The 442456-nt window shown below is 45.5% G+C and overlaps 1 protein-coding gene and 2 long non-coding RNA genes across 4 annotated transcripts; 2 read left to right on the plus strand and 1 right to left on the minus strand.

The window, feature by feature from the left end:
- The first annotated feature begins 12858 nt into the window (after window positions 1-12858).
- Window positions 12859-263402, plus strand: LOC138516024 (uncharacterized). The gene is made up of 3 exons (XR_011282207.1): window positions 12859-13059; window positions 250415-250646; window positions 259351-263402. It is a non-coding gene; the product is annotated as an uncharacterized lncRNA (long non-coding RNA).
- On the minus strand, window positions 263371-308869 carry TAL2 (TAL bHLH transcription factor 2). Its single transcript, XM_069630829.1, has 2 exons — window positions 308791-308869; window positions 263371-272817 (listed from the first exon to the last, which is right to left on the minus strand). The coding sequence occupies exon 2, from the start codon at window positions 272805-272807 to the stop codon at window positions 272445-272447; it is 363 nt and encodes a 120-aa protein (XP_069486930.1). The 5' UTR covers window positions 272808-272817; window positions 308791-308869; the 3' UTR covers window positions 263371-272444.
- Window positions 308870-311645: 2776 nt separating this feature from the next.
- Window positions 311646-434845, plus strand: LOC138515509 (uncharacterized). 2 transcript variants are annotated; one of them, XR_011282037.1, is made up of 4 exons: window positions 311646-311930; window positions 322889-322987; window positions 323307-323398; window positions 433634-434845. It is a non-coding gene; the product is annotated as an uncharacterized lncRNA (long non-coding RNA). The 2 variants fall into 2 exon arrangements; XR_011282036.1 differs by having other exon boundaries at window positions 323310-323398.
- The last annotated feature ends 7611 nt before the right edge of the window (window positions 434846-442456 follow it).

The following is a 442456-nucleotide window of genomic DNA, read 5'->3' on the forward strand; positions in this document are numbered from 1 at the left end:
ATAGCCTTCAGAGCATCGCTGACCAAGCTCAAGTTCCTACTGGCACATTGGATATAGTTGGTTCCCTCTGGTCTATGTTCTTTTCTTTCTTTTTCTTTCTTTGGTCGGAAATTGCTATCCATTTTCGTGGTAGTATTAGCGATAGTATTTCTTGCATGTTTATGTATCAACTGCCTTCCTGCAACGTGTTTGTCAATAACTGTGTGTCTCAAACCGTCAGCCACTTCTGGTGCAACTGCAAATGCTTTCATGATGCTGGAAAATGCCATTAGGACATTATGGCCATAGATATTACTGACTCTACTGTTTTGCCACTCACTTATGTGCATAGTTGATGGTTCCTTAGTTCCAAAAAGTGGTGAAAGAATTGATATTCAAAGAGCAGTTTGGGAATCTAGCTTGAGCATATGTGTGATTACTTAAACGAACAAGCAGTTCTTTCAGCGTGTCGTGGGGAAAATAGGAATACACTCGGTGGGCTCATTCTGTTGGTCTACCTTGCCGACGCACATTCCAAACTGTGAAGCGACAAACCAGGTGTCTGACTGACAACTGTGTGCTAAGAATATGTCTTGTGCATATTATGTTCACTGTACTCCTTTTTATGGTAACTATGTGTCATCTAATCCTTCTGGTCAATAGGTATAAATATGAAGACTTTGTCACGAGAAGACAGAGGTACGGACAAAGCCTTTGCTATCGTTTTGATCTTTTGCTTAAGTGCCTACTGAATAAATAAACCTTTGACTGCCATACTAGTGCTGTGCCGGTATGTCATTTTTGCTGTTTGTGTCCACGAACGGGCATTATGAATGGATAATTTCCCACACAGTCCTTTCACAACCTGTAGTTTCAGCTCAAGCAGCGGATCCTGTGAAATATATGCTTCTTCCCTGGAGTACTGTGCACTGATAATTAGCTTTATTTTGATGTCAGCCGTAATTTTAGGGCTATCTGACAGGGCCATCAACAATACAGCCAACACTCCAACCCTACTCGATGCTCCCCATTAAAATTACAATTGTTAGATGAAAGTACATATACAAGGGGGAGAAGCTGGTAGCTGAGGTATGCAGTGGCATATGAGACTGCAAAGGTGACAGCATTTCAGGAACCGGATCAAGCGGTAATATTAGTACTTGGACATTAGTAATATTAGTCTGAGAAAGAAACGGGTGCAAAGACAGGATGTGGGCAGGACAAACAGGGAATTTGGAGATAGTCTGGGAAGCAAAGTGGCCCATACTGATATCTAGCAAGAGTAGCATATGGCAGGATTCGAAATTGCTGTAACCTGGGTGCTACTTAGCTCCTGCTTTTAGCTTAGGAGAGCCTGGTTAGCTAGAAGCAAACCGCTAACAGGAGCTGCTTTTGGCTCCCCATGTGAACTTGTGCACTACAAACATACATGTACATTGAATATTGAGTATTTTAGTTTGTTAATAAAGAAGTATTAGTACACATTTAAACATAATGGACTGTACATAATGGGCAAAAAGTTAATGTTGGCCTCTCCTGTGTAAGTAAGATGTGTGGAGTGCTGTGTGCTCTCTCCTGGTTTCCCAGTAGTAGATCCTGCCTAGTGGGTGATGTCTGACACCAGAGAGCTTGCTTTAGCTCCGGCTCATTGATTCTTAATTTCAAACCCTGACCTGGCATTGCCCATCTGGGGGTAAATGCAATGAAAGCCCATCTGCAGGAGGGGTGGAAGCGCCTGTGACAAAATGACTCTTGGCCCCACAGGAGTACAAGGAGGAGTAGTGGCTAAACATACTACTCAGCCCTCAAACTTCTAAAAAACAAGAGTGATCCCAATCATTAAGGTGAAACAGGAGCAGGTAACAAATATACCTTCTTCACCTTTTGTAGTAACATGGGCAGGCTGTACTCCCGAAGAGAGGTGTGAATGTGATCCATTAGCAACCCGAACAGTAAAGTACAATAGTCCAAAATAAAGGAATGACCAATCAAGTTTCTATTAAACTATATATGCTTTAAATATTTTAATTATATATGCAACAATAACTAAATAGAAAAGTACTATGCAAACCCACACCTGTTGATAGAACACGGAATATGCAGGAGACAGAAAGCCGCAGCACTCTTGAGTAATAAAATGGGTGAAAGGTAATCCATGACTACAATGTTTGTAAATGGATATGTCTTGTACGAGAAAAGGGATCGAAATTGACCTAACCAGTTTCTAGGGCCCAATGTTGGCCCGGGGGAGTGGGCAGTTAGGAGTGAATACTAGCATCTCGATTTTCTTGGCAGCTCGACAGTGTCGAACCAGGCTTCTTAACACTGTGCGAGTAGTTTGAGCAAGGCCTGGAATGTGGTAGTTGTGGTGTTCCAAATGGGGACCAGACATTGAGTCTGGGTCGAGCTTGAAGTTCTCAGCGGTTCAAAATGGTATTCGAAGAATGCAAATCGTGAGGGCCAGTAGGGTCGGTTTCATGGCAAAGATGCTGGCAACTCGATACGCAGTTCGAGATGAGGTGGTTCGATGCAGTGTTCAACGGTCGCAGTATGATGAGGCCAAAAAGGTTGGTGCGACAGTCAAGCTTGGTCACTGACAAAGATGCCTATGGATCGAACGTGGCAGTTGCAGTGATAACCCTCTTATCCTGAGCCGGAGTGGGCAACGGTCTCAGGTGGCACGATGCAGTGGCAAACTGGTTAGATGGGCAGCACAGAAGTTCAAAGATGTTTGAAGAGTGAGAGAGGCAGCTCTGCAGCCCTGAAAAATTCAAATGTGTTTGAACTGTGTTGATGGATGCCTCTATAGTGCTCGATGTGGGAGAACACAAAGGACAAGCTGCCTGGCAGCTTCTAGTTGCTTTGAGTCCCAATCCATTGGCTAAGGGACAACATGAGCCCTTGTTTCATTTCCTTCAGCACAGGGGATCTTCCCCCTCCACTTAGGCCCTGAGTACCGGTGTGGTTGGCAGAGAGGTAGGTCTTGCTACAGCAGAAGGTCACTCACAACATGCTCAGGTGATGGTTAGGGAGCAGAGCTTGCCTTTGCCTCGGAACCCCAGCCTTCACCTCTCAACTAAAGTACTCTAGAAAGGACTGCTCTCCCAGCCGGTTTCTAATTAAATTCTTCTTGAAGTCCAAAGATGAATCAAAGAAGGGGTGGGAGACCCGCACCTTTATAGGCAAAAGTCTAGAGGTGATTCGACAAAAGCAAACCTCCTTTAAGGGGTCCAATCCTCTCCTTGTGACAGGTGGTCTTTGTCTTCGTGCATCATACCGAAAGTGCTTTGCGCTGAAGTAAGAGAAGGAGACAGGAAGGAAGGAGAGGTACACAGAGAGACAAGATGGTGGAAGCTTTCACAACACTACTGAGCTCCATTTGGCTAAACTAACTCTGCTCCCTACTGAGACCCATATCATTAAATGCCCTTTGGTATGCGACACCCTGATATGAAGCTAATCCTTCTGGGATTCCTGTTTTCTAGGGCAGTTTGTGCTGCAGGGCTCTCTTGCTGGAGGGAGGTGCTACCCAACCTCTCAAAGGATCTAAGGAGAGGCACAGTCTTTAAATTGCTTGCCCTGCTGTCTGACCATAATACACACACGCCTTCCACAGCAAGCATGGGCTCACAGTATTGCCACATGTATGATCTAAATCATATGTGGCTTTTTTCTGATTATGTAAAACCTCCACCACCCTACCCCATGGGTTCTGACTTATATTTTCAGTTTTCCATGTCACCAGATAAAGAGTTTATCATAACCAGATGGAATTTATAACAGAGGTGTACACTTAAACGCATCTTTTGCACTGTAGTGACTTGGCTGTCTTAGCTGTCAAACAGGGTACCTGTAACCTCTGAACCTGCTCTTTGCCACTGGAGAAAGATTGGGGTTGGAAGCCCATGGCTGAAATGTTCGAGGGAGAAAAGACTTAAAGTAATTTTTCCGAAAATAACTTTCGGTCTTCTCTTTCCTGAACATTTCAGCCTTTGCCCTTGCCCCCACACCCTACTTACCTTGTGGTGGCACACTTTGCTGTGTGCCGCCGACTCGCTTTGTCCCTGTGACGCCTGTTCCCTTTCACTTCCGTGATGGTGAACCGGCACTGCAGGGTCTTCTCCTTTTTTTTTTTTTTACTTTTTACCAGACCGGCTGCACCCCTGCAGCCCCCACTCACAGTATAGTGAACAAAGGAGCCCCCCCCCCCGCAGCCCCTGCAGCCCTTGCCACCGAATGGGACGTTTCCCTGGAGAACAGGAGCTACGGCTCAGGGGACTGGTGCAACATGGCACAGGCGTAGGATGTGCTTTTGGCATGGAGCTTATTGAAGGGGGTCTGATAGCAGACCACACTTTCTGGGATGGAATTACCCACATCATTTTATTAATTATTTTTTTTAAAAAAGCAAAGCTTCTATACAAATGGCAATTACTCACAGCACCAGGCAGAGGGACAGTTGTTTGAGTATAAGTGAGATGCTGTGACCTCTGCCACCAGCACAACGCAGGAAAACCAGTCAAGGTACCCACTGCAGCACTTTCCCTTCGCAGGAAGCCCTTTCAGGCCCTCCATATTGACAATATACACATGTCCAGAGCAGCCAGTTACACTGGCGCATTGGTGGTGGTGAATGTGTGAAAGAGTACCGCTGTGCTAGAGATGACGCCATTATTGTATCTAAATTAAATAAATGTTGAGGGGATTCATTTCCAGATGGGGAACCTCACTGTACAATTGCTGCCAGTTCGGGTACCTACACAGCTGTCCTGCGTGGATGTATTACTGCTTGCCCTATTGTACGCATGAGCCACGCTAACCACACCAGAGGGCTATCCCTGCATGAAATTGTGACCCAGTTATCTGCCCCATGCCAAGCCCCTACCTCTGTCCCTGAGGAATGACTTGATGATTTGGGTTTTTCTGGATTTAATACTTTGTTGATGTCTTTTTGTTTGCAGGTCCATGACTGGACTTGTCTTCAGCCTCATCAGCAATGCAGGAGTTGGTCTAGTCCCAGTGCCCCAACCGCTGTACACCTAGATCATCTCATTGCCTCTAATAAAAGTATACGTGACCCACCCACAGATTGAAATGTTCAATTTAGTTCAAATGAGATCTTGAAATGCTGAGTCTGAATTTAGAATAATTAGACAACGTTTTTTGGTGTTTGACAGGATTAATAATGCTATTGACATTCATTCTTCAAATTCATAACCGAGTAGGTATGAAAATAAACAAAAGCATTAGTAAGACATGTAGCTGATGAGATCATACAATGAGAGGTGGTCAGGAGTAATACAACAACTATGCATTAACCACGCCTCAAAATGTGCATTCACCACTACCTAGTGATAATTGAATCTTGGGGAGTAAAAATGCTGTACAGTGTGCAGGTTAAGAACTAAGGGTGCAAGAAACTTTTCATGCCTGGCCAGTAGCTTGAAACATGAATTTGTGCCGCACACAAAACTAACATTGACGATTAATAAAGAAAGCAAAAGCAAAGGATAAGCACACTGGGGGAGGATAAAACACAAAACCCAATAAGAAAGGAGATGTGGTTATAGAGTGCAGGACTAATGCAACAGAACATCATAAAAATATAAGGACCTTGTGGGAACCAGAGAGAGAAGACCACTAGACCATCCTGGGTCCTTAAAGTGATTGAAGCAGGAGAGTATAGAAATGATAGGGTGAAGCAAACTGGCACATCCTAGAATGTGATCAGTACAGTTAGGCGTACGATTAAGAGAATCCTTGGACTGTATAAAGTGCTACTACAAGTCCTCAGGATCTAGAAATTCTTTTTAAAGACCATTTTAGTATTGTAACCATCATTCTACCTTTAACCAGGTAGCCATATCTGAACCCCTTTTTTTAGGGCCTATCAGAGGTCCAGAAATCGTTTCTTTCTGGGTTGGGTTTCATTAGAAGAGTCTGTCAAGAGGTGCATTTTTTTGTGAGGTGTGAACATCAAAGGTGATTGCTTCCTGAGCGCCTTCATGATCTAGCTAGATTGCTGATGACAGAGAAAGCATGCAACCATGGGTCTGGGTGAGGAATCTTTAGAAGGATTGCAAGGTTTTATTCTGTGAGAATGTTGTTTTTCTAATGGCAGATAGAAGGTAAGGTCTATACAAGTTTGGGAATTCACTTTTCTAGGAAATGATTGGCATTATTTCCTTCCGATTTCTCCAGAATTCCATTAAAGCATTAGTTATTTCTCTGGTTTCTTTTCTCTGGAACATTACTGGCAACTTAAAATTGTAATGGCCTTTGTTGAATATTTTCAAGGTCTACAACACAGTCTTCAACTGATGATGTGCAATCCTCTGCCTCACTCAAACTTTCTGCAAAATATTTAATCCTTGATTGTGCGACTAACCCCCTGCATGGATTAGCAGGGATTCATCGCAGAAATGGATGAGTCAATATTAGTGAGTACAAACAGAACGTTTTCCAATGTAAGTGGGAGCTGTGTTGTATCCTTCAGATTACCAGTGGTGCCACACATTGATTCAATGATTTGGGCAACCATCTTAGAAGAATTAATACTTCAAATATGCAGTGGACATAAAAAAAGGATACTCTGCAGCATTATGACATCCAGCGTGAAGAGCATGTGCATATACCTCCCAGCAAATATGTCTCCCTTGATGATGTAGGCAAGCAAAGGGAGCTAACTCTACTCCCAGAGCCAGAAGCCGAACAGGTACTGCAGCTGCACCACAATCAGAGCTCGAACAAAGGGGATGAACCAGGTAAGAGCCAATCGGACTATAAGCAAAGGATATGTTATGACAGAGCATGACAACATGGTGGTGTTGGCATGAAACAAGAAGTGAAATTGCTAATGACAGAGAAAGCATGCAATCATTGTTCTGGCTGAGCGATTTCAAGGAGTGCAAGATCTTATTCTGTGAGGATGTTGGATTTCCACTGGCGGATAGAAGATAATGCCTAAAAGTTTGGGAATTGGCTTTTCTAGGTGAAATTGCCACCTAGCCAGCACCCACCATTTTGCATAGTAACCATTGCAAGGCTGTAGGTTCTAAATGAAGGAGAAAAACAGTTCAGAGCACAGCACACCTCATATCATTAATGTCCTTGGCCAGGCCAATATTCAGACCCACAAGTAATAAAATAAAAAATAATTCCAAAACATGAGATCCAAATGAAGAAAAGGATTGCCACGGGGACAGAGCGAACTAGATGTCAATATTGTGGACTGCTGACCATGCCTACTAGTGGCTCTTCTGCAAAGGTAAGAAGGGAGAAGTTACATACTGTGAATGTGTGTTGAACGCCTGTATGTTAACATTAGAATTTGTATGGATGTGCATTGTTGTCAGGTCAGTCGATATTCGACCTGGCTAGAAGAAGACGTGCTTCGTGTGTTTGTTGTTCCATGTACTTAACTGCGTATTCTAATGCTTATGCTTATTGCCTGCAGGAACACATTAAATGAGTTGTCAACCTACCTTAGAGTCAGCTTTCTTGCAGGAAACATCCTTATTTGTGATGGTAACATTCAGGAGAAACGTTTTCAGACGGCATCAGGGTCAGCATATTGTGGACAACCACCATTGCATCGTTGTGACTGTCCAGGTGCCCAGAAGACAGACCCTGCAACTGGAGGAATGTCAATCCTCCTTGTGAACCTGTATCTACACCTTGGATGTCTGTGCTTCAGCAAAGAGTAGAAGGGTGGGTCAGTGGTATATCACACCAGGCAACATTGAGGGTCACTGCAAGAGGGCCTGCACACTGGTGATAGTAAAAGTTCATGCCAGAACAAAAAGGAGCAGGGCCCGGGCATCCTTACAAGAAGTCAGGACCGGTGCTGTGCACTCTGTGTAGTTGCCACAAGTCAAGAAGAAGTGAGGGGTGTTGCAATGCAGTCACTAGATGAAAAGTTTGTGTTAGGGATTGGACTGTATCTCCTGGTAGCAAGGTGGGCTGCCGAACTGAAGGGCAAACAAGGTGGGTGGGGGATGTCTTAAAATTGCCTATTATCTTGTGTACCAGACGCCGCATTTAGTGTCCCTAGTGATGTGCAGCCCCTTCTGCACCTCCTGGTTCAATTGAGCTGAAGCATGATGCCAGAATTCTTTGAATGGTACTGCAAGCACCCCATTGCCTATGTGCAGCTCGTGGGCCTTCAGAAACAATAAGGATTTCCACACTATGCCCTATGGGAGCGCAATCAATGCATGTGCAGCAGGGCATATGGCTAGTAGGGCCTCATGCACTCCACAATGCAGGAGTACCCCAAGCTCCATAAAAGCAGTAGAAGTAGATGGTAAACTCAGTGTGTGGAGGGCGCCCGTGAGGGAAAGTAACAAAGACAAGTGTTTACAAACTTACTTAAGAGTCACAAGGCGTGTATGCTTCGCAGGGACTCGGAAATTATGGTTTATTCCATGTGGAATGAAGATATGAGATATTTCTGGGCCTTGTAAAAAGCTCCAGGTGTCCAGGCTCAGCCGATCCAGGAGAAGGTATGGATCGAACATTTGACCAAGTTGTATGGAGGTCTAGAGCCCAATATTGCTATGGTGAAGAGTAGTTCTGATGAGAGCTGGAGCTTTAATCTCAATTACGAGGCAACTTGTGACCTTATAAAAAAGTATAAAGCACCTTGTGCGCCTGGGCCGGACAGGCTGCCGAACAGCACTTTTAAAACGTACCCTGAACTATGGGCGGCAATGCTCTTGGGTCTTTTTCCCTCAATCCTTGCCCGCATCATGGAGGCAAGCTCTAACTATTGTGATTTTTAAAAAGGGAGACAGAATGGACCCAATGAACTACAGGCTCATTTCTTTACTGGATTCGTCAAGTACACTTTTCTCTGCTTTGGTATTAAAGGGGCTGCAACTATGGGTAATTAAGGCTTCTGCTTGTGACTGTTTTCAAGCAGGCTTTAAAAAACAATTGGGGACATCACAGAATTGTTTTGTTTTACAGCTGTTAGCTGCGCAGGTAAACCAGATTGGCAAACTACTTTATTTAGCATTTTTGGATCTGTCACAAGCATTCGATTGTGTCAATAGATCTAAACTTTGGAAGAAGCTGGCCTTAAAGGGCCGTCTGCCTCATTTATTGAACATCTACGTGGCCCTCCACTCGGACACAATGATTAAAATTCATTTGGATCAACAGGGTTGTTTTACTCTATGGATCCGGACGCAGCGAGGGCTTTGCCAGGGCTGCGTCCTGGATCCCTTTTTATTTAATTTTATATTCATGATCTGGCTTTGGCTTTTGTAAATATATGCACTAACGCCCCCAAGACTGGGCTCTCTTCACCTTCAATACATGGCTTATGCAGCTGGCGTGCTCATTTGTGATCAAACTCTAGTGTGTCTACAGCATGCTTTAGTGGATATTAACTTGTTCCTTTTGTCATTGGACCGTATGATAAATACAGAAAAAACAAACATTTTAATGAGACCAGTCAAGTCCAGAGGCACTAAATCTCCAAAGTTTGGTTTCGATTTAAATAAAAAAAACATATTGAGACTGTTAAGTCTTTCAAATATTTAGGTGTAACTTTTCAGTCATCCCTGACCAAAATCGGTAGTTACTAACAATTTCTGTTCAAATGCTAGGCGGTTGGGCATTTAACAATTTTTTATCGAAGATTTGGACAGTTCTCCATTGCCCCAGTGATGCAGTTTTATAGCCCAAAAATACTCCCAAAATTAACGTATGGCGTAGACACCTGTGTGACAGAGGTGAACTGAGATTAAGTTGAAGCATTTATTTGGCGTTTAGTTTTGAGTTTGCCCAACTGTGTCCCTATTAGCATTATCCGCCACAAATTGGGGTTGCTATCTTTATGCGCCTGTAGAAATTGGAAGTTGATGCCACTTTTCACTAAGCTGTTGGAACCAACGCCTGTATCAATATATGCGAAGCTGTGTTACCAAATGAAGAGTGGTTCTTGTAAGGTCTTGGGGGAATGGTCCTTAAATTGTAGAGACATTTTGAGGACAGTAGATTCCCAGGAAAGGGACTTGCTAGTTTCCCCAGGAAAAGTGAAGTGCAAAATTTGCAAGCATGACTGGATCAGTAATGGAGCTCGGATGTTACATTATCAGTTCTTTTACCATTTTAATTTAGATATTAAACCTTTTAATATACTGCTGCTGTATTTATGGAAGCATCCTTCTAGGTAATTTAGAATTGCCTTGCTAAGATTTAGGATGAACATATATTTGTAACCGGGTGAGATCTAATGAACACCAGGGTGGAAAGAACATGCCGTTACTGCAAAACTGATATTGAGACACTCTGCCATTTGACAATATTTTGTACTGCACTACAGCCATAGAGAAATTAATTGTTTATGAAATTTGTGACACATGAAGCAATTTGATCTACTAACTATTTTGGGTTTAGGATTTTAAATTCGAATGAGATTTCATTGTGTATTGCAGTTTTAAACTTTTTAGCAAAAATGCTTTTTTGAAAATGTGGGTTTTAATGGTTTTACTTTGTAATTGTTTGATACCATGTGTAATGTGTTAAAATTGTAATCTATTGAATAATTTGTGGACGGTTTTCTTTTTAGCCACGTGGGCAGTAAACAAAAAAGCAGTAGAAGCACCATGTTTGGAAGTGTGACATTTGACTTCCCACTCACTGCATGGACGATGATAAAAAGAACATAATGGAAAACTCTACACCAGTCCGCCAAAAACGGATTCAAATGACTGGTGTAATTCCAATGGTTCAATCTCAGAGTCATTCTCGATCATACTCCCTTGTCCCTATCTAGTTCTTTGCCCTCTTTCTCCACCTCTTCCTAGAGTCCAAGCACTAAGGAAAAGTTCTGTACTCATTACATACACATTCAGAAGTGAACTTCACTGGAAATTCCCATAGTTTGAAGTGAATATGAAAAGTTAATTCAATTGGCTTTTCCAAGCCAAGAAAGTTCGCAAGACAAATGAGCACTTGCATTTCAGAAATAAAATGAACAACACCCAAAAAAATAACCTGAAAGAGATTTGCAAGAACGTGGATACAAAAGTTGAAAATGTGCAGTGCTTTTACACCCAAACGGGATTGACATTTTCTTGTAGAACCAACTCCCGATGTGAGATTTCACAATCTCTCCTCATGTTTCCTAGTGATCTAGTGGGTAAGTTATTTACCTCAGTCACTTGCACCTTTGTTTTGAATCCAGCCTCAGCAATTCTTTTTGACGGCAGCTGAATTATTTGTAATAAAGTGTGTAGACCTGAAAAGCACCTGAGTGGGCAGCACTGTCCATTCATGTATAAACTATACTTGTGCCCTGCCCTCCCGACCTGCATCGTTTTAAATTTTCAACCCAATCTTAACATGTAGACGCAGAGTATTGAACTATCGGCATCTAGAGCAAGAAAGAGGTATTTGGCACTGTATACCACTAATAATGATAGTACACCTGTACTTAATGGCCTGTAGAAAAGGAAGGCGTGCTTTGTATTCAGGCCATAACAGACAGGAATTACCGCACCCGCACCGGTGGAGCAGCGGGGAGGTGGCAGCCACGAACCCACCCAAGCCTTGTGAAGGGGCCGATGCGGAGTGAAAAGAAGAAAGTGGCGCGGACTGGCGCCTCCTCACCACACAAAGTTAGACTCCCAGGTGGGAGGTGGCTGAAAAGAAAGCAATGTACCGCGGCCCGAGCCGGTGTCAGCAGGCAGCGCACCATCCTGCACCAGCAAGAGCGAGGAAGGGAGTGCGGTGCTGACAGAGAGGCAGCAGCACCACGGTCTCAGCATGAAGGCTGTCCGGAGCAAGTCAGACACAAGCACTCTTTCTCGATGCAGCAATAACACGGTCACGCTCTCTCAAGGCACATATTTCAACGCACAACTTAACCTACCAGGCACAACGCGAGGAACACCATTACTATACTAGGGACTAAAGCAGCAATCATCTGGAGGGGAGAGTGGGGGAAAGCTCTGAAAAGGGCCAGGGAGACAGAAATTACTCCCCTGCAGCTGTAGCCAACCAGGGGAACATTGGACCAGCATCCCAAGTGCCTGAGGGGAGAAGGGAGACTGGTTGTACAAGCTGCACACCGCAGCTGGAACGCTACTTGTGGACACCACGAGGGGGAGCTGGATTGGCGTGGTTGAAAGCCCCCTGCTGCCCACAACCATCCTCTGCGGGAACTGCACAATAACAGACCGGGGGGAACACTGAGGGCACGCCTGGGACCACTGGGGAGCAGTACAACTACAGAGATTGCTGGACAGGTGTATAAAGAAACCAGAAAGAGTATTGATTTACTGGGGGAAGAGCTGTGCCACAACCCACCAGCACATAGGAGTGCTGCAATAAGACGTGACGAGTGGCGAGCCCCAGAAGGTCTCTGGCAAGACAGAGGGGGGAGTGGGGCCAAGGAGCCACAACACAGGCGAACCCAGGCCAGAAAATACCCTTGCTTCCTCATTGAACCTGATTGGTCCAGCAGTCTACACAACCAATCACGCGCCACTGACAGGTGCGAGCCGACATGCCGAGTAAGGCATCCGAAGAAGGCTGCTGACTGAGCTGAAATCAGTCGTCACCCCGCAGCCAGGGAGCAGCAGCTCCACGTTCATCTGGGAGCTGCTGGAGCAGCTAATCTGCACTAACCACGGTGCAGCCTATTGCGCTAAGCATCCGCTGCTTCACTGCCCTGATCACTCGTTTTTCTGATCATCGTGCTATTTCCACAGAGGAGCCCCATCTAATAGTGTGGCTTTCATGGGCTATATCACCCACTCTGCTTGTTAATATCACCCTGCCTGACACTGTTGCAACCATTGCATTCCACGAGGCTTGACTGCCTTAAAGATGGCCGCCAGCTGAGATGCACCCAGGCCAGAGAATACCCTTGCTTCCTCATTGATCCTGATTGGTCCAGCAGTCTACACAACCAATCATCCGCCACCGACAGGCGTGAGCTGACATGCCGAGTAAGGCATCCAAAGAAGGTTGCTGACTGAGTTGACCGAGCGCAGCCGATGCTGCGACGGCAGTCAGGCTAGCCCTCCTTTCCTCGAGCTAGGATTCTGTCTACCTTGTCACCCGGTGAGTCCTAGGCTAATCCCACATCCTCCCATACCTCTGACTACTTGGTGGAGGACCTGCGTGCCACAGACCCATCTTGGTGCAGTAACTCTCACTGCTGTAACCTCCACAAGACATTCTACGTGCAGTGTCATATATGTACTGCTCACTCTACCTTACCGTCCGCTAATCATCTAACTTCCCGGCACGACCGCTCGCCGTGTTGCAAATTTAGATAACAAAACGAACTTCCTCTTAAATCATGCCTAGATAATACATGTTGGCGTGCTCACGTAAAAGTTTCAGCTAAAATATACTGTGCAATAGCCTTTCATTGAAAACCCATCTGATTGTTCCGCTTCACTGCCCTCACTAATTGATATGCTCTGATTGATAGGTTTTGATTTAGCCCACTGCTGTTGCTAATTGACATGATCTTTTTGATATTCCCTGTTTGATAGGTTCTGATTTAGCCCACTGCTGTTGCTAATTGACATGATCTGATTGATATGCCCTGTTTGATAGGTTCTGATTTAGCCCACTGCTGTTGCTAATTGACATGATCTGATTGCTATGCCCTGTTTGATAGGTTCTGATTTAGCCCACTGCTGTTGCTAATTGACATGATCTGATTGATATGCCCTGTTTGATAGGTACTGATTTAGCCCACTGCTATTGCGAATTGACTTGATCTGATAGATATGCCCTGTCTGAAAGGTTCTGATTCAGCCTACTGATATTGCTAATTGAGTACTCAGTAATTAGCGCCTACCTTGCTGCTCAGCTACTCCCCTCAAGTGCTACCTTGACACAGCCCGATCCCTACGCTGCATCGGCCTTATCTAGCCTGCTGTAGATACAGTACTGTTCACAGTACATTCCATGCCTAGCATGTATACTATGCCCCTCTACCATAACATGTTAGGCACACTGATCATCTTTAACACCATACTACTCTATGCCTTGCTGGATCCCGTCAACCAAGACAACCCACTCAGCCTAAACAACAACACAATGACTAACATCCACAAGCCCAACATTCCCATTGCACTGCACCACCTCTTCCCTCACTCTCACTCCCAATTCTCACGCCAGACTTTTCAGACTCAGATACCGCACCCTACCCATGCACACCAACACTAGCCCTATTCATGTAACACTCAGGAACCGTAGACTAGGAACTCGCACCACTGTCAAACTCTACCCTCACCAATTAAATGTGCACAACACTAGTCGCTGTACCTTGCCATCCCCCAACTTTAAAACCAAACTTCACCAGAGCAAATCTCAGAAGTCCACACCTAAAGCCACAAAACAATCACGACAAAATAATTTGTCGATGCCACACATTATAAATGTGCCCTGCTTAATGCCCGTTCTCTTACCGCACATGCCATTGAAGTCTACGACCTCATCTTAAGCCAGGACCTAGACATACTGGCCATTACTGAAACTTGGCTACACAAGGCTTCTGGTCCAGCTTTAGCACTAGCCTTTTGCCCTGGTTATTCTATCCTTAGACAGGATAGACTCACTAAAATAGGAGGGGGGGTTGCCTTGATTTTCAAAGAGGCACTTGCTTTCAGGCCTATACCCCACAGCTGGGAGGGTAATGCAGACATACTATCAGCTAAGCTATCCCTATCTACTAAAAACACCATAAACATGCACGTCATCTATAAACCACCAGGCCCTCTGGTGGATTTCCAACGACACATCATAGACTTACTTAGTGAAAATATAAACAAATCAACTAAAACCCTGCTCGTAGGCGACACCAACCTAGGATTTAGTGACCCCCTTGATAAAACCGCCACCTCACTATCCAAAGACCTTACAGATCTAGGTTTCACCCAGAAAATCACGACCCCCACCCATGTCAAAGGCCGCACCCTGGACTGGGTGGTTGACCACAACTGTGACTCCACCATTACATCTAACTCTGGTCACCCTTGGACAGACCATACTTGTATACAATTTACTATCCGCACAGCTCCCAACTCTAAAATCACCACTCCTGCTACTCTAGCTAGAAGTGCCAAAAAACTCACAGCAGACAACCTCCGGCCCTACCTCGACATCCCCTGCCTTGCACCTTCTTTCTCGCAGAACCCCAATGTCCTAGTAGATATTTTCAAGGACACAATAACTCATGCTGTCAACACTGTTGCCCCACTAGAAGAAAAAAAGGAAAAAAAGTCTTTACACTCAAATTCCTGGTTCACGGACGAGCTCCAACATCTACCTAACGACAAACGCCAGGTGCTAAAAAACTGGCAGACAAACCCCTGTGACACAGCTAAGGAAAGCTTTGAAAATAGTGCCAAAAAATCCAAAGAAGCCATCTTTATAGCCAAATCTGAAGCCTACAATAACAGAATATCTCATGCCAACTCCCAATCCAAAGAACTCTTCACTATCTTTAACAAACTCACAGACCTTCCGATCCGCACGGACGATATTATTAAAGATGAAGCATGGTGTAACAGCATACAAACCACCATGCTAAGTAAAATTGACATGCTTCAAAACAAAATTCGAAAACATTACCAAACGCTTCTCATTCAGAACAAAGATCAGCCAGCTCTGTCCCTGCCCAAAAGCAAACCTATCAACTTCCCCAAATTCGCATTTAAAGACATCTCTGAAACAGAAGTCATTGACATTCTTAAACATCTCAAACAATCGCAATGTATGGGCAATGTATGCCCCCCGAACATTATCAAGGATTGTGCCGAGCCACTGGCTCCTCTCCTTACCGCTTTCATTTACTCTTCTTTTAAATCAGGCATTGTCCCCAAAAGCCTTAAGGAGGCATGGGTACGCCCCCTTCTAAAAAAGCCTACCCTGGACCCATCCCAACCCAACAACTACCAGCCCACAACAGCTGTCCCATTTCTGCTCAAATTACTAGACAAATCCGCTCACGTCCAGATCCAACTCTATCTAGAAGCCAATTCCATCATAGGTAAAAGGCAGTCAGGTTTCCGCAAAGGGCACGTAACAGAAACTGCACTGTTAGATCTAAAAAAACAAATAACACAAATTCTAGACAATGGCAAGCCCGCCCTCCTCCTCCTTCTCGACCTTTCCGCTGCGTTCGATCTCGTGGATCACAAAACACTCACCACACACCCCACTCACGATGCTCACTTTTCTGAACATGCAGCTACCTGGATCACCTCATTCCTAGAAGGAAGAGCGATGAAAGTCTTTTCCCTCACAGCTAATGCTACTCTCACCATTATTCACTGTGGCGTTCCTCAGGGATCCTGTACTGCCCCTGCGCTCTATAATCTTTTCACTAAGCCTCTTTTTGATAAATTGGATGCACTTGGGATCGCATACACAAACTATGCTGATGAGACACAAGTGTACCTTCCTCTAACCGGTTCATACTCCCAAGATGCTTCCACCCTCCAACAAATCTACGCCACCATACAAGCTTGGATGGCCACCAATGGCCTCTGCCTTAACAGGGATAAGACTGAGATCCTTATCTTTGGCCAAAAATCTACTCTAGCCAACCTAGACTGTCTCTACACCAAATTCAATATCGATAACTGCATCATTCAAGTGCTATCATCGGTTAAGACGTTAGGGGTCCATCTCAATGTCACTCTGTCCATGAAAAAGCAAGTCAGTGCTATTGCTTCTGCCTCCGCCCTAAGCACTAAACTCATTAACGCCATCAGACCCTTCTTAACAAAGGACAACTGTCTCTCTATATACCTAGAGCCACCATAGGGGCAAAGCTTGATTACTGTAATGCACTACTTGTCGGCTCTTCCACAAACTCACTCAAAATAACGCATTTAGAGCAGCCCTTAGCATACCAAAAAGAGATCACATCTCTCAAGCAAGAAAATCTACCCACTGGCTCCGAGTCAAAGACCGAATCACATTTAAAATTCTTAAAACTACACACAACTGCATCAACCTTACGGCACCCTCCTACCTCTCAGACACGCTATCTAGACCCACATCAACTAGACCTACTAGAACATGCTACTCTAACCAACTCACTATCCTACGCATCCACAGAACCAAAGCAGGAGGAATAGGCTTCCCATATCTAGCCCCTAAGCTATGTAATGCGCTCCTCATTGCACTCAGGGCAGAAACATCCCTCTTCGCATTTCGTAAAAAGCTGAAAATTGCTCTCTTTAATTAAACTTGTTCTGATCCGATGGATCTTACCCTTTACCTAATGCGATATAAACTGTCTGTTCCTCAATGAGTATTTTTGTGCCTGCTCTTGCCAAATATGTAACTAAACTGTTCTTCTGCTATCAATGTAACAAAGTTGTGACCTCTTTGTACTGCCACCTTGTAACGAAGTTGTCACCCCCACTGTAACAAGCGCCACGATGCTCCCGAGCTGATGTGTGCTATACAAATCCGAATAGATAAATAAATAAAGAGACAGTATGGAGGATCAGACCGGAGCGGGCTCGCAGGCTCTGGTGGAGCAGGGAGCACAGACTGGCAGGATCTGGGAGTCCACCATCCAGAAGACCGAGAAATGACGAAAGACAAAGACAAACCCAACTGAGCAGGACACCAGAAGAAGATGGATGTCTACACAATGGGAGGAGCCACTGGACAATCGTACCCGGGGAGTGAAGAAAGTAATAAAGAAGGTACAAAGACAGCAACACAAGAAATCCTACTGGCAGAGAATAGACTTGGTGGACGTGGACATGGGACTTCTGAGACAGGACTTAAAGAACATTTCCACCAGAGTCTAAGAAGCATAAGGCCTGATATCAGAAGTGGAGGACACCGTGGCACAGCTACAGCTGTACACCCACCGGCTGCTCAAAAGAACAGAGGTGCTTGAGAGCAGGATGGAGGAAGCGGAGGGACACTCGCGCCAGAACAATGTGCGAGTGAGTGGATTGCCGGAAAAAAGCTGAGGGACCCTCCATGGAATTGTTCTTCGAGCAGCTACTCCAAGAATGGATGGGCACCCAAGGACTGTCAAAATTCTTCTCGGTGGAGAGAGCCCACAGGGTGCCCAGAAGAGAACCACGACCCGGAAGTCTGCCAAGACAAGTGATCGCCAGACTACTAAACTATAGAGACAGGGACGCAGTCCTCCAAATGGCAAGGAGAAAGGGGCCTCCAACACACAACTGAATAGCAATAGCAATTTATCCAGACTTCACCAGAGTGGTTCAGAAGGCCAGACATACATTTGAAGCTACCAAAAGGAATCTCAGGGAAAAAGGGATAAGATACGCAATGATGTATCCGGCTACACTGCGAGTCTGCAGATCTATAGGAGTTTGCTTTTTCAACAAGCCCTCGGAAGCATTGGAAAGGGCAGAAATGCAGCCGGAACAGGCAGGCAGGCCGTAACAGGAGACTCCAGCCAAGAGCAGACATGGTCTGACGGGGCAATTGAGCCAAGGAGATTCTGAAGAGAAATAGCACAGGGGGAGGCGCAGGTAGCGGTAGGATGAAAGACAGGTATGGGGCATCTCATAAAAGTCCGGAACTGAACATGAACTTAAACCCGAATAGAGTGGTAGCGGTACGGCGATGGGAGTAAGGGCAGAGTGACCATTTTGCAGGGCCCCCACACAAAACCCGTCTCCCGGCTCAGTGGTTTAGATGTTACGGGATGACAGATGCTTGTAATTTGGGATAAGTATGGGTTGGGACTGGGGAAGGGGCAGTAAGGGGGAGAGTTGGGACTGGGAGTTATGGTTGCAAATGCTCAATGTGGGTGGGAACCATCTACCTGTGGTCATAAGGAATCAACAATGGGGCACAGGCATCAAGGGAATGGACAGTCAAAGAACAGAAGGGAATGGGAGGTAAGACAGTAAAGTGCCTAACATGGAATGTAAACAGCATGTTGGATAAAATCAAGAGAGGGTTGGTCATGCGATATATTAAAGAGAACAAAGCGGAGATAATCTTATTACAAGAGACCCACCGCTTGGGCTTGGTCTACCGTGTCCTGGGGAGGCGGCAATACAAAGTGGTGGAACGTGGGGGCTACCACCGGGGATCACAAGGGGTTGCAATATTAATACACAAATATCTGCCCCTTCAGGTCACAAAGGTTACAAGGGATCATAGGGGGAGGTATCTGGGGGTCGCTGGGGAACTGTGGGGGGAATCAGTCCTGTTAGTTAGCATCTATTCACCACAAACCCTCCAGGTGGAACTCTTAATGGACACCCAAACCTTGCTAGCAACTCAGAGAGCCGAGGTTAACATTGGCCGAAATTGAGACGGGTCCCGCCACCGGAGGGTGGGGGTAATACAAGACTGGTGTCCTTCCTCATGGCATTTGGACTCGGAGATGTATGGAGGGACCTCCACCCAGAGAAAACACACTTTTCATACTATTCAGGGGCCCACAACTCAATCACGGCTCAATGATATACTAATGCCCTGCACAATGTCCGGGAGAGTGAGGAAGGCGAGGTACTTGCCCAGGGGGCTGTCGGACCATGCCCCACTACAAATGGTATTGGAAGGGAAAGCTGGGGCGGGAACGGGACAATTGAGGCTCAATGCATATCACTTGGGGAATGAGGAGGAGAGAAAAGCATTGGTGGACAGTGCCAAGGAATACTTTGAACAAAACGTGGGATTGGTAGACAGTCAGAACAATGATATGGGAGGCATATAAAACAGTTCTTAGAGGGACCGCTCAAACTATGTTAGGGTTCCTTCACAGGAAAAGGCGAGCTAATATGAGGAGGAAGTAGAAGAAGCTGAGAAACTTCACACACAGGCCCCAAAAGATGACAACAGGAGAGTACTTTGATTCGGTCGGATGGGAATTTCTGTAGGCAGTGATGCAAAGAATGCTTTTGGGCCCGGAATATATGAGGTAGTTGCACCTATTATACGGGAATCCACTGGCCAGGGTCAGAGTGAATGGCCATACGTCGAAAACGTTCCCACTGTAGAGAGAGACCCGACAGGGATGCCCACTACGCCCCCCTGTTATTTTTTACTTCCAATAGAACCACTAGTGCAAGTCTTTCACACAGACCCAAATATTCATGGTTTCACGTGGCCGGGAGGGTGGGAAGATAGACTATCCCTATATTCTTTAAAGCTAATTTTGTATGCATGGGCTGTGAGACCAACCAACTGAAATTAAAATATACTCCAAATGACTGTCTCAACATCAGTCTCTGACTTTGACCATTCAGTCACCTCCCAAGTAACTAACCTCAGATTGACTAATACATCCACCTTGTTAGTGGGAGACATGAACAGATGGAGAGAGAATTTGGGAGACAAAGAGGCACTATCACTGGAAAATACCATGAAGAACATGGGATTTCCAGTATTTAATAATGAACCCACAACCCCCCAAGGGAACCAGCTAGACTGGGTTTTTACCAACAATCTGAAATCCCAAAATGTAATCCCAGTGGCATGCGTTTGGTCAGACCACTATCTGGTTACTTTTGAGATACAGCTCAATAATTCTATCAAACAAACCGAGAATCCCCAAATCAAGGTTTGGAGTAGAAATTTCAACATTTTAGGCCCAGATTTACTGAAACAATGCTTACAGAAGATCTCAAAGTCTTTTCATGAAAAAAAAGACTGGGAGAGCATGCTGCAGAAGTATAATAAACATATGCAGGCCTCGGTGGATGAATATTCCCCATTGAAAGTAAAATTGTAGAGAACAAATACTAACCACTGTAAGTGGTATAATAGAGATATAAATAAACTTAAACAGGAAAAACAAGTCAAAGAAAGAAAATGGTGTCAGAATCCAACCCTGGAAAATAAAGGTAACTGAAAACGCTCAGATTACAGTTATAGGAAAGGAGTCAAAGAAGCTAAGAAAAACTACTATAACAGAGAAATAGTGGCAGCCTCAAATACTTCCAGCTAAATTTTCGAGGTACTTAAAGGGATTGAAAAACCTAAGATGCTCTCACCTCCTCATATACCCACCAAGGAAGACTGTGATAAGGTTCAAGAAGCTTTTGCTGCCAAGATCCAGAAAGCCAGAAATAATATCATCACGGCTAGAGCAGGTGGAGATACATTAGCTCTCCCAGGAGACAACCCAAAATCAGAAGAAAGGGAGAATTTTAGTTTCTCATCTATCTCAGAGGAAGAATTATGTCTGGTAATGTCTAAAATAAAACCAACCTCATGTGCAAAGAATATTCTGCCCACAAAAATCATTTTGGACCATAAAGAACTTTTCTTTCCAGTCCTGACTAGGATGGTCAACCCATCTTTTAGTGAGGGTGTTGTGCCAAAGGAGATTAAGGATGTGACAATAACACTGTTAGTAAAAAAAGCGGGCCTGGATCCTAAAAAGCCAAGTAACTTACGACCCATCACCAACAAAACATGTGGAAGCTCTAAAGATACTGCACGAAGAACAATCAGGTTTTTGGGCCTCCCATAGCACGGAATCTGCCATGCTGGATCTCCAGACCCACATGCTGGATTTGGTAGATTAAGGTAAAACCGGGATTCTCATGCTACTGGACCTCAGCGCAGCTTTCAACCTGGTGGATCATCAGCTTCTACAAGTAGCGCTAGACAAAATAGCAGGATGCTCCCCAAAGGCTCTGGCATGGCTGGCCTCATTTTTGAAGGACCGGAGAGCAAGAGTACACTGGGTTGATAAATTCTCTGAGGCTGCCCCTATTATTTTTGGAGTCCCTCAGCGAGCAAGTTTATCCCCCTTATTGTTTAATCTCTATTTGAGAAGCCTCTGTGATCTCTTAGAAAACATCAGCATATTTTTCACGAATTACGCCGATGATACACAGCTAATTTTCGAACTCAAAGGCGACCATACCATTGATAGCGCAAAAATAGCAGAGGTTTATAACATCATAGACATCTGGATGCAACATCATTGGATGTGTCTTAATAACACAAAGACCGAACTGGTGATTTTTTTGGATCACGACAGGCCAGATCCAAGCTTGGGGCGGAATATAAAGCCTTTACCATCAAAGAGGCTAATATCCCGGTAATGCCTCAAGTTAAAACACTCGGGATGATGGTTGAAGCATCAGTGAGCTCAGAAGTAAAGGTCAACTACCTGCACAAAAACAATGCCTACTACCTGCGCCTACTGAGAGCTATAAGACCATACATCAATGAAGAGAATACAGCCACCATCGCGAGAGCAATCATACTGTCATGCCTAGACTCTGGCAACGCCCTCTTACTTGGAGCCACCTAAAGGGAATTGGAAAGGTGCCAAATAATGGAAAACGATGCAATTTGTATAGTTAAGAGAATCAAAAACAGAACATATATCAACAGGCAGCAGAGCTCTACACTGGCTTAGAGTGGAAGATGGAGTCAAATTTAAAGCTATGACGATAGTTCAAAGATGCCTATTTGGAGAGGCCCTGAGTTACTTTAAAAAATAATTCTCTTTCTACACACCTCGGTGATGCCTAAAATCAGCTGATACAGGCTTACTGAATACACTCTGTGTAAATCGTGCACTAGGACGAGGTAGATATTTTCCGGTAAAGCCAGCACAACATTGGAACAAACTGCCAACCGCCCTTCGGCAAGAGGAGAATTATCCAAGGTTCAGGAAATCTATGAAAACTTTCTTGTTTCAATAAAACTCGTCATTAAAGGCAACCTTTCCTTTATCAGGTCGGGTCTAACTGTTAATTAAGATCAAAATGTGAATTTGTTTATCGGCTCGCAGCGCCCTGATGCCTGCAGACTTTCGGCGCGTTAGAAGTATACACATAACATAACATAACATGCAGATTATGTCCTGGTGTATCTGGGGGAGCCTGAGAGATCAGGTCCGAGGGTTATCCAGTTACTACAGGAATATCAAGATTTACTGGGGGAAGTCTGTGATAATGCTGGTCAAAGGTGGAAGAGAGCCAGTACCAGCGGGGTGTCCACTTCGAGTAGAAATGGAAGGGTTCAAATACTTGGGGATCGAGGTGCAGAGACATGCAGGGTCCTACATTGCAAAGAAATTGGACCTGATCATAACTAGACTAAGAGACGACGCAAAACATTGGGCTACCTTGCCGGTGACTCTGTTGGGGCGAGTCAATCTACTTAAAATGTTGGCGCTCCCTCGATTACTATACGTACTACAGAATGCCCTGGTGCGCATTACCAATAACCAATTCAAGCAAATCAATGCACTTATGAGGGAGGTGATATGGAGGGGGGGACCTTCGCAGATCGCCTTGACAGTCTTGACTAGGTTGGTATGGGACGAAGGAACTGGGTCTCCCTAACGTAAAAATGTATTACTGGGCGGCACAGCTAGTGGTGGCCAACAAATGGGTATATGGCGGGAGGGATCTCACACAAACAAGACTGGAGCTAGAGATCAAAAGAAACACAGACCCACTTCAGGTGTTCTACAGGGTCGCAGGATGGAGGTCGCTGCCCCGGCAGGGCGGGAACCAGTCCTGATAAGGGAAGAAGCCAACCGTGGAATTGGATGGGGAGGGAAATTCACAAGAGCACAGCCACTATGAAACAACGCACAGCTGGGGGAGATTCAGAATCTGGGAAACCAGACTAGGTGGGCAAGGGTGGAGATAACACAGGTGGGAGAGGTGTCCCTTCCCAGGCACTCTGCACGGCACTGGCTTCTCATTTCATCTCTAAAACTCAGGACATCCTGTCCTTTCTTTCCTCCTCTCCCCATCCTCCCTCTACTCCCTGCTCTTCCTCTGGCCCTTCTACGGCCACTTCTCCTCCCTCCTTCTCTGCATTTCCCCTGTTTTCCCCAGATGATGTTTCTAGACAAGTCCGATCTATGAAAGTCTAGTCAAAACAGGCCCATCCCTGTTCCTCCAAAACTATCAAGGACCACATTGACTCCCTGGCTCCTGCTCTGGCCAACTTCTGCCACCACTCCTTCGCCTCTGGAGTCTTCCCTTCCCCCGTAGCACTCCCTTGTGCACCTTCTTCTTAAGAAACCCTCTGCCGACCTGTTCTGCCCGGCTAACTATCACCCAATCTCCATCACTCCCTTCCTGGGCAAACTATTGGAAAATGTGTCCATCTCCCAGCTAAATCTTCACACTGAATCTGTTGGTTGTCTCCATGATCATCAGTCTGGCTTCAGAGCAGCCAGAAGCATGGAAACTGCTCTCCTGAACATCCGTGAAGACCTACTCTCCAACTTTGATTCCAACACCCCTTGCATCCTCATTTTACTTGATCTCTCTTCTACTTTTGACACGTGTCCATAACTTTCACAGGGGGCAAGATGGTGGTACTGCGTCTCCCTCAGAACCAAAGTAGACAAGGAACCCCTGAGGACCTAAAAAGAAATATAGCAAGGTCACTATGTTAGATCTTTAACTAAACATAAACACCATGACCTTTACTAATTTGTCAAACTTAATCTAGCACCAAAGAAACAACCTTGTGACACCTCCACTAATAACAGAATATATACGACACCATTACCAGAGTCATATCAAAATATTGTGACTAATTTCTCTATCAAGTAGGTGTAGTGCTACCCCTAGCCAGTGGACTCACCCTTAGAAATTTAGGGGCTTCTCATCCAAAATGATGGGAACCCAAGTCCCTCTTAAAGGTACACTTCTACATACCTGGTGCACACTGCGTTCAGCACATGACTTGGAACCTACAAGAGGGTACGATTCATCAAGGGGACTGTGCCAAAATGACTTGTACAGATAAATGAAAGCAATAGTCCTCCAGAATATAGGTTGGAAAAGAAACATACCTATAATGTTAGAACAACCAAGTTAACGAGGGGGTTGGTGGTTCACAATGAACCCTATCTTTTTTTAGATGATGAAACATACAAAACTAACTTTAGTTACATATCCTCCAAATGTAGCCAGGATCTGATGGTACTCACAATGTCAACAGCACAACGAATTGGGGCAACAATACAGAGAGACTTGGATGTAGAGGAACTTAAGTTACGAAACAATGCAGCGATTAACAAAGCAGAGGATACATTAAGAGAAATAACCAGCCAATTTGAAGCTTTTAAAGCAACCACACTCGAGAAAGACAAAAAACATAATAGGGACATACAGGAGTACCAAGTTGAAAAAATCTACCCGTATCTAGTGGTGAACTTTCTGGAAATACGATACGAAATACAGAGAGGACCCCGTATACTTTGAATAGTCAGGGAGGTCCCAGGAGATGTGTTACCTTCTCTGACATGAGTACTGATTCACCCAGGGAAGACCCATATGATTATGGTTATGAGCAATATCAGCGGTCAAGAAGTAAGAGGTCTTTTTTAGGCAGAGGTTTCCCTCAAGACCAAACATGGGATTCCTTCAACCCAGAATTCCCCCCGTGGGGGGCAAGAGACAGCAGAGGCCTCGCAGGAGGACTTACAACAGATAGACAGGGGGGAACTGACAACACATGAGAATGAGCAAAGTATGATAATACCCAGATTCAATCGGGCATAGCTGTAACGCTCACCTGGCTCCCACGGAGGCGCTGGTCTGGTCTGGGTTGCTGTGGCCTCTTCAAGCGTGATGCGCAGAATTCAGACCACCGATTGAACAGGACCCCCAAATCTTGCTTGTCTGGCCCGTAGGAATATCCTTCTGCAGATGAGAAAGGGGATTAACTGTCTGCTGAATAGTGTGCTTGCTCCCCCCTTTCCCTCTTCGTTCTTCTCTGACTTCCTCCAAAACCCCCGGTTTAAGCTCACCTTATGGTTTGGAAGGATGAACTCTCCATCCTGCTTCTGGTGCAGGGGCGCGCGTTCGTCCAGTTACTTCACTGGTTTTCAGAATGGCGCTGGCCAATCCACTTGACTTTTCTGAGCGATACGCCGTAAGTATGAAGATGCAAAAGTTCAAGTGTGAGCCTCCTTTTATGTTGTTTTTCCTAACCTGTGATCTGTCCTTTATTTCAGGTGCAGAACAAAGGCGATGCGTTGAGGGGTTAAATTGCCGGTGGTAAAATAAGGTGAGTTAGTGCTGGGGGCGACCCCTCTAAATGTCTTTATAATTCCCCAGTAATGTCTTTTGTCCTTTCCCCATAGGGGCCGGGGTGCGGTACCTGCCAAAGATGCGGCGCCGACCCGAGATGTGGAATGGTTCACCAAGAAAAGCCGGTAAGTAAAATGGCTGAAAATTCGGCTTTCCTCTTGTGTTCCCTTGCTCACCTTTTGTCTCTTCTTCTCTCCCCTAGGTGCAGAGATGTGGCGACCGGTGCTGAGAGCCGCGATGGAGCCGGGCGGCGTCTCGGGAACAGGTGAGTGAAGCACGGCGCTGCAGCGAGCAACGCAGTGCTTTTAAATGGAAGTCTTCCTTCAGGAATGTTGGCGTGAAGATTCCGGATGCAGGTAAGAAGGTTGAATAAGTTCTTGGTTTTCACCTTTCTCTTCTCTTCTTTCCTTACAGGTGTTCCAGGTTCGAGCCTGGCTGGAGTCCAGGTGCAGGAGCAGACACGGTGAGCGTTCAGCTGCTGGGATGCAGAACAACGCGAAGCACTTGTGGCTGTCCGGGCGTGGCTTAAATAGCCTTGGAAGAAAGTTCCAGGTGAGTATTCTTCCACAGCCCCACCCAAGTAACAAAATAGTTCCTTCAGAAAAATATTCCCTCCTAAGCCTCATTTGGCTTGGTTCTTCATGCAGCATGGTCTGCATCAGGTGAGTGTGCAGCATGGTCTGCTTCAGGTAAGTGCACCAAACACTTCCCCTTATGAGCCTGGCGCCTATGGCGCCAGGACTGATGTCCAACATGAGCCTGGTGCCAACGGCGCCAGGACAGAGTCCAAAGAGCCCCTATAAAGGGCCACTGGACTTTTACCCGGGGGCGTGATGCCTGCTCCCGGGGGTGCTGGGCCTGGCCTGGTGCTCCGGGGGTAGGCATCATGACAATAGCTCTAACTCCAGCCCAATTACAAGTTCTATCTAAGGGGTTGTCATTTGTCCCCACTGGTTTATGTCAGAAATAGAACTAAAAATGTTTTTTTTAGAAAAAGACTCAAATGCTTCTTCCAAGACCAGGAACCACGGGATAAAGTAGATGACACTGGTCTATGTGTTCCATCTTCCTTTACTCCAATGGACAGTGAAATTCCTAAAGAGCTAATTTTCTTTGAGAATTGTGTCTGTGGTGACTTAAAACGGCTCAGAACCCAAAAACATCATATTAGACAATGTATATGATGCCGAAGGGAGGCTCTCGAAACACTCACGCCAGATCAAAGACTGACCATAAAACCAGCAGATAACAGAGGTGGAGTAGTGGTATTTAATAATGCCCAGTATAACAACATGGTCCTAGAACTATTGGAGGATGAAGAAAGTTATCAGACCCTAAAATGTGATTTCTCACCCAAGATAAAACAAGAAATACTAGAAACTATCCAATTTGGGGTAGATAAATGGAATACAAAAGATTAATTTGAATTATAGGACCACTCTGAACAATGAAAACCCATGTTCTATGCTCTCCCCAAAATTCATAAGGATGCATCCAAACCTCTGGGCAGACCCATAGTGTCTGGTTGTGGCTCCATCCTGGAGCATCTATGTAAGTTTGTGGACATGTTCTTACAACCAATTATCAAGGAAACCCTGATTTACATTAAGGACATGAAGGCAACAATTAAAATCTTTGAGGGCCAGGAGTTTGAATTCCAGTTTCCTGGTCACCATGGACATGAAATCGCTCAATACCGCAAAAAAAAGAGTACCAGGCGACTTGATGAGCATAGCATTAAGAAAAACCTTTTTCCAGTATGCCAATCAGTTCTACCTACAGATATGAGGGAGAGACAAAAGTGCAGTATTTGCGCCAAGCCTAAAAATACATTTATGGCATCATTTGAACAAGAATATTTACTCTCTGACAACAACCCATTTAAATCCCAAATCACCAACTGGTTCCGTTGTAAAGAGGACATTGTCTTCATTTGGACAGGGACTAAGGAATGCCTTTTCAACTTGTTCCACTGGTTGAATGTATGCCATTGAACCATCAAGTTCACAATAGAGTTTGACCATCATCAAATACATTTTCTGGACATGATCATAAAGACGGGAGGAGGCCACTTGAGTTGCTTGTTGTACAAAACAACGACAGATAGGACACCAACTCAACTTCTCCAGCTTCCATCCGAGGACCCTCAAGGAGAATCTGCCCTTTGGTCAGTTTTTGCATCTCATATGTAACTGTATCTCATTAGATGACTACTATGAATACGCAAACATCCTGAGTAGGAATCTAAAACAAAGAGGATACCCTAAGAAACTGATATCACATTTTAAGAAAAGGGCTAGGTTTACACTGAGAAAAGCCCTGTTGAAACCGAAGGTCCAGAGAGATACAGAAAATAGACTAACCTGTGTAACTACATATAACACAAATTCCTATGACGTTAAAAAGATGATAAGGAAATACTGGACTATGGTCTATGCCGAATATTTTGCTACCCCTTTTTGCCTTCAAGAGAATTTGAAGGACAACTTGGTCCACTGAAGGCCTAAACAGGATAAGGCTACCAGCTTGAATTGGGAATTACTCCCCATAAGGGGCACTTCCTCTGTGGTAACTGCAAGGTATGTAGGTTAACCAAGAAGCTTCAATCCTTTAAAATCAAGGAATGTGGCATATTGATTACAGTGTCCATGTGGACCTCGGTATGTAGGCCAGACAACCAGAGCGGTCCATACCCGGATCAATGAACACAGCTCAAGGATCCGATGCAGTAACACCTCTGCCCCATTAGTCTCTCACTTCATTGAGTACCAGCACTGGGCAGATGATCTGCTCTGGTGGGTGCTGGACATTGTCAAACAAGTGAAGAATCCGCAAAGACTACTCCTGAAAAAGGAGGCACAATGGATACATCGCCTTACCATTCTAGAAGCAGGCCTCAATGAAGAAATGCCAAACTATTTAAATTTGTTACATTGAGTTGCACATAGGGCAACCTTCTGGCCCTCTTTTCATAGTAGGCAGCCTTTTCAACTAGTTTGTACATCGAGGAAGGACTAGTTATCTCTCCCTCACTCTATGTACCTTGTAATATAAGCCATCCGATGTTAGGCTCAGGCTGCCCCTCTCACATATAGGGCCTGTCTCAGGTTCTGGTCCCTAATAGTATATAGGGACGTGTAGAGGGCTCCACTATAGCCACACTATTTGGTAATTGCATCTTAAACAGTCTTTGCTTAGCCTTTGTGCCTCTATTACCCTACTTTTATATGCATTATTTGACTTAGGCAGTGGCTCCTTATCAGCATTTTAGGATCTGCACAGGCCCTTATTGTTTCCACTAACCAAGAGGTGATATCTGCCTACCCAGCCAGGCACTTCAGGTTCCCATTTAGGATGCACTCTTCTAAAAAGCACCGGACATAGATATAGGGCCTACAATACACGGATAGGTTGGCTTATGCACTTTTGCGTCTATAACAGTGTACTCTATGACGCCAGCAAATATGAATTCGGGAATCATGCCTGACCTTTAATATTAGGCTACATCTAATATGGTGCTCAGATTAGTTTAAGTGTCGGGGGACCTCGCACTCACTTTCCCCACCCAGACGTACTTTTGCAAGACTAGATGTCCCCCGATTTGTCCGCATCGCAAACGGTTACCATAGGCAACCGACACATAGTGGGGAATCAGTTCACACAGCAGGTTAGTGTGATTTCACATATAGGGGACATCGCCCCGTTATAACCTCAGCATGTATTGACATTACTAAGTAGTCATGTTTTTTTTTCTATGCCTCTTCTTACTAAACCACGAAATCAGAGGAAGAAGGCCCCTGTGTGCAGATGTGTGCAGTATCCCTGTCAACCAACACAAAGCCAACTGGCACCCCCGTATAGCACTCCATTAAAATGTGAGTTTTCTTTTACACTGTCGCCTTATTTTACCACTTACAAGCTGCTTTGTACATTTAATATAAAACTATAGCCCCGGCACCTCTGACTATTTTCAATAGAATCGCTGGGAAGCAGTTCATACGGTGCTGCTTTTCGAGAAGTAACAAGAGGCACCTAGATGCTTGTGGGGTGAACTGGGTATGTAGAAATGCACATTAGAAGAGAGACTTTGGTTCACATCATTTTGGAGGAACATCCCCTAAACTATCTAAGGGTGTGTCCACTGGCTAGAGGTGGCAACTCACCGATTTGTTAGTTCAATTAATCACAATATGTTGATAGACTCTGGTAATGGTGTCCTATATATACTTTTATTGGTGGAGGTGTCATAAGGGTGTTTCTTTGTTGCTAGATTAAGTTTTACAAATTAGTAAAGGTCATGGTGTTTACATTTAGTTAAAGATCTAACATAGATATCTTACTATATTTTTGTATTGGTCCTCAGGGGTTCCTTTCTACTTTGGTCCTGAGGAAGGCAGAATACCACCATCTTGCCACCGAAACATAAGCCCCCCTGTGAAACAGTTATGGACACAGCTGCACTGCTGCACAGTTATAATTACTAGTACTGCGCTCTACATTGACCCCTGAACCCATGATTCGACTCATGTGGCCTTTTTAGTAGTTGAGTCAAATGTTTAGTCAGATAGCAATGATTTTAGTGAAATTTCACAGACTGTAAGCTTTGAAAAAACGGTTTGTTCCCCCTTCCGCTGCCTGACTGACATATCTCCATTTTGTGAACCAATTATGTGTTTTTCATACATGTCCACTTTTTGTTTAATATATTCATTGTGTTACTCTCAAAATATGTATGTGTTTGTCTATTTGTCTGAAGACATGATATATGTCTGAGGCCTCACCAGCAAAAATGTTCAACGTTGGATCCCCTCTGTCGGGCTCAAATCCTTTTCATAAACAAAAAAAAGGTTCAACATTGGATCCCCCCTGCTGGGCTTCGACCCCTTTTATACAAGGTTCAATTAATCTCCCTCAGCTGGGCCCCGACCAATTTGCATTTACTATCAAAGCCTTTCAAATGTGCACAGGATTTAGCTGGACCCGTTGCATGACCACCTCGATCTCAATATTTCTCTCACACTTATCCTCGGATGGATACCTAACAGAGACTTTTGAATGAGCACCCATCTGGTGCCGGACCACTCTGTGTGTGGTATCTTTTCCTTGGTTAACCCAAAGTTAAGTTACAAAGTTCAACTTATTTCTTTTGGCTTTCAATTGTATTTGTGTTGATTTTTCAAAATGCTGCACACACTGCTCTCTTTATACAATATTGGTGCTTGCAACCTTGGTTCAAGACACAAACTGGTTTGGTATCAGTCCCTCTGACTCACCGTTTGACTTTCTTTTCGGACGCCACTTTGTTGGGCAAGGTTTTTGGTCAGGTGTGGTTCACCTCCTTTCAAGCGCTCAAGGTTCACAATGAAGACTTCCCTCAGTCGGTTCGAGCCTCCCTTCACGCTTCACAGCTGACTAAGAAGGCTTCCCTCAGCTGGGCTCGAGCCTCTTTTCAAAATTCACAATTCACAAAAAAGGGTCTTGGGACTTCTAGTCCAAGAATGCACTGGGCTAATTTCGCTCCCACTTCACAGCTCCCCAAAATGGCATTTTCTGGCATTGGGAGCTGCAGGAGCTGAAAGGGGATGTTGATCAGAGGTCAGGGTCTCTCCACCTGCCCCTCAGAGACCTGGGTTTGCCAGTCTGACCCAAGGGAGGGGTTTTGCTGTGGGTACTGCCAGGCAACCCCAGCTGCCCCTGGTCTTGCCTTCTGGAGGTACAGCTCCCTCCTCCCCACTGCAGTCTCCTCTCAAATAACAGGGCCAGTGTTTGGTCGGTTTTCATTTCCTCCAGGTGCTCCAGGGTCTCTGCAGCTCGCTAGTTCCTTCTCCTGCTTCCTGGCACCTTCCAGCATCCCCAACTCACTCGAAGTGTGCTTTCCTGCTGCGCCTTTTATGCTGCCTGGGAGAGTCAAGTGCAGTCAGGTGCAAGTAATTAAGGAGGGAGGCCTGACTTAGCCTGGCCTCATTAATGGGACAGTCTGCTGTAGAAAGGGGAGAGTCTGCTTTCTGTGTCTGTGGTACCCTGTTGGTAATATTCATCCTCCCAATCTCTCTCCTCCTCATCTCAGTCTCAGTGTAGAGGTGGGAAAGGCAAAGGGATACCACGCATTCGATTCCATGAATCGACAAAGGGGGATTTGCATGCAGTTGCACACGCAAGTAACCGTTTTTCCATGCCGATAATTACATGAATCGACCCCATTGTCGTTAGTTGTATGTTACAAACCCAATGAAAGGAAATTGGCAAAGGTGGAAACAACACAATGATTTGTTGCTTGCTTTACTTTACTTTACTTTATTACATTTTTATAGCGCTGCCACTGACCTGGAGGCTTAAGGGCGCTAACGGTCAAACAGTACAAACACATAAGAAGAGGGGACAACCAGCTGGGAGAGAGAACACCACTGTTTAAGAGAACTAGGACTTGAACAGAGCAACTAATTAAAAAAGAAGGTCTTAAATCGTTTCCTGAACAAGTTGATTGAGGATTCCTCCCTCAGCGTCAGCGGCAGACTATTCCAAGCCACCGGTGCTGCTTCATAGAAAATTCCTTTCCTAACTTGAGCAAGTTTACATGCAGGAATATTCAGTTGTGTGGTGTTGTTGGGCCTCAGGTTATGGCTATTTGACTTGATGACCAGTTTTTCCTTCAGATACACCGGCGCTGTGCTTCTCAGACACTTACACGAGATTAGCATCAGCCGAAAACAGATTCTCTCCTTGACCGGTAGCCAATGTAGGCACCTTCTCGCCTCCGATATGTGGTACCTTTTATTCAGGTCCATAATCACTCTAACTGCTTTATTTTGCACTACCTGAAGTCTACTGACTTCCGTTTTAGGCATTCCAACAAAGAGGGTGCTACAGTAGTCGATTCTTGCACCAATCAAGGTTCTTGCCAAAGTTTCCCGACTATCTTTTGAAATAAAAGGACATGCGTGAGTTAACAATTTAATGTAGTAAGAGGCCGACAACACCAAGCTACTCACTTGGGCCTTCATGTTTAAATTGCAATCTAAGTAAACCATAAGGGTCTTAAGCTTGTTCTTGATTTTTATTGTACAGCCTTCAATCTGGAACTGAGTATATTCTGACATCACCTTAATGAGTTTAGGCCACCGTCCCAATGAGCATCAACTCGGTTTTTCCTGTATTGAGAGCAAGGCCGTTGAGACACATACATCTTTGGATTAGACCATAAATCCTATTAATGTTCAGCTCAACTTCTTCAAAAATGTCTGTCAAAGGAGTGACACATTGCGTGTTGTCAGCATAGTTGTTAAATTCAATGTTATTCTCTTCTAGGAAGGCCAGGAAAGGGGATGTAAATATGTCATAAAACATAGGCGACATACATGCCCCCTGTGGCATGCCTTGAGACAATTTATTGGGTTCAGCATCTGCCAGAGTGCTACTCACTTTTCATTGGCGCTCACTAAGAAATGATTTGACCCATTGGGCTGCTGGTGTAGCAAAATCAGCCGCCTTCTCCAACCTGGCGACCAACAATGTATGGTTGACCATGTCTAATGTGGCGGACAGGTCAAGAAGCATAAGCATTGACATTTTCCCTGGTCCACATGATGAAGTAGCCTGGACTTAAGATCGAGCAACGCCGTCTCAGTTCCATGACTTTCTCTAAAGCCAGATTGCCATCGATTCAAGATGTTATATGTATTAAGATGACTGAGGACTTGCGTGTACGCCACGCGATCTAGTATTTTTAGGAGAAATGGAGAGTTTGAGATGGGCCGATAATTCAAAGTGTCTCTCGGACATAGGCCAGGTTTCCTCAGTAATCGTGTAACCCATTAGTTTTATATGCTTCTGAGGACATAACAGTGCCTGAATGAGGTATTCACAAACCTACATAGTGTTGGAAGAAGCATAGGTGTTTTAACAGCAAGTGCTGGATAAACGTCCCCCTTGCAATTTGTAGGCTTATGTTTTTTTAATGATTAAGGCTATCTCGGATTCACTTATTGATTTAAAAGTGAATTGTTCCTCAGCTTTCCAGGTTCTACATTTGTCATCTCTAATATCAAGGTGAATCATAGAAGTTGCTTCATTTGATATAGCAATCTCCTCCTTGATAGTCTTTCATTTGGTGTCCATGGTATTTTGTATTAGGTTACACCATTTGGTGTCTCTAATGATTATTTTGGAATCATCTTGCTTAGGGGTTTCTAGCTCTTTTAGAACTTTAAAAAAGTTCTCTCGGTTGGGATTGAGCCTTGGAGATCCGGTTATCCAAATATGATTTTTTTGCTGATACAACCGTTCTCTGTCAGGTTCAGCAAGTGTTCTTTTCCACCTATATAGTGCTTTCATTTTATCACTTGTCAGCTTTTGTATATCTTGAGAGAACCATAAATTTGTTTCTCTTAGAGTAACTTTCTTACTGCGTAATAGAGTGAGCACATTAACAGCTGCCTGTAATGTGTGTTGATAGATATTAGTAATGTCTTCTACTGGATTGAGTTAATTCACATTTTGTTGCAAAGGGGTGAGCCATGGGTCCAGTGCTTCTAATGTAAGATTTTCTACATTTCTACATTGAATTGTCGAAGTGACCAATTTCTTCCTTCTAGCCTTTTTTGCAGACCCCACTACAAAGTGGACGAAGAAATGGTCGGACCAAGGACAGGGGCATATGTCTTGGCTGGTTAGAGTAACGTTATGGCCTGCTAACCAGTCAAGCGTATGACCGTTTATGTGTGTACTGGTGGTCATGTATTGTGTGAAGCCCAGATCAGTCAAGGCTTTGTTCAGGGACTTAGCTTGTAAGTCGCTTTCATCTAGTAACCAATAATTAAAATCTCCCATAAGGATTGTTTTTGAGTTAGGTTTTAAAGAAGCCAAAAGTAGATCACATGGCTGATATGGAAAATCTAGCATAGGAGAGGGAGGTCGGTAAACAAGAATCATGTTTGTAGTATTCTCTGCATCTGTTCTAATTTTGCTGTGGAGAATATCACAATTCTTGATTTTTATGGAGGCGACTTTACAAAGATCTAAAGTATCTTTGTATATCACTGCTACCCCCTCTCCTTTCCCCTCATGTCTGTCTTGGCATTTGATATTATATCCCTTGGGTATACCTAGCACAAGCGCAGGCCCTGCTGCTGCTTACTTCCATGTCTCTGTGAGAGCACAGAGATCAAAATTCAACAAGGAGATATATACAGATACCTCTATGGCATGTTTTATCACATATCGTGTGTTTAGCAATAGACATTTCAGTCCAGAGTAGGTCTTAACGTTCAATTTGTTAGTCTTGTCGCAGGGGGCAGTCATATGCAAGTTTGTGTTACCTACGTCAACATTCAGGTTTGCATGTATCATTGTCTCAGAGTATATTGGTTTGGGTGATTTTAGTATTCCTGCATCGCTTTGCAATGCTGCCGTATTAGTAGTTTGGACGTTATTATTATGTATAGTACTAGAACGTAAGCCTTCCTGCGCTATATAATCGGTAAGGCGTGTAGTTCTTAACACAGAATTCGCTTTTTCTTAGGCTATTATGGCCAAGACTGATGCACAACTCATCTTGTCTTACCTAATGTGTAAATAAAGAGACGCAGCCTCGCAGCTACGGACCGGCACAGACCGGCTTGGCTGTTCACGCACCGGCGCCTGGTCAGAAAATTTGTAGTCCCAAGGACTACAAACCTGATGGGAAGTGTAGTTTTGCTACTACTAGGCAGTGAGGAGCACTGGAATCAAATGAACACAAACCACGTTATATCAGTGAACAGTATCACAGCGAACTATGCCTCCCAAGAATTTCTAAAAGCACAAAATAAATGGCCTCGCTAAAATCAGAATAGGTTTCTTTAAAATGCTAAAATAGAATTAAACTGAAAAGGCACAGTTCTAAAATTATATCTGCTTCACTCTACACACTGCAAGCAGTTAAAGCACGTTCTCCTTTCACACACACCTGAAAATAATGCTAAAAAACCCAGAACCAGAGACAGTGTTTGTTACCTCATGGAGTACTATGGAGACCAGATTTGCACAAGGAAGCGGGCGTGTGGTCAGGACTGGGGAGATGGACTGCCAGCAGCAACAAAAAACCTAGCTCTGTGGATGTGGAAGGAAGGTTCAAAGATTGCGGCCTGCAAAGGAAACTGAGGCAGCCGAGGGGTTTCTAGTCCTTTGGTGGCTCAACCACTGAAAAGGACCATGTACATCCAAACCCCAGCAGAAAGGAATATGACAATTACTTTGTCAGCGGGTGGAATAGTTTGTGGCAGAGGGTGGGAGCTGGTGTCACGACCTTATCCCTACCGTATGGTAACGGGTCCCTAAGAACCCTACTTGACCCCCCTCGGATCCCTTGGAGCCAGTCCTGGCGCTGTTGGCATCAGAGGCACACGCTAGGACGGAGCTTCCATGGGAAAAGGACAAGCATGGCCGCCCCCATGAGGACTAATGGGGAACTGCAACTAGCGGTCTAGCATCCAGGGCACGGCCTGCTGGCTATTTAAACCACGCCCGATTAGAGGCATGTGCTTCGCGTTATTCTGCTCTTGCAGCGTGACGTTCACCGGGTCCTGCTCAGCATCCTGGCCTGCACAGGCAAGAAAAGACAAGAACCATCATCATCCTTACCTGCCCAGTGGCATCCTCCATCAACCAAAGTCGTCCAGCATCCAGGGTCTTCCTCCGGCATCATCTCTGGAGAGTAGAGCGTGAACAAGACACGAGTAAGCTACTTAACAGTCCGCTTGAAAGGCCATTGACTTCTGTACATCGTCCGTCGGCTTCGGTTCCGGTGGGCCCATTCCTCCGAGAATTTCTTCATGACCTGCAAGACAAACAATAGCACTGGTTAGCCAATTACAAGGACGCTCGCAGCGCCACTTAGTGCATCCATCTTACCTCCTCGAACACAGCTCCAGCATCCATCCTTTGCCTTCAAAATCTGCAAGAAAAAGGGAGAAGGTTATTTTGGTACCTTAACCAATACAGACATTGCTCTTATTGACATTGCTCTCATCTTAAAGATTTACCTGAAAAGTGGAGTCGCAGCCGGTTTGGACTCCAGCCCACGCCAGTGAAGAAACTCGGCGGAACGGTGCCATTGACAAAGCGTCCCTGCCCAGCACGCCAGGATGGAGAGCGCATCCTTATAGAAAGCAAGGTGAGAGATGTCCCCAGGGGAACCGTAAGGGGAACCCGGGAGGTGGGGCGCAAGGGAAGGAATGGCAGTTAAGCTTCACATCCTGTCTTCCAGAGCTGATCCTTGACAGCACGAACTTCAGTGAAGGTTTGGATTCCAGGAGAGCGTTCTGACCAGTCGAGGGGCATCCCCGATACAAGGTGAGCGTTACAGCTGGAGGTCTATAGGAGAGTGTTTGTGCTGTAGGCCGAGAGAGAGAGAGAGAGAGAGAGAGAGAGAAGGCAGCATGGAGAAGCAGAGAGGGGGTAGTGGATAGCAAGAGAGGTGGAGAGAACTTGCTGGGAAAAGCAGAGGTAGTGAGGAGGTGGAGAGATGTAAAAGTAGCTGAGAGGAGGTGACGCTCATCAAGAGAGGCAGAGAAGTGGTGGAGGAAAACAAGAGGAGCTATAGGAAGGTAGAGAAGGAGAGGAGAAAGTAGGGTGATGGTAAAGAATAAGATCCAAGGAGAGAAGGAGGGTGTTACGTCTTTGGTGTATCCAGAAGTACCATTTACTGTGCTGTTAATCCCTTGTCAAAGACAAGATAATGTTTTGCAATCCTGTCAGTTGCCTACCTCCCTCGACTTTCAAATGGAGGAGGGAAAGAGAACAACTAAGCAGGTGTTTAATAACAGAGGACAGGAGGAAGGAATGAGGAGCAACCTGAAGCATGGCCTGGTGTTGGGTAACCAGAAAAGGATCACAAGAGGAGAGGCAGTGGTGGGTCATAGTGATAGTGTGGATAAGACAAGATCAGAGAAGACCAAAGACAAGATCAGAGAAGATCAGGGGCCTGTAGAAGAGCAGAGTGTGTCGGAGCATCGAGGAGGAGCACAAGAAAGGAATGAAAGGAGAAGACAAGACCCAGGAACGATGAGGCGGTTAAAAAGACACCTGAGCTGAGTGGCAACCTGCAGGCAAGGTGGTGGAGGAGACTATGGCACAATGCAACCAGCGATATCAGGGGTAAGGCTTGTAATCCCCAGGGCTCAATCTCTTTCATTTACAAGATCAGTAGGAGTCTGACACTTGTCCCGCGTGCAGAGGCCACAGACCAGCGAGGCTGGTGGCGCCACCTACAGAACAAGAGAAGAACAATATCCTGACAAATTCACTGAAAGCCAAGTAACTAACTACAAGAGCCAAGAGAAGTACTGGCGGAATTAAAACACCAAAATATTGTGAGTGACGTCTTTTTGAGTCTAAAGATGATTAGGAAGGACTGGTGGACTGCAGTCCTCTAGACATTTTGAGAGATTTGTGTAATTTTGTTTTCCCACCATATTCCTTTAAATCTATATAATCCCTCAGTGATTCCATTGTTAAAAGATATCCCTTGAACTTGGAATCCTTGGTTTCGAGTTACCTGTTGATTCTTCTGGCCTGCGGTGCACCAAATGGTTCTGAGTATCCCCTTGGACCCCCTCTGCTTAGTGGTATCCCTGGTAAATATGTGCAATATTCTCCACCCTGCCATCACCTGCACACAGGTGTCACAATATGCGTTGTCTGTACAGTCCCCAATTTCACGTTATGCTGCTGCTCACCCATTCTAAAGCACCCGGCATTTAAACGCCCCGATATTCCCCGTGTATGCCCTGTAAAACGCACCATCCATACCTCAACAAAAATCCAAAAACGACGTGCCTACATTTATGTATCTTTTATACGGATCTAAGCCTCTAAACAGGAGACTGGGATTAGAGTCTGTGTTGCTCTGTGTTGTCTTGCTGCCAAATGAACTATCCTCTGGGGACGATATATCGGTTCCAAAATGCGTTTAGCAATCATTCACTATTTAGAATATTTATGGCTGGCATGATGCAGGATTGAGAGTGCATTATGTATTTGTCTAATCTGTTTAGTGATACAATTGTTTCTAATGAAAGCCATGCAGTATGTGCGGCTCACATAAATTGTCACGTGAAATACACTATCTTTCTTCCACTAGGTGGCGATAGAGCCTTTTCTATGAAGACCACTATCGGCTTTTTAAGTCTCCTGCAGTGGGAGAGACAGCAATCTTAAATTGCTAAGTGAAAATTACATTTGATTCGCCGCCAGGCCCCCGACACACCCCTCCTCATTGCATGAAGGTGACACACACACATTCCTGCTGAGGACAATCGTGTGTTACCTTGTCAGCATGTGCGTTGCTTCCTTTGCCTAACTGCAGGTGCGAGGTGAGTAACACAGAGTGGTAAACTACAATTGATGTAAAATAAACGTATGAAAATAAACTCAAATGTGTACTAAGAACAGCAATGAATTGCTCATTTAACCCCTATTGAAAGCCATATATGAGGCATTGATGCAGTACATATTTACCTGCAAACCCTTTCATTGTCGCAGCACTTAAAGGTCGAAGACATTTGCCATGAAGCGCTACGTTAAAGAAGATGTTTTATCATGCTAATATTTTCTTAGACACCCCCCTATGTGAAAGTTTCCAGGTCCTTTTAGAACATGCAATGAACTCAAGATTGTGTTCGCTTTTAAAAAGAATATTGTGGCATCCCTACTTTATTTCCCTCTCCCCCAAGAAAATAACTCATGACTCATCTGCCCCTCGTTTTTACCATGTCCTTCGGTGCCAGTAATGGCTGGACAAGTGACTCACTCATATGTACAGAAGGGCATGCCAGCCATCCCCAGATATAATTAAAATATCAGATTGGTATATGGTGCGACATGCCCGACTTTTCTCACTTCTAAGCGCTGTAATAACAGGTGTTATTATTGACCGTGTTTTTGGCAGAAAGAGTGCAGGTTTCCTGCATGTCATAGCCAAGCCTTAACACGTGAGCTCTCTGCCCAGCATTTAGAAGAATTATCCTATGCTAGTAAACCCTACCAATCAATATATATAGCTTCTACCAAGGGCGGACTGGGAAGGAGGGCAAGGATGCGATTGCCCCCCCACCACCCCTCCCCCCCCCTCATGCTGGCTGGGCTGTTGCTCATAGGGCCAGAGCTGCACAATTCACACAAAAAAGACGAAATCATTCCGAATCCAGGTTGTGTGAAAGGAGCCGAGTGCTACAAGAGCGGCTCCGCTTCTTTGTATGGGGTGAGGTACTCGTCTTCATTTCAGAAATGCAGGAGATGTGCCTGCTGCTTGGGGGCCGCTCACACATATCCTTCCTCAGTGAATGTGTGAGAGTGAGAAGAGCCTAAGCTGCATGTGCATGTTCATTTAAATGACAGGTTCTGTGGAATAGTACATGTTTGCACCACCCCACCACATACACCATTGGTCTGTTAAAATCCCCAGCAACTTATCACAACTCCTACTTGCCAAGGAGTAAGAGGCCATGTCTTACTACAGTGCGTCAGTGGCATCATTCTGTAAGAACTCTTCCCCTTTGTCCCAGTGAATCTTATGACCACTAGAGAGCTCCCAGATTTGCACCCCTGAATGTTACTATATGGTGGCTATGGAAACAGATGTTGGATTGTTTGTGGTACTTACTTTTGGGCACAGTTAAAAAAACATGCACAGAAAGAGATAACATTCAGGTATTAATCATTTGTAGACTACAAACTAAGGGATTCGGAGTTGGGTGGATTGTTGTGTGAAATATCGCTTGAGGAAGTTACCACCTCCACTGTGGTATTTCTAAAAACCCACCCAGTTCAGAGTTCACCACCAGGGCAGAAATTTCCAGAGGAATTTCAGAAATACAAAGTTTGCTGGTGATACCATAAAAAGGTGTTTTCTTAGCAAACATTCCTGTCATTTCCACCTTTCATGTGAAGGTGGGAATGGATTCTGTACAGTAGTGGCTCAGACCACTACTGCTCATTTTTAGTATGCGCAAAAGGGTCAATTCTGACTCCTTTTTGCATTATATGGGTCGGTTGTTGGGAGGATTAGCATCCGAGATACCAACGTTTTCACCTTATTAACATGGCCTTTGGTAAAAACGAATTTCACTGTATTGGATCTAAGCACCTGTGCTTTCCATTTGTACAGCAATAAACAGTTTGTAAAATATTGCGGACAATTTGGATTTTTACCTCCCCTCTTTAGGAGGAGGTAATAATTGCTGGGTTTTCTGCAGAGCATCTACCTAAAATACTGATGCTGGTATTCTTATGGAAAACTTCTGTTGGTGTTTGATGAATCCCTGAATTGGGTGGATGGTAAAATTGGCAGTATTTGCCAGAAACTGACAATTTTACTGTTACCACCCAATTCTGAGTGACCCCCTAAGTCTGTGATGGTTTTTATTTTCTTGTCCAGAACAGCCTCATGTGACCAACAAAGGAGATATATGTAAGTCAACAACAGATTCAGATATATAGATACAATGTCACATGAACACATATACATCCTTCCACCTATACTTTACACAGTCACAAATACACACAGACAGGGACAAACACAGGCACATGCATGCACACACCACTCCACCTTCCTTGAAAACACACATACATATAATCGGTTGCTCTTGCTCCCTCGTCATCACTAGCTTAGAGGTGGGTTCACCTCACCATTCCATCTGCTTCCGTGATTTGAAATATGCAGCCAACCTTTCCAAGAAAGTACAACTCAGGAGCACAGTGGGAGCCAAGTCCCTTTGGAAACTTTCACTCTGTATTGCCCAAATTCAGACCCATATGCTGAATGGCAAATCGAAGTGGTCTGCTGTCTGCATGTACACCATGACAAAGGAATGGGTTGAGTGACAAGCAATTAGTGACTGAGCAATGTGAGCAAGAGAGAAAGGTGATAGCAAGATAAGGGAAGGGGATTGAGTTAAGGATTAAATAATGGCGGTAAGGTGAACAGAGGTCTGAAAGTTAATTGTGAGGAAGGAGGTACAGGGGTATCACGCATCTTGTGCAAGGGGAGGACACCAGAGAGTATTGCGTAAGGTAAATAGGTATGTCAGGAGGTCAATTGACGGTTGCTTAGATCTGTGCCTGACCGCTATGCCACTGTAGCCGATTGTGGGCCTGGCTCACCCCCTTTCTTTTTTTCTGACAAAATTATGGATACTTAGTTAATGAACATATGTTTCAATTGAGAGTTCTTATATTTGTTAAGGTTGCTTTATTATGTGAAATGATGTTTTGAAAGTAGACACAATTGTACGTACTAAGCTTATAATTATAGGGACTTTTCATTGCCAAACACACATTGTGAAGTGTAGTTAAAACAGCCAAAGGCTGGTAGCAGCAAACAGTGATATTTTTTTCTCAAAGTTAATTTAATGAACTGAGTGTATAGTTTACTTTCAACTAATTTACGAAGAGCACACTTTCCTAAGCTTGCTCTCCAGATAGGATTTCAGCTTTGGCCAAAATTAGGCTTGTGGCCATTCTTCTCAGTTCCAGTCAGTTAAGGCACACCCAGAGAAAGTGTGTGTTTAAGTAGTTCAATCTATCCTGAAGCACTTGAACAGACCCTGTTTCCATGTCTATTTTTCACTTCAAATAAAAGAACATTTCGCATTTTGCAATAATCCACTTCCTTAAAGAAGATTAGGGCATATCTGTACAATACAATTTGGGGTACATATGAAGAGGCCTCCATTTAGAGATCTTAGTCCAGTCTTCCAATGTGTCCGTCAAGAGGTTTTCAGGGTGAAATGCTGGTTTAATCTCGACTATTGGGGATCGCTAATTCATACAGATCGACACCTGGCATATCAAGTAATACAATAGGTAGTCAGCATGTGTGTGTCAGACGAATGTATATGTATTCACACATTTCACAATTGCTTTTAGGCTTGATTTATGTTTTATTTAAACAGGTTCCATCGAGTTGTAATAATCCAAAACAGGAAGAATTTATGTGTGGGGAAAATTAGAGGGCAAAATTGCTTCTAAACCTAACGCACAGGCAGCAGTGCACAGTAGGGCATCAAGGATGGATCTTCAAAATACATTTGGTATATTATGCATATACTTCATATTTAACTGATTTTAAAATATTTCAAACAACATGTCACAGAACAACATCAACGTCTATTACATTTAACATTTTGCATCTTACCCCCAACTCCCTCCCCCTCACCCTCCTCTCTCTCCCACCTCCACCCCTCACGTTGCCTAAAACGCTCAAGTGGTATCAACCAAGAATGGGAAAGAAGTAAGCCATACACAGTATAAAACCCCACAGGTCACTGTCCAACTTAATTCGCCTCCCCTACTTCTGTGACTTTCGCCCCGAATAAAGAAAGCAACCAGGTCTCCCATGCCGCAATTTCCGTTGTGGTCTCGCCTTGACTGCCCCATACCGCCTTCCGCCATGCTACTTTTTCCGCCATAGCCCTCCACTTCAGGTCCCTGCACCAGTCCTCCACCGCTGGGCCCTGAGGGAATTTCCACGCCATGGCTATTCTACGTTTGGCTAGGATACATGCATATACTTCATATTTATTTATTTATGTATTTATTGTTGAGGTTTATACTGTGCTTACTTGTGGGGGTGCCACTTCAAAGCACTTGAATCACCTGCTAATGGGCCTATACATTACTTTGCCATTCATCAAGGCAGTGAACCAGCCAGAAAATAATTTGCGGCGTTGAGCCACAATCTGCCACTTAAACCTAAAAGCGAATACTATCACACCTCTCACTCTAGACTGCATTAGTTAACAAACTCTCTCTCCGAAGACATGAGTATCTAGCTTTTCTGGCCCTGAGTAAATAAGTTGGAGTTAGTCATAGTCATTTGCATGTTAGACTTTACCTGGGAGAAGTGACATCTGCAGCCTGTCAGCAACAATAGCCCTCCAGGGCTAGTACATCCCTCTGTGCCTCCTTGCCTTCTGTAGTCCGTTTTCCCCAGTCACCATGCCATCTCCTTCACCTGCAGGGGATTGGTCAGGAAGTTATCTTGACAACCTCCCTCCCTTCTCGTAGGCCCATTTACACGGCATCCTCCACATAGGGCATGCATGAAATTGGTGACTCCTGTTTAGCCCTCTTTGGGACTCTAAGGGCCATAGCCCCTGATCATGCCCTCCCAAGTAAGCATCACGACCGACACTGCGCTCTAGTTCGCCACCATTATCCACATTTGCAAACAATCAATACGCTTCCGCACTATCACGCCTCAAACTCTCACAAACCTATCACCACCCACACACAAGCACCTATCCAGAAGCCCCCAAACATGACCACACACTCAAGCTCATCAGTGCACTTTCTGCTGTCCCTCCATATTGTAGACCAGCTGTCCAAACATCAGCTTGATTCATTCTTCTTTGGTTTTATGATTATTCCCAAAACTGAATATGTAATACTCATCTCTAATGCATGTATGATGCATTATAGATGGAATTACTGGATTAATTGTATTAATAGTTTAATACTACGTGCATACTTATATGGATCGGGATTGACGCATGCCACAAAATTATGACTGGTGGTTTTACGCTGCAAGGATCTAAATTGAGGGTCTGCCATGTTTGACTCTCCAGACCTTTTGAACTATAACTCCCATCAGCCCGCTCTAGCGAAGTCAATAGAGAGGGATCACAAGAATTGTAGTCCAAAACAACTAGAGAGCTGCAGGTTGCAGACTGCTGTTCTAAATGCTATGATTGGAGGAGTTTCCTGTATTGGTTGAGTTTCCTGGCCGTTAGCACTCCCCACTGAAATGCTTGGATCTTAGCTCTGCTTCTGCACGGAAATTAAAACCGATTATGGGTTCTTATTGTATTTAAATGCCCCTTTGACCCATTGCCACAACTGATGGAGGAATAGAAGCAAATACTGCGCTTCTGCCTAAACCCGGCTGGTGACTAAATTCATACAACGCTATAAAACAAACTCCTTGCTCATAGTTATTGTCCATGTCTCCATTTCCTAGTGATGACCAGCAGCGACTGCCATGCTGGGGTTAATTAAACCGAATAGACGTTTGGTGAACATTGTCATCATCTGAACTGGTAGAGTCCTTGCATAAATAGGTACCGTAAGCCATGAGTTGTCAGCTCAGTACAATTGTTTTTCGCTTCTGCTGCAGAGAATGCACTATACCATTTTGATGTCCACACAATTAAAATGATTTAGCACGTGCGCTGTAGTCCATCATTGCAATTTCAAATTCAATTATTTGCGCAGCACTGCTGACTCTGAGTCAAGTGCGGAACAATCGACTATTCAGTCCATTCCATCATAATAACAATATAAGATAGTGTACAAGCATAAAACAGCCTCTCTGATAAAAATTAGCTGAATCTCATTTCTTTTTTTTAATGCATATCTTTAAAAACAACATCATATTTGCAATTTCATTAAAGAGTATTTTATGGGGAGACTGCCCGTTTTGCATGACGTTCATTTTTAAATGACACTACCATTAATTAAGTCTTAAGTATTAAGGGTGGGGTAATAAAGCAGGAACATCACTCACCCCCGAGATATTGCCTGCGGCTAATCCGAGGGCTACAAGTTGAGGAAGGGTCATTATTCCAAGTAGTGATAACTCCTGCTAAGGTCTATAAAGCTATTTGCAAATACACTGTTGCAACTAGAATGGAAAGTGTTTTTATGGTTGGAAAACAAATTATCACACACAAGTAACTTGTAATGTTAATTTAATGAACAATGAACTAGTAACAATCATGTTCTCACTTGTATGGGGAATTTAACTCAACATGCTCCTGGCTGCCTTTGCACAGCTGAAGAAAATTGTCTCTGTGCTGTTTGTCAGTCTGCAGCTCAATTCAGTATCTTCCGAATGAGGTCTATCCCTGAGCTTATAGACTGCATTCCAAAAATTCTGAGTAGCTAAGAGGAGGTCTATAATAGAATCCGTATACGCTCACGGACCTATCCCGAGGGCAGTACTGGGGGTATGGGCCCCAAATACAGAGTTAAAGGCTGGAGCACAGCAAGGCATTTAAAGAGGTATACGGCCCAAAACTCCTTGTCCCACCCAAGGACATGGTCTATACAGCTATTCATGCATCCCTTCGCCTGTAAATTAACAGAGAAAACAAAATTTGTAAGAAATATCATATTTGAGTAAAAAAATGTATTTAAGGTCTAATTAATGGTTCTCAGGCTTTTGGCCAGCAGGTGGAGAAATGGCGCGTATGTGCCTTATTTCGTAAATGTCTCATCTCAACCCCCGTGAACAGTATGCTGAGAATAGTATCGGCCTATTTGTTCACATCATCTCATAAATTTGTTTCAACATGGTTGAGTGAGGTTTATAACATTCTTGCAAATGCTAATGTATCCATCGAAACACTGATTAACAACCCTGACAAAGCCAAAGAACTGATTTATTGTTGTGATTGGATTGCCACTATAACCAAATGTTTGGAGTACAGACAGAATTGCCTTTTGAGATTTTGGCCAAAGAGTGCTAAGATTATGGAGTTATCTTTTAAAATCTCCATCACCAGAGATACGGCTAGCCATCCTTAGAGGGCATTTTGATCTGTGGCCTACCAGACAGATACAGACAAGACGCAAAATTATACCTAGTAGTATGAAATGTTGCCACTTTTGCCTGCATCAAAATGGCGAAGAATCGCTTGAACACCTGATTTCATGTTGCCCAGTTCTAACTAGTCTAAGAATGACACACTTTTGGGCGGCATTCCAAAACCATTGGGCTTTTGGATGGTGATCGTTGTTGGTCTTTTTTGTTATGTTTAACTGATATTTCAATACATGTATCAATTGTCAATTTTTTAAAGGCTCTGAATTTAGACAGTCTTTGAATTAGGGTATTGTCAAATGATTTAATGATTTCATGTGAAATTGCATTGCCCTATCATAAATAGGCAAATCATTATTTTAGTCCAACCTATTTGGGATAGGTATTATATCTCATAGTTTTATTGTTATCCTGTAATCAGTGTTAATTGTGGTGAAATGTATCTCTTTTATCAAATTTTGTTATACTGTTGCATTCATTTCTTTTTCTTGTATGAATTGTATTTTTTATCTTTATCAAATACATATTGCTGTCTTGACATTGTAACCACTCCAATATGTTATGTGTATCTAAAGTATCCCATTGTGCATGCACGTGCTAAGGGAGTAGGAAAGGGTGGGGCTTTTTAAACAATAGAGTAGCAGTCTGGGGCGGTTAGCGGGGAGAGGCCAGCTGTGTCCACTAGGTGTGGCCCGGTGAATATTAGGGCCGCTGGGGGCAGGCCATCTCCACAATGATAAGGGGGAGTGGTGGGGTTGAGGGAGGGGATTTCTAGTGCCTTGGCTGCATCTGTCAGGTGTGGCCCGGGCAAGGAGGAGGACGAGTACGAGAGCAGTGTGAGCGGCAGAGGTGCTCTCAGTGCCCTTCTCCAATGCAGCAAGGTGTGATAAAGCCATATGGTGCGACGGCAGAACATTATGCCATCGTGCATGCCTATACATAAAAGGGGCGGTCCCGCGACACATTTGTGCATGCCAGGAGCCCGAGATGAGAAGTTCTGTGCCCATGTGCTTTCTTTCAGGTACAGGGGCAAGGCCTGCACACGATAGTCCCGGGGCAATGATAAACATCACATTGGCAACGAAGATGCAGCTGGGTGTGGGAAGGTGATCCGATGCTAGCTATAGCTTTGCGCCCCGAACTGGACATTTCAGGCAATCCCTCAAAGCTGGGGCTGAAATGGCTTAAATCAGTAACACGTCATGGATGGATGGGATGCAGAATAACTCTTACACCAAATAAGACTGACTCAGGAAGTTGGTAAAAAGTCTCCTCCGACTGTTTTCATATCAATTGTCTAAAACAGGGAGTTACAACAGACATCAACAGATTTTCGATTAAGTTCTCTCAAAGCATTTCATAAAAAAATGCATTTATATAGCAAATATTTGTCATACGTGACGTCATACTACGTGGCAAAGAAGAACATCTTACGGGGGGGTTAAAGGAAACATCTAAGTATACTTTCTACATAGGGACGGGTTGTGATTGGGTCCCTACAGTCAGGTGGACAATTTATGCCCACCCCTAGTGCAAGTCATCTTCAACAGTTATTAGATACACAATATATTATTGGCTCTTAAACTATAAGGCCCTTTGTTATATGGCCTTCTACAATTGCTTGGCACGCTCGTGCCCTTTTCTGGAACATTCGGCTCACTAGCACTACGTAAGCTGGTACCCCAGGTGCCAGTGGGTGGACTGTGACCACGTCTCCCCACCCAATTAGCCCAACGTCTCTCATCGCTCATGCCTTCTGCCATTCACATTTTCTTTGAATTTAGCCTTGCAAAGTATCCTTGCTCCTGGGAATATAAGGGAGTATAGGCACACTCTTATCACAGTTCTGGTCTGCCCGCCCAACTCCTATTTCCATCCACTGGCGTAACTGGGATGCTCATGGATGCTCCATGTCATGGGAGGGGCCCCTCAGACTAAAAAAATATTATTTTTTTACAAAAAAATGTAAAAACAGAAACAAATAAAGTTTCTTTTTGAAGACATTCAACCTTCATAAAGAATTGTTTACAAAAATAAGGTCTTTATGAAGGCAGAGTGACAAAAAAAATGTCTATTTCTTTATGAAGTCTGAGGGCTCCCCCACCTCGTGATGTGGAAGCCTAAAGGATAGTGGCCTCCAAGGCATGGGCCGGGAGCGGAAAGAAATAGGGCCTCATTAAGAAGCCGCTGACAGCGTAACACCTTTTCCGACACCTAGCTGAAAGAACAAAGAAATATCGAGGCTGAGTATCACAAAGGAAATACACCAATCACGGCCTAAAAAGATTCACAGATCTTTTCTTACTGTACAGTTTACAAAGCAAAACAGATAGCTATCTGGCTCCCAACACCTTGCAGTGTGTACCAGCCGACAAAGAGAGGTGAGAGAGTCCTGAACATCTAAACACTAGCGTATTTATACATTTTATACAATATTGTCCAGCCTCTCTTCATGTTAATAATGCGTGGTCTAGAGTTCGTGCCTAGTTCATATACAGATTTTACAATATAATGCGAAGGATTACATAAGTTTGTATTTCCCTGAAGACAGAGTAGTGATGTCTGTTCTCGGATCCCGCAGTAAGCCTTATTCCAGGTTTCTACACAATGTAGTTCAGCCAAAGCATACGCTCGAGGTTTGCTCTTCATTGTCCCAATGTTTATACAAGGATGAGCCTCGTGACCGCCGACAACACTTGAATGACAGTTCATATGAAGCACAAGGTCTCTTTGCTCAGTCTAAACAGTCGGCTCTCAGACAACCTAAACATTACCAGAACTCAAAGGTCAGAAGGCTTGGCTGCAAGTCGAAAACATAGTCCACCATTTTAGAACGTAGATCACACGAGTGGAAATCAAAATGGCGGATGAATCTTAAAATGGCAGCAAAGCTAACCCAAAAGTCGGAACTTTGCAACGTGGTTTTCCGTGTAGCGCGAATAGGCTTAGGCCAATATAAATACTAAGGAGGCACTATATAATTACCGTTTAACATAGCTTTCCGGTGCTACCAGCACATTACAAATCCCAGCGGACCAGGAAACTAGGTGCCGGAAAATGTTTGTCCCCATGGGTTCACGGAAGCACTGGCACCGTCACTAGCGGTGCTGGTGCTTCCGTGATGAGTCTGCCTACTGGGGCCGCTCTGCTGCCAGGGTCAGACCTGTCGGGCACAGCGGCCGCAGCAGGCAGACTGAGTGTGGTAGTTCGGAAACAAGGGTGCCGGTAAGCTTACCGACACCCTTGGTTCCGGAACGCCTCACTCGTAATGAGGCCCGTAGTTTCTGTTTGAAGTCACTCTGCCCGTTTGGTCCTTTAGTGGAAATAATTTTTTTATGAAGTCAGTGACTTCAAAAAGAAGCCATTTCTTTTTGAAGCAAGGGGACTCCCCTCCACTCCATGACATGGGGGCCTCCCAGTCCTCTGCAGATGACGGGAACAAGCATTCCTGGCTACTGCAGGGAGCTGAAGGTCTTGTTCCCTGGACCAACGTATTAAAGGCAAGAACATGTATTTTCTTTAAATGTGTGCTTGCATGTAAGTGTGTGTATATAATGTAATGTGCATTAATCAGTGAGTGCATGATGCAGCCTGGATATGCCTGTGTGAGTGTATGGTGATAGTGTGCATACTCAAATGTATGGGTGGCTGGGTGTGCATGTGTGAGTGTATGGTGAAAAGCTTCACACTTAAATGTACAGGTGGCTGCCTGGGTGTGCCTGTATGGTGAAAGGGTACACACTCAAATCTATGGGTGGCTGGGTGTGCGTGTGTGTGTATGTGCATGGTGAATGGTGTGTGTGCTTGTGTTCAGGGGCTCAGCAAAACCTACATTTCGGGAGACGGCTAACCCTTCAAATGTCTGGAGAGGCGCTAGCTTCACGAGTGGTGTGGGAGGGGCAAACCTATTTGTGTGGGGGCATCTATCTTCTTTACACATTCTAATGAGACTATTCTAGTGCAGCTTTAATGTTACAAGCAGTTAACTCTCTCCTTTAAGTCTGAAAGCATGCACTTATGGACAGCTGTGAGAATGAACAGTCTCCTCTCCCCTCTCTGCCCTTCCAATCACCCACCTGGCATGCAAGTACTAAGCCCACATCACGATTTCAACTGCCGAAAAAGGAACAGTGAAATGCTTTAGGTTAGTATTTGCTGGGCCTTAATGACGAAACACAGGTGCCGCTGAACATCTGTGTCCTGTTCTGTCCGGCAACGGCTTTGTAGGTCAGCCATGTCCAGTCAACATAGCCCACAATTTCAGGGCTTGGAGGAGAGGACTGAAGCCCAGTCAGATCAATGGTGTTGTACCACTATTTGTGTTTAATGCCATGATTACCTATTGGTAATCTTCATTACTCGTATCCCCATTCTTCCTTATCCCAGTACTTTACCTCATACACAACTACTGGGATGAGGTAGCGGGACATGGAGGTAATGCCTGGCTTAGTTACCTGTAATCTTCATTACTTCTAGCCCCACTCTTCCTCATCCTTGTACTTACCTATGAGGAAAGGTGCCTCATATGTCAGCACTGGGACAAGGAAGAGGGACGTGGAGGTAGTTCTGGGCTGATGTGCTGATTTTGGGGGTTGGAGCAGGGGGTTGGAGGGAGAGGGGTTGTGTGGGGGGCAGGGATTGTGGGATAAATCACAATGGCAATCTATCTCCAGGCTAAGCAGGCATTATATGTGGTATTAGTGGCTAGAGAGGCATTTTGGTGCAGCCACTCTAGTAATTCCTTAGTTTGGCTTGACTTTCTTTAAGTGGGCATCTCTGATAAAGAGGTTCTGCTAAGCGTAATTACCTGGCTCGACTGGCTTTTGGTTACTGCCAGTCTAGCTGTTTCTTACTGTGGCATTGTATATTTTTCTGGGCATCTGTGATAAAACAACCATAAGAGTCATTGCTTCGACTGCCATTTTGTGCAACCAGTCTAAGCATGTCTAAATGTGGCGTGGCATGCTTTACTGTAATATGTTATTATGCGTCTAGACTGGTCTACATTGTACAGCCAGTTGGACATGTTTTCATTGTGGCATGGCATTTTTAATAGCAGAGTATTCAATTAATGGAAGCATTAATGCTCCTGTGCATTGTTGGTGCCTTGCATGTTTTGGATTTTTGGACTGGTGTTACCCTACAAAACAATTGCAAACGCTCTGGCTTTTTAGCCAGGTTTTCTCAGAAAGTGTGCTGTATAATGCATTAAAACAATTAAAACATAAATATATATATATATATATATATATATATATATATATACTGCTCCTAGTACAGTGTCCGGCATACCCTTGAAGCAGCACGCTCGTGCGTATTGAGCAAGCGTGGTAATGTAGGCCGGCCCAGAGTGTGGCGCGACCCATGATTTGTTGCCGAACTGGGGTGCCCCTCAGCATGGCTCGCAGGGGGGCCCCCAAATGTTGTGTTACGCCACTGTTTCCATCCTTGGCTCACGTGACTGCAGATTGTATTTCGGCCTGTTTTGCAGCATTTAATTGTCTTAATTAATAAACTTGCCACTCATGGTGTTCTTTCCTTGCACCTTGACATGAGACAATTCAGCGTCTCACGGTTTCTGTTCATAACAGATAGATAACCAGTTCTTGGCTACTTCATCGTTTGACACCAGGCCAGACATAGCGACACAGCTTTCTGATCCTTCCTTCTCTGTGGGTCTGAGCTTACTAAATATGTGCACTGATGTCCAAAATTCAATATAATGGCAGCACCGCCTGCAGTCTGTTCACTACGTATAGCTAGCCTTTAAGATCACTTAGTCTACTTGCGTTGCTGCATCTATACAGTTATTAAACGGCTTGCATTTTCTGCAGTGCTCTTCACACGTGCAATCTCCACTCCACACATGAAAGTTTACTCGATCCTTTATTTTGTCATCAGATTCCATAAAGACTATACATCCTTTCCTTCAGCCACTCTTCTCAGTGTGTCACGCTCACTTCTTGTGATGTCACCACTTCTCTTTCTCTCATCTTCATATTCCTTTGGGGATCTCCTCCAAGAGATTGTCATCTCTACAGGGAACGTATAGGGTTTTATTAATGGATACCTTTTGTCGAAGGCTCTCTGCGGAATAGGCACCATCACTGGTGTTGTGCATGTCGCGATCTATGGCTTCCGACATATAGGAACAATGGGGTGGGACTTCCTGCAGAGGCATTCAGCTGCTCCTCTACAGGCTGCTCTGGATCGAGAAGTTGTACATGTATTTTAGGGCGTCTGGCGAAACGGATGACAAATCCAAAATTGCAACCCTTATATACAATGCTGGGTCAGAAGTCCACAGGATTTTCTAGTCTGTCACTCCCACCGACAACTCCTACCGAGATGCCAAGGACAGCCTCAAAGAGCACTTCCTGACACTAGCCAATCAAGACTATGTAAGGTTCATAATGTGCAGCGAGAAACAGAAGGAGGAGGAATCCCTGGACCAGTTTTACGGCTGGCTTCTTCACCTGGCAAGTACATGTGCATAGGAGAATGAGGACGGTAAGGTGAGAAACCAGTTGGTACAGGGGTGCGCTTCGGGAAAGCTGCGCCAACAGAGGAGGCAGCCCATGTGCATGGTGGCCGTAGATGGAGCAATGACACCTGTACTTGTGGACACTGGGACATCAGTGTGCGTGTTAGCAACCCGTCACTATGAAGCACTACCAGGGCCCCCAGCACTCATGAAAGCACAAGCTAAAATATTCACATTTGGGGGTACTCAGCCGATACCTCTCAGAGGCATGTTCTTGAAACAAAGTTGCCAATGAGGGAAAAGAGATTCTTGCCAAATTCTTCGTCACAGACATCAGCACGCATTCTTTATTGAGTTGCATACTTACTCCCTGTATCTTCCCAAGGTTGAAGTTAGCCCCTGTGTGTGGTCCGACCACTTTATGGTGGACGTAAAAGTTCAGCTCCCAGCACCACCTAGAAGAATGGACCTCCTGCCCCGAATTGAAAAGAAATCCAGAAATGTTAACAATGTCACACCAGTCAAATTGTCTGCAGTATTAGCGGCTAGTCTTAAGCCTATCGATAATTTTACCAATTCTTCAGACCTGGCAGTCCATCTTACATCTAGCATTGATTCCCTCATAGAAACCCTTGCACCCATGAACTCTAAAATGATTAAAAGCGAAACGTATAAAAACGCATTGTTAAAATGACAACATCATCTTGCTTCGATGAAAAAAAGGCAACTCGAAAAACCTGGCGTAAGAACCCCAGTCCTCAATCACTGGGCGCATATAAAGATGCAGTAAAAGACTTTAAAGCAACTATTGTAGAGGCCAAATCAGCCTACCTTAATAGTAGAATTGCTATTGCTCGCTCAAGTTGCAGTGAACTGTTCAAAATCCTGAATGAATTTGAGGATAAACCAAACGCCAATCACAATTTTCTAAAATATTCTGTCTGGTGTCAGACACTTCATAATTATTTCTCCTCCCAAGTTCAGGGCCACCTACAGACGATCAAAGATCTACAGGGGAGTATGTGTGGGCTTACAGCTATCTATCCACCCCACTCAGACATCGCCTGTCCTCAAACCAATCACGACACCTTTAGCTTTACCTCATGCTCTGAGGATGAAATCCATAATATTATCCAGGTGATGAAACCATCATCCTGTTTGGGAGACATTACCCAGCCAACATCTTGAAGGGCACCCTCGAGTCACTGGTTTCCTGGATAACAAGACGTATCCATCTCTCCTTCAGTGGAGGTATAGTCCCAATGTCTCTGAAAGAGGCCTGGATCACGCATTTGCTCAAGAAAAGTAACTTGGATCCAGCAGTAGCCAAAAATTACCGACCTATCCCAAATGTACCATTTTTTCTTACAATCATGGACAAGGTAGCCCACTTACAGGTCCATTGCTTAATTGAAGATCATGCGATATGCCTGTCAGGCTTCAGAGCTAAGCATGAGACAGGAACCGCTATGCTGGATCACATATCCACCTTGGCCAACATAGTCAACATAGTCGATCAAGGACACCCTGCCCTATGTTGTTAGATCTATCTGCAGCCTTTGATTTGGTGTCAAGCTTAAGGGCTCAGGCTCACTTCTCAGACTCGGCAGCTCAATGGATTGCCTCTTTTCCCGGGCCGCACACCTCCAGAGCTGCAGTTGGCTGTGCAAGTTCCACTCCTACTGCCCAAACCTTTGGTGTTCCACAGGGCTCATGTATTGCTCCCACGCTCTTTAATGTTCACATCAGGCCACCCCTTAGCCTCCTGGACCACATGGGTGTCCATTATACCAACTGTGCCCATGACACCCAAGTTATCCTCGAGCTCACTTGAGACTACGTACTGGACTCTACCACTATTAACACAGTGCATGACAGTATACAGTCCTGGATGACTGAAAACTCCATGGCTGTTAACAAAGGTAAAACAGAGCTTATGATTGTGGCCTCTGCACAAAGGCTAAAAAAACTCAGCTCGGTGTACAGTAGTTTCAGTATTGCTGGCAATTCCATCAGTGTAGTCAAAAGTAAAAAGACCCTAGGTGTGTTGCATGACTCAGAACTTAATATGAAATCACACGTCTTGCACACCAGGTCCTCTTGCGCATTCACAACAAAAAGCATACACCACATTCAGCCTTTCATCTCAGCCAGTAACTGTTCCGTTCTAGCCACTGCTTTAGTGAACTCAAAGCTAGATTACTGTAACAGTTTGCTGGCTGGCACTACGCAATCCAAGTATCTCAAAAGGGTGCAATGCGCGCTATATTCTGCCTGGCAAGACGAAACCATGTATCTGATGCCAGAAGGGAACTATATTGGCTTCCCATTAGACACAGGATCACTCACAAGATCCTGAGATCCTGACACTTTGTTATAAGTGCTGTACACATACGAGCCCACAATACCTGATGAACCGGACAAAAGTAAACATACCATGCCACCTCCTGCGTTCCCAGGATAACCTTAAATTGGTTCAACCTAGGTACAAGATCGTCAGGTTTGGCGGTGCAATATTATAAGTACAGGCCCCTTTGGCCTGGAATGCATTACCAGCCTCCATTAGAGCTGCTGTTTCGATTGGTCTTTTAAAAAAATTGGTGAAGCGCCACCTCTTCGTCCTCAACCCAAGCTAAAAAGCCTTGCACTTGCATTGTCTTCCCTCAGCATCGAAAACCGTCTCAAAGAATTGTAGTTGTCTTGTGTTGTCGTCCATCCGTCTTCCTGTTTTATGTGCGCCCTGAGGCCCATGGGCAGGTGGTGCGTTATGTTAAAAAAAAAAATAATAATAATAAAGAATCAAAAAAGATTTTTGCATAAATAAAGAGATACACGAAAGGAAACAATAAACATTTTCAAACAAGTTACATTTGAAGAAACCAAAAGACAGGATATTTCAACAACAAAAGAACAAAGCGGTAGAGAAGGAATGGATCAGCAGCGGGCAAGAACAGACAAAGAAAAATAATCAGTTGTAATGGGCTGATACACATACCTATAGAGACTCCAAAAGTGGGGCCACTGGAACCAGGATTATAGACACAATATTCACAAATGCGGGCTTGTCCATACTGAATAAAGTGGGGTTTTTTTGCACCAACTTTCTCAACAGACAAGATTTAAAAATAAAATGACACAGAATATTTAGCAACACCACGATGCTACTTTAAAATCAGTAGACAATAACTAAGGCCTGCGGAAGGTCAGCAGGATAAGACAGACTCTGATTTTGCATCTTGGTGATATTTATTAACTGAAATGGTGACGACTCCTGACTTTCCCCATGCGATCAGGCATTCCCTACCTAACAAAACTAAATAGGGTGCTTACCAGACGTGCAAGCATCCTCTAACCCTACCAATATTTATAACAACGAATAGAGTGGCATTGGATAATTATTGAATAGGGAAGTGGCATTGAGCATCCTAAAATCTATGCAAAATCTCTCTGATTGATCGGGTTTAGTCACTAATACAATGGAGGATGACCAAGGGCTCTCCGAGGGCTCATTGATATCTGCTTCTAAACTGTTTTCTACCTTGTTTTCAATTATTTGTGCCCTAGATTCAGGGATCCTATAAGGCTTAAGATTTTAGATTTACAATTTTCCCTGGGGGGGGGTCTAATGTGATGAAAGAAATGTTTAGCTCTCCACAGTTGGTCTCTGAATACATCCTGAAACTGGGTTTACAAATTCTCAATGTCAGCCTGCTGTGATGGCAATAGGTCTGAGTGGATTTTCTTGGCCCACATCAGTGAGGAGAGTAGCGATCATGACGGTGTTATCTTCACTAGTGTCTACCCACTTTTTAAGGAGGTTGATATGATATATTTGGATTTTTTTTTTGTCTGGCTGTGAAACCAGGTAATCAAAGGGCCCTTTCTTTTCCAGAATCCTATATGGCCCGAGCCATCTTGACACCTATTTATTTTCTGGTGTGGGCAATAGTACAAATACCAATTGTCATAAAGAAAATCTACGGTGAACTGCTTTTTTTTATCATGATTACTTTTCTGGTATTCTTGAATCTGTCCTGCATGTTTTCGGATGATTTCTCGAACTGCTGTCATATTTAAGTCCAGATTCTGCGCAGTTTGAGAAATCGGGAGTATGGCCTCCTCTGTCTCCTCCCATGTCTCGTTAAGTATATCCAACACATCCCTGGGCTCCCCCCATAAAGCAATTCAAAAGGGGAACTTCCCAAGGATGCCTGAGGTGTTTTACTTACAGAAAACAGGGCCCGTGGGATCATGGTATCCCAGTTCCTTCCATCTACCTCTACCAGTTTTCGTAAGATCCTCTTCATAGTCTAATTGAAGCGCTCTACCAGACCATTGGTCTGAGGGTGATAAACCAAGGTCTGGAGAGTTTTTATCTGAAGGATTTCTTTTACCTCACACATGAGGCGAGACATAAAGGTGGTGCCCTGGTCAGTTAATATTTCTTTCAGAACCCCACTCGGGCGAGGAATGCTATGGGATGTCTTAGTACTTGTAGAGTGGTATTATTTCTCAACGGGAAAGCCTTAGGATAGCAGGTGGCATAATCGACAATGACCAGAATGAATTGATTGCCCAGTTGTTATGTTTCCAAGGGTCCGACTATATCCATTGCTATTCTGGTAAAGGGAACGTCAATAACAGGGAGTGGTTGTGAAGGAGCAGGAGGGATCTGCATGGCTGTGGTTTCTTGACAAAGAGCACAAGTCAATACAACATTTTTGATATCTACATATACCCCTGGCCAATAAAATCTTGGTATCACTTGACTTTGAGTCTTTCTGACTCCTTGATGTCCAATAGTCAAGTGAGAATGGGCCAACTCTAATGCCACTCTCCTATGACTTCTAGATATCACTAATTGGGCTTAATGTCTCTTCAATATAATAGCACATTCTCCACAAAGAAAAAAGGACCACCCTTATTTCGTCCTTCCTCTTTCAAAATAGCTTTAGCAAAGACTTTCTGCCATAATGGGATAGTTCCTTTGTGCAAACGTCAAATCTGGTCAAAAGTCTGATTCTTTATTTTCTGGGGAAGTTAGGATGTTCTTATGTTCATCTGCCTCCCCAAATCACTTAGAGTCTCTATCAGTGTTCTCCTGACTGGGTACTTCTTGGGATATGACAAACAAAGCCTTCTCTAATATCCCTTGGGCGATCTTTTCCCCCTCCTACACAGCATAGGAATGGTTTCTGTGATTATGTAAGAATACTTTTACATCACCCCAATAGTCGGGGTCAATGACTTCTGCCATCACCTCTAAACCATATCTCCAGGCCAATTCGGACTTTGATGCCAATCTTACGTATGTTTCTTTGGAAGGGTTTAGTACTAAGCCAATGGGGATTAGACATCTTCCTTCCCGCTGGCATAATTACTTCAGAAGTACTCTGTAGCTCAAAGCCAATAGACTCTGCTGTGGCTAGTGTAGGTACATGGGCCTTAATACTAACCTTAGTATACTGTAAGGTTTACCAGCCTTTATCAGCTGGTCACAATCCCACTCTGACACCATATGTGGAGGGTCAGAAGAAGAACCAAAACTCTGATTTTCCATGTTGCTGATATTTATTAAGCGTCACCCACAATATGTAAAACAACTATCTTCCAAAAATGGGTTACTGACTTCAAGTAAGCAGCCTACTTGGTTGTGTAGCCTCATCCGATGCTTCCTCTTCTTTGTACATATGTCACGCAGGTGTTTTGCAGCGATCCCCTTGCAAGTTAACATATTATGAAACTCAAATAATAATTTGCCATCTAAGGATTTTGAGTAGACAAATTTTATGCTCAGCATCGCCTACTTTAATACTGCCAACAATACCCTATAGGTGGAGAGCAACATTGCAATATCATTTTCTTGGCCTGCAAGGGAATATGTGTATTGACTTTGCCTAGCATTACTCCTCTATATTATAGGGCGATGGATATGTAATGGGGAACCCCCAGCCTCACAGGGGAATCTGGAACTCACGTCAGGATCACCCAATTTGTAAGCTAGGCCCAAAAACCGATCAATAAAAAATAATCAAAAGGGTCAATAAAGAGTGCACGTTTTGCAAGAAAAAACAAGTGTATTACATGCAAATACGGGCCAGAGAGTCAGTCAGCTCTGTATAACTGAAAACTGAAGAACTCACCCGATGTAACGCTCACCTGATATCCACGGGGACGTCACTCAGCCTGTTCTGACCTCTTACAGCCTCAAACCCTTCCCTGGAGTCTACTCAACTGGAGACTGGGCCTTGTTTTCTTAGAAAGTGTGCTCTCCGTCCTGCTTTCAGCGCAGGGGCGCGTTGATTGATGCGGGCTCGTTGCTGCCTAGTTACTTCACTGGCAAGAGTCTAACAGGTAAGTATAATGAGTCTTTTGAACAGTTCTCTAACTTCGTTCCTTTCCTTCCTTAGATGATGGCCGGCGTCCGGGGACGGCGACGTCCTGCTGAGATGAGTAGCACTGAAGGTGAGTGAGAGCGCAATGCGACCCTTTCGTATTTGTATTGAACTGAGTTATTTTTCTGTGTCTTTTAGGTGCTGCGACGTTTTCAGCGTGGATGCCGGTTATGAAGAAGAAATGCAGTGAGTAAGTGCGATATGCGGCACCTCTAGATGTTTCCACGCTAACCTGGAGTGCCTTTTCCCTCTTGCAGATGGATGAGAAGTTCCGGAGACAGAGTTTCCCCCAGAGCGGCTGGGATTTAGGTAATCGTTTGAAGCTCGTACAGTCTTTAAAAATAAGCGTAGATTTGCTGAATGCTTACTGATGACTTTTTTCTGTTCTTTTCCCTTTTCCTTAGGAAGCTGCGTACCGGGATGGGAATGGCCCCGCCGAAGATGCCCGCAGAACAGAAGGAGCGATGAATGATGGGCAGAAGCGCGCAAGGTAAGGCTGTTCCTAACAGTGTTCTTGTTCTTGCAGGAGCTGAGCGCAGAAGAAAGATGCAGGCCTACTGGAGACCGATCCGAACACAGTGAGTGTCACGCTGCAGGTGCAGAAAACACAAAGCATGTTTCTCAGCCTGGGGGTGGCTTAAATAGTCTCGGTATCCCAGGTGTCTCTGGGCTGAACCACACCCAAAAGACTAGACTGCACATTCAGTTCTGGGAACAGAAATATGTGGGGGCATCCATCTTGTCCCCATCAATGCACTACAAGTCCAATCCCCAATGTTATCCTATGGGAGTGGGTGAGTCTTGTGCCACAAGTGCCAAGTCGGACTCCAAGTGGGTCTTTGGAGGGATGGAGAGGCCCTTGAGGGCCATGTAGGTGATCGTGGCCTGGCTCCAGCCTGACATCCTGGAGGGCTGGGGACATGAGGGGCAGGAATCATGACAGCACCCCCCCCCCCAAGGCCCCTCTTAAGGTGGCTCTTCTGTCTGGTCCTGGTTTGTTTGGATGGTTTTGATGAAATCGTCTAAACAAGAGAGGTGCATGGATGTACTCACAAGGCTCCCATGTCCTGTCTTGTGGACCATACCCCTTCCAGTCTACTAAGTAGTATAATTTGGATCTGACATACTTTGAATCCAGGATGTCCTTGACTTCGAATTCTGGCTCCCCGGCAACTACTGCTGGCTGCAGTGGCGTTGCTACCTGGGTCCCAAGTTGCACAGGTTTAAGGAGAGACACGTGGAACACAGGATGAATCTGCATGTTTGACGGCAAAGCTAGTCTGACCGCCACATCATTTATCACGGAGGCGACGATGAATGGACCCAGGTATCTTGGATGGAAAGTTCAGGTTCCTTTAACGGACACGTGTTTAGACAACAGCCAGACTTTGTCTCCCACTTGGTAGTTGGGGGCCTTTACTCGGTGTTGATCAGCAAACTTCTTTTGGCGATTCTTAGCTTGAAGTAGGTGTTCAGCTGCCCTTGTAAAGGTTTGAGAAATGGTTGTGTGCAAGGTTTTGACTGCTGGCATTTCCAAGGTTGTAGGAACGTCCAACTCAGAAGTATGTGGGTGCCTGCCATACATGGTATAAAAGGGTGTCTGCCCAGTGCTGGTGTGTAGGGAATTATTATAAGCATATTCAGCTATCCATAATAGGTCGAACTAGCTTCCTTCAGCTTGGTGTAACATGCAACGCAGATACTGCTCGAGAATCTGATTTGTCCTCTCAGTTTGACCATCCGTTTGGGGATGGTGAATGGTGGATAGCCGGATGTCGATCTGGGCCATAGAGCAGCATTTTCTCCAGAAGTTAGGATACAAATTGAGTACCTCGGCCTGAGACTAAAACTGAAGGAAACCCATGGAGCCGTACGATGCCTTCAAGAAATACCTTTGCCAGAGTGGAAGCATTTGGGAGCCCCTTAAGAGGAATGAAATGTGCCATTTTTGAAAATAGGTCCATGACCACAAGAATAGTGTTAAACCCTTGACTGGGTGGTAAGTCAGTAATAAAATCGAGGGACAACGTGTGCCAGGGTGCTGGTGGGATTTCCAATGGTTGTAATAGCCCAGCCGGTTTCTGCTTAGATGACTTGTTTTGTGCACACACTCCACAAGATAGGATAAATTGGATAATGTCTTTATGCCACGTGGGCCACCAATAATTTCGCTTTACCTTGGCTAGGGTTTTAGCGATTCCGGGGTGGCCCTCGATCAAGGAATCATGATAACCAGACATGACTTGTTCTCGTAGTTCTTGGTTTGGTAAGAGTAAACGATTCCTGAAGTAGGGCAACTGATCTTTTATCATGTAATGTTCTCCTTGTGCACTCCACGCTTGTAATTGCTCTGGACTCATCAGGTTTTGGATTTCTTCATGTAATCGTTTCTGAGTTATGGTTGCTGTGATTCCTAGGAGCTTGTCACTCGGGATGATTGCTATTGGGTCAGGGGTCTGATACCCTTGCTCTTCCACCCCATACGGGAAAGGGCATCCGCCTTCCCGTTTTTCACCCCTGGTCGAAATGTAATCACATAGTCATATTCAGCAAAAAAAAGAGGCCAACGTAGTTGTCGTGAGGATTGGGCCTTTGCCGTTTCTAGGTACTGGAGGTTCCGGTGGTCAGTTATTACGGTGATTGTGTGTCTGGCGCCCAAGAGTTAGTGCTGCCATGCCTTAAAGGCTGATTTAATGGCCAGGGGTTCTTTGTCTGTCATAGCGTAATTGAGTTCAGGGGGTGTGAATTTACGCGACCAGAAGGCAACAGGGTGTAACTGGCCTGTTTCGGGGTCCTTTTGTGAGAGGACGGCTCCCATAGCCATGCTTGAGGCGTCCGTTTCCAGCAGGTATTGGAGATCAGGGCGAGGGTGGCGTAAGATTGGGGCAAATGTGAATCTTGCTTTGAGTTCCTGGAAAGCTTCCTCGGCTTCTGTTGTCCACTGGAACTTTTTGTTGCTTTTCCTTAGCAATGACGTGATGGGATGCACGATTTGCGAAAATCCTGGGATGAACCGGCGGTAGAAGTTTGCAAAACCCAGCATACTTTGAACCCCCCTGAATGAATTTGGGGATGGCCAGTTCAAGATAGCATCTACCTTGTGTACATCCATTCGGATTTCATTCGGGCTGAGAATAAAGCCCAGGAATTCCACCTCAGAGACGTGGAATGAGCACTTTTCGAGCTTGGCGTAGAGCTGGTGTTGACAGAGTTTCCCCAATACGGATCGGACGTGTTTAACGTATTCCTGCTTTGATGCGGAATATATTAGAATATCGTCGATGTACACTAGAGCACAGACATCAATCAATTCCCGTAGGACATCGTTCATGAAGTATTGAAATGCTGCAGGCGCGTTGCAAAGGCCAAAGGGCATTACTTGATATTCGTACAAGCCGTATTTGGTGCGAAAAGCGGTTTTCCATTCGTCCCCCTGTTTTACGCGAACAAGGTGATATGCCCCCCAGAGGTCTAGTTTTGTGTAGATTTGGGCATCTTTGACTTGATCAAGCAATTCAGGGATCAGTGGAAGGGGGTAGCATTTTTTTACGGTAATCTGGTTCAGTGCGCGATAGTCGATGCACGTTCTCAAGTCCCCCTCCTTTTTTTTCGGTACGAAGAATAGAGGACTGGCTGCTGGAGACTTCGAGGGACTGTTGAACCCGTTGGCCAGGTATTGGTCAAGCTAGGCCTTCAGGTGCACATTTTCTGGTTCAGTGAGTGCGTAAATTCACCCACAAGGGATTTGTGCGCCAGGTATCAGGTCGATTTGACAATCGTATGGTCTATGTGGTGGCAGGGAATTAGCCTGTTCTTTCTGAAAGACATCTTGAAAGTCCTGGTATTCACTTGGTAGGGTGCCGATTGCCACAGTCGCAAGCGAGGAGGTTCTGGTGTCTATTGGTTGTTTCTCTTGGCGATAACAGGTGGGTGCAAGTCTCGGGAAAGGGCAATTCTTTTGCTCGCCAATCGATTTGAGGATTGTGAGCTACCAACCATGGCATTCCCAAAATCAACCGGAACTGTGGTGCCTTAATGAGGTCGAAAACGATAGATTCTTGGTGTCCATCCTGGCACAGAAGGGTTGAAGCTGCAGTGCATCGGGATACTGGACCAGAAGCTATTTCCATGCCGTCGACAATGGTAACAGTGTCGGTGGTTGATTTAGGGCGTAACGGAAGCCCCATCGTTGCCGCAAGATCCTGGTCGATGTAATTCCCAACGGCTCCACTGTCAATGTACGCTCTTACTGCGTGCATCCGAGATGTTTGTTGGTGATTGATCAAGACCACAGATAGTGCAAAATGGGAGGTCTCTAGTTCACTTTCTTCGCTCAACAAGTGGACCCCTACATTTGCCGGGCTGGGGAGATTTCCGATTCCTTGATGGTATTTTCCTTGTCCGTGGCCCCCACCATCCTCCTCGGTGGCTTCACAGGGCACTCTTTAAGGAAATGACCTGACCTTCCACAGTACAGACATAACTGCTGCTGTCTCCTTTTATCGCTTTCCGCTTTAGTCAAGGGTGCTCTGACCCCCCCGATTTGCATTGGTTCTCCTGAACCTTCCGTTGTGCAGGCAATATTGTCCTTTGAACGCACATACATAGGGCGAGGGTCCGGTCTGGTTCGAACTGCTCTTCGGTCCTGCAACCTATGAGCCAGTTGAACAACAAGGTCAATGAATTCTGAGCAGTCTTTCGGGGGGTTCACTACTTGTGCGAGAACATCCTTGAGCTCCCTCTGCAACCCCATATGAAATAACGTGGTTCTCTTCTCCACTGGCCATTCTGCTTCAACTACGAGTCTATTGAACGTGGCTATGTATGTTAATAGGTCTTGATTCCCTTGGCGTAGGGACAGAAATTCGTTGTCTAATGCCTGCCCATGAGTACGACGGGCGAACAGCTTTTCCATCTCCTGCTGAAAGCCCCTGAAGTCATGCAGCAAAGGATTGTCTTGGGCCACAAAGGGAACAGACCAGTCCGCGGCGCTACCACTCAGGTAGGATAGCACAAAAGCGACCTGCGATTGGTCTTTCGGAAAGGCCCCTGGTCTACAAAGGAAGTGCAGGCGGCACTGGTTCATGAATGTTGCAAACCTCTTGGGATCCCCCGTAAATCGTTTGGGCGGGGCCAAAGGAACTGCCCCAGGAAGGGTTATCTGAACGGGATTGGCTGATGGTGCTGGTATCAAGGGCACGCTTCCCGGCAATGGTGCATGCCCTTCTTGTGACTGGGGAAGTTGCCGCCTTATATCATCAGTGTGTTCTTTGGCTACTATCTGCTCTCTCTTCAGTGTTTTGGTCTCCTGCCTGGCTGCATGTACTTCGGAACGTAGCTGCCCCAACATGTAGGCTAACTGGTCGGTTTCTGACGTTTCCATGACGCCCAGGTGGATTTTGATGTGAGGCTTTGTGTTCTGTAACGCTCACCTGATATCCACGGGGACGTCACTTAGCCTGTTCTGACCTCTTACAACCTCAAACCCTTCCCTGGAGTCTACTCGACTGGAGACTGGGCCTGAAACACAGGATTGGTAGAGTTTAACTCCTTATTGTCCCTGTGTGCTTGAACCCCTTCTTCCCCAGGGTCCAACCCTTCCCTTTGATCCACAGCTCACCTTGTTTTCTTGGAAAGCGTGCTCTCCGTCCTGCTTTCAGCGCAGGGGCGCGTTGATTGATGCAGGCTTGTTGCTGCCTAGTTACTTCACTGGCAAGAGTCTGACAGGTAAGTATAATGAGTCTTTTGAACAGTTCTCTAACTTTGTTCCTTTCCTTCCTTAGATGATGGCTGGCATCCAGGGATGGCGATGTGCTGCGGAGATGAGTAGCGCTGAAGGTGAGTAAGAGCGCGATGCACCTTGCGACCCTTTCGTATTTGTATTGAACTGAGTTCTTTTTCTGTGTCTTTTAGGTGTCGCGACGTTTTCTGCGTGGATGCCGGTTATGAAGAAGAAATGCAGTGAGTAAGCGCGGTATGCGGCGCCTCTAGATGTTTCCACGCTAACCTGGACTGTATTTTCCCTCTTGCAGATGGATGAAAAATTCCAGAGACAGAGTTCCCCCAGAGCGGCTGGGATTCAGGTAAGCGTTTGGGGCTTGTACAGTCTTTAAAAATAAGAATGCTTACTAATGCCGTTTTTCTGTTCTTTTCCCTTTTCCTTAGGAAGCAGCGTGCCGGGATGGGAATGACACCGCCGAAGATGCCCGCAGAACAGAAGAAGCGACGAATGATGGGCGGAAGCGCTGCAAGGTAAGGCTGTTCCTAACAGTGTTCTTGTTCTTGCAGGAGCTGAGCGCAGAAGAAAGATGCAGGCCTACTGGAGACCGATCCGAACATGGTGAGTGTCACACTGCAGGTGCAGAAAACACAAAGCATGTTTCTCAGCCTGGGCGTGGCTTAAATAGTCTCTGGCTATCCCAGGTGTCTCTGGGCTGAACCACACCCAAAAGACTAGACTGCACATGCAGTTCTGGGAACCGAAATATGTGGGGGCATCCATCTTGTCCCCATCAATGCACTACAAGTCCAATCCCCAATGTTATCCTATGGGAGTGGGTGAGTCTGGTGCCACAAGCGCCAAGTCTGACTCCAAGTGGGTCTTTGGACGGATGGAGAGGCCCTTGAGGGCCATGTAGGTGATTGTGGCCTGGTTCCATCCTGACATCTTGGAGGGCTGGGGACATGAGGGGCAGGAATCATGACAATAGGCCTCAACTCAGATTACCTACCAATCAAATTCAAAATCTCCCACAATACTACCATTGCATTCCATCTAGTGTATCGCCCCCCCAGCACCCTCAAATGACTTCCAGGAAGCCCTCATCCACTCGATCTCAGACAATCTGAAAAAAACATCCAAAGTAGTATTGCTGGGTGACATGAACCTAGGGCTCAATGACGCCAAGGACCACAACGCCCAATCCCTACAAAAGGCGCTAGCTACACTAGGATTTGACCAAGCTATCACCAAGCTGTTATGCTCACCTGGTTCCCACAGGGGCGTCGATCGGACCCGGACAGCTGCGGTCTCCACCAACGTGATGCGTAGTGAAGAGATGACAGTCTGGAATGGCCCGCCTAATCTTGTCTGCTGGACTCGTAGAAGTATTGTACTGCAAGTGGAGAAAGGGATTTAGCCACCCATGGACTTTAGTGATGGCCCCCCCAACTGTTCTCGTTCTCCCCACTAATCACCTCCGATATCCCCTCTTGGTAACCTCACCTTATGTTTTTAAATGATGAGCCCTCCATCTTGCATGACATGCAGGGGCGCGTAGATACCAGTTACTTCACTGGTTTGAAGGTACTGGAGGAGTTCCAGAGGTATATTGACTCCAGTGTCTATAAAGTTCAAAGAGTTCAATATGTCCGATGTTCACTCTTGTTCCATTCCCTCGTTAGGTTGCAGCTGAGTCCAAAAGAATATTGCCTGGAGGCAGCTGATGGCGTTCAGGTAAGAGTCTGTATTACCAAACACTGTCCGGTAAAAGTTGCATGAGTTTAACTTGCTGTTTTCTCTCCCTTTATAGGTGCGGCATAGAAAGATGCAGCGAATTAAAGGATAATACTTCTGGTGGTAAAGCAGGTAAGCCTATGGTGGCAAAGAGATTGTCTTTGTCAGTTTTCTCGGCTCACCTTGTTATCCCCCAGGTGCTGGGTTTCGAGGAAGAAAATGATGGAGGCAGCGCCGAGTTGAAAGATGCGGTGGATTGGTGAGTATAACGCGGCGCTGCTGCTGGCGGAGTGACGCGTGCTGAAATAATGTCCTTTCCAGGGTTGAAGATGTGCTGGGTCCGGAATCTGGTAAGGAATCAAATAATGTCAGTGATCTAACCTCTTCTCCTTTCTTTTCCTTTTGTCTAGGAGCTCCGGATTCGAGGCGGGCGTTGCAAAAGACTGGATGCTGACTTGCAGACACGGTGAGCGTTACACTGCTGGATGCAGAATAACACGAAGCATGAGCTGCTGTTCGGGCGTGGTTTAAATAGCCTGCAAAGTAGTCCCAGGTAAGAAGTTCCCCAGAACACACCTGAGTAAAAAATAGTCCCTGTAATAAAATAGTCTCATCCAGGCCTCACGTTGGCTTGGACTCATTTGCAGCATGGTCTGCATAAGGTAAGTAAAGTCTATGAGCCTGTCGCCTATGGCACCAAGACTGATTTCTATGATGAGCCTGGTGCCTAAGGCGCCAGGACTGAATCCAAACAGCCCCCAGCTGGGGCTGTTGGGGTTTTAATGAGTATCTGGATGCCTGCTCCCGGGGCTGATGGACTCGATCCGGATGCCCGGGGGTAGGCATCATGACAAAAACCTACACACATCAAAGGACGCACCTTAGATTGGGTGACACAACATAACTGCCCTATTCACCACGCCATATCTCCCATTCCCTGGTCAGACCATTTCTGCATCAACTTTCACATCGACACCTCACCAGGACCTGCTGGACCCTCCATCCTTCTTCCTGCATGGCTCTCAAGGAGCTCCAAAAAACTAACCAAAGACACTCTCCTCCCGCATTTGCTCATCCCAGCATTGCAACCCCCATTCCCCAATGATCCCACCCTCCTAGCTAACACATGTAGCCAAGTGATAACCACAGCTCTAGATGCCCTCGCACCCCTCACTGCAAAAAAAAGCAAAACAAAATAAGCATTCCAATGCTTGGTTCTCACAAGAACTCGCTGATCTCCGCTCTAAAAAGAGAGCGCTACTGGCCACATGGAAAAAGTACCCCACGGAGTCCAACAAAATGGCCTTCAAGTCCACATCCAAAGACTATAAAATAGCCACCACACAGGCTAAGGCAGACTCCTACAACACCAGGATTAGCAACGCTAACTCAGGTACTAAGGAAATCTTTTCCATATTCAGGGAACTGGAGTCACCCTCCGATCCACCATCCACCCTTACCAAGGATGAGACCTGGTGCAACCTAATTCAAGCAGCCATGCTACACAAACTAGATACCTTACACTCTAAAATCTTAGCCCACCGAAAAGCCCTATCGGCTCTTCTAGATCGCACAGCGGCACCTCCAGCCTCACCTCCAGACGCTCCCAGTCAAATACCGAAATTTGAATTCTCTAACATGACTGAATCTGAGGTCATTGCACTCATAAAATCCATTAAGCCATCCAACTGCAAGGTAGATACTTGCCCTTCCCACATTATCAGAGACTGCGCACCTGCCTTGGCTCCCATCATTGCGGCCTTCATCAACTCATCATTCCAATGGTCTCATGTACCGACGTCCCTAAAAGAAGCTTGGGTCAGACCTCTCCAAAAAAAAACATCTCTCGACCCAGCTATTCCAGGGAACTACCGACCCATCACAACGGTCCCCTTTCTGTTAAAGATTCTGGACAAAGAGCCTATCTGCAGGTTCAAAAATGTATTGAAGACAACCACCTCCTCGGGCTTTGCCAGTCTGGCTTCCGCCCTCGACATGGCACCGAGACGGCACTAATTGACCTAAAAATTCAAATAGATGACCTAAGAGACGCAGGCAAACCGGCTCTCCGCCTGCTTCTAGACCTCTCGGCGGCCTTCGATTTGGTTGAGCATAAAACGCTATGCCACCATCTCACCGCCTCAGCCCACTTCTCAACCAAAGCATGTGAATGGATCTCCTCATTCCTTCAGGAGAGGGTAATGAAGGTCTTCTCAGACTCCGCTAACGCTACACCCAGCCCTATCAAATGTGGAGTCCCACAGGATACTTGACTCTCTGGGCATCTCATATACAAATTATGCAGATGATACACAGGTTCTCATCCCCCTGTCGGGTGATTACACTACGAACCTGAACACACTTAACAGTATCTATGCCACCATTCGATCATGGATGGCTGAGAATTGGCTCTGCCTAAATAGTGATAAGACCGAACTCCTGCTGGTCGGCTCCCCATCTACATTGGGCAAACTTGATAAAAAGTACCAATCATTCACTGTGGATAATATTCTCATCACAGCCTCTCAAACTATTAAAATATTGGGTGTGTACCTCGAACCCAGCCTCACCATGGACAGACAGGTCAATGCCATCACCTCCTCCTCCGCATACCACTCCAAACTCATCAACGCCATCAGGCCCTTCCTATCACGGCAAAATTGCATCTCAATAGCCAGAGCCATCATCGGTTCCAGACTGGACTATTGCAATGCCCTGTTCATTGGAACCTCCCAAAAAAACCTCGCCAAACTGTAGATTGCCCAAAATAATGCCTTAAGGGCTACAGGCACCTCGCACAAGGAACACATCTTGGGGGTCAGGAGGCAGGTACATTGGCTCCCCATCAAGGAAAGGGTGGTCTTCAAAACCTTAGCCCTTACATATAAATGTCTTCATGATCAGAACCCTCCCTATCTGACACAAAGGATCTTCCAAACAAACAGTTGCCAGACCTTCGAGGGCAGCCTATGCTAACCGCATCACGGTCCCGCACACGCGCAGAGTGCGTGCAGGAGGCACCAGCTTCCCCACTATGGCGGCAACCTTATGGAACAACCTGCCAGCTCAGACACCTCGCACAAGGAACACATCTTGGGGGTCAGGAGGCAGGTACATTGGCTCCCCATCAAGGAAAGGGTGGTCTTCAAAACCTTAGCCCTTACATATAAATGTCTTCATGATCAGAACCCTCCCTATCTGACACAAAGGATCTTCCAAACAAACAGTTGCCAGACCTTCGAGGGCAGCCTATGCTAACCGCATCATGGTCCCGCACACGCGCAGAGTGCGTGCAGGAGGCACCAGCTTCCCCACTATGGCGGCAACCTTATGGAACAACCTGCCAGCTCAGATTAGATCAATCGACTCACACAGAGCCTTCCGCAAGGCCTTAAAACCCCAGCTCTTCATCTAAAGAGCACCTCCCATTAGATCTGCACTACTACTGTGTCACCATGTATACGATACTTATCTGTTTTGCAATCCGCTACCTAGACAAGAGTATGAGTAATCAACTGTAACGCTCAATGTGTAACATCTGTAACCAAACAAATGTATCTAAGTGAATGTAACTAAGCATACCTTCTTGGGCCGCTTTTTGTAACCCGCAAGCAAGCCTCCTTAAAATGTCCTTATAGCGCCTAGTTGCCTGTGGGCTGTAGTGCGCTCTACAAATACAAAATAAAATAAAAATAAATAAATACTGCATCAACCGAAGCAAAGTCCAGAACGCTGACCCCCAGGGACCACAGCGACCATTTGTACCTCAAAGCAGTGCCACTGAGACATTTATACGTGGCAGAATCCGAGGCCCAGTTGGAGGGCTGAACATGCCTGAAGCCCAGATGGGGATAATGATCCAAATACCCCAGAAAGGGGTGAAAGAAGCAACTAATCACATTGGGCTCAGCAGCTGGTCCCAATCACACTGGGCTAACAATCTGAATACCCGAGAAGCGGGTAAGAGAAGCAAAGAAGGCTGAACAGGCTCGCAGTTCACATTGGGATAGTGAGATGAGTACCCCAGGAGGGGAGAGGTGAGGGAAGCATCGAAGCAGCAGGGCTGAGGAAGCCCATAACCCACACAGGGTTGAAAATACAGAAACTCCAGGAGGCGGGGAGCAAACCAGTGAAGGGTTGAACAGGCCCATGGCCCACCCGGGGGCTGAAAAACAGACAACTCCTCAAAGGGGAGTTACAAAGGGACAAAACAATAAGGACCGAAAAGGCATATAGCCTAACAGAGGAAATTATTGGTCAAAACCCAGGAGGGGCAAAGAACGAACCTTGGTTTTTGTCAGACAAACAAATCTATACCAATAAGGAGACTACATTTCAGGAGAAGGGATACATTAGAAATTATGCTACTTAACTACTTGACTAGAACATTGTTTTAACCCAAAGTTGAAGCTGAGAGACATTGGGCCTCATTACGATACTGGCAGTAGCCGTGTCGTTAAAACCGCGGCTGCCGGCGGTATCATTTTTGTGCCACCGCCCGCGAATGGGCAATTACCGGGTCATTATGACGTTGCCGGACCCGGTAATTGCCCATTCGTGGGCGCCAGAAAAAAGTTCTCCCCATTCCCATGGGAAGCGGAACCATTCAGAATGGTGCCGGTGCATTCGACATGCTCTGCTCGTGGGTGCCGGTACGCCGCCAGGTCAGATCTGGTGGGTGGGAAGGCACCCGCGAGCAGAACTCGTAGTTTGCCGCTCCGGTAACAACGGTACAATTAGCTTACCGGTACCGTTGTTACCGGACCGGCAAACTTATAATGAGGCCCATTATTTTGTTTGGAACTGTTCTATGAAGACAAAAGCTGGAAGAAACCGTAAGAACTCTTTTGGGTGAGGATCAGGAAACCAACCATCACTAAGTTAACCAAGGAGGAGTAACCCTGTCCTAAGCTGAAGCTTCAACTCTCTTCTTTCCTTTAGTCCTTCTTTTTGTTTTTCTTTCTTTCTTTCTTTCTTTCCTTTCCTTTCCTTCTTTCTTTCTTTTCTTTCTTTCCTTCTTTCTTTCCCTCCCCTTCTTCCATTCTTTCCCTTCTTCCTTTCCTCCTTTCCTTCCTTCTTTGCAGGATAGTTAGTAGGTTAACATTGGTTCTGACAGAGGACTGGATTTATTTGTGTGACATCCTGACAAGCAGCTATTTTTGTTGTTTTTTAGCATAGGGAATCCACCATTGAAGTAGGGCTTAGAAGAGGTGTTTTTTAAATTTCTTTAACAATACTCTTGTTCAAAAATGTCCTATTGTCCGATTCATATGTCTGATTTACCACACAACTTACTTTTATACTTATATTTAATCGTGGGCACACGCGTTGGTGCTGTGATTACGTCACTAATGTGGAAACATGATGGCAGTGACATGGAACGTAAGGGGATGACGTCACTCTATATAAATATGCACAGCCACGTTGGCCAAACGTTACAGATAACCACTGGTCACTGACAACAGAAGAAGGAACCTACAGATTCCAAACAGTACATAACCTTTGCAAGGTTTGGAGTTTATGACTCACTTTCATATTATTTGACAGATTTCAGCTAGCTATTAACTTGGGAGAAAATCAACATTTATAGTGTGTTCACCAACAATATTTCAGTAACCATTAATTCAATTTTTCAAGCCGTGATCCTATGATCATTGGTTCGGTGAAGTTATTATTGCCTTATTATCATAATCCCCCTCCCCACTCAAAGAACGCACCCTTTGAGTTACTTATGTGCTAATGCAATTACCAATAATTAAAGCTTATATTTACAATAGGTCTCTAGAGAATCTAGTGGTTCATAATTTTATTTGGAATTTTTGTTACCATGCATGCCTACAAAATGACTAACAAGGAACACAAAAAGCAAAGCTCATGGATGAATGGAATAGGCCATATTACTTACACATAATTTCAAACAAAGTACTACAAGTGCTTCTTTTGCTTAATGCTTGTGTAATAATTACATTCACTACTTTACTATGAAATTATTGATATTAGGAATGAGGAGAATTTCAGATTCTATGTCCATGGCCAGAGAGGAGTTTTTAAGTTCCAAACACTGTTGTGTATATGTGTACTTAGTACATACGTTAAAGATGCAATCACATTCTGACTAGATAGCCATATTGATATTAATGATCATTTCTTTTTCTTCTTTCCTGTGTTTACTTCCTTGTTTTTTTTCTTCCTTTTTCTTTTTTCAAGCAATGTCATTTTTACTAGGCACTGTTTCTGCACAGCACCTCTAAGTTAAGCATGCGAATGATTACAACACAACTCATTCATAATCTGTTTGTGGAAGAGAAACATGTGTTGACCAATCTGGAATCTTGATCACTAATAGTTAATTTGAATATTGTAAACATATTTCATTCAGTCGCTTCAGGGAGATGTATTTCCAAAGACCTTAGAACATATTTCTTATTTGGAGTTCAAAGTATGCAATGACAACGTGGTTGTGAAACAATGATGATGTATCATCACAAACTTTACCTCATTTCAAAAGGAAATGATTTTCCCAAATATTTTGCACAAATAAAAAAAACATTTTCTGTATTAATTAGCACACTTACTACGAAAATTGCACATTCTTGTTTTGCTCATATGGAAAGGCCTTCTTTTGCATGAGCTGGGCACTTCTCACAGAAATACTAAACATGTTTGTTGAAGTACAACTATGCTGTCGCTCTCCCAGCGCCACCAGCATGAGGTTTTTATCAGTCCAGTGCCATGCCAGTCCCTCAAGTGGGCTGTTGGGGAAGAGGCTATGATGTGAGACCATACTGCACATTACAAAACCACCAGACTACTTCTATGCAAGCACAGAATTCATATGTACACATCAATATTTACAGACAACATTTATGTAAATAAGGTCCATTTTAAGATTCCTATTCCTCCTATGTAATGAAGATTACCCCTGCATACTGCACATGGAGTCTTGATTCTATTAAAGATAAGGAGGCAAGCATTATGCTTCAGTTTCTTTAATACCACTCTTCAGCAGTTTCAACAAAATAACAGAAAAAACACTGAAAATGCTTCCAACTACACATTTTCCTTTTTCTTTCTTCTAAAGCTACATTTCCCTCTGTCACTGTAGTCCTTGACAATGCTTTCCCAGTTCATGTGTCACTTCCTGTCTCCTAACTCCTCCTCTTCGTTGGATGCTCTGAACTGATCCATCGCTGTAACTTTAACTAAACGAAAGTTCCAACAAACTTCTGGCTTCCAACTGCCTTAACTCTGCTGAATGCCTGCTGTGCTTTATTACGTGCTCTGCTTTGCGTCAAGACTTCCTCCCTGTCGTTCAGTTGGCCTTCTGATCATCTCCTGTGGGGCATACAAGGCAATCTCGTTAGGGTGGAGTCAATGTACTGTCTGTCACATCATAATTAACATTCTCATTTTGTGATTCATACAGTACATGCGCTGGGCGGGAAATTAATGCTCGCCTCCTTGTCTTTAATAGAATCAAGACTCCCTGTGCAGTATGCAGGGGTAATCTTCATTCTATGCCAAGACAGGAGGCAAGCATTATGCTTGTTCAAAGCTTCCCATTACTGTTGTTGCCATCCCCTGAATCGGCTTAAAGTAAAATGTCTTAAACGCGCTATCACTAGCCCAGTTTGCTGCTTGCATAATATCTCGCAGCGTCACCCCTGCTATGAACGCTTTTGAGGCCATTGCCCCTCTCATTGAATGTGCTCCAAATTTCTTCAAGTCAATGGGCCTCATTCCGAGTACGGCGCTAACCAATGGCGCTATTAACGCCTTGGTTGACGCCGTACCCGGACCGGCAGCGCCTTGGTGGATGGCGGAATTACCGCCCCATTCCAAGGTTGGCGGGGCGGTAATTCCCCATTCACCAAGGCTCACCGTTATTGGCTTGGAGGCCCCTTTGCGCCCTCGACTTTAACACCTGCTCAAAGCAGGCGTTAAGGGCGAGGGCGCAAAGGGAACTCGGAGTATGGCGGTAAGGGATTACCGCCACCGGTCTCGTTACCGGTGGCCGCTATCCCTTACCGCCATACTCGGAATGAGGCCCAATACCTGCTAATTGCATAAACTCTCGCATCCATCTGGCGATGGTGGCTGTCGCTACTGCTTGGTAAGGCTTCCTAGGCACTATTAAGAGCTGGGTGATGCCGCTGACCTTGCTTCCGCTGTCCTATCCTCTTAGTCTCTGATACAAGCTGCTACGCACCATTTTCCGAACCCTGGTAAGTAGGGGTAAAATATCGACGTGGAGTTGGTCTTTGTCCTCTTGGCTAATGTAAAAGCCACTCCATTTGGCCTGAAGGCAGTGCTTAATTTGTTCCGGTATTTGCCAGTTGGCAACACCAGCACTCTTTTTTCGGGACTGGCACTCATTTTGCAGTTAGCTGCAGGATCCTTCCTCTGTTTTTTTTGGGAGTTGGCAGACAGAGACAACACAGTATATATAAATTTAAAAACGCTGCTGCCTGCCTGCTGCAGCGCACCGCCCGGTAAACATGCGCGCTGCGCCTGCTTTTTTTTCTTCTTGTGATTCTGGGCTCTGGTGTGTGTCACACTGTCATTCACTGTGACTACCTGCCAGCACATGTAAATCTCACTAGGACAAACGTTTTACGGTCCTCTCCTATTTTTTTTTTTTTGCTTAATTGGTGAGTAATATCTCCCAGCCAACTCTGAATCCTGTCAAATGTACTTTTCACGAGTGAACCTTGCCACTGAGGACTGATCAGGGATCCCTGATAGAGGGGCGCTGAGGGTCATTGAAACGAATCTGTCAGCAGCTGAAAGACACTGGCTCTGGCTCCCAACTGCATGAGTAAATGAAGCAGGCATCAATTAACCTTAAAAAATCAAAACCGTCAGTCAGTGCCCAGTTTCAGCCTGGCAGTAAGCATTGTGCAAAGTGTGCCCATAGGTGAATAATGAACTAGGTGAGAAAAAACAGCACTTGGCATGCATTCATTTTTGTAAGATGTAGTTCTGAAAAAAGGTGCTTCTAAACTTTGAAAGGTACTCTATGAGCGAAGGCGAAAGCAACAAAGCAAGCGTGAAGGGTAGAAGGCTGCAGCAGCAGGCTGCAAGGTTTGCACGGGGTGCGTCGTAACACACATTCCCGACTCCATGTCCCGGCACCAGCGGCACCACAAGTTTGGTCAGGATGTCTCCCAGATGCGCACTAGTTATGTGCAAATTCAGGGCAGAGGCGAAGCCCAATACCACTTAATTCCAGGCATTGACCTGCTTATAGGTGCTCAGTGCTCCTTATAAATTAATACAGGCAGGGGCTGGGAGCACCTGGTGCTCAAGAACACGCAGGGCCTCATTACGAGTTTGGAGGCAGCCATGGTGCTTTTAGCACCATGGCTGCCTCCAAACCGGGTTCCATTACGGGGTTACTTCAATGAGGAGTAACCGGGTAATTCCAACATTGGAGGACCCGGTAATTCCTCCTTGAAGGAACCATTCCCCATTCCCATTTGAGCCCCCATAGGGATCAAATGGGAATGGGGAGGGAGGTAATAACGGGCACATTACGAATGGCCCGTTATTACCTCCCTCTTCCCCTCGCGGGACCGGGAAAAGACGTCTGGTTTTACCAGACGTCTGATCCGGGTCCCGCAAAGGGAACCCCGTAAACGGCGCTCCGGAAATGAAGGGTGCTGGTCCCGTACCAGCACCCTTCATTACGGGAGTGCCACCCTTGTAATGAGGCCCACAGTGTGCCGAAGTGAAGTGGCTGCCTGGCCGGGATTCGAATTCAAGCAGTATGGACAAATCAGTAGACCGTCTGTTGCTTGTATCTGGCACTGTGAGAGCTGAAAAGAAACACTTCAATTTATTGCTGCATTTCATTTTCAACCCAACTTTGCGAGAAATGAGAAGCAAGCTCAGGCTCGAGTCTCTCTCGGCTCAAGGTGAGTAAATATGTGAAATTAATAAGTATGATCTGATCCCAGCTGACAGGCAACTCGATCTCACTGGCTGTGTTTGTGTGGCCCAACCTGTAAAAATTGCCAGGCCCAGTCAGTCCCTAATATTGGCATATTACATTATGTGGCATATAGCGTATGATGCGCATCACAATTTGTTTCATGGTGGAGTCGGTGCACTCGATGTTGGTAACAAAGAAATGAAGATGAAGTGTAAACTGTTTCTTATATTAGTCCGGACTCCTGCGCTGTTATCAAATGAAACTTCTTGTGCTCGCCATAAGAGAATGCTAATTGTCAGCTTCATGGGCTTCTCTTTTGTCTGAAGTTGATCTGTGTTCATTGGGGATGTTCACAATTATATTGGGCAAGCGGGCATGTGTGCATTTTTGGCACACTGGAGCACACTCCACACCCTTTTGGGCCACAGTCGTTTGTTTGATATTTAACATAGACACAATTGCCAGAGATAGTGCCACCCACACACATACTCACAGGTTTTACCCACTTTTGTGATTCCGCTGAGAACAAGTGACTGGGAGAGGAAAAGTGAACATCTATTTGGGATTGACCTTGTGCTGGTCTAAGAAGATGTAATCTTTATACCTTAGGTGAAATGAGCCCGCTGCTAGGTTACAAAAGGGTATCTTAATTTGTATTCTTATTAGTTACAATCTGGCTGTGGTTGAGAGGTACAGCAATCGCCCCCCCCCCCAACCCCCTCTGCCCCCGATCACCCTCACAGCTCACTCTCTCATCCCCAACTGACATGACTGGGTGGGATAAAGCTTCTGGAGAGACATGCCAGTATGCCTAGCAGGGGAGGAGACCCAATCTACAACCCTCATGAAGTCCAATGAGGCTGAAACATATCTGGGGTTGCTTGTGGTCTCATGCAGAAGGGCTGATGTACCCTTTTTGGCTTTGAATCAAGCCCAATTTCCATATGGTCTGTATCCTTTCTATAATGGCTTGGCATAAGAAATAATGATGGTCTGAAGGGTTGCCCAGAGCTATGCCAGAGGTTCAGACTGATTCTAAACCATCCAACCATCCACTCTGTTGTTTTGCATTAGTCACCCTGAGTGGGACGGGTATGCCCATATGTTGTTCCCAAGACTGCTGGGCCTAGACACCCAACCTACTGCAGCTCGCAAATGATTTCCAATAAGGCTGAAACATATCTGGGGTTGTTTATGATCTTGTGCAGAAAGACAGTCACCAAGTATTTCGATCTGGACTGTCCCTTTTGAGGTGGCAGCAAACCTGATTCACTTATAGTGTTTCCCCTTTCTGTAATGGCTTGGCAGGTTGAAGGGCGGTGGTCTGCAGGATTGCCCAGAGCAATGCCAGAGAGATTAACTCTAAACCTTCCAGCCATCACCTGTTTTGTTTGGCAGGGAAGCAGAGACACAGGGTGAACACAAATGGTGCAAGTGGTTTGCAGGGCAGAGGATCACTCAACAATGCTCACTCAGATCCATGATACCACACACACCAAAGGACAACAAAGCATTATACTTCCTCAACCCATGTGGGCACCTTCCTCATCCATCCCATTACTAGTCCGTGCCAGCAGTTGCTGCAGCGCCAAACATGTGATGGGCTTTAGGTGGGACGATCTAGCACTGAGCCGGACAGCCGGCACCGCTGCGCTGCCAGGGCCGGCATTAGTGAACCAAGATTTTTTGGGCCCTGGCATTTATTTTTTTTACAAATTAAGCACTGCTTGAAGGTCTTCCTGTTCATCTCTAGGGCCTTGTCATCTGCAATTCACCTGCATGACACTAGGCATACATGCATGGCTAGTTTGCCTGATAGTTTGTTTTAGGGATAGGTATTTGTACGCTGGTGAGCTCGCTAGGAGGTGCAACACAATTGTCACGTCCCACAGTTGTAAATATTTCGGTTCTGGGGGTGCTCTGAAACAGGCTCCTTTTATTAGCCTCAGTACCGCTGGGTTTTCACCTATCGGAACCCTTTCTACTGGTAGATGTCCCGCTGATATTGCTGACCTACAGATGCCAGTGGTTCTGAAGGCCCTGCCATCATGTAATAGGGATTCTAGGAAATTCAGGACTGCTACTACAGGGGCAGAAATGGGATGAAAATGTCTCCCTCTGCACCAGGCTGACCACTTACTCCAAACTGCGTCGTAGCTCCTCCGTGTGGATGGAGTCCAAGACTCTGCAATGAGCTTTGCTGCCTGTTTGGAAATGCCTGGAAATGCCCAGCATCTCCTGATATCCTGCACGCTATCAGCGGGAGAGTCCCTTTCACTCTCAGAGGATGAAATGACCCTGCTGTGTCTGTGAGCTTGTGTTCTCCGGCTGGGTCGGAAAACCACACTTGAGACTTCCATTTTGGGGCTACGAGTATCAGCTCTGGTCGCTCCCATTCATTTTTGCTAGGACTCTGCTCAGCATCATGAAGGGGGGGTGGTGTAGGACAGCTCCCCTCTCCAGTTCTGCAGAAAAGTATCAGCCCCTAGGGCGGTCGGGTCTAGCCTTCAGCTGAAGTATCTTTCTTTCTGTGCGTTCAGCCATGATGCAAACAGATCTATGTGCTCTGGCCTCCATAACTGTTCAAGCCGTTGGAATATTTCTGTGTTCAGTTTCCAGTCGCTGGAGTCTGTCAGGTATCGGGAGTTCCAGTCCGCTACTACATTGAGTGAACCTAGCAGGTACTCTGCTGTGACTGACATCCCTGTCTGTAGGCAAAAATGCCAGAAGTCCATCGCCAGTTCCGAGAGGAGCTTGGATCTCATTCCTCCTAGGTGATTGATGTATTTCACTGCTGCTGTTGCCCATCTTCAGCAGAATGCAAAAATTAAAGTTTTCTTTCGTAAATGCTTTGATCACAAACGATTCAGCTAAAGCTCGAAGCAATTTTTGTGAAGCTGGAGCTCTTCTGCGCTCCATTTCCCCCCTGCCTCTAGCGAGCCGTTTCGTGCTCCCCAGCCCACTCTGCTGGCGTCTGACTCTATGACTAGATCGGGACGGTCTCCGAAGATGGCTCACCCATTCCAAGCATCCATATTCTTGAACCACCACTCTAGTTCTGTGATGGACTTGCGATCTAGCGGGATGGATTGGTGATATCTCAACCCCGGTTGCAGGTGTCTTATTTTCAGTCTCAGCAGGGCTCAATATTGTAAGGGCCCTGGAAAAATGGCTTGTATAGATGATGCTAGTAGCCTTACTATACTCGCTAGTACTCACAGCGATATCACTTGCTTGCTCAGGCATGTTCTGATCTCTTTCTTGATGTCTCGGATCTTCTTGACTGGCGACTCTAGTGTCGCTGACTTGGCATGGAGCACGAAGCCTAGCAAGACTTATCTTCTTGTTGCAGTGGTGTCTGACTTCTCCTGGTTCACTAGGAACCCCAGCAAAGCGAAAAGCTCCTTTACCCAAACTATTTGGTACCTCAGAGGTTCTTTGTGGTCTGCCAGTAGAAGCAAGGCATCCAGCTATATGAAATTGCAGATCCCTTTCTCCCTGATCGCTGCTGTTACTGGTCTCATGAGCTTGGTGAACGCCGATGGCGTTGATGCTAGCGTGAATGGCATTGTTTTGAACTGCCAGAACCGCCCGTCCCAGTCGAGTGCCAGGAATGTCCGGAATTCTTCTTGGACTGGTACAGATAAGCTTCTTTTAAGTCTATTCTGGTTAGCCAGTCTCCTTCTCTTAAGGTGATGTATACCTTCCATTTTGATGTGCTGGTATCGCACATTTAGGTTCAACTCCTTTAGGTTTATGACTGGTCTCACCTTCTTTTTCCTGTGTACCAAGAACATGTTGCTTATAAACCAAGGTACTGCTAAGCGTCGCTCGATGGCCTTTTTCAACTCGAGCTGGCTTAGCTCTTAGTTCAGGTTTTCCCTTTCTACTTGCACCATGTGTATTGCTTGTGGGGTGCACTCTTGCACTGGCTCTTGCACAAAGTCTAACTGCAACCCTCTGGCTATCTGCAGCACATATGCAACGCTAGAAAGCCCAGGCCAATTCTGCCAAACTCTTGTGTCCTCCCCCCTATGGGTGGGTGTGCGTAGGCTCTCACCTGTAGCAGGGCCTTGGCCTCTTCCTGGACCTCGACCTCTGGGAAATCGACCTCTGGCGGGGAAGAAAGAGTCTTGTTTCCTGTTCTCCCAGTACTGGGCTCTGCTATTCTGAGGCCTCCTTGCACCCCGAAATCGACCAGCCGCACGATCTCTATAACAGCCGGTCCAGGCAAAAACTCTGCCTAGGAAAATCTTTCTTATTGAGGTTTGGGCTTTTTCAAGGAAGGTGTAGGTCCCCACGAACCTACCCATTTCTTTACAGAAGGTTTCTCTGAATAGGAAGGCTTGAGCTGCTTCTCCGACCTCATATGTGGCTACGTTTCCTAGCTTTGCATCTATTTTCAGTAGGAGGCCACTTCTCCTCTGATTACACAGATCGCATTCCCTAGTAGGCAAACTGCTCTTAGGGCCCAGTTAGCTAGCGCGTTTGGGTCCACCTCTTCTCCGGTGTCCCATGCGCGCTCTGCTAGATCCATGATTTTAGCTAGTGGCCAGTGAGCTCTAGCACCTTCTCCTGGCAGCTTCTCCAGGACCTGTCCAACCCCTTACGAAGGTCCTTAGCTTTCTTTGTGACAAAGACTATCATTTTAGGGTCCAACTCGGGCGCTTCTGCCACCTTGCCCGGAAGGTCTGGATGAGGGCACTCGGCTCGCATGCGTTGCCTCGTGTCTTTGACTAGCGCCTTTCTGAGTCTATTGGTCATGTATTTCGACACTGAGTGATGGCTGCCAGTCTGATGACCTGGGGTTCCTGATGTGAATCCCAAGTACACCATTTGCTGACACGTACACAGAAAGGTATCCCCTAAAATCAACCTTACAGACCCAATCCAGTGCATACTCTTCCAGGAATAGGGGAGACAACGGAAATTGCAGATGGAAATACTCCAATGGACTGTCTCGATTAAGCACCAAGAAGGCATTTTGATGACATCATTATTGACACCACGACATAGCAGCCTTAGTCATGAAGCACACATTTGCACACACGGATAAGATGCTTACACAGTTCTATAGCTAGAGGATGTGAAGTGGGAGAATGGGAGAAAAAGCTCCCCCCAATCTCCTCGCGACCATGGCCTAGAGGATCGCGGCCCAGACATCCACCACAAGATGAGTTTGTCTATCTACCAGATGACAAAATACCCTGGTTCAAGAACATAAGGATATGCCCACCAGCCTGTCCTACTCAAGCCGACACCTGCGTCATGGATGAACTTGACTAAGACCTTAACAACGAGCACCCACATCGTTAGAGATGCCATAACGACCTAGCCAACTGCCAAGAACACACGTGCCACCATGCACACTGGTCACTCACGCACCAGCCTACATGAAGAATATATTCAGTGCTATGACGTAGGTGACGGATACACCCACTGACGCGCATCTTTATTATTTTTCACATAGGCCCTTTTAGTAATGCAGAAACGCAAGACGCATAAAGCCCTCGCGTATACGCTTGCTGACGCTTCTCCCACCCCTCGCATCGTGATGAGAATATAAAGAAGACGTAATATTGCTATGAGGCCATGTCAAACCGCAACACAGGTGCCGTGCATTACACATCCCCACCCATGAACCAGGCCCAAGTAGGCCGCAAGCAAGAACCGCCATGAACACTGTATGAGCGAGAGTACAAGTGCTGATCACGCAGAACGAGCCCAGCGAGAGCTCATAGCCAAGGGCGCGATGTTGCAACTCGTATGCTACCAGCCGGCGCCAAGGTCACACCTGTAAGCAAAGCCAAGCACACAGAAGCAAAATACAACTTTAAATGTGCAGAATTCCGCCCCAGCTATTGTCTCTCCACACGTGACCAAGCCGACCTAACAAGGTGCCAGACCCGCGAGGAAGAAGTCGCCTGGGTCCCACATCTGGCACACAGGTTGCAACAGTGAAATGACAGGATGGACACCTACGGCGATGGGAATGGCCTGCTCTCAGGCCTATGAGCAAACCCGCACATTGTCTGCACAAACACATAGTTACACATTGTAACTAGTGACAGGTACACCGCGAGCTGGGAACGACGCTGGTCCCAGACTGGGGGGCTCGCGGGAGGACCAATCAGAACATGAGGGCACTCATCATTGACGCCACTCATCACTGACGCCACTAACATTAGCCAATCATTAGGGGTCTTCATGTAACAATTTTCAAGTATCTAATAGAAGGGACAACCCTGACTCATCCTTAACCACTAATATTGCTCTCTATATGTATACTATACTAACCCTACCACTCGAGGAACCAATCCGGAGTGGCAATAGGTTTTTTCGCTAACTTTCCAAGGTGACGCAAGTAGCGCGTCATACTGCAGTAAAAAGGGCCTGCGAGCCCTACGAATTTTGAGAGTCTGGACGGACGCGTACGATCCTCGACCCATCCCTGCCGTTGTTTTAATAAACAGCAGAACCGCCTTGCTTCTTGTGTGTGTCTCATACTCATTTTTGGGAAGTACAGGAGGAGTTGTGGCCTCCCAGCCCGGAGGTCCGCGGACGGCTCAGCCGACCGCGGGATAACCACCACGACAAGTTGGAGGCACTGCTGAGATCTGTTTACGATCTACCTTTTCATTTTTATTTTTCCAAGGCCTCTCGTTGCGAGGAGGCCCGGCGGCGCGGCCCCCTCTGCCGCTGCCCCCTTTTTGAGGACTACAGGACCATCGCGGAACTGCGAGAAGACCGGACAGCGCAATCCGGATATTGGCCCTCGGGAGCCGGTTGAGAAGTATCCCACCCGCGGTTGGCGAGTGTCCAGACGTGGTCCAGACGGGAGAGGTGGCAAGCAACTTGGAGGGGTGCATGCAGTCGAGCGGCCCCGCATCAAGAGAACTTGGTGAGTATGTCACACCCAACAAGCAATGTGAGATTGTGAGGGAGGGGGGAGGAGTTGTAATAAGGGCGGTGGGAGGTGTTACTAAGGTGTGCGGTGAAGATTTGATCAATTAGTGTTGACGGTGAAGTGAGTGGTAGCGGGACAGGCGCGAGAAACGTCCGCTACAACGTCACGGAAAAAGGGTGGGTGGAACAAGAAAGCACCACATGCGGTTGCTCGTAGACACTGATTGGCCGAGGTCGTGGCCACCTGTAAAGGGGTGTGTGTGTGTGTGTGGCTTTCCTACGAATTGGCGGGTTTTGATCAATGAGTAGATGAGGATGCCTATTGATCGAGCAGTGAAGCTCGATAAATAGATGACGTTTTCCTGTAGGTGGTAGCTAAATTGTTGCCAAGTACGTAAGATAATTGGCTGGTTAAGCCCTCCAAGCGAGGGGCGTGTCACACGCGAAGCGACGCAGCGTGCGCAGTCTGATTATACGAGTGTATTGTTGGTTACCTTGTTCCAGGCATAACAAGAGGACAGCTGTGGGGATAACGGGGACAAACAGTTAAAACTTATTGCGCGCTCTCTTGAAGTGTAAAAGATCTTACCGGTAGTTGTTGGAAGAGGTCAGTGACATCACCCGTAGGGCTTTCATAGGACACCTTGACCACACAGCATTGTTGAAGGGTGGTGGGGAAGTGAATAGAGGGCAGGGAGGTGCGCACGGAGATCGCCGGCCACCCCAAATACGGGACAGGTGCAGAGGGGTATGTGACCGCGCACGGAGAACGCCGGCCACGCTGAGTGAGGTGGAAGGAGGAGGGGAGGAGACAAAGTGGGACGGCTGTATAAGCACGTCACACAGGACACGCAGCCGCAGGGGGCTTCGTGCGCCGTGGCCGCAGGGGGCCGTAACGGTATTAAGGAAGAAAACAAACACAGGAAAAGACAGTATATTTGCAATTGTTATATTTGGCTGTTTTCTTTTAGCGGACGGTCGCAAGTCCCCAAACTACGGGGCCAGGTAACGACAAATATACTGAAGGGAGCTAAAAACACAGTGTAACCATGTCATACGGGGTAGAATTGGGAGGGTGGGGGAATACCCTGACTACCCCACTCCAGCATATTTGTAAAACACTATTGCCCCATAGGGAAAAACTGATCAAATACAGCATAGAATGGACACAAGGGACAGACAACAAAATGACGACACCCTGGCCGCCTAACGGCAGTTTCGACCCGTACGTCCGACACTCACTACTGACACACATACATAACACGTACAAAGGGAAGAAGTTGGCGCATCACGTGGAGGTGTTGAACTTATGGAGGATGTTCCAGGGGTCCCGACCAGGACCAACCGGGATGTTCACTGTGGAGGAAACAAAGGAGGGGAAGAAGATTAAGGAGGAAGAGGGAAATGGGGAACAGGATGTTGGTAGCGCACAGTGCACGGGAAGAGACAGAAAGGGGGACGAAAAGCTTGGCAGCGTAAGTGAAGTAGAAGTAAAGAAGGAAGGGACCGACGACATGCCCCTAGCGAAAGTAGTGAAGAAGGAAGAAGGGGGCTTATATCCTGTGACGGAACTACGAGAAGCAGCAAGGCAACAACTAACGGCAGCTGAGGGATATTCGAACCCCGCGTACAGCCCACCACCATATACAGCCACAGGTAGCTACACAGGGGGGGAGGAGGTGACAAGCACGGTAGGCCCAACTTGTACAAAGGTGCATGCAAGGGAAGCGAAGAACAGTGAAGAACCCATCCTAAATATAGGACATGACGAGTGGGTAGCAGCACAGGTGCTGTTAAAATTGCGAGAGACACTAACGGGAGAAGAAAAGGAGGTGGTACGGAGAATGAACAAGGACGACGAGGGTGGCACTGAAATAAGAAGGGAGGAAGGTAAAACGAGAGAAGGGGAGCTGTCACGAGAAGAGGAGGAGATGTTGGAGGAACGATTGGCAGAATTAAAGAATGAGCAAAATGCACTGATCAAACAGCGAGAAAGAGGCACGAGGGAGAAGGAGGGAAAGGAAGGAAAGTAGGGATGAGTTAGAGAAAATGATGGAACGAACTGAAGAACGGAAGAGGGAAGCTGAGAGAATGAAGGCAATAGCAGAAAGGGTATCCCGAGCAGCACAGTGTGACAGGAAAAGAGAGGAAGAAGAGAAAGAAAGGGAAATGGAACTATGGAAGAAGAAAATACTCTCCGAGAGCACTAGGAAATACGAAGAAGGTAAAGTAATAGAAAGCATATTAGAAAGGGAGAGAGAGAAATGGGAAAGGAGGAGAGAGGAAGAAAGGATATTAGACAAGGTGAGTAATGAGGTGATGGAGGAATTGAAAAAGAAAAGAGAGGAAATAGGTGCTGAAATAGTGGAGAAGAGGGAAGAGGAAAGACAAGACAGGAAAGGGGGGAGTGGGGTAAGAACCTATGTACGTCGGGATGCAGAAGTAGCCACGACATCAGCGCAAAGGGGAGCAATTGGTAAAGGAGAACAGGAAGGAACGGATTTAATAGACTTAAAAACGGTGACGATTAGGGGGAAGGACAGATTGGGGGTTGTCGCTCCTGGATGAATTCTGCAGCGAAGAAGAAGAGGGAATGGGGGAGAAGGAAGAGGGGGTGGTAGGGAAATCTTAGACAAATTGTACATCACACGCACCAACCGGGAATCACCATGGGCATGCAGAAAGAAGGAAGAAGTGGAGGGAAGTGAGGAGAAAGAACGAGAAGTGGCGGGAGGGCAAACACGTGCAGTCACACCCGCATCATTCCGCCCAACATGCCCACCCACACCCGCTCCTGAACACACCCCATACGGCGGCAGTCTTAGAGATCTCCCGGGACGTAGGCAGGAAGAACGGACACACACACCTGCATTAAATAAAGAAAGTAATAAGAGAAGGGGGAGAAATGAAGGGGAAGCTACAACAAGCAGCGGTAATATGGACATGACAGATGATCTAGTTGACACAGAAGAAGAGGAGGGGTATACGGACTCCACACCGCGACAACTGGGGGGACAGATGGGGCACAATCTAATGCCGCTATTGGAGAGGGGGGGTTAGACCACAATACGTCCCTTGGAAGCATGCCGATAAGGAAAATATAAAGTGCAGGCTCCCATCACTAAGTGGAGGAGCGGGAAAATGGATATACGAGATGGAAAAACACACTGCAGGACAGAAACTAGCAGTAAGAGACGTCAAGGGCCTATTAATATCAATATTAGGGGATGCGGCAGATGACACCTGGAAGAGGGCAGGATTCCCTGGGGTTACAATAGCGAACACATCACATGATGGGGCGCCATTTGCGAATTGCAGGCATGCATTATGGCAAGCTCTGAGGATACAATACCCAGACACCTCAGATATAGGAGCAATTACGTCACGCAAGATGCGTGAGAACGAAGATCCTGTTGATTATATCCAGGAGATTCAGGAGAAGTGGCGCATGGAAACTAGAGAGCAATGGGACAAGACACCGGCAATCTTTTACCACATACTAATACAAGGGCTTCCGGAGACAGTACAAAAACAATTGAAGAAGATAGTGGGGATGGAAGCCAAGGCCTGGCCGGAAATACAATTAACAATAGTACACTGTTAAGACGGATTTCGGAACTCTGTCCTGGAGGCGCAGAGGTTCAGAAGGCCAGCCTAGTTTCTTGGAACAGGGTAACCTCTGGACAAGCCAGACCAATCAGGGTAGCGATCGCAGAGGTCAAGACTAGGTCTCAAGAGGGGTGAGGGTGACTGAAAGTCCACAATGAGCACACAAAGCAAGGACACTTACAAATTACTCCAAACAGGTGTTATATTAAAAATATATACACATTTATTACAAGGCCTTTGTAACATTGACTGTAGCGAGAAATCACAATAAAACTCCAGTAAACCAATACATCACACTCAATACAATATATATACAAATACAAACGAGTCTAACGAGTTAGACGCACGAAATGTGTAGACCACCTAGATGGGGAGGAAAACAGGCAGTGCGAATAATAATTAGACCCAGTCCGCCTTCAGAGGCACCTAACTAAAAGGAAGTCCAAGCCCTACGAAGAGTGGAGCCTTGTGCTCAAAAGTACCTGCACACGCTGGTGCCAACGGGCAAAAAGGGGAGTCTCTTCGAGGGAATCAGGCAGTTTAGTTCGGTGAACAAATGAAGATGAACAGAGCCTCTCGACTCAAGCGCAGCCTCCACTGTGGGCAGAAGCAGAGCGCGAGTACGGAAAGGCGTGCTGTTTGACACAGCGGGGAAAAGCTATGGGCTCCTGCAGGAGGGCGACCAGTTCCTAGCTATGCTACTCACTGGTCCCCGATGCAAGCAGACCCAGGCTTCTCCGCGTCCGTTTCAGTGCTGGCAGGTTCAGATAGGAGCAGGGGACTCTTGGCGTCGTGTAGATTCCGCGGCAGCAGAAGTTGAGTTAAAGATGTCCCAAACGAAGTGAACCCGCACAGATTGTTACCTCAGCAGGGCAACGATACGGCCGTGTGTATTTCAGCCCAGTGCACACTCTCACTTCAGACCTGGGAACGCCAAGTGTACGAAGCGGGTGAGAGTGTCACAGACTCGGAATACAACACAACCTGACGGCGGTAACAGAGCAAGACTCCTCTGTAGGCTGGTCAGTCCACTGGATGGCCCAGGGACGCTTCCGAAGGCTTACTTGCAGGAGATGGTGAAGATGCCGAGAATAGTTGTTCCCTCTATTCCAAGGGTCGAAGTACCAGTACAGGCCTTCTCGTTCGATCCGAGGTAGAAAGAGTTTCACAGAGCGACAGCAGTGCAGAGGAGCAGTCCTTCAGCGGGTTACCAGCGATTCTTCGGTTCAGCCTCGTAGTTGCAGGATACTTTGCTCCTGTATTCCTTTGTTCGTGAGAACTCAGGAGATCGACATGGTAGTGGCGTTTCCAGCCCCCTCTTATCCACGGTTCCCTTCGCGCCAAAACGGAGGGTACCCAATGGGAGATCCGCTCATAAAACACTCACACCATCTGTGGACCTCATCACGGACCACGGGGGTCCCAGGCATTTACACCACCCTAGACCCTCTGGCGCCCAGGATGTGTATTGGGACCAGACATCCCAGCCCCTGTCCTGGAGGCACACACAGGCCTGTAGAAGCCCGCGAAAGCATCTGTGTTTCGCGGGAAAGTACATGCCCAAATAAGGAAGGCCCCGGGTCGGCTCGACCTGGGGGAGGTGAAGGGGGCAAGACGGTCAGCGGACAGGACAAAGAGCCTCGTGGTCTGGCCATTTTGGGAGCCAGGCCACCATTTTGGGCTAAGCGCGAGAAACGCGCTTAAAACGCCAAAAGGAGCTCAAAAACACAAGAAACGATCGCTGCCACCAATCCCGTCCGTGATTCACTTGCACCGTTCATTTACAATCCAAAGAGAGTATCTAGGGCCTGTAGACGACTAGAGACCCAAGAGAGCAGTAACTTAGCTTACAGTGCCCTCTTGTGCCATGTTGCGCGAAAGCTGCAACATGATAAAGAAACTACGGAAAACAGCGTTTCCCGGTACTGACTGTCTTAAGGGCATGTCAGTTTCCCCGTAAGAATGGAGCGAAAGCCCAGAGGAGTGCGGCAGAAGGCTGCACTTCTCGGGCAAAGTCTAGATCATGGTGAAAACAACAGCAAAAAGTTTAAGGGTTGCCACATGGAAGGAAAATTACCCACAATTAAGAAATCTTTCCTAACACTCGCCCCTCCCAGACTATGGACAGGGGGAACTAATCCACCCCTGGATGAGTCTCGTGTTCAGGTCGGTTAAACATTCTGGACAACCCATCAGCATTGCTATGTTGGACACCTGGCCTATGCTCAATAGGGAAGTTGAAGCCTTGTAGACTTATGGACCACCTAAGCAACTTTGGATTCTCTCCCTTCATGTTCATTAGCCACTTTAAGGGCTTATGGTCAGTTTGCACAGTGAAGTGGGTCCCATAGAGGTAGGGCCTCAGCTTCCGTAGGGCCCACACAACAGAGAAACATTCTTTCTCCCTGTGGACCATCTGAGCTCTCTGTCCTTAAGCTGGCGACTAATAAAACCAATAGGGTGTTCCTTACCCTTCTCATCTACTTGCGATAGTACAGCTCCTATCCCGGTGTCATAGGCGTCCGTCTGCACAATAAAAGGTCTTTGATAATCAGGGGCCCTGAGGACAGGGGCCTGGCACAAGGAGTCTTTTAAGCCATTTAAGGCCTTCTCACACTCGTCGGTCCAAGTTACCTTCTTGGGTTTCTTCGGAGTGGTGAGGGCAGTCAGAGGGGCAGCTATGGTGCCATAGTCTGCCACGAAGTTGTAGTAATACCCCGTGAGTCCTAAGAAGGCTCTCACTTGGGTCTGGGTAGTGGGGGTAGGCCAGTCTTGTACTGCTTGTACTTTACTGGGAAGAGGCTGTATCCTCCCTCCATCTACTTCATGTCCAAGGTAAACCACTGAGCCTTGTCCAATCTGGCATTTACTAGCCTTTATGGTCAAGTGTGCTTTCTGAAGAGCCTGGAGCACAATCCCGAGGTGTTTCACATGGTCTTCCCAGGTGGCACTGAAAACTGCTATATCGTCCAGATATGCAAGACAGAATTCGTCCAACCCATTCAACACATGATTCACAAGCCTCTGGAAAGTGGCAGGTGCATTTTTCAACCCGAACGGCATTACCCTGAATTGGTAAAGGCCGTCTGGAGTAGAAAACGCTGTCTTCTCCTTGGCATGTTCTGCTAAGGCTATTTGCCAATAGCCAGCAGTGAGGTCAAACGTGCTGAGGTACTTGGAGGCACCCAAAGTATCCACCAGCTCATCTGTTCGAGGCAAGGGGTATGCATCTGTCTTGGTGACAGCATTCAGAGCCCTGTAATCCACGCAGAACCTCAATTCAGAAGTGCCTGCCTTTGGAACCAAAACCACAGGGCTGGACCACGGACTACTAGAGGGTTCAATCACCCCAAGGTCTAACATCTTGTTGACCTCGGTCTTAATGTAAGACCGTACTTTGTCTGACATCCTGTATCCCCTACTTTTGGTAGGTACACTGTCTCCTGTGTCTATGTTATGTTTGCACCAAGGTGTCAAACCAGGCGACTGTGAAAACAGGGGGGAAAACTGCCTAAGCAAACTTTTCACCTCAGCATGCTGATTAGAAGTCAGGTGAGGGGCCACTCGGACACCCTCAAAGGAGCTATCTGAAGGACCGCTTTGGAACAGGTCGGGGAGAGGTTCAGACTCCTCTTCCTCAACATCTGAAGCCAGTAGCAGTGCTGCGATTTCAACTCTTGGGACGAAAGCCTTCAGCCTATTTACGTGAAACACTTTTGGAGCCTGTTCAGGCCTTCCAAGGTCCACTAAATAGTCAACCTCACCCAGGGGCTCCACCACTGTGTAAGGGCCTGACCATTTGTCCTGTAAAGCTTGAGGCCTTATGGGATTCATGATCAGGACTTGCTGACCAGGTGTAAAATTGATGAGGGAAGCTTTCTGGTCGTACCAATGTTTCACCAGCGCTTGTCCTGCCTTCAATTTATCACTAGCCAAGCCCATCAGAAGTACCATCCGTTTTCTGAGCCCCAGCACATAATCTACTACGTTGGTAGTAACAGGGGGAGTGGGCATCTCCCATCCCTCTTTGACTATGGCTAAGGGTCCCCGTACAGGATGACCGAACAGAAGTTCGAAGGGGCTGAAGCCAACACCCTCCTGTGGTACCTCTCGGTAGGCAAACAGTAAGCATGGTAAAAGAAGATCCCATTTTCTTCTCTGAGGTTCTTCCAGAGCCCCAATCATGCTCTTTAACGTTCTGTTGAAACGTTCCACCAGACCATTGGTCTGGGGGTGGTATGCAGAAGAGAACTTGTAGGTGACTCCACATTCTTTCTACATAGCCTGCATATACTTCGACATAACGTTGATGCCACGATCCGACACAACTTCTTTAGGGAAGCCAACCCTAGTAAATATGCCAAGTAACGCTTTTGCAACTGACTTGGCAGTTACAGTTTTCAATGGGATGGCCTCAGGATATCTGGTTGCATGGTCGACCAGCACCAGGATAAACCTATTGCCTGAGGATGTTTGCGGGTCAAGGGGACCAACGATGTCGATCCCTACCCTTTCGAATGGTACTCCCACAACTGGGAGTGGTACCAATGGAGCTTGGATTGTTGAGCCAACCTTACCAGATAACTGGCAGGAGGCACAACTCCTGCAGTGACTTTCTACTTGCACCCCCATCTTGGGCCAGTAGAAGTGCATGGATAACCTTTGCTTGGTCCTCTTAATACCAAGGTGACCAGCAAGGGGTACTTCATGTGCCAACTGCAGGAGGAAGGGTCTTACAGCAAGGGGAACCACCAACCTCCTATGGTCTCCTTCTGTAGACGCTGTGGGCTCACTATACAGGAGTCCACCTTCCCAATAAATCTGATGCGTCCCAGGAGGTTCACCCTCAAGCTGGGAGCAGGCCTGTCTCCTTAGGCCTTCCAGAGATGGGCACTCACGTTGGCCTTTACTGAATTCTTCCCTGTCAGGACCACCTTCTACTAACAAGTCTTTTAGTTCCGATGGTTGTTGGGGTCAAATACTTCAGGCATCGCCACCTCCTTGTCAGGCCTGGGCGAATGACCAACTTCCTCCACCGCAGTGGTAGGCTAGCTCGGGGGAATGTTCTCTTTCCCTCGTCTTGACTTGTTTACTCCTCTCACCTTGGGTTTCCCCTTCGGCTGGGGTGGCGTATTGGTCTTGGCCAATGCTGCCCGTGTTTGAGACCGTGTGCAGGGTCTGTCGGCAGTGTCTCCTACGAGCCCTAAAGCTCTGAGATCATTGCCTAACAAGGCCTTTCCTGGGACGTTTCTCTGAATGCTCACTGGAATCCTGACTGCTGTACCATTTAAAGTAAGATTTACAGGTATTACTGGGAACATGCGAGGTGGGCCGTCAGCCAACTTAGTGCGCATCAGAAAAGCTCTGGCAACTTCCTCTGAGTCTACCAAGGTAGAATCCACTACAGTTCGACTGCACCCACTATCCCTAAGAGCTGGAGTATCCACTCCATTGATCAGCACACTGTCTTTAAAGTAGTGCTTGGTATTATCTGGAATCCTAGCATAAGCCAGGGAAACTAAAACTACCTCAGCTTCTATCCCGCTGGGGAAGGAGTCTGAGGAGAAGGATGCTTCTGTAATCCCTTCTTCCTCGTAGGAGGAGAAGGCCAGATTAGCGGAGTGGACCCCCAAAGGTTTAACCTTACACCGGGGATCCCCCTTCACGTGGTCAGTTGCTCCACAAGCAAAGCAAGATCCATTGGGTCTGTTTACATAGGGAGGCTTATTGTAACCAGAGTTCTGTTTCGGAGGCTGACCTCCACTACCCTGTGAGTTATCTTGTGTCTTACCTTTATTTTTATTTTTGTGTCCCTTTTGAGAAGAAGATTTATCAGATTCTCCACCCTCCTTATCTTTGGACTTTTTCCCTTCCTCCTGCTTACCAGGATGAGTTTTGTACTTATGGGGCACTCGATGTGACACCCATAAGTCTGCTGCAATGGCCAGCTTCTTAGGATCTATCTCCTTCGAATCGGCCAAATGCTGCTTAAGCTCCGGGGAAGAAGATGCAAAAATGTGTTCCAGCATGACAAGATTTATCATGCCTTCAAAGGTAGAAACCTTATAACCTTCGACCCAGCCAGTCAAGTTTTTTAAGGATTCGGTTACATAAGATACCCAAGTACCACCTTCTTTTTTCTTGTACTCTTGGAATCGTTTTAAATATTGGGCAGGAGTCTTTCCAAACTTTAAAATGAGAGTTTGCTTTAACATTGCGAAATCAGCTCGTTCAGCCTTTGACATTTCCATAATGGCACTACAGCCAGAATGGGGCAGTCTGCTGAGTAACCAGGCAATCTTATCAGCATTGTCAACTTGGTGAACTTCACATGCATGCTCAAACGTATTCAGCCAGTCCATAATGTCATTCCGTTCCTCATACACACTGAACAGATCTTTCAGAAACCGTGGATGAGAGGAGGCCCCAGACCCATGTCCAGGACCCTTGGATCCACTTGCAACCTGAAGCTTGGCCAGTTCCAACTGGTGATCCCTGTCTTTCTGTTTTTCGGCCTGTTCGATTCTTAGTTTGGTTATGTTGAACTCAAGCTCCTTCTGCCTAAACCGCAGCTCTTGCTTCTTGAATTCAAGCATGGCCTCCCCATCAACACTGGCAGAGGAAACATTAGACATCTCATCCTTCCTTTCCTCGTGGTCGCTGTGGATCAGTGCAGCGGCAGAACCGTCTGTTCTACCAGTGAGAGCAGCCCCACCTCCTTCCGCACTGTCCTCAGAAGTTATAGCATCTAGCTGCGCTTCTTGCCACACCACGATTCTTTGGATCATATACAATTTGGTGCCTTGAGAGGAGACACCTCTCTCCGCACACATCTTTTTCAATGTTTCGGATTTAGAAGCATTTAAAGTTAACAAGGTATTTGTTTCCATACTGTTAGATAGGACTATGGTCCACAGTGATGCTGGAACCTTAGCCATATCTTCCTCGTAGAATGGAACTGGGGTAGATGCAGGTTTTTTAAAGTTATACTACGACAATTCACTACGTGTCCTGGTAGGAATAACTTGAAATGCCTTCGCTCGTGCGCAACACTGGATACCTTCAGTCATATCCCACCGCTGTACACCAATTTGTTAAGACAGATTTCGGAACTCTGTCCTGGAGGCGCAGAGGTTCAGAAGGCCAGCCTAGTTTCTTGGAACAGGGTAACCTCTGGACAAGCCAGACCAATCAGGGTAGCGATCGCGGCGGTCAAGACTAGGTCTCAAGAGGGGTGAGGGTGACTGAAAGCCCGCAATGAGCACACAAAGCAAGGACACTTACAAATTACTCCAAACAGGTGTTATATTAAAAATATATACACATTTATTACAAGGCCTTTGTAACATTGACCGTAGCGAGAAATCACAATAAAACTCCAGTAAACCAATACATCACACTCAATACAATATATATACAAATACAAACGAGTCTAACGAGTTAGACGCACGAAATGTGTAGACCACCTAGATGGGGAGGAAAACAGGCAGTGCGAATAATAATTAGACCCAGTCCGCCTTCAGAGGCACCTAACTAAAAGGAAGTCCAAGCCCTACGAAGAGTGGAGCCTTGTGCTCAAAAGTACCTGCACACGCTGGTGCCAACGGGCAAAAAGAGGAGTCTCTTCGAGGGAATCGGGCAGTTTAGTTCGGTGAACAAATGAAGATGAACAGAGCTCTGCGACTCAAGCGCAGCCTCCACTGTGGGCAGAGGCAGAGCGCGAGTACGGAAAGGCGTGCTGTTTGACACAGCGGGGAAAAGCTATGGGCTTCTGCAGGAGGGCGACCAGTTCTTAGCTATGCTACTCACCGGTCCCCGATGCAAGCAGACCCACGCTTCTCCGCGTCCGTTTCAGTGCTGGCAGGTTCAGATAGGAACAGGGGACTCTCAGCGTCGTGTAGATTCCGCGGCAGCAGAAGTTGAGTTAAAGATGTCCCAAACGAAGTGAACCCGCACAGATTGTTACCTCAGCAGGGCAACGATGCAGCCGTGTGTATTTCAGCCCAGTGCACACTCTCACTTCAGACCTGGGAACCCCAAGTGTACGAAGCGGGTGAGAGTGTCGCGGACTCGGAATACAACACAACCTGACAGCGGTAACAGAGCAAGACTCCTCTGTAGGCTGGTCAGTCCACTGGATGGCCCAGGGACGCTTCCGAAGGCTTACTTGCAGGAGATGGTGAAGATGCCGAGAATAGTTGTTCCCACTATTCCAAGGGTCCAAGTACCAGTACAGGCCTTCTCGTTCGATCCGAGGTAGAAAGAGTTTCACAGAGCGATAGCAGTGCAGAGGTGCAGTCCTTCAGCGGGTCACCAGCGATTCCTCGGTTCAGCCTCGTAGTTGCAGGATACTTGGCTCCTGTATTCCTTTGTTTGTGAGAACTCAGGAGATCGACATGGTAGTGGTGTTTCCAGCCCCCTCTTATCCACGGTTCCCTTCGCGCCAAAACGGAGGGGACCCAATGGGAGATCCGCTCATAAAACACTCACACCATCTGTGGACCTCATCACGGACCACGGGGGTCCCAGGCATTCACACCACCCTAGACTCTCTGGCGCCCAGTGTATTGGGACCAGACATCCCAGCCCCCATCCTGGAGGCACACACAGGCCTGTAGAAGCCCGCGAAAGCATCTGTGTTTCGCGGGAAAGTACATGCCCAAATAAGGAAGGCCCCGGGTCGGCTCGACCTGGGGGAGGTGAAGGGGGCAAGACGGTCAGCGGACAGGACAAAGAGCCTCGTGGTCTGGCCATTTTGGGAGCCAGGCCACCATTTTGGGCTAAGCGCGAGAAACGCGCTTAAAACGCCAAAAGAAGCTCAAAAACACAAGAAACGATCGCTGCCACCAATCCCGTCCCTGATTCACTTGCACCGTTCATTTACAATCCAAAGAGAGTATCTAGGGCCTGTAGACGACTAGAGACCCAAGAGAGCAGTAACTTAGCTTACAGTGCCCTCTTGTGCCATGTTGCGCGAAAGCTGCAACATGATAAAGAAACTACGGAAAACAGCGCTTCCCGGTACTGACTGTCTTAAGGGCATGTCAGTTTCCCCGTAAGAATGGAGCGAAAGCCCAGAGGAGTGCGGCAGAAGGCTGCACTTCTCTGGCAAAGTCTAGATCATGGTGAAAACAACAGCAAAAAGTTTAGGGGTTGCCACATGGAAGGAAAATTACCCACAATTAAGAAATATTTCCTAACATACACCATTGTAGGATGTGGCAAGAAAAGATGAAACAAAAGGAAGAAGATAGAAAAGCGTAAGAGGCTAAATTAGTGCAGAAAAACAGACTAAGTACACCATGGAAGGAGCACTAATAACTACACCAACAACAATGACACCAAACCCCACGCAAGTAGTGGCTGCACAGGATCCCTCACAACTACAAATAGCACCACTACCACAATCACCACGACTTATAACACAACAGATGCCACCACCCCCACCATACACGGCTAACGTAGGAGGAGGGTATATGGTACCAGGAAATGGATATTATAACAACATCAGGGGAAGGGGAGGAATGATGAGGGGAAGGGGATATGGCCAACCTGCACACCAGCAAGGGGGAGGATTTCGGAGTTTCTACCCCAATGGGCAACCAGGGTACCAAGATAATGCAGGAAGTTTCTAATGGCAGACCAGGGAACCACCTGTATGTTGGATTTGTGGGATGTTAGGACACATGTCGCGTACGTGTAGAATGAGACCCTCCCCACCAGCATGGGGGGAACAAGGACAACAACGGCCTATGAGGGAGCAGCAGGGTTACCAACAACCACAGGGAATACAACAGAGCAGCACATACTCACTACCGCAACAACAGGTGGCAATAACACAACAACACCAAGTACAGCCAGTGCAACAGCTCACTCAAATACAGGACCATAAGTTAACCCCCACCGATACACAGCTACAACAAACACAATTGGGAAGGGTGACTATCCTGGAACACAACCCTTACACAGGAAGCGGTCAGTCATTATACCCACAATAGGACAGCTCACAGATGTCCTTGGTGTGTCCCATCCTGTCGATAACACCTAATAGTGCGGAGGAGCCACGCATTGAGGTAACGATAGGTGACAAAAAATTATCATTCCTTGTTAACACTGGGGCAACCAGGTCTTGCATAAGGGAGGGTAGATTTAAAATGTCAGGTGAGGCCATGAACACCCAAGGATTTTCTGGGGCTAGGGGGTTGGTTCCCTTTACTGATAACATCTCCTTATCTATAGGAGATTATGACATGTCTGTCCCACTCCTGTACTCAAGGGAGTCGCCAGTGAACATACTTGGAAGGGACATAATGAGCAGGTTAAATATGACAATCTCCTTCACGGAGAATGGCATCATTTGTTCCACTCCAGGAATAAACATGCTTACTGCACGACAAATACTGCAAGCGTACTGTGGCCAGACAGTAGCTCGAGCTGAGCCGGTGGATGGCGAACTGTTCCAGTACGGAACAGACATGGCATTTGCATGGATGCCAGGAATAGAAGGAAAGATCTGGAGGAGGCCAGCAGCATATTTGTTCAGGCCTGAGACTTCAGCCAGTGAACCAGAAGGGAAGGTGATTTCGGTGAGCATCGAGAGTATTATAGCAACTGTTGATTATATCGCAGTACATGCCCAAGACAGGGAAGGGAGAACATGGAGGGCAGTGATAGCCCTGGCTGAGGGATGCAGGTTCACGCAGGTGTCCGATGAAGAGCTCTTTTCAGAAGACAGGGAAGAAGGAGAGATGGTATTTATGATGAGTGTAGATATCTGGCTAAGAGTGACGTATAAGCAAGTGGCACAGAAAATGGCCATGGCACTCGAGGCACCTGCATCTACCCCAGTTCCATTCTACGAGGAAGATATGGCTAAGGTTGCAGCATCACTGTGGACCACCAGTCCCTATGACGTGGGCTGCATAAAGAGTATCGGAGGAGTAAGAATAAAGCTGAAAAAGGGTGCAATACTACCTAGAGTGAAGCAATACCCACTATCAAAAGAAGCAGATGAGGGCATATACGAAACCATAACGGCCCTGATAAATAATGGCATATTGGTACCTTCAGAATCACCATGTACCACAGCCGTGTACCCAGTGCGCAAAGCTAAAGGAGGGTCTTGGCGTTTTATCCAGGACCTCAGACCCTTGAATAACATTGCAGAGGCAGAATACCCCCTAGCAGCAAACCCAGCCACAATATTATGTGGAATTCCGACAGAGGCCTCACGGTTCACCGTGATTGACCTAAAAAATGCCTTTTTCTCAATACCTCTGCACCCAGATTCACAAGAATTGACAAGCTTCACAGCCAGGAACACAAAATGGAAACACACCAGGTTACCACAAGGGTACTGCGAGTCACCCTCAATTTTCAACAGAGTAATACAGATGTATTTGGGAAACATTGAATTAGAAAGTACGGTGCTGAAATATGTTGACGATATAATAATTTGCAGCACAACCGAGAAAAGGTGCAGGGAGGACTCAATGAAAATGCTGACAGTGTTGGCTGAAAAGGGGTACAAGGTAGACAAGGAAACGTTACAGTACTCTCAGGAGCAGGTACTATACATTGGTCAACTAATATCCCAGCACGGAAGAAAGATTGCACCACAAAGAGCACAAGCTATATCCAACATGCCACAACCACAAACAGTGAGGGAACTGCAGCAGTTCCTGAGCTTATGCAACTACTGTAGAGCATGGGTTTTTGACTACAGCTCATACATAGGACCCCTGCTTGAGGCATTGAGAGAAGCACACAAAGGGGACAAAACATTGGGATGGACAAGAGAAATGAAGGAGGCGTTTGATGAGTTGAAACACGCCATATCCACAGCTCCGGTACTAGCCACCCCAGATTATGAACGACAGTTCTTCATCTTTTCACATTGCGACTCAGCAGTAATGAAAGCAGTATTGACTCAGAAAACCAGCATGGGACACAAGCCAATAGCGTTCTACAGCGGTCACTTGGACCCTGTCATGCTAGGACATTTCCCTTGCGAACAGAGTCTCGCCGCAGCTGCATTTGCGGTGGAGAAATCATCATCGATTATAATGGGGTGCCCCACCACACTATTTGTGGAGCATGCGCTATTTGCAATATTGAATAAGCCTAAGTCCACACTAACCACACAGAGGGCGTCAGGTTATGAGATCATCTTGTCTAGACCCGAATTGTCAATTGTTAGATGCAGTACAGTTAACCCAGCCAGATTTATAGCGGAAGTTATTGAGGAAGGTGATTATGCTCACAATTGTACACAAACTATCGAAACGTACTCATGCACTAGAAAAGTTGAGGAGGATGCACTTAAAGGTGGAGAGATTTTGTACATTGATGGTTCATCAACAATAGACCAAAGTGATGGGATAAGGAGAACTGGGGCAGCAGTTGTAAAAATGACAGAAGATTTGATGTATGTCCCGGTGAAATGCGTGCAGTTACCACAGCATTATTCGGCTCAAGCAGCGGAATTGGTTGCACTGATCTTGACGTTGAAGGAAAGCGTTGACAAAAAAGTTACCATATATTCTGATAGCGCATATGTCACGTCAACCGTCCACTCGGGGCTGATAACATGGCAGAGACGAGGGTTTAGGAGAGCTGATGGCACCCCAGTGCAACATGCTCTTTTATTAGCAGAATTAATTGAAGTAATTAATGATCCCCAAGAGATAGCTTTGGTTAAATGCCCGGCACACACTAATGGAGACGACCATATCTCGAAAGGGAATGAAACAGCAGATGCACATGCCAAGCATGCGGCATACTTTGGTGAAATATGGAACCCCCCAGAATCAGAGAGAGAGAGAGGGAGGGGAATGGCAAAACAGATGATGATGAAAGAAGGGTACACTCATCTCCCCGCAACACAGATAATGGAATTACAGGCAGCCGCACCAATGACAGAAAAGGAACTATGGGTAAAAAGAGGATGTATGATGTCACCAACTGACGCACTGTGGCGTCATAATAACACCGGAAAAGTGGTCATCCCATTGGCCCTGTTGAACACCGCCCTGGCCCAGCTCCATCATCCAGCACATACAGGAAAGGAAGTAATTGCAGCACGAATTAGGGAAGATTGGTTCTGCCCCGAGTTAAATTCTCATGTCACCAATTTCATAGGCAATTGCCTCACATGCCAACAGTTTATGGCCGGTCACACGCTGCAAGTGATAAAAGGTACTATACCCAGGCCAGAGGGACCCTTCCTACACATTCATATTGACTACGTTGATATGATCAATGTATGTCAAGGACATAGGTATATGATTGTAGTGGTATGTCCATTCTCCAGGTGGATCGAGGCCGGACCCTGCTCACACGCGGATGCGTTCAGAGCAGCCACATTTTTAGTGAGAGAGGTCTTCCCCAGGTGGGGTGTGTGCAAAGTGCTGCGGTCAGATAACGGCCCACACTTTGCTAATGAAATGTTTCAGCACATCACATCCTTGCTGGGTATTAAACATAAATTTGCATGTGCATACCACCCGCAGACCAACGGTGTATGTGAACGCCTGAATGGCCTATTGAAAGAAGAAATCACAAAAATTCAGCAGACAACCAAGAAGAGCTGGTTGTACTGCCTTCCGCTGGCTCTATTTGAGCTAAGGAATAGGCCAGGGTCTGATCACCACCTCACTCCCCTTGAGGTGGTGACAGGACGTCAAATGCGCCTTCCTCTAACGCCTACATCAAGAGCATTCACGGACCATGAAAACACTGCAACTGTTCTTGGTGACGAAATGTATCAATATGTGTCTTCTTTGATTACTAATGTAGCGTTTGTATCTCAACAGCTCGAGCGCATGCGGGGCGGGTCGAAGAGTTCTCAACAAGAAGACACCAACAACGAACTGGGAAAGAAAGGACTATGCACAATTGCTAAAGGTGACCATGTGCTACTCTGCAACTTTAATAGAAAGTGGAACGGCCCACGCTTTACCGGCCCTCATGTGGTAGAAGAGGTAGCTACCAGAGCGGTGAAATTGCAGGATAAGCGCGCCTGGAATCACCTACACGACGTAAACATCTACAAACTCCAGACCCGCCCAAGCGTTAATGACAGGGCCATTGGAAGAACACTGTCATCAATAGCATCGGCTACAGAGAAGGAGATATCGACCACAACTGACGACAATAGTGTGAATAAACTTGATCACCCCCAAGATTCCCCAGAAGCAACTACTGCCATAGACGTTGGACGCTTGCCCACAGCCCATTCCATGGTCACGAGATCAAAAAGTAAACAAACTTCTGCCCAATCGAGCCCCAGCCCCCTCCCCTCTAAGGTCACCCCCGATTGAAGGACGTTGTATAACAAACTTGGGTATTGCACACACATATAAAACACTTGTATGTTTTCTCTTTTTTCTCTCGCACAAGCAGGTACCGTATATAATTGTATTGTTTGGAAAATAAGTAACTAACAGTGTGCTCTGCGCAGGAGTAGATGCTGCCCACGGATGATAACAACCCTGAAGCCCTATCACACCAATTTGTATATCATATAAGAAGACCAAAGTACCTAAAAAGAAGAAGGGTATGCGTATATTACACTGCATTTGTTTTGGCCATAGAACAATCATTTCCCCATCTACACAAGCACTTACCGGCTCTAAGAGATAGATCACTAAGATTAGTGTGGGAACAGCTCTTCGCCTGGGCACTGAACGATTATTTGGTAGGGAGAGCTTAATAACAACAATTAACAATAATAACAAGCATATTGAGGATTTTCAGGCGGGCACCTTTAACGTCGCAAGAATAAGCTGCCGGACTGCAGCAAGGTAAGAGCAAAATGCCGGTGAGAGTAGCTCTTGTAATAAAAATGATAGGAGTATTGGTCATCACTGGTCTGCTGGCTGCCTCTGTATGGCAGAAAAGTTATGCTATCAATATTATGGCTGCACCCAAAACTAACATGCCCCCTCCCACGGCTGCAACAGGTATGACGTCAGGTGGTACTAGCAACCCTAAGGATAAGGGAAGTAGAGTTAAACGCAGCACATATACTGATAACAAAGGTATTGATAATTACATAACAGATTCAGCACACGTCTCAAACAACATGTGGTACCAGCACATGACCCAAATTGGTAAGCAGACAACAGAAGATAGCTGTTATGTGTGCTTATTGATCCCATACGCCATGAGCGCTTCATGCACATTTGTCGCCACAGAAATACAGGAAAAAACGGCACGATGTATAGTATATCTGGCACTATTTCAGACGAGAGGACGATTTCAAGGAACGGTGGTGAGAATACAGTGGCAAACAAGAGACACATACCCATACGAAAACAATTTCCTCAAGTCATATTTGAGTTACCATAAGAGCAGCTTACACGCTGAAGCATTCAGATACATGACGAATGGCCCTGACAAGGGAGAAACGAAGAAAATAACACTACAATACCTGCCATGTGATTGGTACGCCACTGAAGTTCCTGGTATACAAGGATGTTGGGAAAGGCCACTGATAACAATAACAGGGAAGGTATACATGAACAATGAATAGGAAATAGGAGTGGTTGGTAGCAACATGATAACAAGAGAAAATATTACCACCATACAGGAACACAACGACAGATGCTGGATGACATGGGGCAAATACGTACCCATGCTGACATGGATGGAGAAGGATGAAGACCCAATAAGCATACTACCGCTGACCGCACCAAGTTATGCTATCAACACAGAGGAGATGTGGAGGTGGGATATAACACCAACTGCGGAAATGTGTTAGAACTACCAGAGGGGGTGCTGGAACGGCAGTAATAATGGATCACTATTGGGCCTGCGGAGATAAGGCATAGCACACCTTGCCTCCGTTGTGGAATGGTATATGCACAATGGTACACATAAATGTACCATCACTAGTGGTGCCCCAAAAACATGTGAACATGGCCAATTTTCCCAAAATGGATGAAGGAAACAAGAGGAAGAGGAGATCCGTACAATCACAAGAAGGAGAGAACAACAACAACAATAACGTCCTAACAAGAATAAAGAGAACCCCTGACAGGAAACTACCTGTGGGGAAGGTCGGAAACAGCACTCACTTCCATTCCACCAGAACATAGATTATTGAGCAGGGCCGCAATGTTCTTCTCGTCAATAATACACCCAGGACTACAAGCATATGCGAATGCTAAATGGCTCCAGATTACCCGATGGGAACTAATGATGACGATTAATTCAACAGTAAACTGATTCAATGCCATAAAAGAGGAGCTGCGAGCGGTAAGAATGGTAGCACTGCAGAACAGATATGTACTGGATCTTCTCACAGCAATGGAAGGAGGAGTTTGTGCAAAAATAGGACAATCATGCTGCACATTTATTCCTGCTAACGATGCAGATAATGGAACACTTACTGAAGCAGTATCACAATTGGCCCAGATGCACTCCAAAATGATGGAAGAAAGTAAAGGAGTAAAGAAGGATAATAGCTGGTTTTCATTATTATGGTCATGGATGCCATCATGGCTGTCAGACGGGCTGAAGATAATAGTTAGATGCATAATACTGGCTGCAGCAGTATTGATTGTAATAAGGTTCTGGAAGGCCAGGAAGGCACACACTACAGACAAAATGATCGAAATGGTTAGCATGCACCCCTTGATGCCAGCTGATGATGACCAGCACACCAACGTGATAATAAAGGAAAGAGAGAAACTGCGCAAACAGATCATCACCAATCACTTAGACCCACCATCTGTAAAGCTTGAGAACCCAAGAAACCCGAGGAGCTATGTTGGAAGATGGGTATACTGCAAACCGGGAGGGAGCTGTGTTTACATGTTCTGGTCATTTGAAGACCATGTCAACCACTATGGACACCTGGGGGGAATAACTAAAATATGGAGGGTAAGAGGAGATAAAGAGAAGGATATGTTTGTGGTCGACAAGTCGACCAGAGGGGGGACTGAAGTGGGAGAATGGGAGAAAAAGCTCCCCCCAATCTCCTCGCGACCATGGCCTAGAGGATCGCGGCCCAGACATCCACCACGAGATGAGTTTGTCTATCTACCAGATGACAAAATACATAGATTATTGAGCAGGGCCGCAATGTTCTTCTCGTCAATAATACACCCAGGACTACAAGCATATGCGAATGCTGTTCAAGAACATAAGGATATGCCCACTAGCCTGTCCTACTCAAGCCGACACCTGCGGCATGGATGAACTCGACTAAGACCTTAACAATGAGCACCCACATCGTTAGAGATGCCATAACGACCTAGCCAACTGCCAAGAACACACGTGCCACCCTGCACACTGGTCACTCACGCACCAGCCTACACGAAGAATATATTCAGTGCTATGACGTAGGTGACGGATACACCCACTGACGCGCATCTTTATTATTTTTCACATAGCCCCTTTTAGTAATGCAGAAACGCAAGACGCATAATGCCCTCGCGTATACGCTTGCTGACGCTTCTCCCACCCCTCGCATCGTGATGAGAATATAAAGAAGACGTAATATTGCTATGAGGCCATGTCAAACCGCAACACAGGTGCCGTGCATTACACATCCCCACCCATGAACCAGGCCCAAGTAGGCCGCAAGCAAGAACTGCCATGAACACTGTATGAGCGAGAGTACAAGTGCTGATCACGCAGAACGAGCCCAGTGAGAGCTCATAGCCAAGGGCGCGATGTTGCAACTTGTATGCTACCAGCCGGCACTAAGGTCACACCTGTAAGCAAAGCCAAGCACACAGAAGCAAAATACAACTTTAAATGTGCAGAATTCCGCCCCAGCTATGGTCTCTCCACACGTGACCAAGCTGACCTGACAAGGTGCAAGACCCGCGAGGAAGAAGTCGCCTGGGTCCCACGTCTGGGACACAGGTTGCAACAGTGAAATGACAGGATGGACACCTACGGTGATGGTAATGGCCTGCTCTCAGGCCTATGAGCAAACCCGCACATTGTTTGCACAAACACATAGTTACACATTGTTGCTAGTGACAGGTACACCGCGAGCTGGGAACGACGATGGTCCCAGACTGGGGGGCTCGCGGGAGGACCAATCAGAACATGAGGGCACTCATCACTGACGCCACTAACATTAGCCAATCATTAGGGGTCCTCGTGTAACAATTTTCAAGTATCTAATAGAAGGGACAACCCAAGTATACCACTGACTCATCCTTAACCACTAATATTGCTCTCTATATGTATACTATACTAACCCTACCACTCGAGGAACCAATCCGGAGTGGCAATAGGTTTTTTCGCTAACTTTCCCAGGTGACGCAAGTAGCGCGTCATACTGCAGTAAAAAGGGCCTGCGAGCCCTTCGAATTTTGAGAGTCTGGACGGACGCGTACGACCCTAGACCCATCCCTGCCATTGTTTTAATAAACAGCAGAATCGCCTTGCTTCTTGTGTGTGTCTCATACTCATTTTGGGAAGCACGGGAGGAGTTGGGGCCTCCCAGCCCGGAGGTCCGCGGACGGCTCAGCCGACCCCGGGATAACCACTCCGACAGACGGATACATACACATACGGGCAAAGCTTTTATTATTTTTCTCATTAGCCAAACTCAAGGCAAGAAAAGATCCAGAGCAAGCTTGCAGATGCTTATGGCAAATAATGCTATGGAACTACAGGAGTATATATGGAGCCTGGTAAGACCATGTGTGACTAACTTATAGGTTACTTAGTATAACTCGAGCAGATAGAAATCATATTATAAGTCTAAGGAAAATTACAGAAGGCGTCAAGCCACAGAGCATAAGAGAAGCAGAGCTGATTCAGACTCACAGCCAAGGTTAGAGATAACTGGTCACATTCCAAACTCCAAAGACGACAAGGGAACAGCTGCAGAAAAAGGGAATAAATCCTCAGAAATTCAGCCTAAAGAGCTCGATTTTGTGGTCTACAAGCACATGAGGCAGCCGAGCCAGACAATGGGCATTCACCCATGGTGGGAAAGGAGAGACGAACCCAGCAACCCAGATGCAGAAAGAAACAAGTGTTGCAATGTCTCATAGGCAAAGGTGGTAGACTACCAGATACAATACAGACACATAGACGGTTCACATCACCTTGAAGAGGTGCACAGAGAGATGAGAACCGAATCGAGTCCCAGGCCTGGGGAGATCAGCTGTAGCCAATCACGAGATCGGAAATCAGGGGTGGATGGCAAAGGGCAAGAGCCAATGGTAAGCCTGCTACTCTGCAACAATGTAATAGATAGTTCCTTGGGTACGGGACAGGCCAGCCACCTGACATGCAAGGACCAGTAGAATGACCTCTATAGGGAATGTCCATAAGGGATACCACTCTCAGCACCCAATCATTTGTGGTGATAGGTTTTTTTGGGGAAGGGCCCAGGGATGACGTAATTTGTCCACAAAACCGGGATGCACACCATGGAATACTGAGAAGTACTGGAGAATCTTGATTGTCTTGTATGATCCCTGTTGTTTTTTTTTTATAATAAACCGCAGTTCTAACTTGCCGTTGGCTGTGTGCTCTGTTTATTCTGGGAAAGGGTGTTGGGCCCTTGAGAGTCAGGCAGACCTCTGGTATACCTGGGAAATCAACCTAACAATAACATGTGTGTCTCGACAGGGTGGCGTTTTAACGTGACTGGGCTATTTATTGCTTCTTTGCAAACTTCTGGGTGAAAATGTAATTGCATTTAGTGAAATAGGTGACAAAAGCAAGATGAATAGGTGATTTAGAGAGCATAGCCAAAATGCAATGTGCCAATCAGGTGCACTCCATGTTTCATAAAGCTGCTGACTGACAGCTCATAAATATGTGTGCCATAGGTCCGTCTGGAAGCTGAAGCTCTTTCTAGCAGATCTACAATTCAAGCACTCTGTTCTTCATGTCATAGGTGGATGACAACATTGTCAATTTAGGTAGCCACAGCATGCAATAGGTGTATGAGAGTGTGACAGAATGGTCATCTGGTAGGCACAGAATAGCCCATGCTTTTTTTAATGTATATAAAATAATGTGGGTAATTCTGTTTTAAAAGGGAGGTCTGCTAATCAGTGCCCCCTTCATAAATACTCTATGCCCAAATTATAGTGCAAACATGTGCCATTGCTAAGATAGTGTACAGACAACTTCAACCCCAACCCTGCAGTGGCACAGGTGAGGTTCAAAGTTCACATGTGCATCCTTGAAATCTACTGGAACACAAAGTTCATTGCAGGCAAACGTGACTTTTTAATCTGCTGCACCTGTGTTTCCAAAATGTAATAATTGTATGTTTTATTTGATCTGGTGACACAAACATCTTTAAGTATAAACCATGCCTGGTTGTTGCATGGTGACTACTAAGAGCACACAATTTTACTGCAACAGCAATTGGATATCACATTAGTGTCACCTCTTCGAGCTGGGCCATCTATGACAGGACTGGCATATATTGGTGTTTGGTCTGTCTCCACAGCTGCCATATGGAACAATGGCCAGGGTCCTGACTCTGTGATCCCCTCGGAGGTAGGCCATCACAACCTCCCAGGGCAGAGGAGGTCTCCAGGGAACAAGGGATTCAAAGGTAGCACAGACATACAGCCACTCTCACACCAGGATGCTGACCACTGGAGTCCATTTGAAGTCAGCAGCCATGGGAAGGGGATGGAGGTAGAGTAGTAAGGAGGTAGACGTTGGCTGAGAAAGGTGTTCCAACATCTTGGTTTCTGTTGGGGCGTTTTACCTCTTACTGTCCCTGCAAGGAAGGCAGAAAGCAAGGGGCTCTTGTTACAACAGCATAGATGTGACATGTTGCCTTTATAAGGAGAGGAAAATGTCTCCTTCTCTGCTCATCTCTGTACACTCCAAAGAACAAGAAGAATTCACTGGACCACATTTGGGCATAGAGGCTAACCCAATGTTCTCTGCCAGAAAGGTGAAGACAGAAGACAATTAAGGTACAGGATAGCTCTGTCCCCTAACCACACCAGGGAGCAGTAAATGTTAACTGCTGTGGATGAAGGCTGCTCTGCTGGCTTCACTGGAACCAGGCTTATGTTCACTGGAGGTGAAAGACTCCCTGTAGATGCCAGCCAACTTCCTGGAGTTGAAGCACAGAACAAAAGGACCCACCTCGTCCTGATGACCCTGGAATGGGTCTCCCAACAACTCATAAATTCACAAAATGCAAAATTCTTGTGTCACCTCGAGACATCTTTGAGCCAGATCAATTCCGGTCAATGCCTTCAAGCCACTACATGCCTTCCTTCTAGAGCCCTTCACTCAGCTATCTCCAACTCTCTAAGGGTCAGACGCTTCTCCAGGCAGAGAGTGGGGGTTATATCTCTCTCCTCTGCAGGTGCCTCCCTCTGGAATGGTCTCCCTGCCCCTCTCAAACCTGAGCCGGACCACTTGATGTTCCGGAAGCAGCTCAAAATGTTTCTTTTCTCCTCTGCTTTACCTCTCTCCCTCCCCTGCTGACCTTTCTGACCTACCTGTCTGCTGCACCGTCTGGTTGCTTAGCTACCCTCAGAGTCTCACTGGGTACCAGGCTCTTTCTTGATAAGTCTCCCCTGCACTGCCTCTGGGCTTACCATGAATTTAGGGGCTGTAACTGTAACCTCTTTAGTCCCTTGCCTCCTAGCACTTAACCCGAGCTGCGCTGCCCTGGTTGCACTTAGAGCAATTCTGCCCTGTTTTCCCTTCCCTCCCCTTTGCAATTCCAACCCTTTCCCTTGTACTTTTCATTCTTGCACTTCCACAATCTGAATGACTCAAGGCCTAGTAAAATCGTTTGTCTTGTCCTTCCTCTGTCTTTCCTCCCTTGTCTTGTCGCACCTAGAAACACTTGTGAACAGGCGCGTTACAAATGACTTATCATATCATATCAGGACCTGTAGTGCTGTGTTTGGCACTCTAAGTAATCTTCAAACCTCTTGCTTCACTTCGAGCCATCGAGACACCAGTGAAGCAGACTGCCTTAAATAGACCCAATCACTGGCTCTCGACATTGCAGGAGTAACTGACTCAAGCACCAATTCAACTGCTGAAAGCCATCAACTTGCCCATCTCGACACACTGGCTCGAGCCATTAGTACCATAGACTTTCTGCAGACTCGGCTGCTGCCCGTAACCATTGAAAGGCATTGTCTTGCTGTCCTGAACACCAACTCGAACCATTGGGAGCCCGTATCTTCAAAACGACTCAATGCCAAACACCAGTGGGATTGCATCGACTCAAACATCCAGTCGTTGGCTGGACAGCAGCAAGAATGCTTAGAAGCACAGCTCAATGCTGTTGAGTGACAAAGACACTAATTAAGGTACTCTGAGGCGGCTCAGTCCCTCATCCACCTTTTGGGAACATATTGACTTTTAAGCCATGCTTCTCTACCTAAATCTTCAAAGACTTTGCCCATTGACATTGTTGCCCAATCCGATGGCTTGAACACCCCCTCTTATCAACACACAATGGGGGTCATTACGACCTGGGCGCAAAGGGATACCAGGCACCGGTAATGACACCGGTGCCGGTAATCCCTTTGTGCCCTATTCCGAGGTCCCTTTGCGGGTCCCTCCCTTAATGCCTGGTTTTACCAGCCATTATGGACGGGACCCGCAAAGGGATATCGGGGTCAATAACGGTACCACAATTTGCGGTACCGCTATTGACGACTTGCCCTTCCCATTGAGCCCTGTGGGGGCTCAAATGGGGAATGGCTTTTCAAATGGGGACTTACCGGTCCGGCATAGGTCGGATTAGACCGGTAAATCCCCATACCACCAAGTCGGTGGCAGGACCGGTATTGGTGCTAGTCATGGCACTAATAGCGCCATGACTAGCAGCAACCTCAGAATGAGGGCCATTGTCCTTTCATGAAAGTCTGCATTCTCTGTGTTTCTTTTAAATGGGTGGGTTTTCCTAGTGCTTTCTAATCTGTTGATTACATTTTATTGTTTGATTTTCTTATTTTAAACAGTCTTTTTAAAGAACCTTAATTGTACTTTGTTTGCAATTGGAACCATAGTACTTAAGTTGTACAGGTTGCTACTGTTATCAGCTCACACCCCTCCTGAATAGTACGCGCGGCCATTGGCCCACATTATCAAAACAGGCATTGGCGGAATACCTGTCAGTCTGTACTTGTTTCAATTTTTCATAATTAGGCTTACTGCTGGTTTAGTGACAGTGTGGGATTTAGTAGGTGGTTTAGTCACTTCTCATCGCTGTATTCCAGCAGAACAGTAGCTATTTTGTCAGCCAAGAGCATTAAATCTCTTTATTATCTATCCTAAAAAAAATAATTTGAGAAAGGATATGGGGTGGCACGGAATTCCTCAAAAGGACACGTTGAAAGAATGAGGTAAGACTGGGCGTAGTCGGACTAGACAAAAGGGTTCTGACCACGGGTAAAAGTGGAGGGCACATTGAGCATGCACCAAGCCAGGAGGTTAGAATCAGATTGTAGGATGGTACAGGATTGGTGCTTTGGTCAGACCTGCAGTTTTTCCGGCTCTTTATTCACTTTGCATGCAGAATGGCACTGCACGTTTCTCAGCCACTTTGTAGAGCATCTGTAAGCTCCTTACACTTGAATGCATGGCAAAAATCACTTCATGCGATAAGGGGATTAGTTTCACAACAAGTCGCTCACTCTCACTTTACATGGAATGCAGAGGTAAAAGCATGTGCTGTCTTTCCTTATCTGTGTTACTTCTTAATAAAGTACCTTAACCGGGTTTTGAAATATCAATCTAACAGAAACAAACAGAATGCCTGTTTTTTAGTATTAAATATGCCAGCTTGTTTGCAAATAAAAAATAAAGTTGCATGACCAAGTCCTGGGGAAGCACACATGAGCTTACACACCTAATGGTTTAGTTGTCTGCTGTTGAATCAGAAGACCTAGCTTCTGGTCCGGACCACACTGTGTGATCCCGAGAATTCTCGACCCCTTCAAGGCAATGAATATCCACTATTCATCCAAGTTGCATTACCACTGAAGTGTAAGGGCACCTCAAAGCCAGGAATATGGGCACGCATGTGTGTCCCATTTAAGCATGCTTAGTATAACATATGAAAATACTTTTCCACTGATCCTTTTGGGACACACACAATGTAAGTTCCAGTCCTGGAACTGGCCATGCCCCAGATGCTATCAGATAAATCTTTGGAGCCCATGGTTGCCACAGCTCTTCCTATACGAGCTGGGCTCATTGAATGGTAAAATCCATTTAAGTTTGCAAGATGTCATCGATTAATGTGCATGAGTAAATGTGTGCATACAATTATCGTAAGTGCAGATTATACCGCCCCAACTCTTAATGAGGCCCTGTATGTTTTATTCCACTGGAAAATCACTCATTTGTATTACAAAACACAAATATCTCTTGTCATAACTGATGTGGCTGTCAAGAAACTCAGACAGAATGTATTTGCCGATGGATTAATGGCAATTAAAAGCAATGTGTCAAAAAACATGCTCAAAGGAGTTCAAGTGCCACTTTAATAAAGTAATTCAAGGGTCAGGAGAACATGCTTCTAACAATTTGTTTAAGGATGATAATTGCATCAGAATAACTGCACCTTAGAATATGATGATCAAAGATTCCTGTGCGTAGTGATAACACCAGCATTAGAGCTAAGAGACATATACACCATGCATTTTTACTCCCTAAAAAAAGGAAAATGAGAAAACGAGAAACAATGAACATATCATTGCTTCCTCCCACAAAGGTCCACTGATATTTTTTCGAATTAGTGACTAGTAGAGCAGTGGCATAGGAAGGAACTATAATAATATTAATGCCCGATCTCAAGAGGAATTTTAAGGGGAAAGAACACCTTTTAATAATCAGAAAGTACCCCTATTGGCAAAGCTAATTACTTTTTTACTCCCTAAAAAATAATTTTCCAGCAACAGCCTCCCTGCCTCTCTCCGTCTTGAGCCGGACCTCCTTAACTTCTGGAAACTCCTCAAGACCTTTCTCTTCTCTTCTTCTTTCTCTCTCCCTGTCCCCTGCTAATCTCCTTTCTCTTCTCTCCTGCTTCCCTCCCCTTTCTCTTCCCCAACCTGCTCAGTTCGCTGACTGGTCGCCTCGTGCGCCTCCAGGGCCTCACAGCTCCCAGGCTCCCCGCCAGTCCTGCACTTGCCTCCGGGCCCCTGCGCTCTGCTTTGTACTACTGCACTCAGAATACATTCAATGGGAGTGGCAACCACTCGGAACTTAATGCAGGCTCCTGTGGACTGGGCGCACTTGTCCCCCTCCCTCTCCCTCATACTTCCTGTCTGCGCACTTGCACAACCTCTGGCCTAGAATGCTAGTATGCTAGTTATTGTTGTTAGATCATTTGGAATCTTCAAGGCCTAAGTATGTCTACTTTATCCTCTTGTTCCCTTCCCGCCTTGAAGCACTTCACTTGTGTACAAGTGCTTTACAAATAAACAATTACAATTGCAATTTGACTCCAAGTAGGGAGCAGAATCTGACTAGAGCTCAGGGCACATAATAAAGTGTATAGTTTTGCCCACCCGTCCGCACCACAGCCTAGATAAAGTTAAACATGCCCGACAGAGGTTTATTATGGAGCGCTGTTGAAGAAAACCACACATATATGCCTTTTAAGTTAATTGCATCAATTCATCAGAGATACAACTGATTGAGTACCTTCTTCTGTAACAATAGATCCACGACACATGGTATTATTGAAAAGCCCTCAGAAGTTGAGCATAGAAAAAAAAGAAGGTGCTGTTGTCTAGATGGGTACTAGAATTTCCTATCCTTTAGCAAACACGCTACACATTTCCTTCAGTGTACTGTCGAAACGTCTGATTTAGGGCCTCATTAGGACCCAGGCGGTAAGGGGTTTACGCCGGCGTAAACCATGGCGCCCCTTACCGCCTGAGTACGAGTTCCCTTAGCGCCATGGTGATTTTAACGCCTGCTTTTAGCAGGCGTTAAAATCCATGGCGCTAAGGGACCTTGTTGTTAATTACGCCACCGTAATTTACGGTGGCGTAATTAACGGCTTCCCCACTCCCATTATGCCCTATGGGGCCAGAAATGGGAATGGGGAAGGGTAAATGGGGATTGGGGACTTACCGCCCCGCCAACCTCGGAATGGGGCGGTAAGTCCGCCAACCCCCATGGCGGAGTTGGCAGCTTAGCGCCATGGACCATGGTGCTAATAGCGCCATGGTCCTCCGCCAAGGTCCTAATGAGGGCCTTAGTGTTTGAAATTTGCTGCTTCGTTCATCACCTGCAAGGAGTGATGCTTCCACCCATACCCTTCCCCAGCCCCTCTGCTTGCCTCCAATACTAGTTGATAGAGCACTGTAACAAGTGAGGGATTGTAGCAGTAAACACTCAATGGGAAATTTTCAGACCTACAATACTTTGCAAGCAAGGCATATTTAAATGCCTCAACATATCATGTGCATTTTTAGAATGTCATGACTCTGCATGTGCACAATTCTTTTGCAGTGCATACAAGATTGTTTGCAACATACACCACCCTTCTATCATTGTGTACGATTACATAAGTGCTTAGTGAAAATGTGTTTTGTATAGAAGCGAGTTACCAAATAATGTGTGACGGTCTATGTCCAAAGGAACTCTAAACACTTGGACACGATGCAGACTGTGTGAAAAGCATTCCCCTGTCTGAATATCCGGTGCCCTGATACTATGAACGAGTAATACTAGGCATAGTCTATACCCATTATCCCTTGTAGGCTAAGTAAATGATAATGCAATGTTGCTCCCCACTTATAGGGTAATGTTAGCAATGCTTAAGCAGGAGACCCTGAGCATCACATTTGTCCTTTCAAAATCTTTAGAGGGCAAATTAATATTTGAGTTTTACAATGCGTTAACTTACAAGAGGGCTGCTTCAAAGCACTTGCGTGACAGATGTACAAAGAAGAGGAAGTATGGGATTTGGTTACACATCCAAGTAGCCTATAGTGTGGGTGACTCCTTCAGTAAGGCACAATGAGTAACAGAAATTCTGGCGCATGATCTTTATTCATGTTACAACAAACATAAAACAAGTGGATATAGCTACACATCTGTTAACCTTTTGCAGAGCCAAGAGAGGAAGAGTCAAGGTTGTCCGGTAGTATCTTAATGTGCTCTGGGGCAGAAGTTGGAGTCATAAGGTAAAAGTGTGGTAGAGTCAGGTTTAGGAGTCATGGGTTTGGAGGGAACATTTTTGGTTAATGTGTGCTGGCATATCTTGGTTAGATTCTTCTGTTCATGAAGCCAGTTTCTGATATTAGTTTATACCCTCTGGTGTTGTATTTTGCTGTTAGTGATTGTAGGTGTTTACGTCACCCTTGCATAGTAGTGTCATGCAAATGAGCAGAATATCAAGGCTACTTGCTTATTTTAAGAGAAAGAACATTTCAGGTAATTGCTGTGGCTTGTGCCTTAGTAAATCTTTTTGAATAGGTGAGAATTGTCTGTGTGCGCTGCTAAAAATCTTCTGAGCGACACCCAGAAAGAAGCTAGGCAAGCACACATGCACACAGCTTAGAGGGAACATTGGTTGCCAGTGCAACCACTTTAAGAAGGGGGTGATATGGTTGAATTTTCCTAAATTCCTGATGAGGCCTGCTGCAGTGTGGGTATCACTGTGATGCCCAATGGGCATCTGAGATTCTTATGAGTAAGATGATGCCACCGTCCAGGTGGGAGGTGAGCCTACTTGAACAACTGCACTGAAACCTATGGGAGGGATAAAAGGGTTGACCTTGTGTAAAAGCACATACTGCTATTGTGATGCGTGGAGTTTCTTGGCAATTTGTGTTTTGAATGAGAGGTCATGGTGAACGGTAAAACCAAGAGATTTTGCTCTGGGTGAGTGTTGAGATGTGAATCCATCGAGCTACATGGCAGTCAGCCAATTCTGAACTTGGTCTTGCTTAGTGGAGTTTCCTAGGAGTATGAATTTGGTTGTTGTCGGATTGAGTTTATGATAGGTGCTTGACATCTAGGTATGGCTAAGTGGCAGAGAGTGCTTGAGTTGATGGAAGTCTTTGATACAATTGTTCTTTCTGTAAAACTGCGTGTCATCTCTGTATATTTGTATCTTGATATTGGTTTTGGTGAGTAGTTGCCCCAGAGGATCCATCTAAAGACTGAAGATGACAGGGGATAGGATGGTGCCTTGTGGTACTCCACAGGGAATTGTGCAGTGCCGGGAATTGTTGGGGCTCATCTGGATGAGTTGGTATTTGTTGGAGAGGTAGCAGAAGAACCACTGAAGGACAGTTTCATTGAAACTCATACGCATTCGCCTATTCGAAGCATTGACAATGCCAGACTTAATGATAATGATGTGTTATTTATATAGCACCTTAATCCAAAGAACTTTACAGAGCACATATTTACATACAATATCATCCAACTGAAGTTGGTACTCATTTATCGACCTCGGAAGGATGAAAGGCTGAGTTGGCCTTCCCGGGATTCGGACCTGCGACCTGCAGGTCACGCTCAGATCGCAGCAGAGAGCGCTCAACCTGCTGAGCTATGCGATATGCCCCCAGGTGGCGGGCCCATCCTGTAGGTAATGGCCCGCCGCCCAAGTTAAGGGCCATTACTCATGTCATTAACATTGAAGAGGGACTGCCTGTCTGACAGCAGTGTGCAGTGTCTGGTGCAAAGAGAATGGTATGTTTTCCCTTTTTTTGGTTTTAAAAAAATAAAAATAAGACACCATTAGCACCCGTGTAGGGATCTACACGGGTGCTAAGGTGAAGGGGGAGTCGGAAAGGGAAACGTCCAACACCAATGAGATTGCTCGGAATGCAGGCTTCCCTTAGTGAATACAGCCCGCGTTCTGAGAAAGGCGCCTCCCAGAGTGCTAATGTCGATTATTCCTAGTTCCGTGACAGACAGTTCCTATTAATAGCACAAAGGCATGTATTATGCACCTAACTTTCTTTATTGGCTCCAAATAGCAGTAAGAATTATAGCAGAAGGAAACGATGTATCCCTAACCCTTCTCCCTGTCATTTAATACATCTGACCAGCCACCTAACATGTGACCCTATAATAGGCCTGTGCCCCCAAAGCCCATCCTCTTTTCTTATGCAAGATCATCACAACTCTTTCATGGCGCTGTGTGGAAGGAAGAGGGGAGTGTCTAGGCAAACACACAAAGCCACCTGGAGACTCCGACATTGACCTCAGTAGAACAGTTTCCCCGCGTAGAGTCCAGCTACCAGGAAACACAACCGAACAACCATTAGGGAGGGAAGTGGTGGAGGGATAATACCTCAAAGCCATTACTAAAATCCCAACTTTCTGACATAAAACAGGAATAATTGACAGTCCATGGCATAACAGAGAAGCTTCCTATTATGCACATTCAAAGCCCATCCAGAACAGAACGAGGCTCATTCACAACAGGCTTAGAATAGAACTGATGTGAAGTACCATTGTTCGACCAGTTGGCTGACCCAAGAATATAATCAAGTCTAGTTCTAGATCAAAAGGATTTGAACAATGATACACCAGACTGAATGTGATCCAAATAGGGAAATATCTACCCCAGCTTGATCCATAACCCAACGCACCCACAAGGCCAAAAGGGAAGGCTTTCAAACCAAATTAACAACTGATCTGAGAACCCTCATACGTCGGCTGTCCTGGATTCATGAGCACTGAAACACGGGCCACAAAGCATTGGGGAAAGTCTTGAAAGCAAAGGAATGAAATAACTGAGGAACCTGGATTGGTCCTGAGGTGGACATGAAACAAGACTCCCAGACTGTTCCAAAGCTCTAACATCTGAATTCCTTTGAAAGGAAACTTGACACAGTTCTAAACATGGATAGAACCAGTTAAACCTTCTGTTTATTTATCTGCACAAATTATATTTTTAAGGTCTATATATCAAGGATTACTTCCTGAAAGAAGAGTAAACACAGTTCTAGATAAATAATGAGTTTTTCTACTTGCAATTATAGAAAGATGATAATATGCAATACTTAAAATAATTCTAGTGATAAAATAGTTCCATAGCTTCAATTAAGTCAAAGATCACTAGAGACAAATCACTTCTCAGAAATGTAAGACAAGTAGATTCCATAAAATAAGCCGACACGTGGCCAATGTTTCGTGCTAAAGGCCCTTTATCAAGGTTTAGTTTCTATGAAGCACAAACTGAATATACCAATGAAACACAATATATATTAAAAAACAAAGAGAGAGAAACAAAGGAGAAAAGAAAAAAGAAAATACAACAGATTATTCATTATCTTTCAACCTTTGCGTTTTCAATTATGTACAAATGTTCATATTTGTTTATGTTTTTATTAATCTGCCCCACACAATTTAATCCTGATGATTCATATTGGCTAATGTTCAATTATAAAATGTGAATTCACAAGTATGTAGGTGCTTGATGTCCCATGTTTCCGTTCATGATTCAAAATTTAATAATTTGAATATGAGTCAGTAGGGGGTAGCATAGAAATTGAAATCACCTTCTAATATAGTGAAAATTGCATATCTTTAAAAGAGGCTTGTAAGCAGAGACATAGAGTTGGGCCTGAGCAGGCAAGGCCCACCCAAAATCTATAAATGCCCACTCAGCAGCACTGTGTGGGCATTTACAGATGTTTATGTCACTGTGGTGGGCCCAACTACATTAGCTTTAGGCCCTACTTGTTAGACAATCCTGGCTACGCCTCTGCTTGTAAACCCGTGATTTCAATCCAAAGCGGGATCATGAATTATTATTGCTTACCAAATAGTTTCTGCAATTGCTCCCCATTTGGCAGAGAAAGAACAATTGCCAGTATTAATAGTATGGTAAGGCAGTTCCGAGGTCAAACCTACCAACAAATGCAACACCTGCAACAATCGCGCATGGAGGGATCCAAACACCTTCAAATGCATCAGTGAGCCCATACTCCTTATGCCGTGTTGTAAGCCCTTGTCTTACTGGGGGCCCAGGATTGTCTTATAAGTGCAAAGCCAGCTCTGAAATGCTTTTGGGATTCAGAATTCACTGAAACCAGCCGTGCCATCAACTGAAGTGACTCCTCTAGAACCCTTGAATGTGGTTGGATCTGATGGTCCAAGAGGGGCTCTCAGACGGTTGGGAGGAGAACCGGGGCTCCATGACCATTTGCAGAGCCAATGGGTATCATGGCAGAGCCCTCTAAAAGGAGGTTATAAAACCAATGTTGCACCCTGCAACTGGGCTTGAGGAAGGATCCATGTTATCAGTGTGAATGGGGGGAATAGGTAGTGCCTCCCCAAACCTCAGAGTGGGAAAAAAGACATCTATTTCCTGGGAAAAACAGATTTGTCCTCCAGCTGAAAACCCTCGGGAGATAGGTATTGATGCAGGATGTAAAGAGATCCAGATGAAAAAGGCTCCTCAATTCCTGAAGATGGAGGAACAAAGAGCAATTGAGGCACCAGTCACTCCCACACAACCACTGGTGGGCGCACTAGTTGGCTGTCAAATTGCTGGAACCAGGAAGGTACTCTGCCTGAAACTTGACGCAAAAGCATATCAAAAATACACTGTCAGGTCTGACAGGGATAGAGAGGGAGTCACTCTACATTTGTGACATAGCACACCACTGCACTGATGCCCATAAGAAGTCGCACTAAGCACCTTATCACAAAATTAACCGCCAGCATCTCCAAGCAATGTATGTGCCATGATGACTCCTGAGGAGACGATAGAACACCAGCCAAGGTCATGCCACACCTAACGTATCAACCCCTCTGACTTGCATCGGATTCCAATGAAGATTGGCTAAAGTAGCAAAAATTGCCTTTCCGTTCGAAGCCTCCAAAGCAAGCCTTCTCTTGCTTCTGTGGAAAACAGAACCCAGCTTAAGTATCCTAGACCATGATGTAGCACCTGAATGTGTAGCCTTTGAAGAGCCCTCTAATGAAGGGGGCCCTGAATGGTTGCCTGGAAGGGAGACGAGAGCAGGCCTAATAATCTAGCCAGATGTCTGACGAAGAAAACCAACCAACGCAAGGCCTGCCTTGTTGCTTCCTGAAGACCAACCCTTTCTTGTGCAGCAGACGGAGGATTTCGAATCTGCAGTCTATCACGAAGCACAGGAACTGCATTGTCTGTGATGTAGATAGCTCTGATTTCTAAAAGTTTATGAGGATCCCCTGGGAGGGAAGCAAGAACATTGTCAACCAGTCAAGACCACAAGTTACCTGAATGGATTCGTTCATAATGAGGTTGTAATCCAAATAAATGATCAACCAGGACCCTCTGACCCAGATTAACTCCACCACAGGTCTAAGTAATATGCTGACGGACCAAGGGGCTGATGAAAGACCATAGGGCAGCACAGAAAACTGGTAACATTTCCCTTGCTACAGAAACTGCAGCAAGTAACTTTTAAGCGTAAAAATTGGTACAGTGAGCTCCTGGTCCTTTAGATCCATACTCAAGAGCCAGTCTCCTGGCCTCAATACGTCTTGCAACTTAGAAATCGTTGCCATTGAGAAGTGATGATAAACTAGAAACTCAACTCCCTGAGAGTGACGATGAGACAAAACCAATCTGCTTCTTCTCTACTAGAAATATATTGCTGACGAAGCCCTCTGGATGTCGTGCAGCCCTCTCCACTGCATTCTTCACCTGGAGCTCCCGTACTTCCTACAAGAGCAACTGGTAATTATCTCTGGAATAAATGCCACCTGCCTAGGGTGTGCCTGATGAGGAGAGGCTGAGGACTCCAAACTGAAGCCCTGTGTGCATAAAAGGTAGCAGGCACCCCTCACCAGAAAGAACATGGCATGCTAACCTGTTCTGTGGTTTTTTCCCACTTTGAGGGTCTGCAACCATCGCTTTTAGCTCACTGTACTTTTCACAAAGGAGGAATATCCATTGGCATATCAGTCTTTGTCCCGCCCACAAGGGCAGTCCAGCAACGAAATGCCAGGCAAACCTCCTTTGAACAAGAGTACCAACAGCAACCCCAGACACGTGTTTCAGCCTTGTTGGGCCTCATCAGTGAGGTGGAGCTGTGACCAACCCCAAGTTCCTTACAAAAATGCAAAAAAGGTAGCAGGCGCCCCTCTCCAAAAAGAACAACGCATTATAACCTGTTCTGTTGTTTTTTTCCCACTCTGATGCCATGTGTGGTTTGGAGAAACAAGATACCAATTTTCAGTAAATAACCTTATGTGACCCCCCTCTGCTGGCCCTCCAGGGTGTAGATAACCTACCCTGGTTCAAGGATGCCCTGCCTTGGGCACCTTTAAATTCACATGACCTGCCACCTTGCAATCTTTGGGGAAAGAAGAACTGTCTGGATCTCTGCAGGGTGGGCCCTTGCTATGGCTAGCCCTGGTGGAGACATGTGGGGAGGATCTTCAAAGAAGTCTCAACCTTCTCTAGGGAGGTGAAGGTAGTGATGCATTTCCTGACCTCTTTGACAAACTCATCTCCAAATAATAAAGGCCTTGTGTCTGCAGCTCATTTGACCTGGCCTCTGCCAAGCCCCTGAATCTGCAACTGACCTTGAGTAAGATCCTCTTCCTCCGCTCTTGCATAAATGACACAGTGGTATCCCCCCAAAAAGATAGAACCCATTTGGCTTAACTACCAATCTCCTCAAGATCTAGAGTAACCCGCTTGCCTTGACTTCTCCTGCTAAATCTAATATTTTCTTCAAAGGACCCAAGGTCTTGAGGAGCCTATCCTGGCAAGATTGCCAATCTCTGCCTATCTCCTTAGACACATCCATCCCGTATTTTGTGAAGAATGTGACTATTTTGGTAGGGTGTAGAGATAGCTAAACAAGAAGGGAAGAGCTGGGGCACTCCGATTTCATCTGGCATCTGGCTGCCAAAGTCATTTTACTACAAATAAATGTTCTGACATGACCCACTCCCCTCAAGCCCCCGCAGTCTGTGAGGGGCACCAGTCTCTAGAATTTGGCTGAACATTCAAATCAAGGAAAAACAGAAAAACATAATATTTCCCAAAGCCGCCTGTAACCCTAAAGAACCCACCTCCGGCCCATTTGGATCCAAACCTAACCCTGGTCCCCCTGATGACTGATCGAGGGTCAAATTAAACCTGTCTCTCTTAGCCTGTTTATGGCCCATCTGCAGGCCAGAAGGTTTTGTCAATACCTTTAGTATCCCCACCATAGACGGCTCAAGTGCAGCCCAGCCCTGGGAACCCGGGCAGTGGAAAATCACTACAGGAGGTGGCCTGTTTCAGGTGTTTCCTTTTCACAGGGGCTTTACCACTGGAAGAACTAGACCCCACATCACCATTCCTAGCCCTTGCAGCCTGACTATCTGGGTGAGTATTACTGGTATCATGTAAGGCCACAGCATGAGAAACCATATTGGATAACGCCTGGGAAATTGTGGTGTTCAAAAAGGAAACAAATTGTCCTTGCCAAACTTAATTTTTCAAGCCAAGTTCCTCCTTCACCTGGGAGATGAACTGGAAAAGTGCATTATAATCTCCAGCTCCCACTGCCATAGCAACTGGCACTTGAGCACTTAGGGCCAGTAGAAGAGGAACACCTAAACCAAACAATGCCACATGCAATATCTCCCTGCTGCTGGATACATCAGAACCACTGGGCCCCTCAAAGAAACAACTTGAGAGCAAGGGAATGAGTGAGTGCGCACATGCCATATGCTAGGGCTCTTCTCTTAGCAACACGCTGCACAACACCTCTGCTTCTTGTGTCTCCTGACGGGATCCTAACAAAGTGGCTCACTCACAGTGAAACCAATAAATAAAAACGAGACTTATGGGGCCAGAAAATGGTACACATAGTGGGAAGGCCATGCAGAGATACCAAAAACAAGAAACCAATGTACATACAGCAACAAAAGTTTAAGAGATAAAATAATACTCGTTTGTTTGCAGCAATAAAATAAGAAGACAGACTTAAGAGGGCACATGCCGCTGGAAAGAGGGAGGTCTCCATACGATAGAACAACTGCATAGAGACTATCGCCCCCTTACCTTCGAAGAGTGTAAGCAGGCATATATGGTGGAGGAACGGGACAGGTTTGAATACTTGCAAATACACCACTGGATCTCCCGATCACACATAACGCCTCAAGGGAAGCGAGAGACAGCAACATTTGAGTATCTGCTTATTGGAGAATCCCCTAGGGCCAAATTACCATCCCTCTACAAAATGCTTAATAAGACCAGATTCAAACCCCCACGTGCATATATGATCAACTGGGAAAAGGATGACTTTACATGGTACAATATCTGGAGGAGGGCGAACAGATCATCCCAGGCGGTCCACCTCAGGGAAAACTCCTTTAAATTAATATTCTGATGGTATCTTGCCCCCGAGCGTAAGATCCACCTGCTGGCGGTGCAACGCCCTGGTAGGATCTTTCTTCCACATGTGGTGGGAGTGCCCTCAAATACAACTGTTTTGGCGAACCATAGTAGCCAAGATAAGAGAAATGTGCCGATTCGATCTTTGACTGGATCCTCTGGACTCCTGGGAAATGAGGATGCACAGGGACACTATACATTGATGGCTAGAAGCTCCAGACTGGCCACCTTCTTTTTAATCGCAGCACGACTTACAATCTCACAACACTGGAAACCGGAGAACATGCCAGGCATGGATGAATGGTGGGCGACAGTCTGGTATGTGGCTGCGATGTCTAAGATTGAGGCGGTAATGAAAGGGACAATGACGAGGCATTTGTCAGATTGGGCCCCACTCATCACATCTGTCCAGGCTGCGGATAACCCCAACATACACCACAAACCACATGAGATGGCATCCTTCTCATTGCTATAGAGTGCAAAACCTACTACCCAGAACTGCTCCAGAACTATGTTTATAATAAGTTGTATACCCACACGAGAACTCTGTTGTTTCTATTTGTATTTATATTGTTTTATTTGCATAGTACTCTTATTTAATTTATTTCTATTCCTACTAAAGGATGGTGGGTTCGGATTGACATCAGATTTAAACGTAAGAAGATGGACTGGTTAAGGATATCATGTTTAAAGGGTTTAAACATGTTTAAAAGATCAGGTGAGATACGGCAATGTGTGATTAACAGCCAATGTAAACGGCACATTTATAGATGACGAATGCTGAGCTTTCTGTAATACCAGAACTGTGATTATACCAATGCTTTGTTAACGAAATGCTGTTGCACCCGAACCAATCAATAAAAACGTTATTGACAACAACAAGAGGGCGCACATGCCTATTATAGGGCCATATCCTAGGGGACTAGTCAGAGAGCATCACGTGACAGGGAGGTAGGTTATGGGATATCTAGTTCTTGTCAATAAAAAGTCAATACAGAAAGTGAGATGCACAATAGGAACACTCTATTCCATGCCATAGAATCCCAAGCATATGTTACAAGGAATGATCAGACAACATGGCTCCCAGGGCCAAGCACGAGACTATTTCCTACCCACCCGTGCCTTTATCCCACACAGCAAACCCTTCACAGCAGTCCATCCTGAACATCATTAAACAATTGCAATATTGCAAAGGTGTATTAACGTAAGCAGACAACAACATAGACAACAATATCAGAAACAGGAATTCATTTTCCTTTTCTCATGTTTACGTAAATGGTCTAAATGAAGGGTACTCACCTTGATTTTGCTACTAAAAAAGCATCTATTGTTTCTGCGCAACCTATTTTACTTTTCGGATAAATGTTTTTCACTGCTTACTGCATCTTTGTTTTACTCCCATCTTCTTGCTCCCTTCAACATGCTTTTCGCTTCTCCCCATATCCTGCCTTATCACTGCTTCCATCCCATCCACATATATGTGAATATCTTCTTCACACATCTGCCAACGGCGTTGTCTACTGCTTTTTCGCGGTTTCCGCCTCCTCTTTTCATTCGGTTTTATTCTACTCGTTTTCCTTCCTTCTATCTTTCCCTCTTTCATATGTTTCATCCACATCCTTGCTTTTCTTTTTCCTCACCTTCTCTTACTCCTTCTCTACCTCTCTGTGCCTCTTCTCGCATTCTTTCCTTTCTGTTTTTCTTTTTCATTACCCTCTTTCTTTGCCATTCTCTTTTCTTAATAGTCTTTCTTACATTATGTTTTTCCATTCATCATTTCTTCTTTCTCCCTTGATCTAGGCCCTCCTTTTCACTTGCTTACACTCGTTGTATTTCGTCTGCCTGTTTGTTGCTAACCTCCTCCTTTCTTACTTCCCTTTTTTCTATAGATAAATTACTCCTCTCTATATGTCCTTATTCCACATTATTTTATTCTCCTACTTTCTCATAAGTCATTCATTTAACTCTCTGCCTGTCTGGCTCCTGTGAACCCTCAGCGCCACCCAATGCTGGGTAGGGCAGTGTTTCTCTCTGTCTTTTTTTGGAGGGGCATAGAACCACTGTCGTAGTTCAAAGTGGGAGGCGTTCAGTGTCTATGTGTAGTACTTCATGGGGTGTGGGGGAATACCAGGCCTTTGTCCTCAGCAAAGCTGGATATTGGCTAAAGAGTCTGCTGAACCTAGAGACCAACGCTGCACCTCACTGATGATACCCAATGAGGCAGAAACATGTCTGGGGTTATTTCTGGTCTATTGCATAAGCGATCTGACCCAGCAGTTTGGACTGAACTGGCTGTTTCTGTGGTGTGGCCAAGCCTGATTTCTATGTTATGTTATGTTGATTTATACCGCACACAGCTACCAACAGGGGCAGTCTCCAGGTGCTTGCATTGCTCTGAAAGAGAGGGAGGGTGGGGAGGTTAATAAGGGTAGTGTGAGAGGTTAGGCCCAGAACCAGGAGGAACTGGCATCTGTGAGTGTTGTTTGGCAAGGCAGAGTTGCGGGAAGCCTTGCGTATTCTAACCCTATGGCCCTCATTACAAGTCAGGCGTTAAGGGTTAACGGCGCCTGCTTTTTGCAGGCGTTAAAGTCCAAGGCGCTAAGCGACCTTGGTGCTAATTACGGCACCGTTATTTACGGTACCGTAATTAGCGCCTTCCCCATCCCCATTATGCCCTATGGGGCAAAAATGGGAATGGGGAAGGGCAAATGGTGAATGGGGAATTACCGCCCCACTCACCTTGGAATGCGGCGGTAATTCCGCCATCCACCATGACGGAATCCGGCATGGACCATGGTGCTAATAGCACCATGGTCCACCGCCAGACTTGTAATGAAGGCCTATGTGTAAGATTCAGTGCCTCAGGTGTGTAGTAGTGTTTTGTGTTGGTGTTAGTGTGTTGTGTGGGATTGTGATAGGTTTCGTTGTGTGCACTGGTTAGATAGTGTCCATAAGGGATCCAGAGTCACGGATAAGATTATCTGGTGTCTTGGTGTGTAGTTGCGTTGTTGAGGGTTTTATGGACTATGCGGGTGGTTCACTCTAGATGTGCTTCAGCATCTGGAGATGCTCAGTGTGAACATGGAATTGATTATTGGTTTGTTTATGTGTAGTTTGGCTATCCTAAGGAGTGGTATGGCGTCAGTTATGTCGGAGGATCAGGAAGGGGAGAATGGGTTAGTAAGTATGTGGTCTTTCCCTGTCTGAAGTAGTGCAGTGGGCTGAGAAACAATGGCGTGGATGGTTACCCAGAGCCATTGCCAGTGTTTAAGAATCATTCATAATCTTCCAGTCATTAACCTTCAGTTTTGCTATGGTAACCCCAAGTCGGATGGGTACGTCCAGATGACGATCCTAAACTGTCTTTCCTAGACATCCAAGCTACACCTCACGATGATGCCTAATGAGACCAAAAGATGTCTGAGGTTGCCTGCGGTCTTGTACATAAAGCACGTGACCAGGTTGCTTAGGCTTGACTACCCTTTTTGGTGTCAGGCCAAGCCTGATTTGCCTAGGGTCTTTCTCCTTCTGTAATGCCTTGGCATTTCAGGCTGTATAATTATGGTATGGAAGGTAGGGCACTGCAACTGCCAGTGGTTTAGGTTAATTCATAAACTTCCAAACAGCAGGCCTTCACTATTGCTATAAGGATTCTGTTCTCTTCTGTGCCTGCTGTCAGTCTACTGTCAGCCATCCTGGGTCGTGTGTGCCTCAAACCCCCTTCTCGAGCACTCTTCCCAGCAACTCCCAGTCAAAGGCATGTTGATTACATGGATGATACCGCGATTAGCCTTTTGAGTGCCCGCCCATACCCCCTAGGTGCCCCAGAGTCTTCTGGACTAGGGGAGAGGGCATAAACATCCCGCCACCACCCAAAGATCTCACATACATTAATATGTATAATGGGATTGCCTGGGGCCTGCTTATTGTACCATGTATGTGCACCAAGAGTCTGGCCAAACCCTAAGGAAAGTACCTTAAGAACATAGCACAAGGTCAAGGTCTACCTATACAGCACCTTTTGAGTATGTGTATCATGTTTTAAATGCAGTATGACCAGATCAAGTCCTCTGCTTAAAATGGTTATAGTGATATTTTCGAATGATATTTTTTCGAATGTTATTATCTCGAAAACATTTAGTCGAAAAAAAAATTTGAATGTTTATTTATTTATTTTTAATGGGGGGTTCCCACAACCCCGTTTTTGTTAAATTTTTTTTTTACTTACAAAACCCAAAAAAACGTATTAAATAAAAAAATAATACATTTGAAAAAAGAAATTTCGACAAAATGTTTTTGAGATAATTGCATTTCGAAAAAATGCATTCGAAAAAAGGACCAGATCCCGCTTAAAATACTCATTGTCACTGAATTAAAACAACTGTCCCAGATATGTGATGCCATCATTGATGTCATCAATGATGCCATTTGCGATGTCATTTTTGATGACCTAGGAGTTAGTCTTCGCAGTGCATGGTGGCAGCGAGTTATGGTTGCCAATCTTACCATAACTGGCAAATATCTTTGGTTGTTCGATTTTTCCTTGCAACCACAACGTCCCTTTAACAAGGTTTTTTCAATTAATTTCATAGGTTTTAATTAGTGCAACTTAAACATAATGTCACGTGATTCAAGTTTTTCAGTGAATTTCATAGGTTTTATTAGTGCAATTTAACCATAATGTCCCATTAACAACGTTTGTTCACTGAATTTCAATGGTTTTTATAAGTGAAAATGTTTCATGATGTTACAGCACTATATATGTTATTAATAATTCCTCTTTTAACATATATGAAAGGACTATCAACCTCCTGTTTTTTGAAGTTCATACTGATGTGTGTCATTTTCAGCAGCCCATGCTGGCGATGCAAGTCATGGTTGCATTGCCTAGGGCATGAGGCTTGACCATGACCCCTACCCCACCAAACCACCCCCGTTATCCACGGCAGCTAGCCTGCATCCTGGTCCATTATCCACTATACCGCCATAATGTGACCAATGGCCAGTGCTCATGTTTTGCAGCCATGGGCAGGTTCCACAATCCATGGGGCAGGCCCCAATAAGCAAATCAGAGTAGACAGTTGTCCTTGTCGAGGGCCAAGCAACTGCCCAGGCACCAAAGGTATATCACTATTTTTGTACATACATTTTGATGCTTTTGAAAAAATAAAGCACAGGACAGATTTGCAAAAGCATGCGTTTAGGTCCTTGCTGATACTCCTGGCACAGGTTTGGTGTAAACCAGTCCAGTACTTTGGGCTGTAGCTGCAAGCAGATTTTTTTTTTCTTCATAAAAGCCTATCCCGATTTCGAAAATATTAACACATAGCTGGTCCCTGGTGGCCATGCCCACTTTAACCCCATTGCCGGTCCCTACTGGCCATGGCCAGTGCCCAGATTAACTGGGGCATCTCAGTCACCAAAGTTATATCACTGTTTTTGTACCTACATTTTGACACGTTTCAAAAATAAAGCTCAGGGTAGATTTACAAAAGCATGTTTCGGGTCCTTGCCAATGCTCCTCGCATAGGTTTGCTGAAAATTCATCCATCAGTTCGGGCTGCAGCCGCAAGCAGAATTATATTTACCATTCAAACTCAACCGATTTCAAAAAATGTGGGACCCCCTTACAATTTAGCCCCCACTTGACAAAATCCCTTCAAACTTTTCACAAACATTCAAAGTTGGGCCTATAATCTTTTTGTAAACTTTTGTGCAGATTCGTAAAACAGCAGCAAATGTATGTGATCTAAAAATGTTGGGACCCCCCCTCTAATTTTGCTCGTTCGTGGCAAAATCCCACCAAACTTTGCTAATTCAAAGTTGGATCTATAAATTTTTATAAACTTGTATGCAGATTCGTCAAATGGCACCAAATGTATAAGCTGTCCAAACATTTTGGGATCCCCCTCCAACTTTGCTCACTCTTGACGGAACAGCAGCAAACTTTGCAAGTGCATTCACAGTTGAGTCTACATTTTCATTGCGCAATTTCGTACAGTTTTGCTGAATGGCGCAAAAGTTATAAGCCATCCAAACACTGCTCTGCACTGAGCCTGTAATGCAAAAACATGCATAGATGTCCTCGAACATTTGTCAAGTTTGTGAAAATCACAGCAATGTCCCAGAACATCTGAGATGTTCATGGACATCACAGAAGAAAATAACACCTGATTACGGCATTTCCCGACACATCACATTCCCTCCTCAGTACCACTCACCTCCACAGAGATAGTTTCATTTGTTTGACACGTGTAATATTGTGTTTTTGAGTATGTGTTTACAGCGGTGTCCTTGGGCTACCGGCGCAGTTCGCGAATCCAACTTTGTGGCCATTTCAAATGTTTTGATGCACCTCAAGTATTTAATTAACCAATCAAGGGGCACATACGATGTCTGCAAATGTTAAGCAGTTCCTGGTTGGTTCAAAGGCATCAGCAGACACTGAATCAGGAAGTAAGTCAATGGGCCGAACAGAGATATCACTTATTTTTTGTGCCAACATTTTGGGCATTTTTCAAAAAAATCTACTGGACAGATTAACACCAAATTTAAAAAAGCACACTTTTGGGAGCAGGCCGCCGCTCCTCACACAAATTTGGTGCAAATCTGTTCAGAGGTTTGGGCTGCAGTGGCGAGCAAAACGTGTTTCCATTTATATCTATCCAGATTTCAAAGGTTTTGGCATCTCCCTATATCTTTGCCACCCCTTGATGAAATCACACAAAACTTCACAAAATATTTCAGAGCTATAAGCTGCCCAGAAACTGTTCTTTGTATGGGTTGAGCAACGTAACCATAACTACAGGGTCGCTACTACAGACCATGTAATATATAATATATACATTTATATCATACTGTATAATAAAAGACCTGATGTTTGTTTTTCTGAAGCCACCATGCACCCACTTCACCTGTTACCACCACTAGGTGGAGTGTTGCCTTACACATACAACAATAAGACTTCAAGTTGCGCAGTAGAGACTGCTCGCTTTGCCTGTTATCACCGCTAGAGGGAGCTGATGCCTTACGCACACAATAATAAGACTTCAAATTCATCTTCCAATTGAACAAAATGTGTATTTCAACAATGATGACATACAATTAGCTGCAGAAAAGGCCCAAGACAGGGATACCACTTTAACAGCATACTTCAAGTTGCATACACTAAGTAAATAAATACATTTAAAAAAACATATAAACAGAAATTCATTTGATTAAGTACTATTTCACGAACAAAAGACATTTGTTTTTTTTCCCACACAGAGGTCTTTCTCTAAAAACAAGCATTTTCGGCATATCACTAAGCCACAATAACTCAGAAGAGAATTTGAACACATGTAGATGCAGAAAACGTTAAACACAACAGAAATGACGCTCAAAGTATACATCGGACAAACATGACTGAGCATCAAAGGGCAAGTCAGTGTCTCCCTCTTTTGAGGGAGTTAAGTTCAGATATGTCTCAGAATCACCCTTTTGCTGAAGCATGTAAGATGCTGTATGAAGTAGAGCAACAATTCATCCATGAATCCGCCTTAAATGGAGTTCAACCATCAAAGGTTTCTATTGTATTTCTTCAGGACCAGACATCTGATTCCTGAAGATATGATTATTATAATATTAATTGTTCTTTTATAACACGATTAATACCACAAGTGATTTCTAAGCGCAGGATCATGATTTGAACCTGTGCTGCGCTGCGTTGTCTTGCTTCCAAGACAAACGTGTTGCTCCACAGCTATTCTTCCTCCCATATAACACCCAAAGAGTTAATGAGGTGGCTGTTATCTTACAAAATTCAGATGGTAAATCTCCCATTGAACGTGACCTTCTTATGCATTGCCGCAGTAGAGATCAAACAAAAAAGATAGAAATAATGAGTGTCTTGGACCCTAATCTCAAAACATTGGTGTGTCCCAAGTTTATTCACATATGGGGACCAAAGTTGGGGTCGCAACATCGCTCTTAACTACAGCCCAACATGAATCAGTAATGTACAAAGATGACCACCCATCAACCCAAGGATAAGAGTTAGTCAAATGAAATACTACTGTTATAGCATATCTTTTGGGATCAATTCAATCCCTTCCTTAGTGCTGGCAAGTTCATGCAGCAGTACTTTGTTGATGCTAATGTCAAAACTGAGGCTAACAGACTCCAGTATATCAGTCAAAATCAAGCAAACCTTCTGAAAATGTCTTCCTTTACGCACGTTGGCCCATGTACACAGGCATTTACACTTGTATTTATATATTTATATATAGTAGGATAGTTTATTTGAGCCAAGTCACACATTCCACATTGTCACCTAGTAACAATTGGGGGAAGTTCACCTCCAGTTCTGAGCCACATCAGCAAAGCATAGTGGGTATGCAATTAGCCCAAATGCTATTTTTCCAGCATAGGGTCTGGCATGGATTGACATGCTCATGAATATTCCCCATTGTTCGGCTGGGAATCCTTGGAAACAGAAAAAACAGTTTCACTTTCCCTTAAAAACTGTATTTCTCCTCTAAACCAATCACTGTCCTCTGGGACATACTGCCCCATCCAATGACAGTCCTCTCCCTAAGCCCCTCCTCTGGCAGCCATCTTCAGATTTTTACAGCACGCTTCAGTGTTGGCAGTCCTCGAGTTTGCTCTCTGGGCTATTTGTATGTTTTTTCGTGTTTTTGACAGAGAAATAGTTCTATTTTTGTTTCAAAGAGGCCTGTGTGCTCTTTTCTTCATCTGCCGACAGCGGGGATCCATTGTTGGTGAAGTTTCTGCACCCCTCAAGGGCGAAGGTCGTTGAAGATTCTACAAGGCCCTTGGGCTTACTTCGCGACCTCCGACCATGATGGAGGAGAAGAAGGAGGGAAGGTCCCTCTTCAAACCCTGCACCAAATGCGGGCTACGGAATGTGTTTGTGAAGGACAAGCAACTACAATGCCTATACTGCCTGCACCCGGACCACCAGGATGTAGAGTGTTAGATATGCCTTGGTTTCCCCAAGAAGATTAGGAAGGACAGGTGTAGTAGACTGGTGGCATGGCTTGACGCCAAGGCCAATGCCCCGTGCTCCGAGCAGGGTCATGCCTCAGCCAGGACTGGCCGGTCCAAGGAGCGATCTTCTAAGTCCTTTGCGTGCGCCTCATCCGTGGGGGCCCAAGATAAGACCAAGAACTGCAAGTTCGAGTCAACTGGGTTCGCAGCCGAAGCTGGTCCCAAAGTGGATAGGGCATGATCGACATCACCTTCCGCCTCCATTGCCTGCCGCAATCAAGCTCCTCTTCGAATAGGAAGTCATCGACCCCGGCAAACCTATGTAAGAAATCCGAGCAGCCGTGGACAGAGGAGAAGAAGCCCGAACAGCCCAATCAGCCTCAACTGGCACAGACTAAGACCTCGTCGGCGACCCCGTTGACGGCTGCTACTGCCAAGACAGCTAAGGGCATTGACCCTGTGAGGGTAGCCCCCACAGCTCCGAAGGTGTTCCTACACCCAAGGAGCGACACAGCTGCAGTGACTTTGGCAAAGTCTGCAGGCACGCCAGAAGGGGGAAAAAGTGCTCAGGCCCAGTATAAGTCCCTCAGGGGGGAAAAAGGGGAGGGCAAGGAGGCCCTGAAACAGCCCTCCCAGGCCGTCGCCCAAACCATGGAGGTCTCGCCCACAGACGACGAAGACCAGCAGTCCTTACATATGGTCCAGGAGGACATTGAAGAGGAGAACAGTGGCTATGATGGCGCAGGGCCTAGTTTTCCTGTTCTGCTCTCTCAGCCGAGGGACATTTCTTTGGATATTCTGTCGACTCTGTACACCTTGGAGTCAGAGATCCAGATGAGGATGCCTCCAGCTCCAGTGCCAGTCCCTGATCAGCCTCCACCGAAGAAGAGGAAGCATCATCCGATGCTCCCATTTCAACCTCTTGCACCACATTGGGTCCCTTCTCCACCGGCAGACCCAGAGACGGGTACGGGGATGGATATGGCCACTTTGACGGATGATGATGAGGACATTGGGTGCTGGACTCTGCACCCAAGTGCCTAAGGTTGCAGCCATTGGTGGATTCGGTGGTATCGGCGGCCGTGAGGAAATAGTCAGCCAACCTGTCCTCGTCGTCTTTGTTCCCTTCAGACAGCAAGGGGAAAAGGATGGACGCCATGGGAAAGAAGTTGTTTTACACCGCGGCGTCACTATCAAGGCGGCCAAAGCACTGGCAATCATGAGCAGGTACGATAGGGAGTTGTGGTACAAGCTAGGACCTATTCGAGAGTTCCTCCTGGACGATAAGAAGATGGAGGCAATAGCTCTCTTCCAGGAAGGGGAAGTGGCATCTGATCACGCCATCACAGTGGTATTGGACGTCGCCGACAAAGGATTCCGGCAAATGGGTAACAGTGTCTGCTTTCATCACCAAGGTTGGATGAAAGCCACACATTTACTGCAGGAAGCCCAAGCGAAGGTGCTGGACATGCCCTTTTATGGAGAGATCCTATTTGGGAAGGTGGTCGACGAGTCTTTCCAGACGATCAAAACGGATTCGAAGATGGCCCGTTCCCTGGGCTCTCTCCAGCAGCACCACTCTTCTTTTCGCTCCAGGGGAAAGTCGAGCACGTCCTCAAAAGGTTTCTCCACATCATAGTGTCAACCTTCCAGATCCACAACTCAGGAAGCCTACAGAGGGCATTTCCAAGCCTACGGTAGCGGAGGACAGCGTTGCTGTCACCCGCAGGGCAGGACACCAGCACTGAAACAAGCCTGAACTGACCCGGATGTCGGGAATCCCACCTGCGCATCCCGGTGGGCGGCCGGCTGACAAAGTTCATCAGCGAGTCGAGAAGGATCACCACCGACAGATGGGTGCTGGACACTCTTGCCCAAGGACGCACCCTGGAGTTTCAACGCAGGTGTCCGCGGATCCCTCCAGTTACCCGTCAGGAGTAGTACATCTCTCAGCTCCTGGAAGAGGTACGGGCCATGCTGTGAAAAGGGGTGATAGAGCTTGTTCCACAACGGCTCCGGGACTCTGGAGTCTATTGCAGATATTTCTGGTCAGAAAAAAGACAGGGGGCTGGAGACCCATCCTAGACCTATGATGTCTGAACGTATACCTAAAGTCCCAAAAATTCAGGATGGTTGTGTTGCAACACGTGCTCAGCCAACTCAAAAGAGGAGACTTCTTGACCTCATTGGACTTGGAGGACACCTACTTCCACATCCCCGTTCACAAGAAACATCATAAATGTATATGTTTTGCGGTGCAGGGACAGCACTACCAGTTAAAGGCTTTACCTTTCGGCTTGAAGTCGCCCCCCTGGGTGTTCACCAAATACCTGGCACCATTGGCGGCCCATCTACCTCTACAGGGCATACACGTATACCCGTACCTGGATGAGTGGCTGATTGGCACCCGCTCGCAGGAGCTGGCCGATGGACACATGGAGGCGACCGTCCGGCTACTAACGGATCTGGGATTCTCTGTCAACTATCCAAAGTCCTGCTTGGTGCCATCACAGAACGCACTGTTCCTAGGCGCCAGACTCAATACAGTGTCTTGCCTGACATCGCCCTCGGAGGAGAGCATAGCATCCATTCAGCGAAAGGTGCAAAAGCTGTCATCGGCGAAGATGACCACGTGCGGGCCATCAAGTCTTTACTGGGCATGATGTCTTCCTGCATCTACCTCATCCAGCTCTGCAGGTTGCAAATATGACCCCTTCGGAATTCCTGGAAGCTCGCTGGATACAGATGTCCGGAAGTTTCACGGACAACATTTCTCTCAATGACAAGTTCCGTCAGGCGATAGTATGGTGGGGCGTCCGCTCCAATATCACCCAAGGCACAGAATTTCAAAGCCTGCCATACCGGGAGATGGTCACCACGGATGCCTCCCTAGAGGGATGGGGAGCGCACACCAGATGTCTACACGCCAGTGGCATATGGCTGCCGGAGGAGAAGGATCTTCATATCAACATCCTGCAGCTACATGCTGTGTTCTGGGCCCTGAAGTCGTTCCTACCGTCTCTGAAAGGCAAGGTGGTGAGGATCTTTACGGACAACACCATCACCATGTTCTATATCAGGAAGCAAGGGGGCACTCGATCAACGGCACTCTCCAAAGAAGCACAGGACTTGTGGCACTGGGCCGTCGGACAGGGAAAGTTTCTCGTCCCTCTCCACCTGGCGGGAGTCAGGAACACCACTGCAGACTCCCTCAGCAGGGAACTTTGCTCCTGCCACAAGTGGGAGCTTCGTCAGGACCAGGTGGGCCACCTATTTGCCAAATGGGGCAGGCCCCAGATAGACTTGCTTGCGACGGCGGCGAACTCCAAGTGCCAGAAGTTTACCAGCAGGTTGCACCAGCCGAGGAGCCTGGGGCCCATACGCCTTCCCGTGGGAAGGGCTGGCCCTTCCATTCTCTCTCCTGCTACGAGTCATCAACACACTCAGACAGTGCACATGCAAGATGATACTCATCGCCCTGGCGTGGCCAAGGCAGATATGGTATCCAAACCTTCTAAGCCTGTCAGCGTTGCCTCCGGTCAAGCTGCCAGTGGTTCTGGATCTTCTCGCTAGAGGAGGCGCAATCCTTCATCACAACCCAGGATCACTGACCCTGAGGGCTTTGCTCCTGCAGCCCTAGAGTTTGGAGGATATGCATTGCCTGCGGACTGCAGGGAGGTCCTCGCCAAGGCCAGGGCAGTGTTGACTTTGAAGTGCTACAGTCACAAGTGGAAGCGCTTCGGTATGTGGTGCCAGTCTCAGAGGATTACCCCTCTGAGGGTCACGTACGCACCCTTCTTTCACGCCGAAGGATCTGTCAGTATTCCACCTCAATGAACCTTTGATACTACCTGTTTTCTTCCCGAAACCTTTGTCGCCGGTGGAAAGGACCTTGCACTCGCTGGACGTTGCTCGTACCCTGAAGTTCTACGTGACACGCACAAAGAGTTTTCGGAAGACTTCACAGCTATTTGTGAACTTTGGTCCTGTGAACCATGGGAAGGCCTTGTCCAAGGCTTCCATTTCAAGGTGGCTCTCCGGCTGCATTACGCACTGTCATTGGTTGATGAACCGGACCCTGCCCAGCCATCCGATAGCTCACTCTACCAGAGCGATCTATGTGACGACAGCGTTCCTGTCTTGGGTGCCCCTGCTAGATATCTGCAGGGCTGCTACGTGGAGGTCCACAGGCACCTTCACGAGGTTCTACTGCATCAACAGGGATTCCAGGGAGGAGTCCCGAGTCGGCCAAGCAGTGCTACCCAACCTGTTTGCATGAGGTGCGTCTGTTCCAGAGGTAAAAGTTCATTGTTTCTGTTCAGCTTTGCCACCTCCCGTGGTTGTGTAATGTTGTGCTGCTATGTATGCGCTATTCATGAGCATGTGAATCCATGCCAGACCCCATGCTGGAGAATGTTTAAGTTACTTACCTGGAACTATGTTCTCCAGCATGCGTCTGGCATGGAGTCACATGCAAACCCTCCCTCCGACGCCTTTGCGGCTCTTCTTGGGCATACTGCCACTTTACTTGCTTACCAAATCTGAAGATGTCTGCCAGTGGAGGGGCTAAGGTAGAGGGCTGTCATTGGATGGGGCAGTATGACCCAGAGGACAGGGATTGGTTTAGAGGAGAAATACAGTTTTTAAGTGAAAGTGAATATTCATGAGCATGTGAATCCCTGCAAGGTCTATGCTGGAGAACAATAGTTACAGGTCAGTAACTTAAACCATATGTTGATTTCTCTGGCACCGCGTAGAGGTATGCCGCGCACCACAGTCCATTCATTCCTTTTCAACCAACTCACAATCACATTACAAAGTGCAGAGAAATGCATGGAAATTTTACCTTATCACACAGAAGGCAGCAGAATATATAATGATCTTTAGGGAATTCAAAGGGTTAAAGAAAAGTTAATTGCAATGAAATGTGAACTATATTCATAGCACTATCTTCACAGCTCAACTGCTCCGGGGTTTGTCTGTCATCCCTATCGCCTCCTCATTTTAGTCACTCATCTTTTTTCAGCCCTCAGTTCCACTTGTGAAATCTTATCTTGGCAGGATGCACTCGGAAAGTTGTTGCCAATATACTGCCTTGATTACTGAAACCGAGCTCCTTGCGGCCAATTGCCTATATGTTTATTCTAATCCACGCAGGTCCAAGATGGCGACGCTGCATCCATTTGAGATCACATGAGCTCTCTGGCTGCTTGGCTATAACTACCTCGTTCACATCAACGAAAATGAATTCCTGTTTCTAATTATTTAATGATGTTTAGAAAGGACGGCCGTCCACGGTACGCAGTGTACATTCAATGTTTGGCACAAGGACAGACAGGGTACATTATCTTGGCCGCAAGATGGTAACCCATAATACCTCCAGCATGGCATCTTCAGTTTGTCATGAAATCATTAAAACCCAATAAATGATTTATTTTCCTGGCACTGCGGCCTGCGGTGGGTGGAGTTCACGTTGTGCTTTTCTGTAGGTGAAGTATACACTCGGTCGATTGTATCGTTTCCTTCTCCTGCTGTTCAGTGTGCTGACAGCATTAGTTGATGTATATTATGTACAATATAAACAGAAATAGACAAATACAACTTGCATACATTTCTCTAATCTGCTATAGTAAACAGCATGTTTGTATAAGTAGTATCATGATGACAACGGTTTAAAAAAACAATGCTAATGAAAGCATTTCATCCAAAAGCATTTGCCATCTTGTGCCTTAGTTTTCTTATCGCTAAACGGTGATTTAACTGACATTTCCGTAATCTACAGGCTAGCTCGCCACTCTCGGCTCACTCCCCTCCACCCCCCTCTTGTATTATTTCTCTTGATATACTAAACAATACCTGCAACGTCCCTCGTCTTGGTCAGTGCCCGCCCCCACCGCCGACCCCCAAACCAGCCCCCCCCCCCCATTCCCCGGCCTGCGACTTCGTCTTCTCCCTGCTGTCACCCATCCCTTCCCTCGCCAAGTCCACGTTTCCCCCACCCCCCGCTCTTCTTGTGACGCATTTTAATCCCTGCTTCCTCGCCTCCCGTGAAATGTGTTCCCGCTAGATAAAAAAAAATCATTATGGAATTTTCAGGCACCCTCAGAAGATGGGGCTTTCGGGACTGTGATGGATGAGGACTCACCCACACGCTGACATCACGGTTGTCGGTGGTTTGTTCATGGATTTCTGCACTTCTGTTTCGGAAACCCTGCAAAAGGCTTTTGGGGTGTACGCGCCTATGTTTAAGTTATTCTTGTTTATATGGTAGGGAATGCAGGAGCCCATAGCGTATGTGGTATCGCAATCAATGCCTTATCCCTGCCACGTTAAATGACCTTCGGCGCCTTCATTTTTTATAGAGACTATTTCATAAAAGAGAGTATGCGTGCATTTCAAGAGGTCACACAGGATGGCTTTTAAAATGGCTGACATTGGTGTACTCCAGAAATAAGTCAAATAACCCTGGGAAGGGAAACACAATTGCTTCAGATTTAAAAACAGTATTGTAAAATGTTCGAAGCAATTATTTTTCGAGTTTGAAATTTAAAGGAGACACAGGGAAAGCAGCGGACTTGGGGTGCATGTGGACTCAGTGGAAGCTTGACTAACTGAAAAGTTACTCCTGTTGTCATAAACATTAACGAAAGTAATCAATCCTGCGAGGAAGCTTCTGCGGGCAAAGCACACACAGGAGAAAAGGCCAGGTCTGGCACTCTACGTATCTTAGATAGCCAGCTCTCTGTGCATGGTCTAGGTGGTTTTATTTTTGGCAGTTGGCTCTACTTGATGAAAGCTCTAAGCATTCTCCCTTCACTGAGATGTATGTGTTGTTAAAACTGTATCCATTGCAACAGTTAAGGCCGTTTGGATGGTTTAAAGTCCAGGAAGCCAAATCATGTCAGAAAACTGGAGCCCCCGTTGTCAAATACTTGTAGATTATATTGGAACTCATTTTCTTGGAGCTCTCTCGTAATTTGACAGTGAGGAGCCTCTCTGTGTAGACATACGTATAGGCGGCTTCCGGCCACCTAATGTTACTCATTTTTACGGCGGAGTGCAATTGTGCAGGGCAAAAGGCGCAACACAGGCATGTACACCGCTTTTTGCCCTGCATAAGTGCACTCCGCCGTGCAAATTAGTAAATGTTGCCTAGCATATGCGCAGGCTAGGCAGCGTTTACAATGGATCCCAATGGAGTCTGCCTGATTTATGCTCGGCATAAAGCAAGCAGGTACCATAAAGATCCCCAGCATTTGCGCCGCTATGAAAATGCATGCTTGCGCAATAGCTAGGGCATATGTATGGCGGAGAGTAAGGGAGGATGGAAACCCAAGTTGCATTGCGCCCCACCTTTTCACCTTACAAATGGATGAAAATATCTTTTACGCATTTTGCTTACGTTACGCAGCATCAAACATGAGCGCCTTTGTATTAAAAACATAGCTTACGTTTGTGGTGCTGCTCTTAATAACCTAGCAGAGGCACACAGACTCCTGACCCAAAGCATCCATTCGAAGCAGCCAGGCACCCCATTCGAACCTGGTAGAGATACCCACGCCACAATAGCCACCTGTGTACCTGCTGGAGGCACCAGCAGCCCCCCTAAACGCCCTCCAGAGGCATACCCCCGCACCCTCTGTAAAGCATCCTGAAGTGCAAAAGTTTCTTCATCCCTGTACCATCTGGCAGTGGCACCCACAGCACCTCACCCCATCCACACCCACAGGTACAAGCAACGCTGCAGCAAGTGTCTGGTTTCTAATTACCCAAGCAGCTGACATAATCCATAACCACTCGGCACCATATTTGCCCTCCCTAGTAAACAAAATGGTGCAACAATGAATTTTCATAAAAAAGGCCCCTTCTGTTGCACCAGTCGTTAGCTGCTTCACTATGCGTTCATTAGAGTTCGTTTAAGGTGGTGACCTGCATGTGAAAACCGAGTAGAACCTCAACAGGCATCTAAATGCAATTTCAAATAACGCCGAGCCATCATACAGGCTTGCTCACGTGGGCATTGCCATTAACTACTGTAGGTTAAACTTCTGAGTCAATAATGGGAATGCATTGCTTCCTCCTTCCCTCCGACTCATCAATACTCGAGATCCCAGCAAGGGGTGGGAGGAAGATTTCACAGCCTGGGGAGCAAGGTCACCCGGAAGGCATGTTCACCGAACACATCCTTCCCTCTCTGACATTTCCCCAGCTTGCATTCACTCCCGGGTGACAGTGGAGCTAGGCATGGGAGAATGCTCACTAAGAGAACACTTGGTGTGACTTTCCTAAGATTTTTTTAAAACCCTCTTTATTAAGCATGCAGAATTCATGGTGTGGAATACATACAGAAGTTATGTTAGAAACAGGCAGTCCCATCTGTTGGTACATGCAGGCATGGATTCGGAGAAGTGTGCCAGTACATTAGTGGCACATAGATAGCACCCAGGGTCCACCAGCGAGATCAAAGGAGAAATGAAATGTTCTTGCAAAATATCATGCATTTATGGTAATTGCTTAGGGTCCTCATGGAATCAGATCCCCAAAATAGCGTAAAATCCCTTACCTTTTAATTAATTCATGTTTTATAAGATGCTTCAAACCGTAGACCAGTCTCGAAGTGGGGGACTTTTGCCATTTGAAAGGAACATACATCCTCCAAAGGGCTCTAGGAGTCTGTGTGGGTTTGCCATGGCTCTCACCATGTCCTCCACAGCATTACCCCATAGTAGGTCTGGCAATCACCCCTTTGCCAAAATGGCTGACTAGGACATCCCGTTTTTGCCAATCCTCTCCCTAGTGAAGGCCATGGCCAATGCCTCAATTCACACTGTACCTTTGGGAGTGAGTCTTTGCATCCCCATTGTACATAAGACCATTGAACAAATCCAATATTTCATCAACTATGAGCGAGATTGCAGAGCAAATCTGGCCTTAGAATCGTGTAGTGTTCAGCACGCCCAGAAACGTCACCACAGCACCCCCTTTTGGGCTTACTGCACAAAAATACCCAGACTCGCTTTAAAGTGGAAAAGGTTGCTTTAATGTGACAGGCAACAGCTCACAAAGAAACGCTACCTTGGCTCCCTGGCCTTACAGACTAAATAACCGTTTTAACAATTGCCAAACAATTAAATAAATAAACAATTTCCATTCCCTCACAATTAAATAATGAAAGCATTTCAAATTCCTCCCTTCCTATCCCTTGCTCCCTTCCGTCTCCTTAAAATCCTCTCAACCTTCATTCCCGCTTTCTTCCCGAGGCCATGCCCCTCCTTCTTCAAAACCTGTTCCCCCTCTTTGTACCCCCGGGGTAGCCCGTTCGTGCAAACAGCCACCACCCCCTTCCTTTACCGCACTAGTACCCCATTGTGCTTCCCCCACCCCGCCTCCAAAGGGCCATGTCGCTGGCAACCACCCCATACACTCCCCTCTACACCATTCTCCTCCTTCCTTAACCTGCCACTGTCGCCTGCTCCCGAACCTTCCCTGCCCCCTATCTACTCCCTGAGGCGCTCGCAGTGCCCAAAAATACCCCGGGGGGAAACAGCCTGGTCACTTTGCCAAAAACCAGGGTGTGAGGGAGTGTGAGGAGCGATTCCTTCTTAATGTTCAGTTGTGTCCAGTGAGAGTACAATGGATGCAGTGCAATGCTCAGCGGCCTGTAGAAAGAGAGAGGTTTAGTGCACATTTCTGTATGAATGACCGGTCTGTTTTAAGAGTAGTGCATCTTGTAGGTGTATCTACACTCGTATGCGTGAGACTTGGACCTCAAAGTATGAAACATTTCACTTCTGCGAGTGTGTGCGTGCCATGGACAGCAGCAGAAAGGTACCATGAGAAGTGAGGCCTCTTTGGTTTAGACTCCTTTGCAAGATTTGCTTTATTCAAATTGTCTTGATTTGCTTGACCTTGAATCCCATAATTCTATCCATCATCTGTATGTTTTCTTTTTTTTTTTACTGTACAAACATTATTTAATATTAAATGATGACAAATTCACATATTAATGTATGCAACCTTAACCAGGAAACCAAGACATACAACCTACTTATGTCTTCAGTTTTACAAATAAATAAATGAAGACATGACAACAGTGTGACATTATTTCGAGTATTAATCTTTTTAAAGAATAGTCATACCTATATTTCACATACCAAGTAGACAATAAAAACGTTTGTGTGTAAACATATTAACACTTAGCAAAATCTACACTAATATCCTAACATGTAATTTCCATACTTCTTATAAAATCTGTGTGCGTCCTTTGTTTGGCCACCTACACACCTGAGAAGTAGATAATGACATTTTTTTTAAACATGTTTTTATTGAGTTTCTATTGGCACAATGTCATACCATACAAGGATCAAGCATCAAACTTCATTCAAAGAAAACAAAGAAATCTCTCACCCCCCCCAACCTGCATAACTCAGTCTGTATATGTTTTATATCGGAAGATCTTTTCCTCGTTCATGTGAATAAGTCCAATAGTCTTATATTGTGTGGGCACCATTGTTATTTATATTCCTTTTGAAGGAATTCCAGTACACCTCCCCAGTCCTCTCGGAATTTCCCATGATCCCCTTGGATGTTATAAGTTATTAGTTCTAGAGCCAGATGTGACCAGACCCTTCGCGTCCAATCAACAACCAATGGTGGGGATTCGTGTTTCCAGTTTCTAGCAATTTCCAACCATGCTCCTATTAGGAGGCCCATAACATTTCTTTTCTGTGGGGTAGTTAGCGTTTTGTCTTTTGGATCCCAAAAGCCCCCTAGCCAAATTTCCTCTCCCAGGTGTTCTGTTCCCGGGAACATTGCCATCATTTGATTTTTTATCTCTCCCCAGTATGGTCTTATCCTCGGGCAGTCCCACCAGATATGTTTCCAGTCTCCCTGCCCGCCACACTTTCTCCAACAGTTATTCGGGGAGGTAGCATACATCTTATTCAGTTTCTCCGGTGTATAGTGCCATTGCACCATCATCTTCACCCACATTTCTCTTGTTTGAATGGCTCTTGTCAGTTTTGGCATCAAGCCCCACAAAGATTCCCACCTCTCTTTGGAGAGTGCGTAGCCCAGGGTTTTTTCCCATTTCTTCATATATAGCCATGTGGTAGGTTCTTTCAGTGCATTTATACATTTGTAAGTGGTCAACCATGGTGGTATAAGCGTTGAACCTGCTCTCCTCCCTCTCAACATTCGAAACAGGGATATTTGAGTGATCCCGTTGGGAGGAAGCCTGTGGGCCGCTATGGCCTCTTTGGTTGTTTTGAGCGGGTCCATTCCGGAAGCGGTTGCTAGCTGGATAGCACCTTTTATAAACCTGTTGGCTCTCTCTACCAGCCCATTGGCTTGGGGATGATACAAAGCTGCTTTCTTCTGGTGTATGGGGTGCTTTCTCAGGAATTGTTCCATGTCCCTTGAAATTAGTTGTACTCCATTGTCCGTTACTACTTCGTTGGGGAGTCCTTCCCTTTGAAAAATTTCGGTGAGGACTTCGATTACTGTCGCGGTGGTGATGTTTGGAACAAACTCAGCCTCAACCCACTTTGATAAGTAGTCCACTAGCACTATGCCATAGCGATGTTCGGGCGCCATCGCCTCCAAGGGTCCTATAAAGTCTATACCTACTTTTGACCACACCGCTTCTGGTACTTCTGTGGGAATCAGAGGCGCCTGTCTGACCTTTAAGCGCTTGTCACTGTTGAGGCATTCATGACATCTCTCTATCATGGTGCGAATCTCTTGATCCATGGACGGCCACCAGTGGGCTTCTCTCACTCTGCGACGGGTCATAGTGTTCCCTAGGTGGCCCGCATGGGCTCTGCAGAGAATGGTCTTCCTCATACCTACGGGTGGGATTATCTGGTCCGTTTTCAATATTATTCCATCGGTTTCTGATATCTCATCTGCCACCTTCCAATAGGGCCTCATGCCTTCTGGCATCGCTTTTTCATTCGGCCACCCTTCCCTGATCCACTCTCGTATTCTCGCCATGGTTGGGTCCTTTCTGTCTTCTTCCAACCAGTGCTTCTCACTGAGTTCCAAGTAGTCTGGTGCTTTGAGATCTGTGATGGATGCCACGATGCATTCCTCTTGTAGAAACGTGGTGGCCTTGTCTTTACCCTCTGGCAATCTTGACATGCAGTCTGCCTGCGAATTCTTCCATACTGAGATGTGCTGTACCTCAAACGTGTACTCCTGCAGTTTGGCTGCTATGCGTGCCAATCTGGGTGTTGACACTTTAGTGCCTCCTGGGCTGAGCATGTGGATGAGGGGTTTATAGTCGGTTACCAACCTAAATTTTGTGCCCCACACATATGTTCTGAAATGTTCTACCGCCCATGCACACGCTAACATTTCCTTTTCTATGGTGGAGTAGTTCTGTTCGGCCGAGGATAAAGCTTTCGAGGCAAAGGCTACCACATGTTCCGTGTCACCTTTCTTCTGCGTTAGGACAGCTCCTAATCCGTACGCACTGGCGTCTGTGGTGATGACTGTACCACATTCGGGGTTAAATGGTTGAAGACACGGCGCTTCCATTATGTGGCGTTTTATGCTTTCTACCGCTTTCTTTTGGGGTTCTTGCCACGAGTACTCCGACCCTTTTTTGAGGAGTTCGCAGAGGGGTGCTGTGGTTTCCGAGAACTTGGGGATAAATTTTGCATAGTACTCCGCCAGTCCAAGGAATGACCTTACTTCATCTTTGCTGGTTTTTATGGCTTGCATTAAATTTTGTTTGGGACTTATCCCTTTCTCGGATATTTTGTACCCTAAGTACTCAACTTCTTTCGCTTTGAATATGCATTTCTCGTAGCGTAACCTCACCCCCGCTTCTTGCAGCTTAGTTAGGACTGTTCTCAATGTGGCATCGTGTGTCTGTTCATCCCTTGCATAGACAAGGATGTCATCCTGAAAATAGGCCACGTTTTTGACTTTCCGTAGTAGGACATCCATCATTCGTTGAAACGCCGATGCAGCAGAAGATAAGCCGAATGGCATCTTGGTGAACTGATAGGTGCCAAACGGAGTGATGAATGCTGTGAGGGGTTTGGATTCCTTATGCAATTGTATTTGATGGTACGCGTTTCTCATATCCAGTTTTGAGAATATTTTGGCTTCTTTCATCATAAGAATCAGTTCATTTATGCTCGGTAGCGGGTAACTGTCCGTAATGACCTCCAAGTTTAAACTGCGAAGGTCAATGCAAACCCTTAGCTCTTGTGAGTTGGGTTTCTTTATGAGCACAACTGGGCTCAGCCACTCCGAAGCTTCAATTTCTTCAATGACGCCATCCATCCTCATTTTGTCCAATTGACTCCTTAGTGTGTCTCTCGCGGTTGCTGGTACTGGTCTCACGCGATGTTTGACTGGGACCGCATTCCTTTTAAGCATTATTTTGTGGATGAAGCCTTTGATGTGTCCCTGCTCCTCCGAGAAGAGTTTAGGATAATCACATTTGACTATTGGCACACTCCTCCCGCAGACAGAGAGTACCTGATCTTCTGTGCTGGGATCCAGTTTGATTTTCAATTTATCTTGGTCATCCCATTCTTATACTGCTGGGCCTTCTTGGCTGAAATATACTCTGGTGGTGGTTTCTCTTCCTTTAAACTCCACCTTCCCATTGATATAGCCCAGTAGGTCAACTGACGCCCCTCCAAAAACCGTGGGTTTGTGCTGTGTGGTGAGCACTCAAACCTTTTCTGTCCCCAACATTTCTTTGTATGTGCGTAGGGGTATTATGGTGAGGTCAGAACCTGAGTCCGCCATGACTTTTGTTTCCACCCCGTCGATTTTGATTATGCAATGGGGTTTTTCTCTTCTGGCCCGTGTACTGTTCACCATGATGACTGTGGGTCTCCCTTCATCTTCCAAGGACGAATCTCTCTCCGTGTTGCGATCCATGTTGACGTTTGTGACTTTCTTGTTTCTCTCCCGACACACAATCGAGAAATGGCAGATAGATCACTCTTTATCTCTGGCTGGGCACTCCCTGTCAAACGCCAAATGTTTTGTGCTTGTACACCTGTGGCATTTCAGTGGTTCTTTCTTGCTCCATTTTTCTTCTTTCGTGTTCGATACCTGTCTCTCTTTCTTCGGGCGAAACGCCACTGCTTGTATTTCAGTGGGACTATGGCTTCCTGTGAGTTCTTTTCGTCTCCCAGCTGTTTCTTCAACTGCTCTGGCAATCTCAATCGCTTTCTCTAGCAGCAGTTCCTTCTCCATAATGAATTTATCTTGCACTTTCCTGCTGTTGGTGTGAACTACCAGCATGTCGCAGATGAGGCTCTCGACATTGTTACCAAAGCTGCACAGCGCTGCCAATTCCCGCAGCTTGGTAACGTAGTCATCAACGGGTTCCGAGGCTTCGTGTTTGCGGCTATAGAAACGTATTCTGTGCAGAACCGTGTTCTCTTTACTGGCAAACCTTTTTACAATTCTTCTTACAGCTTCCTTGAAGACGTCATCGTTGTCACCAACCACCGGGCTCGGGGTGAGACTTTCAAACACCCTCTGTCCTTCTACCCCTAGGGCGTTAAGTAACATTGCCCTGCGCCGTGCCACCAAGAATTCTGCACCGCCCGCAGCCTCTACGTACGTCGTAAATAAGGGTTGCCATTGCGGCCACGGGATGGCAGGTCTACCTGGAGTTTGTAGGAAGGGCGGTGGTGGTGTCGCGCCTTGCATGGTTCACGTGGGTTGTAGCGGTGATCCTCGTCGCCAATTTATGTTGTATAATAGTTGTAAGGATGACAGGAGGTGTCTTAGTTATAGTGATGTCCTTTATTCAGCATATGACATCAGTTGTCACATACAGATGTATATGTGGGAAATCCAACTGGGCAACGTGCCTCTTAACTAATGTGTTGCAGCTGGGATGCTGTCTTGTCTCTTGTTAGGCTGAGGGCCTAATTCTCGGAGGAGCTGGGAGGACACGTCCTCACGCGTCCTCTGCTGCTCCCGTAATGCGTGCCGAGCGCGCGGGGGCGGCCCTAGTGGCCGCGGCCGAGATCTCGCGAGAGTTGCGGCTCTCGCGATATCTCTACACAGGGTTTACTGGTTATTTGCCCGAATCATTTGTCAGGGGGGCAAGAGGTTTGCAATTGCTCATATTATTTGATTAAAAATGCATGTCGTGGAGCCGGTAGTCTTCCACCCCTGATAAAAGCCATGTAGTTATTTAGATCATCTCTACTTATCCAACGGATATTACAGACTCCATATCACAACGCCTATCAAGGATTTGTTAAGATATCCATCTAATAAAATGCGGTCTGTGGCAGAACAATTTCAAGGAGAATTAATCCAATGTTGTCACCTTATTGTCAGGTTTTCATTCATAACACAAATGTTACTTAAGGTTGCTGGAGTGAAAGAAACACATTTTGGTAAAGCAGGTGAGGGACAGCAAGAAGGAGAACCTCCTGGGCTCCATGAAACGCATCTTGCGTTTTTTGTACTCCCCAACCCCATTTCGCGCCACTGAACCCAGAACCCTTCCCCATTCCACTTCCCGGAAACCCAGCTTCCCGCCTCCCTGGCCCGCCCCAAGACCCTGATTGGAGACTTTGCGCCTGTTTGCTTGGTGCCCTAGCGTTGCTCACCTCCCTGATCGCCATTGTGATCCAGGCGAAGCAGGTGAGGGACAGCAAGTAGGAGACCCTCCTGGGCTCCCTCCCCAGCCCCATTTCGCGCCACTGAACCCAGAGCCCTTCCCCACTCCACTTCCTGGAAACCCATCCTTCCACCTCCCGGCCCGCCCTGCGGCCCTGATTGACGACTTTTCTTCTGTTTGCTTGGTGCCCTAGCGTGGCACACCTCCCTGATCACCATCGACATTAACCAGGCGAAGCAGGTGAGGGACAGCAAGAAGGAGACACTCCTGGGCTCCATGAATCGCATCTTGCGGTTTTTGTACTCCTCAGCCCCATTTCGCGCCACTGAACCCGGAGCCCTTCCCCACTCCACTTCCTGGAAACCCAGCCTCCCGCCTCCCAGCCTGTCCCATGGCCCTGATTGGCGACTTTGCACCTCTTTTCTTGGTGCCCTAGCGTGGCACACCTCCCTGATCGCCATTGAGATCCAGGTGAAGCAGGTGAGGGACAGAAAGAAGGAGACCCTCCTGGGCTCCATGAAACACATCTTGCTTTCTTTGTACTGCCCAGCCCCATTTCGCACCACTGAACCCAGAGCCCTTCCCCACTCCACTTCCTGGAAACCCAGCCGCCTGCCTCCAGCCCCGCCCCACGGCCCTGATTGACGACTTTGCGCCTGTTTGATTGGTGCCCTAGCATGGCACACCTCCCTGATCGCCATCGAGATCCAGGCGAAGCAGGAGAGGGACAGCAAGAAGGAGACCCTCCTGGGCTCCATGAAACGCATTTTGCGTTCTTTGTACTCCTCAGCCCCATTTCGCTCCACTGAACAAGGAGCCCTTCCCCACTCCACTTCCTGGAAACCCAGCCTCCCGCCTCCAGCCCCGCCCCACGGCCCTGATTGACGACTTTGCGCCTGTTTGCTTGGTGCCCTAGCGTGGCACACCTCCCTGATCGCCATCGAGATCCAGGCGAAGCAGGAGAGGGACAGCAAGATGGAGAACCTCCTGGGCTCCATGAAACGTATCTTGCATTCTTTGTACTCCTCAGCCCCATTTCGCTCCACTGAACAAGGAGCCCTTCCCCACTCCACTTCCTGGAAACCCAGCATCCTGCCTCCCGGCCTGCCCCACAGTCCTGATTGGCGAATAACCTGGTATTGACTGGCACCCACAGGGCAGCCCTCTGCCCGTGCAGCCCCTGCATCGAAGGGTCCCAGGCAAAGGGCGGCTCCAACAGAGGCGGCTCCAGAAAGTGTCTGCAGGGGAAGCCAGTGAAGCCAGCCATCAACAGACACCAACAAATAAAAAAAGGAAGTGTGGCATGGGTGGGGAGTAAAGCAATTACTCTACTCCAGAAAGCCCTGCCACTCTATCTTACCCATCCAAAACATAGACTGCCAGGCAAACACCACTTACACTACTGACACCTAGATAGATTTCTGACCATCAGCCTGACTCTATTCATGACAGGATTGTAAAAGTCGCCTTGTGTCGCATATAAACATATTTGTGAATGCTAGCATGTGCCACACTTAGAAGGAATTGTGAACTTTAGCCTGCGTCGGATCTAGATAGGATTGTGAATGTTAGCATGTGCCACACTTAACAAGAATTATCAACATTAGCCTGCGTCACATCTAGACAGGATTGTGAATGTTAGCATGTGCCACACTTAACAATAATTATCAACATTAGCCTGCGTCACATCTAGATAGGATTGTGAATGTTAGCATGTGTCTACCTAGAAAGAATGATGAACATTAGCCTGCGTCGAATCCAGCTAGGACTGTGAATGTTAGCATGTGCCACACTAAATAAGAATTAACAAGAATTATCAACATTAGCCTGCGTCACATCTAGATAGGATTGTGAATGTTATCATGCGTCACACCTAGAAAGAATTATGAACATTAGCCTGCGTCAAATCCATCTAGGACTGTGAATGTTAGCATGTGCCACACTTAAAAGGAATTGTAAACTTTAGCCTGCGTTGCATCTAGATAAGACTGTGATGTTAGTAAGTGCCACACATAGATAGAATTGTGAATGTTAGCATGTGCCACACTTAGATGGAATTGCGAATGTTAGAATGCACCACACTTAGAAGGAATTGTGAACTTTAGCCTGCGTTGCATCTAGATAGGACTGTGATGTTAGTAAGTGCCACACATAGATAGAATTGTGAATGTTAGCATGTGCCACACTTAACATGAACTATCAACATTAGCCTGCATTGCATCTAGATAGGATTGTGAATGTTAGCATGTGTCACACCTAGAAAGAATTATAAACATTAGCCTGCGTCAAATCCACTTAAGACTGTGATTGTTAACATGTGCCACACTTAGATGTAATCGTGGACATTAGCCAGCGTCTCATTTAGGCAGGATTGTGTATGTCAGCATGGGCCACACTTAGAAAGAATTATGACCATTGGCCGGCGTCACGTCTGGATAGAATTGTGAATGTTAGCATGTGCCACACTTGGATGGAGTCGTGAACATTGGCCTGCGCCGCATCTGGATAGGATTGTGAATGTTAGCATGTTCCACACTCAGATGAATTGTAAATGAATGCTAGCATGTGCCACACTTAGACAGAACTATGAATGTTAGCCTGTGCCACGCTCAGATGGAATTGTGAATGCTAGCATGTGCCACACTTAGGGAGAACTATGAAGGTTAGCAAGTGCCACACGTAGATGGAATTGTGAATATTAGTCTGCGGCACACTCTGATGGAATTGTGAATGCTAACATTTGCCACACTTAGACAGATCTATGAAGGTTTGCAAGTGCCACACTTACATGGAATTGGGAATTCATGTGCCACACTCAGAGAGAATTTGTGAACATTGGCCCGTGTCGCATCTGGATAGGATTGTGATTGTTAGCATGTGCCACACTTAGATAGGATTGTGAATGTTAGCATGCTAAATGTTAAATGTTATAAAACTCACAAACCAAAAAGCTAAAACCTTCTGCATACTTAACTCACTCAAAAACGCACACAACCATCTCTCGCACCACAAGCTGCATGCACTTCACCACACCGCAACAACACATAAGCCGCACGAACAGCACACGAGGACTGACATCGATCCGGTGTTCGCACCAAAGCTCAGCGCACGGTGTATACCGAGATGAAGCTGCCAACAAAACACCAGTCCTCTCACTATCCTACTCCCTCTTCACCTTACTAACCCATCCCGTCTTCTCATTTACAGATCCGCCAGAGCGCCTAGGGACCAACTCCGTTGGTGACGGTGCGCAGTACAAATACCTTTAACATTTAACATTGTTTTTCCAATTTGCCAAAACCTTTGCCGATGTTTGCAAAAAATACAGCTCATGAGACAGCGTGCCCAACTCTGACCTACAAGATCATGAGCTTAACTCCACCCAGCTTTCATTCTCCATATTGCTACAGGCATTCTTATTGCTTTGTGGAAAGTTACAAATAGTGGTTGATTAAGGATTGACATTGCAGAGCTTTCATGACTCTTGCCCGACAGCGAGAGAGAAGGCACTTATGCGCAAAGTCTAATGTCACACAAGAGAGGATCTAGTTACAATAATTGATGCCAGGTGAGGCAGACATGCCGTTTAGTGGCCTGGCTTACTACCGTGCAACTGCCTTTGCATGCTGCTCGTGTCTCAGGGACCACAACTATCAAATGGGCTCTGACTACTTCTGAGTGGCAGGGGAACCCTGGTTAAGTATCTGCCTCATTCTGGCCTTTATGCCATAGCAAGTATGTTACCCCTACATCTCTTCCTTATCATGCTTCTGGACAGATCGGGTCTTGCTTCAGACAAGAACTAATGAAAAGAGTAAAAAGGGAAATCATCTGGTTTGTGAATTGATGTTAAAACTGTGGACCATCTGAATACTCAGGACTAAGAAAGTGAAGAGCGTTAGTTTGGGGCAGCTGTACATTTAAGGTGGAAGATGGAGCACTGTGCTTTTTTCTTCTTTCCTTATTTTTCTTTTATGCCTACAGCTACTGCTTTAAGTGCTGGGCCCACTGCAGAACCAAGGATCGCTGGGTTATTGTTGTGTGAACTGGTATAGGCCATTGATTACTTGTAATGTTTAAAGAGAAGCCCAGACACCCCGTGTTCGGTGCAGAAGGTGTTTAATGTTGTTGTGGTGTGTTGGTCACTAGGAAACAATGCGATTTTTAAAAAGCTTCAAGACATTAAACCCTGAACTAAAGAATGGTTTAATGAATGATAATAATAGTGTATTTCATGTATTGTAATATTTTAACATTGTAAGTGGTTGTAGTGTATTTCAATTATATTTCATGATGTGTTTTCTTTCTTTTGATATTGTGGTGTGAAAGGCTTACAGCTAAAGCCTGCCTAATAATGACAAAAAACAATTCAAAGCTTCGTGAATGTTAATGAATGGCTTTAGAAGTCATGTAGGAATGGTTGTTCTGCAATGCTCATGAGAACAAATAAACATGTACCTGAACTTGATTTGAGATATGTTATGGGAAAACCCAGTTTCTTTTACTGGCACATGGGCTGCTTAGGTGAAACTGGTAATCATCTGCGTTCTGGAACTGGCAGTGCATTTAATGGGCTGTTTCCCACTACCTAGCACAAACGTAGATATTGTAAAAATAAGCAGGGGGAGTTGTGTACTATAGTTTTCAGGTGGGAAGAGAAGTGGGGGTGTTTTAAGCTCAACAATAAGGCCCCGATTAATGGAAAAGTGCTCATTCATCTAGCAAAGGCTGCGTACTGAGAATGACACTGCAAGCACAATAAATTCTGCGCACTTTGCATATTCATGGAATTGTCTGCGCAAAGTAACTGTATATGCAAGTCGCAGCTGGAATGCCCCAGACATGCCCCTACGCAAAGCAAAAATAGCCAGAACAGCTACCTTTGCGTGCTCCCACAGGCGCGAATACACACATCCTTCAAACAGTGCGTTGGGACCCATGTAAGTTCGCCTGAATCTCGGGGACCCTGCGCGGGGTCCAACCCGTAACTGTTACCGGCACCATGAAAATATGCGTACGATTTATCGTAAGTTGGGTAAAATGGGCATGGCCAAGAGCTCATGGTGTGAGGCTGTGCTTTTGCTGAGCTCCGGTGCGAATCCTGCACAGATCCTGATAACGGAGCTGCAAAACTTTGCGAATTTGTACCTTTCTTGTCGAGAGTGGCAAGAGAACTACTGCTGCTGGTGGTGCTGCCGGAGTTGGGCGATCAGGTCCCAGGGAGAGAGTGAAAGACGAGAAGAAGCTGCGGCCTCTGTCAAACGAAGAAAATGGCGGCTGAACCGCACACTTGCTGTGTGTAGTTTCATCGCAGCGGAGAGTGTTAGGGCTCTCCTGGTGGGTTCTGGCGGGTTCTTGACGATCTGCGCACTGAAGCAGAGGGCGCAGCTGAACCGAAGTGGAGTGGAGCCAGGGTCGGCGTCTAGCGAGGTGCCTGCCTAGAGGGACGCCCGGCTTGCCTGGGCGGCCTGCGCGGGGTGCGTCTGGAGGTGCTGCGAGGCACCGTGGACCGGAGCAGCCCCTGCTGGGAATCGGAGTCTGCAGTGGCAGAGCTGAGGAGCAGAGAATGGTCGCTTTGTCTGGCTGAGGGGAGCGGACCCCAGGAAGGGTTTGGCTCGTGCGCGGACATGTGCTTTGAGAGCTTGAGTCGGGCGGACTGAGACTCGGCTTGCTGGGTGCCGGGAGTGTGGTGGACTGACTGCGACCTGGCCCCCCCCGGTGGGAGGCTGTACGATCAACTCGGCGGACAGAGTCTTCCTGTTGCTACGTGACATGGGCTCGGGTTTCTTGCCCAGTGCCCGCTGACGCGCCGCACGGCCCTGGTGCTCCCGATGTGGAAAGACCTTGGCCTGACTGGTGGCGTGCCCCCTGGGTGAGGCCTGGATTGAAGGATCAGCCCCCCTGGCATTGTGAACCGGCTGCACTCTGGGCTGAAGAGACGGGGTGCGCTGAGAACCTTCCCCCCCGCCTTGAGGAGAGTGGGGTCCCCCCCGGCGACTAGCAAGAAGGGAAGGCACTGGAGACTGGGGATGACCCCTTCCCCCATAAGATTGAGGCGTACAGAGGGGTGCATACAAGACAGGCTACTAAGTTGGTATAGTGCAGGGAGGCAATGTGGAGTGAGACGGCAGTGTGTTGAGAGGCGGCGTGGGTTTATCGCTTTGCTTACGTGGTACCTGGCCGCCACGACCATCAGGTGGTGCCAGACTCCCGCCGGAAGACGCTGGAGTTGTGACTGGACCAGAGTCAAGAGTGGCTGACCCCATCCCCTGCCGCAGTAAGAGAAGTTGACATACACCTGAGGCACCTGTCCCCACATTTGAGACGGGAGCAGAAGGTGCATCGCTCCCCAACCACATTGAACGGATAGATGCCTAATAACAAGCATAAACAGAAAGGTTCCATCATGGATGCCTTCGCTGGAGGCTCACAGAAACAGGGTTCAGCTGTGCCGCAAAAGGGTGTGAAACAAGCGCAACCCGATCAGCCCTCGGGACAACGCAAAGACAAGGTACTGGCAGCCATAGCGGCTTTGAGAACTTGGCTGGAACACAAGGTTGATGAAGCAAAAGTGGACGTCCAACTGCTGCGGCAGGACGTGCGCTCCATGGCAGAGAGGGTTAAGACTGCAGAAGAGCAGCTGAAGCAAACGGCTGATGTAGCCTCGGACCTGACTGTTAGGGTGCAGTTCCTTAAAACCCAGAATCGCCTCCTAGCACAGAGAGCCGAGGAGGCAGAAGGTAGCTCTCGCCGGAACAATGTACAGGTTCTGGGCGTCCCTGAGAGTGAGGAAGGCAGGGATCCCACGATGCATATTGAAACTCTGTTCCAGCAGGAAATTGGAGTAAACAAGCTGACGCAAGGATTTTCTGTAGAAAGGGCACATAGATCCCTCCAGAAGAGACCCTCGCCGGGGTCACACCCACATGCGATCATTGCCAAAATCCTCAATTTTCGAGATCGTGAGGTTTTACTACAGTTCTCCAGGGACGGAGTGATCATTGAGCGTGGAGGTTCGAGGATCTCCATTTACCCAAATCACACCCCTCAGGTGCAGCAGCAGCGAAATCGATTCATCTCAGTTAAAGCCAGGCTCCGCAGTAAGGGCATCCGTTATATGCTTATATATCCTGCGAGACTCAAGGTGATCCACGGGGGCAAAGCAAGATTCTTAGAGAGTCCTGAAGCAGTGACTATGTGGCTGGAGCACAATAACTTGGACACCAATGATGCGACACCGCAGGGCGAGGAATCTGCAAAGTAGCTGGACAAGGCACTGGACGAGGAGGATCCCCTGCACCAGCCACGGGACTCTGACATGGCCGGAGGATGCAAAGGCCCATCTTTCTTAGACTTATAGAAACCATCGGATTGTGGCTCCGTACTTACAGTGGCTATTAGACCGGGGCTGGAGATCCAGCTCACCCGAGTACAGCAGGACCGCCCCATCCGAAATGAAAGGGCGACAGGTAGCCCCTGTCGTGACCTTTGGTGGGTGCTGGTGCGTTACTGACAGCACTCACAGGCCTGAGCAGTTTATATTTGCTGGACAATGTTGGTGCCCCATGTTACCGGGGCTGTTTGTTTGGTTTATCATGTTCTTTTACTCAACCATGATACAGTATACGGGGTATGATGTCGTGCACCACTACAGGGGCAGAAATGTGTGGAGGGATGTGGGGCCTGAGGGTTGCTTTCCACGATTAGAACTGTCTCAATGTATGGGGGCGGGCGGTAAGTTAAGACCTTTTATTTTCTTTCTTGTTCATAACATGACACAGGTTAATATTATGACATGGAATGTCAGAGGTTTGGGCTCATATATGAGAAGAAATAGGGTTAAGTCATACTTACAGCGGAGGAAGGTCACAGTTGCATTATTGCAGGAGACACATTTAACAGCCAAGGACCAGGGAGGGGCGGTGTATGGGGCCACCTTTTCTAAATTCGCTCGGGGGGTCCTTACATGGGTTAGCGGGACATTGCCGATTCATTGCCTTAGCTCCGACAGTGACGCGGATTGCAGGTATGTAATCCTAAGAGGGTATATTGATGGGATTCAGGTGGTAATTGTCAACTCTTACTTCCCAAATCATGCCATAGCGTCCTATGTCCAAGGTGTGGCAACTAAACTGGCAGCATATAGGGATGCCTTTTTTGTATGGGGGGCGATTTCAATTGTGTATGTGATGACATCAAAGACAGGTCTAAACCACCTAAGTTGGGGGGCAACCCGGCGGGGGCGGCGCTTAAGGTGGCCCTGGAGGAGCTGTCCGTTGTGGACATATGGCGGGAGATGCACCCAGACCGGCGGAAGTTTTCATATTACTCCCCGCTGCATGATCTCCACACCCGCCTAGACTATCTCTTTGTGGGCATGGAACAGTTGCCCTTTTTTACAAGGGCGGAGTACATGGGGCGTGTGGTTTCAAATCACTTGCCATTGGTAGTGGCATGGAACCCAGGCACGCCTCAATCCCCGGTCCCCATGTGGCGCCTGCCCACTGGTGCCCTGCGGGACGAGGAGTTTCACGAGCAGCTTCGCAGGGTTCTGTCCCTGTACTTAGAAGTGAATGTTGTGAGTGTGAGTAGGTGGGCGATGGTCTGGGAGCCATTGAAGGTGGTCGTTAAGGGGGAGGTAATTGCCAGAGCAGGGGGTGTCCGTAGACAACTTAAAAAGGAACTTGAAATACTTGAAGACAAGATACAGAGATTAGAAGTCAGGCTACCGGAGGACCAGCCAGTTGAACGACCACTCCGAGAGACACGGCAGGAGTGCCAAGCCGCCTGGGAGCGACTGTCAAAATTTGACTACGCAACCAAAACTGAGCGCACACATGCAGAGGGTGACCGATCGGGGTGGCTTCTGGCATGGCTCTGTAGAAAGGAAAATCCTAAAGCCCAGATCACGCTACTCAAAGATGAATGTGGCGTGCCCTGGCGAGCACAATCCACCATTAATGACATATTCACCTCCTACTATGCCAATCTTTATAGTCATTCAGCACGTATTCCAGCGGCAGCGTTAAAGGACGTTTTTGCTGAAATTGCGCTCTCCACTCTGAATGGTGAACAGCACGACTTTATTGATCAGCCGTTTACAGTACAGGATCTGGAGCTGGCAATAAGGGCAACTGCAGCGGGTAAAACCCCGGGCGGTGATGGTCTTCCGGCATAGTTTTATAAGACTTTCAGAGAGGAGTTGGCACCAACGCTCCTGAAGGTGTTTGAAGAAGACTTTGAGGTGGGGATTCTCCCTGATACCATGCGGGAAACATGGGTGGTCCCAATGCTTAAACCTGGGAAGGAAGCGAGTTTATGTGACTCGTATAGACCCCTAGCCATGTTGAATGCTGAGGTTAAGCTGCTAACGATGATGCTGGCGTCCCGGCTCAGGAAACACATCGGGGTATTAATACATCCAGATCAGACAGGTTATGTTCCGGTTCGCTGCACTACCCTAAATTTGCATAGGTTGCAGCACATAATTGAACAGACCAATGGTAGCCCGGGACAGTATGCAGTAGCCTCGTTAGATGCGGTAAAGGCTTTTGATTCAGTTTATTGGGAGTGGATGGAGGCAGCATTGAAGGCTTTTCGATTTGGGGGACACTTTTGTAGGTGGGTGAAAATCCTCTATACAGCTCCTGTTGCTAGAGTTAGGACGTCAAGACATATATCCGCGTTATGGGACATACAGAGGGGGATGCGACAGGGGTGCCCCCTCTCACCGATGTTGTATATTTTAGCGCTTGAGCCCATCGCAGTATATCTCAGGCAGGAGTATCTGGAGGCTGGGATAAGCATTGGCGGTACAACTCATCTACTGTCATTGTATGCAGATGATGTGCTGCTTTACCTCTGTCAACCTCAACATAATTTGCCCCTCATATTAAGAGTGCTTTATCACTTTGCCAGTCTGTCTGGGATAATATTTAACAGACGCAAGTCGTGCCTCTTTCCGCTTGCGGAACTAAATTATGTACGAATAACAGCTACACTGGACTGGGGGCTGGAATGGAAGCAAGATTGTTTCAGGTATCTAGGAATACAAGTAGCACACACAACAGAAAGGATGCATATGTTGAACACATTACGGAAGGTGGAGGGCGTGAAGCGTTCTATGGCATTTTGGTCGCGTCTCCCTCTCACGCTAATGAATAGAGTAGCAATCGTAAAAATGATTATACTACCGAGGCTGTTATACGGCTTCACCAACGTCACATATTACATTGAACCCCCCTTTTTTCGAGAGCTTGACATAGTAATAAGATACTTTCATTGGGGCTCCACTAGGCATAAATTACCCATTAACATACTGTCGTTGCCATTCGAGCACGGCGGGGTACAACTGCCCAGGTTAGAATTTTATTATTTAGCGGCACACCTTTGTTTTCTAGCTAAATGGTTGATGGCTGACCATAATGCGGAGCACACCTTGCTTGGGCCTTTGAAATACCATGTGCGGTTGAAGGAAGGGCTCTGGTGCCTGTTGGCCGCGCCATATCCGCAACCTCTGTTGTTAATTGTAGGTAGGAAAATATGGCAGAGGACGTGGAGGATCCTTGGGACCCCTCATCCCTACTCACCTCATAGCCCCATATTGATAGGCGGGAAAGCAGGGACAGAAGAAATCCAAACAATGTGGCATTGGGAGGAAGTGGGCATTGCTATGTGGGGGGACCTGTACGAGAATGGTGCCTACAGATAGTTCTCTGATCTCATGCAAAGAGAGGGGCTGTCTAAAGGGCAATTTTTGAGACATATGCAAATCACTAAATATGCAAAACAGACCTGGCAAGACTGGCCGACCGAGCCGCAACCGAATGCCTTTTTAATGCTCATGTTTGAATTGGAATGTGGGTGGAGGCCTGTGTCCCGGTTGTACAAAGCTCTTGTGGAAGGCACGCTTATAGACCATGCAGGACTTAAAGCCAAGTGAGAGGCTGATCTGGGCATAGCTTTCACAGACAAGCAATGGCAATGGGTATTTGGCCATGGTGGGAAGGTTTCACGTAACGTGAGGTTTAGGCTCCTACAGATCAATGTGTTACACCAAACTTATTTAACTCTGGCTAGAGTTGCCAAATTTAGCAAGGGAGGAACATCTACTTGCCCTAGGTGTGGCGAAGTGGAGGCACACATGATGCACATTTTCTGAGAGTGTGAGTCTGTACATAGGTTTTGGAGGGCGATAAAGCACACCAGTGTGAAGGCGGGCATCACAAGGTACCATTGGTCTCCACAGGAATGCATACTAGGCATGTAGCCCAGGGTTGGCAAATACAAGCATATCGTCAGGTTTATGGGCTTGTATCTTGGGCAAGAGATGCATAGCCATGACGTGGAGGTCAAAAGAAGGCCCAAAATATATGGTCTGGTTAAGGGAGATGCGACGGTGGAGTTTGGCGGAGACAATGGCCTGGGGTAACGCCATAGATGTTCATGGTGGTGAAGTGGGTCCCCTCTTTGAGGCATGGAAGTCCTTGGTGCACACCGCATTATATCCCTCAGATGATAAACCCATGTGAACTTTGGACATTAGGTGCACGGTGCACTTACCGGTTTATCCACTTTACAGTATGGACTTGCAATATAAAATCCACATGTCAACCGGAATATGCGCTAATACTAGTAAGGGGGGATGGGAAGAGGGAAGAAAGAGCGAAACTGACTGTCATGGTATTGTTTGATTGGGCTTGGTTGTCTTTTTTTTTCTTTTTTTTCTCTTCCCTTTGTTTAACAAATCTGCATGGCTAAATGACGTGTACAATGAGCTTCTGTTTCTTTTAACATTATTGTTTGGCCTTGTTGGCCTGTTTATTCGAAAATGTTAATAAAATACATTAAAAATAAATATTGTAAGTTGGGTAAAACTCAGAAAACCTGCGTGTGAACCCCTATAAACTGTTCCTGCACCCCGCTACACTGTGTACGCGCACCCCTAACTTAGATCGGAACCACAGCTGCATCCATGCACCTGTAAATACAGCACCCAATCTTACCTCTACACAGTGAATCCTATGCGCAAGTGTCTGTATGCCTGCCTTCAGGTGGCGGATAGTATGTGGGCTTTGCGTGGCCATTTCCCCCGCTGAGAGGTTGAGCCCTTTGATCCATGAATACATATCATTCTCCGAAATGTTGGGCATGAGATGGACTGCCTGCGGGCCGTCCCTCGTAACACCTACTCTTGCCTTGTTCTTCCTAATTTTTTGAGTTCCGTCCCCTACCCTGCCCTTCAGCAAGCCACGACCAGGCTGCTTGTGGTATATCGCACAGGGCACTTGGCCTCTCGCAGTGATGTGCCGAGCCTACACGAAGTCCACAGAGAGTGTGAAAAAGTGCAGCACTGTCGATTCCATGAATCGACAAACAGGATTTCGCATGCAGTTTGGCACAAAAAGTCATGATTTTCCACACAGATAATTCCATGGATCAGGCCCTAAGGATGTACATTTTTAAATGTGTGTAACTATAGCTTTTTGGTTTATTTGACAATCAGTTTGTTAATTTGTGTAAAGTATACTTTTGTGGATCACCCCTTGGAAGACTTAAGCATGGTAAATGTCATGGTAACAGGAGAAATTCTAAGTAGTGCAACTTTGGAAGGCAGGACTAGCAATTGGAACTGCAAGAGGCCTAGTCGTTGATGCTCTTTGGCTATACTTTGGTCTGGAGTTTTGCACTCTGCTGGACTGTGTGCTGGTCTATGATGGCAATGCAACTGGAAGGTTTGTTATGTCAGTTTGTAGTGCTAATTTATTGGTAGGTTGTTTTGTTTGCCTTCTGTAGTGGAGCCATTTATGTGCCATGTGGCTTTTATACCTGGATTGGCTGTTGTGAAGTATTTCTCTCCAGACTCCAGGCCCCCAACATCTGACAGTCATCGGTATAGCTGCTATCCCTCCCCTTGTCAGGTAGACAGTGCACCTCAGTCCATCTGCTTTCCCACTGATGTACATGACCTCTGTGTTTTTTTGTTGTTGCACAAACACTCTGGGTTTTCTAGAATTTCTATAGATCTGAATACGCTTGGCTTTGTGATGGGACATGAGACGGATCCTATGTAGGCAGCTCATCCATGTTCATACATGACTAGTCCGCCCTCTCATCAAGACGTTCTGAGAAGCTCATGTGTTCTGTTTTATGATCATGATTATAATGAAGTTTAGAAAGAAGATAAAAGTCTGGCTTTGGGATCAAGCATTTTAGGGTTCTACGGGAGATGCCTGTGTGTTTTTAGAAATTAGGTTGATCCATTCTAGAGATTTTTATAAATGGATTTATATCTTCTATCTTTGGTTTTAGAGAGTAGGTACTCTGCAAAATAATGTTAAGATAGTTCAAAATGTTATATATTGATGTACTTTGTAAACGTTTTTTTTGTAAAGTGCTCGGATGCTCACGTTAGCCATGGTTGCGCTATGGATTTTATTTAAAATAAATGATCTTCTCAAAGAGTGGTGTAAAAGGTGTAAATGAGCAAATCCTTGCAAGGTGTGTGCAACACACAGCAGAAATGTTGTGGTGGTAGTTTTTATTATCTCAGTTTGCTGCTGAAAAATATTGAAATCTTCTTTTGTACATATGAGTGAATACACACTGAAAAATTATGCTGGCTACAATTGAGTGATAGGGGCAAACACATGCAGACCCACCCAAATAAAACTAGAAAAACACCAATAGCATAAAGTTGGATCTGTTAAATATATCGATTAACTCTTGTAGACACTTGAGGAGATTACGGCTCACTGCGCTTTTCACTTTGTCTATAGTTTCCTTTGTATGGATAATCACAACTTTAGGACTGTCGATTGTTGGGATGGCTAAGGGTATCCTCAAACTCCTAGTTCAAAATAGCATGTAGGTCAGTCATGCGCCTGTCCTTCAATGAATATAAAGACCACTGATTGTTTCTTGTCAGGTGTTTTATTAACTAATTGCCCATACGTGTTGCAACCTCTTATGGTCCTCATCAAGAAAGGGCTCGATATTCACAACATGAAATAGAGTTGTACATTTTTCACCTATAAGGTATATAAAAGATATGTAACTTGCCAGGCAAATAACATGGGTGAAGTCCAGCACTCCCAGAAGTGACTGTGAACCATTTACAACTCTATTTAATGTTGTGAATATCGAGCCCTGTCTTGATGAGGACCATAAGAGGTCGAAACATGTGGCGACAATGGGCAATTAGTTAATAAAACACCTGACAAGTTACAATCAGTGGTCTTTATATTCATTCAAGGGCAAATGCACCATTTGACTTCTAAAGAAGTGACTCTCCCCACTCGCCCAACCATCATATGATAGGCGACTTGGTTCATAACATCAAAATGCCTCTTTTCAACTGCAATATTGGTATGTAGGTCTTCATGAATTCAAATGCACTTAAATATCACATATTTATTGATGTATTTATTTGGCATTTGTAGAGTGCTCCGAACCCAAGGGCATCTGTGCACTGAGTACATACAGGTCGTGGTCACAAAACATACCTGTAATAAAAAAGCGAAGCAAGCTGGATTCTGGTTACAGGTGAGTGCATCCCAGCCCTATGATGTTATCACTTACATACATGGAGGATAGTTTACAGTAGGGCATGGTGGTAGTCAGGCTTTACTGGTCTTGCGTGAATAACCAAGGTTTAAGCAGAAGGTCCAAAGGGAGGACTCTGCTCTTAGTGCTGGCGGTAGTGTGTTCCAGTGTTTGGCTGTCACCACTGGGAAGCTGTGGCCACCAGTCTTTTTTTTCTTGAAACTGGGAACAAGGTGGTGGTGTGCTTGGGCAGTTCGAGTGTGTCTGTTGGATTCTGATTTGTTGAATTCGCTAGCTAGATATAGCGGGCGGTTTTGGCAAGAGATTTATGAGTTAATGAAAGAGTTTTCAACACAATGCGGTTGTGAACAGGCAACCAGTGGGCATTCCGCCTGGCAGTCGAGATATGCTCTTGATTTCGGATGTTCAGGGCTGCTCTAAAGGCGTTGTTTTGTATTAGCTGGAGTTTATTGATGTTGCAAGTGGTTGATCCTGCAAAGAGGGCATTGCAGTAATCGATTCTCGTCAGGATCAGTGGTCTGGCTAGCGTTATGCAACTCCCAGTAATAATTATAATAATTGGTTAATAATAATAATAATAATAGTAGTCAGGAAGGGTCTGCAGGCATTAATACGTTTCATAGTGTAAGCTCCAGTGGATTCAATGGCGTTTACTTGTCTTGTTAGGGAGAGCGCGGAGATTAGGTAAATGTCCAGGGTTTTTACCTCTTTGGAGACTAGGATGGTGTTTCCGTCGATGACAAGGGATTTGTATTAATCTTTTAGTTTGTTTAGTCATGTTTAAGAGCCCACAAGGAGTATCTCTGTTTCTTTTCATTTAGGCACAGTCCGTGTTGAGCCATCCCAGTTTGGATGATTTGGTATATTTTATTCAGTGCAGTGGTGCTGGTGTTGTAGTTGCTCGAGGTGGGAATGAGGACCTGGGTGTCGTCTGTGTAGTTAGGGTAGGAGATACCCTGCTCGTCCTGTAAGTCAAAAAGTGGCTTGGTGAATATTTTGTACAATGTTGGTGGGACACAGGATTCTTGTGGGATTCCGCAGGTGACTAGGGCTGATGGGGCGCTGCATTGTTGGAGAAGACCCTCATTGCTCAGTTGGATAGGAAGGATTCTATCCAGGCTGTGGCTTTCGCAGAAAAATGGGCAGTTGAGGGGTGTGTTGGCAGAGGATTTTATGGTCCACTAAATCAAAGCCCGCAAATAGGTGAAGTAGGAGGAGGATGGCTAGGCTACCTTTGTCTATGATATCGTCATTTGTTTCTTTAGGTCTAGGAGCGCTGACTCATTTCCGTGACTGGGTCAGAAACCAGATTGGCGCAGTCCTAGGAGATTGTTAGATTCAGTTAGTGGGTATATTTGGGTCTAGTGTTGGTTTCTTTAGTACAGGAAAAACCCAAGCATCTTTTAGATTGGAGGGGATGATGCTGGTTGTAAGGGAGGCATGGTATCACAAGTAGACACTGACACAAGAGTTGCAAGTTTCAAAACCTTTGTTAAATGCAAGGGATTTGGAAAAACTCCTGTCTGGCCCTATAGCTAAGATGGGAGTAATTTCGACCATCTAATAATAAAGAAACAGTCCTAGCCACTCTTAGTCAAACAATAAAGGCCTATACAAACACAAACCTAATGCCTGCTCTCACTATGATACACTCTAATGTGATATAGGGATATGTATCTACAAAAGGAAAAAACAGTGATGAAACAAAATGTCAGAATGGTAATATAAATCAGTATTAATTCTCATCCACATGTTGTACAGCATGGATTTAGGTGGAACACTTGATGGATGAACACACTTTGGCTTGTGAGCACAGTTAGGCGGCTGGCTCTGCTCTCTAGAGCCTTCTTGGCCCTTCAAGTCTGAGTCACAAGTTCACAGGTCTAACCTCTCGGGTTCCTCTCCCCCAAGTCCAGGTCATCCTTCAAGCTTCTATGCAGTTTCAGCGAAACAGTTTCTAAGTATATTATTTGATAACAGTTCACTAGTATTTGATCACAGTTCCCTATAGGTTCCCCTCAATCGGGCTCAAACCTTTTCTCCTTGGTGGGGTTCCCTTCCCCAGGTTTTTTCACATTGCACACTATAGGTTCCCCTCAGTCAGGCTCAAACCTGCTTTCGTATTTTGTTTTCGCTATTGAAGACATTTGAAACTGGGAGGATTTTCTCTCTCACCTCCACATGACCCCTCTGGCCCTCCTTTCTTTCTTTACTTCCACTTTACATATTTTCCTTCAGTTCCAATGTATTTTGGAAAATGTACTTGTTATGTATGACTTGCTTTTCAAGCGCGTCTCCCTCAGTCGGCTCGGACCCTCCTTTTACTTTCAAACACGGGTTTTCCTCGGTCGGGCTCAGACCCTCCTTTTAGTTTGACACACAGGTCTCCCTTGGTTGGGCTTGGACCCTTCTCTTGCTTTTTACATGGGTCTCCTTCAGTTGGGCTCGGACCGTCCTTTCGTTCTTGTGACAAATTCAACAAAACAAAGTTCAACTGTTTGTGAGCTTTTCAGTTAACGCTCATCACTCACTACCTGATGCCTCTACAGCTTAAAGGAATTTCACAGAGACTTTTGATTGGGTAATCTCACTTCACCGGACCACTCTGCTACTTTGTATTTTGTATTCACAGTTCTTAACCATGGATTAACTTTCTCTTGCAGCTTATCGGCACTCGCGTAACCTTCATCCCTCGGAAATTGTCGCGAGCCTTTCAATTAAACACAGACCAGGCTTTCTTTGCTTCCTTCAACTCACTGGTCGTGTTAAAATGCTTTCCGTCTTTCGTGCCTTTGATGTAGGAGTCAAGGTTGTTGCCACTGCCGCTTCTGTGCCTCCCCAACTCTGTCGTTCACCCAGGAGGGTGGCTGGTAACCTTGCAGCACTCGGAAGACACTTTCTCCCTACCAGCTGGGCTGTTGTGCGCAAATCTCATGACCTTTCGGAAATAATGGTCTCTCACCGGGGGAGTCTTGGGCTTCCTACTGTTCAGACTAACCCCTCGGTTTGTCGCTCTCCTTCGTCTGGCTCGCTAAAGCCCTGAAGGGACTGCTCTTTCTTGTGCAGCGACTTGCTCAAAGTGTGTCTCAGTGTTCCACCTTTTAAGCATGTGGGGATAGTTAATAGGTATTAGGTGTGCATGATTAAAGTCAAGTGCCTGACCCGGCCGGATCTCGTTAGAGGGACATATCCAAAGTATTGCTTGGGTGCTAATCCTTTCAGCCTTAGATCTCCTCTTCCTCAGCTCAGTTTTTGTGTAGAAAAGGAGGGGAATCTAGGAAGTTGGAATATTCCATAAAATAGGATTAGATGGGGGTATTGGAAAGGGGGGGTACCATGTCTCGCCATCGGGTGTCCTTGCCCCACTCCCCGAGAACCCCTCACCCAGGTGATCATCCCACACTTGTCCACCACTAGGTTCTGGATCCAAAGGTGATGGTTGAGCCCTTGCCACCTGAGCAAGGGATCCCCTCGGTCTGGGCAGTGAAACACCTTCTGTTTTTTCACATAACCTTCCCCTATGCGATGTGGAGGATCCTTTTCTGTTCTGAGGTGTCCCTTTCTTAGGGTTGTGAAGAGAACAGGTAGGGGGGAAATCCAGGGACCATTGCATACTATTAAGTGTACTTCCCTTTCCGGATGTAAGCTGGGGTTCCATGGTAGTACCCCTTAAATAACTCATGAAGTTTGATTGAGTTGGTTGCTCCTCTTGGTTTTTCCCTACTAGATTTGTTGATGGGATCTCGGTGTGTTATATTGATTTGGGAGTTCATTTCTGACCAATTCCATATGAGATGTGTAGGGAAAAAAAATCAGAATGCCATTGGGTATCAGGTGAAAATCGATATTGTGGAGATGGAATGTCTGAAGAAAGGTGGAATAATTTTGGAAATCTCTACCTATGATAACTTCTTCTGGGACTCATGGGATAATGATGGTTGAAATAAGCGTTTGCTCTCCTTTAATGTTAATTGACAGGGCTATTCTTGGGTAGATTTTCATAAACATTAAGAGTGTATCCATTGCCATGACCTGTCGCCAGGTATGTCTCCAGAATCATTATGATTGTATCCACTGACTTTGGAAACATGAATTATTTATCACTTTATCTACTGACATGTAGCATGAAATCTAATGCCCCTTTTTATAAGGCCGACTTGCACCTATGTTCTCTCCACGGAACTACTGAGAATGCATTATGTTCTGGGGGGCGCAGGTACCACTCAATTTTGTATCAAGGTTTTAACATTGTATCCGTTTCCTGTTCCAATATGAATGACTGACCATTGTGTCAAAGTTGTATCTACACAGTGGCTTAGCATCAAATGTAGTAGGGAAGGCAATACAGGATGCATATATACATGAGGCTGACCTGGGTTTTCAACTTGCATGTTGTATAAGCATTGAGAGCATATTCCTTCCGTCACTGCATCCATGTTCTTTGACATTGGGTGTATGATGTGATCTATATGTTTCTCAATTAATTACTTAGCGGTTTCACCATTAGCTTGAGCGTTGTAGCATTAAAACACGACATTCTGACATTTTGCGGGCATCCCGTAAGGTAGCCTCGGTTGCCATGACCGTAGTAACAATCCTTTATTTTCATATGACAATTGTCGTCACAGCATACTAAAGCTTCCACTTTATTTTTGAGGCTACCAAATGCTTAGAATTATATCTTTTAATAGATCAGTGGCACGCAGTGTGCCACTGCCACGCAGACATTACAAAATGGTCTCTGCCATAAATACTCAACCACACGCTGCTCTCTAGACCACTGACGAGAGGCTGATTTGATGACTCCCGTGGGTTGTTTTCTTCTGTCAACTACGGAAGGTAAGTATGGCAGACGGCAGTGCTACTTGCAGCACGCACCGATACTGAGTCCGTGAACATCAGACTCCGTGCCCTGTGACTTCACGTTCACACTGGCGACCGTCCCACTAACTGAATAGACCCCGTTGTCATGGCGCTACTGACGCAGCTGAGCCTCCACGGCACTTGTCCTGTCGTTTGGAGTGCACGTTTTCTAATCATGCCCCTTCATATGAATTCTGGCATTACCACACCATTGGTAAATATCTACACGTAACATAGGCCCCTTTTTACATACAAGAGCCAACACGTCTGTTTTGGTTGCCCTTGTTATGGGATTTTGGTATTTTTCCTGCGGCACATCACCTATGGTATAGTTTTCACAGCATGCCATAGGGGGCTTGTATTACCATCATTATTATTTTGATTTGGAAATGACACCGGACATTAATCTATTGCCCCTGTCCCACTCCACAGTCCTGCTCGGATTGTTGTCTGCGGCCAACTGCCCTGTGAACCAACACACTGGGCCTAATCTCCTCCGAGTCATCCGGCTTACAGGCTTGCAGCGGGTAAGGATTTTCTTCCCTCTTGACAATAATTTACAACACTGCACCCTAGGTAGAGGGCACTAAACTTATCTATTATTCCTCTTTACAGTTGTGGTGGGACTGCGCCTTGCAGTCCACTTTCTGGTGAATCACCATTTTGGGCCTAATCTCGCCGATTTATCCGGTCCAAAGGCCAGCAGCGGGTAATGAACTCCCTCTAGCTTTCTCCAATAATTGATATCGAGTACAGAGTAACATAATATATCATGTACCATTTTTTGATCATCATTCACAGATTGGATTTGTTCAGGAATTATTTCCTGCCTTTTTTCTGATGATGTGGACCTTCAGAATTTTTTTCCCTGTGCAAAACATTACGATAAGATCCGTAATCACTTGGTCTCCCTCGGGGGACACTCAATTATTGTATTCACTGCTTTACAAATTGTTACATATAATCTGAACCCAACACACTCCTGACACCCCATTCTGTCTCTGACAGATAACGTAGGACTCCCTTGTGTACAATTTTTCCTGTCCTGATGAAGGCCGATCCAACAACTTCTACTTAAGGATAGCTTCTAGGCCGAAACACAGTTGTGTTGACCCTCTTTTTGTCTGCGTTAAATATTCACTGTTACATAATTTAATATTTGCACATTGTGTACTGCAATTACACCAACACAGCTCATGGTACCCCCTCCAAGGGAACATAGAGACTGTACTTGCCACCAATTTTGACCCAAAAGTGATGTTGAGGTCTTGTATCTATGTACTGTTGCCATGTATGTTATATGTATCTTATTGAGTATCCAATGTTTCACTTAAGTGTATTTTCACTTGTTTCTTATGTATAAAATCAAAATCAAAGTAACAGTCATCATCACCAATTTTGTGCTTAGTGACTGTCAGGATTTAGTGTTTCTCTTTTCGGGTTCCACAACCTTGCTCATTTGTGTCTTAGAAACGAAAAAGAAATCAGACTGCCATTGGGTGTGAGGTGAACATATATATCGTGGAGGTGGAATGTCTGAAGAAAGTTTGAATAATTGGGGAAATCTCTACCTATGATAACTTCTTCTGGGATGATGGTGGTTGAAATAAGCATTTGCTCTCCTCTAATATTAATAGACAGGGCTATTCCTGGGTAGATTTCATTATCTCCATGTACGCAGGTAACCCTAACTAGGGATGAGTTTTTAAGATCTTCCTGAGTAACTAAATCTCCTGCTTAGCACGGTCTGTTTACTGCCAGAGTCTATTAAAGCATTTACGCTCCTCCCATTCGGAAAAGCCTTCTCATAACTAAATTCCAAGCAATGTGGGGACCTCAGGCTTCAAAATACATGTAGCAGCAAGCATAGAGGGGACATCAGGCTCTAAAACACATATAGCAGCGATCGTAGAGTGGGCAGCAGGCTCCCCGATGCATGAGTTATCAGGCAAAGAGGGGACAGCTAATAAAGGAGTACATGTGGAAGCAGTGTTTATTGGGCTGACATCCTGTGTGGTGCTTGAGAGCATATTCGCATTGATAGATGCCTGTGTGCTTGATGCACTTTTTGCATTAAGTGTGTCATGTTTTACGGAGTGAGAAGTCTTTGTAGCGAAGAAACCAAGTACCCCCACCTCAATCAACTTGTCCATATTGCCTATATGTTGGGAACCAGAGTTTGAGACTCGTGCAGTGCCAGTGAAAATACTGATACCGAGGAGAATCCTGGATGCAAGGTTGCCATTGAGAAAGCCATACCTGCATATGAGACAGTGGGCCTCATTCCGAGGCTGGAGCTATCCATGGAGTAAAGAGCACCATGGTAAGCAACCATGGAGCTATTTACTCCATGGATATCCGGCATGGTGAATGGAGTAATTACCGGTCCATTCCAAGGTTGGAGGGACCGGTAAGTCCCCATTCACCATACCGGTTCCCCATCCCCATTCCTGCCCCCATAGGGCTCAATGGGAATGGGGAAGGAGTAAATTACGGCACCGTAAATTACGGTGCCGTAATTTACTCCAAGGTCCCTTTGCGGGTTGGATTTTTAACGCCTGCTAAAAGCAGGCGTTAAATGCCAACCCGCAAAAGGGAACTCGGAATATGGTGGTAAGTGTTAACGGTCACCGTTGCCATTAACGGTGACCGTTAACCCTTACCTCCAGCCTCGGAATGAGGCCCAGTATGATGGCCATTTGAATGAAATTCCTGAAGAAGGAGTACCAATGAATGAAAAAGCAGATTGGTGACATCACACAAAGTAATACTGACGCACTGAGAAGAGATGCAGAGACAAGAGAATATAGATATTCTGTAAGGCATCAAGAAAGTATCAAAGATAATTGACATCTCGGGCTTGAGATGAAGAAACATATGCTACAGAAATGATGAAGATGTCAAGTCATTTTACAGGACTACAGATGCAAAGAAACACAAGCAGACAAAGGCCCTCATTACGACCCTGGCGGAAAGGGTTTTACGCCAGCGTAATGCATGGCGTACCTTTCCGCCAGACTACGAGTTCCCGTAGCGCCATGACGATTTTTTCGCCTGGTTTTTCCGGGCGGAAAAATCCATGGCGCTACGGGACTTGTTGTTAATTACGCCACCGTAATTTACGGTGGCGTAATTAACGCCTTCCCCACTCCCATTATACCCTATGGGGCAAAAATGGGAATGGGGAAGGGTAAATGGGGATTGGGGACTTACCGCCCCGCCAAGGTCGGAATGGGGCGGTAAGTCCGCCAACCCCCATGGTGGAGTTGGCAGCTCTGCGCCATGGACCATGGTGCAAATTGCACCATGGTCCTCCGCCAGGGTCGTAATGAGGGCCAAAGTATTCTTGAGGCTAGCTAAGTAGTGAATAGATTGCGGCATGGGCCAACGTATACACATATAGGAATCAACTAGAAAATTGATGTTTTCATGACGTATTATAGCAGAGCTGGGCCAGAGAAGGAAGGCCTTTTCCAGTATGTCGTAGTTGAAAGACAACAAAATTACAGAAGTAAATCTCAGAAAGGCGAGGCTGGATCAGCCCCAGAAGCCAAGGTCTTATCAGACTGGGATGAGCCGACATTAGTTACAAATCGTGTGAAAGGATGAAACTCCTGTTCATAAGGCATGGACGAAAACAAGGAAGACGTCAGAGTTTCATTAAATAGCAGTATTTTTAATGCACCAGAGCTCAAATTTGTGGTCTTCAGTCACGTGAATGGAAGGAACTGGACAAAAATGACAAACCACACCTATGCAGAGAGGCAGAGTGTGCCTCTACTCCCCTGTATTCTCCAGAGCTAAGAACATTTCCAAGGAAGAGTTCAAAGACTTAATTGACGTGCAGACAACTTGAGATGATGATAGATGATATGCTAATTGTTGGGAAGCTATGGTTATGACCACCTCACCAGCTCTTGGAAGTCCGCCTGCGTTCTGCTAACATGGGTGGAAAAGTACTGATGAATATGAGAGTGCCAACCAATGGTAGGGGGCCGCATGATTGAGCCCTACAGTTTGAGTAACCAATGGGGCGTTGTGTATTTAGTAACGTTCATAGTGACTTGTTTGAAGGATGGGCTTAGTAGTCCCACCTGATGTTAAGGAGCCTATCACTTTCAAGACTAGTATGGAACATATACCTAGATGGTCCCTCGACGCTTATCACATTTGCCACTAGGTTTTTGTAGTTTGCCACTTAGAATGATGTTAGTAAGTAGGTTAAACGTCATCAATGAAGAGTTTTTACTATAAGTATGATGTTTTTAGTAAATGCATTGAGAGAGCGACCATGCTATGAGATGTCCGTTTTACTCCCTGTTTTAGACAATTGATAATAAAACAGTCAACTTTGCCAACTTCCTGAGTCGTTTAGATTATTGATGTTTGAGTAACTTCTGCATCCCCATTCATCTCAAGGTATTGCTATCTCGTTTTACAGGGCTGGGTCGGCTGTCTCGGTTAATCTTGGTAAGCGTATAGACGGTGGGTTTCTGGATGCATCGGCGCCTCCACCGGTTTATGTGTTTCTGTTGTTCTGAGGAGCCGGTGAGGCTCAGGGCGTGTGAGCCATCTATGGCGGCGGTTCTGGACTTTCGGCACAAGTGGCTATGCATCTGTGGGTTAGCCGTGGCTGTGAGAGGGGGTTTGGCCGTGAATCACGATATTAGGTGCATATTCCTTCGTATAAGGGTGCATGGGATAGAAGCCCAGTGGTCGTGGTGAGCTATATTAGTTGCTGTTACGGACCGAATGCTGAGATGCGGCAGGGCATCCAGTAGGAAGAGGGATTGCAAAAAATCTCTATGGGTGGGTAGAGGACGAGACATTTGCAAGTTAAACGAATGCAGTAGGTTGCTTGCATGACGTGACACGTACCGTTTGAAATTGGCTGGTGGGTGAAACACAAAGCATGGCCAGGTCGGCGAGGGTTTCAGCAAGGTGCTAACACTTTCCGGATTCCTCTGTTCTGGATTCGATGCGGGTGGTGTGGGTGGTTGGGGTTTGGGCCCACCAGGGGACAGGGTTAGACAGGTGATTTGACCGGCTTCCCCGCTCAGCACGGTCAGACAGGCTTGAATAGGCATAGGCCTTACTTCCTGACCTTCCTTCTGGGCCGGCTTGGATGGCCTTTACGGTGAAAGCATTGTTCAGGTTTTAGAACTAACAATTACATTTTTGGATCCCGCTTGAAGATTTGAAAAGAGGCAATGCCGTCATTTTGAAACTTCATTTACTGCTTTTTTGTGCAAACAAAACAAAACTGCTACGCCTACCGTGCACTGCAAACTTGGCTTCTCTGCAGGGACTTAGATACACAAACACAAACAATAGCTCTCTGCCTGAAAAAGTGTGCACTGCGCTGAATTTGCTCTTAATGTACGTTAGTGCAGAAAAGTATTTGCTCATTGTGAAAACAGACAGGTCTTTGTCTGCCTAGATAACGTTCCACAGTGCAAACCTCGGGTAATGCAGAGATGCACACACCGAACAGTTCTTCTGAACACTCTAAATTGTCAAGAGCTGCGTGGTTTCTCAGAGTGCGCTTTGTCTGACAAGACAGAAGGATTCTTTTCTTAACTAACTTGAACTCTTTTGTCTGTCACCAACACCAGCATTCAATGCCAATCCCAGACACCCAAACACATCTCCCGGCCCCCTCACCCCTTATCAACCCCCATGCCCCACCCTCACCCGCACCTTCCTCTCCTCTTTACCCCTCCCGCCGAGAGATCCTGTTACAGTGTTTAGGTTCATGAAGTACACATTAACATAAGCAGATTAGCTGCAGTGTTGTCGTACTTTCAAAAGAGAGTGGGGGAACCCCCCCACCCCAAAAGAAAGTGCCTCACAAAGGAAGAGCGAAGGGGCGGCTTGGGGGCAGGACTGCAGCCAGTCATTTCCTGAAAGCCTGCACCTGCATTTCTGCAAAGTCCTCTTCTCAGGCCTCTTAGGAGGCATTTAAATATCGAAAGGAGGTGGGGGTTGGGGAGGAAGAGACACAAAAAGAAATAAGGCCAAAAAAAATCCCCAGCTCTGCATCACATTAATTGATTTATCTGGACAGAGAATGGGCAGTTTGCTGACAGTGTGAAAACATCTTTTGATTCCTACTCAGCATGGAGAGGAGATCAGGCCCTTAATCTGTTCCATTCAGATAAGAGGGCTGGAGGCTCTGCAGCAGACTGATAAGACACCGATTTTTTTTATAGGCACAAAATCCATTGAGGATTTTTTTTTGTGATTGTGTTTTTTTTTCTCTTGTAGCGAAGAAGGTCAGGGGAAGTCTGCTATCATGCATTTGCAGTTGCATAATGAGGGCTGCCTGCATTGAATTTGCAAGCACACATTGCTAAATGTCTTCACTTGCTGGAGCTGTTCTGTCCCCTGATTGTGTCTGTCGCTGGATACGGAATCCGGGCTGCCCCAGCGAGCAGAACACTTGGTTTCGGTGGCAAACAACCTACGGGCTTCCCTTGTTTGTTTTCAGTTGTCCTCCAGTTATTTTAGATGTGGCATGGCAGGTTTGACACACGCCGCCCCACAACCCACAAACAAATCTGGCTGTAGTGTTAAATATGGCATCACTAATCATGGAGCCCAATTCAGAAATTCCAAGAATGCATTTTGGTGGTGGTTTTCAATTGCTAATTTAAAATGGGATATTTCGACAATATCTGAGGACAGGGCGATTTTGATTCACCTTCTCATGGAGTGATATCACCAAACTTATGGTACAAAATGCAAGACTACATTTATGTTTATGTTATGTTTATTAGGTTTACATAGCGCTTTAATCCAAAGCGCTTTACAGTATAACAACAAGGTACAATAAAGAAAGAAGCATAGATACAATCATGAAGCAAACCAGTGAGACAGTATGTAGAACAATTTACTTAGGTGGAGGTGGAGAGGGAGAAGGGAAAGAGAGAGGAGGTAGGAAGGAAGGTTACAAATAACTGATTTGAGATCAATGGGTGCGAGGATAAGGGGAAGGGAGGGAAAGGAGATTGGAAGGGAACAGGGGAGATGGAGAGGGGCGAAGATAGGGAAGGAAAGTCGGGGGGGGGTGGAGAAGCAGGGCTTTCAAGGAGGTGCGGAAGGATGAGTAGATGGGGATGGAGTGGATAGAAAGAGGTAAGGAGTTCCAATGTAGGGGATTTAAATCAATGTATTTAAATTAAAATTTAAATAGCAAAAACTTGTAAGTTTACAATATTGAAATGCAAGACAATATGAATGCAGATACATTTAGCGGGCTGTCAGAACACACCTGGTGTACTTAGTGAAATGTACACCTCCCTGATGAAATAAGGAAATGAAGAAAATGCATGCACAAATATATTAAATGTGTAGGCGAACTTGGAATAATGAATAGAATTCATTATTTTGTTGGAAGTGCTGTAGAGTTTTCTACCGAGAGAGTAAGGAACTTGAAATGTGAGGACTTTGTGGGAGAGTTGTCTCTTTTCAACGACAACGTCTTTCCACGGTATGTTTTGGGGACGGACCGTTTTTTTTTACTGGGATGGATCCAAAATAGGACCTCAGGTGGCTCGTGGCAGACAGAGCACGCGGAAGCTGTGAATGAGGGGCAGGACAGTGTGACAGAAAGGGACCTGTGACGAGACTTCTTGGAGCTACTATTGAGGAGCAAGAGCTGCACGATAATATTTGGAGGGCTGGGCCAAAGAAGTGTCTGAGTGTAACAGATTAAGAATCACAGCTAGCTATGTTTTCGTACCTATCATGAGAGGAAGTTAAATCTATTTTAAAAGGTGTGTTAAATATAGTTAATCAGCATTATAAAAAATCAATGAAGGTTCCAATCCCTCAGTTCTTGCAAGGGAAACCCATGGCATTTTATATATTCAGTTATTTTATTAAGTCATTCTAATGACAGGACATCAATGTAATAATATATTGCAAAAATCAAACAATTTAGACTACCTGCAGAATTCCCTTGGGATGTCTGCGCATTGGCAACTACATATGTGCACAACCACCCTCACCGTGAGAACATGTTAAAACTTAGCAAGGAGAAAGGAAACATTAATTTCAGGCAGACTTTGGGTCTCAAACAGCCCCTGGACTGATGCCTCAGCTTTGTGATCCTCCCATCCAATTCAGTATATATTTTTCAATGTTGCAAACTTAAAGGAGCAAAAAGCCAAGCGTGCATTATGTATTTAGCTATTCAAGCATACAACCCTTTCTTATCACAGACATATTTGTCAAATGTAGGGATCTGTTGTCATCTTTGTGTTCCCAAAATGCACTTTTATTGTATGCAAAGGAACCTGGAATTCTCACTGTTGTTCTTTGTCCGTTTCCCCCTTTTTTCAGAGGGGTACTTCAAAAGCGTACAATGTGAGTATACCAGACTGTCTATCTTGGAATGATGACCTTCTATCAGAAAATAATTTCTATCGGCATTCTAGGTTTTGATAAAGTGGTATGCCAGGTAAGACAAGTGCAACATTCTTTTTATGACTAAAACATGTATTGGAAGTGATCATTAGAAATTAACATTTCAAAATGAGACATTTTAAAATGTCAGCAAAATCAGATGTTTTTTCATCTTTTTAATAGCTGCTTTTGCAACCTTCACCCTCACAAGAAACCTGTCTTTTTAGTCTCTGGTCGCACAACTGTGAGCAATGGCTGGGGTGGCTCTAACAAGCACATGCCTCACAACATGATTCTCACACACATAAAAAAGACAGAGAGAGACCGATAGAGAGAGAGAGAGACAGAGAGAGATAGAGAGCTAAAGAGCGAGCTAGATCGGCATATGATAAGCCGGATACAGCTAGCTGTACAGATTATGTTTCCCTTCAGTGCATTACAAAACAAATAATTTACATTCACATGTATGATAATGATGTTGTGATTGTAACCATAATTTATAGCAACATCTACTGGGGAAGGCCAGTATGGTCCCTCATCATCTATAAACTAATCTTTAATGTGAGGAAACCCTGGTTCAATAGTAATATTTGTACACTCCAGGAACTGGGGCCTGGCAAACCTGGCCCACTTAAAACCCTGGCAACAGCAGCAATCTGCCCCATGAAGGTCAGGAAGAGTTTTACGACAATAAATGTAAACATCTCCTACATGCATGTCACAACCAGAATGACGAAGCTGATCTCAATTAACTCACATCCTGTTAATCAAATGTAGGTGGATTAGCTACATAGATCTAAGGCAGCAGTGTCAAACATAAGGCCTGCAATCTGGATCAGGATCCCAAAGCCTCTTCCTCTGACCCTTCACACATAGTGCAGATTGCAGAGGAACATGTGCTCTGACAGAGAAGATCAAAGACAAGTCTCCTCAGCTGCAGAGTCTTCAGGTTCATTAACATGAGAGAAAGGGACTTTGACCAGTAGTTGATTACCCAGAGAGCAACTGGAATGCAAAGCACCACTGTACTTAAAGAAAAGCAAGCTTAAAGAAAGGGAAACTAAAGCAAGGGATAAGTGAACATGTAACCAACAAAATAAACATATAGAAATACAGAGTCACCTCACAATTAATCCATTGTCTTCTTTAATGAGAAATACGAAGGGTATGTTTTTCCATCCACTCAGAAATACTTTGGCCTACATAAACAAATTATGAAATTATTTGAAGCTCAAAAAGATACACAAAAGGCCCCATAAAACAATGCTTGTGCCTTGGGCATTCTATTACTAAGATGCCATACCTGAAACCTGTTAATTAACAAAGATAAATCTACAAATATTATAATACTACCAGTTCACGTTCCTTCTTGAGCCAGGATAGCCAACAAGAAGATAGCGAGTCACTTGTAACTCACCTGAGGCTTGCCATAGCTCCTTGCATCAGACACCATAATGAGAACTGTGTTTTTATTTTTGTGTCTGAAGTCGCAAGGCCTCTTCCCCTGCCTCCGCCCCTCTACTTTTACACAAAGCAGTCAAAAACTGTGTGCACCGTCAGAGGAGGGGCTGCATCTGGGCTTGAAGGGCTCAGGGCAGTGTCCCAACAAGGGGTTAATAATCAATACCAAAGTGAATGGGAAATGTGTGTTGTGGCCATTGTCACCAAGAGGTGCAAATGGTGGCTGATTAGAAAGGGAAAGGGTCCATAAATCTACATGCCATGTGAAAGTGATCGCTACAGTCTCACTGGGTTCCTTGAGATTTATTTCGGTTCACGTTACTTTGCATGCTGTTTATTGTAGGCTTCCAAACAGAATGGGGAAAATAAAGCTAGAGCTGTAATTATTTTTGTTCTGTTGTGCGTCTGTGTGTGTAGAAAAAAGACAATCCATTTCAGTCCCAGCTTGCAAGAAAAAACGTACATCGAGCGGTTCATTTTGCTGTTTATGGTCAAATTGTGAATTCATTTTTTTTTTATTTGAAGATACTGAGTTCTATGCTTTAAGGCTGTAGTACCCCAATTGTATAAACAATTTGCCATGATATGGAGGAGGCCACCTCTATGCGTGTCCCAATACAGGAATACAAGCGCTAACAGCAATTTTACATTTAAGTAAATGTGGAAAACTACTAGCTCCACTTAATTCTGGTGCTTGTCCACTTACATGTATAAAAACTAAACAGCAATGTAAAATGACACGTGCCATCAATGCCAGGATTTAAAAAACATGATTTGGGAGTTTTGTTTCAGCCAATGTTTTACGAAACAATAGTACAAATGAAGTAATTGGGGAAGAAAAGTGAGTAGTGGTATTTATATATTTTGATATGCATAGGATTAATGTAGCTTAAACCTAGTTAATAATTAACCATTCACTGTACAAAACAGGGTGGAGGGTACAGGGTGGAGAACATCGAGGAGACCCATGCTATGGGAGAACAATCAATAGGGCTGATCCCCTTTGGCTATGTACACCAACCCGGTAGACCTACAGAGATCCTGGGGTTCTTGTGTGGAACCTGTGTGCATATGTTCACATTGTGGCAGCACATTTTCAGCCTTTCAACACTGAATTGAAATTATGCAATTCATGAGCTCTGATTTTGCTAAAAATTTGACAAAACACCCTACAATTTACAATTCTCTAACACATGGAAAATGATAATGGTTGCCTTGTCACCAACAGTATGGGGGGTGTGCCAGCACTGCCACTTTAAAACACATGCTGATGCCATTGCAAACAATATGTCATAATTGTCAACCATTTGTGTGATGCTGGAGCACTCATTATGTCTGAGAGTGATGTACATGCAGGTCAGGCATGGCTAATTTCTCATGCACTAAATGACCTGCAGGATTTCTGTGATACTGCCTCCTTTGTAAAGGGCAGAGGGGTGGCAGGCCACCACCCAATATGAAGAAGTTGCCTCTTACTGCAACCATACACTCTTTTGGTGAAAATGTTAATATAACGATTCATATATTGTCTGATTGGATTGTTATATGATTCATGCACGTTTCGATCATCGTTATAAAATGTTATTATTTTAGCCCTATGATTTAGACTTTTATTTGCAATTTTTTCAATCTTTTATTATTTTGACATAAAGACCTTTAAGGGTAGTCAACAAAGTAGGCTTTGACTTACTTTTCCTTTACTGAATTAGACATGTGAGCAATTAGCATGAATTGGGGATGTGCTATACTGGCAGTACATTTTAATTTTTTCATAAAACAGACATTGCATATGCTGAATGTTTTTAAAACTGTATAACAGATTGATTGAAGTAATCCTCAGATAGTTTTTTGAACATGCAACTTCAAAAGAAACAAACTACCTTTGTTGAAATCCTGAATGCAGATGCAGACACACATCCAACAAAAAGCACAAGATGTCCCATGTCCATCTACCATGGGAAACCAATGTTCTTTTCTTTCAGCGTAAAATGAAAATGTGCATCTTTAATCTGTGGTGCCCAAGCTATTGGGCATATAATTATGAAAATAATGTTCCCAAAGAAAGTTGTCTGTGATCCTAAAAAGTAAAATAAGTAAACTAAACTTTGCCATGAAAATGCTGTTACAGAGGCATCCTTCAAAGTTGCTAAATATTTGATAATAAAACAACAAATGTACTTTTACAGATGGTGCAATTGTGAAGGTTGTAGTGACACCCATTGCTGAGTCTGTTGCAAGAGATTTTAAAAACTGTCCTGAATGTATGTCTGTCATGTTAGGTGTGCAGTTAGGTGCAAACATTATGACAGGGAGGGTATCTGCCCTATCAGCAAATGTGATTGTCTAGCTCTGCGAATCTGCATGTTATTGTAACTAGCCCCAGATGCCTGTGGACTTGGTGCGCTTTTACAAATGCCAAATAAATAGATAAATAAACTTCCTGAAATCAAAACGTTGATCCTGCCTTACAGCCTCCAAGTGCTGTTACTGTTTCAAGCCACACACCAGATTACTGAGCACTAGTGGATAAGCATGCAGTGTCAGCCTTCTCATTGAATGCCTCGATTGGTTTCCTACATTCTGATATGCTTAGCAATTAGGAAAGCAATGTCTAAACAGAGTCTGTTCAGAGCACAAACGCACTCGTCCCAGGGGTTTTCTTCATCTCCGGGTCACTTGGGCTTTTTGCCACTGGTGGAGGTGCCAGGCAGCCTATTTCCCTTGGGAGCTGGGCACCTGATGCCTCACACCATGCGGACGCCTTAGGACCCACATATCTTTCTTCACTGTTTTGTTACAGTTTTTTGTCAGATTTTTGCTATTTGTTTTTTCTTCTTTTTCTGTACTTTTAATCCTGCATATCCACTCCCCCACAACGCTACAACTTGCTCTATCTTTCTCAATGGGTTTTTATCAAGGCGGTTTTCCATTCACTTTACATTTTTACATTTTTATCTTTTTACCTTCACATGAGGCCTCATATTTCGGACTCTTAATATATCTTTGGGTTATTTCATCCCGGTACACAGGCGGCCTATACCATTCCAATATGGTGTACCTTCCGCTATAGGACTTGCTGGCTCTAGGCTCCAGAAGCAAACATCAGTTCCTCTTGCACATTTTATGTTTATACAGCGGGCAACCCGGCGAGTCTCCCCACGGCGATACTCACAGTGTTTTGCTTCGCTAGCACAGCGCTAAGCAGAGTTGCAAATTTACCTTTGGGATTGACGTTTGCTTTCTCCTTCCCATTGAAATTATTTCATATTTTACTGGTCGCTTCTTCTCTTTCTGTATTTACACTTCATAGCTTTTTGCCAGCAGTCTTGAGTTGGATTCCCCTTTGGATGATCGTGCAGGGAATCTTATGTTTGTGGTGCCTAACTATGAACACTATTATATCATTAACCTTTTTGTGTACGCATAACACATAACTGTGTACTGCCTTTTATGTATAAGGTTCCTGTGAGCTTATAATTAATATCACCCCTAGGTTGAATACCTTGAGGGGAAGTGATTTTTATACCAAGAATTTTTTTTTTCAGATTTAACATTTATGCCTTATCTATATTGTTCACATTAAACACATGTGTATTTTGCTATTTAATAGGACAAGTGAGTTTGTGCTCTGAGCAGTCTCTGCTCAGATATTTCTTTTCATTATGCTTCTTGGGCTTTGGAAGCAAGTCCATATTTACAAACGGCACCCCTTTTAATATTTGTATATGGCTTTAAGATATACATACATTTGAGTGCAGCCCCTTTCTTTGTTTTTATAACAATTTTTAGGAGACAGCTACTAATAAAATATATTGAAATAAAGATGTTTTCATAGTTATTAATATCATGGTAAATTCATGTTATTCCTTTTTATATAAAGAGAAAATAAATTGCCCCAAAAAAATCTTGGTACAAATTCTAATACTCTTGGACATCACCCCAATAGCTTTCGCCAGTAGTTGCTACCTGTTGGCCATTGATTACAAGTAGCTCCTGCTAATGTAAAGGTTGGAGACGGCTGTTCTAGAGTATACCTCAATATCAGTGTGCAGCGTTATTTTTTCACCCATGCTTCAAAAAAGTATGTAATGTTACCTTGCATGAAAAACTGAAATCATAAGCATACACCACACAATTAAATCAAAGCTGCGGCTGCGGTAGAGATCCTTCAAACCCATCGATACTTTAAACTAGTGTAATTTCTACCAATATGTAATTTAGCAATTGACATTTTTTCCCAGTGTCCTACTGGTAACTGTATCAGGTGCTGCTTCAATGATGTTGTGTGTGTGTGTGTGTGTGCGCGCACGCTTGCGTTTGCTTTGCATCCATTGTTTCTATTTTCTGATGAGCATTACACCACACCACTTTAAAAAGTCTGCCGTCCTCCACTCTTTTATCCTGTTCCTTCTCAGAGGCCTGCTGATGGTGTGGCTCATGATAGGTCAATTGTTATCCAAACTGGCCCATTGCCAGATTGAGTTTGGCCCCCCCTACTCTTCCACTTAACAGACCATACTAGTGATGCAGTGATTTTTATGAATGATTTCCTGATTCACAGTCCTTTCCTTATCAGATCGTACTTAGTATAGCAGTTACTATGGGTAGGCAAGAAAACCAGAGTTGATTTTTGTCAAACCTAATTTTGTAAAAAAAAAATATTTTTACATTTATAAAGCACACAAGACGGCCCTCAGGCATCGTGGCACTGTTACAATAGGGCTTACTTAGTGACAAGATAACAAGCATGCCAGAACTGTAGGTGTTGTTAGTTACATGATAGCACCCATGAGAGACAGTAGGTGTTCTAAGGAACAGTGAGCAATAATACAAGAAAGTACAAAGTTGTATTGACATTTCATGGTCTGAAGCTATAATACTCAAGGTTCTAAAGTTCCAGGGGAACGAGCTAAAACTCACGCTTACTTCGAATGGAAATATGGGAGGGTTGGTGTAGCAGGGTGAGCTGGTTGAAGAGCTTTGTTTTGAGTGATTTGCGGAAGGCAGCGTGGGAGGTCTCATTCCTTAGTGTTGTGGGCAGGGCTTTCCAACTTTTTGGTGCTGGAAATAGGAAGCTGGAGCCTCCGGCTTTAGCTCTTTTGAAGGTAGGAACGTTAAGCTGATTAGCGTGTTGTGAACGCTTAGTTCTGAAGGAGGAGGCTCAGACTAGTTTTTCTGATAGGTCTGGAGGAGCTGTGAGTGATAGCATTTGTGGGTTATAGGTAAGGTCTTGAAGAGTATACACTCTTTGACTGGGAGCCAGTGGGCATCCCCTCTTGGTTGGGAGATGTGCTCCCTTTAAGGAATGCTTAGAGTTGCTCTGAGGGCATTATTTTTAATGATTTGTAGCCTGTTGATGTTTTTGGCTGAGGGGCCTCCAAGCAGGATGTTACAATAGTCTAGTTTGGCCCCAATGGTAGCTCTGGCTATAGAGAGGCAGTTTCTCGAGGCTAAGTAGGGTTTGAAGGAATTTATGATTTTGGTAGTGAGTGCAGCAGAAAGATGCAATGGTGCTGACTTGGCGCGTCATAGAAAGAGGAGGGTCGATGTAAACCACCATGGTTTTGACTGCTGGTGAGACAGTGATAAGGGTGTTCTCTATGTTGAAGGACGTGTATTGATAGTCAAGTTTGTTTAGAATTTACTTGGGGCCTACCAGGAGGACTTCTGTTTTTTTCCCGTTGAGGCATAGTCCGTTAGCCGCCATCCAGGCTTGGATGGTGGCATAGGTTTTAGACAGTGTTTCAGCGTCTTTTTCATGAGAGCCAGTGAGAGGGAGGAGGACGTGTGTGCCATCGGCATAGTCTATGTACGCTATGCCGAGATTGCCCATGTTATTGAAAAGAGGTAGGGTGAAAATATTGTACAATGTGGCCGAGTTGTAGGAGCCCTGTGGGAGTCCGCAGTGGATGGTGGTTGGGGCAGCGCAAGTCTGATCTGAGAACACTTTCATGACTCTCCCTTTAAGCAAGGATCTGATCCAGGATGTGGCTTTGGGGTGAATTGGGCTACCTTCCTGAGTTGTCTGCAGAGGGTCTTGTGGTCGACAAGATCAAACGCTGGAGACAAATCAAGGAGCAGGAGCAGTGCAGGCTTGCCTTTGTCCATTATTTCCCCAAATTGGATCTTCAGATCCACTAAGGACGTCTCCGTCCCATGGCCTCGGTGGAAACCTGATTGCCTCTTTCCAAGAATACTATTCACTTCAAGGAAATGTTGGATTTGTAAATAAGCAGCTTTGTCTAAAATTGTTAACAGGAAAGGTACAGTGGTGATGGGTCTGTAGTTGTTAGGAGATTCAGGGTGCAGGGATTTTTTTTCAAAAGTGGGTGAACCCAGGCCTCTTTCAGGCAGGATGGAATGATGCCAGAAGCGAAAGAGGCATTAATGAAGGCTGTCCGAAATGGAGTTAGTGTGTCTGCGCAATCTTTGATAAGCGTGGCCGGGCAGACATCACCCTTGCAGTTCGATGGTTATATTTGTTTAAGGATGGCTAGTACTTCGGTCTCTGTTACTTCTCTGAATGAGAAGAAGATCTTTTCATTGGTGTCAGAGTTTTTTATTGGTGAAGTGGGCAAGTTGTCTTTGGGCTTTTTTTCTGTAGGAGGTCTATTTTATTGAGCATGGCTGATTGGATATTCGAGCACCAAGTTTCATCTTTCACAAGTTCTTGAGTGCTAGTGGTTGGGGTGGCACGTTCCTTGAATATGGCAAATAGTTCTTTTCACTCAGAATTGGCATTCGCAATTCTGGCGTTATAGGCTTTCGATTTGGCTGTGGTGATGGCTTTTTGTATTGGGAGGCAAGTATTTTGAAGGCCTATAACGTGGAATTTTGTGAGTCGGATTGCCACTTGGTGAATGCAGTGCGCTTAAGGGAGCGTAATTCTTGGAGATCAGCTGTGAACCAAGAGTTGGCATGTTTCTTCCCTTTTGCTTTCTTTCTCTCTAGCGGTGCAATGGCGAAAGGAGGATTGAGGGCCGGAACCTCTAGAAATTGAAGGATTCTGTCTCTGGTGAGGTTACGAGAGCATCTAGCTAATGCTGGTGGGCTAATGCTGGTGGGAAGGGGGTGTTAGGTTTGATGGTATTGGTGATGGAAGGGATGGAGAAGTGGATAAGGTGGTGGTCCGTCCAGGGGGATGGGTTGTTGGAGCTGAATTCTCCTGAGCAATTCTGGTCCGCTACCCAATCTAGAATACGTCCTTTGAAGTGGGTAGGGTTCTTAATTCGTTGCAGGAAACCCAGGTCAAGGAGTGCTTTGGCAAGGGATTTGGCTTGTTTATCCTTGGGATCATTGAAGCCTAGGTTGAAATCCCCCAGTAGGATGGATTTGGTAGTGGTTTTTAAGTTCTCACCTAGTAAATGGAGTATTTTTCCATGAAAGTCAAGTACTGGGCCTGGAGACCGGTAGATGACATGGATAGTAATTGTGCAGTTCGGGGAGAGGGATAGTGTTTCAGATAGGGCGTCTGCATTCCCACCTAACAGTGAGTTTATTTGTCTAACTGCAACAGATTCTTTTACTATGAGGGCAACTCCCCCTCCTTTAGTAAGCAATCTGTCCTGCCGCAGTAGTGTGTAGCATGGTGGGAGGGCTATGGAGATAGCTGGTCCTGCTGCTTTGTGTAGGCAGGTTTCGGTAATGGCAAAAGCATCCAGATCCAGGTTGGTAAGTAGGTCATGTATCTCTGTGGCATGGGCTGGGAGTGAGCATGCATTTATAAGGGCACATTGGAGTGAGATGCGAGGATGGTTTGCTTTGTTCATGCGTACACTGGGCGATGGAATCAGTGGGGGTCATTATGAGTTGGGCGGTAAGGGATTACCGGCACCGGTAAGGAGACCGGTGCCGGTAATCCTCTACCGCCCAATTCTGAGGTCCCTTAGTGGGAACCGTAAAGGATGTGTGGTCGTACCACACGTCCTTTACGGGTCCCGCTAAGGGACCAGGGCGCTAATAACGGGCTTGCTATTCGTGAGCCTGTTATTAGCGCCCTCCCCATTCCCATTGAGCCCTATGGGGTTTAAATGGGAATGGGGGATGGTTTGTTCAATGGGGACTTACCGGTCCCTCCATGGTTGTAGTGGACCGGTAAGTCCCCATTGAACAAGACCGTTGCCGGACAGCCATGGCACAAATAGCTTATTTGATAAAGACAATTTAACAACACAGTCGGTAGGTTAAAGAGGCAAAGCTGTAAAGTGTCTTTGCAGAGAAAGTAGAAACCACAAGGCGGGTGCACAATGAGGGTACGGCAGTGATTTAGAACATAGATTAGGTTGAAGACAAAGCAATTGCATGGTTTATAAGCGTGTGGCCAGGATCATATTCCAAAGTGGGTCAATCAGCGTTAACAACTAAAATAACCATGGCGCGTATTTTAACGCCAGTGAGACCGGGTTTAAATTGCACAGGGACAGATGGCGATACCACGTATATAGGTGGCATGCCCAACAGTAATTTTTAATCTTGTAGTTGCTTTGCTTTGGGGACAAGGTAGGAGTAGCGTTTTGTGGTGATCAAGTTCCATTATAGACCATAGATATTTGGTGCTGTCCACTTTAGGTGGCTGACGAAACTCAGAAGCGGTATAACCTGCTGAGTTGTTGAGACAAGGGGCCTCATTACAAGTTTGCTGGTCCGGTAATTATGGTACCGGTAAGCTTGCCGGTATCAAACGTTTACCGGACTGGCAAACTACGAGTTCTGCTCGTGGGTGCCTTCCCGCCCGCCAGCTCTGACCTGGTGGGCGTACCGGGAACCCGCAAGCAGAGCATGTTGGATGCACCGGCACCATTCAAGAAAGGTGCCGGTGCATCCGACCTCCCCATTCCCATTGAGACCTACGGGCCTCAATGGGAATGGGGAGCATTTTATTCCGGTGCCCGCGAATCGGCAAATACCGGGTCCGGCAAGGCCGTAATGACCCGGTAATTGCCCATTTGCGGGTGCCGGAACAAATGTGCAAGTTTGGTGGCAGCCTGCCAGTTTTACCGGCAAGGCTATTGCCAAACTTGTAATGAGGCCCAATGGGTCTAAGCTGTTGACTAATACATGAACATGGATAGCAAAGGAGTGATCAGGATTGTATTGGTGGCGATTGGGTGAAATCAAAAGATGGGACACCGGAGAGTACTCACAGTTGGTGATATGTGGTGGGAAGATCAGGTGGATAGCCAGAATGGTCAGCAACGTTCTGAGGTAGAGTGACTGGGGAACGGTACCAACGGCCCAGACAGGCAGAGACAGGCCCTTATGATGCAGCCCTTGAGGTGTGAGGCCGGCTTATGCCTGTCGATACTGCTGATTGGGTGAAATTGATGAGGTTGGCCAATCAGCGGCCTAGGCGAAACGAAGCAGGAAGGCCTCTCAATGCGGCGATGTTGGGGAGGTGGCCATTGTGAAGAATGCAAGAGGAACAGGAATGTGGTAAGGGTCATCAGAGACTCCTAGGCAGCAAGGGGGGAGCTGTAACAAAGGGGTGTGGCCTAACTGACGGGCCTGAAGAGTGCTGGGCATGACCTAAAGGGGGGCATGTGGCTTAGGCACTAAACAATATATCATGAGAACCTGCAAACGTGTATATTGGGTCTCCTGGGATGGTTGTAGGTAGTCTTGTTTATATCCAGTCTGCATCTTGTAAATAAATCTATCTTTAGTACCGTTTATAAATAAATTGCTTTCTCTAAAGGAATCACCCTTGCTCAAAATAAAACCAATTAATTCAGTGAGTAAAATGCTCTAATTCTGTTAATGCATCTCTTTTGAGAAAGGGGAGGGATGAAAGCCACCAATATGGGCCCTTCTCTCCTTTGCATAAATCAAAGAGCTTTCTGGCAACATGCAAATGAACATATATTTTTTGAATTCACAGATATATGTGTGTGAAAGTGATTCAAGCATGCAATCCTTCTGACCACACACATAATGCACATTGGACTTGGTGCTGATTTCATTTGCCACAACACCCACCCTAACAATAAATAGCTTGCAACCCATGAGCCATGTATGCTCATCTGGTTAGCTTCAGCATGTGTACGTGAGGCTTGGGTTGAGGTGTGAGTAGAGAACTAATTCCATTTTCCCTTAATGCTTTCCTTTCACTGCTTGTAAACGACGGAAACTCTCCCATTCGCAATGGCCCTAAATGTGCTCCTTTACACCTCTTAAATGTGCTCCTTTACACCTCTTGTAAATCGCTCGTCTGTTGCTGTGAATGATTCGTTCCCACGTTCAAATGTGTAACAACCCTAAATGCAGTTTCTTTCACTGCCTGTAAATCGCGCCTTCATTGCTGTACATTATTTGGTCCCACTTTCAAACGTGCTATTGCCCTAAATGTATTGATTTCACTGCTTGTAATCAGTCTGCTGTAAATTGCTCATTGATTAGAGACGTGTAAGGAGGTGTGGAGGAGGAATACCTTCTGGTGGTTGTCAATGGAAAGAACGAGGGATCCCCAGCTTGGAGGGTTTTTTTTGGAGACTGCCGGAGGTCTGCCCCTGCTAATCCTGACCCACTCAAAGCCCCGGGGGCTAGTCTTTTGCACTGTCAGTGTATGCAGAAACGCACGGTTGTCCTCAGCAGCTGGATGGCTGGGAAGATCCATGTTCGAGAACACGGGTGGGAGGCGGTGAAGGAGCAGAAAGGGTAGTGCTCGTTAACAGGGATGTAAAATGCAGAGTTGAATTCAGTAAAGGTTAGATCAATGGAGTGAACAAGTGAAGGAGAGAAGGCTTTCAGCGAGATGTTGACTTTGTCTGGAGTCAGGCTTGAATTTACAATGAGTGATAGATAATGGAAGGGTGTTGGAGAATGGTGGAGGAATAGAGATTGTGATGTTAATGACAGAGTAGTCACCAGGGAGAGGTGAGTAGAGCAGACCAGGGTGGAATATCAGAATATAAGATCAAGAGAGTTGGGAGTGGGTGGCAATGTTATGCATTCTGATTGGAGTTGTCAGAGAGAGTGGAATCAAGTTGGACGTTTGGGGCCTTACATCAAAGAAACAGCAGGATGACCTGCTGGGCGATGAGACTGTTTTACTTGCCGGGTAGGGCTCACTTATGATTAACGAACAAACTTTCCAAATTTTTCAAGCTGTAGTAGATTCTTTTTATTTTTTATTTTATTTTTTCATTTTTGTATATTCATTTTCAGATTGCCATGATTGATTGCTTTTATGACGACATTCTTGTAAATAACGGCCACAACATGCACATGTTTCGATTCACTTGGATCAACATCAAATGGCTCCTGATTTACGTGTCACCCGAACGCCTCCTGTGATGTGCTTACATTTTTTCTCAAATTCCAAGGTTTGGGGCCGTAGACATAATGAAGAGGTTGGGGTCAACCATTATGTAAGAATGGGCATCACCCCGAAGCGTTTCAGTAAGAGGCCAAGATCGGAGAAGAAGAGGTTGAGGGCACCTGGTGTGCATTAGATGAGGAGGCTAGTAAGGAGGGCAGAAGCAAACTGTCTGAACAAGATATGCTGAAAGGCAGACAGAGTGAAATCAGAGAGGGAAAGACTTGCTGATAGTATGTTCTTTCTAATCATGAGAACAACACCATTGTATTTTTTGGAGGCACAAGTGGAGTGAGATAAATATGCAAAGTCAAGCGGAAGTGATGTCGAGGTGGCACTGTCATGGGGGAAATCAAGGTTTCTGTAATAGCCATTGCCAAGAATTTGGGGCAATGGGAATTGAAATGATTAATGATATTGGGCTCTATCAGAGCTTTGGCGGTATCCCGGCGCTGGATCACGAGTAGCGGTGCAGCAGTAAGTTCCCATGCCAGATTGGGTCCATGGAGTTCGGGAGCATTAATACTGCCGGCAGTAATAGCGCTGGTGGTAATAGCACTAAAAATGTCTGAAAACGGGCAGAGAGCTGGATTTGTACCTCCAGCAAAAAGCTGGAGGTAAAACTCCAAACATTCCTCCCAACTCGAGATTGGGTGGACCCTTAAATGTGGCGTAATAGCATTACTGCCGCATTTAAGGGCTACCGCCCAAATCGTGATGAGGCCCACCATTTTTTCAGAGGGATTTGACATTCCAGAGACCCAGAATGAGGGCAGTAGGTTGGGCAGAAGTGGATGTAGTTGCTGGAGTAAACAAAGGGAGGCAGCTAAGGTAGCTAAGGTTAGAGTGGGTGGAATGTGGGAGGGAAGAGCCACCAGAGTTGCTTTTGGGCGGAGTGTGTGAATGAGTATGGGTAGACATGGGGAGGGGAGCAGAGGGTGCTGCAGCCTTGGGAGGAAGAGGGCGAGAGAGAGGGAAGGAACAGTAAGAGGAAAAAACAGGATTTGCAGATGCATGGCAGGCAGGGGGAGATCAGAGGGTTTTAGGCGACCAAGCACTGCAGGCTAAATACACACGGTTATAGGCACCCAAAAATGCAATTTAAATTTAAATAACAAAGTCATGGGCAACCATAAATGCAACCTAAAAGAAACACATGGTCCGAGGCGCCAACAAATTCAAATTTAAAAACAGGGTCCTACACCACCAAACACTGCAAGGTGTTTGGTCCTAGGCAACCAAAGAAAGGCAACCACAGGTGACCAAAAATGTTATTTAAAAAATAGGGTCCTAGGTGATGAAAAATGCAATTAAAAAAGAATCACCTTCCTAGACGGTCGAAAATGCAACTTTAAAAAGGGTCTTTTTAGGCGACCGAACACTGCAAGTTAAATACACAGGGTCCTAGATAACCACAAATGCAATTTAAAAAAACATAGTTTACCAGGTGACCAAATGAATGCAATTTAAAAGGTGCAGGTGATACATGCATTTGTGGTAGTTCATAAAAGTGATCACTCAGGTGTAGTATGCTTGACTCGCGTGGTAGTTCTGCGCTGATGTGAAAGTGGGTGGAGAGGGGTATAGTCCAGAATTAGTCCTCCGAAGACCTACCAGGGTCACACATAACTTGCTGTTGTCTTTGTAGACAATGAGGCATGCTCCTCTGGACCATTACTAGTTCTACTTCAAATCCAGCATCTCACACAGAGCATATCCACTTCCCCCTGGTAACTCCCCATAAGGAACCACCCAACTCTTACCCAGACAGAGACATAGGGCCTCATTACGAGTCCGGCGGTACAGTCCACTGATATTTCCGGACCGCCCGACCTGTAATGAGGCCCATAGAGTGAGACATAGACAGACAGTTAGAGAGACAGAGAGAGAGAGAGGGAGAGACAGAAATAGAGAGAGAGTGTGAGGAGGGAGAGAGAGAGAGAAAGAGACTGAGAGATAGAGTGAGAGAGAGATAGAGAGAGAGACAGACAGAGTTAGATGATGTTACACTACTAGTTATCATTTTGGGCATTTTCCGGATAGGCAGCAATTGCAGAAAAGTTAACTCTGACCAAAGAGTACTGACACATCAATTTATCTGGATGCAAAGGATGTGTCAGAATTGTTTCGACATACAAGGCTTTATGGCATTTGGAGGTATTAAACACAAAATATATTGGCCTCATTTCAGCAGTATGGTAAAATAAAAGAGCTGACACTTTTTGGGTGGACATAGAATTACCTCTGTATTTGGCACACCGCCGAATTCAGCGTTTGGAGGTAAAGTGGAGGATTTACCTCAGCTGGGGCTAAATTATCAACTTTACCTCCAAACCTCTGTGGAATTGTTGCAGCAGAATGACCACTCACAGTAATCGAGCAGATTTACTACTGAATTACCACCAAACTCGTATTGAAGCCTAATGTATTGGAATCCTGGGATGTTCTCGTTGATCAGTCAATAATCATCCAAGATTTATGAGATGCTCTGGCACAAAACAGAAATGTTTATAGATTAAAATGGTAGGTTGCAACCACCGACACTGGAAGGTTACGTGGTTCTGCTAAATCCAGCGGTCAAAGGTCAAAAAGGCAGACCCATGTCAGGCCACTTATAGTCATCAAAAACGATCTGGATTGGCAAGTCCTGGAGGAGTCAAACCCAAATTTATTCATCCAGATGGTAGTGTCACAGCTGGACAAAAAAGCCAGTAAAATACTAATATTGATCAACATATACTGGAATCCAGCAAATTTATCAAACGAAAACCTACCAGATAAAATAGCAGAATTAATTGATGAACAAAGAGAAAAATGGACTGATCCAATATTCATATTGGCAGGAGATCTAAATTGTTCATGCCTGAACAAGGACAATCAACCCGAATACGATGCAACAACTGCCTCAGCAAAGGAAAAAAGAGGAACAATGTGGAATCATATGGTACAATCAAGGGACTGTGTCGTTCTGAATGGAAAGGTGAAGGGGGACCAACCAGCAAAACCTACTTGGAAGGGAACACAATCAGTAGAGATCCTGGATTACATTTGGATTTCAAGCAACTTGTCAGATAACATCCAGACCTTGAAAGTAATCCCAACAGTAGAAAGTGACCACAATCTGTTAAAACTGACGTGCAAAAACATAAGCAATAACAAGATTGGAACCTACAACCAGAAGGTGGTCATAGACCAAAGAGGTACTAAATTAAGGATCAGACCAGAGAAAACAAGAGAACTAAACCATAACTTAAAACAAATGATCTTGACGCTTGAAAACGAACAAAGCCAAAAAAGGATTGACTACACCCCGCTTTTCAGAGCATTTGTTACAGAAAGGAAGCTTGGAAGTAACCATCAAACAACGACTCACCAACATCAGTATGACAGTCGCATATGAGAAAGGAAAAAAGCATTAAGGAGAGATATTAGACGACTAAAAAAGACCAAACACGACAACTGGAGTAAAGAGATACATAAGTTAAAACAAAAGTACAGAAACTGGTTACACTTACACAAGAAGACATTGCTAAACCAGGACGCAGAAAGAATGTTGGGGAAAATAAGATCTAAAAACACAGCTGAAATTTGGGCAATTATCAACGAAGCGGAGAAGCCTCAAGCAACAAGTCAAATGAACCCAATAAGTGCTTCATCATGGGTTAAGTATTATACACAGCTGCAAGGGGAAATTTACATCGACCCAAAGCGGAAATCAATGACAAACAAAAATGAGGCAGTAATAGATATCAGTATTGAGGAAATAGAAAACATCCTGAAAAAATTGAAAGACTCGAGAGCCCCAGGGCCCGACGGGCTCACGAATGTAATACTGAAAAGCAACATAGGTGAATGGGCCAAATTCCTTCAACTTCTATTCAACTACATATTAACAACAGAAAAAATCCCGGATTCCTGGCAAAAGGCAGTAGTGGTACCCATTTTCAAAAAGGGTCTCAGAACATCAGCAGACAACTACAGACCGATTGCATTACTGAACGTGGTGGGGAAGGTCTTTGCATCCACACTATTGAAAGCATTAAACCACTGGGTACAGCAAAGTGGACGTCGTGATCCTTGGCAATCGGGTTTTGTGAAGGGGAGAGGCACAGCACTCAACATTTTCCTGATTAACTTATTGAAAGCCAGAACACAAAGGAACAAAAACCAAGGAATCTACATCGCGTTTGTAGACTTGTCGAAAGCTTTCGACACCATAAAAAGAGCCAAACTATGGAAGAAAATGGAAAACTGGGAATGTCCTCAGTCACTGGTGGAGAACATCAAGGACTTGTACACGGATACAAGCATCAGAGTCAGACTGGATACAGCGGGTACACTAACAGACGAAATTCAGATAAAAATGGGCTTAAAGCAAGGATGCCCGCTGGCACCGGAACTGTACAACCTGTTCACGTCAGATCTGGAAGATTCATTTGAGTCCACCCACTCCTTTCCACCAAAAATAGCAGGAACGCCGATTGGGAGACTGCTTTACGCAGACGTTATCGTCCTGATGGACCAAACCCAAATCGGCTTGCAAAGACAACTTACATCATTACAGTCGTATGTGGACTCAAATGACCTGGTTATAAACCCAGAAAAATCAAGAATTCTGAAGTTAGGCCCAGGAGGTAATAAAGCCAGAGGGAAAAAACTAGGATGGTCTCTGAGAAACAAAAAAATCCTGGAAGTCGAAGCATTCACGTACTTAGGAGTCTGTAAAGACAACACGAAGAACAATACGCCAAGAATAGCTGGGCTAAAAAGAAAAGCAACCAATCTAGCTGCCCAAGGGAGAATTCTGCGTAAAAGATACTGCAGATTTACCTTATCACCTCTATAGCCTTTTATAGGATGAAAGTGGTGCCAATACTAACATATGGGGTAGAATCACCAATCCCCTTACAAGCTCAAACATGGTCAATCCTGGAGGGTCTGTTTTGGAGGAAAGCTTTACAGCTGCCTAAATCAGCCCCAATACAGCAGATAAGAAGAGAGCTGGCTTTGACATCACTCAAAACAATAGTGGTATGGAAAACACTAAGTTTCTATCGGAAATGTCTTGAGGAAAACACTACGGGTGGATTTGGGGTGTTGAAAAAAGCCCTAAAAGATCAATCCGATGTAATCCTAACAGACTGGCAAAAGTCATGTCGAGGGATCCTAGTGAACCTCAGCGAGTCAGAGGATGACTTATGGATTAACCCAGACAAAACTAAAAAGAAACTATACATGGCAGATTGGATCGAAACCCAAGAAGATAACTGTAAATATAAAGGTTACGAAGACTTCTGGGCCCAGCCACGAAAACTGAATCTGATCCCGAGCTATCTGACTTTATTCCCCAATTGGTACTTCCGAGACCTTTTCCTGAGATTCAGATTGAACATTTTACCAACAGGAGAAATATTTCAAAGAAGAAAAAGGCTGGACATCAGGGAAAGCTGTAGAATGTGCTAAAAAAAAGGAGAGATAGAATCTCTGAAACACCTCATACTACAGTGTACCGGTTTAAGGAAAGAGCGAGAGCAGTGCTTGGGGGACATCCTTAGAAGCTACACGACAAGGAATGTCGATGAGTGGTGGAGGACTCTTGTAGAAGGAGAAAAAATTAAAACGACATTAGCACTCATAAAATTAGTGATTTTAATCCTTAAGAAACCAGAGGAGATCAACAACATAACATAACATAAGATGCTACCAAGCAAGTGCTACCAAGCACTGCTACTAAGATACTGTATACCAAACGAAGAATCATGATGAAAGAACGGACATGCTCAGGTTAAAGGTTTCAAATAAGGAAACCACACAATCTGTTTAAATAAAAAATAAAAAAAAATGGTAGGAATTAGCTTTAATAGTGGAAGACATGGATGCAGGAAGACGTAGAAATTGCATGTTGTAAAGTTGCTTTTTAATTAATAGCCTTCTCCATGTAAGCTGGGTGTAAGTTTTCACCTACAAGTGTTTAGTTACAGGTAGTAGGCAGGTACATTGAAATATCCACTGGCACATCCACTCCGCAGCACCTCTGAGTCTAACTGACACTGGCGGAACATTCACCCAGATTCCAGGCATAACATTCCACATGACATCACGCAGACACACATGCACTCAGCAACGCTCAGACATTCTCTCACTCAAGCGTGGGGAGGAAACCAAGGTATGGAAGAACGTTGTCTCATCACACTGGTCGCTTTGACTCATGGATACAAAACATTCCTCCCACCACATTGACAATGACTCACTTTCAGCTGCTCAAGGGGAAGACACTCATTCCAGACAAGGAAAACATGGAGAGATGGTCGATAGGTGGAGGACTTCAATCCTCCAAAGAAAAAGCCCACCAATTCTGGAAAGGGCACCAGAAGGCAAAATCCCACTGCTGTCCTAGTGACAACAGGATGACGATGAGGAAAAAGAGAGCGGCTAGTGACCACTGCGCAGGGACCCAAGAGGAAAAATAGAACGTGTGCTACGCAGTTCAGAGATGAGGCTCTCCGGAAGATGAGAAGGGCTTTAGGTGCACCCAGAAAGATGGTGCTAATCAATGTGGGCACCTCTGAAATTGGGGCACTGTGGGGAAATCCCCAAGAGTAGAGCTACAGGGAAGAACCTGTCAGTTATGGGATCCTGCAGAAGGATGATTCCTGTCCCTTTAGGGGTGCTATAGGAGCAGCCCTGGTATGGCATAGGTATTTGAGTAGCCCCTGCTGCTAGAAGTAAGCGTAGCCCTAGTATGGTGGCAATGAGGGGGGGTCTCCTTGGAAATAACCCCAAAAAGCTGTGCCTGGCCTAATAGGCTCTCTAATAACAGTGAGTCCCTGTAATATTGGGGATATTATGAGAGTACCCTCAAAAGCTGGACTACAGAGCAGGAACTGCCTGATCAGGGGCTCTACAAACAGTTTTTCCCGACATATTGGGGATATCGTGTGGCTAGCTAGAAGTGGGTGCTAGGGAGAGGCCCTTTGAGAGAGAGAGAAGAGATGGTGCCTGAACACTAGGGATACAGTGATGGTAGCCTTCAGGGGGGTACTAGAATGTTAGGTCGCTGTCAATAAAAGGGTTCAGCGCACAAAGCAACATGGGCTGCTATGGTGGGGTAACAAGTGCATCTTATGGAATAACCCCTGTATGGAGCTCAAAACACGTGGCAGCAAAATTTAGCATAGATGTACAACAGGCCTAAAAACGAGAGAGTACTGAAATAAGCTGTTCATGGCATGGCTGTAATGCAGTATATGTCAAGGAAAAGTATACATTAAATGGCAAGGTTGAAAAGGCTGTGAGATGTGGAAAAGCTGAAATTGACAAAATGAGGCCAGGTGTTCACTTAAGTAACAGCAATGAATACCATGGTATTGTTCAGTTCAGGAGCCTAAAAGGCAGCACAGATTGGGCCCAAATTCAACCTTACCATGACAGTCACCAGTCCCAAGTAGCTGCAGCTTGAGTGGGGAAGTTTTTTTAGCCAAATTAAAATTGCGCCTGGTGTAATACAAGCATTAGATGAGGTGGGAAAGTGCTTGTCACTGTGAGGGAGCTGTAATGCATGCAAAAGCAAGGGGCAAGTGTCAACGAGAAGAAACATTGCTAAGGCGAATAACCCCAAAAGAAACCGATGATTGAAGAGAAGGTTAAATGTAGCCACTACCCCAATTTGGGCCTGTCAAGTGAGGGCTACATGCTGTCCCCTGAGGCAGGATCAAGGTGGCAAGTGTCAACAAGATGTCTTGCAGGCTCATTCTGGACCCAAATGGTTTAGACGCCAGGGCGACCCTTACAGAATGCACCCTTAAGCATGTCACATCTATGCCTGCTAGGGAATGACCTCTCAAACCCACCTGGCTACAGTCGATTTTGTGCGCATAATGAGCAGTTGAGACATGCCCGCAGGTCTCACCTCGCTCGTCCTAGCCTTATACTCATTGATACAATTGGCCACACACAATTTGGGCTGCTCCTGAAAATAGGTATATGAGATAGCCGATGAGTGACACTTAGTCCTTCTCACAATCGAGAAAGTTACTCTGTCCGGATAGAAGGTCTTCATGTCCACCTCGAGAGCCTTTGCATGTTCCACTCTTCTACAGGATAGTAGACACAGCAGCATAGCCAGATTACTTGAGAGCTGCTCGTCGGACAAATGTTTGTTCCAAAGCCTAATCCACAAATAGACACATAACTATGTTGAAGGCCCACAGTTGTATGTATTTATGGATGGGGGGCATACTAATCTTAACACCTCACAGCAATCTTACCATTGCTCGGTGTTCCCCTACTGGGGCCCCTTCCAACGGATCGTGATCTGCCGAGATGGCTGACCTGTAAACACTGACGGTTCTAAACGTTTTTCCTCCTCTCGCTAAAGAGGCCAACAAATTTAGCACCTGTACTAAAGGGGCAGAAACGGAATGAAGTCCGTGCTTATTGAACCATAGGCACTATCTCCCTCATGCCGCCTCATAGCTCCTAAGGGAAGAGGGGGCCCAAGACTGTTTGATAAATGCTGCAGCTGGTCCCAAAATGCCTGGCAGATGCCATCTGCACCCAATACCCTGCACGCTAGTAGAGGTAGCTGCCCTGTCTTCGTCAGAGGTTAATTCCCTGATGGGTCTGACAGTAGATCCTGCGTGGGAGGAAGTCCTGATCTTAACACCTGTGAGGTGTTAAGATCAGTATGCCCCCCATCCATAAATACTAGCGGGAAATTCAAAGAATGTTCCATCAGAACTGGAATCCATGCTTGAGCTACTATGACAGCTTCCCCCTCCTCTCACCTGATCTTTTCTAAAGTCCTGGCTAACATCATGAAGGGGGGAAAGGCGTAGTGTACTGTGCCTGACCATTCCTGAAGAAAAGCGTCCACACCCTGTGCCACCGGGACCATTCTCCACCTGAAGAACTTGGGTAACTATCTGTTCAATCTGGACACAAACAGGTAGCAGTCTAGCAGGCCCTAGAGGGCTGCTATCTGGGCGAACATTTCGCTGTGTAGCGTACAATAGCTGGAGTTGGGCCAGTAGCAGGAGTTCCAATCAGCCACCACGTTCTGCACTCAAGGGAGATACTCTGCTGTCACAGAGATCTTCCTGTCAAGATAATAAACCAGAAGTCCTTTGTTAGCTCTACTAGCATTTGCGACTGGGTACCTCCCAGATGGTTGATGTACCGAAATGTGGAAATATTGTCCTTTTCGAGGAAGAATGCAACACTCCACTCTGTCTTTCACAAAAGCTTTTATCGCAAATGAGCCTGCAAGCAGTTCCAGGCAATTGATGGGGAGGGACAGCTCCACCTGCGACCACTTGCCATCTGTTTCTACGTGGTCGCACCTTGCTCCCCACCTTACTTCCCAGACGTCTCTGAAGATAACTCGTTGGTTCCAGGCTTCCGTGCTCTTAAGGCACCATTCTAGTTCTAATCTCCACTCCTGATCCAGGGGAACCAACTGATGGTACCTTAGGCCCTCTGGCAGGTGCCGGATCTTCAGCCTCTTTAGAGCCCTGTAATGCAAGGGGCCGGGAAAGATGGCTTGGATGGAGACTGCTAACAGCACAACAATCCTCGCCAGAGCTCGTAAAGATATCACAGTATTTGCTAACCTTGTTCTCAATTCCTTCTTTATCGCTCTCATTTTGGGAGCTGGAAGCTCCAGGGTCGCTTTTGTGGGATCTACTACAAAACCCTGGAATTCCAAACGCCACCTGGGGACCAGTTCGGAATGTTCTTGATTTATCAGAACATCTAGAGACGCAAGGAGCTGGGACACTCACTGCGTCTGCTCGATGAGTACTTGCTTGTCGTTCGCCTGCATGAGGATTTCATCCAGATAAATAATCATTAAAATCCCTCTCTCTCGCAAGGCAGATGCCACTGGTCTCATGACTTTCGTGAACACCAGGGTGGTAAGGCGAGACCGAACGGCAGGCATTTGAACTCCCATACTTGCCCGTTCCACAGGATGCTCATATATCTGTGGTTCTGTGGTGCTTATGGTGATCGGGATCATTGGATAGGCATCCTTCAGAAATAATCTCACTAGACAGACACCTTTCGGGAAGATGTCTCAGAGAAGGTGCACTCTCTCCATCTTGAAGTGCCTGTAAACCAGCCACCCATTGAGCTCCTACAGGTTGATTACTGGCCTCACCTATTCTTTCCTGTGTACTAGGAACATGCTGCTTATGAAGGTTGCTGCTGCTCCGTCGCTGCGTTCTATCGTGCCCTTGCTTGCTAACTGGAGCAGTTCTCTCTCTATGAGATTGCCCTCCTCTTGAGCTTGCGCTAACTGTAGGGGCCTGCCTCGCTGTACTTGATCTGCTGTAAAATCCAGTGGAAACCCTGCCACTCTTTGTAGTAGCCATGCCTCGATGGAAAGCTTCAGCCCACATTCTAATCACAAAAGCGTCCTGTCTCCCACTGGAGGATAGAGTAACAAAGTTCTCACCTGATTGGGTTCCTGGGTGCCGGTAGTAGCCTCGCCCTCTGCGCCCTTGACTGCTGCAACCTTGCGCTGGGAAAAAGGTGTCTTGTTGGCATGGCACCCAACAGTGCGATCTTGGGGTCTGAGGCCTCTTCTGTGAGTGGAAACAACTGGATGCACAACCTCTGCTGTGGCCTGTCCCTACAAAAACCCTGATGGGGACGATCTTCTTAAAAGAGGTTTGTGCATTCTCGAGGGCTGTATACTTGCACACAAATCTTCTCATTTCTTTTTCGACAGCCTTGCCAAATAAAAGGCCTTGGGTGGCTTTGCTTGCCTCATAAGAGGCTAGGTCTCCTAGTTTTGAGTCTAATTTCAATAACAGACCCCTCCTTCTTTAGGACGATAGGGCACAGTTTGCGTTCCACAGAAGGAATACTGCCCTTTGAGCCCAGTTAGTTAGAGTATCAGGGTCCACTGGCTCGCCCATGTGTCTGGCCCTCTCAGCAAGATCCATGATCTTTGCTATGGGACCCGCCATGTCCATAACCTTTTCCTAGCAACCATTTCAGGGATGGTCCATGCCCCTCCTAAGGTCTCTAGTTGCTTTAGGTGTGAAGGTGCTCTTTTTAGAATCCAGTTCCAGGGTCTTTGCTACTTTTCCTGGTAAATGCAGACAGGGACACTCTGACCGCATCCGTAGTTTTACTTCTTTTTCGATCGGCTTGCGTAGACTCTGGGTCATGTATAATGTTACTCTTGGTGACGGTAGCCAGTCATTTGATCTTGGGTGTACAATTGATTCAGGGTCAAACATGTCTGTCAGTTCCTCTTTGGTTTCCTCCAAGTGCTTCTCTAGTTCCACTCTTTGACTTTTGTGAGGATTTGGCGCCTGACTCATCGGACTCTGGCAAGAAGTGCTCGTCCCCTATGTTGTGCACCCCTAGGGAAGGGGATTGGAGGCTTGGCACGGTCAAATGCTTCATGAAAGCATCTTTAAGCTTCTCAAATGCGTTGACAGCCTCAGGAAGCTTTCTTTTTCCTTCCTTCTCTGGACCCCGGAGAGTCAAAGAGGTCTTCCTCTTACGGATCTGGTCTCTCCCCTTAATCGCTGCCTCTCTGTGAGGTTAACTAGAGGACATGCTGTCATCAACTTCAGGGCCTTTCTTCTTAAGGCCATCCCCAATAAGGCACTCCAGGGCTTCTAGCCTTTTTTGGAGTGGGCGCACCCCTTGGGACACAACATTGATCAATGAATCTCCCAATGTATCTTCATCTAAAAACACCTGGTTCTGACTCCCCTCACTCCCGTCATCTGACTCCATCGTATTAGTCTCTTGCAAAATGCCTGGGTGTCTGGACTGGGCAAGCTGAAGGGCACGTCCTGTGAGACGAGGCGGTGATGAATCTATGGGGATTAAAGCAATGTCCACTCTCCACAGCCTTCTTTTCCTTTCAGGCTGTTTATTGCTCCTTGTCTGGAGTCAACAATGTGGGCCTGTGCTGTGCCTGGAGTGTGCACTATACTGTGCTGCCTTCTTCAACCTTACAGACTTTTACCTGTTCAATGTCTGCCTTTGGCTGCTAGCCCACTCAGCCTGCATGCTCGAAATCAGGAGTTCCAAGCATGCAGTGAAATTGCTCATTATGCAGGCTTAAAATGTAGGTTGTGGTTTTGAGGTGAGCTCGTTGTTGCGGTCGAATGTCCTGCTTCGTCACAAATATAACGGCTCCTACTCGATAGTGTAATCCGCTCTTCTTGCCCCAGGCGTGCGTTGCTGTGGTGAAGCTGGGAACCTGCTTTGCTTGGCCACATCGCATCAGGGGGGAGCGCAGTTGGGGGCCCTGAAGTGAGTAAGGTACTCATGGGACCAGCTGCACTTCCAAATGCTACAATGCCCGCCAACCCGGCTGATCTATCTTGTGCCTGCAATACGCTGCACACAAAATAATCCTCCCTTTAAGGAGGTACCCCAAGGGAAATATATACTGATACAATCTCTAATATACCCTTGAAAAGCTAGCGCTAGAAAGTGAGGCACTTAACTTCAGGAAGAGCAGAAAAAGAAGAGGAAAGGACCTGGGCAGGAAGTAGCTAATAGGGCCCAGAGACAAAATGGACATGGAACTATCAGGGACACTGGGGTTCCTGGGATGTGAAGTTTTTAAATATTGTTCTGTTTTTTGGTGTTGAAAACAAATGTTATTAAAGGAAATATGAAGATTTAAATCTGCTGGAAGAGTAGAGGAAAGGAAGTTGAAGCATAATTCTTGCCTCGGGTCTTGACATAGAATTCTGAAAACATAATTAATTTCATAATTCCTTATTCACTCTTAATACATTCTATAAAACAAGCAGGCCTTATTATGTGCATCTCTCAATTCCCATATTACATAATACACTACACCTTTCTAAATACTGCTTCTAACAATTTTATTATGGAAAAAATCAAGTAGAAATGTTCTCCAATCAAAAGTATAAGCCACCATTCCTCAGCCAATAAACTGCATCCATTAAAATTGTCTTTCCCAAGTAGCAAGTTTGCAAACGCGTTAGTTCTGTGCAAAAGAACAGAATATAATTTAACGTTTCAGTCTCCCAGTTTTTCCTACACCATCTCCAGGAGGTATCTTTCACTCCTTCTTTAATTCGAGTAGCTAATACTGCTTTTGTCAAAAACAAATTCAAAGGCAGTCGCATACTGAGTACGGAAATAACTACTTGGGTATTCTGCTAAATACCTAGGGGTTGTGTTATATGCCCTCACCACATTATTAAGGAGGTAATATTATTTATATTTTTTCCTTTCATCCTGTGTTTGAATACAGTCCCTTCGCCACAGCTTCAACTTTACAGACATTGGTTCTGACACCAGTGTTACTTCCAATGTCTAACACCCGCAATATGCATGTACAGGCCTGCTTCCACTGCTCACAGATCCACTCATCGCCATTTTCAGACTGACATATCAGTAATCGAAACACCGCAAGGGTGTCATCCATTACACATTTACGGAATAGAGATAGGTTTTTCCAAACATACCATGGCATAAAAGGATAGTAGGCCCAGTTCATGTCTAATGATTTGAGCTGGCAATTGGGAAGTGACAACATTCTTCTCCAGAATATGCCCTCGAATTTGGGTCATATATCAAAAGTAATGCAGAAAGACACCTCTGCACCGCAAGTCAGTATATAGATTACTCTTTGTTTATAGAAAGTCAATACAGGCAGTATGGAAAAAACACCATATCTCCTGTGTAGTTTGGCCCCCTGAGTAGCTATTTTTTTTTTACCTTAGCTCTTAATTCTAACTCTATTGGTTTTTCATTCACGTTAGAATGTATACATAGCCCCAAGTATATAAAAGAGCCTACCTTTCCACTATCTCTTGATTAAAGTACCACTTAAAATCCACTTCTCTTTTACCTCTTAGTGGTTGAAGTGTCATTATTCTGGATTTTGCCACATTTTAGTATCAACCCATTATATTTTACATAGGTCTGGAATTGATTAAGTTTACGCAGAAGGCCAATTAGAGTTTGGTCGATGAGAACTAGGTTGTCTGCATATAGCAGCCACCCCAACCCATTCCCATTGATGTTCGGGGGAAAGGATCAAGCTCCTTGCATTGTATCGCCCAAATCTGAAAAAAATAGGTTGAAAAGGGCTGAGGCCAAAGTCAGCTTCAAACCTTTATTTATCCGTATTTCTCTAGACAAGTGCCCCGATAGGTTTAATTTTACTCTTAATGAGGTGAAGGAATATCGGGCCTGAATAGCTACTGGGCATCCCACCCAGACATTCTTTCCCATAAGAGAACCCTGTCCTTGCTGTCAAATGCCTGTGCCAGGTCCATAAACACAAGATAAATAATCGAACATCCTCTCAAGGTTCTGTTTTTCACGATGTTAAGTAGAAACAAGTTTAGTCCTGTACCCACTCCTTTAACGAATCCCGTCTGAAAGATGTCATAATGTCTCGAGCTCTTGACCCACTTTGCCAATTGTTCTAATAGAAGAGTAGTGAATAATTTGCCCAGGACATCCAAAAGGGCAATAGGGTGGTAATATTTCAGAACCAACATATTGCCCCTTTTAAAAATAGGGACTATAATACATGATTTTCAGGACTTGGGAACTTCTCTTAATCTTGTCATTTGCTTCAATAATAATATCAGAAAGTCTGCCCACAATTCTGGTTCAGTTTAAAGCATAGCATTGGTCAGCCTGGTGGGGCCAGGAACCTGTGAGGTACTAGTCTTCTTGATTAGAGTAATAATATACTCTGCTTCATAGACAATGGACCATTGTTTGGTAATTGACTCATCAACCTCTTTTATGGGTTTGTTAGAGTCCCAAAAGAGGCCTTCAAAGTGTTGTACCCATGTTTCTTCCATTACAGCGTTCCTTTGCAAAGCTATTTGAGTAGTGATGTTATTTATTAACTGCCACACATCTCCCATTTTCCTCATGCAGATTACTCATAGAATATGTTTAACATCTTGTTGCAACATTGTAGCTTTATGCAGGCACGGCCAATTTCTCCACTTGTTTCCTTTTCCTCAGTGTTTCAGCTATACAAAAGTTGAAAGAGTTATTAATTCTACGAATATCACATGTTTCTTTTCTGCCACTATCTCTAAATCATAAACATGCTTGTGTTGAAAACCATACTTCTTCACCCACCCCAACTACGCTCCACAAAGCCATACATCAAAGATGGATAATTGAGTGCCAGATGACTATTGCTGGCATCCCCATTATTTAGATACACCTTTTAACTCTCTGTAAAATGGTCTATATCCTGCGCTATCATATGTAGACTATTCCTTCGCAGAGAAACCTCCAGATATTGATCATAAAAATCGTCCCTTGTATCATATTTGACAATCCAAGTCAATTTAAGTATATTATGATCACTAGTCACAGTTTGGAGAATCTCAAAATTCTTAATCGCCGTAATAAGCTTTTGAGACACGAATATATAGCCCATGATCCCAACTTGTAAACCCTTGGCCCATGTCGGATGACAGCGAATGTCTCCCTGCCTTTGGCCATTTAACATATGGAGTTCTAAAGATTCATCTCTCTGAGCCAATTAATACCTCTGTTTTTCTGATGGACTAACTAAGAGACCGAACAGCTTCCTTCAACACATTGCCTTTTTTATCAATACAGGATGCATTCTAATCGTCACAAATAAATATCTCAGCGTCTATCATATCAATGTAACAGTCATCAATTAAGCCAATAACACAATCCACAAAGTCCTTAGTACAAATGACAGCAGGATTCCAATACAGGTTTAAGATTGCTCCCTCAGTACAATCTACAGGTCTTCCAAGGTTCCATTTCACTTTGATAATTTGAACAAAAGGATTGGGGTTTCTGACTTCTAAAACTTCCAAACTCAACACATTTTTTATCGTAAACATTAAAACTGAGAAAGGGTTTCCCAATAAGCCCTTGGTAGCTGCATATGACCCTAATAAAGACCTGCTGGGAAACATTTTCCATGTGTGGCTCATGTCTAATATTTGTGTGCTTTGTGACATATGATGTCAAAAGTGTGATAAATAGAGCTAGACACAAGAGGCATAGCCCCATAGGAAGCCCTTCTATTATTGACTCCCTCTCTAAGTACAACCTATCCCTTGGTCTTCCTGTGTCAACCAACTATCCAGAAATTATGCCAGTCCAGATGGATGAGAAATGCGAGGCAAACCAAGGCAAAGAGGAGACCTGTAAATCAAGATAAGAAATTATTCAAAGAAGCCCAGGACTGTACTTTACCTGCCTTACTCTCAAAGGTTAGATGCTCACCAAATCTTTGCTACAAAATTACATCTATGAAATATTTTCTGCATACAACTATCATATTCATGGAAGGGAGAGAGCTATGCTCGAAACTGACATGCCTGTGGAAACGTCATGTGATTGCTGCAGGATCCCGTCTCCCCCACCAATATCTGGACCTCAAACCAAGATTACATGTGCCATGGTTTCTACTGACCACCCAGAAAACGTGGAAGCACCGTTGCTGAACTATTTAGAGAAACCCCTCCAGAAAAAATCAAGGTGATGCATTGGCCCCTTCTCCTGTGAAAATATAGGTTTGGGTCATAGAAACCTTTAACAAACTCTCTGAACCCAGAGACCTGGAGATCAGTGGTCCTGATTCCAGGATCATAGCAGCTTGAAAGAGGCTGACAACCGGCTTGAAGAAGCACTAAAGTTAGAGACTCTGCCACCAGAACTGGAAGTCATCCCAGTCCCGGCCTAACCACAGTGTGTGTGGAAATTACTCTGACACTGGCATCGATCTACTAGAGCATCTGGAGATAGAAGCCAAAGAGAACCTGGGAAAAGCAGAGAGCTGCAGAAGGACGAAACAGCTCCAACTCAATGTTTTCCGCTAGGACTGATATGTGGGCCTCATGAGGGGTGTCACTGCAAGAAGTCTAGGGATTCCAAAGTGCAATGCCATTTGTAAGAGGAGACAACAATCAGCTGCAAGCATCAACCAGAGAAAGCCTCTCAACCCAGAAGCGAGCACAGAACATTGATTCAGTGGAGTTCAAGTCACACTAGACCTCCATCCACTGGGGAATGTCTGAGGAGCTTAGGGATATAGACCCTGCTAAAACGGCGATCTGAAGGAAACCCTACCAATGATGAATCTATCTTGGGAAAACAAAGGCCTGTTATTCAGGCACCAAACACCTAAACCTGTACCCAGAGAAGAGTTACTCTGATTTTTGGCAGGATATGACCCTGACACATTTGAAGTTCAAAGGAAGACATCTGCAGGAAGTGCATCTGACCACAACCTTCCCAGGTTCCATCACAGAGACAAACTTCTAAGAAGATCCATCAGGGCAAGTGAAGAAGACCCAGGGAAGGATCCTGCAGAACAAGATGGAGGATCTTTCCAAAAATTCTCATACCAAAAGGATATTTTGATTTGGCTAAACTAAAGAAAATAAATCCTGGAAAAACTAAAGAAGACAGAGAGAGCAACATTTGACACAGGGGAGCAGATATAAATTGAGAGTTGCCAATAGACTCTATGGGGAGAGCAAACTCCACTACTGATGGGGACAAGGGTGCAGAGAAACCCCAAATAACACCAAAGGAGGAGCCCAAAGAAAGAAGGGCATATGTGAAGAAGACCTCTGTTTGACCTTACTGGCAGATGATGGGGTCGCCAATGGGGCTGTCTGCCGCCACATGCATGGGCGCGCAGGACCCTGGGATGGCATGAGAGGGATTCCCTGGATTTTCACGCCATGTCCCCCACTGGAAATGGCGGCTTGTCACATTGCTGCCTTCAAAGTTCCTGTCCTTTTAAATGAATTGATTATGAGGACAGAGTTCACGGATCCCACAGCGCATGACCATTCAGCTCCTCTTGCCCTGATCCAGAAATCATATTCAAAATCACAGGAAAAGAAGTGTGGTCTGATTGACAACAGAAATCTTGAATAGCTAATCAGACACCACAAAAGGTCTCCACACACATGCATCTAAGGGCTCTTGGGCTAAGGGAGTCCTCCCTGAGGTTGGGCCGAGGGAGTGGCAAGCAGATGGAGTATCACCCTTGGGGAGGGATTAACCAACCCCAAGTGCCTTATTAAAAATGTCAAGACATCCTCAGGTGCATTTCCCATTGGAAAATCTCCATACCAGCTACATAGGGAGATACACCTGTGTTCGTTTTGACCAAAGTGAGGTTGGAAGGCAGGCTTACGGCCATATTAAAGGAAAGGTCTGTGGCAGAAGGCTGTGAGAGTCCAGAAAAGAAATTCATTTGGAGACTCCTGATGAAGAGTGCAAAAGGAGCTGGTGCAGAGGACAGGGGCTCAGAAGAGAGACCCAGGAGGTTGGGTAAAAAAATACCTGGGGGGGGGCACAAATGAAATAGAAGGCTGAAGGCAAGCCCCTAAGAGCCCCTGGAGATAAAAATCAATGGGGTGGAGAGAGAAAGGCCCAAGAAGCTGAGGTGATAGACCCAAGTAGTTGGGGAGAGAAAGACTCAGGGGGCTGGAGGAGCAATCTAGAACTCTACAGATAGAGTTCCGGAAAAATGGGGCAAGGAAGACACAGTAAACTGGGGAGGGAGATATCCAAGAGGTTGAGAAGGGAGAGTGCCAGGGGGCTGGGAAGAGAGAGTTTCTGGAGGCTAGGGAGATAAATACATGTTAGAGAGAGACAGAGAGAGAGAGAGAGAGAGAGAGAGAGAGAACACGGAAGTAGGGGAAGTAAGACACAGGAAGCTGTAGTGAGAAATAACCAAGAGGTTGGAGAGAAAGAGAATGAGGAGGATGGTGAGACTCAGAAAGTCAGATGAGAGATTGCAAACTTAACTCTGGTTACAGAGGTGTTTAAAGAGCAGGTAGTGAGAGACGTTAAGGATTGGTGAGAGAGGCAAAGGAAGGGATGCTGAGAGGAATTGGGGGATGGGTAAAGAAGCCATCCCTTCGAATATAGGGGCCTTATGAGGAGGTGCCACCTAAAGAGAAGGTGGTGAACAGTTAGGAAACGATTGAAGGGTAGGGTAATCAGAGCGGAGAGGTGAAGCAGAGAATCACCAGGAGTAGCAGAAATCAGGACGAGGCAACAATTATAATGAGGAGAAAAGAAGGGAATATGGAGGATGAGCAGAAAGAGAAAAGATGCAAAGCCTTAGATGGTTGGAGGAATGAGCATGAACCAATGCTTTGATGAGGTGCAGGATAAGCATTAGAACAGAGGTAGAGAGAAGGGAGAAACAACTAAAGCCCTGTCTCTTGTTACATAATGTGGTGGGACATCAAGGAGGAGTGAAAGGTTGGTTTAGAAGGCTGTCGGACCAGGATCACGGTTGATGAAGGTGGTGAGAGGCCTAAAGAGGGCCTTATAAAGACCTTTGAGTGGCTTCTTGTCTACCTTTGGCTGTGTTTAGCTTCAGCATGACATCCACGAGAGAATCAACCACCAGTCTACGGATCAGACTTGAGACCAGGGAGGAGGACTCCCCAATGTACCCTTGCTCCACATGAACATCACGATTACGAGAGACTGTACTGTAGACTGCTACAACACGATTGTGAGAGTCATTTTCCTTAGAACTCTTTAAGCTTGATTTGGGACACAAAGCACATAACTCCTCCTTTATATTTTGTTATGTTAAGCAACTGGCAAAAACCAGGACCCGGCCCTCACAAGAACTAAAGAACGTTTGCTTTGGCCCTTTGTATACTTTCCCAAGAGATCTTTTCAGTTACTTTGGCACACAGCCTTCATAATTGAGTTACTTTTTGTGCACATTCCTTACCCTAAAAGCTTGTCCTTAAAAACCTAACAAAGACTTATTTGCAAACATATTCCGTGTTTGGCTCATATCTGGGCTTATTGACAAAACCTATTTCAGCATTATGCAGCAAATATCTTTTGTTTGCAAAATGCAGTAGTGCATGCACTTGTGTTGCTGCCTGACAGGGTGGCAGCGGATGAGATTCAGTACAGTAAATCTTGGGCAGCAGTGGAAGACCATCAGATTGTATCAAATCAAGGGCAGAAAGAATAGAAACATACTCTAGAGACGCAGGATAACATTTCTCACCTCCGCCCAGTTCTATTGAGTCGGGAAATAATGGGCAAGATCGAAATTATGCTTTGGCCCATAAGGACCGAGCTGCAACAGATGTTTATGGACACAGTAAATGCCAGGGAAGACAATGCCACGGACAGGAAGCAGAGAGGGTTGGATGAAGTAGACACTTGGAGGACATGTTTCATGATATTCTATTAAAGTAACATTTTAAGGCCTATCTTTCCCTATCACTATGTCACAAACTATGTTACAAACTAAAATGCTCATTTTTCAGTCATGAATGTCTAAAGAAAACATGTCTGCTGTCCAATACTAAGGCAACTGACCCTATCCCTTTACAAAGTAACCTAGGTGAGGAAAATTACTCCCTTCCCCTGAGGGTACTTCTATTACCCCTCTGGACAATTCTTCCTTAATACTTAATCTTCAAATAGTCTCTTGTGATTACTGGAACCCTCTGTTATTCTTTAATTGCTCTAGTGACTGTTCCTGCCTCCTTTGGAGTCACTTTCGATGACCTTTTGTATGATATATCTTCTTGGGTTTTGATTTTAGCGTGTCTTTGGAAATTATTATTTTCACTCCTGGGCAATTATAGTTCAGTTTGTTCTATTCTACTTAACTTTGCATAACATTCAATTGCTAGTGTTCCTCTGAACTCTGGGTCACAATACTCCTTTGCTTTTATACAACATTTCTCTTGTGTCAAACATTGAGGTTCCGTCCCCTTTCCTGAGGGTATTATTATCTTGTGTTTATCTCTCGCTTCATTTAGATTTTTAGCAATTCGTTCTCCTGTGTCATAATTAAGGCTTTCGGTTTTATGGTATTTATTTTTCTGCATTTCCATCTGTATTTATCCATATATATTTTTTTGCCTTTTTTCTGCATTCATCCACATTTATTTTTTGTCACATAAAAAGATAAATCGTAACCAGTATTTTTCTGCATTTATTCTAATAATAAAATTCATTTATTAAAGCACACATGCAGCCATATAGATAAGAAATGCTAGCACCGTTTTTTCTATAACAACAAACATTTGCTTCTGTGACTGCTGCTGTCTTCAGATATATGCTGTCAGCAATTTGAAGAACTGTAATGCAATTTTTATACTTTTACACTCACCATGCTGCCAATCTGCAATGTGATTGGCTGGCGATGTATGAGTGACATCATAGAGAACTTTTTTTGTATATTTTTATAAATAAATACAGACAGATTGATTTTCTGTCTGTATTTATGTGTCAAAATAAGTAAAAACAAAACTGGAAGCATTAGTTATAATGCTTTAAGTTTTTAATTCATACATTTAAAGTTTAAGTTAATCTCTTGATTTATACTGAGACGAGTCGTTGGTGTACAAAAATGGTTCCTTCTGGGCCTCCTGTTCTACCCGTTCTCCACGTTACCGTCATCTGGGAAGGAGAACCTCTTTGGGAGCCCTTACATTGGGCATCTTATTTCTTGTACCAACGCACCGTCGGTTTCCTTTGGTCTGTATTTTCTCCTTCCTCCCAGCGTATCGGTCTCTCTGTGTCTGACCGGACACCTGGCTGCTTTCTGCATGCAGTGGTGTTGCCGCAGGTTTGTGGACTGGCTATCCACATGCCATGGATCCCTTGTGGTCTCACTACCACCTTCACCTGAGCTCCTGCTCTGTCGGCTTCTCTGTCTCTGGAATCACCATGCTTTGGGTGTCCCGTCCTTCACTTTTGTGAAAGTATCAGACTTGTGGGCTTCTTCGTTTTGGCTCACTCCCCCCTCTCTCTCTCCACAGGTGTTACGCTGCTCTGGGCCTTACAGTGCCAGCATATGCTCTCATCTCTCTCTCCAGGTATCACGCTGCTCGGGGCCTTTCTGTGCCTGAAAACGTTCTCCTCTCGCGCTCCTGGTGTTACACAGCCTGGGGCCTTCCTGTGTCTGCGTAGGTTCTTCTCTCTCTATTACTCATTGAGCACACGTTATTTAACATACTTGTCCTAGTGAATTGGCCATTTTGGTTTAAAGGGACATGTTCTCATTCCACGTTACCATAGCATCTCTTAAGTGTTTCTTTGTCCCAGTCTTGAAAGTTACGAAGTCTCTGATATGTTAAAGCATCCCAGGTAAACCATGGTGTGTATAGCTTGAGGGAGTTCCTCATGGGAACAGGAGTCCTTGTCCCCTAAGGGGGAGTCTCTACCGGTGGGGTCCCAGTTGCCTCTACCCATAGGGTGGGTATTGCGGAACAGGCTACCCTCCCTGCCTCAGACGGGGGCACCCGCCTAGGGAGAAAGGGTAAATTCCCTCGCTTGGTCACAAAACACAGTGTCAAGTCATCGAGTGAAGCTTTAAGATGCCTGTGTAAATTATCTTTTAACATCCACTTACAGATCTCAAAGTACTAGTGCAAGACCTAAGGCCATGGAAGTCTTCCCACCACTATCAACACGCAGAGCCTTCACACAGTACACAAAGGAGACCTGCAGCTCAAGCTGAGCATTGGCAACTTTTCAGTCCCCAACACCTACATCTTGTTGCCTGCATATTGTGAAAACAAACTGTGTGCTGCGGGAAGGCTGGGACCAACCTGGGTACCACACCTCTGCTTCCCCACATGAGGTTGCACTGCACGCATGTTTAAGAAGAAATCATATGACCTAAAGGGTAGACCTTCCCTAACCAGCTGTCACATAGAATACTGCCACCAGCCTGTACCATAACCCTGGAAAATCATGCTGCCATACAATCACTGGCAAGCTCTACTACCACAACCCCAGCAGTACATATAAAAAGAATGAGGGGTTATTATCAGCGACCACGCCTTGAGCCATCCCTGTACCACTGTGGCATTTAAATGTGAACATACAGATTGGAGATTATAGGAGGGCATGTGCCACTTCAATACCAACCTTTCAGGTGAAGGCGGTGATGCAGATGACTGGCGGTGGCAGCTGGGAATCTTTATGAGAGTTTTGGAGAAATTGAAAATTATTTTTAAAAGGCCTCTTGGGAGTACATACGTCTCTTGCTCTCCTGCTGAGCCCATACTGAACCAAACGTGGACTTTGTCTGGGGGGGACTTATCATTTTACAGTGTGCAAGGGCGTGGATTAAGTGTTGGTTGTCACAGACATTTTGTAAAGTTATATCGGAAAGGTTTATGCCTATGTAAGAACTTTACAGCATCAGGTGTTATTATAATATGAAAGAAAGTGTTTTGTGCCTTTGGCAAAGACAATTGGTTGACGGATACTAGCTCGATTCAACCTATAGCTAAAACAATTGTTCACTCTGTTCATGAATAGCTCGGAAATATGACAGGAGTTAGCTATCTAATCTCAACAGTAAATATGTATTTAGAACATACTGTTCTTATGAGCCGATTCCTTACCTCAACCTTGCTTCCTTTTTTGTTATTACATAGGTGACTCATAATCTGCTTAATACTTGATGAATTGCATCTGTAAGAAAACGTGGCTTGCAGGCAAGGTGGTAGGAGCAGACAGGTATTTCTGTTTTTGAGGCTAGAGTTTACCAGAAAGCACTCTTCATTTTTTGCTCTTCTGTCCCTGATACCGTTGATTTAGGCTTGAATGGTTGGTGCCTATGATTAAAGCTGCCAGGTGTCAGAATTGTAGTGAAGCTTTTTACTTTTTTTTTTTTTTAATATGTTCATTTTAAACCAAGGCATGAAAACAAATACAGTTATAAATCAATTCAACAGCTCAATCGAATTCTTTTTTCCCTCTCCACCACCACGTGAATGCCGGCTCGGATCAAAGTTTCAGGAATTTGAGATTTCCCCTCCTGCTTTATCCTTTGTCCCCCTCCTCCGGAAAATTCCCACTATTTAGGATCCTCCTAGCCTGTTGGGGTTTGTAGGTGAGGGCTGGAAATTTTAGATCATAGTCAAGGAATGGGCCCCAAATGTTCTGGAAGCGATGGAGAAGCCCTGCCTTAGCAACTGTTATCTTCTCTGCGAAAGGAATGTCCCATAATTTGACCCACCAGAGGGTCAGGAGTGGGCCTTCCTTGGATTTCCAGGAGCGGACGATCGCTATTCTTCCTGCTAGGAAGCATTGGGACAACAACTTAGCTTTGGATCCCGACCTTGGGTAGATTCCAGGAACCGGGGCGCCTAGCAGGATAGGTTCAGGCTCTAGTGGAAGCGCCATTTGAGTAATTCCCTCAATAGCAGTTTCCAGAATTGTTGGGCTTTTGGGCATGTCCATCACATATGAAGGAAGGACCCCGGGTGTCCGCATTGTCTCCAGCATGCCGAGTCAAGAGTCTGGTTCATGTGGTGGGGGGGTAGTACCAGCGCAGCAGGATTTTGTAGGCGCACTCCCTGTTAGTGACGCAGGCTGATGATGAGTGGGCCCGAATCCATATATCCACTCAGGTCTGATCCTCTATAGGGTGTCCTAGGTTTGCCCTCAATTGTGCCATGCATCGTGTTTTGGAGGTGAGAAAATCCCCCTGGAAAAGTCTATATAGGGTGGAGATCTTACTTCGGGTCGGGAGATCCATAAGGGTCAGCTCCAGTTCTGTGGGAGGGCGGGTTTGCGGGTGGGAGCACCAATGGCGAAGCTGGATGTAGAAGAACCTGTCTTTCTCCTGGAGCTGAAAGGCGTCCTTGCATTGTTCGAAAGTGCGAGGATCCACCCCCCCCCCACAAACAGTTGTCCCAGAGACTCCAGGCCCCCTGAGATCCTGTTTCTGAAGTTCTGGGGGTTTGTTCCAGGCGAGAAAGTTGGGTTATGAAATACCGGCGATGAGGGGCTCAGTTCTCTAGGAATCCCCTTTTTCTTTAGGGCTCTGTCCCAGATGTCTATGCTATGCCTAGTAGCTAGCAGTAATCTCTCCCCTGTCAGCCGCATTGGGGGTGGAATGTGTGGAAGAAAGCGTAGAGGGAGGGATAGGCGGGATTGTTCAAGCTCCACCCATCTAGGTCGACCAGAGGATACCCGCCACGCTTGGGTACATGCTAATTGCGCTGCCATCTGGTATCCCTGCAGGTCGGGTACCCCCATCCCACCAAGTCTTGCATTACCTAGCATTGTTTTTGGGGGGATCCTGGATTTCTTCCCTCTCCATGTAAATCGTAGCATATTCTTCTGGAGGTCCCGGAAGGCCGGCTGGTAGAATAGGAACTGGGAGTGACGAGCAGGCATATAGAAATCTGAGGAGGAGATTCATTTTGCAGGCAGTGATGAGGCCCATTAGTGAGATTTCCTGGGATTTCCAGCGCTTCAGGTCATCTTCCAGTTCTTTAAAAAGAGGGGGAAAATGTACCCGATAAACTTCTTTTGGATTCGCTGGGATTTGGACCCCCAGGTAAGGGATTGCCTTCCCCTTCTACTGAATGGGGCTCAGCAGGATCAACGCGTCTGTTTCGGTCGGGGTTAGGCCTATCTCCAAAGCCGTAGACTTATTAAAGTTGATAGAAAAGCCAGTGACTCTTCCGTAGTTATCTATCTCAGCAAGGTCATGTTTCAGTGAGGTACAGGGCTCAGAGATGGTAAGCAGGACATCGTCTGCGTATAGGGCAAGTTTATGTTGTGAGGGGCCAACTTGGAGCCCCTTGATGATCTTGTTTAGTCTGATCCTTGGGGTGAAGGGTTATAATCAGGGCAAACAGGAGCGGGGATAGAGGGCATCCCTGCCTGGTCCCGCTGGTCAAAAAGATCAGGCGGAGAGGGTGCCGTTGATCCTCAGGAGAGTTTTTGGTGATTTGTAATTTGCTAATACAATGGCTCGGAACTCTAGTCCAACCCCAAAGGCTTCCAGGGTGAGTTCCATAAAGGTCCAGTCCACCTTGTTAAATGCTTTGGTGGCGTTGAGGGCCAGGAGTGCTAGGCCCTGAGAGTCCCGGGTGGCCAGGTCTTCCAGGTCCAGTGTTCTGCGGATGTTGTCGCCTGTGGCTCTGTTTCTGATAAACCCGGTCTGGGTGGATTATGTCAGGCAGGATGTGGGAAAGGCGCGTCGCAAGAATCTTGGAGTAGATGTTGGCATCAATGTTCAGCAGGGCGATTGGCCTGTTCCCCGGGCCCCCCCCCCGTTTGGGTAGAAGGACAGTGATGGGCTCTTGCATGGAGGGGGTTACCCTGCCCGTTTCCCTGAAGGAATTGAAGAGATTCACCAATGGCGTCAATAGTTGGTGTCTGAAGTTCTTGTAGAATTTGGTGGAATATCCGTCAGCTCGGGTTTTAAGAGATTTTGTGGCCTCCTCTACCTCTTCACCTGAGATCGGCGCATCCAGGATGTCTCGGGCTAAGACCTTCAGCTGGGGGAAGGCGGCTTTCCGCAGGTATTCTGTTTGTTCCTTCAGGCTTTGCGGTGGTGTGGACATTACTTGTGTCAGGTTATTCATTGCCAGTTGTAGTTTCTCCAGTTTTGAATATAGTATCTTGCCCTGCGGGTCTCGTAGTCCAATAATTGTGTTTCTCCTTTTTATTTTGGCGAGTTTGGCCACTAGTAATTTGTTTGCTTTATTATTCTTTACATAGTAAAATTGTTTGGCTTTTGCTAGTAATTGCGCAGTGTGTTCAGCATAGTGGGCCTCGATTTTTTTCTGTGCAGTCCGGAGGGCGCGTTGTGTTTTGGGGGACCAGCCCTTTTTTTTATGAGTGTCTTCTGCTTTCCAGAGTTCTTCTTCAAGGGATAGGCGAGTTTGCCGCCTGTTCCTATGGTATGCCACTCCTTGAGCTATTAGTTCTCCCCGAATGACCGCCTTAATAGCATCCCAGGTATTCGCCAGGGAGGTGTCTTCATTAGGGTTCTCTTTAAAGAAGTTCTTGATTGAAGTTGCTATAGCATCCCTTATCGGAATTTTGTTAAGTATCAGATCATACAGTGACCATTTGCGTTTGGCGGTGGGGGTTGTGGTCATGAATGCGGATCTCCAGGGTTACTGGGGCATGATCGGATGGAGTCCTCGATCCAATGGATACCTCATTGGTATAGGCGAGCAACTGCGGAGATGTCAAGAGGAGGTCGATTCTTGAAAATGTTCTGTTGACATAGGAGTAAAAGGAATAATCTGTCTCTGAGGGGTGCAACACCCGCCACGAGTCCACCACCTCTAGGGTCCTAAATAGGCGTAGCAATCCGAGGGATAGAGTGACATCTCCAGAGGAGGATGGGTGTGATTCGTCCTTTGCCTGGTCCGGGACTCCATTGAAATCTCCTCCCATTACGATTTGACCCTCTGCAAAGGGTGCCAGGGTGGTGCTTAGAGCTTCATAGAATGCGATTTGTCCCATATTGGGGGCATATACCGAAGTGAAGGTATATAGTTAGCCCAACAGAAGGCATTTCACTGCTACGAATCGCCCCTCTGGACAGAGTTTTGTTTCCAGAATGTGGGGGTTTAACCCTTTCCTAAAGAGAACCGCTGTACCCCCTTTCTTGGTGCCACCTGAGGCGATAAGTTGCTTCGGGAATTGTTGTGAGCGCAGGTGCCCGAAGTCCGCTGGTAGTAAGTGTGTTTCCTGAAGCAGGCCCACTGCTGCCTCTTCATCTTGGAGCTTCTGTAGGATTGATTTACGTTTGGGGGGGGGTTTAACCCCCTGACATTAAGAGAGATGAATCTCAGGGTGCAGTGTTCCTGTGGGGGAGAGGTTGCTGTTGGGATCAGGCGGGGGCAGTGGGGTGGATATGAATCAGCCATGGATTGAAAGAGATTGAGGCTGTTTAGCATCCTGCTCTTGGGATTTGTGCCCATGCCTCCAACAGTGGGTCTGGGTGTTAACTGATGGGGCGGCCAGCTTTGTGGGTCTGGCGCCACCCCAGGCCAACTGGGCCAGGTAACCATAGTCAGCCAACATGGCTAAACTATGGTCAAACTGTGTATGATGTTCCAAGGACTTGTGGATGGATTGTACCTCAGAAATGGGCAGGATCCGTGGGGGGGGGAGACCACTGCCACGAACGTGGTGACGGTTCCTATGTTTCTTTGTAGGTGGCGTTCTGTCGAAAGAGGTCTGGATCTAGAGGAGAAACAGAGCTGCACTGAGTACGATTACAGGCAAGCAGAGGCTGTAGGGTTCATCATTTAGATTATCAGCTTCCAGTCTCCTCGCCTATGTACCCTCATTTAGTATTAAGTTATCTCTTTCTCCTGTCTCTTGGGACTCTCGTCCATAGAGTCTGCTTCTCTTTCGGAGGGGGCGTAGGGTCTCCACCCACGGAGGTTTCAGGAGCCTTAGGGGAGAAGGTCCCGGGCGAAGTTGGGTGCATGATTTGTTCGGCATCCTCGAGGTGGATAATTCTCCTTAAAGTGCATTTATAGGTGAACTGTAACGCTGTTGGAAAGAGCCATCTATAACGGACTTGCTGGATTTGAAGAAGAGAGTCAGGGATCAGAGGAATCTTCTTTTTTGCAGCGTGAGAAGGGAGAAATCCTGGTATATTTGGAGGGGAGAGCCCTGGAAGGTCAGCTTGTCCCATGTGCAGCGGATTGATGAGATGGCCTCTTTCGTGGTGAAAAAGTGTACCCTGGTGATAACATCAGGGGGGGGGGGAATCCGATACCAAACCGCGGCGTGGGCGCAATCTATGGGTGCGATCCAGCAAGAGTTGAGACTTGGCCAAGTGTGGGAGCAAGGACTGAAAAATGTCCCCCACGTATTCCGTTAGGTTTTGATCTGGAATCGAGGCAGGAATGCCCCGAATTAGTAGGTTATTGATTCTGGGTCGATTTTCCAAGTCCTCTTGCTTAAATTCCAGGATTTCGCATTTGTCCAATAGGGCTCTAATGTTGGATTTCGCCCAGGGCCGTAGTGTGATCTTGGGTTTGGTCCTCGACTTCCCCCAATCTTTGCTCTGCTTCCGACACCCTCTGGTCAGTGTGCTCTAGTTTTGTAGAAAGTTCAGTCATGCAAGACCTAAACTCAGATTTGATATCAGCCATAAAGCCCAGTAGGTCGCTTCTGGTTGCAAGGGTCCCCTTGTCTTCCGTGGTTATCTGTGGAGCGGAGTTGGGGGAGTCCTGTTTCTTCCCCTTGTCCGACGATAGCAGCATTGTGGCTATGTCTGTGTTCTTGTTGGACTTGGTTTTGCTTGGCCAGAGTATCTGCGCTCATGAAGTGGGAGGTGTGAAGACCCCTTAACAGGATAAGGTGGATGAGTGGGAATTCGTGAAGCCTGAGAGGCCAGAGCAACGCATCATGGCCCGAGGGGGTAGTGGAATGGCTAGTGAGGTGGGAAGGTCCCCACCCCTACGTGTCGCTGGTTAGGCTGGATAGCCCATCCGGGCCAGCTGAGAGGAGAGTGGAGTTGAAGAGTAGGCCGGGGCACCCTAGGAGATCCTTAAGCGGAGGGGGGGAAGAGGGAGCCCACATCCAGCTTTTTACTTTTTTTAAAAACTGGATTAGCATTCAAATGTGTTAAGGCTGGCACATTCTTTATCAATGGCTTTGAAACAAAGACCGGATAGAATTTTGGGGTAAAAAAGCTTGAAAAAAAACAAAAGATCTTCCACCTGAAATGTGAAAGTAGGATAGTCCATTTGAACCAAGTCAGACATTCCACAATGCCAACTAGTAGCCATAACCTCCAGTTCTGAGCCACTTCAGCAAGGCATTGTGGGTATAGGCTTGCAAAATGTCTGTCACAGGTTGATAAAGCTATGAATAAAGTAGCACTGCCCTGTATAAAGTAGGCTACTCCTGTGACTTGTTGCTGACATGGAGCACTTCCTGGCAAAACTTGAAACAGATTCAAATGGGATATCACTTAATTGTTTTAGACTTCACAAACTGCCAGTTTGCAAAACTTTTGACCTGCAAGGTATAATTGACAGCATTGTGACCTATGCAGAGAGACCAGTTTTCTGCTTTTTATAAATAAATTGTATTGTCTATAAATAAATACAGATAGAGGGCAGATGTATTTCTGTCTGTGTTTATGTGTGAAAATCAGTAAAAACAGAAAACAGGGAGCCTTACCTTTAAAGAATGAATAATGATGCTCGTGGAGCTCTGAAAGTACTGGGAAAACATAGTTATTTGGCTCTTGAGAATTGCAAGGCTGCAATGGAGTTGTGTCGCTAAGTTTTTATTGCACTGGGTGAGTAACCAGGTTGGGCCAAAAACAGATAAGTCTTCTTAATCACGGACATGTGACCCATGTACAGGCCACAAACTACATGACGTGATTGTGCATTGGGACACCATGCCTTCTCCAGTCAAGAAATAGGAGTTTGCAGACTAATCATAATTTGTAACAGGAGGTTGCCGTTTGCCAATAGGTTACCTGTGCATGGCACGCTTTGAGAGGAAACTTTGCAGGACAAGTAGAATTCTGGAAGAAACTGAAGGTGGTGGTCACACAGTGGCTAAGTCCCTGTCCGATGTAACTGAGCTTTGTGGCAGATGGCAATTGCTTCCAGCCAGATCACTAGGTCAGGCAGCATTCATGACACTGTATCTGATCTTGACATAATAGACAAACAAAGTAAACCAGTAGAACACACTCTAAAAGGAGTTATGGTTGAGGAGGGGTTGCCAACAAAGGGAAGCGATGGGTACAAGGGGCCAGTGTCAATCAGGGCCAGGGAAAACCAGAAAGAACAGGCCATTCAATCAGATTCCTTTTTACCCCCAATCACCATATTACAGTATAAAAGGTAGCCAGATTCCACTAACGTAGTTGGGGTGGGGAAGATGTTCCTGAGAGCTGGTGGTACTGTCACAGAGAAGAGTTGGAGCGAGGTTGAAGGTGTAGGGAGCTAGAAGAAAAGAAAAGAAGTGTTGGAGGAGGAGAAGCAAGAGCAGAAGCAGGACTGAACAAGGAGGAGAGAAAGGGAGAGGTTGGAGCAGGAGGGTTAGCAAGAGCAGGTGAAGGAGGAGGGGGCAAAAGCTAGAGTGTAAGGAGCCAGAGAGTCACCTGGGGCATAGCCAAGGACCAGGAGGGGATCAGCTCTAGACGATCACGGTCACCCAGTACCCAGTGAGAGTATTTAGGCCAGGGAAGAAGGTATACTGAGTACCTGGGGACAGCGGCTGGTTGGGACCACTCAAGGAGTACTAGGAAGTGCACTATCCTATTTCAGGGTGATACTAGAAAGACAGATGGGGTTCAGGCCTGCAGGGTAGTGAGAAGGCCATCAACATAACACTGAGACCTTCCTATCATGACTAACTCTCGTAATGGGGAACACCTACACCAATTTGTCCCTTGCAAGGACAGCCACACCAACGAGAAACCTGTAGGGTCAGAGGGAAAACTATACACCTGCTCATTCCATGACTTGTACCAGGCAGGCACAGCAAGGATCACCCCTAATGCAGGAGGGGGGGGGCTACATGCCTGCCCGCTCCACTGGTTGTCCCGGGTGGGACAGCCAAGCCTAAAGGAGACCCCTACAGTAGGAGTGGGAATTATGCATTTGCCCATTCCAGACCCCTTAGGATAGAAGGGCTCCAATGCCCACTGGAGGCCAGCTACTGTCCCAGAAGGTGATGTGGGGAAGAAAAAGACGTCAACTATGTCCAGGTTCTCTGAGGACCAGACCTGAACATGACATAAGAAGGGTGCTGGCATCCTACAACTCCTGAAGACTGTGAGCGACTTTTATAGACACTGTTCTGGGCTGATCGATCATGAACTCTGCTATGTGGAGTAGGTCCAAGAAATTCCTCTTTTAGAATAGGCAATTTACTGTTTTTGTTTCAACCATCCTGACATCCGTTGGATAGAGAAAGCTTTCTGCTTATATTATATTGAACAGCCTTAGATCCCACAGGAGGTTTTCTGAACTATACGTGAGATGCAGCTTGCCTGGGGGTCCAGGTTGGTGGGCTTTCAAATGATGGGACCTGGACAGGGAGACTGTGGGGTGGGGGAAGCCTTTATAATTTGGTTATTTGGTTGATTAATACTTTGCTGCCCAGAGGGCTATATCTGTTTTGTTATTCCTCAAGAGAAACAAACTCATTGTGTGTATAAATAAAGACCAGGTAAGAAATGTTTAAACTCTGGTTTCTCGGTGGTATGTGCCCCTTCTTTGTGATTTATGGTGTCATGCATGGTATAGGTAATCCACTACAGAGTGCGCCCCAGAAAGAGCACTGCCTCCCCAAAGGAGGTTTGCCTAGCAGCAGCTGCTAAGCTACCTTAGGAACAGGAGTGTGTCTATCTATCTGTACCCTCGAACTAGAAGAGTGACATGCATCCAATGGAGGGAAGGAAAGGACTGGACAAGTGGATCACATCTGCCAACTTCCTATGTAGGAGACCCTCTTTGGTTAATGGAAAGGACCCCCTTGATACTGATTCTATTAAAATCGACCTCATGTTTATCCACTAGCCCAGAGTAGCTGCCATGATGATACCAAACACTCAAGGGTTGACCAACCGCAGATTGGAGTCAGGAGGAAGTACCTGAATACCTAGATTGATTTTACATCAACTAAGAAAACAGGCCTTGACTTCGACTCAGTAAGTCTTCCTGGGAAAATGGGTATGACATCTTCAGTGCTGATGACTCGGGAATCCCTAGGAAGCAGAAGGCACCAATAGAGATTGACTTGTGGGTTGAAATACCATAACAGTGGTGTTGATTTCTCACATCAGTTATACCTACCCTTGGCAAGCAATATAACATCTCCACCATGTTGGCGCCTACACTGTTTTCTGTCCATCCCATCCAAATTCAAAGAGGGGATAACATAGCATCACTCCTCTGTGACAGCTTGTGGATTACGGAGAGAGACTGGGTGCTGAGTCTGAGACAAAGGAGAAACCTGATATAGCATGATTGTGTCCCTGAGGGAGAAGACACGGGCAGGCCACGAAAGCCTAACAGAATGTCCCCATCTCAGGGAAGTTCCACTTTGAATTTCCTGTCTCTGGGAGGAGGAAAATATCAAGAGAGAAGGCATTCATCGATACCCATGAAAGAGAGCGACAGAGAGGAACCCCTTGCCCAATGAAGACAATGGAGAAGACCATACCTCAGTCTGACCCTGATATCACCTTGGAATGTCAAATCACACGGGCCATACAGTCATGAGCGAAAACAAAAGGTGGGAAGGCACCCCAAGAAGGACAAAAGAAAGGGAAACACCTCCCTGGCCTCCCTTCACAGTGTTTACATAGCCATGGGCCCGGTAGTCCTAGACTTCCTCAAACAAGTTGGCTAACCAGCTTTTAGAGCAAGAGAGGTGGCGGAGTTGTAGTGGCCCAGTTCAAAGATGGAGGAGGGACTTAAGGGGAACCAGAATCACTAGGTGGCCTATGAGGACTTAAACCAGGAAGGCAAAGAAGAGCTGCTATTAGTAGATATGCTGACCAAAGGAATAAGGGATCCAGAGTATACGATTCTGTATGGGCAGGAGGTGTACCAACAGAGCTCCTAATGGATTCAGGCCGCTGGAGGATGATGATAAAACCCATCCTGGTCCTGCCTCACCAGCTCTAGACATGCATTTACAAATATAAGAACCAACCCTATGTATTTAAGCTACAGGAGAGAAATCCCTTTTCCGTGGAGAAGAAAAAGAAGAGGGAACTAGAAATCTAAGGGAACCAGAAAGAAGGGAAGGAGGTATATGATAAAGTCACTAAGGCCATACCAGTCTGGGAGAGAGGTGGGCTCTGGATACCAGTGGGAACCACCCCCTCTCTGATGTATCCTCTAGAGGGGAAATATAGTGGATGCACCACAGATTCCCCAATCCCTCTGCCACTCCCAAATGCAGGACAGACGACCCTAGGGCACAGGTGGCTCCAAAAGATAGCTGATGGAGTATGCATAGCCAAATTGAAAAACTGACATACACAAACTCAAGAAACTGAGAAGAGGCAGAATCATCTGGCACCTAAGGTCTGCAAGTCCATGCATGGAGTGATAGTGCCAGTGTGGCAAGTGCCCAGGGAACAAGTCCTGCATGCCTAACAGTCCGGACTCCAAAGGCAGAGACAGCAATACAAAATCGCGAACCTTACTATTCAGTTAACAATACACAATCACTGACAGGAAAGCCAGAAAGTGAACTAAACCAGTAGAAACTTTCCACCACCTGTAGCTGAGGATGGGGGTGGCCAGTTGCTCAGAAGGGGAACGGTTGGGCAGAAGGCTCCAGGGACAATCAGGGTCACAGAAAACCAGGAAGGAATAGGGCAGCTAACCAGAGCACTTATTGGCCCAACCACCCTATTGCCCATAAAAGGCAGGCAGATTCCACTAGGTTCGTGGGGGAGATGGCAACATCCCTCAGAGCTGGTTTTACTGAGACAGAGTGAAACTCTGAAGAGTTTTGTGGAAGTGGAGAAGAGTGTAAGGAGGAAAGAAAGGGAGAAGTTGGAGGAGAGAGGTGGTGGAGCAGTAAGGGATGGGGTTAAGAGAAAGAACAGGTGGAGGAGGGAAAGAACTTGAGTGTAAGGACTCAAAGAGTCCCCTGTGGGTAGAGCTAGAAACTTTGAGGAGGTTAGCTCCAGGCGTACACCCTGATCGTGTGTATCCAGCAGGAGAAACCATGCCAGGCTTGAAGGCCTGCTGAGTACCTGGTGGCAGCAGCTGATTGGGATTAATTAGAGAATGTCAAGAAGGTTGCAGAAGCAAGTCAGAGACATTATCACCCATTACAAGTGATTCCAGAAAGTAATAGTTCATACTACTGCGGCAGTGAGCAAACTATACACACAACCCTGGGTCACCAGAGCTAGTATGCAGGCAGGGAGAGAGAACATTCTATCCAGACACCCCACGTAGGAAAGGGGAATGTGTCTATAAGTGTCACTTGGAGGGACTCCTAAGCTAAGAAGACCCCCCTAGGATAGGATGGCCAACTATGCATCTGCCCACACTCGAGACTTCTGAGGACACGAAGTTGCTAGGTACCACACAAGGTCATCTACCATCCCAGGATGTATGTGGCCAAGACACAGACACCAAACTATGGCCCGGGTCTTGGACAGCCAGACCTCAGCACAACAAAAGAAGTGCTCCAGGACCCTGCAACTCCTGAGGACTACGAGTGCAATTTGTGGACACTGTCTTGGCGTTTGCCCTTACACAGCATACTGTCTAGAGATAGTTTAGGCAGAGCAGGATGAAGCTTTTTCCTGAAGGTCTAAAGGCTGTTTTTGTGCTGCAAGTCATGAGCGAGTTCTACAGGCAGGCGCCTCCAGCTCTGATGGAATGTTTCTTCAGGTGCTTCTTCTTCTGGGGTCATCTTTTTGGCAGCAGAGGACCTTAGCTTTATTGAGCGCAGGTTTCTTTTGTAGAGATTCACCCATTACGCTGAGGCCTTGCCATGGACAAAACCGCTAACACTTTTTGAGATTGAGTAATGTCAGTTCTATGGCCTATGGGGTCAGTTGCATGGTTCGCAGGAGCAACTTCATGGTTTGTTTGGGGTTCTATCCTGGACTTTTGCAGGAGATACACAGAGGAGCCAGAAGGCATAACTGATTGTAGAGGGCATTTGTTGGTTATCGCAATGATATGCCATGAGTTATTTCCAGACTTTTTATGATTGTATTTGAACTAATTTACTGATCCTACTGTGTGAGGCAGAATTCAGTAAGAATTAATAAAAATACAATTCTGCATCTTGGTTGATTAAACAAATATGATTTTGTTTTCCTCAATACCCTCAAAACAATGCATTGTTTCCAAAATATACCCTTCATTGACTAAAAGTGTCTACAAGTGTTGGAAATCGCATTACTTTTTTGGGGAAACGATATTGAGAGGAGGACCTCCTCACGCTCAAGTTGTCTATATTTAATGGACTTGATTCACAGAGCGTTTTCCTGTGAGATTGCACCATTGTAAAACGCTTCTGTGAATCAGGGCCAATGTGTTACTTCTACAATAAAACGGTTCCAAGAGAGACGCTGCCTAAACTGTCTCTTGAACATCCCAAAGTTGCTAAAAGCAGTGGAAAGCGGTGATTTAAAATACACGAGTCACTCCTTTTTGTTTTCTTTTATGGAGGGTAGTAAAAGCCTCCTTTATAATGATTTGTCTAAAATGTATTTTGTTTTCACAAACAACTCGGCCACAGTGTGGTTTTAAAAATGCACTGGCGGTCAGTCTCAGTCTTGTCCTACGCCCTTTAATAATTGTTTCCCTGAAATCTCTCTAGAACTTCAGGGAGCGGATCTCCCGTGATGCCCTGACCTTCATGGTTTCCATAGCCGTGACCCGGGGACAAAGGTCTGTTTCCGCTCAGAAAACCTGTCTATGTCATTGCATTCACACAGTTCTGCTCTCACCTCCCTTTACTAGCAGAGTCAATGTTATGTGTATTTAGCTAGCACAGCACTGACATAGCTCGCCACCACTAATAAACGTTTAGACAGGCTTTGCTAGTACCCCTGTTACGTATAGTAGCCAGATATACGTTTTACAAAAATGGACCCTGTTTGTAAGAGCAACGCTGCTGGTCGGCTCTTATTCCTGGCACCTGCTTGTACTTTTCTTTCCCCTTATGCACATGGCTGCCTTTAACTCCCCTTTATCTCACATTTATGTTTGCCATAGACTTTGGATTTAGGGGTTTGACTCTAGTTTGACCTATTGACCTGGAGGTCAGCAGTTAAGCTGTCTTTTCTCTTCCACTCGGCTTTCAACCTCCGTCCATAAAGAACAAAAGTCAATTTCTATTGACCACGGTGGTGAGCTGGGGCACCCAAAGCCATCCCCCAAACCTGGCAAGGCCAGAGGGAGATGGTACTCAACTGCGTTTTGAACATTTTTTAAAAACAGAAGACAAAAAGCAGTGTGTGTGTGTGTGTGATCACATGATTGGATATTTTAAGGTATAGGAAAATAAGTTTCGCAACAAAGCCTGACCACAATATTTCCAGTCAATCCAAATTCATGGCACTGAGCCTCAGAATAGTATTTGCCTTTATTTTCCTTATCCCATTAGAGGTGCACTTCATGAACTGGGATTGGTCACAAAAGCTGCACAGGATTCAGCCCTGGTGCTAGAGTCTGGCTGTTATGCGCACATGGAGAAGCAAAGCATATTCTCAAAGTGTGCAACCAAGAGTGTTTGTGAAGGGAGAGGTTGGACCACACTGCTAGTGCTACATTTAGATCTGGCGTGCTCAAGTGGGAACTTTAAACCATCCATGCCGCCGTGCTGTTAAGATCACTGAGCGTCCTGCAAACCGCTGTTTGTCCCCCCCAACTTTCATGGCACACCATTTTGTCCCCATTCATTTGGCTGGGGCACCTTTTCTTCAGATGTCATGCCCCCCCCCTAACATTTTCAGCAAAGTTACTCCACTGTCAAACAGGAGGGGATATAAAAGGTTATAAAGCTGTACAATGTAAAAATTGACTTTTTCAAGAAAAAGCGTATCAGTGACATATGATGAGTCAGAAATAACCTGAACACGAAACGCCTGCACCGTTTCGACAAATATATTTGAGAATAGGTAAGGCTCTGGTTGCTTGTTTTAGTTCTATTTGGTGACCGCACTTGGGAGGGGGGAGTGTGTACGTCTGTGTGACTGAGTGTGTTTGTGTGAGTCCTTTCTCCAACCATCTCTACTGATTTTCTCCCTCCCTTACACCACACGCAGTTTTGCATGCATCGCCAAGTGCATTACCCTCTGATCACCTGGCCTCACCCTCCACCTCTCTGCTGCTGTGTAGTGCAGACACGCATCCAAACCCGAGGACCCAGCACGTGACCATAAGCGACAGCACTGTGCCAGTTGCCTCCAAGTGAGGCCATTTCTAATGTTTTGTAACTTAACTCATTTAAGAGGTTTACCTACGATGAGTTAAGAAAATCACAGCCAGTTTCTAAATTCACAATTCTATGGAATGCTGGTGAGGCAACTGAACCTGGCATTGTGTAATCCATGTTTCCCCATTACTAGTATCGCAGCTTTGAACCCACCCTTGGCAAATAACTGCTCAGTGATTGGTGACCAAAGTGTAAGAGGCGTGCTGTGGAATGCTGTCACCCACCAAACAAACCGCGGCCTCTATTTGGACACGTCTGCACTATATACCAGTCTCTTAAATTTGAAGTGATAAATGAAAGTGGAAGAGAGAATTTAAGTCAACTATGATTGAGCAGTTAATTGAAAATATGAAAGACAGTAGGATGCAACTTCCAGGGATGTCTACTTGGTGGTACTCCGGCCTTTGTGGCTTGTTAGCTGAAATTACCAATTCTACTTTCACATTAGAGCGAGCAGGGATTTCCTTGCATTTGACACTGATAGTCTTAGGTAAGCATGCCTCAGGGCCCTAGTGCTCCAATCACGAGGTTGTTAAAGGAATGGTGCGGTCAGAAATAATATTGTCCTGAGGGTTCGGGCATGTGTTTTTAACCATACGTTGATCGATCGTACAAACATTACAATGACAGCAAAACGTGTATATATTTGTTTCATCCTTGGCAGCTGTCTGTCGGTCTTGGGCTGAAAAAGTCATGCAGGGATCAAAAATGAAGATTTGATAAGCAAGAGCTAAAAGCAGCTCCTGGATAGCAAGCATTAATCAGTGACCAGGAGCTACCACTGGAGAACCAGGAGCTAGTACATTGCATCCCGCAAATCTAACGTTCACATGAGATGCAAACATATCACTTTGTCCATTATTCATGACCCCTTATGCTTACAAATGTCACTTAGATGTGTCCTAATGATTATTTATTGATTGTCCCAAATTCACAGAGTTAAATACACATAGGTGTGTTTGTATGGCCAAAGTAGCTCCAGGTAGCTGTTGGTGTCAAGCTAAGCAGGCTTTTCTAGGCCACAAGCAGGAGCTAAATAGCTCCTATTTCCCCTCAATTTCGAACCCTGGCCATGTATACAATAAATACAATACAGTTATCACACATGGCCGGTATGCAAATCAGTCTTGTTCCTGCCACCAACGTGAGTAGTCTGGTCTCAACTGTTCCCATGCAGAGAGGAAGTGACCTAGCAGTTAGGACTGCACTGTACCTTTTGGCGATTGCCTTCTGTAAAGTTGCATTCATGCTAAAACAAGCATTGACAATGCTACTATTTTTGGAATTTGAAGTTGTTTATTGCATTTTACATTTATAAGTAAGAATGAAGTAAATACGTGTGTTCTCTACTTACCTCATAATTCCAAACATGTCTGCAAGTTATTTTTGTAGGTACATACCATTAATTATATACTTTATACAACACCTCTCTTCACTGTGATGCATCAGAGCCATTTAACAATGTCTATTATTAAGGTTATGTGCTAGTAAACACTAACTTACAGATATGTGTGGAACATTTAAAGTAAACATGGTGATTTCAGGGGTTAGCCCGAGTGGTGGAGCAGGGGCGAGCTAAGGCGGGAGGGTGCAGGGTGACATTGGACAGGAGGCAGGGGTAGCATGGAAGGCACTGGGAGCTAGGGTTGGTGTGGGTACGCTGGGTTTAAGTAGGGAGGGTTGGTGGTAGGTGTGGGCAGAGATGGGTAAGGTAGTGTGTGGGCTGAGAGGGGTGATGTACAGTGAGTGGGTGGGAGAGTGAGCTAGGGTAAAGGTAGAGGGGTTTGGTGAGGGTAGAGGGGGGTGATTGGGTGAATAGATAGGGGACAGAAAGAGGGTGAGATGATGTCTTTTTTAAAAAGAACAAAGGGAATGTTATCACTGCCTTTCTCAAGCGTTTACACAAAACATTACATGCAACAAACACCATTAACCCTCCATAAGTAGCATTTTCTGTAAAGTCTTGAATTGACGCGATTCACGGTTTGAGGGCCACTTTTTTTTTTTAGGTGCCCAGGGCTATTGCTTGTCCCAGTCCCACCCTGATGGTAGTTTATTTGGGGGGGGCTGCAAGTGCAAATACACTCTGACTAGTTTTTCAATCAATGTGGTATATGGTTTTAAAACAAAATCCAGCATATACCACATCCTGCTTTGTCAAAAAATAAAATCCAATGCCAGTTTAGCATATCCGCAATTCATACACATTGCTCACATGCCAGGTCACAGAATGCAGCCAAGGACAAGTAAGCCAAAGCCTACTCTGTTCATTACCCTTAAACGTTATTATGTCAAAATAATTGGCAGGATTGAACAAATGAACTGTGCAAATCATGTGATAAAGTTATATGCAGAAAAGTGTAAATAACAGGGCTACAATAACATTCAGTTTTATAGTGATGACTTTAAGCCTACAGGAACCATATAACATGCAACGATACAACATTTTGTGCAGAAAGAGTACGGTTGTACCAACGAGTGACTTATTCATAATGGATTGCACCTGCCAACTTGCTCTCTTTTAAGAAGGATGCAGACTGAAAGTGAGCAGCTCAAAGGATCGCTGCCTCTCCCTGCAGTAATCATGTTGTGTTATTCTGGTGCATAACCAATGGGCCATGCCTGGCTTGCACGTGCAACTCTCTCAGACATACTGGAATTTTTCATGCATTAGAGAATTACTTGTACATTGTATGTTGCAAAAACATTACTCACGAATTGCACCATTTCAGTACAGTATTTAAAGGATGGAAATCCCCTGCCAGAATATGAACATATGCATACAGATTCTCCACAGATCTCTGTAGATCTCTCAGATTGTTTACTTAGCCAAAGGGGATCACCCCTATTAATTGTTCTCCTATCCCATGTTTCTCCTCAAAGGTCTCTGCCTGTATTCACCACCCTGTTTTTATATTGGTTTGTTACTTAGTAACTAGGTTTAAGCTATATGAATCCTATACAAATCAAAATATAAACCTGCAAACCACTGCTCACTTTCCCCACCTAATTACTTAATTCCTACTATTGTCTCGTAAAACATGGATGAAAACAAAACTCTCACATTGTGTGTTTTTAGGTCCTGGTATTGGTAGACATATCACTTTACATTTCTGTTTAGTTTTATAAATGTAAGTGGACAAGCACCAGAATGCAGTGCCACTAGTAGTTTTCCATGTTTACTTAAATGTAAAATTGCTGTTAGCGCTTGAATTCCTCTTTTGGGACATCCATAGAGGTGAGAGCTCCTCCATATACCAGAAAATATGAAAAAAGAATTCACAGTTTTACCATAACCAACACGAAATGCTATATGTAACTTTTATACACACACACACACACACAGACGTGCCCCCCCCCAGCTGTAGCTTTATTTCCCCATTCACATTGAAAGCCTACAATTACCAGCATGCAAAGTCATGCTAACTGAAATAAATCTGAAGAAACACAGTGAGACTGAAACAATCACAGCCCAAGCTTTATACATGGCATGCAGATGTATGCACCTTTCGAATTGGCCATCATTTGCACCTCTTAGTGACAATGGTCATAATACACATTCCCCATGTATTTGTGTTAATAATAGTTAGCCCCATGTTGGGACGCTGCCCGAGCCCTTCAAACCAAGCTGCAGCCCCTCCTCTCACTATGCACACAACTTTTGACGTTTGCTTTACAGGAAGAGGAGTGGGAGGGGTCAGGGGAAAAGGTCCAGGGATCGCAGACACCAAAATAAATGCACAGTGCTCATTTTGGGGTCTGATGGAAAGAGCTACTGGGAAGCCTAAGGCGAGGTACCAGTAGTTCACGATTTACTGGTTCGAGACCCTAGGTCTAGAGGGTCTGGCGGTTGCACAAAATCACACCAAAATACAGAGCTCACCTGTTATTTATCTCACAGGTGTGGTAAAAACCACTGAAACAAAGAAAAATGAAAAAACTTCCCCAAATACCCATACCACAAAACCTCAAATTTGCAATCATGCGAGATTCTTTTATATTATAAATAATTATGTCACCACCTTGCCTTTGTTTTCAGGGTAAACAGCATAGTACACAAAAACATTTTGTGAGTATCCTTACACAGTTTGATTCTCTCAAATGAAATAGCTACTGCTGCTTTAGCATTCCACACCATGTCACAAATATAGAGGATAACTCATGTTTCATAAAATGGGTCATTTTTGCAGAACACTGTTCACTTAACTGCCAGCTGTTCAGCCGGCACCCATTACTTCGAGGAAGTGGCTCTAGATGTCTAGTGAATTGATGTATCCTTTGGAATAACCTACGAATATACTTAACCCAGCTCTAGATAAACATTTAAAGAGCGGCTGTACTCTGGATTTTGACTATCCATTTCTTTCAGGAAAGGTCTTGCGGAAGACATGTCTATCTGGTTTAACTCGATTTGAATGGATACTCTGAGATATACCCACCTAGAATTAATTTTATTTTAGGAAATGAGCATTGCGTATCCACCCCCAGCTGCCTCATATCATCTGTGCTATTACCAGCACCTTATTACTCCCAGAGGCTCAATCATCACCTCTTGAGGGGCAGCGCTGTTCTGTAATAATTAGAAGTGTTACTTAGCCAATGATGCTATTGGGTACTGAAATCTGGGATTAAAAAAACAAAGATCCGGAATCAACTTGTGGCATGTACAACACTGTTTCTGCAGTTTCCAATTTGGAGTATTTACTGAAAGAAAAAAAATACTTAAAAGTTTGATTATCAAAATATTAGTAATTGCACTAAAACCTATACATATATGCAATAATGGGAATTAGAAAAAGAAAATACGTTTAAAAAAATAATTTGAATTGTTTATAATAAAAAATAGAATGCATCTTTAACAGCATAGACATAGAAGACATGCTGTCTGTTTGATAAAGACAGATGCTAAAATGCACAACAGATTTTCATTACATATATATGGCATACATGCCAACCTTCTCCATATGTAGGTGGGAGACTCACGATTTTTCAATGAAAAATATTACTATTTTCAGTTTCTCTCGCCTAAAATAAATATAACCCCAATGCCTTCCTATGGGAAAATTCAGTTCTCATGATTTCTCTGATGAAATCTTCCAGACAGGTGCTTCAGAATGTTGGCATTTATGATCTGGCTCTACACAATACCACTGGTGGTGTGGTCATGGAATATGTTGCATTTCAGATAAAACAAATAAGATTTAGTTCCAAAAGCATACTAGTAGAATTCCGGGTACCCAGTTTCTTGATCGAAAATGCTGCCTTTTGTCAGAGGTGTTTTCCATTATCACTGCCCTCTGGGTTAGCCAAACAACATGCAGGATTTGTTTTGTCATTTATATATATATATATGTGTGTGTGATCCCCTTTTAGGCAGTGATTGTCTACCACTGATTCTGATGCCTGGTTCCGTATACATGACCTGTTTCATTTGACTTTTTTGTTTGGTATTTGAAATGTAGACAAAGCAGCATGGGCATTGGATAATATAAACAATTTCCCTCGAATCACAACTGTCATCGTTTCTTAGAAAATAATTTGCCAGCATTTTAATGGTTTACAGAGTAGCTCTTCATAATGGTTCTTCAATGAATACAATTTAAAAATAGGTTTGGGTTTTCAGAGGCTATAAAGAATTTAGTAATTCCTAAGTGGCGTGTTTGGCTTTAACAAGCATATCTTGATTGTATTATAAAATATGCATTTACTTGACCCTCTGGTCTTTTCACTTTTAAGTTGGCATATTTTATTGTCTCACTAATTTTGTTTAGTTGTATTGAAACATTGAATATCTCTGGACTGTCTTCAGGGATGGGTGGCTTAGGATTACTGTAGCATTTTTACATCTTTCTAGCATGCAGTCGTGCAACTGTTTGCATACTAAGCAGGTCAGAAATGTAGACCTTTCTGCAGCCATGATCTCCACTACACAACCAACAGATCGATGTAGAAATGCTGGTGTGTTTATGCTGGCGGTAAACACACTGGTGGTGGCATCCGTGTGTTTCCTCTCTGGACCCCTTTCCCCACCTTCCCCACCATCTATGCCCATTCCCATTGCCCCCATGTGTGGGAGGTAGGGGTGTCAATGCTACCACTGGTATGTTTACCACTGGCATTCTAGTGCCATAATAAAGCCTCAGAACATATTACTAGCATACACGTTCACTGACACCAGAATAAAACAATCATCTTACATGTAGTTAGGTATTTTTAGATGAAGACACATCCTTTCAGCAGATCACTATATTAGTAATTGAAAGCAGCGTTATGCCTTCCCTCCTAATTCGTCTTCTGAACAGGAGCTTCAATTCACCTAAATGACAGAGAAAGAAGTGAAAACGCACATGATGAAATCACAAGAAGTGCTCTCAAGTCTTTTTATTGTATTTTTATTATACAATAACTTTGAGTGTGCAGGGGATGCAGTAATTTCCATAACTCGCAACCTGCATCCACATCTACATCAGTACCATGGTCTTATTTAGGCAAAAAACGACAAGCAGAAGCATCAAGAAATCTAAGGTCCCGAAACAAACAAAACAACAGCTAGTAATCAATCTGTCATCCAAACAGTTGTCCAAAAATCAACTGGAAGTGCTAAACCTAGGTTTATCCTTTACCCCAACACAGAACACTACACATCTTGAAGAACACATTAATCTATATGGACTGATTACAAAAATGAGGCTCCAAGTCTTTTTTGACATACAACCTTCTATAGAGAGACCACCTAACAGTGATTACTTGGAGATCAAACCCAAAAGCACATTTGATCCACCGATCCAGAATACAGCACTCAAATTATTTGAATCCCATATGCTCAGTCAACTGAAGAAGATTGACTACAACAAAATCAGCAGATACAATATTAGGAAGCACCAGAGCAAAATCATCAAAGATCTAGCAGATGATCACACTCTCACGCTAAAACCGGTTGATTAAGGGGGAGCAATAGTCATTATGCACACAACGTTCTACAATTCCCAATGTCTTGCACTCCTGAATGATACAGATACCTTCATACCCATAGATGAAGGCCCTACTGAAAGGATCATGATTATGATAGAAATCACACTAGAGAAAGCCTGAGACAATGGTTGGATCACTGAGAAAACCAAAAGATTCCTACTCAAAACAAATCCCATTACACTCGTGTTTTATGGGCTTTCGAAAATTCACAAACAACTTGAAAATCCACCACTCATACGATAGTCGCAGGAACAGATAGTTTTTTTGACCCTTTGGTGATCTATGTTGATCAAGTTCTCCAACCAATTGTACAACAGACAAACACTTACCTAAGGGACACCACTCACTTTCTCAATACACTACAAAACATCGGCGACCTCCAAGAAAGTGATCTTCTGGTAACCTTTGACATCCAGAGCCTCTATACCTCAATCCCCCATAATGGAGTTCTAGAGGCACTGGAATGGGCATTACATAAGGAAAATGACTGCATAGCTTCAAAACATTTTGTATTGGAATGGACTAAAATCATATTACTTAACAACTTCTTCAGATTTAACCGACAGTTGTTTCTGCAATCATTAGGCACCGCTATGGGCTTGGCAATGGCCCCGGCCTATGCCAGTCTATTCATGCATCACTTAGAAACACAATTCATAACCACTCATGCAGAGTGGGCCCCAAATAAGTTACATGGAGATACATCGAGAATGTTTCTGTAATTTGGAGAGGCAACAAAGAAAACTAGACAATTTCTTGATCTATATCATCTCAGTGAATTACAGGATTAAGTTCACAATGGACATAGGGACACACAAGATACACTATTTAGATGTTGCATTAGAACTTAACAGATGTGAATAACAGTCTACACTACTCCAATCATTACCCGAAGCACCTTAGAGACAGTGGGCCTCCTTACAAGTATGGCGGTCCGGATACAACGGCACTGGTAAGTTTACCAGTGCCGTTGCATTCGGACCGCCATACTACGAGTTGGGCACTCGCAAGCACAACTCGTTGGATGCACCGGCACCATTATGAACGGTGCATCCGAACACCCCATTCCCATTTGAGCCCTATAGGGGAGTTCCATATTACGGGCACCCGGCAATGGGAACAGACCGGGTCCGCCAATGTCGGAATCCTTACGTTAGTCCCCATTGGCGAGTGCCGGTAAAATCACAAGTTTGGCGGCAGCCGCACAGTTTTTAATGGCACAGCTACTGCCAAACTCGCAATGAGGCCCAATTTGCCCTACAGTCAATTTTTCCGAGCAAAACATATTACCTCACAAGATTCTGCTTTGATGCTAGAAATGCACAAAAGGGCCCTGAAGTATACAGAGAGAGGATACCCAGAAAAAGTCATAACAGCAGCAAGGGACAGATCCGTCCAAACTTCCTGAGAACACTTATTAAGAAAGAAAGTTAAGGACAAGGAGATCCCATTTCTGTACATGCTCAAATACTGGAGCCAAACCCACCAAATCACACGTCTCATCAAGAAGACCTGGAGAATAATACAACTGGACCCTCAACTACAAAACTTTTCCCAGAACCTCCACTTATTGTCTACAAAAGAGGCAAAAACCTAAGAGATCAACTGCTGAAGGCAACAGGGACCAGAGACAGAAGATGCTACAAACCAAAAAACTGGGAAATTTTGCCTGTTTACATTGCAGCAATTGCAATAATATAATTAAAGGGGATTACGTCAGACACCCACAAACAGGCGCAAAAATTAAACTAAGACATTTCGCCACTTGCGACACAAAGACAGTAATTTATGCACTAAGCTGCCAATGTGGAATTTATTATGTGGGGCAAACGGGTCGCAAGATGAAAGAAAGGTGTAATGAACACAAAGCAACATCAGGACGAATAACACACGCTCCCCAGTGTCCAGACATTCCACAGAAAAGACACACAATTGCCCAGTTGAGATACTTAATACTTGAAGTAGTACCAAGAGGAAGTGACCACGCCAGGAGGCTAGATCAAAGAGAGGTCTACTGGATCAACAAACTGGACAGAATGAGGCCATACGGAATGAATGAGGAGTTCCACCTAGGGGCATTCCTATGAATTGAATATCCATGTAACACACATATGCACACAAACCAGATCCCCAAAGGGCCCTTCCCTGATCACAGGATGACACTCACTACAGGTGATAGGACCCCCTTGAGAACCTAATAGTTCATTTATGAAATAAGCAATTTGCTTGAAACAGCAACAGCAATTTAGGCGAAATAATATATGTGGACATTTCTTTGGTCTTGATCAAATGAGTTCCCATGGGACTGCAAAAAGGGAATATCAGTTAATGATTGACACACATAATGTGATTATAACAAGGTATGCAAACCTGTAATAGAAAGTGAACTGTATGTTTGATTTGCCGTCAAGAATGGTTTTATACTGCATTAGAAATTGAGGTACTATATATTGCATAAGAAGCGGAGGCTAAACTGCCCACAACATACATCTACCATACACTGGGAAGTGAGGTAGTAAATTGCCATGCTCCAATTGGAAGAGAAAACGGTATTTAAAGGAACTGCAAGATGTTTTGATGAAATAATGAATAGTGATATGGTTACAATACTACCATACTAGTAGACTGTGTGCATGGGTGCCCCTGGCCCACATATACCTGAGTCTAAGACCGCATGATTAATAACTGCAAAGCATTTGACTTTTGCTACATTTCTGAATCGCGGCCGCCGTGCAGTGATGTCATTTGTTTACATGTGATGTCACTGCACAGATGTGCGGAAGCGTCACAGAATCTCCTTTTAGTGAACAGATCTGGCGTGCACAGACCGCCATTACCCCAGGAACACATGCATAGAGGCAGCACTGAAATCGAGAGGTGAGTCACGTTCGCATTAGACACCGTAGTGATTACGTAATTAAAAACAGCAAAAGCTAACTTGCTGTACACAGCTGACCTTGCATGTGTTTTTTCGCATTATTTAGATCGCTGAAAACTACCAGCGGAGAGAGATACAATTGCCACTTAGATCCATGCCAAGTGCGGATTACCCTGATCCACAATCCAAGGACAATTTACCCATTGAGGTAAGATCGCAAATTAATGGCACTGATACACAAAAATTCTAATGTGCATTAGAAACGGAACAACATATTGGACATAATATTGCATTGTACCGACCTTGAGGACAGAGTCGTACTATAACCCAAAACCCGCCTGAGCAGCGCAGCATCTACTTCCGTGATTTGGGGAATATTTACCTTTTGAGGTAAGCAAGACACATCATGCCTGCATTAAACTAGTTAAATATAGTGTAAACGGAACATCACTTTTTCTGTATCATTTTACCATATAGATCCTGGTGATTAATCGAGCTGCTACCCAGAAAACGCCAGAATACGTTCTTATGATCACAGTACAAGATTGAAACATTGCTGTACATGAAATTAAACACCCATCCAGCAGGTAGGCTTTTAGAACATCGTGAGCAGTATACTTGATGCATAGCAATAATATCTAGCCCTAAAGTACTATCTACACCATCTTAATTAACCAGGCCATATCGCCAGTAGGAACAGGCAGTCTTGAACCTACCAAATCTCCACCAAATACCCCAGTCAGGGGGCACCAAGGGGCACCCATGAGAGGTAGGGCACCTCAAAATAATATATGTGGACTATGTATTACAATTTTGCTTAGAGAAAGAACCTTGACTAATACAAACCTTTGTATTACCTTTTACTATGTAGGTTTGGCTGAATGAATTAGAAGACTCTTACAGATTACGATTACTAGCTAAGCTTTTTGCTCCTGAAGAAGGGAACTAGAGTCCCGAAACGCGTTGAGCTTATTTTTAACTATGTGTCATACCAAATAGATCGACATGTATGCAACAGACAATATGCATTGAATATTGTGGAAAATATTTGTCTGAAATGTTGATTCTTTGTTTGCTGTTTGTTGATTTGTGTAAACTGAAATATATATATATATATATATATATAGTGTTGATCATGAGAACATTTCTGAATACAATCTAGAATGGAAATTGAACAAAAGGCTGTATGGTAATTACTTCAGTATAAACAGCATTAGTGATGGGTCCACTTGTTAAGCATTATTTTTCAAAAGAATATTTTTGTATATGAATTTGTAAACACTACCAATCAACTAATGTCTGTCGTTTGACAATAACTTTGAGTGTGCAGGGGACGCAAGTGTTCCACAGCTCGTGGACACCGTTTTCCCTTGTTCTCCAGCCTATTGCAACCTAGTGTCAGGAATGCGTTAAACTCCTCTGCACCTCACTAGTACTGTTGAACCAACTTAAGATACTTTTATAACATTAGGTGTGGGCCTGTGTTACTTTCCTTTTCCTGTTTGTTAATTTTGTACCTAAAGGAATGCCTCAGTACCTACATTTGTTTATTGAATAAACTTGCTTCTTTTACAAGTTTGCCTACATTGTCTTGTTCCATTGCCCACTCATCACCATTGGCCTTTGAACAATCACACCTGGCAAATGGGCTTAGGGTGTTTCTTTAATGTTAATGCAATTTGTTGAACCATCTCTGTTTAACGCTATAAAATAATGCAGAATATTTTAGGATTATGCCTCTAGACCAATGTGTGACTCGTTCTGCATCTCCTAAACCTAAGCCTGTGTTGGTATGGCTCTGGGTGGCAGAGTCGATTTGTCTTATTCTCAATTTTTGTCCCCAACATACACTCTGCACACAGACACTTCGCAGCTCTGACCCCTTTCTAAGACAGCCCTCTATTACTATATACCTAGAGCTTACCTCGGGAGAGATTATGAACTTAACAATATGGTTTTTCAGCCCCACAACACATAGGAACTCTTGAGCACATCTCAAGGTCATCACGTACCCATAACATGGCTTAAAACAATTCCAAACACACAGTGCCATATTTCAATCATTTCAAAGAGGGTACTTAAGGACAGTTTTCAAACCTCCCCCTGTCCTAACTTTCCTAGTCTATACCCAATAGCCAATCATTCTTGGTTTTATCTCTGCCTTCTATTGCGTGCTTAAGGCCCTCTGATCGGTTATTTCCCCCTCTTTGTCCTCTTCTACTTACCTTTTCCTTCTTCGTCCCACAGACCACAATCTGGCCAGCTCCCTTGGTGGGGTCACAGTTCCTCCTTGCCCCACCAAGATTTGTCATTTTAAGACCACTACAGTGTTGACGTGTGCAGTATAAAATACACTGAATATGGCATAGAAAAACATGATGAAAATCATAACTACTGACTCTAGGGAACGCATTAGCAATATCTGTTTAGATGAGACCCATACTTTACATAACTGAAACAGGTTGTAGCTTAAACACAATATGTCGCTAAGGAATTTGGCACACAGATGAGCCATTGTGAACAGACTTTATTGCAGTAAAATGGAGCAACTTTTGAGGCAAACACCAGAAGTAGGTGGCGCTCTTTCTTTGGCCTGGTTGCCAACACTGGGACAATGGTGGCAACATTGGAAGAACAACTTCTAGAGGGAGCAGGAATCCTGAAATGGCTGGACTAGCAATGTTGTCAGTCACCATGATCCGGGGTTCGTAGGCGACCTTCCAGATTGAGAAGACAGCTGAAGTGTGGCTGGGGTTTCCAGCAAGTTACATTTGGAGGCAAATGCTTACTACTGATCAAATATTTGCAAAGCCTGAATGCAAGCAGAGGAGAAGGGAGCACAAAGAAGATGCCAGAGGGGTAAGTATATGCAAGAATGATAACAGGTAAAGGCTGAGAGGTGCTAGACACTCACACATTGCATCCAGACAGCAAAATTCTTCTCTGACCTAATTCATTCTTCTATCACTTTTCTGTCAGTCCATGCCACCATATATGTAGTGCGGTAGGAGCACACTCTTAACCTAGGCTCACCTTAAGAAAGTTGAAGGTTTATAAAAATTGCTTTTCTGTTCAGTTCATAAGAAGGGTAAGTGGGTCTGCTGATAATGGCACTCATGGGCACCTGGCTAGGATTCCCCTAGAAGAGCTCTGGCCTGGAGACACTTGTCCCATCTTCACAAATGCTCCAGATATTCAAACCTCCCCCAAAATATTTTCTATGAATTATGCTTACTGAGTTACTCTCAGGTTCACCAATACTTTCATATATCTGCAGGGTAGATCATGTCTGCCATTGGACCATCTCTGAATGATACATCCAAAGTCACTTGCAGCACCTGGAAGTAGGCAGAAAAGTAATTGTGATCATTTGTCGACAAACACACACTTTTAGAGCAGTATGGTGAAAGCAACATAGTTACTCAAGGTAGGGGTTTTGTGGACTTGCCTGGGTTGTGAGACATCAATCATAGCCCCTTACAGCACTTTTACATGCCGTTTAAATTATCTGTTATACATTACTCCTTTGGGAATGCAAAAAACTACATTAACTGGTTGATTAGGGCAACATAGGTCACATTGTACCACAGGGTTCAATATTGTCTCCCTTGCTCTTTAACATGTATATGTTCCCCCTGGCCTTGGTCATATAGAAATATGGTTTTGAATGTCAACAATAGGCAGATGACATGCAGATCCTGATTGATCTTCATGGAAGGTCTAGTAGAGGCAGGGAGGTGACAGATTGTTTAGGTGGAATGCAGTGATGGATGCAAGATGGTTAAATGGCAATAAGACAGACGTCCTGTTGCTAGACAGTGCAACAGAACCATCTATTCCATTTCCCTGGCTATCTTATTCTGGGAGACCGCCAGGACCAGTGGAAGCGGTTTGAAATCTTGGTGTTTTGTACGATAGTCAATTGACTTATGACCCACAGGTGGATGCTATAGTGAAGGGGCTCATTTTCATTCATACAATATTGATAGGTGCAGGCTTCTTTTAGATATAGATCATCTAAAAGTCTTAGTCCTTGCAGTAGTTCTCTCAGGAGTGCAGTATTGTTTGTCAATCTATTTTAGTATTTATAAAAAACAAACCGCTAAATGACATGCAATACAAGATAGAGGTATTCGCACTGTCTTTGGAATGAAAAAATTTGACCATATTTCCTAGGCTCGTCAAGAGCTTGGCTGGTTACAAAATGATGATTTGGTCCAAGAACGGTCCTCACTTTAATCAGAAAAAAAGTGAACGGAGTTGCGCCTGAATATCTATCTTATATGGTTCAATCGTATCAGCCAATGCGTTCACTCAGATACAATTCCAAGAATCTATTGGTGGTGGCAAGTTTCCACGAAGTATCTCTGGGTGGTGGTAAGTGCTTGTCAGTCCTGGGTTGCCATTTCTGAAACAACGGACTAATTCAAATCAAGACCACTACGACATAAAGTGGTATTAAAGGTCGTTCGAAAAAACGTTTTGGGTCCTTTAAAATACCATAAATACCAGGTGATTGTGATATAATGCTGTATAATCTACCATGTTGAGTGTGTTGTCTTTTGTGTTATTATATTTTCTTTGTTTGATGGTTGTTGTTTGTAAAGGTGCCTTGAAACTAGTTTTACTAGTACTTCTTTGCGTTTGCTAAATAAACTACTACTACTACTTGCATTCTATCATAGCTGAAGACGATTCTCCATAGCAAACTGCCTGAGGGTTCCTGTCACTGAATTGAGTTTCTGTGTTCCCCAACTACTCATGATGCTATCAGACCTAATGAAAATTGGCCGGGCATGGCCATGCAACGAGGCGAAGCACCAGCAGGATCATCCTCAAGCAAATGTTTGCTCTAATGTATTTCTGTGGCATTGCCAGACGTGAAAAGAAGGGAGTGAAGAGGATCTTCAATCGTCTTACTTTGCTCCTGCCACCAAGTCAACCAGACCTCTGGGGCAAACATTCAGTGGCTGACAGTGCCTGGGCTGAACAATCTTTTCATTTATGTCTCTGAGTTGGACGGTCTGGGGCACAATCCGGAGGTCTACCAAAACACATGATGTTATCCAGTATGTGACTGTCTGTAATCACAAAAACCTTCTGTTTCTAGGCCCCGCATGGTTCCTCAGTAATTCAAACACACAGGGATGCTAGCCCAGTTAATGGTCTCTTAATCCTTAATTGCAAGCCGAGACAGCCAGGAAGCAGACAAAGGATTCCTACAGGGGCGTCCTTTCACCAAAATGCCTGGTGTAGCGGAAGTGACATCACACGACCCTTGACCTCTGATGACATCACAAGAAGTGATGTCATTTGACCACACCCCCAAGTGATATCACGGGAAGTGATGGACACAACGTTTCACCCCTTTACAAAACAGGAAGAGGTATCATATAGCATTGTTTCTAAGTACACTGCGAAAAATATGGATACGATTTCACTGTAAAGATATACATTTCATACAAGAATGGATCACCATATGTATCGTTAACATCAGTGACTATAAAGCCATATTACCAAATTACTCTGAATGCAAGGAGACATCCAAGGCCAAACGATAAAGTGTGTTATAATATAGCACTTATGATTAAGAACTTCATATAGAACAAATGTACATACAATATCATCCAACCTGTGTTGGTACTCATTTATCAACCTCAGCAGGATGAAACGCTGAGTTGACCTTGCCAGGAGTCAAACCTGCAACCTGCAGATCCACACACATTGCAGCACCGAGTGCTCAACCCACTGAGCTATCGTACCATCTATAGTTATCAGAAAACCAGCCATAACAGAAACAAAGAGCCACATACTGCTGGACACAAGCCAGGGGTCTCAATATAAAATATATATATATATTTTTTTAGGGGTAGCAAGGCAGACCACAGGGGTAGCCGGTGCGACCCCTGGTGATCCCTAAATGACGTCCCTGGATTCCTAAATTCTGATTGCTCCTTTAGCGCCAGGAAATGAGCTTGAACCAATACCTGTGTTCTGGAATTGCCTCCAGATAACTGCCCTATAACATTCTATGCAAAAATGGAATGAAGAACTTTAATAAATAATTGCACTTTGGTCTAATTCGTATGAACCATTTGCTGACAACGATCTGGACCTTAAGAGGAGAATACCTGTCACTGATATTGTCCTTCATACAGAGATGACTAATAGCTGGCAGATAGCCATTACCAAATTATTTTCTATTTCCAACACTTCTAAAATAAATGCTGGCGAAAGATGGAAATTCAGAGATACTTCCCCAAGCCCCAGCAACCTTACTATTAATATTTTTCACAATGTCACCACAAGGTTTAAAGCTAGTAACATATGTGTATGTGTACAGGAGAGTCTAGACTCTCAGTTTATTCACTGAGGCATCTCTATTAATAAATTAAAAGAGACGAGCTGGTTAACCCTTCTCCATGAAAGAGATGTGTTTTTCTCATGGTGGTATGCAGGGCTTTCAGGCTGGCTTTGTCTAAAATTAAGTGGTTATTCCCGGAATGTCTTAAGGTTATCTGGATTCACAAAATAGCAACAACATTCCATTGGATTTGATCATAAGAAGTGGCAAATATAGCCCATGTCAGACAGCAACAGTCACGCTTGTTAGGAGCAATCTTACTTTTGGCCTCCATCATGTTATGTTATGTTATGTTATGTTATGTTACTTTGCATTTATATAGCGCCTTATGTACGAATTGTATGGTCTCAAGGCGCTGGTAGGTTGAACGACCTCGGGAACCGAAGTTCAAGTCATTAGAGAGAGTGGAGAGAGCCAAAGGTGCGTGTGAGCACCGGATATGTGTGCAGCTGGTGTGGCATTCGTGTAATAGCTGCTTCATAGCGGTAGGTGTGGTGGTTGAGAGATCAAGAGTATGTGTTCGTTCTGGCAGGTTTTATCCAGACCGGTTCTGGCTGCGTTAGGCCTGAGGAGAACGCCTGGCTGGAGGGTGTGAAGCCAGCAGTGTTTAGTTAGAGTGATGTGGAGTATGAGGCCAATGTTGGTATGAGAACAGCTATAACGAATGGTGTCATAGTATCTCTGTTCTAGTTGAATGGTGGTGTAAGGAAGAGGGTAAGCATGGTGATGTGATATGATGGTTTACATGCTTTTTCAAACGTTCCATGCACTCCAAACCATTCCATGTATGTTGCGCACTTCTATGTGCTCCAGTCAGTTTCAGGCACTCCAGTCCGCTCCATGCACTCCAGTCCGCTCCATGCACTCCAATCTGTTCCACGCACTCCAAACTGTTCCACGCACTCCAGTCCGTTCCATGCATTTCAGTCCGTTTCATGCACTCCAATCCGTTCCATGCACTCGGATCTGTTCCATTTACTCCGATCATTTCCGTGAATTCTAAGTTGTTTTATGCACCCCATCCACATATTTCACTGTACCTTCCACATATTTCACCCGTACCTTTCACATATTACACCAGTACCTTCCACATATTACACCAGTACCTTCCACATACTTCATCCATTCCATCCACATACATCCCCATTCCACCCACATACGTCCCCATTCCATCCATATACGTCCCCATTCCATCCACATACGTCCCCCTTTCCTTCCACAAACTTCATCTGCTCCATCCGCTCTACACACTCGTCCGCTCGAGGCACTCGTCCGCTCCACGCATTCATCCGTTCCATGCTCTCGCCCGCTCAACGACTTCGCCCGCTCAACACACTCGCCCGCTCCTGCACTCGCCCGCTCGATGCAGTCACCCGATGTACGCACTCACCCGCTTTACACACTCACCCGCTCTTACACACTCGTCCCCTCTACACACTCGTCCGTCCGCTCTGCACACTCGTCCGTTCTGGGCACTCGTCCGTTCTGCGCACTCGTCCGCTCTGCGCACCCATCCGCTCTACACATGCATCCGCTCTACGCACCCATTCGCTCTACGCAATCATCCGCTCTTATGCACTCATCTGCTCTTACACACTCGTCCACTCTACACACTCGTCCGCTCTACCCAGTCGTCCGCTCTACCCAGTCGTCCGTTCTACCCAGTCGTCCGCTCTACACATTAGTCTGTTCTAAGCATCCTTCCACTTTGCGCACTCATCTGCTCTACACACCCATCCGCTCAATGCATGCCCCGACTCAACGTGCTCATCAGCTCTACTCACACCTCCGCTCTATGCACCCATCTGCTCTATGCACCCATCCGCTCAACGCACACATCCGCTCCACGCACCCATTTGCTATACGCACCCATTCGCTCTACGCACCCATCCGCTCCACACACTCATCCGTTCCACGTAATCATCCGCTCTATGCACTCATCCTTTCCATGCACTCATCTGCTCAACACAGTCCTTCGCTCTATACACTCATCCGCTCTATACACTCATCTGCTCTATACACTCATCCGTTCAATACACTCATCCGGTCTACACATTCATCTGCTCTGTGCACTCCTGCGCTCTACGCACTCCTCTGCTCAATACAGTCATCTGCTCTACACACTCGTCCGTTCTATACACTTGTTTGCTCTATGCAATCGTCTGCTCTAAGCACCCTTCCACTCTACGCATTCGTCCGCTCTACACACTCATCCTCTCTACACACCCATCTGCTCTACATGCCCCTCTGCTCTGCACACTCATCTGCTCTACACACTTACGCTCAATGCATTCATCAGTTCCACGCGCTCATCCGCTCCACGCACTCATCCGCTCCACGTACTCATCCCCTCTATGCACTCGACCATTCCATACACTCATCTGCTTTATGCACTCATCTGCTCTCCACAGTCCTTCGCTCTATACACTCATCCGCTCTGTACACTCATCCGCTCTATACACTCATCTGCTCTATACACTATCCGCTCTATACACTCATCCGCTCTATACACTCATCCGCTCTACACTCTCATCCGCTCTACACACTCATCTGCTCAACGCATTCATCTGCTCAACGCATTCATCCGCCTAGCGCATTCATCCTGCTCACGCGCTTCATCCAGTATGCCGATTTCATCCGCTGCACTCACTGCGTTCATTCATCATGCATTATCGGTTGAGGCCATGTCACTTGGCATACGTACTGGATCCGTTCTGTGCTCTCTGTTTCATGCACTACATCCGTCTCATGTACTTGAATTGTCTATTCTGTACTTTCCATTTATGCCTTGCACTCATACATTCCATGCCACCTGTCTGTGTACTCATCAGTCTCGTGTATTCATCTTTCCATCCTCTTCTCTTTATTCATTTCGTCCATTTTGTTCATTTTGACCATTGCAATCATTACATCCATTTCATTAATTTAGACCGCATTGCTGTTTTCGAACAATTTATTCTTTTTATCCACTTCACTGCTTTGATCTACTTTACTCATTATATTTCGTTTGTCCTTTTTGTTTATATTAGCGGTTATTATTTGTCGATTTCTCGCTTGGATCTGGATGTTGTATTGTTATTTGTCTTATTGTTGTTCAAGATCTAGTAGTTTGTTGAGTTGGTGTCATTGAGATGTTGTTATTCAGTTTGAGTTAGTTTGAGTACAGGGTTGGTTTTAGGGGAAGAGGCAAGTTGTCAGTAATTTGCGGAAAGACATTAGATCTTCAGTTAGTCGGATGTGCGGTGGGAGTGCATTCCACAGCGTGGGGGCCAAGGCTGAGAATGATGATCCGCCTAACATGACTGAGTTTGTTTTAGGTATGACTAGGAGGCCGGCTGAGCTTGATCTTAGAGTACGTGGGAGGTGATAGGGTTTCAGCTTGTCTTGAAGATATTGAGGACCGCTTTTATGCAGTGCTCGGTGAGAAATGCATAAGGTTTTGAAGGTCACCCTTCGGCGCACCGGGAGCCAGTGCAAAGTTTTGAGGGCTGGGGAGACATGGTCTCTCGGGCCGAGTGCTAGTAGCAGTTTGGCTGCTGCGTTTTGTGCTCTTTATAGTTTATTCAGTTGGTAAGTGTGGACTCTGAGATAGAGGGGGTTAGCGTAGTCCAGTCTTGATATAACAATTGATTGGACCGCGCAGAGTCTGTTGGGAAAGGAGAGGTATGGAAAGATGCACCTAAGAGTTTTAAGGTGGTAGTGGCAGGACTTTGAGACGTTGTTGACTTGGCACGAGAGGTCAGAGTCAAGGGTGCATCCAAGTTTTCTTTTACTGAATTAGAGGGAGTCGGTGAGTTGCCCATGGCAGATGGCCATGGTAGTGAGTGTGGAAGAAGTTTGGTGTTGCCACATACCATGATTTTGGTTTTGGAGGGGTTTAACAAGAGGTGGTTTCTGGTCATCCAGAGCTCTATGTCTAGGAGGCAGGAGGCAAGGTCAGGTTGGCAGTTGGGTTTTGAGTTCAGGAGTTTTAGAATTAGTTGAGTGTCATCAGCGTAGTTGTAACATAGGATGTTGTGTGAACGAATTATCGGTGGGAGGGTGATTAAGTAGAGATTGAACATGAGGGCAGATAGGCAGGCACCTTGTGGAACTCCCATGTCGACCGGTCGGGATTGCGAGGAATAGGTGGAGAGTTGCGTTAGTTGGTACTTATCTTTGAGGAATAAAGCTATCCATTTGAGAGCACTCAAAAATGTTTCAAGACCCCGGGTATTGGTGTTCTGCAGCATAGGAAAGTTGCAGGACGTCAACAGATGGCCCAAATTCAAGGTGGTCTTGAGGCTAGTTGGTCCCAACAGCGAACGGGAGGCAGTCCTTGGCGGATCCTCCCTGTAAAGTTGAAAACGGGGTCAGGAAAGCTGCAGGGCTTCACCGGTACGTCTGCAGTTGTTGAAGGTGCTGCTGGCGTCTGCTTGTCTTCTGCTTCAGAATTCCAGTGGTCAGCTACCTGTAGTCCAAAAATCCTCGCCTTATATGCTGGAACCCATTCATTGACTCCTATGGAGCCTTCAATCAATTGGGGGTTGGCTGTCCTGCAGGACAGCCAGCCGCCCAGTTTTAACTGGTCTCAGCCAGCACACCAACAAAGAACAGTGACGTTTTGGGACCCTCCCTCACTTTCTGCATTGCCAGACAGACTGGAGCTTGGGCGGGCTTCACAGGAGAAGCCCACCAAAGACAAAATTCACAAGGGACACACCCCCACCTGGAATGAATGAGAATTCAGAAGGAACTTGCAAATGAAAAATTGTTAAAGGGCTATTTTGAGAAAAGGGTCACCCATGGGTGCTGTACTCCTGCTGAGAAATCAGCCTACTAGTAACCTGCACAAAAAGGTAGAACAAGTGCACCCTGCCACCAGTCATTTAAATGTGTTAGTTACTTTAAGAAAAAGTTACAGGAGTAGTGGAAATGGAGTTACAATGTAAATCACCCACCCGCCCCCCTCCGCACCGCACCTAAGGTGGTATGTGCTGGTCCCACAAAAGAAAAAAGTTAAGTAAGCTAAAAGTTACCATACTACTCTTTGGAACTGTAGTTTACACAAGAAAATAAAGGAGGCGATTGCAAGGGACTCCTCAGTGTCACTGCACAGATGGTGCTGTGTCTCACAAAGGTAAATCACAGATGTTGGCACTGAAATATATGGAGGAAAGCATACGCCACAAAAGCAGTAATTTTAGATTAGCAGTGAGAGCAAAAGAATGAGTGAGTGGTACAAAGTTCCACTCACACAGGAGAATAAATAAAAAAATACTAGAGACCAGCAAAAAGTGCTGCAGGTCTCAGGTTAAAGGTAATTAGGACAGAAAGTGAACATTCTCCCCAAAATGTGCCTTATCCTGGCCTGCCTACTGTTGGCAACTGGACCACCAGTGTCCCCCTTCTGCCTTGGAGATCACTCATGTCCTAGAATAAGGGAGGACTTCTAAAGTAGAAGGTCTCCATATAGAAAATAGAACTAGTGTTGCAAAGTACTTTCTTGCTGATGTGTGAGTGCTGTAACTGATTAATCTCTGAAATACAACGTTCTTACTTACATGTGAATAGATTGCTGCCATTATGAAAAGTAACTCTGGGCAAAGTGAATATTTCGCCTGTGCGCCACTCTACTATCTGACGAAAACGTATTTGATTCTCATTTTAATTCTTGCTGCAACCGACTAACTGTTGCTAATATTCACTTTTAGTCAGCCAGGGGATCGAACATAAGTGGTTGTAACCAGTTAGTAAAGTGGTGCTCTAAGAAGCAAGTAAACAGGTAATGGTAATATTTCACATTTATTTATGGTTCTAAATTTAAGGAGAAGGTGTTGTTAAGTACATAAAACGTACCTACCTTTGAATTGTGTCCCACTATTCTAGAAAGTAAGAGTTCGTATTACTGTATTATTCCTGAAACTGAATAAGTAAGAGTATTACCAATCAGGGTTTCCTCCCTTTGAATAGCATCTGCCATTCTAAATATTCAATACAGAGTTCTTACTTATTTATGACGTGCATACCGCCATTCTGAAAAGTAATTCACAAGTTCTATTCTTAGGACAGTTTTTCTGAGGTCCAACTAAGGACCTAGTAAAACTATTCAAATGAAACAGTACAAGACACCACTGTTTGTATAAGGTTGTACCAACTGAGTTCATTCTAGCATAGCCAGAGAAGTCAGGCTCATCCTAGGGGGGATAGAGGACAGCAGAATCAGTACAAATGAAATTGCAATACAAATGGGCCAAAGAAAGAAGGGGCCAAAGAAAGACTGAAACACTATGTATTGTAAAAATAAATGGTTTATTTAAATACAATTAGGCCCAGGTAAATCTTGGGGGAATGAGTACTATCACATTATATATAACCACAATTATAAAAAATAACCATGCTGGAAGTTACACAGACCAAAGAATAACCTAATTTTGAACACCTAACAGGAGTTCTTAGGAAGTCAAACCAATAGTTCGTTTTTAGATTACTTTCAGTAAGGAATATAGGGATAGTAGACCCGTGACGCTCAGCAAGAAATCACTTAGTAAACCACCTGGACAATATACTTTTTGTGAATAGTGGAACACTTCTACGAACAGTAAAACACCTATAACTGATTGAGGATAACAGTTAGTCTAGGGAAGTTGGACATTGGGATGGAATATTCAATTATAGTTGCTTTTCAATTCACAGATGAAAGAAGGCAATAACCAACTTATTTATTTTAGGATAACAGTTATGCTCAAAGTAAGTAAAACCTATACACTTTTACAGCAACTTAAAGGCAGGTATAAACCGTAGACTGTTTTTGTGAAAACAGACCAGGGAAAGCAAAACCCAGTGTTACCCTTTATGAATGACAGTCATTCTAGGAAGGTAAAACCTAATGCAGACTTATTCTGTACAGGCTAACAGCAAATCAGGGGAACCTGTTAGCCAGTTGGTGACACTCATACATTCACCATAACAGGAATAGTGAAGTGAAACCAACAGCATTACTTTTGGGACAAGCACAAGCAAATCACAGGTAAGGAAATTACATCTACTTTCTGTTAGAATGGCGAAATGTTTCATATAATTTTCAGAATGGCAAAATATTTCTATGGTAAGTAAAACAACCTTAAATATACACACTTCAGAATTGCAGACCATTTCTAAGGTACGTAATAACTTATGTAACTGTACACTCACAGAATTACAGTTACCAATCAACTTTGTTTGCAAGTAAGTAACTTTTAAACATGTATTGTCTTTTCTAGACAAAAGGTCCAATCCTTGGAAGTCTTCCCCTTATTAGGGCTAAGAAAAGAGAAGGAACATCCCAAAGTCTACAATTGTATCATCGTCAGGTGGGCCTCAAGAAATATACCTCAAAATGGCTTCATGACAACCTGGTAGCAGGGTAGTAAAATGTGTACTTTGCTCCTGTGCCTTATCTTCTTTAAAAGCGTTGAAGCCGAATGTGTGTTTGTACTCAATAAAACACTTGTTTTAAACTAACCATGCCTGTCCCTTGATTATTGCGAATCCACTGGCAATGCCCGACTGCCCTCCCTTCTCCCGAGTCGCAGTCCAGATGGTATATCACTCTTCCAGTGCCTTAGACAATCTTCAATGCTCTTTAGTGCCACAAGCTGCCCCATTGGGCTGACAGAGGCCGATTTAAAGGAAAATCAATGCAGTGCCTTTAGCATCAAAATGCATTAACCTTAAACAGGCAAAGGAACCTCTCACCCTTGGGTGGCTCTTGAGCTGTCACACAGAGTATTTATTGCCTCTGTACTTAACACTCAATCTTTTTGATACACCTTGTATTTTTCCTTCTCACTCATCCCTGTAAGCGCCAGATCTCTGGGAGAGATCATATTTGTTTCCCACACACTATTAAGGGAACTGGTTCCAGCCTGAATGAGGTTTCAAATCTCAGGGATAGATAGCGGAAGGCTAAGGTGAACTGCTGCAAACACAGGGCAAGGCTCAGCCGCATCCAGGTTGCTTTGTGGAATTTACCAGCTGGCCTTGGGAAAACACATGAGACATTTACTGGTTGCTCTCTTACTCGCTTCCACTGTGTTATCTTGTATCAGGGATGACTGATGTATGCCAAGTCAGCACCATAGTAGTCTCAGAGAACCTAGGCTTGTCTGGAAATGGGCCATATTGCGCCACCACCAGGGCTGACCAAACTGTAGCGTGTGAAGGATAAAAGTATCGGGAAAGATAAGAAGATGGAAGAGAGCAAATAGGTGCTACAGAAAAAAGGGAGGCTGAAGTACAGTAAGGGAAACTATTTTGTGATAGCATCAGTGCATGGCGGTCCTGGTAGGAGGACCATAGATCTGTACTGCAGAAAAACAAGTGTTCTATTGCATTTAGGATAAATTGCACAGTTTTGAGGCTTTTATGGAGAACATGATGTTTTAATGAATGAGGGGGCTTGAGATGTGCTTGGGTGAACCATTGCAGTTGGGCGTATGCTTTCCTGCTTTCCATGTTTGGATTTGGAAACATAGTGTTGTGACTCCTCCCTACTTAGCAGGAAATTAGCACAGAGAACTCCAGAGCATATTCTCATTTCTCTCTCTCTCTCTTTTCTCTCTCTTGCAGGGCATACCTCTTATTTGTACCCCTCCCTGGAAGTCTTTCAAAGACGGCAACCTTCTCCATATTGCCACTCTCAACTCTCGCTCAGCTGTCAAACACTCCTCTGACATCTGCTGCCTCCTTGGAGAACTTGACCTCGATGTCCTCGGTCTCACTGAGACATGGTTCACGGCAAGCTCTGCACAAGCTTTGACACTGTCCTCCCTGATGGCTACAAGGTCATCTCCGCGCCCAGGTATAATTGTTCCAGTGGTGGGGGGGGGGGTGTAGCCCTGATCTTCCCCGAGTGGATTTCTGCCTTTGTCATTTCTACGCAGGCCTACTCCTCTTTCGAATGGCTAGTCTGCAGGCTCTCTCTCTCTCCTAGCCATTCCCTCACTGTGGCTACCATCTATTGGCCACCTGGTCAGATCTCCTCCTTCCTCTCTGAGTGGGCGGATCTCTGCTCTTCCCTCCTGGTCTCAACCACTCAACTCCTCCTTCTTGGAGACTTTACCATCCACCTGGATGCTTCCTGTCCCTCCTCTGGACTCTTTCGTGACCTCCGACTCTCTCTCACTCTCGATCCTCCCCTCTGGCCCGACTCACTCTGCAGGGCACACTCTGGATGTTATGATCTCTACAGACCTTCCCCTTTCTATACCTCTCACCACTCCTCTCTCCTGGAGTGATGGCTTTCTCCTTTCCTCCCAGCTCACTCTCTCCACCCCTCAGGCCAAGCCAACTCCGGCACTGCCACCTACCTTCTCGGTTATCTGACCAATGAAGCGTGCATCAGTTGAGGCTTTTGCTGCCACTTTCTCACCCCCCACCCCCTCCTTCGGCTGACTCACACCCTGACGCAGCCCTTTCTAAGCCTCACTCTGCTTTATCTGATACTCTTGATGTTCTTGCCCCTGTCATGAGGCTCCGCTTTAAGCCCAAAACTAAGTGCAACTCCTGGTACGATTTAGACCTCGTCACCCTTAAACGCAAGTGCAGGGTGGCTGAGAGGAAATGGTGTGCTTCCTGTACATCCTCTGACAAACTGGCTTGCGGCCTGCTCCAAAGGCATTACTGTCTCTCTGTCCACACCAAGAAGAGAGCCCTCATCCAAGCCTGTGTCTCTGCGGCATCCAACAACGCAGCCAAACTCTTTAAAATCTGCAAGGAGCTGGCCAATCCTGCTGCAGTCTCTACCTCTCCTGTCCCCTCCCAGGCCCTCTGCACGGCCCTGGCTTCTCATTAGATCTCTAAAACTCAGGACCTCCTGTCCTCTCTCTCTACCTATCCCTCTCTTCCCTCTACCCCTCCCCTGTCTTCCTCTGGCCCTTCTGTGGCCACCTCTCCTCCCCCCTTCTCTGCCTTTCCCCTGTTCCCCCCACATGCGGTTTCTAGACAAGTCCGATCTATGAAAGTCTCGTCTAAACAGGTTCTCCCCTGTTCCTCTAAAACCATCAAGGACCATATTGACACCGTGGCTCCTGCTTTGGCCGACTGCTGCAACCACTCCTTCGCCACTGGAGTCTTCCCATGCCCCCTGATGCACTCACTTGTGCACCCTCTTCTCAAGAAATCCTCAGCCAACCCCTCCTGCCCTGCTAACTACCACCCAATCGCCATCACTCCTTTCCTGGGCAAACTCCTGGAAAAGCTGGCCATCTCCCAGCTTAATCTTCACACTGAATTGGTTGGCTGTCTCCATGACCATCAGTCTGGCTTCAGAGCTGCCAGAAGCATGGCTACTGCTCTCCTGAACATTCGTGAAGACCTGCTCTCCAACCTTGACTCCAATACCCTGTTTCCTCATCTTACTTGATCTCTCTTCTGCCTTTGACACAGTCAGCCAAGCCATCCTGCTCAACCATCTCCATGATAAACTGGGTATCACTGATCAGGCCCTGGCTTGGCTGATCTCTTTCCACTCCAATCGACCCTCCCAGGTCCAACATGGGTCCTTCCTCTCTTCTATCTCTACCACTACCTGTGGTGTTCCCCAGGGGTCTAACCTCTCTCCCTGGCTGTTCAACCAATACCTGGTACTTCTTGCCCACAGCATTGCCGCTCTGTGCCCCAACTTTCAGTGCTATGTGGACAACATTCGGCTCCTTTTCAGGCTCCCTTCTACCACCTCTTCTCCTTCTCTCATCTCAGACTGTCTGTCTGCTATCCAGGAGTGGTGTGCCGCCAATGATCTTTGCCTTAATGCCAGTAAGACTGAGATTCTCCTCATCAGCACACCTGCTCCCTCCTTTCCGGTCGTCTCTGGCCGGCCTCTCTTGGCCCTCTTCTTTCTCCCACCTGTGAGGCTAAGAACCTTGGGGTCATCTTTGACTCCACTCTCTTCTTCTCTCCTCAAATCTCTGACGTCTCTAAGAAGTCACACTACCAGCTGCACCTCCTCAGAGGTATTCTTCCTTTCCTCTCCTTCCCCCAGAAGCTCAGTCTCCAGAGCTCTGGTTCTCTCTAGGCTGGACTACAGCAACAGCCTCTTTCTAAATCTGCCTGCTTCTACTCTCCGCCTTCTGCAACTCTTCAAGAACAAGACTTGTCCTTGGCCTTAAGCCCAGGGATCGTATCTCTCCAGGACTGAAATGTCTGCTCTGGCTCCCAGTGGCTGCAAGGATGAAGTCCAAAACCCTCTGCATTGTCCACATTGACTTCTGGGGCCTGGGCCTCAATACCTCCAACTCTCTCTTCCTAAATATCTTCCTTTCCGAGCTCTTCGCTCATCCGCCTCCAACTCCCTCAGGGCCAGTCGCTTCTCCAAGCAACGAGTTGGTGGTAGATCCCTTTCTTCTGCTGCGGCCTCCCTCTGGAACAGCCTCCATGAAACTTGAGGAGAACCAGCTCTGAAAGCACCTCAAGACCTTCCTCTTCGCTTCTGCTTTCTTTCCTCCTCTCCCCGGCTAAACTCCTGAATGAAACTGCACTGGTCACCTGGCTACCCTCTGATCTCAGACCCAGGTCCCCTCCCCCGCCAGCTGCACACCTGCACTGCCGCCCAGGCAACCTTTGCACTTGGGGTGGTTTCTGTATCCCTTGACACCTTGTACCCTTGTAGCCCTTGACACTTGATGTCTGCACTTGCCACACTTTTTACCTATTGTTTTTATTTATTTTATTTATTCTTCACTGTTAATCCTATGTATTGCACTGCCGCCTACCCCTTCCCCCCGCAGTTTTCCTTTCCCCCTCCCCTGAACTTGCGCGATTGCAATGTCACCTGGCCTAGTAAGATCATTGTCTTTGTCCTCCCTCTCTCCCCCTCCCTTGCCTTGTCGTGGCTTGAAAAACGTGTGTATAGGCGCGTTATAAATACCATATATCATATCAACCTTTGCTCTTTTCTTCAATACCTTTCTCGTCCTGGGGCCCTCCAATGGGTTGGGCGACCGCAGCCAGCTTCTAGAACTTGCACTGACACTAAACTCTCTGGAATGTTCAAAAGTACTGATGCCTCAATCCCACTTGGGGCAGTAAGCAGGTGGGTAATACAGTATACTCTATGCCTTAAAGCAACCTTGACCCTTGTTTTTTGTGTCGAATTTGTAGATTTCAATGACAAATCTACAAACTCCTGCAGCGGATTACTTGCTGTAAACATATGGTACACAACATACCTAATGGCCTCCCAAAGTGCAGATATGCATACGTCTGTGGTTGGTGGGTTGACCCAGAATTTGATATTTCCATGTAGATAATTGAGCTCCAGTATTGAGTGAGAAATTAACGGTGTATGGAAAGCCAAGCTACTAAAGTGCTTCCTTTTGGAGTGTCAAACTCAAAATCAATTAAAAAGCGTTTGTATCTATGCAGTGATGCACCCACTGCTCCAGGTGAGAGTTCACAGGATTGTCATAGGAGTAGAACATGTTTACGCCCTGTTAGCAGAAGTCTTTACAAAAAGATAGCCCTCATTACTCTTGTATACTCTAGTACAGGATAGTTACATAAAAGTGAGTTAGATCCCCACACAGCTACCTGTACTGCCTCTACACATTGTTACATATATCTAGGCCCTGTCAACATTGCTGAATCATTTCAAATTCTATTCTTTTTTGTCTCCTTATCTTCTCTGCTACAGCTCTTTCTTCATCTAGCCAGCCTTTTCAAATATTCCTAAATGTGTCCTCTATCCCTCTCACTACATATGTCACCTTTCAAACAGCAGGCATGCATTAACCCATTTTATCTTTTCATCCCTAGCAATTTGGGCTGAGCTACTACCATTGGTGGCAGTACCTGACTGATTTGCATATGGCTGGACCCTTTTTGAAATGGCGCAGACAGGCTAAAACACGGTGGTGTGGAAGGTTGCCCAGGGCAACGCCAGTGGTTCAGATTCATTCAAAACCTTCCAACCATCACTTTTGTGGTTATAGATTGTCTCACTAAGTGAGAGAGGTATGTCCAGACGTGGGTCCCTTGCTCGCTGCGCCATAGGGAACCAAGCTGCACCTCACTGAGGAGGCCCAACAAGGCTGAAACATGTCTGCGGTTGTTATGTTTCCATGTAGAGTGGACCTGGCCTAGCAGTTCGGGCTGGGATGCTACCATTGGTGGCAGTACCCGACTGATTTGCATATGGCTAGACCCCTTTTGCAATGACGCATACAGGCTAAAAAACGGTGGTGTGGAAGGTTGCCCAGAGGTATGCCAGTGGTGCAGATTCATTGACAACCTTCCACCCATCACTTTTGTGGTTATATGAGAGTTCACAGGAGTAGAACATGTTTACGCCGTGTTAGCAGAAGTCTTTACAAAAAGATAGCACTCATTACTCTTAACTGTATAGCCTAGTACACAATAGTTACATAGAAGTGAGTTAAATGCCCACACAGCTACCTGTACTCTATCTACACATTGTTACATATACCTTGGCCCTATCAACATCTGTACTCTATCTACACATTGTTACATATACCTTGGCCCTGTCAACATTTCGGAATCATTTCAAATTCTATTCTTTTTTGTCTCCTTCTCTTCTCTGCTCCAGCTCTTTCTTCATCTAGCCAGCCTTTTCAAATATTCCTAAATTTGTCCTCTACCCGGCTCACTACATGTTGCTTTTCAGAGGGCAAGCATGCATTTACCATTTTTATCTTTACAACCATTTTTTTCAGACCCCCCACTCTTTCCCTATATCACAACGTTGCTATTTCCATTGTTGTGCTCACCCTGGTTTGTAATGGTGGCTGCTATAAGCCACGCCTTCTAATCCAAACGTTATTGTTGTTGTTGAATCTATAAACTACTTTCTATGAAATATGCCTGAAATTCTTGTTTAACTTTATTTCGAAAACACCTGTCATTCCGGGCACTTTCTTTGCATTTGTAACGCAGACCATCGGCTAATTTCTCACTGTCGTAAACCTAATTCATGCATGGTATAGTCTAATTCATGCATGGTATAGTTTAATTCATGCATAATATAGTCTAATTCATGCATAATATAGTCTAATTCATGCATGGTATAGTCTAATTCATGCATAATATAGTCTAATTCATGCATGGTATAGTTTAATTCATGCATAATATAGTCTAATTCATGCATGGTATAGTCTAATTCATGCATGGTATAGTCTAATTCCTAACTTCTCTTGGCTCTGAATGTAAGTGTATCTACTGGGAGAGAGGCAGAGAACAGGGTGGGCCTTTCTGCAGACAACCTGGAAACTCGTATATAGGTAACAAACACAACCACTCAACCATGCTATTCTCTCGGCCCCCTTAAAACAACAGCTACCAAAAAGCAACATATACTGCTGCTACACCTCCGTAGCACTCATGCAGAACACATGGACACAATACCACACTTCTCCACCCGTACAATTCCCAAAAGACCCATTGAATAAGCTGAGATCATGAAGAAAGGTTAGCGAGAAAAGCATGGGGAGGAAGAAAGTGATAAATAGCATAATACCACTCTACCACATCCAGGCACACTATCCACTGTCTAGCCACTGCGTGTTGGACTCTAGCCTACCGTGCAGGGAAAGCCAATAAGACAAGACAAACCCCAAAAAAAGCAGAGGGGAAAGCAGACAACAACATGCAGTACAAAGGGACTCAACTGACCATGAGGCAAATCGACAAATTCGACTGATACGCATCAAGCATCCAGGTAAAAGCCAGGTTATAGCCACTATGCTCCCAATGACCCCAGCCAATCCAACCAACTACCTAACTACACTTAATATGGCACTGCAACACACAGTGCAGTTGCTATGAGAAACTCCATGTACAGATAAACGATGCACCATGAGGTGAAAATGCCACACCCTTTTACAGCAACTTCTACCTCACAAGAACCAGAGGCAACCAATGTATCTCACCACAAACGGCAACCCACCTGTGATAAACGGTGTAGACTGAGGCAAGCCAATCCTTCTCAATTCATGGGGCAACCAATCCTGCCATGCCACACACACATGCACTCTAATCCCCTCAGCCATTTGGTGAGGCAGAAATCCAACTGCATGCATTTAGAGTGAACTTTCAGAACACACCAGCCATTTCAGGAGGCCCAGTTACAACGCAGCGCACAATACATTACCCGTAAACATGATACTGGACATGTTCTAGAACCCACCTGGACATTCCAGCCCCCCTGACAGCGTTTAATTCATAGAATACGAACAAGCACTCATAAACAAATCCAAGTATGTTGAACCTAAACATGTATGTAACAAATCAACATATGAACAGAACTTTACAAAAACAGATTTAACCAGCATCTCTCCCCTTGGGGTGATAATTATTTCTTCACTTACACTACAGCCCAATTTATGAATGAAACGAATCAAAACAGGGGTTAGAACTCAGAATACACTTTGGTATTTTGTACCAGAATTTCACAAATTGGACAGTGCTAGCGGTTTTAATTTAATATTTTAATACCCATTTTTGCAGTATAGCATGATAGGTGATTGGGTTAATAATATTTACTTTACAAAAACCTTTAGAATGTAATGATCCCTTTGGAAGAAAAAGATGTGACAGCATAGGAGGAGTTAGCAAACGATGATAACATGACAACAGAGGAATAAACAACAGGACCACTCCACCCACAGCATGGTGTTCTATATTAAAAGGTCAGTTACATATACCCTAGCCTTTCTGGTGACGAGAAGGGCATCTGATAGTGAAGATGACGATAGAGTAGGTACCGTCTCTGTGTGGTAGGTGATTCAGTGCTTGTGTGGTAGAGTGGTTTTGTTTTTTTATTTTGTTAAATGAGTGTGTAGTTGCTAGTGGGCAATTTGTTATTCTTATAGAATTGCCGTTTTTGGTCGCTCAAAGCTCATGAGATGACATATTGCCCCAGTTTCACTCACTGGGTCGCGGTCTTCAACAATTGACCATCATCTTGCACTTCGTCGCACACGTGGGCACAGATGGGGACTATTAGCTGCTCAAGACAGATGTAACACTGCGGGAAAATAATCTGGGTGCAAAAGTAACCGTGTTACGAAATACTTGGATAACCCTGTGCAACAATAGAAAACAAATTAGGCAGGTACCATGGGATCATGCTATGGTAGGTCCAGCTGTATAGTTTGATCTGTTACCACCAAGCTGTTCTTATTTGGGGTGAGATACCCATCATGCACTTGAAGAGATTTGTGTTCATTTGACTAATATTACTAAAACCTACTTGACAAAACCGAGTAAAATATTAAAAAAGATACATCTTTCCTTTGATACATGGTTTGAACAAGAATGCAGGGCCAGCAAAAGAATGTCCTTTGAAAGATGCTTTACAAAATCGTAATGTAGGTGATCTGGAATCTATAACGCTTCTTTGCAGGAGCTACAAGATCCTTATAAAGAGAAGGAAAACAAGAAAAAGATTTGGCACTGAAACAATGGGAATCACTAAAACAACCCATAGTAGAGCTTGCTAGCAAATAGCAACAAAAGGGGACTTGCATAAACAGGTTTTCCCAGACACCCACCTATGGGAAGAGGTATGGAAGGAGTAGTTAATAATAAACCTTTCTTGGGCTGTGATGATACTTTGGCAGCTGTGAATATTGTGGCGCAGATAATTGCACGCCCCTTAAACATTTCTCACACTGAGGTACTTCTAGCCCTCAATACTCAACATCTAGTAAGAGGTCTGGGGTATGATAACATTCTGTTGATGTGTATAAGTTGGAACCAGTTATTTGGGTGCAATTTTGTGTAAACTCCACAAAACCACGAGCTCTAATAGTGACATTTCCAGCAACAGGACAGGTGCGAAAATGATCCCACTGTTCAAGATAGGGGATTGTAACACACCTTCAAAGTACTACCCCATATTGTTAATTGATGCTGTGGCAGAACTAATATAGTAAAGTTCTTTCACAACACCTTTAAAATTGGGCCATACATAATGGAGCCTTGCCAGATGTTCAAGCAGGGTTTTTGTCTGTTGCAAGCACTATGTACCAATTGTTTGATCTTTACTTATTCCACGAAAATGGGATTCTTTTTAAACCACCATTTTACTTTATGTTTGCGGCTCTGCGTACGGCTCCCGGGACCATTCTCTGTGCTATTTTATGGAAAAGTCGAGCAGAACAAGAAGTACCACATCGTTTGCTGTCAGCAATTAGCAAGTTATATAGTAGTAATTGTGCACATGTCCACTTTGGATTGCGGGTTCGACTTTACCATTTATAGTGACTAGTGTTTTTAGGAAGAGGTGCGTTCTAGCACCTTTGACAGGGTCATTACCCTGTCAAGTGATGAAGGCAGGGACCCTCATCAATCTGGGGCAAAAGGCTCACTAAGACAAAAGCCAGAACCAGCCTGCCAACCAGCCTGCCAAAGATATGTGAAGTGGGAGTTGGGAGGCCACATCCCCAAAAATGCCCCATGTGCCAAAAATGTCATCCATGTTATCACTCTTTGTCTCCCAATGCTTCCCAATATCATCACTGTCCACCATTCTTTATTTTCTATTTCAGAACCACAACTCCAAAAATCCTTTTAGAAGCAGCCAAGTCCAGATTCAAACGAAAGGAGAAACAGCAGCACAGCTAAAAAGACGACCCTTGAGCCTTCACCAGAACCAGTGAGCGTCAAATACAGCAGACAAGCTCAGGACTAACCAAAACAGGAAGAAATCGAATTTCCAGACCCACAGCATGGCCACAGCATGGCAGTCCAACAGCAGGAGAAAGATGGGAGACGCCTTTTAAAACCATACTGGAAAAAGGGGAGGGCCTTTGAGGGTTTTTAAACTCTCTTACCTGGATGCTGGGGAGAAGACAGGCACCAATTGGTGCAAAGTGTCAGGTGAGTACGGCAGCCAATGGGAAAAGAGGGAGAGATAGAACCACCTGCCTTACTCTATACAGGCATACAGCAGGAGAGGCAGAATGTTGGTTGTTCATGTGTGGTCACTGGAGGAAGTGAACGTGGACCGAGAGAACAGCCACAGGATGGACAGGGAGCACTTAATAAAGGCGAGGTCTTTGTGGGAAAACGTGGTACCAGTTGTGTGTAGTACAGTGTAGTGTGGGAAGTGGGGAGGGGGTTTATAGATGTTGTGAGAGGGATACAGATAGTGTGGGAGAGAGCGGTTGGGGAGGGTGGTAGTAGAAGTTAGAATGAGTGGGAGTTGAGAGTATCAGATAGGGGTGTCAGAGTCGGGTGTGATTAGTGAGAGTGAGTGTAGTGGAAGGGTGAGCAGAGCACCATATCCCCGAGTGTGGAGAATAGAGAGTAGTAGTCATGTGGAGATTGTCATAGAATGAAGAAGAGCAGAAGTAGTGTGGAGGGAGTCGTAGCAGTAGGACGGACTGAGGAATAACATCAAAGGGTGGAGGCGAGGAATAGAAGGGCGGAAGTCAATGGATGGAAGTGAAGAGAGGCGAGAGTAGTAGCAGTAAGAGCAGTGGTGGCAGTAGTGAGGAGAGGAAGGTAGTGATGTGGGAGAGGGAGAGCAGTAGTTCAAAGAAATTCAGTAGTGTGGAGAGTGGTAGAAATGAAGGTAGGAACATTGGAAGGCAGAGGTAGGTGGTAGTAGAGAGAAACATTGGGGAGAGAGAAGATGGTGCTAGGAGAGAAGGTGAGTGGAGTTGGACGGAGGAGAGTAGAGGGCGGTAGAGAGTAGGAAAGGGACAGCAGAGCTTGAAGATCAAATGTGTAGGGCTTAGTTTGAAAGTCCCAGAGGGACCTTAGATAGACAGTCTTTCAGGGAACCATCAGTAGTCCAAGCCAGATACTAGGCAGTAGGGGTCAACGGTACTGCTAACCAGAGGTTACAGATGCCTGTGTTAGGGAGGACATCCCACGGGCGAGAGAGAGGGTGGGGGGCAGCCCTAGCACCACTTCCCAAATCCCTTTTCGAGCTGGTGCCTTTCAATAAACTACCTGCCTATTTTTCTATGCTCGATGATCTCTGCACTAAAGAAAGGACAGTCAACATACCTTTTTCTGTAATTCTTAATAATATAAGTGAATCTTCCGGGCGACTCTAAATTGTTCAACCCATCTGTGACACATCCAGTGCTTAATTTGTGGGGATGTTTGCCAGGGGTCAGCCCAAGCATTTATTTTTTAACCCTGGCACTTACTGTCTCAGACTCACTTTAATTATGAAGTGGTGATAGTCAGTGCATCCATCAACCACAATGAGCACCTGCGAGCTGTAGCGTAACCCTCAAATATGTTGACACTGTGGGGAGCAGCTATGGGTGGTGGCAAAAGTGGTGGGCAACTGCCCACCTGCAGTGTCACAGGAATGATAGAGAATGTTTGGGCCCTAGCATTTATTTTATTTTACAAATTAAGGACTAGACACACCCATGCTGGTCACACTATATTAATGGTTTAACTGATGGTATTCAAGAAATACATTCAGAGGCACTAAAGTTTGATAGAGAGCAGGCTGGTGTACTGCTCCATGTTGATGATGTGGTGCTGATATCTAAGACCCCCGCTGGGTTGCGGCTAGAATATGACACTTTTGATAGAATGTGTACTAGAATCTGATTGGAGATTAACGCAGCAAAAAACTAATCTTTAGTTTGGCATCCAAAGGATGTCAAAAATGTTCAGACTCGGCTGAGATTACCTTATATAGAAAGGGTTGTTTGCTTCAATTACGTGTCCGTGTCAGTGCAGATTTGTGAAAATGGCTTATACTCAGCTCAGGTAGACAAGAGGGCCCTCATCCTGGCCAAACAAGTGGGATTTATTCAAGCTTTAATGCAACACGAGAGGAAGGGTATCAGACCATGTTTGGAAATTAACTGTGTCAGAGCCCTAGAAGTAGCTAAATATGGAGCTGAGCTTTGAGGTATAGGGAAGTTAGACATTATAGAAAACAGTGAAAATGCATTTCTCAAATCGTTGCCAACTCTCCTACGTAGCAGACCGAATATCCCACTCCATCGGGAGTGACTGCATATGAGGTCATGCTTGAACCAATATTATGTTGGCTGAGCATTTGGAGTAATCCCTCACATATGGTCTACTGAAGGGGCCCTAGAAGATGCCCCATCCCAGGTTCGAGATTTTTCTTTGCCATGGGTAACATCTGTTTGGCAAACTATACTGCACCGTAATAAGGAAGATCCTTGGCTTAAGCCAGCAGTCTGCAACATGCTGCTTCTCATGTTTTGGATTACGTCCCCCATGATGCCTCACCATTGATTATGCTGGCTAGGGATGATGGTAGTTGCAGTCCAACACATCAATAGAGCCAAATACGTCCGACCGCTGGTTTAAGCGTAGAATAAAACCACTCCCCAATAGCAATCGCGTTATCTTTACTTAACGATAGTCTGCTGTACTACTACCCAGACACAAAATACATTTGGGGTTGTGAATCCTATCTGATTTTAATGGAACATTCTTTCGCCAAATTAGTGTTCTTGAAATTCCAGCTAGAAGTATTACCTGTTGCTAGCTTCGCATCCAAATGGGTTGGCAGTACAGGGGAGTTTTGTAGATATTGTGAGAATCAGAGAAGACGTTCAACATCTTATATTTTTTGACCTGCTTATTGAGCCGTGAGAAAGGCCTTGCTCTATCCCTTATTTGTATGTGACAACATCTGTATGTTACAATCTGATTGCCAGCTATGCTAAATAACTGGTTATCCTGCACTTACAGAGGGAATCGCCACCTATTTAGCCTACATGTGGGCAAAATAAATAGCCTTCTGAGGCATGGCATTTGGAGGGTCATATGTAAGTATATGCTTTTAACCAAGTAATTTTGTTTTTAGGATTTTATAGAATAGTGAAACTAAGGTGGTCATGCTCTGCATTTAAATTGTGAACTTATCTTATTACTTGTAGCAAATAACTAGCACTCTATGTTATTCCCAGACGAACTCCAAGAGCTTAACATAGCATCACAAGATCTTTCACTGTTTATATACATATATATATGCATCATGCATGCCTATTGCAGGAACATGATTTTAACTATTGTTGTTTTAGAATGTTTTATTTTTTTACCATTTATTTTATTTATTTATTCACATTTATTTAAAGCGCAAGTCAGCCCGGCGGCATCCTGGCACTGTTACATGAAGACATAATCTGGTTACAATGGAAGGAAGATGGTTACAAAGCAATTTTTATTACAGGGCACATTTCGTAGCATACATATGGGAACAAGTGTAGGTGAAGGAGGGAGGATGTTAGTTGAATAGTGTAGTTTTGAGGGATTTGCGAAAGGAGTACAGCAAAGGTTCTGCTCTTAGTGAGTTGGGGAGGACATTCCAGAGCTTAGGTGCTATGTGTGGGAAGCCAATGCCGAAGCCAATGCCGAAGCCAATGCCGAAGCCAATGCCGCCGGCAATGTTGTAAATATGTCACGTTTTGTTTTTACACTGTTTTTGAAGGGCATACTGCCTGAAATAAATTTGAATTTGATTTGAATAAAAGCAAATAAAACAGGGGTTAAAATTCATAACACATGGAGCCATCTTGTAGCAAAATGTTCAGAAATTGGACAGCATGTGCCAGTGGTTTTATTCAATATTTTATTAAAATATATTAATCAACACATTTTTCCAGTATTTTGTGATAGGTGATTGGTTACATAATAATTACATTTCTTAAACCTGCAGAACATAAGGATCGCCTGGAAGAAAATAAAAACTCTTTGGTTGATGCGACAGCAAAGGAGGGGTTAGCACACGATAATAACATGACAAAAGAGCAGTAAAACACCAGTACCACCACTGCACCCCACAGCAATAATACAAAGACATGACGACATGGACCAGGCAGTGTGCTAAGGTTTATGCATTAAAAAGTCTGCTTCACATACCATGGCCTTTCTGAGGGGTGAGAAGGTGCATCTGGCAGTATCAGGGCTGATAGCTCCTGTCTCCGTTGGTGATTCAGTGACAATTGTGCCTGCGTGACGGGGGCTAGGGGGTCTTTTTTTAAATGTTGTTAAACGAATATATAGTTGCTAGTGGGTGATTTATAGGAAGCTAATTTTGGAGCACACAAAGCTCATGAGATGGGAGACTCCTCCAGTGTCACTGATTGGGGAGGAGTCTTACACCATGGATCATTGACTTACGCTTGGTCGGTCTCAGGGACCTAACTTTAATAACGTTTCACTTATCAGAATCCTTATTTTTCTGTTCATATGGTAACTGCTGGTGCAAACCCCTTTGCTGTGCTACTCCTGTGCACTCCGGAGCCCTGTGTGAGGCAGCATTTCATGTACAAGTGAATAAGTGCAATGACGCAAGGGCATGCTCTGGTGCAAGAGGGCCCTTTATAATACAAGGCTGACCTGACCTATCCCCTTGCTCTGAAATGCTTCCAATTTACCAAAAGTGTTTAATACTTAAAATAATCTGGTACTTAAAGTGAATGTGTTTAGCACCAAGAGACCGTTGGGAACAGCCAACGTTTAAGTGGTGTAGCCCTTGGGTGCAGGCAATGCCGGAAAATAGGGGCATGGAAGACCAATTTATGTGCCTGAGCCACATGCGAAGGAAGCTAAGCAGGGCTAAGTATTACTAATATGAGTCATGTAGTCATTAAAACTCAACACATACATACGATTACTGAAGGAGACATTCAATTGCAAACTTACTTGATGTATCCGTTCTCAATATACATGGGCCTTTGACTACACTGCACTCCGCTACTGGCTGGTCTACTGTTGAATAAGGGAGTAAAGCACAGCACTGGAGTACAGCGATGCCACTATTTGTGTGTGGGGTTTGGGTGAGGGTATCTCATCTATGTAAAGGTATACAAGTCTGCTTTGTGTTTTTATGGCATGGATTAAGGGATCTGGTGGCAGCGAAAGTGCTTCCTGGTCTGTTCCTCCATTCAGAGCAAAAACACTCTTAAGGGAACCTCTCTGTTGCAAACTAGGCTTGACACTCTGTGGCAGCAGTCCTCTCTCTGCGGATACGAACAGAGAAACACCTCTCCCGTGGTATGGCAATGCCCAGTAGTATGTTATTCCCTTTACTTTATAAACGTTTTGCTCGATGCCTTGACCTAACGAGCTTCCAAATACCCCACCAAAAGGGTAAATCTGGTATTTAAATGCACCGGTTGATAGTTTTTCCTGATACACATTTCTAATGTGCCGTTTATAGCACTTCTTAATGTTAATGTTCCCTCAGAGCAGCCTTTGCATTTTTTTTTTCCAATGCTTGCACCCTATCTCTCTTGGGAAGCAAATGATTTTGCTGGGATATCCTCAGAGAGAAAATAAGTTATGTGTCTTTTTGGTGAGTACCATCTGCATTGCAGAAAAGCTCGGACTTGGTTTTCAGATCCCCGAATTAAAGACTCGAGCATGGGTTAGCGGCTCGCTGCGCTTGACCACCATTGCCGCCACTGCTGTGGTGCAGGATGCTTGGCTGTGCTACAGCACCTCGTATGTTATGATGGTCACGTCAGGAGCTTTGAAGCGATCAGCCTGCATCCATGTCACACGGGAGCCCATTCCACACAGCTAAAGCATAACTCCTTGAATTAGTATGCATGCTCTGGTCTCCTTGCTGAGTCATTCAACGTAAATATTTGCATAGACCTTGCAAAGCCCTTTATTAAGATTCTTACTGTAAGGCTTCCAAAAGACAAACAAGTGACCGTCTACATTTGCAAAGTCACAACTATTTTCTTTGTCAATGCGGTTTGTAGTGTTGGCATATTAAGACCCCCACACTTTCCAATAGTGTCATGCCCTTTTCTAGGGCTTTGACACATTGGGCCTCATTACACGGATGGCGGTAAGGATTTACCGGTACCAGTAAAATACTGGTACCGGTAAATCCTTACCGCCTTACTACGAGGTCCCTTTGCGGGTTGGGGGATTTAACGCCTGCTTTTTGCAGGCGTTAAAAACCAACCCGCAAAGGGACCCAGGGAGCTAATTACGGTACCGCAATTTGCGGTACCGTAATTAGCGCCTTCCCCATTCCCATTATGCCCTATGGGGCAAAAATGGGAATGGGGAAGGGCAGTGGTGGAAGGGGGAATTACCGCCCCGCCAACCTTGGAATGGGGCGGTAATTCCCCTTTCTGCCATAGGCGGTGCCGGTATTTTACCGCCATGAACCATGGCGCTAATAGCGCCATGGTTCTCCGCCATCCGTGTAATGAGGCCCATTGACTTATTAAATAGTTAAATCCAGTCAGATTTTTCGAGATGTCCTCAATGAACATATATATAAGCAACATTTACATGGAATGAGTTGACATGGAGATCTTGTGCATATGTTTTGTCATTCTGAACACCTGACCAGAGTTTATTTTCTGATTAATTAACGAGCCAAGAGAAATCCTATGCTCCAGTCCTCAACAGTCAATGCATTTTCAATTTTTGTACAACAAAACCGAGCCCACCATTTTAACTGTGTTCTTTTCAATGTTTATATTTTATTACTTCTCTATGTTTAGTTTAATTCGGCTACATATTTTATTTTACTATTAAATAATGTCGACAGCTCAATTTTCCTTTGCTGTTCACTCCCGATCCACGGGCAATCTTGGGGTATGTAGAGCACAGCCAATTACTCCCCATTTTGTAAATATTTTCGAAATGGGAAATCTTGTGCCATCCACATTCGCTGAACTTTCTAGAGGTTCTAGATATTTTCATAGTCCTTTCCTGTAGAATGCGATCCCCTGCTCATTGCTGTCATCAGCAATTTGTCAAATATTCTAGAATTGAGATAAAAACAACTGAGTGTATTTTAGCTGGACCCTGCCTTGTTTGTAAGGAAAGACTTGTAATTCTTCACCATGATTAATTGGCCAGAAACCCATGTTGGTTTTGGTTTGGAATTTTCATTTTCCATGTCTCCATCTTATTCTGGTGTGTTTGCATTAGATCTAGAATTATATTTGCATCGGTAAATCGGATAACGCAGCAAATATGCAAATAAACAGCTGTCATGTATTCATCTTTCAAATGTCCGATCAGGTGGGATCTTGACAATTCAGGAAGATAGTGGATGACTTCTGTAAAATTATTTGTCCCTTAAGGAGGCTAGGCCTGCCATTGCAGGAATCCCTCACACGCGGGCCTACAGCTCACATCAAAATGTTCAAGCTCAACCTTCATCTAAAAGTCTAAAAGTATGTGTGTGTTCCAGATCGATGACTCTATACCCAAACACCTTATTCTGGTGGATTTAAAATAATGCAAGTTAAAAAAATCGACTTGCCATTGAGAGTAGAACAGGCCATTTCAGGTAAAAAAGACAACCCTGCAGTTCAGATTCATGATACTATGGGTATGCAAATTAACAGAAAAGTTGAATTAAGCTCCATATGAGATCGTTGTTATTGTCTTATAGGGAAGAGCTACATATAAATAAAAACAAAACATAATACTTGGGAAACAGACATATTTACAACCAGCTCAGAGCTGGTGTTGATAAGCAACTGTGATGGGTTCAGACTTCATGTTGTACAGGTATTTAACACCCTATCCTATGTATGCTGTTGTAAGACATGATAAATGCATCCCTTCATTCACATTCTGCACACTTGCAAGTGGGTGTGACTAAGCCACACCGACACGCCTGCTTCATTAAATGACTGAGGCATCACCCACAACTTTTATTTTTGTGTTACAATAAGAACCCCCACCAAAGAGGATTTAAAATACTTCACAGCAGAGCAATAAGTACAGTAACATTTAAAAGGCCGGTGTAGAGATAAACAACAGAATAAATACCAAACAACACAGAAACATTGAGGCTTGCCTCGATTCCTACACACAAAGGGTAGACTGGGTGAGAATCAAATTTTCAGAAGGAGGGAATTCTTTATTCTATTTTTTAATGGCTTTGTGCACATTTCTTTTTGCATTGAGGATGAGGCTCAAACTGAAAAAGGGGGAACTGTAAAACTCCCTGCAGCAGAATAATGGATAGTTTTATATTTCCTCGTTGCAATATGCAGAGACGCTCCACTTGCAGTCCTACAATGTTTTCTTTGAAAACTGCTGAATGCAAACATAAAGGATCTTTTATACAGCCCCAATATCCCTTAGCTTCTTGTTTTGGACACAGTCTAAGAAATTGTCCTAATGAGCCTAATTGGTGAGGTGATGTTTGTGATGGGCAGTACACCAATGCCCAAGGAGGCATATCAAACTCCTCCAGTATGGTATTGTTTATTTATAAAGCACCTATACAAGTGTTTCAAAGCACTCAAGGAGGGTGGGAACATGGGGAAAATACAACAGTCGCCCAGAGCCCTTGAAATTCAGAGATGATAATAATCTGCACAGGCAGAGTAAGTGCGTATAATACATTTAAAAGTTGACACAGCAAATAGGCCTGATGGCAATTCTGCAGTTTTACCAGTGCAATTAGGGGGTCAAGACAAGGGAGAACAGAGAGACGATCTTCAGGCATGATGCATTTGGATCATGCAAGTGCACACACGGTCCCAGGGAGGGGGAGGTCTAAGTGCACCCGGTCTGTGGAGACTGAGGTAAGTGCAGCGAGAGCCACTCTCTTGGGTTATTTCTCAAGTGCAGTGAAGGTGGGTGGGGTGTAGGTCCCTGAGTCCAGTGCGAGAGTGGACTGGCAGGGGATCCAGGGACATGTGAGACTCTGAGGTACACCAGGTGGCCAGTCAGCAAGCTGTAAGGAAGAGGAGGAAGAGAGGGAAAGAGCAGAGAGCTAGGTTAGCAGAGTAGAGGGAGAGAGAGAAGGAAGAGGAAGGTCTTGAGGAGTTTCCAGAACACGACAGAGGGTGGCAGGGAGGATATTCCAGAGGGAGGCACCTGCTGAGGATAAGAATCTCCCTCCAAATCTCTGCTTGGAGAACCGGCTCACTCGCAGAAGGTTGGAGGTAGATGAGTGGAGGGCTTGTGATGGACAGTATTTAGGTAGGCAGCATTGCAGGTAGGTAAGTCCCAGGCCCCAGAAAGACTTGTGGACAATACAGAGGGTCTTGAACTTGATCCTTGCAGCCACAGGGAGCCAGTGAAGGGATTTCAGCGCCGGAGAGATACGGTCCCCTGGGCTTGTGGCCAAGGATAAGTCTCACGGTTCTGTTCTGGATGAGTTGCAGAGGGCGCAGGGTGGAATCAGGGAGGTTGAGGAAGAAGCTGTTACAGTAGTCTAGCCTTGAGAGAACCAGGGCTCTGGAGACAGTGAGCCGCTGGGGGAAAGTGAGAAAAGGTAGAGTACCTCTGAGGAGGTGTAGTTGATAGTTAGATTTTTCAGAGTTGTCCAATTTGTGAGAGGAGAAGGAGAGAGTGGAGTCGAAGATGACCCCAAGGTTTTTAGCTTAGCAGGTGGGTACGGACGCAGGGACAAGGGAGGCCGGCCAGAGTGAAAGTGGGTAAGCATGAGCAGGGGTCCCAATGCGAACAATCTCAGTCTTAATGGCATTGAGGCAGAGGTTGTTTGCAGCACACCATGGCTGAATAGCGGACAGATGGTCTAATATGAGCATGGAGGAGGAGATGGCTGAGGGTAACCTGAAAGATCCTTGTGTGTCGTCCGCGTAGCACTGGAAGTTAGAGGTGAAAGTTCAATCACACATGCCAAAGCAGTCATATAAACGTTGAAGAACCAGGGGAATAGGTTAGATCCCTGGGGAAAGCCACAGGTTGGGAGAGCGATAGTCGAGAGAAAGGCTCTGAGTTCCACCTTGGATGAGCGGTCGGAGAGAATGGAGGGTAACCATGCCAGAGCCTATTCCCAGGGCGTCACGGATACGTGCGTTCAGGATGTTGTGGTTAACCATGTCAAAGGTAGAGCAGATATCACGGAGAAGGAGGACAGAGGGAGTGTTAGTGTCAAGGTTTGAGAGCAGGTTTTCACAGGTGTTCAGGAGAGCAGTTTCCATGCCGCAGGATGCTGTAAAGCCAAACTGATGATCGTGGAAACAACCAATAGATTCAGTGTGGAGGGTCAGCTGAGAGATAGCCAACTTCTCCAGGAGTTTGCCCAGGAAAGGAGTGATAGAGATAGGGCGGTAGTTTGCTGGAAAGGAAGGGTTGGCAGAGGGTTTCTTGAGCAGAGGATGCTGGACTGAGACGATTGAACTCTCTTCACAGGTCTGCATGCAATAATCATTGGCAGAGGTCTGTTTATTAAGCGGTAAAAGACATGTAACAGTGTCCGTTTCTGTTGCGCTACCCATTATGTACATTGGTACAATTTCTTAGATTTAAACTGTGCACAAAACAAGCTAAGGGCTAAAAGTTACTAAGTGACTATTATATTTCCTATGGTGGTGGCCAGCTTTCATTTTTTTAAACGGGAGACTGTAATAGAGGTGTGCACAATCTCCCATAAAATGCAGCACATCTCGATCTCCATTTGCACCCCAGATGGAACCCAGGGGCGCAAATAGCGATTATCCCCCTGTTTGGGGGCGTACGAGCTATCGCCAAAGCACTTGTGACCTAGGCCTAATCCGTTACCAGCCCTGTTCACCATCAAACACGGGGGCTGATCGATAAAAGAGCACAGCATATCTGGGGGCATGACTGGAGACAACAAATCAACATTGAAAGAATGCACCCTCTGTACAAATGGAGAATCTAAGTCTTATTGGTCAGTGGATAGTTTATTTTTTCTACTCTCAGTGGAAGGGTCTCATTATGAGATTGCGAGTATTAGCTTTTTAAAAATATTATGGAGTCCCCATAGGTGTCCATTGTGGACATGTGATACACCACAATGGTAACACCACACGCAGTAACAGTTTTGTGTGGAGAAAGAGTTTGTTTTGAGAGTCGATATTTGGTGTAGTGGTAAAACATCAGGTATTCCAAAATACGGGACATTTTACCACTACCCCCAGACTCTTCACGAGGCCCTTCATTCACCATTGGGTGCCAGAATCATTATGTCTGACCTGTCGGCATTAAGCTCCTGAAATCCCAAAACCACCAACAGAGCAACATTTTGCTATCTGCTGAACACGAGGATAGGGCTCAGCGTAGATAGGAAATGTGAGAAATGGCGAGAGCTGAGAAGGAGAAAGAATTCATTTGCTGGTAACCCAATATCTAAAAAACAAAAACAAGTACCTGCATGAAAAAATACAATAAATAAATAAATGTAATAAAATACCAATTCAAAAAGATCTTTAACAAAAGCACCTCAGTAAAAATAAATATAGTAAATAAATACATGTAATAATGTTCATGCAATACCAATTCAACAAAAGCTCAAACCGTGTGGCCATGTCCTAAGAATAGGGGAGCAACTATTCACAGTACGATGCTTAAAATGTATTTTTCTAGCAAATACTTTTACATTCAGAATAGGCCATCACTTGTATTCCAGCAAATTATGGTGCCCCATCTGCAAAGGTCTCCAGCAAAGATCTTCCAGGATGTTGCAAGAAGGGTGATAAAACACAAAACGTTTGCAAACACAAGATTCTCATGAACTAGACTCTCTTGTCAGGTGGCTTAAAACTCCTCCCAGGAAGGCAAGCGCATGCATTTCCGCAGAGTTGCGTTGCAAGATGATGCCCTGTCAGTCCAGGCTGTGGCAGACTCGATCGCAAACCATGTGCTGTGTAGCAGGAAATGCCAAGGGTATTCACAGAGAATGCCCCTAAAGCGCCACCCAGAGATAAACAGCTTGACTAGCCAGAGTCTCTCTCCTCATGTTCAGTGATGCATCGTGTAATGGCATGCACCGCCAACATCTACCACCAACTGGCGGAATACGACTAATACAGACACCACAATGCATCAATCGCAATATTCTCCCGAAACGTGCCCTGGCATGCAGAGGTGCACTTCTATAGATGCCTCGAACACAGTTATGCATGTTGGTATGTCGAGTGATATGGCGAGGTTAGTTCGCACAGACTGGCGCTCCTTTTGTTGGTAAGGCCTGCCTCCAGGGTCACTTCCTGGTGCACAGTCGAGCTGTGGCAAAACAACAAACCTGTACAGTTCACTGCAGCAGTTTCCTCCATCCTCTCACTGCTGGGTTTTGCAAGCACGAGGCTTTTGTCAGTTCTGGAATGGGACTCGCAGCCGACTGGCTGGCTGCTCTAATCCATGGCTGATCTGCAGATAAATAATGAAGGTGTATGGCGAGAGACTGTAGAAAATAAAATAATGTTCTTATTGGCTGGTTCAACGAAAGGGACCCGGGCGTGCAGACCATTTTCTCCCTGACAAAGTACAAATCATTTAAAGCCACTGGAGATTGGCTCGAGTTGCAAGGTTGAAATACTGAGGTATGGTCGCAATTCTACATAAGATAAACTGTAACTTGTTGGCCATTTTGGACCTGCTCCCGTCCACTGCTGGATAGGCCTTCTCGATCAGTTGTTCTTGCTGGAGAGAACACCATTTGATCTTGTTTATTTATTTCGGCTCATGTGATTCCTTTTAGTCAACCTTTTAACAGACTCTTGTTTCATTTGATAGATTTAGCATCACTCAACATTTGTGTTCTAACATGAACACGTTTAAAAAGCCTCCAGCGTGGAAATATACACTTTAAATAAATATATTAGATAAATAATTACAGTGAACACAGAATCTGCAAGGTCTTTTTTAGACTGGCGTCTTTCTAAAGCCAGTGGGCAAGCCCCTATGGGAGGCTTCTCTATGGTGACGGTGACTCAGACCAGCAGTCCGGGATACTGCTAGTACTGCTGCTCGGTCCCGGAGAGCTGCCCCCGCTACCCTCCAGCAGAGTCCACTCCTTCATGTCCTGCAGGTTTGGGCTGTGCTGCAGCAGTGATAAAACAGTCCCGCGGGTGGCCACCCCCGCCTGATCCAGGCCTTCTTCCCCAAGCACCTTGATCAGGAAATTGATGTATCGCATGGCCAGGCGCAGCGTCTCATTCTTGCTCAGTTTCTTATCCGGCGGGTGAGTTGGGATGAGTTTCCTCAGCTCTGCAAAGGCGCTGTTGACGTTCTGCTGCCTCCACCTCTCCCGCGTGTTTGTGAAAACCTTGCGCGTCATTGTCAAACTCCTGAAAAAACCCAAAAGGAGAAAAAGGGGTCACACATAGGGTTTTTTGGAGTCAAGAGAGAAGAGAAACATTCCATGCTTAACAATGAAAGAGAAGGCTGCAGCCTGGACGGCCCAAACCGCCAAAGTATTTGGGACTCTAAGGGCCTGATTCACAGAAGTGTTTTATAATGGCGCAATCCCATAGGAAAACGCTCTGTGAATCAGGCCCTAAGTCTCAGCCACCAGAAGCCAATCTCTGCTGCTGACATGGTTAAGGGCCCCAGAACAGTGTAAGGAATTTCAAAAGCAAGTAATCTAAAATCTGGAAATCTATTCCTCAACCCACAATGACTGCACTGTATGTTCCCACGAACAGGACTGCTTGTCTATTCCAGCAGACACGGATGTTTAATCACGTTGTCCCTTCTCTGATGTTTCTAATCGTAGTACACATGCCAATCTGACAACTGGACCCATAGACTCTGTCTGTTGCCCTTTATAAAGGCAGCCTTTTCAAAACTGCTTCCCTACATGGTTTATCTGTTCAGCTGAGTCCAGAGGTTACCCAGTTTGTTTCAAATTGCCAACAGTTCTCCAACTTTTGAGAAGCAAAAACATCAAAAATGTTTTTGTACTCAGCTCCATTGCGCGTCTTTGCCCCTGGATGTCTGCTGGCATAGCATTATTTCTAGATGGCATATTTGCTTACTTAAAGCATTGGTACAATGACAGTTGAGTAAATATGCCAATCCACCAACTCCATTTGAAAGTGGGGCAGTTCCCATACCGCTTAATCAGATCCCAAGAATGTATCACATTTAGGGGTGCCGGGCTTTCAGAATATGTTGTAATTGGTCAGTCGGGCACGCTCTCCCTTTGTTCTCCATTTGCATTCACCTTTCGCACAGTCTAGTCTTGCTTGGCCTCAATGCTTTGCAGTCCAAGAATTACTATTCTGAGTTTGTCAAGTAGGAAATAATCCTAGGCAAAAAGCACTATGCTTAAAAGGTTACAATTGAGAACAACATGCGGACAAACGCTGCTTAACCACATACTGCTTTTAGAAACTGTCACACTTGGTCCAGTGGATTACAAACATTCAAATGTACACATTTTTCTTCAGTCGTTTAGTTATGGTCCCATGTAACCTCCAGATATACCAGATGCTCTGAGAGAACCACTGGAGTGGTGATCTAGTGGAATATAAAATCATAGCAACTTGATCCTTCCTTTCCCATTGGGATCCTCTTTCACTTTATACCTGGCTCTGCATGCTCATCTTTCCTGTATTTTAATTTCATTTGATCTATTTGCAGCTTTTGACAGTGCAGACCACCCTACCCCTCTTCACTCACTTTCTCTAATGGGTGTTGGTGATACTGTGTACTAGCCTATCCACTACTGTATACTAGCCCAACTTGGCACAATAGCAGATAATCTCAAACAATCTTGGGTCCTCCCCCTCCTTAAAAAGCAAACATTGGACCCATCCATCCCGACCAACTATAGGCCTATCACAACGGTTCCTTTCCTGTTAAAAATCCTAGACAGAGTAGCCTACTTACAGATTCAAAAAACACCTGGAGTTGCACCATCTTCTAGGCACAAGACAATCAGGTTTCAGACCCCAGCACGGAACTGAAACTGCGCTCATCGATCTCAAAACCCAGGTCGACGAGCTGAGGGACTCCGGAAAGTTGGCCTTACTCCTCCTACTGGATCTCTCTGCAGCATTTGACTTGGTGGATCATGATGTGCTTTGCACCCACCTAGAAACAGCTGCCCACTTCTCCACACATGCCATTGCATGGATCAAATCATTCCTAACTGGTAGAACCATGAGGGTCTTCTCTACCTCTGCTGCAGCTGACCCACTATCCATCACATGTGGAGTCCCACAGGGCTCCTGTGTCTCCCCCACCATGTACAACATTTTCACGAAGCCCTTGTTCGATGATCTGGACAGTCTGGTTGTCACCTACACTAACTATGCAGATGACACTCAGATTCTCATCCCACTTTCGGGGGATTATGAACAAGATTTGGCCTTGGTGAACAAGATCTACCTCATCATTCAGGCATGGATGGCCAGTCATGGACTATGCCTGAATGATGACAAAACGGAACTCATCATATTGGGGAACACACAAAACATCAAAAGACTAAAAGACGAATACTCCTCTTTCGTCATAGATGGTAACACCATTAAGGTAGCAAAAGAGGTAAAAACATTAGGTTTTTACCTCGACTCCTGCCTCTCCCTAACAAAACAGGTGAGTGCAATGGCATCCAGCACTGCATACACCTGCAAGTTGATTAGAGCCGCAAAACCATACCTGTCTACCACCAATTGCCTCACCCTTGCTCGAGCCTTAGTGCTATTGAAACTGGACTACTGCAAAGCACTATATATAGGGTCTAATAAACACACGTTGCAAAAGATTCAAACACTACAGAACAATGCTCTTAGAGCTGCCCTAGGAATTCCAAGAAGAGAGCATATTTCAGAGGCTAGAAGACAATCCAACTGGCTTTCCACAGTGGACAAAATTAAACTCAAAACAGCCTCTTTAACATTCAAAAGTATCAACGATCTAGCGCCCAAATACCTAACTGAAAGATTCAATAGAAAAACCTCCTCTAGACCTACTAGAGAAGCATATTCCAACCAGTTAGTGGTACCCCCATTTAAACTAAGTACTGCCGGAGGAAACAGCTTCCCGGTCAAAGCTGCCCAGCTGTGGAACTCCCTCCCGCCCTGCCTAAGATCTTCCCAATCCTACTCACACTTCAGATCTATTTGCATCAAGTGGATTAAAGAAAATGATCTATAAACCGGCCTTATGCCTACATAACCTCGGACTAACAAGACGAACTCTGCATACACCCTGTATATAACTGTATATATTCCTTACTCTCCATATAACTGTATATATCCTGTACAATGTATATTTATCTTACTGTCTTGTACTATGTAACTGTTATATGCAAGTAACTGCAGTCTGTTAACATGTGTAACCTGTAAGGCTTAAAGTATTCTTGAACAACGCGCCCGGTTACCCTCAGGTCTGGTGCGCGCTATAAATAAATAAACAAACAAAAACTGTACTTTACTAGCTTTCCTCTCATCTTTCTTTTTATTTTGTCTCCTGGAATATAACTTGCTCCACTCCAACTTCTTTTTTTCAGGGTTAATCTCTGGCCCTCTTATTTTCCTACATATAATTCTCTAATTTTGGGCATTTCCCTCTCAACCCCTTCTAGAACTCTGCGATACTCCTGCTTGGGGAGCAGAACAATTATCCCCAGGCGCAAGAAGCAGGATGACCTTCATACTCCGATGGAGTGACAGGCGTTGCAGCCATCTGAAGGAGTATCGTGGTTACAAACAGGGATGGAACCAGCATCTACATTTTTGGGACTGGCCTGGAGGGCAGTTTTGAAAACTGGTAGTGAGTGGGCTCATTAAACCTATTGCACTGTTGACCCCACAACCACCCCCCCTCCACGCCCCTCGCCCCACTAGCCCAGAGGCAGAATAGATATTACGCCTTCCTTTGACCTGTAGATGCATCTTTCACCCCACCTCAGGCTATTTAGTTAATCAAAGTGATGCTAATTATTACAGAGTGGGCCATCTAAAAGCTGAGACCAGCAGTTAGGTCTTTAGTTTCATTATTTTAAAAATGTATTTACTTTTGTCGTCCATAACCAGTAGGTATCGAGCAGAGAAATCGGCATCTGGGCGGAGATAGAAGCAAGAACACATGAACATGTATCCCGTGCTCAAGGCGAGGCCAGTGAGGCAAGTTAATCAAAAAATATACGTTTTCAGTTGTTTACGGAATTTCAACAAGGAAGTCACTGTGTGAAGCTCAGGCGGAAACTTGTTCCATAAACGAGGACCATGAACTGAAAGGCGTTTGTCGCCTCTAGTAGAGCAACAAGCTTGAGGAATACACAAAGCAGATGTTGATTAGTGGACCAGACGGGACGAGCTGTGAGAAGTGGCTTAAATTTAGAGCATAAATACTTGGGTGGTAGGCCATGAATGGATTTGAAACCCAAGCATAAGATTTGAAACATTATCCACCGACAGATGGGCAGCGTCTGGCAGGAGAAACAGAGGCAAACTTGGGTAGTTTACAAACAGGTCTGACGGCTGTGTTTTGAATGATCTGGAGACAATTCAACAAATAACATGGCAGCCCGATGTAGAGTGCTTTGGTATAGCCAAGATGGGAGTTAACAAGGGCGTCCACAAGCACGGAATGGGTGGCAGATGGAAGAAAAGGAAGAATATGTTTCAGCATAAATAGGCGTAAAAAGAGGATTTAGCGACCTTGTTTACTTGCTTAACAAGTTTAATTTCTGTTTCCCAAATAACTCCTAGATGTTTTATCTTCTTGGTGGGAAGATCGAACATGGCCGGTGATAGGGGCATCTCGCCGGGTCTTTCAAGAGATGCACTGTTCGAAGCAACATAGTCTCTGTCTTGGAAGGGTTCAATTGAAGTTTATTATTACCCAACCAAAGTCTGGCCTCCATCAGACAGGATTGTAAATGAGAGAAGTTCTCCTGAGGACCAGAGACCTTGAGAAACAAATGCAGGTCATCTGCATATGAATGAAAAGAAATGTTGTATTTCCGGAGTATGGTCATTAACGCAGCAATGTACATGTTAAACAAAATGTGGCGATAAAAAGGAGCTCTGAGGAACCCCACAAGAGCCCAACGAGGAGGCTGCAGTAAAAGGACCCATTTTAAATGCCTGCTTTGTCACAAAGCGAGCTCTGGGACCATTCCAGGCAGTTTCCAGACACCCCAACTGAAGAGAAGAGCCGGGTTAAAAGAATGTGATGGGCAACTGCATCAAAGCCGGCCAACAACTCCACCATAACTAGGAATGACAGAAAACCCTGGTCAATCTCAGTTCCATGTCCCGGGGGAATTCATGATTGCAGAGGCTCCAGAAGTTGGTTGTTCTCCACAAAAGCACCTAGTTGCAACTTCAGCACTCTGTTAAGGATCTTAGCAATCCAGGGAAGTCCAGCAATAGGCTGATAGTTCCCTTTGTCCTCAGGATCTAGTGAGGGCTTTTTCAAAAGTGAGGTAATGAGGGCAGTTTTAAGGCTTTGAGGAAGAAATCCCTGGAGAAGAGACATATTAATTAACTTCGTAGTACATTGAGTCAAGGTGGTAGAGTGGAATCGAGCAACTAGGGGAAGGGAGACATCAGGAAGATCATCATCATGTGAGACGTTATTGAATGTGAATAGATGCTCATTCTTGGTAACTGTGCCTGATTCGAATTACTCCAGGGAGAACTGCTCATATTGTAAGTCATCCTAAAGAAAATGTCAGACTCTTCCAAAGAAAAAAATAATTAATATCGCCTGGCAGGCTTTTGGCCTATGCACGTTTTTGCTGCTGCCACAGTCCTGTTAATTACTGTTTGAAAGTAAGTAAATACACTGCTCTCTGAGGTGAGAAATTGGACAGGCAGTTACTGGGCTGAACATTATAGCACAGTGACGCTTTCTGTCTAAAAGCGGGGGGGGGGCTTTAGCCCTCCCATCCTCTAGGCTACCGCATCCATGGTTACAAACACTTTAACATTAATGTAAGAGTTGTAAACAATTAACTGAACACCAGGTTAAGTGTGCATTATGTGCTTAGTGATTAAACCTTACAGCCATTTTATCATAGACATATTTGTAAAATATAAAGATCTGTGATCCTTCCTATATTCCCAAAATATTCTTTGATTACATGTAAAGCAGCCATCAACACTAGTTGGCACCATTTGCCCATTTCTCATAGGGGTATTTGGAAAGAGTGCAATGGGGGGTGAGGGGTACTGTCCACCTTGGAATGATAACCTTATAATAGAAGATAATGTGTGTTGTTACTCTAGGTCTTAATAATGTTTATAAGTGATTTTACTGTAGTAAAATTCAGAGAGGTCAGTTTTACCGAGGTAAAAAGAAAACCGAAGAAATACAGAATTTGTATTTTATTTTTTTATTTGGTGGATCCCCTAAAGCCCCCTATTTTCCTACCCTTTTAAGCCCATCCCCACACATTTTAACCACTTACCCCACTGCCATATATATATATATATTTGACATTTTTGGTATTTTTGTGGTATTTTCTTCTTCGGTAAAACTTACCACTCTGAATTTCTTTCGGTAAAATTACTTAATAATGTGCTTTGCTCAGTGCGTCAAGTGTAAGTCTTTTTGCGACAACATTTTTTACTAGAAATGATCATTATAAATGAACATTGCCCCATTAAAAAAAAACTGTATACAATGTTAGCAGAATTGTTTAAGTTCCTCATTTTAATAGCTTCTTTCAAAGAGAATACATGCCCTTTGGCTCTCAAAACGTCCTTCCTTCTTGGAAATGGCCATGCTCAGATTACAAATAATGAACCATTCCTTCTATTAGAATGGTTACTTTATTTAAAAACACTCAAAGGAGTTTGTCAGCGGTGCGTTTTAGCCCCCACTCTTTTCAATCTATACCTGGTGGATTTATGGGAGGAAAGTAAATCTTGGAGGGGTTGCGCCCCAAAACTGTTGGATCTTACAGTGAATATTAAATCATGTGCTGATGATCTTGTACTGTTGAATTACCCCCGCAGGTCTACATGGGCTCCTAAATGGAGTTGAAAACTATTTAAGTGATAACCAGCTGACGACTAACCCAGGTGAAGTCTCACGTAATGATATGTACCACCAGGCTAAAAACTAAATCGTACGTTTGGAGACTGAATAAAATCTCCATCACAAGGATAAACTCATTAAGCTGTTTGGGTTGTATTATTGCAGTAAAAGCATCACTCAAAACCCAAAAAGAGAGAATGGAGGGAAAAACACGATCCTACATTTCATTAATGAACGTGCTAAAATGCAAATTGTCTGCTTATTCCCTGGCCCGCTAATAGAGTTCCATAGACTAAAAGCGACCGCAATGATTCTGCATGGTTTTGAATTGGTTGCATTTAAGAATAGAAAATGTTTGGACTGTTGGAAGGTAAAATTTGGAAGTCAGCACTGGGCCTCCCCAATTCAGTTGCGATCAGTGTGATTAGACTGGAATTGGGTTTAACCTCCTGGTGGGCACAATTTGTAAAGAGGAGTTTATCCCATTTAAACAAGCTAATGCAATCTGAAAAAACTACTTTTTTTCTTATTTGTATGAGCTTTTAATAAAAAGGCCAGATTCCAGTCCCTTTCTTACTCAGTTTCATAAGCGATGTTTAGCTTTTCAACAAATGATTGACCTTGATGTCTTGGATTCAGATTATGTAAGGAAAAAGAAAAATTGCTGGGATAAGAGGATGGATTTGGAGGATTTGACAAGGCTAATGTTGTTCAAAGAGAAAATGAACTTTTACCTCTCCACAGTTAAACTCAGATCCTACTTACCTTAATTTGCATCTCAGAAGCATAGGGAGTGGTATTGGAAACTTCAACTTAACTGCCTTCCAACGCTAAAGGTCATGGTCCAAAAATAGGGCTGGCTAGGTAACTCTGTGGAGGTCGCTCTTGTGGATGGGCACCGCTGGAATCCCTCTTTCATCTAGTAAAGGAGTCCCCAGCATTTGGGAATTAGAGGATTACAAATTTGGGTCCATTCATTCAACCACTCAGGTGTTGACACATTTACTGTGGGGTAGACTGATGTCAACCTCAAATCAGGCTCTTATTCTGGCCTTGGCAAAATTGTTGATAAAGATCTTTTCAGGGCTTAATAAATTAACGCAACTGGGGGAATGTGACTGGAGCCTAAGTTGTATAAATTCTTGCTCGGCAGCTATCTGATGGATTTGATTATATTCACTGATTAGTAGATGTCACATCTGTTTTACTCGATTTTGAAATGGTTTTACTCAAAGGAATAAGATTGGATCTTAAATAATATAATTATGTTTATTCTTTTTCGCTTCTCCTTTTCCTGTTTATTCCTACACAAAATGGACTCTTACCTTTGTGATTGTTTTATTGTTGTATGAAGTATATTTATGATTATGTTCTATGACATTTTGATAAGTATTGTGAGCATTTCATTGTAAACTGAAATTCACTATAAAATATAAATAAAACACCATGAAAATTTCTCTTTCAAGGTCTGTCAGAACCCAATGACCCTCAGCAGAGCCTATCCATGCCAATTGTAACTCCCCCTGTACAGACCATGCATCCCCCAGTTGGACAGCGATATTCCTGTAGGACAAATGCAAACATGATGTATGTCTCCATTCTTTTAACCAGAAAACTAGCTCAGACTTCCAACTTCAGGATATGTATTTTTCTCTGGCTGCACTTCTTTTAGTAATAGCTGGGGTGGCACAAGCCTGACCCCTCGCCCACAGAAAGAGTGGCAGGGACACCGAGTGAGACAGCAAGAAAGAATGCTCATGGCGAGGGAAAGAGCTAGATCGGCGCATGATAAGCCAGGTACAGTTACTTTAAATTATTCCACTTTCCTCAGTTATGGCTTACTTTGGTTTTCATTGTTATTTCTATGTGGATAGAACTCAAATATGGGTTCCTTGATTCCCTTTTCTGTAGCTAGCCAGCCAGGGTTCCAGAGTGTCTGTTAGTGGAAGCATCATGGCTACGCGCCTCCCTTCCATCTATAGCAAGGTCCTTCTTCAGAAAGGTTTCTTCTTATTCTCTTCTTCATTGTTTTTTCCTTCCGTGCCTTGCAACCCGCAATGTGCACTTTGAAGGTGAACACGGTTACTGGGCCCTTTTGAAATTATCAATGGAATATAAAAAAACAGGTTACTCACATTTCACTCCATTAATCCCCCAAGGCAGGTCTTACGGTATTTTCTCGAGTACTGTACATCTATTTATGTTTGTATTCTGCCCATGTGCATCTTCCATTTTAATCTATGCTATACTTTTCTACTTTTGCTCTTAATGGCCTATCCTAATACTCATACATTTACTCTCCCTGCCTCTTTCATGTCAGCTGCCGAGTCCCTAAATCAGGGGTCTGCATCCTTTCGATCCTCAGATGTTTTGGACTATAAGTCCCATTACTCCTAGCCCCCATACCCATAAGTGAAAGATCAAGGGACTGGCGTCCTAGTCCAAAACATCTGCAGACCTACAGGTTGCAGGCCGCTGCCCTATATACTTAAGTGTAATGTTCTGTGCTAGTATTTAGGTATATACACCATCTTTATCCCCACCGCCTTGTGGTTCCCCCGCTCTCTGCTCTCCTCCACTCGGCCTGTTGACTATTCTACAGTTTTTGTGCAATTTCAAAGTTGTGCTCCTTTTATACTCTGCCTTTCTCCATAAGATTTGCTCCCTCTTTAAAGCTGGTCTCAGAAGTGTGCTTATTGTCACAATTATGACCTGCTCTTTCCTCTTCGTGAATTATAGCCACTTTCGACCATTGTGTATGAATCAGTGTACCACTCAGCCCTCTGGGTAATGGGCATGAAACTAAGGGAAGAAAGGTCCACAGCTGACGATGAGTGTTCTTTGAGTCGTTTAAAATGTGGTTAAAGTAGACTTTGAAGAGAAAAAACACTTCCGTTCAATTAGCATCTGCACCGCTGTCCACACAGGACGATTACTAAAAATGTATCCTGAGTGAGCGAGATGGAGCCATGGTGCAGCATCCACACACTAACAAAACCCTTAAATGAATCCACCATCAGGTGGTTCATTGGAGAGGTTCATGTTACATACAATACATGACAGACAAGAGAGATGTTGTGAAGCTGGCCATTTCGATGTGTGTTGTATTTGCTTATACTTAATGAACAGATTTGTTTTAGGTGTCTAGTGCATAATGCTTAAAAGTAAAAACAGATAAGCAGGGCAACAGGCATTTCTAGGCTTTAAAAAAAACAGGCTAAAGTATTCCTTACTATAGGTTCTTAGGTTGAAGTACATAGAAAAGGAACATTGTTTCGTGTGCCCACAGGTCATCCTTCAATTGGACGAGGCAGAAACCACATACTACGAACAAGGAGCTAAGAATACCCAGAAAAGGAACTAAGAATACCCAGAATGGTTCTATGTTCTTCCATCGTCAGGCATTTTAACGAATGCCTTTTAAACGAGTACAAAATTACGAAAAAGGTCACAGAATATTTTTTTGGGGGTGGTCCCCCTGAATTCTCCCTCTCACACCTATTTTTAACTATTACCGACCCCCAACCCCTTATCTGCCCTTTCCCATCCCCACCCACACCCCCAAAATGTGATTACCTTTTCTGTAATTTTGTACTCGTTTAAAAGTCAGTCGTAAAAATGACTGGCGATGAAACGACGTTATACCCCCAGAAGACAGGCTACCACTCCACTTACATTTATAGTAATAAAGGTTTATATATAACCAAGCAATCCAAATGAAAACAGGATGATCTAGACTTTCTCTTCTTGCAGGAGACTATTAATCACCCCCAGGAATCAGGTGTACCCCATGAAGAGCACCCAGTAGATACGTAGGGTTGAAACATGTAAGGGCTAGCAGTCCCGCACGTAAGCAGCAGAGATACCATTTAGACCATAGGAAATGGAATGTATAAATTATGCAATTTGTGGTGCATGTAGGATTTTGTAAATTGGTACATTTCATGTCTTTTTTTCACAACAGTGCTTGTTTTGTACTCATCGCCAGTATCAGTGATGCTATACATGATGGTATATTCAATGTGATAACAGAGAACGTCACTGGTGGATTGGCATGTGAAGTGATCATGCAGTCTGTGATGCCATTTATAATGCACGGAACCACAAAACATTCTGAGGGACAGATTCAAAAATTCACACCTACCAAAAAAGCCCAACTCTACTGTTTCATGAAGTAAATGGTTTACAGAAATTGCGTAGGAAAAAAAGCTTTCGCGTCCAAATATTGCCAAACAAATGTGCAGTCTTAAATAGACAAATTAACTGCACAGCTGTTGGTTTCCTACGGAATGCAACGAAAAAGATGCCAGGTAGAGCATGAAAATCCTGAGGCCCGGGCGTAGTGTGGGGTAGTCACCACAGTCCAATTTTAAGATAGCTTTCAGCCATAGGGCCTTGATATGAACCTTTCATAAGCATAAATAGAACTCAAGGCGGGTGCAGCAGCCTATCCAAGCATACATAGCATCCAAGGTGGGTGCAGCAGCCAATCCAAGCATACATAGCATCCAAGGTGGGTGCAGCAGCCAATCCAAGCATACGTAGCATCCAAGGTGGGTGCAGCAGCCAATCAGGTCGTTCGGAATGTGGGCTACACCCAACAGCCAGAGACATAATTCCGAGAGAGCTCAGACAAATGCCACTGCATCTGCCACTTGCATTTTATTTTAATAGTTTAAAAATTACAAAAGAAAAAAACGTTCCTTTCCTTACCAGTGTTCCAGCCACTTCACTCCCAGCCCACATAAGTCCTTTGTCCCTTTTAATTACAATGAAGAGGGTATATTGTGGCCCTGTAATGACGAGGGGTGGAAGGAAGCCGAATGAAGAATACAGTTTATTTTTGGGGATGAAATTCATGGCATCGGCACCCATGGGAAACCTTTGGTCGGGCCTGTAACTGGGCCTCAGGGCTAGCCAGTACAGATTCACATGTATGTGGTACCATGCAGCTGACCAGGAAGTAAAGGAAAATCAGTAGAAAGTATAAATGCTTATTTGACTTGTGTATTTTATATTATCGTCGCCAGGTAATGCCACAGCACATACAAATGCCATTATTTATTTCAGTAAATTCCTTTTTTGCCTCAATATCCCTTGACAAATAATCCGGCCTCAAAATGTGCCCTCAACACAAGAAATGATACTTGGCAAGTAATAAATGATGTGTTGTGTCTAGGTAGATAACTGAGGAGGGGAAGAGTGATTTTTTATGCTTGGCTAGAAGCTTACAACTTGAATTTTTTACCCCTGAAATAATATTTATAATGTATATGGAGTACAAAGCAATAAAAGTAGCATTACCACGAAAGTCAATTATACTCGTTTTATTGACCTCAGAATGATAATCGGCATTGCAGAATATTAGATTTGGCATATACATATTATTAGAGAGTGTGTATGTATGAGGAAGAGGGTATTGCTTTGCTTTTGTTAGACGTATTGCGCTGTTCATTTGATTGTGTATTTTGCCTCGGCATTTGGACAAACAAGTACAAACTGTCATAAATGTTTAGACTTTTCTACATTTTTATTTAAAATACCTATTTGATGAATACAGCCCTCCATGGAGATTGGGTTTTGTATGTTGCACTCTTCGTTGAAACTCTAGAAGATCTCAGTTCCTTTTCTTCATCTGGTTTTCCTTGTTTATCACCATATATCTGTCCCCATCTTGACGAATTACACTTCCAATATGGTGCTATTGCTTTGTGTTATTTGATGCACTGTTGCTAAATACATCTTAATTTTGGGTCCTGTTTTCTGTTCACGGTTTCCAATATCTCTGTCCTTCATTAAAGAAAAGATACCCGAGATTACTGCTAAAAAAGGACAGTCGTGGAGTGAGTGGGCTATCCGGATTCCTTTTGGGATTAAATTACTTCTTCAGATTTAAATGGATATCTTTCAATATAGAAAATGGTGCACTACAAAATTGTTAGGAATGTTTTTGATATATTTTAATTGGGGACAATCTTCTGTAATAAGGACTAAGCCTTTAGAACAGCTATAGACAGACTTTTTACAGTGTTAGATAAATCCTTATATACAGGACACACAAGTAGCTAAACCTGAATAATGGACTTCTCCGTTTACTTTACCTCATCTTGGGTGAGTGCCTGCTCACATTTACACATGGTGTACAATACAGCCATGCCATGTCCAATTGTGTGCGGCCACCACTGGTCAAAATACTGGCTACCGCTGGGAAAACACATCTAAGATTGTTTCTTTATTTACTTGCGAGATTCTCTGCAGAACTCCCTTACTAGGGGAAAGCAGTGTGATGTACAATAAAAGTGAAATAGTAAATAACCAATTGTTCACAGCAAATTTAGATGGGAAGAAAAATACAATTAGGCATTGAAGGAAATAATTCATTACATTTCAGAATGAGATACAGATTTGGAAAACATAGCATAAAATAAATAATATCTTTGACTAAGCCAAATAGGGGAATCTGAGTCTGATTTTAACATCTTTCAAAATTCTATTCATTGAGAGCAAACCCGTAAACTCAGAGGGGAAGTTTCACGGCCTTGGAAATGTAGAAGAAAGTGCCTGTCTTGAGAGAGTTTAATGCTGTAAAATGTTATAATAGCGAGTCTTCTGTACTTATTTTGCATGGCCAAACATGCAGGAGTATCCAGGACACGTGCTTTCAAGGCCAAACATCCAGTGGGAGCTAGTCAAAGTGAAGTAAAATAGCGATTAAGTGAGAAAACTTGCAAGCATCCACCACCAACCAACCCGCAGCAGGAGCACCTTGCCTCTTTCAAATTGGCGCCTTTCATCACCGGCAGCCACACTAGTAGGATCAACGATACGCACTAGACAAAAAGTATCACACCATTCCTATTGCAGCAGCATCCTAACCCACAAAATAAGACAGGAATCAACTGCAGCCAAAATTTAAGGCCAAAAGCTCAAAAGAGAGCATCCTTTAATAATGTACTGCAAATGCCTATGAAAGAGCAGAAAGCCTTGTGAACCAGCTAAATACAAAGAGGCTCTTCTCAATGCCAATGGCCAAGATTTTACAATAGTGCAAAAGAATTGTGTTCAAATAAAATATCCAATCATGTAAACTATCAAAGTAAATTCATATACGTCAATCTTTCATTCCTGTCAACAGCAAGAAAAGGTCTTCATTAAAAATGGGGCAGAAGTGTGTAGAAATATATAGTGGTGTTCAAAGGATGTGCGTTCCAGGTGGATGTAGTGGAGGTCAATTCAAATGTCATACTAGCCACAGAGAAGAGGTGCAGTAGAGGTTTGCTGGAGGTGGCTACATGTGGAACTTTGAGAAACACATTCTGCAAGTTTCTGAGTGCATGGGTGCATGCGTTTTCAGTGAGAGGTGGGTGGGAGAATTGATCTGGTCACTAGGAACTGACGTACACTGGATAAAAAAACTAACTCTGTTAGGCCATTCAAAAGTCGTAGATAAGATGGGCAGATACTAGAAATTGTAATATTGAGGGGAGTAACATGTGCAGAGACTCAAAGCTAGGATAGAGACCTGACTTGAGAATATGGAAAGCTTTGCAACTTTTGAAGAAGTCCCCGTGTAAACAGATGGTGATCTAATTGATTACCAAATGTATAAAAAGATGTTATAGGTATGATAGCAGAGTGTAGACCCTTTTACAAACATGTCTCCCTTGACCTAAAAAGGTTGCAGATGAAGATGTGTTTGAACCTAGAAGATCGAGCCCTAGGGATGGCTGTTATGCCCTTTAATGTATAGTCTAGCTCAGTCTTATGATCGAGGGGTAATTGGGAGACAAAGCTTGTGCTGTGAATGTTGATCGCAGAGGTGCACAAAGGTGAGAGTGTATAAACATTATTTTTGAACAGTGAAGAAATGGATAGTTTAATGCAAGCATCCATTAAAAATTGTTCAAGATACAAAGGATGCCAACTAGACAACCACTGAACTTCCTTAACATATAGAACCTCCAAATCAATAACGTATATTTGTGTGAGTGCATTGGCAAGTGCAGACACGCAGAACGGCATTTCCGCCGATTGCGGAGATTACTGCGCTTCAGCTTGCTACATTGTGCTGGTCGGAACTTCTACCTTTTCTATTGGTCTACATACTGGAAGTACCGCCCTCCCACCAGGAAGGGCTTAAAGTGGGAGGCTGCGCACATTTGCGTGCGTGCATTCGTGTGAGTGCATTGGTGAGTACAGGCACGGAGACTAACAGAGAGTGGGAGGCAACTTCTGCTTATTAAGCAGTGGGAGGTGAGTTCCATCGGTGGATAAGGCTTTTATTTGGAACTGCAGAGTTTCCAATTGAGGGCCTGCTTTTGCGCCCCCCTCGATAATACTTTGGTCGTATCTAACACTGGGGTGGAGGAAGTCGCTTGCTAGAGTCGGGACATTCAGCCCTGCAACCTGGATCCTCCCACAGACATTTCTTGGCGGACTGGCTCAAAATATATCAAAATTGTTGAGATGAATCCTACATCTGCTAGCCTATTCTTAAACCGCTCACGCCTTCTTGAATTATTGCACTACATTCCTGATCTGTGCATTATTTCATCAGAGGATATTGAAAGTGTCGAACTGCCTGCTGTGACTAGTCTAACTAATTGGGTACTGGTCACTCTTGTCTCTCCCATTGTAGCAGAGCTTTTTGCGTAAGATGGGCTTTGAGGTACCAGCTTTTCAATTTGCTTTGCAGCCAGCTTGTTCTACTGTGTTGCAACATATGTCTGTGGGCCATGTGAGAGATTATTTAAATACTAGACATTATACTAGTAATTTCCCACCTGCAGTAAATGGGCAGGGTCTAATGTACGCGCAGCCTAGATTACCTGGTAATTGGATGAAAGTGCTGAAATGGATCTAAAAAATTTTTCCGTCGCAGAAAGTTTGCATGAGAAATGTACGCACCACCAAAGGTTTGTACATTTCCCATGCAAACATACATTTAAAAATCCTACAAACCCAAACCCACACCCCCACTCACACACACAACACCCCCACAACACAGCCCCACCCACACACCCTACTTACCTTTCAAGACGCGCTGTGTCCCTGCAGCGCCAGTTCCCTTTCACTTCCGTGATCGGGATCCGGCGCTGCAGGGTCCCCTTTTTTATTTTTATTTATTACATTTTTTTCTGGCAGCAGCAGGTTTTTCCCCCCCGCTCACTATACTGTACATTGTAGTGACACCCCGCAGTCCCAGTTTTGTTTTTTTGTTCCTCTGTTGGGTATGCAGCTGGGGTGTCCCCCCCCAACCCCTGCCCACTATACCGTATAGTATGGTGAGCGGGGTGTTGCGGGGGACACCCCCGCTGCAGTCTTTTTACTTACCTAAAATGCATGCCACCAAAGGTTCGAACTTTTGGTGTTCAAACCTTTGGTGGTATGCATTTTTCTGACTTTTTGTTAGGTCTGAGCTTTTTTTTCGGTCATTTCTTCCAATTCCGCTGAAATAGACTCGTTGACCTAGCTCCTTTGACGAGGGTGTTCCTTTTCATGTTCTTTCATGGAATTCTCAGGGCCACCATTCTTTCCATGCCAAATCGAGGGGCTGAGGTAAGATAATGCAGACACATCTTTTCTGCCTAACCTGGCCATTTGATATGGATGGTTACTCCTTGCTTTTCTGTTTGTCTTCTCCCCCTAAGCGGGTCATCCTAAGGGGGGTTTATGCATTGGAGATAAAAGTAAACTTTCTTTGGGCCCTCTTTCGGGCGCGAGAGACCATGACAATTTCCTTTCTGCATTGCTATCCGATTTTCCGCAAGGTACAGGTGGTACGATGGTGGCGACTCAATGCTATCCCCTTGGGGGTAGCACCACGGATGATCTTATGGAAGTGGTGACGGATACCTTATGGGTGTGGTCTGCTCAGTTGCATGAAAGGGGTATAATACTTACTCGGGACTTCAACACGGTCTACTCATTGGAGGCACAGGGGGCTGTCGGGGGGGAGCATGAATCCTTGACAATAAAAAAGGGAAAGGGGTGGTTGGAGCGAACAGCGGAATTTGATTTATGCCTTCTTGTTAATAAGGATCTCGAAACTACCTCAACTTGGTCCAATGATGTGCATAGTAGCTGTATTGATTACATTTTTGTCAACCCAACAATCTTGGATCTATTCCCTGAGCTCCGGGGTTGCCAGGTTGACATGAGTGACCATTAAATGCTTTGCATGAAATGCAGTGCCTGCATGGTAAAGGCTCATGAAACTTTGGGCTATTGCCCGATGGTGAACATTCAGGGGCGCTGTCTTTTGTGGTCTACTACTAACATTAATAACGTTAACCTTTTCTTGACACGTAGTGGAAAGTCCTGTGGTGACATGATGCGGGTCAATAACTGGGACTTCAAATTGATGATGAATTTGTATTGGCCACTAGAATACAGACATTTTGTTAGTAGCAGACACACTGGTAAACCTGGGGTCTTATATGATCTAGTCATAGCCAATAAGAAAAAATAATTAAACACCCAGCTGTGCCGAATTAGGAGAAGTTGTGTCCTATGGGTGATTGATAAAAGAAAAGGAGCTGCTAGAACTAGAGCTCAATATAATCACTAGTTGCGTGATTACCGATTTAAAGATTCCACCTCTAGTTGGAAATTTGTCAACATCCTGATTACAACACACGACACCAAATAATTCTAGCCTTTGCTACGGACACACAAAACGGGATGTGCTGCCATTGGAGTGTGTGGCATTTCAGAGCTAGATTGAGGAACCTTTATTAGGGAACGTTATTGGAATAAACAGGAAATTAGCCACATGACTATTTTGAAATCGATGGTTGGGTCGCTGGTGTGCAATTTTGTAAGGGTGGCTGATTTAGCTGGCTTGATTATCAAGTCCAAGGTATCCAGGGCCATCGGCCCTGACGGTTTGTACAATGCGGTAATTAAAATAGATCCTTTGCTTTGGGCAGCGCTACTGAAAGACCTGTTCCTTCACATTTTAAATGTGGCTCACGCCTGCAGCCTGCCTGTTACCGGCTTCTGGCAATGCTTGATTGCAGTGCTAACATTTTTCCAAACCTTTTACTAGAGATGCTTACAGTCCGGACCTCAGCTAACCAACTATTGCATATTCAACCGACAGGCTTTAGGAAGGGTTTTAGCACCTCCCACACTATTTTAGTTCTTCTTACTCTGATCTCTGACACCTATCATAACCCTGAGATCTCACTATATTTATGGTATGTTGACTATAGTGCAGCATTTGATAGTGTCATCAGGTCTAAATTATGGGAGGAACTAGAATTAGGGGGGCATTGACCCTACCCTACTCTACTTTATAACATCGCTGCACAATGATACCAGTGTTTGGGTTAGGTTATCCCAGGAGGGCATATTATCTCAATCCTTTTCAACCAATATTGGGCTTAAGCAAGGCAGCGTGCATACTTGCGCTCCTGCCTTTCAACTTCTATTCTGCTGATGTTGTCCCGGCTCTGAAGCTTGCACACAATCATCCGCTGCATTACTGGAGGAAGGACATGATCTGCCTAACCTATGCGGATGATACTGTCAAATTAGACAGGACGGCTGTGGGCCTTCAACATTCGCTTAATGCCCTCTCTCAATATGCCGACACAAATGGCTTGACCATTGACGCTCCCAAAACTAAAATTATGACGATAGGTAAAAAGGCCTATGGCGGCCATTCTTGCTATTGGAGCCTCGAAAACACTCGCTTGGAACAAACATATACACGTATTTGGGCATCGATATTAAGCCTGTTCTGTCTTTTAAACACTTTGCCGATATTATACCTTCCAAAGCTTGGCTGAAGTGGCGCGCCATTAAGAAAAGTCATTGATAAATGGGAGGGTCGCTCTCTAGAGGCCAAGCTTATGGCTAATAAGATTGCTTTTATTCCTGGTATGTATGCCTTATAAGTATTACCGGAGAAGGCTGTAATATGGCTGCATAAACTGGAGGCCAAAATATTGCACTCTCTACTGGGCCTCCCGGGATCAGTTCCAGTGGAGGCAATTAGACTAGAGCCGGGATTACAGTCATTGATGTCAATCTGGAAAGTGTCAGTCTGTAAACTATGGGGTCAAATCAAATTTGGTGGGATTGCAAGCGACTCGCTTTTGAGTCGTCCGATATATCATGCAAAGCACTATTCCTGTAGTACTTGGCATCACGATATGGAGAATCTAGTTGGCCTTCATTGCTCGGCTATAGGTTGAACGTGCGATTCTGAGATGGCTCTGTTTTTAAGCAAATTAGGATCTAAAACTAGAGTACATGTTCGTGTGTCGTCCCATGCACATTTGAGTAACCTGTGTCAATATTCTTTCTGTTCTCAGCAGCTATTGTTCAGAGAAACACCCCGCTGTTATCTGCTGTACTCCGGCTTTGTCTCGTGTTATCCTTTATTCACGCTTCAATCTATTAGCTGGGTTGGCCAACATTGGAGCCTGGAAGGGTCTCTCTATGAATCAGCGGCTCTGTCGACACGCCATATACTTATGCAATGTAAGGCTCTTAGTGTGAATTATGAGAAGGGCTACTCTAAATTTAAGATGTATGCGTCTGACCAGTTTTGCAATATATTTGGTGGGGAATCGTTAGTGGTGGCATCTGCCGCTCGTCACATATGGCTAAGGACCATAGCTATGATAGATGCTTCTTTGCTGCTATGATAAAGTGTATGACACCATGTTGTTATTTACATTTTACAATGCTTTAATGTTAATATAATGGCTATGTGTTATCCTGATTCGTGTTTGTATGATGTTTATTGGAAGATTTTATAATTAGATGATGCTAACTCTATATGAAATGTGTATATGGATGAGAGATTTTACTTGTGAAATTTAATAGTTTGCTTTTTTTATTGTGTATAGTTTATTACAAACTTTTTTTTCCCTTTTTTTTTTAACACAGACAAAATCTAAGATTCATTCTTAAAAATTCCCTTCCCATCCATGCTCTTTTAATAAAAACATAGGGCCTGATTCATGGATATTTTCCACGGCGCACAGTATTTTTCACTGGTGCAAAGTGACTTTGCACTGGCAACAAAAACCCTGATTCATGCAACCGTGCAAAGTGTCTTTTGGCCGTGCAAAGTCACTTTGCACGGCAAATACACACTCTGCACTGTTGCATGAATCAGGATGTTTGTTGACAGTGCAAAGTCACTTTGCACCAGTGAAATGTACTTTGCACCATGCAAAATATTCCATGAATCCCTGTGTGAAAGGTTGTTTATAACACAACCATACGCACTTAATAATAAAAAACAACCTAGAAATCAGTAACACCATCTGCTGACATCAATTACCTTGCAGTAAATCAAAAGCAAAACAAAAACATTGCATGTATGTGCATGGGATTAAGACAGTGGCAATCTAGGTGGGAAGTAACAGTGCTGTACATAGGGGACCCGCACAGGGGTTAAATAAGGGTACAGGGTTAGCAGAATAGCTGAGCTGGACAGGATTAGCGGGAGGGGCCTCATAGATAGCAGTTAGGGTTGAGCGGTACCATCAATGGTAGGCGAGATGTTCTTCAAAGAGTAGGGGGTGTGAAATAACACCTACACAATTTCATTTTTCAACATAAAGTCTTTGGTGAACACTATCTTATATGACCAAAACACAGGTCCAAATGTATTTCTAATGTTTGTCCCAAAAATGTGTAATGAATTTCATGAAAACTGTTAGGCCAACAGAGTATTAAATCATTTTACAATTCAACATTAACACAAAATAGGCAACAAAAAAAACATAATAATTTCCAAAGACAAATTAAGCTAAAATATATTGCACATACAGTCGATATGAACCCCAAAAATGTCAAGGGCTAGTGTATTGAAAGAAGCACCAAAGAGGATTAATGCAAGTCGAAAGCACAACCATGTTCCACACATAGAACTTGGGCAGTCATCTAATTTTGACGTTGACTTAAAAAGGCTCAATGGAAATTATAATTATCCTCTAAAAATACAATGTTTATTAGAAATCATGGACATTAAACTCGTTTCCCGAGATTAATCACACCGTGCACCGAGACAGTGCCTGAAAACCTACAGGGAAGGTAACGGGCCGCACAAACCTCAAGTCCTAAACGATCAATTGACGTTGTGTGCGCGAAAGGCATCCACTCGTTCTTCGCTACACGTGGGGCCTCATTTACAAAGCGTGTTCCACTGAGATTGCGCCACTGTAAAACGCTTCTGTAAATTAGGCCCAGGATGTTTTGCCACCTTTTCTGCCAGCTATTTTGCTTTAATTGGAGAAAAAAAACACTACTTCTTAAGTGGAGCACTATGGGATAAAAAAAATGGACAAAATTCATGTACAGATGTGAACAATAAAATGTTAGTAGACAAGCACAACCGAAAATGTAACAAAAAACAGAAGCCGAATAACTGAAACCCTAAGAATGGAAAATCTGGAAACAGTGTTTGCTAGCGCCCGCCCTCACAGCCTCCAAACTGCATCTCCCCCAGACATGCACAGTTGTCCTTACATTTTCTGTGTAAGCACCCCAGTACAGGGAGGGGGGAGCCCGCCACCCCTGCTTAGGGGCCGTCCAGAATTGGCGCTGGCTGATAGGCAGCTGCCAATTGTAATTATCTACAATAACACTCCGCCATACCCTATTGTAATTGGTTATTCATAACGCGCTTAATACCCAGAGGTTGCTAAGCGCGGACGCGGGATTCGAACCCGTCTTGCACTGCGTTGTCTTGCTTCCAAGGCGAGCGTGTTGCCACTGAGCTATCGTCCGGACGCGAGCGGTGGCGCGCAGAGCACTTTTAGACAAAATCATAAACTGTGCAATGTATGCATCTGGAAATTGCACCACAAAATAGCAACACTATGTTACTTATGCAGACTGAGTCCAAATAAACCTGCATCACTTTGAACTAGTCATCATTGCACACATTTCTCAATAGAGGTATCTTTCTGCATCCAACTATCCTATACTTTCATATTCTGTATTTCAGAAAGAACCGAGTATAGAGCACTCACTCAGAAAAAAAATCCCAACGTGCAGCATCGCCGTGAATCTCTCCATGTTCATCCACAGCCAGAAATGGCGAGAGTAGGAACGCTGAGGGCAGTATGCCGAAAGAAGAAACAAGTTCACGGAAGCCAGAGGAGCAAACCCACAGAGCCCAGCAAAGGAAAGATCCGGAAGAGCAAGGGGACTCAGCCTATGTGGGGCTCTCCCTGTCCCGCCAGGTCTGTCAGACCAGCTGACAAAAGCAACAAAGCCAGCCAGGATTGGGGGAGTGCAGTCATGCCACTTCCTCTCTTGCAGCTCGCCTGAACGGATCTGAAGTATGTTCTTAAAGGCTCACAGGGGCTCCTGGGAGCAGATGGAGTGGTGCCACTAAGGAACTATTTAGGCTAGTAGCACTTGGCTGCTGTTGACTACTACATGTTGCCGGCACATCATGCCAACTTTAGGATTGTGAGACGGCTCCTCCGGCCTTACAGTGCTATTTGGGCATAACGGAATATGGCTCTGCTGCCTTCACCTGGTATACTTGAATGTGGCCCTACCGTGCTAGCTGGACATATTATAATCTTCCTCTCCCATTCAAACTGGGCATAATCGTATCTGGCACTATTATCCCAGAGCCCCACTGTGGGATGGTGTATGTGATATAAATGTGCTAATGTGTGCATACATATTAATTTGGAATACTGGAGTCAGTTTTTGCTGTGCCTGCTGGGTGTATGGACCATTTGTGTGACAAATGACTGCTGCTCTGCAGGTGCACAGGGATGTTCAGTGACTGAAGCGCCTTCTCTGCCCCACACTACTACTAAACCAGCAGTGACCCCAATCATGACGAAATGACTGCTGCTCTGCAGGTGCACAGGGATGGGCAGTGGCTGAAGCGCCTTCTCTGCTCCCACACTACTACTAAACCAGCAGTGGGCCCAATCATAAAGGAGAAACAGGCGCAACCCAAAAGGTATACCTTAAGTCGCCTTGTGTGGTAGTGCAGGCCGAGGGCAGGCATATCTTCAGGATGGGTGGCAGCTGATAACAGTAGCAGTCCGAACAGCTTAAGCACAATGGTTCCAAAATAAAAGAATTTCCAATCAAGGTTCTACAAAATGTAGACTTAATCACTCAACAAAATGCAAAGTGATTAAAAAAACACTAGGAAAACCAACCGCTGTAAAAAACAAAACAAAATTGAGACGTTTGTGTAAGGTCACTCTGGGTAAATTAGCTGGGGTGTTTAGGCAATCGATTGGAAACAATGTCACTGTTCAAGAATATATGTCTTTGAAACACAAGGTAGAGAAAAGGATCTTCAAAGTCACTATAATCCCAGAAAATATGGACTGGGGCAACGCCACTTCTGAATACCTTTATTCTTGTCTTTGAAGCTCGACAGCATCGAGCTAGGCTTCTAGGCACTTTTGCCATGGTTTCGTCATCATTTGAGTCGATGCGATCACTCTGTCGGTCAGCAGCGAGTCGTTTCAAAGGTGTGGGCTACAGATGGGTTAAACTGACATTCGAGACAGTGAGATGATGGCTTCCAACAGTTTGGGGAAACGGTTGAGTTGGTGGCAAGACGATGATTCTGCAGGATCCAGTCAATGTTTGATACAGGCGAGTTGATGGCCTCCAACAAATCACACATTGCCACTAAAATATGTTGCTCCCATGATGTTGCCTGTGATCTGGTTATGATCTGGTTGAGATGAGATGGTCCCCTTCTATGGGTTGAGCTAGCATCTGGGAGGCTAAAAATGCAGCAAGCGGTTCAGAGTACCAAAAGGAGCGCTGTGTGTCCTGTGGTGGCTTGAGGGGAATCGAGTCAGGTTGATTCTGCTAGAAGATGTCTTGAGGCAATGCAACTGTATTCCCGCTGCTTCTGGGTTGCTGGATGTCTTAATCCAGGAGCTCAAGAACAAGGTGAGTGGTTCTGTTCTGCACGCCCACTCCAGGGTGCTTTGCTGGCACCTAAGGGGGATCCTTCACCGCCAGTTAACAGGGTCCTGGTTCCAGTACAGCCAGCAGACAGGCCTTGGGGCACAGCAGCACACCCCAATGTTGCCTGGGGACCATTAGGGGACAAAGCTCTCCTCTGCCGTTGATGCCTTATGTCTTCACCTCTATTGCAGAAGACATAGGAGCAGGTTGTACCCACATGAGAGGTCAGGTGAATCCTTCTTGTCCTTGTTAAGGTCCAAAGATGAATCGAAGAAAGAGGGGGTACCCCTCTCCTTATAAAGACAAAATGTCACATGGGATTAGTCCAAAGCAAGCCTGCTGTAAGGGGGCCAAACCCTGTTGGAACATGTGACTCTTGCCTTCCGAAATCACAGCCAGAGTACCTTGTCCTGCAGGAAATGAAGGGACAGGAAGTTGTTGAGAGACCCAACAGAATTCAACATGGTGGCACCTGTCTCCTGGCCTACTTCTCTCTGGCTAATCTAACTCTGCTCTCTTCCCATGTCTTCTGACTTCAAAGGAACTCCAGTGGTAAGCACTGGCTTTGTTAGGTCACTCCTGCCTTTAAGGCACCACTTCCCAGGAGGCCTCATGTGCAGTGTTTCTGAGCCCTGGTAGGAAGGTGTTGCACTTCCTGCAGGGTGATCAAAAAGCAAGATCCTAGCCATTGTTCCGCATGGCAGCTGTGGTGGGGGTCAGATCACACACCAATACCCACCAGGCTTGTCATAGCTGAGAGTAGTATTATATCAAATTTCTGTGGCTGTAGAATTGTGTTCTCTTGGTAGATGCCATGCTCCAACCAGGCATGGCTATATTTAAATATTTACGTGCCACTAAACTGACAAAGCAGTACAATTATTGCGTTTGGAAACAGGTGCAAGAGATTAAAAAGCCACTGCTGCCTGCAAGAACACTATGTTCGAGCAGCTGTCAGAAATGCACGTGACCTTTGAACTTGCCCTGTTCCACTGCCGGGATAGTGCAGAGGGCGCCAAAAGGCGCTCTCAGCAAAGGCACATGTGTGCACCATAATTTTGTCATGGAGCATTTTATGGAGGGGTGTCTGATTAGCAGGCCTCTTTCGGAAACCTGCATCATTTAGGTAATACAAATTTAAAAAAGCTTGGGCTATCCCGTATTCACCAGATGGCATTCTGTCACTATTTGGGCATGATGGAATCTCACACAGATTTGTCAAATTAGCTAAATGGAATATTGCCTTACTTGTACTAACTGGGAATACTAATAGCTGGCCTTACTTTGCTGAGAATAAAGGAACACCGCCTTACTGTGCTCTTTCAACATATTCGAATCTGTCTTTTCTGTGCTAAGTGAAGACAACAGAACATTGCACTGCTGTACTTACTGGGCACAATATAATCTGAAAATTTTATTATAACTGGATATAACTGTGTCAGTTCTTGGGCATTGCTGCTAGAGTGGTTTCCACTGGCAATACCTGTCAATGTTGTGAGCGCCTGGGATTCTGATGGCAATGCCTGCTATCCGATGGCAATATCGGCCATGTGATGTGAGTACCGGAGTATCTCAGGGAAGTACCTGCCAAGTGAAGGTTGTTCTCAGTATATGGCCATGTACTGCCAATGGCAGACACATACTTGCAGAAAAGCCAAACTATTGGCCTGGTCAAGACTTATTTTATTAGTTTTACAGGGACCCATGCAATTATAGCTACCAAAGGATATGTACCTTGAAGCTTGGCCGTGTAAGGCAGAGTATTATATGTTCTCGCCTGTGCTAGAGTTATGAGGCTGGTGCAGACGCAGCTGCCCTAATCATCCTATTCAGCTTGCTGGTGGCTGTGCCAAGGCCTGCAACTTTCTCATGGTAAATTAGAAAAGGGGGAAGTTGTCAACAATGCTTAGTTCTGATATGAAATGTAACACATTCTGGATCACAGACATAAACAAGCACTGGCAATGCCAACAGTTTGGGCATTTGTGTAGGGATGGGAAAGGCACTTGTCAGGCACTGCTGTAGTGGCATTAACTGGTAATCGATGGTAGCAGATGCAAAATGGTGTGAGGACTTGGGCATCTAATCGCAGTGCCTGGCAAACGCCTAATACTTATACACAGGGCAAAACTGTTGGCTTTGCCAATATTTGTTTTTACAGAACTTCAGTGAAGGGCACGCAGAGTGCCTATAAATGGAGTGGCTGAAGGCAAACCTGGTAAGACATTTGTATTACACCAGAAGCAGGTTTAAAACTCCAACTAACACTCCAATTCATGGAATATTTGCCCGGTTCAAAGTGAATTTGCACTGCTGAAATGTACCCTTGCACTGCCGACACAAACCCTAATTCATGGAACTCTGCAAAGTGTATTATTGCCGTGCAAAGTCCGGGCAAAGTCTGTGCCTAGTCATTTTTGCAGCACAAAATTACTTTGACCGGACTTTGCACAGCAAAAACACACTTTGCACGGTTCCATGATTCAGGGCTTGTGTCGGCAGTGTACAGTCACTTTTCAACAGTGCAAATTCACTTTGAACCGGCCAAATATTCCATGAATCTGGCCCTCAGTCATAAAAGACTGCTTTGAAAAAACACTGGCATGCACTTGAGTGCAAAGTCTGATGGTAAGGCTTGATTAAAGTGAGCTCAAAGAGTTCCCATGGTGAGGTGTATTGGGTGGGTAGGGGCAGGAACTGGGTGGGAATGGCCATAGGGATTAAAATGGCCCTGGGCAGTCAATGGGTGGGCACATAACTAAACATCTACAGGTTGTGTCCCTTCTCATTTGCCATTCCTCCCAATCTGTTCTCTAATGTAATAGTTACGGCTTACATGTGTCGAACAGCCAACACAACCAAGTACCTGGCCCTTGAATTGTCCATTAACCAGGCTACACTTTTACTAGCGGGAGGTGTGTAAACGTTTCCACATACTCTAGCAACACTTTCCCCGCGTGCTGGCAGTAGTCTGCTCAGCTTCCTGCTGCTAAGAGGCTGTAATCGTTGATATAATTGTCTATGGGTGTTTAAAGCCCTTTAAGTGAAAGAATTGTTCTTCTTTACATGTGTCTAAGCCACTGCCTCGCTTTAACTCCCTCTTTGGGCCCGATTCTGAGCACCATGTAAAATAAGAAAAGTCTCATTCCATGATGAAAGGACACTTTTCGTATTTGCTCGATTTTCTGAATCTTTATATAGGCACGTAACATGGAGCAAAAAAGAAGTAATTCATTCACAAAATTACACTCTTCTTAGCTTGCATAGAGCTCGGAATCAGGCCCTCTGTCTTCATGCCCGTCTCTCTCACTGTCATCTCGCCCCCCTCTTTGCCCAGGTCTAGGGTTCTCTTTCTATCTCAGCCTCTGCTCCACGGTCCTCTTCTCTCACCCCCTCTTTCTCCATTGCTTTTTCACCTTGTGCTCTCACATGGCGCATTCCTCTCTCTTTTTGTTGCCTGCCTGTCTTTCTACATGCATATCCCTGGTCTAAAATGATGACCTTGGAGACCATCCTGGGGTCATCTGATGATGATTGAACTACACTAGAAGTCAGTCCCACGTCATCAGACGTCATCACGCTGTTAAAGCCACCAGCAAATATCTCAGAATGGTGGGTGATGATTTGGAGATGAGCTTAGGATGACTTAATGAATATGCTAACATCATCCCCCTTTTAGAAAACTCTGTTCCTGATGCTTTTAGGATGACCTACTGATCACTTCAAGAGATTGCACTTTTGTCCCCGATGATTTGGGGATGATTCTGGGATGACCTGCTGATTACTTCAAGAGCATTGCCATAAAACATGTTTGTTCTTGATGATTTGGGGATGACTTACTGATTACTTCAGAACATCAGAGTTTGTAGGATGATATGCGGACCAATACAGATTGTCATTTTGTTTTTGCTTAGTTGTACTTATGCTGAATGAATCCCCACTGTGGCAAAGGTAAAGCTTGAGACTATGTTGGGCCAAAATGAAAGCCAGAGGCCTAAACGTAGCATGCACCCGTGAGAATCCTTTGCCATCCCAGTCAAAAGCAGGCACCCATCCCCCTCACAATCCCCAATGTGGTATGGATACAGACTGACACTATGTTGGGCCAAAGTGGAAGAAAGAGGCCTAAACATAGCATGCACCCTGTGGGTGAGAATCCTTTGCCATCCCAAACAAAAGCAGGAACCCAGCACCCTCACAATAAATATATCGGCATGCTGACTTGTTAGGTAAGAATTGGTGTAGTCCCACTGTGTGAGACTACAGAACACTTATCTGCTTGGTATTAGGTAAGCCCACCTTTTGGTATAGGTCTGAACTACACAGGTGGGCAGTGTGACTGAGCAGCCAGGCCTATCTCAAGAGGGAAAACTGTGAGCTGGAGAGCTGTACAAATGAAATCTGTAAATACAAGCAGCCAAGTAACACTTACACTCAAGGTTTCAGTTATAAAAATAGTTATTTATTTAAGATCATGTTTTAAATAAGCGTTCTTTAGAAAAGCAATTCATGTAATAATGTAAATATACTTTAAAATTACTTTTCAGAATCAGAGCAAGCTAGTGGATAATCTTTGGATATGCTTCATACACAATTGCTACACCCTGGGGTGACTTCAATCCCAAGGACAGCAATGGCATTTATATATCGCAATAGTTATACTTTGCAGATTCTGATGTTGCAGAAAGGAAAGGTTTAAGGAAGGAAAAAGGTTAAACAGGTTCTCAGTATACGTGAGGACAACTAAATCTTCCAATGAAATCTAGACAAGCCTTTCCATGCAATATCAGTCTAAAACAAGTTAGCACCTATGAGGGACAAATCATATCAAAGTCAGTGGGCTAGAAGAGTCTGCAGGGAGCCAGGACAGCCAAAATCAATTTGAAACAGTCTATGGAGCTAAGGCACTTCTTAGAATCAGAAGTCTTGCACAAAGTTAGAGAGTTTATTAGAAAATCACTTGTAGGCTCACAAACTGTGAAAACAGAGTTCGAATGAACTCTAAAAGTAAGCCACTGTAATTCCCAACTGAGAAAAGCAAGGCTAAAAGACAGTGAGGTAAGTACCCCAAGTCTAAACAGTACCTCTGGTTTGAAGAAGAGTGGTCCAGCTGGCTTCTGTCCTGCTACAGCGTTGCTGACCCCATGTTCCTGAGTCTCAGTCATGGGATAAGAGGGAGGACATCTGTAGGGCTCCTGCGGTGATACTTCGGAGGTCGTTGGCAGCTACGGGCTCTTTTCGGATCAGCTGCACTTTGCGGTTTCAGCGCTTAGTAAACAGCACTGTTGCGGATCTCTGGTACTGGATCTCTGGTACCGGTTGGGGTTCCTTCACTCCTTGGGTCTGGTGAGGGGACTCTAGCTCTGGTCGACCTGCTTCTGGAGTGTCCTTAGGAGACTGCTGGAGCTTCTAGATGGATTCCAGACGTTTCACTCGACTACGGATTACACGACCCCTGGCACATGGTTCTTGCAGCAATGAAGAAGTACAGGCAGTCAGGGAAGATTGTCCAGTGGAGTTCGTCTCTGGGTTAGTTGGTCCCACTAACCCAAGGGGAGAAGTCCTCCATTCCGGAGCTTCTCTGTCTGAAAAGGGAGTTTCAACACAGCAGCAGGGCTTCACCTTCAAAAGGTCCAGGAAGATGCAGCAAGCTTCGTTCACGGTTTCTTCGTCGGGTGTTTCTCCCAGTGGTCGACTCTGCCTCTAGTCCCAAAACCCTCGCCTTTTAAGCTGGTTTCTCCTATTCATGCACAGCCTAGGACAGCCAGCCAGCCATTCAGGACTGGTTGCATTTAGGCATTCCTAGAGGCAAAAGACAGGGGAGTTTCGGGACCCTCCCTCACATCCTGTCCTTCCAGACACACTGGAGCCAGAGGTGGGCCACAGGGCTGAAGTGCTCCAAAGGCAAGACAAAGGGCTCCAATCTGTTCGACGCACAGAGTAAAACCCAAGAAAGACCTCACAAACAGAAAATGGCAAAAAAAGAAGACGGGGACCGTTTTTATAAAATGGTCACTCCTGGGTGCTATACTGCAGCTGAGGGTTCAGCCTGCGGTAGAAAAACACAATCGTAGGAAACATTAAACCACTGCCACTAACCATTTAAAAGTAGGGAGGGCAACATAAAAATGTTATATGAGAATACAGGATAAGGGGCTTCTAGGTAACCCCCCAGCACTCCACATAAAATGATGTGTGCTGGACCCACAAAGAGAAAAGGTAAGTAAAGTCAATTTCACTTTACTATTCTTGGGAACAGTAGATCACACAAGAAAAGGTATTTTAAACCTTATGAGAAATCTAAAGGATTTCTCAGTGACACTTCACTGAAGGTGCTGTGCGTCGCCATACAAAAAGTAGATGCATATGGAGTTTGTCAGACTCCCAAAACAGGGAAAACACATAATCCAAAAGGTCAAAACACAAGAGAGAGTGGGGAAGGGGTCTCACTCACTCCAGGATTAAAATTAAAAAGTTCTACAGTCCGGCAAAAGAGCTGGGGGTCTCTAAGGTTGAAGGGAATTAGCACAGATATCAGAATTCTCTCTAACATGACTGCACCAATATATGCCAGTATTCACATGCACTCCTTCGCACAGTATTCATGTTTGCTTTGCGCAAAATCCAATAATCAACAACCATAATGAAAAGTATCTCCACGATAAAAAAAAACAAAAGAAAAGGATCCAAATAAGAAAGAAGCAATAAACAAACGAAACCACAAAGTCCCATCAACCGAGGTCTCAACTACCCACAACCTACCAAATACAAGCAACAGCAAACCACAAATAGCAAAGACTAAACCCAAAAGACCATGAAAAACACCAATCAAGAGTGGATGCCCACTAAGGAACACAACCCACGCATCATGTCTCGCCACAAGAAAGACAAAGAAGCCAGAAAAGACAACAGAAATAATAAGAAATCCCAAACCACTCAGGAAGGCACAGACCAGCATGATCCCACAACCCCAAAAAACTGACAAACATCTGAGATGGCCCAAGGAGACAAATAACAGAGCAAAGACAGACTACAATGCTCGCGACCTGTCCACATAGGACAATGTGGTAAACAAAAACAGCAAAGCAACAACGAACCGACAGCCAACAAGCTTCATGAATACAGACCCAACCAGGACACCAAACGGATGACAACTAATAAACCATCCCAACCCGGTCTCCACTAGCGATGTCACAGTATTGATTTTTTGACGGTATGATAACCTTCATGTGACATGACGGTATACCGTGGTTATCGCGGTATAGCGCATACGCGTGCTTAACCATTATCTTAAATAATATTTTGCTAGGAAAAGTCACACATTTTCAGCAAGACACAAACCACAAACAAGAGATGCCACTGTTGCCTTAGTTCGTCTTACATTTTTAGTTTAGTTTAACTCAGCAGAGGGGGATCTATACATTTAGTTGCTTTGATAATTGTTATATGCCATGGACAGCAACTTTTGAAAGATATTCTTGAGAAACAAAAGTAAATTGTACACCATAACACTTGTACCTATAAGGCCATGCCACAGTAATACATGACTAGACTGGCTGCACCAAAATGCCAGTGTAGCCATGTAATGACAGATGTCATACCTACTTTATTAAGAATACCCATTAAAAAAAAAGTTTTAAAAAAATAAGGTCTCTCATGCCACAGAAATAAGTGACTACACTAACTGTACAAAAATGCTATTCCAGTCACTAAACACATATGCTGAACAAAAAAAGTGTGCACAACTGCACATAAGCCCCTACCCTCAGATGTGAAAGTACACATAACGTGGTTATAAGTTGGCTGGCATCCGTGGGGAGGGAGCTGATGTGAGCATTTGATTTGGCTGAGGAAGATGGGCGGTGGAAGTCTTTGAAAGTAGCAGCTTTAAAGTTTCACTGCGTTTGTGCAAGTACATTTTTCTGCAACGGCGCAAACACGATAAAACCTGAATGCCGCCAGTTTCAGGAATGGCTTCCCTCCTCACTTGTCTGCCATACGCAAGTGAGCACATCCACCCCTTTCGAGGGCTGCATGTGCGCCTGGGCTAAAATTTCGAGGGGGGCTGCTGGGGGAGTAAACCCTTCTAAAGTTGGTGGAGGCGCTAATTTCAGAGAATGTGGGGGAAGGGCAAATTTACTTGTGTGGGGGCATCTAACTTCTTTAAACATTCCAATGAGACTATTCTGGTGAAGTTTCAATGTTAAAAGCTGTTAAGCTCTGCCCTTTACCTCTGACAGCACCCACTTAAGGACTGCTGTGAGAATGGGCAGTCTCCTGTACTCCCTCTACCCTTCCAATCACTCCCCTGGCATGCAAGAGCTAACCCCACTACACGATTTCAATTGCCTAAAAATGTATGCATAACTGTTCTCTTAATTTGCTTCTGTAAATCATTTCACATGGACATTAGGGCATATATAACATTCCTCATATGACAATGTGTCTTCTTTCATTGTTCGGTGTGTTACACCACTAAAACCACTACATTTAATAAAAGGTATCTGCAAACACTACAATGCCTTAATGGGAAATAGCCTACTATATCGAGTCGCCCCCTTTGTTCTGTAGCGATTAGGTTCTTTTGTGGTGGTTCTACATCTAATATGTATTAGGTGCTTCTGCAAGTTTTTCTTGGCAAACATTAGTTGCGATTGATCAAATTCAAAATCTTCCCATAGTAAAGGCAAACATCGGTTGCACTTTACCAAAACAAACATTTTCCAATAGTTGCCAGCATTTCTTTTACCATTGCTTTGATTTTGCAATGTATTTCTTCACTACCCATTGCCTGCAGGCACCTCTCGCCTTAATCTGCAGCCTGACATTTTTCTCTTTTTAATTGTCAAGTTAATTTCATGGGCAGGGATGCTGGCCACCACCCAAAGACTGGAAGATGGCAGCAGCGATGTCACTTTCTCACTGCAAACCTTTCCCCCATACTTGGTTTCCCCCTTGGTAAAGAATCCACCATGGCCTCTCTGGGAAGCCCTCTTGCAACACAAAGCATGACCCTGCCTGCCCGACAAATATGAAAAAAGCAGAAATGCTACACATTGCTCTCCAGACAGCCAACATCAAAATATGAATGTGCTGTCTGGTCTTTCATGAGTTGGCAGAAATACATACCAAAAAGAGTCTGCCAGAAATGTGCTTTGTTTATGAATCCATGCCCACATCATACAATGCATTTGCCATCTGGTGGTCCCAGTGAATTATTGTAAAGCCGAAGCTAAAATGGGGCACAACCCCGTAACTACCTCATTTGGCTATACCTCACTTCCTCACCAACCTTTTGCTTGGCCCTCCTGAAAAACAGTTTATAGAAATTATAATGTATTCTACATCACATCTGCTTGTGGTTTTACCAACCATTCTGTAACCCAGATTGAGTGACTCGTATGTTTGTTGTGTAGCAAATATGCTTCTCGAAAACCGCTCCAAAGAATGTAAACATAGTCTAGATTATGTTTTACAGGGCAATGCAAAATGGCTCACCATGTATGAATGAAATATATTCCACTTTCAAAACCTAACACACAAAGCACTGCGGGCTACTCTTAGCGGTCGTCTCTTAAAACAAGTTGGAGGGCTAGTCATAGAAAGTCTCCGTCTTTTGCATCTTGGAATGCGTTCTGGCTATGAAGCATGAAGAACAACACTGGCCAAGGAAAGTCTGTCTCCCAATCTATTACACTCTTTCATGCTTTCTCTCGCTCACACACATACAGGCCGTCACACTCGCTCTCTAAGAAGCTTAACCATCTTGCACATATCCCCAATAAGACAGCGCTACTGTTTAGAGGCATGGTAAAACACAGTTCAACCCTGTGATTTACATTGCATAGTACATACGAATGCAGGTGCAGGGCTAACAGTGACATGCGTTGTGTTAGTAATTGCAGCGCCTCTGTTTACACGAAGCCCAGGCGCCTTTTAACTTGTGTCATGTCGGTCCAGCCATGACTGTAGATCAGCCAGGTCAAGTCAACATCACATAAACTTTCATGGGGGTGGGGGACGGGCTAAAGCCCAATCAACTCAATGGTGTTGCGCCACTGCAGAACATACAGTTTTCACATACCAGGGGCGAGCACAAAATACAAAAGGACTTGAGAGAGGTCCTGACTCCTGAAACTCACCTGAACTAAGAGCAGCTAGCTGCAGATAAGGGTTCAGCAGGGCTCCCGCTCCAATGCCGGTGTGGCACACCCGCCTGCCACTTTCGCTTCCAGTGATGCGAATCTTCTCTGGGACTTTAGTGGACCATGATGGCTCAGGCTCCAGTGGTGGGTACTGGGCTGGGCAGTTAACTTTAATGAGTTAAGAGTGGGCATTACTACATGAGCGCTGTCCTGCTACACGTGCAACTGTCTCTCTGATTACAGCATGGGGTGGGGGGGCATCGCAGCCCAAGCAGACTCCGCCTGCACTCTCACGCTCAGCATTGGGTGGAGAGATGAGCACAGAATTCAGTGCCTGTCTGTGCCCAAAGTGCTTAACGCCGCTCATCATGCACAGAGACTGCACAGCACGCTGTGCGCATGCCGCACATGTATTAAAATGAATGTAATTCGGTAAACCGTTGCAAATAAAGTAACGGTAATTAAATACAAATGAAAGTGATGATGGTATTTATACCGGTATACCGTTACATGCCTAGTCTTCACCATGGACAATACCTCAACCAGAACAAGGAACAAATTGGAAACCATCACACTCACTCAACACCCCCTATATCATCAAGACTGGAACAACAGAGGGGTAGCTACCCTATTTACCACCTGGAAACGAACCAACCCCGCCATAAACCTTATCGGTTTACTCGACAAAGAGACTGACCAACAAAGAACCACCCCACCCAAAAGACTCAACTGGGAAAAACCCACCTGGAACGGAAACCCAACCAACAACACACCGGTCAGAACAAACAATACTAACAACAACACAAAAGGGAAATACAGAAAACTACACTGCAGCCTCCTCAACATTAGATTCATAGCAAAACACTCAACAGAAATCAATGACCTCCTAAGCGAAGGAGGCACAGATGTGCTCTTCCTTACAGAAACCTGGCTATCAGACAACTATAAAGCTATCACAAACGAAGCAATACCCGACGATTATAAATGAATACACACCAACAGAGAAAACCGAAGACAAGGTGGAATCGCAATTATACACAAAAAAGACACCTGAGCATCTCGAATCATCACAACCAACGCGGGAGACTATGGATGCCTCCTAATCAAGATAGAACTCAACGACCAATCCCACATTGTATTCCTACTGATCTACAAACCATCTTCTTACAACCCCAACTTTGCAACAAAACTAGCGGACGAGGCTGCCATGCTATCAACTCACCACGACAACCTAGGTGAAAGAGATCCCACGGATACCAACATATATGCAACAGAGGACACACTCAACAATTAGATCCCCAAGGCCATTGACCAATTAGCACCAGCTAAAACATTCAAAGCAACACCAAAAAAACTGAACCAGAAGAACTGAAAAATGCCCAAAAAAAACCCACAAAATGGAGAGAACAATACACCAGACAAGACTAAATAAAATACCAAAGACAACTCAAACTGTACAAAGCAACAGTCCTCAAAGCAAAAAAAAAAAAAAAAAACTACCACGCCACAAGAATCGGCAAACAATTCACAGAAAGAACTCCATCACCCCTACACAAACACGTTGTGACAGTCACTTACACCAGAGCAGGGTCTGTGTAGTAGATGCACAGCAGTCACTGTCTCTGCGAACATTAGCCACTGCAGGTATTATATATATATACATATGTATATATAGGCACTTACACCAGAGCAGGGTCTGTGCATTAGCCTACAGAGGGATTATTAGATATGCAGTCACTTACACCAGAGCCCAGTCTGTGTAGTAGCTGCACAGCCGTTACTGCCTCTGCGAGCATTAGCCACTGCAGGTATTATATATAGGCACTTACACCAGAGCAGGGTCTGTGTATTAGCCTACAGAGGGATTATTAGATATGCAGTCACTTAAACCAGAGCACGGTCCGTGCGGTAGTTCCACAGCCGTTACTGTGTCTGCGAACATTGCACAGCCTGAACCGTGCCGTAAATGAGCTTTGGAGCAGCTATTCTGTCTACAATACCAACAACAGGCTGCCCCGTGTAATTTCAAAAGCAGATGTTTAGAAAATCACGTACTTACAGTATTTAATTTCAATGAGTGAAAAGTACAATACAAGGAATGACAGCTTCAACGTGCATTCCTAGAGGTTGCAAAAGGGCTCCTCTTAACAATATAACAACAAAGCGGTGAGAACGTCTAAGTTGATGGATGCTGAAAGAAATGCATATAAAATTCTCTACAAGAGCTGGATCGCATGCACTCACCTGATGCTGCCTGACACTGGACATGAGCGTTCCGTAAAGTGGACGGCAGCTACTAGTTCCCATCCGAGAAACGGACCGTAGCAACGGCCCGCCCACTCTTCCTCACGTGACCTCTCCATAGCAAGGCCCGCCTCTACGTTCACTTTGTCATCATTTTTGCACGAGCAGGAAGGCGAGGCGTTGTGGGAGCGATTCCTCCGCTGCAAAGCACGTTTCGTATAGTTATTGTTAAATTTGATTGTTATTTGGTTTCTGGTACTTTAATGCAGAGCGGCAATATTGGGAAGTGGGTATTTCTGTGTATTTTGCTGGCTTGTAATGTGCATCAGGGGTGAGACTTACATAAAGTACAGGCGGATTCGGTTTTTTGTTGTTATTTCAATGTATTTTGAGGATATGTAATGTGCATCAAAGGGGTGAAGCGATATTGGGGAGGGGGTATTTCTGTATATTTTGGGGGGTGTAATGTGCATTGGTTGAGGGGATTTCTCATGCAGATGTGCGCTTTGCACGAGGGAGATGTGTTTTATGGAGTGGGGATGGGCACAGTGCGTTCCTCCCTTCCCAATAGGACTTCCACTGTACCAGCGAACAGTTATCCTCCCCACTGGAGAGGGATGGGGTGGGAGGATTTGGTATGTGCAGCAGATGGGAATATGTGTCTTATGCAGACAGACACATTTGGGTACGAATTTCCAGCGTAACAGTTCAGTTATTTATTTCTCCTGCATTGGGGGCGATTTGGCATTCCCCGGGGAGGGGATTTTTCATTTACCCCTTTGCAATGTGTGGAAGAGATGGCTAAACAGCTCCCCCTGCCCTCCACCAGTGTCCCCAATTCTCCCCTGCCCCCGCCAGTGTCCCCATGTCTCCCCTGCCCCTGCCAGTGTCCCCATGTCTCCTCTGCCCCTCCCCATGTCTCCCTGCCCCCGCCAGTGTCCCCATGTCTTCCTGCCTCCACCCGTGTCCCCATGTCTCCCCTGCCCCCATGTCTCCCCTGCCCCTGTCCCCGTGTCTCCCTGCCCCAGCCATTGTCCCCATGTCACCCCTGCCCCTTGCCAGTGTCCCCTTGTCTCCCCTGCCCCCCGCCAGTGTCCCCTTGTCTCCCCGGCCCCCTGCCAGTGTCCCCCTGTCTCCACTGCCATCGCCAGTGTCCCCATGTCTCCCCCGCCAGTGTGCCCATGTCGCCCCTGCCCCCCATGTCTCCCCTGCCCCGCCAGTGTCCCCATGTCTCCCCTGCCCCTCCCTATGTCTCCCTGCCCCCGCCAGTGTCCCCATGTCTCCCTGCCCCCACCCTTGTCCCCATGTCTCCCCTGCCCCCATGTCTCCCCTGGCCCGCCAGTGTCCCTGTGTCTCCCTGCCCCCTGCCAGTGTCCCCTTGTCTCCCCTGCCCCCCGCCAGTGTCCCCTTCTCTTCCCTGCCCCCGCCAGTGTCCCCTTGTCTCCCCGGCCCCCTGCCATTGTCCCCTTGTCTCCCCTGCCACCGTCAGTCTCCCCATGTCTCCCCCGCCAGTGTGCCAATGTCGCCCCTGCCCCCCGCCAGTGTCCCCATGTCTCTCCTGCCCCTCGCCAGGGTCCCATGTCTCCCCTGCCACCCGCCAGTGTCCCCATTTCTCCCTGCCCCCCCCAGTGTCCCCATGTGTCCCCGTGTCGCCCCTGCCCCCGCCAGTGTCCCCATGTCTCCCCTGCCCCCCGCCAGTGTCCCCATGTCTCCCTCACCCTTCACCATCACACCCCCACCCCCTTTTGCACCCTCTTCTTTCCCTTTACCCCCTGTGTGTGCTTTCTTTCCCCCTCTCACCTTCCTGCCTTTACACCTTAGCCCCCTCCTCCCCTCTCTTCTCACTCTCCCTCTCCACCACCCTTCCCTCCTTGTCCTCCGTCTGTCTTTTTCCGGCACTACCCCAACTGCCGTCAGGCATAGTAATTCGTAGCCGCCTGTCTTTGCAGACGTTTTCCCCTCTCCTTTACCTCTGTCTGTCTTTTTCCGGCACTCCCCCAATTGCCGTCAGGCATAGTAATACGTAGCCGCCTGTTCTTTGAGACGCTTCCCCATCTCCCTCCCTCCTCCCCCACCCCCCTTCACCTCTAACTTTTTTAGCACTTTTATTATCGGTCCTTCGGCCACTGATAACAGCTCGTCTGTTCCCCCTTTCCCTTCTGTTTTTCTTCTCCCCCTCTCTCCCCAGCACTATCTTGATTATTCATCGACCTTCAATTGATAGTCACTTGTTTTGTTACACTCCTCACCTCTTCCCTCACCCACCTTCTTCCCCCTCCTCTTGTCACTCTTGCACTGCAACTATTGTCGTCAGGCATAGTAATGTTACTGCTAGTTTTGTTTTCCCTCCTTCCTTCCCTCGACTCTCCCTTATTGTTACATGCACTTGTACTATCTATTATGATTTGATAGTTATTTTTCACATTCTGTACTGTTTCAAGGACTTGTAAGAATGTACTGTTATTGTCCCATGTTCCCTCCCTCCTTGAAGCGCTTTGAAACACTTTGCGTATCGGTGCTATACAAATAAACAATCAATTCAATTAAACAGAGGCATTGTATTGCTTTCATTATCAGTCACACATTTTAAGTCCCTATGAGACCCGATAGCATTGTCTGTTTGTTTAAACTTTTGCCGATACTTTCTGTAATGCCTTTACGGTGTAATGACGCGTTTCTGTTATGTCGTCGTGATGTTTTCACGTGGGACGTCTACGTGCTTCGGAAGAGGTTTACGAAGGAAGGAGCGCTCCGTGCCGTGAATGGGCAGGTATTTATTTTTTATTGCGCATTTATAATGCGCTTATTCATCTCGGAGAAGCGCCAGGTATATTTAATGATGATAGTGGTATTTTTATTTATATCGCACTCATACACAGGTGTTTCAGAGCGCGACAAGGCAAGGGAGGAGAACAGGGGAGAACAAAACACTGATGGTTTTGTTTTTCCTATTTTGATTTTAGTTGCACCAACAGCGGATCTGGTATCCCCTTCCTCGGCTCCACCCATCCCCAACATAAGTTGTTTATGGCCGTGCCGCACATGGCGAGAGAATTTCAGGGCAGATTCGGCTGCCAGCAGCAATTCGGGTTGTACCGCCATCTTCACCCTTATCCAGTGGTGGAAATGGAAAAAATTTGGTGAGCTGTCCCACAAGGGCCGGGGTGAGGGCAGAGTTGAACGGGGCGGTGCCCAAAGAGGCAGGGTTTGGGGGGGCCGAGCTGGCAGTTGACCTCCGATCAAATGAAATGTCCAAAATAATAGTTTAAAACAGCGCAATTTCTTTCATGCTGCTTCTTTTCCAAACTATCAGTTCCACTTCCATGGCCCCGGTGATGTTACTGAATAATAATTTTGACCAGTGTTGCTGAGTAAGTATTCTTTAAAATGCACAATTTGCATCCCATTTTATTAAAAAAAACTCCCCCTTGGGTACTATCCAAACAGGGTCAGAAAAGGAATGAATTGCCATCTACAACTATGGGCCACTTTTTCATTGGTGCCCGAGACAATTTTATGGCCCAGTCCCACCCGCACTTGTACACGGGAGCAAACCGTACCAGCCATCTGTGCACCTAAACTACCAACAGCAATTTTAGTCTACACTGTGATCTGAGCTCATGCAGAGGAGTATTTTAAGCAGACTGTTAAAGAATCATTAAGAAGAGCAATTACTCTAGCTAATGGTGAAAGAGCAGACATCTGTTGGGAAATCCTGGTTTAAACCGAGGGATTGTCCTGCAACCTAATTCTTAAAACCTGCTGATTTCTGATCACCATAAGCAACGTTTTCTTTTACTTGAACCACACACGGCACAGCTCTTGCAGCTCCTCTCTGAAAGCAGTTGTGTGGCTGCACGTTGTGGGATTGTTTCAATGATAATAGGGGTATTTATTTATTCATGCAATGTTTGTCGGATACCTGTATATTTATTTTCTTATGCAATGTTTGTCGTATACAAGTATCCGACAAAAACTGCATAAATAAATGAATAATCCGGGTCCATGTATCGGACAAACATTGCATAAATAAACCGGGTTGTGGCTGAGGACTGTAACTTCCTCTGGTGACCCCGTGCACCCTGCACAGGGTCACCAGAGGAACTTACAGTTTGCTTTTCCTGCAGCTGTGACCTGTAACAAAGTCCTGCTGTGTACACATAGGGGGGCGGAGCCATCAGAGCGCTCATGGCGACAATAAGCTGCTCCACCCACCCTACTCCATGCCGCTGCGGGCACTTTCTTTTCTTTCCAAAGTAACCCAGCGCAGAGCATGGGCTTGGGGTTTGCGGCAGCTGACTCTGGCTGATCCCATGATCTGGCTACACATCAGGTGTCGGATCTGGCGAGAGCCGGCCCAATGACCAGCGCTGCCGTTATCTGCGCAACACGACTTTCACTGTTAAAACCGCAATGAGCTCACTACGACGCCATGCAGGTCCCTTGGTATGATTTCTGTAACTTTACTGCCTTTACGAGGTGAGGGGTTCTGAACATTGCAGGGAGATGTGCCTGACTTTACTGCTCAGTGCTGCCAGGCAGTGCATTAAGGTGTACCGGCCAGAGTCTGTACCCCAAGATGTCTTTCTTGACCACCCCCATATTTCTTTCTCTCTGTATAGGACTGACTTCCTTGATTTACCTGTGTTGTCCCACTGACTAGGTGCCTGCATGTTGCTTTGCCAGTATACAGTGAAAATACAAACTCCTATGTAGTCTTGCCAGCAAGATAACGAGTATTCAGCCCTAGAAAATAGCCACACTGTAGGCAGAGGTCTTCAATCTGTGTGGCGTGTGATCCAGGACAGCGAGAAAAGAGAAAATACATGCTCAGTCAGTGCAACGTGATGGGGGCACGGGAAATAAATGCAGCTTGGACATGCGTTTTCCTGCATTTGCAACATGTGTCCACGCTGCGTTGTTGCTTCCTGCTGGTGCCACCAGCGTCTTATTGCCTTGTAAGGGATGCCGCTTCTCGGCTCAGACCGCCACACCACAGTTGGAGGGAGTGCCGGCAAGCAAGCGTTTCAGACCTTTGTCGGTCCCTCTGCTTCCCTCTCCCCCTTTGGAGGAGTAGGTGAGTAGGGGGGCTGGATCACTTCAATGCTTGTTCTCTCTGCGCCCCTCTCCCTCCGTGCCCCCACCTTGCTTGGTCATGGGGGAAGAGGCGAGTGGTGACGGAAGCACTCATTGCCAGTGTTGTATGATATCCAGCTCCCCCACAGCAGATTGTTGGGCTTTCCAGCAATCTGCCGTGGGGGAGCCAGATATCATACAACACTGGTCCCCCTGCTTTGGCTGTCCCTCTGCCTCGTCACTCCTCTGGTCCATGGGACGGCGCTGGCTGGGTCCGAGATCTGGCATCAGATGTCTGGCCGGATCTCGGGACCCGGCCTGCCTCAGCCATGACCAGGCTCTACCGAGCCCCCAGCTTTGCACAGGGAAGCTGGGGGCTCAGTGACCTAATCTAAGCAGTACTCCTTTCCCCAGACGTCACTCGTGGATTTCCTGGCTATGTTTCCTCATCCCGTTTGTTTTTTCTGTCCTGAAATGGACACCACGGAAATCAATGGGCCATGAACATCCCTGTGGCGGGGAGGGAGGTGGTCACTGTTGAAAGAAGGCATTCTACTTGCTGGACATATAAAATGTGCGTTTTACACATTCAAAGGGAAAAATCATTTCCAAACTCAAAAATGCTGCTGAAACTCGCGTTCACTAGTTTTCTTTGAGATGTTTTTTTTCTTCCCCTGAGCACCACACCAATACAATTTGTGTGCCCCTTGCTTTATGTTTTATCACTAGTTATATGTATAAAGATGCTATGTTTACAAATAAATGCTTCCATTGTTCTAACAGCAGTTATTAGGAAATTAAACTGGGTTCATGGGTGCCACACAGAGGCATAAATACCCCAACCCCAGAGGGTGCTAGAGGGCCAACCAAGATAGTGGCTCCTCTGTGAGCTCCGACAGAGCTCCCCAGAAATCCTTTAAATCATTTGCCTTCAGTGCGATGCCAGACCACAGCTGAAAAGGTCCATCCCCCGGAACCCACCCGACCTACAGGGCATCAAAGGCTGAGCTGTAGAGGGCCTTTCCGTGGAGATACACCGGTGAGGACGTCTAACGGAGGAGGAGCCCCGCCACGCGAGCGGACCGGCACTGGCCTTGGGTCCACCCGCAGATCAAGGAACGGCATCAGGAGAAACTCCCCTCAAATCATTTGGCAAAAAACATTACCCTGACACCCAATTGGAGAGGAAACAGCCAATTGGACCCGTTCTGAGCTGCAACACTTGGGGGTCACTACGAGCACAGGTGCGTCGCCACAATCCAGCAGAACGAAATCACACGGGACGGTGCTTCGACATCACTAGCCGTCACCGGCGAGTTCTCCAATCTCCCTGCAATTAGTGGCCCTGCGGCTCCGTGCCTTAGCCGAACCGCAAGAGGCTCTGCTCTTTATCCGCAGTCATAAACGGACATGTCCGGTGACGAAGGCGGTGGGTCATGCGAAGACCCACCCTCAAGACCACTGCTCCTGTGACATATCCTAACAACGGACACAACGGCTACTGCCTAGGAGGAGATCAGTAGGCAGTGGCAACCCGTGTCCCCCCAAGGACTCCTGTTTCATGACAGAAGCGGGCACGGCGGTCACGCCATACCAAGCAGGTACGTGGATACAGTGACCCACGCCTGCAGCCCCCCCAAACTCCCAAGAACATTACACAAGGGACGGACATCCCCTGAGCCGGGCCCCAGCGAGCAACGCAACCCCATTCACACAAACTATGCAGCTGAGCCCAGTTAAATTAAAGGCTCAAAGGTGACACACCGCTCAATAGAACAACAGAGATATCAACTTGTCAACAGCCTAAAACCCCCACCTACGGAGGCACACCTTGCCGTTGGGGCTGCTCTGGCGCCCCCTTCCCGAGATTCAGCGGAGCCGACCCAGATCTCACACGCCCAGTTAACGTTCTCGGCGAACACTCCACCACCATTCCCAGAATACCCCAGGGCACGCCTGCATCTACAGCTGGATGAGTCCCCCTGGATCCCAATAAGAACCCTGGTCCACTCACAGTCTGCCACGTACTAGCTGCAACACTCGTAACCAATTCAGCGGGCCAACCCACACAACCTACAAAAAATACTGGCGATCCAACCTTAACTGAACCGGCTGCAGACTCCCAGACATACAGCAACCCGGTCTGCTCCTGATAATCCACGAGTACTGCGCTCTCCTAATCAATACTTAGACCACAATCCTTCCATCAGCCCTCCCACAGCCTACCCACACGTCTTGACACCCATCCCCAGTATACACACCCAACGTGCAATACTTCCAGCGCCACTGCGAGGAACCACGCAACCCGCCGTGCACCCAGCCCATGGCTGCACCCAGGAGACAACGTCAGTAACACACCATAAGGTGCGGAAAACCCCCAACTCAGACCCCACCAAACAGATCCTCTCAGATTGAAGTGCAATTTCCAGAACACACCGCCTGGCACGGCAGATAACTTTCCAACAAGCACCAGGTATCAGGAACCGCACCACACCACAACAATGGAGTGAGAAACACCACTGAGACACATTTTCTACAGAGCAGCTGTGAGGTGACAGGGCGACTCACCCCTGAGCCGACCAGGAGACCAACCATGTCTGGAATCACCCCAGGATTGCCACTATTTGGCAGTTCACAATCTACGCTCCTTCCATACGTAACAGTGGCGCCCATTCCACATCAGACAGCAAGAGTCCTTGACTAATAGGACAACTCAACAACACCCAATAGAGCACCGAGACCCTGGAATCCACGCAAGACAACAAATGACAACAGCATCAAACACTACATTCACACACTGATTCTACCGTTCAGAGCTTCCACCTTTCCCGAGTGCATAGCCGAGATACCCCACAGACATCAAGCAACCCCATCCACCTGCTTAGCCCAACTGACAAACAAACAACTCAGCATGGGGAAGAACGACAAATCCCAGCAGAAATTAAACTTTGAACCAGGAGCAATAGCCAGAACACCCAAAGCAGACACTCAACCAGACTCCCCTGAGTCAATCACAGAGCATGATGAAGAACCGGCTCCAACTATGGAGATCCGCGAAATCCTTTTGGAACTGGAAGCCGGCATTGGCAACCTCGACAGCAAACTGGATGCACTCTTAAGTCGACCAATTATAGCACCGACCTAGACAAACACGGAGAGAGACTCGACTCAGTCGAGCAGAGGGTCTGCGACCTTGACCATAACGCGTCCTCGCTAACAGCCAGGGTCACGTCACTGGAAACCCAGATGAAAGCGGTTGCCACCAAAAATGAAGACCTCGAAGGGCGATCACGCCGTAACATCAGGCTGATAGGCGTGAGGGAGAAACAACTCCCAGGAAAAATGGAGGAGTTTGTAGAGAACCTATGCAAAGAACTTTTTGGGGCCGCAGCGCTCTCACAGCTTTTCGTGGTGGAGAGAGCCCACAGAATACCGACCAGTCGACCCATCACAGGTGCCACTCCGCGCCCAATTATTGCCAGATGATTCAATTTCAAAGACCGGGACATGATCTTGCGACTGGCCAGAGACAAAGGCGACCTCCAATTCGACGGCGATAACATCCAAATCTATGCAGATTTCTCACTGACAGTCCAGGCACTGCGAAGATCTTTCACCGGGGTAAAACAGTGCCTACAAGACAACCAGATGCTCTACTCCATGCTATTCCCAGCAAAGTTACGGATTCAACATGAAGGGAAAGCCCAATTTTTCAACTCGCCGGAAGAGGCGAACGCCTTCCTAGATCAGCTAGGCTGTAGACCCTTAGACAACAATCCACGACTACTGAGGAGAGAACGAGCCAGAAGAAGCCCACCATGACAGCACAATCAACCCCCCAACAGTGACCTGTAAACAGTCTGCAACCTTGCCTGAAGGCTACACATAATCCCACTCTTGAGGGAGCTCGGGACCTTGGATGGGCACTAACGGCCCTAGCTCAGCACAGTTCATATTTCATTCGGGAGGGGGATGTTTTTTGACAGGCAGGTTGGGGGTTGCCCATGGAGGAATGGGATCGAGAATAACCCGACAACAGTTGGGGACTCATGCCAGTTATGGATCCATCCACCACCAGGTAACACCGCCACCACAGGATGACAGGAAGTCGCAACGTGCAAATTTCAGGAGACCAATTCAAAGACACAGAGCGAATTACACTGCACTCGTCCCCCCCCCCGCCAAGCGAGACAAGCAATCCAGCTGTAAATATAACCACCATGCACTGCGTTCAAGCTAGCAACCTGGAACATAAGAGGGGGCAATTGCCACACCAAAACGAGGAAGGTAACACAGTTCCTTCGGAGACACAACATTGACTTCACCCTCATCCAAGAGACACACTTACTCCCGGCATTCGAGAATCGCTGGGCCCGTGACTGGGGCTGCCACAGATATTTCTCCTCATACTCCTCGTACACCAGAGGAGTAGCTATTCTAATCAACAAGCAATCAAAATTCAGGTTACTAGCAACCCGGAAAGACAGCAAAGGCAGGGCCCTCATGGTACTAGGAATCCTTGATGGTATTGAAATTATCTTAGTGAATTCCTACGGCACGAACATGGACGGGTCGAACAACTTCAACTGGATAATAACGCACATGGGAGACACAAAATCAGCCACCATCATATGGGGGGAGACAAACAAAGCATTAGACCCACAAATAGAAAAATCCCGAATGCCAGTCGGCCAACCCTCCAAAGCAAGCCTGCAAATCCGTGAAATCTGTAAGGCATACGACTTAATAGACATATGGAGGCACAGCCATAGGGAATCTCGTGAATATACCTTTCACTCTTTCGTACACGGAACAAGCTCATGACTTGACTACATTCTAGTGTCCAAACGCAGCTGACTTCAGTGGGGTCACTGCCAAATTTTCCCAAGGACACTCTCGGAACACGCCACGGTCACCCTCGAATGTCCCGCCACTAACAAAAGAACAGGCAGACCCCACTGGAGCTGTAAACCAGGATCCCTGCAGGACCAAGTGTTCGCCAAAGAACTTCGGAGTGAGCTGGTCTCGTTTCTAGAAACCAACCGAGACTCTGTCTCATCCATTGGAACCCTCTGGGAATCTACGAAATGTTGCATCAGAGGGATATGTATGACCAAAGAAAATACGATACTGAAACTGATCAGGAAAGAACTAGCCACCTCTGAAACACGCCTGAAAGCTCTCAAACATGCATACTCCAGCTCCAAAGATCCCCACTCTCTTGCAACCCTCAAAGAGGAACTGATCAAGCGCCAAGCCACTGCGGAACGAGAGGCGAGATTCTTGACATGTGGACATCGCATCTGCCAATACAGAGAAGGTCAGAAACCTGGGGCCCTCCTGGCAAGACTGATAGCGGCAGATAAGAAACCCACCTTAGTAGACCAAATCCGAAACCCCCAGGGTACCCTGGTATACACTGAAGATGACATAGTCGAATCCTTTTGTGCCTTCTACCAGGACCTCTATACTTCCAAACACACCTCCACTCCTGAGTCCCTTCTTCATTACCTCGGATGTCGAACTCTACTGGGTTAACGAGGAGCTGCGTGCACCCCTAAACTCGCAATAAAAGAACTCCCCAACACCAAGGCCCCAGGCCCTGACGGGTTAATAGGTTAATTCCTGATATTATTACAGGTATTTGAAGAATTACTAGTGGTAGGAGCCCTACCCCCAACTCTCTGCAAGGCGAATGTGATCCTTTTTTCACAAAATGGGTAAACCCCCTGAAGACTTTGCCTCATACAGACCAATTTTGCCTCATACAGACCAATTTCGCTTATCAACCTCAACAATAAGATTCTTGCAAAAATACTCATCACCAGACTGCTCCCCTTAATGCCTGGATTGGTACTTGCCGATCAAGCTGACTTTATACCCGGCCGCAGCACAACATTCGGCATCAGGCGAATGTTCGGCATCCCCGAGGCGATTGATCCATCGTCCCAGGCCATAGCAGATCTACTTGACCCGAGAAGGCCTTCGACTCAGTCTCGAATGGCCCTTCCTGTTTGCAGTCCTGGGACGGATGGGCGTCGGTGACCAATTTCTCAAACTGGTTTCCCTCTTATACCACCTCCCCCAGTCAAGCATTATCCTAGGGAACACAAAATCAACAAGCATAAAACTTTGAGGGACCAGGCAAGGATGCCCGCTGTCAGCCCTATTATTTGCCCTGGTGATAGAACCCCTAGCATCCGACCTCTGGTCTTGCCAAATAGAAAGGGGCCTAGCCCTCAGCCGGCACAAACTGATAGTCTCCTTGTATGCAGATGACATGGTCCTCTATGTCTGCAACCCTGAAGTCAATCTAAACCTAATCATGCGTACAGTGAATATCTGGGACCATATCTGGCCTAAAAATCAACCACACGAAGTCCGTCATTTTCCCTTTAACCACCGCCACCAAAGAATTCCACGAGGACTACAGGTTCAAATGGGAACATTCGAGGGTTCGATAGCTAGGGATCATGATATCCAGAACCCACCATGACAGTTTCCGAAATAACTATGGGAATGTCAGAGGCACTACTAGATAAAGATAAAGAGATGTAAACTTCTTCCACTCACGGTTTGGGTACGTGTATCCCTGGTTAAAATGGTGATCTTACCCAAACTCCTCTGCCTATTCACGAATATCCCCCTACTCCTACCACAAAAATCCCTCCTGCGCCTCTGGAGTTTGATCCTAGACCTGCTCTGGGCTGGCAAACCTGCAAGAGTAGCATATACAACTCTCATCCAACCTGTCTCTAAAGGAGGCCTGGCGCTGCCCCCGAATTAGAATGCTACTATTGGGCCGCCCAAGAGCAATTCCTTGGCCATTGGTACAGCACACACTTCAATAGACCCCATGTCCACTCGAATGAGCACCCACACACTTCATTAGACCCCACGTCCAGATCGAACGAGCACTCGCAGCTCCCAATCAACTTCGGTCTGCTATCACGGGCCACATGCAGGTATCCCACACCACGCTCAACGTAGTCCTATCCACCTATGCAATCTGGAAGAAAATGGCAGAAAAATACAATGTCCCGGTTAGATTCTCCCTTCTCGTCCCATCCAGGTTTATCCCAGGGATCCCACTAAGCGCAGAGAAGGTATATCTTCAATGGGCCCATAGGTTTCTGGATTACTACGCTAAACGATCTGTTCATGGAAGGTCCGTTCCTAACACCCTAACACGGACGTGATCGCGGGGCCAACACTGCCTTAGACACCTTCATATACTTTCGCCTATGGCACACACTCCAGCCTACCTTTCCCAAACAGCCAACCCCATGGCAACTATTACACAAGGTGATCCATTCTCAAGGCAAAGGTAGGATGGTCTCAACAATCTACAAATCTCTCCTGGCAGACCCTACTCCCCCACCCACTATGCCAAAAAACAAGATAGGAGAGGTCTCTGGGCACCACAATCTCAGATAAGGACTGGGAGTTTATTCTGAGACAGACTGAAAAAGTATCCTTAAACACCCGTCATAAACAAATTCACTTTAACTATTTGCATCAGGTATACCATACACCAGCAACGCTCCACAAACGACCTTCGATACCAGAAACCTGCGATTGTTGTAACGCTCCGGCTGCAGACTTTATTCATCTTGCATGGAAGTGCCTCCCAATAAACCTACTCTGGAACAAAGTACTGGAGAAGATATCTGCAATAATTGGAGAACATATCGAACCTGACCCCATAATCGCACTACTTGGTCTAACCAAGCACCTATCATCGTCGATACGGAAACTAGCTGGACTAGCGCTGATACTAGCACGCAGGAGGATTGCAATGGCGTGGGGACGGTGGCGCCCGCCCCCCTCCTTACAGTCATGGTTGCAAGATTTAGCCTACTGCCAAGACACCAAAACAGACTTCATTAAAACTTTACCTCTTCATGCGAGACCACCAGACATCTGGGGGCCTTACGTGTCCTACCTAATGACCACCTCAGACTCTGATGCACCGGACAGTTCGCCACCCTAAATGACTCCCCATAAGCTTCTATGCCCACTCGTTTGTCACCTGCAACAAGTATACACAGACTCCTTGACCACAATGCATCCTGTTTCCCTTGTTCGGGTGGGGTTGGAGGGTCCAATGGCATAATGTTACATGTTTGTTATGTTAAATCAAAAATAAAGTATAAAAAAAAGAAAATGCCCCAACTCATCCTTTGGCCAAACACATTTTATAGCACTTCCTTTTCTTATAAGTAATTGCAAAAAGTCATTTGATTAACAAGTTTTGCATATATTTTTGGGCTTTTATTGTTTTGGTTACATGCATCCTTCAACACAGTCTCAGCAATGGTCTGTCAACCTGCTGAGCTACCCTGGGAGCCATCTACTATAGAGCAAGTCTATGGATCCCTTGATGTATTAAAATGACTGCATTACCAACAGTACTTTGGGTGCACCGCTACCATAGAAGTGATTTAAAGTGGAATTTATGGATATCGTACTGCTGTGGGTGCCAGGCCTTCGCCTGCATGTGGCACCATATGTTGCAGAGAAGCCAGGGGCCCTTGTGTCTGGCATGGCAGCTGCAGCAGTCTGCTGCTACGTCAGCGCTGTCACCTAACTGCAGTATAAGCTACATGGCTATTACCCGATGTTTCCAAAAGTTAGCTTGGAGAGTTAAGAACTACTGTGTCGTATTCTATGTAAGATATGTAGATGAATGATTGAAAAGCTAGCAGGCTGGACCTCTCAACTGTTAAGGGTAAAATATAACAAGCTGGTGCTCTTTCTCTCGCTCACTCTATTATTTTCTTGTCTCTGTGACTGAGTATGAGTCACGTTTTCAGGTATGTGCTCTGACTGCTCTCTCTGCCAGCTAGGGTGGACTGGCCTATTGGGAACTTTGCAGATTTCCAGGTTGGACCCTGTACCCTAGGTCCCTTTTGTGTGCGGGGGAGGATGTGTGCCGACTGGCAGAGTGTAGTGCGCAAATATTGGTACGGTCAATCTGGTGCGTCTATAATATTTCTTTATTGTACTTTTTCAATTGCAGGAACACAAATTGGCTCAATCATCCCATCTTGGACAGCAAAGTCCCCAGCAGCAATTGCACCATAAAAAATCCTGACATCTGTATTAGGACTTGCCGACGGTAAGAATGTCTTTTTAAAAAAACGACTGTATTTTGCTGTGGGTGATGGTGGGGTAATTTTAAAGGTGTAGTAGGAGTCTCAATCTGGGATTTCAAACCTATTTTTGGGCCTGTTCCTAACTCATGTCCAGTTTACGGCGGTACTGAAAGTTCACGTCTCATTTACATTTACAGTGCACTGTGTACTCTCTCCTGGTTTCCCAGCGTTACGTTCTGCTTACTAGCTGATGCCTAACACCCAAGAGCTGGTTCTAACCCCTGCTCATTTTTGAAGTCACAGGTAGACCCATGTATCCTTGACTAACTGTTTTCATTGCAGCAGCTTTGCTCCAAGCGTCGGTGTGTAAACCTAACCACATGTGTCCCAGCAAGAAAAATCTAGTGAAGCACTTGACCCAGTCACGCAGGCAAGTAAGGATTTCTTTTCCTTATGAAACATTGGTTGAGTAGAAGTGCGGAAGGTTTATATCAGCCCTGTGCAATGTGCATCCAGGTGTGGTTTTTGCCGCCCTGTGGCCTAGTCCAGGACCACACTTCAACAAAAAAGTGAAGCTAGAACTTCATGATCTGAACAGGGAGACTTCTGAGAATTGTATAAATGTGGTGTTTTTTTTTATCTAAGCTGCATTTCTGACCCATTTCTCCTGAGTTTTTCCCCCCAAGCTGTTCACGTGGTATCATCCCCCCTGCCCGCAGCCTTTTCACGTGGTTCGTTTTAATTCTTATGTGGTGTTTGTCAATTTTAATGTTTTAAAGCATTTTTTATTTTTGAAAACTTTAAATGGTTTAAAAAAAATAACATGACGTAAATTAACGTGGGGGTTTGCAATGTTTTGAGAGTCCGGCTCCTTTTTTACATGGATCATTGGTACTAAGTGAAAATATCCTTTTCACTGTACCGATGGGGTGGGGAGTCGATTTAGAAAGACCGCTCTGTGGCCGCACAGAGCGGTCTTTCAAAATCAAACTATATTACTTTTCAAACCCCTGTCGCACATGAGTGCTGTGAGCCCCAGCAGAGTCGTCACAGGAGGCAGAGGTGAGTTTTGAACTGTATGTGTGTGCACATATGGGTAAGATGTGTGTGTTGAGGGTTCGGGGGTCCCACCCTGATTGACAAGTTAATGAGCGGGTGGGGAAGGAGGGGGGCAGTATGTGATTTTCGCAATTTAAAGCCAATAAAAAAACGGCCAGGAAAAAAAATCAGTCTTTTTTGTGTTCGGCTTAAAAATGCAGAAATAACGCATAGAACTGGATAGTTTCCAAGTGCCCAAAGATGGTAGGAATCTCAAACGAAAAGCGGAAGGAGAGGTTGAAATGGACACGAGAAATGCAAAAACTCGTAAATATTATGTCTTTTTTGCATTTTGGGTTCACATGGATCGCAATTGCCTGAAACCAACACTGTTAAGCCGCATTTGGAAACAAAACATTAGCAAACAAAATACCAGGGATTTGTTTGTACGGCAGCTGCAAGGCATACACAAGTAAAAAGACACTGTTAAATCGTGGCATCAGTACCTGCAAATGCTTTGGAAGCTTCTTACCACAATATCTGGGGGTACAAAAGCCCTTTACAGATGCTGAGAGTAATTCTGTCAACAATTCCCGCTGTCAACCGGGTAATGCTTAGTGATGGTGCAGCAGAGAAATCCAAAAGTATCTTTATGTCTGACAACACAAATGTTGGAGAAATATTTTGTAAGCCAATTTAGGTCAGAGCAACTGCATCTATAGTCATTGACATTGTTAACTACTTCCTAAATGTGCACTCCCTAAATCGGAGGTATGCGTTGGTATTTGCTTGGATGGTGCTCCTTCAATGTCTGGTGCTAGAACTGGGTTAAAAGCAAAAGTGTTGGTAATAGCTTCACATATATTGTGGACACACTGCGTGATCCCCGGGAAGCTTTGCCTGTGCGCAACATGGGGAATGGACTCTCAGAGGTGCTGACTTCTGTTGTAAAGATTGTGTATTTTATTAAGATGCAGCACACAAGAGCCCGTCTGTTTGCCACATTATGTGCAGAAATGGGAGCTCAACATGATGCTTTGTTTCACACGGAGGTCAGGTTGCTCTCCAGGGTGAAACGTTTTAAATTGTGTTTAGGAACTCGGGAACAAAGTGAGGTGTGAGACGCTTTCTCCTGGGTTTAGACCAGACAAAAGATGAGCCTCTGTGTGATTCACACTGGCTTGCACTGTTAGCTTACTACGCAACCTCTTTAAAAAGCTACATTTTCTAAACCTCTCCCTACAAGGCACAGAAAAGAAACCACATCATTGGCTACGAACGCAAAAATGTCAGCATTCAAGAAGAAGTTGGAGCTTAGGAGGCAGAGGGTTAATGTCTGCATTCTGATGTGTTTCCACTATTAGCAGATGCTCTTGAGGAGGCGGAGTATGATCTATTCATGTGTTGCTGAACTAATGGGAAACCATCTCAGAACCACTCTCAAAAGTACTTTCCAGAGGACAATTGTAGCATCAGTAACGGAGTGGTTCAGCCTTTCCTAGCAGACGTAGGGGCCTGCCCACCTCCCAATACACCTCCAGGAGGAACTAATGGAACTTCAAAGTGACAGGCTACTGGAGAGCCAATTCAAAAAATTGTCCTTGGGTGGATTTTGGCAAAATGCAGTTTCCTACTTTATCCAAATGCATAGTCAATGTACTGTTACCTTTCAGCACCTTGTACCTTTGTACCTTTGCAAGATTGGATTTTCAACACTTGTAGCCCTAAAGACTAAATATCAGTCAAAGCTGGAAGAAAACCTGTGGTTGGCTATTGCAAAAATTGAACCTAATATTGATGGCTGGCTGCTGAAAGGCAGGCCCACCCTTCACACTAGTTCTCCAGTATGCCACTGTCCAACTTGCAAGTGACTGCATTGATAATAATCAAGTTGTTGTACTTAAGTATGTACTACGTTACTGTAGGAAATAAATATCCAATACTACTTTCAGTTACTCCCCCTGTAGCAAAAAATTTTGAATGCTGCGTTTACAAATATTTGCCCTCTAATTTGAGTTATTGCAAGCAATGATTTTGAAAGAATGTTGTTTGGCACCCACACCTCCATTTGGCACCATTCCAAAACATTTTGGAGTCCATGTGTATAGAGGGGCCCGAGCCAGGTACCTTTTTATTAGGGAGGGCTCGGGGGTAACAAAAAGTTTGAAGACCACTGCCTGTAGAGTGACTATCTTGTTATCAAGAAAATGTTTTTAAAAAAATAAGTGAAAGGCAAACAACCTAATTGCTGGCACCGCTACATGTTAACATATATTTTGATTGCTAGTTTTGATGAGCACTTATCCTCCCTGGTCCATAGGGGACAGTGCACATGTGGGCTTCAACGGCAGAAGCTTAATATACTAAACAAACCTTTGCAAAATCCCTGGTTGATTCGAAGTGGTCCATTATCCACGTGCTTGCTGTGTCCTTGTGTGCAATGTTGCTATGTGTCCGGTACAGTGCATATACAACTCGTACACATGACTGCACCTTCAGTGGGTAGGAACAAAATCATTCCAGTGCTTTACTGTGAAGGAAAGAGTTGCACAGACCCAGCGATACTCACGATTTGACTGTCGTCTGCTTAAGAACATTGCAATGTCGCATAGCCCCTGTGAGAATGTGTCTATTGTATATAGTGGGCACAATGCTTGTAATTTTCAATAAGTTGCCCAGACAGCTGCATGCCAGTGCACAGACACCCGCTGGCATAGATTTCCCTTGTGTGGGGATTGTTGATGTGTGGCTTGTGGGAAGCGTGTGTGACTTTTGCAGCATCTTTAATATTGCTTATTTCTGAAGCAGGGTGCCAAGTGGCAAAGCTTTGTTTGGCTAGCAAGAAGACTGGCTAAGTTTTTAAGTGTGTGGCAGTCTGTTTGAGCCGCTGTTTGGTACGGGTTGTGCTGCACACACCAACAGGTGTAGTCTCAGGCTGGGGATGGTTGAAACACCCTGATGAATGAGTTCTTTGATTCCTGCGTTCCTCCTTCTGGTGGCACAAGGTGCTTTGGGCTTAGATTTGCTGTTCTGATTCTGCACACAGAGAATGGTTGCAGATATTGGCCACCCAAGCTCTCACGAAGAAAGGAGAGAACAAGACTCCTCTAACCAACAGTGGACAGATGCCCCCCATCTATTTATTTCTCTTAACAATGCATGCAACCTGATCATTGCTTTCACTTAAGCCATTGAACACCAGCCAACTAAAAAAAGTGACATCCATTAATTGTCCAGCATCTGAATTTGATTTGCATTAAAGGAGAGTCTCAACGCCCTAACCCCCTTTTCAAGCTGGGGAAGATTGTTGAGATTTGTGTAATGTGAAAAGTGTACACGGCAGGTACTATGTGAAGTTCAAGGTCAAAGCACCCCTAAAGAGGTTCTGTAAACTTCCCCCCATAAAAAGCAAACTGTCTGACATGCAAAGACTCATTTTGTATTGTAATGCTTTTGAATATAATTTTTTCACTATTGGAAGTTATCGATGCTAAGCTTTTTAAGCCATTTATTTTAAAGAGCACATAGATGGCTTGTTTACCCCTGTTTTCCATTGCCTTTTCGGTTCACAGTAGGGCTAGTTGTGCCAGACTTTATGCGCAGGGGACTGTGTTCTAATTCCCCTCATGACTCATGCTCTACTCCATCTACGTTTAGTTTGTTCAACACTTTGGGGAAATCGCTACATGATTTAATATATACAAATGTAAGTTTCAGGGACTCTGGATTACTGCATGATCTAGTTATACATGTCACATTCTCTATATAGCTTGATGAGGTTCCCGGAGGGATTTTATTGCCCCTTAAATCGGTTTGTTTTTTTCCAACCACTTGACCTCAGCAGTTCATTGAAGATAGTTTGCCTGTAAACTTTATTGAATGCTTGCTAGGGATAGTGATCCCTGTCATTCATTTTGAAAATATCTTTTTTGATCATTGTTTATGATGATCTTGGGTGAATGCTTTTTATGGTTTTTCTTTTTATCTAATGATGGGACCAGTTCATTCGCGTTAGATGATGTTGAGCTATTTTCTTGCTTGTCTGGATTTTTCAGCAGCCTTGTGTATCAGAGGACTGGCGCGGTAGCGGGTGTTTTCTGACTTGGGCGTGAAAGGAGTGCTTTGAATTGCTTTGCTATTTGAAAGTGGGAGGTCACTTTATCCCCTTAAGGCAGGGGTCTTCAAGCCTTTATATGCTGAGCTCCCCCTTGAGTAAAATCATTTCTGCCCCCCCCGCCACAAATGCTTATATTTTCTATTAAAAAGTCACCATAATCCTTCATGCCCCCCACCACCTGGCATCCTTTGGGCCCCCCAGTTTGAAGGCCTCTGCCATAAGGTGTCCTAGCTGTCCAGCATACAGAAGCCCCCTTTTCGTGGGTGGTGCAACTCCTTCCCAGTTCCACACAATGATTGTTCTACTGACCAGGCTGATTGCTTTCAAACTGTTGCCAAGTAGGGGATACATGCTCTTACTGGCTGCTCCTCTCTGGCTTTAATGCTGTTGCTGCTCCAATGCCTCCACAATGTTCCTTGCAAATAGTCCATGCCTTCCTCAGATAGGTGCACCCGACCCTCCATGTAATAGGTTATCTACATGTATCCAGCCGTGTGGCATGTGTGAGAAACCATGCCTCTGCAAAGTTTACCCATGGCTTGGTTTACTTTTTTGCAGGATTTTTCCACTTCTCTGAGCGCTGCGCTAGTTCAGCTGTAGTGCATAATTTATTGCACATTAGCGATGCTTATGTGGAGGGGGGAGGGGATGGGGGATTGACTTCTGAGCTTTCTGGAGGATAGTGCCTGGCTCATGTTAGCAAAGGCCTTCCTGCTAAGGTGTAATATTTACTTTTTTTCCCCCAGTAAAGATCACTTTGGTCATGGGTTCTGTCCCTGCATACCCTCCTATTTCCTGTACATGTTGCTGCCTGCAAGCTGGGGCTCTCTATGGTTGATATTTACTTTTAAGAAACTGAAACAGGTGCTTGTCTTTTAAAGGACACTCAAAAAATGACTGCAGCATTTTAGGTACAAGACCTCTGCAGTTAGTTAAGAACGCATTGCCTCTCCAGTACACCCACCTCTAATTTTGCGAACAGATGCAACTAGTTAAAGCCACAATCGATGGAAGTCTTGGAAGTCTTGCAGGAAGTTAACCAAGCACCAAGAGACGCTTCACTCATAAATCGGGAAACATCAGACAGGAACATCCATAGCAAGCCCACGATAAATGAATGCTTTTGGGTACAGACCTGGTTCACAAATACTTGCCGCATATGAAATTCCCTTTGTTTTTAATTTCTTCTTTTAGACAATAACTCAAATCCTCATGGCACTCTTTGATTCCAACAATTCTCTGTGCATTTGAAAGGATGGGGAATTTGAGACTTTTCAATTCCTGGTGAAGTTAATTGGAAATTGCTGATAGAGGTTATCGATGAAAGTAGAAGAGAAATATGTGAAGAAAAGGATTTCAAGGCAGTCATGCTTTTCTAGTTAGGTAAGCAATGTATTTTTTTTTTGTTCATCTATTTGATGTTTGGGGGAGGAAGGTACATCTGACGTCCCTATGCGGAGTCGTTCCCTTTTTTCACACATAAAGATGAATGCTACACAATGCCCATCTCATTTACAGCATCTCTTTCCTCTAGAGTAACTCTCTAAAGTATAGATGGTCTACTGATTTCTCTGATGTTATTGGCAAAGTGCTATGGGTTGAACGCCCTTGGGGACCGTAGTCCAGGTCAGAGTATGTGTGCAGCTCTTACAGAGAATGGATTGGTTTTGGTGAATCATGCTCTACCTCCTTAACGTTAGGTATACAGTGTTTTAGAATGAAAGTAAAACAGTATCATCAGGTTACTCATCTGTAGGTGAATTTATTCCCATAAAGTCAGCCAACACAGGTTTCGACCTTAGCCGTCTTCAAGGCCTTGAAATTGAACACTTGGTATGGTGACCAGGTTTGGAAGTTGATTGTGAAAATATCTTGAAACAATTTTCTGTACTTGATGATAAAGGGTTGAGTCCCGAGATACCTGTCAATGGCTGGCGCGTTGTGCTAAAAGTCTTTAGTGGTGCTTGGACATTCTGGAATGGATCCCCAAATCGAAATTCCTAAACTCTTTTTTGATTTTCTTTTAACCTTCTATGCAATACTGAAAATTTAGTCCACAGGTTGGTGAACCAGTCTAGGATGTCCAAGGTAGAGCACGATTCATAAATACCAATCTGTTTTCTGTCCTATTCATTCAAGGTCTTTGAGTAGACCTTGTGGAATTGGTGATGCAGCTCGCCACTATTTATAAATTATAGTGGTCACAGCACACTCTCAAGGGTATGTACCCATACACACTTTTATGTGTGCCGCTAAACTGAGTTGTGGGTAGCTACATGGGGAGAGAGGGAAAGCGCCAAGGAGAGCAAGAATAAGCAAAACTCCAAAGGGGCAGATAGGGTTGCGCTTAAGGGGAGTCGCCCCAGTGTACAGCTCAGGCAAAATGTTTGTTGTATTGGTAGTCACATTATGAAGTTTCAACTTGCCTTTTTCATACCCGCAGCCCAGAAACAGTATTAAGACACAGGAAACATTTGATGAAATAACGAAAAGCTATAATTGAGGCTTTAAAAAGAAAGGTAGAGGAGAAAAAGCAGCTAGTTGTAATCTGGAAAAAGAAGATGCAGTGAAAAAAACAAGAGAATTATATTGTAAAAGCTGATGGGTGAAAACTGACTATTCCAAAACGTATTAATGGCTGTTCACAAAAGCTGGAAAACCTAAGTCTTTTGGCAGGGATGGCTAGTGTTTTTCATTCCTCCTACATGCCTTCCTCAGAACCTGCCTCTTTCTTCACCTGGACAATTGATAGACACAGCATTAAATCGGCAGATGTCTGTGTAATGTTGCAGTTCCCAGAGATGTAGCTGTGCAACAACTGCTATATATTGGACTATAAAGTAACCTGTCAATTGTCTGCTACAAATGTTTTGTCGGACAAACCTAATTTGACAAGCTCAACTCTATCACCACGTCTTCTTAACAGTGTGTTCTTGTTAGAGTATGACGGCCATGCCTGTTTGGACAATGAAGTGCCACCTAAACATTACCACACACCTGCGCAATCTTTCAGATTACGGTTTTAAAAAAACAATGGAATTGGAACATCCCCACAACCGAGTTTGGTTGTTTCGTCAGCCCCTGCTACTAATCTACAATGTAATTGTAGCTCACATGCTGCTCTGTGAAACTGAAGATGCAAGTGCTCTTGTGTGTAGAACTATTATAGTTGATCTGGTGATTTTGTAGGTTGGTGCCAACTTGTAAATGGTACATGTTTTTGTGCTATTGGATTTCTGTTGGGGGGTCAGCAAATGTTTTCTTGGGTGTGGTGAATGGGCAAACTAATTGCTATCGGCTTGTAGCGATATTGGGTGAAGTGATCGGCAGTCTTGTCATGCAGGTAGACCTTTAACGGATTTTGTTTAGGTCATTGAAAGTGTTTATTTTAGTGCAGTGATTTGTAATTTGTGGGAGTTTATTGGGTGTGATGCCATGTTACCTAGAGGTCAGATAGGAAATGAGGGAGTTTAGTGGTTGGTTCATGACATTGGGGGGTGGATGTGTAGTTTTGTAGTTTTGTATACTAAATCAGCAAACCTTAGTTAATGACATTGAGTGCTCTTGGCCAAAACAGTACCGCAAAAATGTAAAGAACATTGCAGATGGGAAAAAATATATAACAATTGTAGTTCCATCTGGATTTTTGAGCCTAAACCAAAAAAGCAAGCCGCCCATCTGGCTACTCAAGTTCAGAGACTGGCTCCAGCCCTTTCACATTTAGTGACACAGCAGTGCTGATTAACCGGTTCGACCTGTCCTGGGAGCCTGCCCCACAAGCGAGATTCATGACAAGGCTCCAGTGGGGCCTCCTATTTGCCCTGATGAAGGCGGTTCATATAGAGTAATACTGATCCAGCTGATGTAGTTGGAGTTGGATACTTCCTCCGCCGAAACGTGCACCATACGCAAGGGGGTCATTTGCATCAAAAAGGATGTTTTGGGGCCTATGGACTACTTATTGCCAGGCCTACATTCGATACCAAGAAATTTGACTACGGTCCCCCTGTCACGTTGGCACCTGTAATATCATCTGAAAGATGAGATGCTTTATTGAATACGGTGCACGGGTAGTACCCTACACCCACCCTTGCACTGAAGCATAGCCTTTATGATTTCACCAGTGATTTATGCCATGTTACATGATCAAGGACTTTGAACAGATTCATGTACTGAAGCAAAACTGTGATTTTTTTTTTATTCCTTTATGTTCAGATTATTTGAGTTTTTCACACACAAATTATTTATAAATGTCTCCATGTTCATGTTTGAATGTTTCTTATTCTAATACAAACCACGTTTATTCACCATCATGGTTGCATGCGATTTTCCTTGTTTAGCCCTTATCTTCTTTCTGGACATTTCCATGGAGTAGAAACTTAGAGGTTTTTTTTTCCATTAGTACCACAAATACCAGGATTCCCATCACTAGGATATAATTGTTTCATTTATTGATAACATATGGGAACACACCTGGTCAGTAGCAGTACTAACTCTTCTTGGTTCTTGTCATGCAGGTAGACCTTTAACGGATTCTGTTTAGGTCACAGTGTTTATTTTAGTGCAGTGATTTGTCATTTGTGGGAGTTTATTGGGTGTGATGCCATGTTACCTAGAGGTCAGATAGGAAATGAGGGAGTTTAGAGGTTGGTTCGTGACGGGTGGATTTGTAGTTTTGTATACTAAATCAGCAAACCTTAGTTAATGACATTGAGTGCTCTAGCAAAGATGGCAAGTAATGGCTGCAAATTCCATGTTTTCCAGTACACTATCCATAAGTCTAACCCTATATTAATGCCACCCATATTACACACAAGGAATCAAAACCCTTTTCCTAAATTGTTTGAAAGCAACATCTTCCTGAAGTTGTCTGCAATAATTGTTCACAATTTCAAACCACTCCTAAAGTTGTCACAGGTCCATCCTGGAGTAACCCCCCCATCCTGAAGTTGTCATGGGGTCATCATGGAGTAATCCCCACCCATCCTGAAGTTGTCATGAAGTCGTCCTGGAGTAATTCGCACCATCCTGAAATTGTCATGGGGGTCATCCTGGAGTAATACAAGATCATCACTGGAAGTAATCAGACCTCCTCTTGGAGTAGTTTCTGTGATAACTCTAGATTCATCTAATTTGAATATTTTGGCCTATACACATACTTCAGAATGGTTTCAGATGATCTCCCGGAACTAGCCATGGATGACTCTAGGATGGAGTCACCCGATGACTCAAGAATGATACCAGGAGATCTTCCTTGGGATGCCACAGAGTCAAAGATGAAGGCGGTCTAGTGAAGGTTACACATACAATGGAGTTTCATGGCTATTTTGGGAGGTCTATATATTTGACCCTGTCTCGGACATGCCATGGATAGCAAGAAGCAGTGGAGTCCCACCTTGAATTTGGAGCTGGGATTAAGGGCGGGGGAGAGGTTGGAGTTTGGGGGTGAATCTGTGAAAGACAAGTAAAAAAACGTCAGGTCTTTAAAAAAAGAAGGGAATGGTTTGAAAAAGTGCACTCCCTATTCAGTGCTCGATCATAGGACCTAACTCACTCTCGGTTTATTGAAAATATCTGATCCATTTTTGGAGATAATCAGAGTTGATTTTGAAGTAGGCGTTGTTCATGAATTGTGTATTTTTTTAAAACAAAATATGTTAAGCACATTGACGAAATATCTGGATTAACACAGGCGAGTCCACTTTTGCGACGCTTTGGTCAGTGCTTCATTGGGTGTTTGATGGTTCGAGGCCCTTTGGACGCCTATGACATTGGCCTCCTTTGACCAGACAGACGACAGGATTTGGTGCTTCAACCAAAAGCGGAGGAGCAGTTGCTAGGACCCGTCCCGGCATTTTGTAGTCTTTGGCCGTGTAACTGCGATTGTGTTGAGATGACAGTAAACATACGAACTTTGTGGGGGCCAGGGCGGTTTGGAGGCAGCGGAGGAGGTTGCATTTAAACCTCTTTGCTTTCTCTTGAAGCCAACCACACAATACGAAATGACCACGAATGCGTAATCCTTATGTGCTAGTCCACCAAATTGAATAAATCTGTCATGCTTAATGGTAGATTTGTAAAAAAAAAAAAAAGAAAGTAGTGGTACCCAGCCCTTTTTGCTAATAGGGGCAGGGCAAGGGACCTAGCGAGTAAGATGTCGGTAAAACAGCTCAGCGGGTTGAGCGATCGATGTAGCGATCTGTGTGATCTGCAGGTCCCAGGGTCAACTCCCAGCAAGGGACAATCAGCCTTTCATCCTTCCATAAATGAGTACCAACTTCAGTTGGGTGATGTTGTATGTAAATATGTTCTCTGGAAAGCACTTTGGAAAAAGCGCTACATAAAGAACACCATTAAGAAGAAAAAGTCTAATTGTCTTTTAGTTTTCAGTCTTCATCAGCCAATAGGACTTAACTGATTACTTGGTACGACGGTTTGCGGGGTTGGACATGAGGATGCCAAAACTGTTTCTCGCATGCATGCTTTTCCCTGATTAGGACTGCCACAAATACGCTGTAAAACTCTTCCCCTGAAGTAATATCACAGTCAGACATGGCACTGCCACAATAGCCTTCGATGTTACTCCTCTGTGTGGGGGTTCGGGGGGCAGAAGGAGAAGGAAGACTGGGAAGGCCATAGCTTTCCTCAATGTACTTTAGGATGTATATGTTAACGAATCGATGACAGACTACTTATTTATTAGTTCTATACTTGACACTTGATCTACCAACAAATGCTTGCGAGCAAAATGTCCACACACTATTTTCAAGCACAGTCAGACATTACGCTACACCTTAGCAAGTAATACCTGACTAATTGCATTATATAATTGTAATTACAATGTATAAAATGCCTCAATGCTTCAAGACCAAATCCTTAAGCAACTTTACATATACCCCAGGACATAACAAATCGACTCTCGGGACACCTAGTTTATAAACATATTTTTCCCAAATACTGTTTGCAACAAGTTATGCAAGAAGAACTGATTACACAATTATAGGACGGTCGTTTTAAGAAACGCCGAAATATGAAAACATGAGCCATTTAGAGCCGAGCCTTCGACCTCCAAGAGTCTTGCTGTATACTGCAGCCACTGCGTTCACCCACTGTACCTATATTGTTGCTACTGACACCTGCCGACAGAACCGGGGCTTTCAGAATTCATAAAGACCAAAGGAACTCAAGCAATTTCGTTTGTCATGTAGTGTCTCCATACAACGGTTTTTTTAGAATATTTAATTGAATGGAGAAAAAAACGGTAAAACTGTCTGCTTTGAGCTTTGTTATTTTGTATTAATGTTAGGGCATTTGTAAGGCGGCTACTTAAAAATCAACAGAATTCTCCACGCATTCTGTAAAATTCTAAAAAATAAATTAAAAAAAGAACATTTGTAGAAGTACGTTTTTATTCTTGCAAGTTTAAACTTAATTTTCCAAATTCTGCATTTAAAAACCAAAACATAAATGTGCAATTTCGTACAGTGGAAACAGGCACCGTATGATAAAGTATACAGAGAGCTCCGGACACAGAACTGCTTTAAGCAAATTAAAGGTTGGCTGTTGTAGTTTATTTTGTAAGGTTTATATCGTATTTTGGGTTCACCACAGTTTTCAAAATCTAAGAAAACGTGTACAGGTAATACAATTAGGGTTGGTCGGCTCAGCCTTAATGTCACCTGCATTTTAAGGTCACTAGATTACATAATAAAAATAATGATTATTCCGGGGCATAGAAACAATATTGTTTGATTTATTGAATAAATAATTATAGCAGTTTTTGCACGGATTAATCAGATACGTTTTAATTATTCCCATGTCTAGTACACCCCAGTAAATGCGCACTCGGATGCTAGTGGAAGCTCCGTGAAATGCAGCTGTGTCTCTATTGCATGACTTTTATTTACCATTCCACTGGGGTGGGTTTTACACCCAGCCAAGAGAAAGAACAAAAAAAACAGGTTCTGTGCAAAGTCTGCAAATGGACTGCGTGCAATGAATTCTTCTTTCCAAGGCGTTAACCGCCCCTTCAGAACTGCAGGTGCCGCCTGCCGTTGCCAGGGTCACCATAACGACACCCCTCTCTCAAACGCTGCTTTAAGTCCCCGCGAGCGAGAAGTTCGATGTGCGTTTGAACTACCTTTACCCTCGTACTCTAACCATTTGTGTTCTGGGGAGTTTTCGAAATAGGCAACTGCGTGGTCAGGCCCTGGGACCACCTACCTCGAAGCCCAGCGCTGGCTTCGGGAAATGGCGGGCAGGCGGGTGGCGCACGATGTGCCTGGTTACCAGCTTGCTCGGTTGCAGCTTAGGTGGGACATCCTGGCTACCGCCTGTGCAGCTCTGCCTGCGCCTACAGTGGCCCACGCAAGCAGAACCCGCATGGACACACATGCCCGTCGCGCTCCCACCCTTGCGCAGACAGACAGCGCGCCCTCCCAGCCGTGCCTGCGTTATAAAGGAAGCCTGCCCTCTTGTCTGGCGTGTGTCACCACTGGTCCCGGTGAGCCGGCGGGGATGTTTTGAATCTCCCGGGAGATGCCACCCCCACATGCTGCACCCATTTCGTTTTTTCTTTATAGGTGGACATGAAACGAAAAAAATGCCTTGAAATAGTCACCGTTTTTTTTATAATTTAAAACAAAACATTGTGGCGAGTGAGTGTATTTGTCCTTGGTCTCATTTTCTGCTAGAGTGAGCGTATCAATCAGAGCTCGTCCATAGGACCACAGAGCATCGAAATGAGCATGTTTAATGTTTGCCAGGCCTCTATACTACCCCGATTCCCAACGTGTGCCTGCTACGCAGAACCTCTTTTGTCAGTAGATTCAACTTTGCTTACTCAGTGCGATACTTCCCCTGTGTTTATCCCAGACTCTTGTTAAATAATTTGCTGTTTTTTGATACACCACGTATTTCAATTAAACATTTTACACTTTTAGGCCCAGTGCCTACCCCTCAATAGAAACATATCACTCTAGTTGCAGCGGTATTTTACTGCTGAAAAATGTTCGTCCTTTTTGCTGTGGTTATTCGCAGGAAGTATTGCAGGAAGTATTATTTAAATATTGATTTTTATTGATATGTGTAAAAAGTCACGTTTTTCTGTAGTTGTTTGGCTAATGCACAATAAATAATGTTTTAAAAGTTAGAAATTATTATTGCAGCGGGTACATAAAGAGGTGCACATGCAAGGACAGAGTGCTAATGTGCACCTCAGGATCCATGTTGCTTTGCAGGGAGCGCTGCGACCTGATCGATGGCAAGAGAGGGGCTGTGCCAGGCACAGGATGGGTTTGTTTATAAGTGATCTGACTATGTACAAAGGAGCACAGAAGCTAACAGCTAACCAGCTCCAGGCTTCCAACAGTGTTGTACACACCCTCGGTGTTTGGAAACCTGTGTGTGAAATGCTACCCGCCTTGGGTCTATGAAAGGGAAGAGCTCGCATGTATTGTTTCCTTGCAACATTGAAAACACCCACTACACTGGCAGGGGCGGACTGGGAAGAGGGGCAAAGAGGACATTTCCCTCCAGGCTGGCTTGACGGTTGCTCCCAGGGCCAAAGGTGCAAAATGCAAAAAAAGCAACAAAAAAGACAAAAAATCCTTCAAACTCCAGCCTGCCTCGAATGAGCTGAGTGTTGAAAGGCTAGGTTGCTTCTCTGTGGATGGAGTCAACCAGTCATCTTGATTTCAGCAATGTTGCAGGCGCGCCTGGGTGGCCTCCACAGGCGCATTTTCATACTGCACATCATATAAGTATGCATGACAGATTCTGTGACACTGGATGTTAATGTTGGCTACCACTGTGGCTCCTAAACCTTTGGTCTATTGCAATCCGCAACAATTTACCACAACTCCTACTTGGCAAGGAAGTTAGTCTCCATATATTATTAGAGTTTGCCCTTGGTTTGATTCTGTAAGACTGCTTCTCCTCTGTTCTGGTGAGTTTCTTGATCACTTGTGAGTTCATTACAAAAAAGAGTTTAATAGCACCCTGAATTATAACCATGAATATTACAAGTATGGTATTTTGTGGTACTAACTTTTGTGCACAGTTGAAAACAGTCGAATAAAACTAAGCAGGTCATTCAGAGTTGGGCAGATTCATTTGGGGAATACTGCTGGAAAAAGTGGTCAACTCCACCAGTGATATTTCGGAAATCCATCTCTATTGAGAGTTTACCACTAGAGTGGGTGTCTGAAATACCTTTGAAGATATTTAAAAAAAATATCACCTCTGCCATTGGTAACATAAAAAGGTATCCTTTTAAGCATTATTTCAGCCATTTGCAACTTGTACAGGTGGGAAGGTTTATCTACAGTAGTGGCTGCAACATACAATTTCTGGTAATATGTTATGCACATAATTGTCAATAGTGTCCATTTTAGTCATTTCCTGGGAAAGGCCGTGAGAATGCGGGCATTGGAGATGCCATCATTTTCACCCCTTAACATGACCCTTTCTAAAAACTTGAAGGTCTCGATTCATGGATTTATTTGGGCAGTAAATAGGGAACTTGCGTGCCAAACTGCGTGCAAAATCCAGTTTGTCGATTCCTGGAATCAAATGTGCAGGACTTTTCCAAGACTTGCGTGAAGTTCGCGCAGGCCCAACATGTCTCTGCGAGCTGTCGAGTGCCTCGCGTGAGACACCACACAGAGTATGGGTGTGGCTTGCTGATAGGGCTGGGAAGGGGGCGGAACACACAAACTGGGAAGAGCATGCGAAAAAGTGGGCGTTAAGAGGGACAGCCCGAAGGCTGTCCCTCGCACAGCCGCAAGTGCGCCAAATGGCATGTATTGATGGAACCACCCATGCAGCCTCTCGACATAGAAATGGCCACGCTAATCCCTCGATCACTACGTCACCCGAAGGGAGGCGTAAAGACACTTGCGCATAGGAATCGCAGCACAGAGGTGGGTTTGCATGTCAGATTTAGGGGTGCATGTACTCAACTGGGGTTCCGATCTAACTTAGGGGTGCAGGAACGGTTTACTGGGGGTCGCACGCAGATTGAGTTTAACCTGAGGTATGAAGTCTCATACACATGTTGTCGTGGTGCTGGCAACAGTTACGGGGCACCCTTTGATGCAGGCCTGATTGCGGGGGACCCCCATGCACTTTTTAGGGGTGCATGAATTTATACCCAGGGGAGCATGCAATGGTAGCTGTTCTGGCTGTTTATACTTTGATTTGGGGGCATTCTGGCGCGACTTGCGAATATAGTTACTTTTATTTATTTTTAATTGTTTTTTTATAATGTGCCTAATACCATACCTGAGTTCGGTTTCTAAGCGTGGATCTGGGATTCGACCCTCTGTTGCTCTACATGGTCTTGCTTTCAAGACCAGCGCGTTGCCCCTCTGCAGTAAATTCCATGAATATACCGAGCGCCCATTTTTTTTCTTCACGCAGTATCGTTCTCTGCACGCAGCAATTGCGGGAGAAATGCATACTTTTACATGAATCGGTCCCTAATTGTATTAAATGAAAGAAAGCCTGCACTTCCTTGAAAACAAATATATATAATAGGTCACTCTTACTCCTTCTCCATATCTCAGGATGACACCCCTCGCAGTTCCCTCTGCTTCTAAGAATTGAAACATGCAGCTAACTTTACAAGAAAGTGCAACTTGGCAGTACAATGAATTCAAAGTCCACTCAGTGGGCCTCATTACAGGGCGGGCGGTCCGGAATTAACAGTGGCGGTAAACCCGCCGCCACTGTTAATTCCGGACCGCCCGATCCCGAGTCCTGCAGGCGGGAGGTGATGTTCCCGCCAGGTCTGACCTGGCGGGTTTAACACCGCCCGCCTGCAGGCGGACGTGGAAACACCGGCACCATCACGAGATGGTGCAGGTGTTTCCACTTCCCCATTCCCATTGAGTCCTATAGGACTATAGGACTCAATGGGAATGGGGATTTACCAAATTCCGCCTCCGGAATTCCCGGGACACCAGGGTCGTAATGCCCTGGTATTTCCTGGAGTCATGGAGGCAGAATGGTAATACGAGTCCGGCGGTAACCAGGCGGTTTTACCGCCTTGGTTACCGCCAGACTCGTAATGAGGCCCAGTGTCTTTCGCTGTGTTGTCCAAGTGCAGACCCATAGCTACAATTACCATAAAGTCTCCGACCACAACTTCTTTGCAGAGGATGAATGGCAAATAAAGGTGATCTACCATCTACATGTGAACCAGGGCAATGGAAGGGGGTGAGTTACAAGGAGTTAGTGACTGAGCAATGTAGAAAAGGAAAGAGGTGCGTGCAAGGAAAGGGAAGGAAATGTAATTGAGAGTAAAGGGATGGCACAGAAGGGTAACAGAGGTCTGAAAGTTAATGCTAAGGTAGTGGATGGTGAAGAGGCATCAAGGATGTGGTGCAGAGAAAGAACACTAGAGGGTGATGTGTAAGGAAAATAGGGTAAATAAAACAGAGGTAAAAATCAAGAAAGGCAGGTCAGTAGATTGTGTGACCGTTGCAAAAGATCTATACCTGACCTGCAAGCCAGTTCAACTCCTTGTGGAACTGCCTCGACTCCTTTCTTGTTCTAACAAGGTGATGCATACTTGCTTTATGAACATATGTCTCAATTAAGACTCATGTTATTTTATGTCAGGTTGCTTTATTATGTGCCTTGCTTCACTGAAATCCAGATTTATTGAAAAGTGTACTAGTTTGACCCTTTAAAAACATTGCAGAAAGTGTTTTGCTGATTTTAATATTGAAGATGAAATAGGAGAAGATGAAGTCTCCTATTCAGTCTAAGTTTGAAACTGTGGAACCAAGAGCCAGTGCTAAAAACCCTGCCTTTCCCACTTTGCATATTAGGTGATCCTGAACAAATCACTTTTGCTTACTGTGCCTTATTTCTCTTAGTTATCTGCAGGGAACATTTTAGCCATGAGTTCATGATCTATAGGTTTACTCCATAAATAATTACAATATTTACCATTCATATAATGTGTTCACATGGTGAGGCAAGATGCCAAGTGTGAGACTTATGCTGTGGGGATTGGAGGGCGGGTAGGCCAAGTATGTGTTGTGGGTAGGCAGTAATCCAGGTATGGGTCTTTTTACTGTGCCAGCTGCTGTTTGGCTCTTACAGTGAAGCCAGACTGCCCGTCTTGGCTCTACCAATGAATTCTACAACTTCCCAACCTCTTTACATTGGTCTAACTGTAAAGATTGGACGGGATGGACGGAGTAGATGTAGCCTACTGTCAAATTGCAAACTGTGACATGAGGAAACATGAGCTCATATCCCAGCATTTCAATTTCACCAAATTGTATTATCCTGGTCAAATAATTGTACTGTTTGGTATGTGGCAGAGGTTCCCTGGGGCCTGGATCTCTAAGAAACAGCAAACATAGCTGAAAGATATGTTGACTAAAGGGACAGTAACGTCAATTATGTCCACTATTCATATTTGGGAATGTGTGGGTGGGTGAAACGTTGCTATTGAGAAGTTCTATGCTGGGTTATTCAGTATTATTCATGTGGTATGTCATTATAGATTAAACATGGTTAGTAACATACTATGTTTATTAGGCGGGATGTAGGCCAATACCACAGGCTACATCTCTTTCTGTACGCTGGAGAAATAAATGATCTGTCAGTGCTCCCCTGACCCCCCAGCTTCAGTATTACGTAATGCTTAGCCAAACCACTGTAACTTCTAACACTAAACAGAGAATGGGGACTGGGGACATTCGCTGGACTGACCGGCCACTTGGCACCATCTCTTAGAAAAGGTCTCTCAGATACATTGGTGTTGCAGATCTTTGTCTTCATTGGGTTGATGTGATTTACTGGAGACACTACAGGTTTGGTTTGCCTGTCTGCCCCAGTATCCGAGTAGACGGACGGATCTTAGTGGTACCATGATTAAGTTTGGCGCCTTTATCCTTGGACAAGGAAACTGGTGGTGCATTAAAAATAAAATGTGGCATGCTCACATGACAGTATTTGTGGATGGAAGAAGGAATATGTTGAATGTACACCTCTGAAGTAGCTTAACATGGGGGAAAAAGCCTTTATGCCATGATTGGACTCAGCAGGATTCATGTTAGTGCAAAGGAACAGTGCTGTACGCCCATGCATGTTATATTCTACATTAACTCCTATTTCCGCAACTCCAACTATTATCACGTATGTCATCAGATTGATGTTTGTTAGTCTATATTGACTATCCATTCTCTGCACGCTTCTGTTACTTCACAGAACAAGGAACATTCCTGTTTGGGACTATTAACCATAGCCCCATGTTAGCACAACTCAGCACTTACAGCAGTTTCTTCACAGCCAATCATTCCCCTTCCCTTTCTGCTCACCCACCTACACTCTCTATCTCTCTTGAACTGCACCCTTTCTTCACTGTCTTCACTACCCTATTTCTTCTACCCTCCATCAAGCACCTTGACTTCACTCCATTCCCCCTTGTGTACACACTTCTCCTACCCTTCTCTTGTAGCCTTCAGCATCAACTCAGTCAAACGTCTGCCTCACTCTCTGCCCTTGCCTTATCCTTCTCCTCCCTTTGTACTCACCCCCTCACATGTGACATTCCCATTTTCCCAGGATCTCCAACGACATCTATCCCTGTTGCCTACCACACAACACCTGTTCCTTCCCCCACCTCCTATTATTCTTTCACTTGGCCTCTATAATGCGCAATCTCTCTGCAACAAGTCTTCCTATCACCCTCAACTTTCACCTCTTGATATCACAGAAACCTGGATCTCCTCTAATGACTCTGCGACACTAGTGCTTCTTCACATTGACTCTGCTACCTTCTTCCATTCTCCCCAATGTGTTGGGAAGTGTGGTGGTACCTTTTCAATAAGGCCCTCAACACTGCCCCCTGCCTCCGTCTGATATCACCTCTTACTCTTTTGAATATACCACTATTCAACTCCTCCCTCCTACTCCGCTCACTGTGCTGTCTCTGTTGACCCCCTGGTCCTCTCAACTCCTCCCCTGACCTGAATCTTCTTCTTGAGTCACTTTCTACCGCCATCCCCATTGTCATACAATGGGACTTTAACTTTGCCAAGCTCACCACAGTCACTCACCTAAAACTTAAGTCCCTCCTATCAGACCACTCTCTCTACTTCCTCCACAAACATTCTGCCCGCTCTGGTGGGAACTCTCTTGGCATTGTCTATCTCTCTAATTCACACTCCAACTATGTACTCTCCATTGACCCCTCTGCCTCTGATTACTCCATAGTGCACTTAAACATCTCAGATCCTCAATCCTCTTTGCCTCCTCTCCCCTCTTCAATGACTAAGAGGAAATTCAGACAGGACTCTCTTGAGCCTTAACTTGATGATGTGAAGCTCTCTCCTGGCCCTCTACCCTATTATGCCACTTCTATTGACAGTGACCTTTCTGACTTACACTATGCACATATGACTTCCTATGACCAACAATATCCTGTACACACATTTACACTTTCCCCTCTTGTCCTCAGCCCTGGATCACCTCTCAGATTCAGACCCTCAAACCAAACATGCACTGTGACCTACGATGCTGGCCCACCCTACTTCTAGCCTAAAATAACTCCCTTGCGGCCTTCACCTCTGCACGGGATTTTGCCAAATCGTAGTCATACCCACAAACCTTCATCTACCCTCCTAGTTTGCTCACATCTCCCAACCCTACACCCATCGCCTCCCCGCTTTTTGCTAACTTTGCTCACAACTTTTCCTCTAAAGTCTCTAAAATCTGTGACACTCTCACAGTGCCCCTCTCTCTCCCTTCCAAACCCTCAATCTATCACCTCTTGCAAACACCCATTCTACTCTTGTCTACTTCTCCCGTACATTTCCTACTGAATCGGTACCCATCCTTCACAGCATCAACACATCTTGCGCTCCTATCAACCCATTTATTCCCCCAAATTGTCAAAGACTTAGTCTTAATAATAGGGAAATTTCTGGGGGTAGGCAGAGCCGTACCTGGGGTCCGTGGACCTCCAGGTCTCGGAAGGCCCTAACTCCTTCCAATGTCCCTAAGAAGTAGAGGGTCCACACAAGAGCAATGAGTGACTGCTGTTTATTCGGACAATCGAGCAGGGACACAATACAAGGAGCAAACGATCCAGCCATAGTCTCAGCGAAGTTGGGCTTGCAGGCCCTTTTTCTACCTGTGTGATGTAACAATTTGCATCACTTGGGGAAAACTCGTCCCCGAACCTACTGCCACTCCGGGTTGGCTCCCTGAGTGGTAGGTCCAGTATAGGAGCATATAGGGCCAAGGGTTATTGGTGGATCTGGTGTCAGATGGTATGCTTGGTTCGTCCCCAATGGTATGCAGCTGGCCTTCTCTACACCTTTCCTGCAATTCCTGGCAGCCATCCAATTGCCCTGTCTGTTCCGTATTGGAATACGTCGGGATCTACTGGCTCCCCCCTCTGTACACTTTTGCCGCAGTAGGCCTGAACTATCTGTCTCGCTGTGAGCATGTGGAGGCCTGGTGTGGAACATATTATGTCCTTGTCAGTAAAGGAGATAGTCATGTTCAACCCGCTCATGATGTCACCTCCCAGTATGTTTACGGGTGCTTGTCTGCAATATAATAGTGGTAAAGATAAGTCATGATCTCTGACAGATAAGGAGATGTTCTCTGTAAATGGAACCACTCCTCGAGCAACAGAAAATCCTTGAGTGTTCATGGCATCATATGACACTGTAAAGTTCCCCTCCCGGATGCATGACATAGTGGCCCCTGTGTCAACTAGGAAGGAAAATGTTTTGTCACCTATTGCTACCTTTATGCGAAGTTCCTCCGCAAGGTTAGGTGTTACCGACAGGATGGGACACAACAAGGTAGTCTGTGGGCTGTCCTATTGTGGGTATAATGATTGCCCATTGCCTGTGTAAGGGTTGTGTCCCACTATCGTAACCCCTCCCAGTCTTGTCACAGGTACCACTACCATTTTGTCCATGGGTTGTGGTGAGCCATCTTGCAATTGCGTCAATTGCTGCACCGTCTGAACATATTGCTGTTGTGTCGTCATCGTTTGTTGTTGTGCTTGTGGTTGTTGGTGGGCATGTTGTTGGTGCTGTTGTTGTTGTACCTGTTGTGTGTTTGGCATTACGTGGGTGTGCATCTGTGGCTTGGGCATGTTATGCTGCTGTCCCATTTGCAGTTGACCTGCCTGTTGGGCGTCCTGTGGGTTGTATCCAGTCTGCCCCCCTTGGTAGCCCTGTTGCCCTTGTTCATCCCACCATTGCTGCGCTGGCCTAAATCTGCATGTACGGGAGATGGGTCCTACCTGTCTGCACGTCCAGCATATGGGTGGTTCCCTTGCCTGCCATGTGAATGCCCCTCCTCCGTCCCCGTATCCTTGTGGGCCTTGTTGTGGGTAACCCCAGAGCCCTCCCCCTGGGTAGTGTGCCTGTAGCCCAAAACACCTGCCCCGTTAAACCCTCCCCTCCCTCTGTAATTGCTGTGATACCCGTTGCCCATGTTCATGTACCCTCCCCCCACGTGCTGTGTGTACTGTTGCGGTGACCTGTATGGTGGTGGCAGCTGCTGCATCTGTGGTTGGGGTTGTGATGTCGCTATCTGTGCTGTCATGATTCCTGCCCCTCATGTCCCCAGCCCTCCAAGATGTCAGGCTAGAGCCAGGCCACGGTCACCTAAATGGCTCTCAAGGGCCTCTCCATCCCACCAAAGACCCACTTGGAGTGTTGCGCTCACCTGGTTCCCACAGGGGCGTCAATCGGACCCGGACAGCTGCGGTCTCCACCAACGTGATGCGTAGTGAAGAGATGACAGTCTGGACTGGCCCGCCTAATCTTGTCTGCTGGACTCGTAGAAGTATTCTCCTGCAAGTGGAGAAAGGGATTTAGCCACCCGTGGACTTTAGTGATGGCCCCCCAACAGTTCTCGTTCTGCCCACTAATCACCTCCGATATTCCCTTTTGATAACCTCACCTTATGTTTTTAAATGATGAGCTCTCCATCCTGCATGGCATGCAGGGGCGTGTAGATACCAGTTACTTCACTGGGTTGAAGGTACTGGAGGAGTTCTGGAGGAATATTGACTCCAGTGTCTATAAAGTTCAAAGAGTTCAATATGTCCGATGTTCACTCTTGTTCCATTCCCTCGTTAGGTTGCAGCTTGGTCCAAAAGAATATTGCCTGGAGGCAACTGATGGCGTTCAGGTAAGAGTCTGTATTACCAAATACTGTCCGGTAAAAGTTGCATGAGTTTAACTTGCTGTTTTCTCTCCCTTTATAGGTGCGGCATAGGAAGATGCGGCGAATTCAAGAATAATACCTCCGGTGGTAAAGCAGGTAAGCCTATGGTGGCAAAGAGATTGTCCTTGTTGGTTTTCTCGGCTCACCTTGTTATTCCTTTTGTTTTCCCCCCAAGTTCTGGGTTTCGACGAAGAAAATGATGGAGGCAGCACCGAGTCGAAAGATGCGGTGGACTGGTGAGTATAACGCGGCGCTGCTGCTGGCGAAGCGACGCGTGCTGAAATAATGTCCTTTCCAGGCTCGGAGAGGTGCTGGGTCCGGAATCAGGTAAGGAATCAAATAATGTCTGTGATCTAACCTCTTCTCCTTTCTTTGCCTTTTGTCTAGGAGCTCCGGATTCGAGGCGGGCGTGGCAGAAGACTGGATGCTGATTTGCAGACACGGTGAGCGTCACGCTGCTGGAAGAAGTTCCCCAGAACCACACCCGAGTGAAAAATAGTCCCTGCAATAAAATAGTCCCATCCAGGCCTCACGTTGGCTTGGACTCAATTGCAGCATGGTCTGCATAAGGTAAGTAAAGTCTATGAGCCTGGCGCCTATGGCGCCAGGACTGATTTCTATGATGAGCCTGGCGCCTAAGGCACCAGGACTGAATCCAAACAGCCCCCAGCCGGGGCTGTTGGGGTTTTAATGAGTATCTGGATGCCTGCTCCCGGGGCTGATGGACACGATCCGGATGTCTGGGGTTAGGCATCATGGCATGGAGTCAGACTTGGCTCTTGTGGCACCAGACTCACTCACTCCCAAAGGATAACATTGGGGATTGGACTTATAGTGCATTGATGGGGACAAGATGGATGCCCCCATATATTTCAGTTCACAGAACTGCATTTGCAGTCTAGTCTTTTGGGTGTGGTTCAGCCCAGAGACACCTGGGATTCCCAGAGACTATTTAAGCCACGCCCAGGCTGAGAAACATGCTTTGTGATTTCTGCACCTGCAGCGTGACACTCACCGTGTTCGGATCCGTCTCCAGTAGGCCTGCATCTTTCTTCTGCGCTCAGCTCCTGCAAGAACAATAACACCTTTAGGAACAGCCTTACCTTGCGGCGCTTCTGCCCATCATTCATCGCTCTTTCTGTTCTGCGGGCATCTTTGGCGGTGTCATTCCCATCCCAGCACGCCGCTTCCTAAGGAAAAGGGAAAAGAACAGAAAAAAGGAATTAGTAAGCATTCAGAAAATCTTTGCTTATTTTTAAAGACTGTACGAGCTTCAAATGCTTACCTGAATCCCAACCTCTCTGGGGGAACTCTGTCTCCGGTACTTATCATCCATCTGCAAGAGGGAAAAGACACTCCAGGTTAGCGTGGAAACATCTAGAGGCGCTGCATACCGGGCTTACTCACCGCATTTCTTCTTCATAACCGGCATCCACGCTGAAAACGTTGCGGCACCTAAAAGACACAGAAAAAGAACTCAGTTCAATACAAATATGAAAGGGGCGCATCGCGCTCTCACTCACCTTTAGTGCTACTCATCTCAGCAGCACGTCGCCATCCCCAGACGCCGGCCATCATCTAAGGAAGGAAAGGAACGAAGTTAGGAACTGTTCAAAAGACTCATTATACTTACCTGTCGGACTCTTGCCAGTGAAGTAACTAGGCAGCAACAAGCCCGCATCAATCAACGCGCCCCTGCGCTGAAAGCAGGACGGAGAGCACACTTTCCAAGAAAACAAGGTGAGCTGTGGATCAAAGGGAAGGGTTGGACCCCGGGAAGAAGGGGTTCAAGCACACAGAGACAATAGGGAGTTAAACTCTACCAATCCTGTGTTTCAGGCCCAGTCTCCGGTCGAGTAGGCTCCAGGGAAGGGTTCGAGGTCGTAAGAGGTCAGAACAGGCTGAGTGACGTCCCCGTGGATACCAGGTGAGCGTTACATCTACCTTCCTATCTTCCTCTTTCTGTTTCATTTTCTCCTGCCACAGTCTACAGTGGTGTACTATAGTTGGTTGTATTTCTGACCAAGCCTTAGCTTCCATTCCCACTAATTTCTTCAACTGTCGTTGCACGGGCCCAGGCAGTCCTTGTATTAGGATGTGATAGAGGATAGCTAGTGTTTTGTCCCACGGCTCCCTCGTTTCAAGGCGCCACATCTCCTGGATCTCTTAAATGTAACTAACTGGGTCCTCGTTGTCAGACATTTTGCGTGAGGTAATCGCCACTATGTCTGATGTGTCCGGGTATTGTATTCTCAGTGCCTGCCATACTGCGTGTCTGCAATTTTCAAATGGAGATCCGTCGTGTGTGGTGTTGTGGATATTCACCCCAAGGAATCCTGCCCTTTTCCAGATGTCATCAGCAGCGTCTCCCAAAATGGAAACCAAGAGCCCCTTCACGTCACCCACTGCCAACCTGTGCCCTGCGGTCAATTTTTCCATTTCGTATATCCATTTCCCCGCCCCTCCACTCAGGGAGGGCAACCTGCATTTAACGTTCTCTCTGTCTGCATGTTTCCAGGGTAGATACTGTGGTCTTGTCCCTCCCCTTTCCAATAAGGGTATTTGTGTGAATTCAGTCATCTCCTCAGAGGAGCGTTTGTTCTGTCCTACTTGTATAGGTTCCGTGTCGTCTTCCATATCTGATAGCATGTCAGGGAGGTCTATGTTGTGGGGATGCGTGTGCCGTATCTCGTGTTCCCATGTGCCCCAGCGTTGGCATGAGTGTCCTTAGTTGTGTGCTATCACTGACCCCTCCCTCCTGTTTCCTGCGAGGTCCCAAAGCCTGTTCACATATGGTGTGTGTGTGTGGTGCAGGCCCTCTCCCCGTGTCATTACATATTTTCCTTCCGTTTTTTCCTCTTGTGTTCTGCACTCCCATGACCTCCCTGTGCCTGTTTGTGTGATGTACAGCTTGCTTAGCCCCTTCCTCTCTACATTGCCAGTTCTTCCCTGTGTGTCTTCCTCATCCACATCGCTGCAGAACATCTCTGATAATGTGAGCTTTGTGCGTGGGCGTAGGTAATGTATTGTTACCGTTTCAAGATCTATGTCCTTGAACTTACCTGTGTCTTCTGAATCTACCCCTACCTTGTTTGCTGCCCCCGACCCACTGACATGTACCCCCGCAGTGTTTCCTATCTCCTTCTCCCCTCCCCTCTATGCCTGCCCGTCCAGTCGGGATTCCCGCTGTCCTGTGTCTGCCCTGGCCGTGTTTAGTTCCTTTCGTATTGCGTCACTTACTTCGCTGAGGACCTTCTCGTCCCTGTCCCTCGCACTTCTGTCTTCATCCAGCCTTGCTAATATGTCCATCAGCCTGCCCTCTTCATACTTACATGTGTTCTCTGATAGGATCTTCTTCTTCCAGAGCGCCATCTCTCGATCAGCCTCCTCCCTCTCTTCTTCCCTTCTTCTGTTTTCCCGTTGTTCCATACGTGCTGCTCGCCCCGTCCCATTTATGCTTTTTGCTAGTGCTTCCTCCCGCTCCCTCTCTGCTTGCACTTCTCTTTCTTTCTTCTCTAGTTCCATCGTTTCCCCTTTTTCCTGTTCCAGCTGCACCTGTCTTTCTAGTTCCTTCAGCTCCAGTTTTTTGACAAGCACATTTCCCCTTTCCTTTAGTTCCGCTATTTTTGCTTCTACTCTCGCCTCCTCCTCACTTAGCTTTCCTTCTCCTCCTTTACTTACCTCCTTTTCCCTGCATGCTTGTTCTACATCCAACCTTTCTATTCCCTTAGTTACCCCTTCCGCTTCCACTGTAGTTGTCCCCTGTAACTTCAGCAGTACCTGTGCCGCTATCCATTCGTCCGGCCCTATTCCAACCAGTTCGTTCTTTGCCTTTCTCATGCCGCTGTCATCGAAGCGTGCTCCTTCTATGCCTACCGTAGCCCCATCAGGTGTGACGTTCTTGTCATGTGCTCTTGAGGCATATGGAGGTGGGTTGTACGTTGGGTTTGAATATCCTTCTGCCACTGTTAATTCTCGGGGCTCTGCTGCTTCCTTTAGTTCTCTAATCGGGTACAATCCCTCCTCCTCTTCACTCTCTTCAGCGTCTGTGACAACGTTGGAAGGGGCAGGAGGCGGAGCGCACCGCTCTCCTGCATCGTCCTTTACCTCTTGTATGCTCATCATCCCTGGGCCGTACCCCTGGAACATTTTCCAGAGCTCAAAAATTTCCAGACGGTTGGCCAACTTTTTCCCTTTGTGTGTGTTGTGCAAGTATGTTAATAGTGAATGGAAGATCTCTTTGCAAAAGCTGCCGTTGGACGGCCATGGCACTCTTTTATTCCTGTCTGTACCTTTAGTCCATTCTACACTATACTTCACTATTCTATCTTTGTAAATGGGCAATGTTTTGCAGATATATTGGAGTGGGGTCATTAAAGTTTGGCCACCATAAGGGGTCCCTCCCCGTTATACATCATTTCTAAACTCACAATCTTTACCTGACCTCTAGTCGAGGTTGTTCGAATTTCCGCTGCCAGTGGGGAGGAAAATGTACGTTAGAAACTTTTTAATTACAAAAAACCTGGAGCTGCCTTTTTCCAGCATGCCCGCTTTTGTCTCTAGGGCCCCCTACGGCCTGTGTCGTGTAAGGTCTCCTGTGACCCCACACCTGGCATGGCACGCTCTTGGGCTGCCCCGCCTTTGTTAGGGCAGCTGCTGCCTGGCACGCCCTCTTTGATGTCCGCGGCCCCCTGCGGTCTCACAACTTGCGCTGCATACCCTAGTACTGTCCCGCCCACACTAGGGATGCCGCTGTCTGGCACATCCCCTTTGATGACGTGCTCGCGTTCTCTGTGCGCGGCCGCCTGTTCACTTGTACTGCCTTTGGCCGGTGAGCTGCGGGCTCCGCTATTACTACTACCTCTGTGTTCTATGCAATGGCCTATGGGTGACGTCACCAGTAAATACTAAACAACAAACAACTTGTGCACGACCTATGCATCGACCTCCCCCGCAATGAAACCCCACAATCCCCACAGCTGTCTTCCCACCTCGCCTGGAGTGGAGTTTATGTCATTAATCAACTCTCTGTAGTTGCGCTGCACCCGTCGCGTCGCCTGCCATGTGATATGCTCTCTCACTGGAGAAACTTAACCAGTTAACTAACTTCCGCAATCTGAGAAAGACTCTAGCTAACTCCTGTGGGAATCCCTCATCTATTCACCGAGCTAAAACACTCAATTAATAGGAAATCCTCATCTATTCATCGAACTACAACGCTGAGTCATAGGAAAACCACACCCCTGTACATGTGGTCACTATCCAGACCAATCAGCGCGACACTTCGTCCGTCATGTGGGTACCCGCAGCCCCACCCAGTACGTTCATCAACACAAGACGGGACTACTTCCTCTCCATTCCCTACAAGTATACACGTGCCGATCACCGCTGATGAACGTTATAGCAATGTTACACCACCCGACCACCCAAATCACAAATCCTCCCCCACATGCACATCATGTTATTGCTTGTTGTGTGGTCCATGCTCACTTTAGGCTCATGTCTGCTGGTGCCGCTTGGCTGCGGACACCCCTCCTAGTTGGCTCGCCACTTCCCCTCTTCTGGACCGCGTCTGGACACTCGCCAACCGCAGGCGGGATGATTCAGAAGTCGACTCCCAACGGCCAATTGTCCGGTTGCGCTGTCCGGTTATGTTGCAGTTTTGTGATGGTCCTGCAGTCCTCCGAGGGGGCAACGGCGGAGGGGGCCGCATTTCCAGGCCCCCTTATCACAGATGATCTCACGGGGGCCTCCAACATGTTAGGGACATTTCTGGGGGTCAGCAGAGCCATACCTCGGGTCCGCAGACCTCCTGCTCTCGGAAGGCCCTAACTCCTTCCAATGTCCCAAAGAAGTAGAGGGTCCACACAAGAACAATGAGCTACTGTTGTTTATTCGGACAAACGAGCAGGGACAAAATGAAAGGAGCAAACGATCCAGGCATAGTCTCAGCGAAGCTGGGCTCGCAGGCCCTTTTTCTACCTGTGTGATGTAACAGTTTGCGTCACTTGGGGAAAACTCATCCCCGAACCTACCGCCACTCCGTGTTGGCTCCCTGAGTGGTAGGTCCAGTATAGAAGCATATAGGGCAAAGGGTTGTTGGCGGATCTGGTGTTCGGTGGTATGCTTGGTTCGTCCCCAAAAATTGCTACTCTAAAAGTGATACATAGAGAGGGTTAGTGATTGGCTGGTGGTCATTATCGTCAGTTGTTAGTCCCCTGTGTCCCGATTGGTCCGTTGCAGGCCCCCAAGCCTGGTACCATCGCTCTTCCCAGCCCGCAATGTACCTGATCTTGGCAATGAAGTGTGACTATGTGAAAGTGCATAACAATGGACAGGTTCTGCTGATGCCGTTAGAGTGACCCCTTCCCAGCGCCAACTGTGTATGGGTTGTTACAATTTTGTTGCAAGCTCGGTAGGCACCTGCGCTTCTCCAGCCACCAGGCTTGACATCATGTCAGTTTGGCCACGTCACGTGTTATGAGACCATCGTTGAGGCCGAATTACTTCAATTTGATTTGTATTTTGCTTGGGATAGTCGCGGCAGCGGCCTGTGTCACCTTGGCTTGGTGAGCACGGAATGTGGATTGTAACATCGTGGCATTGGCTGCAGCGGCTCCTGCCAGGGGCTGTTCTGCTTGCTTAGCACCTTGTAGGTCTGGGTTTTCTATGAGGCATCTCTGGCCTGCCGTATTTTCCTGAGGCCTACATTGGCTCTGGCTGTATGACTGGTGTAACGTCCATAGGTTAGTGTGTGTGGTGGTTAGTGAGGTTCCTCAATGGTTCAGTCCATCCATGGGGTTCCTCACATAGGGTTAGTAGCATGTAGCATCTGCAAGCGTGTACATGAGCTCTTCTGGCATCTTGCGTTTCTACGGGGCGGTAACTGGCCTAAGTGGAAAAATAATAAAGTTGCAACTAACGTGTGTGTGTCTCTAACTCATAGCACTGTATGTGTTCTTCGTGTAGATTGGCGTGTGAGTAATCCAGGTGTGGAATGGCACATTTGCTTCCTTTCTAACGCATCTTATGTTGTCATGGCATTCTAAGGATGTGCAGCTTGGCTTGAGGGTACGTTAGTCGAGCTGGTCCATGTAATTGCTTCCAGCTCTGTATTTGCCCCTTTTGCGTGTTTTAGGCAGGATGCGTCCTGTTGCAGGGGGGCCCGGTCTGGAGGTTGAACCGTGTTTGTGGTGTGTGTTGATGTTAGGAGCAGTGGGAAGGGGTGCAACCTCATGCTGTTGGTGGTTCTTTAGTCGGGACGGCATCTTCCTGATAGGAGGTGTGGCTTGAGGGAAGGGACACTCCCATTTCTCCTCTTCATTAATCGCCTGCCAATATCACCCTGAGCTCTTTAACCCCCCCTCTCTCACTGATGGACTCTTCACTGCCTCCTTCAAATCTGCAGCTATCCTAGCCCTATTGGGGAAACCATCTACGGACCCAAACATCTCAGCAAACTATCACCCAGTTTCCCTCCTTCATCATTATTCAAAGGTCCATGAGTGGGTGGTATTCAGCTGGATCAGAAAGTACCTTGGGGATAATGGCCTTGGAGATCCATTTCAATCTGGCCTCTGTAGTAAACACTCCACCGAGACTGCACTCATGCACGTCTTCAACTTTCTTTCCAATGCTCCCCACTTTAAACTCTTACCTATACTCATCCTTTTGGGTATCTCTGACACTATTAACAGTTGACCATTCCACTCGATTCCTCACTGTCCAAGATCTTGGGTTTCACAAATCTGGTCTCTCCTAGATCACCTCCTACCTGGAAGGTCGATCCTTTAACATCTTCTGGACTCGCAAACATCTGACCCCACCCATCTCCCTATTGGCATCATCCAAGGATCAGTCCTTGGACCTGTGCTCGTCACCTCTGCCCTAGGGAAACCTATGTCATACTTTGGCTTTAACTATCATCTCTTTGCTGATGACAGTAAAATATGTTTCTCCTTTCCTTCCTTTACCCCTGCCATCTCAGAAATGAATACCAACCTTCACACTGCAAGTCATCACTTGGTGGCTCGCCGCTGCATCATGCTGAACTCTTCAAAAATGTAAGCTATCTTTCTACAGGCTTCCAATGTCATCTCTTCTCTCTCCTCCCCTCTCCTATCTACCTCCCGCCTGACCCTCTTCATTCTTCGCACAAGGCTCAAAACGTTGGGGTGGTCGTTGATAGCGACCGCCGACTCCGTATATTCACCACTACCACTGCCTCTGCTGCTTGTATTAACCTTCTCAACATTCAGAGCATTTGTCAATTTCTTACTAAATCTCTACAACTCAAATCTCCTTCCTGGTGCTCAGTAAACCTGGCTACTGCATGAGTCTACTCCTGTGCCTTCCTCCCTACTCTTTCCTCCCTTTAGACAAAGTCCATGACTTTGCTACCCCCACACTCTATAACCTACCCATATTTTCCCTCACTTCTACCTACCTACAACTCTCCATGTACAAACATTCTCTTTCAAGTTCCTTCTCCTAGTATACAAAGCCATCAATGATCTTGCTGCTCAAAACATGTCTGATTGTATCTTTTTACTCACCTCACTGTCCCATGCCCCCTGTGTATCCTCTTGCTTCCAATGTTTCTCCCTACTTGCCCAACTCCAATGGAACCCACTGGCCATCAAAATCTAATCCAGCCCAACTGTGGATCTCTTCAAAGCTTGGCTTATAAATTCACTTACTTGCTAAAGAGGGATCTTCCCCTGCCCTCTCCCCCATCTTCCCTATGACCGCAGCACTCCCTCCAGTGACGTTTAATAATGTAATTTTGTATAAATAGTCCTGCTTTTTAGTTTGAAGCACTTCCCCCTTAAGTCAATGTTGCCTTCATAAGTAACATGTTTCTTATCCATATATTTTTCTGTTTGTTTTGTCTCTGGTCTATGTCACACCTTTTTTGCACCCGTATAAATGGGCTCAACGCTTGTTCTCATTTTTATGCTATTGTACAGGCACCCTTTGTGGAAAAGCCTCCACCATCTGGAGATGTGTTATTGTATGTCATTTCTGATTGAAATTGACATCCCTGTTCTTGAAATAAATAGAAATAAATAAATAGCAATAATATATTAAAACATTACAATACTGTTTTGGCCCCCATAAGCAAACCTTTGGACGGCCTTCTTTAGGACAAATGTATGTTTGAAGGAATAAATGAAAAATCAGATTTCCAGAGTGAGACCAGTTGTCATTCTGTAGTGGTCTATTAAATGATGGAGTCAAAATCTCCTTTTGATTGGACGCATGATGTGATCCAGGACAGCTTTGCATGGAGGAGATTGCCTGTTAAACTCAATATTCTATGGGCATGGGGGAAATGCCTGTTCTGAAAACCACAATACTTGTTACCTGCGGAGGAATATACCCACCATACCGGCCATGCAACCCAAATCCAGAAAAACAATGTGTAAAGAAATAAAACATATTATACTGTACTCTACCCAACAGCTCAACCTTTTCACATGGTCTCAGATTCTCATTCACCATAGTCCATCCTCACTCTCTCTTCAGCTCTCTCTTATCATGGCTCTCTCCTCAGCTCTCCTCTGGCTCACCCTTCAATGCTCCTCTGCCTTCTGCTGTCTCACTACCCCTGCCCTCTTCAGCATTCTTCTTTAGCACCCTCTCTTTCATTTCAGTTCCTGAGTCTGACCCTAAAGCTCCCCTAGGATCGCGGTATCCAAATCTTTTTATGCTGAGTACCTGTTTGAGTAAATATATTTGTTGCCGCTGCTCTTCCCAAATACTAGAACGGCTTATATTTTCTATTAAAAGTACTCCCTTTTCAAAGAATTGTCCACCCACTGCACCAGGACATCCTCTGGGCCCCCTATGGGGAGGCTAGCCCCAAAGCTTGAAGATCGCTGCCATAAACTGTTCCAGCCTTTTCCTTTGTGAGCTTCCCTTTTATGCAGTCACCTGCGTGAGCTTCTCTCTCTTATCAGCACCCCCATTCACTCTCTATCCCTCCCACAGTGCTCCTCCCTCCCATTTACCTCCTTTAGTCTGCCTGCCCAGAGGCTCTTTACATCATAAAATATTGATGATAAATCAAGGATCCAACATCTCCTATTGTTGGCACAAAATAGGCATTGAGCTAAAATATATATATATATTCATCTGTGACAAAACAGATTCTGATAGTGGGAGAGTTTACACTTTTGCCAAGCACTTTGACACTCTATGCACCCCGTCTAAATCTAAGACATTGCCATCTATTTCCAAAGAAGTTGGGGCAGTATCATCTGAATCCGATGTATCCGATTCTAAGAATGACAAGCCCACTGTACGGCTAAATCTTTTAGAAGAAATGCGGCTCCTGTGCAAAGACAGAAAATCCCAAAAACGAGGCAGAGGTCACAGAAAAGGCAGAGGCAAAAAAACAACAGTTGGAAGAAAACCTGCAGAGCTCAACATGGGGATAGGACTCAAATCAAGGGCCAAGAAAATAACTCGTCTTGACCTTGATTAGTTTTTTTGCAAAATCAGATTGAAGACATTTTTTGGAAATAATCCAGCGAAAATTGTGCGATCCATGCCTCTTGGAGGGAAGATCTATCTCTTAATTTCAGATATTACAACGTTGACGGATTTGGTCAGATTGCAGGGTGCTTCCTATGATTCAACTAACATTGACTATGGAGAGTTTGATATAGACTCTGATTGGTCTGTTGATATACGATTGAAGGCCAAATCGAGGTTCAATCCCCCCATGCCAGTCAGGGGTTGCATGGAGGCATTTCATGATCTGTGTATCGCAGACCTAAGGAAGTTACACAAGTCATTGGCTTCATTGGTAAGACGTAATCTCACCAAATTGCAATGGCACTCCTTGCAGGAGTTGCAGAATTTGTCAGATATTGTAATTAAACCATTTGACAAAGGGACCAATATTGTCTTAATGAATCGCTGTGATTATGTGAATGAGGCTACACGACAACTCTGAGAAAAAACATGCTATTCCACTGTGTCTTCTAATCATTTTCTTTGATACAGCGTGATCTGGGCAAAATGGTTACCAAGTGGTGTGAGGTGGGTATCCTGGATGAGGATATTGTTAAGTTTGTGATCCTGTCTTTTTTCACCATCCCCACCATTTATTTTTTGGCCAAAATTCACAAATCATTGGTGCACCCTCCCAGCAGACCCATTGTCACCTTCTCAAGATCTCTGTTGGAAAACATGACACGGTTTATAGACAAAACTTTGATTTCTTTTGTTTCTGTGTTACCCTCGTATTTACAGGACACAAAGGACTTCCTTGCACATATCAATCAGGTACCATGGGAAAAGGTTTTATTTTAGCGACCCTTGATATTGTTTCCCTTTACACTTCCATAGATCACCAAATCAGTATTAATGCTTGTAAACATTTCTTGACATCACGGTCGTTGAATTTTCTATCCCATAACAATATGATCTTGGCGATGTTCGAATTTTGTCTAAAGAACAATGTTTTTCTTTTTGAGAATGGCTTCTATCATCAGAGGCGAGTCACAGCCATGTGTAGTACATTTGCCCTCCTATGCTAACCTCATGATGGGTTGGTGGGAGGCTATATTTTTGAGTGACATTATAGTTGACACTTTTTCCAAACATATTGTATCTTGGTGGAGGTAAATTGACGACGTGTTTGTCATATGGAAAGGTACTCAGTCAGATTGGTTAACCTTTGTCAAACACATTAATGACAACACCGTCAATTTGGTGTTTACTGAAAATCAGTGTCAATGAGATTGTGTATCTCAATGTTATTGTGACCTTGGATACACTTGGTTTACATACATCAGTGTACAAAAAACCCACCAGTTCAGAACTCCCTCTGCATGCGTCCAGTGGTCATCCAGCAAGGTGTACATGGAATTTGTACGATATTGCAGGAACTGTTCGGACACTGCAGCATTTGACTAGTTGCGCTCTAGCATCACACAACTTTTTGAAGTGTAGGTATACCAAGGGTGTCATTGAGAGTGCTTACACCAAGGCCTGTTCGCTCCATCGAGACGATATATTGTCCATGAATAAACTGGAGAAGCAAAACATAAGTGAGGATCCTCAGTTGATTGTCACCATTGGCAGTTCATCACACAGCATCAGAATAATTGGCCAACGTCAGTGGCATGTGCTCAAGATGGGTAAAGATCTATCATCACAATTGGCGCCACGTCCTGTACTCCCATTCAGATGAGCTCTGTCTTTAAAAGATAAATTGGTGAGGAGTTTTTTGCAACCCCAGTCTAAGGCTGCGGCCCATGGCACCTGGTTGTCTTCGACAGGATTGGGGTTTGTCAAATGCCATAAATGCAAAGTGTGTTCTCACGCTATTGCACAGAGATATTGTATCCATCCAGGCACTGCCCTATCTTGTGCCATAAAGCAATCCATCACTTGTGATACTGTGTTTGTTGTCTACGTGCTCTGTTGCCCTTGCAACAAGTGGTACGTAGGCAGCACTACCTGCAGGTTAAAGGTTAGGATCCTTCAGCATCTGAGGGCCATAAAGACATCTGATCCCTTGTACCCCATTGCAAAGCATTTTAAAGAAAAACATGAAAATAATGCTCAGCTATTAACTTTATTTGGGGTTGCCCATGTCATGATCAATCCCAGGGAAGGTGATAGAGTTCTCCAGCTATGTCAGCTGGAGACCAAATATATTCTGGAATTTGACACAGAGGTACCATTGGGTCATAATGTAGATGAGGAATTATACAGCTTCATTGGGGTTTAGTCCACTGGCCCCACTTGTGTTTCTCTTTCCTGAGCTGCTTTCCTCTTGGCTCTGCAAGAGCAGCCTCTCCCACTTTGGCATGTGTTGTGCCTGCCCATATTTATTAGATCTCTCTTTTCCTACTGTTTTTACTTTTTTACTTGTTACCTCAACTCTTCAAAGTATTCCATGTTAAATATGAGTTGATTAATTTTTGGGTTCCTTCCCCCTTCTTTGCTTAGATTCTTATGTTATTTTTCCTCCCTTTTGGGTTACAGTGGGCTCCCTTCCATCAAGTCTACCTTCCTGTTTTTTTAGCACAGCTCTACCTTTGTCATACACTTTAACAGTGAGTCGCCGGCGTCTTACGTCTACTGTCAGTGCGTTTTTTAGATGGTATGTTAATTTATTTCTCTCTTGTCCTTTGGGCCTCCTGCACTTGTATGTCTCTAGTGGGTTTGTTTATCACATGGTAGGCTCTTTTATAGATCATTTGCATATTTTGCTCTTTTAATTGTTGATTGTTTGGTGCACTTTATTCAATCTTTGTTCTGCAGCATATTTTACTCAACTAATAGCATTGCATCCTTAATTGGGGCAAGCTGTGGTGGCTTGTGCCCACTTATGGTCGTCTTGAGACTTCCAGTGATCTGCATTCTGCTGTTTTGCACACATATGTTTTTGCCATTTTGGCTCCCAAACTATCTGCATTTGCACTTTATGACAATTTTCTGTTGACAAGTCTAATTCAGCTGCCAGCATTTGCACTTTTACTTTGTGTCCATCTAATGTTGACTCATTGACTACCTCAGGGTTATTTCTATTGCTGTGATCACTTGCATACATTGATTATCTAAGGGCTATATCCATTGCTGCGAGCACTTGCACTTTAATATTCTGTGACTATTCTTTTACCCATTTTTATCATCTGATATCTCAACCATGCCTCTGTATGTTTTTTAAGTGTGTTAAAACATGTGCCCATGTGCCCGGTCTCTCAATTACAATTCTTAACTGCTGAGCACTTTCGCATTCGCATAGACTTTGATTTGGTTCACCAATACCACTTTGGTCCGTATACATTCCAAGATGTCCCCCTGCATGTTTCACTGTTTTTTGCTGACATAAACGGTTGCCATTGACATAGTGGAGGGACTTGGGAAGTTATTTAACCATGCACTTTCCATTGCTTCCTTTGTGTGATCAAGTGATCTGCGAGCACGAAACGCGTTACCTCGCCCGAGTTCATAGTCCACCGCATCTCTTTCACTAGACTGAGGGAACCTCATACAGGGTGTCGAAACAGAAGCTCAAAGGGGCTAAACTCTACTCCGTTCTGTGCCACCTCCCTGTAGTCAAACAGAAGGCATGGCATGAGAATATCCCATTTTCTCCTCAGGTGCTCTTCCAAGCCACCTGTAATGCCATTCATGGTCTTGATGGAAGGATGTAGAGAACCTATAGGAGACTCCACACTCTTCCCACATGGCCTTCATATACGCTGATATGAAGTTTGATCCCCTGTCAGAAATGACTTCCTTGGTGAATCCAACACAGGAGAATATCCCAATCAGAGCCTTTGCAACCATGGGGGCTTTGATTCTCCTCAGAGAGATAGCCATAGGGCATGGTCTACCACCACCAAGATGTATCTGTTCCCTAAACTAGTTTGAGGATCCAAAGGACCCACAATATTCATTCATTTTCTCTCTGGAATTAAAGGGGTAATTGTGGTACCACCTGACTTGCCAGTAGCTTGACAAGTCGGGCTGGACCAGACAAATTCCTTCACCTTTATGCCGAACTGCAGCCAGTAAAAGTGCATGGGCAACCAGTCTGATGTCTTAGTCACTCCCAAGTGACCCGGAAAAGGAATTTGGTGAGCCAAATCCAAAACTGTACTTTCTGTGGCATTGGGGAATCACCAACCTTCTGGTGCCCTTGCCCTCAGAATCCTTTGGCTCACTGAACGGGAGTCCATCCTCTCAGTACACTTTGAACAGTCCTGGAGTCTCAGCCTTAGTCTGCTCTTCCACCTGCTTCCACAGACCCACCAGAGTGTTGCACTCTTTCTAGACTGTGAAGAAGTCAGTCTGATCTGGGCACCCAGATGATGCAAACTCTTCTAGCTTGGGCAGGCCCTTCAGATCTGCGCCCACATGGTCCTCAACCTCAGGTTCCTGCACTGCGCCAGGCAGTTCCCGTTCTGAAGTCACTGAGCCCACTGCTACCAAAGCAGGGTCTTCAGTAACTACTGGCCCCTCTCCCGCAGGAGTAGGTGACTCAGCAGTCTGTAGAACTGGACTAGGGCCTACTGGCCACGCCGATCCTTCCAACAAGCCCTCTGCGAGTACTCCAGGCCCTAAGGCTTTCAGAGTGTTCAATCTGGTGATCTCTTTGGCCCTCGATCAGGTAGCCGCTGTGATTATATCAGGATCAGGAAGATCATTACGCAACAGACATGGGACAGGGATGTAGTCTTTCACCGCTACACAGCGCAGGGTAATTTCAACTCACCAGCTGAACTCTACTATCGGCAAGGGTCACTTACTCTTTCTGTAAAACCCACTGATGCTACAATCGGGCCCATCAATATACTGGCCTGGCTGTAACTACTGCCAGGTGAAAGCAGTGATGCTAGCAGCGGTGTCTTGGACGGCAGGAGTTTTGTGTCCATTGATATACACATGTTCTAGATAAAGTTAAGTATTATTGGGAACTGGGATCTCTTCTGGAGACCCTGTACCGTTCCCGTTCAGTTTGACAAATTCACATTCGGCCACTACCTGGCCTAGAGGGAAGTCCTCCTCTGAGAGGCCCACACTAATGATGGACTCTTCCATGAGTCCATCTTTCACTATGGCTTGCTTGGGTAAGCCCTTGCAAGCAGGATCCCCTTTCATATGGCCCATCTCCTTACACACGAAACAACCTTTGGGTGGTGAGAATACAGATGTCCCAATGTCAGGGGTACCTGCGATCTTCTTTTCAGTGTGTACAGCTGAACTAGGGTTTTGGGATTTCCCTTAGTTCTTTTGGGGACCTGATTTGGAATAGGATTGGCTTGGAACTTTGTCCTTCCCATCCTTGTTTACTTTTTTGTCTGCCGATTTCTCTTCCGGTTTGAGTGTGCTCGGCTGAACCTTTTCCTGGACTCGAGTACTCACAAACCTGTCGGATGCCTTTGGAGGATCCCTGGGGTCTGTGATAGTCTTGGCCACAAGATGCTGGTGTAGGTCAACCTCACAATTTTTCAATACATTCTCACACACAATCAAATTGTAGATCCCTTTAAATGTGTTAACTTTGTTACCAGTCACCCACCCTCTCAGATATTTCAGCAAGTGGATGAACGCTTCGAATGTCTGCCCACTTTTCTATCTGAGCTCTCTGAAGCTCTTGAGATACTGTTCTGGGGTTTTACAGAACTCCTGAGGAGGGCTGCCTTCATGCTCTCATAAACAGGCCTTTCCTCAGGAGTTAACTGAAGAAATGCATCAGTCCCTGGTGTCGGTAAGCGAGGCATCAGGGCTGCACCCCCACAGTACCTCATCCACCTCCTATCGCTAGAAAGCCAGATTGAGCACTTCAAACCAGTCAAAAATATCCATCCCCCCTTCATAAGCCTGCACTATGTCTTTGGGAATGTGTTGCCAGGGCTTATCCCAGGCACTCTGGTTTGAACCACTACTGCTGCTTCTTCTAAAGGTGAATCTGTTGGCCTCCTTCTTCTCTTCAAGTGCCAGCTTGTGCAGCTCTGTGGTAACCTTGTCACGCTGTTTCTATTGTTCTAGCTCTGGTCTCATCTCTTCGAGCAGGAGCTTTCGAGACGCTTCCTCATTAACAGCCGGAACAATTACTGGGCCACTTAGAGATTGTGCTCAGGCCTAGTGTGGGATGCATTTAAGGCCCTGAAACAGATATCCCTGTCACTGAAAAGCTACATCAAACATTGCCACCAAAAGCGGTTGTGCTGTGTTCTCCCTGGCACATGTGTGGCAAGCATGTGAACACTGCATCCAAAACGGCCCTATGTTGCTTTTCTTTCATCTGAATACCAAAGTTATGCACTGCATTCAAGACGGCCTGGTGTTTCCTTTTGTTTCAGCTGAATACCACAGTTATGCACTGCATTCAAGACTGGCCTGCGTTTGCTTTTCTTTCATCTGAATACCAAAGTTAACCCCTACATTCAAAACGGCCCTGCATTTCTTTTTTTTTCATCTGAATGCCAAAAAGTATGTACAACATCTGAAAAACAGCCTTGTCTTACTGATCATTCACATGAGGGGCACGGATTTCACATTGCAAACCGACACACCTTTTGTTTTCCCTTTCATGTGAACGGCAGCACTTTAAAACACTGCAAATGAAAGAAAATGGCCTCAAGAAGGACAGTTCGAAAGAATCTCATGACTTACAGAAACGCATTTCAAACATTAGGTGAAATACGGCTTCCACACGTGTGAAAGAAAAAAAGGAAAATTACGTTTAAAAACCACTGTGAAAGGATCGCTTTGCTTGCACAGAATTGTCAGTGAATATGTTGTGGGTGGGGGGTTGACAAAGCCATGTACATTATGTTTTCCCCCACAGACTTCAATCAACTCGGAAGAGGCTCAGAAAACAGGAGAAAACAGTTTTTGGCTCAGGCAGGCCCTGATCTCAGTTGAAAGCCTTGCCTCCAACTGGAAGTCACACCTGTAAGTGAATTATTCCACAATTATGTGATGTGGCTAAGGGCATTATAATTCCCTGCTCTGCCAGACTGCACTAGCAGAGAGGACAAAGAAAGCAAGTGTGGCTGGAGCTTGACCACAAAGTGTGAATTTCTATGGCACCCACTACAGAGGACAAACTGACAAGCTTTAAAGGGTGTAATAAAAGTCTGTTGTTGCAAGCTGAGCCAGGGGGAGACAGTTTGCTATGGGGGATGAGGCACCATCCCCCATATGTGGCAGATCCTCAAAATTGACATTAAAGGATTGATTCCTTTTAGACATTTTTCCCAGCACTCAGAATAAGAAAGAAATGCAATTGTATGTTATTTTTCAATGCAATTTCCAGGCAGTGTTTAAGAGACTAAGCACATGTTTCTATCACTTTGTGGACTGAAATGGCCACTAAAGACTTGTTTCTGGCTGATGTATAAATGGGACAAAGAGGAAAATTGGTGGACAGATGGGAAATGAGATTATGAACATGAATAATCATTTGCAGAGTTATAATTTATGCATTGCATGAAAAGGGCAAAAATATGCCAAAGGGCTACGCGACCTCGCACAGAGTTGGCGATCAGCTTATCTAATTCGCTGTGACCCACTGAACCTGCATATCTACTTTTATGGTGGTGGCTAGTATAAGTTTGAAGTTATGATCCATAACTCAGTTTTGCTAAAAAGTGGACCTGAGAAACAAAGAACTGTCATAAATGACAAAACAGACATATGAGGCTCTCTGCCTGGGACCAATGAGGTCAGGGGGTGGAGAGAGGAATGATAGACTATCCAATCCTGGGGGTAGAGGTAATTTTAGAGTACTCCCCCTAGATTGTAAAGTGAGTGATGTCATTTGGGCTATATAAGTGGGGCACAGAGAGACACACAGGACACACACCCACAAGAATCTAGGGAGACAGGAGAAAGAGGACAAAGGCAGCTGATCCCATCCAGGAGAGTGCAGAGATCAGACCCTTGCCTAGCTGCCCAGAATCCCATCCAGGAGAGTGCCGAGACCAGACCCTTGCCTAGCTGTCCATAATCCCATCCAGGAGAGCAAAGTACCAGATCCCTTGCCCTAGCCGTCCAGAGTGCCCTGAGATCCCGCTGGCTTTCCAGAATCCTAAACCCCAACCCTAAAATTGCATAAACCTTTTCCTTTTTGTAACATTGCATCCCATTGAAATTCCATTGAAAGTCCCATTGAAAGTCCCAAATTGCCAGTATCATTTATTCACCTTCCTATGGAATGGTTTGTTTAGCCTTGTTCAGACCTTGACTCTAACCCCCCTTGTGTTCTCATTTTGCTCGACCTCTCTTCTGCCTTTGACACTGTCAACCACACCATCCTGCTCAACCGTCTCCGTGATAACCTGGGTATCACTGGTCAAGCTCTGGCGTGGCTGACCTCCTTCCTCTCCAATCGAACCTCCCAGGTCCAACTGGGTTCCTTCCTCTCTGACATCTTTTCTTTACCTGTGGTGACCTCCAGGGATCTAACCTCTCCCCCTGGCTGTTCAACCAGTACCTGGCACTTCTTGCTCACAGCATCACCGCTCTCTGTCCCAACTTTCAGTGCTATGCGGATGATACCCAGCTCATTTTCAGGCTACCCTCGGCCTCCTCTTCACCTTCCCTCATCTCTGACTGTCTTTCTGCTATCCAGGAATGGTGTGCCGCCAACAACCTCTGCCTTAATGCCAGTAAGACTGAGATTCTACTTATCGGCACACCCACTCCCTCTTTCCCTGCAGCTCTCTGGCTGGCCTCCCTTGGCCCTCGTCCTGCTCCTACCTGCAAGGCAAAAAACCTTGGGGTCATCTTCGACTCCACACTCTCTTTCTCTCCTCACATATCTGACGTCTCTAAGAAGTCACACTACCAGCTACACCTCCTCAGAGGTATCCTTCCTTTCCTCTCCTTCCCCCAGAGGCTCACTGTCTCCAGAGCCCTGGTTCTCTCGAAGCTGGACTACTGTAACAGCCTCTATCTAAATCTTCCTGCCTATTCTCTCCGCCCTTTGCAACTCATCCAGAACAGGACTGCGAGACTTGTCCTTGGCCTCAAGCCCAGGGACCGTATCTCTCCAGGACTGAAATCGCTACACTGGCTCCCAGTGGCTGTGAGGATTAAGTTCAAAACCCTCTGCATTGTCCACAAGGCCTTCTGGAGCCTTGGGCCAAAATACCTTCAACTCTCTCTTCCTAAATATCTTCCTTCTCAAGCTCTTCGCTCATCCTCCTCCAACTACCTCAGGGTCAGCCGCTTCTCCAAGCAACGAGCTGGGGGTAGATCTCTCTCCGCAGCAGGGGCCTCCCTCTGGAACAGCCTTCCTGCCTCCCTGAAACTTGAGGAGAACCATCTCCAGTTCCGGAAGCACCTCAAAACCTTCCTCTTTGCCTCCACTTTCTCTGCCTCTCTCCCCTGCTAAAATCACTGAACCTGCACTGAATCTGCAACTGGGCCACTCACCGGTCTCGGTCCTTGGCCCAGCCACTCTTCCCTGCACTACCCACCTGCACTACGGAACTGTCTTTGTATCCTACAGCCCCTTCTCCCGGCACTTACCTTGCACTTGCCACCAGCTGGCCCTATCATTTATCTTGTATTCTACTAACCATGTACTGCACTTTCCTTGCACTTGCCACCAGCTGGCCCTATTATTTATCTTGTATTCTACTAACCATGTACTGCACTTTCCCCTCTTCCCTTCCCCTTGCACTTTTCCCAGTCCCCCTACCCTTGCACTTGCGCGATCTGAATGACACCTGGCCTAGTAGGATCGTTGTCTGTCTCCCCTTGTTCCCCCCCTGCCTCGTAGCGCCTTGAAACACTTGTGTATAGGCGCGTTACAAATGCCATATTATATCACATCTATGTATGTTAGCATATTCCCTGTGATGAACTTCTCAGTGTCTATGTAAATCCTTAGCGCAGTTTCAAGTAAATTAATGAATTCCCCTATAAGGAAATTCACAGTGAAAGTTGGCTAAAATTCGAAATTAACCACCTTGTGCCAAGTGCCTTTCTTTAATAATTATAGCCATTAATGTATAGCCACAACAGAATTAGTCTCTGTGTAATTTAAAACCAAATGTGTCCGTGTATTGTGTGCATTCCCCACAAATTCTTAACTTGCATGTGTCCCATTGAAAACCCGACCCGTAGTCCCATTGAGAGCAACCACTTTTGTCTAGAATCCTACCTGTCCTTGTCTGATTTCCGATTTTATAAGCTAAACCCTTTTCTTGGCTACCTGTCATTGCAAATCCCGTCTAAAACAAATTTCCATCTGCTGTTTGTATTTTCCCTTTGCATTTGCTGTCTTCACAAAATCGATTTTCCTACCTCATTTCCACGTTGTTCTGTGTGCTGATTACTAGTCTTTAAGCTTCCCTATCTCCTCCAGTGTAGCAATAAGAACTTCCTTTCATTCTGTCCTTATTCCAAATCCGAATTTTCTCCCTCTATCCTTACTCCTTGCCACTGCCTTCCATTCAAAGGGAATTAAGTTAGCTGATGGTTGGGGCTGAGTGTTGCACAGGGGAGTGCTACACCTTAGTGCTATCCATTGCTTTAAAACTGTTTTTTCCTGTTTTGACATTAAAGATCTGTGTGAATTGTGTTAGGATTGCTGCACCAATTTTTCTGAAGTAATCATTGTGTTTGTGCTGCCATAACATTGGTGGCTGTTGTAAAATTTTTGATTTTTCTTTTCCATTAAACCATAAATTAATAAATATCTTATTGATACATACCGGCCTGGTTCCTAGTCCATTGTGACACGGGGTGTTTGTGAAGGTTGGGTGCAAGATGGGTTGGAGGCCTACTCAAAGAACCTGTGGGTTATTGAAAACAAAAAGCGCTTTATTGTACGCCAAATTCATTGTCGGGGAAGGAGTCCCTGGCTGGAGTGTGCCATGTTATAAACCGTGACACCAGTGCCAAGAAGCTGATATATAGGAATAATGGTACCAGTACTTAGGGATAAATTACATGCTGGACCCTACTTAGGAGTGGTATCTGAAAACAGTAATACCTGTAAAGCGGAGTAGATGTCTCAAACCTATGTAGTTCTATTGGTGCTGGGCTGGTTTAAGCGGTCCGGAATGTTCATACTTATGGACTGGAGGGCCTCAGAGAAGTAGGTGCAATATTTCCAGGGTTAGACAGAATTCCTACAGATAGAAACAAATGACTAATGAGTAGTATCTGGAGATAGTGGTACCATAGAAATACAATGGGTATGCATGGAACAGATGAGGCAGGAACCTCATATAGAAGCTGGATGGGATGGACTGGTGCCACTGAGAAGGCTTTATGGAGTGAATGCCCTATACAGGGCCTGAGCATAAGGACTAAAGTGTTAAAGCAGTTTACCAGAAGTCGAACTGTGTATTAGGGTATGGCATGGAGTCTCGTCACTGCACGTGGTGCAGTCAATGAGGCACAAGAAGGTGCAGAAAGAGAATGAAGCACAATCTGAAGGAAATCCATTCTGTGACAACAGAAAAACAAAGGGCCTCTTTTTACCGTGGGCAGCTAACGGCGCGAAACAGCCCAGGAGTAAGGCTGAAATGGTGGGCAGCTGAATACAGCTACTCTGAGAGACTGACTCAGGGCAAGAGAAAGTACTTACACGGCAGAGCTCCTTGGTACCTTTGCAATGAACCCCACGTCCGGCGTAGCCCGCATGCTGTAAGGCCCTGTGGCTGGTCACATGATCATACAGAGGCGGAGCTAGGTGGGGTGGGGGAAGTGGCTCCAGCACGACCAACGTGGGTGTGGCAGAGAAACCAAAACAAATGACGTGTGCTTGGGTAAGTTACATGTACTAAAGAACGTGCTGTAATGTACGGCAGATAAATCAGAAATTGAGGAAACGAGAGGGGAGGAAGTGAAAGTATACCATAGGGGAGATGGGAGCTGGAAGGAGTACCTCTCTACAATGGATACAACAATAGGATCGAGAACCCCAGCAACAAATGTTTATTTTGTCAAAATATTTATATTGAAACATCGATCAGACATGAAATTCATCGTAGAACATAAGGCAGTGATATATCATTAATCATAACGCTTAATCAAAGCTTCGATATTTGATTTTAGTTACAATTCATCTATTCTTCATAAATTCGTCGTCGAACTCTGGGAGGAAGCAGTACAGCGAAGAAAACTTCAGAGAGGAGCGAGAAGAAGAAAATGGAGAGTAAAAAAAAAGAAGAAATTATAAACCCATCACATCCACCAACATTAGTACCAACATTGTCCTCATGAAAGTTATATTCCGCATGAGTCCAGATTACTACGCATTAGGTGCGCAATCCATAACCAGGGCTTGTCATGGTTTAAGAAGGTATTTAATCAATTTAGGTTGAAAGAACATGTGCTCCCTTTCAGCTACGTGCTCCAGAAATGGGCCCCAGGTTCTGGAGAATTTGGATGCCTTGCCCTCTATTGAGGCCGTTAGCTTCTCCATTCCGAGTAATTCCCAAACCTTCACCCACCAATAGGCTACATGGGGGCCCTCTACCTCCTTCCAGAATCGGGGCTGTGTGAGTCGAGCTGCCATAAGTAGTTGAGTAATCAAATCCCCTCTGGGACCCGATTGTGGGTATGATCCATCATCTGGCGTGTCGCCTAACAACATTATAAGTGGGTTCATGGGGAGCAGTATCCCACATATGTCCTTGATCCTCGATCTGATCTCCAGCCAAAAAGATTGGATGACGGGGCAATGCCACCACAGATGACCCAAATCCCCCCTCCCTCCTCATCCATGCCAACACGTGTCAGGGTAGTGTGGGTTCATCGCATGTAGTTTTTGGGGATAAAAATACCATTGAAAATAGAGCTTAAGCGAGCATACTCTTACTGCCGTGCACCTTGAAGATTTATGGGCTCTACCCCAAATCCTCTGCCATGATTCATAGGACACATCAATCCCCAGATCTCTCTCCCACGCTAACATATAGGGTAGTTGCTCATCCTCCAGGGCCTCTTCCAGGAGACGGTATCAAGTAGCTATTCTGTGAGCATGCAGACCTTCTGAAGCTGTTAATTCCAGCTCTGTAGGGGGTCTAGTGGCTGTCCTTTTTATAATTGGGTTAGTAATCCAATGGCAGAGCTGTATGTATCTAAACCTTTCATTTTCTGGGAGATAAAATTTCTCTTTGCATTGGGCAAAGGTCAGGGGCGAGTTGTCCATATAGAAGTCTTGCAGTCTCAAGGAATTCCCGTGTGACCAGAGCTGATATGAGTTGAATTGAAGCCCAGGGGTAAAGGCTGGATTGTGCGTGATAGGAGAGAGTGGGCCCAGACCCGACGGGACCCCTCTTTGCGAGCAGAATCTATCCCAGCAGCGGAGTGTAGTTACTGTGGAGGGGAGAAGGGATCCCCGATAGGTGCGTGCCTGTCGTGGGAGAAAGGGCAGATGACAGAGAGGGGCCCAGATAGAATGCTGTTCAATGTCCTGCCTTTTGAGCGGGCTCTATTGGATTGGACCAGCTCAAAATGGCAGCAATTTGGGCTGTCCGATAATATCGTGAGATAGAGGGGAGACCCAGACCTCCCAGCAACTTTCCCCGAGTTAGGATCTTATGCTGGATTCTTGGTGTTTTTCGCTGCCAAACAAAGCGGCCCACCTCTTTCTGCAAATAAAGGAGGTCTCGCTTAGGAATCAATGTAGGAAGGGCCTGAAACGTGTATAGAAGCCTGGGAAGCAGGAGCATTTTAATTTGCGCTAATGCTTCCTAGCCAGGATATGTCTTGTGAGGACCACCTCTGTAAAGATTCTTTAGACGCTTTCAATAAGCTGGGGATATTGGCCTTCATCAGCCCCGTAAAAGTTGGGGTCAAGTGCACTCCAAGTTACGTAATAGTTGTGCTTTTCCAGCTAAGAGAATAGACATTCTGCTAGGTGCTCAGAGTGTCGGGGGCTTCCGACAGATTTAGGCCTGTCGATTTGGCCACGTTTATTGTGAATCCCCAGACCTTTGCAAATTGGGCAAGCAGGTCCATAGGGGGAGGGATTGAGGTCCGAGCTTCTCTCTGGAAGAAGAGGACATCATCTGCGTATAACGCAACTTTGTGGCACTGCCCTCCCATCTCAAACCCCTGAACCCTAGGATGGAGACGAATTCTCTGGGCTATGGATTCCATTGCTAACGCAAATATCAATGGGGAGAGGGGGCAACCTTGCCTGATTCCTTTACCCAAGGCAATTTGAGCTGCTCACTGTGAGTTAACTCATATCTGGGTTGAAGGGATCTGGAAGTTGGACAAGAATAATCTAGAAAATGTTGTGCCAAACCCAAAACCCCTCAACACCAACTTCATGTAGTCCCAAGACATACTATCAAACACCCTATGAGCGTCTAAGGACAGCAGAGAGAGAGGGCCTGGGATGGTAGGGGCAAGAGCAATCAAATCTATTGCTCTGCGAATGTTATCGTGTGCAGAGTGGCCCTGAATGAACCCCGTCTGATCTCTATCTATTATTGCTGGTAGGACCTCCCCCAGTCGCCGGGCTATAATTCTGCTAAATAGTTTTGCATCAGTATTAAGTAAGACTATGGGGCGGTAGGATGTGCACTCTGTTGGGTCCTTCCGAGGCTTCAGGATCAGGGTTGTAGCCGATTCAGCCATTGATTGTGTAACAGAACCTGTTTCCCATAAAAAGTTAAACAGCTTTATGGGATGAGGTATGAGCTCCGCAGAAAAGGTCTTATAGAATTTATTTGTAAACCCGTCTCGGCCAGGGGCCTTGCGAAGAGGGAGAGCCTTGATTGGCAATTCGACTTCTTGTGCGGTTATCGGGTCTTCCAAAGATTCTTGCAGGGCCTGTGAAAGTTGTGGGAGGTTTGCTTTTGCTATGAAGTCTTTGGAAGCCTGAGGGTCCCCCACATGTAGAGATGCTTGTTCTCTGAAAAATTTCTCAACAATTTGAAGCTTGCCATCTTCTGAGGAGACGTATCTGCCTCCGTCGTCTCACAAGATGTCTATTCTGTTTTGTCTTGTCTGTTTTTTTAATTTAGCCGCTAGTAATTTGTTAGCTTTGTTCCCCCTTGTATAAAAATATTGCTTGGTGAGTATCATCGAGTAGGCTGCCCTCCCCATGTGGTGGGCCTCAAGCGCCTTCTTAGCTACTCGCAGATCTCTTAGGAGCGCTGCAAGCCCTTGTCTTTATGTATCGCCTCAAATCTACGGGCTTCAGTGTCTAGCTGCACTTGTAGTAGTTTCCTAGCTCTCCCTCTCTGCACCGCTTGCTCGATCAGGTGTCTCCTAATTACTGTTTTGCTTGCATCCCATATCGTGCCCCAGTTCATGCCGCCTATGTGATTTTCACTGTAATACAATTCCATGGTCTCCCTTATATGAGTTCGAATTAGTGGATCGTCTAGTATGAAATCATTCAGTCTCCAGGGGGGCTTTCGGGGCGGGGTTGCCTGGAGTGGGGAAGTTGTTAGTCTCACTGGGGCGTGATCTGAAAGAGCTTCTGGGAGAATTTCTACATTAATCACCAAGGGGGTTAGTGAATCCGAGATAAAAAACAAATCCAGTCTAGAGAACCCCCCATGTACCGCTGAGAAGTAAGTGTAATCTCGTTCATCCTGATGGCAGTATCGCCAGATCTCAAAGAGGGAAAGTTCCAGAAGCAGTGTGGTGAGTGCTCTAAAGTTACTTTTATCATTGGCCGTTGGGGGCAAGGTTTTATCCACTAAGGGGTTAATTACAGCATTAAAATCGCCTCCCAAGATTACTTCCCCCTCTGCATGTTCAAACAAAGCTTTAGACAATCTTACGAAAAATATATCTTGTTTGGCGTTCGGAGCATATATAGAGACCCAAGTGATTTTGCGGTATCTACCATGGCTACTTCTAACAAGAGTCTCCCCTCCTCCTCCCGAACAACTTCCAATGCTTTAAGGGGGTACCTTTGCGAACCAGGACGGCGACCCCTCATTTTTTTAGGCCACTAGAAGCAAAAAAACTTTGTAGGGTATAATTTATTGTTAAGGCAGAATTCATCAGCGGGTCACAGGTGAGTTTCCTGGAGGAATACAAATGCCGCATCTAGGGTCAGCAGTCTATGGAACAGCGCCTTATGCTTCAGGGGGGAATTCAGGCCTTGAACATTAAGAGTGATACAATTAACATTCGGGGTCACCATGTCAGGTTTGTTCAAGCCTCTGTGCTCTGTCAGATAATAGGCTTTCAGCCCCTTGGGTAGGACCCCGTATGGCGCAGCCAGTTTTTGGCATGGCCCGATGATGGGGGTCCAGGAAGAGGTGCCCCAGAAGGCTCTCCACTATGATGTAGGTGGTAAGTGCTGTGTGGTGTGTGGGGTCATAACTCAAGCCTATTGACATTGTGTTAAAAGGAAAACAAGAAGCATATAAAAAACAATCAAAAAAGAATAGGACAGAAAGCATCATTGAGGGGCTTGCAAGCCTCAATTCCCAAACTAACTTTAACCAACCGTTCGACATCTCGGGCGCCATCCACTTGGATGCCCAAATCTGCTAAATAAAGAGAACTCTCAATATCCTTATTCAGACCAGGGTCTATCATCTGGAGTTACAAATCTCGGAATTGCCCTCCGGATTACAGAGTGGGCCACCACCAGATCCCAACAGGGGCTCCTCAGCCATGAGGGGCCAGGCGAACTGTGCATGAGAACAAAAAGGGGAGAGGAGGCAGGTCCACAGCCCAAAACCTTCCCGATTAACATTTCGGGAAGCCACACCTCAGGGGGTGCACCATTTGATAAATACAAGTAAACGAGGAGTCCAGATTTCCTGCAGCTGAGGATCATTAGTTCAGATAATTTTCAGGTTCAGCTAACCGTGGGGTTGTCTCCCTCCGATGCCAGGGAAGTCCCGGATTCATCTCGCCTTTCGACTGCTTCCATAGAATTTGTTTCTTGATGCGGGCTTGCTTCTAAATGGCGCAATCCTCGGGGCTTTCTTCGCTTGTCCTTTGGCGTAGGACCAAAGGCGGGCTCAGACAACTCCTGGGTGCAGGGCCTCGAGGGATCTTCATTGGGTGCTTCCGACATCAGGCCTTTAGCCTCATCCTCCGAGGAGATTACATAGTGATGGTTATGGAGATTGAAGAGTAGCTTACATGGGAAGCGCCAGCGGTCGAATCTGCTTAGCCCACAGCCAAGCCGTCACCCTCTGCAGCCGTCTTCTGTTTGCTAGGGTGTACGGGGAGAGATCTTGGAACAGTTGTACGGTCACACCTCGGAAGTGTATTGAGGCTGAGTTCCTGGCAGCCAACATGATCTCCTCTTTCTGACGGAAGAAGTGCACAGGCGTGAGGACGTCTGTTAATAGGTTTGTTTTAAGCTGGGTTGAGGAGTATACTCAATGGGTTCTGTCCAATTGGAGGTCTTCAGATGGAGAAATATCAAGGATGGCTCTAAATAATGCTGCCACATATTCAGGCAAGTCATGGTCTGGTACCTGCCGGGGAATACCGCAAAGCCGCACATTGTTCCTCCTTGGCCTATTTTCAAGATCCGCCTGTTTCGCCCATATGTCCTCCAGATGTTCTTCAATGGTCCTCACTCTTTCTGTGAGGATCTCGGTGTCATGCGTGTGCTCACAGGTAATGTTTTCCAGCTCGTTGACTCTGGTTTCTAGACCACCTAGGTGAGCCGTCAGGTCTGCTATTGACCGGGCTAAAGAGTCTTTAGAGGTTTTGATTTCTGTTTTGATCTCTTGGGTGATGTCTTGTTTAAAGAACCTTAACAGTACTTAAAAATCCTCTCAGGAAAGGGCCATGTTTGAATCCTGCATTGGAACCGGGGCTGGATGTATGTGTGCTGTAACTATGCGCGAACAGGACGAGGTTGCATGCTGCGGCGTCAGGAAGGCCTGAATACCATGTACCTTCCGCCTTCTGGCAGCTTTAGGCATTGCCAAAGTGTCTAATACTGTTTGCACCAAATTTTCACCAGTGCAGGAGTTCGCATTTAGCTGGAAGGGCAAAGCAAGATCTCACTGGTAGGTACTGGCCAAATTCCTAGGCTTGGGGTGTAAGAGACATTTAGTAAGTTCCTATACCTTTATTTGGAGCTCTTAGATTGGTTATGCAAGTGTTTCAACTAGAAAGGCTTGCGACGTGCATATCAGCGTCTCCAAAGGCTCAGGGCTGGTAAACTCGTTCGGCTCTCTGGGCAGCCTTCTCCATGAGCCCCTCATAAGCCCGCCACCACTACCCAGTCAGTCTATCTCTGTATGTTAGGGTGTACAGCAGTGTGTGAGGGCAGAATGGGCGCAGGCCAAGGCTGGAACTCGCCTCTGACGCCCCTACAGTGTTTCCCACGAGCCACACTAACCTCTGTCCGGGCTAGCACCGAGCATCAGCCAGCAATGGGGTGCGATGCACACTCACACTCCAGCACCTCCACGTTCGCGCTCCAGCGCGGATGTCAGAGTCCACTCCTTTCCGGCCGCGCCGCAACCCAACGGTCACTGCCAGGCATCAGGAGCGCCCGCCTCCGGCACAGTGCAGAAGGGAAAGCAATACACCGCCACTGGGGTGCCCCGATCCGATCCCGCCTCGCCTCCGCTTCCCTTCAAAGAGCCGGCGGGAAACTCCAGAGTCCGTGCTATGCGTCCCCTACAACGCCACAGCCGGGGACACCAGGCTGGTCCTCCTCCAGCGGTGCAGCCGACAGACCACCGCAACGAAGTCCTGTCTCTCCGACCAGTCTGCCCAGGAGCCATAACAGCTCCGCACACCGTGCAGGACACCAACGGTGGGGCTCGTCAGCTCACGCTGCCATCTTTTCCCCCAGCCGCTCTGTGTCAAGCTATCTGCGCATATAAGGTATTCAGCGTCCCAGCCCGCAGTCTGCCGACGCCGCTCCATCAGCCGGACCCCCGAAGTGAAAATCGGGTGAAAGGTTCTGGTTTAAAGCAGCCGCATCTCTTGATTTGGGCGTCTCGTTGCGGAGCTCACGGCGAACACAGCCGCATGGCTTGCCACCTAGCTATGCCCTTAGCAACAAATGTTAAGGAGTGATTGATGTGGTACGTTCTCAGATAAGCAGCACTGAAACCCTTGGGACCATGAGGAAGTGTTAAGGTGTGATTTCATTGGTACGTGCTCAGATATGCGGCACTGAAACTCGTGGGAACATGAGGAAGAGGCGAGAGGGAATGAAGGCATCCCATGAAGTTGATGGGAGCAATCTATGATGTACTCTTAAAGGGGGCGGTGTACCCTCAGGGAAGTCAGCCCAAATAGCCATCTACATTATCCCTTATCAAAGGATAAAAGAAGCACAGTGGTAACTGTACACGTTACAAGTATTGAGGTGGAGTCTCATTAAGGCAATGTTCCATCATATCTAAACGATTGATCCATCTGGCCTCATGCATGGATAGGCTGCGACTAATGCAGTAGTCCTTGGGGATCGTGTCTAGGATCCACCAGCATATGTCATCTCTAGAGTGTCCATATTCCATATAATGGGACCCAGGGGGGGCAGTGATGTTTCTACACCGGATCCGGGATCTGTGTTCAACAATTCTGGTGTGGGCTGGTCGCGTTGTTTGCCCCATATATTTCAGCCCGCAAGCGCATTCAATACAATAGATTGCACATGTGGTTTTACAATTTGTGTGTTTGCGTAGATCCCATTGTCGTCTCTGTACCTTGAAGGATTTAAGCTTCCTACAGAACTTGCAAACTGATCAACCACCACAGGGGAAATGACCAGTAAGGGCTATTAGCGGCATGGCTACTCCCTTACCGCATACCGGGTCCGGGTAGGCGGTATGGGGACATACCGGGTCATTCCGACCGTGGAGGACCCGGTAAGTCCCCATTCCAAATACCATTCCCCATTCCCATTTGAACCCCCATAGGGCTCAATGGGAATGGGGAAGGAGCTCATAACGGTACCGCAATTTGCGGTACCATTATTAGTTCCCTGGTCCCTTAGCGGGTCCCATCCTTAACACCCGGTCAGACCAGGCGTTAAAGACGGGTCCCGCTGAGGGACCTCATAGTAGGGCGCTAAGTGATTACCAGCACCGGTGACCTTACCGGTGCCGGTAATCCCTTAGCGCCTACTGTGTAATGAGGCCCAGTGTGTCTTTAAATTATTAGGCACGCTGTCCCTGCTGGGACAACCTCCTCCGGCAAAAATACATTGGGCCTCATTACAAGTACTCCGGTCCGGAATTAACACTGCCGGTAAAACCATACCGGCACCGTTTGCATGTCCGTGCAATCATGACCCGCGGCCCCGGTAATAGCACCACCCTAAACCGCCACCGCGGAAATAGGGTTCCCCTTAATTCCGCCTGCACGGAAACCCCTCCGTTACCGGCAACACGAAACACCGTGAGCATCACAACTAGCGCGGACACGGAAATACCGGGAAAAAAATGGCGGAAATACCGTGATCACGGTGGCGGAACCGCCGCCACCGCGAACATGGCGTTATACACTGCCGGCTGAACTGAATCAGGGCACAGGTGCACCAAATCAGCCCAGCTGGACCTAGCAGGCCACTGGGAGCCTACAAAAGGGCCACACCCAGCCCAACACAACACAGAACCATGCAGGCAGCAGGGCTAGTAGCACTGGGACTGGGCCTACTCAACCAACAGGCAGTACTGCACATGGTGGCAGCAATGGCGCAGAGGAGGAGGCGTAGGCGGAGGAGGCGCAGGCGGCAACCAGCCAACCCTGCAGCTATGGCAAACCCCATTGCCCAGCCAGCCCGACCCCGCCGCCAGCCACCAATACCACGCATCAGGGCCTCACCCTGGAACCTCACCCCAGGACAGATCCACACCCTATACCGGCTGGACCGTGCAACAATCCTGCACATCACCGCCATGATTGAGGACAACATCAGCAGCCTAATTGACACCCCCACTGCCATCCCCCCCCTCTTGAAGGTTGTCTCAGTTCTGCATTTCCTTGGCACTGGCACCTATCAACACACGGTTGGTGAGCTGCACGGCATATCACAACCGTGTTTCTCAAAAGTCCTGGTACAGGTGCTGGATGCCATGTTGCGCCATGTGTCGGAACACATAGCCCTACCCCGCACCCTCCCCGGGGTCATTGCCACCAAGTTGGCCTTCCATGCCATAGCAGGCATGCCAAATTGCATAGGCGCAGTTGACTGCACCCACGTCGAGCTGACAGTACCACATGCAATTGAGGCGGTGTTCCGCAATAGGAAACAGTATCACTCCTTGAATGTCCAGATGGTTTGTGATGCCATGCAACTGATTACACACTGCTGCGCACGTTTCCCAGGCTCATCACATGACTCAATGGTACTGCGGAATTCCACGTTGCCACGGTACATGGAACGCTATGCCGGACAAAGCACGTGGCTATTGGGTGAGTACAGCTGACGATGCTACAACCCTGTCGGAGTGGTGTGTGTGTGTCCAGGCAATGAGCATTGTGAGTGTGCCGCTGTGACCGCACATGCATCACCCCCCTTCCATCTACCAAATACACAGCGGATGCCAAACATCATGAAGGAAGACATGACAGGGCACCACAATGTGCCCGTGCACACACTGCCACAGCCAATCCCGTCACTGTCCCATGAACCCTGTGCCACTGCAGACACCCACCCTCAATTGAAACACTGCCCCAAAAAGCACGAGAGGCGTGTAAATGAGACGACGAGTATTTACTACTTCCGTACAGTGAAGTCACTCTGCCATGTGTGGACAGCACTGCACCATGACATGCACACAATCAAATGTCACCCGCAGGGCACAGCAAGCATGCAAGTTAATGTGTAGGCCCATATGCAGTCAGCGACATTCCTCGTGATGGCCAAAACATACCTCCAGACACTGCATGGTTCATATGCATGAATGAATGATGATACAAGAATGCACAGCAGCAGATGAGGACATGATGCCACAAACACTGACATGTTCCCCCATCTACATCCCATGTAGGTGATGCGGGATATGCACTCACGCCATGGTTGATGACACCTGTACGGAGACCAAGGAACAGGCATGAAGAGGCATACAATAGGGCACATATCCGCACACGTGGAATGATTGAGAGGACATTTGGACTGCTGAAGGCCCGTTTCCGCTGTCTGAGCAGATCTGGCGGATCACTGCTGTACAGCCCAGTGAAGACGGGCAAAATCACGCTGGTATGTGCCATGCTGCACAATATATGCCTGCGCAGGAACATCCCAATGCCACCAGACGCAGATGAGGAAGATGGGGATGGGGATGGGGATGGGGATGGAGATGGGGATGGAGATGGGGATGGAGATGGAGATGGGGATGGGATGGCACCGCCTCCCCCTGGGGGTGCACATGATGGCCAGAGAGCACGGGATGCCCTGATTCGCATTTACTTTTGAGTCACAGCACATTCACAGTAATGCACAAACATGGTGACGACAATGAATTAATAGTTGCACTGCAAAATAAATGATCAATGTCCACACATGTATGTCTTGATTTGAAATGGTGATGTATTGATGTAATAACAACAGGGAAGAAGGTGCATTGGTTAGGGAAGCTGTACACCCGGGGCCACCCACCACCCAAACGTGCCCACCCCCACCCAGAGCCCATTGTCCAAACCCCCAAAACTACCTACCCCACCACCCAAACGTGACCACCCCTCTCACACCCTTGTAGTCCACATGTGTCCTGCACTGCCCTACACACATGCCATCACTTCCGTGTGCGCTTCTGTGCAACCTTGCCCAAGGGACCCGTTAGCCTACTCGAGCGCCTCCTTGGACTGGCAGTAGTGGAGCTGGATGGGGTGGTAGTGTTTGATTGGCCAGAATCAGGGATTGAGGGCATCCGTGCCAGATTTGCCTGTTGGCCAACCAACATGGCCTCCACAAGCCTGGAAGTGTGGTCATTGCCCTCCCGCACATGGCGTGCAAGGGTCACTATGGTGCTCGCAAAGCGTCCAATGGACCTCGACAGGCGACGCACTGAGGCGCTGTAGCTCTCCCTCTGCAGCCTGGATTCCTCTAGCTGCCTCTCCACCAGCTGGGTGAGGGTAGCCTGCTGGTCCTCCATCCGCTGCATGCGGGCATTCAGTTCGGCCATGGATGGGGTGGGCGACCTCATGGGACTCCCCAGTGAAGTGGGGCTGAACCCCAGCTCATGGAAGGAGCCCAGGTCTTCCAATGTGGGCATCTCCCCCTGTGGCCCTGTTTCCGAGTGCTCTTGCGGGGCACTGTTATCACTGCAGGCCGCCCCCTCTGCAGTGCTGCTGCCTTCGGTGTTTTGTTGGGTGGCCATGATAGGTTCCTGTGGCACCTGTCTGGACTCAGCCAGTGTGGAGATGGTCGGGATGTTGGTGGTGGTGGTGGTGTGATGCACATCTGTGGTGGCTGGTAATGTGGCCAGAGGTGCAGGACTGCCGGCAGCATCCTCCTGTGTGGTGGCGGTGGCTAGTGTACTTGCCGATGCTGATTGGCTGGCCTGTTGTGCAGTATCACTGTCACTTGAAACGGCTGTGGGGACACAAAGGGCATGCAATTAGTGTTGTTGTGGTGGCAGATGGGTGCATCACATGCGTCATTAAGATTGTACATTGAATAGTGTTAGTCACATGCATCTGATTGCTGGTGTCTGCATTCAGTGATATTGGTTGCCATACGGATCATAATGGGTCCTTTGGCCCACACATGCACTGCCTGGGGGGGGGGTTGTTAATGGGTCCTTTGGCCCACACATGCACTGCCTGGGGGGGGGTTGTTAATGGGTCCTTTGGCCCAGTACTCACAACTGCATATTTACATGTGGCATTCATGTTTGGGCACTTACCGGCATCTGCAGGTGGGCTCACTCCTGCCTCAGCCTGCCCAATCCCATGGATTCCCTCTAGGTGGAGGACGCTGCTGCAACGCTCCTCCCATGCTTGCAGCCTCAGTGGGGAAGGGGGTCCTCCGCCTGTCCCACTGCTGCGTTGGCGGTGCGTGGAAATGAGGTTGCGTACCCTCAGCCTCAGGTCGTCCCAACGCTTGTGGCAGTCCTTCACGCTCCTCACTGCCACGCCCACAGCGGTGCACTTGCGTGCAGCTTCGGCCCACACCTCCTTCCTCCGCTGCTGTGTGGCACGCCGTTGGTCGGCGCTGAACAGCATCTCAGCATTGTCCACAATGTGCTCCACCAAGACGGTTAGCTCCGCCTCGCTGAAGCGCTGTTTGCGCTGCCTCTGAGCAGGAATCCTGGCAGACATGCTGGTGGTCCCTTTTGGCTTCTCAGAGTCAGGATTGTGCTTGTGCTGGCTCTGGATGGCAATGGATTGTGCTTTTATATGATGGCCGCCTCTCTGTTTCCTGTTTTGGCGATCATGGTATTTCCGGTTCCGTGTCCGTGGCGGCGGAGGCGGAAACGGGTTTTGCGCCACTTGTGGCTTCGTTATTTCCATTTCCGTGGGGTATTCCGTGACGGCGGTAACAACGTTTCCGAGTCCGTGTGGTGCGCGCGACCGACAGCGTGTAATCGTGCGGTTTTTCCGCACCCTTGCGGACACGGAAACGTTTTTACCGCCATCACGGATTTTGCACGGTCCCGGACTGGCAGGTTGTAATGAGGCCCATTGTCTATTAACCTCGACACCATCACCCAAAAAAAGAAAAAACTGGTCCGCACAGAATCCCACGGACAATTAATGCTTGAGTATTTGAAAGCCGGAGTAATCCCAGAAGGTCTACAAGTGAAAAACATACCACAAGTATTCTTATATAATCCCAAATTTCAAACAAGGTTCAGTGGCATAGGCAACAAATGCTCACGGGATTGGGTTATTCTTGTCATTGAGACAGCGGAGGAAGAAGCCAAAAAACAAAAGACTTACATAAGTGTATTGATAAGAAGTTGTAACACTCACCTGGTATCCACGGGGACGTCACTCAGCCTGTTCTGACCTCCTACGACCTCGAACCCTTCCCTGGAGTCTACTTGACTGGAGACTGGGCCTGAAACACAGGATTGGTAGAGTTTAACTCCCTATTGTCTCTGTGTGCTTGAACTTTTTCGCGGGGTCCAACCCTTCCCTTTGATCCATAGCTCACCTTGTTTTCTTGAAAAGTGTGCTCTCCGTCCTGCTTTCAGCGCAGGGGCGCGTTGCTGCATAATTACTTCCCTGGCAAGGTAAGTATAATGAGTCTTCCTAACAGTTCTCTAACTTCGTTCCTTTCCTTCCGTCGATGATGGCCGGCGTCCGGGGATGGCGACGTGCTGCTGAGATGAGTAGCGCTTAAGGTGAGTGAGCGCGTGATGCGCGATGCAACCCTTTTCATATTTGTATTGAACTGAGTTCTTTCTCTGTGTCTTTTAGGTGCTGCGACGTTTTCAGCGTGGATGCCGGTTATGAAGAAGAAATGCGGTGAGTAAGCGCGGTATGCTACGCCTCTAGATGTTTCTAGATGTTTCCACGCTAACCTGGAGTGTCTTCTCCCTCTTGCAGATGGATGAAAAGTTCCGGAGACAGAGTTCCCCCAGAGCAGCTGGGATTCAGGTAAGTGTTTGAAGCTCGTACAGTCTTTAAAAATAAGCGAAGATTTGCTGAATGCTTACTAATGCCTTTTTTCTGTTCTTTTCCCTTTTCCTTAGGAAGCGGCGTGCCGGGATGGGAATGAAACCACCGAAGATGCCCGCAGAACAGAAGGAGCGATGAATGATGGGCAGAAGCGCCGCAAGGTAAGGCTGTTCCTAACCGTGTTCTTGTTCTTGCAGGAGCTGAGCGCAGAAGAAAAATGCAGGCCTACTGGAGACAGATCCGATCACGGCAAGTGTCACACTGCAGGTGTAGAAAACGCAAAGCATGCTGCTCAGCCTGGGCGTGGCTTAAATAGTCTCTTGGTATACCAGGTGTCTCTGGGCTGAACCACACCCAAAAGACTAGACTGCACATGCAGTTCTGGGAACTGAAATATGTGGGGGCATCCATCTTGTCCCCATCAGTGCACTGTAAGTCCAATCCCCAATGTTATCCTATGGGAGTGAGTGAGTCTGGTGCCACAAGCACCAAGTCTGACTCCAAGTGTGTCTTTGGAGGGATGGAGAGGCCCTTGAGGGCCATGTAGGTGATCGTGGCCTGACTCCAGCCTCACATCTTGGAGGGCTAGGGACATGAGGGACATGAATCATGACAGAAGTACAACACACTACGTCGCTCTAATTACTAACCTCACCACATGGCTGCGTCTTCAACCTTACTGTGTCTAAACAAGTTGAATGCATCAGAAATACTGTTATATTTTGATTCATGTGATTTTAAATTCGGTGTTTTTGTTATACTATGAATACATTTTTGTTTTACCAGATTATCACTATCACCTTTTGGTTCAATGACAGAGTAATCAATACGTCTGTCAAACTGTTTTTCCCTACCTGTACCTAATTGTGTCAAAGGGTGGGGTAGCCTGCACTCACTTGAATTTTGTTATCAATATAACAGTGCCACAGTTTGATATGGTTAAGAAAAGGGTTGGTGTCAGACAGCACAAAATGTTTTTCCCATGCTGCCATGAATAGAATAGCTAAACTGGGTGCAAAGGCTGCGCCCATGGCCGCACCCTGGGTTTGTAGAATAAATTGTTCCTTGTATTTGAAGTAGTTTTTTTGTAAAGCAATGGCTAGGAGTTCTAGAATGAATTCCGCAAAAATGTGTCTCGGTGGGGGCACATTGGTGAGGAGTTCTTGGGGGATGCTGGTGTACAATGCCCGTATGTCAAGTGTAACCAAAGTTCTTTCTGCGGGGACACATTTCCTGCCTTCAAACAGTTGGATGACTGATGTACACACATCATGACGACTGTAAAATTAAGTGGTGCGTAAAACAAAAGCATCAACTGCTTTTATACTTTTATACTTTTAATCTCTACTTCAGTAGAAAACTACCCCTTCACAAATTCATGTTATTCAAGTACAAATGCCCCTAATGATTAAGGCAAAGCAAAGCTACAATTAGGAGGCCAATCTCATTTATTATGTATCAGTGGTCAAGCCCTGAGTATTGTGAGAAACCTGAGGGCGTCCTAACACTTACTCCCCATGGATCCTGTTCTCAGGTGGCCAGGGAAAGGCCATCCCTTTTGGATCCTGATGCTGGGGGTGGAGACACGAGGGAGGATCACCTGGGTGGAGGGTCCTTGGGGATTGGGGAGAGGACATCCCTAATGGAGATGCAGTACTCACCCTTCCCATTCAAGGATGAACCACTAACCCCAGAAGCATTTGTTTGTTTGTGCATTTATATAGCGCTACGAACCCTGAGGTATCTGAGCGCTGCTTATTTCCCATGGTGTGTGGTGCTCATTTATCGACCTCGAAAGGATGAAAGGCTGAGTTTGGCCATGCCGGGATTCGAACCTGCATCAGCAGGCTCTGCACAGATGTCAAAGCGAGCGCTCTAATAGCTGTTCTATCTGACCGGCTTGTGGGATATTGTTACCCCTTTCCCAGGATAACACCAGAACATATTATAAACCCAGAAGCCACAGAAAGAGGATAAAGGAGAGCAGGGTTAATAATGCGACATGGTAACCCCCTTTACCTTCTGAAAATCAACCTCACCCTCCCTCAGCCAACTTGGGCTATTGCAAATCATTTTCCATCATTTCCCCTTATTCAACCCATTATGGTACTGGGAAGAGGAAGAGGCGCTAGGAGTAGTGAACACTAGTAAGCCATTTCTCAACTCTAGTACTGAGACAAGGAAGAGGCCTGCATAGTATTTTAAAGGTCAGGCATGTCTCAACAACTCCACTAATTGTAACCAGGCAATTGCAATTTGGGACTCCCACCTGCAAGCTGTCAAGTGGTTGCAGGTATATAAAAAAGGAGGAGACCAGCAGCAAAGAGACCAGCAGGGAATCCTCTGTGTGAGGAGGCAGCCGAGGTGGGCCATGCAGGAGAGCCAGGACGCCGGCAGACAATAGCCCAGGAAGCTGTGAAGCCTAGGGCAAGGCGGGCCGCGAGAAGGCTACAGGTGGGGAAGCCTCATTTGTCGGAGGTCCGCACCTGGAGATGCAGAAACAGAAGAAAGAAAAAGGGTGACCTACAGCATCTGCGGAGCGAGAGCAGAGCTGCCAGCAAGATCCGAGAAGAAACTGAAATGCGAGTGGGGCTTGCATGTGAAAGCAAACGTGTCAGCGGAGCCGAAAACCAAAGCTGAGCCACCCCGGAGGAGACCGGTGAGTGTTGTGGCGAAGAGCACTCGAACCGACACTCTTGGGGCAGTGTGATAAAGCCAAATTAGATGCAGATGGAGGCGGAGTGGAAAAAGCAGCAGAGGCACATGTGAGGAAGACGAGGAGCATGGTATAGGCTGGTGCTGTAACGGACCATTGGAGATTGCAGGTGGTGCCGAGATTGAACCAGGGAAGCTGGGGTATCATCTTATGATTGTCAAGGGAGCTGAAATCCCTTCCTGCAGAGGTCACACAGATGAAAGCAATATCATGCTGGGCCTCTCACCGATTGTAAAAAGAAGGTGTTCATTAACTCCTGGCGTTAGAAGCGCCGGAGAGTCAGAGGGGCTGTGTGGAACCAGAAGTAACAGGGAGCAAGACCCTGAAAGAAGCTTGTAGGAAAAAAAGGAATTGCTTGTCAAGTGGAGTTGCAAGAAAGCCCCGGTGAGTTTCAATATTGTAAAAAGCCCCAAAATGTTCAGCACACAAGTTTGATTGTTTAAGGAATCTGTATCAAGTAAACCAAAAATGTTGTTGAACACTTCTCTGTCGACAAATCGTAAAAAGCGATTGAATACAAAGTAACAAGTCATGGTTGATGGTCACGGATGAACTTTCCCATTGCAAGCAGCCTGAATCTTCATGTCAGATGCAATTTAAACTTAAAACATGATTTGGGAAAACAATATTTGTAAGATGAGATGTTGAAGGAGAAACTCACACTACTGAGGGCCAAGAGAGAGCCAGCCTCGCTACAACGCTGAAGTAGAAGGCAAATATAGTTCATTACTGAACTAATGGAGGACTTTTGGCAAGGATGTGTGAAATTCAAATATTGCCTATTGAAATCAAAATACGAGTCGTATGAAGCATAAAAGAAAGCAAGTATGGAAGATTGCGAGAGAGCATGAAAGTAAGGTGGTGAAGGAACAAAACCACTACAAAGTGAACTATGTATAAAATACATTGTGATAAGGCCAGAAGACTGCCACAGGAGACAACACATTGTGGCAAAGCCAAGAGGCTGACAAAGAGAAGCCAAGTGAGTGTGAACCATCACACAGGTACAAATAGAGAAGAACCTATGTGGGCTAGAGAGCCTAGGGTTCCTGGTTGCGCGACCTGTAATGGGTGAACCGTGTGGTCTGACAACTGTGCCTAGACCAGAGAACCCCACTTGTGAAAGTCAAAGAGGTTGCTGAAGTGAAACAGAAGAAAGCTATCTGATTGAACTGTTAAGAAACCAGAAAGAGTATAAAGGAGGCCTGGAGCTGCTTTTGAATGTTGAAAAAGTGAAAACAAGTACAAGTGGAACTGTCTTGAACTTGGGGAAGGGAACCACAAGGTTTTGTGGAACTGTTTTGAACTTGCGAAAGGGAAACCTGAGGGCTTGTGGAACTGCCTTGCACTCAGGGAAGGGAACCCCAAGGTTTTGTGGAACTATTTTGAACTTGGGGAAGGCAATGCTAAAGTTTTGTGGAACCGTCTTGAACTTGAGAAAGGGAATCCCGAGACTTTTGTGGAACTATTTTGAACTTGGGGAAGGGTAGCTGATAAGTAAGCCAGGAGCTGGAAGAAGCTCAGAACTTTCTTTGGAACACTATTTCTTTTATTGCTGACATCCATACACATTGTTTAGCTTTAGTTGTGAGGACAAGTATTGGTTTTGGACACAGACAGACTTTTAAGTTGAACTTTCTGACCCAGACCTTCCTTAGTTTCTTTATATAGGGAAATCCCACCTTAGTATAGGGCAAGTTAGGCCTTCAACCATCCTGACATTTGAGTTAATAAATCATTTTTGTTTGAACTTTGAATCTGTTCTCTGTGTCTTGCTTCATGATGCCTTCACGGTAGGAACCCCCTGCATTCTAATCCCAGCTTCAGCACTTGGCCAAACAAATGTGTGATTTTTGGAAAATGTCACGCACTATGATCATCATGACAGCCTACAGAATCAAGGGCGGCCTGACTATGGTTTGCAGAGCATCTGTGGACATGGGTTCTAGATCAGTGGATACACACACAGCAGCATTAGTGCACAGAGATATCATTTCACCAAAATACCAGGAGTAGCGGTGTGGGATGTTCTAACCCACCAGTCTATGCCCTGCAACATTACTGTGCGCTGCTTGCATCAGAAACATCAGGATAGCTGCCAAAAAGCCTTATGTGCGCTAGAAATCTGAGAAGTGCGCAGGGAAACCTGAAAAATAGGCTGCCAATCAATTTTTGCCTATGTCAGTGGTAACACAGACGACCACTGCCAAAACCTATCGTGGGGCTGTCCACAGAGTAACATGAAACTACTTGAAAAAGCAGTGCTGCATTGCAAGGGAAGCACACAACTGCTTGAAAATCTGTTTTTCCTTGGCTGTTAAATTTGCAAAAATCATGGTTCCCAAAGATCACAAAAGATCCAATCTCCTTGTTGGGTGTTAAATATCACTTTATTTAAAGAATCCACCAAAGCACAATATCAGCAGGATCACATTTTATGATAAGAAAATCCACATTCAAAGGTGCTTGCATGGGAAAAATATGTCAGAATTGGGTGCAGTACCGCCGCTCGCCTGTGTCAGAAGCTGGTGTTTACTTAACCTGTCATTTTAAACTTGTACATTAAAATCAAAGTATGGAAAAGAAGAGACCTCCTATCAAAAGCAATAGAGGTGGATACAATTCAAAACTATATTTTAAAAAGGCTGGAATTAGGAGATTTGTGGATATATTTGTTAAAAATGTAAATTGTATTTTAGGAAAAGACTATTTTAAACATTGTTTTAAAAGTGAGTTAAAGCCAGCCACACTGTGCTTTAAAGACATTCCACAGCTTCTCCCAAACAAAGGAATCTTCCCCCCTGCTCTCTGCTGAGGAACTGACAGGAAGGTGTGAAAGGAGGTGGGAGGAGGACTTTGGCCTGTTGCTCTGACAGGAAACAAAGGACTCCCTTGAATGAAAGGAAATGCAAATTTGGGCACCAACAGAAACCAGTTGCTGGCAGGAAGAGGCTCAGGTTGCTCTTGGCTCAGCCAAACCTTGGAGGCGGCGCTAGACTGAAATGTGTATCTGGAACTTCAGTTCCAGACACACATAAAAATATAGTTTTGAGAAAAAGACTCATAGAAAACTGTGCCAAACTTGTAAAAATCTGGAATGTATAGATTGTTAAAATGAAAATGTTGCTCACAAGTAGAAATTTACTTTGGAATTTGTGCAAACCATGAAAATGTTAAGATGGTAGCAATTGTGATAATGTTAGGAATATGAAAATTTACAGGAGTATGCCCAGATGTTATGTGCATGTATGTGGAAACATTTCTACAGATATGACACTGGATAACCAATCAAAAGTGCAAAAAACGGTCATTTGTGAACCGAAACTCTTAAGAAGATGGGACTTGGACAGATATGTGCTTTATTTAATTTGGGATGTAAATATGTAGTATTAGAAAGTTGGTGATATTATAAATATGCTTTTTATGAAAAACAGATTTTCTGTGTAGAAACAAAGGGGAGGTTTTTCCCTGGACCATAAACACAGCGTCATCATGACACTCTGGTTTCCTTCTCGAATCAGGAGAGAGGGAATACTTTGACCAATCAGTTTCCTAGAGGGTGGGCTTAGTATAATCAGCCTCCCCACCCCTTTGGGAAATATATAAATAGTGACTGTTGAGGACATAGACACACACACATTCACCCATCAACTGATTTACTGGCGAATCCAGATCAAGACTCCAGAACTCTGAAAGCAGAAGGCCCAATCCAAAGCTGAACCCTTCTCAGCTGGACTTTAAAATCTTGCAACCTGATTTTAACCCCAAACTTCCAAGGGGCACAACAAATTCAACAGCCTGGCTGTGCTGTTTTTCTGCTTCTTGTCAAGAACTCTTGCTAGATCCCAGAGATCCAAACCAGTAGAGCAGAGCTGTAACCCAGAACCAACCTGTCAGATCCAGTCCAAGAGGCCGTGCAGAGACCAGAGTGCCTTTCTGAGTGCAGAATAAAGCACCTGAATCCTGTCCGGTGACAAGCAGATTCCAGTCCAAACCCTTTGACCAGATCCCGAGGGGCCCATTCCAAAACCATATTTGTGAGTATTTAGCATATAATTGTCCATAGCAAATCTCTTTTCCTTAAGTAACCCAATCCCAACCCATTCCAACATATCCAGACTGCATTGTAGAATTTTTTTTGTCTGTCCTGAATCTTTCTCTAATCCATATCGTCCTGTGATAATTGTAGTGATAATCATCTTTGCGCTAATATATATTTTACTGAAGAAAGGCAAGTGTTGCAGCGGGCAAAGATCAGACAGAGGCACCTCTGGACTGGTGGCTGTACCGTTGGTATCTCGCATCTTCATAGCCTCTTAGTGTAAAGCCAGTCCTTGTTTGTAATCTGCATTTGGCTCAATTTCATCCAATGTAAAACAGCTTTCTTGCATTCAACCTCTGAATTCAGTTTCCTATCTATCAGTCATCCAACCATCATTGCTAGTGTCTACCTGGAACCATCCAAAGCAGCTCCCACTAGTTCTGAATCCAATTTAGCGAATTAAAGTCATTTTAGCATTTTTCCCATTCATTCAAAGCCACATTCAATAGCATCTGACCTGTTTTAAAATCAGTCTTGTTTCTCTCTAAACTTGCCGGGGGGGGGGGGAATTGGGATTGAAACTACATTTGTAGAGGGTTTATTCCTGAAACCTGTTTTCTCTCCTTCCATCTCTATATTGCTTATTAGGGGGGATTGAGTAGTGCAGAGGGAAAGCGTGATTACATTTCATTTGATTGAATTCATATCAAGTTTTATTTCTGTGCTGCATTAATTTCATATCACTGCATTTCATTGAACCCACATAAGTTTTATTCTCTGCTACATTATTCTTCTCATCCATACTCCTATTGATTAAAGAGATTGTAGATTGTTGTGATGTCACCCATTGCTGATCGTTGTATCAATATTAATAGTGTGATATCTACATATTGTTCAAATTCATAAAAGTGTGATATATATATTGTTCAATTCATCAAATAAATCTTGTAACTTTGCAAAACAACCTACTTCTTGGTTCAGTGAGACCGGGGGGGAATTCAAAGAGAGGGGCATGATATAAGGGTACATCATTCAGAAATAAAAGAACTTTAGACATAAAAATATATAATTAAGGGTTCCAGCTGGGCATCACACGCTAGGCATTGACTTAGATGGCGTGCCGGGTTGAAACCACTTACAGAGGAAGTGACATCACACAACCTTGGACCTCTGATGACAATTTGAGTGATGTAATTTGACCCCCACCCTGAAGTGACATCAGGGGAAGCGATGGAACATGACCTTTCACCCCTTGACAAAACAGGAAGTGGCATCACATAGCATTGTTCCTAAGTACACTACGAAAAATATAATTCTGATATTATTTTAATGTGATATACATTTCACACAAGAATGGATCACCATATGTATCGTTAATATCAGTGTGTATAGGTCTATATTACCAAATTACTGTGAATGCAAGCAGACATCCAAGCCAAATGATAATGATGTTTTATAATATTGGACTTACACTTAAGCGCTTTTTATAGAACAAATATACATACAATATCACCTAACCTGTGCTGGCACTCATTCATCGACCTCAGAAGGATGAAAGGCTGAGTTGAGGTGTTCAAGAATGGACTAAATCTTTGACTTACCCCCTGAAGTGTGCCTCAAATAAACCTTTAATGAGTCTAGCAATTATTGTATAGACTTCCAGAATGACACATTATTTGTTATTCCTATTCTTTCTTATTTAGGGTCACTGCTCAAAGTGTTACACTTTGAGAACCCTTTTTTTTTTAAGAGGCCTGAACAAGAAGGCCAGCCTCTCCACAAAAAAAGAGCCACAAAGTGCTGGCCACAGCCCAGGAGCTTATATTAAAAAGAAATAAGGGGGAGCAAGGAGACCTCAGAGGTATCAAGGGAGGCCTCAGGGGTCGCAACTGTGGACCCTGGTGACCGCCAAATGATGTCCCTGTTAGTGCACGTGCTGAGACCTGACATTATTGATAGGAACCTGGTTCTGAGCCTTCAGTTTATGATAGGTTTTTAATCATTATTAGGTATTTTAAGATGTCTGCAATGTGTAATGCTTTCCCATTCATTGCAAGGTGATTTCAAAAGCCATCTTGTTGGATGTGCGCTTCCTTCCAGTTAGGCAACGTAAAAAAGGTTTATCAAGAGGTCAACGGCAAGAAGGGAATTTTGCCTTGTTTTTTGCTTCTGTGGTAGCTCTGGTGCTAGTGTCCCCTTGATCCTTGCTGCAATGATACTTAAAGTGGGACCAGGTGAATGGAGATTCTTTTCTGATTTCTGCCTTTCTCTCTAGCAACTATCACCCCTTGACCACTCCACTTGACCGGGTGTATATTTCAGAGGTGTCAGTGGCATGATGGAAGGGTCACCCATTTCTTCCAACCAAAAAAGAGGGGGTGTCAGATGGACATCTCCGCTCTGACCGAAAATCACGGTATCGCTCTGTGCTGTGCTTTGAGTTGTAAATATGTTTGATGAAAACATGTAGGGACGAACTATCCAGTGTCCTGCCAAATACTGTTCCAATCACATATTAACCCTCCCTGCAACTCCATCACATTTTGATTTTTGTAATCTCACTGGACACAATAGTTCTCCTGCTCACTTGCCTGTTCTATGGAAGGAACCTCCTCTTAAATATAGTCCTACTTTCATAGATTTGTATTTTATATTTGTATTTATTACAAAACCACTGGATACAAGAACAATAAAAACCAGTACAATCACAAAGGAAAATGCATTCCAGTTGAAAATCAGAAGAGGGGAGAAGAGTAAAGCTTAATTGTTAGAGAGAGTAGATAGAAGGTGAGCTTTCAGATTAGACTAAAAAATGCAATGGGAAGAGGAAGAACGAATAGAGAGGGGGAGTAATTCCAGTGTTTATGGGCAAGAAAGACAAAGCAACGAAAGCGAGAACACGCACATGGAGGTTTAGGAACAGAGAGAGGAAACTTGACTCTTGGTAAGAAGGACCCGAGGAGGGGAATAGAGTGAGATAGGTGAAGAACGGTAAAGAGGAGGGAGAACATGGATGTACTTAAAGACAATCAAGAGAAAATGGTAAAGGAGAGGAGACTCAAAAGGGAGAAGAGATATCGAAAAAGTAATGAGGGTGTGATCGAAGATCGAGAAGAAAGAGAGAAAAGAAGACACAGAAGAATTATAGACGGAGCGAAGACGAAGAAGATGGAAAGCAGGAGGACCAAAGAGGAGAGATGAACAATAATCAATACGAGAGAACACCAAACAGGAAAGAAGAAGCTTAGGAGCATGAAAAGAAAGGTAAGGTAAAGCACGACAAATATTAAAAAGAACATAGCGACAAGATCGAGCAGTAGAAGTCATATGTAAAGAAAAGGAAAGCCAGGGGTCAAAGATTACCCCCAGGTTATGAGCAGAAGAGGAAAAAAGAGAGAAGAAGGAGGAAAAGAAAGGGAGGGAGGAGGAAAAGTAGGGGGAATCGTAATAGAAAGAAAGAAAAGAACCTCGGTTTAGATGTTCTCTCTGAATAACACCAGGCATGTGAGTGGCTGATGCAGGCCAATGAGGCTTGCTGGCTGTCAGCGATGTGGGGTGGTGAGAGTAGTGAACAGGGTGACATGATCTTTTCAACCAAAAAAGGCTGATTTATTAACAGGATGTCTAAAGTGCTCCACATTTCTTATCTTTAATTCTCTAGGGTTTATGTTAATAAATCCTAATATGTTGCATGAATTATTGGGATAGTTGATTATTCATAATGACAAGATGAGACCACCATACATTTGGTATATATAGACACTAATGCAACATTTCTTCAGATCGCACATATATGTCTTTAATTCCGTCGAAAGAATTTTCCATAGTTTTCGTTTTCGGGGTAATTTATAGAAACATACCCACATTCATCTATGCTATAAAGGGATGTCAACGATTCACAAATTGTTAATATACAGTCTCACAAAATATACATAGGAACTATGATTATCTTTGGATGCCCATCATCCATATAAATATGTGTCGCTTCGCTAAAGATTATAAAATGATTGGTTGTGGAAAATGTTTCATCGGAGCTCTAACAGAAATTGTCATTGTGTCTTGTTTGTATTTGTATTTATTTAGTTTATATATCGCTTTACTCCAAAACGCTGAACATTTTAACAACTTGATACATATAACATTATAACAGTGGAAGCAAATTACAAATTATGAATCAGTCCAACAAAACAGTAACTAGAGCAATTAAACTGAAGGGAAGAGGGAGAGTAGTGCAGTAGGACTGAGATGGACAGGTACGGGAGAGGAGGAGAAGGAGGAGGGAAATGGAAGGGGGATAAGGGTGAGAGTGGGGTGGTGGGGGAGGGTAGGGAGATGATCAAGGGGAGAAGATAAAGGAAGGAGGGGGAGCAAGAAGGGGGAGGCGGTTTCATGGCGGGGAATGGAGAAGGAGAGATTTAAGGGATGTGCAGAATGAGGAGAAGGTAGGAATAGAGCGGATTGAGAGAGGTAAGGAGTTCCTTTGGGACACATATTGATATTTCCATGATGTTGAAGTTTCTTCCAATCTATTCTTCAGACTAAATGAAATAAGATGAATATTGTTCAACTAGAGGGAGCTATATAATGTAAATCATAATTTATGCCTGGCAAAAACATTACATTTGATTCATTTAAGATGAATGGGCAAAACGCATTATGCCAAATAGGAATATGGAAGAAAGGGCGAACACAATTTGTCACTGTGAGATCCAAATTGAACATTAACTCAATCGGGTAGCCTCCATATTCGATGCATCTATTTTTTAATTTAGCATATGTGTTATTAGATGGATTCCACTATCCAAGAGTGATAGGAAAATTCTGAAGACAAATGTATTTACTCATACCTCAAATACAAATCAGAAATCCTTATGATTATATGATAAGAATTACTGAATCTATCATAATCCAGTTAAAGAGATCAAGAGCTGAGGGATTCGAGAATCAGATTTATGTACAACAAAGACAATTCTTTTGGCACCATTGGCAAAAGTACCTTGCTGTCGAGAAATAAATAATAAATTTGCACCCAGGAGAGAGGCGCCAAACAATCAGGAAGCCTGTCATGAGGGTGTTATGTGCAATTACCTCTGCATTCTTACCTGTCATCTGGCGCCTTTCCCCTCTTTCTCCATTTTCTGATACAACCAGTGCCCCGGCCCAATCCGTGCACCCCAAGGAAGGCCACACCTACCACCGTCTCCTCCACCTGCCACCCCTCACTTACCTCACCATCAGCCGCTCCCATATCCCGTTCCCCACCCTGGCCACCAGTTTACCAACCACATATTTAGTTAAGGGGCTGGTGCCTTTCTCTAGACCCCATGCAAGCCATTCTAGTTTGTAGTGGTATTTAAAGGAAATTACACATGCCCTGATTTCCTTTCAATGAGATAAGGTATTGGTATTACCCAAATTGTTTGTTTACATTTGTTCGAATTATACAATTGTTTGAATAAAATGGGTCCGAATTGACCTTCTGCACAATTGACCGTATGGTCATTTTTATATATATATATAATGGGTTGGGGGTAATAATAATATAAGGGGATTGGGTGGGGGTTGAATTGGGGTGAAGGTTGCGGGGGGTTTCCCCTGGATATATATCCTAATTGACCGTTTAAATTTGGTCAATTGTGCAGAAGGTCAATTGTTATTCGAACAATTGTCATTCGCACAATTCGTATACAACCAAACTATTATCACCCTGAATGAAAGCCCCACGTGCTAATAGTGAAGAACACTGTGTTTGTGGGCAGACAGGGTCAATAACAGGCCTGAGCCCAGGGACATCATTTGGAGTTCGCAAGGGGTCACAGCTGTGACCCCTGAGGTCTCCCTTGGTACCCCTGTGGTCTCCTTTGCTACCCCTGTATATTTTGTTTTACAAATGGAAGCTCCTGGGCCATGGCCAGGGCCATGTGGCTCTTTGCTTCTGGTGTGGCTGGCTTTCTTGTTCAGGCCTCTTAAAAAAACAAGGGGTTCCACAAGTTTAACACCCTAAATCAGAAAGAATAAGAATAACAAGTAATTTGTCTTTCTGGAATTCTATACAATAATTGCTAGAATCATTAAAGGTTTATTTCAGGCACACTTCAGGGTGCGAGTCACTGATTTAGCCTGTTCTTAAACACCTCAAATTCACAATGCAGACAAAAACTTCCAGAAAGCATTTAGAGTAGAATAAGCATCCATTTCGGACTATGGGCCTCATTACACGGTAGGCGGTAAGGGTTTACCGGTACCGGTATTTTACCGGTACCGGTAAACCCTTACCGCCTTACTACAAGGTCCCTTTGCGGGTTGGGGAATTTAACGCCTGCTTTTTGCAGGTGTTAAAAACCAACCCGCAAAGGGACCAGGGAGCTAATTACGGTACCGCAATTTGCGGTGCCGTAATTAGCACCTTCCCCATTCCCATTATGCCCTATGGGGCAAAAATGGGAATGGGGAAGGGCAATGGGGGAAGGGGGAATTACCGCCCCACCAACCTTGGAATAGGGCGGTAATTCCCCTTTCCACCAAGGCGGTGCCGGTATTTTACCGGCATGGACCAAGGTGCTAATAGCACCTTGGTCCACCGCCATCCGTGTAATGAGGCCCTATGTGTTTTGCTTTTCGCAGGTTGCAGTTATAGCATGTTTTATTCTGCCCTTGTCTCCGCTACGATCATCACAAGAAATTCCGTCTCGGTGTCCTCAGTCAGGGTTGAATTGGCCCCTCGGCCTATCGGCCCGTGGCCGGGCCGAAATCGTACCTGTAGAGTGGTGGACGGTTTCTGGCCACTCATGGGCTGGTTTGAAGAAAAAAAAAGGAAAAATGTTTTTTTTTTAAATTTGAAGAAAAAAAACACATGCAACGTACAATATGGATTTATATACACGGATATTAATGATACATATGGTGATCCATTGTATGAAATGTATATCACATTAGTGAAATCATAACCATATTTTTCATAGTGTACTTAGGAACAATGCTATTTGATGCCACTTCCTGTTTTGTCAAGGGGTGAAAGGTCGTGTTTCATCGCTTTGGGATGTTACTTTGGGGTGGGGTCAAATGACATCACTTCCGGTGATGTCATCAGAGGTCAAGGGTCATGAGGCGAGGGGTGGGCCACTTTTTTGAGGCGAGGGGTGGGCCACTTTTTTTTGGGTGTCCGGGCCTATTTCTTGTCCCAGTCCGACCCTGTCCTCAGTCACTTGACAACTCATTGTGCCTAAAAGCTTGTGTACAGTGTATAAATGTTTGACCATAGCAAATAAAATGTCCCTTGATTTCATTGAGCCACAATCAATGCAATTTTTGTAATGTGTCTATCTTCCCAGCATGCTGTTCAGGATGTTTGTTTGCATGTATGAGGTAACGAGTGCCCAGAGTACGGAATGCTGCTTGAGTGCCCTGCTTTCCCAGCGCTATTCTAAATTCTTTAATACACAGTTATGAACCCTCCCAGTAGTATGCATTTTGACAACCTCTGAAGCCTGAAAACTAGATCTACGCAGGCTTGACATGTGTGGCCAACTTTGCACCAGACCTGCAGATGAACTGGCCTGCTGTTAAATCTCAGTTACCAGTTTAACGGTATCCACTACAGAGAGTGATTTGATTTCTGACTTTGAGAACATTCAGGTGTGTAATTGCTCATTTTACTATAGCTGGTAAGATAGCTATAGCCAATGAGATAGCTCAGTGGGTTGTGCGCTCGCTGCTGCGGTGTGTATGTGACCTGCAGGTTGCAGGTTTGAATCCCAGCAAGGACAACACAGCCTTTCATCTGAGGTTGATAAATGAGAGGAGAAATATTTATGGAAAGATGTTGGACGAAAGAAGTATGATGCGACCTGGGGAAAGATGACAAAAAGATCACATTTGCTGTGCCAAATTCAACATCAAGTTCTCCCTCTGTGCATTTGTCAACTACTTAAATATGTATACCCTCTTGCTCTGGGTGCAGAGAAAAAGAATAGATGTTTCAGAAAGCACAGAGAAATTATAGTCCAAAAATAGTTGCAGTTCGTCCCTTGTTTCACATAGAGAAGATTGCACATTTAATGGCAGGACATGATATTGCTGTGGAGGTGGTAGACGGGGCACTGCTGGATTGGTTCCATGTAATTTCGCCGAAAGTAATACTGTAATTTACTTCAAAGTGATTACTTCCAAATATTTCGCTTCCATTGTTTTAAATTTTTTATCTGGGCCCCATCCCCTTCTTCCTCTTCACTATTACCCCAACCTCAAACCCTTCCCCACCCCCTTTTTACCCCTTAACCCACATTTACCTATATTTAAGTAATTTCGAAGTAATCCTTTCGAATGCAATGACTTCAAAGCAATTAATGGAGTTGCAACCACGGGATACCGCGTGGGTTAAAAGTTCAGTTCTGAGGCTGAATGAAGTCACCAGAACCCACACTTACGGTAGACATACTGAACGCAAGCCAAGCAAGAGTGGCGCCTGGAGGCCCTGCTTCCTGATGTGAGGCCCGTCCCTCTCCCCCAGCGTGGCCCTCACAGCTCTCGCCAACCATCGAGATGCATTAAGACATCTTTCACCTCCAAAAGGCCCTACTGCAGGGCTCTGCAACCTTAAGCCCTCCAGATGTGTTGGACTACAATTCCCATCAGCTTTATCCAACATAGTCAATGGCGAGAGATTGCGGTATTCGTAGTCCAAAACATCTGGAGAGCCAAAGGTTGCAGATCCCTGGCCTACAGACTCGCCCTTGTGAGGCTGGGAAGTCCAACTACTGTCACTTACAAGTGTTATGGCTTACATGCTAAGAACTGATAAGTGTGATTGTGATTGGTTATTTATAATGTGCTTAATACTCATAGGTTTCTAAGCGCAGACCCAGGGATCGAACCTGTGTGGCTCCATGCCGTCTTGCTTCCAAGGCATGCATGCTGCCCCTAAGCTATCCTCCTGAGATGTACCGTACATCTCACAGGGGGCTCCTGTCCAGCAATTGAAAATGGCAGCACCATGCCTCCTTTATTTACTATCTTCTCAGCCCTCTCAAGCTAGGTGTGTTTGTCCAACAACTTTTTTTTTCTCTATTTTATTAACGTTTATGGTTTAAAAAAAACCTTTACATCATTATCCACCATAACATAAAACAAATTCATTATTCAAACCAATTAATTAAAATAGAAAATGTCCAATTAATACATAATTTACAGCATACAGTACAAGCACCAATAACAATGTAAATTAATTCAACACTATACCAAGTACAATTCATCAAGCTAACAGTTAAGCGAGTTCCAATATGCTGCAGCTGCCACTCTGTCGGAATTCACTAGTCCACCATGGCAGAATTTCCATAAATGCTCATCGTTCAGCCATTCTATATTATTGCTCGCTCAGGTGATCGCAGTGAGTTACGAGCAATACCTTTTTCATTTTCATTCCTTGTGGCTGAGGGTGTGTCCTACAGAGCCTTCATAACCTCATTCTTTTCCGCGGAACGGCCGCAGAGCTGCTCGATGAGGTGATCGCAGTCTACGAGTTACGAGCAGTACCTTCTTCATTTTCATTCCTTGTGGCTGAGGGTGTGTCCTACAGAGCCTTCATAACCTTATTTGTTCCGCGGAGCGGCCGCAGAGCTGCTCGCTGAGGTGATCGCAGTCTACAAGTTACGAGCAGTACCTTCTTCATTTTCATTCCTTGTGGCAGAGAGTGTGTCCTCCAGAGCCTTCATAACCTCATTTGTTCCGCGGAGCGGCCGCGGAGCTGCTCGCTGAGGTGATCGCAGTCTACGAGTTACGAGCAGTACCTTCTTCATTTTCATTCCTTGTGGCTGAGGGTGTGTCCTACAAAGCCTTCATAACCTCATTTTTCCCGCAGAGCGGCCGCGGAGCTGCTCGATGAGGTGATCGCAGTCTACGAGTTACGAGCAGTACCTTCTTCATTTTCATTCCTTGTGCCTGAGGGTGTGTCCTACAGAGCCTTCATAACCTAATTTTTTTCTGCGGAGCAGCCGCAGAGCTGCTCCCTGAGGTGATCGCAGTCTACGAGTTACAAGCAGTACCTTCTTCATTTTCATTCCTTGTGGCTGAGGGTGTGTCCTACAGAGCCTTCATAACCTCATTTGTTCCGCTGAGCGGCCGTGGAGCTGCTCACTGAGGTGATCGCAGTCTACGAATTACGAGCAGTACCTTCTTCATTTTCATTCCTTGTGCCTGAGGGTGTGTCCTACAGAGCCTTCATAACCTAATTTTTTTCTGCGGAGCAGCCGCAGAGCTGCTCCCTGAGGTGATCGCAGTCTACGAGTTACGAGCAGTACCTTCTTCATTTTCATTCCTTGTGGCTGAGGGTGTGTCCTACAGAGCCTTCATAACCTCATTTGTTCCGCTGAGCGGCCGCGGAGCTGCTCGATGAGGTGATCGCAGTCTACGAGTTACGAGCAGTACCTTCTTCATTTTCATTCCTTGTGGCTGAGGGTGTGTCCTACAGAGCCTTCATAACCTCATTTTTTTCCGCGGAGCGGCTGCGGAGCGGCCGCGGAGCTGCTTGCTGAGGTGATCGCAGTCTACGAGTTACGAGCAGTACCTTCTTCATTTTCATTCCTTGTGGCTGAGGGTGTGTTCTACAGAGGCTTCATAACCTCATTTGTTCCATGGAGCGGCCGCGGAGCTGCTCGCTGAGGTGATCGCAGTCTACGAGTTATGAGCAGTACCTTCTTCATTTTAATTCCTTGTTGCTGAAGGTGTGTCCTACAGAGCCTTCATAACCCCATTTGTTCCGCGGAGCTGCTCGCTGAGGTGATCGCAGTCTATGGTAGTCCACGGCCGCTCTGCGGTCTGCACCTTTTGAGCAATGTCTCGTGAGTCGGACAGTGAGGGGCACTGGCTGAGAAGTCAGTGAACCCGAAGCGTGGACAGTGGTCTAGAGCGACGCAGCCGCTTGAAACCTCCTGGTCTCTTAGGAAAAGTGCCTTCAACTCAAGAGGCCAATACAAGATACAACGCCAACCAAACGGAACTCACGGCGCATTCAGCGTCTAGTAAGTTACAGCCACCCCAAACTGAGGCCGTACTCGCTGTTGGTGAACACTCTATCAGTTTACCAACATCGTCGCTGACAACCAGCAGCAAGCCAACGATTTAGCCCGAGAGGGAGGTGGTTACAACTTTGGAAGACGCCCAAATTATGAAAACCAAAGAGCCAGGATTGAGCTTCCCTTCCCTCAACAAATCGTTAATCAATCTAACCATCTATCAAGATCCCTCCCCTCTTAACATGGCAGCCTACCTCGGTGTCGCGGACGAAGGCGCCGGCTCGGGAGCAATGAATGACGAGGTCCTGTCCTCAGCTCCATTGACTCGGCAAACCCAGCTCTGTCTGGCATCGAACACCGCTCCCCTCTGTCTGCTTGATGCCAAAGGCCGAGAGCCACTCACGGAGGCGATGGGTTCTTCGGCTGAAGTGGTGCCTGCAGCAGAGAGCGAGAGGGAGTGTTCGGCCGGGTGTTGCCAATCCCCGACAACGGAACAGGCAACACTGACGCCGGCGCGCCAGGAGGACGGGCTTAGACCCACGACACAGTTGGAGTTGGGCCACGCAGTGGAAAAACTCCTTAATGCCACTTCGGTGTCACTCTAAAAAACGGAACATTCCTTCCTCGGTAAACAAGACCCTGAAACCGTGACAGATTGTTTTGAAGAGAAGGAGATTCAGAACACAGATGCTTCCATCTTGACAGGTCTTGCAACATCAACACCTGCCAATGCCAATTCTGACGACATTGAAGCTGCCTTAGGGAGCAAAGAAGATATTAAGACAGAAATTCACCAGTTCTCTAACAAGGTTGATTCATTCTCCTCCCATAATAACAGTCCCACGGTTCCACCCACGGCCGACTGTTCGTACTCGACAATCGAGTACTCGGAAGATGAACTGGATGTACCTGCGCCTATCCTCAAGTTGCAGGCCAGCCCTCAAAGACAAGCTAGTTTTAAGGGGTCTCATTCAACGCCGACAGAAACAGTCCTTTCAACTGTTCAAAATATCACGGCGGATGGAACCACGAAACCCGGGGCCCATCGCCAAACGAAAGCATACTTAAAACTGCTTAACCAACACTCTGGGAAAAGAACTCCAATGAAAGAAAAAACAAACCTGCGCTTTGCTAAGGCCCAAAGAAAAACAACCCCAGGGAAGGGCTCTATAGTTGACTTTTTCTCTCTGAAAAAAAAATCAATGCCAGGAAGATGGGATAGCAGAGCTATCCGATGCAGAACTCTTGGAAGGATCAGGTCTGGACCCAACGGAGGAACCTGAAAACGACGCCCTCCGTAAATTAGCCTTTTTAAAAAGATGGCACTTAAAATCAGGAACTTTGACAGATACTGAAATTCCAGCGACTTCAAAAGAAGTCAAGCCCAAACAAAAGGAAACAAAAACCTCATTAGACCTGGAAACTGCCCACCAGGTACCTTCGACGTCCATGTCAATCAAAGACCTGGTTTCAAGTAACATGGTAACCCTTAAAACAAGGCTGTACTCAACTAAACCTCCAGATCAGGATCTCAGATGCTGGATTGACAAGGGAATGGCCAAAAGTGACTCTTCAGTCGTCACAACTCTTTCGGAGAATTTGATAAGAGAGAAGCACAACAATCCCCTTCGATCCTTAACTGAAACCACGACAGGCACCCGCGAGACCCAATTGTTTCCTTCTATGCCCAATATTGGGAGGAAATCATTAAGATCAAAAGATTCTCTGGGTGACTTGGGCCCCTCAACTCCATCAAAGAAACCTGATCTTCTCACCATTATGTCATCTTTAACAGTAGCCTTAGCTCCATTTACCAAGTTGTACGAAGCGTTAAATGACTCGGCTAAAGATCAAAGGACAACAATGGCGTATATGCAAACAAGACTTTCCTTTATTGAGGGTTACATCACAGCCAAAGAAATCAAAAAACCCTCAACGGTGGAAGCTTCTTCGCAAATGAACCAACCCACCCCCCCTCATTAAGTGCTCGAGGGCTACACAAACTGAAGAGCCTATCATAAAAACCTTCCTTTTTACAGGAAGCTCTACAGAGGAAGTCTCAAGTGTGCCAACCAACACCGCAAAAAGTGTATCTCAGAGTCTGACTTCAACAAATCAGCTGGTCCTATTTCCTTCAATTTACTTCCTGCCGAAGTCTAAGGAAAAAGGGCCACCTAATATCAGTAAGACCCATCCTTTGATTACCAATTCTCTAACGATAGGCAACTTAAACACTTCGACTAAATACCAACAAAAAGAAATGGATGTGCGATAGGGTCCATTGACCTATCAATTCAAAAAGACAGCGGCACCATTGGAAGGGTTGCAAAGAAGACGTCGAGCGGACAACAAGTAAGATTCAACTAAGGCAGTTTGGTAGTCGTGTTAAAACAATCTCGTCTACCCTTTGAAACTAAAACCACAGAGCCTACCCCGCTCCGGCAAGTTTGCAAGCAGCAACTTCCTGACAAAGAAGACCTCGATATGGTAAACACCGTTCCATCAATGACTGAAAGCGAATTGATGGAGGCGGCTTTAAATGAGACTATAGCCTCAGAAAATTCATTGAATGAAGAGTTGCTTCTTTCATATAAAGGCAAAAGAAAGGCAAATAGGCAAACTCCCTGGCCAAGTCCACCTCAAGGGAATCAAACTCAAAATCAAAGATGGTCATCGTCTTCTGCGGATCAAGCAAGCCCCATCTTTCTAACGCTTGAGGAGAAGAAATTAAAGCTTTTGGCAAAGAATAAAGACCTAAGTCCGATTCAATATCCTCCGGCAAAGAAAGCAGACAAGACACTTCATCAGTCTGGCTCTGACTTTTCCTCGCCCAACAGAAAGACCTTGTGGAAGAAAACATTCAAAATACCAACCCCGAACGCTCGACAAAAAACTCAAACCAGCGTTGTCCTAGAACACACAGAAGCAGATCCCTCAGAAATCGCCTCTCACGAGAAGGGTCGGTTAGAAGATCAACCAAAACTTACCAAACTAACAGATTCTCAAATTCATCAAGACACCCCAGAAACTCGAGTTCAAGAGATTTTAGAAAATCAGATTACGCGAACTCAACCAAAGAGTTAAATAGGGTCTGTCAAGCCAAAAGAGAAATGATAAGCTGTTCAGGAAGATCCACAGAGGCTTGTACTTTTCTCTTCCAAAGTATTTGGAAAGAAGACCACAACTTCATTCTTAACAGAAAAAACATTCTAGAGATCTTACATCTGGTCCCCTCGTTAAAACCCTATGCTATCTGAGGAGCTCACGATCGTTGAATTTCAAGATAAAAAATGAATGAAAAGTGTCTGCTTGCACATACAGTCAACATCAACTAAGTCTTTACTAATAAAGGCAAAAAACAAATTAACATCCTTGGGATACGATCTAATGGAATACGAAAGTAAAGAGACCAGAAAAGAACCTCCTGTAGGATACTGAGAAAAATCGTCAACCTACAGTCAAAATTACAAGGGGGAAGTCTTGAGACCAACTTCCAGCAGTCAACAGAGAAATCACGAAAAAGACCATTCTCAAATCAGGAAGCGACCAAGAGTAAGTGGTTCTACAAGTCATAACCACAAGGACCGAGTATCGGAGTCATTGGTTCGAACCTCTTCAACTAGATGTTCGAACTACTCACAACGCAGCAAAACTGCACGTTCGCCCGATCGAATCTCGACATCTCCCAACAGACATAACAAGAGGTCACCCTCCAAGAAGCGAAATACAGGTTACCGTCTCAGCTCCCTTGAATGAGAAAGAGTGCCACCAGGCCCGCAAAAAACTGGACCATCACGATCAACCAAGATACTTCAAACAAGGGCAAAGAATCTTCAACACATGACCAGAATCAAAGTCGTCTTAAAGAAGACCTAAATCGATAGGGCTGGTTGCCCAAAGCCCTGATAATAAAACAGAGACGCTAGCAACCAATCGTAGGATCAAGACCCAAGGACGATCTCAGTGGGTTGTCAAAAGCAGAACTTGCTTCTTGTTTAACTTTGGGCTCTTGGAATACCCAAGGTTTTTCTCACTTGAAAAACACTTCTGACGTAAATCTAGGAGCACTAGATATTTGGTGTCTTCAAGAAACATGGATCCAAAAAAAATCGATAATAGATGGTTTTGTAACTGCTTTTTCACCAGCATTAAGAGGCGCAACAGGCCGACCAAGAGCAGGCCTATTGACCGCACTGCGCATTGGATCCAACCTTTAATTGATAAAAGTCATAAAAGATGACCCCCACATCTTGGCAACCTTGATCCAACGAGTTGTCATGCAACCAGGCACAAATCAGCAACAGAAAACAATCTACCTACTGATAAACGTGTATTGGAATCTGAAGGAGTGTTCAACGAAACAATTTCTCTCTAGAATTGAAACTATATTGGACGAATCAATTACAAACAACACAATCGATAGTATCATCATTTGTGGAGACTTAAATGCCAAAATAGCGCAAAAAGGTCCTGAAACCTTACAAAAAGATCTTGCGGATGCAACAGCGCCAGAAAACTCTGCATACAGAGGAAGGAAATGGACTGACCTGATGGAAACGTTTGACCTGCACAATGTCAACTGTGTTGGGAAATTGACTTCTACGGGTATTCCAACATGGGAATTAGCCGGACGTCAGGCCACCCTTAATCATGTCCATGTCTCCCGAGAGCTTTCGAAGCAGATCACCGACTTCAAGGTAGTTCGAACAATAAGCAGTGACCATAATCTATTGAAAACTACGTGGTCAACATCCACCTCACCTGTCCAGGTGACCTTGTGTGCGCTTAGATCGACTAACATAGAGTCTTACGCTAACGCTACACGTTTAAGATTGCAAGATTCATCCATACTGATCCTAACAGAGAAATAATGCCGAATCAAAGCTCAAGAAAAACAAAAAAATGCTCTGAGTCTTACGGACTACTGTCCATTACTACAGCCTTATCAAGAAAAAACAAAACTTGGAGGCAGATCAAAAGAGAAGACCTTACATCACAATAATCTGATCCTTAGAGAAAAAAGACAAATAATGCGATGAGCAAAAAGAACGGCCTCTCTATTTCCCTCGACTATCAACAAAGAAATTGCCCGGACCACGACTAATGGTTACAAGAACTGGCTGAAAGGTTATAAAATCCAGCTTTACCAGACCGACTCTGAGCAAATGTTGAAAACTCTCAGCGGCAAGCAAATAACGACCTTTTGGTCATTAATATCCGCCAAAGGCACGCAAAGTGAAGGAAGCTTGACAACCAGTGTTTCAGAGGAGGCATGGATCACTCACTTTTCAGCCTTCTTCAACGCTCCACTGGAAAAGAAGGAACTGTCCTTGAAATCAACTAACAAGTGGGATATTGACTTAAATCCAGCCAACATTGAACTGAAAATCAAAAAGCTCAAACCATCAAGAGCACCAGGCCCTGACGGTTTGTCAAAAATGGACTTGCAATCTAATCCAGTTTGCTGGTCTATTTTTGTGGCAGACATTTTTTAATCGTGCGTCTCAACCAGATCTATTCCGCCGTCCTGGAAGATAGCAAACGTGGTGCCGATTTATAAATCGGGAGATAGAGGCGACCCCAATAACTACCGCTCCATTGCACTCCTAGACGGCATCAGAAAACTCTTCGGATCCTTTCTCTTGGATAGCTTTAAGACCTGGGCTGCGTCATCGGAAGGCTGGGATTACTTTCAAACTGGCTTTAGAAAAAATGTAAGCACCCTGGCCAACATATTCACGCTGAACATTCTTAAGGCCAAAGTTCATGAAGGATCACCCTCTCTGTGCCTGGCCTTTATTGATTTGTCGAAAGCTTTCGACAAAGTTAATAGGGACAAGCTATGGGCCAAATTTGACAACTGGAATTGCCCTTATACACTGCTAGAACCCATACAAGAATTGTATTCCGAAACGTCCATGAGAGTTTGTCTCAATGGCACTGGTTTACTCTCCTCGCCTATTCAAACGACTCGGGGAGTAAAACAAGGATGTCCTTTGGCTCCGGCACTATATAATGCATTTACAGGCGACTACCAACACTTTGAGAAGAGCGTAAAAGCGTTTCCACCGTCCTTGGCACCGAAAAGATCAATAGACTGCTATACGCAGATGACATCATTCTAATTGATCAAACAAAGATCGGGCTCCAGAGAAAGCTAGCCAACCTGAGCAAATACCTTGAAGCTAATGACTTGGAAAGCAATGCAACGAAAACAAAAGTGATGCGATTAGTCAAAGAAGCCAAACGTAATGTCACTGAGACATGGTTTTTCAACGGAACTCGACTAGAAGAGGTGAAAACTTTCAGATACCTGGGTACCACTTTCAGTAACACGAAGAACGAGCAACCGATGCAAGAAACCCTGGTCCATAAAAATAAAATTCTAACTAACCAACTGATTATGATGGACAGAAAATTCGGTCGATTCTCCATTAAAGCCGCAATTACTTTCTATAAGATGAAAGTGGACCCAGCCCTTACCTATGGAGCGGCGGCCATGCCAAATATTCCAAACTCCATCTGGCTTAAACTGGAGGGCTTCCTGTGTAAAAAATTACTCCGTCTCCCAACCTCCACACCGACGGTTCTGATCAGAAGAGAGCTTAGTCTTATCTCGCTTCAAGGCACGGTATCCCTCTCCAATTTGATGTTTTACAGGACAGTGAGATCCTCCAAAGAAAAAATCTACATGCTAATTCAGGAAGAAATTGAGAAAGGCTCTAACAAAATGCTTAAAGCATGGCTAATAAAAAATCAGTTGCTCCGAAAAGGAAGAAGAACTGCTGACCAATCCAAAAAAGTCTGCAAAAAAACTTAAAGAATTGGATTGGTGCGAAACACAGTTAAAAGCACAGAAGTACAAGTCGGCAGCTATCTTGCCTCCCTTTGCTCAAACAATCAATGAGCCAATCAACTATTTAACAAAATTTCTGAGTAAGAAGTTTTGTTCCACCTTCCTGAGAGCTAGATTGAACCTCTTGAAGACAAATTAGGTTTTAAGAATTCGAGGACAAGCAGAGACTGACTCCTGTCATTTCTGCAAAAGGTTAGACAAAACAGAAAGTTTAAAACACCTAATCCTGGTTTTCCCGGGTACCACCGCAAACAGGGAAACTTTCCTTGGTCACTTACACTCAAAATTTGCAAAAATGGATGAAGCCTATTGGTGGTCATTTTTGATGGATGGGCTAAGTCGAAGACCTGTTATCACATTGGTAAACTTCCTGCACAGTCTGAAACTAGACTCCTTGCCTTAAACAGAGGAAAATTTCAAGGACTTAGCCCTAAGATCTTGGAACTTTAATCAAAGTAATGTAAAGAAACTTAATGGAATGAATTCCACCAAGTCAACCAAACAACATGATCTTTTGTAAAAACTGTAAATTCAGTTAAATACAAAATAAAAAAAATAAAAAATAAAAAAAACATTATTAATGTGTGGGACAGATATTTCTTTCTTAGACTCTCGAGTGCTGTACAATAGAGAACTAGATGTTTTGTGGTTCCAATGCAATCTGCAATGTGCCGCTCCCCTGGTAATCGCACCTCTTCACACGAAAAGACTTCTAGTTGATATAAGATCCCAGAAAAAGCGTAAGTATAATGATCAGTAATATTGATTTGGAAACAGAATTAGATAAGGAGCTAACACTCCTCTTTTTTATGTTCATGTCCCAAGTGATGTAAGGAGTAGTAACTATTAAAGCTTTCCACTGTGATTATTCAGTCAGCATCATAAATCGCTTCCTTTACTTTTGTCGGTCGTTTAACCAAATCACCAGTGTCATAATTCAACTCATTCAATAGTGTAAGACACTCCTCCTTTAATAAGCTCACACATCTTTTAGGTCCCACCAAGTGGGGACTATGCACCTCTTGGGAGAGTTCTGAATGTAGGGAATCCTTTACTGGCCACACAATGCCTCTAAACAAAGAGAGCATTTTCCAAAGTATAGTACGCGTAGTGAGAGTAAACCCAGTGTGAACGTTATAGCAGTCAGTGGGGACTGCATTCAGGATATTCCAAATATGCCTCCATATCCAAACTTCAATATGATCTAATCTCGCCAAAACATTATCAAACTAAAGTTCCATACCATACGTCATCTTTGGCACAACCCCATCCATACCATACGTCATCTTTGGCACCACCCTCCCTTCAGAAAAGACCACAGCTGGTTTCAGAGAAAACCTTCCATATTTACAGTCCATCCTTAACAGTTGGTTCGTAAGGGCTTTGGCCTTCTGCCACAAAACGGGACAGATGTCATTATCAGCTGGACGTGCTGTTATATGGAAACCTCGGTACACCACGTTTAACCACGATATTCTCAAAAAGCCAGGTACAATCAATTGGCCTTCTATTTTTGAAAAACCACCAACATTTTCGTCTTAGTTGGGTTCATTTTGAAGCCGTTCTCGGCCGCACAGCTTGAGAATGGCGTTACTAGCCTCTGGAGCCCGATCTTAGTATTGGCCAGAAGCAAAAAATCATCTGCACATGCAATCGCCGATATGGCAAGCTGGCCAAGTTTGGGGGTGGGGGGGGGACGCAAGACCAACAACATTAAGCAGCCCACTGCCTCAAGCAAGTGTTCTTTAGAAGGGCATCCGAGCCTTAAATGTGTCCACAATGGGGGTCGTCTTGATCCCTCCACAGATCATTGCAATGCATTCCATTTCAGCAGGGGTGTCGGGCAAAGGGGGTGGGGGAGTGAGTGAAAGCTGCATTGGCCTCCCCCTCCCACTCCGTGCTGAAAAAGCACACTCCGCCGGCACTGATTTTAATGCTGCCAGCGGGCAACTGTTGTTTGCACCTTTAAAAGCCATGCAGATGCCTTATGCAATCATGCCTTTTGCAAGGCATGACCACTGCAGGTGGCATTTGCAATGGATTTCTCAAATGGGTTTTCAATCTGCACAGAAACCCTGTATTTGAAGAAGTTGAAGCTTGCGCTTCTGTGCACTGCACGGAACATTCCCATGAAGAGCAGGTGTGCTTGTTTGGGGGTTTGGATTGTGCGTCGGAGAGGGCGTGGCGATGGGGTTTATAGGAGGGGGCAGGCCAACAGGGAACATAGTTCCACTACTTCTTTACGTACACTTCGACCACTGCTCAAATGGGTTTTCAATCTGCAGAGAAACCCTGTTCTCCCGGTTTTCCGCGCAGGTTTAAACCCCATTTGCGAAATCAATCACACAAAATAGCTCTTTACAGCTGCATGAAAGTGATCCCAATACTCACTGGGCCTGATTTACCAAAGCACAATCCCGTTGAAAAGCGCTTGGTAAATCAGGCCCTCTCTTTCAGCAACACACACCAACTAGCACAATACATGTGTTTGCATCTTGGAGTCTATCTCTCTGTTCTATCACCTGCTGGCTATGGCCAGCCTATCAGATGTTTGCACCAGTGCTACACGTTTAGCACAGGTGCTGCTGCTTCTCTAACATGGATAGAGGAAGCAGAGTTTGGCCCAGTGCATGTTAGAAAAAGATGTTTGCTTTGCAGAAAAAATAAAGCAATTTTTCTTTTGTACTGTTTTTGCTGCATGACATAAAAAGAAACAGATTTTGCCTGTAACAAAGTCCCATAGTTCACATTGGAAAAGAGGAGCAGCATTTAATTGTGCTTGTTCCTAATGTCATATTGTGTTTTTAGTTTACTTGCATTGGTTCTCAATGTTATGTTAAAGGGTCCTCGCCAAATTTGGAGCAGGACCTACTTGCTTAATTCCCAATCATGGTGGCAGACAGGCCACAGAGGAAAGTGTGGAGGCGAGGGCTGGCTACAAAACACTCTGGGAGACGGAAGAGTTGTGATTCGGCTGACCGAGGGCAAAAGGGGCACTTGCCCAGGGCCCCCACCTTGGAGGGGGACCCACACAAGGCTGCTTGATCTAAAGAAGTAAGATTCCATTGTTCACCAGACTTAAATAGCACATGTGAGGATATTTTATGGCATGCTGCTGAGGTTCCAAACCCATTGCATGTCTGTTTTGAAAAGTACATTCTGTCTTGATCAATTCATCATGTAATGCCTTCTGTGTTCACTGTGGTATACATACTTTGTGTGTTCCTAACGGAACAACTCTGTAGCATTCTTTCCTTCCTGTGGGAATTATGTTGATCATGTGCAATAGCTAAAGTTGAAATGCATATTGATAAAATTAATGTCACAATCATTTAGAAGTCAGCTCAGTGTGTTAAGCACTCATTGCAGATATATGTGTTAATATGCAGGATTAGAATAGCACATTCCAACAAAGCTGGCTGAGCCTTTCCTATGTTTGAAGTTTATAAACCTGCCTGCATATGTACCTGGTTTTATAGCACAACAGGTGCTATTATCAGCAATGTTCCTGCCCCAGCTCCAGATAGGGTTTGCTATAAAAACTAACATATCATCTGTATGGTGAAGGTCTAGACATTGGGTTACTCAGATGGGGTGTTGTGAAACCTAGGCAATCACCTGCAATGATGAGCATAAACTGTTAGTCCAAGAGGTGAATAAGTATTCAAATTCAAGACTCTAGAGCAAAAGCGTTCATGCTTGTATCCTGGCTTTGTCAGCAGACGATACGGTGATCCTGGTCAAATCATCTAATATCTCTTAAATTAATGTGCTGTCTTCTGTGAGGTTTGCCTCCGTGCATGCATTAGCCCATTACTTGATATTTCTTCAAATGTAGGCCATTTGACTGGAAGGGGTGGTAGACAGAAAAGAGCGGACCAGATGTTGCAGGCCCCGGGCAAGCATATTTTAAGGTCTGCTCGTTTCACACAAAAAACATTTTGCTTTTTTGTAAAAGTCAAAGGTTTTTATGCACGTTTATAAATGACAATGTCACAAGCCATTGTTTTGGAAGTACTTAAAGCTTAATCCTTTTAAAATTGTCAGCCCTTCAGAGTGATTTCCTTCTCAGGGCATACTGTTCATAAAGCCTCATTCGTGGTTTCACTATTGTGTTGCTTCCACTAGAATAGTGAACATTGATATATTGATATGTTGCACACCACAGACACTTGTTCCTTTGATCTGTAATGGCAACACTATTTGAAAACCATATCCCACTTCTTATCTCAGTCTGTCTGGATACAGACACCTTCCTGGTAGCTTCTAATCTGAATCCACTATCCATGCTATGGTATGTGTAGCTTTCTCCTTCCAATTGGTGTGCTCTATCCATGCTTGAGCCCTTTTGCATTCTGTGAGGCACCTAATGTGAGTTCTCTGTCTATTCTGGGTTACATGCACCTTTTACATACGGTCCTGCATTAACGGTCCTGCATTAATACTACAGGCTATTGATAAAAAAGTAACCTGTATCTATGCTAGAACAGAAGTAACCTCTTCGTAGACTGCTAATGTTGACCTTCAAATGCTACTTGTTTATCATTCTAATTAGAGCAAGGAGACTTAAAGGGAGTAAACATGCTTATTTTGAATGCTGCAAGGCAGCATATCAACCTATAGGTTTTGAGCGTAACAAGGGGGCCGGGGGTCTGACCAGATATTCTTGATCACTTAATTCCTTTGGTTTGGTGGAGGGGGGGGGCCCAAAGATTTCCGTGCCCAGGGCCCCAAAAGTGGTTAAGATCCCACTGTGGCAGCCGGCAAAAGATGGAAGGCTGTGGCAGAGGGATGCGCAGATCAACAAAACCTACATTTCGGGGGGGGGGACCTAAACCTTAAAATGTTGGGAGAGGTGCTAACTTCAGAGACATTGGGGGAGGGGCAAACTTATTTGTAAGAGGGCAACTAACTTCTTTACGCATTCTAATGAGACTTTCCTAGTGCAGCATCAATGTTACAAGCAGTTAACTCTCTCCTTTAAGTCTGAAAGCGCTCACTTACGGACTGGTGTGAGGATGAGCGGTTTCCTGTCCCCTCTCTACCCTTCCAATCATTCCCCTGGCATGCAAGTACTAACCCCACATCATGGTTTCAATTGCCTAACAATGTATGCTGATGAATGCAGGTGCTAACAGTGAAATGCTTTATGTTAGTAATAGCAAAGCCCAGGCGTCGTTTAACCGCTGTGTCCTGTTCTGTCGGGCCAGTGGCCACAGCTCTGTAGGTCAGCCAGGTCAAGTCAACATAGCCCAACATTTTGGGGGTGGCTGAAGCCCCGCCAGCTCAATGGTGTTACGCCACTGGCCAGAGGTTGATGCAGGAACAGCTATGAGCAGTAGAGGGCGGTAGGGAGACGTGAGGAATGATGGCTACACCCAGACACAAGGAAGCAGATATTCAGGGCACCTATCGGCTAATGGTGGCCGGAATTTCTGTTTTCTGACTGGCTGAGGCAAAACCAATGTACAATAAACGGTGGTTATTGACAACCTGACTGAGAAAGAGGTGTTTGGCTTTTCTTTTGCCCACTTATAAGTACAAACTATCCAGGCACTAGCCTCAATTTAGCCCTCTAATAAAACCGAAAATACACATGAGTGCAAATAAATGTCTCGGTTTACCTTAAATTATATTATAGCATTATTGGTAAGTTAAGTGAAGTCCCATAACCCGGCTTGTGCATTTGTTTCCGTCATAGGCTATCTCCTCCTTACCTGGCATTTTTGCGTTCAAGACCAGCCAATGGCCGCTGCTACTGATTGCTCAGTGTCTACTAGTTGCCCCACATCTGTGGCTGTGTGGGCTGCTGCCAGGTGCCACGCTGCTTTCTGCTACGGGTCCCCCTGTCTAGTGATAGCAGGCTGGTGCCAGGTTGTGCCTACTGGTTGCCCCCCTCTGTGGGGTGCTATCAGGTGCCACGGTGCTTTCTGCTACGGGGCTCCCTGTCTGGTCATAGCAGGCTGGTGCCAGGTTGTGTCTGCTAGTTGCCCCCAATCTGTGGCTGTGGGCTGCTGCCATGTGCCACCCTGCTTTCTGCTACGGGGCCCCCTGTCTAGTGATAGCAGGCTGGTGCCAGGTTGTGCCTGCTAGTTGCCCCCATCTGTGGGCTGCTATCAGGTGATAGGAGGCTGGTGCCGGGTAAGGACCAATATTACAAGAGGGGACCCCTACTTCAGTAGGAACTTGGAATAGATAAACAACATGTTCCTATTGGGGACAATCATTGTAATATTAATGACTATTATTAAAATGATTGTTCCCAGTCGGAACATATTGTGTTCGGGGTAATGTGACGCTACCTGCAGGTGTCAGAAGCCTGTCAGTGGCCCAGGTTTGGGGTGTTCCTGCTTCTTTCAACAAAAAGCTGGCTGCAATATTCTTTTGCCATATTATGAGGCAATATAAGTTGGCAAAGAGTTTGGATTTCCCCCGGTGTGAGGTCTGGCCTACAGAAAGTGATTTGGGATATAGAGTATACATCCATGCCACATTCACTAATAATAATTACAGTAATAATGGGGCCAGGATCGTTGGTCAACGTGGCCCTCACAAGGGCTTGAAAGCATCAATCGAAACAAGTCGTTGCAGTCACACAGAGTTCCATCTTCAAGAATGGGGGCACACACGCATTCCAATGGGGGCACTCTGGCCTTTGAGAAAAGTTTTTGCTCTGAGATGATATCCCGTCGACTTATTTATTTAAAATGTATAAAGCTGGAATTGTGGCCCCCAAGGCGTCAAGACTTCCGCAAGCCAACTCAGGGGGTGCGGCATATGCATGGCTCCCGGATCACGGTGCGCATGGGCATGAGATCAGGGCGGGCATCCACATTGGCGCCCTTATTGCCGACTCCTGTGGCCAGACCATCTCTATAGGTCACGGGGGAAGCAACGAAAAGCCGGAGGAGTCTGTGTTCCCCGTTACACAAAAGCCAAGTCTACTCATGGGCCACCCTTAGTCGGCTGATCCTGGTCACAAAGTGCACAGGGCCTGACTAATGAATATCCACAGGCTGCACCTGTGCACAGTGGAGGAGAGGGGTTTTACCTACTACTTGATTATTTATACGCATATTTATCGACAAGCTTGTCCAGCAAGTCAAAAGTTATTAGCAGTAGAATTTTGGGAAGAGTTTATGGACACAGGCTTCACCATAACCATACTATAAAATATATTTATTTACCCAGCTCGGGGTAAGCAAGTGTTTTCCACTTGCCAAATCTACACATCTAGAGCTCAGTTACTTGGGCCTTTCAGGGGAATGGACAGGAAAACAAAGCTATCACTGGCTACTCCATTCTTTTGGGGTGCCTGTATTAAATGGGGACGTCATTGTCCACATGCCCAGAAAACGCATCTTTCCTGTACGGGGCGGACCATATATATTTAATCATGATCTCCATGACTAATGGCTCCAACCACATTGCCAAAAGAGAAAAACAACCCAAGTCAGCCCCTTTCCAGAAAGCGATGACCCCTTCCGATAAGGCTAACCAGCCCAGCTTTCATTTGCCGGTTTCCTCAAGACTAATCCAGACGGATCAATTAAAGGCTGGGTGTCCACATAAAGCGGCATGTCCCAGAAGGTTTCTCCCCCAAGGCCCATGCAGCCTTCCTCTGAAGATGCGCTCAGAGTACTGGCCGGTCTAGCAGGTGCAGCCGCTCTCTGGCGCGCGGGCCAGAGTCATGAATAGTAACCGGTTTAGCACAAGCACACGAAGGAAGGCGGTCCAGCGGGCACTGGATAAACCTCCCTGTTAATCGGATTAGGGAAATTCCTACTTCAGCACCCGCGCAGCGGCTAAGGCCCCTCGTTCCCCTTGCTTTCTCGCACCTCACACTCCAGCCAAAACACAATGAAGACTATTCATAAAAATACAGCCTGACTGGCCACTTCAGAAGCAGTTATCAAACTGTAAAAAGAAAATGGGAGGAAAGAACCTTCAAAACGCCCTGAACATTCATACATACACACTCGCACAGTATGTGGGCTCTACCATACGTAAACATGGACTCTCTGGTTGCACAGGAACCAAATCATACGAAAATGCAGGGATTTAGTGCAGGGTGAAGGCAGCTGTACTAACATTACAACCTCGATGCGCCCCATTGCCCGGCCGGTAGAGACAATACGCAGGAGCCCGCCTTCCTGAAAACGGCGACAAGAGTGAATAAGAATGGATGTAATTGATAATGTGTTAATGTTGAAAAAGTTCATTGAACTAAAGAACAACAATAAATATATATATATTTTTAAAAAAAAGGCAACAACTAAGTTTTATTCGAAAAACAGGTGCCATAAAATGGAACAGCACAGAGCGACAATTCATTGTTTAAGATTAGGGGTTACGGAATTCGGCTTCGAGTAAGTATTCGGCTCACTTCTGGCTGACAAGAGATGTTCGGCTTTGTCCGAAAACTTATTTAATCATCACTCGAAGCCGAGCACTGCTTTCACTGCGCGCCTGGAAACATTCAGACATGCCATGGTCGTCTTTTAAAGGGATCATTAAATACAGGCAGAGCAGAAGGTGGCGGGTGCAAACAAAGTCTCTGCCCTTCATGTTTTGGATCAGGTTATTTGCTGGGCAGGGGTGGGCTGAGGCAGAACTCTCAATATTTTGGACGTACAATGGTATGTCTGTGGCCTAACCAGATGGAACACCATTGAGCTGAAGAAATAGTTTAGAAAGCTGCTGCAGGAAAATGCTATCTCGTCCGGGTGTGATTGATTTGCTGATGAACTGTGTGAGTAATCTGCAAATTCCAGGTTCCAAACCCACCAATTCTCAGTCCACGTAAATAAGGAGATTAATGTACCTACTGCAGAGACCCCAGCAACTTCTAATCCCATTAAAATAGCTCAGGAGGTGGCATGCCTGCAGCAAAGAATTGCATTCAGCCTGCAGGCCAAAGTTTCTAAAGCAAGTAAGATGGCTCAGTGGGACGTGCGCCTACAACAGAGATGTTCTTGTAACATTGAAACATAGGCAAAAGTTGTCAGGGAGGAATTGTAGTCTTTCTCATGTTGCCAAAACAGTCTTTTTGAATTGGGTCAGTGCAACAAATGTTACTAGGGCAGGTGGCTATCCAATAGGTTGACAGTTTTACTAGAAAATATATTTACATTTTTCCCCACTCTGTGACAGCAGAAGACATCCCTCCCAACATTATAGTTAATAACGAGTGACTCTTTTTTTAAAGACTGGGATTTAAAGACTGTCATGACTACTGGCCCAACAATGCAGAAAGCACGCCATCTGATGATGGGAAGCCGGGAAAACACATCACCTTCATGTGTCCCTTTGGGACATTACGGCACAGGGGGCCCAGCTGGCCTTTGGCACCAGGCTCATGAATGTATAACAACAGAGACTTTATTCCGATGCAGGAGTGATTTATTATACTCATTGGAATCCTCCATTAGCACACTGTTTGGGCGTGACTATTTAAAACTTGAAGGCACGTGCAGAGAACCCAAGTGAGGAGGCTGAAGGGCACGTGGAGAATCTAGGAGGGGCAGGGTGTGGCAGGCAGGCTAGAACCAATGCGCATGCCCATGAACTAGAATATATAAAGCCCGCCTTACCTCAGACAAGTGCTTTGCGTTACTTTGCACCTCCGTGCAACGTGACACTCACCGCAGCCTGATCCAGCTAATTTACCTTGTGGGATCTTACAACAGTTGCAACCATACCTGGACTTTGCTCACGGCTCTCCGGCAGCATCCCATCTTCTTGACGGTCCTCGAATCCCACTCTGCAACATCCGCGCTCCTGCTCTCGAAATCTAAGACCTGAAACGAGAAAGAAGACAAGAAAACAAGGTTAGAACAATTAACGACATCCGGCCTAGATCACGCCTTGCTTCAAATCATACGCGCATCTTTACGGATTGCTTACCTGTTACTGAACCTTCGCTGCTCCATTCCTCCGCACCGCCGGCTCAGTTTCCATCACCGCGGCTACCGCCAGGACCGCTACAGCACCTGCAAACCACCGCAGCTACCGCCAGGAACACTGCATCACCTGCAAAGGGAAAGAGCAGAAAAGAGACATTACGTACAGAACGGACAATGGTTAAGAATTAATGTAATTAATACAATAGCGAAAAGAAGACGGAAGACAAGCCAGCAAGTGGAAACAAGGGAAACATTTACCAGCTGAATAAGTGGATAAGTCGCAGCTGGTCTCGATCTCCACGACAAGGGACCAGTGAAGGAACTCGGTGCCCTTCGCCAAGAGCCCCTTAAAGAAGCAGCAGGACAGAGAGCTCATCCTCATCATTCAACAGGTGAGCCTTCTACAATAACACAACCAGGGGGAACCACAGTAAGGGAGAGGAGGTCTGGAGAAGGGGTTAGAACCACAGCCAGCATATTCTCACAACCCCACTCTATATTCCCACAGGAGTTGCGCTGCTCATCCCCGCCGTTCCTACATAGGCACAGAGGGAGATGTACTACCAGAGGTTTCATCCATGGGAGGGCTGCGACCGTGCCCCAACGCCTCCACAGAGACCAGGTGAACGTAACAAAGACAAAGAGGTATACATTTACAATTTAGAAACATTGGACGAAATAGATGTATAGGTGAAACAAATAGGTAAAACATACATCCACCTATTAACAATCAGCACTGTCAATCCCGAATAGAGTCAGACGAGAACCATGGAGGGCTCAGTATCACCTATATGTTTTTGTCTGGTACCGTTCCATACCCCAAAACACCACAAACATACCCTCAATGAAAAACATAGAAGAATACCAGCCATTAACGAAAAATAAATGATTCTACTGCATCTTCTCCTCTCAGTCACACAATCATGGTAGAGGTTGGTATTCTGCAGCACTTCAACAGTCAGCAGGGTGTTCATTGATGTCATCACCCCTTTTGTGTTCAGATCCTTGCTGGAGTGAGAATGCTGAAGATGGCCGGGCCCAAAAGGAACACTTGAAAGTGGAAGTAGACACATCCCAGTCACTCACCACACAGTGATTATATATTTGCATAGTCTAAGTTTGGGATAGTCTTAGTGACCTTGGCCCGGTCCAACAAGCAACACCATTGAATATACCAAAATACAAACTGTGCTGCTATTGAACAATTTATTTTCTGATCATTTATCATTGTCATCTCTTTACGCAAACATGTTCTGTAGATAACAAAAGAGAGAAATACAACAATTAATGGCTATTCATATTTAAAAGTGAGTTTTTAATTTACAAAGTGTTTGTTTTTGTCTGTGCAACTTTATTGGTTAAAAAGGCAACTATCTGGCCGCCAGATAAGTACTTGGCGAATATTCGGTATTCCGCCGAATACATACATCTGCTATTTGGTATACCCCTATTTAAGACCACAATAACAAAACAAAAGAGTTGATTCCAGTTGCTCCATTGTGGTCCTAGGAAGGGTTTAGAAGGGCTTATACTGTTTTTCCTGGTGTCTGCTAGCTTAAGTGAGCATTTCTTGTTCAACCAGTAGTTTAGTCCTTGTTTGCTTGACCGTTCATATATAGTGCAGTGCCCAAAACCCTAGGTGCAGGGGTAGAAACTATTGATAACTGGACCAACTGAATTTACACCATAGGGAATGTTCTACCAACCTGCACATATCGACTGCTTGTTCAGCCGGGTACAAAAGAAAAGGGGCACTCAGGGTTATCACAGACGTAGGTAGTTCCATCACTTTGCTGGAGAAACGTGTCGACGGTCTCCGCTCTGTGGAGGGCGTGCACAGCAAATTCACTTGTAACCAAGATTTCCCACTGCTACACGTATGTAGACGACTCACCAAGGCGTCCACCTATAGTAAGGTAGGCACATAGTCAAAACATGCAAGCTAAACACTCTTTTCACATCAGAAAGGGGCATAACATTAGTTCACTGTTGCATTTTATGGCAGAGGAAGCACATTTGATGCAAAACATATGCCCAGTCGTTTGCTCTCCATAACTCTTGCCTGCAGCTGCTGCTCCCAAGTGTCTAATCCAATCTGGAAATGTAGTGACCATTTTAGGCCACCAAGTACCATCAGTACTCGTCTACGGGTAACAGAGGGGATCCAGGACTTCAGGTAAATGGGATCAGGAATTGGCACTCCTTGACCTTTGACTTCCTCCATGGAATTGTTTTCCTATTGTGCTTGTGTCTGTGCGTACTATTATATAAACAGGATCAACTGTGCAGCATACACATTGACGGTCACAGGAACACATTGATCGGTCAAGCACCTGCGGCCTGGAGTGGACTGGGGGAGTCTACTGTTTGGGGGTCTGAATACTGCTGTGGGGCAAATCTCTGCTTCTGGAGGGCAAGACCCCCAATTATCTATAACTGGACTAAAAATGGGCAGAGCTTTGCCTAGAAGGGAAGACACACTGCACCCTGCATAGACCTACGAACAAACGGAAGCCAAACAACTAATGAACCTCTTGTGGCCTGGCTACCAGTGCCGGATTAAACTCTGTAGAGGCCCCTAGGCAGTCGAAATGTCGGCCCCCCTCGCAAATCATCTCCTAATACGATTCAAATTTTCTGCAACGCTTTATTTTGATCCGTTGTCGCAGGGCCCCTAAAAGGAGTGGGGCCCATAGGCGGGTGCCTACTTTGCCTAATGGATAATCCGGCACTGCCGGCTACCATTGCTTAATGATATGATATGATAGGTTATTTATAACATGCTTAATATCCAGAGGTTTGTAAGCGCGGACCCGGGGATCGAACCTGTGTTGCTCTGTGTCGTCTTGCTTCCAAAGAGAGCACGTTGCCTCTGAGCTATCCTCCCGGGACAATGATTCTTTGTTGCTATGCTTTTGGTTGGTTACATGAATGCACCTTCCCTTTGTCTTAATTAGGCTCCCTTTCAAGAGAAGGTGATGGAATTGCTTTTCCTGCCATCGCTCAGGACTTGACAATCTTCGGTGTTCGCACTTCCAGTTAATGCTAAAGGTTTCCGCATTCATTGGGCACCATAGGATCAGTTTGGATAGCTCAGTGAGTTTAACAGTTGCCGCTGTGGCCACTGCCCACGTTGCAGGTCTCAGGATCAGATCCCAGAAGGGCTAGACCACCCCAGATCCTCACAAGCTATGTAAATTGAGTACTATTAAAACAAAGGTAACATCTGGTGAAGGAGGATGGCCAGACTGTGGCGGATGTCGTCCCCTCTCTTTCAGACTTCGGGAACTTCACTTCCACTGCAGCGGTTGTGGGCATTGACATGGTACTTCCATGTGCGAAGTGGTGATCACGCAAGGGTGTTGTACTAGTGGTAACAGAGCAGCAAGTTCAACATTAAGTGTAACTCTAAGGGCCTCATTACGAGTTTGGCGGTACGTTGCAAAATTGGCCTTAACTGAGTTACTGCCAATTTTACCACCACGCCAAATTATGAGTTTTGGCTTTCAGTGGAAGATTTACCTCCAGCAAAACCCTGGAGGAAAATCTTGGCACTCAAATTACCACCGTGGTAATTCTGCCACGTTAATTCCACAAACAAAGCCCCATTGGGTCCAATGGACCCAAAATAAATGAGGAATGACACCGCTATAACCACTTGTAATCAGGCGGAATTTCTGCCTGGCAAAGTGCCAGTAACAGTAATTCATTTTCCAAGGATATACCGTGGAATTACCGCCTAACTCGTAATTACGTGCTACGTGCTGACATTCAATCTAGCATCGAGTACGGTGGTTAAATTGAGACCAAGCTGTGGAGCTACCATTGTTCCAGCGCAACTGAAGGGCAGAACTAGCAGAGAGGGTGCCCAAGCTTGTCCATAGTGGCCCTGGGTGCCAAGCAGTATAGAACTCGCTCTTTAAGGGGTATGATATCCATGGGTACACATTGCCAGTGTGGCTTTTGAAAACTCAGAAGGATCAAGTCTAATTCTTTCAGCTGATATGTTTAGTGAAATTACAAGGGTCACTCACACTATCAGCCCTACATCCCTAGCTAACTGGTTTGCGTTAAGAGAACCTCACGGAATGTCCCTTCTTCTATTTCCATCCATGAGAATTTTTCGGTGGAATGATTTGTCATCCCTTGCAATGCAGCCTTTTTAGTCGCTTTGTCTGCTAGGTAGGTGTGATGTGTCTGCCAACAGAGATAGAAAAAGGCTCAGCAGTACACTCCTTTCTCCCACTAGGGGCAATTTTTAGATCTCGACCCTCCAGGGAAAGCAGAGTTGTGTGTGTGTGTGTGCTTATTAAATTCTACTGTATATCAGTGGCTTTTGAGGAAGCATTGGCCTAGGTGATGAGATCAGATTGGAAGCTGCTTCAGATCAGCTGTGGTGTGGCTTGATCCGTATTGACCAGGAACATTGGAAATATTGTTCCTATAGCCCCGTAATTTTGAATATAGAGTAAGGAGTGAATTGAAGAGTATATTAGTAGAGATTTATCTAGATTAAAGCCTGTAGTGCTGACTCAAACCTTGTAAATTGGTGAGTGGTGTTTCCACACTGCTTTGCAGATACTATTGTCTGCACCTATCAAAGCCAACAAGCAATCTCGATATGGCTTAGGTAGTGCTGCTGCTCGCTCTGTGAAGCGTGCTTGTAGCCCTGCGTGAGGAGTGCTCGGGTTGAATGCTAGCCACCGCACAAAACAAGACGAAAAGGACTTGAACGCTTCACAATTGAAAATCACAGGTTATTACAATAAGAAAGCACCATGTGTGTGAATGTGGAAAATCGGCCCGAACCCGGGGCTTTGGAGAATGAACTCCAGACTAGGGAAAACAGTCAGTTTCTCAAAAGCATTCTTCATTCTTCTCCTACGATTGACAATAACGATTTGCTCCTTAAGCTGTGCTTAACTTTGAAGCACAATTCTTTGGGACCCATCAGCACGGGATTTAACAACATTATTGGCTCAAATCTTTCTGCAAGTCCTGACCTGGAAAAATTAGTTTCTGCATCAGAGCTCTCTTATTATGAAAGCGGTAACGAAGAAGAAGATATTGTAGTACGCAATGATTCATCATTGGAATCAAAGAGTGGAAAGTACCATTCTGCCTCCATCTTGAATACGATCCTCTCTAAAATGGATGCAGCTTTTCTCCTTTGTACAAAAATGGCGGAAGAGCAGTGCAAGTTTAAACGGATTTTAGCTCATGTGGTTGAGATCATAATTCACTCTAGTACTGACCAAGGCTTAATGACAGTGGAATATGGTACTGAGTTGGGTTTATCCACCGACTGTTTCCCTAAGTCAAGTTTCCTCTGGTGTTACTACTCAAAACATGCTAGTGCTGACACTTCGCCACCGTCTGATCCCCTCATACAAAAGTCACACAATGTTAATGTATTTGTACCGCGCACTATCACCACCGGAGTGTTCAATCATCGCTCTCTGATGCGGCAACCACTCATCAAGAGTTGCTTAAAGTTACTGCTGTATCTGAGGAAGAGGCACTGGAAGCATTGCGTATTGAGCAGTCAATATTAAACAGCCCTGATCAAGTACACATAACCAGGAAGAAAAAACGGCAGCAACCTAAATGTCTGAGCAGGTTAAACAAACGCGTTGAGTTTGCTAATACTCCCGCTGCACTTCCTGTACAGAATCGTGTTTCTCTAAAAACTACTTGCTCTTCTTCTGGTTACAATATTGTTTCCAATGACCAATGCGATGGTAGCACCAGACAGTTATTACTACATGGTCTGATGGATAAATGTTTGTGCCCACTTGCCATACCCTCGTTGGATACTGACTTGATTACAACACCGAGTGAAATAAGTTAATTGCCTGTTACTTTTGTACCTGAACCTGATGGAGGGATAATCCACCAACCGGGTAGCAGTACTTTGTTCGCCATGTCCAAAGTTATTACTTCATCCCTTTCCTGTGCGTTGGCAGCTGCAGTACCTCAGGGGCAGGGGCTTCGTGCACTACTGTGGTGGCCGGGACAGAGACCAGGACACTGTTGGGATTCATCTAGGTGTTTATTGAGACACCTGCAGTAGTGAAACAGTGTGAGCATTTAGTCCAGGACAGGGATGGTCTCAGTACTCACAGTTCTGTTAATGCAGCTGGTGCAGTTGGCTTCACTTCACAGCATGGGTCAAGGGTGTTGAGATCCCTTGCCAGCTAGAGCCCCCAGGAGGCTGCCCTCAGCCTTGGTATTACACTCTGCTGGGAAGGGACTGCAAGCTTCAAGCTGTAAAAAGGCTGAGTCACCTAAGCAGGAGGAGTGCCGAGGCTGGTGTATCTCTCCAGCCTCCCTCCAAGTCTCTGTGTCCCATCGCGCTCTTTGTGTGCTCTCTGACGCGAACTCTCGCAAGATCTTGTGGGTGGGATCTCGCGAGAGGATGTCTCCACACACCTCCTTTCGTGGGAAGACATGGTTCCTAGTCCATGACAAAGTCTGTGAACTTGGTTGGCTTCCTTCTTTCCCTTTGGGGTCTGTTCTGGTTGGAGATGGCACTTGGGGATCGGGTGATCACGCGGGGTGTCTCGAATGAGGTGGGGTCCATTGGGGTTGCTTCCCGGTGTGGTTCTCTGGACTGGAGCGTAGGGCGCATGTAGGCTTGTTCCCTTTGGTTCCTTTCTTCTGGGACATCCGTCTCTGGTGGTGGGGGGTGGCTTGCCGATCCCCATGGTTCATGGTCATTGTCTGCTTCCATGGAGGGGTAGTTGGTGGATGCTCTTTTCCAGTACACGGCCACTCTCTCCCGGTTCCACCGTCTTCCGTCGCTGGTGTGGACGTGGTTGGTTCCTTTCTGAGTTACTTCTATGGCCTTGCTGTATTTGGAGCCCATGCTGGGGTCTTCGTGGGGTAGATGTATTTTTATCAAGTCCCCCTCATTGACCTCTGTGTGGTGGGCTGCTCTGCATTTGTAGCCTTGAGATTTCATGATCTCCTTGTTTCTTTGCATTCGGAACACGATGTCGCCCATGTCGATGTGCTCGTCCTCTCTGATTTGGTGTAACCACGGTGGTACCAGCATGGATGCAGCGCTTCTCCGTTTCAACAGTTGAAACAGAGATACTCCTGTGATTGCATTTGGTGTGAGGCAATAAGCTGCAACCGCCTCTTTGACGGTCTTGTGTGGATTCATGCCTGATGTGCATGCCAGTTGTAAGGCCCCTTTGATGAAGCGGTTTGCCCTTTCTACCAGTCCATTGGCTTTTGGGTAGTAAAAGCTTGCTCTCAATTGACAAATATTGTGCTTCTTAAGGATCCTTTCCATTTCCCTGAAGACTAGCTGGAGACTATCTGCACACTGTTGTCCGTTACGATCTCTTTGGGGAGCCCTTCCCTTTGAAAAACAGCACCAAGTACTTCTATAACTGTGCTAGTGGTGATATCTGGTACAAATTAGATCTCAACCCACTTGGAGAAATAGCCCACCATGACTATTCCGTACCTGTGATCGGCCAACATGCCATCTAGCGGGCCTTTGAAGTGCAGTCCTATTTTGTGCCAAACGCCGTGTGGGATTTCGGTGGGTATCATGGGTGCTTGTCTCACTTTCAGTCGTTTGTCGTTGTTGGTGCATTCATGGCATCTTTATACCCTCAGAATACCTTGAAGAACCTACCCTATGGACAAATGTTATGCTTAAAAAGAATCATCAGCGATCAAAGAGAATGTGAACAAGAGCTAGAGAAGTTGAGAGAAAAACTTAAAGAAAGAGGATATCCCAATGAAGATTTGCAAACAGCAAAAGACAAGGTATCTGCATACACCAGAGAAAGCACACTCATACCTAAAGAAAAAAACAGCCATCAGCCCTTGTATACGGGCTATAATGCCCCGGTAATTCTGGCAAGTCCAGCGCCGGTTATTCCCTACGGGTCTGGTGACAGCCTGCCGGTTTTACCAGCACGGCTACCGCCGGACTCGTAATGAGCCCCTAGGTGTTTCTTGAGACACCTGCAGTAGTGAAACAGTGTGATCATTTAGTCCAGGACAGGGATGGTCTCAGTACTCGCAGTTCTGTTCATGCAGCTGGTGCAGTTGGCTTCACTGCACAGCATGGGTCAAGGGTATTGTGATCCCTTGCAAGATAGAGCCCCCAGGAGGCTGCCCTCAGTCTTGGTATTACACTCTGCTGGGAAGGGTCTGCAAGTTTCAAGCTGTAAAAAGGCTGAGTCACCTAAACTGGAGGAGCGCTGTGGCTGGTGTGTCTCACCAGCCTCCCTCCAAGTCTCTGTGTACCGTAGCGCTCTTTGCGTGCTCTGTGACGCAAACTCTTGTGAGATCTCATGGTTGGGATCTCGCGAGAGGATGGCTCCACAGTTACTTTGTCAAGAATCTGTGGAGAATGGTGCTGTGCAGGACTCACCATGTGTGGCTGGTGATTCTTTCAGCCAGACAAGCGGGGCAAATATAAATCCACCTTTGCCCTTTATTGTGCACAGGATTCTACAAGCTATAATCGGCACTCGTGGACATCACATGTGGCTTCTGTGCAATCCTCTTTGATTGGTTATCCTACCGCAACTTCAGACATTATCTGGCCGGCTGGATCAAGGTACATTAAACTGGTGCCGATCAATCCTACTTCCACCAGCCCTTTTCTAAACCGAACATGGCTACTTGATCTATTTCATCTTGTACATTGAAAGTCTAGAACTGCCTCACAAATTGGGTTGTGATCTCTCTTGTTTCCCCTATTGGAGCAGAGCGTATATGTAAAAATGCCAAGTTCTTGTTGGATATTGGATTTGAGATGTATGTTTTCTAACCTTCCATTGTGCCAACTAGACCTATTGGACAACAATTTAGGCATTTGGGTAACATGGGGAGATCTTATAGCCTTTCTCATATTACCTCTGATTACACCCCTTCAGCAAATGAGTGGGATCACCCCAGTGAGATGGATCACCCCAGTGAGAATTCCAGAATCCCCGGCAACTGGCTGAATTCGTCTAAATCGTCCCAGTGATATAGATATTCTGACAAGGCTGTACCGTTCTTTCCTGGAACACACAGGCCATCACTCTTTCCTCACTGATAAAAGGGGTCTTGATAAGATAATGAAGGTACACCTCTTTTTGCTACACGAGACCTGGGTCTCCCCTCCCTTCCATTTGGATGGTTTCTCCTTTTTATTTCGTCTCTCCTCCATTCCCACTGTGGGACGACGAAGAGGCGGCCTATGTATTGGAGCTAAATGAGATTTTTCAATGTCTACCCTCGTTAATTTTTCTCCAGGTTCCAGTGGGACGTTGGTGGCCACCCTGTGCGATCCCCCGGAGGGTGCCCCAACAGCTGAGTTTATGGAGGTTGTGACGAATACCTTACGGATGTGGTCTACTCGGAAGCATAAAGGGGGAATTATACTCACAGGTGATTTCAATGCTGATTGCTCCATGGCCCAACTGGGGGCAATGGACGTGGGCATAAACTGCTGGCATTTAGAAAGCACCAGCAGTGGTTCCAGCTCCTTGCAGAATTTGATTTACATCCGCTTGTAGATGTGTTCTCAGAGAGTATCCCTACTTGATCTAATGGTTGGCAAAGCAATTTTATTGATTTTATCTTTGTTAACTCGCCTATTATACATGAACCTCGGATGTGCAAGGTTGACATGAGTGATCATGCTATGCTCTTAATGAAATGTAACACCTTGATTATAAAACCACATGAAACATTTCCCCTTAATCTGATGGCGAATCTTCGTCTGAATCGTCTCCTGTGGTCCTCTACTAATATTGACAGTATGAATGCGTCTTTAATATATTTTGGGAGGACTTGTGCAGAGATAATGTGGGAGAGGCATTGGGATTTGCAGCGGATGTTGAACCTAGATTGGCCACATGAGTTTAGACACGTAGTGAGCAGTAAGGACAGTCGTAAACCTGGGGTTCCATTTGACCTGGGCATTGCTAAAAAGAAGAAAGAGTTAAACGCACAGTCGTGCAGCATCAGGAGAAACCCTGCTTTTACTTTGGCTGACAAAACAAAAGGGGTAGCTAAAGCGAGGGCCCTTTATAAACAATGGATTCGGGATTACCAATTTAATGTTAAGTCCTCCAAGTGGAAGTTTGTCAATACCCTTATTAGAACACATGTTTTAAAAAAATGTTGGCAACTGTTGCGAACACACAGAGCGGGAACTGATGCTATTGAAGTAGGTGGTTTATCAGAGGCTGACTGGGAAATTTATATACAAACACGATATTGGGAAAATGAAGAATTGAACCCCAGAGATATGCCAAAATCAAATATTGGGTCTATGGTGTGGTGTTATATTCTGGATGTGGATCTAGTGGCTGTTATTACCAAGGCCAAAGCCTTGAGGGCTATTGGTCCTGATGGCTTATGTAATGCCATAATCCAAAAAGACCCTTTACTCTGGGCAGGGCTTCTGAAAGAATTGTGTCTCCACATCGGTGAGACTGGTAACATCCTGCGGTCTTGGCAAAAATCTATTCTTATTCCCGTACATAAGGGAGGCGATTGTTCGTCCGCAGACAGTTACCGATTATTGACAATACTAGATTGTAGCACCAACATTTTCTGGAATCTTTTATTGCCCTTGCTCTCTGTTTGGACCACTGCTAATCGTTTATGAAGCCCCTCCCAAACTTGTTTTAGAAAGGGGTCTAGCACTACTCATTCCATTTGCGTCCTTCTTACCCTAATTTCTGACACTCTCCATAATCCTGAGCCATTGCTTTACCTTTGTTTTGTCGATTACAGCGCTGCATTCGACTCAGTTATTAGAACTAAACTCTGGGCGAAATTGGAACTATGGGGATTTGACCCCTCTTTATTGTATTATATAAAATTGCTGCACAACGATACTAGCGTGCGGGTGAGGATGTCTCAGGAGGGCGTATTAACTCAGACTTTTGAAACCAATGTAGGTCTTAAGCAGGGTTGCGTGCTTGGGCCCCTGCTTTTAAATCTCTATATTGCTGACATCATCCCAACACTGAAGTCTGTACATACTCCCCCCCCCCACTATGGTACTGAGACAATGATCTGTTTATCTTATGCCGATGATACTGTTATCTTTGATAGGATGGCTGTGGGACTTCAATGCTCTCTGAATGCCCTCTCAGTATATGCAGATAGCAATGGTCTACATATTAATGCGGTGAAAACCAAGATTTTGACTGTAGAGAAAAAGGCGTATGGGGGCTCTTCCTTCACATGGAGACTGGGTGATAATCGGTTGAAACTAATTATGACATCTAAATACCTGGGTATCGATATAAAGGTTCTGGCGCCTTTTCCTATCTTGCTGACATTATCCACCCTAAAGCTTGGAAGAAGTGGCTAGCTATTAGAAAAGTAACTGATGGATGTGGGGGTTGTTCTATTGGTACAACGTCCTTTCATTGTGGATGTTTTTTCGTGGGGTTTTTTACAGTGATTTTTTTAACAAAAAAACCATCGAATTTTTTAGGGGTAGTCAATTAAATATATGGGGTTTGGGTGTTTTTGAATATATAAACAATTAAATGTAATGTGGGGGTTGGAGGAGAATCCCCCAAAAATAATTTTAAAAAATTTGATGGGTTTTTCGTTAAAAAATTGCTGTAAAAAACCCAGCGAAAAAACATCTTGCGATTAAATGACATGGAACCGTTCTATTGAGGCTAAACTCAATGCCTATAAGATGTCTATCATTCCTGGCATTATGTATGCGCTTGAAGCCTTCCCTGCGAAAGCTGTTATGTGGTTACATAGATTGGAGTCACGAATACTGTGTTCATTATGTGGCCTGCCTGGTTCTGTACCAGTGGAGGCCCTTAGATTGCAGTTAGGACTTCAATCTTTAATTTCATGATGGAAAGTCTCTGCCTGCAATTTATGGACAAAGATTACATTTAAGGAGTCTAGTAGTTACACACTATTGAGTTATACCCTAGAACATGCAAATCGCTACTAATTAAGCCCTTGGTTCTCAGACTTGGAGAGTATGGTTAATGGGTTAATGTGCACTGTATGGCTATAGGCCTTTCTTGCACCTCTGAATCCGTGCTGGCTTTATTTCATCCAGATTACAAACTAAAACTAGGGCGTACAACCGTATTAAGTCTATTGCACATTTGGCCAAACTGCAGAAATACACTTTGTACTCTCAGCAAAGAACGATCACCAACTATCTTGTGGATTATTTAGTTAAACTGCGCACTCCATCCTTGATTCGTTTTATTTTATCTGTTCCTCTTGATATACTTCCTGTGCTAGCCAATACAGGTGCCTGCAAGGGTATCCCACTGCAAGTGCAATCTTGCACCCACAGCATGGAACACCCTACTTCTCCACATGTGCACTGCAACCTCCATCACCACTTTCAGAAAGACCCTAAAAACATACCTGTTGCCCCACACATAACCCTTCCCCCCTCCACTGCTATCACTTGTCTATCCTAATCTTCTGATGCTTTCCTGAAAACACTTTGTAACTTCTATTTTCAACCCCACCTTTTCAATATTTGAACCATGTAAGGCGCTCCAAGACCATTCTGGGTAGGGCCAGCGCTAAACACACATTTGAATACATAAATAAATAAATTGGAGCCAAGATTTGGTTGGGTGGACGTGCTCCCAGTAAAACAGGGTTAATACTATATACTGCTCCTACTGAAGAGGATTTTTAGGAAGTTATTGTTAAGGAAACGTGTTGTATTCTGTTCATGCCCACTTTCCACTGAAATTGTATGATCACTGTAATGCATACATCCCTACACCTTTGTACCTATTCCAAAAGAACTAGTGAACAGCACATGTTTCAGAGAGCAATATGATGTTGGCCAAAGATGTTCCCAATGCGTTGGCCATGTCTCTGAACCAGCACTTTCCATGTGCATTTGATTTGACCTCCTCAACAATGTAGCCATCCTGACAATACACAACCCCCATCGTTTTGAGTTTGCCCCGGATCATCTGGGCTAGCCGCGGGGGTGGTTGGTGCTGTGTGCTGAATGTTGCGCTTATCAAACAGTATTTATTTAGTTTATTAGTAAAGCAACTGTGCTGTCTCATGGAAATGCTGAAATGTGTGTACGTGCTTTAATGCACGGGTCGCTGCACCTCTGTTACCATTCCAAAAGCACAGCAACCAAGGAGCAATACAATGCTTGCAAAAGTTACCCCCTTTACTGGCCATGTGTCTGAGCCATCCTCCACCCCCATGTGAATTCACTTTGACCTCCTGAACAATGTAGCCAACCTCCCAACATCCAACCCCCATCTTTCAGAGGTCACACCAGATCTTCTAGCAGCATTTTGCTCTTGCCAAGGTGTCCCAGGAACATCATTAAGGGGTCGCCAGGGGTCGCAACTGTGACCCCTGAGGTCTCCCTTGCTACCCCTAAAAAAAATTTTTTTTCTTAATGTAGTGTCTTTTTTTTTTTAATGCAAGTTCCTGGGCTGTAGCTAGCACCATGTGGCTTTGCTTCTGGAATGGCTGGCTTTCTTGCTCAGTCCTCTTTAAATAAAAAAATCAATAAAAAACAGGGGTTCCACAAGTCTAACACTTTCAGCAGTGACCCTAAATAAGAAAGAACAGGAATACCAAATAATGTGCCTTTCTGGAATTCTATACAATAATTGCTAGACATAAAAGGTTTATTTCAGGCACACTTCACGGTGCGAGTCACTGATTTAGTCTGTTCTTAAACACCTCAACTCAGCCTTTCATCCTTCTGAGGTCGATAAATGAGTACTAAAACAGGTTGGGTGATATTGAATGTATATTTTTGCTATATAAAGCGCGTAAGCGTAAATGCTATATAATAACACATCATTATCATTTGGCCATGGATGTCTGCTTGCATTCACAGTAATGTAGGGCTATAGACACTGATCTTAACGATACATATTGTGATCCATTCTTGTATGAAATGTACATCACATTATAGTGACATCGTAACCATATTTTTCGTAGTGTACTTAGGAACAATGCTATGTGATGCCACTTCCTGTTTTATCAAGGGGTGAAAGGTCGTGTTCCATCTCTTCCTGCGCTAATACTTCGGGTGGGGTCAAATGGCATAATTTCCTGTGATGTCATCAGAGGTCAAGGGTCGTGTGATGTCACTTCTGCTACCCCTGGCATTTTGGTGAAATGACGTCCCTGAGGTGTCCCAAGCTAAAACCTGGGGGGAGGGAGAGAAGGAGCCCGCATTGCACCAATAATGTATTAAGTACATTTATCAAGCTCGGGAGAGGCTCCATAGGCATGTGTTCACATTACAAATATAAGTATATCATAATTGGCAACAGTACCTCAATCAAACATATATTCTATATAAAAGATACAACAGGACAGCAATTGTATACAAGATATTCTTCAGGCATTCTTTGATGATTGTAGAGTTACCGGCGTGTTACAAAACAGTATAAATAAAATAAATAAATTGTGTTGAGCTCAGATAATCCATTTAAATGGCCAGGCTCTGCGATAGTGCAACATATACAGTTCATTTTTGCTGTCCTTTCTGGTCTGGTAAAGAGTTACATACAGCACAGTGGGCCTTTGCTCAAAAAGTGAGATGTGAAATGTGAACATTAAAAGTGTTTTCGCCTAGCAAAGGTCGCATGGCAGAGCGTGCCAGTTGCGAGCCGTGTACAATGCTCAGAACGGTGGGAGAAATGTGTGGCTTCGGCTATTCAGGGTAAGGCATTGCAGTGCATGCGCGTTGGGAACACTGACGCTTTTTATTTCCCAAAGTACATGTCCTCCGTCATGAGTGAAATGCCATCATGTGGGCCTGGACCATTGTTGGGGGGGACCAAATGAAAGGGGTTACTTTTAAAAGTAATGCTAAAACGGGGGTCTGAAGAGGAGAGGGCCCGACATGGACTGCAGTGTGATACATTTTAAGAAAAATCTATGCAACTTGCTTTGTACTAGGCACCCATTAATAATGAAAAGGAGTGTGGGAGCCCCTCTACTGACAACACACATTGGGCAAATACCCTGTTCTGTGGAATTTCTTCCACTCAGGAGGGTCTTCAATGACGTTTTAGCTCACTGCACCCTTCACAGAAGAGAACTATCCATTTGCAAGCAGTCTGGTCCTCCCCACAAGGGCACCGAAAAGCTAGGCAATTCTCCTCTAAACAAGAGTCCCATCAGCAACCCCTGATACTTTTTGTTCGCCTTGTTGGGCCTCTTCAGTGAGGTGAAGCCGAGCCTCTCTAAGGCACAGTGAGCAAGGGGGTCACGTCTGGATTACCCTTGGTCACTTAGGGTGAAGCCACAAGTTTTACTAAATTAAAAAGGGATGTGGGAGCCTCTCTACTGAGAACAAACATCGGGCTAATAGTCTGTTCTATGCAATTCCTTCCACTGGGGGGGGGGGGCTACTACCACAGTTCAACTCCCTACAACCTTCACGGATGATGGCTTTTATATGGCAAGTAATGTATTCTTACAGAACACAAGAGATCAGAATGAATAACCTTTGGCCAAGATCACGTTATTCTGCATTCCTTTGACCCACAATTAACACTTTAACCACTTCCCTACACATACTGTAGGAAAATACTGGTAATGCTCTACTCAACCCCTGCAATATAATGTTTGCAAAAGTGTTACACTGCATTTGGTACTTTAGTTTACAACTTTGCTCCAAATTATGACTTTCAGGAGAACCTGAATATGTTTGGTCATCTCTACTCACTTGTGTCTCGTAATGAGCATGTGAACGGCCTGTGTGGGCCTGCTGCAACCTTCATGAATTAGCTGCCTTATCATTGCTAGAACTTTGTTCCTTCCTCATTTTTGACTCCACGGAATCACTCAAGGGCACACTCATGATACCCGATGAAAATTGGAGTTTGCCCACCCTTACTTTGGTGGCCCCATCCCCACAAAGCACGCACATGCAACAGCACCAAAGACACACACAGGCATTAGAGTCTACCAGGCCACCTGCAAGAACAAGGTCCTCAGCATAGATCTTGATACGTTCGAATTATCTTTCTCTCTCTCTTTCTTTTGCTCTCCCCCTCTACTTCTTTCTCCTCCTCCTTTTCCCTCTCCCTCTGTCTTTCCGTTTCTTGAACTGCGATGGGAAGTCTAACATACCTGTCATTTCTTTTTGCACTTACCCACAGCAGTCAGGCTGCAGGCTCAGAGCCTCAAGTGCACACTATACAATATCAATACATGTGTTATGTTTATTAAAAAAAACAGGCACTAGCTTCTTGGCATCAGGCCACTATGTTGGTCCCCCCAAAGGCTGGGGGCAGGGGGATAGTCCCCTTTTGCCCTCCCGTGAAGATATTTCTGGTGCAGATGGTTGAACGGGTTACTATGCTTTGTGGTACAATGTGCCACACTGTATTTCCTCTTTCTTCTAGAATGACCCTTGCACCGAAACACTGAATGAAGATAGAGGACAAACCGTGGAGCATGGTGGGTCAGATGATTACCTCTTGGTTTCAGCTAAAGGTGCAGTGCAGTGCCGCTGAGAACTTCAAACCAATTTATAAGAGGCCACAAATAGTGGTAAAAGTGGGTAACTGATACCGTATGTGAGAATTGATTGTGATGTACATGGACTGATGCAAAGAGACATTGGCAGAAAAGGAAAGAATTACCATATCCAGAGAGGTTAATGACATTAGCCCAATCAGTAATGGCCGCGGGGTTAGCGATTTTGTGAACAGGGGATTTAGTGACTGGATGAATGTTAACTCAACGCAACTCATTGGCAACAGTATTTACAGTATGTAATTTCTCTAAACTTTCTCCTTGTAGTGTACATCAGGCTTTCCTTCTCCGTACCTTTCGTTTCATTTTGAAAATGAGAATGGACCAAGGACCATCTTCGCATCCCCATCTGCCCACGTGCCCTGACACATGTGGCAGCTGGCTTCAGAGTTGGAAGAGTTCAGAGTTGGAAGAATTCTGAGACGTCAACTGCACACAGTAAAGGGCCATCTGGTTATGATGGAGGAGAGCATGGAGTGAGGCCTGTACCCACCCTACAGTTGTATGTACTCAAGGAGCATAGCTAGGTGATGTTGACTGGAACCCCACCTTTGAGAGCTCCTTTTCATCCCCCATTCTGGAAAGACCACAGCTCACTTTTACCCACCACTGTACCCATCACTTGTTCGACACTGATACCTACATCAAGGTTCCCCACCATCATGTCCCCTTTGAAAACCTTATCTTCAACCTCTTTTCTTGTCCGCTCTTGAAAGCCTCAAACTCCCACCATTCCCGATGCATGACTCAACGGAAGAAGAGTGCTGCTCCTGCGTTGTCGACTTCCCATTGAAAACCATTTCAGGCGAGGATGAGGGAGCAATTAGTGATAAGGGCTACCAATTCCCAAGCAATATGGAATGAATACTATTCAAACATTTGACCTTTGAGCAGTATCAGCAGTGGTACAAGTGGGCCAACTTTGATGGTACTGATTACAAGTCTTGGCTGTCGCTTCTTCTGAGGATCATTTTCTTTGCCTTTGCACACGCAAGATTCAAAGAGTACCATTAGAAGTTGTGTAAGAATCAACAAATTCTTGAATTTGAAAAACGTGAAATCCCTGGCCTCCACCCTAGGTAAAGCCCCCTGCCCCAGCCCTCCCAGCTTGAGAATCACAAGACCGCCTACCACACAGCATCCATGGCTTGTCTCCTTTCACCCCAACACCATTAATGAACACCATCCCAGTCTTCACTGTCTTGACCCCTAGACCCTCACTCACATCTTTCCTCCATCATTAGCTCCCTCGCCCATTGTACCAGTCTCGCACCTCCCCCACTTGCACAATGCACAACCCCCCTCCCCCCACCCCCGCAACCCCCAGTCCCACCCTGCCAGCCAACCAAATTGCAGACACCTCTAGTGAGCCATGACCTTCTCCCTGGTATGATGATTATATTGTATTGATACACCTCTTAGGCCATGCCCAACCCTCTGTAGGTTGCACCTCCTAAATAAATATTGGTTCATGACTCATTAGGATCCTCTTTATGATCACGCTTAAAGTACTATGTATAATGTGTGCATTATGACTGATCTCCCATCTCTTCAGTGCTATACATTTGTTGATGCAATCAATTTGGAATGGTAAGTACCAGTGTCTGTTTCTTTACATTACAGACCATTTATTTGGCATAGGAACTGAACATGAAATGAGATAACCATACAGGTACATTTACAGTATTCAAGATTTGCACTGCAGGGTATACACATGAACCATAAACAATACTCCATTTACCTGTTTCATTCTTTGTTGCTGCACCCTTCCATTCAAGCAGAATGTGGGGGTGGGGGGGCTGATATAGTCTATAGTTACTGGAGTAAGGAGACGGAGGGGAAAAACAAGTAAGGAGAGCTGTGGGGAGAAAGCAGCACACACCCAGGCGAATCCACTGAACGGAGAAGGGACCATGCCAGGAGCACAGCAGAAGAGGAACTGTGGGGCTGCAAGGGAGTTCAAGCCATGAGAAATCCTAAGCCACCTAGGCAGGCCACGGTTGCAAGCAAGAGCATAGTGACTTTAAAGGGGAGAGTGCAGTCAAATGGAAGTGTTTGTTACACAAGTGTTAGCTGTAAATTGCCATAGCTCTCCCTAACGCCATGCTGGCAGTAAGGTTGTGTTCAGGTTGGGGAACAGCCCTGAGGGAGGATTTTATGGCTCACAATACCGGTGGGGGCTGCGGGTGGTGACCTGGGCTGTAAGGAGTACCACAGCGGGGACCAGGCATACATATTGGCACTCACTTTGGCTGCTTTCTCACAGCTTTGTGGGGCTGGTGCCAGAGTGGTGAGCATGCTCCGGGTCAGCAGGAGAGGCAAACCAACCGGGAGGGCTGCCGGAGCAGGCTGGAGCTCCACACGCCTTCATCAGCGGCTGCGAAATGATGACATTGGGCCTCATTATAAGTTTGGCGGGTGATTCTGACCTAGCCAGAACCAGTAATTCCGTCATTGCTCATAGGGATCAATGGGAATGGGGATGTCGGAGGCACCGGCACCGTTAATATTAATAACGGTCCCGGTGCATCCGACATGCTGTGCTCGCTGGTGGCGCGCTGCCCGCCAGGTCAGACCTGGCGGGCTGACAGGCACCTGCGAGCACAGCTCATAGTATGGCGGTCCGGGAACTACGGTACCGCCATCCTTATAATAAGGTCCATTGTCAGAACATTGATGTGCATCCAACGACCCCACGCTGCTGGCAGGGTTTTTCTTTCTTGGAGATCGTGAGGTCTTAACTGCGATCGCCATTGATTTTCAAAAGAAAGGCGGTGCCAGTGAACAGAGCCTGCGAGTTTGGAAGATCTGAACTGTGAATGGTTTGGTTTGGAAAATAAAGTTAGAGGGAATAAGTTCTCCGGGATCGGGAGATTTCATGGGACAGTGTAGTTTATTCAAATGTCTCCCACAGTGTGGCTGAAGGGAAAGGCTGCAGGCGAGTGTTCCGGCTCACAGGCTTGTGGGTTGTCAAGGGAAAAGGGACTGAAGGTTGTCAAGGGACTGACACAATTCAAGTACTGCACGTTTACAAAAGGAACTTTGAATGTTATGCTATGTTACTTTGTATGTATCGCGCCAAAGCCCGCAGGCATCCAGGCGCCGAGAGATAGGAGTGTGTGGCTCAAACTACTAAAAATCAGTCATGCTGGTTGAAGAGCACTGCTTTTAACTGCTTCCTAAATTCGAGAACATTTTTAGTGTTTCCTACACATGGTGGTAGAGCATCCCAGGCTTTTGTCCCCTGAATGTGGAAGGCCCGCCCCAGGCCCCTAGCACGTTTAACCTGGTGCTGTTTCAGGAAGAAACTCTCAGCAGATCTCAAATTTCTTTGAGGGTGATATGTACTTACTCGGTTTTTAAGGTACACTGGAGCGTTCCCAAAGATACATTTGTGACAGATCGTTGGCAGCTTAAATTGAACAGGAGCTGCCACAGGTAGCCAATGGAGTATTTTCCTAGCTGCAGTAGTTGGTTCAGACCGTTTCATCTGAAAGATGATACTTGTGGCGGAGTTCTGAATTTGCCAGTGAAAATGTTCTTTATGGGAAACAAAGCAATAATGTATTGTTCTATCTGTTTAAGGAAATGCCATTTAGAAAGGGCATCTGGGAAAAAAGGAAATTACTTTAACATCGTGGTGTTAGCAACTTATTTTGGGAATGTTATTGTTCTAGAAAAGTTATCATTACAAGTGCTAGGAGAAAACAAAGTTAGCTTTTAAGTGCTAAGAGAAAAATACCAAAAAGGTGTAGCATTAATAGTGCTGCTGTTTAGTCGTCTTCTGGCCATTGTCTTGTGGGGATGGATAACTAAATGTTTTTTGTGTTGTGGCCTGGAAAAAGTTAGGTTACAATAATAGTTTATACGGCGTGCCTCGCTAGAAAGAGGTGGGAAAAAAGAAAATAGGAGGATGCTTCGTAGAACTTTTGAAACAAGTCCACTATGAAGATATTGGAAATGATCTAGATCAGCATTAACTGCAGCTAGGGATGTATATATACGAAACGTTAGTGTTTTGAGGATCCTCCATGTTCATATACAACCAGAGGTACCCGGTGAAAGTGTCATGTCACTGTTTTCTTTGCGTGTGTATGTGTACGGTGGGAGGAAGATGAGTATTGTTTAACTGTGTGAGTGCTGTTTAACTGAGTGAAACTATGTCTATGATTGCTTTGGTTTGTAATGTAATTGAGTATCCATCTGGATCCATCTGGATAGGACGTGCTATATGGTGAATGAGTCGGTTGTTTGGTATGAGTTGTTCTACACGTTGGTGGAAAGTGAAGGATTGCGCACCTCACTGGTTTGCTGTACTGGGTGTTGTGCGGCACCACCTGTTAGTATGTGTGTTGGTTGAACGTTGTTGGGCTTATTTTGTTCCACCCGGCTCCACACCCACAAGGGGGTGCATCTTAGTTCAATGTGAGTGACAACCTGTTGGTGCCCCACCTATGCCCCCCAGCACCTGCTGGGTATGTCTGCAGTACTAGTTGTTGGTGCAGGTTTCAGCGTTTTTGGTTGTGTGTTTGGAAGGGGGGAGATGTTGTGATGTGCTTATGTTGTCCTGTCCCTGCTGGCCAACGATGAACGCTGTGAAAATGTTGGTGCTTGTAGTGATTGGCAGCTCAGTGGGATGGTGGTGAGTGTTGCTGTCTGTGAGTATTCTGAGAGTGGCAATTGGTCCTGATCTGGGTGTGCTAGAGGATGGCCGGTGGGTGGTCTTAACTATGCCTCTCTGTCATATATATACCTACCAGTAACAGGAACCTTGCAACGGTATGTATGTAAATAAAGCCTACCAGGTTTCTTAAAGAAGTGGCTCACAGGTGGTCTGTGTCTAGACTCCATTCCTGCCTGTTGGCAGTCTTCCAGGACCGCCACACCGTGAGCCCCCTGCTCCCCAAACACAAGACACACAGACTACGTGTTAGTAGCTCAGGCTCCCCGGTGGCTCTGAGGCCGCCGGGAACGTCCCGTTTATTTATACCCGCACGCGACAGAGTGAATGTCACTCCGTCGCGTGCGTGCCCTTAAAGGGCCAGTGCCACACTCCTCCTTTTCCATAACAACAAACTGAAAAGAGAGGATCTAAACTAGCAAACATTGACAACACACACTGGCAAAACCCAACTGCCCCCGTTTATTGGTGCCCACCCTGGATCCCCAGATGGTACCCCACATACAATGGCATGAGAGTCTTTATCACACAGCACCGCCTTTTTAGTCCATCACATAGTCCGTAAGACGAGCAGGTGTCCCTCACCCTGCCCTCAGGGGTTATCTCCTACCTGTCTCTCTGGCCGGCATTCCTTCGCCCCGGCCCATCGCGGGCCAGAGACTCCACTTGGCGGGACGACCCCCTCCTTTGTCCGGTGCTTCCTCTGGGTCCATGTACCCCATAGTCTCAGCCCTTGGCTCACGCAGCCTCTTAAAGAAACTGGCGTTTCTGGTGACAGATGCTGTTCCGTCAGACGCGGTTACCATAGATCCCTTGACCGCCACCACATCCAACGGAGCCGGTTCATAGGTGAGAGACAACTTGCCCTGCGGGTGACAGTTCCTCACTAATACTTCATCGCCCGGGGCAAGCCTTGGTGGTCTTAGACCTCTCCTGTTGTTTTCCATTTCTGTCTGTGCCCTTCTCTCTTCCTCCACCTGGTCATTATTGATGACGGCCGGCTCTCGCTACCCCACCTCTGGTATTATGTCCCTCGGGCATCGCTGAAATAGTGCCTCTGCTGGTGCCACACCTGTGGATAAGTGTGGTGTGGTCCGGTACCCCGTAGGAAACACATATAGTGCCCTTTGTAGGCACTCGCCCCTTCCTTGAGCGATCCGTCCTGTGGTGGATGGCGTAGTCCTTCATGAGGTTGGTGAAGCTTTTTACCCTGGAATGGAGCCCCATTGTTGGAGCATAAGACTTTAGGCAGTCCATGGGTGGTGAAGATCTTCTCCAGTGCTACCACGACTCTATCAAATGCTACCGACTCCACAAACACTACTTCCGGGTATCGGGGTCATTCATCCACCACCACTAGGAAGTGGGTGCCTCTAGTGGTGGATCCAAAGACTGCGTGGACCACTTCCCACGGCCTTGTCCCTTGGGGCATTGTCTCGATGGATGGCTCACGTTGTGCTGGCGAGGCTGCCTGGCACCACACACAGGAAGCCACAAACTCCTCCACTCTCCTTTCTAGTTTGGGGAACCACACTTTTTGCCGGAGGCAAGCTTTTGTTTTGGGGGCTCCTTGGTGTCCCTGGTGCGCCAGAGTGATGATTTGTGGATTCTTGGCCTGGGGGACCACAATCCTGTCTCCTCTCAGCAATAGTCCCGAGTCTGAGAACGTTAGTTCTTCACGAACCCTCCAGAGCTGTTCCAGGGCCACCTTTGCCTCATTCATTCTCCGGCCCAGGGATTCCAGTGTGGTTTCCCAGGCTTCCTGTTCCATTGCCGCCTTCAGGATCCCAAAACACTTGTCAATTTTTGATGCCTGTTCTAGTTCTTCCACCTGCATTGAGTTAGGGGTGGCCGTCTTGATCACCAGCCGTACGTGCACATCCACCTCCCCCGTGCATGTGGACGGCTGGGTACCCCTTTGCGGGTGCCTGGAGAGGTAGTCAGCAGCGTTGTTGCTCCCCGAGCGGTAGATCAGCGACACTCCATACTCGAGGAGCGCTAGCATCCAGCGCTCTAACCTCACCGGTGGTTTGGATGAGGAGCCAGCCGTTATGGGGAGTAGAGGCTTGTGGTCCGTAACTACTGTGACTGGCTTTCCCAAGATGTATAGGCGGAAATGTCTACACCCCACAGCACAGCCAGTGCCTCCCGCTCAATCTGCGAGTGCCGCTGCTCGGTCTCAGAGAGCATCTTACTGGCGTAGGCTTTCGGGCGGACCTCCTGGTCATGCCCCACTTGCGTGAGTACCCCCCCCCCCCAGGCTGTAGGGGCTGGCATCCACAATGATCTCAGTCTGTAGGGCCGGGTCGAAGAATGTCATGGTGCCCTCGGCAGCAAGGGTGCCCTTGATGTCAGCCACAATACGTGAGCATGCCCAGAAAACTCCTCACCTCAGCTACATTCTCCGGTGGCCTTGTCTCCTTTATGTCTCTCACCTTCCGCGGATCAGGTGACACACCATCCGCCTTGAAGACAAAGCTGAAAAACTCAATTGTGGTCTTGAGAAATTTGCACTTGTCCCTGTGCAAAGTGAGTCCCAGGGAGCGCAGGCGCTCAAATGTCTTAGCTAGACATGCCAGGTGTTCAGCCTCTGACCTCGCAAACACCAGGATATCATCGCTAGTGTTGAGGATTCCATCCAGGTACACAAGAGCCCTTCTGATGATGTTTTGGGACACCTCACCCGCCGAGGAGACTTCAAAACTGAGTCTTTTATATCTGTATAGCCCCTGGTGCGTGGTGAATGTTGTTATGTAGCATGATACTGGGTGCAAAACCACCTGATGGTACCCAGCTCTGAGGTCCAGCTTGGAGAAGATCCTTGCCCCCTGCAGTTCCGTTATGATGTCGTCAATGGTGGGGGTTAAGTGCCATTCCCGCTTTATTGCCTTGTTGGGAAGGCGCATGTCTACGCAAATTCTCATGGCATCGAGTTGCTTGGGCTTGCGGTCAATCACGATGGGAGACACCCACGGGTTAGGGCCCTCCACCTTTTCGATGATGTCCAGCCCAACAAGGTTATCCAGTTCCTGATCCACCAGATCTCTGAGGTGGAAGGGCACTCGCCGATGTTTGAGCCCCACCAGTTGAATGGACTCATCTATGTGTAGCCGTACAGGTTCACCCGCCATCTGTCCTATGCCTTCAAACAAAGAAGAGTGTTTGCTCAGTAGCACCTGTTTGTCGTCCAGGTACACCGAGTACGCAAATGTGACGATGCCAAGGGCATCTGCCGCAGCACAGCACATCAGGGTGTTGTTGCTCGCGGGTGTAACGTAGAACCTGGCCCGGACTGACGTGTTACCATACTTCACGCTTGCCACAAATGCACCATCCAGGGGAATTGGCTGTTCGCCCCCAAAAGTGAAGATGCGTGCCTTCGGTGCAGCCAGAACTAGTGGGGATTGCATAGTGTCATACGGTTCCCTGGCCATTACATTCACTGACGCACCAGTGTCCACCAGCATTGGTATTGAGTCCCCATTCACCAGGACGTTGCACCTGGGCTGTCGCTTGGAGTTGGCTTTCAGGATACCCACACTGGATACGAAGAACACGTTTTCTTCATCTTCTTCCTCATCACCCTCGGGAGGGGCACCATCGTCCCCTTGGTCCACTTGGGCCACGTTCGATGATCGCTGGAGGCGGAAGAAATCAGCCAGAAACGGCCCTCTGGGAACAACTGTCGGAGTTGCCACCACACGATTTCCCAATGGCCGGGCATTCCGCTGGATGCTGGAGATCGTACCCGCATTTCAGGCATGAATTGTTCACTGCTTGTCCTCTTAGTCCTTGGCCACCCGCTGGGCATCTAGACCCTCGGCCTATGCCGACAGTGCAGATGTCTTCCGTTTTGCTGGGGCGTACTTCAGCCTCCATTCTGGTCGCCCGCAACTCAGAGACCTCATGGAACCTCCCCAGTTCTAGGGTGCGGGGAAGGGTGATGCCCGGCTCTCGCAGGATCTGACGGCGCAATTTGCCAGACGCACACCCCTGGATGAGTTGATTTCTTATCATGGTGTCTGGGTCATTCCATGCACATGTACTGCCAGTCTCCCATAGAACACATCTAGAGTCTCATCATCCTTTTGGCGTGCCGCACCCATCAGGAAACGTTCATAATCTGCATTTGCCATAGTCTGAAAAAGGTTGTGGAGAGCATCCTTGGCCGCCGCATACGACCCATCCGCTAGTTGCAGGGACAGGAATATTTCATGTACCGCAGGGCCTGCACAGTATACAAGGGTGGCCAACTTACTGTCGTCACTAGTCTCCATGGTGGCCCTGAAGTACATCTCTAACCTGTCCATCCACATTTTCCACCTTGGCCCCAGATTTGATGGAGTGCCCGAGATATCAAACTCAGGCATTGGCCGCAGGGCGCCAGGTGGTTTGGGTAAAAATCTTGG

The sequence above is a fragment of the Ambystoma mexicanum genome, chromosome 6q (assembly GCF_040938575.1).
Source record: "Ambystoma mexicanum isolate Mex_15411 chromosome 6q, UKY_AmexF1_1, whole genome shotgun sequence".
NCBI classification, from domain to species: Eukaryota; Metazoa; Chordata; class Amphibia; order Caudata; family Ambystomatidae; genus Ambystoma; species Ambystoma mexicanum.

Coding starts and splice junctions, on each gene's coding strand:
- TAL2 (XM_069630829.1), bottom strand. CDS start 272,807: ATGACGCGCAAGGTTTTCACAAACACGCGGGAGAGGTGGAGGCAGCAG.